Raw genomic sequence first — 528665 nt, forward strand, 5'->3', positions numbered from 1 at the left:
AGAGACAATAATTTTCTTGCAGAATGCAAATAACATCATTTTAGACATTTTCCTCTCTTAGTAAAACACAGTGTACACTAATTTAAATTTTCAAACAGCTGCATTAGGGAGAAATTGTCTGGAAATAATTGCCAGTAAAAGTGATGTTTAAACACAATTTCACTAGCATCACTCTTCATAAATAGGGACCTAAACTTTCCTGTGTGCTATTTGCTTCCAATGAAGGGATACCACTTGGTCTTAAGGCATCACTTTAAAAGGCAAAAGCCACTTGAAGGAACATGGTGAGGAGAGCAATGGATAAAAGAGAGAAATAGAACCATTTAGATATCCGAAACCCTCGCTTTTCATTTGCCTCAGCCTGGGGTTTGCAGGACGTCACCCACTCCCACTCATTCCTAACAAGAGTATATATTAAGCTCTTTGAAATGTGAGTATTATGGGAAGGATCGCAGTTGCTTTAAATTATAGAAGTTGGCAAGTGCCTGGGAGGAGCAGGAGGTTGTTTAAACCGAGAAAGACAGTTGCAAAACTTTGTACAACAGTATGAGCTCCAGGCTTCAAAAGTATTCTCACGCGCGGACCAGAACTTTATTTTTCATCAAGCTATTTTTTAAGTTGTTTTGAAGCCGCTTCAAATAATAAACACATATTTCTGCTGGAAACATTGTTTAATGGTTTCTGAATTCATGGGACAAGAGAAGCAAGAAAGCCTCATGATTTGGTGGAAGGTTTGATATCAGCAATGCCTAGAAAAGGTAAGCTTCCCTTTTCTCTGCGTTTTTTCTCTTTCTTTTTCCACCCCCCTCCTATTGGCTTTCATCAACAATATTTACCGAAAGGATTTAAGACAGCTACTTGTAGGGAAATGGGGAACTTGTAGAAAGTATGTCAACAAATGATAAGTCAGAGGTCGGAAATCCTCAGCTGTAGTATTTTCTCCTACTTTCTATTCCGCTTGTCACAGGAACCTCTGTGAACCATTTTTGAGTCTATGAAAAATGCCATTTCTCTCAGAAATTGTGTGCAGGTCTCCAATCTGATGTGCCTAGCATTTGCCAGTGTGCTGACCGGCTCATGTATTGCCAAGGTCACAGTGTCTATGTTTTCTTATCCCGTTATAGGCAATTTAACTTCCGAAACCGTGATCTTGCTATTAACTCAGAAATCTTTCCCATGGAAGACTGTAACATTAGTCCAGAAATTCTCTGAAGTGTGCTTACTCTGAATTCTTATAAGCTTGTTCTGCAGCCTACGTATTTTAAAAGTTAAATAAGTCATTTGACTTCTCTTTTGGAGTGACAAAAAGGACTGTTACAGATATTATGTCCTGGGCAGGGAGAAAGAGTTCAACTCAAAATCTGTGAAGTCGCAGTTGACAAGCAATGCTATGGACTGAATCGGGTTGCTGGGTCTTCTTGGTTGTGCCTGAGAAGGAAGAGAGGTTATGACAGTCCTGTTTTTCTGTGCCAGGATCTAGGAGAAGCATGTTTGTGGTTTTAAATGAAGGGGAACGTAAGTGATGTGTGTTTCTGTTTCCTTGAGAAAGTCTGTGATATCAGTCTTGTCATCGTTTCAAGAGAGAATTCCAGGTGCAAAAAAAAAAAAAACTAGATACAGAAAAAAAGAGATTTGCAAATGTGTCCCCCACACCCACCCCCACCTACCCCACCCCCCTCCCCCCCGCATGCAGGTTGAGATTTTATCAGAGCTCACGTTCATTCCTCAGGCACACATATGAACTTGCAGGCAGAGGTTAGAAAACCCTGTGCGTTTGCAGGAATCTGAGTGGTTTGGGACACCAAGTCGACCTCGATCTGTGAAACCCACTGCTGGCAGAAACTGATCACAGGTCTCTGAGGCCTGGGTGAGAAAGTGGGGTGCTACCTGGGAGCCCTGGCTCTCGGGGTCCACAGGGCTCTATCGGCTTTTCGGGTACCAGCGATTGATCTGTTTGTGGAAAGCTTTTCCTTCTGCGTCAAATTCTAATGACATGAAGTGGATTACAGCGGCTTCCCCTGCCTTTTGGGGTTCCTGGGGATGGGAGAGAGATTAAGCTCAGAAGGAAGGACAGAGATTGTAGAAACACCGAGGAGGCAGCTCCATCCGCTCACTGGCAAGGCGGTGGGGAGAAAGCTTAGCCCTTTCCTCCACCCCCGGGGGTGAGTGGAGGAAGTCGGACCCCCGCCTTGCCGCTTCACTGTCCAGTTCCTTCCCAGACTCTCGCTGCTTCCCTCTCCCCGTCCTGGGCGATCCACGCCAGCCACGCAAGCTCCAGAGAGGGAACAGTGGGTTGGACAGGCAGGCTAGCATCTCCTCCTTCTCGTCCTCTCCGACCATTCCCAGGCCAGTTGGGGAAGCCGCCGCCCTATTTGGAGGGGGTCTCCAGGACCCCACCCCGTGACCTCATTGCCGGCAGCCGGGGAGCTGGGATGGCCAGGGGTTGCGTGGCGCCTGAGTGCACCCCGGGGATGGGTGCGGCCACGCGCGCGCGGCATGGCGTGGGGGACTCGCCCCCGGATGGAGCGCGCACTTCCCATCTCGGGCTCCCACAGAGGCTGGCGGCATTTCTGGAAGCCAGAGCCCCCAGGCCCCGCCTCTGAACCCTGAGGAGGCCCCAAAAAACCAAAACAAAAAGGCAATTAGAGTTGCTAATGAAGCCCCAAGCCAGATGACTCATCTGGGGCGCAGCCACAGGGGGCGGGAGTCGGGGTGTGGGGCTTTGTGATGAAACCTGGAAAAGACGGGTCAGGGTTGTCCCCAAAAAGGATGCTGAGGTGCAGCCCAGGATGACCTAATCGTGCCTCCTCACCTCAGAGCGGCTGGGACAGAGGCCACATCTGTGAGGGACGAGAGCGTTAACTAATGAACTGCCAGAGTGCGAGGGCCACGCTGTCTGAACCTTGAAAAGCGTTGGAACCAGACTAGACCAGGTTGCCAGCTACAGCCGCACACCCCGAGTCCGTGGATCCGGACCTGGGAAGCCCCAGACGCGGGACTCAGCCCCTCAGGCGCCTGGGAGGAGACACTATTGCAACTCAGTAGACCTTAATTATGTGTCCACCAGCGCCAGAAGCTTTGCCGAGGCTCTTTGAACTTGGCCCTTGATGGAGACACCAAGTGGTAACAGCCTGGAAGGTTTATGGAAAACTTAAGAGGGGCTTTGTAAATCAGCCTGCTGAAATCAAAGAGAGCTCCTAGTTGCATTTGAACTAGACCTTGGCGGAGGAATGAAATATCATGGGAGAGACCATAGGGTCAAGAGCATCTAGGCAGAAGCCAAGGAGCAAAGAGAGATTAAAGGTCATGGCTGCTCCCAGGGAGGTGGTGAGGCTCTGTTTCCCCAAGTGTATTTCAGGTCAGTTTCTTGGGTCATTAATAAGATGATAACCAAAAGCACCGCCTGGTCAGGCAAATTTGGGAAAGCATAAAACTATACACCGCAGACGACCAAGAACTCAGGCTGTAGGGTCACAAACATGTGACTTCAAATCGCATCTCCACCCCTTAACTGCCTTGTAATCTTGGACCCAGATTGCTCCATCTGTCAAGTGAGGACCATTATCTGCATTCTTATGAGGACATTTGAAGGATTTAATTAGAGTATTAATGAAAAAGGCCTACTATCAAAGTGTCTGGCAAAGTCATGGGGCCAAAGTGTCTGGCCCCTTGGAATGTTAGTTACTCTGACTGGCTATTAGATGCTACTTTCTTTGCCGCAGGAATTCTCACATGTTTTAGTTCCTTGGTTTGTCCTCTATCTTTCTATGAGTGGGTCATTAGAATCTAATCTAATGAGTTAGAACTCATTAGAATATGAAACCACTTTTTTTTTTTTTGGTCCCCAAAGAGTGTCACACATGGGGGACTCGGAATGCATGCTAGAATATGGTTGGGTTGGCCCAAGGAGTTGAGGCTACCGTGGCCTGCAAGCCCATGAAGTTTTCCAAGATTTAATCGAAATTTATCACTCTTCACCTGCCACTGCATGAATGCCACCCTCAAACTGAGATTCTCCTATCAAAAAAATTGAGTTTTTCTCCTTAAAACTATTGTCAATTTTTATAAGAAGAGAAAAATAAGAGCAAAGCAAATTCTTTCATTTTCACACCCAAAAGCCCAACCTCTGCCTCTGATTTGAGGGCCTGTATTTGGTGGTCAAAGGCAGGGGCATAAGCTAGAATAAAACATGATCCCATCTTCAAGGAGCCATCAGTTAGATTGTTGTTCAGTCACTAAGTTGTGTCCGTCTCTTTGGGACCCCATGGACTGTAGCACATCAGGCTTTACCATCTCCGGAATTTACCATCTCCCAGAGTTTGCTCAAACTCATGACCATTGAGTCAATGACTCTGTCAATAAGGTAGAGAAAATAAACTGTGTGTTCTCATTTCTAAAATGTGAAATTAGGTTTTCAAGGAAGAATATAGGAGAAGCTCAAAGTGAATTCTGCAAAAGCGAGACCTCAAGTCTCTGGAATGATCAGAGCAATAGGTAACTTTCTTTGACATTTACCAAGGGTGAGAAACTGTGCTAAGTACTTTACAGTGATAACTCATGTGTACTTTATAAGGCTACAAGGTGAGTGTTGACTTGCCCATTTCACAGATGAACAAACTAAGCCCTAGAGAAAGGCAGTAATCTGCCTGAAGTCTTCCAGGAAGTATAGTCTCAAACTCAAGTCCATCTGATTCTCTGTATCCCTCACCCAGGAAAGACTTTTCAGAGGAGATAATGTGTCACTCGACCTTGAAGGATGGATACAGATTAACAGGAGGGGAATTTCAGGCAGTGAGAAGAAAATTTGGGGAGTGTCAGAAAATCCACCTGGTGGAAGAAAGGGTGTGCATATAAAGAAGAGGGAAATGAGCTCAAAAGCCTTGGTTAGATCTGAAAAGTCTTCATAGTCTGCGTGTTCAGTCGTGTTTGATTCTTTGTGACCCCATAGACTGTAGCCCTCCAAGTTCCTCTGTCCATGGGATTCTCTAGGCAAGAATACTGGAATGGGTTGCCATTTCCTACTCCAGATGATCTTCCTGACCCAGGGATCAAACCCTCATCTCTTGAGTCTCCTGCATTGGCAGGTGGATTCTTCACCATTTTGGTACCTACAAGAACAAAAATTGACACTTGGTGATAGATGTTAACTAGACCTACTGTGGTGAGTACTTCATAATACATATGAATGTTGAATCATTATGTTGTACACCTAAAGCTAATAGAATGTTCTATGTTAATTGTATCTGAATCAAAAAACAGGAAAAAAAAAGAAAATTCTAAAAATGAAAAAAAAAGAGTAGTTAGCTAGAAAATGCCCCAAAAGACATAACAAAAATGTAGGCAAATGCTATTATAGAAATGTGCAATTAATAAAAATTTATGTTATTTTTTGGGGGGGAAAAAGACTTGGTTGGAAAAAAAAAAGATGTGGTTGGAATCAGATGATAGAAAGCCTTGAATGCCAAACCACAAAGTTTAGATTTCTTTAATAGAGGAATCATTAAAACTTTGTAAACAAGAAAGTAACAGCCTGGCAGTGCTTTAGAGCAAATAACTGAAGATGATTAATTAGTCTGTGCAGCAGGGGCAAAGAGAAAACCTCTGGTTACTGGGAAGCCATGTTTGTCCAGGTAGGAGACAGCAGTTGTTTGCTCCCAAAATCCCTAAGGGATGTGGATGCTCGTCAGACCCAGGCTCCTAATCCTGCTACCCCAAAGCCATGACCACCACAGTGATCTATCCAAGCAACGACCTTGAGGCCTCACTACATCCAGATTTAACCCTTACAGTGACAGGGGGTAGAATGGAAGGAGCAAGAGGGGCAGGCGGACCTCTCAGGACTTCCTCAGCTTTCAGACTCCATGGAGCTAAAAACTCTGAGAGCTTTTATGGACATCATTACCCACACATTTCACCATTCAATCACCAGTTTCCAGACTTGTTCCTATCAAACAGGCCTGTTTCCAAAAGAACTTGAGAGTCTACAAAATTTTTATGCGTTTACAGCTATAGCAATTGCATAATAATGAGATTGGCATGCAGGGATTACGGGAGGGTATATTTTCATATATTCCTTCAGGAGAAATTTTTATCCATCTTCTTGGCTGTCTGCCTTTTGCAAAAGTCAGCTGTCCTCCCCTTGTGTCTGAGAACACTTACTGCGGTGCGATACCACCCCAGGATCTTGCTGGGGGTTGGGTTTGTTTTGTCTTTTTTTGCTGTGCTGAGTCTTTGTTGCTGTGTGGGCTTTTCTCTAGTTGCAGTGAGCAGGGGCTACACTTCAGTTGCAGGACACAGGCTTCTCATTGCAGTGGCTTCTCTTATTGTGGGCTTCCCTGATGGCTCAGATGGTAAAGAATCTGCCCACAATGCAGGAGACCAGCATTCTTTTATTAAGGAGCACAGGCTCTAGGGTGCTTGGGTTTCAGTATTTGGTACATGGGCTCTGTAGATGCAATTCGTGAGCTATAAAGCTCAGTCTCAATAGTTGTGGTTCACAGGCTTAGTTTCTCCACAGCATGTGGGATCCTCCCAGATGGCAGGCGGACTCTACCGCTGAGCCCCCATGGAAGCCCCCTTGTGGTGCTCTGAATAATAGTTATTTGTGCCAGGGTCCTATGACTCCCACCAGCTCCCACATGGGAAATGGCAGCCCACTCCAGTACCCTTTGCCTGAAGAATCCTATGGACAGAGAAGCCTGGTGGGATGGGGTCCACAGGGTTGCAAAGAGTTGAACACTACTGAAGCGACTTAGCACTCAGCACTCAGCTCCCACAGAGGGTGAGCTTCAGAGAGCAGGAATGAAATCATCTTTAGATTTTCCAATGCCTTACAACTGTAGTAGATCTGAATCAATCTACAAACATGGATCTTCAAGAAATCTCACATTTTTCCATTTTATTTCGTACAACATAAATCTGATTCCAAGAGTTTGTGGCAGCAGGAAGTTTAGTTTCAGAAGTGATCAGGCTCCTACCCCCACCGTCACCAGAACTGGGGAGGTCCTCCTTCAGATCACTGTGCCCTCTCTTATAAATCGCCTGTCCCTTTGATGTCTGTGGACTCGGCTTTCCAGCCCCGCTTAGGAAGTGAGGGTCACTGTCCAGCCGGGAAGCTGGGGTCTGAGTGACCCTCTGCTGTCCTGTCCTCTGCGGTCTGGCCACACAGCATTTCCACTTCTCACGGATGCCCTGGTCCCCAACCCTAGACTGTCCCAGTCTGGGAAAGTCGCCCATCAAAAGCCCTGCATTCTTCCCTTTCCCAGCATCTACTCTTGGACTTGGGCTTTAGGAAAGAAAGGAAGAAATATTATTTTTAAGAAATGTCTGCTTCCTGCTCTTCCTGTATAACCTTGAAACAAAGAAGCCCAAAGAGCCAGGCAACCTTCTCACGATAAGTTGGGAGTAGAGAACGCACGTGAATAAATATTTCTCTAAGTTATTTTGTCACATAACCCAAAAGGTATTCAGCAGTGGCTAGTAGAATACATCTTCTGGTAATTGATGAAATGGCATCTCCAAAGTTGCTCAGTTGATCACCAGAGCTTATCAGGCTCTTTATTAAGAACCTACTATGTGCCTGTACCTTGCCTATACTGTCTACATGTCCCCATTTTTCAGATGAGAGAAGTGGATCACTTACTTAACATCCTACGAGCACTGTAGGGAAGCATAGGTATTTAAACTCCAGTTGTAGTCATCTCCAAAACCCACACCCTTCCGACCCTGCCACATGGACTCTGGCAAGGATTCCTAATTCTCTAACTAGCAGTTCAGAGCCCTGGTACTGACTCATCCTAGAGTAGACATTTCCAATTACCATTTTTTAAAATTTATTTTGGTAAAATAAAGTTGATTTACAATGTTGTGCCAATTTCTGCTGTAGAGCAAAGTGATTCAGTTATGCATACACACACATACATATAAACATTCTTTATATTCTTTTCCATGGTGATTTATCACAAGGTATTGAATCTAGTTCCCTGTGCTTTACGGCGGTAGGACCTTGTTTTTTATCCATTCTCTGTATAATAGTTTGCCTCTGCTAACCCCAAACTCCCAATCTATCCCTCCCCAACCTCCTTTCCCTTGGCAACTTATAGATCTGTTCTCTACAACATTTGTTTTAAGTGGAGATTTTTTTCACCACGAACATAGTCTGACTCTGTTTGAAATACTGACAATCTCATGGAATGGCTTTTTACCCCATCTCATCAGCTATCTGTGAGGCAGCAGGGATGGAGACTTAATCCTATTTGAAAGATGAGAGCAAGGCAAAGTGACTTGTCCACAGCCAAAGGACTAGAAGGGAGCTCGAAGTCCCACATGCATTTGTCAGTCTGTCTCCCCAGCAAGGGGCGGGAGTTAGTCCTAATTAATCAGAAGTTATCGATAAGACAGCATTAAATATTTGCACGTTTAGTGCCTGCTCATACCGCCCATAACAGAAAACCGTAGCTGACACAGTTGCCTTAAGACGCATCCTGCTAGATGTGCACGAATGATATTTGAGGGGTGTCATTAAAACTTCACTTGGTGGCCTTGCCAATTGCCAGCATCCTCAAACCACATTACGCTCTTAAACTAGTAAGTTATTTTTTTCAGTTTCTTTCCTGCACCTTAAACTTTTTTTGGAAAAAGACTTCTTTAGTTAATTTTGACCCCAGGCCGCTGTAAAATCTAACTTGAAATCGGTAGCATCTCAGTGTAGGGATTCTTTGAGTTACCAACCCATTTTATTTTATCACGGGTGTTCATACCCATTCCTCAGATCCTTCACCTCACCTCTTTTCCTTCCCAATAAAGACCACATTCCTTGGTATGATCCTGGGGGGAGGGTGTCTTGAAAAATCTGTCTCTTGCCCCCTTCCTCGTCCCCTTTACCCCTGGCTGCTGGCCTCCATATATCCATATACCCACGTATACCAAATACCAGAGACTGGGTGCTTTAAACAACCGAAATTGATTTTCTCACAGTTCTGGAAGCTAGAAGTTCAAGACCAAGGTGCCACAGGTTTGATTCCTTCTGAGGCCTCTCCTTGGCTTGCAGACAGCTGCTTTCTCACTGTGTCCTCATGTGGCCATTTTTCTGTAGAGAGCATATGGCCAAGTTCCCCCTCTTACAAGGACACTGATCAGACCAGATTAGGGCCCATCCTCAGGCCCTCATTTTAACTTGATCACCCCTTTAAAGGCCTTATCTCCAAGTACAGTCATCTGGTGAGGTACTTCAACAGGTGACTTTCAGGGAAGCCCAGTTCGCTGCAGAACAGCCCAAAAGCTATGCACAGTGAGGTCATAACAGTTTCTCAGTCCGTCCTTCTCTCCTTGTGACATAGGTCTAAAGAGTCAAGTCTATTCCCTTTGCATGAATTATGTTGAACCATATACAACGGCTGACCTTCAACCATTCCATTGCACGCGTGCTGTGAGCTGAGTCGCTCAATCGTGTCTGATTCTTTGTGACTCTTTGGACAGTAGTCTGCCAGACGCCTCAGTCCATGGGATTCCCCGGGCAAGGATACCGGAATGAGCTGCCACGGCCTTCTCTAAGGGATCTTCCCGACTCAGGGATCAAACCTGCCTTGGCAGGCTCTTTACCACTAGTGCCACCTGGGAAACCCTAACCATTCTATTATCTACACAAAATGGCAATTTTATATAAACTCCAGTATAACCTAGAGACGTAAAAACTGTCATTTCCTGAAAGCAATTTAGGGACAAAGTCCTTATAATACTACAGAAATTGTCATATTTCCATCCTCCTGTCTTTTCTTGAGTCTGAAATGAAATGGTCCCAGACAAACTTTGAGAATTTATCCACACTACAAACTCCACCTTCAGCTTCAGCACCAATCATAGCAAAATGTTCATTTTTAGTAAGGCAGCCCTGGGCTTCCCTGGTACCCACTCCAGTATTCTGGCTTGGAAAATTCCATGGACTGTATAGTCCATGAGGTCGCAAAGAGTTGGACCCTCTTTGCTACTTTCACTTTCCATTAAAATACCACTGGTTACCAGAAAATTCTTTCTTATGCCAGAATCTGACCCTTTTAAATGTTTCTCCACTGGTCTTGTTCTATTTCTAGAAGTAGCAAGAATCCCACCACTTTCCTCTGGCTTCTTAAACATTTAAAGACCATCACCAGCTGCCTACCTAACCCTCTCCAGGGTCTCCCTGGACTTGCAGGGAGAAATTTCCCTGACACTGTGGTTCACCAAACATACCCACGCCCCTCTGGAAATGACGTCCAGACCTCGACACCGGATACCAGATGACTTTCACAGTCAGTGTTAACTCCACATCAGTTTCCTGGGATGGGTAGCAGCTATGTAGAGACCTGCATGGAGAAGTAATCCGAACCCAATCTAGGGTTCACAGGAAAGAATGTAAAATTCAATTAGCGATGGCTTAAGGAGGAGCAGATTCTCTCCAGAACTGCTTTAACTATTAATACTACACTGGACACTGTCTCTCAGTCCAGGTCACAGGGGAGCTATTACTCTCTGTGATTTAAATACTCTGTTCTCCTTAATGCTAAATTTGCATCAGCTTTGCTAGTCAGCCCATTTCGGAAAAAAAAAAGATCAAGTATGTTACTCAGATTATTTCTTTTCAGCACTGTCTCTTGCTGTGGAGCAGAGGCTCTAGGGTGTGGGTTTCATTAGTTACAGCTCCTAGGCTCTGGAGCACAGACTCAGTAAATGTGGTACACGGGCTTAGTTGCTCTGAGACATATGAGATCTTCCTGATCAGGGATCAAATCCATGTCTCCTGCGTTGGCAGGCAGATTCTTTACCACTGAGCCACCAGGGAAGCCCCAGATTATTCTTTCAATTTAGTTGTAGCAAAGCTGATTTTCATCCATGCTGCGGTTCTGCTTTTCTTTCTAGTTAGCTAAAAAGAATGAGGAGTCGGAAATTGTGACCTGCGGGTGTGACATGTTCAGTCCTAATCCTTCCTGGCTGTGTGTGTGATTGTGGGCAAGTTATCTGAACACTCTGAGCCTCCGTTCATCATTGAAAATGAAAACAATAAGTATGTACTCCAGCAGATCCACTGATATCTTAAGTAAAATATTATATGAGAAAACGTTTGTAAGTCAGAAGATGAGACACACATACTAGTCAGTGTCAGGAGCTGTTAGTTTTGGCCAGCCAGCTCATTTTTGACCTCGGCCTCTTTGTTTGAGGGGATTTCTTCTCAATGGACAAACTGACACCTTCTCTTGTTGTTCAGTCACTCAGTCGTGTCTGACTCTTTGCGACCCCATGGACTGCAGCATGCCAGGCTCCTCTGTCCTTCACTAGCTATTGGATTTTGCTCAGATTCATGTCCACTGTGTAGGTGATGCCATCCAACTATCTCATCCTCTGCCGCCTGCTTCTCCTGTAGCCTTCAATCTTTCCCAGCATCAGGGTCTTTTCCAATGAGCCGACTCTTGGGGATTAAAAACAAAAGCATAAGCAAGAGGCGTGGACACACACTAGGTACTCAGTGAATGGACTTGCACGAGAATATAAACTTGTCAAGGGAAAGAATTTTGGCCAAGACTGAAGTGTTTCCACTGAGTTGTCAAAGTGAAATCCAGAGCGCCTTTCCCTTGTTGCTTTGATTATTCAAGGTCAAAGATGTTTGGTTTGGGATGATTTGTGCTTGCCATCTGCTTACACAAATCGACATTGATGACCTAATGCTTTTGCCAGAAAAGAAAATATACTCATCTCTCTGGATGTTGTCAACAACACGTTATCATAGCTCTATACCATACAGTCCATCAGGGGCCACACCCGAAATCTACAATGTGGCCGAGACCCAGGGGGCCTGAAACCACACTCTCCAAACGACATGGGTGGTCATCACCCACTCCCATAGGGCTCTCCAGGGTTAATGTAGCTCTAAGGTACCAGATTTAAAAAAAAAAAAAATTTCAGGATAATCCATGTACCTGGGGTTTTATGTGGCATGTTCCCATTTTAAAAACAATTGCTGTGAACTATTGCATCTAGAATGGATAAACAACAAGGTTTTAATTGATAGCACAGGGGTAAGCTATAATGGGAAAGAACCTTAAAAAGAAGAATGTGTACAAGTGAAAAAAAAAAAAAAAAAAAACCCTTGATGTGTCTTAGACCTAAAGAAAAAACAATGTCATATTGTTCAATGTAATACAATCTAGAGGCATAAAACGAGTTCCCATTTTCTTCTAAGCAAACCTTCATCAAATCTTCCCAACACACCAGTCAGGCTGGTAAGGTGTTTAACCCTATTTTACAAATGAGACCCAAAGCCTCGACATCAGTTAGCAGTGACACATATGTGGCTTCCCTGGTGGCTCGGACAGTAAAGAATCTGTCTGCAAAGAAGGAGACCCAGGTTCAATACCTGGATAGGGAAAATCCCCTGGAGAAGGGGATGGCTATCCACTCCACCATTCTTGCCTGGAGAATTCTATGGACAGAGGAGCCTAGAGGGCTACAGTCTATAGGGTTGTAGAGTCAGACACGACTGATTTACAAATAAAACCCAAAGCCTCACCGTCAGTTATCCGTGACACATATGTATGTGAATACACAATCCCCTCCCCAACAGAGCCGAAGTCCTCCGTCTCTTGAATTTCAGGAAGAAATTTAAAGTGTGTGTGGCTGCTCACATGCCCAGAGATGGGCAGATTGGGGTGAATAATGATTCTCCTGGCCTCTTCTGGTGACTTGAAAGCTCTATATGCCTCGTGACAGTCCACTCAGGCAGTCACAACAGGGTAACACCATTGACTGAAGGTTTAAACAACAGAAATGTATTTCCTTGTGGTTCTGGAGGAGGGAAGTCCAAAACTCTCTTTCTGGCTTGCAGATGATCAGCTTCCCACTGTATCTTCATGTGGCACAGAGAGAGAAAAAGAGAGAGGGATCTGTGATGTCTCTTCCTCTTCTTGTAAGGACATAAGTTCTGTTGGATCGGGGCCCAATCTTTATGACCTCATTTAACTTTAATGACTTTCTTAAAGGTCTTGCCTCCAATTTTAGTCACATTGAATATTTGGCATTTCAACCTATGAATTTGGGGTGGGGACACAACTGAATCCTTAACACCCAACCTTTTTCTATGGATAATCAGCCTCTCCTGCCTTTTTCTCTTTTCTACTCTTACCCTAAATCTTCCTAAATCCACCCAGCCTACATCATTCAGCCATTTCTCTCTTTCAACCCCATTCTTTGAGTCCTGCAATTCATTATTCAACACAGCTTCTCACTTTCTTAACCCCTCTTCACTCATTCTCTCTCTCTCTCTCTTTTTTTTTTTTTTTTTTTGGCCCAACAGCATGTGGGATCTGTTCCCCAACCAGAGATTGAACCCATATTCCCTGCATTGGAAGTGCAGAGTCTTAACCACTGGACCACCAGGGAAGTCCTCATGCATTCTCCACTTGTTTCTCTCTTCTTCTTTCTCAGCCTTTCTCTTTAATCCCAACTGTCACCTTCTCCAAAGCCTTCCTCCCTCTTCATTTTCTTCTCATCTTCTCCAGAACAACCCCCCGAGTCTAAATTCTGTTTTTGCTTGTTTGCCTCTGCACTTTAGACCCTGCAGTATGTGCGCCCCCATGAGTGGATTGCCCTTGCTCCTGAGTCCAAGCTTGATCTGCTTACCACACAAAAGGCTAATGAATAAGAGATGAGGTGTGGAAGCAAAGAATAGAGACTTTATTCAGAAAGTCAGCTGACAGAGAAGATGGCAGAAAATGTCTCAAAATAACTATCTTATCAGGGTCTGGATGCCAGGTTCTTTTACAGAACCAGAGAGAAGAGCAGTAAGGAACTAAAGCCAAAAGACAATATAAAGAGGGAGAGGCAAGGAGGAAATGAAGTAAAAAGAGCCAAAAAGAGCCATCTGTCTTGCAAAACATCTCCAGGAAAGCCCAGCATCTGGGAAGCTATGTGTTAATCTCATCTTTCTTGCAGCCGTTCACAGGCGGGCAGGGTCAGATTATCTCTCTGTGAGCTGAACAAAGCCACTGCAACAGTCAGGCAGAGGGGCAGGGTCCTCTGAGGCAGGCCATTATATGTGATTATAACAACAAAGCTCTAAAACTTGGGCCATCTGATGAGAAGAACTGATTCATCGGAAAAGACCTTGATTCTGGGAAAGAGTGAGGGCAGGGAAAGAAGGGAGTAACAGAAGATGAAATGGTTGGATGGAATCATGGACTCAATGGACGTGAGTTTGAGCAAACTCCAGGAGATAGCGAAGGATAGGGAAGCCTGGCGTGCTGCAGTTCATGGGGTCACAAAGAGTCAGACATGACTCAGGGGCTGAACAACAACGACGACAATAATAACACAAGCAACACAAAGCGAGTCAAAGAAACAGTTCCAACATGGAATCAGAGCTGGTTCTCTGCAACACCCTGAGCAGTGTCTGGGATGTAGCAGAAATCTTGTAAATGTCAAAATGCCCCAGCTATACAGGATTTGAGGCAAGTTAAAGGAAATGTGCAAAATGAAGCAGTTTAAGTGGAAATTAAAAAAATCAAAGCCATGAGACAAAAGAGAAACAGACTATGTGAACCATAAGGCCCAAGCTGGTTATTGTGATTGAGCGTGAAATTTCACTTCCTGGCAGCCAAACCCAGCGTCCTTTCAGACTGAAAGTGACCCATGTGTTCTCCGAGGAAAGGAAATGAATTCCGTCCCTCTTGCCCTGACCCGCGTCCTGCCCTGGAACAACTGTTTTCTCTATATCTCAGCTTTCCTTTCAACATTCCATTCATCTCGCACTGACTATCCAGCTCCGTATGGTGTTCAAAGCTCACTCCAATCCTATTTAGAATGTTGTTTTGTGTCCTAAGGAATGCAAGCCTGATAATGAAGGCAGTTTGGAGTTGAAGTGGTTGCTAGGAGGTTCCTAAAGGAAAGCTGCAATCTTGGGTTGACCAGAAAGCTTACTGAATGAGGGTTCAAGCAACAGCTGTGTGGTTCACAGAAGAAAAATATCAGATAAAGGAAAGAAGGGAGGGAAGAAGGGAGGGAGGAAAGGGTTCTCAAAATCCTCTTTTGAAAAGATTTATATTTATTTACTTTTGGCTTTTGGTTGTGCTGGGTCTTCATTGCTGCATGCTAGCTTTTCTCTAGTTGGGCCGAGTTGGGGCTACCCTCTAGTTGGCGATGTACAGGCTTCTCACTGCAGTGGTTTCTCTTGTTGTCCAGCACGGACTCTGGAACTCGGGCTTCAGTAGTTGCGACACAAGGGCTTTGTTGCTCCAAGGCATGTGGGGTCTTCCCAGGCCATGGATCAAATCAGTGTCCTTTGCATTGCAAGGCGGATTCTTAACCATCGGACTACCAGGGAAGCCCCGGTCTCTGAATCCTTTTCTACTTTCCTCTAAAGATGTTCAGTTCCCCATTTTCACTCCTTCCCCTTTTCTATGACTGTCACTTTCACTCTAACGTCTACAGAGAAACCCTTATTTCCATCTCAGACCACCCTCCCACCCACCCCCACCCCTCACGAAAACCTAGTCCTTTATTTCTAGCACTTTCTCCTGAACATAGAATGTAAGTTCAGGTCAGTTCAGTTGCTCAGTCATGTCCAACTCTTTGTGACCGCATGGACTGCAGCACACCAGGCCTCCCTGTCCATCACCAACTCCTGGAGTTTACCCAAACTCACGTCCATTGAGTCGGTGATGCCATCCAACCATCTCATCGTCTGTTGTCCCCTTCTCCTCTTGCCCTCAATCTTTCCTAGCATCAGGGTCTTTTCCAGTGAGTCAGCTCTTCACATCAGGTGGCCAAAGTATTGGAGCTTCAGCTTCAGCATCAGTCCCCCCAATGAATATTCAGGACTGATTTCTTTTAGGATGGACTGGCTGAATCTCCTTGCAGTCCCAGGGACTCTCAAGAGTTTTCTCCAACACCACAGCTCAAAAGCATCAATTCTTGGGCGCTCAGCTTTCTTTAGGGTCCAACTCTCAGTTCTATACATGAGTACTGGAAAAACCATAGCCTTGACTACATAGACCTTTGTTGGCAAAGTAATGTCTCTTTTTAATTTGTTTTACTGTCTTTTTAATATGCTGTCTAGGTTGGTCATAACTTTCCTTCCAAGGAGTAAGCATCTTTTTATTTCATAGCTGCAGTCACCATCTGCAGTGATTTTGGAGCCCAAAATAATAAGGTCTGCCACTGCTTCCACTGTTTCTCCATCTATTTGCCATGAAGTGATGGGACCAGATGCCATCATCTTTGTTTTCTGAATGTTGAGCTTTAAGCCAACATTTTTAGTCTCCTCTTTCACTTTTATCAAGAGGCCCTTTAGTTCTTCTTCACTTTCTGCCATAAGGGTGGTGTCATCTGCATATCTGAGGTTATTGTTATTTCTCCCAGCAATCTTGATTCCAGCTTGTGCTTCCTCCAGCCTGGCATTTTGCATGATGTACTCTGCATATAAGTTAAATAAGCAGGGTGACAGTATACAGCCTTGATGTACCCCTTTTCCTATTTGGAACCAGTCTGTTGTTCCATGTCCAGTTCTAACTGTTGCTTCCTGATCTGCATACAGATTTCTCACAGGAGGCAGGTCAGGTGGCCTGGTATTCCCATCTCTTGAAGAATTTTCCGCAGTTTATTGTGATCCACACAGTCAAAGGCTTTGGCTTAGTCAATGAAGCAGAAGTAGATGTTTTTCTGGAACTGTCTTCTTTTTTTGATGGTCCAGTGGATGTTGGCAATTTGATCTCTGGTTCCTCTACCTTTTCTAAAACCAGCTTGAACATCTGGAAGTTCACGGTTCACATATTGCTGAAGCCTGGCTTGGAGAATTTTGAGCATTACTTTACTAGTGTGTGGATGAGTGCAATTGTGTGGTAGTTTGAACATTCTTTGGCATTGTCTTTCTTTGGGATTGGAATGAAAACTGACCTTTTCCAGTCCTGTGGCCACTGCTGAGTTTTCCAAATTTGCTGGCATATTGAGTGCAGCATTTTCACAGCACCATCTTTCAGGATTTGAAATAGCTCAAGTGGAATTCCATCACCTCCACTAGCTTTGTTCATAGTGATGCTTCCTAAGGCCCACTTGACTTCACATTCCAGGATGTCTGGCTCTAGGTGAGTGATCACACCACTGTGATCATCTGGGTCATGAGGATTTTTTTGTACAGTTCTTTTGTGTATTCTGCCATCTCTTCTTAATATCTTCTGCTTATGTTAGGTCCATATCGTTTCTGTCCTTTATTGAACCCATCTACCATCATCACAAAGTTTCTGTTTTGTTACTAACTTAGCTGTGACCCCAGGACATGTGTGATAACTGGTCAGTGCCTAGGACTATGACTGTTACTCTAGACTCTGGACAGCACATATCAGTAGGGTCGTTGTCAAGCTGAAATGGAGCTGGCATGACTGACCAGAGAATGAGAAGAATTAAACCAAAGCACACAGACAAGGATGAAAGGTCTCACCCTGGAGATGGGAAAACTGATGGGAGATGTGAGAATGATTTTAGGTATTTGTCAGTCTCCCTCAAGTAGGATTTTGGAAGAAATTATCCAAGAAAAATCACTGCAGATGGTGATTGCAGCCATGAAATTAAAAGACGCTTACTCCTTGGAAGGAAATTTATGACCAACCTAGATAGTATATTAAAAAGCAGAGACATTACTTTGCCAACAAAGGTCCGTCTAGTCAAGGCTATGGTTTTTCCAGTGGTCATGTATGGATGTGAGAGTTGGACTGTGAAGAAAGCCGAGCACCAAAGAATTCATGCTTTTGAACTGTGGTGTTGGAGAAGACTCTTGAGAGTCCCTTGGACTGCAAGGAGATCCAACCAGTCCATTCTGAAGGAGACCAGTCCTGGGTGTTCATTGGAAGGACTGATGCTGAGGCTGAAACTCCAATACTTTGGCCACCTCATGCAAAGAGCTGACTCATTGGAAAAGTCTCTGATGCTGGGAGGGATTGGAAGCAGGAGGAGAAGGGGATGACAGAGGATGAGATGGCTAAATGGCTTCACTGCCTCGATGGATATGAGTCTGAGTGAACTCCGGTAGTTGGTGATGGACAGGGAGGCCTGGTGTGCTGCAATTCACGAGGTCGCAAAGAGTTGGACACGACTGAGCGACTGAAATGAACTGAACTGAACTGGTACCAATTTCTTCAGTTTCTAATCCAAAGAGGGTTTGACCTGAGTTAAAATCATAGTTCTGTCATTTTTCTAGGCTTGGGTCCTTGGGGAAGGAACTCTGTCCATCTCCACTCTTTTGATGTGAACAATTATAATAATAGCATACATCTGGCCGAGGTTGCCATGACCACATAACATGGTGCTAAAGCAATCAAAGCTAAGATGAACATTCCTGGTACTTTTGTTGAAATACAATAGAAGAGAAAGCACTAGATAGAGAGGGCCATTGTTTGGATCATAACATCCAAAGATTTTCTTTCCTTTTCTCCTTCCCTCATTCTATATGCATCATATTCATATTCAGTCGTACCTTGAATTTCCATTCTGTAAGCTTTCTGATTAACCAGGAGTGGCAGATTTCCTTTAGCGATGCCAAAGCAAAAGCTTCAGCTATAAATTGCCTTAATTACAGCACTTGCATCCTTTATGATCTAAAGCCACACTCTAAGAGCAGGATTTGAATGAGACCCCAAAAGATATTCAGAAGATATGAAACAGAACTTTGAAAAAATATGTAAATAAAAGAGAGAAGGAGAGAGTCTTAGCTGTGGTTCTCGACCTTCACTGCACCTTAATCATCCACAAGGGAGCTTTGAAAAATCCCAATGCCCAGACTGCAACCCGGACCATTACATCAGAACCCCTGATGCTGGAATTCAGGCATAAATTATTTTTAAAGTCCCTCCGTTGATTCTAATATGCAGCCAAGGTTGAGAACTGCTGTTTTAGAGAAAGTTAGTAGCCAGTGGTGTAGAAAGCGGCAGAGTTGACAAGACTGGATGTGTACGCAGTGTGAGCACATTGATAACGTCCTAGACTCTAGTGACACCTTTCAGGAGAGCTCTGGGATCAGAAATCAGGCTTGAAAGGAAGGACTGAATGGCCAGGAAGAGTACACAGCAGGCGCAGCTTAATCCTTCAGCAAATGTGGTGGAACCCAGAAAGGAAGAGTAAGGAAGTTGGCTTGAGGAGTGAGCAACAGCAGAACAAGTTACGTCCGGAGTAGGGGAGACATAAACAAGCTTCAATCAAAGATGAGTCTGCCACGTCTTATACATTTGCAATTTAAGTTTGGGGATATCTTTAAGAAAATGGGAATAAAACCGCTATATGAGGAGATCCAACCAGTCCATTCTGAAGGAGATCAGCCCTGGGATTTCTTTGGAAGGAATGATGCTAAAGCTGAAACTCCAGTACTTTGGCCACCTCATGCGAAGAGTTGACTCATTGGAAAAGACTCTGATGCTGGGAGGGATTGGGGGCAAGAGGAGAAGGGGACGACAGAGGATGAGATGGCTGGATGGCATCATTGACTCAATGGACGTGAGTCTGAGTGAACTCCGGGAGTTGGTGATGGACAGGGAGGCCTGGCATGCTGCGATTCATGGGGTCGCAAAGAGTCGGACACGACTGAGCGACTGATTTGATCTGATCTGATCTGATGAGCCAGCAATCCCACTCCTCGGTGTATACCCTGAGACAATCGTAAGTCAAAGACACATGTACTCCAATGTTCATTTCAGCACTATTTACAATAACCAGGAAGCATCTCAGATGTCCGTTGGTAGAGGAATGGATAAAGAAGATGCGTGTGTATACACACACACACATAATAGAATGGAATGCTGGGATATTACTTGGCCACAGAAAGGAATGAAATCCAGTCATTTGTAGAGATGTGGGTGAATCTAGAATCTGTCATACAGGAATAGAGATGCAGACATTGAGAACAGACTTGTTGACATGGGGAGGAGAGGGCGGGATAAACTGCGAGAGTAGCACTGACATTTATACGCCACCATCTGTAAAATAGATGGCGAGCGGGGAGCTTCTGTACAGCACATGGAGCTCAGCTTGGCACTCTGTGATGACCTAAAGGGGTGGGACAGGGAGTGGTGGGATGGAGGCCCTAGAGGGAGGGCATATAAGTATACTGATAGCTGATGCACATTGTGGTTCAGCAAAAACTGTACAACCCTCTCCAGAAATCTTGCCTGGAAAATTCTGTGGGCAGAAGACCCTGGTGGGCTACAGTCCATGGTGCTGCAAAGAGTTGAACATGACTGAGTGACAAAACAACAATATCAACAACTGCAAAAACACAACATTGTAAAGCAATTATGCTCTGATTAGAAAATAAATACATTTTTTTGAAGTGAAATATGAATTTGGGAAAATAGTGAAAACATATTTACATTGACCCAGTAGATTTGATTTTGATGATTTCAGATACATCGCAGGCTCTTGACCAAGAATGCACTCTGCTTTATGCCTCGTGACTCCTTTCGTTTTAATTGCCATTTGTTCAACTTTCTGCTTTCTGGTCAAACATGTCACTTGATGGCCTCTGTTAATCCTCACAAGAGCCCATAAAGAGGCTGCCTCCCACTTTACAGATGAGGAAGCTTTCCAGATGAGGAAATGAGATTCAGAGAGGCCCCCTGGTTTCTCCAGAGTCAATCAGTGACAAACTGAGATTCACACCTGAATCTGCGTGACCCCAAAGCCCACAGCCTTTGTACCTTGCTTCTGTACTTCCAGAAAAAGCACACATTGAAGCCTTGGAGAATTGTATGCTTCCTTTGAAACCTACAAAATGACAAAAACTATGCCCTGAAAGACTCTTGTGAAGAGTCTGGAGGAGACTCTTGTGAGTCCCTTGGACAGCAAGGAGATTGAACCAGTCCATCCTAAAGGAAATCAACCTGAATGTTTATTGGGAGGACTGATGCTGAAGCTGAAGCTCCAATACTTTGGCTACCTGATATGAAGAGCTGACTCATTGGAAAAGACCCTGATGCTGGGAAAGATTGAGGCCAGGAGGAGAAGGGGATGACAGAGGATGAGATGGTTGGATGGCATCACTGACTCAATGGACATGAATTTGAGAAAACTCTGGGAGATGGTGAAGGACAGGGAAGCCTGGCGTGCTGCTGTCCATGGGGTCACAAAGAGTTGGACATGATGAGCAACTGAACAAAAACAATGCCCTGAAAGGTGGTGTCCCAGCACCAGGGCCTCTGGATGAAATCAATGGAAAGTGTATCAGAGGCTACAGAAGCATTTGAGCAGGGTACAAAGCACTTCAGAGAGAGGTGGGCTTGAGGTCTGTGTCATCAGTGACACAGGTGCCCAGGAAGATAGCTGAGGGGCAGCCAGAATTGGGGTTGCCCACAACTGACACAAACCTGAAAACATCGTGCCCTGAGCCCTGTGATCAAGTGCAGCAGAGTTTGGGCAGGAACGGCCACGCTCAACATCGTTTTCCCCCACCATCTGTCCACGCCTTCCTCCTCCCCCAGACTTGTCATCCTTGCTAATTTCTGTCTACCCAATCCTCCAACTTGCGCCCACTCATTTGGCCACCTTCTCTTGCTGAAACTGAATCTCCACATCCCCTGATTATCCCTGGAAGCTGATTAGCTTGCATTTGCAAGCAATATTTTCCTCCTAGTACATTCAGGGGCTTTCCAGATGGCTCAGAGGTAAAGAATTCACCTGCCAATGCAGGAGACTCAGGTTCCACCCTTGAATCAAGAAGATCCCCTGGAGGAGGGCATGGCAACCCACTCCAGTATTCTTGCCTGGAGAATCCCATGGACAGAGGAGCCTGGAGAGCTACAGTCCATGGGGTCGCAAAGAGTTGGACTAAGCAACTGAAAAACAACAGCACATCCAGGTATCTGGGGTCGAGAAGACTGCCTTGATTTCTGGGATCTTAGCTTAGAGGGGAATGAAATGTAATAAAAAGTATAATATGAGTTCCAAATGGCTGCATCATCTGTGTCAAAGAGATGCTTTCCATTTGGGCTGCCATCTGTAGATATTATTACCAGTTATCCTTACACTCAGATGGGGGAGTGAGCAAAATATTGTTTTTCCTTCCAATCCAAAGGCCTGGAAATTGCTGATGCAATGTCCGGCAGGAAAGAGCCAGCAACATTTTGTGCTGCCTTTTTAAAACATATTTTAATATTGTATTTTAAAGGAAACTGGCCAGCAAGGTCATTCAAGGACACATTTTAGACTCTTCGAGAATCAAGTTGGGCAAGACCATAACAGAATGTTTAGTTTGGACAGACAAATTGCCAACATGCCCATAAAAGGAAGGGTTGGCTGAATATTTTCTTTTGGCTCTTATTTTCAGATTTTCTTCAAAAGTTAGTCTGACAAAAATTGAAGAGAAGCCATGTAATACACCCATGAAAACAAACACTTCAAATAGAACTTGTATCTCAGAACAAATCATTCCGGGGAATTTATGCTAATTTGGACAAGATTCCTGTCTGTGAGGTACCAGGTTGATTACAAAATTCACTGAAAGGAAAGATCGGGCATTTGCTCGGTATCCACTGTGTGTCTAAAATGTGCTCAGCATCCTAACAGGTACTGGACAAGCATTATACCATTCAGTCCTCACAATTACACCTTCAGAATGGTTTTAGTCCCATTTGGGTGCATGCGTGCTCAGTTCAGTCACTCGCTTATGTCCCACTCTTTGCAACCCTATGGACTGTAGCCTGCCAGGCTCCTCTGTCTATGAGATTATCCAGGTAAGATCACTGGAGTGGATTGCCATTTCCTCCTCCGGGTGATCTTTCCAACCAAGAAATCGAATGCACATCTTCTGTCTCCTGCATTCGCAGGTGAATTCTATACCACTGAGCTACCTGGGAAGCCCCATTAGCTCCATTTATCAAGAGAGAAAAATAAGTAAAAATATGGCTAGTGTATGAGCGAGATATGAGTTGAAGAATTTAGATTGAAACTACTATTTATTCAAAACGTGTCTGAATCAATAAATGAGTGTACCTTATAAAGTAACAAAAAAGAAGATAAATATACAAGGAGTCAATAAGCCCTGTGTCCATTTCAACCCTTGGAAACTGGAAGCTGATGTCTCCTGGGAATCTAAACCTTCGGTCAAGGCACATCCCAATATGCATGGATCTCCCTGAAGAAGAGGTGCCAGCTCCTCTTCCTCCACAGCTGTTTTGTGGTCAACTAGTTAAATGAGCTTAATCCTCATCACAACCCACTTTGCAACTAGGGACAATGAGCGTCAGAAGCCTTCAACATCAGAAGAGAGAAGGTTGGACAAGGTCTTGAAATGATACAGATCCACACACCCAGTGGAGAACAGGAGAAAAAAAAGATTTGCAGACAGAATCCCTTAGCCATGGTCAAGCAGCCCTGTTTGATCAGAGAAGAATGTTCTGGAAGGAAAGTAGTGAGATGCAAGTCAGACAAGGGCTGGATAGGGTTCAAACCATGAAGGACTCAGAATATAGTAAGCCTTCTACATACTAAAATGTTTCATTTTGCAAGCGTGGTTTTAAGTCCCATTTGTTTATAAGTCCAACCAAGTGAGCCCAGGTACCCAACGAACACAATCAGCTACAGAGCACTGTACTGTAATAAGTCTATAATACTTTTCACACAAATAATACATAAAAACACAAGAAATAAAGAAAGCATTTTTAATCTTACAGTACAGTACCTTGAAAAGTTCAGTGGTTTAGGACAACAGCTGTCATACAGGGTCTGGCATCCAGTGATCAGGTAAAAAGAATTACCAACCAGAAGAGGGAGAGGAGACGGGAGTTGGTAGAGCTGAAGGATCATCAGCAATAGGAGACGGAGGGTAAGCTGCGATACCTGACGTTTATGAAACTCGTGTTTGAAAGTTCATGACTTGAAGGTTCATATGTAGGGAACTTACTGTATGGGAGAGGTGATTTTGACTTTATTTTCAAAGAACTGGGACCCCATCAAAGGCTTCTGAGTGAGGGAGGCATGTGGGGAACCGAGTCTGAGAAGAATTAAGCTGGCCATAGTGGGCTCCAGTATTCTTGCCTAGAGAATCCCGTGGATAGAGGAACCTGGTGGGCTACAGTCCATGGGGTCTCAAAGAGTTGGACACGACTGAGCAACTTCACTTTCACTTTCTTTCACTTTCAAGCTGGCCATGTGGGGCTTCCCTGGTGGCTCAGACAGCAAAGAATCTGCCTGCAATGCAGGAGACTCAGGTTCGATCCCTGGGCTGGAGAGATCCTCTGGAGAAGGGAATGGCCACCCCGACTTCAGTATTCCTGCCTGGAGAATCCCACGGACAGAGGAGCCTGACGGGCTACAGTCCACACGGCCGCAAAGAGTCAGACTTGACTGAGTGACTAACACTAGCACTTCAAGTTGGCCATGGTTTGACAGAGGGACTGGAAGTGGGGAGGCCAGCCGGGGGACTTTCCTGAGAAGAATTCCGTGACATTCAAGGCCAGGGTCGTTGGGAGGCTCTGCTTGCCCTGCTCGCTGTGCCGTGTGCTGCTTGGTCCCGGCATGCAACTTCAGGCTGTTAGCACTCTAATGTGCTCCCGTGGAATGGCCTGATTACCCAGGCCTTTGATGTGGAAATGTCATCCTGACAGTGAGTGGATTCCAGGAACTCTTCCAGCAGAGATCACCCACTAAAGAGAGAGGACTCCGTGACCGGCATGTTAACCTTAGGAAGCAAGGAGATGGTGATGAGAAGCAAACTGCTTAGGGGAAAAAAATGTGCTTGAATCTTTTTTTTTTTTTTAATAAAATATTTATTTTCATTTATTTATTTGGCTGCACTAGGTCTTCGTTGCAGCACATGAGATCTTTCTTAGCTGTGGCATGCACACTCTTAGTTACAGCATGTGGGGTCTAGTTCTCTAACCAGGGACCCAACCTGGGGCCCCTGTGTTGGGAGCTCAGAGCCTTAGTCACTGTACTACCGGGGAAAGAATTCTTTTTCATAGAGACACTGTTGCTTCACTGCAGCCCTGCTCTCGTCCGCACCACTGAATTCTTGCTTTTCTCAGAGGTATCTCCAGAGACCCTTGTACTAGGAACATCCTAATTAAGCCTTGCTTGAGGGGGCTGAGTGGATCTATGCATCTTACAGGTTGTAAAAATACAAGAAAACAGTATGGGAGAAAAGCCTGGAGAAGATTGCATCTCAGTTCACTTAGACATCTGATTTTGGGCAAATTCATTTGGCTGCAGAACAGTCATAAAAGCATGAAGATCAGATGAAACAGTACAGATGACAGCATTACAAAGTAAGGGGCTGACTAGAGAGGTCAGCACGTGTCTCCCTCCAAGGCCAGGCAGGGAATACAAATGAATGCAGGGGGCTGAGGGAAGACCTGAAAACCAGAGCTTCCATGCCCAGCCCAAACAGGGTACCAACTTCTCAGTCACACTCAATTTGCTCCCAAATGTAAAAATAATAACTAATTCAGATCATCTGTAAAACCTCAAACAAAGCTGTGGCTCAAACTTGGCTGCCAGTTTGCAGACATGGATCAGCTGATTGCAAACGGTTAAGCGCAAATCCCAGCTCTGCCACGTGCTAGTTGTGTGTTTAGACACCTTTCGCACCTTCTCTAAATCTTACGTTTCTCATCAAAGAAACGTGGATAAGAAGGGCAATGCAGAAAGCAGCGGTGGAGATTAACTGAGATGGTGCACAGGGCTCCGCAGTCAGCAGGTTGGAGCTGGGTACGGAAGCCCCTTGCTGTGCCAGACATTAACCCTTTAGTTACAGGTCTGCAGGGAGGTCTAGTGGGTGAGAGGTTGGCAGCAAGGCTTTCACCAAAGCCCATCATCCAGCTCTCGATCTCTTTAATGTTCAACAAGTGAACACAGTTATTTTTAATAACTGAAGTATAGCTGATTTGGAGAAGGCAATGGCACCCCACTCCAGTGGCCCATGGGGTCGCTAGGAGTCAGACACGACTGAGCGACTTCACTTTCACTTTTCACTTTCATGCATTGGAGAAGGAAACGGCAACCCACTCCAGTGTTCTTGCCTGGAGAATCCCAGGGACGGGGGAGCCTGGTGGGCTGCCGTCTATGGGGTCGCACAGAGTCGGACACGACTGAGGCGACTTAGCAGCATCATAGCTGATTTACAATGTTGTGTTAGTTTCGGGGATATAGCAAAGCGATTCAGTGTTCTTTTTCAGATTCTTTTCCATCCCAAGCTACCACAAGATATTGAATATAGTCCCCTGTTCCATAGAGCAGGTCCTTGTTGTTTATCTGTTTTATACATAGTAGCATGTATCTGTTAATCCTAAACTCCTCATTTATCCTTCCTAACTTATCCTTCACCCCCCTTTCCCTTTGGTAATCATAAGTTTGTTTCCTCCATCTGTGAGTCTGTTTCTGTTCTGTAAATAAATCCATTCATATCATTTTTTTTAAATTCCACAAATAAGTACCCGTATATGATATTTGTCTTCCTTTGTCTGACATTCACTTAACATGATAATCTCAAGGTGCATCCATGTTGCTGCAAGCAGCATTATTTCCTGCTTTGTTATGGCTGGGTAGTACTCCATTTTGTATATGTATCCTATATTCTTTATCCATTCATCTGTTGATGGACACTTAGGTTGCTTCGTGTCTTAGCTACTGTAGATAGTGCTGCTATGAACATCAGGGGGCATGCATCTTTTCAAATTAAAGTTTTGGTCTTTTCACAGGAGTTATTTTTAAGGCTCCATTAAGGTTCACTCTGCTCCCCATCCAGAAAGATTTTCACGTCACTCGAAACCGTGCTCTGTGTTAAGGGGGATAAAATATGAGGAAAACATAGGTCGTGACTACTGGAGGACAGAGAGTATCTAACTGTCCAACTCTTTGCAACCCCATGGACTTCTGCCTGTCAGGCTCCTCTGTCCATGGGATTCTCTAGGCAGGAATACTGGAGAGGGTTGCCATTCTCTTCTCCAGGGACTCTTCTCGACCCAGGGATCAAACCCACATCTCTTGCATCTCCTGCATTGGCAGGCGGATTCTTTACCACTATGCCACCTCAAAGCCCTCCATCACAGTAAAGAGCAATGTCACTAGACTTGGGCTGTCGCTGAGGCCTGACCTGGTTGGGTTTGGCCTCCTTCATCAAGGTCTGGCAGACCACCAGAGGGTGGTCTGGACCCTCTGAAAAGCCTCAGGTATTCCACTTGGACAGCCAGCTCTCCTCTGAATCATCAGGGCTTTGGGGCTGAAGTGGGTGACCAGGCATCTGAGAGCTGGGTTCTATGAACAAAAGCAGTCCGTCAGTCTTTTGTGAACACGGTATAGTCAATTCTTGCTGTTCACAGTAGCTGTGTTTATTTCAGGTCATTCCAAAGACTGAATTAGCAAGTACATTGCTCCTCGGGGAAAAAACAGAGTTAGGTTCTTGCAAGCCTCTGGTCATAGCATTTTCAGCAATTGACCTACACATACCCCGGTGTGACATGTGTTTCTGTTTAAAGATAATTTATTTGGTACATATTGTTGAATCATTAGCACTGGGTGCACAGCCACAGAGCTGTAACTCATGCCTGAAAGATGGTTACCTAACACACATGTTTTCCCCGTAAGGCATATCACAGCCTTCCTGCATTCAGGAGCCACCAGACCGCGCTCCTCTGCTTGGGGGCTATTTTAAACAGCAAAATCACCGACAAAAACCAAAGAGCGCGGCAGCACACAGACTGTAACACACACACTCGTTTACAGTGTGAGAGCTGACCTCAGCAGGGAACACGCATGTCAGGTGACTCAGATATTTTGCAGTTTTGTGCGTGTCCGAAAATGACCAGGAAAGCACTCTGGGTATTGATTTGCGGGTTGCAAACAAATATCAGCAAGTAAGTGAATTTGCAAATGAGGAATTCATAGATAATGAGTATTGACTGTATGTAAAAGTTATTCACACACTTTCCATTTGCATTTAAACTCAGCCTGGCAAGACTCTGGTCAATTTCTAACAACTCAATTTGTTTTTAAGACCTATGAGTACTAACTAGCCTGGAGGACATCATGGAGATTATAAAAGATACAATGTTTGCATTGTAGAATTGGTTTTTGTTGTTGTTTTCCTTGAAAGGACACAGACACCAAATGAAACTATCCCTGTGACATCTTAGCAAGATACTACATCAGCCCCTAGTTTATTTTCGCATGAAATTGGTTTTGAAAAAAACTTCTTCCTATTAAGGCAGACTCTCTCCCTGGAACTTCTACAAATCGATCCTAGTTCTGGTGGCTCAGAAGGTAAAGAATCTACCTGCAATGCAGGAGACCCAGGTTTGATACCTGGCTCGGGAATATCCCCTGGAGAAGTAAATGGCAACCCACTCCAGTATCCTTGCCTGGAGAATTCTATGGACAGAGGAGGCTGGCGGGCTACAGTTCACGGGGTCACAAAGAATCAGACACGACTGAGCAACTCACAGTTTCACTTTTACTAACTAGTTCTGTCCTTGAGAACTACATAGGATGGAGCCAAGCCTCCTTCTACACGGTGGTGTCTCAACCATCTGAAGATACAACCAGTTCCCTTTCAAGATGCACTTTCCCCCTGTTGGCATCCCCATTTCTCCCAGTTACTCCAGTTTCATCCTCTCTGTTGTTTTCTTTGAACAGTGTGTCTAATCTATCAGAAATCAACTGCCATGTCCTGCTTAGGCTCTAGAGTGAAATGAGTAGCCTAAACTCTGCTGTTAAAGTTGTTAATTTACACAGCTTCACTGATGAGTACCGTGGCAGTCTATGTGAAACTTTTCAAAACAAGCACACTATTCCACGTCTTGAAATTTATACTAAGGAAATTATACTAAGGAAATGTATATGTTCAATCACTAAGTTGAGGTTGACCCTTTTGCAACCTCATGGACTGTAGCCCACCAGGCTCCTCTGTCCATGGGATTTTTCAGGCAAGAATACTGGGATGGGTTGCCATTTCCTACTCCAGGGAATCTTCCTAACCCAGAGATTGTACCCAGGTCTCTCGCATCTCCTGCATTGGCAGGCAAGTTCTTTACCACTGAGCCACCTTGGGAGTCTAAGGAAATTATTATGGACATGTGCTAAAATTTAGTTATAGGGGATTCCCTGCAGTCCAGTAGTTAGGACTCTGCACTTTCATTGCTAAGGGGCAGGTTCAATCCCTGATCAACGAACTAAAATCCCACAAGCCATGCAGCAGGATCAAAAATACACACACACACAAAATTTTTAAATAAGGTAAAACTTAGTTATGAAAAGATGTTCATTACAGGAATCTTTATTATCCCAATATATGGAAACAGCCAAGAATAGAACAATATTAAAGAAATTATGGCATATCCATACAACCATTAAAATGACAATATGAATAAATCTACATTGACTTACATAGGTATTTATATAATTGTAATACAAAAGATTGTAAAAGAGTGGTTATAATCTGGTTACATGTTATTAAAACATCCATCTATAAGAAAGGAAAACATTCCCAGGAATTTAGTAAAAGCTCTCAAAATTCAAAGTATTTCCTTTCTTCATTTCTTCCTACACTATTTTATTACATTCATAATAAGGAAAAACAATTCTGTTCATTGTTCCAAAAGACTGCAATTAAAACAACACCTGGGTAGTTCCCTGTTACTTTCAGAAAAAGGTCCAAACATCTGGCTTGGGACATAAGACTTCTTATGATCTTATCTCTCAGTTTCCATAAACTACCTGGCCTTACAAGTATTGATACTTTCCACATTGACTATAATGAACCACTTAAATTATGTCCAATTTTTATCCCTGCTTTCCACCTTATACCTTCTGTTTTGAGATATCCTCTATTCCCCGTCTCCCCAACCGGTCTGGGGAGACGGGGTTTCCCTGATGGCTCAGATGGTAAAGAATCTGCCTGCAAAGAGACCTTGGTTTGATCCCTGGGTCAAGAAGATCCCTTGGAGAACAAAAAGGCTACTCATGCCAGTATTCTTGCCTGGAGAATCCTCATAGACAGAGGAGCTGGGCAGCCTACAGTCCACGGGGGCTCAAAGAGTCAGATATTACTGAGCGACTAACACTTGAGCTTTCTGTCTTTGACGAGATTACCCAAATATTTTACTACTGACAAAACCAATCCTGGCTGCCTGACTCTGAAACCCACATTGCTGATCCTCTGGATCCTCTGATCCTCTGGATCAGAATGAAAAACTGAGATAGTCAATGCGATATTTTTCTGATTATCTTGGTGCCATATTCAATCTCAGCATTGGCAAGTGAATTATTAATACTTGAGCATCTACAGTGTTATCTGGAAGAGAAAGAAAGCCCTAACATACAGTCCATTCCATTGACATATATACAGAGAGTTAAAATGATCTTTAAAACGTGGATTTTTTCCTTTTAAAGGCAAATGGTCCAGGGTATGTGGAGCCATATTTCACCCAGACACTGAAGTCTAGCTCTCAAGCCTATGTCCTGTGTGCCACATTTCACTGATCTGGCCCACTCTGACTTCTTTGTCTCTTTTCATTATAAGAAGTTAGTATTGAATTTCAAAACCCAAATAGCATAAATAAATTCCAGATGCCTTCTCAAATCCCTAAATCTCCCATTAGAATAAAGAGAAACTTTGCTGTATGTGCGTTGTGGGTTACATTTTAATTCACTGAAATGCTGAAAGGATTGCTGAGCAATCTTCAGCCTTTATTTCACCAAGAAAACACACGAACTTTTTGCTTCTGGTCCCATCCCTTCATGGGAAATAGATGGGGAAACAGTGGAAACAGTGTCAGACTTTATTTTTCTGGGCTCTAAAATCACTGCAGATGGTGATTGCAGCCATGAAATTAAAAGACGTTTACTCCTTCGGAGAAGGCAATGGCACCCCACTCTAGTACTCTTGCCTGGAAAATCCCATGGACGGAGGAGCCTGGTGGGCTGCAGTCCATGGGGTCATGAAGAGTCGGACACGACTGAGTGACTTCCCTTTCACTTTTCACTTTCATGCATTGGAGAAGGAAATGGCAACCCACTCCAGTGTTCTTGCCTGGAGAATCCCAGGTACGGGGGAGCCTGGTGGGCTGCCGTCTCTGGGGTCGCACAGAGTCGGACACGACTGAAGCGACTTAGCAGTAGCAGTAGCAGTACTCCTTGGAAGGAAAGTTATGACCAACCTAGACAGCATATTGAAAAGCAGAGACATTACTTTGCCAACAAAGGTCCGTCTAGTCAAGGCTATGGTTTTTCCAATAGTCATGTATGGATGTGAAAGTTGGATTGTGAAGAAAGCTGAGCGCTGAAGAATTGATGCTTTTTTTAAATATAAATTTATTTATTTTAATTGGAGGCTAATTACTTACAATATTGTATTGATTTTGCCATACATCAACATGAATCTGCCACGGGTGTACACGTGTTCCCCATCCTGAACCCCCCTCCCACCTCCCTCCCCATACCATCCCTCTGGGTCATCCCAGTGCACCAGTGTTGGAGAAGACTCTTGAGAGTCCCTTGGACTGCAAGGAGATCCAACCAGTCCATTCTGAAGGAGATCAGTCCTGGGTGTTCATTGGAAGGACTGATGCTAAAGCTGAAACTCCAATACTTTGGCCACCTCATGTGAAGAGTTGACTCATTGGAAAAGACCCTGATTCTAGGAGGGATTGGGGGCAGGAGGAGAAGGGGACGACAGAGGATGAGATGGTTGGATGGCATCACCAACTCGATGGACATGAGTTTGAGTGAACTCTGGGAGTTGGTGATGGACAGGGAGGCCTGGAGTAATGTGATTCATGTGGTCGCAAAAAGTCGGACACGACTGAGGGACTGAACTGAACTGACTGAAGGAGCAGAGGCCTCAAGATCCACAGCACAGCTGTCTGACATATGTTCTACTTTATTTCTCTCCTGAAGAGGTAAAATAACATCATCATGAAAGGCAGGGCCCCCAGAGTCAGGCTGCCTTGATTCCAATCCAACTGGGTGATTGGGGCAAGTCATTTAACCTCTCTGTTCCTCAGTTTTCTCATCTGAAAAATGGGGATAATCATCATACCCACCTCACAGGGTTGTTGAAGAGATAAGTGACTTAATAATTTAAAGTATTCAGCACAGTGCCAGCCACCCAGCAAATGTTTGTACCCATTATTACCTAGAGGTGTATGGAAAGTTGATGGAACAGGTCTCTATGGCTAGAAATTCTTTTCCCTTCTTTTCCTCCAGATGAGCAGGGCTTAATCCAAGGTTAAGGAGGTGCTCATCTTTCCATGAGTGACTAATAAGCTCACTTCAGATCCCAGACATTTCACCTAAGCCTGGTCCAGACCCAGACCTCCTTACTTGCGTCCACATCCCTGAACCTTGTGTCTTAGTCAAGCTATCCCACCAACTTTGCATCCAGGAGAACTCCATTTTTGTAAATGTGAAAGCTCTGTACTAAGGAGAACCTAGCCTACAGCACAGGGAACTCTAGTCAGTGCTCTGCGGTGACCTAAATGGGAAGGAAATCTAAAACAAAGGGGATCTATGCATAACTAATTCACTTCACTGTAAAGCAGAAACTAACAGCCTTGTAAAGCAACTATATGCCAATGAAAATTAATTAAAAATAAATGTCCTCGGAGGATTTGTAGATGCAGCTTCACATCTCCAGTTAATTATAGGAGATCATATTTGTAAAATACCAGAGGTCAGTGTGTGTGTGTGTGTCGCTGTGCACTCAACCACTTTAGTCATGTCAACTCTGCAACACCATGGACCACGGCCGACCAGGCTCCACTGCCCATGCGATTCTCCACACGAGAACACTGGAGTGGCTCTGACAGAAAGCACAGCAGGATCCTCTATGACCCATTTCCCAGAGTAATGGAAATAAAAGCAAAAATAAACAAATGGGACCTAATTAAACTTAAAAGCTTTTGCACAACAAAAGAAACTAGAAGGTGAAAAGACAGCCTTCAGAATGGGAGAAAATAATAGCAAATGAAGCAACTGACAAAAAATTAATCCCAAAAATATACAAGCAGCGCATGCAGCTCAATACCAGAAAAATAAATGACCCAATCAAAAAAAGGGCCAAGGAACTAAACAGACATTTCTCCAAAGAAGACATGCAGATGGCTAACAAACACATGAAAAGATGCTCAACATCCTTCATTATCAGAGAAATGCAAATCAAAACCACTATGAGGTACCGTCTCACGCCTGTCAGAATGGCTGCTATCAAAAAGTCAAACAATAAATGCTGGAGAGGGTGTGGAAAAAAAGGGAACCTTCTTACACTGTTGGTGGGAATGTAAACTAGTACAGCCACTATGGAGAACAGTGTGGAGATTCCTTAAAAAACTGGAAATAGAACTGCCATACGACCCAGCAATCCCACTGCTGGACATACACACTGAGGAAACCAGAATTGAAAGAGACACAGGTACCCCAATGTTCATCGCAGCACTGTTTATAATAGCCAGGACATGGAAGCAACCTAGATGTCCATCAGCAGATGAATGGATAAGAAAGCTGTGGTACATATACACAATGGAGTATTACTCAGCTATTAAAAAGAAAATGTTTGAATCAGTTCTAATGAGGTGGATGAAACTGGAGCCTATTATACAGAGTGAAGTAAATCAGAAAGAAAAACACCAATAAAGTATATTAACACATATATATAGAATTTAGAAAGATGGTAATGATGACCCTATATGCAAGACAGCAAAAGAGACACAGATATAAAGAACAGACTTTTGGACTCTGTGGGAGAGGGCGAGGGTGGGATGATTTGAGAGAATAGCATTGAAACATGTATATTACCATATGCCAAATAGATCGCCAGTCCAGGTTCGATGCCTGAGACAGGGCACTCAGGGCTGGTGCGCTGGGATGACCCTGAGGGATGGGATGGGAAGGGAGATGGGAGGGAGGTTCAGGATGGGGGATACACATACACCCATGGCTGATTCATGTCAATGTGTGGCAAAAAACACCACAATATTGTAAAGTAGTTAACTTACAATTAAAATAAATTAATTTTTTAAAAAAAGAATACTGGAGTGGATTACCATTTCCTCCTCCAGGAAATCTTTCCAACCCAGGGATCGAACCCAAGTCTCCTGTGTCTCCTGCATTGGCAGCCAGATTCCTTATAGCTTGAGCCATCAGGGAAGCCCCACCAAAGTGCCATAATAAGTGCTCAAAGATGATCGTTTTCTCCCTTCCTTTCCCTACTGACATTAATAATTGATGCCTATGTTTGCAAGAAAAATTTAATTATAACCATGAAAGACCTACCTGCACTGCTCACATTCAACAGAGAATCTACACTCCATATATCCTTCAGCATCTCAGCTTCACACCTCTAGACCTTGCATCCATGCCAGAAGGCAGTTAGACAATTTTGGTGCTATTCCACACTTAATACATCTTTTCACCTCTCAGTAGCAATGAAAGTTTGCGTCATATTTTAGTACATACAGATCCTTTCACATATTTCCCCTTTCTTTTATATCAATTCTTTATGGAGGTATTTTTGTTGTTGCTGTTGTCATCATTATTATCATCACAATTTTGCCATGCAGAAAACTAAACCCTAAGCGGATGAAAAGTGAATGTGACAGTCGCTCAGCCGTGTCCGACTCTTTGTGACCCCATGAACTATACAGTCGATGGAATTCTCCAGGCCAGAATACTGGAGTGGTAGCCTTTCCCTTCTCCAGGGGATCTTCCCAACCCAGGATCTTCCCAATCTGCCCACATTGCAGGCGGATTCTTTACTAGCTGAGCCACAAGCAAAAGGCTTCTATCAAATTCTACAGCTGGTAAGTGACTCAGTGGGGATTTGAACCTGGATTCTCTGCCCTGAAAGTCTTTGGTTTTATTCTAGCAAATTTCACTGCTGAAGTTATAGTAGTGCAAGTCTCAAAAGAAGCCTCATGAATTCTTGGCTTATATCAGTTCCATTGGATGTCCTATTTTATTTTAAATTCTGATTTTTTTTCCTGTTTTCTCTAATGTTGCCATGGTTGGCAAAACCAAGCTCAGCACAGTCATTTAGTCAGGTTGGAGCTGTTTTTGTAGGGTATCGTAATTGTGTATTGGATGGCTGGTTTTAAAAGACATGTTTAATCGCTGTTTTCTTTCAAGCATAATTCTGTTATACTGGCAGCCAAATAATGCCTCATCTAGAAAGAAAAATGAGCTATTCCAGAAAGTTTGTTCAAAGAGAGGCCACATCTTTTGCAACCATGAAGTACGATACACAAATGTGAAGGTTGTCCATATTCAGAACAGGACGAGGAGGGGCAGAAAAGCTGGGCCATTAGAAAATGTTTGATTTCACGTAGCAGAAATGCAGCTTCAGTGACCTGACTCAACAGTGGATTGCTTATGGTTCTCCTCTTTTAAACAGAAGTGAGTTTGGAGTTATGCAGTCAAAGGTTGGTACAATGGCTTCCCAAGGTCGTCAGAGACCCAGGTCCTACTGCCTTTCTGCTCTTCCATCTTGGCCTATGGAACTCTTTATCACAATCACAAAATGTCAAGTCTACATCCGTGTCATGACTGCCTTCTGTGTGAAGGCAAAATGCAAAGAGCAAAATCTGAACAGGTGGCACCAGCTGTCTTTCTCCTTTAGGAGGTTTCCTGGCAACCTCTTCCATCAACCCCTGCTTATGCATCATTGTTCCTGCTGGGTGGGTCACATGACCTTCCCTGGTCACAGGAGTCTGGGAAGATGGGTATTACTGGGTGCCGTTGCCTGCCCCAAACAGACAAGGCCTCCGTTAGTAAAAGTGAATAGCGAAATCGACACTGGGAATCAACTAAGAGTTTGCCAGGAGGACGACCATTGATCGGAGATCTGCAGCATGTTAGACACAAACGAAGACAACGCTGATGCTGAGGCTCCAATACTCTGGCCACCTGATGCCGAGAGCCAGCTCACTGTAAAAGACCCTGATGCTGGGAAAGGCTGAAGGCAAGAGGAGAAGGGGGCCACAGGATGGGATGGTTGCGAAGCATCACTGACTCAATGCACATGAATCTGAGCAAACTCCAGGAGATAGTGAAGGACAGGAAAGCCTGGTGTGCTGCAGTCCACGGGGTCACAGAGAGTCAGACACGATGTAGCAACTGAACAACAACACAATGCTGAGAAAGAACGTTATTCTTGCATTAGACCTAAAGAAAATGATATCCAGAGAGGTGTAAAGTGTGAAATGACATGCCTTTTCCTCAGAAGATCTCCATGTGAATTTTTCTCATGTGACAATGCCTGGCTCAGAAAAGACACCCAAAAATGATTTCAGACATTCCCCTTCTCTTTGCCCTCTTTGGCAAATGAAATTAGAAACGTAGTACCAGCTTTCTCTTGGAGTGCTTTAATATTTGCATTGCCTAATTGTTCTTGCTATGATCTAACTCGGGCTGCTGCTCTGGCCAGTGTGTCCATATCCCCAGCTTCTGGCAAACACCGCACTGCTGACTTTATTGGATCATGTCAGATCTTTTCCTGCTTGATATAGTCTCTCTTTTGAATTTTCTCTCCAGAGCTGTCATGATATTGTTTTCACTTGTAACTTCATCAGCTAAGACATAAATAGCCTTTGGTTGGATTTTTAATCAGCATCTTCTGATTGGCACTTAGTAGGAGTTCAATGTTATCTGTTAAACAAGTGAATCTCAGCTTCATCGTTTGCCAGCTGCGTGAGCTTGGGCGTTTCAAACCTGCCGTGATGAGAAAAAAGAAAGGCTTGCTTTGAGGTTGCTTACCATGCTTCAGCATTATAGTTGCAGTAGCTGATGACTGCAGCTCACAGCCAGGGAGTGCATACCATCACTCAGTCGTGTCTGACTCTTTGCGGCCCCATGGACTGTAACCTGCTCAGTTCCTCAGTCAATGGAATTTTCCAGGCAAAAATATTGGAGTGGGTGGGCAGTCCCTCCTCCAGGGGATCTTCCTGGCCCAGGAATCCAACCCGCATCACTTGCATCTCTTGTGTTGGCAGGCGGATTCTTTACCACTAGTGCCACCTGGGAAGAAGCAGGTAGTGAGGGAGGAAAATTCTTGCAAAAAAGATGATCAGCAGATAATGTCAAAGACAGGTACTATAGAATAGCATCCATGCTCTAACAAGGTTTGTTTTCTAGAATTTGTTAAAATTAACAGACAATCCTGAATTGTGATAACCTCACATATAGTAAATGCTAAAAAGTGACACAGGAGCTTCTCCAAATCCTACTTGGAGGTTTTGAGAGCATGCAGAACACCACGATGGAAAGAAACATTTTCCGGGCAAGCATCATTCTGTTGTATCAGCAGGCAAACACATAGGGTACCTACAATAAAAGAAAATAACCAGAATGCTTATCTCATTGATGAATGCATGACAGATGCGTTAGGTTTGCATTATGGGAAGCAATTAAGCAACCTCTGTAGAATGGGTAAAGAATTTTTCCTTTGTCAAAAATTGTGTCTCTTGATTGTCAGTGAAAACCAAAGTTGGAGTAAATTTGGAAATCTGATATGTGGTCTCCTGGAGCTTTATCCGTATCAGAATGTAAAGTCACACCAGTGTAGTATGGGATTTCTATCTTTCTTGATACATTTAGGTATCTGGCCTCTCTTTACAATACATTCAGTGAAACGAATTTGGGACGCAGCAAGTAGGTGTTTGGCACCACATACAGCTTCATACGCACGGGGTATGAGTCATAACACAGCGTCTTTTCAAGGCATTTGTTAGGTAGCAAAGGGCAGCTCTCAAGAGATTTCTTTTTGTCTGGCAGCATAAACAACTGGAAATGTATTCATGTACTTAGAATCAAACAGACTTGGATTTGATTCCAGGTCTGCTATAGAATAAATATGCAACAGGAGGCATACTACTTAACACCACTGAGTTTTTTCCTTATCTTCAAAATGAAAATACTTAAATTGAACCAAGTGAATTTGCCATATTTGAAGTCAAGAGAAGTCAAATATTCATGATCTCATATGGTTCATCCTATACCTATGTCACAAGACCGAGTCCAGAATAGAAGACTAAGTCCCTGTAAGTTTATGAGTCACAACTCTACTGTTATATGCTACAGGCAGCCGACTCAGACTAGCTTTTGAAAAGGAAATATATATCAAATCACCAAAGTGTACACTGTAAATGTCTTTTGATTTTATTGGTCAATTATACATCAATAAAGCTAGAATGTCTTTAAAAGAGGAGAGAATGCATTCAATTCAGTTCAGTTCAGTCTCTCAGTCATGTCTGACTCTTTGCGACTCCATGAATCGCAGCACGCCAGGCCTCCCTGTCCATCACCAACTCCGAAAGTTCACGCAGAATCATGTCCATCGAGTCAGTGATGCCATCCAGCCATCTCATCTTCTGTCGTCCCCTTCTCCTCCTGCCCCCAATCCCTCCCAGCATCAGAGTCTTTTCCAATGAGTCAGCTCTTTGCATGAGGTGGCCAAAGTACTGGAGTTTCAGCTTCAGCATCATTCCTTCCAAAGAAATCCCAGGGCTGATCTCCTTCAGAATGGACTTAGCTCATAAAATTGGACAATCTAGGAATGGTGTCAGCTTCAGGCATGGCAGGATCCAGGGCCTCAGAGGATGCTCATCAAAGCATCAAAGGATGCTCTGTATCCCCATTCTTTCTGCTGCTCCACTTCCTTCACATCTGTTGACTTTGTCATACATGATGGGCAGGATGACCAAAGATAGTCTTCACCAGAAGCAAAAAGAACTGTTCTCTCCCAAAGGTTGTCTTTCTTGTGTGACGTGTTTGACCCTCAACTAATCAACATTTCCATTGTGTCTGGTGCCAACTACTAGGCTTGGTCCAGCTTGGTTGGCTTTCTCACTTCCAGAGAGATGACAGGAGCAAAGGGACCCATACACGAAGCCTATTAGAGCCACAGAAGATAGGGAAGCAGCTCCCAAAGAACACTGGAGTGCTAGGCAGGCAGGGGAAGAAAGTATGTACAGCACTTAGTACAGACGCTGGCAAGCAGAAGACGTGCTAAAATTAACTGGAGAGTTTCCTACACTATAGTCAGAGACACAAGACAAAGTGACCAACTTTTCTCAATTTGCCCAGGACTTTCTTGGTATTAACACTCTAAATTTCACACCCTGGAAAATTCCTCAGGCCCAGGCAAAACATCTCAGTTCATCTAGACTATGCTTGGTTTAAAACAGAAAATCCCACATCTGGGGAATCTCTATAGTCCCAGGAAAACCTGCACAGCTGGTCACCCTGCTCCAAGATGGCACTTGTAAAGTATAAATCTTAGCTGCAGTTGAGGTCTTGTTGGTACTACACAGTGGAATACGGCCTGCATGCGTGCATGCTCACTCACTCAGTCGTGTTCAACTCTTTGGAACTCCATGGACTGTAGCCCACCAGGTTCCCCTGTCCATGGAATTTTCCAAGCAAGAATAGTGGAGTGAGTTGCCATGCCCTCCTCCAGGGGATCTTCCTGACCCAGGGCTCGAACCTGAGTCTCCTGTATTACAGATGGTCTCCTGAATTGCAGATGGTCTCCTGAATTGCAGATGGTCTCCTGCACTGTAGGCAAATTCTTTACCGTCTGAGCCACCAGGGAAGCCCTGTTAGGTCAGTTGATTAGTTTCTTGCATCAATAGAAGAATGATGTGCGTGGTACATCCAAAACCATCGAAACTGTAGGTAGATAGTCCCATGGAAAAATGCAACTTTAAATTTTATTTAAAGTTACAGGATCTGCCCCCTTTTCTTTGCCTTCCCCTTCTGCTTTCTTCATTTTCTTTTAGTGCTTTTCTTTCCCCCTTTCCTCTTCCCTTTCTTTCTTTCCTTTTTGCCATCTTCCTTCTTTCTGATCTTCCTCCCTTCTATCTCTTATTTTCTGCTTTTTCTTTTCCTTTCTTGTTTGGCAATATAGTCACCTTTCAAATAACATGTGATTTAGATTTTGCTTCTGATCTTCAAAGGAGCTGCTGTGTTGTTTGACTGAAACACGCCAGCCTCGGTAAATACATTTATTGTGGTTAATCCACTAAGTGGAAACTTCACTGTTGATTAGGACAAGAAGTGCATGTGCACTTACCGTGGACTGGCTTAGACAGCATGGTCAGGATGCTGGATGTGAAGAATGAAAAAACCAGGGGTGGGGGAAGCAAAGCAAAGCAGAGGGTGACGCTTGTGAAATAAGGAGCTTGAGATTGAATTCTTTCAAGCGACAATTTGGTTTATCTGTTTACACAGGGGTTACATCTACCACTAATGGAAATTGCTGAGATTTGGAAACTCTTTCTTCTTTCAAATCAATATTATCATTAATTAAGCAATGTAAAACAGGAAATCCTTCTTGGTTACAAAATATGCTTTGAAGCCAGGCCTGCATTTGAATGTCTTCAATCAAAATCTTAAAAGTAAGCTTAGGAAGAAAGCAGTCTAGTCTTTGAAGGAGAGCTATCATTGGGGAAAACAGAGCCTTCTCAATTAAACTTTGGCAAGGAATGAGAGTTTTGTTGCCCTTATTAAAGTGCTGAGGTTCTAAAGAATTAACTCCAATTTTGGAAGCAAATCCAAATGGTCCCTTGTGACAGGGCTTCCACCTACAGATCAGGATCATAGCCTTGGGACTTCCACTACATTTGGGTTTTCCAGATAACAGGCTTCACATCACTTTCACAATTGTTGTCATTATGTAGTACCACTTGTACCATTTATTTACAAAACATTTTCCTACAATTTTACTTTTTAAATTAGTTAGAATAAGATGATGTAGCCAATGCAGTTCATTAGGGCTCGTGCACAGCAGCGTCCACTTAAGGCTTTCTTATCTCTCCTTGCTATTCTTTGAACTCTGCATTCAGATGGGCCTATCCATTCTTTTCTCCTTTGCCTTTCACTTCTCTTCTTTTCTCAGCTATTTAGGAGCTAAAAATGCATTGCAGTAAATGACGTAATGTGACAATTACTGGGCAAAGACAATGGATAGAAAAACAGGCAGTAAAAACTACCATTGAGCAATACCTTTTTCTGGAGTATGGTTACTTTGCAAGGTTGTGTTACAGGGAGCCCAGCCTGGTGCTCTGCGATGACCTAGAGGGGTGAAATGGTGGGGCGGGAGGGAGGTTCAAGAGGGAGGGGATATAATTATATGTATATAACTGACTCACATTGTTATAAAATGAAACAAACACTACATTGTACAGCAATTATCCTCCAATTAAAAAATTAATCAATTAAAAATATATTAATTTCTGGTGTATAGTAAAGTGGTTCAGTTTCATATATATACATATATATAGTGAACAGAGATGCTATGAATATAAGGGTGCATGTATCTTTTAGATTTATAGTTTTGTATGGACACATGCAAGAAGTGGGGTTGCTAGACCATATTTTTAGTTTTCTGAGGACCTCTATACAGTTTTCCACAGTGGCTGCACCAACGTGCATTCCCACCAACAGCGTAGGAGCATTGCCTTTTCCCACACCCTATCCAGTGTTTGTTATTTGTAGACTTTTTAATTATGACCATTCTGACCAGTGTGAGGTGGTACTCCAAGGAACAACATTTTAGTTGACTAAATGAATAAACATAATGGAATGTAAGAAATAAAACTTAACCACAAGGCTTTAAATATGAAATAACACCAGAAAATTATCCATCAAACCAATCACAACCAATTGGGAAAAATCACTCCAGGTAGGAATTTAGGATGAGAAACTCAAGTCTTAAACAATCACTGGAAGACTGTAGAGAATATATATGTAGGGTCAAATTTCACTGGTGGCTCAAACGGTAAAGCATCTGCCTACAACTCGGGAGACCCAGGTTCAATCCCTGGGTTGGGAAGATCTCCTAGACAAGGAAATGGCCAACCACTCCAGTATTCTTGCCTGGAAAATCCCATGGACGGAGGAGCCTGGCAGGCTACAGTCCATGGGGTCACAAAGAGTCGGACACAACTGAGCGACTCCACTTTCACTTTCATGCAATATGGAAACGAATCCATGAGAAAAACTATGCTCTGAAAATGTTCTGTAGTCTGGTGAATATTGCACTGATGCCAATTTCCAGTTGTGATATCCTATTACAGTGATGTATGACGTCCTTGGGCTTCCCACGTGGCTCAGTGGGTAAAGAATCCACCTGCAATGCAGGAGATGCAGGAGCTGCAGGTTCAATCCCTGGGTTTGGAAGATCCCCTGGAGGAGGGCATGGCAACCCACTCCAGTATTCTTGCCGGAGAATCCCCATGGACAGAGGAACCTGGTGGGCTACAAGGTTGCAAAGGGTAAGACATGACTCAGCAATTGAGCACGTATGCACGCAAGATGTCCCTATTGAGGGAGGCTGGTTTTTGTTTTATTTGGGTTTTTATGCAGCTTTTTCCCTAACTTCCTCTGAATTAAAATCATCATTGTAAATGATTGCTTTACATTAGTTATTTATCATAACATTGATTATTACATAGTATGTTAGTTATAGTACATACACTGATTTGTGTATAATTATTTCTAAATAAAAAACATTTTTTTGCAAGGGGGCTGTGGAACCAGCTTGGAGAAAGAACATGCTGTTGTGCTGGAAACCCAGAAGGGCAGGATTGCTAAGAAGCCACGCTGCTGTATGAGTAGAGAGGTCCAGGGGCAGACGATGCCAAGCTGAAAGCACGCATCCCAGACCACTGATATTTATAATAACAGATACCACAGATCCATAGATTTACAATCTAGTCTTTGCAAAGGGGATTAGAAAAAGGAAATTAGACAAAATTTTCAGTTTATAAATAAAATAAATTCATAAATAATTCAAGTTCCCAGCATAGTTTCTTGGTATCTCTTCTAAGGTATCTTCACCCAAAAGAATTTATAGTAAGCAAGTTTTCATAGGATTTTTCCAGTTTATAAAACAATTCCACATGAACGCTTTTATTCACCCACCAAACCATGCTAAAATAGAAATAGATAAAATGAAAACACTGAATATTCATCTAACTCTTTCATTTGCATTATCACATTTCCATGCAACTCACCAGTAAAAGTGTGCATTTCGTAGTTCTCTAAAGAAAAAGCACCATCTTTTCATGTCTTGGTATATATGGCTTCTTTAGCTGTTACAAATTTCTCCTGGGGGGCCCTGTGCCTCTTCATACTCTGTTCCACCAAGATATTGCTTCCTCCTTTTCCTGAAAGAGACTGAGTCTGATAAGATATAAACAGGCATCCCCAGACGTGCTGCCCTTGGGAAAGGCCAGAGTTGACCAGCACACCAAGATCTGTTCCTCAGCCGCCTGTCCCTGCTCTAAGGACTTAATCCTTGGTCAGCCAAATCTAGCATCCCCATGCAAAATAAAAAGGAGAAGAATAAAGTTGGTGGTAGGCAGAGGACTTAATAAAGGTCCCAGTTAGAAGGAGCTCTCTCTCAGGCATATTTATGCCCGTCACACAATTGTAAATGAATCTGGTAGCTTATTTCTACCATTAACTTTCCTTGAGTCACCTTTTCCTCCCCTGTAGGTCTTCATGTCAGTGTTCTGATGGCCACAGATATTTCAGGGGGCAAAACCTTGCTGCTCTCAGGGACTTTACAGACCAGTAGGAAGACAAACTTCAGATTATCTTAGAACTACTACATCTATGAAGCAACATTTATGAAGTTTTACAAAAGGAAAAAAAAAACCATGAAAGGGCAATTTAGGATAATAAACAAGAGAGAGTAAGGGAGAGCTAAGGCAAACTTTATTTTTTGGGCTCCAAAATCACTGCGGACGGTGACTGCAGCCATGAAATTAAAAGACGCTTACTCCTTGGAAGAAAAGTTATGACCAACCTAGATAGCATATTGAAAAGCAGAGACATTGCTTTGCCAACAAAGATCCGTCTAGTCAAGGCTATGGTTTTTCCAGTGGTCATGTATGGATGTGAGAGTTGAACTGTGAAGAAAGCTGAGTGCTGAAGAACTGATGCTTTTGAACTGTAGTGTTGGAGAAGACTCTTGAGAGTCCCTTGGACTGCAAGGAGATCCAGCCAGTCCATTCTGAAGGAGATCAGCCCTGGGATTTCTTTGGAAGGAATGATGCTAAAGCTGAAACTCCAGTACTTTGGCCACCTCATGCGAAGAGTTGACTCATTGGAAAAAACTCTGATGCTGGGAGGGATTGGGGGCAGGAGGAGAAGGGGACGACAGAGGATGAGATGGCTGGATGGCATCACTGACTCAATGGACGTGAGTCTGAGTGAACTCCGGGAGTTGGTGATGGACAGGGAGGCCTGGTGTGCTGCGATTCATGGGGTCGCAAAGAGTCGGACACGACTGAGCGACTGAACCGAACTGAACTGAAGGCAGGTGAAGGGCAAGTCAAAGAAAGCGTCCTTGAGGGAGGAACACAAGTTGACTTTGAAATGATGAGGGAAAAATGTATCAATCTAGGGACTTCCCTGGTGGTCCAGTATTTAAGCCTCTGCACTCTCAGTGCAGAGGACAGGTTCAATCCCTGGTCAGGGAACTGGATCCTGCATCCACCAACTAAGACCTGGTGCAGCCAGTATCAACATAAAGGAGGCTGAGAAGAAAGAGCGAGAACCTTCTGGGCAGGCTTTCCAGAGCTGTCAGTCTAAACTCCATGGGGACCCCAAGGGAATCCTCAGAGCTGCCTCTCCACTGTTGTCCTTCACAGAGTGCTGTGGGTGGCAATGTCATCTTTCTAGGCAACTGAGCTGGGAACTAGCAAGAAGGAGAAATGGAGGTTCATGGCTCTGAATCAAGGAGAGAAAAGGAGATGGAGGCAGAATGTGTCATGGAAAGAGCAGGGCTTTGGTTACCAGAGTTCACACTTGGACACGGCCAGCTTCTTAGCTTTGTGACCTTGGAAAAGGTGCTCTGACATAGTTGTGAGGGTTGACTGAGAATAGAAATAAGCAGGACACTGTATCCAGTGCTGAAAAAACTTGTACAATGTGAGAGTTGCAAGTTAAGCTTTATGTGGGACAAAATGAAAACTGAAGCCCAGGAGACACTGTTTCAGACAGCTCTGAGAAACTGCTCTGAGGAGGTGAGGGGAGGAGTTAGGACATATAAGAGTTTTGCAACAAAGAGTAAATAGTTGGAAACATCCAAAGATACCTTTGATTAATCTGAAACCAGATATGTCAAGTTAAAGAATTTAGTGCTTTTCTATGTATGGGAAGATGCAGGAGTCTGGACTCACTGAAATCATTCCTTGGATATTCACCTCAGTTATCTGGGGCCAGTATCCTGTATCTTGGCATCCTGAGTTCCCTCAGGGCTCACCAGCTCCCTCTGATGATGGTGACATCCTTGTTTACTGATATGGCAGGAAATATTTTATTTCTTGAAATATTTTATTTCTCACCAGTAAGGATTCATTAAATGTTCGCTCTCTTCTCTCACTTTCTCCAGGTTCCATATGCACTAAATATACCCCCTGCCTTGCAATTTACACACTGAAGCCCTAACCTCCAATGTGGCTGTATCTGGTGTATCTAGAGATAGGTCTTTAGGGGGTAATTAAGGTTAAATGAGGTCATAAGGGCTGGATAGGGGGGCTGATCCAAAAGTACCATGGCCTTATAAAAGAGAAAGAGAGAGAAAGGTTTCTCCTTTGTGAGCAGACACAGGAAGAGGCAGCCATCTTCAACTACGGTTGGGTTCCCATGAGAACCTGACCACGCAGGCACCTTGATCTCAAGTTTCCAGCCTCTTGAGCTGGAATGTCAATTGTCTATTGACATTGTCAGTTGCTGGACTTCCCGTGTAGTCCAGAGTTAAGAGTCCACCTGCCAATGCAGGGGACACAGGTTCGATCCCTAGACTGGAAAGATCCCAAATGCCTCGGAGCAACTAAGCTTGAGCACCACAGCTGCTGAAGCCAGTACACTCAAAGCCCAGGCTCTGTAACAAGAGAAGCCACCCCAACGAGAAGCCCATGCATTGCAACTAGAGAGCAGGCCATGCTTGTCACAGCTAGAGAAAGCCAGCACACAGCAACGAAAACCCCGTGGAGCCAAAAATAAATTAATAAAGAAAATAGTTTTAAATTCTGTTGTTGAAGCCACTAGCCTATGAAATTTTGTTATGGCAGCCAAAGCCAACTAAAACAAGTCTCCATTAGAAACTTGCTCTTAACAGATCATCAAGTGCAAATCATAACTGCAATGACATCCAACGAATGGATTTATGAAAGGGCAAAAGAAGTGAGTGTAGCCATTAAACTTGAGCTGGCTTCAGGCTTGAGCATTTTCAAAGGTAAACATGAAAGTGAAGGTCACTCAGTCGTGTCCTACTCTTTTCAACCCCATGACTGTATGTTCATGGAATTCTCCAGGCCAGAATACTGGAGTGGGTAGCCTTTCCTGTCTCCAGGGGATCTTCCAAATCCAGGGATCAAACCCAGGTCTCCCGCATTGCAAGCAGATTCTTTACCAGCTGAGCCACAAGGGAAGCCTCAATTCATTTGGTATTTGGATATGATGACTTCCAAAATAAAGACCTAATCTGGGTCAAGATTACAGATGATGCTTTCCTATGTGGTTGAGCAGAAATGTTTTCTCCTTGTTTTTATTCTTACTGTTGCATGTGAAATGGAAAGACACTTAGACTCTAAGGAAACAAGTAGTGGCCAGCATGGAGAAACAAGCATCAAGAGATGGGACGATGGGGGGAAAGGAGAAATATGCTCCTTAAAAGGAGAAAAACAAAAAGTCAAGGACCTGGGATCCCAGGCACTAAGAAGTGTGAACTGATCCCACAGATGAATGGGACATGACTGCAGGACCACACCATTGTCAAGGTGTTCTCTGTAAAGTGCTGTGTTGGACGCTGGCAAACACTGCTTTCCAATTTCAAAGCCTGCACAGGCTGACATGTAGCAGCTCAGTGAGGACCTCATTTGAATCTCACCACAGCCTACAGAGGTGAGCACGGCAGAGAGGTATCCTGTCCTCAGGGATGGAACTATGGTTTGGAATATTTAAATGAGGTTCCATCGGCTAATATGGCTTCCAGGGTGGCTTGGTGGTAAAGAATCTGCCTACCAAGCAGGATGTGTGGGTTGGATCCCTGGGTTGAGAAGATCCCCCCAAGAAGGAAATGGCAACCCATTCCTAGTATTCTTTCCTGGGAAATTCCATGGACAGAGGAGCCTGGCAGGCTACAATCCATGTGGTCGTAAAGGGTCAGACATAACTTAGCAACTAAACCACCACCACCACCACCCCTGGCTGGCAAGTGTATAGGCAGTGGCCAGGCCCTGCTTTTCTGATTTCAGAACCAGTGTCGTGTCCACGGCAAATGTTAAACTTTGCTCCACCTTGTCGTCTGATCTTGACCTGATTTTCTGAATCGAAAGTTTTCTCCATGCTCCATCCCATTTTCCAACCTATATTCTCCTCCCTCCAAGTCACTCGATGACTTCTTCTAGCACAAAAAGTAATTTTGGTGGAACATGAGCATCACAAGAAGAGAAGCATGTAATGTGAGCCAGGTTGGTAAAAATCCATCATATAGTGTAATTGCTTTCTTCCTTGATGAAGCTTATTCACAGTGATCACCATACTACTGGGTTGACCAAAAGGTTCATTCAGATTTTTCTGTAAGATGTTATAGAAAAACCTGAACAAAACTTTTCGCCAGACCAACATATGACCAAGCAGGGAGAGCTGTTATTAGGATCCCCATTTTATAGCTGGGAAAACTGAGACACAGAAGAACTAAGGACAGAAGTATCCAGTGACGTGTGCTAAACATCAAGAAAGTGAAAAAAAGTGAAAACGCTGGTCATTCAGTGGTGTCTGACTCTTCAAGACCCTGTGGACTGTAGCCTGCCAGGCTCCCCTGTCCATGGAATTCTCCAGACAGATTCTCCAGTCTCCATGGTGGCTTTGAAGGTAAAGAATCTGCCTGCAATGTGGGAGACCCAGGTTTGATCCCTGTGTTGGGAAGATCCCCTGGAGAAGTGAATCGCTAATCACTCCAATATTCTTGCCTGGAGGATTCCATAGTCAGAGGAGTCTGGTGGGCTACAGTCCATGGAGTCTCATAGTAAACATCAAGAGCCAGATTTCAAACCTTTGTGTCTGTCTTCACCTCCAAACAGGGGACAGAGCTCTGGTTTGACCACCAGGAAGTCCTTTGGTTCCAATCCATCCCCTCACCACCTGTGTGGTCCTAGTTTAGACTTGTTACCCCCCGACTTGATCTCCTGCCTCTGTAAACCGAAAGGGCTGGGTGGCCTGGTCTCCAAGAGCAATCTCTAAAGAGGTTCGTGAGAAAACAGTCACCACCTGCCCTGAAGACCTGTCAAAGGTGCCCTGGTTTTTCCCCAGCAAGAAACATGAGACTCCGTTTCACTTGAATTTTGCATTGTAGAGCAAATATCGTCCGGACTCTGTGCTATTTCTCAAGTGCGATTCGGGGAGTGAGCCAACGGAGAGAGGAGGAGATTTGTTTTTGTTTGTGAGGTTCACAAACCCTTCTTTCAGGCTCAGTCAAACCATTGGGAGGTCTGTGTAGGCCGCGGCATCTCCGCATTGTGTGGGGCTGGCTGGTCTCTCTCCCCCTCTGCCTCTGCTCAAAGTCTGGGAAGATGCTTTGGAAATAAACCAGGAAATTACTTATCAATCTAAAGCCCCAAAGAGCTATGCGTCCTCCTCACTGCCAACGGGAAGAGGATTTCACAGGAAAGTTCCACATCTGTGTGCAGTAGAGTTCAAAGACACCGGCTGCCGGAAGGTCTTGCGAGGGATGTAAGTACAGCGTCCGCTCTTGAGATTGAAATGAACAACTGTAGGCTTTTTTCTCCCAGAGATGAGTCTTTTTTGGCTCGCGCGGGTATTCCTCTTTCTCTGCTCTACTCTGAGGGTGAGGGGGTGTTTACTGACCCAGACTTACTCAATGACACATCTCCTCTGAGGGCTGCTCCTGCGGAACAGAAGAAAGTAAGCAAAAGTCGTCAGAACCGGCTTTGCTGGGTTTATTTTGCAAAAAGCCCTGACTGGGTAGACACCCTCCCTCGTGGTTATAGATCCACAAACAAGAGGAGTGTGAGATGCATGTGCACACTTCTGGAACGAATGGAAGGGGCTCCATTGCCTCCCCAGGAACACAAAATTGTCACTGCCTCTGAGCCTAAATAATTCGAGTGAAAGGTGTTCCCTTTGTGTTGTAGGCTTTCGAGTACAGGAGAAAGGAAACATTAGCGTTCTTCTTCTCCTGTGGAGATTGCCTTGTGGCCGTATAAACTGTGAGCTCAATTTATGTTTGCAGTCAAATGCTCTACCACTGAGCCGATACCCCCCTCAGTTTATCTTGGGCTAAGGGTACTGATTTATTTACTTTTATTTGTGTATTTACTTTTATTACTAAAATTAATATTAAATGCATTATTATTTATTTTATTAAATAAATGTGCCTGTCCCTGCACGCGGCTGTAGGGGAGATAATACATTCATTGCAATATACGAATGTAAATATCTAGATGGTGTTGGTAAAACTATGGGTTTGTATAAATGGTATTTGCATGAATGGATCACGTAGTTTCATAAATAACACATGGCCCTAGAGCATGTGTCTTTTACGAGTATTTTCAATCAGACTGTGGTTAAGATCTGGGAAGTCATTGCCAGCATGTAGTTCTTTTAAAAGAAATAGCTCTGTTCTGATGGACTTCTGTGCCATGAGTCCCCCTGGCTTTCTCCGGGACCTCGTGTCCTTTTCCAGGGTCCCTCATCAAGAACCCCATGGCTGCGGGAACACATGTGGTGCAGGGAGTCGTGAGATGGAAGGCTGCACGCTTGGAATGTGAAAGGAAATTCTTCAAATATGGGGAACCATGTACTGAGCCTTTGCCCTGCGTTTGGCACGCTGCTTGCCATGTGTCTCGTGGTCTGTGGAGCAGGTGGCTCTGGTGAAAAGCGGTGTGTTTGGAACCAGAGCACTTGGCAACTTGTCCCCAGTTAGCCTCTGTGTGACCCAGTGTCAGTTATCTAACTCCTCTGTGCCTCGATGTCCTGTCCATAAAATAAAGGTAATGACAGTGGGAAACCCAAGTTTTACACCTGGATCAAAGGAAGATCCCCTGGAGAAGGGAATGGCAACCCACCCCCATATTCTTGCTTGGAAAATTCCATTGACAGAAAAACCTGGCAGGCAATGGTCCATGGGGTTGCAAAGAGTCGGGCATGACTGAGCGACTAACCCTAACTGATTAATTAATTAGCAGCGTTCATGTGAAGCTTGAGAATTAACGGAAGTCATGTTTTCATCTGTCATACATAAGCCACTGTTCTGTTGTTGTTCAGTCGCTCAGTTGTGTCCAGATCTTTTTGACCCCATGGATTGTAGCCCGCCAGGCTCCTCTGTCCATGGGATTCTACAGGCAAGGATACTGGGGTAGATAGATCCCTCTTCCAGGGGATCTTCCCAACCCAGGGATCGAACCCAGGTCTCCTGCATTGCAGGCAGATTCTTTACCAGCTGAGCCACCAGGGAAGCCCAGTGAAGGATGGTAATGGTTATCCTCTAGAAGGCCCTCTCTGTTAACTAATAGGCCCTTTAGTTAGTATTAACTAAAGCAGGTCCTATTAACTAAAGCAGGTCCCAGGTCCCTGTGTTAATAGTTCTTCGGAGGGTTTGGATGTGCATCAAATCTCAGTTGCTGTCCTCAACATGTTTTGTAAACTGGACAAAAATGGATCACCACATCTCATACAAACTTCACCTGAAGAAGGTGAAAAGTTCTGTTAAGGACACGAGAGCTCTTTTCCCCATTCAAATTTATGGATTACCCTGTGGTCAGAATCAATGTTATTTCAGAGCTATTTACTGTCTTGTTTCTGTCCCAGTGTTTTCCTCATCTCTTGGCACACGTCACCTTCTAAGTCGTGACCATCTGAACTGCTTGTCATCAGCCCCTCTGATTGCATCAGTCTCCGATGATTAGCAGAAGATACATTTCTTTCCCTTTGGAGGCTTTTTGTCAGTACAAGTCAGTACCACTTGGTGGAATTCACCACCATATTCGAGTAGCATGAGCTGTGTCCATAATATGAGAAAATGATTCAATCAGCTTTACACAGAGAACCAGCAACATAGAATGTTTACTGTGCTGAATAAAGTATCATCAGATCGATTCCTCTGGAGACTAAGGCAGTGCAGAAAGACACAAGCCAACAACAGAGGGGTGTCATAACCCAGTCTGCGCGCTTCAGAGGCCTCAGAAAGAGGCCGCACAGGGCATGGGAGAACAGGAACCACTGAACATTGAAAATGATTTCTGGTGATGGCAAACTTCAGGGTGTGGAGCGACATATCCCTGGCTTTGTATTCTGGCTTCACCACTTTCTAATGCCAAGACTCGCTGGTGTGTCTCCTCTCAAGAGTGTACAACAGACATAAACATCTCAGCATAGAACCCAGCATAGTAGGTGCTCAATGACCAGGGGTTCCTTTCCTCTCCATTGTGGTCCATTCAAGCCACAAATATTTATTGAGCATTTCAGTTCAGTTCAGTTCAGCTCAGTCACTCAGTCATGTCCGACTCTTTGTGACCCCATGAACCGCAGCACGCCAGGCCTCCCTGTCCATCACCAACTCCCGGAGTCCACTGTCCATTGAGTCGGTGATGCCATCCAACCATCTCATCCTCTGTCGTCCCCTTCTCCTCCTGCCCTCAATCTTTCCCAGCATCAGGGTCTTTTCAAATGAGTCAGCTCTTCTCATCAGGTGGCCAAAGTATTGGAGTTTCAGCTTCAGCATCAGTCCTTCCAATGAACACCCAGGACTGATGTCCTTTAGGATGGACTGGTTGGATCTCCTATTGAGCACTTACTATGTGCCAAGTATTATTGTAGATAGAACAGTAAACAAGAGCCTAAGCCTATGCCTCCATATCTTTAGACGAGGAGACAACAGAATGACAAATCATAATGTAATTTGGGAAACTGAAAAGTGCTATGAAAAAAATAAAATCTGATCATGAGACAGAGTGACTAGCAAGGGCAGAAATGGGGGTATTTCTTCACCTAAGGTGGTCAGGCATTGCCTCACTGCGGAAGTGGTAGTTAGCATAGTCTGGAATCATAAGGAAAACACCAAAGCCGTGGTTAGGCCACTAACTCACCATGTGACACTACACAAGTCACTGAAACTTGTTAGGTCTGGGCTTCATGACCTATGAACTGCAGAGCTGGAGGAAACCTACGGGGCTTCTGTTAGTCCTGAAAGTGTCTTTTGTCATTTCCTTTCCTTGTCTTGGGATCCTATGCCATGAGTAATGGTATGAAAAAAGAAAAAGTCCTTGAACTAAACTATACTCCAGTTATTTCATTCTTTCATTCCATCTCCAGGGGATTTTTTCAAAAAGTTTTTCCTAACATAGATAAATGAGTAGGTCCTCAATGAATGAAGATTAATTAATGATTCTTTTCATAAAGCTCAAATCATCACAATTCCTAGGGATTACATTGCTGGAAAAGACGAGAACCACCGTATGGCAGATTTTTGGGGATGAATTTTGTAGCTTCCCAATGACTTCATGTGTGGCTTCGAGTCTGAAATCGCACATATGTCAGTGCAGCCAAGATGCGAAGCTGCCAGAAGTTGGCTGATCCAACGCTCTACTAGCCAAGAGTCATGTGCATGGCTTTAAAAAACAATGCCTGGTCTGAAACATTTCCTTTCTTAAAATGGTGCAGCAGATCTCCTGTGGGGCTGAGATGGCATCCATCCAAAGTCAAGGTCACAGTGCAGATAACCTGTACCCGAGGAGTCTTTGTCTCTAAATTCGCCAAATATTTGTGGCCAGAGTATTCTTGGCTGTAATGATCCAGATGACTGTCTAATTACTCCACTTTACTGTGAGCACCACGGAGTAAAGCCCAATCATGGGTCAACAGCTTAGAACGAGAGTTTTGTGTTCATGGCTAAAATGTACAAGTCAATATTTTCAATTCTCAAATGCTGATATTTGGCACTTAATTTATAAAATTGTGACCTCTCCAAATTGCAAACACATTTTTAAAAGTTGTTTTGAAGACACGGTCCAATGTTAGAAAATCCAGTTAGAATCAAAAGGCTGAAATATTTATTAGAGCAAAGAGGATGAGACTGGGACATTGGAGTTAATTAACCGGCAGAGAGAGAGAAAGTCACTCAGTCGTGTCCGACTCGTTGGGACCCCATGGACTATACAGTCCATGGAATTCTCCAGGCCAGAATACTGGAGTGGGTAGCCTTTCCCTTCTCCAAGGGATCTTCCCAACCCAGGAATCGAACCCAGGTCTCCCGCATTGCAGGCAGATTCCTTACCAGCTGAGCCACAGGAAAGCCCTTGTGGCAGAGAGAGTTGTGGTCAACTCCGTGATGTTCCTTGAAGCTCTAAAACGATCATAAGCAGTGAACTCGTGTCCAATAGGGAGAGCAGTGGGGTAGGGAACTATACTGTGCACTTACATTTTTTCAAATTAATTTTTATTGGAGTATAGTTATTTTACAATGCTGTGTTAATTTCTGCTGTACAGCAACATGAATCAGCTATACATGTACATTTATCCCCTCTTTTTTGGATTTCCTTATTTAGGTCTCCATGGGGCACTGAGTAGAGTTCCCTGAGCTATGCAGTAGATTCTCATTAGCTATCTATTTTATGTTGTTGTTTAGTCACTAAGTCTTATCCGACTCTTTTGTGACCCCATGAACTATAGCCTGCCAGGCTCCTCTGTCCATGGGATTTCCCAGGCAAGAATACTGGAGTGGGGTGCCATTGCCTTCTCTAGGGGGTCTTCCTGACACAGGGATCGAACTGGCATCTCCTACCCTGACAGATGGGCTCTTTACCACTGAGCCACCAGGGAAGCCCTGTCTATTTTATACACATTAAAAATGTCAATAGTGTATATGGGGCTTCCCAGGTGGTGCTAGTGATACAGAATCCACCTGCCAACGCCAGAGATGCAAGAGACGAGGGTTTGATCCCTGGGTTGGGAAAATCCTCTGGGGTAGGAAATGGCATTCCACTCAGTATTCTTGCCTGGAAAATTTCATGGGCAGAGGAGCTGGCAGACTACAGTCCACGGGGTTGCAAAAAGTCAGACAACTGAGTGACTGAGCGTGCGTGCATGCGCACGCACACACACACACGCACGCACACACAATTGTGTGTACATGTCAATCCCAATCTCCCACTTCATCCCACCCTCCCTTCACCTCCTTGCGCACTATGTTTAATGCAAATGATATTTCAACCTTTTACATGCATGACCCCTTGCCACGATCCTACTGTCGTGTGGCTATGTCTCTGCTTATGTTACAGATGAGACTGAGATGCGGTGTAGTTGAGTAACAGTAGTTAAGTTCATCAGCCAGTAAATGGTGGAACTACAGCTTGGATCCAGGGCTGCCTTAGTCCGCAGCCAATCAGCATGCCACTTGACTACTCTGATTCAGAAAGATAAAGGACCTTTTAATTCCCACATGCACTACACATCCTATTTAAGTTAAAAAAAGAGAATTCACTGCAAGTTTTTAAATGTTGAAATGGCCTCCTGAGGGACGAGGCAGAGGATTTGTCTTCTTTGGAGGTCTATTAAAACCAGATCAGTTATCATATACATCTGGTATGACTCCAGTGTGGTCCTTTCCCAAGGTGGAAAGATAGCAAAATGATTTCCCAAGTGTCCTTCTCGTTTTCCCATCTGAAGACTAACTATCACTGCAAGGCAGACACGGGGGTGACAGGTTCAGCCCCCACTTCCGACTCGCCCTCTCCTGCTCCATGCCAATTGCTTTGGCTGAAGGGATGGCTAGACTTTCTGGAAGAACTGTAGCCACTCAGTCACTGCTAGTCCTTTCCCCACAATTAGGGACAGATCTCAGCTCTCTCCTACTTTGTGCCCAACTAAATGAACACCATTCCAATGAGTCTATTACCTAATTTGAGCCTGTACGTCCAATGCTTCAGAACTATAAATCAGGACCAAAGTTGCATAAAAATGGAACATTGTTGGAAAGCAAGACTGTCTTTTAAAATTCTAGCTATTATGTATATCAGCTAGGATTGCATTTGTGAGTATTAGAAAGCCCAGTTTCTTTCACATGGAAGAGGTTTGTTTTTCTCACATAAGAAGAAGCTGAGAAGTAGGGGATCAAAAGATGGTGTAACATTCACTCATCACCAAGAAACCAGGATCCTTTTATATTCCTGTTTCAACAGTGTTAGCATGTGGCTTTCATCCTTATGAGAGCAAAATGGCTGCTGCAGCTCCAGGCATTGAGTGCATATCCCAGACAAGAAAGCAAAAACCTTCTTGTTAAACTTTGGCTTTTATTTGGGAAGGAAAACCCCCTTCTGGGACTTTTCATATGCCTCTTATTGGCCAAACTGCCACCCCTAGCTACAAGGGATCTGGAAGTTTGTACTGTTTCCAGTCTTCCATGTAGAAAAAAGGCAGGGGAGAAGTGGATTAGGATGGGTTGCAAGTGAGCCAACCTACAGTATTTGTCAAAATATGCTATAACTATGTTTGTAATTTGATACTACATTACATAAAAAAAGTTTAGCTGCATCTATTTTAGTACTTGACTGGAAGCATGAAAATAATTTTTGAAAAAAAGTGATAAGAAGTAGGTGGGAACAGCATTCTATCTGAAGTACTACAAAGTAATGGAAAGACGTGGATTGGATGTCAGACCAAAGTGTGAATCCCAGCTCAATAAATAATTAGTGTGGAATGTCTCTGGACCTCAATTTCTTTTATTCAAAATAAGAGTAATAACAGCTACCCATAGGATTGCTTTAGAATTAAATTAAATAATATATAAAGAGTCTGACAGGTAATAGACATTCAAGAAATAGTCATTCTCTTTTCTTTTGCTTTGCACCTTTTATTCTGCAAGTGCAAAAACCTTTATAAAACCCAATTCAGCCAAGAACTGACAGTTGAAGGCTCAACCCTTTGATTGCAAGAAATTAGAACAAAGCCGCTGAATGGTGTGTATGTAGGCTTTCTCAATCAACACACGCCAAGATTCTTTCATTTTGGGCTTCATCACATTATCTTAGCAAACCAGACAAAAATGTCTAAGCAATTTTGTTTTTCAAGCTGCTTCGTTTGCTTCAAAGTGCCATCTGCTTGTGACATGTTACAAAACCGAGTCAATAGAGCCATTTGGTGACCTTTTAAAAAGTGACTTCAGTGTTTGTTACCAAGGGATATGGTTCCTAGAATTTGTGCAATTTGTTCTGTGTTGTCGAGATGTGAACTGAAACCTTCACAGAGACGTTCAGCTGTTTCAATACATTATCTTCATCTTACCCCAGGAAGCCAGGTTTTAAATTGACTTTCTTTCCATTTTAATTATCTGCCCATGTCACTCCGACCTTTCCAGTCAAAGATGGATGATTAGAGCTTATCACCTCATAGTCACCGCTGTGAAATTAAAAAGAGGAAACAAAACAAACTGAAAAGAGCCCACAGATTTGCAGAGCCGGAATCTAGCCATCAGCCAAGATCTGATTTCTGCACTATTTTAAGGTGGGGAAAAATGAGAGAATGCAGTCCAAAGCCACGGGTTCTTGCTCACATATGAATTCTGTGACTTTTATCAATCTATTTAAACTTATTTTTTGGATTCTTAGCTGGAAAAAAAAGTGAACATGCCTGCCCCTCCCATCTCACCTGGCTGATAGGAAGATCAACTAGCAACGCGCTGGTTGTTGTTGAGTCGCTCAGTCGTGTCCTACTCTGCGACCTCATGGACTGTGGACCACCAGGCTCCTCTGTCCAGGGAGTTTCCCAGGTGACAGCACTGGAGTGGGTTGCCATTTCCTTCTCCAGGCGATCTTCCTGACTCAGGGATCAAACCCACGTCTCCTGCATTACAGGCAGATGCCTTACCATCTGACTCACCAGGGAGAGAACCACGTCCACACGTTGAGTCACCTGGCCCCATAGTAGCTGTGCTTATACTCAAAGACTCCAGTCTCTACTGGAAATGTCCTCCTGAAAAGCCTTCCTGGAAGCACTCCTTTCAAACCCTCCTGACACTTATTACTCTGTCCATAAAGCCTCAAAACCAGAACAGAAACCATGGAGGCCCTCCACTGTCCTTATATGTTCCTTGCCCTGTTTAGACACTTCTGCAGACACCTCCCCCAAGCCTCTCACCCTTAATTAGGTCAGTCTCTAATTTCTAGCTGGTCTTGGCTAGAACACTCTAGAAACAAAGGAGATCTGGGAAATTTTGGGCCTTCATTTTGTTGTAGTTAGGAAATAGTCATACCACCTACTCCCAAGCACAGGATGGCTGGACATACATAGATGCTTTTAGGGAGTAACCTCTAAAGGGTAGATTTGCCTCCTTCACCCCTTCTGGTATTGTTCAGTTGCTAAGTCATCTCCTCTTGGGGTCTACAATATGCCATTAACCAGCAAATTTTATTTTCCTTAGAAGAACAGAGAGGCATGGTGGTTAGAGGTGGGTCAAGGGAGCCAGGTCAAGGTTATTTCAAGGACAGAAAGAGACTTGTGCCTTAGTACAGGCTGAGAGCAACCAACCAGTGGTGGAGGTTGAAGATATAAGAGAATGAGAGAAGGTCATCCAGGTGAAGTGAGAGGTGGGTTCAAACAACCACCCCTGAAAGGCTTTGCTGTTGTTGTTCAGTCACTAAGTTGTGTCTGACTCTTTGCGACCCTATGGACTACAGTATGCTAGGCTTCCCTGTCCTTCACTATGTCCAAGAGTTTGCTCAGATTTATGTCCACTGAGACAGTGATGCCATCCAACCATCTCATCCTCTGCCACCCTCTCCTCCCCCTGCCTTCAATCTTTCCCAGCATCAGGGTCTTTTCCAGTGAGTCGGCTCTTGCATCAGGTGGCCAAGGTAGTGGAGCTTCAGCTTCAGCATCAGTCCTTCCAATAGACATTCAGGGTTGATTTCCTTTAGGATTAACTGGGAAAGGCCTGGGCTTGAACAATCATGAGTCCTGACTCACCTGTGTCCACTGAGACAGGCAGGAAGCGAGAGAGGATAGATGGGAATGTGAGTAAATTCAGGATGGTCCTGTGTGTGTGTGTGTGTGTGTGTGTGTGTGTGTGCGCGCGCGCGCGTAGTCACGTCAGTCGTGTCTGACTCTTTGTGACCCCGTGGACTGTAGACCACCAAGCTTCTCTGTGCATGGGATTTTCCCAGCAAGAATACTGGAGTGGCTTGCCATGCCCTTCTCCAGGGGATCTTCCTGACTCACGGATCAAATCTTGGTCTCCTGCATTGCAGGTAGATTCTTTACCACTGAGCTACCAGGGAAGCCCAAGTTAAGGATAGGAGGGAAATTGAAGGAATCATGATGATGCTCTTTGTTCTTCTCTAGAAGGTTGGAACTGAGAACATTGCTTAAGATCAGGACAGTGAGCTGGTTAAGTGTGTATTGCAAGCATCCAGACAAGTTATTGTAAGAGAGTAAGTAAGCACTAGAAAAAAATTATATTCCCTTCTTTCCACTTGGCAGGTTTGAAATTGATAGCAAATGTTTGTCTCCAAAAGGCCTCGTATAAAAATAGCCACCACGACACCACCCATATAGTGTGCATTTTAAGTGAAACACATGAACATTCCCGAAACTTTTATTTTAAACTCTGAGCTATAAAGACCTCTCTAAACTCAGCTCAGTTTTGGAAATAACTTGGCCCAAGTGCAGCCTGTGTCAGAGAGGCCCTGTGACCACACGTATTCTCTCCGTGACCCACGAGTCTGGAGAATGTTCTGGAACTTCTCCAGCAAAGAGGTGCGTGCAGGAGGAGACGTGCTCTCTCGGAGCTTTGGGTTTTAGTGCTGTGGAAATTGCTGCCGACATGACAAACGAGAGGGAGATAATTTAAAACACGGGCTGTTCGCCTGTTAGGCCTTTGAAGATCTTAATAAGCATCAGCTTTCCCGAGCCGGATCAGGTCCTTTGCTCCCAAACGTTTCAGATTTAGACTGTCTCCCTTGGAATATTTAAAATCGTAAGGGTCAGTTAGGGGAAGTTTTGTGCTCAGACTTGAGGGGCAGCTGGTGGAAGAAATGGAGCAGGCGGTGGCTTCTGCTGGGAGCTCTGGCTTCTCGTTTCCTGGCCCGCCCTCCCCTCACCCACATTATGATGGGAAGAGCACAGCCAAGAGTGAACCAGGTCTAGATTCAGCCAGGGTTTCAGAAATCCCAGGAGAATTCTCTCTTGAGACCAAGGGAAGGAGTTTCGGGTTTCTTGAGCAGTGATTTGCTCAACCTCTCTCTGTCTTTGTCTCTCTCTGTCCATCCATCTCAGTCTCCTTCGGTCTCTCCTCCCTCTCTCTTCTTCCTTCTCTATTGCCCTCTCTTTCATCTCTTTTTAGCATTTTTGTTTAATTTGTTTTTGGCTGTGCTGGGTCTTTGTGCCGTGATGGCTTCCTCCGGTCGCGGTGAGCGGGGGCTGCGCTCTAGTTGCAGTGCGCAGGCGTCCCATTGTGGCGGCTTCTCTTGTTGCGGAAACACGGGCTCGCCGGGCCCTCGGGCATCAGTAGCTGAGGCTCACAGGCTCAGTAGTTGCGTTCCCCCAGGCTCTAGAGCACAGGCTCAGTAGTTGGGAGGCATGGGCTTAGTCGCCCTGTGGCACGTGGAATCTTCCCGGATCAGAGTTTGAACCCATGTCCCCTGTATTGGCAAGTGGACCCTCTACCCTCCCATCACTGAGCCACCAGAGAAGCCCCGCTTTCATCTCATGTAACTAATTACTGGTCTCTTTGGCTTGCCTGTTAGCTTCTGTGGTAGCTCAGATGGTAAAGAATCTACCCACAATGCAGGAGACCCGGGTTCAATCCCTGGGTCAGGAAGATCCCCTGGAAAAAGCAATGGCCACCCACTCCAGCATTCTTGCCTGGGAAATCCCATGGACAGAGGAGCCTGGTGGGCTACAGTCCATGGGGTTGCAAAGAGTCAGACCCAACTGAGCAGCTGACACTTGGCTTGCCTGTTAGGACTTTTGGTTACCACAAACCCTCTAGAGTCATAGGGAAACAGGATTCAGAGTCCATAAAAGGCTGGCACTATTCTAGGCACTTGGGACAGAGCTGTGATGAAAACAAACTCCCTCCTGGCAGAGCCCATCTGAAGGATAGACAAAGAAAACACAGGTGTGTGTGTGTGTGTGTGTGTGTGTGCCACAAGTGATGGGGACCATGAAGAAGAAAGTGAAGCAAGAGAGGGCAGGTGTGCTGTTTAGACAGATGGGTCAGAGAAGCTGGGGCCATGGAAAGCCACCATCTGAGCTGAGACTTGAAGGCAGAGGAGTGAGCCACACCAGCACCTGGGCTGGGCTGTAACGAGCAGGAGAGGAGGCAGGACTGATGATGCTTAGCTTGTTGCAGGAACAGGAGGATGCCAGGTGACTGGAAAGCAGCACATGAGGCGGACATGTGAGGTCAGAAGGGAGTGGAGGTCCAGAGCATCTCAGACCTAGGGCTTTGAGCTTCATCCTGAGGGATGACAGAGAGTGCTAATAGGTTCGGACTTTAGTTCCAAGACCACTAGGACCATTGTTCTGAAAATGGACTGTCGGGTGGCCAGGCTAGAGAGATGACGTCATCCCCGCTCTGGTGCTCGGTAGACTTGCCAGGACGCTTGTGGTTTCAGTGCCAGTCGCAGGCTCCCTTAACAAACAATTCACAATAAAGTAGACATACATTGAAAGTCTGACAATCTTCACCTTACAGATTACATCTTACATTAAGCCGTTCTGCCTAAGGACAGACAGACCCCATCATAAGGCCAGTCATAAAATGTAATGAAGTTGACTAAGTACATTCTATTTGTGGCATTTTATTTCACCAGCCAAAAAGCTTAAATACCAGACTGTTATGTTCAAACCCAGACCTAGAAGCCAAAGGAAAAAGCTTTCTGTTTGTTTTTGTTTTCCCTGGACCTGCCTTTGCTGGCAATGGGAGTAATATCCACAGAGAGCACGAACCATGCCTGAGTCCCAGCCCAACCCACCAGGGTTCTGGGGTCCTTCTTCCGTGTTTGTGACCCAAGCACCAGCTCTAACAAAATGTTCCTTTGCTTGGCCTGTCTCTTTCGCTTGAGACTCCTCCAGGGCCCATGTGGAGGGAGGCTGACTACAGAAACTTTATAATTAAAGAGTTAGATGTGTGTGAGCACTCATGGGTCCCCATTAAATAGTATTTATCAACATTGCTAGATTTTTTTTAATTAACTTTCATTGGAAAGACTGATGCTGAAGCTGAAGCTCCAATACTTTGGCCACTTGATGCAAAGAACTGATTCACTGGAATATAGTGATGCTGGGAAAGATTGAAGCCAAAAGAAGAGGGTGGCAGAGGATAAGATGGTTGAATGGCATCACTGACTCAATGGACAAGAATTTGAGCAAACTATGGAAGGTAATGAAGGACAGGGAAGCCTGGTGTGCTGCAGTCCGTGGGGTCATAAAGAGCCAGACAGAATTTAGCGACTGAACAGCAATGGTTGCTTTACGGTGTGGTGTTAACTTCTTCTGTACAGCAAAGCGAATCAGCTCTATGTAGACATATAGCCCCTCTTTCTTAGATTCCTTTCCATGTAGGTCACCACAGAGCATTAAGTAGAGTTCCCTGTGTTGTGCAGTAAGTTCTTGTTAATTATCTATTTTATGCATAGCATCAATAGTGCTAGCTTTAATTATTTCATCAACCTGTACACATCCCTAATACTCACCAGATATTGTTCTAAATGCTTTGTACTTGGCAACCAAAAGCATGAATGAGAATACCTACCTTCAAGCATCTTATATCTTATAAGGAGAAAAGGTGATACAAAAATAAATAAGTAAACACGCAGTGTCAATGAAAACAATGCACAATCTAAGCGTTGCAAGTTATCTTTTATTCAGAGAACTTGCTAAGGACTATAGCCCAAGAGACAAACTCTCAGATAATTCTGAGGAACTGTTCAAAGAAGGAAAGAGGGAGCCAGGATATATAGGAGTTTTTGCTGTAATCAAACATCAAAAGATTACTGCTAATCACAAACAAACAACTCATGTTAATGATTTTACTGCTTTTCTATGTACAGGAAGATGCAAGTGTCTGTCCTTACTGAAACCAGTTCTGAGCTACGCATCTTAACCGTCTAGGGCCAGCGGCCTGTTTTTCTCCATGCTGAATCCCCTCAGGGTGTGCCGTCTGGGGCAGCTGCAGTGGCTGAGGGCTTATTGACCACAACATCCTGTTTACAGGAATGGCAGGCAAACTTCTTTGTTTACTGAAGTGGCAGGCCACATTTTTTGTCCACAATAGCATGTTAGATGATGACATATGTGATGGAGAAAATAAAGTTTAAAAGGGTGTGGAATGGTTGGATTTGCAATTTTTAGAATAATGGTCCAGAGAGGCTTCATTGACCAACTGCAGCTTGAGAGCAAATCTTTAAAAAGTGGTAGAAAATGATGATACAAGTGCAGATATAGGTGTAGACGTCAATTAAGTGTTGGTGTAGGTATTGGTGTAGATAGAGTTACAAGTAAGTACAGATGATAAACATAGAGAATAAATGTAAAAAAATTAATAAACAGAAACCTCAATTAAATAAAATTAGGAGACTAGAAGGGGAAGCTCTCATGCCCTGTGAGCAAAGACTCCTCTTCCCCCCTGCCAAGGGTTCAGCCAGTTAAAAGCCACCAACTCTTTATCAGAGCCCTCCCAACTTCCTCTTCCTCTGACCTGCAGACTGTCATACAGAGGGAAATCAGAAAGAGAAAAGCGAATACCGTATATTAACACATATATGTGAAATCTAGAAAAATGGTACAGATGAGCCTATTCACACAGCAGGAATAGAGACACAGACGTAGAGAACAAACATCTGGACATCAGGGAGGGAGAGGGAAGTGGGATGAGTTGGGGGTTGGGATTGACATACATGCACTATTGTGTATAGAATGGACAACTAATGAGAACCTGCTCAATGTCCTGGGCGGACCTAAATGGGAACGAAATTTTAAAAAGAGGGGATCTATGTATACAAATAGCTGACTCACTTTGCCATATAGTAGAAACTAACATAACATTATAAAGCAACCATACTCCAATAAAATTTTTTACAAAAGAAGAAAAAAGGTCTTCCCCTGCTGTACAGGGGCTTGCACACAGCTCAGTGTGGTTTTGCAGAGCACAAATTGCAATTCTCTGTTGATCCCGAATAAACCTTAGCTACTAAACAACAACAATAACATAACAGAAGATACCTTTATGGTTCTCATCACTTAGGAAATTCCAAGAGTTTTAGAAGCTCTAGTGGAAGACCAAATATACATATATATACATATATATATATATATATGATATACATATATTACAATATCACAATGACATAGAAGTAGAGATGCAATAGAGATAGAGACAGAGACACACATCTGCGGGAAATCTTTCCACGCAGGAAGAAGAATGTAAGCGATCTTTCTGTGACAAAAATATGCTTCAGGAGCTGCACAGAGACAGTATGGCTGGAGCCGCAATGAGTGAAGGAGAGAGAAGTACACGATGAGGCAACTTGGTGGAGAAGGGCAGACCTGTTGTTCATTCTAAGCCTTTCACTTTTGCCCACAGAAGGGTCATATGGACCTCCCATGAAGGATCAGTCTGGGGATCATAACAGTATTTCTCTGTTGAGTGGCTTCCCCAAGAGCAGGAGCAAGAAGTGAAGTGAAGTCGCTCAGTCATGTCCAACTTTTTGCGACCCCATGGGCTGTAGCTTACCAAGCTCCTTGGTCCATGGGATTTTCCAGGCAAGAGTACTGGAGTGGGTTGCCATTCCCTTTTCCAGAGGATCTTCCCAACCCAGGGGTCGAACCTGGGTCTCCCACATTGTATGCAGATGCTTTACCATCTGAGCTACCAGGGAAGAGCAAGAGCAAGAGCAAGAAGTCTAGATCAATCACTAATTTAGACAGGAGATTCTGTTGATAAGGGCAAAGGTGGCAGCTATAGAGATGCTGAGCAATGGTGAGATGCTTGAGATAATGTTTAAGATACTTGAGATAACATTTAAGGAGAGTCAGAAGGATTCATGGGTAAGAAGAGCACGAAGGGGTCTCCAAGTTATTTGGCCTGGACGTCTGAGTTTGTTATCAACTAGGGATCCAACAATTGGGGAAGCACACATAAGGAGCTCCTTGTCACACACGTTAGGGTCATGGAATCTATTAGATACACACGTGGAGATGTCTAGGGGTAATTGGATGTGAGTCCAGAGTTCAGGAGGAAGCTCTGAATTGGAAATAGACATCTCAAGTCATGTGACTGGATGGGCTCACCAAGCAAGAGAATGTCGATAGAGAAGAGAAGGGATCTGAGGACTGAGCCTGGGTTTCCACATTTATGGGTTAGGAGGAGTCGCAGACCCAGGAAGGGAGGCAATGAAAAACGAAGGACAAGAGGAAAACCAAGAGACAGTGACTCCTCAGCATGAGTGAAGGAAAGAAAGGAAGAGCAGTAAGTCAAGTACCAAAAGGACTGAGAAGGGATCACTGATTTAGACATGTGGGATTGTTGATGACCTTGACAAAGGTGATTTCAGAGGAGTGGTGGGCTGAAACCAGACGGGGTAGGTTTAGGAGAGAATGTGAGGGCTGAATGGTAGACAGGTGTAGAGATCATTTATTCAAGGAGTTTACAATAAAGAAGACAGTGAAATGGGGCAGTGACTGGAGGGGAAATGTCTGAAGAAGGTAATATATAAGTAAATGTACCTAGTATATAGAGTAATATATATTACTGCATATATAAAATTTACTTTATATATTTCTATACATTATTGTATGATTATATATGTATATATAACCACCCATATAATTTCCACTTCTATACAATGTATGTTGTGTGTTTATTACACTCCCACAGAAACCGTGAAGCCAGGGTAGGTGATGGGTTTTCTAAGTAGATACATAAGTCACTGAGAATTATAACAGTGATGTTGGAGAGAGTGACGGGGCCAGGAGCCAACGTATCCAAAAATGAGGCATGCAGTATAGATTAGGAGATGACTGGTGGATGGCATGGACTAACGACATGAGACTCAGTGCTGGAGGGATACTAGAAGGCAGGAGAATGAATGATCTGGAAAGAGCAGGAAGGAGCAAAGAGGTGACTCACTTCACCTCCAGGCCCAGTGGAATGAGGAGTGAGGTAGGAAGCAGCTACCATTTGAGTGGGCTTCAGGGAGAGCGATGACCTCAGTGGAGATCTGGGCTTTGGTCAGAGCAAGGAAGTGAAAGGACATCCACAAAGGAGGAGGAGAATACAGAGGACTTTGCTGGTATGGGTGGTTCCAAGGGAAACCAGGGAAGGACATCTGGTCTACCCCTGGAAGGAGTGGGAGCTAGGCTGCAGAAGGGGCCATCAGAATGAGAGTCCATGGGATGAGTGATGACCTGGGACCATGAAAGACATAAAGTTGCATAAAGGATGTGATGAGGCTTCCCTGAGGGTCTCAAAGCAGAGTGGTGGTGAGTGAGGCTGATGAGGAAAGGACAAGCAAGAACCTTGACAGATCCACAGAGGCTTGGAGCTGAGAGAGTGGGAAGCCTTACCTGAAGCACCCAGGAAGTTCTGAGATGCCTTCCAGGCTCCCAACATAGACTTTCATGAACCCTCTAGAGAGGCGCAGCTGCATTGGTAACCCTGGCTGAGATGTGAAAAGGCTGGGGAGGCAGGAAATCAGGCTGATGGGGTCAGCAGAGGCAGGTTATGGAGAACTGTACATCATGCTGAAAACTTCAGCCTTTATCCCACAGACTTGGTCTTTGTGATGGGACAAGGGCCCTTAGGAACATGATGGTTTTATTTCCCCTCCGACCTAACTATTTGGGGAGTGAGGGGTTTACCAGTTGTATATGTCAGTGTTAAACCAGAGAAGCAGAACCAGTTGGAGGTAATATATACTAAGAGATGTATTGTGAAACACTGGATTATGCGGTTGGGAAGATCGTCTGGAGAGTCTGAAATCTGTCAGGGAGACCTCCAGGAAAGGCAGACTAGAATCGTCAGGGATGAGCTGATGCTAAGGTCTGTAAGTGGAACTTCTTTCTCAGGGAAGCCCCAGCTCTCTGGTTCAGACCTTTAAACTGATTGAATCATGCCCACCCAGATTATCCAGGAAACCCTCCCTTACTTCAAGTCAACCAGTTACAGTTCTAATCACATCTACAAAATACCCTCTGTGCAAAAGCTAGATGAATGTTTGGTGAAAACCTGGGAACTCAAGGGTAACCAAACTGATACATCAAACTGAGCATGACATCCGTGTGTTCCTTAAAACCTATAGATTCATTTTGGGAGTTCCTTCCGTAAACAAGAATTCATGGAGCATTCATTATACGAAGAGGAGCGAAATGGTCCACCTTGTACTTCAGAAAAATCAGGTCTTTGGGCTTAAGTGGTTAAAATTCTTAGGAAGGAACTTGAGCACACAGTACTAAAAATAAAATATGACTTTCTCCAGTGTAAATCCATGTGAATTATGGTTGATCTCAGAGGGAAATAAAGCAAGTTGGAAAGAACCCCAAAGAAAAGTTATTCCAAATTTCTCTGGATATTTCAAGAAAGGTCAAATTTGCCCAGTATGCAAAGATTCTTAAGCAATAGTTCAAAATTCCCATCTTCTACTAAACTTATGATTAATGAATTGACAGATATTTATGGGCACCTAATCAGTATCAGGCATTCTAATGAAAATAGGGGGAAAATAATTAAATCATAAAATTAAATAATGCCCTGAGAAGCAATTTCTCTGGAAAGGCTATTAGCTAGCACTCTCTCAACTTAAAGTGAGAGAAGACCCAATTCAAAGTCTTCAAAGCAAAAAAATGGGGAGGAGGAATTCACTGATGCATAAGTCTGGAGTAGATATCCAACTTCAGGTTCGGTTGGATCCAGGTACTCTAAGGAACACAGTCTGAACTCCTGTCCTTTCTGCATCTCTTAGTTCTGCTTTTCTCTGAGATGGTTTTGTGGTTGATCAGGTCTCTCGGGTCACCAACAGTACCAGGCTCACATCTTAGAGCAGTCAACCCAGTGTTGAGTTTCCCTGGACTCGTGTAAGTCACTAGCCCTTCCCCACCCCCAAGAATGAATCACTGTGACCAGAGCAATGTAATAACCTGGAAAGGCTGGAACATGGGTGGAGAGAGAAAAAGGTCCCCAGTGGAAAATCAAGAGGCCCTTCCAGAAGCAGGAACGGATAGCGGGTAGACAGTAAAAAGCAGGGCTCTCTGTAGGAACATTACAACTCACAGTCCAGAAACCAGTGCCCGTCAGAAGGGAGCTGAGAATCCTACTGGGTGTCCTGCCCTAACTTTGAGGCTCCGTTTCCTCATCTCCAAATAAGGGCTCATAACAACCCTTATTGTGTCTCATGGCTACAAGAGTTATTAAAAATCAAGTGCAATATATACAAATATGCCTTATAAATCATAAACCATTTGAAAATAAGATATGGAGAGAGCTTTATCCATGTGACGGGGCTTAAGTTTGTATTGCAAAGGGGAAGCAGGAAGAAAAAAAGCTAGCAGGAAAAAGTATCACTATCTGGGCAAAATTACCCACAGGTTGAGAGACTTGTTCTCTTCTATTAACATAGTCAATGCAGGTGATCCTTTACATTCAGAATTTTCATCTGAGAAAACAAGTTGAAATAGTGAGAACTGGGCTTCCCAGGTAGCTCAGTGGTGAAGCATCTGCCTGCCAATGCAGGAGACATGGGTTCAGTCCCTAAGTCAGAAAGATCCCCGGGAGGAGGAAATGGCCATCCACTCCTGTATTCTTGCCTGGAAAATTCCATGGTCAGAGGAGCCTGGCAGCCTACAGTCCATGGAGTTGTAAAAGGTTGGAGACGACTGAGCACACGCACTAATGAGAGCTGTAGATTTGTTCCTTATTAGCTGTATGAGTTTGGGCAAGTTTTTTTAATCTCTCATTCTCTCAGTCTTCTCATCTGCAAAATGAGATCATAGTAGTACCTGGCTCATAGGATAACTATAAAGACTGAATGTGCCAACACAGGTAAGGCACTGGGCATATACTCGTGTTCAATCATGTCCAACTCTTTGAGACCCCATGGACTGTAGCCCGACAGGCTCCTCTGTCCATGGGATTTTTCCAGGCAAAAATACTGGAGTGGGTTGCCATTTCCTTCTCCAGGGGGCATATACTAAGTGTTTTATAAATATCAACAATTGTTATTGGCCCTCAAAATCATCTGGATTAGTAGGTACTTTAATTCTCATTTTTTTTTCTGGATTAAAAAGCTGATGCATAAAGAAATTAAGTAGATAAGGTAAGATTTGAACCCTGATCTTCAACTCTCAAGTCACCAGGGCCCCACAAACACAGGCAGGGAGGGAGGGAGGGAGGCAAGAGATCACGGAGGGAAGGAGGAATGGGAGAAAATATTAATGATGTCTAGATTATTGCCTGGACTTTCTTTAAGCAGGAGTAAACCAGGTCTTCTAGAATATTTGTTTAGCCTTGGATTGAATGATAGTGTTTGAACGGCTTTGTTAGAGAAGGTTTTCAGTTCAGTTCAGTTCAGTCGCTCAGTAGTGTCTGACTCTGCGACCCCATAGACTGCAGCATGCCAGGCCTCCCTGTCCATCACCAACTCCTGGAGTCTACCCAAACTCATGTCCATTGAGTCAGTGATGCCATCCAACCATCTTATCCTCTGCCTCATCTACATAGCATTTAAATGCACTTATCAAAATCCCTAGACTCTCCACTCCAGAGATGGAGAAACCTGGCTCCATTTTCTCCCAGGAGACTGAAATTGCACATTCATCCCATCACGGTCCATGCCATGTGTATCTGTGTATCTAGAGGCACTTACCTTACCTCGTCTCATTCACTCCTTACCACAATGGCCCAGCATGGACACAACCTTCATGTCAGCCTCACAGGGCTGAAAAAGACGGAGAGACAGGCCCTGTAGGTGAACTGAACCTTCTCTCCCAAGCCCAGTGCCCCTTCAGCTCCATTACAGGCATCTGACCCAGAAAGCCGCCCAGCCCAGGGGTGTGAGCCCTGCCTTGCACACTCCACGAGTCCTGCGGGACCTCCCTGAGAGGCAGACTCCTTCCTGGAGTGTGAACTGAGATCATGAGGCTCCCAGGGAGGGGAGATTAGAGGGTATAATGGGAGAGGTGCCTGAGCCAGGAATTCCTTATGAAGTTGCTCTGTCTCCTTGTCAACATATGTCCTTTTTCCATCTCCTAGCAAGAAACTGCAATAATTCTCACTCTTAAAAAAAAAACAAAGCATTAAGGGCATTTTCAAGAGGGATTTCAAAGTGTAGAGTGAGAGAAACCAGGAAGAGAGGTGAATGCCAAAGTCTGGGAGGCTGCTAATCTCCAGCAAGTCAGTATCATATGTGAAAGTTGCTCAGTCGTGTCCAACTCTTCGTGACTCCATGGACTATCCAGTCTGTGCAATTCTTCAGGCCAGAATACTGGAGTGGGTAGCCTTTCCCTTCTCCAGGGGATCTTCCCAAACCAGGGGTTGAATCCAGGTCTCCCGCATTGCAGGCGGATTCTTTACCAGCTGAGCCACAAGGTATCATAACAATGGCAATAAAAGCTCAGAAATAGACTGTGAGTTTGCCTGGAGACACAGTCTCCTTAACTGGACACTCGTCCCTTGGGCCCACTCTGCAGGACTCTCCTACACTGTCTGAGAGAGGACGGGAGGGAGCAGACCCTCTGGGAAAGCTAACATATGTTTTAGAGCAGCGGGTTCCCAACCAGACCTTCCCCAGAATTACCTGGGAGCTTGTTAAAATGCAGACTCCCAAGCCCTACCCCTAAAGATCCTGCTTCTGAACCAGTGGGGTGGAGTCTGGGCATCTGTGGTTTTAAGAGGGCCCCATGAAAATTCTGATGAGTTCGAGAACCGTCACTCCTGGTCACTCCCTTGCTGTGTGACCGAGGGCAATGCAGGTCGCCTCTCTAAGCTTGGGGCATAGAGAGAGCCCATAAGAGATCGCTGAATTCCCTAAAAGAAATGAATTTGAGTCAGTTTTAGGGAGGGGGCTGAACCCAGAGCGTGTTATGTAGAGTGAAGTAAGTCAGAAAGAGAAAAACCAATACTGTATATTAACACACATATATGGAATCCAGAAGAAATGGTGCTGATGAACCCATTTGCAGGGCAGGATTGGAGACACAGACACAGAGAACAGACTTGCGGAGCCAGTGGAGGAAGGAGAGGCTGGGGCGAATTGGGAGAGCAGAGGGAAACATACACATTGTCATGTGTAAAGCAGATACCTTGCAGAACCTTCCTGTATAACACAGGGAGCTCAACCTGGGTCTCTGTGATGACCCAGAGGGGTGGGAAGAGGGCATGCAGGGGGAGGGAGGTTCAAGATGGGGGAGGACGTATGTATTCCAATGGCTGATTCGTGTTGTATGGCAGAAATCAACACATTGTAAAGCAACGAACTTCCAATTTTTAAAAAAAAATTATTTAAAAGAAATTGCTGAATTGACAAAACTCGGCAGCCTGATGTGTATCCTTAGGGGAATGTCCGGATGACTCAGACTCCTCTCAGACCGCACAGCCTCAGACTCGAGGGCAGGGACGGACACTCACTGAACACCATGGAGTGAAACAGCAAGTTGTAGGAAACAAACATCCAGCTTTCTGAAGAAAATTATCATAGTATGTGCACGTGTTTTTTGGAAAAAAAAAAAATGTGGAGTGTTGTGCCTATGGGTCTGTTAATGGGAATCTTGGAGAACTAGGATTCAGAGAAGGGGGTTTGTGAAAAAGGGATTCACAGTTTTCTTTCTATACCTCTATATTGTTTTAAAGGAGAAGGCAATGCACCCCACTGCAGTACTCTTGCCTGGAAAACCCCATGGACGGAGGAGCCTGGTGGGCTGCAGTCCACAGGGTCGCTAGGAGTTGGACACGACTGAGCGACTTCAATTTCACTTTTCACTTTCATGCATTGGAGAAGGAAATGGCAACCCACTCCAGTGTTCTTGCCTGGAGAATCCCAGGGACCGGGGAGCCTGGTGGGCTGCCATCTACGGGGTCACACAGAGTCGGACACAACTGAAGTGACTTAGCAGCAACAGCAGCAGCAGCAGATTGTTTTAATTTTCACAACAAAAATGCTGACTGGGGCTTCTCAGGTGGCTCAATGGGTAAAGAATCCACCTGCAATGCAGGAGTCATAGGAGTCTCAGGTTCAATTCCTGGGCTGGGAAGATCCCCTGGAGGAGAGCATGGCAACCCACCCCAGTATTCTTGCCTGGAGAATCCCATGGACAGAGGAGCCTGGTGGGCTACAGTCCATGGGATCACAAAGAGTTGGACAGAACTGAAGCGACTGAGCACACACGCACACCCATATAGGTGTTTGATCCAAACTGAATAGGAATTCACATTTCAGCAATCACAGATGAGATGGTGAAGAACCTCACTGGTCATGAGACCTGGTTCTAGCACTGTCTTTCCTAGAACCGCCTAAAGGGCCTTGGGAAAGAAATCTGCACCCAAGGGGATTCTAATCATTAATAACAATCTGAACACTCCATCAGTTCCCCCAAGTAAAAGTGCCTCAAATGGACCCACGGGATTTTAAGTTATGGACCTGTTTTACGATGACACAGAGAGGTCATGACCCCAGGGCCACCTGGGGAAGCCCCTGGCTGGTCAGGAGGCTAAAGGAGAGAGAAAAAACCCTAGACCACGACCTTTATTGCATTTTCCACAGGGCAGGATAAAGAGGATTGGCTGGTTTTAAAACTTCCAGCCAGCTTAGGGGCCAAGGGACTGCCCCCAGCTGCCCGGCACCTGTCCCTGGGTGATTTAGGGCAGGGAGAATGTTGGCTTGGTGTGTTAGCTGGATAAAGGAGCTGCTGGAGGTTCTGGGCTCTGGATTGGACTTCAAATGGAGAGGCACCTTCCCAGGCCAGCCCTTTGCTATCTCCACAAACTGGGGAGCCTTGGGAGGAGCAGGCTCTCCCAGGGCAGTGAAGCCCTCAATACCAGAGTATCAAGAATATAGGAAATAAGACAATACAGCACATACAGTTGGCTCTTTGATGAAAGAGTATCAAAGAGAGAGAGTCAGAATTGAGGAAAACAGAACAATGACCCAGTTAAGAGGCCGGTGTCCTGGGTCATAGCTCAGACCTTCTCTGAAGGAGGCACGATGGGGTGGGCATTGAGATAGAGAAAGAAGGGGGAGGCAGAGGCAAGGCCAAGGGACCACGGGCAGCGCCAACCACCCAAATGGCACTGGAGAGACAGCAGAAAGTTGTGGGGCCTACTATGTGCTGAGCCAGTACAGAGCACGCTGAGTATACTATCTCTCTCTAACCCCTTGAAACAGGCATTGCTAACACCATCGCGCAGATGAGAAAACCGAGGCTCACGAAGGATAAAGATCTTGCCCAAATTCGTGCAGCCAGTAAGCAGTGGAGGGAGGACTTAAACCTCAGGCCGTGACTCTAAAGCCCAGTTGCTCTTAAGTCTGGCTTGAACTTGGGCGGGTGCTGCTCTGAGGAGATGGATATTGGTGAGTCAGGGAAAGGATGAGGGCTTGCAACAACGGAGGCTTCTGATCAGGGCGCACCCACATGATGGTTCCGAGCAGAGCTGCCAAGCAAGAAGGTCAGTGCTCCTGAGACGCTCACAAGGACCTCAGGGCAAATGTTATTCCAGTCCTGGTGAAAGTGATAGTCACTCAGTCCTGTTAGACTCTTTGCAACCCCGTGGACTGTAGCCTGCCAGGCTCCTCTGTGCATGGGATTCTCCAAGCAAGAATACTGGAGAGGGTTCCCATTACCTTCTCCAGGAGATCTTTCTAACCCAGGGCTCCAACCCAGGTCTTTTGCATTGTAGGCAGATCTTTTACCATCTGAGCCACCAGGGCAGCCCCCAGTTCTGGGGGGGCAGCAGGCAAGGAGGGGGGCTGCAGGCATCATAGTTTGATTATCCCTAAGGCAAATCCTGATGGGGAAGACGATGGCACCCCACTCCAGTACTTTTGCCTGGAAAATCCCACGGATGGATTAGCCTGGTGCACTGCAGTCCATGGGGTCGCTAAGAGTTGGACACGACTGAGCAACTTCACTTTCAATTTTCACTTTCATGCATTGGAGAAGGAAATGGCAACCCACTCCAGTGTTCTTGCCTGGAGAATCCCAGGGACGGCAGAGCCTGGTAGGCTGCCGTCTATGGGGTCGCATAGAGTCGGACACGACTGAAGCGACTTAGCAGCAGTAACAGCAAGGCAAACCCAGGAGTTCCCAGGTGACTCACTGATAAGGAATCCACCAGCAAATTCAATTTTGAGACGAGATTCAATCCCTGGGTCAGGAAGATCCCCTGGAGGAGGGAATGGCACCCCACTCCAGTATTCTTGCCTGGAGAATCCCATGGACAGAGGGGCCTGGCGGGCTACAGTCCACGGGGTCGCGAATGAGTTGGACATGACTGAGCAACTAAACAACAACAAAAGCAAAGCCTAAGACAAAGGTTTGTCAGCAGGAAGCAGGAGGTGAGGGAGAAAAGGGACAATAGAGCCAGAAAATGGTATATCGTTGAGTACGTTAACCCTGTGAGTAGCTGGGGCTCCATCCATCCGGGGACCCTAAGGAGTCACACAGAGCATGCCTCAGAGTGGCCTCATCAAACATGGCAGGCTGGGCTATTTATTAATATCCACCATCCCGTATCCTACATGGCCTGAGGTTCTCCTCTGGGCTTCGCATCTCCAGTACCTCCTGGCAGCCCCCAGTCTGGCTGAAAAGGCCTGAAAGTATGCCCCTCGGGCAAGGAAGCAGAGCCCCGTGGGCAGCTCTGGGGCAGTTGTCCGTGTAGGTGGGGACTTCCCACTACAGTGGTGAATGGGTGTGAGGTTTGGTCGAGGGCAAGCCCAGCTTCTGATCCTCAGAGAGCCCTTGCAGACTCTGTGCTTCCACGCTGACCTGTCTGCAACTACCTGGCACACCAGCTCAGCACGCAGGCCCCCACCTGATCGGGAATTCGCTCATCACACTTCAGGACTGATCTCAGGCTTCCCTTTCTCCAGAAAGCCTTTGGCGACCATGCCTGCTCAGGTGACCATCTGCTCCCAGTTCCTCCAGGCATCACTAGAGGCTCCACAGATAGTGGGCATACATGCTGTGAGCCACACTGGGCTTGAGGACACCAAGGCATGGCCCTTACCTTCAACGGGCTCACAGTCATGAGAGGGAAACGATCTCAGCCCTCCAGTCCACAAACACGCCCAAGAGTCGTGACAGCTTCATAGGCCGAGAAACATGCTTCCTGAGAAATGAAAACAAGTAGCATTCTTTGAAATCAGCTTCCCCCTAGATCCTAGACAGTCACAGAGCGCCTAACAGCCTGCCTAAAAAAGCCCCACCCATATGGTGACTCAGACAGTTACAAATTGCCCCAGTGACTAACATACCTCTATCATTGGTCTCGTAAATGTCCAAGCTCCTTTATTTGATGTCTTGATCAGATTCCAGCCTGCTATTCCAGGTTTCTCCTTCAAAGCTGACCTTCGAAAACTCTGCTTTCAGCATTTCTGTTCCGTGACCATCTTTGCCCAAGCTCAGGTCTCCACTGAATGGGCACCTCCTACACACTTCAGGCCTCAGTTCACCCAGCCATTTCTCCAGAAGACCTCTGGTGACATCCATCCACCCACCCAGAGGCAGCGGTCAGCTTCCAGGGTCTGTGATATCTCTGTAAGTGCTCCAGATAAGCACAGACATTCTGAGTGTCGCTGCCTGCACGGACCAGCCCAACTCTATGTGACCTGCTTCTATGGGACCTGCACCTGTCCCTTAGTGTTCCTAAGGCTTAGTTTCCTTCTGTCTGGAATGAAGGGGCTTCCCGAATAGCCCAGTCAGTAAAGAATCTGCCTGAAATGCAGGAGACCCAGGCTCAATTCTTTTGTTGGGAAGATCCCCTGGTGAAGGAAATGGCAATCCACTCCAGTGTTCTTGCCTGAAGAATCCCATGGATGGAGGAGCCTGGCAGGCTATAGTCCATGGGGTCGCAAAGAGTCGGACATGACTTAGAGACTAAAAAAAAAAAAAAAAATGAATGAAGATTATGATGGTAAGATATGTAGAGTTGTCATATGGATTGAATGAAATGGTCCACATAAAGATTTAGCCTGGAGCTTGAGCACAGAGTAATCACTCAAACGTTAGCTGTTAGAATCTCAGAATACGTACCCTTGACTTTAACTGGTACCTTAATTTGACTATCACCTCCTCGCGTGAGTGTGTGCTCAGTTGCTCAGTCAGGTCCGACTCTGCAACTCCATGGACCAAAGCCTGTCAGGCTCCTCTGTCCATGAAATTTCCCAGGCAAGAATACTGGAGTAGGTTGCCATTGCCTACTCCAGGAGATCTTCCTGACCCAAGGATTGAACCCATGTCTCAAGTATCTCTTGCATTGGCAGGCATATTCTTGACCACCTGGGAAGCCCCATCACCTCATGTTATTACAAATAATTATATAGGTGTTGAGTACATAAATGAATCAACTGATACACCACTTGCAAAACTTGAAAGATGCTTTCAAGTCATCTGTCCTGAGTACCCACTTGGGACCAGGCACCGCTCCAGGGGTTTTCCCAGGTATCAGCTCATCTACTCTTCTCAATATTCCTGGGGATGAAACAGTCCACTGCTATGATCACATTGTTACAGATGAGAGAAATAAGCCCAGAAAGTTTATGCGATTTTTCCAGGGCTGTGCCATTAAAGAATGGCAAGACAGGGGTTTGAGCCCAGATTTCCTGGCTCCAGGGACCAGATATGACTGTGGTCTAACATGCATGCTGGAGTTTAGGGAAATGAGACTGGAGCCAAGATCATCATCTCTAGGCACAATAGTAAATCAAAGATGTAATGCTCTCTTCTTAGAGAATGTCTAGGATTGCACACTCATTTTTTAATTGTGGCAAGGAGAAATATTTTATTTAAAAAAAGAAAAAGAAAGTATTTACAGACGGTAAATGGCAGGAAGACTTGAAGACAACAGCTCCCATGGCTCTCACAGGGTTAGATGATCAGGGGAGCCCATCAGAAACCAGCCAAGTTTGTTCGGAGGTAGTAAATATTGCTGTCAACGGCACTAAATTCAGCGCACAAGAAGATATATGAAAGTAAGCAGACAGAAACAGAAAAGGGCTAGGTTCTATTGTTTCGTTTCCTGGTGAACACGGGAAATCTGAAACCCTCTGCAACAAGAGACGTTCCTCTGAAGAGTCTACAAGATTCCCCCTCCGACACTCAGGGAAACCCTGAAGCTGGTCAGAGTCCAGTACGGGCGATGAAAGGTGTGCTGTGACGCACGCCTTTCCAACCAGCCCTGCCAACCTCTTCAGTGTCTGCACTTCCTAACATTCCATGCAGAAGTTGCTGGCTTTGCTCTCCCTTTATTAGTCAAAGAGCTAGGTTATGAAGGAATAACAAATACCAAACCTCATTGGCTTAAGACAGCCAAGTTTATATGTCGTTTATTGCTGTTATTATTGCTACATTTTGTTGTTGCCACAATACTGTAATAGCTGCAAGCTCATGGGCGATTACAGAGTAGGCACGCTGGGCCTGCCCGTCTCCACCATCCTCCTGTATTACCATAATATCATGAGTCTTCACAGCTCACTGTGGAGGAGAGCATGTAGATTTGATTCATGTCACTTCCGCTCACATTTTGCTGGCCAAACAATCCATCTGGCCATGCCTAGCTTTGAAAATGGAGGAAGGGGGTGTCTTCAAAGAAGACAGAAATGGAGATACTGGTGGGCACCAGTGCTGTGTACCTCACAAAGGAGAAGTCGGAACATCTGTGGAAATACACATTGTGAAAACCTGTCTCCACATTGCAGTCAGCTGTGGGGGAAGGGAACGGCAAATAAATGAAAAGGAACCAGGAAGACGTACCATGTTTGTTGTTTAGGAAAAGTCTCTGGTTAGGAAATCCTGGTTGGCATGCAAAGGGGTAAGCAGGTCAGAAGAGAGACAACCCAGTCATAGCTGTGAGTCTTTCATTGTGAGCTACACTGACCCTGTGGAGACCAAAGCCTGAAGGAGACAACTCACCAGGGCCTGTTGGGTAGGAGGGCAGAGACCATAACCAAACTTTGAGCCCAGTTAACCATGCCCCCATCCCCTGTCCATACTACTGTCGATCAAAAAGCTAGGTACACCTACTCCTATTGGAGTAACACCAAGAAATAAACCAGGCAGCAAGGACCCCAGCATGGGTATTGCAAGAAGAAGGAAGAAAAGAATACAGAAGGCAGATGACAAATATATACGACACAAATGATCCGTTCTAGAGAACAGAGTCTAGTCCTCTTCTGTCCAAGGAACTGGCAGTATAGTTTTTCAGAAAGAAAGCTCAAAGAAGCAACAGAAATGATCAAATGAGAAACAAGAAGGAAACCAGTTGAAAAGTGAGCTGGTAGAGCTCAGGAAATAAATGGAAGATGAAAAATAAAGCAATTAGAGAGATGAAACAACTTAGAAGTGACGGAAAATAGGTAAATACTGTTGAAAGCACAGGCCAAGCCAGTGAAAGAAATCACACAAAACGAAATAGAAAGAACAGTGAGATATAAATGATGACAGACGAGACAATACAAAACTGACGGACACACATTGGAGTTCTGAACGGGTGAGGCGGGGGGGGAAGGAACAGGAATAAACTTAAAAGACTCTTAAAAATTTTTTTTAAAAAACTTCGTCTCTAGATTTAAGCCTACACCGTATGCTAGGGGGAAAAACGTAGAATTGGCAATGTAGGGATATGCAGTGTAAAGACACTGACATTCAAGGGGAAGTGTTCCATCTGCATTGTGCAAAGAACAGAAATCATACAATTTTTCTCAGTCCTGTACTACACTCGACACAAGAAAACAGATCACATCTACCCGTTCTAGGGCGAGAAGGGTGACCCACGAGCTTTGCATTCAGCCAAATTCTGCTGTGACTATAAAAGAAACAGGCAAATGTTCTTAAGCATTCAGGAATTCAAGGACTATGGTAACAAAGTGCTTCTTGAGAAATAGCTGATGAAATCCAGAGTACAAGGCTTGATTCAAAATTAAACACCCAGCCTTGGAGAGAAGGACAACAGTAAGCATCGGATTCATTTAATCACAGAAGTGAGGCTAAGGAACAGTGGGAATCTGCTGGCAGAACAGAATATAAACATGATAACTCTAGGCAATCCAAAAATAATAATGAAACTAACCAAAAATCAGGAGACTGGAGATAGAAGGGAGCAGGAAGTACATAAAATCCTCCCCCTTCATGGCAGAAAGTAAGTATGTATCATATAAAGTGGAAACACACAAGAGTTTTTTTTTTTTTTTTAAGCAAAATAATATTAAACTCTTTATATTTTCTCAAAATTGTCTTTGAACCTTAGAAACTTCTTTTAGGAATTAATCTCAGTCGTTACGAACAAGTGTTCATCGGAAGTTCGACATTCCTTCAGTTCGACCCTAGTTTATTTTTCTTCGGGTCATTTCAAGTAGACATTAAGTTTAGCATGGAGATCACGGACTCCAATCCACAGCACTCAGGCTTCCCAAGCCGGGCTCAGTAATTGTCTCAATTTAATACGCATTGAATTATTTGGAATTTTAATGATTTGCATATTATTCTGAGGAGTTACTAATGGAGTCAGCGCCCACTTTTTCTCGTGACAAATGCATCAGTTAGGAATGCGTTGGCTGCAACCAACAGTGTATCCGAGGAACCAGCAGCTTAAACTAGGAAGGGTTTTTATTTTTTCACATAACAAAAAGTCAGAGGGTCGCTGGCATGGGTTCAGCTGCTCATTAAAGTCACTGAGACCCAGGCTGCTTCTCTTTTCCCACCATTGCACCCTTCACACGTTATCTTTCATCCCCGAGCTTGTCATCAAGATGACTCTGCATTTGAAACATCACCTCTGTGCTCCTCACAGGACAGGCAGAGGAGAAAGTGAGGAGGCACCAATTGTGTCTGGAGCTTTCATCAGGAAAGCAAACATTTCCAGAATTCTCCATTCAGTGCTTTCTTATACCTGATTGGCTAAAGTCATGTCACATATCTCCCAAGGCCAGCTGCAAATGAGGCTATGTAATGGGCTTATATTGCCATCTGACAAGATTGGAGTTCTGGCAGCAAAAGTAGATGGGGGACAAATATTGATTTCACAACAGTACCAACCACAAAAAGAAACGTGAAAAGCTCAGGAAACTGAAAATTCAGAAATTCCTGTTCCTTTCTCCTAGCTAATATCTGCTGAGGAGTTATCATTCTCCCTGCTGAGTGTTTTGTTGTCTGGGTAATGACAAAATTGGTGTAGGATACATTTTGAACACAGCGATCTTTTGAAAATGAAAACCAGATCATGTTCCTCTCCTGTTTCCTCCAAGATCTTGCCACTGAACTTCAAATATGATTTAACTCTTCCGCGTGACCTCCAAGACCCAGTGTGATGTAGCCCGGCAAAATCCAGCTCATCTTGTTCTGTTCTCGCTTCTGGTCATCTTGTGTCCTTCCTGCTGCAGTGTCCTGGTACTGGCTAATCCTCCACAGGGCTGCTCATCCACCCGGATTCATAGGTCTCACCTTTGCTTGCTTTAGATCTCTAGTCTGTCACTGCCTCCTCACAGACACCTATTTGATCTCCTCCCCAAGACATGCCGTTCTCCTAAGCGTTTTCCAGTCTTCCCAGCACTTCCCGCTGTTTGAAGTTATCACTGGATTTGTTCCATCAACTGATGTCTGCCTGCCACTCTGCCGCACCACTCCCCAAGAGCCAGACCATTTTCTATCGTATTGGCCCTGTTTCCCCAGGGTCTGGATCCCTGCTTTGCGCATCTTAGGTTCTCAATTGATCTCTATTGAATGAGTAAAAGGATGGACCAGAGTTAAGAGTCCAGACAACAATATTGCCACTTTATTAAAAAATACACAATGTAAGAGTTGAGAGTTAAGTTTTTGTTTTTAAAACTTTAAACTTTTTATTTTGTATTGGCGTATAGCCAATTAACAGAGTTGTGGTGATATCAGGTGGACAGCAAAGGGACTCAGCGATACATACACATGTATCCATTCTCCCCAAAGTCCCCTCCCATCCAGGCTGCCACATAACATTGAGCAGAGTTTCATGTACTCTACAATAGGTCCTTGTTGGTTATCCATTTTGTGAGTTAAGTTTTATTGGGGGAAATGAGGACTATAGCCTGGGAGACAGCCTCTCAGATACCTCTGAGAAACTGCCTCAAAAAGGCAGAAGGGAAGGTCAGTATAGACATGATTTTGGTGGTGGGGGAATACATGCAATCAAGCACGTATTTTTCCAGAAAGTTTCTACTAGTCTTGTGAAGCTTTGCTAGTCATGAGGAGCAGTTGTCACTGTGAAGGTTTTGATGCTTTTCTAGATATGAAGGGATGTAAGAATAGGGCTGATATAATCTGCTCCTTAAAATATATAACTATCTGAAGATCTCTTCTGCCAGCTTTTCCCAGAGCACAAAATGCCTCATTTCTGCTTCTCCACCCTGAACTTATTTCGGGGAGGGCTGAAAATCAGCAGCTACAGCAGCACACGATTTAATCTTGTAGCAGTAGATGCCAGGTGCCCATGGCAAGTGCCAATTTGTAGTTGACATTATCCAGACAAAACCAGCAACAGGGACATGCATTCAGGGTAGCAGATAGGGTAGGAACACAGGGAGAGCCTGTAATGGTGCCACAAAGAAGAAAAGAAGATGAATAACGTGCTCACTGCCCTCCAAGGAGCAAACCTCCACTGCACACATAGCAAACCATCCAGGGGACTCTGCAGAGGGGAGCAAGAGGAAAGGAGGGTGTGGGCAGAGTGTGACAGCCGCCAGCTTCAAATTTCCAAACTGGAGAATGATGCACAAAGATCTCACCAGATTGATGGATTGCAATGTTACTGGCAAAAGCCAAAGTTAATCACAACCAAACCATCCAACAATGGGGAGCGAGTGAAGACAATTTCCATACACACTTATAATTTTAAATTACATTGCAGAATTATACTCTATTATATGCAAATATGAGTAAATATAGAGTATGTGACACAAAGATTTCCCCCTAAAAAATAATGCATAGAGTAATGGTAATTTAAAAGAGAGAAAGAATATGTATTTTTCCAGATATAGATGCCAAAATGATAACAGGATTATTTCTGGGTGGCCTGATTAACAGCTGATTTCTATTTTCTTTTCTGTTGTTGTTTATCTGTGTAGTCTAATTTTCCCATGATTAACAGATATTAATTGGGCGATCTTTTTCCTACTTTCAAATAACCAAATCAGGATGCATGCTTTAAAGCCCATCTTAACAGTATGAAGAAGCACTAGGTATCAGAAGGCCTTTCCTTGAAGCAGAACAGCCTGCTGTTAAATATTCTTCCAGGCACATGCACATGTTTAAAAGGCTCGGCTGAGATGGGGGCAGAAGTGTCAGTAGGGCAACACCAAGGGAACAGCCAGGAGGTGGCCTTGCAGTAGTAAAATCGAGGGCCAGCAGCACCACATGGGCCTGGGAAATAGCCCCCAGACTCAAAATGTCACTTAGAGTTGCATCTTGTGTCAGACTCACTTTATCTGCAGAACGTGCAACTCAGGTGTTACCCAGTTTATAGATGAGAATTCTGGAGCTCAGTGAATTGTTCAATGTCTTCCAAGAGTAAACGCTAGACTGATTCCAAAGACCTTGCTTATTTCTGTGCATCAGTTCATCTTCATACATGTCAACCTCTACCCCAAACATGTGGAAGACACCTAGTGAGTAGTTTATCCAGTGGAGAGCAAATATTTCATGTTGCTATTCTCTAACTCTTAGTTTGAATAAAATCTAATCAGAGACAAAATCAAATAAAACAATAACTGCAATGTGGTATCCTGGGTTGGGTCCCAGACAAGACAAAGAGCGTTAGTGATAAAATCTGAACAGTCTGAAGTTTAACCTAAACTAGCTTCCCTAGTGGCTCAGTTGGTAACAAATCTGCCGGCAATGCAGGAGACCCGGTTTCAGTCCCTGGGTCGGGAAGATCCCCTGGAGAAGGAAATGGCAACCCACCGGTATTCTTGCCTGGAGAATCCCATGGACAAAGGAGCTGGGCAGGCTACCATCTATGAGATTGCAAACAGTCAGACATGACTGTGTGACTAACTTTCACTTTTCAAAAAGATGATAAGTAGATAGGGAGGTAGAAAAAAGATAAATGAGTAGATGATTAGATGATTAGCTAGCTAGCTAGATGATAGATAAATGATAAGATAGCTAATAGATGGATGTGCTAAGTCACTTCAGTCGTGTCTGACTCTTTGCGACCCTATGGACCGCAGCCTTCCAGACTCCTCTGTCTATGGGATCCTCAAGGCAATAATACTGGAGTGTGTTGCCATTTTCTCCTCCAGGGGATTTTCCCAACCCAGGGATCAAACAAGCATCTCTTATGTCTCCTCCGTTGGCAGGTAGGCTCTTTAGAAGTAGCGCCACCTGGGAAGCCCAATAGATGGATAGATGATACATAAATGGTCAGAGAGATATTTAGATAGAAAGGTAGATAATAGATAAGTGGACAGATGATAGATGGATAAATGGATAGGTAGGTAGATAAAGAGGCCAGTGCTCTTGAGGAATGATGAGGATGAAGAGGGGGCTAATCTAATAAGGTAGAAATCTACCTATTCAATTACCACCACTTCCCTCCATCTCAGCCTCAAAGAGAGCTCCAGGTCTCCCTCCAGACCACTTTGGAAACCCTTGAGCTGGTCCAATCAGCCTACGTTATAAATGAGGAAACAAACCCGACAATCAGAGTAAGTTGGTTAAGAGCCCTTGCCCAGCCACTGGCAGAGTGGACGGAAGCCTAGGGTGCTGGACTAATGTTTGTCCTTCAAAATTCACAGGTTGAAGCCCTAATTCTCAACGTGACAGCATTTGGAGGTGGGGCATCTGGGACGTAATTAAGTTTAGATGCAGTCGCGTGGATGGGACCCCTTTGCTAGGATTAGTGTCCCTATAAGAAAAGGAAGAGAGACCAGAACCCTCTCTCTCTCCATCACATGAGGACACAACAGGAAGGCATCATCTATAAGCCAGGGAGAGGCTCTCACCAGGAACAAGCTGTCTGGGATCTTCACTAGGGGCTTCCCAGTCTTAAGAACCATGAGAGATAAATGTCTGTTCTTTCAGCCACCTGTGTGCGGTATTTTGTTACCCAGCAGCTTGAGCTGACCAAGACACCCAGTCTCCCCTAAGTGAGTGCTCCTTCCAGGACGCCAGCTGGGGTCTGAGGACACATGGAATCCTTAGATCATTTTAAATTCCACTTCTGCTCAGAAACATTTCCAACTAAAATGTACCACTCTCTAAAACTGCTGGATTGCACAAATCCAAGAAAAGTTGAACTCGTTTTTATCAAACATATATATTCCCAAAAGACTGTATGCGAGTGAAATATTATTATTTGCTATTAGCTGTTTTTATTTGATTAGGCATCACTGCATCAATGGAACAATAATCCTTAGCCCCAGGCCCCGCATCCAGATTATCTGGAAAGCTTGCTAAAAATCCATGTTCCCGGGCAAACCTAGATTTTACATCATTAAAACTTAAAAATGGGTCCCTGATACCTGTCTTTATTTAGTGCTCCCCATTTGCAATGATTTTCTCAGAAAAGACAAACTGGAGAATGAGGAATGAATGTGGAAAGGAGACATTGTCATTATATATGCTTTTATCATACGGATTTTTCAAACACTGTTGCATGTTGCCTATCTGAAATTAAACTTAAAAATTCCCCTTGCATAGCCACGCTAGGGAACTACAGATCTAGTGAGACACCATTGCATCTCCTGAAACTAGAGCAGATGTAGGGAATGGACTTGTGGGCACAGTGGGGGAAGCGGAGGGTGGGACGAAAGGAGAGAGTAGCGTTAACAAGCGTACATTACCGTGTGTGAAACGGCTGACTAGTGGGAAGCTGCTGTAAGCACAGAAGCTCAGCTCGGTGCTCAGTGATGACCTAGAGGGGCACGATGGGGGGTGGGAGAGAGGCTCAAGAGGGAGGGAATGTATGTATGCATACAGCTGATTCACTTCGTTGTACAGCAGAAACTAAAACAACATTGTAAAGCAATTATACTCCAATTAAAAAAAATTAAAAATAGGGCATTATGCAAAATCAGCTTAAGGGTCTTGAGCAGCCTAGTTTGGTCAAGTCCTCGGCTGAGCTAATGAGCTTAGGAGTCCGACAGCCCAGGTCTGAACCTGCCTCTGACCCAGTGAGTATTCACTATTCTGAGCATCTCATCTGTAAAATCCATTTAGGCAGACCCACCTAACACACCTGTGAGAATGAGCGAAAGCAACGAATGTAGAGTGTGCAGCACAGAGCTTGGTGCGTAGCCAGACCACAGTAAATAATTGCTATTCTTTCCCTTTCTTTCCCCACAACCCCCGCGCTGGGACGGGGATTACTGATATGATCAGAACTGAATTATTTTGGAAAGAAAAGCTCTTCTTTGTTTCATGAAACCAAATCAGTTGACTTTAAGCTAGAAACCTAGCGTATGTGCCAAAAAAGGTCTCCGCCTGCCCTGCTAGTGCCAATGGCCAAGATTTCTCACCCAGTTTTCTTGTCATCAGCACTGATCTAAGAAATCAGAGCTTTGAGACATTTTCATTTAGATGAACATGAGTATTTATAATTTTCCTGGGCCTCCTCCATACTGTCTTGAAGCTTTGGCTTATTACATTTTTAAACTAATTCTTTCCCTGAGATATGTAAATAACTTTTATTAGATATTTGGAATATAAAGAGAAGAGGGGGAAAAAACAATTCAAAATTTTACCACCTTAACACAATGGATACAATATTTTGGTATATTTCCTGCTAGGTTGCTAATGTGTGAGTTATAATCATAAAAAGTGTTGTATCCACACCAAACAAACCTCATCTTCTGATTTTTCTTTTAACAGTGTATTCCAAATATTTTCCTTATTATAACCATACTTTCAACTAACTGCCTGGTATTCCCCGGAGTGACTATCCCATAACACATTTAACAATTCTATTGTGTTATAGTTTATTCTGATTTTTTTGTTGTTGTTTTTAATGCTGCAATGAACATCTTTCTATGTAGATATTTTTATTGAATCAAGAGCTATTTCCTTAGGCTAATTTCACACAAATGGTGCCTTCTGTTTTTCAAAAATAAAACTATATTAAAGAACAGTATGAGTCTAACTGGATAAACCTAGAGAAATTACAGCCATTTCATGTGAACGTGCTCTCTCCCTGGTTTTCAGAGTGATCAGGGGAATTAATTTTTGCAGAGCAGAAACGCGGCAGCCTGTGATCTACCAGAGACAAACGGAATTGCAAACAGTTCAAAGGGCAACATTTTATTTGGTCGCTCTATCTTCAACATCAATTCTGAATTTAAGCAAGAGACAAAACAGAGTTTTGAGAAGTATCAACACCTGTTACCAGTTTGCAACCCTTTCCATACGTGAACAAGAAGGGAAAGACACCGCCATTGGCCCCTGCAGAGAGAAACTCGCTAAGGAAATCAACATATGTGCACATGTTCGGTCACGAGTTGTATCCGACTCCTTGTGCCCCCATGGACTGTAGCCCGCCAGGTTCCTCTGTCCATGAAATTTTCCAGGCAAAGAATACCGGAGCAGGTTGCCATTTTTTCCTGCAGGGGATCTTCCAGACCCAGAAATTGAACTCAAATCTCCTGTGGCTCCTGCATTGACAGGTGGATTCTTTCTTAACTGCTGAGCCACCTGGGAAACCCAATGAACATATATACTAACTAAAATCATTTTTCATACCATTCAAACAGCTGGAGAGTTTCAACTAGCACCTTGAAAACAATAGTTCATTCATCCTCCACTATTCCAGGGAGACAGTCATTCATTTCAGTAAGAACTCATTTATTCTAACCATTTTGTTGGTTGAGTACTCACCATGTACAAATGGGCTAATATAGTTTCTAAATGAATGCTAACTTTCATCCCATTTTATAGAAGGCACACTGAGGCTCAGAGAGACTGTCACATTCTCAAGACCACACTGTTAGTGGGTGATAGGGTTGAGCTTCAAATCATACATTCTAGCTTCAGAAACCATGTTAAGAAGCCCAGCCCCAGAGGCCCCTACTCTCGCTGTTGCCTGCGGCTCAGGCCTGGTCTGCTGGTGCCACTCGTGTTCATTTTCTGTCACCGCTGTAACAAATTATCACAAACTCAGTGGCTTAATACAACCAGTTACTGAAGTCTGAAATGGGTTCATGGCCTGCGTTCCTTTCGGAGGCTCTAGAGGAGAGGCTGTCTCCTAGCCTTTTCTGTCTCCCCGAGGTCACCTCCATCTCACCTCTCCTGGTCCCCTGCTCCATCTTCAAAGCCATCGAAGCATCTTCTCCCTCCAGTTCTACTTCCCTCTGCCTCTGGCTTCTCATCGCCTTCTCTCTACATCTCTGACCCCCCTGCCTCCTTCTTCTCAGGACCCTTGCAATGAATGACTCAGTGGCCGATGTGATCAATCGAGAATACTCTTCCCTCTCCCAAGACCCTGAACTTAATCACCTCTGCTAAGCCCCTTCTCTGTATTCACAGGTGTGGGGGGTGAGGACATGAACATCCTTGGGGGAGATTATTCAGCTTACGATCAGTAATGAAAGCTAAATGACAGTTGGAAAAGTCACAAGTATACCTGCAGAGTTATTTTTCAGGAGATGACACAATAGGGGAAAGCTGTAAAATGTAGGATTCCAGTGGTCCCAACAGAGCCAACAGTAGGAGATGGAGAGAGTATAAAAAGACCAGGTATCATGTGACTGTATATAAAACAGATGATCAGCAAGGACCTACTGTGTGGCACAGGGGACTCGACTCTACTCTCTAATGACGTGTGTGGGAACAGAGTCTAAAAACGAGTGCTGTATGTATAACTGTTTACTTTCCTGTATGGCAGACACTGACCCAACACTGTAAATCAACTATATCCAATAAAAATTAATTTCAAAAAACTTTTTAAATAAAAAAGAGCAGGTATCTCAGTTTTGAGCACCCACTATGATCCATGTACTTCATTTCCCTTAACCTATCTCATCTTCACAACAGCACTGATGGGGAGTACCCTTGTCCCCGAAATAGAAGTGAAAAAAAAACCTGAGGCTCAGACTAGTTAAGTAGCTCTCCTGAGGTCACACAGCTAGCAACGGTGTTGGGCACCAGGCCTGTGATTAGGACTCCGGTGACTCCGACCCCAAAGCCCAGGTGTTGTTCACTCTGCCCTGACAGTGGACACCAAAATTTATCAAAATGAACATCGCCAGCAACAAGGATCTAACAAGGGCAGCCCTCTGCACACCACCCCTCCATCACCCACTTCCTTATTTGTCTATGTCTTTATTATCTATCGCTCCACAAAGGTAAGGATCTTGTCTGTTTCTGATTGCTGTCCCCTCAGCTCTGTGACAGGCCAGAACAGAGCAGACACTAAAGAAATATTTCCGTGATAAATTAATAACAGTCCTTTGATGCAGAGATAACCAATGTGAGCAAACTCAACCACTTACAACATGGATGGGATGCTAAAAATTAACCCCCAAAAGAGTTCTCAGCTGCCAAAATAAACAGCTCTCAATCCAAATCAATGCTCTGTCTCTTTGGGAAACCCCTGGAGACCTAATGCAGAGCCTGTACTCTTGTTCTGAAAGGTGATTTCTAACCAATTTCTTGAGCTCTTTATCACTCTGCTGCCGCTGCTGCTGCTAAGTCGCTTCAGTCGTGTCCGACTCTGTGCGACCCCATGGACGACAGCCCACCAGGCTCCCCCGTCTCTGGGATTCTCTAGGCAAGAGTACTGGAGTGGGGTGCCATTGCCTTCTCCACTTCCTGCTTAAAAGGATACACTTCAGTTATAGTCAAAATAGTAAAGGAAGGTTATCCATCTAAAACACAGGAGCCAAAGGATCAAGGTAAATGTACTTCAGTGTTATAATATTCAAGAGACACATCATTAAACTTACAGCCTCTGTTGATGGAGACACAGATCTGAGAAACTAATTCATGACATTTTCCTCAACCTGACAAGTTGCCAAGCTTCAGCTCCAACATTTGTGTGACTCACTCAGCCCCCTACACAATGGACCATCTCAGACATGAGGTTCCATGCTCTCAAATACATGCAACCAGAAGGACCCAGACTCACAGAGATTATGTTCTCTCACACACAGAGGACTATGTCTTATGGTCAAGTCATGTGCGTTCCTTTATTTTAAAATTGTGATTCTGCACACAAGTATAATGGCCACTGCTTTCACAATTCACACTTTGACCTCAAATATGCGTCCTTCACGGCAGCCGTTCATTTCTTTTCCATTTGTCTCTTTCCCTGAGGGTGCTACATCCTTATTCATGACAGATCCATGACTTAGTTATCTTTGAATCTCTAATCTTAGTGATTGGCATTTGTCTGTTAGCTAAATGGATAAGTCTTTTATTATTAAAAAAAAAAAAATCCCTGATCATTAGGAATGCCAGAAAATAGAGAAAGGTAGAGATCAATAAACACAGTTTCAGATCATAAAAAAAAATTTCTTACATTTTTTTCTGATCTTTTTTTAAAATATAGAATGTTTTTTCTTTCTTTCTATTTTCTTCCTATAAAATCTTATGCATGCATTTCTGTGTTGGAACTTTCTTACTAAACATTACAACATAAGCATTGCCACGTGCCATCTCATACTTCTGAACCCTGATGAAGATAAAGAATTGTCTAACATGTTTCTTGGAGGCACAAAATAACTTAATGTCATTGAGCACATTATTAACTGCAATTCTGGTGCAATCCAAAGGGAATTTCACCTGCATTCCAACTATTATAAGTCAGGCTTCAGATCTTCAGCTCTCCAGAAAAGTCCCTGTGTCCCCCCTCCTCTGCCTTTCAGAATCCATGACCCAAATGAAGATGCTGTCATAATTTCTGGGTGTGGTGAGCAGGAACAGCCATTCAAATCTATCCCTAAAACCCTCTGGCAGGAGTTTTTTGGTAAAACACGGTGTTGGGCACTTCTGGTTCTAATGCTATTCTATTGAGGCTTTTCCTATTAAAATAAATGTTTTCATGAACTCACAAAATGTGTTAGTCATAACCATCACAAAGTTCCAGTTGATGATTAAAAAACAAACTAGGTTTGGGAAAAAATTCAGGATGCCTTCCATACTCCAAATTTGTTCCTAGTAAACAGAGAACAGGGGCCAATGCCTTGAAACTAAACATATTTTTATGAAACTAAACACTATAAAACATGAGTGAGCATGCACTTACATCACTCAGGCCCCTAAGATTAATAGACACGCTGAAAGCATTTGCTTCACACTTGCTCAAATAAACAAATACATCGTTTCACAAAACAAACCCAAAATCGTGGCCTTTCCCAGATGCCTAAAATTCAAGACCCTTTGCTCTCAAATTCATCAATGAAGAAGTGTAGAAGAGAATTTGGGACTTTAATCAAATGTTTAAATCTGGTATCATGAAGAGAAAAAGTTAAAATTATACATTAAGTAGCCAAAAAAAAAAAAAAAGAGGAAGAAGATAAAATACACTGAGGTAAACATCTGCAAATGATCTTTTATATTATCAACTTTCTATTTCTTTGAGAAAAAGGACTTTCTTATCATCGACACAGGATACTGGCCATTGTGTGGGCCAGTTTTGTTTTGTTTTGTTTGTTTTGTTTCTCTGCAGTGTTTATTGACTTTGTAAAAACCAAAAGGAACATGCTTATTGCCCCTCATAGAAAGCCTGAAAAACACACTGGAAATAAAAGTAGAAAATACAAATCATCCATAGCCCCTCCACAAGGTACATTAGTATTTCAGAACTGAGGCATCTCATGTTTTTGATACATATATTATTTTGCAAATCAAAATGAATGTTCTAACACTAGAGAGTATTTGGTAGCCTACTCTTTTTTTCTTTTAAATAAATGAGTTCCCAATAGCTCAGCCAGTAAAGAATAGCAACCTACTCCTGTATTCTTGGCTGGAGAATCCCATGGACAGAGGATCCTGGTGGGCTACAGTCCACGCGGTCGAAAGGAGTCAGACACAACTGAGCAACTAACACTACACTATTCTTTTCTTCTCTTAAGTAATAGATTGTGAACATTTGCCTTTGTCATTAAAGGTTCTTACAGAACATAGATTTTAATGGCTGCAAAGTGGTCCTTTTGCTGATGTGCCATGGACTTAACCAATCTGTAATTGTAGAACAAGTAATTTATAATGATGAAAAAGAAAGGTTTCTTATTCTATGATCATCATCATCGCATGTATAGCTTTGCCTACAGTTTTTTTAAATTAAGTCCTCAGAGTGGAAATGTTGACACAAAGGTTGTAAAACTTCACTCTTTGTGTATATTTGTCAATACAAATATGGTACCTCTGAGTGTATCACTTCATATTTGCACAAACAACCTATGAGCAGCCCTGCCTCCTGGCAGGTCTGGATTCTTTGCATCTTTACCAAGCCATTGGGCCATTAGAAAATGTATCTTGTGTTGCTGCCATTCATTTATTCATTGAACAAGTGCTGACTCAGCACCTTCTACGTGCCAGGGGTTTTCGCAGGCTGGAGGCACTGCAGTGAACACAGGCTCTCTGAATCCCATCCCTGTCTTGTTCCCCTGTGACCCTGAGAATGGTTCTCATCTGAGCCTTCATCTTCTCAGCTACAGAATGCAGGCGAATGCAACCTACCCAAGAGGTGGCTCTGAAAGTTAGCCATGTTGGCACGTGTTCAGTGGTGGGGTCCAGGAGGGATCCTGGGGGCTCTCAGTAAGTGTTGGTGCCTGAACCCCACTCCCCTACAAGCTTGAGCAGCACCAGCTCCTTCCATGACATTGGGTTTGGCTTCAGCTGGGGAGACTGAACCTTCCACTCACGTGCCTGGGTGCCTCAACAACTCTTCTTCCACTAGAAAGAAGAGAGACTAGTGGTGGGAAGCTGATCCCTGCCATTGGTTAGGTCTCACCTCAACCCTGCATTCATCCTGCGATAGGAACTGTGGCCACAACACACAGTGTGAAGTCCCCCCTTTTACACTGAAGTCAGAGGCTTCGACAGAAAGAGAATTGGGCTGAACTGTGGCCAACGCTGCTTCTCGCTCAGCTACTGCACTGTCTTTTAGCTCCATTTCTCTATAAAAGAATTTCCAGCAACCACTCAAGTAATGGCAGATTATTTTTTTGCTTCAGATCTTTTATAAAGAAATTTAAAGATTATTTATAAAGAAATTAAAAAATGATAGGTTTAGCTAAAATCCCATTTTTTTTATCTTTTTTTTACTCCTTGGTTAACTACTAACTGAAAGCTAGTACATTTCATTCCAGTGCATTTTTTATCAAGGTGAAACTTACATAACTTAAAATTAACCATCTTGATTCAGTGGCATCTACTGTGTTAACAATGTTTACAGCTGCCACTTCTATCGAGATCTAAAATATTTTCATCATCCCTAAAGAAATCTCTGAACCCATTTAGTAGTCATTCCCCATTTCTCACTCCCAACTGCAGCCCTTGCCAATTCCCAATCTGCTTTCCACCTCTATGAGTTTATCTATTCTGGGTATTTCATACGAATGGACTCATATAATAAATGGCCTTTTGTGTCTCGCTTCTTTCAATCAGAACAATGCTTTCAAGGTTCATCCATGTTGTAAGAAGTATCAGTACTCCATCCCTTTTAATGGCTGGACAATGTTCCATTGAATGTTGACACTGTCTAATTACGTTTGGTTGAGCACCATGCTTCCCCCAATGGCTCAGCTGGTAAAGAATTCATCTGCAGTGCAGGAAACACAGGAGACACAGGTTTGATCCTGGGTCAGAAAGATCCCCTGAGGAGGAAATGGCAACCCACTCCAGTATTCTTGCCTGGAAATCCAAGGACAGAGGAGCCTGGAGGGCTACAGTCCCTGGGGTCACAAAGAGTCAGACATAACTGAGCAATGACACATGCATTGAGTTCCATGCATGCCTACTTGGTGCCTGCTGCCCTGGGCCAGGCTGTCTAATGTGATGGCAATCCAAGAAAGGACCCTGCTTTCCTGATGGGTACCCCTGGGGGTAGGTGCAAGCAGGAAGCATAGCTGGGTGACCCACACAGGGTCTTTGTCACCAGCACACCTGGATTCCAGCCTTGGCTCTACACCCCATAGTTACATGAGTGTGGAAAAGGCGACTGGCACTGTATGCCTTTGCTTCCTCATCTGTAAAATGGAGATGAAAGAGTAGTCACCTCATATGAGCTTGCTGAGCCTAGCACACAAGATGATGCATATAAATCTTTGCTCAGAGATAACACACAGTAAATGACCCATTCAGCACATTTTAAAAGCATTTACCACCGACCATGCTCTAGAGTAGGGGTACAGCAGCGAACAGAACAATAAACACTAGATAGTTCACAGTCCAGAGAGGAAGCAGAGGAGATAAGATGCAGATCTTCACCCTTGTGACAAGAGGCTGATTAGAGAGTGAGGTCCCATGGGAGCAGAGAGACAGTGCTGGGGCCAGCTGGTGTTGAGGAGCGCAGAAGGGGCTTCCCCCAGGACACCCTGTCTGATCCTCCAGGACTTAAGCATGTGTTCAAAAATCTCTCCTATTCAAAAATCTCTCCTTTTCTCTATCTCCTACCACCACAGTGACCAACATAATCATCTCTTGCCCGCTTATCTGCATCAGCCTCCCAAGTGATCAGAAATCTCCCCAGCCCAGACCCCTTGGACCCGTTCCCCACACAACTAGAGCATCATTTTCAGCATGATAGAGATTATAGTTTCCCCCTGACTAATGGCTCCCATTGCTCCTATAATAAAAGTCAAGCTATTCAAGCTCTGAAATGACATCACCTTGCCTATTTCTCTGACCTTCTCTCTTGCAGGCTATCTTATCCCATAAGCTCCAACCCACTGTCCTTTTATTTCCTAGAGTTCTCAAAGCCCTCTCCTGCCACAAGACCTTTATACATGCCTGTCTCCCTTCCTGGAAGGCTATTTTCCTGTCTTTACCTAGTGAAGTCACCCCTAGGAATCCTCTTGAGTATTAGAGTTGTCTGCCTTGATCCCTCGAACTAAAGTAGTTTCCCTGTTTTTCATTTCTATCACCAGCCTCTCTTCTTTTGCTTTGTAGCTCTTTCTGTCTTCAGCATATGTAGCTACTAAAAAGGGGCAGTAAAATATAGTGGCTAAGAGTCTAAGACTGTTCAGCCTCAGATGAGAAACTCACCTCTTACAGCTTTTCCCTGTATTAGATGAAAATACTGGTAACAGTAATGACCTTCTGAGGTTGTAAGAAGAGGAAGTGACCGAGTGTTGACCAATGCCTGGGCACAAAGTTGAATATTAATGAAGATTTTTTGAATGAATGTTGGGGTGAATCAGGTAAGGAAACAGAGAGAAAGATCTCACAGGTTGAAAGAGGGAGCAATGTGCAAAGTCACAGAGCGTGAAGAGAATCAAATGTATACAAGGACTAGAGTGGGCTTGTCCACCCACCACCCTGAGCACATGGACAGTGGCTGGTCCTGGGGGTGCTGGATAGATCTCCATGGAATGAGTCAGCTGCCTGGAGTTGGCAGAGCCAGCTTCCAGCAGGATCTGGAAAAGTGACGGGTTCTAAATAGCTTGTAGGCCGAGGGAAGGCCAGGTTGAAAGGCCTGATCAGGGTGAAAGTCATGGGTAGGTCCAAGTCAGGATAGTACCTTGAGGCGAGGGCCAGGAAGGCCTGACACCTTGAGTGCAAAAGATATAGAAATGGAGTCTACCTCCCGGGTCATGTGATACCTCCCTGGTCACATGATTCCTCCCTGATCATGTGACTCTTTGAGCAAGGATCCCTAGAAAGCTTTTTAACAGTGTCCTATACTACCAAGACCCCTCAGAAGAGAAGTCTTGGGGACTGAGGGTCTCTGGTGCCCTTGAGCTCTGGCCAGACCAGGAGCAACTGTTCAGTCCCAACACAAAGCTGTCGCTGGTGTCTTGCCGGTGCTGTCTACGCAGGGGGATAATGAGAGGGCTTCAATAGCCCTTGAGCCTCATATCTGATCTACCCAGATGGATGGAGTGCCCACTGTGTGCCCATCATGGGACTCAGTTCAGTTCAGTTCAGTCGCTCAGTTGTGTTCAGCTCTTTGCGATCATGGGACTAGTTCTACAAAATTACAAAGACCAGGGCCTAACCCCAGGCTGAGGTTGTGTAAAGACTCTGGGGCCACCCAGCCCAGAGAGGGTACAATTACCAACAACTCTGTGAAGCAAACTTGGACTTTCTCTCCAGAAAACACACCTCTATGATCAAGTATAAGGGGAGGTCAGATTTGCAGACCTTTATCGTTACTTCCAAATGAAAGATTCTTGGCTCTGCCTGCGTTCCAAGGACTATCGGTGCCTGACTGTGAAGGGGCTTACATTCCTGTGCCTTTGTTTTCATAAAGGGATGGGGCAGTATAAATTCACACAGCCTTTTGGAAGGCAGTTTATCAGCATGTACCAAGAGAGACTTAAAATATCCAAATTTTTTGACCCAGTAATTCCATTTCTGGGAATCTATCCTAAAGAAATAATCCTAAATAGAGATGAAGGCTTTTGCACAAAAATTTTCAATAAAATCTCATTTATTATAGGAAAAAATGGAAACAGTTTAATTGTCTAATAAAAGGGGTCAGAGATTAAATGATGGTACAATTTATTGATGGATATTCTTTGGCTGTTAATGGTTCCAAAGAATAACAGAGGAGAAATGCTTATGATATAATATTGGGTTAAAGAAAAAACAAGTAGATGACCCAGCAATCCCACTTCTGGGTATTTATCCAAAGGAAAGGAAAACAGGATCTCAAAGAGAGATCTGCCTTCGCAAGTTCATTGCAGCATTATTCACAACAGCCAAAATATGCAAACAACCTAAATGCCCATCAAAGGTTGAATAGATAAAGAAGAGATGGTATACATAATGAAATATTATTCAGCCATTAGAAAGAAGAAAATCTTGCCATTTGAGACAACATGGATGGAACTTGAGTGCATTTTGTTGTTGTTAAGTCACTAAGTCATGTCTGACTCTTTGCAACCCCATGGACTGCAGCACACCAGGCTCCCCTGTCTTTCACCATCTCCCAGAGTTTGCTCAAACTCATGTCCACTGAGTAAGTGATGCTATCTAACCATCTCATCCTCTGCTGACGCCTTCTCATTTGCCTTCAATCTTTTCCAGCATCAGGGTCTTTTCCAATTGGTTGGCTCTTTGCATCAGGTGGCCAAAGTATTGGGGCTTCAGCTCAGTCCCCCCAGTGAATATTCAGGGTTGATTTTCTTTAGGATTGAATGGTTTGATCTCCTTGCCGTCCAAGGGACTCTCAAGAGTCGTCTCCAACACCACAGTTCAAAAGCATCCACATTTATTGAGGACTCTAATAAATAGTACCCACATTCCCTGCCAGGGCTTTATGGAAATTGAGAAATAAACAAAGCATTGTTGGCACCCACATTGTGGAAATAAATGAAGACCAACTAAGTGAGAAGAAGGACAGGCTATTTATTCAGAGCTTGCTCTAGCAAGGGAGTCAGCCACCAACACTTGAATTTTGGCAGAGATTCAAAGGCTGACAGAGAAGTGGGAAAGTTTATGGTAGGATACAGAGGGGGCTTCAGGCATGCCCCAACTGCATAGGAGAGTTGCAGGTGGGGTAATTAGAAGTGGGGCACCCTATATGACTGGCTGCAGTGTATATTTGACTTTCTCTTGCTGGACTTAAGTTGGAAGTAGAGACAATAACTAGAGAAGTTGTCAGTTGTTAATCAAGTTCTGTACATTTGAGGCTGACTGTTTGATTTCCTGGATTGTTACTGGAAATAGCAGTCTGACTTCCCACGAATCCAGCACATAACAGACTGGCTTTCTTGGCTGTCATGGTAGGTAAGAGGGTTGGTTTCCTGGGCAGGTTGCCTCAAGTTGTGGGTCAAAGTCCATTGTAAATATGGTCTGGCCATTCTCTGTGTATTCACAAAAAAATAAAAACTTGACCCGTAATGTGCAAAGAAATAAAAACTTGGCCCTTGCCTTACCCCATATAAAAAAAAATTAAAAGGGATCATAAACCTAAATGTAAAAACTAAAACTATAAAATTTCTGGGAGGGTACATTTGTGACCTTGATTTAGGCAAAGATTTCTTAAATAGGATATATAAACACTAACTATAAAAGAAAAAAGTTCATAAACTCTATTTGAAATGCTTGTCTTCAAAAGACATAGTTAATAACAGCAAATCATGGACTAGGGAAACTGTAAAACACACATCTGATTTATATCTAGATATATAAATTTTTACAACCCATGATAAACAGATAACCCAAAATGAAAAAATATTTTAAATAATTCTTCAACAAGGAAGACATACAGATGGCAAATAAGTACATGAAGAGATGTTCAACACCATTAGGGAAATGCAAATTAAAACCACAGCACAATGCCATTTGGACATGCATGCCAAGTCACTTCAGTCATGTTCAACTCTTTGCAACCCTATGGACAATAGCCCTCCAGGTTCCTCTGTCCATGGGATTCTCCAGGCCCGAACACTGGAGTGGGTTCCCATGCCCTCCTCCACAGGATCTTCTCGACCCAGAGATCAAACCTGTGTCTCCTGTGACTCCTGCATTGCAGGCGGATTATTTACCACTAAGCCACCAGGCAAGCCCAGTGCAGTGCCATCACATACAAATTAGAATGGCTAAAATTTGAATGCAAAACCAGTAATACCAAGTGCTGGCAAGGATGTGGAGATAAGAACTTACATCCATTGCTGATGAAATACAAAATAGCATAAGCTCTTTGGAAAACAGTTCAGCAGTTTCCTATGAGGTTAAATATACACTTAAGGTTCAGTTCAGTTCAGTCGCTCAGTCATGTCCAACTCTTTGCAACCCCATGGACTGCAGCATGCCAGGCTTCCCTGTCCATCACCAACTCCTTGAGCTTGCTGAAACTCATGTCCATCGAGTCAGTGATACCATCCAACCATCTCAACTTCTGTTGTCCCCTTCTCCTCCTGCCTTCAATATTTCCCAGAATCAGGGTCTTTTCCAATGAGTCAGTTCTACGAATCAGGTGACCAAAGTATTGGAGCTTCAGCTTCAGCATCAGTCCTTCCAATGTATATTCAGGACTGATTTCCTTTAGGATTGACTGGTTTGACCTCCGTGCAGTCCAAGGGACTCTCAAAGAGTCTTTTCCAGCACCACAGTTCAAGAGCATCAGTTCCTCGGCACTCAGCTTTCTTTATGGTCCAACTCTCAATACACTTAATACACTTAAGGTATTCACCAGCAATCTAGGTATTTAGCCAAGAGAAATGGAAATATGTGTCCACAAAAAGACTGGTGAAAGAGAAGTGGAAAAACCATACAAAGATCAGTGCATGAATGTTTATTGCATCTTTAATTTAGAAGAGTCAAACGCTGGAGGAAAGTCTAACGTCCCTTAGCCGATACATAGACAAACCAACCATGGTACCGCCATAGAGCAGAGTAGTCCTCTGCAGGGAAAGATGACTCTCAAAGGCTTATGCTCAGTGAAAGAGAGAATACAGACTCGCCCAGTGAAAGAGAGAATACAGACTCGCCCAGTGAAAGAGAGAATACAGACTCGAGAGCCCACATGTTGTATGACTCCATTTCTATGACATCCTGGAAAAGGCAGAATTGTAGGGCCAGAAATGAGATCAGTGGCTAGAATGGGGGAGAGTTCTTACTACAGGGAGACATGAAGAAACATGTAGGAAGGGATGGAAATGCTCTGTCTTTAATCTGTGACTTACACAACTGTATACATTGGACACTACACAGAAAAGAGTGACTTATACTCTTTATAAATTATACTTTTTTAGTAATATTGCTTTGGTGTGATGGCAAAGGAGCTTCTTAATCAAGATTCCCTGAAAATTGAGCAGATTTTCATCCCCACTCAACTGAGCAGAGCACAACCTAGTTTTTCCCAAATGTCCCAAATCCATCTATACCCCTTTTGTGGGGTAGAATAAATGAAGGAGTGGAGTGTTTTTGGGAAATCCCTCCTCCCAAAGACAAAAGGAGCAGGGCAAGGCTTTTCCTCCACCATCACCCCGTCTCCTTTCTGTGTTTAACTTTGAAGCAGCACATTTTAATAGAAGTTTCCCATTCTCATTGCTGTTGAGCATGTTGAATGTCATGAAAGACAGACCCCTAATCCAAAGTTTGAGCAATCCTTGGATTTCACCCATGTGGAAGAGGTGATCACTAGTGAAGGTGAGGGTTTGGAGTCCAGCTCGGCCCCTTACAGCCTTGCCCACCTGACCCTAAACTCAGCCCTCCTCCCTTATCATGAGGAAATCATAGTTGCTGCTTCATGTGCTCTTGGTAAAGAATAAATAAGAAAAGCACACAAAACACTTAGGACAGTGCCTTGCCCTAATAAACTCTTGATGAATGGTGACTATATTTTATTGTCTATCGCTCAAAGATATGGCATCTCAGAAACCACTTTGAGTGTTCATCAATGGATGAATGGATAAAGAAAATCTAGTGTGTATGCATGCATTTATACAATGGAATATTATTTAGCCATATAAAAATGAAGGCAATCGTACCATTTGCCATAACATGAATGAAACTTGAGAACATTTTGCTAAATTAAATAGGCAAGACAGAGAAAAACAAACACCTTATGACCTCATGTCTATGTGGAATATTTAAAAAAAATGGTGAGATCGTAGACACACAGATCAGATTGTTGGTGGCCAGAGGTGGGGCGGGAGGTAGGTGAAATGAGTGAAGACAGTCAAAAGGCACAAACTTCCAGTTATAAGATAAATAGGTCCTGGAATATAATATAGAGCATGGCAACCATGATTAATCATACTGTATTGTATATTTGACAGTTGCTAAGAGAGTAAAAAGATTGAGGGCAGGAGGAGAAGGGGACGACAGAGGATGAGATGGTTGGATGGCATCACCGACTCAATGGACACGAGCTTGGGTAAACTCCAGGAGTTGGTGATGGACAGGGAGGCCTGGCGTGTTGCAGCCCATGGGGTCGCAAGGAGTCGGACACAACTGAACTGAATTGAACTGAGGAGAGTAAATCTTAAAAGTTCTCATCACAAGGAAAAAAAAAAAAACAGTTTGTAACTACATGTGGTGTTAGATGTCAACTAGACTTGTGGTGATCATTTTGCAATATTGCATATATGAAACCATTATTCGGTACATCTGGAACTAATAAAATGTCATATGTCAGCTATATGTCAATTTAAAAAAGAACACACACACCAGAATATAAAAATTTAAAAAAAGATGCAGATTCCCTCATATGCCAAATCTTTCTCAGGGAGATGTGTGAATTGAAGTCAGCGCTACAGGAAGCACAAATGTGGTTATGCAAACACACAGAGTTCCGGTTCCTGGGGTCTGCCTTCCAGGTCAGCGTTTCCCCGGTCTCTCTTTTCTGTCTGCACCACTGCAGGGTCGGAGGAGGCCTGTCCAGCCCTGCTGAGATCCTCCCCCAGGGCTGACAGGCTCCATTCTGTGCCTGCCAACTCTGATTAAATTCCCGAGGCAACGCACACCACCCTGTTGGCCTTTACGTCCCAAGATCCCAGGACTCCCTAACATTTGAAAGACAGTGCTAGTTCTCTTGTGTTTCCTAAACAATCTTCGGACGGCATGACAGGTTACATTAGCAAAAGCCAAGACCCAGAGCAGCTGGCAGCAGCCTCACCTCTCCTGCACGTGCAGCAGGACCAAAGGCCAGCCCTGCACTGTGTTCTTTCCCAGAACCCACGGGCCCACAGACCAGCCTTTAAAGAGCTCAGACCTTCTTGGAATTTCTGTAACAAGTCATCAGAGAGCTCCTCCTGAACTCTGAAAACTTCTCTGAGAAAGCCTGACAGCTGCATAAAATTACATTTCGGAACTTTTAGTGCACAGTCTAACAATTTGTGTGTAAAGTGCTTTTAAGACATTTTTGAATTGCCTAAAGAATGCCTTTTTTTTTTTTTTTTTTTTTGGTTAAAAGGTCTCCAGGGCTGACGAGGCTGCATGGTGTCAATCGCTGTTATTATCCAAGATGATAAAAATTCCTAGGTTTTCCTGAAATAGTTGTGAAATAGATAATATGATATGTGGCATTTGCTTCCAAACATACCAAATGCAGGGGTGGGGGGCCAGTGAGTTAGGGGTGTTGATGAAATAATATTGCCCCTGGGAACTGTTGAGTAGTGGGAGTAGTGGGTGCGCTGCAAGTCATTTTCCATTCGATCTCTTTCTTTTCTGTATGTTCAATATTTTCTGTAATTTTTATGAATTTTCTTCTGACTTAAAATATAAGAAGTGACGTTTGGGGCAGAAAGGTGAGAATCAAGTATTATGATCTGGGGTAATATGTCAATTCTCAGTTATCCATAATAATAGGTATTTACGTGTATGAAAAATACTGCTGTGTCTTCTCCAGTCAGGAACTCAGGAACCAGGTCCTGGTGATCTGCGACGCTGTCTATGCAGAGGCGTTGTTGTTGTTCAGGTGCTAAGTCATGTCCGACTATTTGTGAGCCCATGGACTTCAGCATGCCAGGCTTCCCTGTCCTTCACTGTCTCGCAGAGTTTGCTCAAGTTCATGTTCATTGAATCGGGGTGCTATCTAACCATCTCATCCTCTGACACCCTCTTCTCCTTTTGCCTTCAATCTTTCCCAACATCAGGGTCTTTTCCAGTGAATCAGTTCTTCTCATCATGTGGCCAAAGTATTGGAGCTTCCACTTTACCATCAGTCCTTCCAATGACTATTTAGGGTTGATTTCCTTTAGGATTAACTGGTTTGATATCCTTGCAGTTCGAGGAACTCTCAAGAGTCTTCTCCAACACCACAGTTCAAAAGCATCAACTCTTCAGCACTCAACTTTCTTTATAGTCCAACTTTCACATCCATACATGACTACTGGAAAAACCATAGCTTTGACTAGATGGACGTTTGTCGGCCAAGTGATGTCTTTGCTTTTTAATATGCTGTCTAGGTATGTCATAGCTTTCCTTCCAAGAAGCAAGCGTCCTCTAATTTCATGACTGCAGTCACCATCAGTGATTTTAGAGCCCAGTAAGATCTGCCACTGCTTCTACTTTTCCCCTTCTATTTGCCATGAAGTGATGGGACTGGATGCCATGATCTTAGATTTTTGAATGTTGAGTTTTAAGCCAGCTTGCAGGAGAGAGGATCTTGGAAAAGATATACAGGAGACCTGAGTTCTAGTCCTGGTCTTATGAATAAATGTAACCTTTGGAAGTGTCCCTTTTCACTGAAGCTTTTTTCTGTCTATAAAATGGGAAAGTCAGGCAGATGGCCTTGGAGGCACCTCTCTTTCCTGCTGCTGCTAAGTCACTTCAGTCATGGCCGACTCTGTGCGACCCCATAGACGGCAGCCCACCAGGCTCCCCTGTCCCTGGGATTCTCCAGGCAAGAACACTGGAGTGGGTTGCCATTTCCTTCTCCAATGCATGAAAGTGAAAAGTGAAAGTGAAGTCTCTCAGTCGTGTCCGACTCTTAGCGACCCCATGGACTGTAGCCCACCAGGCTCCTCCATCCATGGGATTCTCCAGGCAAGAGTACTGGAGTAGGGTGCCATTGCCTTCTCTGCCTCTCTTTCCTAATAACTTGAAATTCCCACTAGAGTGAGCTCGGCAGCATTAGAATCCTGTCTTCCTCTTTCAGCCCCTCATCTCCTGAAACAGCCCCTGGTACATTGGTGGAGGTCAACATCATTTGTTTATTCAGTGCATACACGAATTGTCTTTTTTTTAAACATACAGACTGCTTTTCTCACAAGAATTTAAATCTTTTTAAAAGAAGGCTTTCCTGGTGGTCCAGTGGCTCAGATTCTGCACTTTCAACGCAAGAGGCCCAGGTTCTATCCCTGATCAGGGAACTAGATCCCCCATGGCACAGCTAAGACCTGGCACAGCCAGATAAATAAAGAAATATTTTTTTAAAATGAACTTACATTTTTCAGTAATGAAAGCAGATTCAATTCAGATGCCAAATAAAGTCTCTTTAGTTTATTGACGTCACCTGGAAGAGCCAGGGAAGTGACAGTCAGCATCACCTCTAATTGCAACAACTTCATTTTGTAACAGGGGTTGACAGATAGTTGACGGCCTGCTCCATAAAATCCCATTCACAGCCCTTCAGGATAAAGATCAGAACCTTCAAAGGCCAGCAGAGCCCTGCCTGTTTCAGGCACATCCTCCCTTCGGACATATGCTCTCCTTTGCTCCTTTCAATGGCCTTCTTTCCAAACCATTCTCTTCTACACCAGGGCCTTTGCACATGGCATTCCCACATCTTAGAAGTGCTTTCCCAATGCTCCTCCTGGTTAATGACTGTTCCCTTTTCGTATTTCAGATCACACATCATTTTTTCAGATAAGCTCAAGGTCTCGTGGAGATTGCCTTGCTAAATATTCCCATAACACTCTTTAGTTTCCCTTCAGAACACTCTCCAGAGTTTCATGAATTTATCAAATGCTCATCTATGTCCTAAATGAGATATAAATAAGAAATAGCTTCATTTGTCTTCTGTCACTTCTTCCAATCAAATCCTGCTGGATCTTTGCCTCTCCCCTTTCATGACAACTCAAGCAAATTCCTTAGCTTTCTAGCCACTTTCAGTGACGCGAACCCTCTTGTTAAGTCAGTTGTGACTCATTTTCAAACATTAAAAAGACAAATCAAAATCAATACCCCCAAATCATATCCAGTACAAAGCTTGTCCCTTCTAAGGCTCCAGCTGATAATCTGTTATGCTTTTCAATCTTCCCCCATCTTCTACCTCTCCTTCCACTTTGGGCATTCCTAGAGTCAGAGCAGAGAGAAAAGGGAATTAGAAAAATGTGACCAAATGATTTTTCCTTAATGGATGCGACTTGTATGATTTTATCCTGGCTGCCAATATCTGCTCAGGTCCCCAGGTATTCAAATGCTCTCTTTCTCTGGTTGAACATTTCTCAGGGCCATCAGAGGTTTTCTAAGGTAGCTTTGTGGCACACAGGTTTCTTTTTATTTTTTAATTAATTTTTTTGTCATATAACTGCTTTACAATGTATTAGCTTCTGCTGTACAAGAAAATACCTTAGCCATACAGGTACATATACACCCACCCCCTCTTTCTTGGATTTCCTTCCCACTTAGGTCACCACAGAGCTTGAGTAGAGATCCCTGTGCTATAGAGTAGGTTCTCATTAGTTATCCATTTTACACGTAGTATCAGTGGTATATAGGTTTCTGATATGGGTGATAGCATCGCAGACTCAGTGGACATGAATTTGAGCAAACTCCAGGAGATAGTTAAGGATACAGGAGCCTGGCACGCTGCAGTCCAGACCCTTTGCTGGGGTAGACAGACAGGACTTAGGGACTGAACAACAGCAACAGTGGGTGATAAACTTCCGGAAGGGTGCCCTGAGCTGTCCCCACACCGGCTTCAGCTTCTGCACTTGGTGATACACTACATGGCTTCTTCTTGGCCTCCTCATCCCAGGAGGACATCCTCCTGTCTCAAGAGGTCCCACTGAAGTGGTCCAGTTCCAGCTGCCATTCCTTACTACCTTGTATCTCTAGGGAAATGCATACATCCTTGCCTCTTCAATAGCTGCTTCTACGCTGCTCTCTCTTGTCCAAATAGCCTTCTGCCTTCAGAATTCCCTAGTTTCTGTGTTCACATAAGATATCAAACGTTGAGGGTGGGTCAAGCTCCCTCACATTTCTCTGATCCCATAAGAGCTGAACGGCTTTCAGGTTCACAGCTCAGTACACATCCACCTGGAGAACAAGACGGCTTCTTTCTTGCAGTCACCTCTAACATGCTCAGTGATTTCCTGAGGACCATGCCACTAGGTTAGGAGCTGGACAGAATTATTCCTCTCTCCCCTCCCACATACAAAGGGAAGGGAGAGGGCATTCCCTTATCAACTAATAGCTCTCTACCTTGATGACTTGCTTCAACTATTCATTAGGTTTGAATTTCTAGTTTTCTCTTTTAAAAAGTGGTAAAAGTGGAAGATGGCTAGTATCAGATCCAGCTGGGTTTTGGCAAGTCTTAAATGAATGTGTGGGCACAGATTGCCCATTATTCTCTGCCTTGAGTCCTCAACTGAGACTCCAGGGGGATGGAAAGTCCCAGTTAACATCTGTTCAACACAGTCTTGTGATTATTTGATGAATGTCTGTCTTCCCCCCTAGACTTTTTCTCTCCAAGGACTCCATGTTTGTTCACCATTGAATATCAAGATCAAACACTCAGTATCTGGCATATGATAGGAGCTCAATAAATATGTGATAAGGTGATGAATTAAAAAAAAAAAAAAACAGGATGAAAGAGTGAGAAGACCAGATCAGATTTACATCACTAACACTCCCTGGCTTGGAAAGACTAACAGAGGAGGCATCAGTTGAGCAGAAGTAGATAAGGGAAAGATTCTCGATGCCAGGCCACTGAGGCTTTCGGAATTGCCTGTACAGTCTTTGAAAAAAGTTAAGTACCTCCACCCAATCCACTGGTGTGCAGATGCAATAGATCTAGTTAAGAACCCATGAGTTAAGAAGCATAAGAGAAATCTAAATAATATGTTAAGAGGGCTCAAGGGAAGGAAAGGCTGCACCTGCTGAGAGCATCAGGGAGACTTTCTGGAGAACATGATGTGTACGGAGGACAAAAGCGAGGAGATGAAGAAAAGGACATTGGACAGACATGGCTAGCAGGGACTCGCAAGCCAGAGAAGGTGACATAAGCAAGGCACTGAGGCTAAAAACACAAGATTCCCACCCGAACCTAGAGCTGTGGGGAGGAGAAGAGGGGTCAGGAGCGCCAGGTGTGTGAGACAGCGACTGCCAGCAGAGCATGTGGATGCAGGAGCCTGGTCTTGTAAAGTCAGCGAGCCCTTAGGGCACATTGAGAAGGGCTACGTGGGCCCATGGTGGGTCAGCCTGCCTACATTCCTCACCTTCAAAAGAAGGATGATAAAATTATTCACCTTAAGAGGTTATGGTGAACTTCCCCAGCGGTCCAGTGGTTAAGAATCTGCCTGCCAATGCAGGGGACACTAGTTCGATCTCTGGTCCCTGAAGATCGGACATGCCGCAGGGTAACTAAACCCCTGCATCACAATTACAGAAGCAACAAGAGAAGCCACTACGATGAGATACCCATGAACCGCAGCTAGAGAAAAGCCCATACACAGCCCCAAAGATCCAGTACAGACAAAAATAAATGAATAAATACTTTTTTAAAAGGAGGTTAGGGTGAGGATTAAAGGAGAAAATGATGTAACGTCTTCGCACATAAGCTGAGAAAGTGAAAGTCATTCTGCCATGTCCAACTCTTTGCAACCTCATGGACTATACAGTCCATGGAATTCTCCAGGCCAGAATACTGGAGTGGGTAGCCTTTCCCTTCTGCAGAGGACCTGCAGGGAATCTTCCCTACCCAGAGATCAAACCCAGGTCTCCCACATTGCAGGCAGATTCTTTACCTTCTGAGCCACAAGGGAAGCCCTAGCACATAAGCTAGGATCTTCTTTTTAAAATAATTCTAGTACCTGGAATTGACATATATATATGTATGTATGTATGTATTCTCAGTGTTGTGCTGAATTAGCTGAGACCAGCAAGTAATGGGCAATTCTTCACAGCTTTGCTTTCAGTAAATCAGGTTGGTAGCTTGAAACTGGCTCTGACGGGAGTATTTACACCAAGGAAATTGACAAAACTACCCATCTGAGCCATTTTCTTGAGAGCTGTTTCACCAGCACACTGTGAAATGCTGCATGAACATTGATTGGACTGGTCTAGATTGAACTGAGTTCAGTTGAAAAGTGAGTTAAGCCTACAGAAAAAAAAAATCACAAGCTGAAAGGAAAAAAAATAATCTGCCTTAGAAAAGACAGAATAAGACCTCGGCCTGAGCATAAGTGGCAGGTAAAAACAGAACCCCACTTCTTACCTTCAGTCACTCTCTCCTCTGTGGCTCATCAGTAAAGAATCCACCTGTCAATGCAGGAGACTTGCAGGAAGCCTGAGTTCAATCCCTGGATCGAGAAGATCCCCTGGAGAAGGGACTGGCAACTCACTCCAGTATTCTTGCCAGGAAAATCCCATGGACAGAGGAGCCTGGCAGGCTATTGTCCATGGGGGTCGCAAACAGTCGAACACAACACAGCAACTAAACAACAACGACCATACTCCCTTCAGCGTATTTTTCTACTCGTCATTTTTTTGCCACTGTCTCTAAAATTAGTATGAAAATAGCTGAATGAAATAGGCAATAACAAGCTTTAATTCCATCAAGGTCTGAACACTAGGAGATTATTTCAAAGAAGTGTTCTATCTGTGAAGAAGCATAAGTCCAGGAAAACATAGATTATAAAACATTATCTTAGATGAAAAATAATGAAGAAAAAATCAAATATTGCAGAATGAAAAAATTACTGTGATTTTAATAAGAAACCTTGCCATCAAACACTATAGGGAATTTAAGTAAATTATGAATGATACAGAAAAGCAAATATGAACACCCATCAGTTCAGTTCAGTTGCTCAGTCGTGTTCAACTCTTTGGGACCCCATGAATTGCAGCATGCCAGGCCTCCCTGTCCATCACCAACTCCTGGAGTTCACTCAAACTCATGTCCATCAAGTTGGTGATGCCATCCATAAATTGTACCAAAACGTGGCCAAGTTAAAACAGAAAAATAAGAACACATCTATCTCTCTGGTAGTCAACAAATTCATCCATTTCTAAGCTCTTTGGCAGAGGCGGTGTCAACACAAAGAGAAGTGAATGAGAAAAGCCCTTTAAGAAATCATCACTTACACGCACCCCAACGTTCATAGCAACACTGTTTATAATAACCAAAACATGGAAGCAACTCAAGTGCCCATCAACTGATGAATAAAGAAGATGTGGTTGCTGCTGCTGCTGCTAAGTCGCTTCAGTCGTGTCCGACTCTGTGCAACCCCATAGACGGCAGCCCACCAGGCTCCCCCGTCCCTGGGATTCTCAGGCAAGAACACTGGAGTGGGTTGCCATTTCTTTCTCCAATGCATGAAAGTGAAAAGTGAAAGTGAAGTCACTCTGTCATGCCCGACTCTTAGCAACCCCGTGGACTGCAGCCTTCCAGGCTCCTCCGTCCATGGGATTCCAAGCAAGAGTACTGGAGTGGGGTGCCATTGCCTTCTCCAAAGATGTGGTGCACATATACAATGGACTATTACTCAGCCATTAAAAGTAAAGGAAATAATGCCATTTGTAGCAGCATAGATAGACCTAGAAATTATCACATTAAGTAAATCAGAGAAAGACAAATATCATAGGATAGCACTTACTTAAAATTTAAAAAAAAATTTTTTTTAAGACACAAATAAACTTATTTACAAAACAGAAATGGGCAAAAAATAGAAACAAACTCACAGATATAGAAAATAAACTTACGGTTTTCAAAGGGGAAAGGGAGGGGAGGGAATAATTAGGAGTTTGGGATTAGCAGATACATACTCTTTTATATGAGGCTTTCCAGGTGGTGCGAATGGTAAAGAACCCAACTGCCGTTGCAGGAGACATGAGAGACATGTACTCATTTCTATGCAGAGTACATCATGTGAAATGCCTTGCTGGATGAATCACAAGCTGGAATCAAGATTGCCGGGAGAAATAGCAACAATCTCAGATATGCAGATGATACCACTCTAATGGCAGAAAGTGAAGAAGAACTAAACAGCCTCTTGATGAGGGTGAAAGAGGAGAGTGAAAGCTGGCTTAAACTCAATACACATAAAAGATCATGGTATCCAGTCCCATCATTTCATGGGAAATAGAAGGGGAGAAAGTAGAAGCAGTGACAGATTTTCTTTTCTTGGGCTCCAAAATCACTGTGGATGGTGACTGCAGCCATGAAATTAAAAGATGCTTTCTCCTTGGCAGGAAGGCTGTGAAAACCTAGACAGCATATTAAAAAGAAGAAACATCACTTTGCCAACAAATGTCCTTATAGTCAAAGCTATGGTTTTTCCAGTGTTCATGTACAGATATGAGAGTTGGACCATAAAGAAGGCTGAGTGCCAAAGAATTGATTCTTTCAAATTGTAGCACTGGAAAAGACTCTTGAGAGTTCCTTGGACTGCAAGGAGATCAAACCAGTCAATCCTAAAGGAAACCAACTCTGAATATTCATTGGAAATACTGATACTAAAACTGAAACTCTAATACTTTGGCCACCTGATGTGAAGAACTGACTCCTTGGAAGAGTTTGAAAAAAACTCATGGAAAAGTTAAAAGAAAAAAAAAAAAAGGAGGAGGAGGCGGCAGAGGATGAGATGGTTGGATAACATCACCAACTCAATGGACATGAATTTGAGGAAACTCCAGGAGACAGGGGAGGACAAAGGAGCCTGGTGTGCTGTAGTACATGGGGTCACAAAGAGTCAGATGTGACTTAGCAACTGAAAAACAACAACTACTTCACATAAAATGTCTTAATAGATGGACAACAAGATCCTACTGTATAGCACAGGGAACTATATTCAGTATCTTGTAAGAAGCTATAAAGAAAAATGTATGTATAACTGAGTCAATTTGCTGGATATCAGAAGCCAATACAACATTGTAAATCAACTATAGTTCAATAGAAATAAAGTCATCACTTGTATACAAATGTATATATACATATCCACAGGCTGGCATTCTGGTAATTAAGATTATAAGGACTGCAATTCCAATCCAGGCTTTTAGAAGGCCTCAGAGGGGAGTGTGGGGAGATTCCTTTAAGTTCAGACAGTCAGGATTTTCTTACATATGACAGTGAGTTGCTTTGCTGTGCGACCCTAGGAGTGAACCAATGAAAACATTCAGCCTCTATCATCCATGTGCCAATTCAAGTTCAAATATAGTCATGCCATTTTTTTCTTCCAATTGCTTTTCAGGTTTCCATTTGCTTTTATTAGTAGGTAGACTAGTCAAGGGACTTCCCAGGTAGCTCAGCTGATACAGAATCTGCCTACAATGCATTTAGTCCCCAGTTCGATCCTTGGGTCAGGACAATCCCCTGGAGGAGGGCATGGCAACCCACTCCAGTATTCTTGCCTGGAGAACGTCCATGGACAGAGGAGCCTGGCGGGCTACAGGGGACTACAGTCCATGGGGTCGCAAAGAGTGGGACACGACTAAGTGACTAAGATAACACATGCACTAGTCAAGATCTAAATGCTCTCCCTCCATGAACAATTTAAGAATTCTGGGGGCTTTCTTGGTTTGAATGGGGTCATTTCTACTTCTAACTCAGGCAGAAAGTGAAAAACAAATCCCTGATGGTCCACTTGCCTTGTTGTTTTAGCTTCTACCAAGCGGCCTCACTCTGTGCAGAGTCCAGTAGATGCTTGTCCATTTGCAGGAGATGTTCTAGCTGACCTCATCATTACCCACTCACCAGGCTTCAATATAATGACCCTCTTAACCCACCATGGTGTGTTCAACCACTGTTTCCTAAGGAAGAGCCGCCATGACAGAATGACTGAAGACAGATGAACAGTCAGCCTCATCCACTTATTCTTCCAAAACCAGCCAACTACAAATCCTTTAGGCTTTTTGGCCCAGATTCCCACATACCCCCAGCTCAGTTGCATCTTCTGGTCCACAGTGTCCTTTCTTCACAGCAGACTTTGGATCAGGCCAATACTGTCGTCCATGACTACTCTTTAAATTTGCATCATGGAGAGAAGGAACTGGGCCCTTGATTCCTTCCTTTCCTGAACACCTTGGCGGCTTTAAGTAAACAATCTCAAGCCCTCTCCTTCCAAGGGTCCCTGAGAGGCAAGTCTTCCTCAAGTCACTATCAAGTCATCCCTTTATGCACTAACAGGGTCACCTGAGGGACTTCTCTCAAAAACAAGCATCTCCTTCCAAGCGACCTGTATCGCTTCTGATGTATGCAGAAGCTGACATTAGTTTTTAAGTTCCACCTCATTAAGCATGAGATGAAACAATTTTAAGAACTATGAGAAAACTTAGGAATAATCAAACACAACCATCTTGTTTTGAGGATTAGAAAAATAAACCCAGAGATTCTCTCTGATTAACAAAAACTCTGCCTCATGTCTGTGCTCAAGGCATCGGTTTTGTGACCCTATGTTAGCACTCAGATTTTGCACAGCCAACAAATTCAAAAGACTATTTTTTTCAGATTGGGGGGTGATGGTGGACGTGCATGTTTGCTTAGTCACTCAGTCATGTCCGACTCTTAGCGACCTCAAAGGCCTTAGCCTGTCAGGCTCCTCTGTCCATGGGATTCTCCAGGCAAGAATACTGGAGCAGGTTGCCATTTCCTTCTCCGGGGTATCTTTCCAACTTGGGGATTGAACCCATATCTCCTGTGTCTCCTGCATTGCAGGCAGATTCTTTACCCACTGAGCAATTAACCCAAATATGGGAGGACAGACAGCCAAGGCGAAGTAAGCCTTTTCAGAGTAAGGAGTCCACCAGTCTTCTTGGTAAAAATTTGTGACTTGTGCCCACTTCCCCAACCAGAAGTACTTCTTTCAATTTGCATTCTAAGTAGCTTGAAAAGTATGGTGGGGAAAGCAAGATAAAAAACAAAATTTTTCTGTGACTTATTTTCCGTAAATGCCATCATAAATTACATACTACTTTTGCTGAGAAGATACGTGAAGTTCGTACCAAAAGGACAGAAGGAAACTAATTGCACTGACGATGAATCATCAAAGGGTTTGGAGAACCATCTGCCTTTTGAGTTGTTGTGATCAGTTCTCTACAGGAACAAAGACCTATTAGCCTTCTAAAAATATCCAATCATTTATCCATTCAGCAGAGAACAAAGAAAACAGCAATACAGGATTCGTCCCCCTCTTTCACTTTGCAGCTTGTAGAATGATGGACCATTTTCCTGCCGTATTTATCCAGAATAGGGACCACTCCCCTTGCTATCCCAGGAGACACAAGCCCAAGTCCAGAATCTGAAGATTCTACATTGAAAATGCTCAAATAGGACATAACTGTTCTAAGTTAACAACTAATTTCCAGTCAGTGAGTAATTTTTTTCCTGAAACATTCACTCAGTGGAAAACAAATGAAGAGGGGAAAAAATTAAGTAAACAAATCTGAAAACGAGGCCACGACACACAAGAGATGGAGGCGCCTGTACACTTAACGGGCGAGAGAAGACGGCGCTCCCCAGTTTATGTTAAACAAAACATAACTGGCCCTGACTAAGCCTCACCCGGTGAATGACTTCCAGTGCCTCTGTCTCTCTGGGACCAAAGGAGAGAATTATTTTTAGCACAACTATTTGAAAATCTCTGAGAACTTGGATCTGTTTTTCTGTCTGGTACCAAAGCAAGATTTTCTCTGAGCTCTCATGAAAGATCCTCAGTCTATTGTGGATTTAGAATTCTGGAGCAACCTCCATCCCAGAGCAAGGTATGGTGTTTACTCTTTTTTTAGAATCTTGGCAGATGGCAGCTGCAACATCCTGTTTCATTATGGTAGCTTTTAAGTTTATGAATCAAATAGCTCTGGAAGAAGAATCCATGAAATTGAAGACCTGGGTTCAAATTCCTGGTGTAGCACTAGCTTTGTGACTGCAGACAAGTCACCTGACTTCTCTGCACATGGGTTCCCTATCTGACCTACCAGGAGGGGGTCTTTGGGAAGACAGGGCTTCATGTGTCAAATAGACAACAAACTGTTTGACAAATGTCAGCACTGATTATTGCTGTACCATCATTGCCTTTTATATAAAGCAGCCAGAGCTTTATAAATCAGGAGCTGTTGATAAGAATAAATATCAATTAACTCTTTTCCTTCACTCAACCCTTGTTGAGCCTCTGCTGTAGATTAGTCTCTGCCCTGAGTGTCAGTGATGGAGTTTACATTCTGGTGGAGAAAAGGCAATAGTCAGCCATCACACCATGTGGCTGCGCGATCATGGAGGCTGGAGTAGAGACAGGAGAGGGAGGGGCTTCATGGTCAACAGAAGAAGGCAGTCTGAGAAGGAAAACCCAAGCCCCCAAGGCAGAGCTGAGGAAGCACAGACAGAAGGCACTGGGGTGTGAGCACCTCAGTTCCCGTCCTGTCCTGCTCACATCCCAGAGGAGGACACAGCCCACTGTTGTGAAATCCCTTCCCCTATAAGCCAAGGATGTGTCTCACTTTGGCAGCCATGCTTACCTATCCTTCTAATGACTTCCAGGCAAAACACATTTTCAAATTGAATTAGTAATTGAGCCCTTTGCCATGAAGTCATGCTACAGTTTCCCTCACATGATGTCGGGAAGAAACCCAAGTGTTCAGAGACAGAAGAGCTTGGTTCAAATCCTACCTACCTGGGCTGTTTCAGGGCTGTGTGCACTTGAGCCCTCGGGCTCTCCATGTGGTCACAAATGGCAGAGTTTACTTTTTGTGGCTGAATAATATTATACTGTATATTCTATATATTTCCTTTATTCATTCATATATTTCCCTCATCCATTCATCTGTCAATGGAAACTTAGGTGGTGTCCATGTCTTGGCTAGTGTGAATGATGCTGCTATGAATGTTGGGGTGGATATACTTTTCAAATTAGATTTTTGGTAGGAATTCAGATATCTCTTCAAGGTAATGATTTTCACTTCCTTCAGATATGTACCCCAAAAGTAGGATTGCTGCGTCATATGGTAGTTCTAATTTTAATTTCTTGAGGAATCTCCATACTGCCTCTTCCAATGGCTATACAAGTTCATATTCTCATCAAGGGTGTACCATATTGTTTTTCTCCATGTTCTCATCACTTGTTTACTCTTTCCAATGACAATCATTCTAATAGATGTGATAGCTCGATGTGTTTCTGATCTGCATTTTCCTGATGATTGGTGATGTTGAGCATCTTTGATGTTGCTGTCCATTCATACGTCTTCTTTGGGGGAAAAAACTGCCTATTCAGATCCTTTGCCCATTTTTAATTGGATTATTTGGTTTTTTCTATGGAATTATACGAGCTCACTATGTATTTTGGATATTAACCCCTTATCGGATACATGATTGGCAAATATTTTCTCTCCCATATTTGCCCTTTCATTTTGTTCATCATTGCTTTTGCTGTGCAGAAACTTTTTAATTTGATGTAGTCCCATTTGTTTATTTTGGCTGTTGTTGCTCATGCTTTTGGTACTATATCCCCCAAACTGGTGCCAAGACCAATGTTACTGTGCTTTTTTCCTATGTGTTCTTCCAGAGGTTTTATGATGTTCAGCCTTACATTTAAGTCTTTAACCCATTTTGAGTTATTTTCCTGAGTGATGTGAGACAGGATTCCAGTTTCTTTCTTTCTTTTTTTTTTTTGTGTGTGTGAATATCTAGTTTTTCCAACATCATTTATTTATTGAAGAGACTATATTTTGCCTTGTGAGTATTCTTGGCTCCCTTGTCAAGTATTAGTTGACCATGTATGCATGCGTTTATTTTATTTCACGATAAAAGAAAACCATACTATTTACAGAAAGATCTCCAACTGTGGACAGATGTTCTAAAAGTTGAACCTTTGCTCTAATTTATCCAGTGTTTTTCCAAGTATTTTACATAGCTAGTTTAACAAAAACAAAGGGTTCTATGACCAAGAAGATTTGTAAAACACTGTATACTACATTCCTACATTACAGATTCAAAATACGCATTAACATGAAGGTTTTGAAATCTACAGTAACACAGAGTAATTTTAAAAATATATGTTTAAAAGAATTAAAGTTCTGTTACTTTGTAATCCTTACAGAAAAATTGCATACAGAGTCATTTACAATTAATATCCAGGACAGATCTGTTCAAATTAACAATAGTTCCAGACCTTTAATTTTATAACTCCAAAGGAGCACAACAGTGGGAAAAAATACATTTTAACACAAATTCTACATAAATTTACATAATTCAATGCAATCTTTCAGGATATTTTATATGAGGAGTGACTACTAATGTGTATAAGATTTCCTTTTGTAGTTTTGAAAATGTTCTGAAGTAGATTGTGGTGTACATTGAATTGTATGTTTTACATTGATCAGTTTTATGATGCTCACATTAAACCTCAAAAAACTTTAAAAATGTTGTAATGTGTATAGAGTCATGACTCACATAATTTATTCTCATGCAAAATAACCAAATTCATTGCAAACCAATGGGTGAAGGATAAATCATTTAATACAAAGTGTTGAAAATATAATGGTGCATCCCTACCTCACACTTTTCATCAGAAAAATTTCCAGTAACTCAAATTTTAAACATGAAAAATGAAACAAAGAGAAGGAAATGACAACCCACGCCAGTATCCTTCCCTGGGAAATTCTGAGAGCCTGGTGGGCTACAGTCCATGAGGTCGCAAAGAGTTGGACACAACTGAGCAACTAAATTTTTAAATATATAAATGAAACAAAAAGCTAAAAGAAAAGAAGAATTATTCTTGTTATCTTGAAATGGGAACGGCCTTCTAAGCACAAGAAATTAAACCTCAAAAAATACTTTCACAATAAAGTGATTTTTAAAAATACACAAACGAAGTGAAAAAACAAACCAGGAAAAGCTATTGCTGCTCATGTTATAAACCACATGCAAAGAAATATATATATAAATATCCATGGCATTATTGTTTGTAATAGCACAAGGATAAAAATATCCCAAATATTCATCGATAGGTGACCTGTTAAATATAATACACCTTTATGATGGATATTCTATAACCACTAAAAAAAGAATGAGGCAGCTTTATCTATATATTGATATGGAAAGATCTCCAAGCCAGGTGAAAAAACAAGGTGCAAGAATTTGCATACAGGACTTTCATAGGGGGTAGGACATAGAAGTCACAAGCAACAGGAATTGCCCCTAGAGAGGGAACCTGGATGTCTGGGAGACAGTAGGGAAGGAGAAGAGATTTCCTTTTGATTGCACATCTTTTTTTTTGAATTTTATAAATGTACATGTTTTAGCTATACAAAAAATAAATATTTTTAAAACTCTAGACTATACACAATTAAAACAACTTGGCAGAAAGTGAAGAGGAACTAAAAAGCCTCTTGATAAAGGTGAAAGAGGAGAGTGAAAAAGTTGGCTTAAAACTCAACATTCAGTAAACGAAGATCATGGCATCTGGTCCCATCACTTCATGGCAAATAGATGGGGAAACAGTGGAAATAGTGTCAGACTTTATTTTGGGGGGCTCCAAAATCACTGCAGATGGTGACTGCAGCCATGAAATTAAAAGACGCTTACTCCTTGGAAGGAAAGTTATGACCAACCTAGATAGCATATTCAAAAGCAGAGACATTACTTTGCCAACAAAGATCCATCTAGTTAAGGCTATGGTTTTTCCAGTGGTCATGTATGGATGTGAGAGTTGGACTGTGAAGAAAGCTGAGCACTTAAGAATTGATGCTTTTGAACTGTGGTGTTGGAGAAGACCCTTGAGAGTCCCTTGGACTGCAAGGAGATCCAACCAGTCCATCCTAAAGGAGATCAGCCCTGGGTGTTCTTTGGAAGGACTGATGCTAAAGCTGAAACTACAGTACTTTGGCCACCTGCTGGGAAGAGTTGACTCATTGGAAAAGACTCTGATGCTGGGAGGGATTGGGGGCAGGAGGAAAAGGGGACGACAGAGAATGAGATGGCTGGATGGCATCACCGACTAGATGGACGTGAGTTTGAGTGAACTCCCGGAGATGGTGATGGACAGGGAGGCCTGGCGTGCTGCGATTCATGGGGTCACAAAGAGTTGGACACGACTGAGCGACTGAACTGAACTGAACTGAAGTCCTTTATCTGTATTTCTCAAACACTGTGAAAGGAACCCACAGACTCCAGGAATAGTTCTTTAAGTTCTCTCTTTCCTCTTCCTTTTGTAATATTCTCATATTCTATAATTCTTCTCTAGTCTTTTTTCCCCAAAAAATCACACCTCTCTCCCAAAACAATCTCCTCTGCCTCAACCTGAGTATTTTTTTGTGCCAAGCACTACTCTAGACATCAGTGGCTACACAAAGATCCTTGCCCTTGTGGAGTTTGCATTCTAACAGAAAGAGATATTTATAATATTTTTATAAATAAAAATTTTAATAGAATATTTTCATATAATAATCTATTGCTAATAATAAATAAAATAAGAATATTTAAGAATAATAAATTAGAGAATGATGAGAACAATGGACAAGAGAAATATTAGAGTAGCATGAGGCAGGTCAGGGAGTAGGAGATGGTTTGTGATGTTAGATAAGGAGATAGGGTTGTCTTTAACTAAAGGGAAGCATTTGAGCAAAGACAGAAACAGATGAGGACATGAGACGTGTAGGCGTCCTGGAGGAGAGAGATCCAGACAGGGGAAGAGACAGTGTGAAGGTCCTATGGCAGAGCATACCTGGTATCTTTGAGAAACATCAAGCAATACAGTTTGTGGTTGAAGCTGGGGAAGTGGGGAGGAGAGTAGAAGAAGATGAGCTCAGGGAGGTAAGGAAGGTGGACCAGGTAGATACATGTAGACCTTGTGCCACGAGGCTTTCGACTTTTAAATGAAGGACAATTACAAGGTGATCCCACAGTGTGTGTGTGTGTGTGTGTGTGTGACTCAGTGGAGTCTGACTCTGCACCTGTAGCCTACCAGGTTCCTTTGTCTCTGGAATTCTCCAGGCAAGAACACTGGAGTCAGTAGCCAGTCCCTTCTTCAGGGGGATCTTCCTGACCTAGGGATTGAAGCCAGGTCTCCTGCATTGCAGGTAGGTTCTTCACGGTCTGAGCCACCAGGGAAGCCTCTGTAGTTTTCTATTATAACCCACATTCCCTTGTTATCCTGATGACTCAAGTCCCAAGCCTTGAGTAGTCACTCATCATTGTGTTATCATCATTCATCAGGTACCACAATACCTCATCCCTCAATTCTGATGAGGATTTTTAATGGATAACCATTCTGAGGGCTTTTCAGAATATTCTAACTGGGAATGCTTTAGGCATTTAGACTATTGTGCAAACAATATTCCAGTGCATTTGCCAGTGAGTGGCCATCATTTATTCAATAATTACATCAGTTTTAGTTTTAATTTATCCTTCCTTTGAGCACCATGGTCTGGCTTGTTGTTTTTGCTGTTGTTTAGTCACTCGGTCATGTCTGACTCTTTGTGACCCCATGAACTGTAGCCCACCAGTCTCCTCTATCCATGGGACTTTTCAGGCAAAAATACTGGAGCAGGTTGCCATTATCTTCTCCAGAGGTTCTTCCTGACCCAGGGATCAAACTCACATTTCCTGGGTCTCCTGCACTGGCAAGAGGATTCTTCACCACTGAGGAAATATTAATATCCTTTCTTCTGAGCACATCTTTAAAATGTCTACACCCTCTATCCATCATAACCTCAACTTTGACCACATGCTTCTCCATAGACTGATCCCCAATGATGGGCATGGGTGTTTCAGCATCTCCATCAGGGTCTGAGATGCCATTGCCCAAAGTATCTTCCCTTCAGATCATTTCAGGTCCCTCCTAGGACCAGCTGCTGGGCTCAGCCTCAACAATCCACTCGAGGTCTGATTAAAAGCTTCCTTATAAGTACCTGTTCTTCTCTTTCAAATCCCTTCTCAAAGCTTCCTCTAATCAGTTTTCTACAAAGAAAAAGAAAGTAGCAATTTAATAACCATGTTTTGTTTTAACTGACAAAGGTTTGGATAAAAAGATTCTTTCCATTTTCTCTCATCTGAGGCATCTTTGTGAAGACTGGTATGTTTATCTGATCTGTTGGGGTTTTCAGAAAGTGCCTTAATTCCAGTAAAGTTATAGGATAAATAATTTTGAGTTTGTGCTCTAAACAGAGCATAGCAAAAATATTCGCTTTCATTTTTTTTTTTTATGAAGGGCAGGGGCACTGGGAACGTGGAGATTTGGTCAAGGATACAGAGCCTTTATTTGGATAAGTTCCTTCAGTTTTTCACTAAATAAGATTTCTAGGAATCAGACTTATTTCGAACCACATGTACACTCTGTTTTTCTCAGTTTGTCATTCCTAGGCTCTGGCAAATTTCTGGATGTGATTCCAAGATGTTGCAATTTCCCCATGGGTGCCATAAAAGTGGTACAGTGTGCTGGTTAATTTTCTGATGTGGCTGTCAAAAAATAAAGAAACTCTATCCAATTGCTTTTCTCACAAGCTATGATTATTTCCTTTGGACAAGTATATTCCAGGCATAGACATCAAGCATTGTACAGATTTCTCATTAAAGCGCAGGTCCAACCACGCAAAAACAACTCATTTACACGATTCCAAAAACACGTGTATGCTTCCGCCACCCAAGAGGCAAACAGCCCTAAGGCCGTTAGCCTAGAAAATCAACTGTCCCTAGCCTAACTACCCACCACTCCGTCTATATGCCAAATGTGATGCTAATAGATGATCCATCATTGTCAGCATCCAGGCTCTGTGAAGAAAAAAAAACCCTATTAGATCAGAGCTGAGGAGACCTGTTGCCTATTTCACTCAGGGCACAGGGCAACTTGCATGGTTTAATTTCACTCAGCTATTTAATTGAGCCCCAATACTAACAGCTTAATGGGATACTAAAGTATTCTATCCTGCAGATTTTAAATTAAAGTTTGAGACACCCCCAACTCAGGACATGCAAAGAACTCCAATTAACACTAATTGGCATTACACATGATTAGCAAATGGAAAACATGATTTTCCTGAAAATGTCACTTCCCTTCACTTACTTTAAAAAGTCTATAAATTCTAAAATAATGACCATGGATGCATACAAAGATTAGATATAAAGATGTCTATCTACCATGGTGCTTATCCTGCCCCCCCCCCAAAAAAAAACAAAACTGGAAACAAAGATTAAAGGGAAATGGTGTACATAAAGGACAATAGATGGTAACAATAACCCGGTGTACGAGACAGCAAAAGAGACACTGATGTATAGAACAGTCTTATGGACTCTGTGGGAGAGGGAGAGGGTGGGAAGATTTGGGAGAATGGCAATGAAACATGTAAAATATTATGTAGGAAACGAGTTGCCAGTCCAGGTTCGATGCACGATGCTGGATGCTTGGGGCTGGTGCATTGGGACGGCCCAGAGGGATGGTATGGGGAGGGAGGAGGGAGGAGGGTTCGGGATGGGGAACACATGTATACCTGTGGCAGATTCATTTTGATATTTGGCAAAACTAATACAATTATGTAAAGTTTAAAAATAAAATAAAATTAGAAAAAAAAATAAAGGACAATAGAGACAAATGCAAAAAAGTTTTTAATGTTATGAAAATTTTTGACATGGGGAGATACTCCTTACATATTGTTCAGTGAAAAAAAAAGTTAAAGACTCCCAGGAATGTCATAATATCACTTTTCATCATAATACAGAAAAAAAAAAAGACCAGAAGAACATATACATCAAAGTATAAACAGTAATTATCTCTGCATGGTGAGAATAATGTTGATGTTTATCTTATTCATTTGCATTTCTTTTTCTTTTTTAAAATGCATGTTGTTGTTCAGTCACTCAGTCGTGTCTAACTCTTTTGCAACCCCATGGATTGTAACCCACCAGGCTCCTCGGTCCATGGGATTTCCCAGCCAAGAAGACTGAATGGGTTGCTATTTCCTTCTCCAGGGGATCTTTCCAACATGGGGATTGAACCCAAGTCTCCTGCTTGGCAGGGAGATTCTTTACCACAGAACCACCAGGGAAGCCAAAAAAATGCATACTTTTGCAAAAAAAAAAAATATTTTTCAAAGTCCATCATTAGTTCCTGCAGGGAAAAAATGCAACAAAGTGATTTATTTTGGAATTTTAAAAATCAGTGCTTCATCTCCACCAACTGAGAGCTATCAGTAATGTGCTAATTCAGACAATGTTTTCTGAGTCACCAGGAATTTTACAAAAGCATTCCACCAAGTAATTTTGTTCAATAAATACATTTTTCTTCCTTCTGACTTAAGATAATACTGTGCTTTTACAAGAAAGCTTATTAATAAAAAGAGTAATATGTACCATATGTAAAATAGATAGCCAATGGGAATTTGCTGTATGACACAGGGAACTCAAACTGGGGTCTGTAACAATCTAGAGGGGTGGAATGGGGAGGGAGGTGGGAGGGAGGTTCAAGAGAGAAGGAACATAGGTATCCCTATGACTGATTCATGTTGATGTTTGGCAGAAACCAGCACAATAAAGTAAAGCAATTATCCTTCAATTAAAGATAAATAAATTTAATTATAATAAGGAATAATGTGCTAATAAACGTCAAGTGGAATTATGAGGGGAAACACAGTATTTAGACACCCGTGGTGAGGTGGTCCTGGGGTGAATTGTTGAAAATGCCCACTCTCCTGTTCCTTTATCCTGAAACCCCCACCTAAGAGGGTGCGCTGATGTCCGTGTGTTTCTCTTTCAGAGCCAAAGATGTTTGTCTTGCTCTATGTTACAAGTTTTGCCATTTGCGCCAGTGGACAACCGCGGAGTAATCAGTTCAAAGGAGAGAGCTACTCCCCAAGGTATATCTGTAGCATTCCTGGCCTGCCTGGGCCTCCAGGCCCCCCTGGAGCGAATGGTTCCCCCGGGCCCCATGGTCGCATCGGCCTTCCAGGACGAGATGGTAGAGACGGCAGGAAAGGAGAGAAAGGTGAAAAGGGGGCCGCAGGTAATGAATGAAGTTCCGTAAAAACCCCTCTGTCGCCCCCACCTTAAGATGACTCCCTCGCTTTGCTGCTTTTTCAAATGAGAAGCGCCCTTTCAGTCCTTTCCCGACCTCACCTTCATTAATCGGAACCACTTACTGAGTCCTTGCTATGCTGCAGTTGCTCTAAACCCTCTAACTGCAATCTCACTGCTTCCTAATGACAGCTCTTTCAAGGGGACGTGGTCCCGTTTATAAAGGAGAACGCAGAGTGGCAGATGATTCAGTAAGTTAAGGAAGATGGAAGGGCAGGGTAACGCCTGGCAGAGATGAATTCACCTGGAACATCTGATCCCCACGACCTCTGGGCTGGTACAGTGGCTGCCTGTGAGAGGGGGCATGGATGGACAGACAGACAGATGTATGGGGAGGAGACGGACAGATGTATGGGGAGGAGACGGACAGATGAAGCAGGGGGCAGGAATTAGGAGCCAGAAGCACAGGGGCTATCCTCTCTGCCCTCAGAGCCTCAAAAAGACACAAAAGGCGTCTAGATTTTACTTCTCGAACAGGTGAAATGATAATAGTACTGTGTAGCCTTTGCTGGTCTTTCTTAGTTCAACACTCCCCCACCCGTCCGACGGCAGCTAAAAATCGAGATTTCTTACAGCTCCATACAGCAAGACAATTGTCCCCTACTCTTTCAGTAAGTGTCACTTTTTTCTTCCCACAAATAAGTTGGCTCATAAAGCTTGCCAGATTCTGCAATGCTTCAAAGTAAACCGAATTAAAATTCTAGTGAGGCTGTGTTAATGATAAAAAAAGGAAGTTTTGGATGGAATCAATCTCTGAAAAACAAGTTTCCAAGTGTAAAATGTGGGACAAAGATAGGAAGAAAAAAATCAATAGATCTAAGAAATATGTCTCTAGTCACTGCATGTGATTTACTGATGTTATGGGAAACAATATCATTATATATATGTATATTTATATTTATATATATATATTCAAGTGATTAGATAATAATTCATTGCTGAATTTCTTATGCAGAAAATATTTAGCAAATCAGCAGCTACTGAATCTATGGCCCTTAATCAACACTAGATAAAGTATCTTTAGGTGAAGTTTCAACATCAGATAAACTTTCATCTGGAGCTCTCTCGTCATCTTTCAATGTCTTCTATTTGGTAACACCTGTGAACACAGTACTGTGTCATGAATATGCTTGAAATTCTATAATAACACCGTGATCATAGTTAGATATTACTGGCCTTTTTAGCTTACTGTGTCTGGAAATGGTAATGTAGTGGTCACACAAAAATGCATTGGAGTCAGAAAGATATGATTCTTTCAATTACTAACTTGGCATCCTTGGAGCAGAAAAAAACCTTTGAATCTCAGTTTTCTCTTGGTAAATTGGAGTTAGTAAGTGTGATTGTGAAGATTAAGAAAAATAATACATACAAAATACTCAGGAATAAGTGCCATGTGATAAGCATTCTGTAAATGTTTGCTGTTATTATCTATTACACTGTGATCTGCGAATATTAGTCATAGCTACGTTTGTGAATATCTAAAGCCATATAATAAACTAGAAATGACCTGTTTCATGAGGTAATTGTAGTGCTATTTAAAGATATGGATATGCATTCAGAATTAATTGAATGTTAGTAATTGACCCTGGTTCTGAAATAGAATGTTAGCAGTTGGATCCTGGGGGCTTCCCAGCTGGCATAGTGGTAAAGAATCTGCCTGCAATGCAGGAGATGCAAGAGATGTGACAACCTACTCCAGTACTCTTGCCTGGAAAATTCCATGGACAGAGAAGCTTGGCAGGTTACAGTCCAGGGGATTGCAAAGAGTTGGACATGACTGAGTGACTGAGTAGACCCTGATGCTGGGAAAGACTGAAGGCATAAGGCGAAGAAGGCAGCACAGGATGAGGTGGTTAGATAACATCACCGCTTCAGTGAACATAATTTTGAGCATACTCTGGAAGATAGTGGAGGACAGGGGAGTCTGGTGTGCTGCAGTCCATGGGGTCCCAAAGAATCAGACATGACTTAGCAACTGAACAACAACAATTGCTACAATTTTAACCATGTATGAGATCAGGTAACCCCCATATTCACCAATCCATTCACTCATCCATCCATTCATGCGTTTTTCATTCAACAGATTTTTGTACACCTCTTGCTCTCCAACATTATTCTAAACCAAGGTTCCTCAACCTCCACACTAATAATATTTGGATCCAAATAATTGCTGCCATGGGATGGCTATCTCACGCATTGAATGACATTTAGCCACGTCTCATTTGATGCCAGGGCATTCCCCACTAGTTGTGACAACCAAAAATGTCTCCTGGCATTGCCAGTTTTTCCTGGGTGCTGAATTGTACCTGGTTGAGAACCCCATTTTAGGGAATGTGAACACAAACACAACATTGCTGCCATCTTGATAAGCAAACACTGGGTGGGTCAGGCCAATGGGCGCACAGGGTTACAATATCATCATCATCATCATCATCATCACTATTAATTAAGAATTTACTGTACCAGTGATTTTTACATTAAGTACTTAATTTCAACCATAACCTTATTAGCAAAAATCATAGTCCATAATAATGTTACAAAAGACAAAATCAATATCCAAAAGTAAAAAGACTTTCCCAGTTTTATTTAAATCCAATGTATACATACATATAGGTAAGGATATACACCAGCTAAGAAAAGCAAGAATGTCAGTGTGGTCAGTGAAGGCGCATCTCATTTACAAACAATAAGAACAGAGCCCTGGGGCTTTGAGGATTAGCTTTTAATGTGTCTGGAACTGGACACAACTCGGCTGGGAGCTTCTGCTTCCTGTTTCCTCTTTAATACTGTGTATGTCTTCCCATTTATCCCCACCACATCCACCTCAGCCCCCTGGCAAGGTCAAGTATATGCTCTGTCCAGCTTCCCTACTGTAAATTACAGAGTTTGAATTATTAACTTTCCATAAAAATATGTCTCCCTCACTGTGAACTGAAAGCGTTAGTCCCTCAGTCATGTCTGATTCTTTGTGACCCCATGGACTATAGCCCACCAGACTCTTCTGTCCATGGAATTCTCCAAGCAGGAATACTAGAGTGGGTAGCCATTTCCTTCTCCAGAGGATCTTCCTGACAAAGGGACAGGTCTTCTACATTGTAGGCAGATTATTGACTATCTGAGTCACCAAGGAAGCCCGTCTCCCTCACTGGTGTATAGCAATTATTGTGGTAGCATTTTTTTTTTTAATTAATATAATGTGAAATCACATTCCCCGGAGGAGGAAAGGGCAACATACTCCAGTATTCTTGCCTGCAAAATTCCATGGACAGAGGAAACACTAGAACCACCTTGTGAAGAGATCATTCTATTTTATTATACTGCTTTGGATGTTTATGAACTTAGTTATGACCCATATTTGCAGATCACAATGTAACATGTCATAATAGCTAACTTGGGGATAAGACAGTTGTCATTCAAGTCAAGGGCACTCAGACCCAGCACAGCACCTAGCATGTAGTGGATGATCAATCAGTATTAGATGGTTTAGATGGATATATGCATGTGCACATAAATGTATGATGAGTGCATGGGTGGAGCGTGGATGGATCGAAAAAAGAAATAGCACTAAAGAAAAAAATCCTTCTAAGCTCACTTCATGGAGAACCAAGAAGAAATGCATTCTCTCCAAGTTTCAGTATCTAAGCATAGACTAACACTCCATAATTCTCCTCTCTACCCAGCATATGTCTGACTGAATAGGGAGGGGAGAGTGATTCATCCCTTCATTCCATTCTTCATTAATTGGCCCTTATCACAGGGCAAATCCTTCAAGCACACAGGAAGAGTTACTATAAATTATTACAGCTAGTCCCTGGTTATCTAACTCCTAGCAGTTCAAAATATCCAATAACTATAGAGATCCAAGTGTTGAGATTATAAAGACCTTTTCATGGCATTGTAAAACTGCATCTTAGTATTTATGGTCTGGTCTCTAAGATTTTCAAGAGAATAAGACCTCAAGAAATCTAGTCCAAAACCTGCATTTCAAGGACTGAGAAACTAAAGTTGTAGAGATAAAGCCCCTTCTTCACACTCACCCAACTAATCCACAGCTGAACCAGAGCTTATCGGGTCTGCTGAGTCACTGTTTACTACTTTCCCTGCCGGGTTTAGAGTGGATTTAGATCCAATATTTTCATAGTACAAATGTGGCATTTGAAATTCAGACAAGAGCTGACTTGCCCAAAGTTATAGGGACAGAGGAATTTTAGTACATAATGAAATTTAGTGGTAGAAATTGCTACTGATGCCAAAATGTTTTTTTAATGATACATCAAAATCATGTATAAAGACAGCTCCTATTGAAAATAAAATAGCAATGTGTAAGTTGTAGTCCTTGATTCAAAAGTTAATTTCACAGTAAAATAGTATTCATATTCCTTTTCTACCAAACAGAAACAAACATCAAAAGATCGGACTATCGGGGCCTTATTTCAAGAAATAAATACTAGTTTGTTCTGGCTGGCGCTAGTGGAATTGTTACCAAGTCCAAGCTTGCTCTGCTTACCATACAACAGGCCAAGGAATTGGAGACGAGGTACTGAGGCAAGAAATATGACTTTATTTGGAGGCCAGCTGATTGAGGAGATGTTAGACTAATGTCTCAAAATAACCATCTATGGGGTCTGGATTTCAGGTTCCCTTATAGATCAGAGATGAGGGAAGGTGAGGAAACAAAGTAAAAAGGCCATTAATCTTGCAAATATCTCCTGGAATGGCAAGCCTCAGGCAGAGGATGTGTTAATTTCTTTCTTCCTGCCATCTACAGATGGACTGGGTGCTTAACAAGGCACTTTAACATTCAGGCAGAAGGGCAGGCTTCTCTGAGATGGGCCGTTATGTTTGATTATAATAAGAAAAGTAATAAAAAACAAGTCAGAGAAACAGTTCCAACATGGAGTCAGAATTGGCTTTTCCCTGCAACAGAATTTAAACTTAACAGCAACGGTCATCTAGAGCTGGAGCACAGCCCTGTGATCAGTAACAATGCTGACTGCGCTGTTGCTGCTGTATCCGGTTGTTGGTGTTGTCAAGTCACTAAGTTGTGTCCAGCTCTTTGCAACCCCATGTTGCCAAAAAAGGGTTGCATTCATTATTAGCATTTTTCTATGCATCATAAATTACTAAACAACTTCTTTGTCAAATCATTGAGACAAAATACTTGATGTTTTAAGGGGATAGCTTTAATTCTCCTGAAACTTGTATTATCCAGAACACTTTGTTGCTAAATTTGCCAAATAACTGAAAAAATAATTAAAACTCATAAACTGATGTATGTGTAATAGCCAAGTAAGTGATATCAAAGTACTATCAAGATAAAAGACTTAGCTAAATAAAATTCCAGAGAACAGATACATAGTTAAGAGTAAAATTACATAGTATAACAATAATATACTTCCTCTGACTATAAAAATGTATTACAAATTACCAATAATCTGGATACTTTTCAAGAAGCTATTTATGAAATGGATTTGGCCATAGCACTGAATGACAGTTTTTATACTTTTAGGTCACTGTTACTTTTCACAGCCCTTACGTCTTTCCTACATATATGGAGACCCAGAGAAATTAAAGGACTTGACTAAAATAATACATCCACTTAGCTGTAGAGTCAAAAAACAAGTTTTTTCCCTTTTAATTTCAGCCACAAAAGTAAAAGGCATTTTGATGAAGGGAGAACATCATTATGCTCGATATCCAGTCCTAGTCTTGCTACTGATGCAACTTTCTTTCCCTCTCTGGGACTCAGTTTTCTCCACCAAAAAAAACTCCCACACCATGGTGGTAGTCACAGTTGTTTGGTTATCATGAAATATTGAAGAGCCCTCTCTGTGTTGCACCTCACAATTTACACATCTCTCAAAAGATGTTCAGGTGCCAGAGTTAGGCAGGCTGGAGTTCAGATCACCTCTCCATCCTTCACTAAGTCTGTTCCTTCGAACAAACTAACTTCTCCATGGCTCAGTTTTTTCATCTACAGTTAGAAGTGATAATAATTCCTAGTTAACAAAGTTGTTGCGAGACTTAAAGCAGATGACACATGCACGTAAGGCATTGCAGCTGGGACATTGTAAATGTTTAACAAATATGAGCTAATCTAACTTGAATTAACTTTTTATTAATAATACTGATAAAAGCTGAACGGGGCACATAACTAAGTAACCTCTAGGATTCATCTTGTCCTGCTTATCCGCATGACCCCACTCTGGGGAATAATATCATCATGCTTTTGAATTCCTCCAGTAATGATGAGTGTCTGTGTGTATCTAATTTAGCAGCGGGTGATTCATCATCAAAATGATGGTTAATTTTTTTTAATTAGTCAGGTTTTAGATGATTTCTCATATATTCAAGAAAATTTTCTTGATATTTTGATGAAATTTTTCTGTCTTCATTGCAGCACATCAGTGATTTTTTTTTAAAATATGAATTATTCAGTAGTATACTGTTGAAAGTTGAGAAGACAAACTTGGGGTGTGTGGGCATGTTGTTTGTGACTCTATATTTATAGGAACCATTAACTAAACTTTAAATTCTTTTTGAAGGTTTGAGAGGTAAGGCTGGACCCCTGGGCCTTGCTGGAGAGAAAGGGGACCAAGGAGAGACTGGGAAGAAGGGACCCATGGGACCTGAGGGAGAGAAAGGAGAAGTAGGGCCTCCTGGGCCTCCTGGACCAAAAGGAGACAGAGGAGAGCAAGGGGACCCGGGGCTGCCTGGAGTGTGTAGATGTGGAAGCATCGTGCTCAAATCTGCCTTTTCTGTTGGCATCACAACCAGCTACCCAGAAGAAAGGCTGCCAATTATATTTAACAAAGTCCTCTTCAACGAGGGAGAGCACTACAACCCTGCAACAGGAAAGTTCATCTGTGCCTTCCCAGGGATCTATTATTTTTCTTATGATATCACATTGGCAAACAAGCACCTGGCCATCGGGCTGGTACACAATGGGCAGTATCGGATAAAGACCTTTGATGCCAACACAGGAAACCATGACGTGGCTTCAGGGTCCACAGTCATCTATCTGCAGCCAGAAGATGAAGTCTGGCTGGAGATATTCTTCACTGACCAGAATGGGCTCTTCTCAGACCCAGGTTGGGCTGACAGCTTGTTCTCCGGATTTCTCCTGTATGTTGACACAGATTATCTAGACTCCATATCAGAAGACGATGAGCTCTGATGAGGACTGCTGGCCTGAATGTCCCAAGATCCTTATGGCAGACACTTTGATTTAATCTGGGGCCCTGGAAGTTGGAAGGAGCGGAAATGAGATCCAAAAATACTCCCACTCAGATTCCAGAGCATTTACAGACAGTTCTAGCAGAATCCGTTAAAACAAGTTGAACCACCAAACCATTGAAACCACACTAAAATGAATTATATAAAACAAAAATCCAGATATGTTCTCTCAAAAGTGATGTTCAGAAATATTTAAACAAATTAAAGACAATGTTACAAATTTTCTATTAAATTTCTTGAGTCCTAAAACCAGCTGGCAATGATATTGTCTCATTAAATCTTCATAAAAGTGCATTTTTGCATGTTATTTAAGAGAATCAAAACATCCCAAAATCCTTGACAATTCTCAAAAACTGTAATAAGTAAAAATACAAAGGTGAGAGATGCCAAGTAATTTCAAACAAACTAAAGTGATTATTTTGCTATATTATTTTTTCCTTCATGCTTGTATATATTCACTCAACAATTCTTTCAAGAGACTGTAGGATCCAGACACTATATTGCTGGGTCAGATTTAATTAGTTAAGACAAAATCCCTAGGCTAATGTATATTGAGCATATTGTCACAGTTCAGTATGATAAGTGCCATGGCAAATAGGTTGACTCAGTGCTGGAAGCACACAGGACTTGTTATGCCTGGGGGTTGAAACCAGAGATTTTATACCTGGAAAAATACTTTGTGTGCTAAGATGTGTTCTTTTAAATAGGTGGGAGATATGCAAATAAAACAAGGAATTCAACAGCTATAGTCTCTCCCATCTCATCCTCAAAACACCAATGGTATTTGCCATCAGGAAGGGGTGAAAAAAAAATCTAGAGATACCCTGGGAGTAGTAATGGAAATAAAGAAAAACAGGTTTCAGGGATTAGTCAGTAGGTCGTTTTCCTAAATTCTTTATCATGATAGTGTCTCAGGACAAATATTTGTCGTTTTAGTTTTAACAAAGGTGAGGGCACGGCTGTCCATTGTAGTAAGATATTGTTTCTCATGTGTTTCCCAGGTAATGAATTCTAATAAAGCAAAGCATATGACCACTGATTTATGAATGAGTTAATGGAAGGAGCGAACAGGAGGAGAGGGCATGGCCAAACATCTGAGCAAATGACTGTCCCCTCTAAGTCTCACACACCCTTTAGTTCCACTGTTTCTCAGTGTCAACATCGTTCCCCATTGAACTGCAATTCCTCAGATAATCTAGCCCATAATACTCTCACGCCCACTCCCCTGGCCACAGTATTCCCTAGCTCCCTCTTTTTTTTTTGCATCCGGTCCATCCTTCCATATTCTTTGCTCATTCATATAATAAATATCATTCAATGCCTCTATGCATGAATCATTACATTGGGTTCTATGAAGATAATACAACACCAAGATGAATTTGGTGCAACCCCTTCTATCCACTTTCTAAGGAAATAAGAAAGGCAATGACATGCATGCACACACAAAATACCTAGAATTCTGGAAATAATCATGCTAAAATATGACAAGCACTAAACTGGAGATAAAGACAAAATACTTTGGAAGGAATGCTGAGGGGAAAATGTTGACTCCAAAACTGGGATGTGAGAGAAAAAACAACTAGGGAAATCTCTGCCCCCTTGGCTTGAAGTGACAGATGGGACATGGAATGGCCAAAGTGGAGGGAGGGCACTTCCGATAGAGGGAACAATGGGGACAAAGCAGGAAAGTGAGTGCAGAGACCCAAAAGAGGGATCCATTGGCCGTATCTGCAAGAGTCTCAAATGGCAACCTGAGAACTGGAGATTGTATTCATAAGAAAGTGTGAAGCCCCTGTGTGTTCCAGAGCTGGATGCTACTATTATGGAGAGTGAAATTTACAATGATCAAGCAGCTGTACCTGTGGGCAATACTTCCTTCTCTCATCTTGCAGATCTATCTTGCTTTCATCTATTTCCTCTGCCTGCCATGAATTTTCCAGTCATGGTTCTCCTTCCGTGTCAGGACAAGGGTCTGGGAGGCCAAGGTAAATAAAGATTAGAGAAGAGAGATAAGAGGTGGTTTGAGATAGTCAGTTCAGTTCAATTCAGTCGCTCAATCATGTCCAACTCTTTGCGACCCCATGAATTGCAGCACACCAGGCCTCCCTGTCCATCACCAACTCCCGGAGTTCACTCAAACTCATGTCCATCCAGTTGGTGATGCCATCCAGCATTCTCATTCTCTGCCGTCCCCTTCCCCTCCTGCCCCCAATCCCTCCCAGCATCAGAGTCTTTTCCAATGAGTCAACTCTTCTCATGAGGTGGCCAAAGTATTGGAGTTTCAGCTTTAGCATCAGTCCTTCTAAAGAACATCCAGGACTGATCTCCTTTAGAATGGACTGGTTGGATCTCCTTGCAGTCCAAGGGGCTCTCAAGAGCCTTCTCCAACACAGTTCAAAAGCATCAATTCTTTGGTGCTCAGCGTTCTTCACAGTGCAACTCTCACATCCATACATGACCACAGGAAAAACCATACCTTGACTAGACGAACCTTTGTTGGCAAAGTAATGTCTCTGCTTTTCAATATGCTATCTAGGTTGGTCATAACTTTCCTTCCAAGGAGTAAGCGTCTTTTAATTTCATGGCTACAATCACCATCTGCGGTGATTTTGGACCCCCCAAAGTAAAGTCTGACACTGTTTCCAATGTTTCCCCATCTATTTCCCATGAAGTAATGGGACCAGATGCCATGATCTTCGTTTTCTGAATGTTGAGCTTTAAGCCAACTTTTTCACTCTCCTCTTTCACCTTTATCAAGAGGCTTTTTAGTTCCTCTTCACTTTCTGCCATAAGGGTGGTGTCATCTGTATATCTGAGGTTGTTGATATTTCTCCCAGCAATCTTGATTCCAGCTTGTGCTTCTTCCAGTCCAGCGTTTCTCATGATGTACTCTACATATAAGTTAAATAAACAGGGTGACAATATACAGCCTTGATGTACTCCTTTTCCTATTTGGAACCAGTCTGTCGTTCCATGTCCAGTTCTAACTGTTGCTTCCTGACCTGTATATAGGTTTCTCAAGATGCAGGTCAGGTGGTCTGGTATTCCCGTCTCTTTCAGAATTTTCCAGTTTATTGTGATCCACACAGTCAAAGGCTTTGGCATAGTCAATAAAGCAGAAATAGATGTTTTTCTGGAACTCTCTTGCTTTTTCCATGATCCAGCAGATGTTGGCAATTTGATCTCTGGTTACTCTGCCCATTCTAAAACCAGCTTGAACATCTGGAAGTTAACAGTTCACATATTGCTGAAGCCTGGCTTGGAAGATTTTGAGCATTACTTTACTAGCGTGTGAGATGAGTGCAATTGTGTGGTAGTTTGAGCATTCTTTGGCATTGCCTTTCTTTGGGATTGGAATGAAAACTGACCTTTTCCAGTCCTGTGGCCACTGCTGAGTTTTCCAAATTTGCTAGCATCTTGAGTGCAGCACTTTCACAGCATCATCTTTCAGGATTTGAAATAGCTCAACTGGAATTCCATCACCTCCACTAGCTTTGTTCATCGTGATGCTTTCTAAGGCCCACTTGACTTCACATTCCAGGATGTCTGGCTCTAGGTCGGTGATCACACCATCATGATTATCTGGGTCGTGAAACTCTTTTTTGTACAGTTCTTCTGTGTATTCTTGTACAGTTCTTCTGTGTATTCTATATAGGAGAAGGCAATGGCACCCCACTCCAGTACTGTTGCCTGGAAAATCCCATGGATGGAGGAGCCTGGTAGGCTGCAGGCTCTTCTTAATATCTTAATATCTTCTGCTTCTGTTAGGTCCATACAATTTCTGTCCTTTATCGAGCCTATCTTTGCATGAAATGTTCCCTTGGTATCTCTAATTTTCTTGAAGATATCTTTAGTCTTTCCCATTCTGTTGTTTTCCTCTATTTCTTTGCATTGATCACTGAGGAAGGCTTTCTTATCTCTCCTTGCTATTCTTTGGAACTCTGCATTCAGATGCTTATATCTTTCCTTTTCTCCTTTGCTTTTTACTTCTCTTCTTTTCACAGCTATTTGTAAGGCCTCCCTGGGTAGCCATTTTGCTTTTTTGCATTTCTTTTCCATGAGGATGGTCTTGATCCCTGTCTCCTGTACAATGTCACGAACCTCCATCCATTGTTCATTAGGCACTCTATCTATCAGATCTAGGCCCTTAAATCTACTTCTTACTTCCACTGTATAATCATAAGGGATTTGATTTAGGTCATACCTGAATGGTCTAGTGGTTTTCCCTACTTTCTTCAATTTAAGTCTGAATTTGGCAATAAGGAGTTCATGATGTGAGCCACAGTCAGCTCCCAGTCTTTTTTTTTGCTGACTGTATAGAGCTTCTCCATCTTTGGCTGTGAAGAGTATAATCAATCTGATTTCAGTGTTGACCATCTGGTGATGTCCATGTGTAGAGTCTTCTCTTGTGTTGTTGGAAGAGGGTGTTTGCTATGACCAGTGCATTTTCTTGGCAAAACTTTACTAGCTCTTGCCCTGCTTCGTTCCATATTCCAAGGTAAATTTGCCTGTTACTCCAGGTGCTTCTTGACTTCCTACTTTTGCATTCCAGTCCCCTATAATGAAAAGGACATCCTTTTTTTTTTTTTTGAGATAGTCATCTGCCTCTAAATAGCAGCTGAACCTGGCATTCCAAGCTGTAAAGTTTTTTTTTGTTGTTTTTGTTTTTTTAAGAAAAAAACAACAACCAGCCAACAGGAAAAGTTTATCTGGGGAAGCACAAAATACAGGCCCTTTGAAGACTATGGGATTTGCTGAAGAAACTGAAGATGGAGAAGTCATGGAAGACAGTCATGACCCAGAAGAGTATTATGTAATTTAAATTTTCTTCTCATCATGATCCTTTAATGCATTCATTTTTTGGACTCCGTTTTATTTACTTATCTGTTACATGTTTCTTGCAAAGCCTATTTTGAGTAGCTTTTTAAACTGAAGTTTCTTTAGCTGGAGGCTTGGTTCTAGGCCAAGGAATGAATTTTATTTTGAAATATCTGGCAGGATTGTGAAGGGGATCAGAGAGCTAAAGTGGGAAAGGAAAGGCTATTTTGGTTTTAAAAGGATAAACTTTTAAGCAAAAGCAGGTGTCTTTTACTCCTTAAAAAATGACAGATAAAATTTATTCACTTTTACTGGTATTTGTATAAGGAAAGAAGAACAATTTTGGTTTAAAAAACTGCAAGTCCCATTCCAGTCATTCTTCATAAGAGCTGACTTGTAATGAACATGTATCAAGAAATGTTGGTTGACAATGTACTGTCTCATTCCACAAGGATTTAAAGCCACTTGGAAAGAGTGATAAAATACAGAAAGGACACACGGGTCAAAAGAGGATGAGAACAAAAGGGCAAAACAAATAAAAACGAAAGGGTGAGATTAATACTAAACTGTGTCTGCATGAACACGCATGTACCTCTGTTATCCATTTACAGAACACGTGTGTTTCCTTGTATAGGGGCATACAGAAGAGCATTCCCAGGTCAGTCATCATTGTGAATGATGTTTTTTGTAATGGAAAAAAAAAGATTCCATGAACTTTAAATATGCTTTTTCTCAGCCACCCAATGAAAAAGATCATGGATGTTTTGTATTTAAAATACATTTTAAATATTAGTTATTGTTGCTTTGGAGAAGAGATTCTCCAGTATTCAAGCCTGGAGAATTCTATGGACAAAGGAGACTGGCGGGCTACCGTCCCTGGGATCGCAAAGTGTCGGACACAACCGAGTGATTAACACTACTGTTAGCTTATACCTTCCTTTCTCGCTCCTTCTGTAGTTCCGCTATCAATAGATGCCATCAGTACTCACCCTGTCACCAAAGCCAAAACCTAAGGGGCATCCTGGATGTCTTCCTTCCCTTCCCCGGTGAATTTCATTCACTGTAAGTGTTTATGGTTCTAGCCCCTAAGAGTACATTTCTGAATCATTGTAGCTTTCCATTGCCAGTGTCAAGGTTTCATTTGTACATTTACCATCTCTCCTCTGAACTAATAACAAAAAAAAACCTTTTAGTTGAATCTTGGCCCCTGGACACAATCCTCCAATCCATTCTCCATATTAAGCTTGATCTGTCCTTCTATATAGGAGAAGGCAATGGCACCCCACTCCAGTACTGTTGCCCGGAAAATCCCATGGATGGAGGAGCCTGGTAGGCTGCAGTGCATGGGGTCGCTGAGTCAGACACGACTGAGCGACTTCACTTTCACTTTCCACTTTCATGCATTGGAGAAGGAAATGGCAACTCACTCCAGTGTTCTTGCCTGGAGAATCCCAGGGATGGGGGAGCCTGGTGGGCTGCAGTCCATGGGGTCGCACAGAGTCAGACACGACTGAAGCGACTTAGCAGCAGTCCTTCTATATTACATACATGGTCAGGTCACTCCACAGCCTGAAGGCCATCAATGGCCCTCCAATGTCTGCAAAATAAGCTGTTTCTTAAAACCTAGACATAGTATTAAAAAGCAGAGACATCACTTTGCCAACAAGGATCCGTATAGTCAAAGCTATGGGTTTCCCAGTAGTCATGTATGGATGTGAGGGTTCAACTATAAAGAAGGCTGAGCACCAAAGAATTGATGTTTTCAAACTGGGTTCTGGAGAAGACTCTTGAGAGCCCCTTGGACAGGAAGGAGATCAAACCAATCAATCCTAAAGAAAAGCAACCCTGAATCTTCATTGGAAGGACTGATACTAAAGCTGAAGCTCCATTACTCTGGCCACCTGACATGAAGAGCCAGCTCACTGGAAAAAAACCCTGATGCTGGGGAAGATTGAGGGCAGGTAGAGAAGGGGGCAGCAGAGGATGAGATGGTTAGATAGCATCACCAACTCAATGGACATGAGTTTGAGAAAGCTTCAGGAGATAGTGAAGGACAGGAAAGCCTGGCATGCTGCAGTTCATGGTGTCACAGAGTTAGACACAACTTAGTGACTGAAGACCAATTTGAATTTATTTATTTGATACCTGAAATGCATATCATTTTTCTGGTATTCATACCCAGTGTCCTCCTAAAGGACCACCTTCCTTCACATGCTACATCTTTGAGATTCTAGGTAGAATCGACTCTTGCAGCTTGTAAATCTCAGGCCTGACCAAAGCATAGCATTCTGCTCAGCAAAATAATTCATTCAGGTAACTCAAACAGAACTGTGAGACTTTGCTGGTATGTCTATAAAAGAGACTCTCTTTCCTTCCCATTGGACTTGACTCTGTGAGACTCTAACAACCATATTACAATCACAAAACATAAACCACATGAGAGTGGAACCATGCACAGATGGTGTCAGAACACAGAGATAAAGAGAGAAATTTAAGATCACTTGGATCTTGATCTAGACATGTCTATAATAGCCAGCTCTTCCTTTGGACTTTTCAGTTACGGCTGCCATTAAATGCCATTTCACTTAAGTCTTTTTGAGGAGGGTGTTCAGTCACTTGAAAAAGATGTTATCCTTCCTAATATTATTGCAAACAGCCTTTAGTTAGGCATTAGACTCTTTGGGATCTAGCCTCTGCCTACTTTTTCCTGAATATTTAGAAATTAGTTATTTATTATGTATTAGACAATTCACCTTTTTATCTCAATCAATAGATTATATCATATGATATAAAATGTGTGTTTAATTTCTTTTTTAAATGATTCTTATTGTGATAAAAGTCACATATATAAGAAGTACTATCTTAATCACTTTTACCTGTACGATTTGGTGGCACCAAGTACATTCACATTTTTTGTGCAACTCCCACCATCATCCATCTCCTGAATTTTTCACCTTCCTAGACTGAAACTTTGTCCCCAGTAAGTACTAAGTCCCTGTTCTGTCTCACCACCCCACCTTCCATGCCCCTGACATCTACCAATGTGCCTTCAAACTCTACAAATCTGACTATTCAAGATACCTCATATGTGAAAGTGAAAGTCGCTCAGTCGTGTCCAACTCTTTGTGACCCCATGGACTATACAGTCCATGGAATTCTCCAGGCCAGAATGCTGGAGTGGGTAGCTGTTCCCTTCTCCATGGGATCTTCCCAACCCAGGGGTTGAACCCAGGTCTCTTGCATTGCAGGTGGATTCTTTACCAGCTGAGCCACCAGGGAGCCTTATACCTCATATAAGTGAAGTCAAACACTATTTTCTGCACCTGCTATATATTGGAATGCATTTTAAGATTCACTTAATATATGCCCCACAAACAGATTGTACCTTCTTTTTTTCCCTCTGCTATACAGTGAGTTCTCATTAATTATCTATTTTTTACATAATGGTGTATATATGTCGATCCTAGTTTCCCAATATATCCCAAATTCTTGCAGGTGAAGAGAGAAATAGTACCCCAGAAAAGCCCTGAGCCCATCCTGTGAGTTAATCAAGACTCTTAAGATTATAATGGACAGAATCCAGTTCAAACCAGCTCAAGAATGGGGAACTCAATGAAGTAGCATTAAATTCTCTAGCCATATCTGGGTTCTCATTCATTGTCACCAGGATTTTATCTCTTCCCATCTCATAGATGGGTTCTCCCCCAGTAGATTTCACTTTCAGGCAGACACCTGCCATTGTGACAAAGACAGCCACCAACAGCTCCAGGTTTGCATTTTGCAGTCTCAACAGAAAATATATATACACATTTTCTCTTTCTCTTTCTCAGTACTCCTAGCAAAGATCTAAGGATGACAGTCCTTTAGTTCTGATTGGTCCTGCTTAAGTCATGAGTGTGCCCCTTAATCAATGATTGGCTAAGGGAAGGTGACGTTCCCATTGGCTAGGCCATGTCACATGTCCATTCCTAGAGTGAAGGACAGAATCAGCCCCACCTAAGTCATATGAAAAATAAAGGTACCAGGTCTAGGGAAAGAGAGCCTAATGGTGGTCAGTCAAAAGCAACAGATGACCTCTGTAGGCTGATTTCATATAAAATCAAAACCATATTTATTTTGTCTGCATTATACAAAATCAATCTGTTGCCACAATGGCCTTTCTCTGAGATAATCTAATTTTGCTCCTCTGTCCATGGAATTCTCCAGGCAAGAATACTGGAGTGGGTAGCCATTCCTTTCTCCAGGGGATCTTTCTGATCCAGGGATCAAAGCCGGGTCTCTGGTATTGCAGGCAGATTCTTTACTCTGAGCCACCGAGGAAGACTGGTATTTTGTCAGACTTGCTCAATATTGTACATTCTACAAACCTGGCATCTGAGATGATCACTCACTATAGGCTGTCTTAATGCTAGCTCCCAGTTGGCTTTTAATGAAAGAATGGATTGTTCTCAATTGAAATCTTCTTCTTCCCCTAAAATCTTCTGATTTTTCATATCAATATCCTAATATATACAAAAATCTATGCAATTATCTTTGATAATTATAAACAAGAAGGAGCAAAGCATACTTGGAGATTGGTCTCTTTGTAGAATCAAAGAAGAGCCAGTAAACCCAGTGCCTTCCTTGGCCAACATAATAATAGCACTGCTATGGGGCACTGAAATGCTATCCTAGTTCATCAATTTGGCTGCATCACTATTGTCCCGTTTTCCTTCTTGCTTCTTGAGAGATCATCAATTGATGCCTAAATGCACCAGCAGCTGCCATTTGCTCTGTGTCTTCTTTGTAACTGGTACCATCCTGGGTCCTTTTAGCTTTGTACCTTATTTCCTTCTCAGGAAAAGCAGTGCCTCTCCCACTTCCATCTCCGCTCGAAGGAGCAGCATAGGATGGACACATCAGGACCCTCAATGCTGGGATGTTGCTTAAGAATGACAAGGGATGAGATCAAAGTTGAAGCCACCTACCACAGTCTCTATGGGTTCCACTCGCCTTTGAATGTGCCACTCGGCGTCCAAACAGGACACACTAAAAAGGATTTCACTACAGAGAGGTCAGTGGAACAACTGGATTCAGAAGGGCAGACAAGGTGAAAAGAAGCAAGCAGAAGCGTTAAGGTCCAAGCACTCGCCAGGGCAGGAACCATCACTGCCCAGGCCTGGAGGGGAGGGGCGTGACAGTGGACGCTGAATGCAGCCGAGAGTGGGAGACTCCGAAGGAGACCTTCCTCCAGGAAGCACGCCTGGAGAAGCGCCTGGCCATGACTAGGACCAGGCAGAAGTGGGGAGGGAGCCAAGGCAGGAAACTCTGACCCTGCGCTCCTCCACCCTCCAGTATCCTTTCTCTCTCCTTCCCCAGCCAAACCCAACAGCTTCAGGAAGAAAGGGAGGCTGGGCAACGCTGTGTGCAGAGAGGGGCTTCTCAGGGAAAGAACTGGAAAGCAAGGAGAGACGATTGAAGAGGAGTCAAGAAGCGGGGTGGGAGCAAGTGGAAATTAGACAGCGTGGGACTCCTCTTTTTTTTATTTTCTGTTGTAGGGGGTTGCTTGTTTTGTTTTTTGTTTTCTTTTTTTTTTTTTTTTGCCTCACTACATGACAAGTAAGGCTTCCCTGATGGCTCCGTGGTAAAGAATCTGCCTGCCAATACAAGAGCCATCGTTCAATCTTTGGGTCAGAAAGATCCCCTGGAGAAGGAAATGAGAGCCCACTCCAGTATTCTTGCCTGGGAAACCCCATGGACAGAGGAGCCTGGCGGACTACAGTCCATGGGGTTGCAGAGTTGGACACCACTCAGGGACTAAATAACAACAACAACATGTTATGCATGATCTTAGTTCACTAATCAGAGACTGAACCCATGCCCTCGCAGCAGAAGTGCAGAGTCTTAACCACCGGACCACCAGGGCCCCTCTCCTTAATCCCTTCCTTCTCTAGTTTCTCTCCAAAACTCCACGGAGGGGGTGCAAGAGCCCTGTTGCCCCCTCTTGAGAAGAGCAGAAGAAACACCTTCTGGAGCCACTTAGGGCTGTCAATAGTTCAAGCGTAAGGAGCCCTCAGGCCTCAGAGCGGTCCAGGTCCAATTACAAGAAGATTACACTAGAGTTTGGGGCCAAGACCTGGCCATGATGAACAGATTTTGAAGAAGTGTCCCCTCCATAAATCCCTCTCCTAAACTTGCAAAAGCCACAGGTAGCTGATTCCACATTCAAGGGTTCAAGTTTCTACCAGAGTTCCAGCTCATCAGGAGTTAAGTGTTCCTCTTACCCTGTTAGAGATGAGAAAAGCAATTCTGGGAGCCACTGAGCAAGAAGACACAGTCAAGCCTTAATACACATGGGGTTGGAATTCCTGCCTACTTCACCCCTGCTCTGTTATGAGCACACACACCTTACTCCCCGCCTCTTAAGACCACTTCACGGAGACCCTGTTTCATAGAGAGCTCATTGTGCTATGAGGGAAAAGCCCCATTCCTCAACTGTCTTCCTTTCATGCTGGTTAATATACTTCCTACTTCAAATGGTAACTAAGCCTGTCACTATCAGGATGTGCTCAAGCATGACCAAAACATTCACTCTGGCTAGACCATGTAAATTTTACTTAGTGAAAACTGCACCCACCACCCTTGCTCTGCACACGGGACAAAGACTGGCCCTAAGAGACTGGTGCCAGGTCCATGGGTCTGGTTTAGTTCTGCCAAGGAGAAGCCGGGCAATCTTTCACCATCATCGTCATTATATCACAGGCTTAGAAAAACCAGGCAGCCTCAATGCCTCTTGGCTTTCTTCACCAGACAGTCTCTACCGTACACACGTGCTCACACACACTCGCACACACATACGCACGTGCACACACACACACACACAGAGCCAGGAGCACGCAGGACCGCACTTTTCATGGGCTTCATGCATCCCTCAGTGTGGGACCAAGATCAAGTGTAAGATGTACTGAATATGTTGGGTAACCAGAGTTTTCTGGAGAAGAAAATTTTAAAAAGAAAAAAAGAAATTTGCCACGAGGATTGCTTAAATTCTGTGCCATGGTTTCCAAAAGACACATTGACACAGACACGTCTCTTCTTTCTTTTCTACATCAGCAATACTGACGTTTGAAGACAGAGCATCTTCCTTGTGTGGTCTGCCTTGAGTATCCTAGGACATGGAGCAGCATCCCTGGCCTCTACCCTGGGGCAGTAGGATTACCCAGCTCCTCTTCAGTAGCGATCAATCAATAATATCTCCAGACACTGCCAAATGTCCCTGGGGTCAAAATCGTCCCAGCCGAGAACTTCTGTACAGTATGTTCACAGGGAAGGAATCTACTCAGTCCCCACAATCTGTTTGCCAACAACCATGGCTCCCTTCTGAGAACCCCTAGCTGAACCGTATCCTGTCTTGAAAGCACACAAGAAGCAGCCAGAAACTATGCCCTCTTCCCCATTCCCTCTCACCTTAACCAACATATTTCCTTTTTGTTTTGTCTAGGATACAAAACTCACAGAGTTTCCAACTTCGAAGCACGTATTCCAAGAAAATAATTGATCGTGTGTACAAAGATTTAATTACAAGAAAGAGCCTGCACCAAGGTTTATAATATGGAAAATTGGGAAACGGCCTAAGTGTCTGGTGATAGAATCGTGGTTAAACAAGCTGTGATACATTCATCCAGTAGAATATATACAGTGTCATTAAAAGTAAGGGGGATGGAAATGCCCGGGCACCATAAGATGTTCAAGAAATAGTAACAGAACAAAGTAGGTTACTAGAGAATCTTTTCAGTGGTCATCCCATTTTTAAACTCTTCTCAGTGATTATCCCATTTTTAAAGTCTCTTTGCATGTGCATAGAAAGAGTCTGCATCAAAAGTAGTTACTAACAGAGTTTTTTTTTTTTTTAATTTCTACCCTTTTGATCTTGAACTTCAATTTGTATAATAAATATATTTTACATAAAATTTTTATATAAGTTCTTGGATAGTCAGGGTCATCACACATGATTACACTTCCAAAGGACTGCAGAGAAAAAAGTCTAAGGAAAAAAAGGCTAGACACTATAGGCTGAAGTATGCATGAACACCATCTTTGAAATTCTCTGGTGACACAACTGCTTGTCCAATCCAGAGAATTCTTTAAAGCAAAAATAAAGCAAAATGACCCTAGTTTATAAACAGGGAAGGAAATGAGTCTGGAATTGACATCATTTTATTGTGTTTTTATTAGTCAGGAACTATAAATCCGAAGGGTTACCCACAGTATGAAGTCATTTAGAACCAAAGCGTTTCCTGGCTGGCAAAGGTGTTTATGAGTGGCCATATGAAGAAGACTGGATCATGGCTGGGCTCCAGGACCATCATGGAGGTGGCAGGATTTATGGAACTCACGCCTTGCTCAATCTGGTCAGAATTCCAAGAAGTAATCTGAAATCACTGAATGCAGAAAAATCATAAATCCTAAGATGTTGCAGCCATCCTCTTAAATTACAGCACTATCTTTTACAAGACTGCTTGTGAGAGACTGCCCCGCTGAAATAAACAATGGGAAAAAGCTGTCTCTATAATCTCTCCCTGCCACAGCTTCAGACATTCTTAACATGGCAGTGCATCTCTACTGTTACTGAAATTACTCTGAAACAATGATGGCATTTCAAGGATTTTCTGCAGAAAACCCCCAGGTTTAACTGTGCAGTCGGTACTTGGTATGCCCATTCCACTTCAGCTGATACTGCAGGCTGATTGGAAGGGGCTCAAGCATCCAGGGATTTGGGTATCCGCAGGGCATCTGGAAACAACCCCTCACTATACTGAGGAACAACTGTATTCAGAACTAAAATTAAAGTACAGCTGCCTGAGGTGTTCCCGTGGTCAGAGTATTGGCAGATAATAATCAGATGGCTGGTAGGTGAGATGGTCAGAACCCCGGACACATATGATGTTTAATCTCTCAGTCATGTTCTACTCTTTTGTGACCCCAAAGACTGTAGACCTGCAGGCTCCTCTGTCCATGGGATTTCCCAGGCAAGCATACTGGAATGGGTTGCCATTTCCTTCCCCAGGGGATCTTTTGGACCCAGGGATCGAACCTGCATTGGCAGGTGGATTCTTTATCGCTGAGCCACATGGGAAACCCCAAACCAGAATATATATAAGTCACTATACAAAGTTAAATACATACCCAAGAAGTCCTTATCCACTTGACTCCTCCTAGGCACAAAATTCAGATTAAATTCAGGATGTCCAATCAAATTTGAGTGTCATCTAGTGCAACAAATAACTGTTTAAGAATAAACATTTAACTGGGTGCCCTGTATTCTTATGTGCTAAATCTGGCAACTCTACCTGACTAGAATTCTCCTGCAAAGGCATGACATGAATCCAAGTGACCTTCAGAAGGACTATGAATTAATTTCTCCTATAATAAGAAGCAGCTTTTCTTATGAGAAGGGATTCTTAGATTCCTGAAACAGCATCAAAGTCAGATTTAACTGAATCAGAAAGACATAAGAAATGCTGGATGGAAAGTCAGAAGACTGAAGACCTAGTCCTGACTGTTGAGCCCTGCGTCCCAGGGTCATAGATCTGAGACCTCACACCAAGGCCTCAGAAGTGGAGCCCAGAACCCAGGTCACCTTAGAAGTTGGCTGAGCCCCAACTGTTACTAAAATCCCTTGACCATTATTAACAAGTTTCCTGTCTCCCAATTAAGCAAAGATAGCCACTCAGTAAATACACTATAGTGTCTCAACCAATCACCTAATGCCAAGCATCCAGGAATTTACTTTGTCTTGAGGCTATAAAAATTGGCTATTAACCCCCAAGAACTGTCGACTCTCTCTGGTCTGTTGGGAGGTCAGCCTGCTGTGTCGCAGTGCTCACATTATCTCTGCTTTTTCTTCTTAATAAACCCGCTCCCTTCTGAAATGCTCTATATCTGGAAATGCTTTTCCAACCCATGCTCAGACTCCCTCAGTATTGGCAATTCCAATAACCAGCTCTGCATGACTTTGAGACAAGCCCTCTACACCCTGTAAGTCTTTTCCATAGTACATCCAAAGCAGAAAACAAGTGATTGCCGCCCTTTCTCTGAACTCACAGCAAACATTATTAAGTGATCACAGCGTTCCTTCCCACTGTGTCCAGAATTCTGCTTGGCAAAATCTCCAGGAGGCCACCAACCATGGACAAGACTACACCCTTGACAAGAAATCCACTTGCCTTCCTTGAAATAAATGAGCCAGCTCCAATGAGAATTTGGAATCCTTCGTGTTCCAAATTCAACCCTAAATGGCAAGATCATACCTAGTTTCATACTATTAAAAGCACCTGGCATGTAGCTTAAACTAATCAACCACATGCTTAGATCATACTATTTCAGCTGGCATAATGTAAAATCAATTACAGGCACCAAAACACAAGAGGTCACTCATGTCAGATTCTCAAGCACAGAAATTAGAGTGTTTAAACTCAGCTTCTGAAACCAGGAGATGAACAATAGGCTCAGTAGGCACCTCTCTGTTTGTCTCTGGTCATATTAGCTTTTGTGACTGTGAAATAAAAAGGAGAATTTGATACACCAGGAAGACAGTTCTCCTGATAAATTGACTGTATATAATGGAAACAGCTGAGAGTGAGCCTCAGCTCTCCAGATTTCTCAGAGTTTATTCCATATGTTTCTTCCCACCCCCACCACCCCATCTCATCACAAACTCTGGAAGATTTCCAACACACAGCTCTAAAACTGGGGATACAGGGCACTGGATGCTTTATTCCTTCTTCATTTTCTGTAAGAAGGATATAAAGGAGAAAAGACCTTCTCTTGGCCTTTCACCAAACTGCTCCTTCTCACCCGTGTGCATCTCCCCTCCCCAGTACAGATGTGAAGTTGATGTAGAAGTAGAGGTGGAGGAAGTGGCTCTGGATAGCCCTACTCTCATCCTCCTCTCCCCTTATCACTCCTCACAATGAAGGATATACTCTTTATGTCCATGGTATTTTGTACAACATCTTACTGTACCCCTAAAATTCCTCCACCAAGTCAAAGCTCAACATTTTAAGGTGCAAATGATTGCACATGGCCTTTTATTCTTCCTTCAGTATCTACATAATGCCTTTTAAGTGTTTTTAAAATGTGTTTTAGGTCAGTGTTAATGGATAAAAAAGTGTTGAGTGGTAAGGCTCTGAGCATGCGTCTAGATTTTTTACAATACTTCTTATGGAAATAATTTCCCATTATAAATCTTTGCACTGTACGTTGCATTCTTCCCAAGATATAGCCTTGACATGTGATACAAACTCCCTGTCTTCTTAGGCAAGTCTTCTCTCCCCATCAGAGCATAACAAGAGCAGGGTCCACACCTCTTTTTAGCTTTGTGTGTCCTGCTTCTAGATCAGTGTAGTGTAACACAGTAGGCCTTCAATATGAATTTCTGGGCTTCCCTGGTGGCTCAGTGGTAAAGAACCCGCCTGCCAATGCAAGAGACTCAGATTCGAACCCTGGTCCGGGAAGACCCCACGTGCTGCAGGGCAACTAAGCCCGCGCACCGCAACCTTGTACTCTAGAGCCCAGGAGCTGCGACTAAAGAAGCCTGCGTGCCTAAGCCCATGCTCTGCAACAAGAGAAGCCACTGCCACGAGAAGCCCCAGTCCCCGCTCTCCACAAGCAGAGAAAAGCCCATGCAGCAGTGAAGACCCAGTACAGCCAAAATAAATTAATAAAATTGATAAAATTATAAACAAATAAAAAAAATAAAAGCAAAACTTGACAACTACCTTATGATGTAGATTTTTTTTTGCCTTATTTATGTATTTTTTCCTTATACTTTTTATTTCGTATTAGGGTATATCCAATTAACAATGTTGTGATAGTTTCAGATAAACAGCAAAAGGTCTCAGCCCTACGTATACATGTATCCATTCTCCCCCAAACTCCGCTCCCATCCAGGCTGCCACACAACATTGAGCAGAGTTCCGTGTGCTGTGCAGTAGGTCCTTGTTGGTTATCCATTTTAAATATAGCAGTGCGTACATGTCCATCCCAGCTCCCTAACTATCCTTTACCCCCGTCCTTCCCCCTGGTAACCATAAGTCTGTTTTCTAAGCCTGTGAATCTGCCTCTGTTTTGTAAGCTCATGTGCATTATTTCTTTGTAGATTCCACCTATAAGGAATGCCACAGGGCATTTCTTCTTCTCTGCCTGATGAAGCAGATTCTTCTTAATTTAGCACAAAAGAAATGGTCAAGGAATCCTGCTTTGATCAGACCTTGTAGGAACTGTCCTTGAGGACCTCAGTGAAGGATGTGGCAGACCCTGATCCCCTCCTCAATATTGCCCTTGATTTTTCTTCCCTTCTTCTACATTGACCTTGATCCCTCTCCCCTTTGTGTCTGTTTCCTTCGGCACTCATGGGCTCCTCATACGACCCCTGGCTTTGTCACCTCTGTGTGTCTTTTCTACCTTGCAGATTCTCCTTTCTCATCATTTCAGCCTCTCCTGGCCATTCCTGGTCCAGGGCAAGGTGGTGGCATCTTTCTTGCTTCAGGTCCAAGTGCCCGATCTCTGCCTAATTCTCTCCCCATTTCCCAGTTCAAATGCCCTGGGGTGGGGGTCCCACAGCTTAGCTGGTCCCTGTTTGCCAAGGGGCCAGTTTGGGGATGGGCTATGTGCTGAGTCAGGGCCCTCCCCTAGTCCAGCCAGCCAGGACTGGGAAGACCTGGTATAAAACACGACTGCCTGGGCAAAACCCGTCAGCAGAAGATGTTAGTGTCTTCGTGTGTTTGCTTTTCTTTCTTTCTTTTCAAAAAGGTCTGAAGGGCAGATACCATGATGTACATAACATCATAGCATTTCTTGAAGACCAGAGTTGACCGTGTATGTGAAAAGTGACTGTTCTAACTGGTTTCTTTCAAAAGCAGGCCCTGAGGCAGGGTCCTGAATGTAAGTAGTTTATTTGGGGGCTGCTGGAAACATCAATAACATAGTGAGGAAGCGATGGAGGGAAAGGAAAACAGCTCATATGTGTGTGTTACTAGGCAATGACCACAGTAGCTGACGGAAGTTTATTCCAGAGGGAAGCTGGGGAAATGGGAGAGAACACACAGCCCAGAATGAGCTCGCCCCCAGAATGAGCTCGCCCCAAAAGCGTGGAAGCTGGAGGGTTTAAAAACCAGCTCCCAGGAGTCCTTGCTGGGTGTTGTGTTCCAGCACTTAGGATGCGCACTGGTGGCCCTGCAGCACAGCGGATTCCCAAGGCTCTGGGAACCTCCTGTGGCTCAAATGGTAAAGAATCTTCCTGCAATGTGGGAGACCTGGGTTCGATCCCTGGATCAGAAAGATCCCCTGGCAAAGGGAATGGCAACCCACTGCAGTACTCTTGCCTGGGAAATTCCGTGGACAGAGGAGCCTGGCGGGCTACAGTCCACGGGGTCCTAAAGAGTTGGACACGATTGAGTGACTAGTACTTTCACTTTCAACGTTCTGGGAAGAGACCCCAGGCACAGAGAGGGCGATAAGACAAATGGACAAGCTTCCTGAACTCATAAAAGTCTAAGGAGTAGAGGAGAGGCACTGATATCACCTGCTCTAGCCCTCTGTCAACTCTCAAATCAATGTCACCTCCATGAGGGTGGGGAAACAGTGCCCGGCACATAACAGACGCTCAATATATGTTTAAGGGATAAGCGAATGAATGATAGAAAGTCCTATATAAATGAATGTAATTATTATTGGGGCCATTGTTGTGGATCCTTCTTGTTTGTTTGCCTTCTATGCTCCTTGGAAGAAAAATTATGACCAACCTAGACAGCATATTAAAAAGCAGAGACATTACATTGCCAACAAAGGTCCATCTAGTCAAGGCTATGGTTTTTCCAGTAGTCATGTATGGATGTGAGAGTTAGACCATAAAGAAAGCTGAGCACCAAAGAACTGATGCTTTTGAACTGTGGTGTTGAAGAAGACTCTTCAGAGTACCTTGGACTGCAAGGAGATCCAACCAGTCCATCCTAAAGGAGATCAGTCCTGAATATTCATTGGAAGGGCTGATGCTGAAGCTGAAACTCCAATACTTTGGCCACTTGATTTGAAGAACTGACTCATTTGGAAAGACCCTGATTCTGGGAAAGATTGAAGGCAGGAGGAGAAGGGGACGACAGAGGATGAGATGGCTGGATGGCATCACCGACTCAATAGACATGAGTTTGACTGAACTCCGGGAGGTGGTGATGGACAGGGAGGGCTGGCGTGCTGCAGTCCACGGGGTCACAAAGAGTCAGACACAACTGAGAGACTGAACTGACTAATCCAATGAGGGCTTCCCTTGTGGTTCAGCTAGTAAAGAATCCACCTGCAATGCAGGAGACCTCGGTTTGATCCCTGGGTTGGGGAGATCCTCTGGAGAAGGGAAAGGCTACCCACTCCAGTATTTTGGCCTGGAGAATTCCACGGACTGTATAGTCCATGGGGTCGCAAAGAGATGGACACGACTTAGAGACTTTCACATCACACATAGCCAGTGAAGGGATTAATAGGGTTGGAGATGGGTAAAGGGAGTGTTAAACAGGAACAATGGACCACTAGCTGGTACCAGAAAAGGCCTGGCTTTTAATACCAACTCTTCTTCCATCACTACCATGCCTTAGACTAAGCAGAAGAAACATTTTCCTCCTGTATATTTTTCAAGTTGTATTTTAATGACTTCTTTTCTGTAATCTGTCCTTTGTCTTCATTTCAGTTTGATTTCAGCTGAATACAATGGTGATCGAGGGAGGAGGGGCGTATTTGTCTTCTTTTCTCAGTCCTGCATTCCAAGAGCAACTTGGAGCCCTACTCTTGCTTAACCCCCAGCCCAACCAGGTCACAAACAAGACTACAATAATGGGTGTGAGGGGATGGCATGAACCCACCTCCACTGATAGTGGAGGTGTTTCCATGTAATCCTGCTTCTCTCCTTGGCCACCACTAACCCGACTGTAAAATACACACAAGTGGAACAAAATACGAGCTTTCCCACTGGTAACACAAAGTCAAAGGATGCAACTTGGATATGAGCCTGAAACAAACTCTCTGACAGTTGCCCCAAGGTCCAGACCTTGGGGAACATTTGCCCCAGAGGATCAGAAACTTCTCTGGTCCTCAGAAAGGACCAAGGTCAGCTTCACCCCAGGTCAAGTTCATCGAACCCCACATTGTCCATACCTACAAGTGGCCCTTTACACACAGCCCACTCCCAAGAGTATCACAAAGGCCAGTGGATTGTAGACTCTCGTCATCTCACCAGGCAGAGAAGTTAGTCCTCCTCCCTTCACCCTTTGGAGTCATTGAAAGATAGAGATTGGCAATTTCAAGCCAGTAAGAGACTCAAAGTTCCTATTTTTCAAGATGGCAGGAACTTGGAGAGAGGGAGAAAACTGATGCCTTCCCCATGTATCTAAGGGCTGAAAATTTATGTCATATCAAAAGAGCAGATCTGAAAACCTATTTCTTTTTTAAGTCTCAGTGAATGGATGGGAGCAAGCCCCCCATTGGATATTCAGAGGGAGTTTCTCTACAGAAGAGTCGTTTTCAATTTCTCTTTCGTCCTGTTACACAGCAGTGCATTTAGGTCTGTATAGAAATCATCAGTGCTTCTATAACTAGAACCGCATCTTCCGTTCGTTCCATCTCTCAAACTAGTGTTAGTAAACTCTGCAGTCAGCGTTCAGCCCAGGAATTTACGGATGTCAAGACCGAGGCTCAAATATGTCAAAAATAAAGCTATTTTCTTTCCCTGAAACAGGGGGAGAAAATACACTTCTACTTTTGCTTCAAGGCCGACTTTGGTGGCAGGATGGAAAACGGCCAGCTTACTTTTAAGGGACTGACCTCTAGTGGCCAGCAACGATAACTCATCTACTAGAAAACAAATTTTCTGACAAAATCCAAGAGTGAGCTTGGAGAGACATTAAAGATCATCTTTCTCTGTCCATTTCGTTTCTTAGTTACAGAAGAGGAAACAGCTATCCATGAAAGATCAGGAAATTGTCAGTGGTTGCTAAGGTGGGACTGGAGGCAAAGTCTTCTATATTTCATTTGGTTCATCTCCTCCCATTGCCCAGCACATATTTAAAAGCTGCCTTTCCATATATTCTGCAATTAAGAGACAAATAAAACTCTTTCAAAAAACTAAAAGTAGAGTTACTGTACGATCCAGCAATCCCACTCCTGGGCATATATCTGGAGAAGAGAAAAACGCAGTTCAAAAAGATACACACACACCCCAATGTTCATAGCACAGCACTATTAGAGTAGCCAAGACATGAAGCAACCTAAATGTCCATCAACAGATGAATGGATAAAGAAGACATGGCATATATATATATGAACATTACTCATGCATTAAAAAAAGAATGAAATAATGCCATTTGCAGCAACACGGATGGACCTGGAGATTATCATACTGGGTGAAGTAAGTCAGAGAAAGACAAATACTGCTATCACTTATATGTGGAATATAAAAAATGATACAAATGAGCTTATTCACAAAACAGAAATAGACTCACTGACACAGAAAACAAAATTATGGTTACAGAAAGGAAAGGATAGGGAGAGATGAATTAGGAATTTGGGATTAACATATACACACTAATATATAGATACAATAGATAAAAAACAAGGACCTATTATATAGCATGTGCATGCTAAGTTGCTTCAGTCATGTCTAACTCTGCAACCCTATGGACTGTAGCCCTCCAGGCTCTTCTGGCCAAGGGATTTTCCAGGCAAGAACACTGGAGTGGTTTTATTTCCTCCTCCAGGGGATCTTCCTGACCCAGGGATCGAAAGCCAGGTCTCCTGCATTGCAGGCAGATTCTTTATGGTCTGAGCCACCAGAGAAGCAGTTACTGTATAGCACAGATATATATTCAATATCTTACAATAACCTGTAGTGGAGAATAATCTAAAAAAGATACATATATATGTATACATATATGTTCGGCTTCCCTAGTAGCTCAGATGGTAAAGAATCTGCCTGCAAGGCGGAAGACCCAGGTTTGATTCCTCGGTTGGGAAGATCCACTGGAGAAGGGAATGGCAACCCACTTCAGTATTCTTGCCTAAAGAATTTCATGGACTGAGGGGCCTGGCAAGCTATAGTCCATGGGGTCACAAAGAGTCAGACTGAGTGACTAACACTTATACATATGTGTCACTGAATCACTTTGCTATAAACCTGAAACATTGTAAATCAACTATACTTATTTTAAAAAAATAAATTAAACAAATAGAACAACAACAAACTCTAATTTCAGGCAACCCTTCTATGACTTGCCATAAATCTAATTGGATAAAAGTGATTAGATAGTTCAATCCCCTTCTAGGTGGTAAACAGCTAGAAATTAACAATTTTTTTCATTATCTTTAAATCTCTAGTACTTTTCATCATACTTGTCACATGGCATATATTTAATAAATGTAGATAGATGGACAGTTAGATTTTAATTTGAAATTATACATCAACCAAAACCGAAAGTCACTTGCCTGGTTCTCCAATTAGCAAGTGGCAGATCCAGAGTTTGAGACCAGCAGTTCAGTCTTACACTAAAAGCCACCATCCCAACCACTTGCCCTAGAGCCCCCTGCTACTGAGGATGGCCTTTCTAAATTTCACAGAAGCAACCTTTCTGACTGTCTGAATCAACACAGCTGATTCAAGAGGAGATAGTATTTTTCAGATGCACAGCCAAATGTTTTTGCCCTCAAATAATGACCCAATAAAAATCATCCTTAGTATGTTGGTTCATTCCTTCAATCATTCAATATATATTTATTGAGTGTTTACTATGTGCTGGGAATTTCCCTTAGTAATGAGAATCCACTGGGAAAGACTAAATGATGTCCCAGCCACTATGCTAGCAGTAAGCCCTGGCAGAATAAAGAAAGAAGGCAGCCCTGATACTGAAGATAGAGCTTTCCCCAAGGTTAGTGGAGACGTGAGTTAGGACACAGCCCTGAAGCTTGCGAGAATTTATGAATAAATCTCAACATCCCTTGATAAAATAATCCAGGTTGGTGGCGAAGAGAGAGAATCTTCAGATGGTCAGGGGCAAAACTGGTGTTTCTTTCCCTCAACCATCATTCTTCGAATTCATTTTGTTTTTGAAGATCTAGCAAGTTCTACCAATACCATCATACTTGCTTCTGAAATTATTCTTCATCTCCTTACCCTTCCACCCCAAGCATGGGTATGAACCCTTTCTTTAATTTCCCACAGCCCAGATGAGGCCATGTAGGAATCATTCCAAGATTTTACTGAAGTCTCAGGGAAAACAGAGAGGAATGATAACAGAGTTTTTAAAAGATAGCAGCTATACATGGGGGCACCTGAGACCTACGGGCACCCTCCAGAGGTTGGCCAGACTCCTGTGGGATTGCTTTCCTATCTTGCCCTGGTTTGGCAGCATATGGCCGTGTCCAAACTTCCTACCACCCCAGGAAATTCCTCAAATGTGTCAAAGCCCCTCAGAGTCCCAGCCCAAGAGAGCAGAGTGGTGCATGATGACAAGAGTCCCTTTTCCCCAGATTCCATCTCTCACCTTGTGAGAACACCAGCAGCTTCCTATTTACAGAGGGCTTTTACTCCAGAAATCTATTCGCTAGACAGTTTTTTGGAATCAGCCATGCATTTCCAAAAACATCAACAGTTATTCAAATCAGAGGCAAGTCCTAGAAAGTGCCATTTATATCCTGGCCCATCCAAGGATATAATGGACCAACTAAGGATGTTGGAAATACAGCTCTCCAGTTTGGCAGAAATCAAGAAGCGAACACAGATGCTCCTGCGGGTGTGCTTGCTAAGTCGCTTCTGTCATGCCTGACTCTTTGCAACCCTGTGGACTGTAGCCCGCCAGTCTCCCCACGGGATTCTCCAGGCAGGGATACTGGAGTGGGTTGCCGTGACCTCCAGGGGATCTTCCCAACCCAGGGACTGAACCTGTGTCTCCTACATTTCCCGCATTGGCAGGCGGGTTCTTTACCACTCTTACCACCTGGGAAGGCCATAGATGCTCTTGGGCACTCTCTATATCCATGTATCATCTGTACCAATATGAGGACTCCATCCCCTACCAAATCCCCTGCATCAGGAGAGAAAGCGTTCTTGCTTTCACATGGAACTGTGGCTGCAAAGACAAGAAAATTCTTGACCTGGAATCAATAGAGTAGTCATTCCTAAATTGAGTCCAGTGAACACCCTCTGTTTCCTGAGTATCTTTAGTATTTGAGAAATTTGAAGGAAATGCAGTACAATTTGTGGCACCACAGGACATGAGGAAATGGTAGATGGATCAGAGCACAGAGTGAAACCGAATATAGTATTTTTTATCAAGAGATATTGTCAGCCACTCTTCTATCTAGTAATCCCAGCAACTTTCCTCGGATAAGACCTTGTTTCCATGAAGGGTCATTTGAGCACCTCTTCTTGATTATGCAATGAAAGACAAGGGGACACCCATTGCCCTGGGAAAAGGGGACATCACAGGATTTTCTGTGACATGACGGATGCTGCCCTTTCCAAGTGCCCCTTGCATCCTTGACATCAGTGAATAAATCTGCAAAATATCCTGGGGACAAAAGAGACTTAGATGCTGACCTTCCTGCTAAATTTCAACAGCACTTAAACCTCTCTGATAGAAGACCTAAACAGATATTTCTCCAAAGAAGGCGTACAGAGGGCCAATAAACACATGAAAAGATGCTCAACATCATTAATAATGAGAAAAATGCAAATCAAAACTACAACGTGGTATCAGCTCACACCACTCAGAATCAGCATCATCAAAAGATCTACAAGCAGTAAATGCTGGAGAGGACTGGAGAAAAGGGAACCTTCCTACACTGTTGGTGGGAATGATACAACCATTATGGAGAATAGTCCTTTAAGAACTAGGAAGAAATCTACCAAATGACCCAGCAACACCACTAACGGGCATTTACCCTGAGAAAACCACAGTTCTAAAAGACATTTGCACCCGAATGTTCATTGCAGCACTATTTACAAAAGCCGGAACACGGAAGCCACCAAAATGTCTATCAAGAGATGAATGGATAAAGAAGATGTGCTCACAATAGGAGAAGCCACCGCAATGAGAAGGCCCCGCGCGGCAACAAAGAGTAGCCCCTGCTCGATACAACTGGAGAAAAGCCTGTGCGCAGCAGAGAAGACCCCGCCCAGAAAAATAAATAAAACTTAAGAAAAGAAAGCGAGACTGTTGTGATATTTGTATCCTAAGCTGATGACACAGGTAAGACCAGTGATATGCACTTAAGAGAAGTAGCTAGAGAAGAGAATGTAAAAACTGTAGGAGAGGAACCTTTTCGAGGCTTCCCAGGTGGAAAGAGGTGAAGAAAAGCAAAAGTCGTATCCAACTCTTTGCGACCCCATGGACTATACAGTCCAGGGATTTCTCCAGGCCAGAATACTGCAGTGGGCAGCCTTTCCCTTCTCCAGGGGATCTTCCCAACCCAGGGATCGAACCCAAGTCTCCCACATTGCAAGCGGACTCTTTACCAGCTGAGCCACAAGGGAAGCCCTAATGGTAAAGAAACCACCTGCCAACGCAGGAGACACAAGAGACGTGGTCTCCATCCCTGGGTTGGGAAGATCCCCTGGAGGAAGGCATAGCAACCCATTCCAGAATTCTTGCTTGGAGGATCTCTTGGACAGAGGAGCCTGGAGGGCTACAGTCCATAGGGTCGCAAAGAGCCAGACACAAGTGAAGCAACTTAGCACCCAAGCATGCAACATTCTCAAAGAGAAAAATACTCAGACTAGAGCACTAGTTTCCTCTGCATAAGAGCATCTCCAGTCATTTCAAATTATGACATGAGTCTCTAAATAAAATGAATCTTACAACATTTTATTCTCAATAGCTCAGACAGCTCTCTTAGGAAGTGGGAGTGTTGTGAAATGAAACAAATGAGAAAAAAAAAAGTGTTGCAATTCAACAAAGGTTGGAAATCATGGCCCTGGAGGAACAAAATCAAATGCTTTAATATCTATAAAATAAAAATAGGCCACACAACCAACATATCTGAGTCAGTAAATGTTTCTCTCCATTTGCTATAGAAACAACAGGTTCAAATTTACTGGAGTCCGAGTTATATTTCAAGGAGAGATGTATATAATTCAGTAAATTGGAAAATATAAATCACATGTGGAAGAATGCAGTTTTATAAAATTTATGATTCAAAGGTGATTCTTCAGCTTCCAAGTTGAGCCTTATTTTAGTGATATATTTTCCCTTGTGAAGCATTTTTCTTTCCTGGAGAATAAATCAGCTACAATCAAAAATATTTTAGAACTGCAAGAGCCGAGTAAGAATGACACATTCGTCTGAAGTTGAAGCTGTGTTCCACATGTCCAGGTGTACAAGCAGACTCTAGCCATTTATTGACTTAATGCACCATTTCAGCCTTTATCTGGGTGCTTTCCTACACAGTATAACACTTTCATCTCAGGTACTATAATTTTTCCATATTGATTCTAGTGTTCTAATCTCCCAAAAGGGTTTCTGATGCATCATGCTTTAGTGATATTACCCTTGAAGGCATTGAGTGCATTTTTCTAGTTTCTTTTAGGTATACATGTAGAAATTATGTGTCTCAGAGTTCCATGTAAAAAAATAATGACTATATTTCATTCATCAATTCATTCATTCATCTATTTATTTATTTAAAGATATGACTGCTACTGTTATCATTGATGCATAACAAATGAGCCCAAAAATGCAGTGACTTAAAAGAGTGATTTTATTATGCACCTGGATTTCATGAAACACGAATTTGAACAAAGCAGAACTGGGTGACTAATCTCTACTCCACAATACCTGGGGCCTCAGCTGAGAAAACTTGAACCCTGCAACATGAGTCAATGTTTAGGGGCTGGAATCATCCAAAGACTTGCTCAGGCGCATGTCTGGAGCCTTGACTAGAGTGACTCAAGGACTAAGACTGGAACTGTAACATGGCTCAGCCGCCATGGAAAACAGTTTGGCAGTTCCACAAAAAGTTAGACAGGATTACAATGCCACCCAACAATGCACCGCCAGGTATATATACCCAAAAGCGTTGAAAATGGGGCTTCAAACAGACTCTTGTACGTGACTATTTACTGCAGCATTATTCACACTAGCCCAAAGGTAGAGACAACCAAGCTTTCACCAGCAGATGAAGGATAAGCAAGGTGTGGAATATTACTCGGCCCTCCAGAGGAACGATGTACCGATGAGTGCTGCAACGTGGACGAAACTCGGAAGCCTCGTGCTACAAGGAAGGCCAGACACAAAGGGACACACGCTGTGTGAGTTCACTCATGCCAGATATCTAGAATAGGCGAGTGCTTAGAGACAGAACATAGATTACAGGCCGCCTGGGGCGGTGGGGGGGGCAGGATAAATGGGGGTTTATTGTTTAAAGCGTAAAGAGTTTCTTTTTGTTGTGTATGTGCTACAGTCTTTTGTTAGTTTGGCTGGTCCAAAATAAGCTTTGTTTCCTTTAAATAAAAAGAATTTGTAGTCAAATAATATAATTAATATGTTAATTAAATATATTAATTATTTGATTGCAGATTCTTTGTTTTAATTGGAGGATAATTGCTTTACGATATGGCCTTAGTTTCTGCTGCACATAACGAGAGTCAGCTGAATGTCTACATACATCCTTCCTCCCTTGAGCCTTCCTTCCACCCACCCCGTGGCACCCCTCCAAGCATCACAGAGCACCGAGCTGAGCGCCCTGTGTGACACCACAGCTTCCCACTAGCCATCTATCTTACACATGGCAGGGTAGATATATGTGAATGCTGCTGCTGCTGCTGCTGCTGCTAAGTCACTTCAGTCGTGTCTGACTCTGTGTGACCCCATAGACAGCAGCCCACCAGGTTCCCCAGTCCCTGGGATTCTCCAAGCAAGAACACTGGAGTGGGTTGCCATTTCCTTCTCCAGTGCGTGAAAGTGAAAAGTGAAAAGTGAAATTGAAGTCGCTCAGTCGTGTCAGTCTCTTCGCCACCCCATGGACTGCAGCCCCCCAGGCTCCTCCATCCATAGGATTTTCCAGGCAAGAGTACTGGAGTGGGGTGCCATTGCCTTCTCCGATGTGAATGCTACTAAGGAGTAAGGAGTTTCTGTTTGGGGTAATGAAGTCATAGTGACGATGGTTGTGCAACATTGTGAATGCAACTGATGCCACTTACTTGTACACTTAAAAATGGCTAAAATAGCAAACTTAATGTCATATATATATTTGTCATATATATATATTCGTAACAAAAATGTCTCACCAGATACAAATAGTTTTATGGACAAGTTCATAAAACAGATCATGTATGTGTGTGTGTGATAGAGAGAGACAGAGAAAGACAGGGAGAGAGAGAAAGAAAACATATCTGTCTTCCTTTTTAATATTAGAATATCCTTCATTCTCAAGAACAATGTAGGAAAAAATAATAGGCCAAATTCAGTAATGAACATGAAGGCCCCCAAAAATCTAAATATTAGTAACAAAATCCCAGCAAGTCATTTTTAAAACATCTTTACCAAGTTTAGTGCATCCTAGGAATGAAAGAAAAGTTTGACATTGTCATTGCAATAACAGCACTAAGGGAAGAGAAATGTCGGATACGATTACCTCAGAAGATCCAGGAAAAACAGTTTTGAGACGTGTGATCCAACACTCATTCATGATTAAAAACTCTTCAGTCAGATAGGAACACTTACCCTGAAAAATGAGATTTTCACATTTGAATTTAAAACAAGTCTGCTAGATTCATCTATTTCACTTGCATAAGAATTTCTGCAAGAAATGTCGTTTTTGAACAATGCTTTTCAATGATTTTAGAATGTAATGGGAGATGGATAATTCTTACGAACTGTTGTAGTTTAAGTACATACTAAAAGATAAGGGAGGATTGCCCTGGTGGTCCAGTGGCTAAGCTTCCACGCCCCCAGTGCACCGGGCCCGGGTTTGATCCCCGGTCAGGGAACTAGATCCTTCATGCTGCAACTATGAGAGCTCACATGCCAGAACCAAGACCCGATGCAGCCAAATAAGCAAACAGTTAAAAGAAAAGGGAACTCGTAATCATAAGGTAGTTAGCACAAATGTAGTAAACAAATCCTACCTGTTATAACAGTTGACCACTTCAAGTAGATGATCTTTTATAAAAACATCTACTACGTCCCCCCAAATTATTCTGTTCTCAGCTAATCCTCAATGTGACTGTATTCAGAGATAGGGATTTTAGGAGGTAATTAAGATTAAACGAAGTCTTAATGGTGGGACCCTAATTATATAGGACTCGTAGCTTTATTTCAGATCAGTTCGGTTCAGTTCAGTCACTCAGTTGTGTCCAACTCTTTGCAACCCCATGGAAAGAAGCACACCAGGCCTCCCTGTCTATCACTAACTCCCGGAGTTTACTTAAACTCATGTCCATTGAGTCAGAGATGCCATCCAACCATCTGATCCTCTGTTATCCCCTTCCATTCCCACCTTCAATCTTTGCCAGCATTGGAGTCTTTTCCAATGAGTCAGTTGTTCGCATCAAGTGGCCAAAGTACTGGAGTTTCAGCTTCAGCATCAATCTTACCAGTGAATATTCAGGACTGATCTCCTTTAGGATGGACTGGTTGGATCTCCTTGCAGTCCAAGGGACTCTCAAGAGTCTTCTCCAACACCACAGTTCAAAAGCATCAATTCTTAAGCGCTCAGCTTTCTTTACAGTCCAACTCTCACATCCATTCATGACTACTGGAAAAACCATAGCCTTGACTAAAAGGACCTTTGTCAGCAAAGTAATGTCTCTGCTTTTTAATATGCTGTCTAGGTTGGTTATAGCTTTTCTTCCAAGGAGTAAGCATCTTTTAATTTCATGGCTGCAGTCACCATCTGCAGTGATTTTGGAGCCCAAAAAATAAAGTCTGACACTGTTTCCACTGTTTCCCCATCTATTTGCCATGAAGTGATGGGACCAGATGCCATGATCTTAGTTTTCTGAATGTGGAGCTTTAAGCCAACTTTTTCACTCTCCTCTTTCACGTTCATCAAGAGGCTCTTTAGTTCTTTACTTTCTGCCATAAGAGTGGTGTCATCTGCATATCTGAGGTTATTGATATTTCTCCCGGCAATCTTGATGCCAGCTTGTGCTTCATCCAGCCTGGCATTTTGCGTGATGTACTCTGCATATAAGTTAAATAAGCAGAGTGTCAATATATAGCCTTGACGTACTCCTTTCCTGCTTTGGAACCAGTCTGTTGTTCCATGTCCAGTTCTAACTGTTGCTTCAGATCTGTTATTTCAGATCAGCACATGGACTTCTCCAGGCCAGAATACTGGAGTGGTAGCCTTTCCCTTCTCCAGGGGATCTTCCCAAGGGAAGATCGAACCCAGGTCTCCCACATTGCAGGCAGATTCTTTACCAGCCGAGCTGTGAGGGAAGGTGGCTTTACATAAAGAAGAAGAGGGAGTTCTCTCTCTCTCTCTCTCTCTCTCTATCTCTCTCTCACTCTTCTTCAGGCACCAGGAAAGGCCATGTGAGAACACAGCGAGAAGATGGTTGTCTGCAAGTCAGGAAGAGAGTCCTCACCAAACACCAAACCCCTGGCAACTTGATCTTGAACTTCCAGCCTCCAGACCTGTGAGAAAATAAATCTCTGTGGTTTAAGCCACCGGGGCTATGGTAGTCTGTTAAAGCAGCCTAAGCTAAAACAGCATCCACATTTTTCTTTCAATTTAATAAACCTTACAGCATTTACTGGGCTTTTCCAGGTGGCTCATGGGTAAACAATCTGCCTGCCAACACAAGAGACGTAGGAGATGCAGGTTCAAGCCATGGGTCTGGGTCTGGAAGATCCCCTGGAGAAAGAAATGGCAACCCACTCCAGTTTTCTTGCCTGGGAAATCCCATGGATAGATGAGCCTGGTGGTCTACAGTCCATGGGGTCACAAAAGAGTCAGATGTGACTTAGCAACAAAGTAACAACAACAGCATTTTCTATGTGCTGGACTTCGCTGGTGGCTCAGACGGTTAAGCGTCTGTCTACAATGCGGGAGACCCGGGTTCGATCCCTGGGTAGGGAAGATCCCCTGGAGAAGGAAGTGCCAATCCACTCCAGCACTCTTGCCTGGAAAATCCCATGGACAGAGGAGTCTGGTAGGCTACAGTCCATTGGGTCGAAAAGAGTCGGATACGACTGAGCGACTACACTTTCACTTTCACTTTCACTTTCACTTTCAGTTTTTGGCAAATATTAACTCAATAAACCTTATCATGACCCTCTAGAGTAAGTACTATTATTAACCTCAATTTACAAATGAGGACACTGAAATCTTAAGAAGTTGAGGAATTTGACCAAGATCCCTCAGCTCTAAGGTCCAGTGTCCAGAGTCTCTCTCTTCTCTGCTCTTGAACTGCACTGGACATGGTGCTGCTGCCGCTGCTGCCAAGTCGCTTCAGTCGTGTCCAACTCTGTGTGACCCCATAGACGGCAGCCCACCAGGCTCCCCCATCCCTGGGATTCTCCAGGCAAGAACACTGGAGTGGGTTGCCATTTCCTTCTCCAATGCATGAGAGTGAAAAGTGAAAGAGACGTCGCTCAGTTGTGTCCGACTCTAGTGACCCCATGGACTGCAGCCTACCAGGCTCCTCCATCCATGGGATTTTCCAGGCAAGAGTACTGGAGTGGGGTGCCATTGCCTTCTCTGACTGGACATGGGTAGATCTCATCAATTTCTCCTCCATGTCTTTCATCCAAAATTTTCCTAGTTTCAATCTCTCTGTGCCAACTTTGAATTTTTAAATCTATCTTTTACATCACTCATTTTCTGTCCAGCTCTCTCATCCCATCCTTTGTTTTAAATTTAAAAATTAATATATATATGAATATATGACTCATACATATACAGCATTGCAAATCAACTATATCCCAATAACTTTTTTAAATTCACGACTTTATTATTCACTTCTAAAAGCTCTAGCTGGTTCTTTTTCACCTTTTCCTGATCTTTTTGACAGCATCGCCCTCTTTCATAGTTTCAAAGCCTCCTTTTAAGTTCTTTAATGGTCCTTGTTTTTTCTGATTCTCCATATGATCACTGTATGATCAGAAGTTCTTGGGTATCTTTGCGCCCTCTGACTGTCGGCAGACTCCTGGATGTGTCCTCCTATGCGTCTGATTTTGGATTGTGAGTTCACCTTTAGGGTCCTTGTGTTTTCTGATTCTCCATACGATCACTGTATCATCAGAAGTTCTTGGGTATCTTTGCACCCTCTGACTGTCGGCAGACTCCTGGAATTGTCCTCCTATGCGTCTGATTTTGGATTGTGAGCTCACCTTTAGCAGGTTTTTTCATCATTACGCAGTCGTGTCCGACTCTTCGCAACCCCATGGACTGCAGCATGGATCAGGTTTATCTGCAGCAACTCTGAATGGACTAGTTGAGGGTGTGTGTCTCCAGAAAAGTTTTGTATCTGCCCTTGGGCACCCAACAGTAGCCTGATACAGTAGCCTGAGCCCATTTTTAAAATGTGTCCCCTGGGGAGTTCCTAAATGATGTACATAGCATAAATAAGGCAATTCAGCAACCTGGTGCAGGCCGGGGTTATGAACTCCCTGGAGAATATTTCTCCTGCCACATGCAGAGCTGGTGAGCTGAGACAGAGCAGTTTTCTCCTGGGGTCCCAGCCCAGCGCTGGGTCACAGGCTCTTTCAACTGAAAGACTTCTTTCAATTCTGAGAATCTTCTTTGCGTTACTTCTTTGACACATTGTACTTTTTGCTTGCTTGACTCTCTTTCTGTATAACTGCAAGTTGCATTTCTTAACCTGAGACCCTCTCGGTTTCTCTCTATTGCCTTTCTGTAAAGGCAACATGATGCTTCTTTCATTGAAGGAGCCAGAAATGCCTGTGCCTGGGACCTGCTATTTGTGACCATTCAGTTCCTCCAGAAAATAATGTCCTGTGTTTTCCAATTTGATGCCAGTGAAGGTGGGACCATACAGTCCATGGGATTCTCCAGGCCAGAATACTGAAATGGATAGCCTTTCCCTTCTCCAGAGGATCTTCCCAACCCAGGGATAGAACCCAGGTCTCCTGCATTGCAGGCAGATTCTTAACCAGCTAAGCCATAGGGAAGTCCAAGAATACTGGAGTGGGTAGCCTATCCCTTCTCCAGCGGATCTTCCCAACCCAGGAATCCAACCCAGATCTCCCGCACTGCAGGCGGATCCTTTACCAGCTGAGCCACCAGTGAAGCCCCCTACTTGATTAGGGCCCAGCTTAATGACCTTACTTTAAACTGATTACCTCTGTAAAGACCTTGTCTCCAAACAATGTCACATTCTGAGGTCCTGGGAATTAAGACTTGAACACATCTTTCCAGGGGACACAATTCAGCCCAGCGCACTGCAGGGCAAAACCCTGGGCCTCTCTGAAGTGCTGCTGAGCAGACCAGCTCATGCCCTCATTCTGGTGCCTAGCTGACCCACCCCACCCCTCCCCCCCCACACACAGATACACACACACAGATGCACACACATACATAAACACACACACAGATACATATATGCAGGCACACATACATGAATAGTCACAAACACATAGACACAGACTCTTAGACATATACACAGAGACACACACACCCAGAGAGATGCACACACACACAGATACACACACATACACATACAGAGACTCACACACACATGCAGATACATACACCCAGACATACACATGTACACACAGACCTAGACACTCAGACAGACACACATACACATATATGGAGACACAGACAGACACACAGATGCACCCACATACATATACAAAGATGCACACACAGAAATACATACACAGACACACACAGATATATACACACACAGAGACAGACCCAGAGACACACGCAAACACACACAGACGGGGACACACACAGAAGGACCCAGATACCCACATACACACGTCCTAGGATACTCAGCCTGTGGCTTTCTTTGGTCTGTTCATTCCAGTCCTCAATCACTGGCTTTGCCTCTTTTTCCATTTCCTTTGCTTTTTGAGCCTTACCAGCGATCTCCTCTTTCAATAAGTTCAGGTTGATTCAGATAATAAGCAAAGTCATCTCGCACATTCAATTTTCCACGTTTAACCAGAGAACAGTCCACACCAACCTCAGGGAGCATGAGAGGCAGACAAGTCGGACATCCTCACCCTGTAACAAGGACCGTTCCTGATTCTAAGCCACCCATCTCTGAGCATCGCCTGCCTGCCATTGATCAGGAGTTCCCAGTGACCGATGATGTGAGGGAGGGGGCTGCTCTGAAAACTTGGCCTCCTGTCTGCCCAGCGCCCCCAGATTCATTCTCTGTGTGCTTCTCCTGTGAGCTGTGCACTTCTGCTCACCCTGGTGTGTGCTTCTCTGCTAGAAGTAACCTGTCACTTTAAAAGAAAAAAAAAGCTGCGGAGTGACCTTCCTTAGGAACGGGTTGCTAAGCGGGTGTTTTTGCTGAGACGTGGCTGCAGCTTCCCAGGGAGCAGCCCAGGAGCCGCCCCAACACTCAGCCTTTGCCCTCCGGAATTTTTTAGAAGCATCACCAGGGAGAGCCGTCTCGCTCCACTTTCAACACAGAAAGCAGAATCTGCAAAGTGCCCTGAAAAGCTCCTTAAGGTAAATCAGTTCCTCCCGGGAGCAGGGCTGGAGCAGTGAGGTCCTGATAGTGCAAGCTCAGAGCTCAGCCTCTCCCTGGGATACCCTGAGCCGATTTAATGAATTGTAAACGTAGGAGTCCTTGTCGTTATAATATTTATGCTTTACTTCTGAGATGAAAACATGGAGCACGACTCGGGCTGCTTTGCTCAGAGCCACTGCCTGGTGCCTAGCTTGCAGGAAATGTAAGTCCAGCTCATGACAGCCCCTGGGGAGAATGCCTTCTAAAATCTCCCTCCACTTCCTTCCTGGAACGTGCCCGCCATCCTGTTGCATTCCCGTTCCCCAGAAACACTGGTTGCAGGCTGCATTTCTGGGTCTTTTCATGCGTGTCGGTTCAAGGGGCAAAGTACTAGTTACTGCAAGCTTCACTTTCCTCAGCATTAGACAGAGGAAGGGCTGCTACAGACAAAGGCTGACTGCTCTCGCCAAGAGACAAAGAATTCTATCAGCTGCAAATTAAGCTGATCCTTTCCCTTCATTGCAAAAAGGGGCTCTGAAAGGCTAATAAAGCCTAAGGGGAAATCCATGGATGTTACTGGATGTTCATATAACCTTTTCTGCAAGTAAATTCAGCACCAGAAAGAAATCTCTGGCAAACGGATCTCCTCGAGCTTATTTAAGGAGTCATTCAACCAAACATGCACTGAACAGTCCAGGGCACCAGGCTTCAGCAAGCTGCTGAAGTTTAGAGTGTGCAAAAGGGAGCCAGACCAGGTCAGGAGCTTGGAGTTTGCTGGAGAGACAGACCTATGAACAGATAAAGCACAAGGAAATAGGAGATAACTGCCATAGGAGATTTATGAAAGGCTTTGAGTGCTCAAAGCACCGCGGGATGACCCCCAGGGAGGGCCCGGAAACACTTCGTGCTCACGCAGTGAATGCACTGGGCGTATATCATCCCACAGCTCAGATGCGGTGTCTATATGTACTCTTTGAAGACCATACTCACTATATTGAGCTGATAAAATGATTCTATGAAGCTGCTTGTCACTCACCTTTTACTCTAGGAAGCAATGGCTGGAAGAACTTGGAGAATTAGGTAAAGAAATCAAACAGGGTGTGTTTCGACCTGCCCAGAGGTCCAGGCTTTAACAAGATAAGACAGAAAAAGCTAAGTGCTGTCCATGGGTTTCTACCCATGGGAGGCTCATGGGATTGAAGACAGAGGAAGGTTTCAGAAATACCCTAAAAGGAAACAGAAAGGAAACTGCCCTGGGCCCAGCTGAGGCGTGGGTGAGAAGTGTTATTCAGTCCAGTGACTCAAAGTTGAGAACCGAAGGTGTTCCTGGAAGATTTGATGTCACCTAAGGTCTTTCTTTGGAGAAGGCAATGGCAACCCACTCCAGTACTCTTGCCTGGAAAATCCCATGGACGAAGGAGCCTGGTGGGCTGCAGTCCATGGGGTCGCTAAGAGTCGGACACGACTGAGCAACTTCACTCTCACTTTTCACTTTCCTGCATTGGAGAAGGAAATGGCAACCCACTCCAGTTGCCTGGAGAATCCCAGGGACAGGGGAGCCTCATGGGCTGACGTCTCTGGGGTCACACAGAGTCGGACACGACTGAAGTGACTTAGCAGTAGCAGCAGCAGAAGGTCTTTCTTATGATTCCATTCCCCCCCTTTTTTTAACCCTCCTTATAACTTTCTTCTACTTTCCTCCCACTGCTGCTGCTGCTGCTGCTGCTAAGTCGCTTCAGTCATGTCCAACTCTATGTGACCCCATAAACGGCAGCCCACCAGGCTCCCCGTCCCTGGGATTCTCCAGGCAAGAACATGCCATTTCCTTCTCCAATGCATGAAAGTGAAAAGTGAAAGTGAAGTCACTCAGTCGTGTCCGACTCTTAGCGACCCCATGGACTGCAGCCTACCAGGCTTCTCCATCCATGGGATTTTCCAGGCAAGAGTACTGGAGTGGGCTGCCATTGCCTTCCCCCATCTAGGATCACCTTTTCTTAAAAATACCACTTTTCAGTATTGATAGCCTGGTCCATGATGGGCAATTTACTACATACATTCTATCATCATTTGAAAGAAAGTGAAAGTGAAGATCGCTCAGTTGTGTCCAACACTTTGCTACCCCACAGACTATACAGTCCATGGAATTCTCCAGGCCAGAATACTGGAATGGGTAGCCTTTCCCTTCTCCAAGGAATCTTCCCAACCCAGGGATCAAACCCAGGTCTCCCACATTGCAGACAGATTCTTTACCAGCTGAGTCACAAGGGAAGCCCAAGAATACTGGAGTGGGTAGCCTATCCCTTCTCCAGGGGATACTCCTGACCCAGGAATTGAACCAGGGTCTCCTTCATTGCAGGCGGCTTCTTTACCAACCGAGCTATCAGCGAAGCCCTGAGTCATGGAGATTATATCATTTAACCCTAATAAAACAATCACTTATCGAGGTAGGAATTATAATCACAAGTTTACAGATACAGAAATGTATCTCAGAGGGCTGAAGGCATTGCTCCCAGATCACATAACTGATAAATAGAGCTGGAATTTGAACCCAGGTCCATACAATTGTTTACAAAGTCCTCACTCTTTCTATAAAACTATGTCTTCAGTGTTCTGGAGTAGGGTACATATATTATATTATCTTTCTTTCTTTCTTTCTTTCTTTTTCATGGAGATATTAGAAGATCGAACCTATTATGTTATCTTTTAAGCAGCCAAGGTTGAAATGCCTCACATACAATGCCACCCTCTTCATATACTTTCCATCCTTTTTTCCTGCGTCCTATAGAGTCTACCACAAGACACTCTGGGTAGGACTCTGATTACTTAATGGCCCTCGGAGAAGGTCCAATTGTTTGGGTGAAGGTGTCAGTACGTTCCTTGAAAAATATCTTTGGTTTCCTGCATTGAGTTAAACTAAATCAATCGGTGACCTAAAGTAACCAAAGTCCTTTCACAAGGGGGAAGTCTGTGCTTTTCAGTTGTAAATATTTCCAGAGTGGTGGACTAAGAGACACGAGTTACTGGCCTCGCAAAACAAGGCTGAGCCCCGAAACAGAGAGGCAGGGGGCCATGGAGGAGGGCTACAGCGGTCAAGTTTTGAACATGACGTTTAATAAACATAATGGCAAATCGCGGAGCCTGTCCAAGCTTAACCTCAGAGGATCCCTCCATCGCCTCCTGTGCAGAGGCTTTTACTGCTGGCTGGAAGTGTTCCTGTGAGCCCTAGCGATACGGTGCATCTAGAGAGAGCACAAATAAGGCTACACTGAACCACAGCTCTCATTCTGATGTTACAGGAGGAATATATTATTAATGATACACACTCAATACGCATGATGATGACAAGCTGCATATTAACGTTAGGGAGTATTGATTTGTTTTCTCAGCAACAGTGTTCATAACAAGATAAATCTTGATGTCATTTGATTTCCTTGGAAACTCATTCAAAGGTAATGATCAGGAATACACACAGAGGGAAAAAAAAATCAACCCCATCACATTTTTCATGTTCTGCTTCTATTTCTTTCATATGTAACATTTTCAATTTATGGAGGATCTTCTTTTAGCCACTAAAATATTGCACAGTTCCTTTTTCCCCACTTCATAATTACCAGAGTTGTGCTTCAGAGAGTTCCCGTGTCCTGTAGCATTTTATGTTGACTATCTGCCCTCTGGTTCTCTCTAGATTACCTCCTCGCCCTTTTATTTTTCTTGGCTGCTTGCGGCATTTCCCTTCCTCCATTCTTTGTAGCCTGTGAGAAGGTCTGAACAGGAGACAATAGAATTTCAGATGTTTTATTTCCCTTCAACATTCTAACTCCTTGTTAGGGTCAAAGAAAGCTTGAGTGCTTCAGATGAGCTGCTTACGTGACCAAGTCCAGTTAAGATTCCAATTCCACAGCTGTTAAGAAGGGCTTATAATATATCAGCCCTGCCATTTCTCCTGTGTTCTCTCCTTTAATCTTCTCAGCACCTCAAGGATGACAATGATGCGCTGAAGGGCTCCAGAATGTGGCCAAGGAAGACACGGCCAGAAAAGAATGATTTAGTCATTCATTCAACGAACATTTATCATGTCTACTGGGTACAGCAGTCCTAGGCTCTGGGGCTAAACGATGACCAAAGATTCCTGCCCTCCTATAACTTGTGTTCTAATGAGAATGTTCAGATGGCAACAAATAAATATATATGTCAACTGGTGATAAATACCATGGAAAAAGAAATCTCTATAAGGTGGTTGGGGAGCTCCAAGGGGGGGGGGGGCAGTTATTGTAAGCATTCAGGGAGGATGTCTCTGATAAAATGAAATATGAGCAGAGCCTTGAGGGAAATGAAAGAGAGGGAGAGTCCGAAAAAGCTTAGGAAAGAGAGTTCTAAGCAGATCCACTGCAAAGGCTCGGAGCCAAGAAGATTCAAGTGTAGATCCTACAAGGCCTGTAGGCCATTGAAGGATTTTGTGCTTAACTCTGTTAAGAGAGGGAGGTCACTGGAGAATTTTGAGCAAAGGAATGATATGACCTCACTTACACACTAAACAATTCACTCTGGCTTCAATACAGAGAATGGATTGTAGGTAAGTGAGGCTGGAAGCAGAGAAGTCAGAGAAGTTCGCTCAGTAGTGTCTGACTCTTTGTGACCCCAGGGACCATAGTCCATGGAATTCTCCAGGCAAGAATACTGGAGTGGGTAGCATTTCCCTTCTCCAGGGGATCTGCCCAGCTCAGGGATCAAACCCAGGTCTCCCACATTGCAGGCAGATTCTTTACCAGCTGAGCCACAAGGGAAGCTTAAGTCAGGAGACTCTTACAAAAAGTCCCTAAGAGACAACCGTGCCAGACCAGGGTGGCAACAGTGAGGTGTTTAGAGCTGGTTGGAGTCTCAATATAATATGAAGGTGAAGCAGGTAAGGTTTCTGATGGACTGGACGTGATGTGTCGTGTGAGACTCACAGAGGACTCAAGGATGACTCCAATGTTTCTGGCCTGGCGGGGGAAAAGATGGAGTTCTGTCATTACAGCATGCAGATGACACCACCGTTATGGCAGAAAGTGAAGAAGAATTGAAGAGCCTCTTGATGAACGTGAAAGAAGAGAGTGAAAAAGTTGGCTTAAAGCTCAACATTCAGAAAACGAAGATCATGGCATCTGGTCCTGTCACTTCATGGCAAATGGATGGAGAAATAGTGGAAACAGTGGCAGACTTTATTTTGGGGGGCTCCAAAATCACTGCAGATGGTGGTTGCAGCCATGAAATAAAAAGACACTTACTCCTTGGAAGAAAAGTTATGACCAACCTAGACAGCATATTAAAAAGCAGAGACATTATGTTGTCAATAAAGGTCCATCTAGTCAAGGCTATGGTTTTTCCAGTAGTCATGAATGGATGTGAGAGTTGAACTATAAAGAAAGCTGAGCGCCAAAGAATTGATGCTTTTGAACCGTGGTGTTGGAGAAGACTCTTGAGAGTCCCTTGGACTGCTAGGAGATCCAACCAGTCTATTCTAAAGGAAATCAGTCCTGAATGTTCATTGGAAAGACTGATGTTGAAACTGAAACTCCAATACTTTGGCCACCTCATGCGAAGAGCTGACTCATTTGAAAAGACCCTGATGCTGGGAAAGATTGAAGGCGGGAGAAGAAGCGGACAACAGAGGATGAGATGGTTGGATGGCATCACCGACTTAATGGACATGAGTTTGGGTAAACTCAAGGAGTTGGTGATGGACAGGGAGGCCTAGTGTGTTGCAGTCCATGGGGTTGCAAAGAGTCAGACCCAACTGAGCGATTGAACTAAACTGTGCAATATAGCAGGGAAGGCTGCAGGACATGCAGATTCAGGGTGATGACAAGGAGCTTGTTTGGGACATGTTAAGCCACGAGACTGTCTTCCCAGGTAGTAGAGTGGTAAAGAATCCGCCTGCCAACGCAAGAGACGCGGGTTCAATCCCTGGCTCAGGAAGATCCCCTAGAGCGGGAAATGGCAACCCAATCCAGTATTCTTGCCTGGAACATTTCAGGAACAGAGGAGCCTGGTGGGGTCACAAAGAGCTGGACACAACTAAGTGACTGAGCACACACACAGGAAGGTGTCTGTCGAGCATGTGCATACTTGAGTCTGGAGTTCTGGGGAGATGTGTGGACCTTGGTCTAAATGTGGGGAATGTCAGTAGGCAGACGGTACTTAAAGTTGAGAGACGAGACACGCTCACCAAGGGAGTGAGTTGAGGGAGGCTCTTCCCCAGACACTGTCACGTGTGGTGCTCACCAGACCAGCAGTCCGAGCAGGAGAAGCAGTGGGCAGGTGAAGAACTGGGCAAGAGTGTGCCTGAGAAGCCAAGAAAAGAAGGTCTTGCAAGAAAAAGAAGGCAACGAGTCACTTTCCTTACTCACCGCCTCTGATGGGGCAACTAAGCTGAGGGTTGAGGACTGAACATGAGACGTGGCGATGCGGAGGTCCTCATGAAGAGGAAAAGCTAAAATTTTACATAGCCTCCTTCTCCTTCTGCCTCTGTAACTCAACTTGCTCCTTGCAAAGTCTGGATCATATAGGTCACGTAGTCTCAGAAAGTGGGGACTCACAACACTAGGAATTGGAGCTTATCTCACTCACGCTTGTCCTGCTCTTTGCAACTGCCCGGCCCCTGCAAACCTGTTTAATCAAGTGTAAAGGTCAGGCACCCTTCTCCCCGTCTTGACTGCTGTTCCTGCGTGCACGTGAAATCTCTTAGTTTAAACCAGCCTATTAACAGCTGGTGTTGCCCATTGTAGTCTGTCCACAAAAGCTCTGTAACCCCTTTGTTCAGGGCTCAGAGCTTGGAGTGTTAACTCCTCTGGGCCCACCGGCATAATAAACCTGAGTTCTCCAACTCTCCAAGTGTGGTGCTTGGTTTCTCGAGGACTGGCTTCTGCAACACTCAGAGATGCTGGCAAGAGCACTGTCGGGAAGTGCTGGGCTCAAAACACTGATTGGAAAGAGTGGGTCTGAGGAGTTCCTTGTAGAAGGCTGAACAATTGAGTGATGGGTAGAAAGAGACATGAAACCCAGAAAGAGATTTTTTTAAGGAAACAGCCTTTGTACACAGATGGGAATGAACCCAAAAAGCAGGAAGAATGGATTATGCAGGTAAAAGGGAGGGTAAGAAGGGACAGGATGGTGGACATTCGAAGGCAGAGGAAAGTGAAAGTCATTCAGGCGTGTCCAACTCTTTGCGACCCCATGGATTGTAGCCTGCCAAGCTTCTGTGTCCATGGGATTTTCCAGGCAAGAATACTGGAGTGAGTAGCCGTTCCCTTCTCGAAGAGATTTTCTCAACCCAGGGGTGGAACCCAGGTTTCCTGCCTTGCAGGCAGATTCTTTACCGTCTGATCCACCAGGGAAGGGAGAGGAGAGGCTATGAAATAATCCTTCCGGAGCTAGATTTCCTGCAGGGTCATCGGACACCAAGGGTAGAACCCTCTCCTGAGTCCCGCCTCCTGCACAGGAAAGCCAGGTTCCTTGCCAAGCTCTGGGGATGGGGGGTCCAGCCTCCTTCCTTCTCCTCTGGGGTTCGTGTCCATCAGGCCTGGGGCCTAAGAATGTATTCCTTGGGGCTGGACTCAGCTCAAACACTTCCCTAGCCATCAAGGTTAGCTTTAGAGTTGTCAATAGTAAGAAGAAAGATGTTTGGCTGAGTTCAAAGGGCCTGACTTCTTCTTTGTTCTTTGCCTGTCAGGGAGGAGCCACCGCCGAGAAAAATGAAGTCCAAGGAAGAAAAAGTGAAAATAATTTCAGAGGTGAGTGGTGGCTGAGGTGTACCTGACAGATGTGTGGTGTGTGTATGCACGTGTGTCACACACGTTGGTAAATGAAGTTAGGCCAGCAACAAGTATTTATTGCACACACACTGCAAGTGTAGGGCTTCCGCAATGGCTCAGAGGTAAAGAATCCACCCGCAATGCAGGAGACACAGGACATGCAGGTTCGATCCCTGGGTCAGGAAGATCCCCTAGAGGAGGGCATGACAACCCACTCCCGTATTCTTGCCAGGAGAATCCCATGGACAGAGGAGCCTGGCGGGCTACTGTCCATGAGGTCACAAAGAGTCGGACTTGACTGAGCATGCTTTGTCATCATTTCGTGAATTCCAACAGACGGCAGTTCTGAGTTACCACCTACGACAGGGCCCAGTTCTGCTGAAGCACCTGGTCTCCAAAGAAATTCAACATGAGGGTAACAATTATAGATTGTGACAGCTAATAAAATCCCCACAGAGTCCTGCAGTTTCTAACTCTTTTTGTGCAAAACATCATTAAACACCATCTGGAGCAGAGGAGGAAGCCCAGCTCCAGTTTGGAGATTATAGACCACCAAACAGAAAAGAAAGTATTCCTCTCAGTCTTTGCTTCTCTCTTGGCTCCAGAGCTCAGTAACTTGAGACCACAGAGGCAGAAATGGGACAATATGCTGTTTTCAATAGGTACTTCACAAGCCTGAAGGAATCCAGATCAGACCAGAAAGACTCACTTTAAGCAAGATAAGTACTAACAACTTACTTCCATCTACCTGTGTTTATTCATTCATGCAACAAAGATGGATTGTGCCTCTGGTCCCTGGCACTTCAACACTGAACAAAACCCTGAGTCCTCTTGGAATTCACATTCGGTCTAATTTGAGATCCTTCTGCACAGCTTTCCATTGATGGAGGATCAAAACTTGATTGGAAAGCCAAAAAAAAAAAAAATTATGAAGATTTCTCACAAGTCCGTTCTAAGTCAATAAGAACTTTGATTTGAATTAAGAGCCACAGTTGCACACTCAACATTAATGTCTTATAATCCAAGTTGGTGAATTCCTGGTAGGCCCTGAAGAAGAAGGCTTAAAAGAGGGTGGGGCTCGCACCCAGTGGACATCAGTTGGATCAGGTCCTGTAGACAAAGGCCGTGCCCCTTCCCTGGCTGGGACCTCAGTTCCCTCCGCAGTTAAGGCTCAGGTCTCCTCTAACTGAGGCCAAGCACACTGAGGTGTGGTTAGAGCCCAGCCCAGCAAACTGTGTGCCATTTCTTTGAAACCTTACATGATTCAAATCCATGCTTTGTGTTCCAAATTCCAGCAGAAGTACCAAAATTTCCCAATTTCAGGAAAAAAATGTCAAATAAATCTGGTATCGCAGGAGAGGTTCTAGATTCATCCCGCAACCTCTTTTACACCCAGAGGTGCTTGTGCTCTGGTTTGAAAAAGTCAGACTAGAAAACTTTAAAGCTGGAAACTAGAGAAGCTTCAGTTTTAAAAACTTTTGACCACAAATTTAGAAAGCATCATGTAGAAAAAGAAACCAAATTGGCACTCTTACAGGATTTCTCCCTTTTCAAAAAGACCTGCAAAAATTTCCATTAAGTCCGAACATCCATGGTGATTTCACACGTACCTTCATTAACCTTTACTGGCTTGTAAGGCTGGGAGCAGAGAAGCCCAAGCCTGGAAACCCTTAGGCTGATTCTGTCTTTTTGGGCTAGGGGCCTCCATCTGGGTCAGAACATCAGTCCTGGCAGATCCACTTGCTGGTGGCCTTCATGACATTATGACTTTTGAAGGAAGTCACCAGGCACCTCTTGTGCCCACAAGACCTGGAACATAGTGAAAGTGAAAAAGTCACTCAGTCACGTCTGACTCTTTGCAACTCCGTGGACTATACAGTCCATGGAATTCTCCAGGCTAGAATACAGGAGTGGGTGGCCTTTCCCTTTTCCAGGGCATCTTCCCAACCCAGGGATCGAACCCAAGTCTCCCGCATTTCAGGTGAATTCTTTTACCATCTGAGCCACAAGAAAAGCCCCCTGGAACATGCCCCAGGCCTGAATGGGCACCTGGGGCCATGGAATCTCCAACACCATCTCATTGACCATCTTTCCATTTGGATACAACTTTTCAAGAATGTGTCTCTTTGGAGCAAAGCAGATGGTGGCTGTGTAGCTCTGTCAACTGCCCCTTCAGCCACATTCAGCATCAGGGGGTGTAGGGTCCAGGCCAAAGCGGTCATTGGAACACCTAAGAATCCCACCCCTCTTCCTTTCTTGCCATTTTTTCCCGATTTACACATACGCATTAAGTGACCACACTTCCATTTGCATTTTCACAAAGGAGTTCATTGACGACGGTGAGGATGCAGAAGAGGAAAGACAGAAGAAGCCCTTGAAGATTCCAAGACAAAAAAGAAAGAAGCAGGTAGGGACGGCAGAAGCCCGCGTCTGCCTACTGGGCTGTCGGTTAAGAGCCCACCGCATCCAGAGGGGCCGCGCGGCCTCCCGCGGGCACCAGCACTTGGGATTCTCTGGAGGAGACAGGGATGCGGGTGGGTGGTCCAGGTGAAGGACCCCGTGGGGCCTCATGGATGACCCTCACCATGAAGCCATGGGCAGCGTTTGGAGCATCTTTCCCCCAAGGTTTCTCCCATCGCTGGAGAGAAGTTTAGAAATGCTGGAAAGAGGCCCTTCGGTACCGTCATTGTCAACCACAAATCAGCACTTGCCATGGCTGCTTGCCATCTGCCTCTACCAGGATGAAAGCACGTGCTGCTGTACCTACTGACCTCCAACATCCCCTTTAGTTCAGGGTGGAGAGCAGACAGGAGGCGCTCTGTGCTCTGGGAAACTGGCAGGATAGGTCTTTACATAGTCAGATGTTCTCAGGAGCTGATTTTACGAGCCTACTTCTTATATCTCCTTGTATCTAGAAAAACACTAAACTCCCTCATGGTGACGATTGTTTCTCGTGACTAGCAGAAGCTTCACGAGACCAGCAGAAACTTTCTACAAAAAAATACGTGCTTGATTGCATGTACCCAGCCTTTACCAAAATCACTAATATACTGTCTTTTCCCCCTCCCTCTTTGGAGCAGCTTCTCAGAGCTATCAGAGGTGCTGTCTCCCAAGCTGCAGTCCTCATTTTGGCCCAAATAAAACTTAACTCGCAGCTCCCATATAGTGCATCTTTTTTTTTTTTAAGTCGACATCATCATAAGGCCATAAACTAAGATGTGCAGTAGATGGCAGTGCAGGATAACAAATCCTGGGAACTCCCACTTTCTCCAACTCCAAGCCTAAATTCCAGCTCGGTCTAAACCAGAGGCCAACCCCCTTCTCCCGGGCGGAGTGCTGGCTGGTGGTCCCGCCCCTGGCCCTGCTCTCCCTCAGAAGCTGCCCTCCCTGGCTTAGAGCATCCTGGAGTAAGGTCCACCTTCTCAAGGTAAATAGATGCCCTTGCCAAGGAGTTGTCCCCTGCGGAGGGAGGCAGGAAAGATCTCGTGGAGGGGCGGTTTGCTCAGGAAAATCCAGATGCCAGCCAGGGAGGAGGGAGGAGGAGGGAACGCCATTTTGAGCCAGCAGTCATGTGATGGGACTGCCTGGAGGTGGGGCCAGGGAGGTGGGGAGGGCAGCGGGAGAGCTGAAGTCTGGAGAGAGACCCCCTTTTCAGCTCCCTGCCTCACCCAGCACCATCCCATTGGGACAATCTGGGCCGTGGCGCCTCCTTCTCTGCTGGTGGATGGAGCGGGCCGGTGAGGGTGGTGGGGGGAGGGAAGTGGTACCCGGCCAGAGGGCTGGTCCCCTGGCCACTCAGGGAGCTTTAACCCTTCCTGCAGGGCCAGCCAGGGGCCAGGGAGCCCCAAGGAGTCAGCAGATGAGCCAGTGTGGAAGCAAAGAGCTCAAGTTCCCAGTTCCAAGGCCACAGGCACAGTGAGCAGGGGTGACCAGGGTGGATGTGCAGCTGCTGAGCCGGAGGAAGGCATGGGGATGGAGAGAAGGTGTGCACTTTCCAGAGACATGTCTTTCCTCCACTGCACAGGAGCCCTGATCAAGACCACGTGCAGTCGTCCGGGCTTTGTGAGAAGTCTGGGGGACGATTTCTAACCCCAGTGGCACTTCGGAATCACGAGGGGATTTTTAATATATGTCAGATGCCTCAGGTCTACCCCAGGACATTATTTAAGTCAGAATGTCTGTGGTTTACCACGTGCCCGACAGGTAGCAGCGTCTCCGTGAATGGGCTTTTTATTTCCCTTAGTTTACAGTGAGGAAAGAAGGTAGGCAGTTCACTAAGTCACCCACAGTCCCGCAGTACATTGGGGTTCAGAGGCCAGCCTTTGGCTAGTCCAAAGGCCATCACTCACCTGTGGCCTCCATTGCTCCTTCTGCTCACCTGCCACCCTCCTCTAAGAGTCTGGGGGAGGAGTCAGAGGCTGGTCTTTGCTTTAGATTAACCCACAATATTTTGACTGCTTCTTTCAAATGGGCTTCCCTGGTGGTTCAGTAGTAAAGTACCCGCCTACCAATGCAGCAGAAGCAGTTTCGATTCCTGGTCAGGAAGATCCCCTGGAGTAGGAAATGGCAACCCACTCCAATGTTCTTGCCTGGAGAACCCCAAGGACAGAGGAAGAGGAGTCTGGAGGGCTGCAGTCCATGGGGTCGAAAAGAGTCAGACACAACCGAGCATACTCTCTCACCAAATGAGTTAGAGCTGGGATCAAGCAGTCTGATCCTGATTTTTCTAGTTCCCTTTCCTCCAAATTTTTACAGAGCGCTACACATTGTACCTAGAAAAAGTGAAAACACTCATTTTATTTTAGGATGCCTGGGTCACTCTCTCCAACAAGAAACCTCTTAAAGAAAGGATCATCACTGCTTCCTGTGGGGTGAGGGGGTGATGACCACAGAGACCCAGGTGACAGAGACCGGGATTATCTGGATCTGAACAGGATCGAGGCCTGTCCCTTTGCTAAGTGACCCACCTCATCCCGAGACAGGATCTGAGTCAACCAACCTCTGACTCTCTGCCCACAGCTGCCGACTGCCAGCCGCGAGGAAATGGTGTTGGAAAACTCCCCTGTGGATGACCAACAGGAGCCGGTGCAAAAAGGCCCTGACACCCGCCTCCTGGGCATGACGAGCCGACGGGGACCCCGGAGTAAGTGTCTCTGTGTTCAGTTCATTCAGTATGTATCTGCTGCCTCCTGTGATCGGCACAGAGCAACACGGGCACTTGTCATGGGAACTGTTTTTTTTTTTTTTGGTACGTGTCCACCGCCCTCCACAACACTTCACCCCAGTTCTGAGAGTAAATTGCTAGGTTAGCAGGTGTCTGGGAGACAGGACGCAGACACAGGACATAGTTACATAGCTACAGAATTTTGGAAGCACTCAACGAAATTGAAATGGTGCAAATAATCAGATAGGTAGAAATACAAAGGCAGGTGAAATAAGCAAGGCGTATTTGTCAATGATGGGACTGGAATCAGATGTTGGAAAATCTGAAGATGTCTCTGAGGCTCTCGGAGACCTTGTCCTTTGAGGACCCCTTCTCTTATCCCTCCCCCAACCCCTCCCACAACACATACACACTCAATTTCCCCTCCAGGAGCCATGGCCTGTATTTTACCACAGGATTACTCTTCTTCATCACAGTGACCATCATTCATTATCTGCTCATTGTAGGGAAAATTATTACTCCTCACTTGTTTCTTAAAAAAAAAAAAATCTATTTACTTAATTATTTGGCTGCTTCGGGTCTTAATTGCGACACATGGGATCTTAGATCTTTATTGCAGCATGAAGGATCTCTAGTTGTGGCATGTGGGATCCACCCCTGACCAGCGATTGAACCGGGCTCCCTGCATTGGGGAATCTTAGCCACTGGACCGCCAGGGAAGTCCTTGTTCCTTTTTTTGAACAATGGATTAGACCAGAGAAGGAAGTGTGTTACACTTCTTAACTGTTACATAATTATTACTCAGTTGTTACCCTATTTCCCTGTAACTAAGCTGGGGAGTAAAGTACCTATTGGAAATTAGAGAGCTTTTGGAAGCAAGCTCATCTAAAGTCCGACCCTAAGAAAAACGCGGTTCCCGTCTGAGAGCAATAACGCAATAGGACTGGTACAAATGACTGGAGCAGAACCAGGCTTCAGACCACGCAGCTGCTTCCGGTCCTAAACGCACGGAACTGTTCATTACCGAAGATTACAGTGTATCTTAGTGTGCTCAGGCTGCCCGAATATACTGTACCATAGCCTGGATGGCGCCAAAAAAAAACCAAACTTTTGTTTTCTCACAAATTCTGGAGGCTGGAAGTCCACGATCAAGGTGCCCATGGGGTCAGTGTCCAGTGAGGCCTTTCTTCCTGTCTTGTAGGTGGCTGCCATCTCCCTGTGTATTCCCTCTGGTGTCTCCTCTTAGAAGGACACTAACCCTTTTGCATTGGGGCCCCATCACATAACCTCTTCATGACCTCTTTAGAGGCCCTATCCCCAAATACAGTCACACTGAGGGTCAGGGCTTCAACTTATAAATGTGGGGACAGTTCAGTCCATAGCACAACTATGGAATATTTAATTACCTATTTTAAGCTCAGGGGGGAAAAAAATGTCAGAATGTGTCTAGGAATAAAGGCTCTGTGAAATGTGAATTCTTTCCTTCTTTCTAAAATGGGAGAGATAACGCTTCGGTGTCACCATGGGGTTGATTGTGGGGATCAAATCAAGAGGATGTGCAAACATTTTAAATAGTGTGTGCTGTTTTATCGGTGTCACCATGGGGTTGATTGTGAGGATCAAATCAAGAGGATGTGCAAACATTTTAAATAGTGTGTGCTGTTTTAAATGTTTAAATAATATGCATTAGTATTCTAAGTTGGAGATTGAAATGGCAACCCACTCCAGTATTCTTGCCTGGAAAAATCCCATGGACATAGGAGCCTGGGGGGCTACAGTCCATGGGGTCACGAAGAGTCAGATACAGCTGAGCACTCATCAGCAGCAGCATTCTAAATAGATAAATACACAGTAAATAAGGGGTTTAGAGGGGGATAAGGGCTTACCAGGTGGCACTAGTGGTAAACAACCCGTCTGCCAATGCAGGAGACACAGAGATATGGGTTCAGTGCCCAGTTGGGAAGATCCCCTGGAGAAGGAAATGGCAACCCACTCCAGTATCCTTGCCTGGAAAATTCCATGGACAGAGGAGCCCAATGGGCTACAGTCCATGGGGTCGCAGAGTGTCAGACACGACTGTGCACACATCTAGTAGTATAGTGAAAAGTGAAACTGAAAGTCCCTCAGTGATGTCCGACTCTTTGCGACCCCATGGTATATACAGTCCATGGAATTCTCCAGACCAGAATACTGGAGCGGGTAGCCTTTCCTTTCTCCAGGGAATCTTCCCGACCAACAGATTGAACCCTGGTCTCCCACACTGCAGGCGGATTCTTTACCAGCTGAGCCACAAGAGAAGCCCAAAACAAACACAACCATCATCTGGTGCACTGGCCGGGAATCGAACCCGGGTCTCCCACATGGGAGGCGAGAATTCTACCTCTGAACCACCAATGCGGTAGTATAGTAGACAGAGATAAAAGACAATCTATGCATTAGTCCAAAAGAAAAAGATTAAAACCACTATGTATGATTTGAAGAGGGAAGGGACGATCCAATGCTAAGGTGTGCCTGCCTGAGAAAGGTTGTGACCAGCTGGGCGCTCAGGGCAGAGCTGGAGGCTGATGCTGATTCGGCAGCACTGGTAAGCGAGATGTAGAAAAAACCCGGAATGAGCTGGGGGCACTGGCTGGATGAGCAGCCTGAGTGGACAGGCATCCTTCAGAAACGAGAGGTCAAGACCAGCAGGAAGTGGTCAGTGGTCAAGAGGGCAGATCAGGTCTCATTCACTGTGTCAATGCAGGTCAGAGTGAGAGGCAGATGCGTTCGAGGAATGAGGATCCCAAGGAGACTCTGCCTAAGACAGGCGTACATCAGAAGCCATATAGGACGTGCAGGAATCTCCATGGGGGGGTCCTGGGGACCGAGGGCTCCAGACCGAGAGCTCTGAAACACAAAAACCAGTGCAGAAAACGGTGCATCTGAAAGCTACTGTGTCTCTTTTTTGAAGTTATTTGTTATTGGATTATAGTTGCTTAACCATGTTGTGTTAGCTTCTGCGGTACATCAAAATGAATCAGACATATGTATACTTACGTCCCCTCCTTTTAAAGGTCCCTTCCCATTCACGTGACCACAGAGCATTAAGTAGAGTTCCCTGTGCCATACCCTGGAGGAGGGCATGGCAACCCACTCCAGTATCCTTGCTGGGAGAATCCCACGGACAGAGGAGCCTGGCGGGCTACAGTCCATGGGGTCGCAAAGAGTTGGACACGACTGAGACCAGGCATGCACACATGCCTATGCCATAGAATAAGTTCTCATTAGTTGTCGATTTTAAGTTGCTTCAGTCACGTCCTAAGTCCTTGAGACCCTTTGGTCAGTAGTCCACCAGACTCCTCTGTCCATGGGATTTCCCAGGCAAGAATACTGGAGTGGATTGCCATGCCCTCCTCCAAGGGATCTTCCTCACCCAGGGATCAAACCCATGGCTCCTGCGTCTCCTGCCTTACAGGCAGATTCTTTACACTGAGCTGCCAGGGAAGCCCCATCTATTTTATACATAGTATCACTGGTATATGTGTGTCAACCCCAATCTCCCGGTTCCTCCCACCACCCCCTTGGTGTCTATACATTCATTCTTCTCTACGTTTGTGTCTCTGTTTCTGCTTTGCAAATAGGTTTATCTGCACCATTATTCTGATTCCGCATATGTGCATTAATAGACAATACTTGTTTTTCTCTCTCTGACTTGCTTCACTCTGTATGATAGTCTCTAGGTCCACCCATGTCTCTGCAAACGGCACAGTTGCCTAGCAAAAGGGATTTCCATCATGCAGGCATGTTTTCTACTCGACCCCTTTTCTTATTTTTCCTCAATGAAACTGGAAACATGACCTTATTTCCTGTACTAACAACATTTCAGCTCATCTATTAAGGTTTTATATGTATGGTTATCAAAGGAATTTGGATATTTTCAAAGTAAATCTGATGTCACCAAGGCAACTGCCAAGAATCCTAAACAGAGTACCCTTGGGGACCCTATTTTTCATTATGAAAATTCAAATCTACACAGAAGTAAAAAGTATAGTGACGCGTATATTATCCAAGGATTAACAAGGTTTTGCCACATTTTTTTTCCTTCTTGTCTTTGCCAGAGAATTTTTAATTATTAAAAAAAAACGTAAAACTTTCCATCTCAATCGTTTTTCAAGGTACAGTTCAGTAGAATTACCTATATTCACGCTGTTGTGCAATAGATCTCCAGAACTAGTTCATTTTGTAAAATTGAAATGCTATCCCTGTTAAAGAGCAGCTCCCCCCTTTTCCTCCCCTGGGCCCTGGAAACCACTCTCTGTTTCAGTGAATTTGACTACTTTGGATACCTCTTGGGCTTCCCTGCTGTCACAGTGGGAAGGAATCTACTTGCAGTGCAGGAGATGCAAGAGAAATGGGTTTGATCCCAGGGTGGGGAAGATCCCCTGGAGAAGGAAATGGCACCCCACTCCAGTATTCTTGCCTGGAGAATCCCACGGACAGAGGAGCCTGGTGTACTCCATTCCATAGGGTCGCAAAGAGTCAGACCCAACTGAAGCACCCGAGCACGCGCACACACAGATGCCTAGTGGGAGTGGAATCGTACAGTATCTGTCTTTGTGACTGGCTAACTTCACTTGGCATCATGTCTTCAAGGTTCACATTGTAGCTTGTGACAGGGATCCCTTTTAAGGCTGAATAATATTCCATGTATCCCAAGACTACCCTTGGCTTATCCATTTATCCTTCATGAACTTTTGGGTTGCTTCTCCCTCTTGACTATTGCTAATAATGCTGCTTTCAATATGAACATGCTAATACCTCTTCAAGATCCTACTTTTAATTTTGTTGGATATATACCAAGAAGTGAAATTCCTGGTTCCTATGGTATTTCTAGGCTTCCCAGGTGTCTCAGTGGCAAAGAATCTGCCTGCCAATGCAAGAGACATGGGTTTGACCCCTGGATCCGGAAGATCCCCCGGAGAAGGTAATGGCAACCCACTCCATTATTCTTACTTGGAGAATCCCATGGATAGAGGCTACAGTCTATAGGGGTCGCAAAGACTTGGACATGACTAAACATGAGCAAGAACAAATATGACATTTCTAATTTGAATTTTTTGAGGAAACCATCATTACTCTTTTCCATACCAGGTACACCAAAATTTTTCATGTCCACAACAATGCACAAAGCTTCCCGTTTTTCCATATCTTCACCAACACTGGTTGTTTTCCTTTTGTTTGTTTGTTTTTTAATAGTAGCCACCCTCATTTGTGTGAGATGATATCTCACTGTGGTTTTACTTTGTGTTTTTCTAATGAGTAGTTGTAGCTCAATCGGTAAAGAATCTGCCTGCCGTGCAGGAGACCCGGGTTCGATCCCTGGGTTGGGAAGATCCCCTGAAGAGGGAAATGGCAACCTACTCCAGTATCCTTGCCTGGAAAATCTCATGGACACAGGAGCCTGGTGGGCTTCAGTCCGTGGGGTCGCAAAGAATCAGGCACAACTGAGCGACTAACACTTACTTACTTAATGAGTAGTGATGTTGACCATCTTTTCACAAGCTTGTTGACCAGTTATCATCATTGCAGAAAGGCCTGTCCCTTGCCCATTTTCTGATTAGATTACTTGCTTTCTTGTTATTATTATTGAGTTGTAGGAGTTCTTTACATATCCTGGGCAATAATCCCTTATCAGATATATGATTTGTAAATATTCTCTTCCGCTCCATACTTTGTCTTCTTGCTCTGTCAACTGTGTCCTCCAAGGCACAGAAGTGTGAAGTATTTTAGCCTTTGTCTACTTTAATCCTCGTTGCCTGTGATTTTGGTGTCACATCCAAGAAATCATTACCAATCTCAATGTCAGAAGATTTCCTCTGTGTTTTTCTAGCAATTTTATAATTTTAGGTCTTACAATGATGACTTCAATCCATCTTGAGTTTATTGTATAAGGTAAGGGCCAACTTCATTCTTTCCCACGTGGATAGCGAGTTTCCCATCACCATTTGTGGAAGATACTGTCTTTTCCCCAGTGAGTGATCTTTACATCCTTGTTGAAGATTATTTGGCCATATCTGCAAGGTTTTATTTCTGAGCTCTCTATTCTATTTTATTAGTCTATATGTCTGTCTTTGTGCCAGTACTACACTGTTTTCATTGCTGTAGCTTTGTAATGTTTTCAAATCATGAAGTCTGAGCCTGCAACTTTGTTCTTTTTCAAAATTGGTTTGGCTATTGCGAGGTCCCTTATAATCCATATGAATTTTAGGATGAATTTTTTAATGAGAGGAATGCCATCGAGACTGTGATAGGGATTGCACTAAATCTATTGCTTGCCTTCAGTAGTATTGACATTCTAATAGTATTAAGTTTTCCAGCCTATGAATATGAGACGACTTTCCATTTATTTGTGTCTTTAATTTCTCTCAGCAGTGTTTTACAGTGTACAAGTGTTTTCCCTCTTGGGTTAAATCCATTCCTAAGTGTTTTATTTTCATGCTATTATAAATGCAACCATTTTCTTAGTTTCCTTTTTTAGATGTTTCATGGTTAGTGTATAGAAACACAACTAATTTTTGCATATGAATTTTCTATGCTGCAACTTGGAGAAGGCAATGGCACCCCACTCCAGTACTCTTGCCTTGGAAATCCCATGGATGGAGGAGCGTGGTAGGCTGCAGTCCATGGGGTCGCTGAGGGTCAGACACGACTGAGCGACTTCACTTTCTCTTTTCACCTTCTTGAATTGGAGAAGGAAATGGCAACCCACACCAGTGTTCTTGCCTGGAGAATCCCAGGGACGGGGGCGCCTGGTGGGCTGCCGTCTATGGGGTCACACAGAGTCGGACACAGCTGAAGTGACTTAGCAGCAGCAGCAGCAGCAGCATGCTGCAACTTTGCTGAATTTGCTTATTTGTTTCCACAGTTTGTGCATGCATACTTGTGTGTATGTTTGTGCATTTGTGTGGAATCTTTAGGATTTTCTCTACAAAAGACCATATCATCTTATACCCTGAGGAAATCAGAATTGAAAAAGATATATATTCCCCCAACGTTCATTGCAGTATTATTTGCAATAACTGGAACATGGAAGCAACCTAAATGTCCATCAGCAGATGAATGGATGGGGAATTTGTGGTACATACACACAAGGAATATTACTCGGCTATAGAAAGGAACACACTGTGTCACTTCTAATGAGGTGGGTGAACCTAGGGCCTGTTATACAGATGGAAGTAAGTCTGAAAGAGAAAGACAAGTACCGTGTATTAATGCTTATATATGGGATCTGGAAAGATAGTACAAATGATCCTACATGCAGAGCAGCAAAGGAGACACAAATGTAAAGAAGAGACTTTTGGACACAGTGGGGGAAGGGGAGGATGGGATGATTTGAGAGAATAGCATTGAAATATACACATTACTGTATGTAAAATAGATGGCCAGTGGGAGTTTGATCCATGATGCAGGGAACCCAAAGCCAGTGCTCCATGACATCCTAGAGGGATAGGGTGGGGAGGGAGGTGGGAGAAGCGTTCAGGAGGACACAGTATACCTATGGCAGATTCATGTTGATGTATGGCAAAAACCATCACAATATTGTAAATCAAAAATTTACAATATTTACAAAAAATTGTAAATATTGTAAATATCCTCCAATTAAAATAAATACTATTTTTTTTAAAAAAGACCATGTCATCTGCACACAGAGATAATTTTACTTCTTCCCCTCCAATCTGGATGCCTTCTGTAACTTATTCTCTCTATGTTAGTCTATTGGCTCTGTCAGTACTCTAGACTGGGGAGCTAATTAGCAGAAATTTATTTCTCACAGTTCTGAAGCCTGAGAAAGCCAAGATAAAGGCAGCAGCAGATATGGCGTCTGGTAAGGAGGGCCTCCTTTTTGGCTCCTATGTGGCCGTCTTCTTGTGTTCTCACACGGTAGAAGGGGCAAGGGAGCTCTCTGGGGTCTTTTTCATAAGGGCACTAATCCCATTCGTGAAAGCTCTACCCTCTCATGACCTAATCACCTCCCAAAGGCCCTGCCTCCAAATACCATGACGCTGGGGATTCGTTTTCAACATCACAGTTTGGGAGGACACGGCCTACGGCTCTTGCCAAATGCCCAGGTCTGGATTTGTAGCACTGTGTTGAGTAGAAGTGGAGAGGGGGGCTTCCTTGCCTTGTTCCTCACCTTGGAGGAGGTGCTTTCAGTGTTTCACAACTGAGTGTGTTAGCTGTGGGCTTTTCATATATGACCTTTACCACGTTGAAGTAATTTCCTTCTGCTCCGAGTTTGTTGAGTGTTTTTATCGTAAAAGGATGTTGAATTTTGTCCGATGCTTTTTCTGTATCCATTCAGGTGATCATGCGGTTTCTGGCCTTTGTTCTGTTAATGAGGTGTGTTACATTGATGGATTTTCATATATTGAGTCCTTCTGGCACCCCTCCCCAACCTGGCCTGGGACTAATAAAAGGTTCAAGAGGCTGTTTCTCATGACTGATTTATAAACACTACTTACCTACCTTTTTTCTAGGCAAAACCTCAGATTCAGTGGTTTCCCTATTCCAAAAAGGTTTACGCTAAGGAAGTTGTGGGATTGTTTTAAGCTCTTATGATTTCATTGTAGTTTTCTTCCTTAAACACTTACATGTTTACCTGAAGCATCTCCCCCAGAAAGAGAAAAAGAGACAGAGGGAAAGGGGAGGAAGGGAAGGATGGAGGGAAGAGACAGACAAACAAATGATAAATCTGGCAACCTTGAACTTTGAGAGTAAAAGAGGAAAGAAAGGAAGAAGAATGAAAGAAAGACAAATAGATCATAAATCTCTTGAACTCAAAGAGAGAGAGAAAGCAGACAAACCTGATGACCTTGAACTCTGAGAACTTAATACTGTGTGCTAAGCCAGGCAGCAAGCTTTCTGATGAGATTTCCATCAAGATTCCTCATTCTCTTTTCTTACGCTAACTCCATTATGTTGCCCAAAATTAAGAGAAATAAGCATTTCAAGTCCACAAACATTGCCCGACATCAGAGCTCACTACTACTTGTCACTGCTTTTGGTCACGGGACCTGGAGCAACAAGCTAGACCCCCTCAGCTGCAGGAGCCTCGTTTATAAAATGGAGATCATAAAAGCCTTGGCTTCATGCAGCTGTCATGACAATGAAATCAGATGATACATAGCAAGCGCCCCGCAGAGGGGCTGGCACCAGCGTCGTCACCTTCTCCAGCTGGAAGAAGAACTTGATGCTAAGTAACCAACACAAATAATTCCCTCTTCTGAGGGTGAGGGTGATCACACAGCAGGCCCCGTCTTTATATGTACTACGTTACTCCGAGCAGCTCCGTCATCAGGCATTGCTTTACGGTTCAGGAAATTCAGGTTCAAAGAGAACCAGCCGCTGTAGATGGTAGAACCAGAACTGAAACTCCAGTCTACAGACATCAGGGAAATCTGTTCTTTTTGGTTTTGCTATTGCTATTGTTGAAGTGTAGCTGATTTACAATGTCATGTTAATTTCTGCTGTACAACCAAGTGATTCAATCATACATGTATATACATTCCTTTTCATATTTTCTATTATGGTTTATCACAGAATATTGAATATAGTTCCCACAACTTATCTCATTGATACTAAATGAATTTGTGTTGATAATTGCTGCACTACAGCCTCATTCTACACCCACAAATCTTAACTCTGATTGTTCTTTAAAGATAATGGTTTACAGTTGCCCAGGGAAAGTCCAGTGCTTGTGTGTATTTTACTCATGGCCATGCTCTGGCTTCCCTGTGGTCACTTACTACCCGATGACCACAACACCAGCCTACCACATCCTGCCGACCAAGTCTGCCTGCTCTGTTGTTGTTCATTCTCTAAGTCATGTCTGACTCTCTGCCACCCCATGGACTGCAGCACGCCAGGCTTCCCTGTCCTTCACCATCTCCCAGAGTTTGTTCAAACTCCTGTCCATTGAGTTGGTGATGCCATCCAACCATCTCATCCTCTGTTGTCCCCTTCTCCCCTGCCCTCAATCTTTTCCAGCATCAGGATGAGTCAGCTCTTTGCCTCAGGTGGCCAAAGTACTGAAGCTTCAGTTTCAGCATCAGTCCTTCCAATGACTATTTAGGACTGATCTCCTTTAGGATGGACTGGTTGGATCTCCTTGCTGCCCAAGGGACTCTCAAGAGTCTTCTCCAACACCACAGCTCAAAAGCGTCAGTTCTTCAGCACTCAGCCTTATTTATGGTCCAACTTTCACATCCATACATGACTACTGGAAAAACCATAGCTTGGACTTGCTCACCGAGGTCCAAATTTTTGACTCCCTCTTGATGGCTCACTCCCCAAATCTCTTATGGGTCTGGCCTATTGCTCAATTCTACTCCCCCAGCTCCTGACCTTGAACCTATGACCTTCTCTATACGGTAGCATCCCTACAGGCTACAGGGCTCCAAGTGTTGCCAAGTCCAGATTGTCTTCAGATACTTAGATACAAGCATCCTTGATGATCTGGCGTCCCCCACTGCCCCGGGCACATGCCCAGAGGGGCCACCTCCCTGATGAACAGCAGTATAAACCCACACACTGAAAGCTTCGGCTTCTAATTGCTATTCAAACATATACATAGTCAACGACATAGTCAGTGACATTCCAAATAAAGAAGATAGCATTGCGCTGAACGGGCGCTTGCTCCAAATCAAATAAACATTTGGGAAAAAAGTACACATTACTGCCGCAATTGCAACTTGCACCATCTCTTAAGGGAGGAACTATCAAATGCTAAGTAGTTTCTTATGAACATAAATTTCTTCATTACTGACATCTGTTTTCCATTCATTCGTGTTGGTTTCTCTGATTAAAGCATCATTTCCGAGCCAATTTTTCAGTATCGATTGCAAATAAAGTTCAGAATCCAGTGAAATTTGATGCAAATGAAAGAAAAACACATCATTTATTTTAGGCATACTTTTTAAAAGTCACCAAGAGCTGGAGAGACTGACCCAGGAAACAAATGTTATAAAGTTCAATACAAGACAAAGAGAACCTCCCAAAGGAGCTGCTCTTGGGAGTTGCCTTGGAGCCCAGCAGCTGGAGAAGGAAAGAAGATTCTAGTCAGAGGATGCACACTGATGTAGGAAATGTCAAAAGTTCATCCATGCTGGAGTTCACAACCTCACAGGGATCTGGGAGCGGCGGGTTGAATTACAGTACTAAGTAAAATATTTATATAAGTAAAAATAAATAGTATGCTATATTCAATAACATTTTTTTCTGAATATTATGTTTGACATTTTAAGAAAAAAAAAAAAAAGAAAACTTTCTGGTTGGGGAGACACTAGCCAATTGTTTAGAAATATAGAGACAGCAAAGACCCCAGACTGGAGCATGCCTGAAATGCTACCTAACCAAGCCAGAGCCCTATGCCTTCTGTCTGGCCAGTCCAATCCCAGGAAGCAAGAGTCCTCTGCCTGGATCATCGCAGGGCCAGGTACCCAGCAACAAGGGACCACCTCGTACCTCAGAGCCCATCAGAACAGCTCAAACTGGCCCGTCCTAACCTGCTTACCCTGCCCTGCCCTCTCTTTCCATCAGAAACCCCACAAAAGCCACGGTAGAAGCCTTCACCCTCTTCTGTCTTCTCCTCCTGACCACCTGACTGCCTTTCCACGTGCCCTCCATGTCACGCCCTGCCCCCTGCTACAGAACCTGAGCCTCTCCTCTGTCTCTGCATGTGGCCACACCTGACTGCCCATCTTAGCACAAAGAATATTAAACAGACCCATCTTTATTATTGGGCTTCCCAGGTGTGGCAAAGAACTCTCCTGCGAATGCAGGAGACATAAGAGATGTGGGTTCGGTCCCTGGGTTGGGAAGATCCCCTGGAGGAAGGCATGGCAACCCCTTCCAGTAGTCTTGCCTGGAGAATCCCATGGACAGGGGAGACTGGCAGGCTACAGTTCATAGGGCTGCAAAAAGTCAGACATGACCGAAGGGACTTAGCCTGCACACATCTTTATCATGAATTATCAAGAAAGGCATTTTCCCAAAAACTCCTTCATAGCAAAATTTCTCCAGGGCCATCTATTCCCATTCTATCTGCAGTCTTGAACTTTCTCCTGTAACTGAGATCCCCACTGCCTGTCGACCCTGTCCTTGTTGAGGTCCCTGTGAACCGCACATTTGCTCAATTCTAGGGTCAGCTCTTCATCTACCTTCCTCGACTGTCAGCCGCACTCCCTGCACCTCGCACTTCCCCTCCTCGGCATTCAGCTCCTGGACACCACTCTCCTGGGTCTTCTTTCTCCCTCCTCTGGTCCTCCCCACCTCTTCATGGGTTCCTACACCCCAGCCTCTAACAGTTGGAGCCCCTAAGCTGGGTGATCAGCCCTCTTTCCTTAATGAACATTCATTCTCTCTGTTATCTTGAGACTTTCAATTCCAGCTTCTAGATACTGTAGGTATAACTGATCAGTCCCCAATTTTTTTTTAATTTATTTATTTTAATTGGAGGCTAATTACTTTACAATATTGTATTGGTTTTGCCATACATCAACATGAATCTGCCACAGGTGTTCACGTGTTCCCCATCCTGAACCCCCCTCCCACCTCCCTCCCCGTACTGAATGGGTAAGAAAACTGTGGTACATATACACAGTCCCCGATTTTTATCTCCCATCTGGGACTCTCTCAGACTAAATGTGAACTACCTACTCAAAGCCACGTTTGCCTATCGCATAAGACAGCTCGCATTTTAATAGACTTGTGGAAGTATAACTTGCATATCATAAAATTCACCCATTGTAAGTATACAATTCAATGACGTTTAGTAAATGCCTAGATCTGTGTAACCATCACTAAAATCCAGTTTTAGGACATTTCCATCACTCCAAAAATTTCCTTGAGGCCTATTTGCAGCCACTGCCACCCCTGGCCCTAGACAAACACTGATTTGTGTTAAATATTTGAATTAAATATATTCCTGTAAATATGCATTTTCTAGACATTTCATGTGAACAGAATCATACAGTATGTAGCACTTTGTGTTTGACTTCTTTCCCTTAGCATAATGTTTTTCAAGATAATAAACGAAGTAGCATATGTCCTCACTGTGTTCCTTCTTATTGCTAAATCCTATTCCATCATCTGGATATGTGTGCACACATTTTATTTACATTCACCTGGTGATGGATATTTGGATTATTTCTAGTTTGGGGCCATGATAAGTCATGCTTCTATGAACCAGGTCATATGATGAATGTATATTTTTAGCTTTATAGGAAACTGCTAATCTGTTTCACAAAGTGGCTGTATCATTTCACCTTCCCACCAACAGTTTGTGAGAGTTTCTGTTTGTTCACTAAAAACAACTGATTTTATCTGTGATTTCCATTGTACCCTTTATAATACACGTACAGTGATATTTCATTGTGCTTTTAACCTAGTATTTCCCTAGTGCTTAATGATGTGGAGTATTTTTCAGATGCTTATTAGCCGCTTGTATATTATCTTAGTAAACTACTTAATTTTTTACACATTATTAATTGGATTCTTCATCTTACTGAGGAATTGTAAGAGTTCTCTATATACCCTGGATACAAGTACTTTATCTGGTCTATAGTTAGAAAGTATTTTCTCCAAGCAAATGTCTAACCTTTTCATCTTCTTTGTTTTATAATCGTATTTATTTGTTTATTTTGGCTGTGCTGGGGTTTTGTAGCTGCGTGGGCTTTTCTGTAGTTGCACTGAGCAGGGGCTACTCTCTCATTGTGGTGTGCAGGCTTCTTATTGCAGTGGCTTCTCTTATTGTGCAGCACAGGCTCTAGGGTGAACAAGCTTCAGTAGTTGCGGCTCAAGGGCTCAATAGTTGCAGTCCCCAGGCTCTAGAGACATTACTTTGCCAACATAGGTCTGTCTAGTCAAGGCTATGGTTTTTCCAGTGCTCATGTATGGATATGAGAGTTGGACTCTAAAGAAAGCTGAGGGCCAAAGAATTGATGCTTTTGAACTGTGGTGTTGGAGAGGACTCTTGAGAGTCCCTTGGAATGTAAGGAGATCCAACCAGCCCATCCTAAAGGAGATCAGTCCTGGGTATTCATTGGAAGGACTGATGTTGGAGCTGAAACTCCAGTACTTCAGCCACCTCATGTGAAGAGCTGATTCACTGGGAAAGACCCTGATGCTGGGAAAGATTGAAGGTGGGAAGAGAAGGGGATGACAGAGGATGAGATGGTTGAATGGCATCACCAACTCAATGCACATGAGTCTGGGAGTTGGTGATGGACAGGGAAGCCTGGCAATCTATCATCCATGGGGTCGCAAAGAGTCGGACACGACTGAGCAACTGAACTGAACTGAACTGAGGCTCTGGAGCGCAGGTATGTGGGATCTTCCTGGACCAGGGATCAAACCCATGTCTTCTGCGTTAGTAGGCAGATTCTTTACCACTGAGCCACCAAGGAAGCCCCCTTTTCCAAAACAAAAGTTTTTAATCATGGTGAAGTCAAATTATCACTTCTTTTCTAATATGGGTTGTATCTAAAAATTCTTTGTCAAACCTAAGGTCATGGACATTTTCTTGCATATTTTCTTTTGGAAGTTTCCTGTTTTTAGCTCTTACATTTAGTTAGGTCCATGAACTATTTTGAGACAACCCAAATGTTACTCGACTGAAACTGAGCTTCTGATATCCTTCTTCCAACCCTGACCTGTTTGTCCTACAAAACTCTTCCAGTTTCAGAAGGTTTACCTACCATTTCTCCTCTTGGAAGTCTCTGAAGCTTGTTAAAGCTGGTTATGAGGGTGGGAAAATCCTGGTTATCTCCATCTCACTAGAGAAGACACTTCATCTTTTCTGCTATTGTTGCTAGTCTCTCAGTTGCGTGTCCAACTCTTGGCAGCCCTATGGACTGTAACCCTCCAGGCTCTTCTGTCCATGGGATTCTCCAGGCAAGAATACGGGAGTGGTTGCCATGCCTGCCTCCAGGGGATCTTCCCTACCCAGGGATCAAACCTGTATCTCCTGCACTGCAGGCAGATTCTTTACCATCTGAGCCACCAGGACAAGCTTGGAGTGGACAGATGTGGATTGCCATGCCCGCCTCCAGGGGATCTTCCCAACCCAGGGATCGAACCCATGTCCCTCATGTCTCCTGCACTGGCAGGCAGGTTCTTTACCACTCATGCCACCTGGGAGGCCCCAGGTGAGAGATTTCTCCCAGACCCCTGGGAGAAAGGTTTTGTAGTTGATGCTTGAACTGAATTCTCTAAGCCATCGGTCCCAAGAGTGGGTTGGGTAGAATGTGTACTCAAACTCTATCAGAGATTAACTGCCGCAAAAATATTTCAAGCTCAGAAGCTTTACCTACTATTTCCCTTCTTAGAAATTTGAGAAGCTTGTTTGAGACGGTCACCCTGGTGTCTCCCACACAGCACTTGGCCCTCCTGATGCTTCTGTTGTCTTTTCCACTCCGCTCAAGGCAATGTGGAAGGCTCAACCCGAGGCAAAACGGTCAGGTCAAAGCGTATCTATGATGTTCTTTACCACTCTTCAGAGTGTCAGGCCCGCGGGAAGCCCCATTGCCCTGTGAAATCACCACGATGGTGCCAGAGTGCAAGGACAAACGGCAAAGCTGGCGGGGCTGGTCTCGCCCAGACAGACGGTGCCTGTACCTGCTGGCTGACGCTGCTATAACAAAATATCATAGATGGTGGCTTGCACCGCAGACACTGAGTTCTCACTGTTCTAGAGGCTGGGAGTCCAAATCAGGGTGCTCGGAGCACCTCCAAGATTGTGGAGGGAAGACCTTAGAAGCCTGCCCTCCTGTCCATAGAAACAAGGTCACATCGACTCAGGGGCAGTAGGTGAGAAGATTGGAAAATTATTTCAAAGGGCAACGCCTTTCTTATTAGAAGGTGGTGTGTGTTTTGCGAGGAGTCAAGTATCACAGAAGTGTTTTAGAGAAAAATGGACGGTGTTCATCGTTTGACGAAGTCTGTAAAGAGAGACACGTGGGGTGCAGTGAGTGTTGGTGACAGAAGGTGTCAGCACAGAGAAGATCTGGGAGCCGCTTGCAAACATGAGGCTGATGAGGCTCTCAGGCTCACAGGTCTGCCGGACAGCTGGGGAAGTGTTGTCAAATCCATTGATATAACCCCTGCTGCCCCGATGAAAAGCATCCCTTGGCCAGAGAATCCATATTTCATACCAATGGACATTATGCATATATTTTTAACAGAATGTCTTAAAATTCTCTCATTGTCCATAAGCTCTTGCACACCCTCAAATCAAATCTTTCAAAATTCAAAGAATTGTTTGCATTGCACTCTTTCAGTCTAATATCTCTCACACCTTCATAGTCCTCCATGTTTTCCTTTTCCTTGATTTAGTGCTACAAGGCGCCAGGTACAAAAGTCACCGACAGAGTCCGTGCCGTCAAGCAGGTCACATTCTAGCTGGGAAAATAACACCTCGCCACCTAGTTGTCCAGATCAGATTTAGAAATTTTTATACCCTCCAAATGTCTTTCACTAACACCGAGTGTATTTTTAAAAATCGAGAAAGAGCTAGTTTTTACCCCCTCAACATTTTCCAAGACTTTTTAAAGTAATACTTGCTAAAGAAGCCCCTTTCGTTTTGTTATTCAGAGCAGATGGTTTTTAAATAAAATATCTTGTCTCTTTTAAACAATATAAAATTATTCTAATGAACTCCATGTTTGTTGTTTGGTTGCTGCTTAGTGCTAAGTCACGGCCAACTCTTTTTGCGACCCCCATGGATTGTAGCCCACCAGGCTCCTCTGTCCATGGGATTTTCCAGGCAAGAATACTAGAGTGGGTTGCCATTTCCTCCTCCAGAGGATCTTTCTGATCCAAGGATCGAACCTGCATCTCCTGCATTGGCAGGTGGATTCTTTACCACTGAGCCATCAGGGAAGCCCCATGGAGTTCATTAGATCAATTTTATGAATTATATCTTGCCTCTTTTAAAGAATAATTCATAAAACTATTCTAATGAATGCTATGTAGGCAGCAACTATTTTAAGTCAACTTGAAAAACTAGATCTCTTTTAAAAATAAAAAAGGAGGAATAGTAATACACAAGAGTTTTTTTTTTTTTTTTTTCATGTTCAAAGACATTGCTTCTTTCTGGGGGCAGAAGGAGGGGGGTGATCAGCCAGAGGGCAGGGGTCCAGTCTAGAAATCCTTCTTTATCCACCTAGGTGGTCCACACACACTTAATGACATTTAACCTGTGCTCACCCTCTGTGGCTGGAAACCACAGAACCTGGGGGAGGAAGAAGGTATTAATGCAATAACCACACAAATACAAAAATTCAAAATGTGACAAATGTGAAACAGGAAAAGTCACAGGACTCTGACATGGGGATATGATCCACCATGGGTAGATGGTCTTTAAAATGGGAAACAATGACTTGATTTTTAAAGTTGGCTTAAAAACAAACAAACAAAAAAAAAAAAAACGCCAAAGGCCTGTTCAGGCTACTGAAGGAGATTCTTGTAAAGAACTTGAACCTCAGCCCGCACATGTAAGGCTGTGATCTTTAAGATGATTATTTCAGGCCTTCCACCAGGCACAGAGGAAGCCTCAGGCAGGTGGTTGGCGCCTGATAAAGTAGGATTTTACATCCTTCTGTCACACGAAAGGAAGGACACTTGGCCTCGGCACTGAGTGACCAGGCTGCAGAAAGCTCCCTCTTCTGCACAAGCAGAGGCGAGGGGTCAGCACGGCGGGCTCTGCCCAGCGCAGCTTCCTCTCTCCCCACTGTTCCTTCCACCTGCTGATAAAGCATCTTGCCTTCTCTCTTTTTCTTTCACTTGTGAGCCTTCTTCCTTTAACAGGGCAGATGGCTACAGGGCCAGAAAACTCCTCTCTCCATACTCTTTTTCTCAAACGTCAGCATCACCAGGGTAGAAACACTTCCTCGGTCTCCATCTCAGGCACTGGGCCCCTGCCTGGAGCTCAGCACGCAGGACCAGTACACGTTCCCGTATCCTGCCGGCATCTCAGACTCGTCCCAGCTCCGATTTACAGGAGTAAACCAATCCCCCTCCTCACCAGTAGCCCCCAGGCTGGCATGCCTCCACTTTTTCTCTCTCAGGAGCCCCAAATCCATACTTACCTCAGCCGAAACCTCAGACACGTTCGCCTTCTCTAAACTGGGGGTCGTCCGACTTGAGTATGTCTTAAAAATTACCCAGATGGTGGCTCCACCTCCAGGTTCTGATTCAGTGGATCTGTCTGGGGTCAGGCCTGAGCGTTTGCCGGTCCACCAAGTGCCCAGAAGGTGCTGCCGCTGGGGGAATTAGTGCTCGCCTCGGGCCTCCCTCGTGGCTCAGCTGGTAAAGAATCTGCTGGCAATGTGGGAGACCTGGGTTCGATCCCTGGGTTGGGAAGATCTCCTGGAGAAGGGAAAGGCTACCCACTCCAGTATTCTGGCCTGGAGAATTCCATGGACTGTATAGTTCATGGGGTCGCAAAGCGTCAGACACGACTGAGCAACTTTCACTCCCCGTCGTCACTAGGAACCACCGTGTCATCTTTTTGTGGCCTCTTTGCAACCATGCCCACTGGCTCCCTCTTTATTATCCCAGCTGGGGTCTCTCCGTCTCCACCCCAACCATCCTGTGCCTGCAGCCCTAGGAGCAGCTCCAGAAAATGCTGCTTCTCCTCCTCTGCTCTCCATGTCCTTCAAGGCATCCCCACCACATAGAAAATATATTCCAGTTTCTTTCACGTAACATCAGAGGCTCCCCGTGACTTGACCCCAAACTCCTTCTGCAATCTTTTCTTCTACTTCCTCCCAGTAGAGCCCCCTCTCCTTTAAGTATCATAACATGCTGTTCCCCAAGCCTGTTGTTGTATTCCTACCCCTTTCATAATGGTGTAAAGCATTTAGGATCAAATCCCAAGCACTGAACCTCCTGAGTATGCAATCATCATTCCAGTCACTTTTTTGAAGATTTTTTTTAATATTTATTTTTATTTATTCATTTGGCTGTGTTGGCTCTTAATTGCAATACACGAGACCTTTCATTGTAGCATGTGGGATCCATTTCCCTGAAAAGGGATCAAACCCAGGTCCCCTGCACTGAGAGCAAGGAGTCTTAGCCACTGAACCACCAGGGAAGTCCCACAATACCAGTTACTCCAGGGTCTTCATCTTCAAGATGCCTAGTGAGTGATCCCCCCTAGCAGGAATGGCATAAAGTTGATGAGAAGATGCAGTCAGTCAACACATTATCACAGAGCCTGGGACATAATAGCTAAACATTTCATGATATTATGTATAGGTTTGTGCTAAGTCGCGTCAGTCGTGTCCAACTCTTGGCAACCCCATGGTCTGTAGCCTGCCAGGCTCCTCTGTCTATGGAGATTCTCCAGGCAAGAATACTTGAGTGGGTTACCATGCCCTGCTCCAGGGGATCTTCCCAACCCAGGGATCGAACCTAGGTCTTCTGTGGCTCCTGCATTGCAGGCGGATTCTTTACCGCTGAGCCACAAAGAGTTTATGTACAGGTTTAATACTATGTACAAAATAAATGTTGTCTGTTCAGTATAGCCCAAGGCTATGGCTTGAGCCTGTAGAAAAACCTTCTCTGATCAAAGCTATCAGTGTTGTTGAAAGTCAAACCCCAAAATCAATCAATAGTCATTCATTCATCCAAGGAGTCTATTGTCAAATCAATAAATTTGAGAGCTTCTTCCCAATGGTAATTGAACTGGTGTGCTTGCGCCTTGAAAAATCAAGTGTCATTCGTTTGATTCTTAGTTAAGTCCACATGTCAGCCCTGGTAGGACCGAGGTTGTCACTGTCCGTCTTAAAGAAGCCAAGACACGTCCTTATTACGTCAGATGCAGGGGTTGGGGGGGGGCGGGGGTTGTTCAGCTTTATCTCATGATGGCTTATGTGAAATTCTAAATTTGCAAAATAAAATGATATTCTCTTGTTATTTTTAATCTAATCTTCCCTTTGGAAGAAAAAGATGTTGTTTTAAAGCAATTTTCTTGTATTGTTTTAGGCTTGCCTCCAATCCCCTCAGCTTCCAGAACAGGCTTTGCAGAATTTTCCATGAGAGAACGCATGAGGGAGAAATTACAGGCTGCAAGGGTGAGAGAAACCTCAGGGATATTTTGCTCGGCGCCGATTACCTTGCTTCCAGTCTTGTCTAGCTTGATTCATTTGCTCAAAACTGCGTGAATTTGAATACTGTTAAATTTGTTTTTCATGCTCTAAAGGTTAATGCAGCATTTAACTATGAGCACAGATGAAAGTTACACTTAAGAAGAATGTAATGTCCTTTTTCTAAACCATTGTTTTTACCTCTTAAAGAAGCATAACATGCGTATTTTACTGACTGATTTCCTCCCGAGATGGTGACTGAGGTTTTCATAGCATCACTGACATTATGTAGCAGTAATTTTCTCTTTGACTTTTTAGTCCAAAGCAGAAAGTGCGCTGCTGCAGGAAATTCCCACCCCTCGGCCCAGGCGCTTACGAAGTCCCACCGAGAAAGAATCGGAGACGGAATTTGGCACGGAGGTGAGAAATAGGCCACCCCTACTTTGTGACCAAAGACAATTATGCCAAATTGAAATGTTCCAGCAAAAGTCCTAGAGCAGAGCTATGCATGGAGGGGCTGTTAAACACTCAATAATAATAGCTTCTACTTATAGATGCTACTTGGTGCTGGGCATTTTGCCAAGTCTTTGCCCATGTTATTAGATGCCCTTATCCCAACACCTCTGTGAGGTAGGTACCATAATTTTCATTCACATTTGACATACGAGGTTCAGAGGGCCTGCCCAGCCATCCCCAGGTCACAGAGCACGTATGTGGACAAGTCAGTACTGGATTCCAGCTCTGTCTTATTCCCAGTGTGTCTCATGGTCAGCGGTGCTGGGTCCATGGATTTTGCTGGGAAACAGAGAAAGAGATAAGAATAGAATCCAATCGTGGGGACTTTGAGTGTTACACTAAGGTGCCCCAATGGTTTTTTCTAAGCCAAGGAAAGCAACTGACAATTGGATCGGGTGGTGATTTGAATGCACCGGGGTGACTTGTTTGAGTCTGAGATGCTGGGGAGACACCTCAGTGTGCTCCTCAGATGCACAGAGAGGCAGGGACCCGGCCTGGAGACACAGATTTAGGAAGCATTTGAACTGTGGTGAGTTTTGAAGTTTTAAGGGTGTGAATGACGATGGTCCTACACTCAGAGAAAAACTGACAATAAAGGCCCACGAGGCCAAGAGGAAGCCTGTTAAAGACAGAAAGATGTATCAGCCATGTGGCTGAAGGAACAACACATCTGGGGTGGAAGAAGGAGCAGAAACAGGGCACGTGGCTCAGTGAAGTGTTTGCAAGTCTAACCCAGTGGTGTGTTGATGATGATGGTTTTGGTTGTTTTAAGGTCTAAGCATTAGGGATATTTCTGGAGCAAAGTCACAAATTTCTTAGATGATGCCTTTTCTTTTTCTATAATGAGATGTTACAGATGTCCATTTACCTATATTCATCCCCAACAAGCCAGAGATTGCATGATTACAGGGAAAGTTGCAGTCATGCTCATGGGTTTTCAGAACACTCAGTCGGTCTCCTAAAATGGCTTCATGACAACTGGCTACTCCGTTCTACAGAGGACACATTTCTTTTTCTTTATTTCCAATTTATTTTCTTCCATGAGAGCCATAAGTGTAAGAGCCATAGTTCTAAAGTATTGGAAAATAAAGAAAAAGTACCAAGACTTTCCTGGTGAGCAAGTGGTTAAAACTTCATCTTCCAATGCAGAGGGTGAGAGTTTGATCCCTGGTCAGGGAACTAATATCCCACATGCTTCTTGGTCCACAAAACCCAAAACATAAGAACAGAAGCAATATTGTAATAAATCTAATAAATTCAATAAAGACGAAAATAGTCCACATCGAAAAAAAATATTATTTTAAAGGAGAAAGTCCCTAAAGTCCCATTATTATGACACAAATAATTGGTTGTTTTGGTAGGTGTGTGAGTAAGCAATAGGAGGGTGTTGTCTCCCATGTCTGGCGTTGTCCGCACCTTCTTGATGGATAATCCTTTCACACAATCATGGTAGTTTTCGCCTGTCCAATAGGCCATGAATACGATATCCAAATCAAGTTGGTAGTTTTAGGAGTAAAACTATACTCCTTTGGCTCACAGAGTTGTTTATTTCTCTTTGTGAGCAGGAACTTGACCTTTTGTCTAACAGAGTGCATATCCCCTAAGAGCCATTCTCTGAAAGTGAGGCAAACAGCACATGCCTTGTCCGCAGGCCTGATCTCAGGTTTCCAATGGAACGTATCACTCACAAGCACACTTACTCATGTACATACCTTAGCCCAGAAGAAGAATATAAAAGCAGTCGATTTTGGTCCTATGGGGCAAAGAGCACATGAAAAGGCCAGGTGCTGGCCCTCAGCTGCCCAGCACTAAATTCTGGCACTCTCACTCACTAGCTGCATGACCTTGGATGTGTAATTTACTCATTCTCTGAGTGATAAAATACAACCCCCTTCCCCACTTCCCACCTCTTTTTTTTTTTTTTTTTTTGCATTGGGTCTTATTTGAAGCATGGAGGTTCTTTTGTTGCAGCACATGGACTCTCCAGTAGTGATGTGCAGGCTGAGTTGCTCCACAGCATGTGGGATCTTAGTTCCCTGACCCAGGATTGAACCTGCGTCCTCTGTGTTGCAAAGCAGATTCATAACCATTGGATCACCAGGGAAGTCCCCTCGCCTCTTTAAAATAGATATACTCCCCAGAACCTGATCCTTGATATTGTTCTGAGGATTAAAGGAGTGCATACATGTCACAGGATTTCACACAGTGCCTGGCTCATGGGCAGCCCTCTCTCCATAGTTGGTAGCAAGTGTCAGTGGCTGTAGGGTCAGAGCAAAAAGAAGCCGCTTGGGAATACTTGGGTCAGGAATCAAAATCCATCAGCACAAACCTATGCTAGACTCTTCTTTCCATTCCTCTTTATCCTCAGCAGATTTGTAATAAGAGAACAAAGCCAAACACACATCTCCAAGAACGTGTCAACAAAGAAGTGGGAATAACACAGAACATTTGACTCCTGGGTCTCCACTAGGCATGACCAAAATGTCTCTGTTTTGTGGACCTGGCTCATTGTCCCAGGTGCCCGAGGTTCTGATCCCTTGACACACTCGACCTGTCGCCAGCATCTCTCGGAGGCTCCTTCCTGCCAGGTGTCCAGTGGACTCTGAACACACAGCAGTGACAGTCAGGGCCCCTCTCAAGGAGCCCAGTGGGGATGACAGGCAGGTGATCAGACAGTGGAAGTGCAGGCTGGTTAACAGCCATGGTGGGTGCCTTGAGGAAGCCTTAGAAAGGGCACTTCCCTGGGAGCCAGGTTACGTAAAATATGACGTGTCTTGCCTTAGGCAATGGTTTCTTGCCTTAGGTAATGGATTCTTATCTGTGACTCAAAAACACAAGTGGCAAAATAATAAATCAGCACACTGGACTTCATCAGAATTAAACGCGTTTCATTTCAAAGGAAACCAAGAAAAACGTGAAAAGACAACACACATAATGGGAGAAATTACTTGCAAATCGTTTAGCTTGATTAGTATCATTCCTGATACTGAGAATATATAAAAATCGGAGATATCAGCAAGACCATCTAGATTAGGCTGTCTTTAGGGAATTAAAAATATTGATTAGTAGTTAGAAGAGAGGTCAGGGCAGGAACTATTATATTTTGTAATTATGCTTTGGTAAAAATAATGAGACTTGAGATTGTCTAGCTCAAGCTAGAAGAGGGTCATAGAGCCTTCTTGGAGGTTACAACAAATTCAAGGATGAGAAAGAATTCCTAGCTGGACACAGCACACATCATCATAGGCATTCACTTGAAATTGAATATTATTACTTTAAGCTTTCATGAAGATATTATAGATAATAGTTCTTTAAAATTTAATTCTGCACACAGTCATTTTAAATACATTTAATGGCTTTTCTTATGCTAATATAATTTATAAACTTTTAAATACTTTGAGATTTTGATAAAAATTAAATTACCACCATTTTGATCAAGTCCATACATATCATAGTAAAACTGTCAATCTTATAATTTTAAAAGATACCAAAGAAATTATATTGTCCAAACTTACTGTCCTTTCTGTCAAGCTGATACAGAAAGAGATGGAAAGAAACAGAAAGAATAAAATACTGATCTCCACATACACATATTTGCCAAATGGAATTTTACCTACTTATTTTATTTTTTAAATTGCTAACGTTAGACTTTCTGCCTGGTCTTCTTCTGTTTTATTATCAGTCTTTAGATGTCTCTAAAACCTAAGGCTTGCCTATACAGAGCTAAGCTTCTCGTCTCTCTGATCGGTTGACTCCTTGGCTTATTTATGTGTTTCAAATGTATCAGTCTCTGTCTTGGGCTCTAGAAGGTGAGGGATTCTGAGGCAGACAGGAGCAGAATGGCATCTTCAACAGTGGGCAAGAAAGGCTTAGCCTTGTTTTATGAGAAAGACTGAACTTAGCAGACCCTTAGAAAGCCTTCCTGACCCTTCCCTGGTGGCTCAGTGGTAAAGAATCTGCCTACCAAGCAGGAAATATGGGTTCAATCCCTGAGTCTAGAAGATTCCCCTGGAGAAGGAAATGGCAACCCACTCCAGTATTCTTGCCTGGGAAATCCCATGGACAGAGGAGTCTGGTGGGCTATGGTCCATGCAGTCACAAAAGAGTTGAACACAACTTAGTGACTAAACCACCGCCACCAATTTTTAAACGTGTTTATCCTTACATTACATAATACTCATCTGCTTCTTTCCTTGTCTTCAAAAGAGCCACTTAAAATTCTGGAATTTACCAAGACAAATATTAACTCTGCATTGCACTGTGAAATTTATTCATTACCACTGCTTCAACCTTTGTATAATTGCTTGCTATTAGTTAACTATCTGGGCTTCCCTGATAGTTCAGCTGGTAAAGAATCTGCCTGCAATGCAGGAGACCCCACTTTGATGCCTGGGTCAGGACAATCCCCTGGAGAAGGAATAGGCTACCCACTCCAGGATACATGGGCTTCCCTGTTGGCTCAGACAGTAAAGAATCCACCTGCAATTCAGGAGACCTGGGTTCTATCTCTGGATTGGGAAGATCCCCTGGAGGAGGGCATGGCATTTTTGCCTGGAGAACCCCATGGACAGAAGAGCCTGGCAGGCTTCAGTCCGTAGAGTTGCAAAGAGTCAAACACGACTGAAGCAACTTAACACGCACACACAGTTATCTATTTAACCTACTACTGCAAAATGAGAAAATGGAGGGAAAGCACAGAATCTTACATAAATCGGAATTGTATGTATTCTCTTAATATCATGATAGATTGCACCCAACTGATGCCCTCATTTTTATTCTGCCCATTGCTGGACATTCAGCTGCACTTACATGGAATTTCATAGCACCTTAGCTTGCTGTTCCAAGTATTTCTAGCTTTCATCACAGAATGTCTCTGGATAAATGCCTGAGGAGACCCATTCAGCCATTCTGAGATTCACACAAAACTGGAAGAGCCAGGGCCTGGGGCAACCCTTACTCACTTGGACTTATTTACAATCAGATGTGGTTGACGCTCTTCATCATAGACTGTTTCAAGATGATCCTCTGTGAGCTGGATAATCTATTGATCTTTAGGGTGAAATAGCATTTCCATTTGGAGGTTTATTGACTGTAAAATTTTGTATTCATTTAATCATGAGAGAGACAGAGCTGAGGAAGAGAACAATCAGCCACTTTACCATTCAAATATATTTGTAAACATTTCATTCCCTAGAAATTGTGAGATGCATCAATGGTCAGAAGGTAAAGCCTTTTGAGGGCTAATGCTTGTTTTTTAAAAAATCCTCAGTTTCTTGCTTTAAATGATGTATCTGTTATTTTTTTCCATTTGTATAGCTGGATAGAGAGGTACAAAGGACTCAACAAGACCATGACTCCCAAGGCCATTCAAGAGTAAAGTTCCACGATTCTGTACGAAAAATCAAGTCTAAACCCCCGGTGAGAAATCCTGTCTTTTAAAATCATGCTACCTTTAAATTATGTAGGCCTTAAATCATGTATCCTATTGATTTGTTTCTGTTTTTTGAAAATTGTCAATGAGAGACAACTATACACATAAGCTGACTCTGACTGCATGAAATATGCAAGAAAAAAATATGAGGAATGATTCCTACTTTTAAATCCTAGAATCTTATGGAGAAATTAGAAAGGAAAGCTGCCTATTGTGGGGAAAGAAAAATGCCTGGAAGGACAGGAAATGTTCTTGGTAAGCTGATTTGTTCAGCTGTGAAGTTGTTACCAGCTTTTATTATGGGAAAAAGGGAGATACTAATGCAAGAATTAAAACAAACCAGAAATGGTATTTTTTCAAAGTTTAACAAACCCTGTATTGCTCATAATTAAAAGTATCTCAGCACTGGCCTATAAATCACTTTTTGGCATTTTAATCATCTTTTCTAAAGCTTTTAACTGCTGTGAATAATATGTTTTTGTGTTTGTAGAAGGGTAAATAATTGCTGATTTATATTTTTTTAAAAGTAACTCATTAAAGTTACTTAACTAAGGAGGCCTGTCGTATTTGTTAAAGTTCATTACCATCAACAGGTAATGTGTTTAGGAAGCCTGGAACGCTCTTAGCATCCAGCCCGCTGTCAGTGAACTATGCAGAGCTTATCTCAGCACAGATAATCTGAAATTCTATTCTTGCTTCCTCTCTGTAGGTTCCACCTGGCTTCCCTTCTGCTGAGGAAGCGTATAACTTCTTTACTTTCAACTTTGATCCCGAACCAGAGGAATCAGAGGAAAAACCAAAAGCCAAAAATAGACATGGAGCTAACCGAGAGGAAAAGGAAGGAGAGGAAGAAGAGCCACCTGTACAGGAAGGAGTAAGCAAAACAGTATTTAGTATAAGAATAGTAATGAGGAGAGGGAAGACCTTAACGGTGATGGTGATGATCATGTTGGTGATGATGGTGGTGGTGGTGGTGGTGATGGTGATGGTGGTGATGGTGGTGATGATGGTGGTGATGGTGATGATGGTGATGATGGTGGTGGTGATGGTGGTGATAGTGGTGATGGTGGTGGTGAGATGATGGTGGTGGTGAGATGATGATGGTGGTGGTGGTGGTGATGATGGTGGTGATGATAGTGGTGATGGTGGTGGTGGTGATGGTGGTGGTGATGGTGATGATGGTGGTGGTGGTGGTGATGGTGATGATGATGTCCTAACTAGGAAGAAAGTGGCTAGGAGCAAACACACCACCACCATATAGATCAGCTCATCCACATCCTGAGCTCTTCAGATGATTCAGAAGGATAAACATGGCTCTTTTAAAGGGTTTGTTAAAATAGATGGCTGGCCATTTTTCCAAGTTCCCAATCTAGTAGGTCTTCCCTGGGACGAGAGGCCTTACTTTTTGGCACCAGGTCTAGATACAGGTGGTCTGGCTGACTTGCCTCTTGAGAAACCTATATGCAGGTCAAGAAGCAATAGTTAGAACTGGACATGGAACAACAGACTGGTTTCAAATAGGAAAAGGAGTCTGTCAAGGCTGTATATTGTCACCCTGCTTATTTAACATATGCAGAGTACATCATGAGAAACGCTGGACTGGAAGAAGCACAAGCTGGAATCAAGATTGCCGGGAGAAATATCAATACCTCAGATATGCAGATGACACCGCCCTTATGGCAGAAAGTGAAGAAGAACTAAAGAGCCTCTTGATGAAAGTGAAAGAGGAGAGTGAAAAAGTTGGCTTAAAGCTCAACATTCAGAAAACGAATCATGACGTCTGGTCCAGATCATGGCATCTGGTCCCATCATGGGAAATAGATGGGGAAACAGTGGAAACAGTGTCAGACTTTATTTTTTGGGCTCCAAAATCACTGCAGATGGTGATTGCAGCCATGAAATTAAAAGACACTTAGTGCTTGGAAGGAAAGTTATGACCAACCTAGATAGCATATTCAAAAGCAGAGACATGACTTTGCCAACATAGGTCCATCTAGTCAAGGCTATGGTTTTTCCAGTAGTCATGTATGGATGCAAGAGTTGGACTGTGAAGAAAGCTGAGCGCCAAAGAATTGATGCTTTTGAACTGTGGTGTTGAAGAAGACTCTTGAGAGTCCCTTGGACTGCAAGGAGATCCAATCAGTCCATCCTAAAGGAGATCAGTGCTGGGTGTTCGTTGGAAGGACTGATGCTGAAGCTGAAATTCCAATACTTTGTCCACCTCATGCGAAGAACTGACTCATTTGAAAAGAGCCTGATGCTGGGAGGGATTGGGGGCAGGAGGAGAAGGGGACGACAGAGGATGAGATGGCTGGATGGATCACTGACTCAATGGACGTGAGTTTGAGTGAACTCCGGGAGTTGGCAATGGACAGGGAGGCCTGGCGTGCTGTGATTCATGGGGTCGCAAAGAGTCAGACACGACTGAGCGACTGAACTGAACAGAACTAGATACAGGAGATCATGGAGAAAAGAAGAATGATCATAGCTTTAAAAGAGCCTGGAATGAACTTAACTGGAAAAGAAGAGAGAGTGGGTTTAAAAACAAACAGCTAGAAGAGATCAAGCCCTGATCCTCTGGAGTGGGAGCACAGACTCCAAGACCCTAGACTACCAGAGAACTAACCCCAGGGAGTATCAAATAGTGAGAACTCACACAAAGAAAATCACGTGAATACAAGACCCGGCATCACCCAACCACCAGTAGCACCCTGTGCAGGACACCTCATCTAAACAACAGACTAAAAACTACAAACCCAGCCACCAGCAGAAGGATCACCACCTCACTCAGCCTTGCCCATCAGAGGGAAAACAAACAAATACACAAACAAACGAAAATTCAGCACAAACCTCACCCTATAAGCTTATACCAATCACTGGACCAACCTTAGGAGGGCAGAAACCAAAAGGAAGAAAGAATTCAACCTTGAAGCCTGGGAAAAGGAGACCTCAAACACAATAAGTTAAAACAATAATAATGAAAAGGCAGAGAAATCCTACACAGATGAAGGAACAAACTAGAAACCCAAGTCCAAACAAATGAAGAGGAAATAGGCAAACTACCTGGAAAAGAATTCAGAATAATGATAGTAAAGATGATCAAAAACCTTGAAAACAAAATGGAGAAAATGCATGAATTGATTAAGCAAGACCTAGAAGAATTAAAGAATAAACATTCAGAGACAAACAGCACAATTACTGAAATTAAAACTACTCTAGAAGGAATCAATAGCAGAAGAGCTGGAAGATAAAATGGTGGAAGTAACTTCTGAAGAGCAGAATAAAGTAAAAAGAATGAAAAGAACTGAGGATAGTCTCGGAGACCTCCGGGACAATATCAAACGCAGGTCCTAAAAGTGCTGTGAATGCTAGGTTCACATTACTTTCTGTAGCCTCAATTTCACCCTATAATTTGGGGAGTAGGGGCCTTGATTAAGTATATTCAGCTTTCTCTCTCTCGTGGGGAAAAAAAGTGGTGCAATACAGTTTGCAGATTTTTCCTGCTAGACTCCACACAAGGATTAGTATTCATTTCACATACAAAAATGTCTGCCTCTCCAAGGCAAATGCAGCCTAGTGCTCTCTCCTCTCAGCCTTACAGGTGAACAGTTTTCTGTGCCCCATACCACACCCAAGCTACAACTCAGATTCTGTAATTGTGGGTGGGATATGTGAGACCAGAGAACACACACCATGAAAAATGGGCAGACTTGAATAGCCATCTCTCCAAGGAAGATACACAAATGGCCAAAAAGTACATAAAAAGATGCTTAGCACTAATCATTAGGGAAATGCAAATCAAAACCACAATGAGATACCACCTTACACAAATTAGAATGACTATTAAAAATAGATAGGAGATAGATAGGAAGGAAAGAATGAAGGGAGGGCAGACAAGTGTTGGCAAGGATGCAGAGAAACTTGTGCATTGCTCACGCTGTTGCAAGGTGGTGTAGCTGCTGTGAAAAATCCCAGTGGCTCTTCAAAAATTTAAACATAGAACGACCATACGATCCAGCAACCCCAATCCTGGGTATATACCCCAAAGAATTAAAAGCAGGCATTCAGATCACTGTATACTCAAGTTAATAGAAGCATTATTTACAGTAGCCAAAAGTGAAAGCAATCTAACTGCCCATCAAGAGAAGAATGGATGAGTAAAAGGTGGTATATACAAGAGAATATTATTTAGCATGAAGGAAGGAAATTAGAATAAATGCTAAACATGGCTGAACCTTAAAGACATTATGCTAAGTGAAATAAGCCAGTTATCTGAAATGAATAAGACAAACTTTGTGCGAGTATTTTCACACTCACCGTGGATGCAGTCTTTCTGGTGAACCAGCTGCAGGTGCTGGCTTTGCTCTGCTGTCTTCTCTGAAGTTTTCTCAGCCTGTCCTTGCTCAAAGTAGAGCTGGGGCAGGAACAAAAAGGGTCACACACTGATACTGCGGGATATTTTCTCTTTTCACCTTTTGAAGTTTCTGACATTCTCTGCCTTCAGCTCTTGCTGAGAGCTTGGTTACTATGCAGATTTACTTTACTCTTTTTATCATTTTGTGTATTTAGCAAGGAAATATTAGGTAATTAGGCTACAGCCATTGTCTTCAGCTACCTGGCAGTCTCCATAGCATTTTAAAGGGTGCTACTCTTAGATGGATGTCAGGTTTAAACTTTAGAAAGAAGAACAAGACAGAGAAAGAAAAGAAGGAAAAAAGGAGAAGGAAGAGAAAGAAAAGGCAGAAAAGTTTGGAAAATATTCAAACTATGTTAAAATACTTCAGCTGGCATTTGTGATTACAGGTTCTGTGCTTAGAATTTTTACATGCATCATTTAATTTTTATTCTCACAAAACCCAAGGAAATAAGATCTATTAATATCCCAATCTTGAAAATAAGAAAACCAGGGATCTGAAGGGTAGGTAAATTCCTCACAGTCACCCAGGCAGTACAAGGCAAAGCTGGGAGTCAAGCCCAGGCAATCTGAACAGGGTGTGGACCCCACACTTGGCACCTTTCCCTTGGGGTTAGTGCCAAGGCCGAAGGTTAAATTATGCATAACTCATGAACCCAAGTTCTTTAAGTCATTGTCAGAGAATAGACACCCGCAAAGGGGGACACACTCATTGAGGTTCCACTTGCCTTGCTTAGCACATCTCTTCTGACCCTTGTGATTTTGGCATTTTCCAAGTATGTGGAATAGTGGAAAAACAAAGCATATTAAATAGGAAAGTCAGCATCGTTTTATGCTTTCTTTCAGAAAAAGATAAAAGAAAAAGGTAACTTTGTCTTAGGATATGTTGTTTGGTGCATTTAATATCATGGATTGTTTTTCCAAGTACATTAATTGTCTTTGGGACTTCCCTGGTGGCTCAGTCAGTTCAGTCACTCAGTCATGTCCGACTCTTTGCGACCCCATGGACTGCAGCACGGCAGGCTTCCCTGTCCATCACCAACTCCTGGAGCTTGCTTCCCTGGTGGCTCAGATGGTAAAAAATCTGCCTGCATGTGAGAGACCTGGGTTTGATCCCTGGGTTGGGAAGATGCCCTGGAGGAGAGCATGGCAACCCACTCCAGTATTCTTGCCTGGAGAATCCCATGGACAGAGGAGCCTGGCAGGCTCCAGTCCACAGGGTCACAAAGTCAGAGCCAATCAGCAACTAACACATTCACCGTCACTAACTATATTTGCGGGATTGTTCCTTGATGTTCTTTAATGTGACGCAGGATGAGGAAGAGTGGTTGGATGGCAAAGATGTGGAGGATCTTCTCCTGGGCTTAGATCACACAGCTGAAGACTTTGTGGCAGTTAGACCTGCTGATTATCAAAGTGTCCACGTTCGGCTGCAGAAGGAGAAAGAGCTCCTGTTTGTACCCAGCAGACGGACAGGTACTTTCTCTCTTTATCTTCCTGCCCAGTTTTAGCATCTTTGTTTTCCTTCAGACAAAATAGAGATGGTGTGTAAAGTTAAAGTGAAAGTGTTAGTCGCTCAGTCATGTCCGACTCTTTGTGACCCCATGGACGATAACTCACCTGGCTCCTCTGTCCATGGGGTTTCCTAGGCAAGAATACTGGAGTGGGTAGACATTTCCTTCTCCAGATGTATAAAAATGCCCAATTTCCACAACTGAACCCAATTTCTAATCTGACTTAATAATCAAGAAACAGGTTCAAATCATCCTACTCATTCCTTCTCCCACTGTGTCTGCAAGTCTGTTCTCTATGTCTGCATCACTTTGAGAGAGTAGCGTGGAAACATACGTATCACCATGTGTAAAGTAGATCAGTTCAGTTCAGTTCAGTCGCTTAGTTGTGTCTGACTCTGTGACCCCATAGACTGCAGCACTCCAGGCCTCCCTGTGCATCACCATCTCCCGGAGTTGACTCAAACTCATGTCCATCAAGTCGGTGATGCCATCCAACCATCTCATCCTCTGTCATCCCCTTCTCCTCCTGCCTTCAATCTTTCCCAGTATCAGGGTCTTTTCCAAGTCAGTTCTTCACATCAGGTGGCCAAAGTATTGGAGTTTCAGCTTCAGCATCATTCCTTAAATGAATATTCAGGACTGATTTCCTTTAGGAAATTGGTTGGGTTGGTTGGATCTCCTTGCAGAACTAGGGACTCTCAAGAGTCTTCTCCAACACCACAGTTCAAAAGCATCAATTCTTCAGTTCTCAACTTTCTTTATAGTCTGACTCTCACATCCATACATGACTACTGGAAAAACATAGCTTTGACTAAGACGGACCTTTGTTGACAAAGTAATGTCTCTGCTTTTTAATATGCTGTCTAGGTTGGTAAAATAGATAGCCAGTGGGAATTTGCTGTATGACACAGGGAGCTCAAATCAGGTGCTCTGTCACAACCTAGAGGAGTGAGATAGGGTGAGAGGTGGGGGGAAGGTTCAGGAGAGAGGGGACATATGTATACCTATAACTGATTCATGTTGATGTGTGGCAAAAGCCAACACAGTATTATAAAGCCATTATCCCCCAACAGTCCTTGGCAGGCTGTTGCTGCCTGTCGCTCCCACAGACCCCGCAGACTATCCACAAAGATCTGTTCTATGAACAGATCAAAGAGTGAGGAAGTAAATGAAGTCATGTGGACTCCAGCAAACTTTGTAATTTACAAAGCACTTCCCCATCCTTCACCCCATTTAATTCTCCCAGGAGCCCAGAAAGACAGATATTTTCATCCCTTATGTACGAGAGGACAGAGTTCAGAGAAGAGGCTGGCCCAGGCTCACGCCACTGATGAGGCCAGCAGCCTCCCTCTGATCTGGGTACCATACTCCTCGCAGTGTGCGAAGCCACGTGGGCCAGTTAGGTATCGAATTATTTCATGATTCTCCAACATGGTGCTGCAGGAAAACATGTTCACCTTCCCCTTGGTCCTGCTTCTGGACATCAGTCTGGGGCATTTGCACTTCCCAAGAACAAAAGTAAAAAAAAAAAGTCACCTCTGCTGGTGACTGTATTCACCAAACTGCAGTTTGAGATGTTCAGGTCGGCACTGACGTGGATCATGTGTGCTTATGAACTGTCTAGTGCCCACGTATAAAAAGCTTCCTGAGAACGTGCAACCCAGGTACCTGGAAGATGAAGGCCTTTACATCGGGGCAAGGCCGGAGGTGCCGCGAACCAACCAGAACATCATGGAGAACAGGCTCCTGACCCAGGAACCGGTGAGCTCTCAGCCCTGTTCTCTGGTGTAGACAAGGAGGGATTCACAGAGGGTCTTAATCCTGACGTTGTCACTGCGGGGTGGGGCTCATTTCCTCCTGAGGGTGTCTGCAGACTGGTTCATTCTGTCGCTGTTTTGTTGTTATTGTTTTTTAATTTGTCGTCAATACCTTTAGTGACCCTCAAACATCACCGCTCTCCGCTCAATCCTACCTTTCCCAAGCTGGATTCAGGCTCTTCCTATTAAACCAGATATTGGCAAACCTTTTCCCAATTTACAGAAATTTTTAATTGTCCCAAGATAGAATGTCCTCAATTGTTTTTCGCCATGGTAGTCTGTCTTGAAATTTTCACGAATACAATTTCCCTGGTGGTCCAGTGGTTAAGAATCCACCTGCCAATGCAGGGACACGAATTCAATCCCTGGTCCAGGAAGATCCCACATGCCACGGGGCAACTAAGCCAGCGCACTGCAGCTACTGAGCCACGCTCTAGACCTGGGAGCCACAGCCACTGAAGTCCATGTGCCTAGACCCTGTGCTCTGCAACAGGAGAAGCTGCCACAATTAGAAGGCCCAGCATTGCAGCTAGAGGTTAGACCCTGCTCACCCCAATAGAGAGAGCCCCTGCATAGCAACAGAGATGCCAGTGCAGCCAAAAAACTTAAAAATACATTTTTAAAAGTTGTTTCATAGAAAATATGCTTTTCTTAACCACTCCTTTTAACGTGAAAATGAAAGTCACTCAGTTGTGTCCAACTCTTTGTGACCCCTTGGACTGTAGTGTATGAATACCCAGGCCAGAATACTGGAGTGGGTAGCCTTTTCCTTCTCCAGGGGATCTTCCCAACCCACCGATCAAACACAGGTCTCCTGCACTGCAGGCAGATTCTTTACCAGCTGAGCCACAAAGGAAGCCCAAGCACTCTATTAGCTTTTTCTTAAACTTTTTTTTATCAGGAGGGGGCTGAAAACTATATCTTAACTCTGGGTGGCGGAGAGGCATTACTGAGGACTCAATTTTTTAAAATTTTCATTGGAATACAGTTGATTTACAATGTTGTGTTAGTTGCAGGATATACATATAGCCACTTTTTTTTTTTATGTGGATTCTTTTCGCACATAGCCATTGCAGAGTACTGAGTAGAGTTCCCTGTGCTATATGGTGGTGGTGGTTTAGTCGCTAAGTTGTGTCCAACTTTTGTGACCCATGGACTGTAGCCCACCAGGCTCCTCTGTCCATGAGATTCTCCAGGAAAGAATACTGGAGTGGGTTCTCCAGGGAATCTTCCCGACCCAGGGATCAAACCCCATTCTCCTGCACTGCAGACAGATTCTTCACTAGCTGAGCTATGAGGGAAGCTCATGCTATTTCAGTTCATTTCAGTTCAGTTGCTCAGTTGTGTCTGACTCTTTGCAACCCAATGAATCACAGCACACCAGGCCTCCCTGTCCATCACCAACTCACGGAGTTCACTCAAACTCATGTCCACCGAGTCAGTGATGCCATCCAGCCATCTCATCCTCTGTCGTCCCCTTCTCCTCCTGTTCCCAATCCCTCCCAGCATCAGGGTCTTTTCCAGTGAGTCAACTCTTTGCATGAGATGGTCAAAGTATTGGAGTTTCAGCTTCAGCATCAGTCCTTTCAATGAACACCCAGGACTGATCTCCTTTAGGATGGACTGATTGGATCTCCTTGCAGTCCAAGGGACTCTCAAGAGTCTTCTCCAACACCACAGTTCAAAAGCATCAGTTCTTCGGCTTTCTTCATGGTCCAACTCTCACATTCATATATGACCACTGGAAAAACCATAGCCCTGACTAGATGGACCTTTTTTGGCAAAGTAATCTCTCTGTTTTTTAATATGCTATCTAGATTGGTCATAACTTTCCTTCCAAGAAATAAGCGTCTTTTAATGTCCTGAGGTTGTTGATATTTCTCTCGGCTGTGGCTAATTCATGTTGATATATGGCAGAAACCAAAGCACTATTGTAAAGCAATTATCGTTAATTTAAAATAAATATTTTTTTAAAAAATAAAAGATCTACAGGACCAGGGGGAGGTGCATGAAATATACACGGTGACAGAGAATTTCCCCACAAACACTGTTTATTTTTGTAAACTATTTTCTGTCCTTCTGCTTGATCCTAGGGGAGGAGATGGTTCGGAGATGATGGGAGGATCCTGGCACTGCCAAACCCCATCAAGCCGGTTCCTTCGCGGCCACCCATGTTGACACAGGAGCAGGACATTAAGGCAGAACTGGAAACCCTGTATAAAAAGGTAAACCTCCCCTCCCATTTTTAATACATGAATTTACTTGAAAGTGCTTTGCTTTTTGAAGGGCTTGGAGTGATGAATTTGCAACATCCTATTTTGACTTTTCTTAACTAATTCACTATCTTGCACATAAAGAGGAAACAGCAAGCCTGTTATGTAAGACTGAGTCTCCTGCCCACACAGAATCCTTTCTTAAATCCTTTTTTACATCAGCAACAAGCTTCCCAGGTAGGAAGGCTTGGGTCAGTGTCTTATTCCCATATCCAGGTTAGCTGCCCCAATATTTTTTCTTTTCTCTCTGTCATCTCACATATACTGCAGGGTTATTTCCCCCACTGTCTCTGTATTATATCACTGGAGATTTTCTATCCTCACAAATCCTTTCTATGGTATTTTTCCCAGCTCTTTTACCACACTGCCTGGCTTGAGTCCTGGCCCTGCCTCTTGTTTGGTTCACTTGACCCTCCCTCCTCTCTCTGCTGGTGTTTCTTCCTTTGCAAAATGGCATAGGCCTACTAGGATTGTTGTGCAGATGGTTGAGATAATACACCAAAGTGCTTAGAACAGGATTCAGTGAGGTCTGATGGGCTGGTGTCGAATAGGCAGTTGCCTGCCTTCACTTTTTTTTTCCCCCAACAATAAATGATTACATTTATGAATTATCCTTTTTTAAAAAAATTATCAAATAAATATATTCTGGGGGAAAGAAGCTATATTAAAATTAAAAGAATTGCTAGGCTTTGGTTACACATTTCTTTAATATCAGATACATTCTTACTGAAAGTTCAGATAAATCTATGAACACAGTGACATTAGAGATTAGAAGAATTATTTTTTAAATGTTTCCAATTTGGGTCAACATAGAATGACTTTTTACTATGAAATCACTTCTAAGCTTTCAATCCGTGTCCCTTAAACATCATATCATGGTTTTTGTTTGCTGTATTATCATTACAACATTATTATCAAAGCTTACAACTTACACATCTTGTCTAGGACCACAATTTCCAATATTCTTTAGCTTTAGTTTTGTACTTATATGAATTTAATGATGCAATTTATGCTTTTTTACAATCTTTCAGTTCCTCAAGGATTTTGTTTTTCTTAGTTTTTTAGCTGACAAATATTTTGTTTCTGTGTCTTGGAGCTTCTGTTGTTGTTTCCTTGTTTTCCTAAGATATATCCTGGGCTTCCCTGGTGGCTCAGACGTTAGAGAATCTGCCTGCAATGCAGGAGACCTGGGTTCAATCCCTGGGTCAGAAAGATTCCTTGGAGAAGGAATGGCAACCCACTCCAGTATTCTGGCCTGAAAAATTCCGTGGACAGAGGAGCCAGGCCAGCTACAGTCCATGGTGTTGCAAAGAGTCAGACACAACTTAGCAACTCACACCCCCACACACAATCCAGGTGCACTTATTCCTTAAATTCTTGTGTATTAAGAAAGACCTGTTTTATTTTTTCTTGTTTGTTTTTATTTCCTTCCTTCACGTTGAATTATATTGCTCTTGCTCTCCTGAAATGTAGCAAGGATCACGTCATTCAGAAACTTGTGTAATTTGCAATGTGTAACATTTTGACACTGCTAAAGCCAAACAAAATAAGAGGATATAAGATCATTCTATAAAGCTATAGAACTATAGAGCCATAGAGTTGGGTGATGAACAGAGAAGACATGGACCCAAATCAGAGAATCTAAGCTGGGTGTCTACTAAGTCGTGGCTTTGGGCAGCTCCCTTGACTGCTGTGAAGGTGTTTCCTTAATTAAAAAATCACCATCATCTCTACCTCATACGACCATTATGAGTTTTGAGATGATGTATGTGTTTGCCCTTTTATTAAATTGTGAATTTCTATAAAATATTGTTATCAGAGACAAATATTAATGAGTGGCTACTCTGTACAGAAATGTGGACCCTAGGAGTGGATTTACAAAGCAAGCATAAACCCAAGCCCCAGGCCATGAGGGATTTACCATCTACTTGCTTTATGACAAAGATACATCATATAATTAGTGATCTAGACAGTATCAACTTGTACCTAATAATCCATCAGTTTCTCTCTCCATCCATCCATCTACTTCAGCATGAAACACTGATATAATGAAGCACAAATTTATGGGCTAAAATTAGAAAATAGAAGAGTCATTACTATGGAGAGTAGGATCTTGAGGGAGGCCATTAATCTTATCTGTCTCCTTCAGAAGTTCTGCACTACTTGGGAAATGCACAGGAATCAGAGAAGGGTGCACCCCTAGTTTCAGCTAGGGGTGAGGCTGGATAGGAGAATGTGGCTTGGACCCAAGATGGATTGGGCTCCCTGCTCTCTCTCCCATGAATTATGGCCCCTGTGTAGAGAGTTTACCATGTGGAGTGCCTGCTGAAGCCACGGGCCAGTGAGCAGGCCCTCAGGAGATGACTGAGTAAGGACAGCTAGATGCCACCGGTGACCTTGTCCAGCCAAGAACCTGGACTAGTGGATCTTTGGCTTCAATTAAATCTCCACTCAGACACAGTCTTCCTTCTCTTTGGGCAAGGAGCCAGTGGGGAGAGCACAGAGGGTTTCCTTCCAGTCCTTTTAAGAGGGGAGAGCTTCCTAGCTTTGGGAAGAAACAGGAAAGTAGAGGAAGATAAGAGTTCCACTAAGAGGGGCTGGTCATCCTGCATCACAGAGCAAAGAAGTTAGAAGAGAGAGATCTGCAGGGGCTGGAGTCTTCTGAGATCATTTCCTAGAGTTAGGCTGCAAACATAGCAAAGCATGGAGAACATGCCAGGCTTCTGCTATGAAAGAAGCAAAGGTCATATTAAAAGAGTTGTTCTGTTTAGTTGCTAAGTCATGTCCAACTCTTTTGCAAACCCATGGACTATGGCCCTAGGCTCCTCTGTCCATGGGATTTCCCAGGCAAGAATACTGGAGTGGGTTGCCATTTCCTCCTCCAGGGGATCTTCCTGACTCAGGGATGGAGCTGCATCCCTTATGTCTCCTGCATTGGCAGGCAGATTCTTTACCACTAGCATCACCTGGGGAGCTCTCTGGTCCCCTGCTAAATTAGAAGAACTGTAGTAGTCAGCACTCTTTGAGTTGCAAGTGACAGAAACCCACCGAAAACTAGCCTAAGAGGAGAGAACTTAGTGACTCACAAAGCTGGAAGGACCTGGAGATGAATCACAAAACGAAGGTGGGGCTTTAGGAACCGGGACCCTGGGGCCAGGGACTCAATGCTGGCAGTCTCTCTCTCTGCGTCTCCTTCCTCTGGTTCTCCTTGAATGGAGAACCTTCTGTCCTATGGAATGGAGAAACTTCTCTCCTGTTGTAGGCAGTCCAGAGTTTTCCATGGCTTCGGACATTGATAATGTAAGCTCAGAGATGCCAGAGGAAAAGGATCATATCTTGTAGCAAGATCCCCATGATCAACACCAAGGACCAACTAGTCAGTTTTAAGAGGAACATACACTCCCCAACCTGACATCCTGGAGACATACCCAGAAGATGGAGAATGAGAAAACTTCCCAGGAAGACCAGAACAACAGCTGTAGAATCTACTGCTGGCTCTGGGCTGGATTCAGGTTCTCTTGCTATTATTTTCTGAGGGAGGGCAAATACATACATTTTACTTTAATTCCACCAGTGATTGCTCTCTCTCTGTACAACCTTGAAATTTTTCTTTCATCGGCATGCAACCCTGCTTGCACTGAGAATGTCAGCAGACAATCCACATGCACCACCTCTGATAGTTTAGATTTTCAGTTTTCCACCAAAGACTGAAGAATCAAACAACTTCGAAATGAAAATAATATACCTTAGAAATATTATTGGTTCAGCAGTAAAGAATCGCCTGCCATGCAGGAGCTGCAGGAGATGAGGGTTCTATCCCTGGGTCAGGAAGATCCCCTGGAGGAGGAAATAGTAACCCACTCCAGTATTCTTGCTGGGAAAGCCCATGGACAGAGGAGCCTGGCGGGCTACAGTCCACAAGGTCGCAAAGAGCTGGACTGAGCACACAGCACACACACAGGACCATGCCACCGGCAGTACTTACTCACACCAAGCAGAGTATAAGACAGAACCTGAGGGCCACACTCTGAGTGAGCCCAGAACTCTGGAACCTGTGGTAAGAGGAACAGCAAAGCAAGAACCAGCAGGAGCCAGGCAATTGGAGAGGAATGTTTCCGTTAAGTCTCTGGATTGATGCTCAGGGGCACAAGTCTTTGAGAGGTGGAAATGTTTCAATTTCCAGGTGGCCAGAAAGATCGTAAGACACATAGTCACCACCTGCAGGTTCAAACCCTTAACACGACGGCAGGTTATAATTGAATACTCTTACCCAAAAGAAAGAGGAAAGAGATGGGCCTTTGTTATGGCAGCATGATGGGTGAAGATATTAATGTCAGAACTAGGGCTTTCAGAAGGTACGAAATATTGGTGGAATATGACCCCTGTGGGGATGGGGTTCCCTCCCTGTAAATCCAAAGGGAGATTTGACTCAGCATATTTTGGAGCTATAATACTTTGGCCATCTGATGCAAAGAGCCGACTCACTGGAAAAGACTCTGAGGATGAGAAAGGTTGAAGGCAAAAGGAGAAGGGGGTGGCAGAGGATGAGACGATTTTATAGCATCACCTACTCAAGGGACATGAATCTGAGCAAACTTCAGGAGATAGGGAAGGATAGAGTAGCCTTGTGGGCTGCAGTCTGTGGGGTCACAAAGAGTCAGACATGACTTAGCAACTGAACAGCAATGACTGAAGTATAGTTAATCCATTTTTTTCAAACCTACCTAATTTGTAAACACATCCCAGTTTTACAAGAACATTTTTTTTAAATAAAAAAAATCTGTGTGTAGGTCTTCTCATCAAAGACAGACTGACTTATTTTCTAAGAAAGAAAAATTATTGTTTTATGAAAATGGAGGGTATGCCATATTGGATGCCTGTAGGAAATCACAAATCCTAAATATACATTAAGAGTCTACTAATCTTTTAGGGGGGAAATAAGTACGAAATTGAAAGACTGAAAAGAAATACACTCATATATCCTTACTCATGAATATTGATACAAAGAAGGTAACACAAAACCCAACAACGAATTTACTGGTAAATGAAGACTCATATGTGTATGTATTACTGTCAAATATTGCTACTACTTCAATGACTAATAGTAACTGAAAAGCAGATCACAGTGTATAACAAGTGTGAATGCCTCTTTGTCCATGCACACATGCACATCTTTGTCCATGCATACATGCACACCTTTGTCCATGCATACATGCACATCTTTGTCCATACATACATGCACATCTTTGTCCATGCATACATGCACATCCACACACATACACACAGTGTGACCTCCAAGCTTAGTCTGATGGGGAGAACAATGGGATCTTGTGAGCTAGGATTCTAATTCTGGAGTCCGCCCATCGGCTTTCCATCCCTCCCTCTGCATATCTCAGGCTTTATCCTTCCTGCTCCAGGTTGTAAAGCTCATGTCCCAGTTTCCCCCTATCAATCTACGGCTGCTCACAAACAGGTCCCGCTACGTGTAGTCAACCACTCATCTCTTGGAGTTATTGCAGGAAGGTGGACCCCTTCCAGGGCCCACGAGTAGGATCTTGTGTAACAGTCCATGGTTCCCTGACAGAATGAGTGAGGTGATATATGTGACGCACTTTATACAATGCCTTGTTCTTGTTCAGTTGCTCAGTCATGTCCAACTCTTTGTGACCTCATGGACTATAGCTTGCCAGGCTCCTCTGTCCCTGGAATTCTCCAGGCAAGAATACTGGAGTGGGTTGCTATTCTCTTCTCCATGGGATCTTCCCAACCCAGGCATTGAACCTGGGTCTCCTGCATTGCAGGTGGATTCTTTACTGTCTGAGCCACCAGGAAGCCTTATATGATGCCTGGTGACATAAAAAATGCCAGCTGGATCTTTATCCTCAGAGGTGGAGCCAGAGCTGGAATCCAGGGCTTCTGTCCCTAGTTCAGCACCTTTACATGATATCATGAAGAAGGTTAAACAAAGAGACTCCTGAACATGTTACCCACAGCCGAAGAAGGATGAAAGCATCACTTCTGAGTAGAGTAGTTGCAGCTGCCATTTAACCTCATAACTTGTAAATAAAACATTTGGGCCACATAATCTTTTCAACCTAGACAGTATATTAAAAAGCAGAGACATTACTTTGCCAACAAAGGTCCGTCTAGTCAAGGCTATGGTTTTTCCAGTGGTCACATATGGACGTGAGAGTTGGACTATAAAGAAAGCTGAGCGCTGAAGAATTGATGCTTTTGAACTGTGGTGTTGGAGAAGACTCTTGAGAGTCCCTTGGACTGCAAGGAGATCCAACCAGTCCATCCTAAAGGAGATCAGTCCTGGGTGTTCATTGGAAGGACTGATGCTGAAGCTGAAACTCCAATACTTTGGCCACCTGATGCGAAGAACTGAGTCATTTGAAAAGACCCTGATGCTGGGAAAGATTGAAGGTGAGAGGAAAAAGGGACGACAGAGGATGAGACGGTTGGATGGCATCACCGACTCAACGGACATGAGTTTGAGTAAACTCTGGGAGTTGGTGATGGACATGGAGGCCTGGCATGCTACAATCCATGGGGTTGCAAAGAGTAGGACATGACTGAGCGACTGAACTGAACTGGCTGAATATTTTCCAGACAACATAAATAACTTCCAGAAGTTCCTCTCCACAAAGGGGAGGCTCGAAGAAGTGTGAAAGTCCACATTCTGACTGTAGTCAGTGTTCATGACAAGGAGAGAACATGAAGACACAAAATCAAAAAGGTCAGCTCCCCGTTTTGGAGCTCCCAGCCTCCAAAACTAGATTCCCACAAGAGCAGCAGTGATCGACATAGAGTATCTGAATGAGTTTAATGAAGAAAAACAGACGTTGATATAGCACACTGTATACCAAGTGATCCAGGAAAGTCCCAGTGGAAATTTCCACTCCTGTTTTCAACACACTCAGCTGCCCACCTCCCTCTTGCTCTGTTATTTTGCAGACTAATTTTCTTCTTCCTAGGAAAACAAGAGCCAGCACGAAGCTCGGTTCAATAAGTTAGTCTCTGGCTGTTCTCTGCAAGCTAAAAACTTGTCCACATGGAGAGAGTGTCTACGATCCAAGTAATGATCAGTTTGGACTAGAATCTATGCTCTTCTCATTAAAAGAATTTCAAGGTCACCAGCTGCAAAACCCAAGAGTTCCAGGAAATGAGATAGTCGCATGACAAAGATTAGGGCTATGACTCAGTAGAGATAAATGCTGAAAGACCTAGAAAAGCAAGATTGAAGTGGTGTTCAGAAAAGGGCAGGCCCCAAAAGGTCCAGGGAACGGGCACTGGAGCGTAGTTCTCCTGGCTTGATCAGGGTAGAAGGGACTTTGCACCTGGCTTTCCCATTGCACGTTAGAACTAGGAAGTGCTTGACTGTGTTTCCCCCACACTCTGCTCTCTTTGGCAGGCAGTAAAATACATCCACAGAAGTCAGCATCTCATTGGATCTGGGGACGCTCCTGGCAATTTCCAATTGGATATTGATATTTCGGGGTTAATCTTCACGCATCACCCCTGTTTTAGCCGAGAGCATGTGTTGGCAGCCAAGCTGGCCCAGTTGTATGACCAGTACCTTGCAAGACGCCAGAGGAACAAGGCAAAGTTTCTCACTGATAAGGTATCTGTGATCTCTTGCGTGCCAATCATTGATGGGGTTGGTTCTCCCGAGGAGCCCAATCGATACAAATACCTACCAGCAGCAAAGGCTCATGTGCCTCCTTCATGTTCCCTCTGTCTAGGATGTGGTGTGTTGTCCTACCTAGAGGCACAAGAAAGTCTAGGACAATGTACGCTTAATGTGTGCAAATTCAGTGGCACACGCTTGGCTTAGAGAACCATTTGTGCAAACCGAGCAAATGATCTCACCCACCTCGAATGGGTATTAGATGGAAGATACGAGGCTGCGTCTTGCCTGTGTGATCTCAGAGGGTGAGATTGTTCACGGTTTGAGAATTTCTTGGTCCTCAGAGACATTCTCATCATTACATGTTAATTTCCCCAATAGGATACCTATTGGGGTATCAACAAAAACAACAAAAGTCAGTTGTTTCAACTGATGCTCAAAGAAATGGCTGTCCATTTTGGATTTACTTCTAATGTGACACTGTCCCATGGAATATTCATGGGTAGTCTTGATTACAGATAATTTTAGTCTTAGGCCCTGATCTTAAATCTTACTGCCCAAATAAGAAATAATACCACAATGCCTACTCTTATGAGTCTGTAATTTTACGTTCTGTATCACAAGAATATCATTCTGTGTCCAGACTTCAGAAAAGACTCCTTCTCCCTTGAAAGAAAACTTGTTTCTGGGACACTAGAGTAAAGGAAGCACCTGTCATGAGCAGATGGGTCTGGACCACAGAATAAGAATGGACACACACGGTCCAAGAGGGAGGGGACGTATGTATACCTGTGGCTGATTCATACTGATGGATGGCAGAAACCAGCACAATATTGTAAAACAATTGTTCTCCAACTAAAAATAAATAAACTACACAAATAAAGACTAGAGGCAATATTTCTGTCAAAGTTCACTTCGGTGGAAGCGTGGAGATGTCTGAGTGCTTGCACATCCGTTGTGTCATCCTAAACGATGCCTGTCTGAGGTTGCAGGCATCATCTTACCCTGGAGAAGTGGGCGGGTCCAAGCACATCTCTTGTGGTGAGGAGTAGAGCTTCTAACTCAAAACTTGAATCCACATCTCTTTAAGCTCCACGCTCTAAGAAGTGCTGTTCAGATGGGCCTTAATCCAGCAAAAACTCCTAAGACTCTTGAAACAACCCCCAAAACCATCAATGAATACAAATCTGAGATTCGGTGAGTAAAATCTATGACTATAACTGCTGCTTTTTTCCCTGTGCTTATTGAGAGTTTATTTTTTCAGAGTTTTTCCTGAATGCATTGAATACATTATAACCAAATGGGCTTCCCAGGAGATGCTAGTGGTAAAGAATCTGCCGGCAATGCAGGAGACCCGGGTTTGATCCCTGGGTGGAAAAGATCTCCTGGAGAAGGAAATAGTTACCCACTCCAGTATTCTTGCCTGGAGAACCCCATGGACAGAGGAGCCTAGTGGGCTACAGTCCATGGTGTCGCAGAGAGTTGGACACGACTGAGCAACGAGCACTTTCACTGTCAAACGAAATAATGAGATGTGTCCATTGTATCAACACCAAAGTTGAAGCCCAGTAAAAGAATGAGGATGGAGGTGGGGGCATGGAGGACTGGGGAAAGTGGCTAGGGGGAGCAGAATATGATAACTTGCACCCTCTGTTGGTGTAAACAAATATTGCTACAGCCACCACTTCTGAGAGAGTGTCTTGTCCGGAAATGAACAAAGAGTTGAAAATGCCCATGAGTTAGAATCCTGCAATTCTGCTTAAGACGCTCCAAAGAGCTGTGGGCACCTGTACCCTGGAGATGTGTGCAAGGGTTCCACAGTGTCACTTACAACATCAAGAAGCTAGAGATAACCCCACACCAGAATGAGCCCATCAGCTTTGGTCTTGTAATGAACGTCCATACTACGGTTAAGAGTGACTGAATTAGACCTGTGTGTATCATGGATACAATAGTGTGGAGTGAAAAAATCCAGTTGGAAGAGGATACTTGCTGTGTGATATGGGTCATGAAACCTAAAGACCACGTGAAATAATACTCATGTCTTCCAGGTACACACACATCTGTGTCATGTAGGGATAGAAAAGACACACATGCCAGTTTCTTCCTCCAGGGCGGGAAAGAAGGGGATGAATGGAGAGGTCTCCAAACATAACTCTAAACATTGCAAACAAACAAAGTTCAGTTCAGTTCAGTTCAGTCACTCAGTCGTGTCCGACTCTTTGCGACCCCATGAATCACAGCACACCAGGCCTCCCTGTCCATCACCAACTCCCGGAGTTCACCCAGACTCACGTCCATCGAGTCAGTGATGCCAATCCAGCCATCTCATCCTCTGTCGTCCCTTTCTCCTCCTGCCCACAATCTCTCCTAGCATCAGAGTCTTTTCCAATGAGTCAACTCTTCGCATGAGGTAGCCAAAGTACTGGAGTTTCAGCTTTAGCATCATTCCTTCCAAAGAAATCCCAGGGCTGATCTCCTTCAGAATGGACAGGTTGGATCTCCTTGCAGTCCAAGGGACTCTCAAGAGTCTTCTCCAACACCACAATTCGAAAGCATCAACTGTTCGGCGTTCAGCCTTCACAGTCCAACTCTCACATCCATACATGACCACAGGAAAAACCATAGCCTTGATTAGACGGACCTTTGTTGGCAAAGCAATGTCTCTGCTTTTGAATATGCTATCTAGGTTGGTCATAACTTTCCTTCCAAGGAGTAAGCGTCTCTTAATTTCATGGCTGCAGTCACTATCTGCAGTGATTTTGGAGCCCAAAAACATAAAGTGTGACACTGTTTCCACTGTTTCCCCATCTATTTCCCATCTTGAGTTAATGATCACTGAAGACTCAGATGATCACATTTTCCAGAAATGAAGTAGTTTTTTTCCCAGGTTTTTAGGTTACTTCTTGAAGTACCTTTATTATTTTTTTTTAACTTTTGAACTTTTTGTTTTATATTGGAATAAAGGCTTCTCAAGTAAAGAATCTGCCAACACAGGAGCCATGGGAGACACCGATGCAATCACTGGGTTGGGAAGATCCCCTAGAGGAGGAAATGGCAACCCTCTCCAGTATTCTTGCCATGGACAGAGGAGCCTGGAGGGCTATAGTCCCTGGGGTCACAAAGAGTCAGACACGACTGAGTGACGGAGCAAGGACACACACATAGCTGATAGAACAATGTTGAGATAGTTTCAGGAGCACAGCAGAGGGACTCAGCCATGCATATACATGTGTCCATTCTTCAAACTCCCCTCCCGTCAAGGCTGCCATGTAACATTGAGCAGAATTCCCTGTGCTATACAGTAGGATCTTGTTGGTTATCCATTTTAAATATAACAGTGTGTGCATGTCCATCCCAAACACCCTAACTGTCCAAAACGAGTCTTATTCTAGTTCATGGCCTTCTAGCTTTTCTAAGGTCTTCCAAGAGTCCTCAGTCTTGACCACCCAATAACTAACCGGCTGTTATCTTCCGCCATCTTCCTTTTCCATGATACCGAACTGAATGACCTTCAGTCCTTTATCTGTGTGTCTGTCTCCTGAGCTGAACTATAAACTCCTTGAGGACAGAAAGTAAAAATGTTAGTTACTTAGTCATGTCCAACTCTTTATGACCCTATGGACTGTAGCCCGCCAGGCACCTCTGTCCATGGGATTCTCCAGACAAGAATACTGGAATGGGTTGCCATTTCCTTCTTCAGGGGACCTTCCCAACCCAGGGATCGAACTTGGGTCTCCTGCATTGCAGGCAGATTCTATACCGTCTGAACCACCAGGGAAGCCCCTTGAGGACAGAGACATCTCCTCTATCTCCTACGCACTTCTGAATCCCCTGGAATGACATCAGGTGCTTGCTCAAGAGGAAAAAAAATTGAATTAATTAATCTACTAACTAATAGCATAATGAAGCACATTTGGGTTTTGGATTTGGCTATTATTTGTACAGGGGACAAAATTAGGCATTAAATAATTCCCAAATACACAAAGTACTATTTTCACTCAATAAGAATGAAAACATTTTCAAATGATGCCTCTACAAGTCAAGCCAAACTTTGCTAATCTAGTCAGCACAGAAAACTCGCCAGGGCATGTAGTAACATTACTTCATCTCCTAAATGTAGAACTTGTGATTTGTACTAACACAGATAGACTTTAATATACCAGTTGTTAACTGGTTCAGCAACATACTTTCCTATTTACAATAATTTAGTTCTTGAGAACTATATTTACTGGGCCCTTTATTTTTACAACTTCAAAGCTGGCTGTTTGTTTAAGACTGCACAGTATAAATGAGAATTTTAAATGGTTCAGTTCAGTTCAGTCACTCAGTCGTGTCCAACTCTTTGTGACCCCATGAACCACAGCACGCCAGGCCTCCCTGTCCATCACCAACTCCCGAAGTCCATCCAAACCCATGTCCATTGAGTTGATGATGCCATCCAACCATCTCATCCTCTGTTGTCCCCTTCTCCTTCCGCCCTCAATCTTTCCCTGCATCAGGGTCTTTTCCAATGAGTCAACTCTTCACATGAGGTGGCCAAAGTATTGGAGTTTCAGCTTCAACATCAGTCCTTCCAATCAATATTCAGGACTGATCTTCTTTAGGATGGACTGGTTGGATCTCCTTGCAGTCCAAGGGACTCTCAAGAGTCTTCTCCAACACCACAGTTCAAAAGCATCAATTCTTCAGTGCTCAGCTTTCTTTATAGTCCAACTCTCACATCCATATGTGACCACTGGAAAAACCATAGCCTTGACTAGACGGACCTTTGTTGGCAAAGTAATGTCTCTGCTTTTTAATATGCTGTCTAGGTAATTTAGTCTTATTGAAGTCAGATTCTTCTAGAGAAAACAAAATTAAATAACCTCTCGAAACAGACCAGCATCCTACTGACTTCAAATTTGCATTTCATATTTCTGGTTTTCTAGTACATAAGAAATGTCATAGTTATGAAATTAATTATACAATCACTATAGTGTTATTAGTTTCTATTTTTAATTTGCAAACACACCCATATAACTTTTAAATACATATCCATATACTGTATCTCCTAGGCAAACAAGAAAACTGCGTGATGCTGAACAAGAAAAAGATCGAACATTGCTTAAGACCATCATAAAAGTCTGGAAAGAGATGAAGTCCCTCCGAGAGTTCCAGAGGTTTACAAATACTCCCTTGAAACTTGTTTTGCGAAAGTAAGCTTTTTTCAAACATTGTTTTATTGGGTTATAGCATGCATAGAAAATGTATTTGCTGTTATTATTACTCTGTCACTTAATTTCAAGAAATACCTAGGGTGTTGTAAATTATTTTAAGGGAAAAAGTTGACCAGAAAGCCGACGAAGAAGCATATGAAGCAGAAATTCAGGCCGAGATAAATGAATTGCTGGAAGAGCACACAGAAGAGTACGAACAGAGGATGGAAGTGTACAGAGTCACACTGCAGCAGTGGAAAGCCTGGAAGAAAGCCCAGGTCTGTGAACAGCCTTAAACAGAGCTGCCATGGAGGACAGGGGGGCCTGGGAGGAGGCCGCTTGGGGCAGGAGGAGGGAAACTGGGCAGGCAGACTGGGGTCCCCTGCTTGCTATTCTCTGTCTCCTCCTGGCCCTCTTGCTCAGGAACAAAAGGATGAGAGGGTGAACTGGTTGATGCACTTGTCGAAAATGTGACCCGGCCAGCAGATACCAGAGCCAGCTTTTTCCAAAGACTGGTCTCTGTATCAGGCTGTGACTATCTGAGTGAGCAAATAAGTAAAACATAGTAATTGCTCATGAGTGTGTCAAGTGCTGTGCTAAGCCTTTTACACACCTTACACCAATGAATGTAGGGTATTGTGCTTCTGGGTTTCTGTCAGAAAATTGTGTGACTTTGTACACGTCCCTGCAAAACTGAATCAGGAACAATAAGTAAAAATCAGGATGTGTAACAGGCATAAGTTCATCTACCTCAGTTCAACTGACTCACATTTCTTCTTTTTCATGGCTCAGTAATAGTCCATTGTATACATGTACCACAACATCTTTATCTATTCATCTGTTGATGGACATTTAGGTTGCTTTCATGTCCTGGCTATTGTAAACAGTGCTGCAGTGAACATTAGGGTACATGAGGGGTAGGAAGGAGGCCCAAGAGGAAGGGGATATATGGAGATACATATATATATACTTACAATTGATTCACACTGTTATATATATATATATATATATATATACTTACAATTGTTATATATATATATATATATACTTACAATGTAAGTATATATATACTTACAATTGATTCACACTGTTAACCAAAACAAAATGGTAAAATGATTGCCCTCCAATTAAAAATAAAAATTAAAAAAAAGATCAGTGTGACCTGCAGGACCAGTTCTGCTCACAAGACTTACTTTAATTTCAAGATGTGTCCTTGGTCTTTCGAATTGATCACATTAATAACCAACTTTTTTAAGCTCTCTGTAGGGACCAGGCACTGTGATAAGTGCTTTCCAGGCGTGATCTCATTTCAACAGCTCTGGAAAAAAATCTCCTATGATCGTTCCCATTTTGTAGATGGGGGTGAAGCTGGGTTTACATCCCAGGGCTATCTGAAGACTGTGCTTTTCAAAGAAATTCCAAAATTTCTACTTAAGATAAGTTTGCCTCTTACCCGACAGAGGGCCAAAAAGAAGAAAAAGAAACAGGAAGCGGAAGAGCATCCCGCCGATGAGGAGAGGGAGGAGCCAGGTCCCGGGGAGGAGCCTGAGAAGCCTGCCCCTCCAGAGCCCGTGGACAGGGCGGTGATAGAGCAGCAGGTGAGGGAGAGAGCAGCCCAGAGCCGGAGGAGGCCGGGGGAGCCCACGCTGGTCCCGGAGTTGAGCCTGGCAGGGAGCGTGACGCCCAACGACCAGTGTCCCAGGTGAGCAGACGCTCTGACCGTGAATGAGGTTGACATGCGACGCACACACACATATGTGCACCATATGGAGTATACACCACCTGGCCGGCACGGAATGATTGGGAGGGTCCTGAACTCTCTGTAGCCATATGTTAGCTTGGACCGTATGCTGCTGCAGGCATTTGTCCAGACTTTGGTGATTTCCTATGGCTCACCCGCCCAGTATACCCCCACTGGCCCCAGGGGAGTTCACTCCCGGAAGCTGCCTGGAGGGAGTGCTCTGCACAGTGCCTGCCTGCGTGGCATCTGCTTTGCAGCCTTTATCTGTAACCTCAGTGTGTCCTTTGTCATCACTGCTAGCACATGCCCTCTCCCTGGCAAAGTGGATTCCTATCCACTGTACCACCAGGGACGTCCCCATGGTATGTCTTTTAAAGGGAAAATTTAGGTTTGATTTTGCAGTCTTTGATAATGAGTCCCATTTTGACCAAAAATGTATACCTCCGTCTGAGGTTTCTGAGTTTTCACTGGGTTTGGGGACTATAAACCAGGTTTCCCTGAGTCAGTGATTATAACCCACCCCCTTCACCAGGCCGTCAGGGGAGGGGGCTGAGCAGAAGAAGGAGGCGTATCAGGTCTGTCACTGGCGTGAGGTTACTGGAAATAAGCCTTTTTAAAAATTCAGAGTCAAGTCTTTGGGGGTCTTGGATACTTCTTGAGATGGTGTCAACTGTTTTTTATAGGAAAAATAATTGAGCAATTTCACACCTAGGATGGGCCTAAATTCAGTTCAGTTCAGTCACTCAGTCATGTCCGACTCTTTTCAGCCCCATGGACTGCAGCACAGCAGGCTTCCCTGTCCATCACCAACTCCCAGAAGCTTGCTCAAAACTCATGTCCATCGAGGCCTAAGTTATAGAGATGTAAAAAGTTAAACCTACTCTCCCAGTTTAATGAGTACAGGATTTCTATTTGGGATGATGAGAACATTCTAGAGAAGAATAGTGGTGTCTGTCACATCACATTGCGGATGTACTTAAGGCCACAAAATGGTTTACTTAAATAATGTTAACATGGTAAGTATTATGTTGTGTGTATACATATAACCATAATATTAAAAAAATAACACTCAAAAAACCCTGAGTATGTTTTGGATTTTTCTGCTCTCACCTTTTCGAATTCTTAACAGACTGAGTTACTATTGACTTAAGCAATAAGTGGCATTTGGAGTGGGCATCTCTACAAATAAAGACCGTTCTTGAAGGTGTCGACTTTTTTTTTTTTTTTAACTTCCTGGCTATAAGAATGATATGCTTACTAGGATACCTCCTGTCTTCTACTGGGATTCAAACGACCTTTAAAAATAAGGAACCTTTCTTAGTTCCGTACAGCCAAAGAGCAGTGACTCACCGTCGGAAACTATTAGGAAAAAGTTTGGATTTTGGAAAAGCTGAGTTGACCCCACTGCTACAATATGCTATGATTTTTTTTAGGATAAAACATCACATCCAAACATAAACCACTATTAGCCTTTATGGTCTGAATTCACTCCATTTGACAAATAATATGATTCTGTTTACTTAAACTGTTGGGATGCAAACGTAAGGCTTGCTTGGAAAAAAAATTTAAAGACTGTAGCACAACGATGCTTGGACCACAGTTCTAAATCACCTGTAGGCTTTCCAGTACCTCTTATTTCACATCACATGTATTGTTATATCAGATTTCCTTCCCATTTAGGTCACCGCAGAACACTGAGCAGTTTCCTGTGCTATACAGTAGGTTGCAGGAAGGTGTCCCTGCAAGACCTGTGGCTGCCTTGGTTCAGTGAAGACTGAAGCAACTGGAGCATCACCTCCAGTGAATCTCACTCTGCTCAGCACCCTTGTGTCAGCCACTCCACTTACACTTAGTACACGAATATTGACCCACCCATGAATGGTCTCACTCTGCAGGGTGGAGGTCATGCGAAGGGAGGACATCAAGAGACGCTCGCTGTTCCTAAAGGTGACCTTCAACAACAAGGAGGTGTCCAGGACAGAGAGCCGGCCGCTCGGGGCGGACTTCCGAGTTCACTTTGGACAGATTTTCAATTTGCAAATATTCAACTGGCCGGAGAGTTTAACGTTGCAGGTACCTTTTTAAAATTTTCTCTCCATTTTTTAAAATTCATTTTTATTGGACTATAGTTGCTTTATAATGTCGTGTTAGTTTCTACTGTACAGCAAAGTGAATCAGCTCTACATATATATGTATCCTCTCTTTTTCAGATTTCCTTCCCATTTAGGTCACCGCAGACCACTGAGTAGAGTTCCCTGTGCTTTACAGTAGGTTCTCATTAGCTGTCTGTTTTATTCATAGTAGCAATAGTATATGGGCTTCCCGGGTGGCTCAGTGGGTAAAGAATCCACCTGCCAAAGCAGGATACATAAGAGATGTGGGTTCGATCCCTGAGTTACGAAGATCTGCTGGAGGAGGGCATGGCAACCCATGCCAGTATTCTTGCCTGGAAAATCCCATGGACAGAGGAGCCTGGTGGGCTACGATCCATGGGATTGCAAAGAGTCAGACAACTGAAGTGACTGTAGTGTATATAAGTCAGTCCCAATCTCCCAATTTTTCCCACTCCATATTTTAATATAGTCACTGTCCTAAGAATTTTTGCTCATCACAGGTGCGAGATGGCTTTAAGTCGTCCATTGGTTACACTGGTGTCCTGATAGATTCTCAAAGGCAACAGAAGTTCGAGGCACATCTTAAGGTCTTGGCGGAGAAGATCTGTTACCCTGCTTGGCTCCCAAAAATGCTGGCAGAGTAACTGACCACGGTGCTCAAGTGTGTGTCTCAGGACAAGATGGGGGGATAAGGGAGAGGGGGAGAGTAGAGAGATCTCTGGCTCATTCATTAGAGAACTTCAACCTCACGCCGAACCAAGATTCTGGCATAATATACCAGAGAAATCAATTTCTGTAATCACAGATCATTTTGATAGGGGTGGTGGTACAGGTGCTAGGATCCCCCCAAAATAAATCAAACTCCCCACTAGCCTAAAGGCCAGCGTTAGCAATCTATTTATTTGTGTCTGTTATCATTTTCTAAAGCTGGCATAACTAAGTACCACAAATCTGGTGATTTAAGACAAAAGATGTTTATTCTCTCAAAGTTCTGAAGATCCTGAAGTCTAAGGTCAAGGTGTCAGTAGGGCCGTGCTCTCTCTAGAAGCTCTAGAGAAGAACCTTTCCTGCCTCTGCAGCTCCTGGTGGCTCCAGGTGTTCCTTGGCTTGCGGCAGCATCACTCTAAACTATGCTTCCATCTCCACGTGGCCTTCTCACGTCTGTGTGTCCTTTTTTGTCTCTTACGAGGACACTCTTGTTGGATTTAGGACTCACCTTAATCCAGTATGAGCTCATCTGGATCTTTAACTATACCTGGAAAGACTATTTTTTTCAACTAAGGTCACATTCTGTGATCCCAAGTAGACATAAATTTTTACAGGACACTATTCAGCCCCCTGGGCTTCCCTAGTCGTCGTTCAGTGGAATCTACCTGCAGTGCATGAAACGCAGGTTCAATCCCTGGGTCAGGAAGATCCCCTGGAGGAGGAGATGGCAACCCACTCCAGTATTCTTGCCTAGGAAATCCCATGGACAGAGAAGCCTCATGAGCTACAGTCCATGCGGTTGCAAAAAGTGGGACACAATTTAGTGACTAAGCAACAGCGATGAAAAACAAGACAAATTCAACCCACTTCAATGTCTTAGGCTTGCTGTTCTGGCAAAGCCTCTTATGTTGCTGACAGGTTCTGTTTCACAATACTAACAGGCACGTTAATTAGGCTTGCAAATACGTGGCACATGTACTGCTGTCTGCCATCTCCCACCCAGGCAGAAACCACTAGTCCTTATCCACCACTTGTGTAGAAATCTCTATCTTTTTTTTTTTAATTGGAGGATAATTTACAATGTTATGTTAGTTTCTGCTGTACATCAACGTGAGTTAGTTCTTTGTATACATATATCCCCTGCTTCTTGAGCCTTCCTCCCAGGCCCTCATCCCACCCATTTTCCTTATCACATAGCACCGGGCTGAGCCCCCTGTATTACACAGCATAGCTATTCCCCCAAGCTCTCTGTTTTACATATGGTAATATGTGTCTGTCAATGCTGCTCTCTCAATTTGTCCCTTCGTCCCACCCTGTCCTTCCCCCACTGTGTCCACAAGTCCCTTCTCTGCATCTGCGTCTCTATTCCTGCCCTGAAAATAGGTTCATCAGTAGCATTTTTCTAGATTTTATATACATGTGTTAATATATAATATTAGTTTTTCTCTTTCTGACTTACTACTCTGTGCAACAGACTCTAGGTTCATCCACCTCACTACAACTGACTCAGAAATTTCTCATTCTTATCCACCACCCTTGCCAGAAATGACAGCTAAGCATGCCTATTTTCCCCCTCTGAGCCTGGATATAACTTCAGACTCCTCCTCAACATAGTACTCCAGGCAGCTAATATTTCTTACTATAATTGACATTAAGTCCACAGATACAACTACAGCTGTGTAGTTATCAAAATATTTTAGTATTTCTCTACTGAATGATTAAGTACTGGTTATAGATACAATTAATTGAGAGAATATTGTATTTTGACTGTCTAGAAATAATATTGTATCATTTGGAAATTTTCCATATGATTGCAAGTTTTGAATAAGGGAAGGTTCAACAATTACTGGCAACTTCAGGAGGGTAAGAAAAGTCACCTTAAAAGCATCTGTTTATGCCAGTGCTATCAAATGCTTAACTTTAGAGGGTAATGTGCTTCAGAAAATGTTCCGAGACTCTCAGAATGATCATGTATCCCTTGATTCAACACCAAGCTCCAAATGTTTGTTGCTTGACTGTGGAGAGCCAACTGAGGGTCTGATGCTGAGCCAGGAGTTTAGTGGAACGTTGGAAGCTGTGTATAAAGAGCGATGTGCATGGCCCTGCCTGTGGGAGCTTTAAATCCAGCTGGGGGATGAGAGAGACAACTATTGGAGTGGCCCAGAAGTTCATTCAGGTTTCTCTATACGCTGTCACAAAAAACCCAAATGACCCTTTTGATCCACCCAATGCAAAGAAATAACACTAAGCAGAGTATGGATACACGGGATATGGAAGGGAACAGTGTCGACTGTGATGTTTGATTTTTTTTTGCATGTTTCAAACCATAGGACTCAGTGTTTCCTAGCCAGGCTTGAGATAGGCTGCCAGGGCAACCCTACAAAGCAGAGGATAAGGCCACCAACTCACCCGGAAAGCCCAGGAGGGAGGGGATGAGGCTGGGGACTCACAGAGGAAATGAGAGGAAGGAATTAATTAAAGCAACACTGCAGCCTTGAGGGCTTCCCAGACGGTGCTAGTGGTAAAGAATACTCCTGACAATGCAGGAGACATAAGAGACGTGGGTTCAGTCCCTGGATTGGAACGATCCCCTGGAAGAGGGCGTGGCAATCTACTCCGGTTATTCTTGCCTGGAGAATCCGCATGGACAGAGGAGCCTGGGGGGCTACAGTCCATGGGGTCACAAAGAGTCAGACATGACTGAAGTGACTTAGCACACACACACACACAGCCTTGAAAGGAGGGATTGGCAGGACTTGATGATGGCTTCGTTTGTTGTTGTTCGTTAGGGTTAGCGTTGAGTCCGACACTCTGCGACCCCGTGGACTGTAACCCACCAGGCTCCTTTGTCCATGGGGTTTTTCAGGCAAGAATACTTGAGTGGGTTGCCATTTCCTTCTCTAGGAGATCTTCCTAGACCAGGGATTGAACCCGCATTTCCTGCATTGACAGGCGGATTCTTTACCACTGAGCCACCTGGGAAGCCTGTGATGGTTTGACTAGAGAGAGTAAAAAGAGCCTCAGAGTTGGCCCCAAGTGAAGGGTGAGATGGGACTTCACAGGATGGAAGCTGAAACGGGACCAGAGTCCTTCCAGAAAGGTCTCAAAACTTCAGGATTCTGAAGTCTTTCCAAAATAAATGCTTGTTGTTGTTCAGCCACTCAGTCGTGTCCCACTCTCTGCAACTCCATGGACTTGGTCTTTCACAAAAATCAAGTTTGACTTAGAAATAGAGAAAGCTTAGTGATAATGACCTTCACTCCTTTTCCTTTATCATGCACACCTGTCATGCCACCCCATACTCATCAACCTGACTCCCCCAAACTAACAACAGCTGTGTAATATTGTTGGGTGGCTTTTACGCATCTTAGTGTTATTGTTTTTTTCCTTATGAATCAGTCCTGTTGAGCTTTTATATTCCTGGCACGTGGACTGAGATAGGGAACTTTCCTTTTAACCCAGCTGGAAGTCACTTGACTCTCCCTTCCAGAGTCCCTCCTGGTTTCTCTGGCTTTTCTGATAGAACCGCACTCTCTGGGTGGAGACACCAGTCCTGTTTGGAGATGTGTCCTGGATGACCCTCCTTCATCTTCCCGGGACAAGGGGGAGAGAGAATGAAATGCCCAGAGGAGGCTTCCTCCCAGAAGCTCAGCAGGGAAGGGATCGGGGGTTGACAGGGGACCATGGTTTACTTTAGGGTGTGGTTGATTGGAGCACGTTTGTCAGCTGTGGGAAAAGTGGCCAGCACAGAAAAGATTGATGACTTGGAAAATAAAAGGGAAAACTGGAAGGAGAGGGTGGGAAAGGGAAAGAGGGTGGGAGTGTTGAGAGATGATGGGATGGGATACTCCATCCATCAACCACAAGTGCTCCAGTCAACAACACCCTAAAGTACACCACGTCCTGTCAACCCCCGACTCCTTCTCTGCTGAGCTTCTGGGAGGAAGCGTCCTCTGGGTATCTTCATTCTTTCTCCCCCTCGTCCTGGGGAGACGGAGGAGGGCCATCCAGGACACATCTCCAAATAGGACCGGTGTCCCCACCCCGAGAGTATGGTTCTAACAGAAAAGCCAGAGAAACCAGGAAACTCATGAACCTGTAGTATCCCATAGGTTCATGAGAGGTGAATCAAGACAGAATAGCAGGACTTTCCTGGTGGCCCAGTGGTTACGATTTTGCCTTCCAGTGCAGGGGCTGGGGGTTCAAACCCTGGTCGGGGGCTAAGATCCCACATGCCTTGCATCCAAAAAAAAAAAAAAAAACCAGAAAACAGAAGCAAGATTGTAACAAATTCAAAAAATGATCCACATCAAAAACACTCTTTCAACAAAAAATACAGAATAGGAAGGTCCTTTGAGTTGGGAGTGATGACACAGAGGAGGGCGGGCCTCGGTCACCCAGAGTCTTCTCAGGGAGGGAGGGGAGTCTCTGGGCGCAGGAGTAAACAGTGTCTGATCCAACACTGAGGGGAAGTGGGGACATCAGCCACGGCGCCACTGGGGCTGAGATCGCAGGGCGGCCCCCTGAACTAAATCCGCTGCTACCACACCTGCAGGATAAGCCGTGCCGTGCTTTGCTTTGCTTAGGTTTTAAGATCAGAGAATCACGACTTAAGACCGTGCAATATAAACCACTTCACGATGGACTCTTCTTTTGTCTGGCTTAATGCCCCTACATTTTTCTAAGATTTGGCTTATCGACACTATCCTAAGCACTGCTGTTAGTAGGTAAATTTGCACCAGAATGTTGGCTTAAAGCAAACCTCATTCCAAATGCAGCAGAAGTTAATAATAACCTCACAGAGTCCCAGTTTGGTAGCAGTTGATCTAATTGCTATTCTGAATTCATTGCTGCCTTTTTTTTTTTTAATACAACAGGAATTTTTGAACCATTGAACATAAATCAAATTATATTCCCTGTCTTATTTCTTCATTAACATTTCACCTTCAAACAGACACACACACTCATTTTGCTTAGAGCAGTGCTTCTCAGTGAAGATAACTTTGTACTCCCGGGGGCCATCCGGCAATGTCTGGTGACATTTTAATCATTACAGGTGGTGAGGAGCTGCTGGCACCTCTAGTAGGTAGGAGCCAGCGATGCTGGTGAACACTGCAACACGCAGGATGACACATCATAGCAAAGGGCTGTTCAGCCCTGAAGTTAGGCATGCTGAAGCTGAGAGCCCCAGACTTAGAAAGAACACACGATTTCAACTTAATTATACAGAAAGCGGTCTATAAATATTTATAAAGCCCAATGACTCAATGGACATGAGTTTGAGCAAGCTCTAGGAGTTGGTGATGGACAGGGAGGCCAGGTGTGCTGGCGTACATGGGGTCGCAAAGAATCGGACACGACTGAACGACTGAACTGAACTGAACTGATGAAGGCCAAGGTTCCACTCTTTGACTTTTAAAAAGAGCATTCTATTCTAGCATTAAATAGAGCTGCGATTTAAAAAATTAGGGAGTCTTGAAAAGACAGATCTTACATATTCAAGTTTAATGTAAATAAAAGAAATTCTTATTTTACAAAGCTTTTGTTGTTGTTGTTTAGTCACTAAGTTTTATCTGACTCTTTTGAGACCCCAGGGACTGTAGCCTGCCTAGTTCCTCTGTCCATGGAATTCTCCAGGCAAGAATACTGGAGTGAGTAGCCATTCCATTTTCCAGGGGATCTTCCTGACCCAGAGATCCAACCCGGATCTCCAGCATTGCAGGTAGATTTGTTACTGTCAGAGCAACCAGGGAAGCCCAAGAGTAGTTAGAGATACAAAGTCAGGAAAGGTTTAACTAAATGCTTAATACTGCATTTATGTCACCTTCTGAAGCATTTTACCAGCATAAATGGTATTTTCTGACTGTTGGTATGGTTTCTATTCCCTTAACTTGAAGTAATATCAAAGTTTTATTAGTCCCTCATGTTTTTAAGCATTTGAGACAATGTAGTTTGCTTTTTCAGAGAAGGCAATGGCACCCCACTCCAGTACTCTTGCCTGGAAAATCCCATGGATGGAGGAGCCTGGTGGGCTGCCGTCCATGGGGTCGCTGAGTCGGACACGACTGAGCAACTTCACTTTTACTTTTCACTTTCATGTATTGGAGAAGGAAATGGCAACCCACTCCAGTGTTCTTGCCTGGAGAATCCCAGGGACGGGGGAGCCTGATGGGCTGCCATCTATGGGGTCGCATGGAGTCGGACACGACTGAAGCGACTTAGCAGCAGCAGCAGCAGCAGTTTGCTTTTTACCTCCTTATTTTTGGGTACCCAGAAATATAAATGATTTAACTCTAAATATGGAATATGCCCTAACATTCCTATAGGTTCTCAGAAGCTAAATGTCTTCCTTGAAAAAAACTAGGGTGTCTTGAAAAGACATTCTTACAAGTTAAAATTTAATTTAAATAAAAGAAATGACTATTTTATAAAAGTGAATAAAAGCAACTGGCCAACAGGATTTAATGAGATATTTGGGAAATGTAATCATGTTTATGAAAGACCTTTGTAAACTGCAAAGTATTAGAAAAATGTACATGCTTGTTGCCAACTGTATGCCCAGATGAAGAAGAAATGGCATTTATACAGAAGGAAAGAGGTTTTTCATCCATCTCAGCTAAGCTGCACCACTGCCTTCCTGCTGAACTTTGGGTAACATCCTCATTTTACAATGAGAGCAAAAGTGGGGGAATGTCACGCCCAAGATCAAGTTGCAGTGTCAGGGTTCAGATCCTGCCCCATCCTGTCCACCACACCGCCCTCTGCAGGCAGTGGGAGGAGCTGACCGTCCACTGGGCAACTCCCAAGTCTACCGGCAGTTCAGAGAAGGGAACAATTCCATCCCATGTATTTGTCCTCTAACACCTCACTTCCAGTGAGAGTTAACGTGGTCCTTTCTAAAGATATCAATTCACAGAGGAGAGGTACTGAGCAATCAAAGGGAAATCAGACAAGGTCCCTACCCTCAGGAATCTCACTCTTCAGTGAGACAAATGATAAACAAGGAATTTTATCATTTCTTGGGGATAAGCAGTCCTACAGGGAAAGCCCAGGGATTGGTGGGGGCATTCAAGTAAGTGTGGGTGGGCATGTGACAACCTCGTGCAGTGCTCACGCAGGGTCCGAGGGAGTTCGAACATCCTCACAAAGTGGACAGTGCACCCTCCCCTGGCCAGGAGAGCCAGTCCTTGAGAATGTGAGAAACCAGAGAGTTGGAGACAGGAAGAGCTCAGTGATCTTTTAATCACAACTGCCCGTGCTAAAGGCTGTGCTTTAACCTTTTGTTACTGTTGTGTTGTTGTTTAGTCACTAAGTTGTGTCCCACTGGTTTTCGACACCACGGACTGTAGCACGCCAGGCTCCTCTGTCCATGGGGTTTCCCAGGCAAGAACCCTGGACTGGGTTGCCATTTCCTTCTCCAGGGCATCTTTCCAACCCACGAATTGAACCCATGTCTCCTGCCTTAGCAGGTCATATCTTTAACACTGAGCCACCCGGGGAAACCCAACCTTTGGTTTTAGCCATTGTTTATACAGCATTTCCATGTTTTGTGGCTCTTTCATTTAGGTTTTTAATTCTCTTTCAATCATTATTTCTCACCAATCTGTCTAAGGTAATTATATTTACTTTATAAATCATGGATTATAGTTATGGCTTTAAAAGATTTCTTAACTTTTATTCACCTTTCTGATTTTCCTTGACCCGAGAGGAAAGCATAACAAAAAGTGAATGCATCCTGAAGTGAGAGAGTGGTAGATTCACATCCCAGCTTTGTGACTCACGAGATGAAGGACCAGGAGAAATTTCTCCCCTCCGCTGAGCCCCACATCCATCATCTAGGATTGCGGGGTCTGATATCTTGCTCAATCTTTACCAGAAACCATCCTTTATAGGACTGTGGTTAAAATTAAGCACGGTATCAGACCTAAAGCTCTTAGTGGCTTCACACAAAGAAAGGCCTGTCTGGGTGAATAAAAATTCAAGAAGTACAAAAAGAATTTTAAAGAAAGAAAAATGCGCCATTCTCTCTGGCTGGAACTTTATGCCAGAGAGTCCATAACTTAGCAGATCAAACCAAGGTCTCTTGTGCAGTAAGCAACAACCTGTTCCATGTTCTTTATAGTCTGTGATATTATAAAACTGCAGGGTCTTATGAGAAGCTGGGATAAGCCAAAACTTATGGAACTTTCTTTTTCTATTAGAGTTCTAAACCAATAAAAGTATAGAGAAAATCTGTAAAAAAAGATACAAAAAGAGAGGGATCATTTATAAATTAATAGAGGCTTGAGCGACATACCAATCAACTGCTGTGTATGAAATCATTGTCATCCTGATTCAAAATATTATAGTAATTTTTTGAGATTCTGAAGGGCATTTGAAACTTACTGATATTTGGCATTACTCAGGAATTGCTGTGATAACTCTATGGTAATTATGCCTTTTTATATCCTCTTTTAGAGATATATATTGAAATATTTACAGATGAAATGATGTCTAAGCTCAGAATACTAATGAAGAGGCAAATAGTTGAGAAGATAGATAAAACCAGATTGACAATAACTTAATGGTAATTGAAGCTAGGTAGGTGATGGGTTCATGGTATATTATTCTTCTGATATTACATATATTTGAAACTTTCTTTAAAAGATCTTTTTAATATAGATCACAATATCAGCAAGATATTTAAAAATATCACCTGTCTACTAATAAAGATGAAGTTGGAGAGTGTGGCTTAAATGTGCAACTCATGCGCTCCCTGCTGAGCCCTTGAATCAAGCAGGGGTAAGCCCTGAACAGTCACAGGTCTCTTGGTGGGCCCAGCCTGTTAGAATAGCTCACAGTGGTACTCAGTCTGGGGTCTTGAGTTCAGTTCCTATGGAGCCTCTGCCTTTGTCTTTGTCCCAGTAGCCCCTCCAAACTCAATCAGCCAGGTTGCAAACGTGAGCTGGTGAATACCAGGCAGATGAGGCCTGGATAGCAGGCCACACGAATCCATCCTTCTCATCCTTAGAAAAGAATCCACAGCACAACACGTGCTGTGTTAAGGAAGGATGGGCAGAGAGACTCCGTAGTGTCATCTTTGCACATTCAGGTGGTGAGTGGAAAGATAATCAGAGGGGGATCGATTACATCAGAAGAGAAATAGAAACAGTTCATCGAGAGATGAATGGATAAAGGAGTTGTGGTACATACATGCAATGGAATATTGTTCAGCCATAAAAAGGAACGAACTGAGCCAGTTCCAGTGAGGTGGATAAACCTAGAGCCTGTTATACAGAGTGCAGTAAGTCAGAAAGAGAAAAACAAATATTATATATTAGCGTATACATCCATATACACGTATGGAATCTAAAAAATGGTACTGAGGAACCTATTTGCATGGCAGGAATAGAGATAAGATGTAGAGAATGGGCTTTTGGACACAGTACAGGGGAGGGGAGAGTGGAACGAACTGAGAGTGCAGCATTGATGTATATACACCATCACGTGTAAAGCAGAGAGCTAGTGGGGAGCTGCTGTACAGCACAGGGGACTCAGCTCAGGGCTCCGTGATGACTGAGAGTGGCAGGAAGTGGGTAGGTGTAAGGGAGGTTCAAGAGGCTGGGGACATATGTATACCTTTGGCTGATTCATATGGATATATGGCAGAAACCAACATGACACTGTAAACCAATTATCCTCCAATTAAAAATAAATTTAAAAATAAAAAAGAGGGAGGAGATATACGTATACTTAGAGCTGATTCACATCGTTGTACAGCAGAAACTAACACAGCATTATAAAGCAATTATCCTCCAATTAAAAATAAAAAGATAGAAATGCTTCATTAGTAGAAATAAAAGAGCAAGATCTGCATTTTAGAAAAATATGTACCAGCCAGAGAGGCTTCATGGAGAGAGACAATGGAACATGAAAGGAAGGCAGCAGAACTGAGAAATATTTTATCTTTTTCCCACAAAAGTGAAATGATCCGGGAATACAGGGGAAGCTTGATCACATGGAGCAGAGGGTCCGACTGAGACCATATTGTATATTTGTAATCTGTGGATGCCCTGGCAATGGGGTCTTCATCTCACGGTGATGGCATGGTGATGAGACATACCACAGTAATTAGCATCAGAACTATAGATGGTCCCATTGACCCCATTTTGGGAGAAAAGGTCTGTGAAGGAGATGGATAGGGCTCAGCAACTAACAAAAAAAATGAAGATCCTAAAGAAAAGACTGAGAGATTTACCAATAATAGATTTTATATTAATAATACAAATAATACTTTTCTATTACCAATAGTAGGTTTGCCTCAATACCCTAGAGTACTTCAGGGTATAATGCTTTTCCTACTGACTCTGAAGTTGGTGCAGATAATAAACCATCTGGTGGCTTGTCCAAATTATCTCACCTTTCTACCTGATGCTGTTGCTCTCTGAAATAACTGGAACCAGGAAAAAGAGGAAGCCTATTCTCCAAAACTAATGCATATTAGTTTGAAATAGAAATATTTGCAGTAGCCTGGTACTTTGTAATCAACCTCTCTACCACAGATGATTGGGCCAGGCAAGAAGACAGGATGCTGATAACTTGTCAAATAGGGTATGATCTGGTCTCTATGGGGGCCAGGGCAGCACGACTCAACCCTCCACTCTGACATGGATGCTCTGGACTAGAACAGTGAACAGCACAGACAAAGGGACTGATTATCTGGGAGTGAGCACCCTCTGTTGCTGTTTTTATTTGGCTCTTTCTCTTCCTCAATTTCAGGTCTATGAGACAGTTGGACACAGTGGTACCACCTTGCTGGCGGAAGTGTTTCTGCCTATTCCTGAAACCACTGTTGTCAGTGGAAGGGCTCCCATTGAAGAAGTGGAGTTTAGCAGTAACCAGCATGTGACCCTGGACCACGAGGGAGTCGGAAGTGGTACGGAAGGCCTCAGCGGCTCACAGAATCACTGTCAGATTTGAATATCTTTTTCTTGTCCCTTATCAGACAACCAGACAATTACAACATTGCTATCAGAAATTCAGATGAAAGCAATAATCACATACGATTTTTTGCAAAGTAATTTTTACACACTATGGGCGGCCAGTAAATTCATGTAACTGTACAAGTATGGCCACGTGCATTAAGGGCATTTAGATTGCCTTTGACACCTTAATTCAACTTCTAGGAATCTTTCCTGAAAAAATAATTCAAAATGAAGATAGAAATTTTGTGCATTAAAAAAAAGAAGTACATCATAGTGTTATCTGTATGGTGGAAAAGTTTGAAAGAAAATAACTGTAATGGGGATATTATTAAATACTATTCTCTCATCTCTCATTTTCTCATGGACTTTCTCACTCTGTCAACCATGTTTTTTTAACCTCTCTTTAATGTACTTGACATCTCTTTCTTTCACTTCTATATTCTGTGTAATCTCTTTAAATCAGTCTTCTAAGCCATGAATTCACTTTTTGGCTGTGTCTAGTCATTGAAATTCATCACTGAGTTCCTCATTTCAACGATTGTATTTTTCCCCTTCCTATTTAGCTTTTTTCACAATCAGTTCTGACAGCCTTTTGTCATTTTCTGGCACTCTCAGTCATTTATTTCATTCATTCATTCATTCCTCCATTCTTTGTGTGCATGTTAGCCTCTCAGTAGTGTCCAACTCTTTGTGACCCCGTGGACTGTAACCTGCCAGGCTCCTCTGTCCATAGAATTCTCCAGGCGAGAATATTTTTCAGTATTCTGTATCTGGCATTCCAACACCTTTCTGCTTATCGGTCTGATTCTGTTTCCTCGCATGCCTGCTGCCTTTTTGTTGTGAGTGCATATCTGGATGCAAGAATCCCTTGAGTCTGAAATCCGATCACCAGTCAAAAAGTCTGGAGATCTAAGCTTTTAGTTCCAACTCTGTTACTGACAAACTGTGTGACCCTCGTAATCACGTAACCTCTTTGACTATCATCTTCCTCTTTCATAAGAGGGGTCTAATAATACCTCCCTTAAATGTCTTATGGGGTTATTCTGAAGATCAAGATGCAGTGTTCAGTATGAAGGAAAGATTTTTTTTTAAGTCATAAAGTAAAATAAGTACACTTTATTTAATTGTTTTTATCTTGGCTGCTCTGGGTCTTCATCACAACATTCCAGCTCTTCATTGCGACACACAGGCTTAGTTGCCCTGTGGCGTGTGGGATCTTAGTTCCAGGACCAGGGGTCAAATCCGTGTCCCCTGCATTGGAAGGCAGATTCTTAACCACTGGACCACCAGGGAAGCCCCTGAAGGAAAGCTCTTTAGAAAACACAAAGGGGCTATTATAGGGTTACCAGTGGTGCTGTTTTGTGTTAATATCAATAATATTAACTTGGACTCCAGAACAAGAAGTTCCTATGAAAGTGAAAAAGTTAAAGTCACTCAGTTGTGTTCAGCTCTTTGCAACCCCATGGACTATACAGTCCACGGAATTCTCCAGGCCAGCATACCGGAGTGGGTAGCCTTTCCCTTCTCCAGGGGATCTTCCCAACCCAGGGATCGAACCCTGGTCTCCTGCATTGCTGGGGGATTCTTTACCAGCTGAGCCACCAGGAAAGCCTATGTTTCATGCTTAAAAATCTTCTTTTACATGATTAATGTCCTGTCCAGAGACGTTTTGTCATTAATGTCAAATCAGTGGGAGCCCCGTCAGTGAGGCCTTCAAGTTTCTACCGTAGCTGAGCGACAGCGTCTGTGGACTGGTCAGTGCCTGCCAGGTCTGAGGCTTTGCAGGTTTTTCCTCACTTGACATGCTGCTTCTCATTCCAGGCACGCTCTCACCTGAGGGCCTTTGCATTGTTCCTTCTGCCAAGAAGGCTCTTTCCCAAGATACCTATATGCCTCCCTTCCACTTTCTTCAGGCCTTTCATTATTCAGAAAGGACCTCTCATGGAGCCTTCCCTTGCCACTTAACATTGGAAAGTTCAACCCCTGCCTCCTCCTCAAACATATATTTTCTAACACTTTTCATTTTTTTTTTTTCTCTCTTTTGCACTTACTACTCTCTAACATGGGGTTTCCCTGGTGGCTCAGTGGTAAAAAATCTGCCTGCAGTGCCGGAGATGTGGGTTGGATCCCTGGGTGAGGAAGATCCCCTGGAGAAGGAAATGGCAACCCACTCTTGCCTGGAGAATCCCATGGACAGAGGAGCCTGATGGGCCTGATGAGCTACAGTCCATGGGGTCGCAAAGGTGATCACAACTTAGTAACTAAATCACCACCACCACTCTCTAACATGCTAGCCTCATCTCTTTATTTATCACATCTATAATCTGTCTTTCCTACTTGAATGTAAATTCCGTGAGGTCACAGATTCCTATCAGTTTTCTTTACTACTGTCTTGGTGACTAGAGTAGTGCCTGGCATGAAGTAGGGGCTCAAATAGGTATCTACTAAATGAATGAAGGATGTCTTCACAGTAATCCTTAAAAGGGGGTGCTATTATTATTATTATAGTATGGGCTTCCCTGATAGCTCAGATGGTAAAGAATCCACCTGCAACACAGGAGACCCCAGTTCACTTCCTGGGTCGGGGAGATATGCTGGTAAAGGGAAGGGCTATCCACTCCAGTATTCTGGGCCTGGAGAATTCCATGGACTGCATACTCCATGGGGGTCACAAAGAGCAGGACACAACTGAGCAACTTTCACTTTCATTATTATTATCTCCATTTTATACATAGCGAAACTGAGGTTCAGAGAAGTTAAGCAGTTTGTCCATGGTCACACAGCTGTTAAGTGGCAGAATATATATGCAGTTGGTCCCAGTGCAGAGTGCATCACTCCTCATAATGCTACACTCTGCTATCAGAGATGCAGCCGAGGGGCCCACTGTGTCACCCCCTGAAGCTACACATTGTTGATCTGAATGATGTGTTCCATCCCCCTACCCCCACCCATTCTGTTCCATTTGTCTGCCCTCTGCTTTGCCTTCTCACAAGCACGGGGCTCACTCCCTCTTTCTAAACAGCATCCTTTTTCATCCACTGCTTCCTCAGGAGTGCCCTTCTCATTTGAAGCTGACGGTGGTAATCAACTGATTCTAATGACCTCAGGGAAAGTGTCCAACAGCGTGGCATGGGCCATTGGAGAAAATGGGATTCCTTTAATTCCTCCGTTGTCGCAGCAGAATATTGGATTCAGAAGGTAACGTGTGGCTAGAACAGCTGATGAGCGAGGACAGCATTGGCGTCAGCGCGATTCAGGGGGGAAAGGCTTGCAGTCTCACAGTCTTTCCTTTTATTGTCACGTGCCAGTATTTTCAGGGTTTTTTTTGTGTGTGTTCTTATGATAAAAACTAAAATGTTAATATCCTAACAAATATTGGATGTTTGTCAGCATCAGGCACCAGTAAGCCTGTGAAATATTCTTTTCGCAGTTTTGCAGATGGGAAAAGTACATGGTACGTGTTGTTGTTGTTCAGTCTGTCAGTCGAGGCCCACTCTTTGTGACCCCATGGACTACAGCTCACCAGGCTCCCCTGTCCTCCACGATCTCCAGGAGCTTGCTCAAATTTGTGTCCATTGGGTTGGTGATGCCATCCAACCATCTCATCCTCTGCCACCCTTTTCTCCTCCTGCCTTCAATCTTGCTGAGCATCAGGATCTTTTCCAATGAGTCAGCCCTTTGCATCAGGTGGCCAAAGTATTGGAGCTTCAGCATCAGTCCTTCCAATGAACATTGGCATGGCATACAGTTGTATCTATTTGGCCCTCAGTCAGAGATCACTGTAAAGTATGACTGATGTAGAAACTTCTGGGTATATGAAAGGCCCTATTCTCAGTCCCCTTCCTTGATTGTTAGCTGTCGGTTTCACTCAGAACAGCAGGAAGGGACTCACTCCAGACGGACAGGCCACCCCTCTTAGTGGTTGATGCCCATCCAGGCAGCCTGGACTGTGGAGCCAGGTGCCTGGGTTCCAGTCTTGCTTCTGTCACTCTCCAGTAGATGTGTCTTGAGTGGATCATCTTACTGCCGTGGCCTCAGTAGCCTCCATAAAATGAAAGGACTTACCTTTTCTTTTTTTTTTAATTTTTATTTATTTGGCTGCACCAAGTCCTCGTTGCAGTGTGCAGCATCTTAGTCGTGATGGGATCTAGTTCCCTGCCCAGGGATCGAACCCAGGCCTCTTGCCTTGGGAGCAGGGAGTCTTAACCACTGGACCACCAGGGAAGTCCCAAGAGGACTTATCTTGATCATCAGGAAGATACGTTCCAAGTCACAGGCTGTCATTTTCAACATGTGGAAAAACAGCAGAACGGGGCTGGTTTTATTCCCTTTACGCCCTCTCCTTCCAATGTAAACACCTGTATCCATGTGATAATAACAATAAGGTCTTTCTCAGCCAGGAGCCTGGCAGCATTTCCAGGGGAGGCTTGTTTATGCCTTTACGTACAAGCCTCCTGTACTTTGTCTCATTGAGTTTCCTGCTGAGGTTAAAGCTCCAGCTCCTCAGGAGAGAAGGGAAAACAGTGTGAGTGACGGGAGACGCAGCCCTGTTAATAAAGGCCCAGCTGACCTGTGGTGACCACCTGGCCCCCTTGGAATTCAGTCATGTCCAAAGTTGGGGCTTAAGTTAGTTGCATAAATGTTCGTTTCTTCTCTTTTATTTTAGCCTCAGCCCCAAGTGGTCCCCAGTTACCTGGGAGGTGGGACCTTCCCGGCATCCTACACCAGGTGCCCTGGTCTGGATCCAGCGACTCAGGACACTGGTGTGCTGGGCACAGTTGCAGAAATGCAGGGTCACATTTGCATTCCTTCTATTTATGCTTCTTTTCCCCCCAGATGTACTGAGATCTCATTGACATGTAAAATTGTGTAAGTTTAAGGTGTACAACATAATGATTTGATATTCTAGATATTGCAAAATGATTTTCACAATAAGTTTGGGTAACATCCATTGACACACATAATTACAGATTTTTCCCCCCTTGGGCTGAGAAATTTTAAGATCTACTCTCTTAACAATTTCCAAGTGTACAATAGAGTATTATTAGCTACACTCATATAATCATACATAGGTTGAAGGCAGGAGGAGTAGGGGGTGGCAGAGGATGAGATGGTTAGATAGCATCACCAAACTCACTGGACATGAATGTGAGCTAACTCTGGAAGATGGTGACGGACAGGGAAGCCTGGGGTGCCGCAGTCCATTGGGTCACAAAGAGATGGACACGACTGAGCGACCGAACAACAGCAACAGCTACGGTCACCATGCTGTACATTAGAGTCCCAGAACCTATTCATCTTACAACCCGAAGTTTGTACTCTGGAATGGCTTCATCCATTTATCCACCCCCCTGAGCTCTGGCTCCACCAGTCTTTTCTCCGTTTCTACATGTTTGGTTATTTTAGATTCCACGTCAAAGTGAGATCGTCTCACTTAGCATGATGACTCAGTGTCCATCCATGTTGTTGCAAATGGCAGGATTTCCTTCTTTGATGACTGAATTATATATATATATATATACATACAGATCACATTTTACTTATCCATGTGTCCACTGACGGACACTTGGGTGGTCTCCATGTCTTGTTATAACTGTTACTGTTATAACTAATACTGCTAAACATGGGGTGCAGAGACCTCCCCAGGACACTGATTTTGTTTACTTTGGATGTATCCCCAGAAGCCAGATTGCAGGAGCATGTGCTTGCTCTACTTTTAACTTCCTGAGCCTCCATACTGTTTTTCACGGTGGCTGCACCAACTTCCGTTCCCACAACAGTGCACAAGGAATTCCCCTCTCACATGCTTGCCAGCACTTGTTATTGCTTGCCTTTTATGACAGCCGTTCTGACAAGTGTGAGGTGACATTTCATTGTGGTTTTGATTTGCATTTCCCTGATCATTGAGCATCTTTTCATGTGTCTATTGGCCATTTGTATGTCTTTGGAAAAATGTCCATTCAGATCCTTTGCCCATTTGTTAATCAGATTGTTTTGTCACCATTGAGTTGAATGAGTTCCTTATATTGTTTGGATGTTTCTACGCCTTATTAGACACATGCTTTGAAAATATTTTCTGCCACCATTCGCGCTTTTTTTACCCTTATAATGTATTTAATAGAAACTATCAGGTAAGGAAAAATGGCAGAAGTCCTTCCTACAATCAGACTTTCCTTCGCAGAGCAGGGCGGACCCTGCAGTTCTGTGGTCCTGATGCAGACTGCTCTGTGAGGAAGTCTGTCTCAAGGAATCAACTTCTGTTTTCAGCGCTTTGAAGAGAGCAGATGCCATCTCTTCTATCGGCACGTCAGGCCTGACAGACATGAAGAAGTTGGCCAAATGGGCAGCAGAGTCCAAGCTTGACCCCAACGACCCCAGCAATGGCCCCCTGATGCAGCTGATCTCGGTAACGTGGCAGGAGACATGGGCACACACCACTTCTCCCCTCGGTGTGGAAACCAAAGGGCAGGGCTTTTTACACAGGTCGTCTTTCACACTACGTTCTCCTGCGCCGGAGTGTGTAAGAATGTGAGGGCTGGGTTGAATGACAGGTTTAAATTCTAGCTCTGCACCTACTGACTGTGTGAGCAAGACAAACGTGGTCCGAAGCCCGTGATGCCCTCACAGTGTTGTTGGCAAGAAATGGGCTGCTGGTGTCAGCCTCTAGCTGTCCACACTCAGCATGCAGGAAGCACCGGATACTGCTGAGGTTACAGGGCTTCCCAGGTGGCGCCAGTGGTAAAGAACCCTAAATGGTAATCTAATCGTCCAACCAGAAAATGAGCAAAACCACCATTTCTGAAGACACCCCAGTACAGGAGAAATAAGCAATGCAGGTTCGATCCCTGGGTTGGGAAGATGCCCTGGAGAATCAAATGGCTATCCACTCCAGTATTCTTGCCTGGAGAATCCCATGGGCAGAGGAACGTAGCCCACGGAGGGCTACAGACCATGGGATCACAAAGAGTCGGACACAACTGAGTGACTAAACACTTGGTCCCCTTGATGTTTCTTCTTTTTAACCATTTGCCTCCCAGAGAAGCACAAAACACAGGGCTTGCTTTCCTGTTTCTGTTGCTCAGTCATGTCCGACTCTTTGCGACCCCATGGACTGCAGCACACCAGGCTTCCCTGTCCTTCACCATCTCCTGGAGTTTACTCAAGCTCATGTCCATTGAGTCGGTGATGCCATCCAACCACCTCATCCTTTCCTTCCTGAGTAGCCCCTTTTATGAACCAGGATTGTCACCGCAGGATCACCTTTCCCATTGCAAAGCCCCAGCGGATCTCTGCTCCCAGAATCTCTCTCTGCAGGTCACGGCTGCAGCTGACAAAGCTCCCAGCAGAGGAGCAAACGGACACCGGGGCAGAGTGCAGCCCAGACCTGCTCATCCTCTCAGGGTTGCTGAAGCTGTGCTGTCTATGCTGGTGCCTGGGTCCATCTCTGGTTCACTTGTCCTCACAACCAAAACCACAGAGTGGCGTCCAGGAACAAGACAACAAGGCCCTGGAGCCAAGTGAAGCTGGCTGACTGGGGCCCTTATTTATGTCCATAGATATAGTCTAAAAACTATATTTTAAAAATGTTTTAGTCGCTAAGTAGTGTCTGAATCTTTGCGACCCCATTTACTGTAGCCTGCCAGGCTCCTCTGTCCTTGGGATTCTCCAGGCAAGAATACTGGGTGGATTGCCATTTCCTTCTTCGGGGGATCTTTCTGACTCAAGGATTGAACCCAGGTCCCCTGCATTGTAGGCAGATTCTTTACCAACTGAGCTACAAGGTTTTAAAAATACATTTAAATATATATTTTATATATATTATGTATATGAATAATGTTATTTGCAGTGCTGTGTGCTGAGTCGCTCAGTCATGTCTGACTCTTTGTGACCCCCATGGACTGTAGCCCACCAGGTTTCTCTGTCCATGGGATTTCCCAGGCAAGAATACTGAGTAGGTTGCCATTTTCTTCTCCAGGGGACCTTTCTGACCCAGGGATCGAACCTGAGTCTCCTGTGTATTTTTTGGAGTAGGCGTTTGGTAACACACTGATATAATTGACTCATTTATCAGTCTGTTATATTTTCATAACACCTATTAAGGGAACATGCATACCAGACATGAACCGTTTACTTTTTATTTCTCTGGAAAAAATGATTTATGGTACTTTTAATAACTATTCAATGAAGATAATAGCATCTCCCTCATTGCCATTATATTTGACTGTGTTTTCTCTTCAAATGAAATAGTGGATGTTTCAAGTATATCCAAAACTGTTCAACATTCAACATCATTCCCAAGAAGCTCAGTGCCAAGTTTCCTTGGGTGAAATCTGCCTGTCACCTAGAGCTTTGTATTTCCTGGTTTTTATAGGTTGCTACCAGTGGTGAATCCTACATCCCTGATTTCTTCCGACTCGAACAGCTACAACAGGAATTTAACTTTGTTTCGGATGAGGAATTAAATAGATCCAAACGATTCAGGCTGCTGCTTCTTAGAAGCCAGGAGGTGCCAGAGTTCCGACATTATAAGCAAATTCCACTGTATGACCGAGAAATTATGGAAAAAGTATTTCAGGTAAGAGATTGCCTTAGAGGGGTTAATAAAATAATGAAATATTTACTGTTCCATTTTGTATACTATTATATATATGTAGGTGTCCTTGTGGTGTTCTCAGTAGCAATATTGGTTTCTTCTTTATTGCACTTTACATAGCCTTTTCATTATTTTTCTTGAATCCAATGTTTAAATCATCTCTTTGTCTCAGTCTAATGACATCTAAACTAGGAAAAATTAGTGTCATAGGGCTGAAGAATCTCTTCAGTGTTAGTGTGGCAAACAGTCCTGCCTGGCTTAGTCAGGAATTCGATGCCCTTTTTTTTCAAATTAATTTATTTACTTAAATGGCTGCATCGGTCTCGTTGCGGCCCGCAGGATCTTCGTTGCATCACGAGGTATCTTTGCTTGCACTGCACAGACTCTCTAGTTGTGGCTTGCGGGCTTAGTGGCTCACATGTGGGATCTTAGTTTCCCGACCAGGGTTCAAACCCACGTCACCTTCGTTGCAAGGCCAATTCTTAACCACTGGACCACCAGGGAGGTCCCTCAATGCCATTTTAACCCAGTAAGTATTTACTAAGCACAAAGCACAGTGGTAAGCGCTGCTTGGAAGATAGATGGGTAGGATCTGAACAGCCTGGGTGAAGGGGTAGGAAGTGGGGAACAGGTCTGGTCAGGATGCTGCAGGCAGCTGGAGACAGAAAGCCTTGGGGGAGGTTGGAGTGGGGCAGGGAGCCTTTGAGGAGTTACAGGGAACAGGCCTGTGTGGGGGGGGCGGGCCAGGGAAAGCTGGACAAGTTTATGTTTGATGAGGTAAAGAAATAGCCACTAGAAATTAATATCAGTATGACTTCTTTTGTTTGTTTGTTTTCACTGCCATTACTCTAGGAGGTGGATCCCAAAAGATATTGCTGCAATTTATATCAAAGAATATTCTGCTTTACATTTTTCTCTAAGAGTTTTATAGAGTGTGGCCTTACATTTAGGTCTTTCATCAAAAGCAGTATGATTTTTCATGCAGAAATTATTCTTGGAGAGATGTTTTTGGTTACTTGGTTCTTCTTTGTTATCAGTTTGGACTTGTGATTATAAGTGATGAAAACCCAATTTGAACCAGCTCCTGTACCGGGGGAATTTATGAGATGATGGAATCACAAAATCAAGTTAAGCGTCTAAGACATCTGAATGACAGGAGCTCGTCTGCCCCTCAGAGCCACCCAAGGAGTGCCAGGCTCCTTCTCCTTCCTGTGGGGGCTTCACGTGGTATGGTGGCCTCATTTTCCCCCATTTCAGACAGATTTCTCTGCTTGATCATTTGGCCACCAGTATCACCCAAGTTCATACCTAGGAGCCTCAGCCAGGAGGGAGAGGTGTGTCCTCTTGTCCCAAGTCTAACAATCTTGGGGACAGGGTCTTCCCTGGTGTCCAGTGGATAAGAATCTCCTTTGCAAGGCAGGGGATGAGGGTTTGATCCCTCGTCGGGGAACTGAGATCTCACATGCCACAACAAAGACTCCATGTTTTGCAACTAAGACCTGATAATAAATAAATATTTTTATGCAGCCAAATAGTAAATAAATATTTTTTTAAAAAAGAAAACCATCTTGAAGACAGCTCTTAAGAAGAGCTAGAGAAGGACTGAAGGAGATCATGGCAGCTTCCTGGGGCCCACATGGAATTTTCTTGATAGAAAAAGAGGAAAGTACAGCTGCCTAGGAAAAGAAAGCCAAAAGCACCCACTACTCTCCTCCAAGTAGGTGACCCAGGTCAACTGCAACCAGTTACTAACAACTAAGATGTTAGGTGCTCTTTTTGTAATTGCTTTACTTGAAATAGACAAAAATAAAGAGTCAGACATGACTGAGCAACTGAACTGAACTGAACTGAACTTGGCTAAGCCATTTAGGTGAGCTTAGTATCTTGATCTACAGTGACTTGATTCTCTCTATGGCCTCAATTTCTTTCTGCGTGAACCCTGTAACTTGTAAAAAACAAATATCATGTATTACACAAGGAATTTAGAAAAATGGTACTGACAACCTACTTGCAGGGCAGGAATAGAGATGCAGACCTAGAGAATGGACTCCGGACACAGAGGGGTGAATTGAGAGCGTAGATAGCTAATGGGAAGCTGCTACAAAGAACAGGAAACTCAGTTTGATGCTCTGTGATGACCTGGAAGGATGAGATCCTGAGTGGGGGGAACGCTCAAAAGGGAGGGAATATATGCATACATATAGCTGATTCACATTGTTGTACAGCAGAAACCAACACAAACTGCAAAGCAATTATACTCTAATTTTTAAACAAAACTTTTAAAAAGCATTGTAACTTGTAACTACTTGTAAAGCAGTTCAATCAACTGTTTCCAAATCCTGGATGCTGCATCAAAGATCAACTCTGAACCTGAAGTTCAGAGGGAAGTAGAAGGAAGATTTAGAACCACAATTTGTGACTTAAACTACACATGACGAATAATTCTCTAATCTGGACTGTAGCTGCCATGGAATTTTCCAGGCAAGAATACTGGAGTGGGTTGCCATGCCTTTCTCCAGGGGATCTTCCCGACCTAGGAATTGAACCCTGGTCTCCTGCACTGTAGACAGATTCTTTACTGTCTGAGCTACCAGGAAAGCCCAATTTCAAAAAAGGCATGAGAGTACCAGTATTTTAAAATCATAGAAGTATTGTTTCCTTTTAATTTTAGGACTATGAGAAACGGTTACGAGACAGAAATGTGATCGAAACCAAGGACCACATAGACACCCACAGGGCCACAGTAGCAAAGTACCTCCAGCAGGTAAGGAAAATCATTTCAAACAGTCCTCGTAGGGGACAAACAGGCAGCATCCTGATGTTGGAGAAGGGGGGTCTTTATCCTCAACCCTTGTTGGCTTATTTTCTCATGATCGTTGTTGCTGTTGTTCGACTCTATTACAACACTATAGACTGTAGCCCACCAGGCTCCTCTGTCCGTGGGATTTCCCAGGCAAGAATAACTGGAGTGGGTTGCCATTTCCTTGTTAGGGAGTCCCTCAAAGAATATTCTAAACTGAAAAATTCTAGGGTCACAATGGCAACATGAATAACCTCTCTCTTCCTTTTAAGACTAGACATAAAGTCACTTATCCTATAGTAGTCTGCAATCCTTTATGGCTTGCCAGGATCCTCTGTCCATGGGATTGTTCAGGCAAGAATACTGGAGTGGGTTGCCATTTCCTTCTCCAAGGGATCTTCCCAACCAGGGATCAAACCCACATCTGCATTGGCAGGTGGGTTCTTTACCACTGAGCCACCAGGGAAGCCCTCCTCATTCTTACAGATATAAAATTGATTAGCAACTATCTTCATCTTTGTAACATAGTTACTTGGTTCTCCTTTGTATTAGCTTGGATTCATGATTGTAAGTGATAAAAAGTCCAGTTTGAACTAGCTCAGGCACCAAAGGGAATGTATTCAGTGAGGAAACACTGAAACCTCTAAGATTGGTCTCAGTTTATCATCAGTGGTTATCTTGAGGGGTATGATTACAAGGCACTTACTTTCTAAATCATGATTTTTTTAAAAAATATTTGAATGTTTGCTGTGCAAAAACTTCCAAATTTGATTCGATCCCATTTGCTTACTTTTGTTTTTATTTCTATTGCCTTGGAAGACTAACTAAATATAGAATTACCATATGAATGTGTGCATCTTACTACCTTGGTAATAAAAAAGTTTTATAAACCACATACTCACTGCCCTTCTGCACTAGAAAATGAAAGTATTCTTTTGTCCTTCCTTTAATTAATTTAACTTGTAAGAAGTGCTACAATAACTACAGTACATTTTCCCCAGCCAGTTAATCTACCCTTTAGGTTTTGTATAAAAAAATAATGTATGACATTTAAGAGCGCCTCCATTTAAAAAATAATTAGGAACTAAATCACTCTGAATAGGGGAAGAACTTAATCAGTTCTGAAGTGTGTGTGCTTCGAAGTGTGTTAGTCACTCAGTTGTGTCCAACTCATTGTGACCCCATGAACTCGAGCCCGCCAAGTTCCTCTGTCCGTGGAATTCTCCAGGCAAGAATATTGGAATGGGTAGCCATTCCACTCTCCAGGGGATCTTCCTGACCCGGGGGTGAAACCCAGGCCTCCTGCATTGCAGGCAGATTCTTTACAGTTTGGCGCACCAGGGAAGCCAAAGGTGAAAGCTTTAGTCCCTCAGTTGTGTCCGACTCTTTGTGACCCCGTGGACTGTAGCCCGCCAGGCTCCTCTGTCTATGGTACTTTCCAGGCAAGAATACCGGAGTGAATATCCATTCCCTTCTTCAGGGGGTCTTCCCGACCCAGGGGTCAAACCCAGGTCTCCTGCACTGCAGGCAGATTCTTAACCATCTGAGCCGCCAGGGAAGTCCTCGTGTGTTTCAAGACAGGTCCTGTTTTCTGTAGTTGTTCATTCATTTTTGTTGTTGTTCAGTTGCCACGTTGTGTCTGACTTTTTCCGATACCATGGACTGCAGCACGCCAGGCCTTCCTGTCCCTCACCGTCTCCCGGAGTTTGCCCAAGTTCCTGTCCGTTGAATCGGTGATGCCATCCAACTATCTCATCCTCTGTCACCCTCTTCTCCTTCTGCCTTCAGTCTTTCCCAGCATCAGGGTCTTTTCCAAAGAGTCATTCATTCATTCAGCTAAATTTTCTGCCAGGAATTTGTCCAGATCCTGAGAATATAGCAGTGAACAAAATAGAACGCTCCTGCCTTAGGGAGCTTACATTAGCAAGGAAAGTTGGTTGATTTACTGTAGGAAGGGGTCAGAGCTGTGATGGATTGTGAAAGTGCCACCACACCGCAGTGACTTTCGAGCAGAGAATGATGCAGGTCAGCAAACAAGAACATTTAAATAAGTCTTTCTCTCCCTCAGGTTAGAGAATCAGTGATAAATCGTTTCCTCATTGCGAAACACCATTTTCTTCTTTCGGATTTGGTAGTAGAAGAAGAAGTTCCCAATATCAGGTAAAAAAAAAAATCTTGTTATTTCTTGTAAAAATTATTTGTATTGTATTATATTAAATATTCCCTGTGAATGTAAGATTTCTATCAGGGTATGGTATGCATTTGGCCCCCTAACAGTACTGGAAACTGGTAAAGCCTGATGAACGCCTGATGTCACATTTTGGGGGGGATTCTGTTAGCACGAGTATCACGAGACCCTCTCCATCACATTCCAGTGGACCCCATCTCACCTCCCACCACCCCCAAGGGCACTTCCCCAGCCTTGGCTATCTTCTCATTCCAGTCACGTGAAATGTGACAGCATCCTTTCCAGCACATCGTCCTCCTGCCTTCATCACCTCCCTGGGCCAAGGTCTCCCTCACTCCCCCGTCACAGGGCAGTGGGGTGGTCGAGAATTATCCCGCTGAGATTCTGAGTGTCAGGGAGAGGCCTGGTTCCAGCACTGCCGCTGGGAGGCACAGAGCTGCCCTGTGTTTGGTAACAGGTGGGCAGCAGGGGAAAATGGATATTTTCATAGAAGTTGGGAATTGACTCTATTTGTTTGCTAAATCGTCTCCCTGTCATTTAAAATAATTCTCAAATGGTCTCAAGTCGAGGCGGATGCATGAAAGATGAAAGAGAACTTTCTATATTGGTGGGCTTGCACAGTCCATTGACTTCATGACCCTTCCTGTGGTTAAATCTCCTGGTCTCCTGAAAGGGCTTCCCTGGTGGCTCAGCTGGTAAAGAATCTGCCTGAAATGTGGGAGACCTGGGTTTGATCCCTGGGTTGGGAAGATCCCCTGGAGAAGGGAAAGGCTACCCACTCCAGTATTCTGGCCTGGAGAATTCTATGGAGTGTATAATCCACAGGGTTGCAAAGAGTTTTTGTGCAAACTCACAAAAAGTCTTTGGACATATGTCGCAAAGTTATTGGACACAACAGATGGTCTCCTGAAAAGGTTATTTCCTACGCATGGACTTCCTCTCTGCCACCCAGCTGGCAAGGAGACAAAAAACTGGTGCAATCCATGGGAGCCCCTTTTCCTGGCTTTGCCTCCATCCTCATACAGAAGGGAGGCTGTGCCCACAGAAAATTCATGCAAAGTGAAAGTGAAGTTGCTCAGTCATATCCGACTCTTTGCAACCCCATGGACTATAGCCTACCAGGCTCCACCGTCCATGGGATTTTCCAGGCAAGAATACTGGAGTGGGTTGCCATTTCCTTCTCCAGGAGATCTTCCCGACCCAGGGATTGAACCCAGGTCTCCCGCATTGTAGGCAGACACTTTACCATCTGAGCCACCAGGGAAGTCCTCTCCATTCCAGGCCCACAGTCCAATCATTGACTGTTTTCTTTTTCAATCATGAAAATTACACTTTAGATGATGATTTTTCATGCTGTTTTCCATTTCTTTTCTTTCTTTTTCTTTTTTCTGCTTTACTTTTCTGCATTAAGTTCTGAAGGCTCAGGGTATGTTCTTTCTTCTTTTCATTTTGGTTTGTTCTTGGCTTTAGATTAAGATATTTCTGTATATAATGGTTCCAGCCACCATGATGTTCTCATGCTGACTATGGGGACAGCTAAGTCTTGTGACAGGAGATATTCCTCGGGGAGGGAGCAAGTATTGAGGAAAGAAGCGATGTGCTTTGTTACAACCTCCTGGCAAAGGTTTTTCTCTGAGGTTCCCAAGTCTGGGTTAGGCAGGCATCCTGGCAGAGTGATTAAAAAGATGGGCTATAATTTGTGTCAGTGTGGATGGACTTTTGAGGGCATTCTGTTAAATAGGATGAGTCAGAGAAAGAGAAGATCTCTGGGATTCTCACATATGTGGAATCTAAAAGAGCCAAACTAATAAGAACAGAGACTAGACTGTTGGTCACACAGGGCTAGGGGCAGGGGGATTGGGGGGATATTTAAGGGTAGAAGGGTATAAGCCTGCAACCAGTAGATAAATAAGTCCTGGAGATCTAATGTACAGCATAGTGATTATCGTCAACAATATAAACTTCAAGGGTGCTAAGAGACTGTATATTAATTGTTCACACCACACACACACACAAAAAAAAACAATAATTACTTAAAGTGATAGATAGAGGTGTTGGCTAATGCTGCCTACGGTGGTAACCATAATGCCATGTGTTAATGTATCAAACACATCTACTGTATACCTTGAACTTATACAGTGTTATATATCAACTGTATCTCACTAAAATTCTAAAATTAAAATGTACGGTAAAACCAAAAAAGACATTTGCAAAAATGTAAAATAGTGTCACTCTCCTCACACTCTTGGTTTTGGGAAAGATAGTTATTTTTTCACAAATTTTACATCACATTGTTATATAATGCGCTTATTCTTGTCCCAAATGAGTTAATGAAAAGATATGTGCAGATATTCAAAGAAAAAGTTGGGCTGTCAAGTCAGGGTGATCTGAGCTTGAACCTCAGCTCCCTCTCCTTCTATTTAGGAGCCTCCAGCAAATTCTATCACCTCTCAGAGCCTCCAGTTTCTTCATATGAAAAATGGGGTAACACCCTTGTAAGGATTAGAAAGAGTATACGTAAGGCCCCTCACACTCTGCTTGAACCGTAGCGGTGCTGGTAAACGGGAGCTCCTCTGTGCTCCCTTAGAAGGCCCTGGGGGGCTCACGGAACCACGGGCCCTGGGAGTCCCTTGGGAGTCATCTCCCTGGGCTGGCACGTGCCTCTTGGAAGGAGGGCTCCAGTCCAGCCAGCTCTTCCGTACTCACAGAGAAGAACCGCGTGAGCGTTGCCAGCCTGAGGCCAGCTCTGCCCAGCTGGCATTGCTCTGTGGCTGTCGGGCTTAGCCATTCACATCAGCTTCCCGATACGAAGTGTCCACTGTGCTCTCTTTAGTCTCTGGGGCAGAATTAAACTCGCTGTTCCCTGGCCCTTCTCATTCATAGATTGTGTTGCTTTCACCTTCCAGGAAGTGTTCATGGGTGTCATCTCAGTGACAGGCAGAGACATAGAGAGGTAGAGAGATCCCCCTGGCCCCCCTCCCCTGCCTTCCTCCTATCTCCATCCCCTCCTTTCTCCAGCAGAATCACCGTGGCATCGTGACCACTGTCATCATCCCAACAGTCACTGTGTTAGGGCATCTGCTAATGCTAGACCCGTACCCAGGGGCTCTGTGTACGTGCCTCGCTTAGTCCTCTCAATAACCCCAAGAGGTAGGTATTAATATTCCATTTTACAGATGATGAAACAGAGACAGCAAGAGGTGAAATGATTTGCCCAAGGTGAGCAGGATGCACTGGCCTGGAAATACTGGCCCTGAAAAGCGGTAGAACTGAGGTGAAGAGGGTCAACGAGGAAGGTGGAAGGAAGCATTGGGTGTTGCAGGATTGGCAGGAGCAAAAGTGGACAGTTGGCAAGCTCAGGCCACGTTTGAGGGGCTGCGGGATGAACAAGGCAGAGGGCAAGCAGGAGGTGCAGGGCGGGGCCCAGAACCTGAGTTATCTGCCTCGGATCAGAAGCTGCTAAAATATACGTTCATCATCTACGCAGTAGATCTCCCCCATCTTGGGAGAATCTTTTGACAATTCCCACCCCTCCTCAAAGAGACAAAGAGTTTTTCGGGGGCCCATGAGGGACCTTGGGGCAGAGTGTGGGAAGGTGTCTCGTGAACTTCCCCAGTCTTTCTTTCCCCTAGAGTCCTAACTCTGTTCTGTAATCATTAGCATTTTGGGCCTGAGCCTTTTCAAGCTGGCAGAGCAAAAGCGACCACTGAGGCCGAGGAGAAAAGGCCGGAAGAAGGTGACAGCCCAAAACCTGTCCGACGGAGACATAAAGCTGCTGGTGAACATCATCCGGGCTTACGACATTCCGGTGAGGAAGCCGACGGCAAGGTGAGAGCCCTCCAAGCCGGCCTGGGGTGGGAGCTGCAGGACCCCACCTCTTCACAGTGTGTTCACTCTCATCATCAACAGAGTTGTTGCTCTGTGGGGGCTGAGGGGAGGGATGGGGGTGAGGGTGGGTGTTCTTGATGATGTCGGGGCCCCATTAGTTCCAAGTAACAGAACCAAGGTGGCCCTAGAGGTAAGGAACCTGCCTGCCAATGCAAGAGACGCGGGTTCGATTCCTGGCTCTGGAATGTCCCCTGGAGAGGTCATGGCAACCCACTCCTGTCTTCTTGCCTAGAGAATCCCATGGACAGAGGAGCCTGGTGGGCTACAGTCCATGGGACTACAGAGAGTCAGACATGACTGAGCAACTGTGCACAGCACAGCACAACAGAACCAAATCAGTCGATTTAAGGTAAAGAGGGGCTTTGTTGGCTATATCTCACGGAACAAGAGGACAGCAGATGTGGTGGAACCACGTGGGAGACCTAAGATTAAGCTGGCATCTTCAAAGGCCCTTTGTCTCTCTTGCTTCCGTGTGAATTTGCTTCACTCTTTGTGTGATGGAAGTGATTCATCCTCGATGGTTCCACCCCCAGTCATCAGCTCCCCAAAAGGTCCTAGCCCAGGTCGGGTGCTGAGCCACATCTAGTTACCTACAGTCAGGGGCGGGTTCACAGGGACCAGCCCTGAAGACGGGGGACAGTCCTCAGAGAAGTGGGTGAGAGCTGGGAAGATACCCCAAAGGTGCATATTCTAGACTCCGAAACATGTGCTGTGAGCACAAAACTGTGGCTTCTTTTTTATCTGCCCAGAGAAAGGAATTACACCCACTGTATTTCATACACTGGGGCAATGGGGACTCCTCAGCCATAAGGAAGTGTTAATCGATTCATTGTGTCTGAGTCTGTGACCCCATGGGCTGTAGCCCACCAGGCTCCTCTGTCCATGGGATTCTCCAGGCTAGAATACTGGGGTGGGTTGCCATTCCCTTCTCCAGGGGATCTTCCTGACCCAGGGATCAAACCCGGGTCACCTGCATTGCAGGCAGATTCTTTTACTGTCTGAGCCACCAGGGAAACCCAACTATAAGTAAGGTGAGCTTAAATTTCTTAGCCCCTTGGAGAACAGAGACAGAAGGAACAAGAATTACTCCTCTTTGCTGGTGGCCTTACCAGTGTGATGAGGGAGGCTATACCTTACGGTACATTCACAGTGTTCTAGGCACTACCCCAGGCACTTCCGTATCTATGATTTCACTTACTTCTCACTACTATTACTGTCTCCATTTTACAAAAGGGCGAATGGAAGTGAAGAGCTTGTCGTGGCTTGCCCAAGGGCCTCCAGCCGTCTGATTACAGAAGTCCCCTGTTCTAGCCTGGGCCTCTTTCCTCCCTAGGTTCTTCCTTTTAAATGATCTATCCACTCCCACCCCCCCTATTATTTTGCCCTCCTTTTTTTCTTCTAACTCATCTACCCATCACAGAACATCCGATCATCACCAACTATTCCCAGAGTTTGGTCACATTTTGTTTTGTGAATGTCTCTCTAAGCTTTGAATCTGTGCCATAGCATTGCTTCCCCAAGCCACATCCCAGCCTTTTCATCTTGATCGCATTAAAGCTCAACTGTGGGGTGAAAAGCTGTTTTTGTTATTTTTTAATGAATAGGCAATAGGTATTATTTTTTATTTCTGTTAAGTTTTTTAAGATTTAAACGATTTCATTCAAATCATTACAAAGAAGCATAATTGATCCTATTGTTTTACATTTAGTGTAGACTCATCAAGTCAGCTCAGATACCAATTCTTGCACTAAATCCACCCAAATCTTAGCCCTCTCCCCTTAAAACTAAACTAAATAGGATTTTCAGTACTCTCTCTGCTCTCTTATATCCCATGCCCTCCAGTCTAACACATACCCCACTATATTATGACTCTTTGTTTATCTAGTCTAAGCTAAAGTGTATCTTATTGGCCTTTGCAGCCCCAGAGTCTAACAGATTGCTAAAGTACAGGAGGTACTAAACAGATGTTTGTGTAATAATGCAATTGACAGTGTTCCAAACAGGAAAAAGGTTTTCTCTGGTAGCTGTTGAGTTAAATGTTCCACTTTCCTTGTCTCGTAGTTTGTCTGAAACCCTTTCTGTGAAAAGGTAAGACAGTCTGGTGGAAAGAGATAAGGTGTACTTTGCCACTGAATGTGAAATACTAGATACACCAGAAAATTCAAAACAAATATGCAAGTGGGTTGTTGGGATGAGGGGGAAGGAGTCTGGGAGAGGATCTCTGGACATGACCTTCATTTCTTCCTTTATGAATGGCAATTCAAAAGGGAAAGAGGACAAGACTCGTAGATCCTAACTCGAGCTAGGAATCACTGACCAACTTTTGCCAGTGATGCCTGGCAGGCCCAGAGAGAGAGATCTTACCTGGGATGTGTAGCTCAAGCTTCCTGGAGTATGAAGTTTCAAAAAACATACAGAGAAAGAGGACCTGAATTGGATGGAGGCAGGGCAGGCTGGTTAGGAGGCTCAGGATTCTGCTACCTGAAAGGGATTGATGCTCTCAATTATGGGGGAAAGGCACCCACGAGACCGTAGAGAGAAAAGGTCTCTTCTTCTATTCCAGCCAGACATGCAGACCTAAGGAAGGACGTTGGAAAGGTTCTGGTAGTCACTAGGTGAGTAGGGAGGACCAGAGCATATGAAAAGACTTCTAAAGCGTCAACAAGCTTTGCAAGAATGTCTGCCAGGATAACTATCAGCACCAAACATCTTTGGAGAAACCATCTGCTCAGTAACATAATTAGACTTTCCCTGTCATTTATTTCTTCTGTTCATTTTTCCCTCCTAGTAAATTCCACCAGACATCAAGATCTTCAAGGACCTTCACTGAAAAGCACGCTGCTTCCCCGACAACACACAGCCCAGCCCACAGCGCCGACTACCCCCTCGGCCAGGTGAGATACCCAAGTGCTGGCTCTCTGGTTAGAATCTTGCCCCTTATGTTTTTAAGAATTGCCTAGAAAGTTCATAATCCATTTTCTGTCTCATTTTCTTTGAAAATATACTATTTAGAATCATGTTTTTCCTCTGCTCAGAACAAAATAATTCTACTAAGTGTTACAGACTGTTTTCTCTTGATTAAAAAAAAATAGTATAGAAATTTATTAAAAGTATATGCATAAACTTCCAAACTTCCAGTTTCTGCTCGGGATTTAGTGAGCTGAAAAGGGTTTCAATCCTAAACTGAAACAAACCAATAACAAAAAATCTAGCTAAACAGAAACTGTACATGTTCTTTTTTTTTTTTTTTTTTAAAGGTTTTAGTACGTCCTTTTGTAGAAGTTTCATTTCAGCGAACAATCTGCCATACCACTACAGCAGAAGGACCAAATCCCAGCTGGAATGAAGAACTTGAACTTCCATTTAGGTAGGCATATTTTTCTCATATCACAAGTGGTTCCAATCAAGGGGGGAAGAAAATGGGAAATGTCCAGCTTTTGAAATGTGGGTTCATTGTTAGGATACCCCACTCAACTCCAGGCTCTGGTTCCTCAGAGCCCAAGCTTTCCACTCCCTTGACCCCATAGGCCCTACACTGATTTTTTTTTTTTCCCTATCTCTCCAGCTCTGGGAGCCTTAAGTAATTTCAAACCCAAATCTCCTTCATTGCAGGTGGTCTCCTGCATTTTAGGTTGTTTCTTTACCAACTGAGTCACCTTGGAAACAGAACTAGTTAAGTCAGAAGACAAACAGGAGAAAAAAAAAAGAAAGAGAGAGAAATAGATACCACTTTTCTACATAGTATAAGCAAAAAAGAATGAGCAAAGTTCAAGGCCAACGCTCAACCAAGCAGATGCAGTGGCCCGGTTTGGAGCCATGCCACGGAGAGGGCTGCTCTGGCCAGGCCTGGCAAAACTCAGAGCAGCTGATGTAGCAGATGAACCTCACCTCGGCCTTGGTTAATTGGCAGGAAAAGTGACTGGGCTTCCCTGTTGGCTCAGTGGTAAAGAACTCGCCAGCCAATGCAGGAGACACGGCTTCAATCCCCGGGTGGGGAAGATGCCCTGGAGGAGGAATTGGCAACCCACTCCAGCATTCTTGCCTGGGAAACCACATGGACAGAGGAGCCAGGCAGGCTGCAGTCCATGAGGTCACAAAGAGTCGGACAGGACTTAGAGATGAAACAACAAACCACACTGTAGGATCCCCGTGCTGGAGAAACCCTTTAACTGAAAGAACTGCCGTTAGTCCTCATTTCTTTGCTCATATTCCTGTTTGGACATTGGAGTGCTCACTATTTCTCTTTTGCTTCTTTCGTGTTCTCTGATCGTGGTGCGCATCTGCAGGGCCCCCAACGGGGATTATAGCACCGGCAGCCTGCAGTCAGTGAAAGACGACGTGTTCATCAACATCTTCGATGAAGTGCTGTATGACGTCTTGGAGGTGAGCTCACGTTTTTGAGGAAGATGTCTGTACTTGTTTTCATATCCTCTACCCGCCGTGCAAGGCCTGTCAGGGAGGAGAAATTTTCCCCTTATTCTTGTGGGGTCTGTTAGCTGGTCTGATAATTAAGCTGACACAAGATAGATTAACAGGGGGGAAGGAAACCAACTTTTAATTTTGTGCATACAGAAGTCTCATAGATATAGTATCTAGGAAGTGACCAAGGCAGATAGCTTTTATACTTTTTAGACAAAGAAATGATAAAGATGTGAGGAGTTGACGAGATAAGGACGTTTGGATTCAATGTGGTAAATTAGTAAAGGCTAACAAGGTGCATTTATGCAGCCTCCCTGGCCTTGGAGTCCCTCTCTGGTGAAAAGGTGTCTCTCTACGCAAGATGCAGGGAAGGTACCTTTCCTCGGGTTGGGGTGGGGGAGGGGGGGTGGGGTATTTCCTGCTTTCTGGAGACTGGAGACAAAGGAGGGTCTGGGTGTTCTTACACCAGCTGTTTTTCAAATAACTTGAATTCAAAATAACCAATCTGCCACTCTGGCAGGTCTGGGGGCAGCCTGCCCTCAGTACCATAGGTCCCCAAATTCGGGATGTTTGAAACCTGACATGTATGAATGAGGAACGGGAGGAGGGAGGAAGAGAAACAGCTTTTTTAAAACAATAATTGTATTTATTTGTCTGTGGCTGGGCTGGGTCTTTGCTTCTCTGAGGGCTTTCTCTAGCTGCAGTGCGAGGTCTTACTGCTGTGGCTTCTCTTGTTTCTGTTCACCGGCTCCAGGGCGCGTGGGCTTAGTTGCGCCAAGGCATGCGGGATCTTCCAGGACCAGAGATCAAACCCGTGTCTCCTGCACTGGCAGGCAGGTTCTTAACCACTGCGCCACCAGGGAAGCCTGAGAACCAGCCCTTTTGTTTTCAATCTGAGTGTCTGCTATGATCCAGGAATTGTGCTAATTCTTTATTAGCACATTGCCTTAGCTCTTTCTAAGCACACTGTCTTAATTCTAAAATAACCCATGAAATAGATTATCATTTTTCTTGTTGTTTTGTTTTTTCTTTTTTAAAATATTAATTTATTCAGTTGGCCACACTGGGTCTTAGCTGTGGCATGTGGGAGCTAGTCCCCTGACCAGGGATTGAACCTGGGCCCCCTGTATTGGAAGTGCAGAATCATACCCACTGAACCACCAGGGAAGTCCCCAAAGTAGACCGTTAAACTCCCAATTTATTGATGAGGAAACTGAGGTCCAGAGAGGTTAAATGACTTTCCTGGTTTTTACATAACTATTAAGTGTCTCAACAAGAATGTGACTTATATCTGTTTAACCTAAACCTACTGTGCTTTCAGCTAAAATCCTGCTGCTTTCCTGCTGTCGAGTTACTTATTAAATGACTGTCTGGAGTTGTTAAACAATTATGACTTCCCACCCCTCCTTTAGGACGACCGTGAAAGAGGAAGTGGAATCCACACTCGTATTGAGAGACACTGGCTGGGGTGTGTGAAAATTCCGTTCAGCACGATATATTTCCAAGCAAGGGTAAGCGTCTGAAGTCAGAATTCCATGGCAGTGGGGAACTGCTCTATCCAGCTTTTCTGGTACAGCTTTCTTTGTGGAGGTATACCCTTAACACTGGGGCTTCCTTGGTGGCTTAGTAGTAAAGAATCCACCTGCCAATGCAGGAGATGGGGGCTCGATCCCTGGGTCGGGAAGATCCCCTGGAGGAGGAAATGGCAACCCACTCCAGTATTCTTGCCTAGGAAATCCCATGGACAGAGGAGTCTGGTGGGCTACAGTCTGTGGGGCCCCAGAGTCAGTCGGATACGATTCAGCGACTGAGCAGGAGCACCCTTAACCCTGAGAGGACCGACACGCAAGGCCACTATTGGAAAGATAAATATCACTGTGTAAAGCCACTGATCTGTCATATTTGCATGACTTACTAAAACACCTATCTTCCTGACGATTAGTAGTTCACGTGCTGCTTTTCCAATCTGATAGTTTTTTTTAACACTTAAATAGACGTGAAGAAGGTAGGACAAAGTAGAAACTTGTCAAGAATGACTGGAGTCGGGTGGACAGATGCCTGAGAATAACCTGAAGAAAACAATCAGGCCAGCTGATGGCCCCTTTAATTAAGTGCATTCATGTTTCCAGAGTCCTCACTATTTCAGAAATGAACATCGGTTGACTCGCTCAACTAAGTACCGTTCTTCAGAGTTTAACAATTTTGTGTAAGAGGATCCATCAGGTTAACAATTCTTGAATGGCAGAGCAACTCTAATCTGGGACAGTTAAAGGTTTTGAAATGGCATTAACACCCCAGTATTAAATCCATAGCAACAGGGAGCTTTGAGGCAAAGTCATGCTAATCTCACACAGCTCCAGAGGAAACAGTGTAATTCCACAGGTGATGGCCGCGTGGAACAAATGCTGCCTCTGTCAGAGCCTCGGGCAAGACCCAGAACAAAACTCCAGTCTGAGAGGCTTGAATTGGTTGGAATATCAGGAATCGTTTAGCATTGCAGTCTTCCCTAGACCAAAGGGACTGTCTGTAGGTGGTGCCGCAGTTTTATGCTTGCCAGATACTCTACAGTACTTTCCTCTTGGACTAGATTTGAAATGAAAAATAGAATTTAAAGAGCACATCATTTTGCAAATCCTACTTCCCATGTTATGTGGCATCACACGAGGAAGGGTACTCAGAAGTAGTTCCTCCAAAGCTCTTCCCGATAAAAGAGTAAACTGCTTTTCTGTATTCTGGTAACAACCACACTCTGGTTGAGTCCCCTAAAGTAAGCACCTCACTGGCTTCTAGGGAAGCCTGCTCTCCTTCCAGTCGCTCTGTCATCAGTTTCTTCTTTGAACTGTGCCGTGAGCCAAGTTCCTCCCTGTTGTTGCTGCCTAGCCGCTAAGTCTGACTCTCTGCGACCCTATGTACTGTAGCCCACCAGGGCTCTCTGTCTCTGGGATTCTCCAAGCAAGAATACTAGAGTGGGTTGCCATTTCTTTCTCCAGGGGATGTTCCCGACGCAGGGATCGAACCCACATCTTCTGCATCGGCAGGCAGATTCTTTGCCACAGACTTGTTTTGCCGATTGAGTCGTGAGGTTTAATTAAGGTGACAAACTAGCTATATGATATGGTCCTGATAAATACAATTATTACTATTATTATTGGGCGTCCCTGGTGGCCCATTTATTTCTATTATTATTACTGCATCAGAATTCTGTTCATTTTGTGTGGCAGCAAACCAAGATCTATGAGTAATGGGTCCAGGGAGGAACTTGGGCATCCCAGGTGGCTCAGTGGTAAAGAATCTGGCTGCCAACGCAGGAAATGCAGGTTCCATCCCTGGGTCGGGAAGATCCCCTGGAGGCGGAACTGGCAACCCACACCAGTATTCTTGCCTGGAAAATTCCATGGACAGAGGAGCCTGGTGGGCTACAGTCCATGAGGTCGCAGAGTCAGACACGACTGAGCCACCAAGCACGCACGCATGCACTAGGAGGGGCGTAACTGGCACCTAGTGCACTGAGGCCGGGAAAGCTGCAAATGCCCCGCAGGGCCCAGGCCTGCCTCCCACAGAGCTATCAGTCCCAACCGACAGTGCCCAGGGTGAGAAGCTCTGTCTTAAGTTCCTACACTTCAGCTACTTGGAGATGGTGCCACTGCCTCCTGGCTCATCTGCTGTTTCAGCTGAAGTTTATACAGCTCTGTGTTTACACTCTTCCTCCCCCTGCATCCTCCCATCTGCCTGGTTCAGGCTTTAGGGAAGCTCCCAGGTAAGTGTTAGTCACTCAGTTGTATCTGACTCTCTGTGACCCCATGGACTGTAGCCCACCAGGCTCCTCTGTCCGTGGGATTCTCCAGGCGAGAATACTGGAGTGGGTTGCCGTTTCCTTCTCCAAGGGATCTTCCCGACCCAGGGATCGAACCTGGGTCTCCCGCATTGCAGGCAAACTCTTTACTGACTGAGCCACCAGGGAAGACCCACCAAAGCAAGGAGGAAAATAAATAAGAGCTTATTTCATTCCTCTCTAGAGGGCATAGTCACTGAAAGCTTCAGTTCTTTCTGTCTTTGTTCTGAGAAATAAATGTCGCAAAAGACTGAAATAAAAATTGGATTCTTTGAAAATCTGTGAGTCTAAAATTCTAGCCCTGAGTAGTTTTGTGGCACCAGACAGTCTTTTGTAAACTTGATTGTTTTGACTACAAAGGTGTAAAAAGTTCTGCCTTTTTGAACGTCTGTGTAAGTTAGGTCGTTTTATGTAAGTGGCTTGTAATTCATTGAGCCTGCATCCAGCCTCCTGTGTATGCACACCAAACACTGCTACCTGTCGGAGAAGGGTGACACAAAGGGAAACACAACGCAGATTCTGTGTGCAGAGAACAGTAATCTAAAAGTATACGGTAAATATGCACACAGCAAAGCCTGGCAGAATGTGTCAGTGCGATAAATGAAAGAAGCAAGCTACCTGTGAGGCTGGCGGAGATGACAAAACAAACCATGAAGGAGATAGCATCTGACCTGAGCCTTGAAAAATGATTCAAATTCTAAAATGTGGAGACACGGAGCTGGGCATCCCAGCAAAGGGGGCTGGCTGCCAGCTAACACTTGCCATGGGCCGGGCATTTTTCTTAGTGTTTTGCATCTATTAATCCACTCAACACACATAATGACCCTACAAAGTAGGTACTATTATTGTTTCCTTTTTACAAATGCACAAGTTGAGTCACTTGGGGTTTAACCCAGGATTTGAACCCAGGCAACCTAGTGTGGGAAAGACTAAAGGCAGGAGGAGAGGGGACAGCAGAGGATGAGGTGGTTGGACGGCATCACTGACTCAGTGTACATGAGTTTGAGTGAGCTCAGGGAGATGGCGAAGGACAGGGAAGCCTGGCGAGCTGCAGTCCATGGGGTCAAAAAGAGTGGGACATGACTGAGCCACTGAAGAACGACCACCTAGTGTGGGTATCAGCCTGCACAACTAGTACACGCTCTGCTGAGCCAAGCACAGCAGGCAGGGAGAGAGACAGCCTTGCTGACGGGGCGTAAGAAGACAAGTCTAGAGAGACGGGTGCGCCCTGAATACCAGTCTGAGCAGTTTCTACTGAATTCATCACGTCATGGGGAGCTGACTTGCCTTTGAACTTCTGTTGGAAAATCACCAGGATGCTTCAGTTCAGTTCAGTTGCTCAGTCATGTCTGACTCTTTGTGACCCCATGGACTGCAGCACACCAGGCCTCCCTGTCTATCACCAACCTCTGGATCTTGATCAAACTCAAGCCCGTCAAGTCGATGCCATCCAACCATCTCATCCTCTATCGTCCCCTTCTCCTCCCGCCTTCAATCTTTCCCAGCATCAGGGTCTTCTCCAGTGAGTCAGCTCTTCGCATCAGGTAGCCTAAGTATTGCAGTTTCTGCTTCAGCACCAGTCCTTCCAATGAATATTGAGGACTGATTTCCTTTAGGATGGACTGGTTGGATCGCCTTGCAGTCCAAGGGACTCTCAAGAGTCTTCTCCAACACCACAGTTTAGAAGCATCACTTCTTCTGTGCTCAGCTTTCTTTAGTCCAGCTCTCACATCCACACATGACCACTCTCACTCTCTCTCACCAGGATGCTTCCTAGTTGTATTTTCTTCACAGATCGATGGAACGTTTAAGATCGATATTCCCCCAGTGCTCCTGGGCTACAGTAAGGAGCGAAGCATGATGATGGACCGGGGTTTTGACTCTGTCCGAAGCCTGAGTGAAGGCTCTTACATCACCCTGTTTATTACCTTGGAGCCTCAGCTAGTTCCTGGGGAGTCGGTTCGAGAAAAGGTAACTGTGTAGTCTCCGGAATCCCATATGAGATGCAGATGAAACGTGAGAGAGGCTTGCTAGGCTATGCTTTCGTAAAATTAGACTGAACAGATAAGCAGAGGTTTCCTTTCTTGAGCATCTATTATTACATTCAGAGGGGAGCTTCCAAACGGGGAGAGAGCAGACTATGACTGGGGCCGACAGGCCGAAAACCAGAGGGCCCTTTGCACTGGGCATTCTTCCCAGGCAACTGACCTCCTACTGCAGGAGTTTTAAGAGCCCCGTGGCCTTCCTTCCTTAAAATGAGCCTATCTAAGCTGTCAGCTGCTGCCTTCAGTGGCTTTTCACTGCCCCACTGTGGCTGCAGGTGGCATTTCTCTTAGACCTCCAAAATGCGGGCTTACGAAAACCCCTCTGAAATGCAAACTCGGCCGCTCCTTGTGCCTTGACAGGACCCGGGCGTCCTAAACACACAGCAGCAGAAACGAGCCCTCAGGGAGCCCCTGCAGGTCTTTCAGGAGAGAGAGGGTCTTGCCCTAAACAGTAGGGACCATAACCTGGAATTGTTTTTCCGCTCAACAGCAACTGCCAGGATTAGCAGATTAGTCTTCCCTCCACCATCATCCCACGCTGAGCCATACCATGCGATTTTTCTTAAGTGATTTACTCATGGAATGGTCTAAGAAAATCAGTAGTAACTCCTGAAACTCTTATTTTAACATCCCTACTTTGTGTCGGTAAAAACGAAAGTGTCCTAAAGTAGATGATTTCTGTTAATGAAGTCTTCCTCTTATTTTGCTTTTCCTTTCTTGCCTCTGATAGATGGGTGACATGCTTAAAAAGGTACCATGTATTTTGTTTTGCTGTTCATCAGTCAGTGGTTATTGAGCTTCCGTCACCTGCTTCTGTCCTCTGCCTCGTTATAGAAGCTGCTGGGTCCTAATGTATGTGTAATCCCTTGGCCTGGAACTACAGACGTCTGCAGTTCCTGTCTAGTCTTGCCTCTGGGCCCATGTCATCTTGTCAGAAAGATTCTTATTTAGCTCTGAATCTGGAAGTCACATGTCAGAATGTCACCTGCATACTGGGAGCCACTTCCACTGTTTGCAAGCCCATAAAACCCATGACCTGCTTCTTACAGAAGCAGCGTGGCTATGACACTTATTTCTGGCCAGTGGAGCTGCCACAGTATAGGTAGTCAAAGAGAGGGGGAGAAAAAAAAAAAAAGAAAACATTCAGTTTTCTGTAAATATTCACATTAACCAAAAGTTAAGGAATTGAGCCAGTTAAGAATCTTCCAAATTTCATGCTGAATCAACTGTGAATTTGTTGATTCTACCTTTGTTTTATAATAAATAACCCCAATCCTTTTAGCATTTGGCTTTCGCCTGGCACTTCTCAGATGACCAACTCAGCATTTGTTGTTGTTTAGTTGCTCAGGCATGTCCGACTCTTTTGCAGCTCCATGGACTGTAGCCTGCCAGACTCCTCTGTCCATGGAATTCTCCAGCAAGAATACTGGGGCAGGTTGCCATTTTCTTCTCCAGGGCATCTTCCCAACCCAGGGATCGAACCTGTGTCTCCTGCACTAGCAAGCGGATTCTTTACCACTGAGAAACCAGGGAAACCCTCACCAGTTTAGCATACTGCTCCTTAAATTACTGCTTCAGCCCATTAAATGGTAATTCTGGTAATTTAAACAGGTATTAACGACCATTATGAGATACCTGTTAAACGTTTACCTTATGCATGCTTGGTGCAGAGAAGAACACAAAATGACTCAGACATGGGCCCTGCTCCCAGGAAGCACTGGCCATGGAGTCAAAATGCACAGCAGATATTCAGGTCTACGTGGTAGGAAAAGTTTTATATTGAGTTGGCGGAAATGTTCATTCATGTTTTACCATAACAGCTTACAGAAAACCCAAACGAAAAAAAAAAAAAGAAAACCCAAACTAACTTTTTGGCCAACCCAGTACATACTTGTTTCAATCTAGAATGCCAACAGTCAGTGCTGATGCCAGATTTTCACTGTTCTCTCTGGACAGTGCCTATAGGTGCCTCTCTCTAATGCCTCCCTGGCACACAGTGTCTATCCCTATAGGATCTCTGGTCAAGTATTAGTATTTTAAGCCCCTGATTCCTTATTAATGGTCTCCTCTAGACTAGCTTACTCCTTGGAAGAAAAGTTATGACCAACCTAAACAGCATATTCAAAAGCAGAGACATTACTTTGCCAACAAAGGTTCGTCTAGTCAAGGCTATGGTTTTTCCAGTGGTCATGTATGTATGTGAGAGTTGGACTATAAAGAAAGCTGAGCGCCCAAGAATTGATGGTTTTGAAGTGTGGTATTGGAGAAGACTCTTGAGAGTCCCTTGGACTGCAAGGAGATCCAACCAGTCCATCCTAAACGAAATCAGTCCTGGGTGTTCATTGGAAGGACTGATGTTGAAACTGAAACTCCAATACTTTGGCCACCTGATTCGAAGAGATGACTCATTGGAAAAGACCCTGATGCTGGGAAAGATTGAGGGCAGGAGGAGAAGGGACAACAGAGGATGAGATGGTTGGATGGCATCACCGACTCAATGGATATGGGTTTGGGTGGACTCCGGGAGTTGGTAATGGACAGGGAGGCCTGGCGTGCTACGGTTCATGGGGTCGCAAAGAGTTGGATACGACTGAGCGACTGAACTGAACAGAACTGAACTAGACTAGAAGTTTCTTGAGGGGTCTGCCTTATATACACTTATCCAGACTGCCTCAAACCCTTTAGACTTTCAGCAAATATTTTTAATAATTGGATAGATGGATAAATATATAAACTAATCAGTTTAAAGGAAGCAGGGATGAATTCAAAAGGGTGCTTTTTTTCACATCACCCTTGTTTCATAATTCTCTGTCTCTTTAAGGTTATGATTATTTCTACCCTAAGCATCTGTGACACACCCATACTGAAGTTTTATAAGCTCACTTTTTTTCATTTACTTATAAATTCATCATGACACCTATTTGGTAGCTACCAAGTCTTGGCACTGTGCTGAATACGTGGTCATAATGATGATGGTGTAATGACAATGTTAAGATTCAGATGTAAGTGGACGTCTTGTGAGAATACCCAGGAGGTTTTTGGAGATGCCTCCATCCTATCTCCCCCCAACTTCTTAGAGTACAGCCATCAAATTAGAAACAGGAACCACAGTTCAGCTCCAATATAAGAGAAGTCAAGAACAATCCAAGCTCATGAGGGAGGGGATATGTGTATACTTATGGCTGATTCATGTTGTTGTAGAGCAGAAACCAACACAATATTGTTAAACAATTATCCTCCAATTAAAAAATTTTTTAAAGCCATAACTTATGGAATAAAAAAAGAACAATTTTATATTCTAGGTCCTATTAAAAGTCATAAAATAGTAATGGGATGTTATCTGTGCTCTCATTCATTCATTTGGTAACACTTATTAAACACTTTACCATGTGCTGGCTAGTACCCTCAATACTGAAGATTAAAAAAAAAAAACTAGATCAAAACAAAATCCCTGACTTCAGGAGTCCTGTTCTGTGAGGGAGACAGTGTAATCAAATATGTCAGCAGCTTTAAATGCTAAAATAAATAAAAAGTATGAAGGGGATGTCTGGAGGTATTTCCCTACTAAAAAAACAAAAAACAAAACAAAACAAAAAACCAACTTTCAAGCACTGCCAGGAATGTAAACCTTACTTAAAAGTTGACTTTCTAGTAAAATTTGTGTTTGTCAAAGTAAGTAATCAACCATACATAAATTTTTATACTAAACAACAAAAATCTTATAAGAACACTTAAATATCTGCTTTATTCATGCTACTTTTTAGCAATGCCTTTAAGGAAATATGACACCATATGTCCAGAGACAAGTGAAATCTGTTTCATCTGCTTGAGTTACTAAAAAGGCTGAGATTTGGCTCAGCTTGGATCAGAGAACCACTTTTTAAAGTATTTTATAAATGTTTAAGTATTATATCCTTCACATTTCTAGTTCTGCTTCCTTCTACTTCAGGCTCATTACTGTTATTTATTACATTGGCTATGGATTAAAACCTTTTAACACATCCATATATACTTGTTGCTTCCCAGTGGCTAAGCAGTAAAGAAGCTGCCTGCCAATGCAGGAGATGCGAGTTCGATCCCAGGTCGGGAAGATCCCCTGGAGAAAGAAATGGCAACCGACTCCAGTGTTCTTGCCTGGGAAATGCCATGGACAGAGGAGCCTGGCGGGCTGCAGTCCATGGGGTCAAAGAGCTGGCGCAACTGAGCACAGATGCATGGATATATACTTATACATGTTGTCCTTTTAACATGAGCTGCTTTAGCTTTGCACTTGAGACATTAGGTTTCTGAGTCCCTCTAACACCAACATCAAAATACACATAAAACTATTGCTTGGACTCATCAATCAGAATCAGTACATCATAGCTTAACTTTTATGTGTTGCTTTATTAATCTAATACTTTCCATATGGCTGTATGCCTAATGACTACTTTCTTGCTGTTGTTCAGTCACTGAGTTGTGTCTGACTCTTTGCGACACCTGGACTTCAGAACGCCAGGCTTCGCTGTCCTTCACTATCTCCCAGGATTTGCTCAAACCATGTCCATTGAGTCAGTGATGCTCTCTAACCATCTCATCCTGTGCTGCCCCCTCCTCCTCCTGCCTTCAATCTTTCCCAGCATCAGGGTCTTTTCCAATGAGTCAGCTCTTTGCATCAGGTGACCAAAGTATTGGAGCTTCAGCTTCAGCATCAGTCTTTCCAATGAATATCCAGGATTGACTTCTTTTAGGATTGCCTGGTTTGATCTCCTTTCAATGTCATTGAATTTTTAATGAGTCATTTTTAATGAGTCCATCTGATTTTTAGATTATAAATACAATTAAATAAGGCTTCAGGAACACCAGGGCATGACAGTGTTGTTAAGGGGGGGTCACCGAATCACACCTCCTGAAGCACATGTTGAGTCCACGTTGACTGTGGGATCCGAACAGGTTCCACCATATCTCCTGTAATCATACACATCTTTCCTTTTGAAGTTTGATTCCCAGGAAGATGAGAAATTGCTTCAAGCAACAGAGAAGTTTCGAGCTGAGTGTGCCTTGAAGTTTCCCAACCGGCAGTGCCTCACCACAGTGGTTGACGTTAGCGGGAAGACCGTCTTCGTCACTCGTTATCTCAAGCCTTTAAACCCTCCTCAGGAGCTCCTTGATGCTTACCCCAACAACCCCCAAGCAACAGCGGTAAGCATTTCATAGCGAATCAGTATCGGCGCTTAAAAGGTTTTAAAATTCAGTATGTGAAAGTCGCTCAGTTGTGTCTGACGCTTTGTGGCCCCATGGACTCTATGTAGCCTGCCAGGCTCCTCTGTCCATGGAATTCTCTGGGCCAGAATACCAGAATGGGTAGCCATTCTCTTCTCCAGGAGATCTTCCCAACCTAAGGATCAAACCCAGGTCTCCCGCATTGCAGGCAGATTCTTTACCATCTGAGCCACTAGGGAAGCCCAAAGTTCAGTATGTTACCCTCTTAATTATCATATTTCATGGTACTTAGGATAGTAACTATGTCAAGAACATTAGTGATTAATGATTAAGATTTTTTTTAGTACCACGAGGCTTACTTTCCTTACAGAAGTCTGAAGGTACCAGCAAGGATAATAACCCTTGCTCCATTCGTTCAGTGAATTCATTAATTATTGAGTGCTTACTGTGGCCCTGACATTACACTGGGTGCTGGAAAATTAACACCTGGAAGACGCTCCCCATGAGTACAGCATTTAGGACATCTCCACAAAGCACATCCCTACCAGGCTGTTAAATGCGCATCGTTCTCTGCCTGTAAAGAACCACACCTATCAGAGTCTCAAATGAACAGAACTGTGTGTTGAATAGACTACTCTTTTTATCCTTTCCAGCTTATTTATTTTATACATAAACATGTTGCACCGTCTTTTTTTTTTTAACTTCTTTTTAAATTTTTTCAAATTATTAAAATATGATAATACATTTATAGGAGACTTGGAAAATACAGACCATGTAGTTCCACTATATATTACAATTATTTTTTTAAGTAGATACATTAAGATTTTTAGTTGGAGTTTCAGTATCAAACTCTCAAAAATTAATAGAATGAATATATAGAGACGTAGAAGGATATAGTAGACCTGAAAAGCACAATGAACCAATTCAAGGTAATTAAGATTTATACAATTTTCACACAACAGTAGGATACAAATGCTATTCAAGTTCCCGTAGACTGTAAACCAGGAGACACTGGAACATATCCAGGGATATACGACCAGGTACAAAACTTTCATGATATAAAGGTATTAAAATCATACAAAGTCTTGAACAGGCTATTCTTAATTGAACACTGTAACTCTTAACTGTCTTTGGAGAGTGGATTGTAAGACAGTAACCCCTGCTAGTGAGTTATTAATATAGCAATTTAGGGACAGAGAAGGAAGGCTCTCAGAAAATCCTAGATGCAACACATAATGACAGGTAAAGAAAACAGGAAATCTGTGTAGAATTCAACAAGTGGTGGCACCCCACTCCAGTACTCTTGCCTGGAAAATCCCATGGATGGAGGGGCCTGGTGGGCTGCAGTCCATGGGGTTGCGAAGAGTCGGACATGACTGAGCGACTTCACTTTGATTTTTCACTTTCATGCATTGGAGAAGGAAATGGCAACCCACTCCAGTGTTCTCGCCTGGAGAATCCCAGGGATGGGGGAGCCTGGTGGGCTGCCGTCTATGGGGTTGCACAGAGTCGGACATGACTGAAGCGACTTAGCAGTAGCAGCAGGTGGCTCAGACAGTAAAGAATCCACCTGCAATGCAGGAGACCTGGGTTCGATCCTAGGTCGGGAAGATGCCCTGGAGAAGGAAACGGCTACCCACTCCAGTATTCTTGCCTGGAGGATCCCGTGGACAGAGCAGCCTGGTAGGCTATAGCCCATGTTGGAAAGAGTCAGACATCACTGAGCGACTGACACTTTCTTTCACTTTCAACAAGCATTGTCTTCATAGAAATAATATAAAACCTGTGTGGTTGAAAAATCAAGATAAAACAAAAATCCTGAAAAACATGTATATATGTCAGGACGGATTGATGAGACCATTTTAATGCCCTATATTTTCCAAGGGCAAAGATAAATGTTTTTAACTTTAGAAAGAAAGTGAAAGTGAAGTCGCTCAGTCATGTCCGACTCTTTGCTACACCATGAACTGTTGCCTATGAGGCTCCTCCATTCATGGGATTTTCCAGGCAAGAGTACTGGAGTGGGTTGCCGTTCCCTTCTCCAGGGAATCTTCCCAACCCAGGGATTGAACCCAGGTCTCCTGCATTGCAGGCATACACTTTACAATCTGAGCTACCAGGAAAGCCCAACTTTAGAGTTCAAGTTAAATATTCAAATTGAAATTTCTAGATTAACAACTTAAAAGAATCTTAAAAATTGGGTATAACTTCCAAACTAGCAGAAGATAAAATAACAAAATGGAGTAAAGAGAGTGAGAAGGGGAAAAAACACTGAAAAAGTGTGAAAAATAAAAAGCACAGAATAAGGTAGTAGAAATAGTCTAAATATTTACCAGTAATCACAATCAAAGTGAAGGGATTAAACTTTCCAGTTAAAACACAGACTGTACAGCTAGATTTTTAAAACACTTTGTAGTGGAACTTGACACACTGATTCTAATATTTATACAGCAGTGCAAAGAGCCAAAAATAGCAAAATAATCCTGCAGAGTAAGAAGAGCTCAGTGGGAAGATCTACCATGTCATATAGTCACTAAGGTAAAATCGTACTGACACACAGATAAAAAAAGAGAATTTAAAAATCCAGAATAGAGCTACACAAATATGACCCACTCAAACCTGATGTATGACAAAGCTGGCACTGGAAATTAGTAAAGGAAAAACTATTACATAAACTGTAGTGGGATCACTGATTTTACATATGGAAAAAAGATAAACATCAATTCCTGCTTCACACCATTCAACAGATAGACTGAGAACTTACATATGAAAGGCATTTTTATCCATAAGACCTGATATAGGAAGATCATTAAACAAGCCAGAAAAAAGCACTGACTATAAAGAGAAAGCATAAACTTGACCACATTACGACTGAGAACCTGAGTCTAACAAAAGAACAGCACAAAGGAAATGAAAAGACAAGCCACAGTCGCGAGAGGGTGTTTATAGCTGAGCCACCAGGGAAGTCATATAATAGACCAAAGAATAGTAACTAAAATATATTTTTTAAAAACTACACATAAACTTGAAAATATACAAAATACTTAAATACAAAGTCACAGAAGTAGAAACATGAAGGGCCAATAAGCATATAAAAAGATGTTCGTCCTCCTTAGAAATTACAGAAATATGAATGGCAACCACAGCGATGCACCAGCCTTGGTTTCTAAATACCACTGTTCTCCATCTAAATGCATAGAGTTGGACACGACTTAGCGACTGAACAACAGCTATCTAAACAGAACCAGGACTTACTAGAGAAACGGGTGCTCAGGAAAATAAAAGACGATCCTGGAGAGTTCTAACAGTAAGGGGAAAGGAAAAAGAAGACGAGGACATTTCAAAGACACACAAGAGCCTTCTGTAAAAGGCTTTCTTCATCTGTAAAAGATGGATAATAGCAATAGTCTTCCTCGGGATGTTTGGAGAGGATTAAACGAGATACTATTAACACAACACTTAGTTAGCACTTGTGAGGATTCATTTTGTTCACATAAATGTCTGTGATACATGAAATTTTCTTGCAAGAAATGAGGTACAGGATCCAGCTTTCTATGGTCTTGGGAAAACAGTTACAGCTAATTTTGTTTAAACAGGAACTGGTGGCCCGATACGTGTCTCTGATTCCTTTCTTGCCCGACACGGTCTCCTTTGCTGGTGTCTGTGACCTGTGGAGCACTTCGGATGTAAGTATTCTTCCTCACAGATGTGCTGGCTTCATGGAATATCAGTAAATGGCTTGCTTAATTTTAAATGCAACATTTAAAATTATAAAAGTTAGTCATTATAAAAGTCTACATGGCCATCTGTTTAACAGAATGAACTACATTCATTCTGAAATACTTTTTTCTTCCTGGTTCAATCTACCCACACTTCAGGAGTTATGCAAAAACTAATTATTTGTGCATATACACACACTACTTCAGATGTCTTAATGCTGATTTGTCCCCCCAAAGTTTTATTCATAAAATAATCAAAATCACATTTTATATTACATTGGAAATTGCATATTCCTTAATTTATGGGGGCCTCTTAAGGCATGTCATTATTCATGTAGTAAGTATTTCTTCGTTCCCTGACACATGTCAGACACTATACAGAGTTCAGGCTATGAGCAGAAGAAACATGGCCTCTGACCTCTTGGAACTTACAATCAATGTATGCTAGCTACATAAACTTCGGAATGAGTCTTCAATGGTATAAACATGTATTATCACTGGTATTCATTTGGCTTCTGGATCTCAGGTACTGTGTTGGCATAAAGTTGAACTGTGATATACAACTCCCTTCGAAGAATAGCTCTAAAAGGAAGAAACTGAAGTACACTTTGAATTATTTGTTCCCCAATATATTTTAGAAACACAGTGTTGACAATTTTAGAGATAAAATTTCACAACCTTAAGATATTTAAAAGAAGACATACAATGAATAGAAGAGCTATGTGCTCTAGAGCCAGACAAGCTTTCCACTTCCTAGGTATTGCTTCATCTCTCTGTGCCTCCACTTCCTCATCTGTAAAATGGGAAGATGAGAGTATGGCCTTCAAAGGTTTATTCCAGGATCCAGTGAACTGACTCATGCGGTGTGCTTAAAAAACAGTGTGGCGCTGGGATGGGAGGTCAGGATGTGAACAGGCAGAGCACAGAGGATTTCCAGGGCAATGAAAACACACCACATGATACCACAATGACCGATTCGTCAAACTCACAGAACGCACAACACCAAGAGGGAGCCCTGTATGTAAACTATGCTCTTTAGGTGATTATGGTGTCAGTGTGGGTTTATCAGCTCTAACACGTGTCCCGCTCTGGTTGGGGATGTTGATGATGTGCATGTGTGGGAACAAGAAAACATGGGAAATATCTGTAGCTTCTTTCCAGCGTTGCTGTGAAGCTAAAACTGCTCTAGAAAATAAAGTCTTTAAAAAGAAAGTGTTAGCACATACTGCTACTGCTAAGTCACTTCAGTCGTGTCCGACTCTGCGACCCCATAGACGGCAGCCCACCAGGCTCCCCCGTCCCTGGGATTCTCCAGGCAAGAACACTGGAGTGGGTTGCCATTTCCTTCTCCAATGCATGAAAGTGAAAAGTGAAAGTGAAGTCACTCAGTCATGTCCGACTGTTAGTGACCCCATGGACCACAGCCTACCAGGCTCCTCCGCCCATGGGATTTTCCAGGCAAGAGTACTGGAGTGGGGTGCCATTGCCTTCTCCACATAGAGGGCTATCATATATAAGTTCAACATGAAAACTGAAACTTTGAAATTTATCTCCCTGACCCCACCCCACAATCGATTCTAGAAATTCATGTCATTGAAATGTCAGAGAAAACACCATGTCCAACTAAAATTGGGTGTTTTTTTAAACAATATATCTTATCTTTTAAACCACTAGTTTTAAGAGTGTCTTTTAAAAATCCTATACAGCCCGTCTAGAGTGAAGCAGCCAATGAACATAATTTTTCTTTCCTTTTGTTCAGCAATTTCTCGATCTCCTGGCAGGAGATGAAGAAGAACACGCAGTTTTACTATGCAATTACTTCCTCTCCATGGGAAAGAAGGCCTGGCTGGTGACGGGCAATGCTATTCCCGAGGTAGGACCATTAGGCTGGCTCTCTCTGAGAAGGTCATTGTCTAACATGGTGCTGTTATGTTCCAGGTCATGGGCAGGACTTATTTTCATAGCAGTTCTTGGAGCTGCAAAGAAAGTAGCCCAGAGAAGCCACAGTAGGGAGAGAGAACCAGTGATGAGACATGACAGGGTTTTCGGGGTACTTGAGCCCTATACGTTTGAGGATGTTCTGGGCAAATCTGAGCCCTTCTCCACCCATCACCCCCACCTGGCTCTGCCCTCCTGCCCATCTTATGAAGAGTTCTGATTCCCTCAGCTATCGAGTGTTATTCATGCTGAGGAATGAAAGGATCTGAAGAAGTGTGGCCGGGGTAGAGATCCTTTCATGCCTGCTTCTTCCACAAGCAGTTGCTGTTAGGCTGGCATGCGAAGCAGAACAAGGCAGATAACCACAGGGGCAAAGAGAAGAATGTTCATGCCATGTACTGGTGTCTCTGTTATTTTTATTAGACGGGAAATAGAGACTACTAAAATCTGTTTCCCCAGCCCACTGCAAATACCCCTAAACTGGGGGCAGGTTGGGGGTAGTTTGAGGGTACAAATTTTAAAAAGTCTCATGGATTAAAGCAGCTTAACTTAAAAGTGTTTCAGAAAACAGGCTCCCAGGCTCTGGGAATCCTTGGTGACTAGACATCACAGGCTGCTGCTAGACAGGCAAGGTCACAACTGAACCCTAAGTCATTTTCAGTCTCTGTCTTCCAGAGAGCCTGGAACCGGGAAAAGAGTACAGGACTAGGAAGTCCCCAGGCCCGGGTCCAAGGCTCTGCCCACTCCTCACAAGCTGCATGACTCTAAACGATTTGCTTCACAACTCTGAGCTTCATATAAAGAAAGTTGGGATGATAATTTCTACCCCACCTTCCCCAGAAGCCTAGAGTGAGCATCAGTGAAATCACACAAGAAATAAACGAATGAATAAATGCACACTGTAAAAGGAGGGTCTAATAATGCACGAGTATTCTGAATAAAAAGTTAACATCCCTCTGCAAGTTTTCACTCCCAAGCCCACCCCTCCTCGGGTATACTCAACCGTCAAGAGTTCAGAAGTATCCTTTCATAGTACTTTCTATTCGTTTACATAATTATAAAAGTGTATCACATATCAATCCCTGTATTAGAAATAGGAATTTTCAAATTCTGTTTCGAATTTTCCTTCTAAACAGGAATTAAAAGTATTATTCAGATATAATCAGCCTTCTGAATACTTAAAAGGCAAGCTTGCTCACTCTAAAAAGAAAACCCAGTTACTATTTATTTCCATCAATAATCATGCTTCAGCCAATCTTAAGATATCTTGCCATTTTCAACACCATGGATGGACCTAGAGGGTACTATGCTAAGTGGAATAAGTCAGAGAAAGACAAATAATGTAATGTGGAATCTAAAAGCCAAAGTAAATTAACAAAATAATGAAACAGAAACAGAATCATAGATACAGCAAAAAACGCAGGTGATTGCCAGGGGTTGGGGGGTGGACAGTGGCGAGGAGAGAAATATGTGAGGAGGGTTCAGTACAAACTTTCAGTTACAAAATAAATGAGTTACAGCTACTCATCGTGAAATGTATAGTGTGGGAAATATAGTTAACAATTATGTAATGTCTAACAGATGATAACCAGACATCACAATGATCATTTTGAAATGTACAGAAATATCAAATCACTATATTGTTTACCAGGAATTAACATAGTGTTGTAGGTCAATTATACTCCAAAACAAACAAACTCAAAGAAAAGAGATCAGATTTGTGGCTACCAGAGGCAGGGGACTGGGGAGTTAGAATTAGATAAGATAATCAAAGGGTACAAACCTCCAGTTATAAAACAAGTTCTCAGGATGCAATGTACAATATACTAAAGATAATTCACATTGCTGTACATTGTAAATGAAAACTGTTAAGAGAGTAAATCTTAAGGGTTCTCATCACAAGAAAAAAAATTTTTTCTTGTCTATTTAAAGACATCTATATGAGATGATGGATGTTCACTAAACGTATTGTGGCCACCATTTGATGATGTAAGTAAGTTATGTTGGACTCCTTAGACTTACACAGCACTGTATGCCAATTATATCAAAAAAATTTGAAAATATATGTATCCCATTTAACTTTTAAAAACAAGATACATTAGTTCAGTAACATGACCATCCCTATTTGGTCACCATACTGAAGTAGTTGAAGGGGCAAGAATTATGCAAGAGTAAACTTTTGATTTTATTAATTCAACATAATCTAGAACTTCAAACTAATTTTCACCATTAGCCATGGGGTTTAGAAATTAGATGTCCAACTAAAATAATGAACTGTCTGTACAAACTCCTCTTGGCCCTAATTGCATAATTAATTGGAAATTGGCTTAATGGCTGTTTTCTTTCAGGGTCCAACCGCCTATGTGCTAACTCGGGAACAAAGTCACTATTTAATATGGAACCCCTGCAGTGGGCATTTTTATGGACAATTTGATACTTTCTGCCCCTTAAAAAGTGTGAGCTGCTTAATAGGTCCTGATAATGTAAGTATTACCATTTCCTCTGAAATATGGTTGGTTGACTATTTTTTTTAACTGACCTATTAATTTTAATAATATTTGTGTGCCAGAAAATTTACATATATATGTGTGTGTGTGTATATATATATATATATAAAATTGTTGCTGTTCAGTCGCTAAGTCATGTCCAGCTCTTTGCAACCCCATGTACTGCAGCACGTCAGGCTCCTTCTTCCTCCACTATCTCCTGGACTTTGCTCAAGTTCATGTCCATTGAGTTGTACTGGACCTGGTAGCTCAGACAGTAAAGAATCAGCCTGTAATGTAGGAGATCCAGTTTTGATCTCTGGGTCGGGGAGATCCCCTGGAGAAAGGCACGGCAAACCATTCCAGTATTCTTGGCTGGAGACTTCCATGGAATGAGGAGTCTGGCGAGCTACAGTCCATGGGGTTGCAAAGAGTCAGACGTGACTGAGAAACTATCACTTTTACTTTTCACACTCAATTAATTATTGAGTTGGTATTGGTAATTAAAGATAGTGTCAAGCAAAGGTACTCCATAAGGCACTGGTTAAAAACATGAGTTATTAGATCTCACTGCCTGAGTTTAAACTCCAATGTCAATGTTTACCAGTTGTGTATGCTTAGGAAAGTTTCTTAATCTTAAACAGCATCAGTTTCTTCCCTGGTTAAATGAAGGTATTTGCTAGTAACTACAGAGTAGTTGTGAGTAGTAAATGAGATAATCAATACAAAGCAACTATCACACAGTAGCAACCCCGTGTTGGCTCCTGTGACTGTTTTTATGATCATCATCTACCTTAGGAATCTCTGAACTGACTACTAAAATGATTCAGAAGAATCATTTCAACAGGTAGCCCCAATATATGTATTCTTATTTGTAAATTATATACTTACTTATGTATCAATACATTATTTACATTACACAGAGAAGACATATCTTTCTTAAAGAGAGATAATTAGAGGGTCTAAAATTTCTTCCCATGTCACTGTGATGTGCTCCCTGCTGTGAAGGCCTCTGGTCTACGGGTTACTACCAGGAGTAGAGATAAGACACGCTGAGCACCCAGCAAAGTACCTGTCTGCCACAGGGATTCAGCAAACAGTAACTATTATTAACCACAAGTGTGAAAAGAGAAGTGCAGCATCCCGTGTGCATGGTACTGTTTTTAATTAAAAGCATAGGGATAATCACAGATGATCTGCTAAGCTCCATCTACATGTAGAGAAGCACTTTAAGGTCATATTAGTAGTCAGGCAGAGTCAGTGGGTACTGGAAAAGCCTTCGAAGAATTCCATTCTCTGTCAGAATTACTAGCTCTCAAAACAATTACCGTATGGCTGACCAATTCACATCAAGCCAAGTGCTGTGAGCAAGAAAGAAGCCTTTCCTCCTCTTCTGTCAAGACGGACAGCAGTGGCTCAGGGTGCCGGCAGCGGCTGGGAGGGAACCTGCTCGAAGCCTCAGTCACCCTCCAGAGGACCCGCCCGAGGCTCACTTTCTGGGTCCGGCCCTCTGAACCTCCGCTGCCTCTGCTCCACCACCTCCTTAAGAGACTGCCAGGCTTTCTCCTCCTTCACTCCTCTGCCAAGAAGTCAGTCCTTTCCATCCATGTTTGTGTTTCCACTCCCGCTCCAACACTTGCCTCTGTTAAGTTTTCTCTGTCATTCTCTGTAGATATGCTTCTCCCAACCCAGCTATACCCTAAACTACCACTGCCCCTCCTTCTCTTCCTTCCAAAATTCTTTAAATTCTATTTATATGCCCTGCTTCCACTTTCTCAGACTTTATTGCTGTTGTTAAGTCGCCCAGTCGTGTCCGACTCTTTGCGACCCCATGGACTGCAGCACACCAGGCCTCGCTGTCCATCACCAACTCCCGGAGTTTGCCCAAGTTCATATCCATTGCATCAGTGATGCCATCCAGCCATCTCATCCCCGATGCCCTTTTCTCCTTCTCAGACTTCAATCCTCTATAATCTAGTCCTCTTCCCTAATCAGCCTACAGAATTAAACTCTGAGAAGTACCATTGTCTTACTAATGGATAAATAAGTCCAGTGGTTTATTCTCCTCACTCACTTCTTTTCTATGGCACATGACACAACTAATCACCTCTTCATGAAAAAAAAAAAAAAAACACTTGACCATCCTTGGTTTACTAGTAAAGGACTGTTGGTTTTCATTTCTCTGCAACAGCTTCTCAGGTTTCTGCCACTAACTTTTCTTTCCACACTTTGAAAGTAGATTTTCCTGAAAATTCTATATTTAGATTTCTTGCAGAACCACACTTACTATTCATTATAGCTCTATCTAGTTTATCCTGGCAAAAAAAAAAGTCATAATTCTATCACTAGCCCAGGAATCTTTGGAACCTGAATCTTCAACTGTTTGCTAGACACCGAGGTGCTGATCAAAATCTCAAACTCAGGACATCCAGAACTCAAGTCATTTTTCCTTTATCTCTGAAAACAGCCCCTCCTCCTGGCCCTCCCACTTCTACAGAGGTCAGGCACTCAGATTCAAACCCCGTAACTGTCCTTGAGTTTCCCCCTCCCCTACTTCCTACTTCAATCCTATTAACAGATATTAGTACCAAATGATACAGATACCGCCCCTTCTGTTTTCCAGGTCGTGTCATTATTATTTCGTCCTGCATTACTATAAATAGCCAAGTAAATAATCTGTCTCCAGCTCAGTCCATCGTTTGGTCCTCTGATGCCTGGTTATTTCCGAGTGTTCAGCTTTCCTCGTGCGATGGCTCAGAAAGTACTGAAGGCACCTCACTGTATATAAATTGAAGAATAAACGTCTCACCTTGGATTCTAATCTGACTTCAGCTCTCTTCCCAGTGCTATTTCCGACTGCTTTTCTGCACATTCCCTACCCTACAGCCAGACTGTAGTTCTTAAAAACCTTGCCTTCTTAAAACTACTTGCCCCTATCCCTGTCTAATCTCCAGAGCAAATAATATTCCTGTTAAAACAGAAGGCAGATTTTCATCCCTCTGCTTAAAATACTCCAGTGACTTCTTGGCTCAGGCCAAAGTCAGAGCCTGAACCTTTACAGTGGCCCCAAGGCTTCCACGACCTGACACCTGCCTGGCCGCATCTTCCCTGATCCCTTTCTTGCTTCTACGTGCTCACTCCTCTGAAGTCACCTTGTTCTCTTTGCTGTCCCTCAAACGCGCTTTGCATTTGCTATCTCCTCTGCATGGATGACCCTTCCCCTTACCAGACAGCTTAATTCTCCCCTCACTTCATGCTCTCTCCAGTGAAAACATCCGTGTGTGTGTGTGTGTGCGTGTGCGTGTGTAGTCACTTATGTCCGACTCTGCGACCCTGTCCAGGGATTCTCCAGGCAAGAATACTGGAGTGGGTTGCCATTCTTGCCTAGCCCCCAATCTCACCTCTTACTGCATAGCTTTCTCTATAACCCATGTTAAGTTTAACTATTGCCACAACAAAGCACTAAAAGCTCATCCTCAAACTAAATGGCTTCAGACCGTTATTCTCATGGACCCGTCAGCCAGCCAGGATGGTTCTGCTGACAAGGCTGGGAGCGCCCTGCTTCATGCGTTTTTATTCTGGGACTTGGGGCAATGACAGTCAGCGGGGGCACAAGAGGGCAAGTAGGAACATGCAGAGCTTCTCTGGGGGCTGGGACACAGAATAGTGACACCATCGGTCACACTATGCCTCTCTACTTAGCACAAGTCAAGAGCCAAGGAAATACATTTCTAATTTCTACCCTTTTAGTGGCGGGCTTCCTGGGTGGCTCAGTGGTAAAGAATCCACCTGCTAATGCAGGAGATGCAGGTTCAGGCCCTGGGTCGGAAAGACCCCCTAGAGAAGGAAATGGCAACCCACTCAAGTATTCTTGCCTGGAGAATCCCATGGACAGAGGTACCTTGACGGCTACAGTCCATGGGGTCACAAAAGAGTTGGGCACAACTTAGTGACTAAACAACAACTGCCAAGTAACAGGGCAGAGGCTGTAGGTATAGGCAGGGGTGCAGAACTGGGCCAGTGATACTCTCTCCCACGCCACGTATCGTCTGATATCCCATCTATCTGTTTGTCTGCACTGTCTTCTCATTAGCTACTACGTGCCGGTAGAAACTCTGTTTCATTTACAACTTTATCCACGACTGTATTAGAACTGAGCCTAGATATAAGATGCTTGACGATTATGTTGAATGGGACAAATTCACCACTCAGGCGCACAGTTACAGGTAGGTAGTCATGCCTATCACATGCCAACCAGGAGCTGTGCCAGACACTAATGACGCAGTGGTGAATACAGCACGGGACAGAAGTCCTCAGGGAAACATCTCAGTCTAGTGAGACAAACAACAATAAATACAAACAGTAGTAATAAAATAGCTAACAGCTCCTGAGGACTTAGTATGTACTAGGCATTGTTCTAAAGACGTAAATAAATTAACTCGCTTAATCTTATGAGGTAAGTACTATTATTCCACTTTTATAGAGGAGGTAAGTTTCTAATCACCAGGAACTACCTTATTTCAGCAATCTACATTCAATAGTAAGGTCCACCTCGACTGCAGGTATACAAAAATGTAAAGAAATGGCCCATGGCAACTACGTGATGCCACTGATTGTAAAATGCTTGTCGGTGTTAAGAATCAAAACATGACAAAAAATGGGCAAGCAGTGTGTCGTCTTGCTGTCTCTCTGCTGCCTCTCTCAAACACTCACACGTGTATACACATACATCTGCCACCATATACACTAATGTAGTCTTGTCTTTTTTAGATTTGGTTTAATATTCAACAATATGATTCCCCACTACGGATAAATTTTGATGTCACCAAGCCCAAGCTATGGAAATCTTTCTTTTCAAGAAGTCTTCCATATCCTGGCCTTTCCAGTGTTCAGGTATGTATATGTTTTTATTAACAATTAAATGTAGACAGACAGGTCTTCCCTGGTGGTTCAGATAGTAAACAACCTGCCGGCAATGGAGGAGATGTGGGTTCAATCCCTGGTTTGGGAAGATCCCCTGGAGAAGGAAATAGCAATCTACTCCAGTGTTCTTGCCTGGGGATTCCCACAGACAGAGGAGCCTGGTGGGCTACAGTCCATGGGGTTGCAAAAGAGTCAGACACGACTGAACAACTAATACTTTTACTTTCAAATGCAGACAAAGAAAGGGAGGAATTTGACATCGTTATACTGGGTAGCCAGATATTTTTTGATCCTTAATTCCACTCCTAGGTATTTAGTCTAGGATAATTCTTCATTTTCAAACTTAGTTAAGGCTAATTCCCAATAAGAAACAGACCATCATATGATGAACCACTATACATACATAAAAGAATAAATTAGATACAGAGTCCTGTGATCTAAAAAAATGCCACAAAATATATTTCATTTAATTTTTCAGATGCTGGTCTCAATTCAATAAATTAACTTCATCACATGTTTCATGTTGAAACATGAAATCAAAGTTCGGGGCATGATCCAGGATGGACTCATTAATTTAGAGGGTCCTGGACATTATTAGATTATAAATAGCAAGCCTGAGATGTATTATGAAAACTTTAAATTTGATAGTTATCAGTTCAGTTCAGTTCAGTCGCTCAGTCGTGTCCGACTCTTTGCGACCCCATGAATCCCAGCACACCAGGCCTGCCTGTCCATCACCAACTCCCAGAGTTCACTCAGACTCACGTCCATCGAGTCAGTGATGCCATCCAGCCATCTCATCCTCTGTTGTCCCCTTCTCCTCTCGCCCCCCAATCCCTCCCAGCATCAGAGTCTTTTCCAATGAGTCAACTCGTCGCATGAGGTGGCCAAAGTACTAGAGTTTCAGCTTTAGCATCATTGCTTCCAAAGAACACCCAGGGCTGATCTCCTTCAGAATGGACTGGTTGGATCTCTTTGCAGTCCAAGGGACTCTCAAGAGTCTTCTCCAACACTACAGTTCAAAAGCATCAATTCTTCGGCGCTCAGCCTTCTTCACAGTCCAACTCTCACATCCATACATGACCACAGGAAAAACCATAGCCTTGGCTAGACGAACCTTTGCTGGCAAAGTAATGTCTCTGCTTTTGAATATGCTATCTAGGTTGGTCATAACTTTCCTTCCAAGGAGTAAGTGTCTTTTAATTTCATGGCTGCAGTCACCATCTGCCGTGATTTTGGAGCCCCCAAAAATAAAGTCTGACACTGTTTCCACTGTTTCCCCATCTATTTGCCATGAAGTGATGGGACCAGATGCCATGATCTTAGTTTTCTGAATGTTGAGCGTTAAGCCAACTTTTTCACTCTCCACTTTCACTTTCATCAAGAGGCTTTTGAGTTCCTCTTCACTTTCTGCCATAAGGGTGGTGTCATCTGCATATCTGAGGTGATTGATATTTCTCCCGGCAATCTTGATTCCAGCTTGTGTTTCTTCCAGTCTAGCATTTCTCATGATGTACTCTGCATAGAAGTTAAATAAACAGGGTGACAATATACAACCTTGATGTACTCCTTTTCCTATTTGGAACCAGTCCGTTGTTCCATGTCCAGTTCTAACTGTTGCTTCCTGACCTGCATACAGATTTCTCAAGGGGCAGATCAGGTGGTCTGGTATTCCCATCTCTTTCAGAATTTTCCACAGTTTATTGTGATCCACACAGTCAAAGGCTTTGGCATAGTCAGTAAAGCAGAAATAGATGTTTTTCTGAAACTCTCTTGCTTTTTCCATGATCCAGCGGATGTTGGCAATTTGATCTCTGGTTCCTCTGCCTTTTCTAAAACCAGCTTGAACGTCAGGAAGTTCACGGTTCATGTATTGCTGAGGCCTGGCTTGGAGAATTTTGAGCATTACTTTACTAGCGTGTGAGATGAGTACAATTGTGTGGTAGTTTGAGCATTCTTTGGCATTGCCTTTCTTTGGGATTGGAATGAAAACTGACCTTTTCCAGTCCTGTGGCCACTGCTGAGTTTTCCAAATTTGCTGGCATATTGAGTGCAGCACTTCCACAGCATCATCTTTCAGGATTTGGAATAGCTCAAATGGAATTCTATCACCTCCACTAGCTTTGTTCGTAATGATGCTTTCTAAGGCCCACTTGACTTCACATTCCAGGATGTCTGGCTCTAGGTCAGTGATCATACCATCATAATTATCTGGGTTGTGAAGAGCTTTTTTGTACACTTCTTCTGTGTATTCTTGCCATCTCTTCTTAATATCTTCCGCTTCTGTTAGGTCCATACCATTTCTGTCCTTTATCGAGCCCATCTTTGCATGAAATATTCCTTTGGTATCTCTGATTTTCTTGAAGAGATCTCTAGTCTTTCCCATTCTGTTGTTTTCCTCTATTTCTTTGCATTGATCGCTGAAGAAGGCTTTCTTATCTCTTCTTGTTATTCTTTGGAACTCTGCATTCAGATGTTTATATCTTTCCTTTTCTCCTTTGCTTTTCACTTCTCTTCTTTTCACAGCTATTTGTAAGGCCTCCCCAGACAGCCATTTTGCTTTTTTGCATTTCTTTTCCATGGGGATGATCTTGATCCCCATCTCCTGTACAATGTCACGAACCTCATTCCATAGCTCATCAGGCACTCTATCTATCAGATCTAGGCCTTTAAATCTATTTCTCACTTCCACTATATAATCATAAGGGATTTGATTTAGGTCATACCTGAATGGTCTAGTGGTTTTCCCTACTTTCTTCAATTTAAGTCTGAATTTGGCAAGAAGGAGTTCATGATCTGAGCCACAGTCAGCTCCTGGTCTTGTTTTTGTTGACTGTATAAAGCTTCTCCATCTTTGGCTGCAAAGAATGTAATCAATCTGATTTCAGTGTTGACCATCTGGTGATGTCCATGTGTAGAGTCTTCTCTTGTGTTGATGGAAGAGGGTGTTGCTATGACCAGTGCATTTTCTTGGCAGAACTCTATTAGTCTTTGCCCTGCTTCATTCCGTATTCCAAGGTAAATTTGCCTGTTACTCCAGGTGTTTCTTGACTTCCTACTTTTGCATTCCAGTCCCCTATAATGAAAAGGACATCTTTTTGGGGTGTTAGTTCTAAAAGGTCTTGTAGGTCTTCATAGAACCGTTCAACTTCAGCTTCTTCAGCGTTACTGGTTGGGGCATAGACTTGGATTACTGTGACACTGAATGGTTTGCCTTGGAAACGAACAGAGATCATTCTGTCGTTTTTGAGATTGCATCCAAGTACTGCATTTAGGACTCTTTTGTTGACCATGATGGCTACTCCATTTCTTCTGAGGGATTCCTGCCCGCAGTAGTAGATATAATGGTCATCTGAGTTAAATTCACCCAACCAGTCCATTTCAGTTCGCTGATTCCTAGAATGTTGACATTCACTCTTGCTATCTCTTGTTGCCACTTTCAATTTGCCTTGATTCATGGACCTGACATTCCAGGTTCATATGCAATATTGCTCTTTACAGCATCGGACCTTGCTTCTATCACCAGTCACATCCACAGCTGGGTATTGTTTTTGCTTTGGCTCCATCCCTTCATTCTTCCTGGAGTTATTTCTCCACTGATCTCCAGTAGCATATTGGGCACCTACTGACCTGGGAAGTTCCTCCTTCAGTATCCTATCATTTTGCCTTTTCATACTGTTCATGGGGTTCTCAAGGCAAGAATACTGAAGTGGTTTGCCATTCCCTTCTCCAGTGGACCACATTCTGTCAGACCTCTCCACCATGACCCGCCCGTCTTGGGTGGCCCCACGGGCATGGCTTAGTTTCAGTGAGTTAGACAAGGTTGTGGTCCCAGTGTGATATATACAAACTGTGTAATATAAAATGTATTCTTTGCTGTGGATCAAATCTTTCCAAAAAACGTTTTAAGCAAAATCACTGTAGAGAAATTCTTCATAGATACAAGGTAACGTAAAAGTTTGCATAGGAGAATTGTTTGCAGAAGCCTAAGGACTGGAAGGACAGAAGGGGTAAATTATGGTGTATATATAGTGGAGTATTTTATAGTAATTACACAAATGGATCCATATTTATGAATCTTAGTTAAGCACACTGAAAATACGTATTTGCTATCCTCTCTAAATATGTTAAAAGGGAAAATTATATGTTCACAGGATAAAATTACTAAAGTTTAGAAAAGTGAAAAGCAATATAGTATACTGTTTAGGGATATGTATATCTGTAGTTAAATCACAAACACAGTTCTCTAATTTGCCTGTCTGCACTGACTATAACGTAAACACCGCAAGAGCAGGGATTCTGTTCATACGGGCTACATCCTCTTCACCTGTTTAAGTGTCTGACACACAATAGGTCTTCAATACATGTTGAATGAAAGAGTGCTGAAAAAAACAAATTCAGATTGTGGTTACTTCTGTGAGAGAAAGGGTAAGAAAACTGAGAAAGAACTACACAGCACTGTAATTTATTTGTGATGCTTTACTTAAAAGTAGATCTTGGGTACACTGGCATCTGCGATATTATCCTAACTCAATGAAGAGTGCATAATTAAAAAAAAATTAGAGAAGGATGTACAGCTATTAAAATAAACTGATTCCTAAAAAATTTCTCAACTGTTTTTTTTTCTTTTATAGCCAGAAGAGCTTATTTACCAGCGCACAGACAAGGTGGCTGCAGCTGAACTGCAAGACAGGTCACATGATAACCCATAAATCCACATGCCGTCTGTCACTAGGAGTGTTACTGTCAAACGAAACAGTTCTCAGCCTGGATCAGTGTGAACGGCAATTAAACTTTAATTTGTGTTTACAAAGTTCCAATGTGGCCTCTAAATCCCAAGGCTCTGGCATCAGCATGGTGCGAGCCACAGGGCAGTGAAGTCCACCACTGAAGTCACCACCAGTGAAGTTTCTCCAGAAACTTCCCCCCAGATTAGAGTTCAACAGCATGCATGCATGGGTCCCGTGCAGTAATCTCACAATCCTGGGCTTAAATAGGCCCATTTTGTCCCATCAGTGGTTCAGTGAACTTCAGCTACTTTCTAAACTTCAGCTACTTAATAAGATGGCTGGTAAGAGCCCGTTTGAGGCCCATAATCCTAATCATGAACCCTGTAAAACAGAACTTTTATTTTTCCAGTTTCACAAGGCTCAGAGAGGTCCCCGTACTTGTCAGGTGTTTAAGGGGCTTCTGAGCCCAGCCAGACCTTCCCAGTTCCAAAGCCTATATGTCCTTTCTGCTGTCTCAGGCCACAGGAAGAGGTGCATGTCAAATTGTACAAGATCACAGTGAGCCTTTTATGGTATTATTACTAAAAAACACCAATTTACTCTCAACTCCAAATTTAAAATAAAGTTATGAGATTCTGAGAACAACTAATTGCTGGAAAAAAAAAAAAATCTTGTTTCTTCTCAAAGTTTCAAAATGCTATTTTTGGTACTTCTGTTTATGAGGGAAAAGTCAAGTCAACCCCAAAAAAAGGAGTTGTTTTTTTTTTTTTTTTTTCCATAAACAGGATTGAAAAAATACTAAAAGAAAAAATCATGGACTGGCGGCCGCGCCATCTGACTCGGTGGAACAGATACTGCACCTCCATGCTGCGTCACTTCTTGCCTCTCTTAGAAAGGAACCAAGAAGACGTGGAGGACGACCACAGAGCAGAACTGCTCAAACAGCTAGGAGACTACAGGGTAAGCAGTCCATTTCAAATTGGAAACTGCTTGGTACGATGGGCTTTGGAATCAAAGTGTCTAGATTACTTCCCAAACTATATAGATGAAGCAGCAGAGACTAAAAAATGTGATTAAAAGTTCATAGCTCAAGAATGAACCCACCATTAAATAGCAAAACGTCTCTATATAACAGAAATATCACCATTTTTTTGTAGGAGGGTCCTATGAAAAATATCTTTTATAAAATCACAAGAGTATTACATAAAATGAAAATGTCTGGCTAAATCATGTTAGACTCAACTGAGCATAAAGGTAAAGCCAACCATTCTTGAGCAGACTTTAAGGATATGACTTTATTCTGATTGCTTTTTGTTGCTAAGAAAAATTCTCCTTACTAGGCAATATATATTCTCTGCTGTCAGTAGTGCTGTGTGTTCGTACCCTATAGCTGGATACTGAAACCTAGAAAGCAGTGGCAAACTGAAACAGTAAGCTTCATTGGTCAACAGTATGAAACCAAGCTGGACATTTTTTAAATCTATTTCATTTTACTTCTGGCTGCACGGGGTCTTTGTTGCTGCACATGAGCTTTCTCTAGTTGCAGCAAGCAAGGGCCACTCTAGCTGCGACGCATGGACTTCTCATCGCAGTGGTTTCTCTGGGTGCAGAGCACAGGCACTAGGCGCGTGAGCTGAGTAGTTGTGGTGCACGGGCTTAGTTCCCCACAGCATGTGGGATCCTCCCGGACCAGGGACAAATCCATGTCCTCTGCGTTGGCAGGCGGATTCTTAACCACAGGACCACCAGGAAGGTCCCAAGTTGGATGTTTAATTCTATTCAGTGACTAAAACTTACCCTTTGACTTCTAAGGCTAGGTTTCAGCTGCGATGCTTTCAAGTAACAGAAAACTTATTTCAAACAAGCATGAGCATTAACAAATTTTAGGGGTGAGTAGCTATTGGGGCTATACCACGTCTGTACGTCTTCCCACTCTGCCCTCCTCCATGTGATGGCATCATCCACAGACTGGTTTTCCTCATGGGAGCACAGGAATAGTTCCTGGTAGCACTCATATATGGACACACATGGGCTGGAATAGTTCCTGGTACGGCTCACAAAGGGACACACCTTGCTCTAAGCAGCAGAGAACATCTGTATGCCATTACTCCTTACAAGTTCCCCAGATCACATACCCTCTTTCCTGTAGATCAACACTGAGGCCAGGTAGAATGTGTTCATCTACCCTAGGTTCCTGGTACTGCATGGGTTTCTTTCTATGAAAACTCGGGGCTATGAGGAAGAAGGAAGGGAACAGTGGAGGGTGGCTGGGTGATTAACAGGTATCTTAAACATCAAGTCAGTATGTTAGCAATTAAAACACTTAGCCTCTCTCCATTTTCTATAATGCTAATATATAGCTGAATGGAAAAACAAAGCTAAATAAATGACTTTAAGACCCAAAAGGAAGACTTCCTACTTAGAACTGCACATACTTAATTAGGGGGAAAATACAGTGAAAACTTCACATTCAATAATGATTAAAATGTTGGTTGTTTTGTTTTCCTGCAGTTCTCTGGATTCCCCCTTCACATGCCATACTCTGAGGTGAAGCCTTTGATTGAAGCTGTGTACAGCACTGGAGTACATAATATTGACGCTCCTAATGTTGAATTTGCTTTAGCTGTGTATGTCCACCCATACCCCAGAAATGTTTTGTCTGTCTGGATCTACGTTGCCTCCCTTATACGAAATAGATAATACTTCCCTGTATGTTTTATATCATGTAAAATTTATAATTAAGATGTGAGAATATTTTTTAAGTGCTCTTGATCTGTCAGAGGAAAGAAAATACTTGCAAATAATGAAATAAAATTATCATGATTTTCAAAATGTGCAAATTTAGTAGTCTGCCTTGTCTCTGCCACTCTGACCCTAAATTCAACTTTGACAACTCAGAGTTCCTATGACCTTTATAGTTCTACGCTTTCACACTTGGCTCACCTTCTACTGGGAATGATCTTCTTCTTTGCCAGTAAGATATCCTGTGCACTTAGATAGAAGAATTAATATTGTTAAAATAGCCATACTGCTCAAAGCAATCTATAGATTTAAGGTGCTCACTATCAAATTACCCTTGACATTTTTCATAGAACTGAAACAAATAATCCTAAAATTTCTATGCAACCTCAAAAGACCCAGGATTGCCAAAGTAATCCTGAGGACAAAATCAAAGCAGGAGTAGCAGTCCTCCCAGACTTCAGACAACACTGTAAAAGCACAGTAATCAAAACAGCATGGTACTGGCACAAAAACACACATATAGATCAACAGAACAGAACAGAGCCCAGAAATAAACCCACACACCTTTGGACAACTGATCCTCAGCAAAGAAGGCAAGGATATACAATGGAGAAAGACAGTCACTTCAGCAAGTGGTGCTGGGAAAGCTGGTTAGCATCACGGAAGTCAATGAATTTTGCACACATACTCACACTGTGAACAAAAATAAACTCAAAATGGTTTAAAGACTCAATCTAAGACATGACACCATAAAACTCCTAGAAGAAAACAAGGTTTTCTGATTTAAATCATAGCAATTTTTTCTTAGATCAGTCACCCAACACAAAAGAAATAAAAAATAAACAAATGGGACCTAATCAAACTTACAAGATTTTGCACAACAAAGGAAACCATTAAAAAAACCAAAAAGACAACCTATGGACTGCAAGAAAACATCTGCAAACGGCATAAACAACAAGGGCTTAATTTCTAAAATCTACAAAACAGCTCATACAGCTCAGTATCAAAAAACCAATCTAATCAAAAAGTGGGCAGAAGACCTAAATAAGACATTTCTTCAAAGAAGACATACAGATGACAAACAGGCACATGATGAGATGCTCAATATCTCTAGTTGTAAGAGAAATGTAAATCGAAAATACAGTGAGGGACCACCTCACACAGGTCAGAATGGCCATCATCCAAAAGCCTGTAAGTTAATGCTGGAGAGGGTGTGGAGAATATGGAACCCTCCTACAGTGTGAGATACAAATTGGTGAAGCTACTATAGAGGTTCTCTAAAAAAAAAAAGGTAAAGTTATCATATGATCCAGCAATCCCCAAAAGAGATGAAAACTCTAATTTGAAAAGATACATGCCCACTTATGTTCACAGAAGCACTATTCACAATAGCCCTGACATGGCAACAACCTAAATGTCCACCAACATATGAATGGATAAAAAAGATGTGGTACACACAGACAGTGGAATATTACTCAGTCATTAAAAAAGGATGAAATGTTGCCCTTTGTGGCAACATGGATGAACCTTGAGATTATCAAACAAAGACAAATATACCACTTATATGTAGAATCTAAAAAATAAAACAAATGAACTTATTTACAAAGCAGAAACAGACTCACAGACACAGAAACCAAACTTATGGTTACAAAATGGGAAGGGAGAGAGGGATAAATTAGGAATACAAGATTAGCAGATACACCCTACTACATATAAAACAGATGAAGAACAAAGACCCACTGTACAGCACAAAGAACTATATTATCTTGTAAAAACCTAAAATACACTATTCATCTGAAATTAACAATACTGTAAATCAACTTTACTTCAATTTCAGAAAAAGAGGTATCCAGGGAGGGTAATTAGGTTATAGAGCACTCAGGATAGACCCCTCAAGTTTGAATTTAGTGCTCTAACAACAGACAGGAGAATTTACTTCACTTCTACACCATGCATGGATACAATGAGATGTCTATCAACAAACCAGAAAGAGACCCCATGAGACACCAGATCTGCCAAAATCTTGACTCTGGACTTCACAGCCTCTAGAAATGTCAGGAATACATGTTATTTAAGCCACCCAGATTATGGCATTCTCTTTTAACAGCCCAAATCAACTAATCAAAAGTCAGGTAATATTAAAAAAAAACTAAATATATGTACTGACATGGAAAGTGGTACACAAAATAGAAACATGTAAAACAGGATTTCTCAACAGCAGCACTAGTGACTTTGCTTTCTTCTATGAAATCTTTCTTCTATGCTTTCTCCTCTGCAATCACCCTGTTTTTTCCATCTTTTAAAGGTTAAAACCTTGAAGCTTTCAACAGCTAAGCCAAATATCTCTCTTGGCAAATGTCACATTGCACTTGAAAATATGTGGGTTATTTTCAAATATCTTTTGATACTGATTTCTAAAGTGAGAAGACTCCTTATGATTTCAATATCTTTAGACCACGAAATTTTTGCTCCTTGTTTTCATCCCTAGATATGTTCCAGGGTCTCCTGCTTTATAGTCTATGGGAAATTGAATAGAATTTGTATCCTGCTGTTGTGTGAAAACTGTTTAAATCTTAATTATATTGTATTGGTTCATAGTGCTTTTCAGGTCTACCATATCCTTCTACTTTTGTATCTAATCATTCTGTTCATTTTAGGGAGTTTGATACTGAAAATCCAACTAAAAATCTTAATTTATCTACTTTAAAAATAATTGTTACAGCGGACCTATATGCAATTTTGTCCAATATTTTCCAGCTCAGTTCGGTTCGGTCACTCAGTCACGTCTGACTCTTTGCGACCTCATGAACTGCAGCACGCCAGCCCTCCCTGTCCATCACCAATTCCCCGAGTCCACCCAAACTCATGTCCATTGAGTCGGTGATGCCATCCAACCATCTCATCCTCTGTCGTGCCCTTCTCCTCCTGTCCTCAATCTTTCCCAGCATCAGGGTCTTTTCCAGTAAGTCAGCTCTTCACATCAGGTGGCCAAAGTAATGGAGTTTCAGCTTCAACATCAGTCCTTCCAATGAATCCCCAGGACTGATCTCCTTTAGGATGGACTGGGTGGACCTCCTTGCAATCCAAGGGACTCTCAAGGGTCTTCTCCAACACCCCAGTTCAAAAGCATCAATTCTTGCGCGCTCAGCTTTCTTTAGAGTCCAACTCTCACATCCATACATGACTACTGGAAAAACCATAGCCTTAACTAGATGGACCTTTGTTGGCAAAATAATGTTATCATACTTCCATAATTTAAAAATGAAAAAAAAAAAAAGACAAGGATGCCCACTCTTGCCACTTTTATTCAACATACTATTGGAACTCCTGGTCACAGCATTAAGACAAAAAAAAAAAAAGCATCCAAATTGGAAAGGAAAGGAAAAAGCATCCAAATTGGAAAGGAAAGGTTGAAAGTGTCACTGCCTGTAGATGACATGATACTATATATAGAAAGCCCTTATGGCATCACTAAAATACTATTCAAACTAATTAATACCACACAGTTGCAGGATTCAAAATTAGTATTTGTTGCTCCTTAGTATCCACAGGAGATTGGTTCCAAGACCCTCTTTTGGACACCAAAATTTTCAGATGTTCAAGTTCTTTACAGTTGGTCACATGCATTTGCAGGTTCTACACCCACGGATCCAATCAACCACAGATTGTGAAATATTCTCCAACCGTGTTTGGTTGTATCCGCAGGTGCAGAAACCACAGAGGGAGGGCCAACTGGACAGAAATCTGTTGCATTTCTATATGGTAATAACAAACTATCAGAGAAATTAATAAAACAATCCCATTTACAACTGCATCAAGAAGAATACAAAACCTACACATAAACCTAGCCAAAGAGGTAAAGTACAAGCTATGAGACACTGATGAAAGAAACTAAAGACAATACAAATGAAAAGATACGCTGCACTTGTGAACTGGAGGAATCAATATTGTTAAACTGGCCATACTACTCAAGGCAATCTACAGATTCAACACTAGCTCTATCAAAATACCAAAAGAACTGTCACAAAACTAGAACAAATAATTCTAAAATTGAATGTAAACACAAAAGACCTTGAACAACCAAAACAGTCTTGAGAAAGAACAAAAAAGTTGGACGAATCATGCTTCCTAATAAAAAACAGACACACAGATCAATGGAACAGAGTAGAGTCTAGAAGTAAACTCACACTAAAATGGTTAATTAATCTATGACAAAGGTGGCAAGAATACAAATGGAGAAAGGACAGCCTCTTTAATAAACAGTATTTCAAAAACTGGACAGCTATATTATAAAAATAATAAAATTGGACTAGTTTCTCACAACAAATACAAAATAAACTCAAAATGGATTAAAGACTTAAACCTGAGACCCAAAACCATAAAACTCTCACCAGAAAAGATAGGCAGTATGCTCTTTGATATTGGTCTTACCAAAAGCTGCGATATGTCTCCTCAGGCAATGACAATAAAAGCAAAAACAAGCAAATGGGGATGCATCAAACTAATGAGCTTTTATATGGAGGAGAAAAAAAAACTCTCAACAAAACAAAAAGGCTGCCTACTGAATGGTAGAAGACATTTGCAAAATGATATACTTGACAAAGTGTTAATATCCAAAACATACAAAGAACTCATACAACTCCACATCAAAAAAACAAACCAGATTAAAAAATGGTCAGTAGACGACTTCCCTGGCAGTCCAGTGGTTAAGATTTTGCCTTCCAATGCACAGAGTGCCGGTTTGATTCCTAGTCAGGGAGGTAAGATCTCACACACCTTGTGGCCAAAAAAAACCAAAACATAAAACCTAAGCAATATTATATTGCTTAAAACTGTATTGTATAAAATTCAATAAAAACTTTAAAAATGGTCCACGTCAAAAAAAAAAAAAAATTTTTAAATAAAAATGGTCAATGGACCTGAATAAATATTTTTTCAAAGACATACAGCCAGCCAACAGATCCATGAAAATATGCTCAACATCGTGACTAGGAAAATGCTCAGATCGAAACCACAATCAGGTACCACTTCAAACCAGCCAGAACAGCTACTAACAAAAAGACAATATGTAACAAGTGCTGTGAAAACGAGGAGGGAAGAGAACCCTCATGCACTGTTGGTGGCACTGTACATTAATGCAGCCCCTATGGAAAACAGTATGGAAGCTCAAAAAAAAAAAAAAAGTAGCCATTTCACTTCTGAGTATTTACCCAAAGAAAACAAAAACACTAATTTGAAAAGTTAAAATGCACTCAGTGTTCACTGCTACATTATTTATAATAGCCATGGTATCAAAACAACCTGAATCAATGGAAAGATCTATGGATAAAGAAGATTTAATGTGTACATGCACACGTGCGTGTGGGTGTGTGTATGGAATACTCCTTAGCCATAAAAAAATCTTGCTACTTGAAAAAACATGGATGGATCTAGAGGATATTAAGTAAAATATGTCATAACAGAGGGAAAAAAATACGACATGATTTCACTTATATGTGCAATCTAAAAAACAAAACAAAAGCAGTCTCCCATAAATTTAGAAAACAAACCAGTGGCTATGGGAAGGGAGTGGGGGGTATTAGGGAAAGGGGAATAAGAGGTAAAAACCCTGTTATATAATAAATAGGTGTCAAGTTATCATGCAGTACACTGAAACAACACTGTACATCAACTATATTTTAATAAAAAATAAACTTAGAAAAAATTTTAAACCATTCAGTTCAGTTCACTTAGTCGTGTCCAACTCTTTGCAAGCCCATAAACTGCAGCACACCAGGCCTCCCTGTGTATCACTAACTCCCAGAGTTCACCCAAACTCATGTCCATCGAGTCGGTAATGCCATCCAGCCATCTCATCCTCTGTCGTCTCCTTCTCCTCCTGCCCCCAATCCCTCCCAGCATCAGGGTCTTTTCCAATGAGTCAACTCTTCACATGAGGTGGCCAAAGTACTGCAGTTTCAGCTATAGCATCAATCCTTCCAAAGAACACCCAGGACTGATCTCCTTTAGGATGGACTGGTTGGATCTCCTTGCAGTCCAAGGAACTCTCAAGAGTCTTCTCCAGTAGCACAGTTCAAAAGCAGCAATTTGTTGGCGCTCAGCTTTCTTCACAGTCCAACTCTCACATCCATACATGACCACAGGAAAAACCATAGCCTTGACTAGATGGACCTTTGTTGACAAAGTAATGTCTCTGCTTTTGAATATGCTGTCTAGGTTGGTCATAACTTTCCTTCCAAGGAGTAAGCGTCTTTTAATTTCATGGCTGCAGTCACCATATGCAGTGATTTTGGAGCCCCCAAAATAAAGTCTGACACTGTTTCCCCATCTATTTCCCATTAAGTGATGGGACCAGATGCCATGATCTTCGTTTTCTGAATGGTGACCTTTTAGCCAACTTTTTCACTCTCCTCTTTCATTAAGAGTCTTTTTAGTTCCTCTTCACTTTCTGCCATAAGGGTGGTGTCATCTGCGTATCTGAGGTTATTGATATTTCTCCCGGCAATCTTGATTCCAGCTTGTGCTCCTTCCAGCCCAGCGTTTCTCATGATGTACTCTGCATATAAGCTGAATAAGCAGGGTGACCATATACAGCCTTGATATACTCCTTTTCCTATTTGGAACCAGCCTGTTGTTCCATGTCCAGTTCTAACTGTTGCTTCCTGATCTGCATACAGGTTTCTCAAGAGGCAGATCAGGTGGTCTGGTATTCCCATCTCTCAGAATTTTCCACAGTTTATTGTGATCCACACAGTCAAAGGCTTTGGCAGAGTCAATAAAGCAGAAATAGATGTTTTTCTGGAACTCTCTTGCTTTTTCCATGACCCAACAGATGTTGGCAATGTGATCTCTGGTTCCTCTGCCTTTTCTAAAACTAGCTTGAACATCTGGAAGTTCACGGTTCACGTATTGCTGAAGCCTGGCTTGGAGAATTTTAAGCATTACTTTACTAGCGTGTGAGATGAGTGCAATTGTGTGGTAGTTTGAGCATTCTTTGGCATTGCCTTTCTTTGGGATTGGAATGAAAACTGACCTTTTCCAGTCCTGTGGCCACTGCTGAGTTTTCCAAATTTGCTGGCATATTGAGTGCAGCACTTCCACAGCATCATCTTTCAGGACTTGAAATAGCTCAACTGGAATTCCATCACTTCCACTAGCTTTGTTCGTAGTGATGCTTTCTAAGGCCCACTTGACTTCACATTCCAGGATGTCTGGCTCTAGGTCAGTGATCACAACATCATGATCATCTGGGTCGTGAAGAGCTTTTTTGTACAGTTCTTCTGTGTATTCTTGCCACCTCTTCTTAATATCTTCTGCTTCTGTTAGGTCCATATCATTTCTGTCCTTTATTGAGGCCATCTTTGCATGAAATGTTCCCTTGGTATCTCTAATTTTCTTGAAAAGATCTCTATAGTCTTTCCCATTCTGTTGTTTTCCTCTATTTCTTTGCATTGATCACTGAAGAAGGCTCTCTTATCTCTCCTTGCTATTCTTTGGAACTCTGAATTCAGATACTTGTATCTTTCCTTTTCTCCTTTGCTTTTCGCTTCTCTTCTTTTCACAGCTATTTGTAAGGCCTCCCCAGACAGCCATTTTGCCTTTTTGCATTTCTTTTCCATGGGGATGGTCTTGATCCCTGTCTCCTGTACAATGTCATGAACCTCCATCCATAGTTCATCAGGCACTCTATCTATCAGATCTAGTCCCTTAAATCAAACAGCAGTGCTATTTAAAATTTAAATGCAGGTTATGCTACGTTCCCATGGAACAGGTCAGGAGGTGATAGAAAAACAGTGAGTTTCCATATGACAATATGTTCATATACTGAAGTCAGTTTGGCTCAAGACTGCCAAGTCCTGTTTAATAGTTTTCTAAACATCAAGTAGCACAGAACAAAGAGAAAGAGGAGCCCCTCAATTACCTGAAACTCCTAGAAAATCAGTTGCTCAAATTAATTACTTTATAAAGAATAACATTTAAGCCAAGTCTCCAAATACCATTTAATCATGATTTTTTCCTGAAGTATTATCAAAACTTTTACTCCCTGCATATGACAGTCTTATGATTACATGGGTATAACCTTAAGTCCTCCTGTGGTGACTCACAACCATAGTTACAAATGACTAACTTCATGCAGTTTGATGGAAGTCCCCCAGAAGACTTATTTCAGTTTGTTTTCTTGAAATTGTCCCTAATGTCAACTTATTCAATTTATTCAAACAAATTTTATTAAATGCTTAAGGAAATAAAAACACAGTAACCACAGAACACTCAACCTACAAAATAAAACTTGTGACCCTGTAACCGTTCCCTAAAACTCAAATGTCCTCTCAAGTTCTCTAAGGGAACCCGACTTTTAAAGGAGGCAGCGAGGTGCAGTGTTGCCACAAGAGGCATGAGGACTTTATAAGCTAAGAGACACACACTCAAAGGATAAGATGGTCTGATCATTCAGCTGCCCCACCCTACATACAAGAAACTACAGGGGTTCCATCCTAACAATTCACTAATGTTAACAGCAATGGAATCAAAATCACAGAATCCTTAGAGCAAAGTGAAACTTCAGAGTTATTAGACGTCCTTTCTTACAGGTGATCTTCTCTCGGAGTGTTTAGTTCAAACTTTAGGTAAACTGAAAAGCAGAGTGACTCCTCCTGATTTACAGTCTTATCAACTGATTCTTCCTTCATTTTAGCCAACTCTGTGTAAAGTAGTTTCCAATTAGCCTGAACTGGAATCTGCCCACCTCTAGTTGGTATCTTTCCTACTCCTTCTCTTCCTCAATGAAACAAACAAAAAAATACTTGGGACCACAAGAAACATGACTGCAAGATTACCTCCTCTTCTACAGCCTTATAGATATTTATAAAAATAATATGGTATGCTGCTGATATACTACTACACACAGCATGACATGAACTTTAGTCAATATGTGCCTTTCTGAGTAACGGGTCTCCATCCCAACTGTCATTTCACGCAGCAAAGATGAGCCTACAAATCTGAATTTCGAATACTGCACAATTAATTTCAAAGAGACAATTCAGCTCAACAAAATCAGGTATCCATCTAAAACTACAGACAGTTCTAGGGTCACTGATTTCATGGGAGTTCAAAACACCCATGTTGTCCTATTTCACAGTAAAGTAACTCTGGACTGAGATTTATAACACAATCAAAACACAAAAGAGATTACTTGGTAAAGTCCTCAAAGAAGATTTTATTTATGTATTTCTTCAAATGACTGTGGGACTTTTAAAAACCCCTCCCAAACATGACACGTTTTCAGACAGTGGTGGGGACTGGGGTCTCTGAAGAAAGTACAAAGACACTGGTGCTGTGCCGGCTCAAGGAGCCGACACCAGGAAGCCGATTTATTTCACAATCTTAAGAAGATCTTACATGTGGGTATGTTTGAATTGGCCCTCTGGGAACTGTTCAAATTAAAGGAAACATTATGGAAAAGAGACCGGTTTCCAAAACGTGCAGTCTCTGAAAATAAAACTTAAGAAATGTATGTCTGAAAAGATCTGCAAAGCTTGGTACAGTGTTTATCTATATAAAGATAACCAATTACCCATTGACTTCAAAACTCAAAATAATGTAAAAAATACTTTAAATGGCATGGCATTAGTGACAATTTTTTTTTCAAATTATTCAATTTTAAAGAAATTTGATAAAACTGTTCTCACCCTATGAAAAGATCTAATCCCTTTCTAAAACAAAAGTATGATTTGCAAAGAGAAACAACACTGTACAATTCACTGGTAAATTAAGATTTCTGAGGCTGTAAGAAATGGGGCCAAAACAAGTCACTCAAAAAAGGGATGGTTAACACAAGAAATGTGCTATAAGTAAAGTGCATGAAAGGAAGCCTGCTCAGCTAAATGAAGTAGACAGGGGTCAGAAGTCAAGGGTCATTCGCCAGAGCGGCAGCAGGCTCGAAAACCACACTGCAGGTTCTGGCATCCGCTGGCGGTGTCAGCATGTGGACCTGCGTGAAAACAGAGAAGTGTGAAAGGAGGAAATTCTCATCACATAAAAGTAAGCTTGCTAGTGAAAGAACTGTAAAACACTTATTATTTTTACTGGTAATACATTATACCATAGAAATGAAAGCCCCATGAGTGTATAAAAAATTATTCAGCACAAAAGTCACCAAAAGCAGTTTAACTTTAACTAACACAGGTAAATGAAAAAGAGGAAGGAAAAGAAATAATTTTGTTGGCAATAATCCTACAAAATAAAAAATCCAGGGTGAGATAACTCACAGAATCAAGACTGCCAGGCTAAGTGAACAATGGATCTCTTACACCATGAACATCCTTCCCAGAAATAGTATTAAGGCAAAAACAACCTCATCTGTAATAGATAAGCTAAAGAATCCACTATTCAAAAATTATAATAAATACTATATTTACAATATCTGTTAAAAATAAACTATGTAGATCTAGCCTTAACATGTTTGCCATATTGTTATTTAACATCTGTTCCCCCAAATAAATCTTGTGCTATGGTTAAATTATTTTCCAGAATTAAGTATGCAATGAATAAATAATTAAAAACACATCTAAAACATAATAAAAACTGTGATTCAATTACAAAGAAAGCATTAAACATCTGTGGGATAACTGACATTTTATTCCAATCACATTATGCAATTCAAGACACTAGACTAAAAGATGCATTAGGGAACGCAGCTGAGAATTAGAAAGTGTCAAAGAGACAGCATGGCACATATTCAAATGTTAAGTACTCTGAATGAATCATAGTTTTCAAAAAGGCAAGCAAATGTGGAAAAAGACATTTTAACTATATTGAAGCCTTTTTTACTGGTAATACATTTATACCATATGTATGTCTGCACCATGAACAAAGTTAGTTCTTTACTCATCAATTAGAACCAAAAGATTTGCATTTGTAATACTAAGGACGATAAAAATACATGAAATATAATATTGTAGAAAATAACATTTTATAAAAAGGATTAAAACTGAAAAATCATAGTACTCTGGGATGACACCAAGACGTTAACTCAGAAAAATATGCTAAGTTAGTTTCATTTTGTTTTTTGAAGTATCAAACCATTGTTACCAACGTAAGAAAATAACAACTTGCAAATCAACACCCAGAACACACCTACTTCCCAGAATTTAACTATTCTTTGTATTCTTGAAATGGCAATATACAAAATACTAAAGATTAATTTCTTAGGATATACAAAGAAGTACAGCATTCATATAGCTAACTATGAAAATAATAATGTATCTTTAGGAAAAGAAAGAAACAGGCTTTACAACCATAGTGGAACTGCAATAGCTTATGATTTCATTTGTCTCCAAATACTTATGTTTAACTTTTAAAGTAATATTATGTCTGGGATATAGGGGGCAAATAAGGGAACACATAATGGTATATCAAAGAGGACTGGCCTCGGGTGTGTAACTGCTGAAGCCAATGATACATAGGCTTCACTGTATTATTATGTTTATATGTTTAAAATTTTCCATAATTTTAAGTCTAAAATCATTTCAAATATAAAACTGAATTACCACAAAGCCTATTTTTTGCTTAATCAAAATGAAAATGTGTTCTTTTAAAATAAAAACTTGAATGTGTCAAAACTTAAAATTCACAAAGCAGCACTTTTGTTAAGATTATTTTCTCTTAAAATAAGACACAACACTAGCAATCTTAATCACAGAGTCAAAATGAAATCTCTTAGTATTGTGTTATCATATATTAGAAACACCCTAGGAAGGAATCCTGTGGCTTGAAAATCTTCTCGCACTGACGACCTTTGTCCAGGTATTCCCTTTGAACACATTTTCAGCTTTAACTGATACTCCCCAACTTCCTGAGTCCGCTTTCCTCCCTGCTTACTCTGTTCACTGCTCGGCCCGCCAGTCACTGAGAGGCACCTTTCTCCGAGACCCAAGGCCCTGCCTCACTGCCACTGCCCTGCCCTGCCCTGACACAGCCCCTGGGGATGGAATGTTTACACTGGCGGCTTTTACGAAAACATAACTATAATTTTCTCAGTGTATAATTCTAACTTTTCTGAAAGGGAGAAATAAGAGGAAAGAGACATGGAGACTTCAGTACAGTATTCCAAAATGAAACTAAATCAGATTGATTATACCTTTGCAGCCAAAGATGGAGAAGCTTTATACAGTCAGCAAAAACAAGACCAGGAGCTGACTGTGGCTCAGACCATGAACTCCTTATTGCCAAATTCAGACTGAAATTGAAGAAAGTAGGGAAAACCACTAGACCATTCAGGTATGACCTAAATCAAATCCCTTATGATTATACAGTGGAAGTGAGAAATAGATTTAAGGGCCTAGATCTGATAGAGTGCCTGATGAACTATGGAATGAGGTTTGTGACATTGTACAGGAGACAGGGATCAAGACCATCCCCATGGAAAAGAAATGCAAAAAAGCAAAATGGCTGTCTGGGGAGGCCTTACAAATAGCTGTGAAAAGAAGAGAAGTGAAAAGCAAAGGAGAAAAGGAAAGATATAAACATCTGAATGCAGAGTTCCAAAGAATAGCAAGAAGAGATAAGAAAGCCTTCTTCAGCGATCAATGCAAAGAAATAGAGGAAAACAACAAAATGGGAAAGACTAGAGAGCTCTTCAAGAAAATCAGAGATACCAAAGGAACATTTCATGCAAAGATGGCCTCAATAAAGGACAGAAATGGTATGGACCTAACAGAAGCAGAAGATATTAAGAAGAGATGGCAAGAATACACAGAAGAACTGTACAAAAAAGCTCTTCACGACCAGATAATCAGGTTGGTGTGATCACTGACCTAGAGCCAGACATCCTGGAATGTGAAGTCAAGTGGGCCTTAGAAAGCATCACTACGAACAAAGCTAGTGGAAGTGATGGAATTCCAGTTGAGCTATTCCAAATCCTGAAAGATGATGCTGTGGAAGTGCTGCACTCAATATGCCAGCAAATTTGGAAAACTCAGCAGTGGCCACAGGACTGGAAAAGGTCAGTTTTCATTCCAATCCCAAAGAAAGGCAATGCCAAAGAATGCTCAAACTACCACACAATTGCACTCATCTCACACGCTAGTAAAATAATGCTTAAAATTCTCCAAGCCAGGCTTCAGCAATATGTGAACCGTGAACTTCCTGATGTTCAAGCTGGTTTTAGAAAACGCAGAGGAACCAGAGATCAAATTGCCAACATCTGCTGGATCATGGAAAAAGCAAGAGAGTTCCAGAAAAACATCTATTTCTGCTTTACTGACTATGCCAAAGCCTTTGACTGTGTGGATCACAATAAACTGTGGAAAATTCTGAAAGAGATGGGAATACCAGACCACCTGATCTGCCTCTTGAGAAACCTGTATGCAGATCAGGAAGCAACAGTTAGAACTGGACATGGAACAACAGACTGGTTCCAAATAGGAAAAGGAGTACGTCAAGGCTGTATATTGTCACCCTGCTTATTTAACTTCTATGCAGAGTACATCACGAGAAACGCTGGACTGAAAAAAACACAAGCTGGAATCAAGATTGCCGGGAGAAATATCAATAACCTCAGATATGCAGATGACACCACCCTTATGGCAGAAAGTGAAGAGGAACTAAGAAAACGAAGATCATGGCATCCGGTCCCATCACTTCATGGCAAATAGATGGGGAAACAGTGGAAACAGTGTCAGACTTTATTTTTCTGGGCTCCAAAATCACTGCAGATGGTGACTGCAGCCATGAAACTAAAAGACGCTTACTCCTTGGAAGGAAGGTTATGACCAACCTAGATGGCATATTCAAAAGCAGAGACATTACTTTGTCAACAAAGGTCCATCTAGTCAAGGCTATGGTTTTTCCTGTGGTCATGTATGGATGTGAGAGTTGGACTGTGAAGAAGGCTGAGCGCCAAAGAATTGATGGTTTTGAACTGTGATGTTGGAGAAGACTCTTGAGAGTCCCTTGGACTGCAAGGAGATCCAACCAGTCCATTCTAAAGGAGATCAGCCCTGGGATTTCTTTGGAAGGAATGATGCTGAAGCTGAAACTCCAGTACTCTGGCCACCTCATGCGAAGAGTTGACTCACTGGAAAAGACTGATGCTGGGAGGGATTGGGGGCAAGAGGAGAAAAGGACGACAGAGGATGAGATGGCTGGATGGCATCACTGACTCGATGGACATGAGTCTGAGTGAACTCCAGGAGTTGGTGATGGACAGGGAGGCCTGGCATGCTGCAATTCGTGGGGTCGCAAAGAGTCGGACACGACCGAGTGACTGATCTGATCTGATAATACTTCAAAATGTCTATATTCGTATTTTCTTTAAAAGGACAGAAAGGTAAGGAAGAAATTTTATACTGAAATCAAAAGTGGCCTAGGAAAAAGTCCTAAGCGATGGCTGAAAGCAATGAAGTAAAGTATCTACTGGTTCGCAAAAAGGGAGAAAGTGAAAGGGCTTCCCTGGTGGCTCAGATGGTAAAGCATCTTCCCGCAATATGGGAGACCCAGGGTTCGATCCCTGGGTTGGGAAGATCCCCTGGAGAAGGAAATGTCAACCCACTCCAGTATTCTTGCCTGGAAAATCCCATGGACAGAGGAACTTGGTGGGCTACAGTCCATGAGGTCGCGAAGAGTCAGACACGACTGAGCAACTCCACTTTCACTTTCATGGGAGCCAAGTGGATCAATCACGCCACTTAAAAGAGTCGTACTTTTCCAAACAAAGGTATATTCCATTTAACCGTGATCTGCTTTACTGCACTTTGCCGATACTGCATTTTTACAAACTAAAAGTCTGTGGCCACCCTGCACTGAGCTAGTCTACTGGCACTATTTCCAACAGCATTTGCTCCCTTCTTGTCTCTGTGTCACATTTTGGTAATTCTCACAATATTTCAAGCTTTTTCATTATTATTATATTTGTTACAGTCTGTGATCTATGGTCAGTGATCTTTGATGTACTACCATGACTATTCTGAAGGCTCAGATGATGGCTAGCATTTTTTAGCACTGAAGTATTTTAAATTACGTACATTGCTTTTTTAGACATAAAGCTATCGCACTTAATAGACTGCAGGATAGTGCTGACGTAACTTTTACATACACTGGGAAACCAAAATATTCATGTGGCTCACTTTATTGCAACGTTCCTTTATTACGGTGCTCTGGAACCAAACTTGTAATATCTTCGAGGAATGCCTATACCACACAGTTTTTTCATCATTCTCCCCCAAATACAGAGGCCCAGGATCCTCAGTGTTCACTCTGGACAGCTGAGTCACTCTTTGTTCTCAAAGTCTCAGGGATGGCAGTAGCGCTAATAGAGGAAGGAAAATGCAGGAATGAAAGTATGTGCCCTACGTTAGGTAGAAACAACCCTATCCTGACACCTGTCAGTCTCTCCTTATTCGTCACAAAGTTATTGCTCCTACTGATATAAAATGGGCTCCCTTTCTCAAACACACACTAGGATATCTGTCTGAGTTTCAACCGAAGTCTAAGGGCATAACTGTACTTAGCCAGTAACTATAACACCACCTCAAAACTACAATCCCATTGAAAGGTCAATGACATTCCAGGTGACTGATCCTAATAATCCATAAAAGTGGATTCATCCATGAATGGATTTTATTTTGTTGAAAGCCTACAGCAGAGCAAAGGTAAAGACAACCACTGTTTTTAAGTTAGTTTCATACTGTTGGAAACAGGGGTGAACAGCAATTTCCAAAGCACAGAAGTCATAAGCAATGCTAACAGTTAAGATGCTCCAGTGTCACAGGAGGACTGTTCAGAAAAGGGAATAAATGGACAATAGAATAAACAGGCCACAGAAAAAGCGAGGCAGAATTAGAAAGAGATATGACTAAGATATGCTGGGTTGCCAAGGATCTCTAGATGCACTTACGTAGACATGGAGTTCAAAAGGTAAACACTGGACTTATCACCAGTAAATAGCAATCTTGATATGAGATTAAAAAAACAACCCGATGGTTATAATATATGAGGGTTAAGTTACAGTAGAGGATAATAAATAGAAAACTGACATCTGCATAATCATCAAATAAAATCTTTAAATGCATGGTAAAAATAAATTTCGTAAGAAAACGTTCTTTAAAAATATTAGAAAAGAAGAGCTATAATGTTAGCTATCATTATCTTCCCAAAGTTTTATTACTGAATTATTTTTCTCAGATTTTAAGCACATTAGTTATGCTGTGTATCTGCACTTACCTTCACTTACCTTTAAAATTCCTTTTAACTTAAATTAGAAATATAAGAGAGCAAGTCATCTGAGACTGTGTCACCTACCATGAGCTAATCTCTCTTAATTCACAAACATACACTGAAATGCAAATCAGTACGAAAAGTCTATGTGCTACCACTGCTCAACCGTTCTTCAGAGCGCTAAAATCATGCAATTCCATCTACTGCTTCTTAAATGACAAAGAATTTTTTAAATGTCACAGCTAAGAAGTCTTCTTTATACTTAAATCTTAACTTTTTTGGTCAAAAAACAAGTTTAAATGTCACGAAGAATCATTCAGAAGAACAAAAATGTCATTTTATGTCAGTGCTTAGTACAGTGTCTTGCTCACAGGAGACAATGCTTGATAATTAATGTATCTTCTCCAAAATCTCTGCTAGTGCTTAGGAAACAGAAAATTTTGCTTCATCACTTGTTTAATGAACATTATTTATCAGTATTTACTTCTTTTAGTAGTAACCTAGAAGTTAACTATGTAAATAAACTCTTTTGACAAAATGAATTTTCACTGTGTTATTCTCAAATATTAAAATAAAATGTATCACCTGAATATGCCCCCTATTAGCCTAAGAACATGTATAAAAATACTGGCTACTTTCCAAACTAATAAAACTAATAATAAAAAGACAGCCATTACACAATCACTAAATATTTACTATACAAGCCGAACTGTAATAAAAGATACTGGATCAATCCCATATCATCTTGCAAAACTGGAAACAAGGCAACTTTATTTAACACTTTCTAGGTTGTCAAAATGTCCTTTAAGGAAAAGACTGTTACTGGAGTACTGCTTTAAGAGCAACCGGCTGGAACTCTGGAACATATTATAAGTTCATATGACAAGTCACCCTGTAAATTTTAAAGGATTTCCATTTCCCGCAAATCATTCTTTAAGAAGCTGTAAAAGGAGACTTGGTATTCGATTATACAAGCACTGTCTATTTTGTTTCAAACCCTTTAAAGACAGATATGGTCATTAAAATTGGCTTATTGAAAATTAGCACTCATTTCATAAAAAAAAAATCTTAAAAGGAATTCAACAAACATTCAACAAATATAGCAGCTCCTCTGGAACACTTTAAGATTTATATATTCAAAATAGGTCAAAATTAAAGAATTTCTAACATACTAACAAGTTTTAAAAAAGATACATGCAAAAGCAGCAGACAGGTCATAAAAATGAAGTGAAACCAAATCCCCCCACCAACCCAATAATATCTATATACCCTAAAATAAGTATAACAAATTAGGTTTGAAGATTTATTCCCATAAGTATAACCTATACTGAAATCAATGTAGACAAATCAAATGTAACCTACCAATAAGCTATTTTTCCTACAAAAAATAATTGCTTATTGATTACTTCTCATAATATATAAGCCTTAGTAACTACAATGGTGAAACTACAATGACATAACTATACAAAAAAATAAACAAAAAAGTAAAACTCTTCCCAAACTCCGGAAGAAGCACATGCGCCACCACAGCACTCACACTTTCTTTCGTACACGTAGCAGGTTGCAACCAATATGACACTCACTTTCACAAACATTTATCATACACCACAGGCAATGGAGAGCAAAGAAATGCTCCAACTTAGAGCTGCGATTTCCAGAACACAGGAGGTCATCTCCTGCATCAGCAGTGTGATTCCAGAAACAAAAGAGGTGCTATCTTCTGTCTCTTCATATGTATTTTAATAAAAACCTGATCTCCGAGAAACAGCAAATGTGCTAACTTCTCTGCCTACTGGGCTGCCGTTCAAGAAGATACCATTCCTCTAGTCTTCCTGGCCTCAGTCCAGTTTCCTGCCTGAGAGAAACTCAGTTGATCTTCCCATGATCTTAAGATGAAATTGGACTCTCAAAAATAACAATGTATGATGTAAAAAGACACAGCAGAATCTGAACCATGTAAACTTTTCCCAGTTAGAAATACAGGAGGTTGATTTGCTTATGCTTCAGGACTTCTGAACTGCAGTGTCCACCAGCGATTACCAGATGACCAACAGGGCAGTGAACGCACTTTGAAAAAGCACATTAAACAGTCCCTCTGCAGGGTAGGAATAGGCTTTAAAAAACAAAACAAAACAAAACATCAAGAAATATTTACCTGATGATGTTAGAAGAAAGTGCAGGACTCAATCTCCAAAATACTATAGGGATTTTAGTCACATTTAAAGCACCTCAGTCTCTTCCCATTACCACACTCACCATCCTCCTCCATCTTCCAAGAGGTTTATCTGGAACCAGACTCAGGGTCCCTGAGGAGCTCACATCACCCAAGTCCCCCTTTTTCTACTGTATTATGACGCTTTCTTGCCCTACAAGAAAACTGACTATCCTCCCTAAGAACTGGGTGTTATCTAGAACGTCAGTACCTCTCTACCGTTAATGAGTGCTCTTTCACTAGAAGAAATTCCCCAAATTTTATAAGAACTTTAGTAATTCTACAAAAACTTGCCCCTCTGGACTGATTAAACTATTACATATTTCTAAAATCTGGTAGAATGCATAGCTGAAATCTCTCTCCATAAGAAGAGCTCAAGTTTAGAAAAGGACTAAATCTGAAATTGCAAAAATGTGTGGTAATTAGAAATCTAGAAAACAATAGAAATCCTAAGAATTATCAGAACTGTTAAAAAGTGTTAAATCAACCCCTCCAAAATTATCTCATTGTTAAAAAAGGCATTACCGTTAATGTTGTCACAGTAGTAAAAGTATTCATCATTTAAAGAAGGACATGCTGAAACCAAGTCCTGCAGGCCTGCACCAGTTACAGTAAGACAACCAGAGAGATTAAGGTGCTCCAAGTAAGGCAGCCCTCCTCCCAGAGTCAAAACCCTGCAAGAGAAGCAATCCAACAATGAGAACAGATTAACAATTAAAAGACGACTCTATGAAAACTTACACATCTGCATGGTCCAATGGAATATGAACAGACCCTTCAGTCTGAAAATGAGGAAAACTAAAGAATTTCTATAAAACATGACAACTAACTTCATCCTTAGGTAGGACAGTGTACATTTAATGGGAACATTTACAAAGACATTCATTCAGTAAACAAGTCTTCTGAAATTTTCTTTGTAAGAACGTGATAGTAAGTCAATTCTTACAGGAAGGAAATACTGAATATTAGAATTGTAATCTTCATTCTCCTACCAAATTGTCTAAGTAAAAATTATCGAGAAAATTACTAAACAGTTTTGTAGTTCCTCGAAGAGTTAGCGTCAGCCTATAACCCAAAATTACTCTCCTAGGTGCACACCCAAGGGAAGTGAAAACACATGCTCACAGAAAAACTTGCAAACAAATGTTCACAGCAGCATTACTCATAATACCCACGAAGTGGGAAGAATCCAAATGTTCACCAATGAATGAGTGGATAAACAAAATTTAGTATAAACAGGATGCAGCTACGCAGCTACAAAGTACTGATACATGCTACAGCACAGATGAACCTTGAAAACTCAGTGCTAAATGAAAAAAGTCAGACACAAAGGACCATATATCAGCTAATTTCATTTATACGAAATGTCCAAAATAGGCAGGACAGACAGACAAAGTGGATTACTGGTTGCCAGGGGCTGGGGGCAAAGAGGAATGAGGAACGACTCCTAATGAGTACATGGCTTCTTTTTGGTTTAAGGAAAATGTTTCTAATTGGATAGTGGCAGTGGCTGCCAACCTTGTAAATATATTAAAACCGCTGACTTGTACCCTTAAAAAAAAAAACAGATTTAATGTGAATTCCATTTCACTAAAAATGAAAACATTAGGTTTCATGGCATACTTTAAAAGAAGTTTTTAAAATACTATTTATACAAAAATGGTAAAATGAGAAATTGACTAAAATGACAACGGCAGAGCTGAAAAATAGCAAGAGCAAAATTGAGAACATCAAATTTCAGTATGCAACAGCAAAAACTGGGAAAACGAGCAACAGTCCATCTGGACAGGGATATCAAAAAGCCTATAATACAATAAATTCAGTAAAAAAAAAAAAAAAAGGATAATTAGCATCATTACACAGGCACATGGAAATTAGGAAGTAAAGGTAAGGAAATGCATGTAAACTACTGAAATCAGAATAAACTAGGGAAATATTTATATACTCAGAAACACGGACGGACAAACGTCGGGAAATACATTTTAATGTTTTGTCACTGCATGTTTAAAAGAAAAAACTGGTCAACCAAAAAGGATTTATCAAGACCCCAATATACATGACAGATTTAAACGCACACTTCCCCTGATATTTTAACTGAAAAAGACTGATTCTTTTTCTTAAATCACAGATTCCCTGATCCATCCCAGAGTTTAGTAACAGCAGCAGTTCAGAACCTCTGTGTCTTCACTGGGCCAAGTAATTACAGACAGACATCTTTAAAGGAAGACAATATAAGGTTTACAGTTTATTGAATCTTTTTTTTCCTGTAAAGTTGAATAACTCATAATAAAAAATAAAACAACTTCTAAAAAGGGACCTAAAAGATCTCAGAAGGTACCTCAATGCACAGACTACCTCATGTTCTAAAACTTAAAAACTTTCAGGACATTGAGGACAGACTGCATGGAATATAAAACTCCGTATCAGAAACACACTTGAGTGAGCTACATATGCATTCACTCGCCTCACCGCATCTAGTGGGATATCAAACAAGACAAAAGTAAACAAGCAATTATATGATGAATGCTCTTCCGGGAATACAGTTAAGGATGGTGGTGGCCTGGGGGAGAGGGGATCGCAAAAGGTTTCCCATAAGAAACAACATTTTAACTGGAATGGGGATAGAAACAAGCAGAAGTCAGCCAATACATGCCTGTTACAGAGACAGCAAATGGATGAAGACAAGAGAAATACAGTACAGGCAGACCTCAGAGATGCCTGCAGGTCAGGTTCCAGACCACTGCAACAAGGCAGCTATCATAATAAAGCAAGTCACACAAATTTTTTGTTTTTCTAGTGCATGTAAAAAAGTTGTGTTCACATCATACTGTAGAGTCTATTAAGTTTACAACAGCAATGTCTAAATAACTATATGCATCACTTCAGTTCAGTTCAGTCACTCAGTCGTGTCCACCTTAATAAGAAACATTTTACTGCTATTAGGGTGGTGCAAAAGTAATTGCAGATTCCAGTGGCCACAGGACTGGAAAAGGTCAATCTTCATCCCAATTCCCAAGAAGGGTAGTACTAAAGAATGTGCTAACCATCAGACAATTGCATTCATCTCCCAGGTTAGTAAGGTCATGCTTAAAATCTTGCATGCTAAGCTTCAGCATGATGCAAACCAAGAACTTCCAGATGTCCAAGCTGGGTTTCAAGAAGGAAGAGGAACCAGAGATCAAACTGCTAACATCCGCTGGGTCACAGAGAAAGCAAGGGAATTTCAGAAAAACATCTACCTCTGTTTCATCGAGTACACCACAGCCTTTGACTGTGTGGACCATAATCAACTGTGGAAAGCTCTTCAAGAGATGGGAATACCAGACCATCTTACCTGTCTCCTGAGAAACCTGTATGAGGGTCAAGAAGCAATTGGTAGAACCCTGTATGGAACAACTGACTGGTTCAAGATTGAGAAAGGAGTATGACAGGGCTGTCTGCTATCACCTTGTTCTTTAACCTATATGCTGAGCACATCATGAAAAATGCGGGGCTGGATGAGTTACTAACTGGAGTCCAGATAGGCAGGAGAAACATCAACAACCTCAGATATGCAGATGATACCATTCTAACGGCAGAAAGCAAAGAGGAACTAAAGAGCCTCTTGATGAGGGTGAAGGAGGAGAGTTAAAGAGCCAGCTTAAATATTAAAAAAACTAAGATCATGACATCTGGCCCCATTATTTCATGGAAAATAGAAGGGGAAAAGATGGAAGCAGTGACAGATTTCCTCTTCTTGGGCTCTAAAATCACTGCAGATGGTGACTGCAGCCATGAAATCAGAAGACGATTGCTTCTTAGAAGGAAAGTTATGACAAATTTAGACAGTGTGTTGAAAACCATAGACTACTCTGTCAACAAAGGTCTGTAGAGTCAAGGCTATGGTCTTCCCAGTGGTCACATACAGTTGTGAGAGCTGGACCATAAAGAAGGCAGAATGCCAAAGAACTGATGCCTTCCAATGTGGTGGTGGAGAAGACTCCTGAAAGTCCCTCAGACGTTGCTGAAGAGGGTCAACTGTTTCAAGGTCACTCAGCATTTGAAGATCAAATCATTCATATCTTAAGAGAAATCAACCCTGAATACTTGTTGGAAGGACTGATGCTAAAGATGAAGCTCCAGTGTTCTGGTCATCTGATGTGAACAGCCAACTCACTGGAAAAGTCCCTGATGCTGGGAAAGACTGAGGGCAGAAGAAGAGGGCATCAGAGGATGAGATGGCTGGATGGCATCACTGATGCAATGGTCATCAACTTGGGCAAACATCGGGAGATGGTGAGAGACAGGGAGACCTGGCATGCTGGCAATCCACGGGGTCGCAAAAAGTCGGACATGACTGGGTAACTGAACAACAAAAGGCTGGTGCAAAAGTAACTGCAGATTTTGCATTGTTGAAATTTGCCATTTGATATTAGAATACTTTCTTAAATAAAGATGGTTAAGCTATACATCATTCCAATGCACATTTCTTGTTTTGTTTTTTTGCTAACGACTTATTGTGTGCATGTTAAGTCGCTTCAGTCCAATCCGATTCTTTGCAATCCTATGCACCATAGCCCGCCAGGCTCCTCTGTCCGTGGGATTCTGCAGGCAAGAATACAGGACCGAATTACCATTTCTTTCTCCAGTGGATCTTCTCAACCCAGGGATTGAACCCACATCTCTTGAATCTCCAGCATTGGCAGGTGGGTTCTTTACCGTATTGTATTTTAGACTATGGAAATGATGTTAGACAAGAAGTAAATTCGAGTGATTTTCTTATTCAAGTTCAAAATAGGTCATAAAGCAGTGGAGACAACTCGCAACATCAGCAACACATCTGGCCCAGGAAATGCTAACGTGCAATAGTGGTGGTTCCAGAAGTTCCGCAAAGGAGACAAGAGCCCTGAAGGGGAGGAGCGCAGTGGCCAGCACCGGAAGCTGACAGCCAACTGATGGAAATCACCAAAGCTGATCCTCTTAAAACTACACAAGGTCACTCGGCATTTGAAGCAAATTGGAAAGGTGAAAAAGCTTGATAAATGCGTCCCTCATGAGCTGACCACAAATTTAAAGAACTGTCCTTCTGAGGTGTCTTCTTCTCTTATTCTATACAATAACAAACCATTTCTTCGTTGGACTGTGATGTGCAACGAAAAGTGGATTTTATATGACACCCAGTGATAACCAACTCAGTGGACTGAGAAACCCCAAAGCACTTCCCAAAGCCAAACTTGCACAGAAAAAAGATCATGGTCACTGTCTGGTGGTCTGCTGCCTGTCTGATCCACTACAGCTTCCTGAATCCCAGCAAAACCATTACATCTTTGAAGTGTGCTCAGCAAATCGATGAGACGCAACGAAAACTGCAATGCCTGCAGCTGGCATTGGTCAACAGAAAGGGCCCAGTTCTCTTCCATGACAATGACCGACTGCACATTGCACATCCAATGCTTCAAAAGTTGAATAGGGCTAGGAAGGTTTGCCTTGATCCACAGGCTGCAGAATGGATGCTGTGTTAGCAGGCATGAAAACAACATTAATCTCACTGTAAACTTCCATCAGAGCTTTTGGGTGACCAGGTACATTATCTCTGAGCAATATTTTGAAACAAACCTTTTTTTTACTGAACAGGAGATCTCAACAGTGGACTTAAATAATTCATGTTGTAAACAGATGTGCCGTCATCCAGGCTTTGTCATTCCATTTACAGAGCACAAGCAGAGTAGATTTAACATCATTCTTAAGAGCCCTAGGATTTTCAGAATGGTAAACAAGCATTGGCTTCAACTTGAAATCATCAGCTGCATTAATTCCTAACAAGAGAGTCAGCCTGTCCTTTGAAGCCAGGCACTGATTTCTCCCCTACAGCTAGGCAAGTTCTAGACGGCATCTTCTTTCAATATAAGGCGTTTCACTGATACTGCAAATCTGTTGTTTAGTTCAACTACTTTCATTAGTTACCTTAGCTAGATCTTCTGAATAATTGACTGCAATTTCTATCATCTTGCACTTTAATACATTATGGCTTCTTTCCTTAAACCTCATGATCCAACCTCTGCTGGCTTCCAACTTTCCATCTGCAGTTTCCTCACCTCTCTCAGCCGTCACAGAATTGAAGAGAGTTAGGGTTTTACTCTGAGTTAGGCTCTGGCTTCGAAAAATACGGTGGCTAGTTTGATCTTCTCTCCAGACCTCTGTAATTTTCTCCTTACCAGCAACTCGGTTGTTTCACTTTATTATCAATCATTTGTTCAATGAAGTAGCACTTTTAATTCCTTCGAGAAATTTTTCTTTGCTTTTACAACTTGGCTAACTGGTGCAAAGGACCTAGTTTTCAGCCTGCCTTGGCTTCGGGCATGCCTTCTTAACTAGGCTTAATCATTTCTAGCTTTTGATTTAAAGTGAGATGCGTGACTCTTCATTCTGCATGAAGAGGTCACGTATAGGGCTATTTACTGGCCTAATTTCAATACTTCTGCGTCTCAGGATGGAGAGAGACAGAGAAACAGCCAGTTGGTGAAACAGTGAGAACACACAGACAGCATTTATCAATTAAGTTTGCAGTCTTGTATGGTTTGTGGCACTCCAAAACAATAGTACCATGAGAGATCACTGGTCACAGACCATCGTAACAAATATAATAATAATGAAAGTTTGAAGAATTAAAGTGTAACACAGAGATGTGAAGTGAGCAAATACTGTTAGAAAAATGGCATTGACAGACCTGCTCAATGCAGGGTTGTCACACACCTCCAATCTGTACGTAATGCAATTATCTACAAAGTATGATGAAGCAAAATACAATAAAACAAGATATGCCTATATGTTGGAGGAAAAGGAAATAGCTGAGTATAGTTAAAGAAAGGATGGTTCTCTTGTGTGTGTGTGTCACATTGATATTCACCTATTTGATGTCTTTTATTTGTAAAAGGTGAAGATGGGAGGAAGTAAAAAGATATTTACAGAAGGTAACAAGAGGTAAACTACAGGGGCAAGCAAGGGCCAAGGATGTGAACTCTCATCAAAGGGCAGTTAGACTCACCGCAAGACTGAGATAAAGGAGTAATAACAAGTAATAAGAAATGCATTCTACAAAGACGACTCCAGTCTACTTTTTATCACCAACGTCCAAGTATGCCAGGCACAGGCCTACACAGTAAAATGCAAAACACAATCTCTGCCCTCAACCAAAGACGGAAACATTTAAACAAAGTATTAATAATACATGTGATAAGAAAAAAAAGTTTTAGAAATACATCAAGTTATGGAAATAATACAGATCAGGGAGTAATTCAAAGCAGTAATCTTTAAAAGGACAGAACAAAATGCAGAATTCAATGATTCTGTACAATTCACATTATCTGGTGTCCAATCAAAAACTATTAAACACAGAAAGAATAAAAAAACAAACAGTAAACAGACCAATAAATGATAAAGATGATGAAATTAACACATAATGACTTTAAAATGGATTTTATGTTAAATATGCTCAAGGATTTAAAAGAAAATACATAATGAAACAAAAAGATCTATGTACTTTTACTATTTGGGTATGTTTTAATACATTTACATACATTGTGTATTTGTGTGTATGTGTGTAGGTATATGGGGGCGAACATGAGTACACCAAATGAAACTTCAAGTCATGAAAAATACAGGACCTGAAACAAAAAGTACACTGAAGGAGCTCAGCAGTGACTAGACACTGCAAAACCAATTTGTGGACTTGGAAGAATGACCAGATTAACCAAAACGAAGCGCCAACAGAAAAACAGAAACAGTGAGGGAAAAAAGCCCTGGTATTATGGGTTGAATTGTGTCTTAGCCCTCAGTATCATAAATGTGACTCCAGTTGGAAATATCATCTTTGCAGAATTAATCAAGTTAAGATCAGGTCATTAGGGTGGGCCTTAATCCAGCATGACTGATGCCCCCCACACACACATACACACACAGATAATGCCATGTGAAGATGTATAAATACACAGACACAAAAATGGGACGGCCACGAGAAGACGACCGAGGCACAGACCGGGCCTACTGTGCCACAGCCCAAGCGACACCTCGTTCCATAAGAGGTGGGAACCTTAGGAAAAGACGCTCCCTTAAAAGTTCCCAGAGGGAGCATGGATTGGCCAACACCTTGATTACAGAACTCTAGTCTCCAGAACTGTGAGAGAATAAATTCCTATCATTTTAACCACCCTGTTTGTGGTACTGTGTTATGACAGTCAGGGAACTATTACAATCAAGTGACCTATAGGACAGCATCAAGAAGTCTGACACACATGAATTCCCAACAGGAAGCAAGGGCTATACAGAACAGCGAAGAGAGGACAGTACTAGAGGAAATCATGGCTGAATCTTGTTTTTCAATTTTATGAAAGCTAGAAACAACAGATCTAAGAATCTCAATAAGATATCCCAAGCAAGGTGATGAAGCCATCCATATCTATAGACACCAAGGCATACATACCATGTGCTAACCGCTTTCAAAGTAGAAATGAAGTTTTTAAGGCAGCTAAAGAAAAAAACATGCATTACATACAGAAGAATGAAGATAAAAGTTGAATACAATTTTCATAAATTATTCAAACTGAAAGACAATGGAACATCTTAAAAGTACTAAAACAAAACTACCAACCTAGAATTCTATACACAGTGAAAATCTTTATAAAATGAAAGTAAAAAAGTTTTCCAGACAAGAGTTGAGAGAATTTTTACTGTCAAAAGACTTACAGTGCGAAAAACTACAGAGGACTTGGCAGGCAAAAGAAAAATATTACCAAATGGAAACATGAAACTTTATAATAGAAGAATGCCAAAAAAAGTGAAACAAAATGTGTCTGTTAATTTTTTTTTCTAAAAGACAACTGTTCAAAGAAAAAATATTAACAACGTTATTCTGGAGTTTAAAACTTATATAGAAATAAAATATATAACAAAAACAGCACAAAGAATGGGGAGGGGAACAAGAGCTTACTCTTTTAAGATTCTTACATTCTTTGTGAAGTCGTATAATACCATTTGAAAGCAGAAAGTGATTAGTTAAAAATGCCCACACAAAAGCATAAAACGTAATTATAAATCTATGTTAAAGGGTACACAAAGTATAAAGAGCTTCCCTGATAGCTCAGTTGGTAAAGAATCCGCCTGCAATGCAGGAAACCCTGGTACGATTCCTGGGTCGGGAAGATCCACTGGAGAAGGGATAGGCTACCCACTCCAGTATTCTTGGGCTTCCCTTGTAGCTCAGCTAGTAAAAGAATCTGCCTGCAATGCAAGAGACCTAGGTTTGACCCCTGGGTTGGGAAGATCCCCTGGAGAAGGAAAAGTCTACCCACTCCAGTATTCCAGCCTGGACAATTCCATGGACTGTATATAGTCCATGGGGTCACAGAGTCGGACATGACTGAGCAACTTTCACTTTGTATTTTGTACTATGTATAAACGGAGCAACAATGGAGAAACAGACATAGAGAACAGACTTATGGACATGGGGAGAGGGGAGGAGAGGGTGAGATGCATGGAAAGAGGAACACGGAAACGTGCATTACCATGTGTAAAACAGACAGGCAACAGGAATTTGCTGTTTGGCTCAGGAAACCCAAACAGGGGCTCTGTATCAACCTAGAGGGGTGGGATGGGGAGGGAGATGGGAGGGAGGTTCAAAAGGGAGGGGATATATGTATACCTATGGCTGATTCATGTTGAGGTTTTAAAAAAAACAAAGATGTAAACTGTACCTGTAACAATATAAAGGGAGATGAGACAGATGTCAAGAGCAGGGTGTCTGTAGATGACTGAAACTAAGCTGATTATCAAACTACATTGTTTTAAGTTTCAAGGTGTTAATTTTATCCCTTAACCCCAAACAAAAAAAAATTTTTTTAAATAAAGAAAATAGGGAGAAAGGGAATCACATGGTATACAACAAAACATAAAAAGAGGACATCACTGAGAAAATGATAAGGGAAAATGAAAGTCATAAGGGAAAGAAATAGCTAAATAGCATAAAGTCCCCCTCATCAGTAATTACTTGAAATATGAATCCATCAGATTCTCCTACAAAAAGGTAGCAATTAGCAGACAACAGATTTTTTTAAAATTTTAATCAAAAAATTTTAAAAACATGGATCCATCTATACACTCTCTCTGACAGACCTCACTTTTGATGCAAAAACACAAAGAGGTTAAAAATGAAAGCATGAGAAAACATTTCCATGCAGAAAGCAACCAAAGGAGAGGACTTCCTGGCAGTCCTGAGGTTAAGACGCCACAGCTCCACTGCGGGGAACACTGGCTGAGTCTCTGGTTGGGGAACTAGGGCCAACCTGCCACAAAACGTGGCCAAAACAAAGTAACCAAAGGACAGCCAGGGTGGCTGTAACACTGTGAAATGAAAGAGATTTTAAATTTTAAAAAGGTAACCTTTAGAAAGCAAAGGATATGATATCCTGTCAAAAGGCTCAGCACTCCACTCAGAAGATTAAAAAAATTATGAACAAACACACATTTAACACAGCTCCAAAATATACAAAACTGAAAGAACTAAGGGGAAAAATAAACAGTCCTCCAAAATCAGTTGGCGATTTCAATACTCCATTTTCAATACTGGATAGAACAATGGAAGAAGACCAAAAGGGAAAGAGAGAACTTGAACTACACTCTAAACTGATTAGCCCTAACAAACACATAGAGAACATTCCAGTCAACAGCAGAACACACATTCTTCTCAAGTGCACAAGGAATACTTAAGACCATGTTTGGCCACAAAAAAATTTTTAAAGGTTTACTAAATTTTAAAAGATTGACTGTTCTGTCTGATAGTCTACCTTTCTTGTCTTACTTCTACCATTAGATTGAAAACTCTATGAAAGCAAGGACTTTGTCTCATTTACTCTGGATCCCTATCAGCTGGAAGAGGGCAAGTCACCCAGTAGATAATCATTACCAAGATAATCTAATTAAAAGACCTGCACTTTGTAAAATCTGAGCTGCACTCAAACTGCAGTTCCTAAGGTAGTTCCTGCATTCCCCATTCCCCCAATGAATTCTTCCCTGAATTTAAACTCTGTCATAGCCTTATTGCCCACTATTTCCCAATACACATCCTTTACTACAACCAAACCAGAAAACTAAGTCTCCTTTGAATATTGCCCAGAGTCCAACTTACTCTGCTAAAGACCATACTTAAAAGACAAGTGGGATTCTTAGGCTTTATGCTGGATGAATTTTCGCTGTTTAACATGCCTGACACCCATTATTAAAGAGCCTGAGTAAAATTCAAGTCTATGACAGGGTAAAAGAGAAAACATGAAAGCAATTTCTGAAGGCTCATGTCACAGATAATGAACACAACTACTGCACACTATTAATGCGAGAACACCGTCACAGCAAAATAACCTGGCAACAGCTACACAGCGCTTTTGCTGCTGTTTAGTCGATAAGACATGTCTGGCTCTTTGGACCCCAGGGACTGTAGCCCACCAGGCTCCTATGTCCATGGGATTTTCCAGGCAAGAATCCTGGAGTGGGTTGCCATGCCTTTCTCCAGGAGATCTTCCCGACCTAAGGATCGAACCCATCTCCTGCTTGGCAGGCACTTTACTCTGGGCTCAAATGCCTGCTATCGCTTGGAATGGTCTCTTCTCCCTCTGTCATCCATCGATATCCCTCGTCTTTCTTCAAAGTTCAATTCAGGGTCATCTTTTCATTCCATTTTCTGATCATTTGCTGCAACTGGATGAGAGGCCTCTCTCTCTCTCTGAGCCTCAGAGAATCTTTAACCCAACATCCCTTAGAGAATGTACACACACAATACACAGAAGATGTGTATTCCTTCTCTGTTACAAGTCTTAGAAGGTAAAAACTATCCTATTCAACTTTACATAAACTAAAGCACCTTAGCAAATGTGTTGGAGGTATTTGCTAAGTATTTGTTAAACTTTTTAAGTTCTTCCTCGCCACAAACAAACTGAACTCACTGAAATGTCATGTTGAAGTTATATCACTCCAACAGTGCGATATAGCAGAAGTGGTTAACTCTTTCAGGTAAACAAACCAGCTGAAAAGAATGACTTAGATTCAGAATTTTACACTCCACTGAGGAGAACATGTCCGTTTCCTAATATTCTGCTACTGATTACTCACCTGAGACCATGGTCTGTGATCTGATAACATCCAGACAGACTGAGAAACAGAAGCACACGCCCAGTCTCTTGATCAGATTTTTCACTCCCAGAGTAAATTAAGTCTTTTTCCCTAAGCAGTCTAGTCCTTGGTGCTTTTCTGCACAGCGCGGAAGACTCTGGGAGTGCTGACATAGTTCTTAAAGCTGTTCCTGTACAACAATATGAATGACCACAATACGCAAAGGCCGGAGAAGCACAATGCTGTTGCCAGCAGACACTAGTCCTTAGTCCAACAATGTCCTTACTGTAACAAGCAGAGGAGGGACAACTGAAGTTGGATGCTGTTTCCATTACACAAAGACTTTCAACATTTCTATGTCTCCATTCTACAGCATCTTCAATATCAGCCAAATCTTCAGCATCTAACATCCACACATAAGGTGAAGTGAAATCGTCAGAAGAAATAGGCTTAGTCCAGGGGTGTTCATTATCTACTTCTTCTCCAATATCCTTGTTAGTTACATCATGCAAACAAGCAGATTGCTTGAAAGACTGCATGGTAATGTCTTTATTTTTCCACGTAGTCGAAGTAACTTTGCTTGTAGAAGTTTTTAAAAGGCCACTCTCATGAGTTGTCAAAATTCCAAGAGCTCTAGAAATCTTCTCTAGAGCTACATCTGTGATTTTTTCACATCCAGATAGATCAAGATGCCGAAGACTCTGGCAGCAACCAAGCCAAGACCAACTGTTAATTAAGAGATAACAAGACTATTAGTGAATATCGTTAAATTCTTCAAAAGCATTTATTTATATGTAAATAAATGGAAACTACAGGAAAGAGTTTAAATCTAATATAATCAATAAAACATTTACTGAATATCTACTGTCAAGCATTTTTTTAGATGCTGGGACTATGCAAAGGTAACAGGAGTAACTGGGAACTAAGAGTACTGTTAACCCAACAGAAGGGGAGGGAAGGAGAAGGGTATGGAAAGGAAAGACTGTCTTTCATCCTGAAAAATAACCAGTCGAGGAGAAAAGCTGCACACACATGAGAGAAGGAAAATAATAATTAAGAGGAGCATTCTCTTAATTGTTTCAGAAGAACAAGCTCCAGGAACTGGTAGAGAATCAGCCTTAGCCAGGGAAGCATACACGGCCCTCTGTGAAACAGGAAGACAGGTACTGATAAAAGCCTAGGTGGGCAAGTGCAGGGTGAGGCAGAGGAGGAGGAAAGTAGTGGCATCCAAGGAAATAAAGTCTGAATGCAGCTTGAAAAAAAGTCAGAACTTCAGAATAAGTACAAAGAGTAAGAGCGAGCTTGGCCAAATGGTACTGCGAGACCAACCGAAAACAAAAACGTCCTTAAAATACAGCCCCAATCTATACCATTGCACAGCACAGCGCAAGAGCCTAGACACAGGTGGAGATTATAAAGATGACAGGATGACACAAATGTAAGTCTGGGGACCTAAAGACAAGAATAAAGAATTGGAGGGCGCTATCAAGTTATTGCTATAACATGACCAAAATCCGACAGCAAAAAATAATGGCATGATTAAACTGTGATGATGCAAATGACAAACTATAGAACAATTCTATCAATTCATAGTTGGAAATCATCAAATTTAAATACTCAAAAATAACTAACCTGTCAAACGCAGAATCTGAAATGTCAGTTTGGGTGAGATCCAAATGCTCCAAATTAGGACAAAGCTCTAAAATCTGCCTAACCTAAAAGGGAGAAAATAATCACTGTGAAGATCTGCAGATGCTTAGTTAGGGTTGGAGACATAACTTTCAGTAAACAATATATCCAGGAGTTCTCAAACTTTTCTACATGTAAAAATCACTTCAATTTTGCATTACAAATATATATTGTGATGAAACCCTTATTAATTTACATTTTTAAGGAATACCCAAGGAGATTCTGATGTAGGATGTCACAAGATCATCTTTTATAAAACCGTGATTTAATCTCATCTGCCCATCTTACCATGCCTTACATAATATAGAGTCATGTATGACTTCCCCTGATAGTCCAGTGGTCAAGAATCCATGCCTTGTAACTAGCCTCCAATTAAAATTTAAAAAATAAAATGAAAAAAAAAAAAGAATCCATGCCTCCAAGGCAAGAGGCGTGGGTTCAATCTCTGGTCAGGGAACTAAGATGCCACATGCCTCATGGTGCAGCAGAAAAACATTTAAAAACAAAAAAACCTGAGCTTCGTCACTTAACATCTGTGAAACTAAGTAAACTGTTTAACCTCTCTTAGTCTCTGTTTCCTTTTCTATAATGTGTAGCGATGATATCTACGTACAAAGATTACTATGAGAACTGAAATGAAAAAAGGACAAAATCAGCAGTGTGTGCCTACCTATGGGAAGGCACACTCGTGGGTAAAGTTATTTTTCTTCTTAATTAAGCTTAGCAATAAGCAAACCAAATGGAGATCATTGCTACTTTTTCTTAATACCCAAGCTAGCGCAAATTTATACCTACCATTTTGCTGGAAACTGCAGAGCTGTAGGCTAACACTAAAGTTTTCACAGAAGTGCCAACATACGGTAGAACATTATGAATTAAGCCGTGGAGTAAACGTTTTTCCATTTGTGCAATGCTGATAGCAATCGACTCCTCTCCAGACTCTTCTGAAAAATGAATTCAAAAGTCTAAGAACATGATAAACCAGTTATAATCAGGCTACTCAAGGAATCACTATGTCACTAAATATGAAATACTTTCTGCTCTCCTTAAACTCCCTTACATATGCAAAGCAAATTTAATGGACAAGTTCTCATCAGCCAGCACTTAACATTTAACAGTCTTGATATCAACTGAAAAGAGACAAACAGGGAAAAGAAGTTTAAATGGGAAGGAACGGATAAAGTTTTCACATGATTCAAGGTTGAAGGTAATTTTCTAATTTTCTTCTCAAGCTAATTAACAGAGGGAAGATTAAAAATAACTCCAATTTCAGGTACCGAAAAAATTTTGGAAAAAATACTTTGACTACTTAAAGAACAGTGCAAGTTCTTCAAAAGAATATAGGAATTGAAGAGGAAAATGAACCACAGTAAAAATAATAAAAAGTATTTTCATTATCTCACATAAATAAAAGGGACATGGACCTAGAAGAGATTTGAAACAAGTTAGGTTGGCCATAATGAGTCAAGGAAGGAAAAATACCTTAGAATTTTTAAAAAATTAAAAATGAGCAAAGCTTTTGCTTTTTGCTTAATAACGTCTATAAAGCTTAGATGTTTAAAAAAGGATGCAATACTGTAACAAGTACCAAAACCAAAAAATAAAAAACCCAATTTGATACAAGGAAAAAACACACTACACTAAGAACAATGAATTAATAATCTTATCCTATTACTTTCTTGCTTACCTGAAGATCTAACTCGAATGTCTCTAAACATAAAACAGTTCAACAGAAGCTAAGGAAGTCTCATTTAACACAAAACTGAGTGTAGCAGACAAAAGGAATTTAAGTACAAAGAGTAATTCTGAATTTTGACTAATGTTTCCATGTTACAGATATTATTCTAAATTCTTCCTTTACCCAAACATAAATGTAAAATATAGGGATAAAAATAACTTTTAGTGAACCCTATTTATTCTACTATAATTTTATTTCCAAATAAAAATGACTTTTAGTGAACCCTATTTATTCTACTATAATTTTATTTCCAAATGATTCTTTTGTTTCTGTGGCTGTCTCTAAATATGTACTGTTTACTGTGAAATCCTAAGAAAAAGAAAACAAAACATCCTATGAAGAGTAATAACTTCTCTGCAAGACTAGTAAAAACAGCTAAGCTGAAAAAGCACTAACATAGATGGCAGTTTAGTCTTGGATATACTACACAGCTAAAAAGATATATTACCTTAGAAAGGCTCCATCATTATAACCTTAACCCTTCCCTTTCAAAGTCAAAGAAAACAACAGTCTCTTTGTCTATCTTTAAGAGCTGAGTAAACACATTAAGTTTGATAAGATCTTTAAAACTCAACACAGATATTATGAATTGATTTTTTTAGAATGGGTAAATCAAGTTTTCCTAATAGTTCAGTTGGTAAAGAATCTGCCGGTAATGCAAGAGACCCCGGTTCAACTCCTGAGTCGGGAAGATTCCTTGGAGAAGGGAATGAATACCCACTCCAGTATTCTTGGGCTTCCCTTGTGGCTCACCTGATAAAGAACCCGCCTGCAATGCGGGAGACCTGGGCAAGATCCCTGGATTAGGAAGATCCCCTGGAGAAGGGAACGGATACCCACTCCAGTATTCTGGCCTGGAGAATTCCAAAGACTGTATAGTCCATGCGGTCACAAAGAGTCAGACACAACTGAATGAGTTTCACTTCCCTAAGGTGACATAAGACTAAAGACCGTAACTCCTTGAGGCTTTGCTCAAATTTCTCAAGAGACCTTACTACCCACTCTATGGGAAATGGTAACTTCTTCCTCTCTTCCTGACACACTTTTCCATTATGTTTCTCCACAGCACTTGATACTACCTAATAAAGTACGTATTTTGCCTGTGTTTACTCAGTCACCTCCTCTAAATTTTAAGCTAAACAAAGCCAAGGATTCTTTTCCATTTTGTTCACTATTAACCTCATGCCAAAAAAGTGCCTGCCACAGGGTAAGCATATCACCAAATACCACTGGAACAGACCTCTTCCTTATATGACACCTTCAAAACATTTAAAACTATGCCACATTGTTTATTTCATAAAAATAAACCTGATACTGAAAGAGTCATCTCTGTATTTATAGTCCTTACTTTCCACAAGTTTATTTTGCCAGCCCAGCTAACTATAAGTGGGCAGCTTACAAATAAATTCCTACAAGTTCAATTTTATGATGTATAAGAATATCTTATTCATCAATTCTTTTTACTACTTCATCATCTTTTAATAATCATTATCTAGGATAATATCAAGACAGAATTGTGTCCTTCTCCTCCATATTCCCAAAAAGCATCTTTCTGCACCTCTCCTACAGCATTTTCCAATATGCACCATGATGAAGAATCTTGTATTCTCAATTCTCCCGTCTGTGAGTTCTTTGAGGGCAACACGAAGTCTTAGTCACCTCTGAATTCTCCCACAGTGCTAAATGAATGCCTACACTAGTCTATAAAATCCTCTACCATTTACAAGGAGTTCCCATATATATTACTTCTTAATTCTACAGCCACCACATGAGGCAAGTGGCATGACTGTTTACAAATGAATAAACAGCTTCATGCTGCTTCCTCTGGGCCACAGACAACTCAAAAATACTACTGAACTGATCAAATGAAGTGGCCCTAAAAACACATGGTAAACTGCAGAGCACTAAAATAAATGTATATTACTTCAATAAGGAAAAAAGCCATCATCTTCCGATTTTTTAGGTGTTTGCATAAATACAAAAGCATATGGGAATCAAGCCTATACACAATTAAAAATTTAACAGAATTCTAAGTACACTTACTATTCTGTCAAAGTTTTAAAAGCAGTAGGCTTAAAAACACCAGTTACTTTAGAAAACACAAACTACATAAATCCTAGCACCTACGTACTTGTTAAAGTCAGTCAAGTCAAGTCAAGTCGCTCAGTCGTGTCCAACTCTTTGCGACCCCATGGACTACAGCCCACCAGGCTTCTCCGTCCACGGGATTTTCCAGGCAAGAATACTGAAGTGGGTAGACATTTCCTTCGCCACGTCCTTGTTAAATGTAACATTAATTATTAAAACACTATGTAACAGTTTTAATTCTAAGCATAGCTCACCAGACTCATCTATATCGGCATCTTCATCCCACTCCTGAAAAGCACGGCTCTCATCTCGTCTGCTCTTCACCCACTCCTCATCAGGTTCAGTATCAAGTTCAGCTGCAGGACCACTATACCAGTCACCTACGCAACAAGTAAACAAAAGGAGCATTAGATTGTGTGCTTCGTCTTTCAACTGTGCCCGACTCTTTGCAACCCCATGGACTGTAGCCCACCAGGTTCCTTAGTCCATGGGGATTCTCCAGGCAAGAATACTGGAGTGGGTTACCATGCCCTCCTCCAGGGGATCTTCCCAACCCAGGGATCAAACCCAGGTCTCCGGCATTGCAGGTGGATTCTTTACTGTCTGAGACAGCAGGGAAGCCCAAGATTAGATTGGCTATCATTAAAAAAAAAAAAAAAAAAAAATTTTTTTTCTTCTTCTTCTCCTAAAGTAACTTATTTACAACAAAAATCTCGGCACAAAAAAAATACATGAGTTCTAGGCAATGAGCTAACTATTGTTAGAAATACTCAACTGCGATTTTAAAAAGTACACTTAAATAAGCACAAAATTCAATTTCAGACACACCAAAAGAACTACGACAAATAATTATCAATAGTCTTAACATGCAATTTCGGAAATGACTGAAAACAACCAAACCTCTTTCCCCTGCTGTGGCTTCAACACTGGCTCCAGCAATACCTCCATTACAACAGCTAATAAACAAAACGAAGCAAGACTTTCTATTCAGCAATGAATTAGTCAGCAATTCAGAAGTAGGTGGGAACAGAAGTCAAAGGAAAAAATAAGGTAAACTATACATTTAAAGATCCAGCAGAATGCACTGAAATTAAATTACTTGATTGTGAAGAGACTATGCACAATTAAATTTCTGAACTCCTAACATTAGTAAATCTATCAATAACTTAGTGCTCCTCAATCTTCAGTTCACTCAGTCGTGTCCAACTCTTTGTGACCCCATAGACTGCAGCACACCAGGCTTTCCCTGTCCATCACCAACTCCTGGAGTATACCCAAACTCATGTCCATTGAGTCGGTGATGCCATCGAACCATCTCATCCTCTGTGGTCCCCTTCTCCCGCCCTCAATCTTTCCCAGCATCAGGGTCTTCTCCAGTAAGTCCATTCTTTGCATCAGGTGGCCAAAGTATTGGAGTTTCCAGTTTTAGCATCAGTCCTTCCAATGAATATTCAGGACTGATTTCCTTTAGGATTGACTGGATTCTAAGGTTAAGGATCTTCAACCTCAGCACCAATGATATCCTGAAGCGGACGACAGAGGATGAGCCATGGGGTCACAAAGAGTCAAACACGACTGAGCGACTGAAGTGAACTGAACTGATATTCTGGGCTGGCTAATTCTTCCTTGCAGAGGGCCCTCCTATGCACTGGACGGGTGTTGAGCAGTAACTCTGGCCTCCACTCAATGGATGTCAGTGTAATACTCCAAGTTGGGACAAATAAGAATGCCTCCATTTCAAAGCAGGGGACATTTCAAAACATCCCTTGGAAGGGGTAAAATCAATTGTGATCGAGAACAACAGGAAACAAATACTGTAAATAAAGTAAAATCATTTTTATTGGAACTTTTAAAGTATATTAAAAACAGAAAGAAAAAACCAAAATACAGCATATACAAGATCTAGTTAATGTCACAGAAATCTAGCCTATCATTGTTATATTTGATATTTATATCAAACAGTACCTAATTATGTATTAATAGTAATTTTTCATAATCAAAGATACAGTTAAAAAAGAATATTTGATATATCCATACTTGCTTTATTTGACTTTTCACTTAATATATTATTATCCTCAATAGGAAAAATTATTTCACGTTAATAATTCTAATCACTTGGTTTATATAAGTCTACCTAATACTCCAAACAACTTAATGAAAAAACATTAAATACCCAGCAAAAGCCTATTTTAAAAGTGCTACATATTAATATAAAAAAATAAAACTTTTAAAATTAGGTTTATAGCTTATGTAAAATAATATATATTTCCATGTCAAAGTGACAAATTACAGAAAATTTAAAAAAAAAACAATGTAAATGTGAAGTAAATACTCACCTAGAAAACTTGTTTTAATTCAGTGACAGAAGAATAAATGCCGTATTAGTTGCATTTATACCATGACTGCATCACATGCTCATGAAAACAAAATTTTCTTTCTTTACTTAGCCCAATGAAATTAACTAATTCAAAATGGTTAAGTTATAGAATGAGGCATTACTAATCACAAAAAAATATGCTATAGACAAAAACAAATTAAGTTATCTTGAGCCACTATCAAAATGGAAACAATACTGCCTCATTTTTAAATTTTATCAGATTATTCTGTATTTTTAAAATACTCATCTAATTATTTAAAGCTGCTCTGACAACCTATTAATTTTAGTTTTAACTTTCTGTTATGGAAAACTCCAATCACAGTCAAAAGTAGGAGTAAGTAGCATTAAACGAGCTGGATAACCAACACCTATGTACCTATCACCTATCTTCAACAATTACCAACATTTTGCCAATTATTTTTCATTCCATCCCCAATTATTTTTTCATAATTATTTTAAGGGAAATTCACATATCACACAATTGACCCATGAATACTTAAGCATTACTAGCTTTTACAAACTGTATACAAAGAAAGACCTATAATCTAACTATAAAACCTAGCTTTTAGTCAACCTTTCAAGAGTTTCCCTCTCTGGCCTTGCTTATTAATGTCTATATGTGTTCACCTAAAAAAAAAAAAAAGACTAAAATATTTTTAAAACAAATTAAGTACCTCTTTACCTACCTCTGGCCCAATGAACAGGATAAAGATGCTTCCAGAGTGATCCAGTCTTTGCCAGCTGAGACCATTTAGTGCTCACTTGACTGCAGCGACATAATTCTTGAGGATTAAGATAACTGAAAATTGACACCATTACCTCAGGAGGAAGATGAGTTATACCTGTGGATTGTTCTGAGACCTCTGCTTCTGAAATAAAGAAGGAAAAGTTTAACATTAAAGGCTACAAGAGCAAATGCAGTAAGAAATTACAATCACATTTCTATAAGTAAAATCCAGTGCCTGAAGTCCACTCCTTCCTGCTTGCAAGATGTGAAAAGGAAATAACATGGATTAGAGGTAACATGGAGATGTTAAACTGTTAAGGATCTGCAGGGTTAAACGATCATGGCCCAAATCATACTGCATCAGTGGGAGCTACAGTAATGAACACAGAACTGACTTCCTTTTACAAAGGCGTCACCAAAAAAAAAAAACAATGCTCACTTTATAGTATAAGAAGCATCATTTGAAAGAGCAATCCAACAGGTTACACAGCTTTAAGTCAGCAAATATAGAGTCAGCCAGATTATGAGATCTCCAAGGCATTTATAATGACATACCAATCTCACCGTGTTTTCCGTTCATGCATGACAAGTATTTCCCTTGTGTTTCCTCTTTGATTTTCACGTTTCATGTAAGAGCTCGTGAAATCTGACCTCTTTAACCTTTCGGTGCCCTAATCTACTTATCCTACTTAAGAGCCAGTTGAGACAATACAACGTAATTATTTCTAATGCTGGTATACATTTACCAAGGATCTTTTGTCAGCAACTGTTACAGAAAACAGTCGCTGGACATCCAATTGCCTATAATGTATTATTTCAGTAGCAATATTCCAAAGGAAAACTGAAAATGAGATATACAATAAACAATGTAAAATAAAAAAGTTTCATCATTAAAGTAGTGAGAAGAATTTGAATATCTTATACATTTGCCTTTCACAAAGCAACTTAAATAAAGAAATGCTATCATGAAATTACTTTAACCTAACCCTTTTCAAATGGCAAATATTTTAAACACAACACAGCTATAATTTACTTTGAAGGAATGGGAAAACTCAATGTAACAAGTGTGGTGTTTTTAAATCTTATGTTATAATTACAACCAAACCAGACACAACAGGTCTTGGCTTGGTGTGTAAGGCAGAAGCTGTACTTCAGAGTGAAGCACATAAGCTTTATGGGTTTAATTACAGCCTAACCTACAAAAACAATTTTGTTTCAACACGTTCAACATGCATCTCACCTACTTTGTTAAACAAAAATAAGAGAAAAGGACCAATTTCAAAGACTTTGAAGCAATTTAAGGAATATCATTGCTATGCTCATCTAGCAAAAGCAAAGGAATCTTTACTAGCCTAAGGATATCAATAATTTTATTTAATGATGTTTTAAAACACAAAGTTATTGAAGAAAAGAAAGAATAAAAATGAGGAAACAGTCTGTTAAGGAAAAGAGCAGGCATATTTTATTTCCATTTGTCATTTATTTTCTCAAACTGAATATACACAGGAAAACTACACCTCTCATATTCACTCCCCTGTGTATTTCTGCATATAAGCTATGAGAAAGGGTAAAGATGAAACTATAAGCATTAAATGATTTTGAAAACTGATTTAACAAAACCAGGGACAGATATAAACAGCCACTGTGGTCAGTGGAGCTCAGAAAATTGGATGATACTGCAAAAGTGCTCTACATATGGTGGTTTCCAATAATTCTGATTGGAAATAATAATAATACCTAGTATTATTGAAATATTATTAAAATATTATTATATATAAGAAGTAGTATTGACAGTTATTACTGCTAATCAATATTATTATATATAAACTACTTTAAGAAATACTATATTGCATGTGGCCCAAATAAATGAGCTGTATAAATTATCACTGGTGTTTAGTTGCTAAGTTTAGTTTGACTCTTCTGCAACTCCATGGACTGCAGCTCACCAGGCTCCTCTGTCCATGGGATTTCCGAGGCAAAAATACAGGAATGGGTTGCCGTTTCCTTCTCCAAGGGATCTTCCCCACCCAGTGATCGAACTCATGTCTCCTGTATTGGCAGGCAGATTCTTTACCAGTGAGCCACCAAGTTCAGTTCAGTTCAGTCACTCAGTCGTGTCCGACTCTTTGCGACCCCATGAATCACAGCATGCCAGGCCTCCCTGTCCAACACAAACTTCCAGAGTTCAATCAAACTCATGTCCATCAAGTCAGTGATGCCATCCAGCCATCTCATCCTCTGTCGTCCCCTTCTCCTCCTGCCCTCAACCCCTCCCAGCATCAGAGTCTTTTCCAATGAGTCAACTCTTCACATGAGGTGGCCAAAGTACTGGAGTTTCAGCTTTAGCATCATTCCTTCCAAAGAACACCCAGGACGGATCTCCTTCAGAATGGACTGATTAGATCTCCTTGCAGTCCAAGGGACTCTCAAGAGTCTTCTCCAACACCACAGTTCAAAAGCATCAATTCTTCGGCGCTCAGCTTTCTTCACAGTCCAACTCTCACATCCATAGGAAGCCCATAAATTATCACAGACAACAATAAATTCTAAGAAACTATTGTCCTCAATTAAATTTACTATACTTGAAAACAAATGGCTTCAATTATTTTTCAAGCAAAATATTAACTTCATAACAACAAGAAGTAAATGGCCCTGGGATGAATAAATCACTAGCTATCTAAACATATAACTCTCACCTTTATCTGACTTTTCATCCACAGAATATTTAAAAAACTTCTGCCGCTCCTCAGCTTGATTCCAGAGGCTAAGACCTCTAAGGAGTTCTGCAGTATCCTTCTGAGAGCAGTGCTGTGCAATCACTTTCTTTTTAATATCCTTAAGCTCTTCATAGGTAAAATATTCCATTAACATGGGCTGAAAAACCTAAAGGAAACACAATACTCATAAGGAAATATGCTTAATTAGTTTTGTTTTAATCTCTAACTTTTAAAGCATTAATAGTTCAAGTGTACTATTATGACCACATATTTGGAAGGCATAAAAGCTGCTGTTAACACTAAGCTAATTTACCCAAAACTTGCAAAGAATACCACCATCAAGATCCTTCTATGGTTTTTTCAGTCGATTTGAAAGTGTTCGACCGAGAAGGTCTTCCTGCATACACTGCATCATACACTCTTAATTATCCTCTTCTGGTGAGACATTTAAGTCAGTTAACTGTCTTCTGCCACTACAGTAACTGACCTCTACCCAAGCAGGGCCTCTGAATCACATGAGAATGGTACCCAATGCACTGGAACCAGAAAAATCAGAGCTCGATGACTCCTTCAACTACTCAATATCATCTAGGAGATTTCATCTTCAAAATAGATGCTTGGTCCCAACCTCCAACTGATAGAATCAGAATCTTCAGAGGTGGAGCTAAGGGCACTTTTTTCCTTTGCTCCACAGATAATGTCAGTGGTGCGTCACACGTTAAGAAACACTGCTTTAATAACTCAGTGGTTTTAGAACTGGTTGCATATTTGCATTTTACAGTGATTTGGGGAGCCTTTAAAATATACCCATGTTAATACCTACTTTCCATATGATTTAACTGATCTAGGAAGGGCTTAAAAGTAGATTTGTTTTTAATAGCCATCTGATTATCAAGTGAAGCCTTATTACAGTGAGAACCACTATAATACCTGATTTACAGCTGAACAAAAATCCAGTACCTCACAAAATATTCCCTCTATTCCTTTCCTGATACTCCCCCCAATTTAGAGAAAACAGAAAATGAGGAAGTGTTTTGCTCATCCATTTAGTGACATCCTAACAGGCATGCACTGGGCATAAGGCTGCTAAGTTCAATACCACCATTTAATTACTAAAATCCACTACTAAAAAAAAAGAACACTAAAAATGTTTAAACTTAGGATGAACACAGAAAACATTAAAATATATATATAAAAAAAATCTGCTAACAGTTCAGAAAAGACATTAGAGGCATAAACAGTTAACATTCAACATGGTACATCCACACAGTAAAACAACAAATGTGTTTTGAGTACATGAATCCATCCTTCATTCAATGGAAAGCAATAAGCTCTCTAAGGAGACAAAATAAATGCTTTTTTCCCTTGGGTTTTTTCTTTTGTTTTCTAAAATGTTCTAGAGGTTCATCTTCCTATGTATTATTTTGAAGAATCAAAATAACACTTTTTAATTTTACAGATCAAAATCACAAGGAGGAAAAATTATACTTACCTCCTCTTCCTCTTTCATGTGAGGAAGAAAGTCTTTTGTAAAAGCCTCCAGTCTCTCCTTCAGTTGTTTTGCATAATTTAACTGCTCATACTCATTCTAGAAATAAAAAATTGTATTCTATAAAAATTTTGCATCTTAATTTATATTATATCTGATCCTATAAAGTCCGTTTGAAATGTTACTTGAAACTTCAGGAAAAAAATTAGACTAACAAATACCAAAGTGGGCTCTGTACTTTTCTAAGTACAAAAGATGGCCTTGAAACATCTCTTTCAAGAATCCTGACATCCTTTACTAATGTGATCTCCTACTTCTTTTTAAGAAGTCTAGAATAGCAAGCACATGCTCAAAACTTTTACTGATTTCTAATGCATGTATTTAATACCATTTTAATATGTTCATTTTCCTAATATACCTCTAAGCAGTCCACAAGAGTCTACTGGACTATATTCACTACAAAATCCCTTTAAGGTCGCCTAGTGTATCCTCCACTAAACAATTCAGAAGAGCTGTTACATGACCCTGCAGAACACCGTATACACTTCTAAAGGCAAGGCTCTTGCTACTGCTTGAAGTGAAGCACTGTAATCCTGGACAACAACTACACTGTTCCTCCCCATTCACACTAAGATCACATCTCTCCGTAACTTATCCATCACTACATGTGGAGAATTTACAAAACAGTGAAACTGATAAAATGTGGGAACATTTTATTCCCTGCTGAGTCCTCTCTCTCTAGTCTCCTCCTTTCTGAACTAATTTATAGTCAACTGCTTCCTAACAGTCTATTCAACGTCCTATTCTCTCAGGATTTTACACATTTCCCTTAAGCATACTCAAATTTGCTTTTCCAAACCAAATTACTCTTCCAAGCTTGAAGCCCAACTACTGCTTCCTCCTGCTAATCAACGTGCACCTGGACTGCACAAACAGGTCACACTCAACTTGTCCATACGGGATCCCTTCATTCCCCAAGTCTCATCTGTACTCCCTAGAAAGTCAAGCTCGAGTCTCAGTTTCATTTTCTTTCTTTCTCCTTCCCCCGTTACATGCAAGCGCTGGTGGTGTTTAGTCGCCAAGTCAGGAACGTCTCTTGGGACCCCATAGACATCGTCCACCAGGCTCCTCTGTCCACGGGATTTCCCAGGCAAGAATACTGGAGTGGGCTGCCATTTCCTCCTCCAGGCGATCTTCCTGACCCAGGGATCGAACCTGCTTCTCCTGTACAGGCAGGCAGATTCCTTACCACTGAGCCACTAGGGAAGCTGTTCGCAAGCACTACCTTTATCAGTCTCATGTCCTACGTTGTTCTGAAGTCTGTTCCCTCCCCTCTGTCTTTGCTAGCCACTACTTTTGTTCTGATCTTAATCATTTCATTGCATAGGTAACGCATGAACAAAATATGAAAGAGTATAATGAAGCATGTAATAAATACCACCTTCCTTCCCAGTACCTCTCCCGAGGCAACCTCCCACCTCCCTACAAGTGCCCACCATATACTCTTGACTATTACAATCATCTTTTTATAACAACCATCCTGCTTGAGCCTTTTCTTTCCCTTCAATCCATCCTCTTCCCTGCTGCACAACACTCTTTCTAGAATATAAACTTATCAATGAAATGTCCATGGTGGTCTGACAGAGCTGCAACTGAAGTCCATGTTTCACCAAGCCAAAAGGGGGACAGAGGAAGATCAAATTTCAAATACCCTATAATAAATAAATAAAATTAATAGAGAAATTTCTCTACACAATTATCCTAAATGATACCCAATAATATCTTTAATCTTCTGTTAAACAATTAAAAATTATTCTTTGTAATCAGCCCTATGGCCCTGTTCATTCTAAGTAACAATCTTACTTTTGGTGGTGGTTTAGTCACTAAGTCCTGTCCGACTCTTGCGACCCCATGGACTGTAGCTTGTCAGATTCCTCTGTCCATGGGATTTCCCAGGCAAGAATACTGGAGTGGGTTGCCATTTCCTTCTCCAGGGGATCTTTGGGACCCAGGAATCGAACCCAGATCTCCTACATTACAGGTGAATTCTTTAGCAACTGAGCTACAAGAGAAGCCCATCTTACCTTTAGTCACCAATAACTGCATCTATTGGGGCTTCCCTGGTGGCTCAGTGGTAAGAATCTGCCCATAAAGCAGGAGACCCAGGTATGATCTCTGGGTTGGAAAGAGCCCCTGGAGGAGGGTATGGTAACCCACTCCAGTACTCTTGCCCAGAGAATTCCATGGACTGAGGAGCCTGGTGGGCTACCGGCCATAGGGTAGCAAAACAGCGACTAACCAACCACAAAGAGGTACGACAAAGATGCTCACAAACCTGAGTCTTCTCGGGCTCCGCTGAGTCTTCTCGATTAGGCTCTGACCCTGAGGTCTGTCCTTGGCCCAGTTATTCCAGTTTCAGCAAAAATCATCCAGAATCAGTTTATTCACCCTACCCTGACCACCCTCAGCATTTGATAACCCTGTTATCTATGCATCCTCAATCTCTTGCCACCTTGGTCTGTCTTCAGCAAAAGGCAACAAGGGTCAGTCTAGCCGGAATCTCCCAGCCTTGATGCTTCCTCTTACTAATTTTCCTGAACCTTAGCCTGCTCTCTGGCTTTCCCCACTAGCCCTTGTCATACTCGGGAGTTTAGCCCAATCTCTCTCCCTGACTGCAAAACTCCACTGCAGTAATCCCCTGAAAAAAGTCTTCCTTACTGTCTTTAACAAGTGTCATTTTTTAAAAACACGGTATCATCTGCTATGAAACACTAACAAGTTTTGGCAATGACATATCAGAAGATGGCACGAGCTGTGATAAATATCCATTTGTACAACTCACCTTAACATTCTTCAGACCCTTTTCAAAGAGGCTAAGCATCTCAGAGAGTTTATTGTCAGAATGAACATTATAAATGGTCTGGCTGCGTTGTTGAAGCAATCCAATAATGTACTCGTTTTCAATCTGCTCATGCATTTTGAACTCCTTAAAAGTAGCATACAGAGACTGCAGAAGAGCACGGAAATCATTGTTGTTGGAAAAGTTGGTTTTAGAAAGCTGGAAAAAATTAAAAAGAAGACATAATAAGTACATGCAAATATGCATCAAGAGGAAATATTCAAATGCATTCCTACTTAGTTTTGTACAGAGCAAAATACCTCCCTTACACTTTGTTAAAGCAGAAAAGGAAACTCCTAAATTATAAGTTTTTATGGTATAATAAAAAGTGCCCCAGGTCAGGAAGATGTTGATTTCTGAAGGAAAGGATGTATACACCAACAAATCACAGTTTCTTTAAATATCAGATTAAACCAGACTCCCTCAAAACCTAAAATTCCATTACTCTATATCCATATACTAAATTCCATATACTAAACACAGATACTTCATAGAGTTATATGTAAACATTAAAGGAGCTGTGTTAGGATAAAGTGACACACTTTTTTCTTTGTTCAAATGCCCTGTATGCTATTATACTACTTTTATAATATAAAAAATTCAGAAACTTTCTATTATAAATTGTTTTAATTTTAATATCAAGATGAGTATGATTTGTTCAGAAAATAAAGTACTAAGCTATCAGAACATTATTAATTTTAGGAGAACTCTTTTTTTTTTTTTTTTTAAAAGAAAACCACGGTAAACAATTAGCATTTTATATAAGGACCCATGTACTTTTCTAGAGCGGAGGCACTTCAGCAGTACAATGTGAAAACCTTGTACATCAGGGCATAAGAAAGTACATGCTCTTGAAGGAAAGGCTAAAAATCAATGAAAATATAAATAAATATATACACAGTCACTTTCTCTAATTCTGTTCAACAAGAGAAAATGACAATCCTGATATAATTTTATTTTTCTGCATTTAATGTCAAGTTAAATTCTCATGTTGAAAGCATACATATTATCAAGAAACTTGATTCAAGCTGAAGTTCAAAGTAATATTCAAACCTTCTGTTATCTCCACTGTCATATTCAATCCATCTTCTATGATGTCAATTCCAGTTTCAAAACCCATTTTAAAAGTGAAAATCTGATTAGGTTAAAAACAACACAGAGTAAATGAAGAAGAAGCTACAAACACCATACTTCCCAGATTTATTCTGCCAAGTCTGATCTAGTATCCCCAAAATGGAGAACAGTCTATGGTGTCTTAATTGCCTGTTTTGGGCAAGAAGACCAGGCTCATGATGCAGCATCAGAAAGATGACAGACTCCTAAAGTAAGACTATTCCACTATATAATTTAACCAAGGATCTTCTGTGACAGGCAGAGGAACGAGGAATAAGGGTCATTTACAAAAAAGCAGACGTTAGAGTCAGATTCTCTAGGGGTGGTTCCCTCCTACTTGTCCACCAGGCTCAGTAACTCTGGGTGAGCTATTTTTCACCAACGTCTTAGTTTCTTCTCGGTGTTAAATGGGAATGATAAAACTACCTGTACTTCACATAGCTGCTGTGAGATTAAACTGGTGCTTAGTAAACATTAGCTATCATTACTTTGAAAATTAAGCATTCATTTTTATAAAAATTCATGTAAAAATGAATTTTTTTATTTTTCATATTAAAAAACCTTATTCAAATATTTAATGAGCAGCTATTATAAGCCAGTCACTGTTTCTGGTAGTTGGGATAGCTCAGTGAACAAAACAGACGTCTCTGCCTCTATCAAGTTTACATTCTAGTGATGGGAAATAAAATAACAAACCAATCACAATAAATAAATTACTTATAACAGGTGCTGGCAGCTTTTTCTGTAAAGGGCCAGATATTTTAAGTTTTGTGGGGCATACCGTCTGTAGCAACTATTTAATTAGTTGTTGTAGCACATAAGTAGTCACATGAATCCATGGCCATATTCCAATAAAATTTTATTAATATTTATGGGAACTAAAATTTTAATTTCATATAATTTTTGCATGTCATAAAATATTATTCTTATTTTTCCCAAAGACTTAAAAATGTAAAAACCATTCTTAGCTCCTTAGCCACACAAAAATAACTGACTGGATAGAGATGGTTAACCCAAGGTTGTAAATTTTATCCTAAGAAATGTTACACAAAATTACAACAAAATTCACTAGTGGCTAATCTCAGCAAATACTATCACGTGTCACTATTAAAAATTAGTCAGTAGAGATATTGATAAGAGGTATAACAAATGAAAACATTAGTGATAACTATAAAATTTTTTAAAAAACAAAAAGGATAGCAGAAAACTAAATAATGCCCTCACGTGAGTTATGGAAAATAACATCTTAATAGACTCGCAGGAAGTTTTACATATGTTCTCACTGGACTATTAGAAAATCTTTCATATTTAGTAACAAGCTCAGGTAAAGATCAGGTCATGCTACAGACTGAGAACCCAAATCAGAGGAAAGGACTCTCGGCAGTACAGAGTCAGTCCCGCAGAGCGGTTACAGATGCTGACTGCAGCTAGCCTGCTTAGGTGTGAACCCATTCTGCCAGCTTGGTCCCTCACTCCCCTTCTTCCCCAGTAAAACAGGTCTAATGACATTAACTACCTAATAAGGCTCTTGTGACAATTTAATAAGCTAATATATTTAAAGAACAAGGAATATAACATACATAATCCTACTTAGGTTTTTCTCTTATTCCTATGAAAAAGTGAAAGTGAAAGTGTTAGTCACTCAGTTGTGTCCGACTCTTGTGACTCCATGGACTGCAGCCTGCCAGGATCCTCTGCCCATGAGTTCTCCAGGCAAAGAATACTGTAGTGGGTTGTCATTTCTTTCCCCAGGGGATCTTCCCAACCCAGAAACTGAACCCTGGTCTCCTGCATTGCAGAGAGATTCTTTACCAACTGAGCTATTTAGCCCAAAAAAAGTTATCATTAGAAGTCCTTATTCTACCCGACAGTTTTTCTCCACTTGAAAAGAGCAACTGTCTTTAACCAGGTATCTAAAGTGAGTGCAGTAAAAAGAATAACCTGAGCATATACAAATTAACTTTTAAAAAAATTACGCATATGAATCATTGTTTAAAATTGCTTGCCTCTGCAAAGTTATTCAATCATAGAGACTTGATTGAAAAAAAAATAAACCTAGACACTAATAACATCTGGGACATATTGAGGCCTACATGTGGTAGGTACTATACTAAATAATTTCACGTATTACTTAATTCTTAACAACAATCCTAGTAAATTGATGTTACATTTACCATTTTATAGGTGAAAAACCTGAAGCTCAGAGAAAATAACTTATCCCAAACCATACGACTCGCAGACACAAAAACAGAGATCAAGTCTCTGGGCCTGTGAAACCTACTTACTTCCCACAAGACATCATGTTAGTCTCCATCATGAAGCTATCTTTTCAGATCCAACAGAGTACACTGTCAGTGCTTGCTCTAAAGGACTCCTTCTCACTGAGGAACTCATGGACAAGGTCTAGAGAATGTTTAGCTGTCTCTACTGCATCTCAGTGGGTATGGCAGGAAAGGACTAAACATCCTAGTGCACAGGACAGCCTCCACACCAAAGCATCACCCGGCCCAAAATGTGAGCAGCGCTGCACTTGAGAACCACGGCTCCAAAGAGAGTTTTTTCAGCCATGCTTAACCACGACCTTTAGTGTGAAATACACTCCAGTCCAGACACATACACATCACAGACACTTCCACCAAATTCCAGGAAACAACACTTCCCTCCCTAACCTGTGATGTTCTCTTTATCATTTACTTTACTATTTCATGTTTTTAATGCTATTTCTGATCCACAAAACTGACTCTATGACCCGCTAATGGGTCACAGAACTCACTCTGAAAAACACGGTAGGATTATAAAACTTCCAAAGTGACCTGTAAGCTTATATCCCTTGATGTATGGTAAACTTAACACAGGACCAGGATGCACATAATCAACAAATAACAACACTCAGTGCATTGTACCTCCTATACTTTCAAAGAATTTTTAACTGACTTTCTGTCTCAGACACTCTACAATGTAAAATCATACTTACAGCCTGGCTTTAAACTGAGTTGAAGTTGTGTGTCACTTAAAAAAGACTATGTATTAAGTTCAAAAACAGATATGAAAAACAGCATAACAAAAACTCAAATAATATTACCCCAAGTAAGTTTTTACTTTTTCGTTCCTCAGCCAGATAATCCTTTCATTTAATCAAGACAGATTTACACTGAATGAAGAAACCTTAGTAATTATCTGCTCAAACTGACAGAAAAACCTATGATCCACCAATGAAATGTTCTGCATAAAATCATGTAATTAGTAATAAGGAGCAGAACCAGTACGGTGACACAAAAACATGGGCTTCAGAAAGGAAAAAAAAGAGTCCTAAAGACGAAAATTCAGCCTCCCCTAATTACTAGTTGGGCTTCTCTGGTGGCTCAGACAGCAAAGCGTCTGCCTGCAATGCGGGAGACCCAGGTTCGAAGCTGAGTGAGTTAGTTCGGTAAGTTATTAATACTTAACCACTAAGTCTGCTTCCTCATCTTTAAATAAGGACAATACTTGTCTCACAGGGCTCTTGTGAGGATTAAAAATACAGAAGCACGTAATAAGAATGCATTGAATTCCCTTTTCTTTCCCCTCCTTAGCTCTCAATTCAATATTCTCTCCAATAAATCAATCTTCCCAATGTCAGTCAGTAACAGTTTCAACAGGTATGCAGAGACAGAAAAACAAGGAAAACTAAATATATTCTTCATAAAGCTATACTCATTCAATTTTTAAAAAAAATAATCTGTTCAAATTATTCTGAGCTTGTTTTCTCCCTAAGGCTTTGGTCATAAAATGTCCTATCTTTATAAAATGATAAAATAGATTGCATAAGATTCTTCTCTGAAAAACTTGGGCACTCCATGAAGCCTCCACCAACTGAACTTTTAATAGCTGGTCAACGTATAAGTCTGGAAATCTCTGTACCATGCACATCCTTACAACCATCACATACTTTGCTCTCAGAAATCAACTCAGAGAGACTGTAAGCCCACTTCTGACCCTTTAATGTAAAGCTGACCAAGTATCACCCCCTTTGCTCCCAACATAGGTCATCTGGATTTCCACACAGCACAAACCTTAGACGATCATCTGAAGAACAGAAACGGTCTCAAACGGCCAATACAAGCTACTACAGGGCCAGCTGACAGTAAAAACTCCACGCTCATTGGGAGAATTAATGCTGTTAAGTTTTGAGGATTAGGGAAAAACTGAGGCATTAGAATAAACTGGAAAAAGGATGTGATCCAATATAAATGTTGCGTAAAATCATCCCAATTTGGAAGGTGAGTGAATTAGCAGCATTTCATAATAGATTGTCACCAAAAATTTTTTCAGAAACTATTCTGGCTTCATACAAAGAAAATTAAACTAGGAATCAGGATCCTGACTTGGTTTCCATTTGGATCCATCACTGACTACTTATGCAAACTTGGTCTAACTAATCTAAGCCTACACATCGCCTACACACACCTAACTAAAAAGACTGCTATCTGGATAACAAGAGTAAAAAACTTTTCCATAAAACCTATAAATGTAAAAGAAAACCCATGAGCAAAGTATTAAATTAGGTATTATAGAGCAATATTTAATATAGCTCACAACTTTAGAATAAATTATTCTAAATAAACTGGCCTAAGCACATAAATAATGGTTGTTACTAATAAACAAATGACTGCTTCTAAAATACACCATACCTGAAAAGTCAATATTCAAAATAAAACTGACTTCTTTATAATTACTGAGCATTCAGAGACAACATAAAGAATACCATGAATTAACATATCTTGTATCCTTTAAGTACAAAAACTAATTCTCATTTTGTGAGGTTTTACTATATGCTGTTTGGGTTGGATACCCCTGGTCTATCCAAACAAAACATGGTAAAGGCAAAAGTTGAGGTGATAAATGAATAAAAACATATAGTCCTTTGAGACAATTCAGCCATCATAAAATACTTTTTTCTCTTCTAGCCCCCAAGGGCATACTAGGAGAAATTTCAATTAACTATTAGCATCAAAAAGAAATCCAGATGTAGAATTCCTATGCATTTTCCCCCCTAAATCACCTTGGTCTCTGATCCATAGTTCATAAAAATTGGAATTAGTCTTCCTGATGAATATATACAACAATCTAATTCAAAATTAGTGATAATTTTAATTTCTGCTATATCAAATTGACAATGCTTTCAAGAAGGCGCACTGCAACTACCAAGAATCTTATTTGACTAAAATATTGCTTTTAAAAAGGGCACTGTATTTTCAAAATTTGTTCTAACCTTCTCAATCACCAGGTAATGATACACAACATTAGTGACTGACTGCTTCAAATTTTTTAAATAGGGCTGGGTTAGTCTAGTGTGTAACTAAATAAAGTTGTGATCCTTAACTATTTGGGGAGGGTCACTATTATTTGGCTATCTGATGAAAGCCATTAAGTCCTTAGAAAAATGCACCAAAATGTTCAAAATTCCAGGTGGTCTTGGACTGCCTCTCCCCAACCTATAATAGAAGACTTCACATTCTATTACTTCCTCATTAACTTTACCTTTGCAATTTTGAGAAAGTTAAAAAACCTCCCCAATTTTTTTCTTTCCTGCAACTGAAGGATACTGTCAGAATAACTAAGTTCAAAGGTCAGAGCAGGTAAAAACACTACAGTAGGCTAACTCAAAAATCCAAAGTATACAGACTTAACTGACCACTTACCCACCTATTATGTTTCTCCTGGATAAGTGGCTCTTACCCTTGGCTGCACGCTGGACTCACGGAGAACTTTAAATTAAATACCTGATGCCGGGTCCCACCCTCCAAAATGCTGATTGTAGCGGTTAGGGCATCGGGACTTTTAACAGCTTTCGAGGTGATTCTAATGAGCAAAGAAGGTTGAGAACCACTATCCTAGACTACCCTAGTATTTAAACCGATATCTGAATAGTGTATTTTTAATTTTCAAAATGGAGGGAGGAAAAAGATGGTTGTGGATGCTTTTTTAAGTGTGGCCTGGCACTGAACACTAAGGGCATCCTCCAACCAACTCACTGGGCTGTAAGAACACCTCTTTTCTCTCAACAGTGCTGTCATTTCTGAAAGTTCATCAAAGTTGACTTCTATGCTGAAACATTACAGGTCTTTAAGTGCTTTTTTGTTTGATTCACTGCTACACAAAGCAGGATTGCCAGAAGGTGGACTCTCCCCAACACAAATGTTTGACAAAAATGACTCCTAACACTGTTTTAAAATCATAGGCAAAAAGCCCTGGGATAGCTCCACAAATGTGCTTTTTCCGCTTTAGGCTGCACCTATTGAGAGCACAAAACGGCTCTCGCAGTTCCACCAACTTGTTCCCAGGCCCTTTTATTCGAGCCCACGTAAAGAATTCCAGCAGAGAATAGCTGTCTCATAACAAAACCGACCTCCAGTAAACGCTCCGGACAATCAAAGTTGCAAGGGGGAAAAGAAAAAAGAAAAAAAATGACCGCAAATAAAAGAGTGAATGTTCTCTGCTTCGTAAGCCAAGAAACCTTTCTCCCACATCAAGCCCCTGCAAAGCTGAGGGCGCTTAAAAATAATAATAATAGTAATGGGCAGACGGAGTTGGGAAGAAGATGCCTGCGGGGCCAGGATGCAAGTCAGGGGTTCAGAAGAAGGATGGATGGGTGAAGAGGCACGGGGAGACTCCCCCAAAGCCGGCCGGGGCAGGGCGGAGGGGAACAAGGCTGAAAGGGGAGGGGGTGCAGCTGCGAGGACGGCCTGCGCCGGGCGGAGGAAGCCCGCAGGTGGCCGGCCCGGGTCCCCAGGGGTCGGCGGGAGGCTAGGGGGCGAAGGGGCCCCGCTCCCCCGGGGGACCCGGCGGGAGGCCCGCGCGGCCGCGGGGAGCGCGCCCCCGAGGGCAGCGGGTGGCCAGGCCCTCGGCCGGGAGGGGGCCGCGCCGCGAGCTCCCGGGGACACGTCCGAGGCGGCCGGCCGGGCAGGACGCGGGCTCCCGGGGACAGCGCCGCGCTGACAGCTGCGCAGGCGGCGGTTCGCGCGGCGCACGGCCCCTGGACGCTGAGGGCGCCGCGCAGGCCCGGCCCGCCCGGAGACCGGCCCGCGCCTCCCCTCCGCCCGCGCGCCGCCCGGAGCCCGGGGCCCCGCACAGCAGTACCTTGTCGCAGTAGAGCCCCACCAGCTGCTTCATCCGCCAGTGCGGGGCGGTGAAGACGTCCACTTCTTCGGGGAAGGGCGCCATCGCCACCGCCTCAGCCGCCGCCGCCTCAGCAGCCGCGGCCGCCGCCTCTCCATAGACACCCTCGCCGCGGGGCAGAGGCGGCGCGCCCCCCTGCGCATGCGCCCGCCCCGTCGGCGCGCGCGCCCGGGCTGCCCTGCCGGAGGAGGCGCGGGGGCGCGCGCGGGCCGCCGCCGCCATGCGGTCCCTGCCGAACCACGTGACCCGACGCGCGGTGGAGGCTCGCGCTTCCACCTCCCAGTTCTACTCTCGTTCCTCGTCTGCCCGAGAAAGAAACCGAGTCTTTTCCCCTGTTTGTTTCTCTGTTAACGTTTCGCAACAGAAAAGACACGCTCTGAGGGGAAAGGGTGTCGTCTCAGAGGCGTTGTCGGCGCTCCTCTTGGCCGCTGCGCCCACCAGGCCTTGAGGCCGAGGCGCCGAGTACAAAGGGCCGCGGTCGGTCGGCCCGGCCGCCCAGTTCGCCTGAGCGCCTGCGCTGGGCGCGCCCCGGCCCCCACGAACCCCCCTTCGCCTCCAGGCCTTTCCAGGTGCCTGCTCGGCCCCCCGGCCGGAGCGCTGACCTCCCTGCCCGCCGGTCAGGGGTCCCCAGCGATGAGGGGAACCGGGCCTGGGGAGCTCCAGAACTCAGGAAACAGCGAGAGCAGGCCGAGGACGAACAATGGCGGCCCTTGGGCTTGAGGGCGGGCGGGGAAGCCCGGGGCTGGGGGCTGGGCGCTGGGCGGGAAGGCCGAGTGGAATCGTGAAGGAAGACTCCTGGGAGGGAAAGTGTCTCCTGGGAATCAAAGGCGGGAAGACGCTTGAAGCTCAGAAATACCCGGTCAGGGTTGTCAGTAAGGGCCCTGGGTGCTGGAGAGTCTCGAGGGTAAATAATCCCAGAAAGTCGGTTGCGGGGAAAGAACCGCAGGACACATCCCTCCATTTTAAGCTGAGACTCAGAGAGAAAGATTACTTCAACCAGGTCACTGGCAAGAAAAAGGTCAGTCTCTTCCGGACGGTCGACTGATCCTGGCCTCAGTCCTCCAGGAGACCTAGGAAGACCCTGTTATGGGCTTTGCTCGTCCAGATCAGACCTGGACTGTGTGAAATGAAAATATTGCCTGCCATGTCAATAAATAAGAAATGTTTTACGGCCATCAGCGATTTCTGGCATCCCAATGTGAATGAGGTGCCCAAAATGGAACACAGTGTCTGTGATCCAACAGATGCTGCCACCCACCCCCTGGGGGCGGAGTGGGGGCGGGGGGGGGGGGCGTGTTGCTCGTGGGGCGGAGGGTGGCGGATGCAAGAAGCAGCTATCTGCCATTCCTTAAGGTGATCGAGGAAACAGAATTGGCTGAGTTCAGTGAGCCCAGAGGCTGGCCTTTTCCCATACATAGCACGCTGTGTATTTGATTTTTCTTACATCACAATAATCTTTGAAGTTCAGACTGCCTGGCTCCTTTTGTTGCACGCTTGTATATAGCCTGGACTTCCCCCGCCCCTGCCTCCTTGGAGCGGTTTTCTCTGAGCTACTGAGATGCTGTCTCCCCAGCTTGGGTCCTAACTGGTCCCATCAAATAAAATAACTTTCTACTTTCAGGTTTTGACTATTTTTTAGTCGATAGCTGGTTGGTTGGAGGGTTCATGAACACACAGAGAAATGGAAGAGAAAACAGGAAAGGTTGAAAACCTGGGGTTACGGAGTGTGTGTGTGTGTGTGTGTGTGTGTGTGTGTGTGTGTGTGTGTTCAGTCACCTCCAACGCTTTGTGACTCCCATGCACTGTAGCCCATCACGCTTCTTTGTCCATGGGATTTCCGAGGCGAGATTATTTGAGTGGGTTGGCATTTCCTCCTCCAAGGGATTTTTCTGACCCAGGGATTGAACCCATGTCTCCTGCATCTCCTGAATTGGCAGGTGGATTCTTTACCATTGAGCCCTCTGGGAAGCCCTGTTAGGTAATTTGCTTAATGACTGTAAACTCCAGGAGAGCAAGAAGCAGGTGTGTTCTGTTCAACCCTTACATCCGTACTATGAGAGTTCCAAGACAACATAGGGGTTTGATGAATATTCAATAAATGATGGAGTAGAAGAGTAGAAGAACTTTGCATAAGAATGCTTTCGTTTATTTCTAATCTATGTGCCACTTATTGAAAGGCAGTATGAGCAGTTTTTAAGAGCACAGTTTGGCGCTGAAGTTGGATTCCTGGTTTGAAGGATACTACATGTGTGACCTTGAGCAAGCTTCCCTAATTTCTCTGTGCCTCAGGTTCCTTATATATGTAATGGGGTTAATACAGCCATGAACTCAATGCTTGTGCCCCCCTCAAATTCAAATGTTGAAACCCTGCTCCTCATGTGATGTTATGAGGTGGGCGTTTTGGAGATAATAGGATTAGATGAAGTCATGAAAGTAAAACCCTAATAATGAATCCCTAAGGAGCTCACTACCCTTCTCTGCTCATTTGCATGTGAAGACGTGAGAAATCAACAATCAGGCCCTCGGCATGCTGACAGCTGATCTTGGACTTCCAACCTCCAGAACTAGGGAAATAAATTTCAACTGCTTATAAGCTACCCTGCCTATGCATGGGCTTCCCTAGTAGCTCAGCTGGTAAAAGAATCTGCCTGCAATGCAGGAGACCTGGGTTCAATTCCTGGGTTGGGAAGATCCCTTGGAGAAGGGGTAGGCTACCCACTCTAGTATTCTTGCCTGGAGAATTCCATGGACAGAGGAGTCAGGCAGGGTACAGTCTGCGGGGTCTCAAAAAGTCAGACACGACTGAGCGACTTTCGCTGTCTGTGGTATTTTAACAGTCTGAGCAACTGAGACAAATACCTACCTCATAGGATTGTTATGAGAATTAAGAGAGTTCATATAGTTGAATTGTTTATAAGAGTACCTAGCACATAGTAGGGTTTCCCCAGTGGCTCAATGGTAAAGAATCCACCTGCAATGTGGAAGCCACAGGAGACGTGAATTTCATGCTTGAATCGGGAAGATCCCCTGGAGGAGAGCATGGCAACCCACTCCAATATTCTTGCTGGGAAAATCCCACGGACAGAGGAGCCTGGCAGGCTACAGTCCATAGGGTCACAAAGAGTCAGACACAACTGAAGTGACTGAACTGTGTGAGGTATACTGCAGGAAACTTAAGTCTTGGTATTAATTGCCTAGCATCCCATAAATTAGTGAGGAATCTGGCCATATGATCTAGGCCCAATGATACCGTGCCAGGCATTCTGTTAGTTGTGTAGGATACAGAGATGATGACTTGTACATAGTCTGTCTTAGAAATGGGAACAGTTCTTGTATAATAGAATATAGAGAAGGTCCTTGATCAGATCAGATCAGATCAGTCGCTCAGTCCTGTCGGACTCTTTGCGACCCCATGAATTGCAGCACGCCAGGCCTCCCTATCCATCACCAACTCCGAGAGTTCACTCAGACTCACGTCCATCAAGTCAGTGATGCCATCCAGCCATCTCATCCTCTGTCGTCCCCTTCTCCTCTTGCCCCCAATCCCTCCCAGCATCAGAGTCTTTTCCAATGAGTCAACTCTTCCCATGAGGTGGCCAAAGTACTGGAGTTTCAGCTTTAGCATCATTCCTTCCAAAGAAATCCCAGGGCTGATCTCCTTCAGAATGGACAGGTTGGATCTCCTTGCAGTCCAAGGGACTCTCAAGAGTCTTCTCCAACACCACAGTTCAAAAGCATCAATTCTTTGGTGCTCAGCCTTCTTCACAGTCCAACTCTCACATCCATACATGACCACAGGAAAAACCATAGCCTTGACTAGACGAACCTTTGTTGGCAAAGTAATATCTCTGCTTTTGAATATGCTATCTAGATTGGTCATAACTTTCCTTCCAAGGAGTAAGTGTCTTTTAATTTCATGGCTGCAATCACCATCTGCAGTGATTTTGGAGCCCAGAAAAATAAAGTCTGACACTGTTTCTACTGTTTCCCCATCTATTACCCATGAAGTGATGGGACCGGATGCCATGATCTTAGTTTTTTTAGTTCCTCTTCACTTTCTGCCATAAGGGTGGTGTCATCTGCATATCTGAGGTTATTGATATTTCTCCCTGCAATCTTGATTCCAGCTTGTGTTTTTTTTCAGTCCAGCGTTTCTCATGATGTACTCTGCATAGAAGTTAAATAAGCAGGGTGACAATAGACAGCCTTGACTTATTCCTTTTCCTATTTGGAACCAGTCTGTTGTTCCATGTCCAGTTCTAACTGTTGCTTCCTGACCTGCATACAAATTTCTCAAGAGGCAGATCAGGTGGTCTGGTATTCCCATCTCTTTCAGAATTTTCCACAGTTTATTGTGATCCACACAGTCAAAGGCTTTGGCATAGTCAAGAAAGCAGAAATAGATGTTTTACTGGAACTCTCTTGCTTTTTCCATGATCCAGCGGATGTTGGCAATTTGATCTCTGGTTCCTCTGCCTTTTCTAAAACCAGCTTGTACATCAGGAAGTTCACGGTTCACATATTGCTGAAGCCTGGCTTGGAGAATTTTGAGCATTACTTAATCGTGTGAGATGAGTCCAATTGTGTGGTAGTTTGAGCATTCTTTGGCATTGCCTTTCTTTGGGATTGGAATGAAAACTGACCTTTTCCAGTCCTGTGGCTACTGCTGAGTTTTCCAAATTTGCTGGCATATTGAGTGCAGCACTTTTGCAGCATCATCTTTCAGGATTTGGAATAGCTCAACTGGAATTCTATCACCTCCACTAGTTTTGTTCATAGTGATGCTTTCTAAGGCCCACTTGACTTCACATTCCAGGATGTCTGGCTCTAGGTCAGTGATGACACCAATCTGATTATCTGGGTCGTGAAGAGCTTTTTTGTACAGTTCTTCTGTGTATTCTTGCCATCTCTTCTTAATATCTTCCGCTTCTGTTAGGTCCATACCATTTCTGTCCTTTATCGAGCCCATCTTTGCATGAAATATTCCTTTGGTATCTCTGATTTTCTTGAAGATCTCTCTAGTCTTTCCCATTCTGTTGTTTTCCTCCATTTCTTTGCATTGATCGCTGAAGAAGGCTTTCTTATCTCTTCTTGCTATTCTTTGGAACTCTGCATTCAGATGCTTATATCTTTCCTTTTCTCCTTTGCTTTTCGCTTTTCTTCTTTTCACAGCTATTTGTAAGGCCTCCCCAGACAGCCATTTTGCTTTTTTGCATTTCTTTTCCATGGGGATGATCTTGATCCCTGTCTCCTGTACAATGTCACGAACCTCATTCCATAGTTCATCAGGCACTCTATCAGATCTAGATCTTCTCCCCCTGTCTTCATTCTTTTTAAACTCTACTATTTCACTACGGCTTTGGGTCTATATTTTCTGATATCCCCCAGAAGACATTTTCTTATTTTCCTTCTGTTACTTTACCCTATTCTGATCTGTCACTCGCGTTGTCTCGAAATGTGGACCCAGACCTCAGGTCAACCAGTTACACAGAGCAATGAGCTCCATGAGACTAGGCACATGGTTTGATCCTCAGCACTTAGGACAATGCCTGTCATAATACACTGAGTACTCAATCTTTGTTGAATAAAGAAAGAAGGAATGAGGGAAGTTCATAGCATTCTGTAATTTCACCATTTCTTGTGTTAGTCGCTCAGCTGTGTCCAGCTCTTTGCAACCCCATGGACTGTAGCCCGCCAGGCTCCTCTGTCCAGGGGATGCTCCAGGAAAGAATATTGGAGTGGATTGCCATTTGCTTCTCCAGGGGCTCTTCCCAACCCAGGGATCGAACCCTGGTCTCGTGCATTGCAGGCAGACTCTCACCACATTTTGTTTCACAATACCAGTTTGTGTCTGTCGTTCACCAGTATACCCCTAGAACCAGGCACATTGAATCAGTGCTTAACAAACAAACGAACAAAAAGGCATTCCACACAGTTTCACTGTAACCTAGAGCTTGAAGCAGTGTAGTTAGCCGAACAGTAGTAACACCCAGGTTGGACTGGTCATTTCAGGGAATTTAAGATAATAAAATGAAAGAAAGTAATTAAAAAAAAAAGTAATAAGTCCCGTGGGTCATTCTTCCCTTCAGAAAAAGCTATTAACTTTTGCACCATGTGCTGAGTAAGGTAATAATTAATCACCAGATATATCCAGAATACATGATTGATTTACATTAAACTTTAGCCCTAAAAAGAAGACATTGATCAGCCTAGTATCATTTTTATGGGTTCCTGCAACTACAGCAGATCAGGAACTGCTATTAAGGTCAAGGTTATTGGCTTAATCATGCCTTTATGAATTCTTCTGACAAATGAAAGTGAAGGAATTCTAACAACCATCTCCTCATAACATCAGGTGAGCAGTAGGGTTTCAACATCTGAATTTGATGAGGGCACAAGCACTGATTTAATGGCTGTATTAACTCCATTTTACATATGAGGAAACAGAGGCACAGAGAAGTCACATGTAACAAGGGACTAGATAAGGCAAGAAAACAGAGCAGCAACAATGCACAGTGCGTAGTGCCTGGTGGACTGGTAACGCCTTTCCTTTACTCATTCTCTCTGAAAACAGCATGCTATGGGGGAAAAAATGCCAAATCATTCCCTGGTGACCTAAGTGTCTGATGACATGAGGCCTCTTTACTGGTATTGTTGCAGTGAAAAGGGCAAAAGAGGAATGAGTTGGTTTCTTTTTTTTTTTTCTTTCCTAAGAACAAAGGTAGTGAGCAGGCCTGATCACTCCTAGTTTTTATTCTGTTACTTTGACCATCTGATTTGAAGAGCCAACTCATTGGAAAAGACCGTGATGCTAGAAAAAGATTGAAGGCCAAAGGAGAAGAGGGTGGTAGATGATGAGTTGGTTAGATGGCAGTTGGTGATGGACAGGGAAGCCTGGCGTGCTGTAAAGAATCGGACATGACTTAGTGACTGAACAACGATCTGTAATCTGTAACTAAATTTGCTTTTTCTGCCCCCTAAATCCGCAGGAGCTACATTTCACACCTGTTACCATTTGATTCTATGCTAATTACATCCTGTTTCTGGGGCTCACCTTTACAAACCACCCCTCTTAACTTTTCTCTTTTTGCATCAGAGAAAGAAGGCCACAGTGCTCCCAGACTGCCAGACTCAATTACTGGGTTACCTGACACCAGCCTGTGACTGTTAATTGAAACAAAGCACGAGGAAGAAGAATACAAGATCCTGACCCCCTTGTTCCTCCCCCCTCATCTTATATAAGCCTCTTGACTCCTTGTGGAAGGGCCAGGGGCAGTTCTTCAGGCAGAAGCCAACATCCCCCCCACCCCGCCCTCACCACTCCACCAGCTGAAGATTAGAAATAGAAAGCCACCTTCCTATTTCCTCCAAACTCTGTCTCCATTTTTTTTTTTAATTCATATTTGGTGGGCAGAGAAAGCCAAGTTTGGCAGCAACACTATTTTCCAGCCCTGGTTTTGAGGACCCTGGAGAGGATTATGAGTCAGGGAAAGTCCATTCTAAGGCATTTATATTTAACTGTGTTTAACTGAGTTTATGACACAGCAGTTTTCCAGGCAAGCAGTGCATTAGTTGTGAAAGTAAGCGATGAAAGGTCGTTGCTACCCCCAATGGAGAAGGAAACGGCAACCCACTCCAGAGTTCTTGCCTGGAGAATCCCAGGGACAGAAGAGCCTGGTGGGCTGCTGTCTATGGGGTCGCACAGAGCCGGACACGACTGAAGCGACTTAGCAGCAGCAGCAGCAACCCCCAACAGTTGGAATCCCAAACCTAACTCAGTACCAGAGCTGATCCTTACTGTCACACACACACACACACACACACACACACACACACACACATACACACACACACACACACACACAGGGCAGGCTAGGTTGATTGATTTAGGAGTAAAGCTCTTAGCAGGGATGATGGCATTTTTAAAAGAAAAGATAGCCAATGCGTTGAAATGTGAGGCCCAATGCTATGTTTTGTTTTTCATTTTTTTTCTTTCATTTTCCTTTCAAATGCTGTATTTGCACACAAAGCTCAGAATATGAAATATACATAGGCCTGCATTTTGCCGCAAGCTTTTACTTTCTCTCTTTTAACTTAAATAGCAAGTGCTATTATTATTTTCCCATTGGTTTTTACTAAATAGAGATGAGTGGTTGGGTGTATTCTTTTGCTGGGGTGGTCAAAAGTAAATATGACAGACTTAACAACAGAAACTTTGCTTCTCACAGTTCTGGAAGTCCAGCATCTAGGTGCCCGCAGGTTTAGTGCCTTCTGGGGCCTCTCTCCTGGGCTTGGAAATGGCCACTTTCCCCCGGTGTCCTCACACGGCTTTTGCTCTGTGCCTGTGCCCGTCTGGCGTCTACGTCCTAATCTCCTTCTCAAATAAGGACACCAGCATGATTGCACTAGGGTCCACCCCAACCACCTCATTTTCACTTAATCACCTCTTTAAAGGCCCTATCTCAGAATACAGTCGCCGAGATCCTGAGGGTTAGGACTTCAATAAATGAATTTGAAGGGAGCACAATTTAGCCTTTAACTCTACAGAAAGAAAAGCTTGTCATAAAGTATAATAAAGGCTTTTGCACAATGAGAAAAATAATGGGAAACAACTGGATGTCTCTCAATAGAATACTGGATAGGTGATAAATTATAGTACATTCATTCAGTAGACAAATAAATATGCACCTGCTAGAAAGTATAAGATAGATCTATATTTGCTGCTATGAAATGAAACCAAGGTGTTCCAAGTTAAGAGGGAAAAAACAACGGAGAGAACATTTTGTTAAATATGTTCTCCTTTTTTTTTTTAATATAGTATGTGTTTCTAGAATAAGACAGCAAAAATTTGTACGCAGGGCTCCTAGGATGAGAAACAGTTAAATGTTTTTAAATACATCCATACCCTTTGGTACAGTTTTAATATTTTTCTGTGTTCACCTGTTTTCCTGATAGGTATAAAAATCTATTAATAGTAATGCATTTTAAGAACATTTTAAGTCATTAAATATACTAACATGTTTGGTTGTATATAATCAGTAGCTACAGTTCTAGTTTCAGGTAGAGCCATTTTATGTTGTTGTTGCTCAGTTGCTAAGTTGTGTCCAGCTCTTTGCACCCCCAAGGGCTGTGTCAGGCCAGACTCCTCTGTCCTCTGTCTCTCAGAGTTTGCTCAGATTCTTGTCCATCGAGTCGGTGATGCTATCTATCCGTCTCATCCTTTACCTCCCTCTTCTCCTGCCCTCAGTCTTTCCCAGCATCAAGGTCTTTTCCAATGAATCAGTTCTTCATGTCAGGTTGCCAAAGTATTAGAGTTTCAACCTCAGCATCAGTCCTTCTAGTGAATATTCAGGGTTGATTTCCTTTAGGGTTGACTGGTTTGATCTCTTTACTGTCCAAGGGACTCTCAAGAGCCTTCTTCAGCACCACTGTTGGAAGGCATTAATTCTTTGGCTCTCAGCCTTCTTTACAGTCCAACTCTCACATTCGTACATGACTATTGGAAAAATCATACATCTGACTATATGGACCTTTGTCGGCAAAGTAATGTTTCTGTTTTTAATACGTGGTCTGGGTTTGTCATAGCTTTCCTTCTAAGGAGCAAGTGACTTTCAATTTCATGGCTGCAGTCTCCATCAGCAGTGATTTTGGAGCCCAAGAAAATAAAACCCATCAGTGCTTCCACTTTTTCACCTTCTATTTATGATTACCCCAAAACTATATTCTAATCTGCCCTGCCTCTGACTACTCTGATTACACTGCCCTTGGGTCCACATCTGTTTTTCTAGTAGGAATGGAAGCCTCCTTGAGGGAAGGGACAGGGTTTTTAATGACCTTGTAGAAGTAGGTATGATAAAAGGCTAACTGAAAACAACATGATCAAAATTTCACATGATCCACACCAAGCTTATAAAAATGCATAAAAAGGATTGCAAATAAATGGCACAGAGTCTTATTAAGTCTCCTCTGAGAGACACAGTTACAGATGATTCCCTCCCTCCTTTAGGTGTTTCTGTTCTTTCCAGTGTTTTGAATGAGTATGTTTACTTTTGATGTCAGAATACAGAAATGACTATATTACAAACAATCTTACAGCAACTATATTTTAAAATACCTTAGAAAGGGGATTGGAGAAGGAAATGGCAACCCACTCCAGTATTCTTGCCTGAAAAATCCCACAGACGGAGAAACCTGGTAGGCTACAGTCCATGGGGTCGCAAAGGGTCGGACACAACTGAGCAACTTCACTACACTTGGAAAGCGGGTAAAAGGAAACGCTGTGTATCAGAATGTTGGCACTGGCTTTTGGTGGTGGGGCTATGACTGGTTGGAGGCGAGGAGAGCTACTTTTGTTCCTCAAAATTTAGCAACGAATTTGTTTTCAAATTTTGTATTTGAAAAACAAAATTAAGGTTTTGGGGTTTTTTTTTTTTAAGATTTCAGTTTAATTAATATCGATCATCTTTAGATGACCATTGCAGAGCTATATCCAGTTTCTCAGAAGCCCTGCGCTACCACCCAGACATATAGATGCCTCCTGTACCTGTGCCGGAGACCTGTGCGTGCATCTCCTGCCGCACAGTCCCATCTTCTGGCGTGGGCCTCTCCCAGTCTGTCACTAGGAAGCCGTTCCAGTGAGTTCTAGCTGAGTTCTCTTCCTTAGACCACGAAGCCATTGTGGCACTTCCTACAGGACATAGACACAGGACCCTCTTCACCAAGGTTAGGCTGCCCTGGCCTTCCCTGGTGGTCCACTGGTTAAGAATCTACCTGCCAATACAGGGGACAAGGCTGTGATCCCTGGTAGGGGAAGATCCCACATACCATGGCCCCACTAAGCCCTGGAGCCCCAGCTACTGAACCCTGAGTGCCCTAGAGCCCATGCTCTGCAAGAAGAGAAGCCGCCACAATGAGAAGCCCCTGCACCGCAACTGGAGGGTAGCCCCCACTCGCTGCGACTAGAGAAAGCCCCTGCTCCTCAACCAAGACCCAGCACAGCCACAGATAAATAAAAAAGTAAATAATAAAGTGCAGCTAGCCGCTAGGAAGTCGGGGTTATCTACCACATTGGGCGTTTTCCTGTCTGGAGGCCCTCTGTGCTCACAGTGAGTCTGCATCCGTTTCTAGAACTTCACGTTTGCATTTCTGGAGCACATGCTTGACTCAAAGAAGAAGGCAACAGATCCGAATGCTGGTGCTACTTTCTCTAGCCTTTTTTTCAAGGTGTGGAGCTCTCTCCCCAAGAGGAGGTTTATTCATGCCTCACAAGTGAGAAAAAGAAATGCTGGGACATACACAAAGGCACAGGAGAACAGAAGAGCTGCGGAGAAGAAGAGGCATAAAATATAAGACAGAAATTAAAAGATGAGGAAACGCGGAGTTGGGGAAGGATTAAAGAAAGATAAAAGATATAGGTGGAAGTAAACAGAAGAAAACAATAAACAGGAATTTGCTGTATGGCTCAGGAAACTCGAACGGGGGCTCTGTATCAATCTAGAGGGTGGGATGGGAAGGGAGACAGGAGGGAGGTTCAAAAGGGAGGGGATATGTGTATACCTATGGCTGATTTGTGTTGAGGTTTGACAGAAAACAACAAAATTCTGTGAAGCAATTATTCGTCAATTAAAAAAAAAAAAAAGACGCACCGTGGCCAGGACTTCCCTGCTGGTTCACTGGCTGAGACTCTGTGCTCCCAATGCGGGGGACACAGGTTCGATCCCTAGTCGGGGAACTAGATCCCACACGCCATAACACTGAGAGCTGCACTGCAACTAAATCCCGAGTGGCGAAACTAAGACCTGGTAGAGACAAATAAATAAATAAAATTTTTAAAATGCATTGAGGTCTTAACATGACCAGGTACTTAAGTGCTTCACATGAGAATTGTCATGTGTAATCCCCACAACGACTACACGTGGAAGGTTCTACCATTTTTCCCACTTGATGGGAAAAGGAAAATACTGTTTAGAGTTACTATTTGTCCAGGGTCGTGGAGGTAGTGAGTGGGAAATCCGGAATTTAATCTATGTCTTTCGCACCCTAGAACCTGTGCTAAACCTTACACTGAAAAACAGTTCTCTGTCATCACTTTACGTCAACACACTAAACGCCTAACCTGTGCTGTTACCCTTTAACAGGAGCCAAAGGTGACAAGGAAGAATATAGGCCACACCACAAACTACGTAAGTGTCTAAATATAGCGTAGTTCAGTTCCTTAGACTATCTTTGGAAAAGACATTGTTTAGATAATGCTAAGACTACAGTTTGCTCCAGTAGTGATACTGGGCAGGGCCCCACGGGGCTTCTAGGCACGAGGCCTTTCATGTCTTCTGTTTCTTTGTTGATCGGAAATAGCCTTCATTTATCCTCCATGACCTTCCCTGAGTTCCAAAGAGCAGATTCAAACAGTTGATAACTGGGGAAGGGAGAGGATGTGAGACTCAGGAGAAACTAACAATCAGGAGCAGCCTCGGGGCAAGGTCCTATTTCCCCACCAAGGGATAAAATGTTGTTTTTGTTTAGGTGCTAAGTCACATCCGACTCTTTTGTGACCCCATGGCCTGTAGTCTGACAAGCTCCTCTGTCCATGGGATTTCCCAGGCAAGATTATTGGAGTGGGTTGTCATTTCCTTCTCCAGGGAATCTTCCCAACCCAGGGATCAGACGTATGTCTCCAGCACTAGCAGTATTCTTTACCACTGAGCCACTAGGGAAGCCTCATGCACAACAATAGCTTTGAGCTATTTTGCAAATACTGTAACCCCTTCCAGGTGGAAGAAGTTAACAATTGTCGATGGAATGCTGCCAAAAGCATGTAGACCCCAGTTGGACCTGAAGGTTGATGATATTGACTCCTGCTAACCTCACTACCAGCTCATTAGAAAGATGTGCACAAGCTGATCATGCCCACTTTGAACAATTACTATAAAACTTCTCACTATGTTCCCCAAGTTGGGACACACAGTTTTGAGGGCATTAGCCTACTGTGTCCCCTTTTACCTGGCAAAGCAATAAAGCTACTTTTCTACTTCACCCAAAACTCTGTCTCCAAGATTCAATTCAGCACCAGTGCACAGAAAAGTCAAGCTTTCAGCATCAGTAGAAATATGGAGATAAGATGAGCATAGTGGTCCATAATGTTTCTTTGCAAAATTTCCAGAGAAATAAGAGCCTTCCATTTCCTAGACATACCTGTGTGTCACTTACCTATTCTTAACATGCCAAGTCAACACCAACGCCAATCAAAGACTCTATTAGGAGCTGACTTGCAGGATGGTGCAGTGTATATGGCCCAAGGGAAAGGCGGTGACTAGTATCATGGACAACTTGCTTTAGCTGTTTTCAACATGTAGTGAGGGAAAGTATAACCAGTTTCTGGAATGGAAAGGAATGATAAACTTCCTGTAAATTGTCAGGCTTGCATTCATTGTAATGATGACATCTGGCAGATGATTGCTTAATTTCTTGCCTACGCAGGCGGAGGTGAGTGTTTAGAGAAGTACCAGTTCGGTTTCCTTCCTCATAAACCCAAAATACAGTACAAAAAATATTCCCAGCTGTATAAGACAACTCTCGGAAATTTTTTAAACGCTAAGAAGTATATGAAAGTCCTGTAAGTGTTAGCCACTCAGTCGTGTCCGACTCTTTGTGACCCCATGAATGGTAGCCTACCAGGCTCCTCTGTCCATGGAATTCTCCAGGCAAGAAAACTGGAATGGGTAACCATTCCCTTCTCCTGCGAACTTCCCAACCCAGGGATTGAACCTGGGTCTCCTGCATTGCAGATTCTTTACCATCTGATCCACCAGGGAAGCCCATATGGATGGCAAGAGTTATATCAGCAGAAGAAAACAGGGCTGTCATATACACCTCCTTTCCAGTAGTCATGGACAGATGTGAGAGTTGGACCATAAAGAAGGCTGAACACCGAAGAATTGATGTTTTCAAACTGTGGGGCTGGAGAAGACTCTTGAGAGTCCCTTGGGCAGCAAGGAGATCAAACCAGTCAATCCTAAAGGAAATCAACCCTGAATAGCCACTGGAAGGATTGATGCTGAAGCTCTAGTATGCTGGCCACTCAATGTGAAGAGCCGACTCATTGGAAGACTCTGATGCTGGGAAAGATTGAAGGCAGGAGGAGGGGTGACAGAGATAGAGGATGAGATGGTTGGATGGCATCATCAACTCAATGGACATGAATTTGAGCAAACTCTGGAGTTAAAGGACAGGGAAGCCTGGCATGCTGCAGCCCATGGGGTCGCAAAGAGTTGAGTGTAACTGAGTCACGTAACAAAAGATACACACCTGATTCTCATTAATTGATTGGGTTTGGGGGAACAACTTGGTTAATTCATTAAACATTGTCCTGAGATCTAATTCCATCTCTTGTGCCACACTGCTGCTGCTAAGTCACTTCAGTCGTGTCCGACTCTGTGCGACCCCATAGACGGCAGCCCACCAGGCTCCCCCATCCCTGGGATTCTCCAGGCAACACTACTGAACTCTGGAGCCTGTGTGCCACAACATAATAGAGAGTCCTATACGTTGAAACAAAAGATCTCACAGGATGCAACAAAGATTCCATGTGCTGCCACTAAGCGCAGATGCAGCCAAATAGATAAATACTTTAAAAAATAGTTAACTGACCGTTCAGTTCAGTTCAGTTGCTCAGTCGTGTCCGACTCTTTGCCACCCCATGAATTGCAGCACGCCAGGCCTCCCTGTCCATCACAAACTCCCGGAGTTCACTCAGACTCACGTCCATGGAGTCAGTGATACCATCCAGCCATCTCATCCTCTGTCGTCCCCTTCTCTTCCTGCCCCCAATCCCTCCCAGCATCAGAGTCTTTTCCAATGAGTCAATTCTTCGCATGAGGTGGCAAAAGTACTGGAGTTTCAGCTTTAGCATCATTCCCTCCAAAAAAATCCCAGGGCTGATCTCCTTCAGAACGGACTGGTTGGATCTCCTTGCAGTCCAAGGGACTCTCAAGAGTCTTCTCCAACACCACAGTTCAAAAGCATCGATTCTTCGGCGCTCAGCCTTCTTCACAGTCCAACTCTCACATCCATACATGACCACAGGAAAAACCATAGTCTTGGCTAGATGGACCTTTGCTGGCAAAGTAATGTCTCTGTTTTTGAATATGCTATCTAGGTTGGTCATAACTTTCCTTCCAAGAAGTAAGCGTCTTTTAATTTCATGACTGCAGTCACCATCTGCAGTGATTTTGGAGCCCCCCAAAATAAAGTCTGACACTGTTTCCACTGTTTCCCCATCTATTTCCCATGAAGTGATGGGACCGGATGCCATGATCTTCGTTTTCTGAATGTTGAGGCTCAAGCCAACTTTTTCACTCTCCACTTTCACTTTCATTAAGAGGCTTTTGAGTTCCTCTTCACTTTCTGCCATAAGGGTGGTGTCATCTGCATATCTGAGGTTATTGATATTTCTCCTGGCAATCTTGATTCCAGCTTGTGTTTCTTCCAGTCCAGCGTTTCTCGTGATGTACTCTGCATATACATTAAATAAGCAGGGTGACAATATACAGCCTTGACTTACTCCTTTTCCTATTCGGAACCAGTGTGTTGTTCCATGTCCAGTTCTAACTGTTGCTTCCTGACCTGTATACAGATTTCTCAAGAGGCAGGTCAGGTGGTCTGGTATTCCCATCTCTTTCAGAATTTTCCACAGTTTATTGTGATCCACACAGTCAAAGGCTTTGGCATAGTCAATACAGCAGAAATGGATGTTTTTCTGAAACTCTCTTGCTTTTTCCATGATCCAGCGGATGTTGGCAATTTGATCTCTGGTTCCTCTGCCTTTTCTAAAACCAGCTTGAACATCAGGAAGTTCACGGTTCACATATTGCTGAAGCCTGGCTTGGAGAATTTTGAGCATTACTTTAGTAGCGTGTGAGATGAGTGCATTTGTGCGGTAGTTTGAGCCTTTCAACTAGTTTACCTGTGATTTGTTCCATCCACTTTTCCTAAAACATCTATGCCAGGATGATTCTTCAGATGACTACAGACTTTTCACCTTATGTGCAAGACTGTAATGAAACATTGACATATGCTTGTAACTGAACTGAAAGTATTCTGTAACAGTATAGAGGATGTAAAGGCAAAGTGGGTAGTAATGTGGACCCAGTTTCTTCACCTGTAAAATGCGGTGAGAGTCTATACCTCCCAGGATATCCTGAGAGTTACATGCTGTGTGGAACAGAGAGCCCAGCATAGGAAACATTAAATATTCGCTGTTACTTTTACCTATAAAATGAAGGGACAAGATGCTCTCTTTGGTCTCCTGCAGTTCTCAGCCTCTGGGACCCAAAAATAGTACCTTGAAAGATATTTCTTCAGGTTAATTCTACAGATTAATTTAGCAGGAGAAGAGAGGGACTCAGAGTTAGATTTGGCTGTTAAGTGACGTAAAGCACAAAATGTCAGTCAGTGGTTGAAACAAGATAGAGGTATTCCCTTTGTCTTGTGGTATTAGCTATCTATTGCTGTATACCACATTACCCAAAACTTAGTGGTTTACAACCTTTGTGTCACAGTTTCAGGGGATTAGTCTGTGGGGTCGCATGGAGTCGGATATGACTGAAGTGACTTGGCAGCAGCAGCAGTGGCTTAGTTGGGTCAATCTAGCTCAGGTTCTCTCATGAGAATACAGTTGAACCGACAATCTAGCCACAAAAAATACAACAGTAAGGCATACTGACCGAGTCTACCAGGAAATAATGAATAAGGAAGAGATAGTTGTGAAATACTTACCAAATATAAATGCCCAAGGTGAGTCAGCTTTAGGATGGGTCGAAATAAAAGGAATGCTATCATTCAGATTTAAACATGTTTAATCTTGCCTGTCTCTAACTGAACATTCCCGGAAAATGAGATCCCCCCCCGCAACTTTTTACACAGTTTTAATATTTCTATGATCTTCCTCTACAATTGTAGGGGTAAACCATGCATTGATGACAGCCATCAGTCAGGGAAAGACTGACTATATACCGGCCACCACCTTATCTGACAATATTGTGAAGTAGGCTCTGCCAACCCAATTTTACACAGGAGGGAACCAAAGCTCAGAGGTGCAAGTAGGATTTGAAGTCGTATCTCTCATTTTCAGTGCACCATGAGACTCTTTCCCTCCTGTACTTCACTTCCTGTTAAACACAAATCCTACCATGTAGTCTGCTGAGAGCTTAATTAGAAGTGCAGACAGTGGGGAATAATATACGGCAGAACAGGAGACAGAGTGCATACTGCCTCAAGATTCTTAAGCTAAGTGTCAGCTTACTGTTAGCTAAATTAATGAGAGAAGATCTGAAATAATAATTAAGAGTTAATGGTATGGTGCAGACAATGCAAGTAGAGTAGCACTTCAACCAGAGAGCTGTGGTGCCAAGAGTCCCTAACTAGCCCTGTTCCTGATGATGTTCCTCAAAACATGGTCCTTTTGGAACTCAATTAATATCACACCCCATTCTTTTAAAGATTTGATTTCTGAGACTCACCTTTGGAAATTTGAGTTAGTATATTTGGGTCAATGTCTCAGACCATATGATTTAGTTACATATGATTCCTATGTAACTAAAGTTTCAAAAATACTATTCCAGTTATTAGGAGACCCCAGTTCGATTCCTGGGTTGGGAAGATCCACTAGAGAAGGGATAGGTTACTCACTCCAGTGTTCTTGGGCTTCCCTTGTGACTTGGCTGGTAAAGAATCCACCTGCAATGCAGGAGACCTGGGTTCAATCCCTGGATTGGGAAGATCCCCTGGGGAAGGGAATGGCAACCCACTCCAGTATTCTTGCCTGGAGAATCCCATGGACAGAGGAGAGCTTGGTAGGCTACAGTCCCTGGGGTCACAAACAGTCAGACACAACTGAGCAACTTTCACTCACACTCACTATCATATGTCAAGCATTATATGTTCACTATCTTCAATCTCCACAATAACCCATTGAGGCATTATAATCAATATTTTACAGAAGTGGCAACCTAGACTCAGAAGTGTTCAGGAACTTTCCATGGTTACATAATTATGAAGAGATTTGAGCTCAGCTCTTATTCTGTTTACTCATGAATAAACAGTCTATCATTTTTCTAGTAATCTGTCATGCAAATTTAGCTATATTACATTTAGGGTATCATGTCCTTGTGTTTCGCAAATGATACCATGAGTTTCATGAATTCTACTATCACCTTATCAAGTCTGAGAAACAGTGACATACAGTAGCCATTCACTTAATAACAGGTATTGTTATTACTAAACATTTAAAACTATATAAAATATACTGTATATTAATAGAATCTAGTATTAAGAGATATTAAAGGCCACAGGTTTCAAAATGGTTTGAGCCATTATAATGGTTCAGCAGACCCAGATGGGAATCAGACTGTCTGGATTCCAATTCCAGCTGGTCTACTTTCTCACTTACTACCAGCAGAGAAAAACAGAACTTTATTTGCCTTCTGGGAATGAAGTCTGTTAATCTTGTTAAGCTATGAGCCTGTTTACTCTTCTGCTAAATTAACTGTGAAATGGAAATAATACAACTTATCTGACAGCAATGTCTGAGAATTCTGTTCAGTTCAGTTCAGTTGCTCAGTCATGTCCAGCACTTTGTGACCCCCATGGACTGTAGCACGCCAGGCCTCCCTGTCCATCACCAACTCCCTGACTCCACCCAAACTCATGTCCATTGAGTCAGTGATGCCATCCAACCATCTCATCTTCTGTTGTCCCCTTCTCCTCCTGCCTTCAATCTTTTCCAGCATCAGGGTCTTTTGAAATGAGTCATCTCTTCGCTTCAGGTGGCCAAAGTATTGGAGTTTCAGCTTCAACATCAGCCCTTCCAATGAACTCTCAGGATTGATCTCCTTTAGGATGGACTGGTTGGATCTCCTGGCACTCCAAGGGATCCTCCAGAGTCTTCTCCAACACCACAGTTCAAAAGCATCAATTCTTCAGCATTCAGCTTTCTTTATAGTCCAACTCTCACATCCATACATGACCACTGGAAAAACCATAGCTTTGACTAGATGGACCTTTGTTGGCAAAGTAATGTCTCTGCTTTTGAATATGCTATCTAGGTTGGTCATAAGTTTCCTTCCAAGGAGCAAGCATCTTTTAATTTCATGGCTGCAATCACCATCTGCAGTGATTTTGGAGCCCCCAAAATTAAGTCTGTTGCTGTTTCCACTGTTTCCCCATCTATTTCCCATGAAGTGATGGGACCAGATGCCATGATCTTAGTTTTCTGAATGTTGAGTTTTAAGCCAACATTTTCACTCTCCTCTTTCACTTTCATCCAGAGGCTCTTTAGTTCTTCTCCACTTTCTGCCATAAGGGTGGTGTCATCTGCATATCTGAGGTTATTGATATTTCTCCCAGCAGTCTTGATTCCAGCTTGTGCTTCCTCCAGCCCAGCATCTCTTATGATGTACTCTGCATAGAAATTAAATAAGCAGAGTGACAATATACAGCCTTGATGTACTCCTTTCCTGATTTGAAACCAGAAAATTAAATTACATGTGAGGATTAAATGGGATTATACAAGTAAGGACTTGTTAAGAGTGCCTGACATATAACCAAAGAGTTTAAAAAAGAAGACTTTGTTCATTTCTGTTGTTATCCAACAAACACAGTGCATCAGAAACTCCAGATTCAACACAGCTGAAAGTAAACTTGAAAGACAGGGGAAGGGGGTAGGGCATAAAATTTAAAAGAATGACATAGCCCGAGGACACAACACAAACTGGTTAGAATCAAATAGGCCCAAGATGGCAGACAATTCCACTTCCACTAGACCTTGAGCCTCAATAGATGCTCATTGTAAGACCTCAACAAGCTAAGTGATACATTCACCAGTTCCATGACACTTCCAAGGCCGACCATCAAAGATCAAAAGTGGGTGGTGGCCCAATTCCAGAAATATCCACCCCTTCCTCATAAAGGGCTTTCCTGGTGGCTCAGATGGTAAAGAATTTGCCTGCAATGCTGGAGACCCAGGTTTAATCCCCAGAATGGAAAAATCCCCTGAAGAAGAAAAAGGGTACCCTCTCCAGTATTCTTGCTTGGAGAATTCCATGGACAGAGGAACTTGGCCAGCTACAGTCCATTGGGGTCACAAAGAGTTGGACATGACTGAGAATCTAACACTCCCCAGAATAGCTGAAGTACGTCTCATTCATTATCCTATGAAATTACCCACTCCTATAAAAACAGATAACTCCATACCTGGGAGTTACCCACACTCACCTTATGGGATGGCTCACATTCTGTCTGCAGAATGTGTTTCTTTCTGAATCAGTTCAATTCAGTTCAGTCGCTCAGTTGTATCTGACTCTTTGTGATTCCATGAATCGCAGCACGCCAGGCCTCCCTGTCCATCACCAACTCCCGGAGTTCACCCAAACTCATGTGCCTCGAGTCAGTGATGCCATCCAGCCATCTCATCCTCTGTCGTCCCCTTCTCCTCCTGCCCCCAATCCCTCCCAGCATCAGGGTCTTTTCCAGTGAGTCAACTCTTCGCATGAGGTGGCCAAAGTATTGGAGTTTCAGCCTCAGCATCAGTCCTTCCAATGAACATCCAGAACTGGTCTCCTTTAGGATGGACTGGTTGGATCTCCTTGCAGTCCAAGGGACTCTCAAGAGTCTTCTCCAACACCACAGTTCAAAAGCATCAATTCTTCGGCGCTCAGCTTTCTTCACAGTCCAACTCTCTGAATAAATCTACTTATTACCTATCACTTTGTCTCGCCTTGAATTTTTTCTGAGATGAGACATCAAAAACATGAACTTCATTGAGTCCTGAGACCAGGTGTGTGACCTCATTTAAAAGACCTCCTACTTTGGCCAAATTCAAAGCCCAGTCAGGGTTTGGGCTGGATTCAAGTCCCAAACTGAGGTGCATTGTTTCAGACTCACCATTTTCTGGGTCCTGTGAGTATGCCAAGTCTCTGTATTCTTATCACCCTGGCTTCTGTCACTGTTCATCTAGTGACCCCATCTAGAACAACGACAGCAAACAAACGAGTACAAGACCCTATTCTAAGGACTTTCAGTATAAAATGTTATCTTTTCTCAGAACGACTGGAGTGTAGGTACTATTATCATCCCTATGTTACTGATGCAAAGAAATGACTCATTGGAAAAGACACTGATGCTGGGAAAGATTGCGAGCAGGAAGAGAAGGAGGCAACAGAGGATGAGATGGTTGGATAGCATCACTGACTCAATGGATAGGAGTTTGAGCAAACTCAGGGAGATAGTGAAGGACAGGGAAGCCTGGCACGCTGCAATCCATGAGGTCACAAGACTTAGTGACTAAACAAAAACAACAACTTTACAGATAAAAAAAACTGAGATGGAAGAGACGCAAAATTTGCCCAAGGTTATTCCACTAACACAGAATCAAGATTTTAACATAGGCAATCTAGCCCCCACACCTGTTATTTTATTTTTTATTTATTTTTATTTTTTGGCCACACCTCAAGGCTTGCAGGATCTAAGTTCCCCTACTGGGCCCTCTACAGTGAAAACACAGAGTCCTAATCATGCATATTTCAAGGAAATCTCCTAAACCTGTTATTTTAACCTACATGATATGGCCTCTAGAGATTTTTGAGTTATTTTTAAAGATTTAACTCTGCATCACTTGAATATCTAATAAAATACACAGCCTTCTTAAACACCCCCAATCCATCCCCTTCTCAACTCACACTGACATAGACCTAGTTTAGGCTCTACTACCTTCTGCTTGAATGACCAGTCTCCTTGGTTTTAGCTTCCTCTCATTCAATCCTGCCAAACCAACCAGTCAAAAGGTTTCTAAGGTAAATCTGATAAATAACTCTCCCGTGATTAAAAACTTTGAATGCCACCCCAGTTTTTACTGAATAGGATGCAAATACATGTCATTCAGTGAGGTACCTGGTATAGTTCCTCAGTAACAATATTGAGTGTGTTATATTTTACTTTAGTCCATACATCCATGTCTTTTTCCCCACTAAAGTGGGCCCTTTTTGAAGGTAAGGACACTGTTTTGTTGATCTTTATTTAACCCATAAATCCCCAGGTCCCAGCAGAACCATAGATACAGATGAAGCCATAATACTGTTAATATGTGAATCCGAATGATTCATTGCCCCACCAGCATGTGAGAGTTGGACCATCAAGAAGGCTGAGTGTAAAAGAATTGATGCTTTCCAATTGTGGTGCTGGAGAAGGCTCTTGAGAGTCCCTTTGACAGAAAGAAGATCAAAGTAGTCAATCCTAAAGGAAATCAACCCTGAATAATGATTGGAAGGACTAATGCTGAAGCTGAAGCCCCAATAGTTTGGCCACCTGATGCTAAGGAACCAACTCACTGGAAAGACCCTGTTGCTGGAAAAGATTGAAGGCAAGAGGAGAAGTGGGCAGCAAGAGGATGAGATGGTTATTGGCTTCACTGACTCATGGACATGAGTTTGAGAAAACTAAGTGAGGTAGATAGTCAAAGACAGGGAAGCCAGGAGTGCTACAGTCCACGGTGTCACAAAGAGTCAGAGACCGAACGACTTAGTGACTGAACAACAGCCAGCAAGTGCAGAGTCTGTGGCTTCGGGAGAACCTGTCGACATTACTAAGAAGTGCTTTTGAGCCCCTAGGTGTGTTTCTCACAGTTAAGTTCAGTCGCTCAGTTGTGTCCTACTCTTTGCAACCCCATGGATTGCAGCATGCCAGGCTTCTCTGTTCATCACCAACTCCCAGAGCTTTCTCAAACTCATGGCCATCGAGTTGGTGATGCCATCCAACCATGTCATCTCTATTGTCCCCTTCTCCTCCTGCCTTCACCATTTCCCAGGAACAGGGTCTTTTTCAATGAGTTAGTTCTTTGCATCAGGTGGCCAAAGTATTGGAGTTTCAGCTTCAACATCAGTCCTTCCAATGAATATTCAGGACTGATTTCCTTTAGGATGGACTGGTTTGATCTCCTTGCAGTCCAAGGAACTCTTAAGAATCTCCTACACCACAGTTCAAAAGCATCAATTCTTCGGCGCTCAGCTTTCTTTATGGTCCAACTCTCACATCCATTCGTGACTCCTCACAGGCTCTGTAACAAATTCAGTCTCTTTATAGTATGCCACTACCTTAGATAACAAGAGAGCCATTGTGTCTCTTCCTTCTTCCCCGAGCCCTGTATTCTCATATCATCATGAGCTTAGGTGCCAAGTTGTAAAGAATGGCTTTCTTCTTTGTGACATATTGTTAAAGTGGTCCCAAAGGAGGGTTATTTCAGCACTGTGTCTTTAGTGAAATAGCTTTCAACTGTATCCAGTTACAGCCCTGCAGCTCCCTGGACACCAGATTTGCTCTTAGGGGTCTGAGTCAGGGAAAATGTGAGGTTCAGCCACACTGTCATATTCAGAATCCCCACTTCACTCCAACAGTGGCTTTAGTGTTGATGCTGAGAGCTCAGCTGCTCTGTATACAAGTGCCAAATCTAATCTCAGAGACAGAGTCCTGGGTGAAGCAGAAAAGAGTGGCTGTATCGTTTTGCCTGGCAAAGGAGGGCAAAGCAAGCTAATGCCCTCAAAACCATGGGTCCCAAGTTGGGGAACATAGTGAGAAGTTTTATAGCAATTGTACAAAGAGGACATTCAGTTCAGTTCAGTCGCTCAGTCGCATCTGACTCTTTGCGACCCATGGACTGCAGCATGCCAGGCCTCCCTGTCCATCACCAACTCTCAGAGTTTACTCAAACTCATGTGCATTGAGTTGGTGATGCCACCCAACCATCTCATCCTCTGTCGTCCCCTTCTCCTCCTGTCCCCAATCCCTCCCAGCATCAGAGTCTTTTCCAATGAGTCAACTCTTCGCATGAGGTGGCCAAAGTACTGGAGTTTCAGCTTCAACATCAGTCCTTCCAATGAACACCCAGGACTGATTTCCTTTAGAATGGACAGGTTGGATCTCCTTGCAGTCCAAGGGACTCTCAAGAGTCTTCTCCAACACCACAGTTCAAAAGCATCAATTCTTAGGCACTCAGCTTTCTTTATAGTCCAACTTTCACATCCATACATGACCACTGGAAAAACCATAGCCTTGACTAGATGGACCATTGTTGGCAAAGTAATGTCTCTGCTTTTTAATATACTATCTAGGTTCGACATTGAGAGAGTCAATTTCTAGGTAGGTTTGTTGCAGGAAGGGGGACGCATTCCAGGGCCCAAAACTGGGCTCTTGTCTAACACTCGGAAGTGATTGTCCGAGGAGACACATCTGCTGACAAAGCAAGAGATTTTATTGGGATAGGGCACCTAGGTGGAGAGCAGTAGGGTAAGAGAACCCAGGAGAACAGCTCTGCCGTGTGGCTCACCGTCTCGGGTTTTATGGTGATGACATTAGTTTCTGGGCAGTCTTTGGCCAATCACTGTAATTGAGAGTCTTTCCTGGTGGCACACGCATTGCTCAGCCAAGATGGATGCTAGCGAGAGGGATTCTGGGAAGTGGACGGACATGTGGTGTCTCCTTTCGACCTTACCTGAACTCTTCAGGTTGGTGGTGGCTTATTAGTTCCATGCACTAGACCATTCAAGTATGACCTAAATCAAATCCCTTATGATTATACAGTGGAAGTGAGAAATAGATTTAAGGGCCTAGATCTGATAGATAGAGTGCCTGATGAACTATGGAATGAGGTTTGTGACATTGTACAGGAGACAGGGATCAAGACCATCCCCATGGAAAAGAAATGCAAAAAAGCAAAATGGCTGTCTGGGGAGGCCTTACAAATAGCTGTGAAAAGAAGAGAAGCAAAAAGCAAAGGAGAAAAGGAAAGATATAAGCATCTGAATGCAGAGTTCCAAAGAATAGCAAGAAGAGATAAGAAAGCCTTCTTCAGCGATCAATGCAAAGAAATAGAGGAAAACAACAGAATGGGGAAGACTAGAGATCTCTTCAAGAAGATCAGAGATACCAAAGGAATATTTCATGCAAAGATGGGCTCGATAAAGGACAGAAATGGTATGGACCTAACAGAAGTGAAGATATTAAGAAGAGATGGCAAGAATACACAGAAGAAGTGTACAAAAAAGATCTTCACGACCCAGATAATCACAATGGTGTGATCACTGACCTAGAGCTAGACATCCTGGAATGTGAAGTCCAGTCGGCCTTAGAAAACATCACTATGAACAAAGCTAGTGGAGGTGATAGAATTCCAGTTGAGCTATTCCAAATCCTGAAAGATGATGCTGTGGAAGTGCTGCACTCAATATGCCAGCAAATTTGGAAAACTCAGCAGTGGCCACAGGACTGGAAAAGGTCAGTTTTCATTCCAATCCCAAAGAAAGGCAATGCCAAAGAATGCTCAAACTACCGCACAATTGCACGCATCTCACACGCTAGTAAAGTAATGCTCAAAATTCTCCAAGCCAGGCTTCAGCAATACGTGAACCGTGAACGTCCTGCTGTTCAAGCTGGACTTAGAAAAGGCAGAGGAACCAGAGATCAAATTGCCAACATCTGCTGGATCATGGAAAAAGCAAGAGAGTTCCAGAAAAACATCCATTTCTGCTGTATTGACTATGCCAAAGCCTTTGACTGTGTGGATCACAATAAACTGTGGAAAATTCCGAAAGAGATTGGAATACCAGACCACCTGATTTGCCTCTTGAGAAATTTGTGTGCAGGTCAGGAAGCAATTGTTAGAACTGGACAGGGAACAACAGACTGCTTCCAAATAGGAAAAGGAGTATATCAAGGCTGTATATTGTCACCCTGTTTATTTAACTTATATGCAGAGTACATCAGGAGAAACACTGGACTGGAAGAAACACAAGCTGGAATCAAGATTGCCAGGAGAAATATCAATAACCTCAGATATGCAGATGATACCACCCTTATGGCAGAAAGTGAAGAGGAACTCAAAAGCCGATTGATGAAGGTGAAAGTGGAGAGTGAAAACGTGGGCTTAAAGCTCAACATTCAGAAAACGAAGATCATGGCATCCGGTCCCATCACTTCATGGCAAATAGATGGGGAAACAGTGGAAACAGTGTCAGACTTTATTTTGGGGGGCTCCAAAATCACTGCAGATGGTGACTGCAGCCATGAAATTAAAAGACGCTTACTCCTTGGAAGGAAGGTTGTGACCAATCTAGATAGCATATTCGAAAGCAGAGACATTACTTTGCCAGCAAAGGTCCGTCTAGTCAAGGCTATGGTTTTTCCTGTGGTCAGGTATGGATGTGAGAGTTGGACTGTGAAGAGGGCTGAGTGCCGAAGAATCGATGCTTTTGAACTGTGGTGTTGAGAGGACTCTTGAGAGTCCCTTGGACTGCAAGGAGATCCAACCTGTCCATTCTGAAGGAGATCAGCCCTAGGATTTCTTTGGAGGGAATGATGCTAAAGCTGAAACTCCAGTACTTCCGCCACCTCATGCTAAAAGTTGACTCATTGGAAAAGACTCTGATGCTGGGAGGGATTGGGGGCAAGAGGAGAAGGGGACAACAGAGGATGAGATGGCTGGATGGCATCACTGACTCGATGGACGTGAGTCTGAGTGAACTCCGGGAGTTGGTGATGGACAGGGAGGCCTGGCGTGCTGGGATTCATGGGGTCGCAAGCAGTCGGACACGACTGAGCGACTGATCTAATCTGATTCCTTATCAGGATCTCCTGTCATAAAATAACTCATGCAAATTCTTGCTATGGTGCCTGGCCAGGGTGGAAGGTTTCAATCAGTGTGCTTCCCCTCACAGGTTGATAAGGAGTCCAGGGTGGCTGAGAAGGAGGAGAAAGGGGTCTGGAGCCCTCAAGAAGGAGAAAGGGGTCTGGGCTCTCTAGGAGAAAAGGACAAAGGTTCTTTTCTACATGGCTTTGTCTTAGTCAATATAACAATATATCTTGAAGACTGTAGTCATCAGTATACATGCAGCTATGTTCTCCAGAGGAATCTTCTGAAGAAATCTGGGTCACAAGTGAATTAATTGTTCACAACCACACACCACACCCTATGGTCTGAAGAAAGAGGAAGTGATCCGTTTTCCTTATGGCCAATTGCAGTCAGAATTGCATCAAGTTCCTGTTGACACAATCTTTTCTTAAAAAAAAAAAAAAAAAGACCATTTAATTATGTTGTTTCTGTATTGCAAATCACTTTGGTTGATTTGACCTTTCAGATTTTAAATATATGGGATTTGTTGTTGCTCTGATGACACTGCAGCCTGTTAGGCAACGTGGTATTAATGGAGAAAATTCACCCAATTGCTAACTAGATTAGGGTTTTAAACATTGGTAGTGTTTTCAGCTTATCAAAGCTGAACATTTTAATGTGAACATTTCAACAATATTAGTACTGTTACAAATTGCAAGTATTAATCATGAAAATCTCATCTCAGCCTTACTGGTTAGAATCATGGTGTCATGCAAAGGGCACTTGACTACATTTCGTAGTTCTTTGTCTCTTTCACTAAACAACTACATGGTCATGGACAAGCTCGATAACTTTTATGACAATCTATGAGAAAACAATGCAAAAGTGCCTAGCATAACACTTGGCATATTGTATAGGCATTCAATATTTGTTAAAGTGAAAGGTTTAACAGATATTAAACAACTTACGGTCTTCATGAATCACACACTAAGTATGTATTTGACCCTCCTATTTGACACGTAGAGCTTTCCATGGTAGCTCAGCTGGTAAAGAATCCACCTGGAATGCAGGAAACCCTGGTTCAACTCCTGAGTTGGGAAGATCCCCTGGAGAAGGGATAGTCTACCCACTCCAGTATTCTTGGGCTTCCCTGGTGGCTCAGATGATAAAGAATCCACCTGCAGTGTGGGAGATCTGGGTTTGATCCCTGGGTTGGGAAGATCTCCTGGAGAAGGAAATGGCAACCCACTCCAGTATTCTTGCCTGGAGAATCCACCTGGACAGAGGAGCCTGGTGGGCTACAGTCCATGGGGTTACAAAGAGTCAGACACGACTAAGCGACTAAGCACATTTGACATGTAGATGTGGAAAGACTCATCATTACATTCATGTGAGACTAAGCAAAGTCTCATATTGCCTCTAAATACAAGTCAAAAGTCATAATATAGTGCTTTTAAAAACAACAGGTCACAAGCTAATTGTGGACTGAAACCAGCAAGTCTTTTTCATAGAAAATGCCAGAGAAACATACTCAAAGTCTGAGCAAGGAATATACCTATTGCCACAAGTAAATCCCATGGACGGAGGAGCCTGGTAGGCTGCAGTCCATGGGGTCGCACAGAGTCGGACACGACTGAGCGACTTTACTTTCACTTTTTCAGTTTCATGCATTGAAAGAAATGGCAACCCTCTCAAATGTTCTTGCCTGGAGAATCCCAGGGACGGGGGAGCCTGGTGGCCTGCCGTCTATGGGGTCGCACAGAGTCGGACACGACTGAAACGACTTAGCAGCAGCAGCAACTTGTAATATTTTAATCAAATGAATACAAACTGAACTTACATCATATTTTTTAAGCAATAAGAATAAAGAATGATTAAGTGAAAACTGTTCACCTACTGGATCTGGGGTGTAAAAACAATAAGGAAAAATAGTTATTTTAAACAGCATATTTTGACCTCATTCATGACACCTTCTAAAGCAGAAAAAAAGTGTAATACAAAAGATTATAATAAAGTTTTTTTCTCTTTTTGCCTACTCCGTGTGGCTTGTGGGGTCTTACTTCCTTAACCAGGAATTGAACCTGGGCCCTTGGCAATGAAACTATGAAGTCCTAACCACTGAACCAGCAGGGAACTCCCATAATGAAGTTAATTTAATACGTAGGTTTATCAAATTGTCAAAGATATTTTTAAAATAGAAGTGTAACATCTTCAAAATTAAAAATCTCCTTGGACAAAACCTGCTGAATTTATTGATAAGGAAAGGGGACAGATACATCAAGATCCCAGTCTAAGCATTGGTAGTGATTAAACCTTACTATTGTCATTAAAGCACACTGAGAGACAGAAAATAATTCACATGTTTTCTTACAGCATGTTTGGAGATGGTGTGTATAAATTAAAAATCTAATAAAAAAATGCAGAGTGCTAACACAGTAGCTCATTTATGTTTTACTATTGTGAAACACTTAGAAGCAATACTTATCACAAGTCCACAGAGATTTCAAAACCCAATTTGATGAAAATAAACTGCATAACATTTTTAGTTTGTTGGATATATACAGCAAGATCAGTTCAAACAAGATATGTTATGTTGTTTAACTATAACATCACACAAAATTAAATTAGATATATTTATTTCAGATAATGTATTGCTGGTAATATAAGTTAAAAAATATTTTTGATGGAAAATTTCAAATGAAAATAAGAATAGAGACAGTGGTATAATGAACACTGTCAGGCACCAATAATTATCAGCTTCAATAATTATCAACTAACATACAATATAACAAAATTCTGTTATCTGAATATGATTCTGGTAATTTCATTGAGGTGTTAAAAAACACAGGGATATATTTATTTAAATTAAATATTTAGTACTATTTGGTCGACTATTTTTTCTAGTTGAAAAATAATTGTTATTTTGCAAACATTTCTGAAGACAATATCTAAGTCATAAAATGACATAGATAAATGATATTTTCAGCATTCTCGATGAACTTTCTTTACAACTACAGGGTTTTATTTCAACATACAAATGTATTTAAAGGTTCCAAAAGGCATTACTGTCATGACAGTAATCACACAAGGTATTCAGTTCAGTTCAGTCGCTCAGTCGTGTCCGACTCTTTGCGACCCCATGAATCGCAGCACGCCAGGCCTCCCTGTCCATCACAAACTCCCGGAGTTCACTCAGACTCAAGTCCATCGAGTCAGTGATGCCATCCAGCCATCTCATCCTCTGTTGTCCCCTTCTCCTCCTGCCCCCAATCCCTCCCAGCATCAGAGTCTTTTCCAATGAGTCAGCTCTTCCCATTAGGTGGCCAAAGTACTGGAGTTTCAGCTTTAGCATCATTCCCTCCAAAGAAATCCCAGGGCTGATCTCCTTCAGAATGGACAGGTTGGATCTCCTTGCAGTCCAAGGGACTCTCAAGAGTCTTCTCCAAGAGCATCAAGGGATGCTCAAGAGTTCAAAAGCATCAATTCTTCAGCACTCAGCCTTCTTCACAGTCCAACTCTCACATCCATACATGACCACAGGAAAAACCATAGCCTTGACTAGACGAACCTTTGTTGGCAAAGTAATGTCTCTGCTTTTGAATATGCTATCTAGGTTGGTCATAACTTTCCTTCCAAGGAGTAAGCGTCTTTTAATTTCATGGCTGCAGTTACCATCTGCAGTGATTTTGGAGCCCCCCCAAAATAAAGTCTGACACTGTTTCCACTGTTTCCCCATCTATTTCCCATGAAGTGATGGGACCGGATGCCATGATCTTCGTTTTCTGAATGTTGAGCTTTAAGCCCACTTTTTCACTCTCCACTTTCACTTTCATCAAGAGGCTTTTGAGTTCCTCTTCACTTTCTGCCATAAGGGTGGTGTCATCTGCATATCTGAGGTTATTGATATTTCTCCCAGAAATCTTGATTCCAGCTTGTGTTTCTTCCAGTCCAGAATTTCTCATGACATACTTTGCATATAGTTAAATAAGCAAGGTGACAATATACAGCCTTGACGGACTCCTTTTCCTATTTGGAACCAGTCTGTTGTTCCATATCCAGTTCTAACTTTTGTTTCCTGACCTGCATACAGATTTCTCAAGAGGCAAATCAGGTAGTCTGGTATTCCCATCTCTTTCAGAATTTTCCACAGTTTATTGTGATCCACACAGTCAAAGGCTTTGGCATAGTCAATACAGCAGAAATGGATGTTTTTCTGGAACTCTCTTGCTTTTTCCATGATCCAGCGGATGTTGGCAATTTGATCTCTGCTTCCTCTGCCTTTTCTAAAACCAGCTTGAATATCAGGAAGTTCATGGTTCACGTATTGCTGAAGCCTGGCTTGGAGAATTTTGAGCATTACATTACTAGCGTGTGAGATGAGTGCAATTGTGCGGTTGTTTGAGCATTCTTTGGCATTGCCTTTCTTTGGGATCGGGATGAAAAATGACCTTTTCCAGTCCTGTGGCCACTGCTGAGTTTTCGAAATTTGCTGGCATATTGAGTGCAGCACTTTCATAGCATCATCTTTCAGGATTTGAAATAGCTCAACTGGAATTCCATCACCTCCACACAAGATATTAGTACTCCCCAATTTTCACAACATATGGAAAACAATAAGATATTTTGAAAGAAAGATACATCTGCTGTGGGGATCAAACTGTTTTATTGTGCGACTTTAGGGGAAGGGTCGAAAGGCTGGGAAGATGAGACCCAATATCCTTCTCCAGCCCATCTGCCCAGCTTGTCAGCTTCTGAAACTGAAAAAAAGATATTAAAAAAAATATTCATGTATTTGACTGTGCTGGGTCTTAGTTGCAGCATGTGGAGTCTTTAGTTGGCATGTGGGAATCTACTTCCCAGTCTAGAGACTGAAACCTCACCTCGGAATTGGGAGTGTGGAGTCTTAGCCACTGGACCACCAGGCAAGTCCATGAAGGAAAGATATTGTACATCTAACGTTTCTGGCACAAACTTTTGTAACAGATTTATGGAGGCATCACTGACATACAGTGAACCACACATATTTAAAATGTACAGTTTGAGGTCTTGGCAGAAGTATAAACACAAGAAACTGTCACCTGAAAAAAGATAATGAAAATCTTCCCCATCCCCAAGTCTCATGGTATCTTGGGAAAGCCTCCTTCCTGCTCTTTCCCCTGCCCCTCCACCCTTGTCCCCACATCCCAGGCAATTAAAGTTCTTTTTGTCTCTATGTCTTTAGTTTGCATTTCCTAGAATGTTATATAAATGGAATCATTTGTCTGACTTCTTTCACTCGGCATAATTATTTTTTAAACCCACCTATGTCATGGTTTGCTTCAATAGGTGATTCCTTTTTATTGCAGTGTAGTATAGCTGTGAAAAGAAGAGAAGCGAAAAGCAAAGGAGAAAAGGAAAGATTTAAGCATCTGAATGCAGAGTTCCAAAGAATAGCAAGAAGAGATAAGAAAGCCTTCTTCAGTGATCAATGCAAAGAAATAGAGGAAAACAACAGAATGGGAAAGACTAGGGATCTCTTCAAGAAAATCAGAGATACCAAAGGAATATTTCATGCAAAGATGAGCTCGATAAAGGACAGAAATGGTATGGACCTAACAGAAGCAGAAGATATTAAGAAGAGATGGCAAGAATACACAGAAGAACTGTACATAAAAAGATCTTCACGACCCAAATAATCATGATGGTGTGATCACTGACCTAGAGCCAGACATCCTGGAATGTGAAGTCAAGTGGGCCTTAGAAAGCATCACTATGAACAAAACTAGTGGAGGTGATGGAATTCCAGTCGAGCTCTTTCAAATCCTGAAAGATGATGCTGTAAAAGTGCTGCACTCAATATGCCAGCAAATTTGGAAAACTCAGCAGTGGCCACAGGACTGGAAAAGGTCAGTTTTCATCCCAGTCCCAAAGAAAGGCAACACCAAAGAATGCTCAAACAACCGCACAATTGCACTCATCTCACACGATAGTAAAGTAATGCTCAAAATTCTCCAAGCCAGGCTTCAGCAATACATGAACCGTGAACTTCCTGATGTTCAAGCTGGTTTTAGAAAAGGCAGAGGAACCAGAGATCAAATTGCCAATATCTGCTGGATCATGGAAAAAGCAAGAGAGTTCCAGAAAAACATCTATTTCTGCTTTCTTGACTATGCCAAAGCCTTTGACTGTGTGGATCACAATAAACTGTGGAAAATTCTGAAGGAGATGGGAATACCAGACCACCTGACCTGCCTCTTGAGAAACCTGTATGCAGTTCAGGAAGCAACAGTTAGAACTGGACATGGAACAACAGACTGGTTCCAAATAGGAAAAGGAGTACATCAAGGCTGTGTACTGTCACCCTGCTTATTTAACTTATATTTAGAGTACATCATGAGAAACACTGGGCTGGAAGAAGCACAAGCTGGAATGAAGATTGCTGGGAGAAATATCAATAACCTCAGATACTCAGATGACACCACCGTTATGGTAGAAAGTGAAGAGGAACTAAACAGCCTCTTGATGAAAGTGAAAGAGGAGAGTGAAAAAGTGGGCTTAAAGTTCAACATTCAGAAAACTAAGATCATTGCATCTGATCCCATCACTTCATGGCAAATAAATGGGGAAACAGTGGAAACAGTTGCTGACTTTATTTTTGGGGGCTCCAAAATCACTGCAGATGGTGACTGCAGCCATGAAATTAAAAGACGCTTACTTCTTGGAAGGAAAGTTATGACCAACCTAGACAGCATATTAAAAAGCAGAGACATCACTTTGTCAACAAAGGTCTGACTAGCCAAGGCTATGGTTTTTTCAGTAGTCATGTATGGATGTGAGAGTTGGACCATAAGGCTGAGCACCGAAGAATTGATGCTTTTTAACTGTGATGTTGGAGATGACTCTTGAGAGTCCCTTGGACTGCAAGGAAATCCAACCAGTCCATTCTGAAGGAGATCAGTCCTGGGTGTTCATTGGAAGGACTGATGTTGAAGCTGAAACTCCAATACTTTGGCCACCTGATGTGAAGAGTTGACTCATTTGAAGAGACCCTGATGCTAGGAAAGGTTCAGGGCAGGATCAGAAGGGGTCGACAGAGGATGAAATGGCTGGATGGCATCACCGACTCAATGGACATGGGTTTAGGTGGACTCTGGGAGTTGGTGATGGACAGCGAGGCCTGGAGTGCTGCAGTTCATGGGGTTGCGAAGAGTTGGACATGACTGAGGGACTGAACTGAACTGAACTAGGTTTGTCATAGCTTTTCTTCCAAGGAGCAGCATCTTGTAATTTCATAGCTGCAGTTACCATCTGCAGTGATTTTGTAGCCCCCCAAAAAGAAAATCTGTCACAGCTTTTACATTCTTTACTCCTGGAAATATTTTTTCTTTGTTCTGAAATCTACTTTGTCTAGTAACAATGGATATTTTAAATTTCTTTTAATTAGTTTTACCCTCATATCTTCTGCAGAAGGGCATTGCAACCGAGTCCAGCATTCTTGCCTGGAAAATCCAATGGACAGAGCAACCTGGCAGGTTACAGTCCCAAAAAGGGTTGCAAAGTGTCAGACATGACTGAAGTGACTTAGCATGCATGCATGCACTATCACATCTCTTTTTGCCTCCTTTTGTTTTTAACCTACATGAGTCGTATAAGCAGCATATAATTAGGTCTTGCTCTTTTATCCAATCCAACAATCTCTGCATTATAACAGGGGTAAAGAGCCAGTGGTTCTCAACCGGAGGCAGTTTTGCCCCCAGAAGAATTTGATGATCTCTGGAGATATTTTTTTAAATAACATTTTTAAAATGTAAAAGCTATTATTAGATTGTAGGCAGTAAACTAACACGGCTACAGATCAGTTTGCTAGTCTAGTGTGTTTTCTTTTGCCTGAAAGACTGGACTTGCTTTGACATTTCTTACATTACGGATCTGTGAGGGATGAATTCTTTCAGCTTTTGCCGGAGAAAGCTATTTTGCTTGTTTTTGGAGTGTTTTCTCTGGGCATAGAATTTTAGATTGACAGGGTTCTCTCTAGTTCATTAAATAAGTTTGTCTACTGACTTCTCAACCGAATTATTTTCTAAAAGAAATATGATGTCACTCTCATGTTGGAAACAGTGCCTTTTTTCCTTGTTTTTTTTTTTTTTATTAAGATTTTATCTTAATCACTGGTTTTAAGCAATTTGATAATGATGTGCTTGGGGTAGTTGTTTTCCTGCTTCACGTACTTGGGATTCATCAATCGCCTTAGGTCTGTGGATTTATAATTTCTGTCATTAAAAAAAAACTTTTTAGCTATTTCTTTAAATAAATCCTTCAGGTTTCTTCCATATCTCTTAGTCTCCTATTATAGGCATATTAGGCAGTGGTTCACAGCTCACTTGTTGGTCTTCTGTTTCTGTGTTTCATTTTGGATAGTTCTTATTGTAACATCTTCAGACTCATAAATCTTTTCTTCTACAGTGTCAAATCTGCCGTTAATCCACCCAGTGTTTTATATCCCACACTCTGTAGTTTTCATTTCTAGAAGTTTGGTCTATCTCACGTGTCTCTACTTAACTTTTTAAACATAGGGAATAGTTACAGTATGCTGTGCTTAGTCATTTGTCGTGTCTGACTCTTTGTGACCCCATGGATTGAAGCCCACCAGGCTCTCTGTCCATGGGGATTCTCCAGGCAAGAATGCTGGAGTGGGTTGCCATTTCCTTCTCCAGGGGATCTTGCCAACCCAGGGATCGAAGCAAGGTCTCCTGCATTGCAGGCAGATTGTTTACCATCTGAGCCATCAGGGAAGTCCCCCCAAAATAGAGGCAAAGTGTGTGCTCAGTTGCTCAGTCATGTCTGACTCTTTGTGACCCCATGGACTGTAGCCTGCTAGGCTCCTCTGTCCTGTCCATGGGATTTTCCAGGCACGAATCCTGGAGTGTGTTGCCATTTCCTTCTCCAGGGCATCTTTCCGACCCAGGGGTGGAACATGTCTCTGAGTCTCCTATGTTGGCAGGCGGATTCTTTTCCTCTGCACCACTTGAGAGGTTACAGTATAATGTGTGCAAATTTTAACATCTGTATCAGTTTCAATCGATTTGTCTCCTTACTGTGGGTCCTATTTTTCCACTTATTTGCATCTTTGGTAATTTTTGAGTGGATGCCAAGCAATGAAAGATTTACCTTTCTAGATACTAGATAGTTTTGTGTTCCTGTAAGACTTTTGCTCTGGTGTGTTATCTTGGAAACCATTTGGTATTTTTAGGTCTTGTTTTAAATACAAGGCAGAACAGTGCTCAGCCTAGGGCTAATTATTCCCCGTAACTGGGCAAGACCCTTCTATGTACTGCATGCATTGCTCTGTGAGTGAGGTTTTTCCATATGTCTTGTGGGCACAGCCATTATCCCCAGCTCTCTTTGAGCTGGGGTCTATTGCTTGTAATACCTTCAGGAGGTCCTTTTCTTGGCCTCAGGCAAGTTCCTCACCATTGTGCACTGATCAGTACTCACCTGAAAACTCAAGCAAGCAAGCATCTTTCCAGATTTCTAGAGTTCTCTTTCTGTGCTGCTCTCTCCTGTTAGGCTGTGCTGCAAACTGTAGCCACTGTGGTTTCACCAGACGCTCAGCTCTTTCTCATGCAACCTAGGGTCCCACCAAGCTCTTCCTGTGTTCCCCACAGCCATGCTGAGCCTGGAGATTCTCTCAAGGCGGTAAGAGGGAGCAACCATAGAACTCACCTTGTTCATTTCCTCTCACTCAGGGTTCACATCCTTTATTGCCTGTTCTTCACTGCCTGATGTCCAGTGTGTTTAACAACATTTTTTGATATATGTTGCCTTTTTTTTTTTTTTTTTTACTGTTTCTGGCATGGTTCAAACTTTTAACCATTGTATCCCAGAAAAAAAAAAAAATTGATGCATTCAAGAAAACTATCTGGTTGGATTCATTTGCCTTCAAAAACTCTGAATCAGAAATTGAGTTGCATATACTTGGTAATTAAAGAATATGAAATATTACAGCTTGCTTTTCACAGATGCAAAAGATTAGGAGACATTAAATTTATGATTCTTTTTGATGAAATAAGACTGTTCACAGACTTCCCTGGTGGTACAGTGGCGAAGAATCCACCTGCCAATGCAGGGGATGCAGGTTCAATCCCTAGTCTGGGAAGATTCAGATGCCTTGGAGCAAGTAAACCCTGTGCCCAGTAACTACTGAGCCTGTGCTCCGGAGCCCTGGAGCCCTAACTACTGAGGCCTTGTGCTGCAGCCACTGCGGTCCGTGTGCCCTAGAGCCGGTGCCCCACGAGAGAAACCCCTGCTCACTGTAACTGGAGAAAGTCCGTGAGCAGCAACAAAGACCCACCGCAACCAAAACATAAATCAATTTAAAAAATGACTGTTCATTGAAAAGCAGAATTACTGTAATACGATTCACTTTCAATATTTAATTCAATCAAAACAAAGGAGACAGAATTAACCAGATATATGGAATTGTTCTTGTGCATCTCAGATTGGAATGAATTTACGAACAGACGGTGTACTAATCACATTAAATAAAATATTCCTGATTTTTATCTGTATTGTGTTTATTTGGGATTATTTTTCTATGCTGCATTTAAATATTAGTGAAGTTTATTTAATCATATCATTTCTCCCCTACAAAGTAAAGGCATCATTTCATGAAACTTTTAGTCATAAATCTTCCTTCCTCCCTATCAGCTCATTTCTACTATATTAGAAAATGATCAAAGTAATGGCTTTACATGAAAAATTTGTCGTGTACCTACCATCTTTGTTTTTGCAAATTCCTGTCAGTTCACCGAGAGTTACTGAAAAAGAAAGCAGTGATCTTGCCACTATCGTCCACTTTGACTCATCATAAAGATAAAGCAACTCAAGATATTTCAGTGAAGTGTAACCAGGCTTGTAGAAGATTTTTTGCATCACTAACTTCACAGCATCTGTTCAGTTATGAAAGCTTTAGAGGAATGTAACTTCCCTCTAGTTTTCACTTCCTTTATTTTGTTACATAACTCATTTTCTTCAAATTGGTATGAACTTGAAGGTATTTATTAGACAAGTAAAAACAAAAATGGAAAACAAAGCATATCCGTACAAAAAGAAATAAAGTGAACACACACACTCACACACAAATTATTTAGGACTAAATAACCAATGACTGTTTTAGGCTATGGGGTTCCCAGGTGGTGCAATGGTAAAGACTCTACCTGCCAAGGCAGGAAAGGTAAGAGACAGGAGTTTGATCTCTGGCTTGGGAAGATCCCCTGGTAGGAAATGGCAACCTGTTCCAGTATTTTTGCCTGGAGAATCCCATGGACAGAGGAGCCTGGCAGGCTACAGTCCATGGGGTTGCAAAGAGTTGGATGTGACTGAGTGACTGTGTAGGCACACACAAACACACATGCACACATTGTAGGCTATAAAGATTTTCTTGCATTCTTCCTATCCTGGGTTTACCAGGTTTTCAGGCTTAGGTTCCTGTCTAGGGCCCCTCTGACTATTGCTTTCACTCTCAAGTCTTAGCTATCACACTGGCAGTGAAAAAAACAGAACCACTCAAGAGAGTTGAAAGTTTACCACTGTGTACACTTTACACAGTTAGACATGTACTGTGACTTACCTTCTTAGTCACAAAAACTCTACTTGGAACAGGCAGAAATGCCATCCTGACCACTTCTGATTTTTTTCTGATGCATGAAAATCTTCAGATGAAGGTCTGCACACCTGAGGCGAATATTTGAAAGGGAGTATCAGGTGGAATAAAGGTCTACTTCTATTAAGTTAGTTGTTTGGCCTTTGGCAAATATTTAACTCTCTAGGCTTTAGTTTCAGTTCAGTTCAGTCACTCAGTCGTGTCCGACTCTTTGTGACCCCATGGACTGCAGCACGCCAGGCTTCCCTGTCCATCACCAACTCCTGGAGCTTACTCAAACTCATGTCCATTGAGTTGATGATGCCATCCAACCACCTCATCCTCCGTCGTCCCCTTCTCCTCCCTTTTTCAATCTTTCCCAGCATCAGGGTCTTTTGAAATGAGTCATCTCTTTGCATCAGGTGGCCAAAGTATTGGAGCTTCAGCTTCAGCATCAGTCCTTCCAATGACTATTCAGGACTGATCTCCTTTAGGATGGACTGATTGGGTCTCCTTTCAGTCCAAGGGACTCTCAAGAGTCTTCTCCAACACCACAGTTCAGAAGCATCAATTCTCCGGCACTAAGCTTTCTTTATAGTCCAATTTTCACATCCATACATGACTACTGGAAAAACCATAGCTTTGACTAGATGAACCTTTGTTGGCAAAGTAATGTCTCTGCTTTTTAATACCCATCTAGGTTGGCCTTAGTTTCCCCACTTGTAAAAACAGGAATATTAGAAGTGAAAAGACTACAGAGTAACACATTTATAATCCTTAATCATACACATTAGGACACTGTTTTCACCTCCTGATATGAACGCAATAGAATGTTTATGTGCTGTGCTCAGTCGTGTCTGACCCTTTGCAGCCCCATGACCTGTAGCCTGCCAGGCTCCTCTGACGATAGAATTTCCCAGGCAAGAATATTGGAGTGGGGGTGCCATTCCCTTCTCCAGGGGATCTTCCCAATTCAGGGATCAAACTCGCATCTCTTATGACTCTTGCATTGGCAGACAGATTCTTTACACTAGCACCACCTGATAAACCCCAATAAAATGTTTATAAAACACCACATAAGTATTTTACCCCAATTCCTGAAAAAAAAAAAAGGACAAACTATTCTAGTCAATCATCTACCCTTAAATAGCAGTTTATGGGAAATATACATGAACTAAACAGGCTGCATGATACTATGAGGATGAAATCAGCCAAATCCAGAATATGGGAAATTCACCTAGACAAATGACCCAATCTCTACCACAAATAATTGTCAAAGAAATACAGGAGAAGAGAGCCTGTTATATATTAAAAGAGACATAAGAAGTAGCATATAAAATATACAGATAGTTTAGATCCTAATTCAAAGAAATGGTGTGAAAAACAATTTTTTTAAGAAAATTAGAAAAATCTGAACACTGGAGAGTAGATGAAATGATAGCTAAGATTTGCTTTCAACTAATTCTAACTGAGCAGGGTGGGATGTGTGAAATGTATTCATGTGGTCTGGGCTGTGGGAAGAGAGAAGGAAGAAAAACAAAACTGGTCTAATACTAATAGTGGTTAAAGCCAGGTGCTGGTTTACTAGGTTCATTTTACTATTCTCTCTGAAAGTTTTCATAACAGTAAAAATAAACATGACTTTCAAATCCATTAACTTTATGTTTGTTTACCTCATATATCACTAGGCCTTGTTGAAGATATGGAATGCTCTGAACTAAGTACAAAATCCTAAGAAAACAAACAGATGAAAAAAAAGAGTCATTAAAAACCCAATTGAGGGACTTCCCTGGTGGTTCAGTGACAGAGATGCCTCACTTCCAGTGCAGGGGGCCTGGGTTCGATCACTGGTCAGGGAATTAGATTCCACATGCTGCCACCAAGAGTTCACATGTCGCGAATAAAAATCCTGCATGCCACAGCTAAGACCTGGCACAACCAAATAAATAAATACCTTCTTAAAAACCCAATTGAACTAGCTAACAAGTGATAATTCTATATATATTAAGAAAATAAGGCACTGATACCTACACAATTAATACACCTAATTAGCCTCAAGACAGATCAACCCATGGATCATCTTTTTTCACCTAAACTCCATCTATAATACCCCCAAATCCCTGGTCTCATATTAGAAATGGCTTTTTAAAAGGTTCATTAGGTTGCCTTGAAAAGAATTTTTTTAAGTCTTTGGGGCAAAAACCATTTCCTATGCTTAAACACACCTAGCTTGATTCTCCACATTTGACAACTTCAGGATCATACACATATCAGTTGTTAAATAATTTAATTATGGGTGAGTGAGAGAGCGAAAGTCACTCAGTCGTGTCTGACTCCTTGTGGCCCCACGGACTATACCTTGCCAGTCTCCCCGTCCATGGAATTCTCCAGGCAAGAACACTGGAATGTGTAACCGCTCACTTATTCCAGGGGATCTTCCCAACACAGGGATCAAATCCAGGTCTCCTGCATTACAGGCAGATTCTCTACCATCTGAGCCATCAGGAAAGCCAATTTTATTACATATTTATTTATTTACTATGTTATATATATAAATAATTTGAAACAAAAAATCCACTTACTGTGTGTGTGTTACTCAGTTGTGTTCTACTCTGCAACCCCATAGCTTCCCTGGTGGCTCAGACAGTAAAGCGTCTGCCTGCAATGTGGGAGACCGGGGTTCAATCCCTGGGTCTGGAAGATCCCCTGGAGAAGGAAATGGCAACCCACTCCAGTATTCTTGCCCGGGAAATCCCATGGATGGAGCCTGGTAGGCTATAGTCCATGGGGTCACAAAGAGTTGGACACGACTGATCCACTTCACTCCACTGCAACCCCATGGGCTGTGGCCTACCATGGCCTACCTCTGTCCATGGGATTCTCAGGCAAGAATACTGCAGTGGATTGCCATTTCCTTCTCCAGGGGATCTTTCCAACCTAGGGGTTGAACCTGGGTCTCCCACACTGCAGGCAGATTCTTTACCAATGGAACTACCAGAGAATCCCAAATATATACACACACACACATAAATATAAACAATAAATCCAATTACTATAAGATATTAAGATTTATTATAAAACCATAATAATTAAGGGGCTTCCCAGGTAGTTCAGTGGTAAAGAATCTGCAAGAAGATCCAACCAGTCCATTCTAAAGGAGATCAGCCCTGGGATTTCTTTGGAAGGAATGATGCTAAAGCTGAAACTCCAGTACTTGGGCCACCTCATGCGAAGAGTTAACTCATTGGAAAAGACTCTGATGCTGGGAGGGATTGGGGGCAAGAGGAGAAGGGGACGACAGAGGATGAGATGGCTGGATGGCATCACTGACTCGATTGACGTGAGTCTGAGTGAACTCTGGGAGTTTGTGATGGACAGGGAGGCCTGGCGTGCTGCACTTCATGGGGTCACAAAGAGTCAGACAGGACTGAGCGACTGATATGATCTGATCTGATCAATGCAGGAGCAGCAGGAGATGCAGGTTAGACCCTTGAGTCAGGAAGATCCCCTGGAAGAGGAAATGGCAACCCACTCCAGTATTCTTGCCTGGAAAATTCCATGGACAGAGGAGCCTGGTGAGCTACAGTCCATGGGGTTGCAAGAGTCAGACATGACTGAGCACCAATGCACGTAGTATTAATAATTAAGACAACATAATAATGGTCTCAGTTCAGTTCAGTCGCTCAATCGTGTCCGACTCTTTGCTACCCCATGAATTGCAGCACACCAGGCCTCCCTGTCCATCACAAACTCCCAGAGTTCACTCAGACTCACATCCATCGAGTCAGTGATGTCATCCAGCCATCTCATCCTCTGTTGCCCCCTTCTCCTCCTGCCCCCAATCCCTCCCAGCATCAGAGTCTTTTCCAATGAGTCAGCTCTTCCCATTAGGTGGCCAAAGTACTGGAGTTTCAGCTTTAGCATCATTCCTTCCAAAGAAATCCCAGGGCTGATCTCCTTTAGAATGGACTGGTTGGATCTCCTTGCAGTCCAAGGGACTCTCAAGAGTCATCTCCAACACCACAGTTCAAAAGCATCAATTCTTCGGCACTCAGCTTTCTTCACAGTCCAACTCTCACATCCATACATGACCACAGGAAAAACCATAGCCTTGACTAGACGGACCTTTGTTGGCAAAGTAATGTCTCTGTTTTTCAATATGCTATCTAGGTTGGTCATAACTTTCCTACCAAGGAGTAAGCGTCTTTTAATTTCATGGCTGCAGTCACCATCTGCAGTGATTTTGGAGCCCCCAAAACTAAAGTCTGACACTATTTCCACTGTTTCCCCATCTATTTCCCATGAAGTGATGGGACCAGATGCCATGATCTTCGTTTTCTGAATAATGGTCTAAAGATAGACAAAAATCATAATTAGAATAGAGGCCAGAAAGAAAACTGCATTGTAGGCAGACTTGATGTATGTCAGAGCTGCCAAAGACTATTCAATAAATAGGGCTAGGACAACTGTTATTAGTGCAGGGAAAAATGAAACTATACATCTACCTCAAATCAAACATTAAAAAGAAAAATCAATTCCAGGTACATTAAGGATTGAAATGAAAAACATTCAGAAAAAAAGAATATATTCTTTTACTCTGGAGGTTAGGAAGAATTTCTTAAATAAGACATAAGACAGGGCATTAAAGAATAAATCTTACTTTCATTAAAATTAACTCCTACCCATCAGTAAGGAAAAAACAAATAGCATAACAGAAAGGTGGACAAATATATAACAAAAATTTTATTGATATAGAAATTTAAAAAATACATGAAGATATTCAACTCTCCTTAGTTTTCAGGATAGTGCAATCAACACAACAGTAACATTCCACTCTTATCCCAACAGACTGGAGAAACTCAAGTCTGACAAAACCAGGTTTGGGCAAGGATGTAGAATAAGAATTCTCACACACGCCAGTAGGATTGTAAGTTGGTCCAAGCACTTTAAAATAATATTGGCATTACTAATTAAACTGAACTTATGCATAATCCCATCTAGCAATTCTAGTTGTATTCATCTGCCAGGGTAGCAGTAACAAAAATGCTAGAGACTGGGTGGTTTAAAAACCGATTTATTAAAAAAAAAAAAAGATGTATTTCCTCATTTTGGAGGCCAGAAGTCCAAAATCACAGTTTGGTTTCTTCCCCCCTCCTCTTCTTGCATTGCAGATGTCTTCTTCCGTGTATTCATTGGCCTTTCTTCTTTGAATGCACATGTCCAGTGTCTCTCTATATGGCCAATCTCATCTTCTTTTTTTAAATTAATTTATTTTAATTGGAGGCTAATTACAATATTGTAGTGGTTTTTGCCATACATTGACATGAATCAGCCATGGGTGTACATGTGTCCCTCATCCTGAACCCCGCTCTCCAATCTCGTCTTCTTAAAAGAACATCAGACTAGACTAGAGCACTCCCCACCAAAGGTCTCATTTTAATTAACTATCTCTTTAAAGACTCTATCTCCAAATGCAGGCAATTCCTGAGATACTTGGAGATGTTGATAATCAGGGCCACAATTAAGAATTTTGGAGAATCCCAATTCAGCTCATAACACCACCTCTAGGAATATCAGCCAGGGAAACTTTTGTATGTGTTTGAGAATGCTGATAGCATTTAGTTCATAACAGTAAACAACATAGCAGATAATTCGAGTGTATTGTCTTTCTAAAGCAAAATACTATATAGTAGTGAAAAGGAAAAGACTATAATTACACACAAGGGCTTCCCAGGTAGCACAATGGTAAAGGATCTGCCTGCCAAATGCAGGAGCTGTGGGTTCGATCCCTGGGTTGGCAAGATCCCCTGGAGGAGGGCATGGCAACCCACTCCAGTATTCTTGCCAGGATAATCCCATGGACAGAGGAGCCTGGTGGGCTACAGTCCATGGGGGCATGAAGAGTCAGACACAACTGAGTGATTGAGTATGCATAGCAACATGCATAAATCTGGATCATTCTTAGAAAGGGTTAAATGGAAAAAAATTCATTACAAAATAATACATGCAAAATAGCTACATTTATAATAAGGTTAAAAAAAGCAAAGATACATTGCATATCTGGGGGATACAGTGGGTAGCCTTATAATAAACTCTAAAGAAAAGCAAAGTAATGAATAACAGACAATTCAGGATAGTGGTTTCCTCTGGGAAGGAAGGAGGGGGAATACATTAAGAAAGAGACATGTGTGTGTTAGTTGTTCAGTCATGCCTGACTCTTTGCAACTCCATGGACTGTAGTCCACCAGGCTCTGCTGTCCATGGAATTCTCCAGGCAATACTGAAGCAGGTAGCCATTCCCTTGTCCAGGGGATCTTCCCGACTCAGGGATCGAACCCACGTTGCCTGCAATGCAGGTGGATTTTTTACCGCTGAGCCACCAGGGAAGCCCATCTATTTGTTAATTAGATGTTCACTGATCATTGGAGGCCAACTTTGGAGACCACTTTGTTACCAACAGAAGCAATACTAACTTTGGCAGCTTTCAAGATCTTTTCTCTCTGCATGGAAATAGTGGACCCAAGCAAATTCAACTCACACACTGGGCGTTTCATTCACCCTGATCAAAACACTTAAAATTACAGCCGGTTTCACACTAAGCTTTTGGGATACTTTAGAACACACTTGCTGATGCATGAAATAAACGGAGATGCAGCCTAGATGCTCGAAGAGATAGTCCCAAGCTATGGGGCCCCGAACCTGAGGTGCCCAGTGTAGTTGCAGGGAGGGGAGCTTGGCAGGTCATCTGCCCCTGTAAAGGCTCCACGTGAAAGACTCTGAAGGCTAAGCATACCAACTCTTGTTGCTCTTTGCTTATTTTTTTTGGTAAAGGTGAAAACCCTTCCAGATTTCCTTCAACTATCAACCCTGGTGCTCTGTGACAACCTAGAGGGGCAAGAGGGTGTGGGATACCGGAAGGAGGTTCAAGAGGGAGGGAGCACCGACCACTGATTCATGTTGATGTATGGCAAAAACCAACACTATATTATAAAGCAATTATCCTCCAATTAAAAAAAAAAAACAAAAAAACAGGCACTAATACAATACAGGTCTTTCCTAAAAGTGAACTGGCCTAAAGCAAACTTTTAAAAGTGGGGGAGACCTGTATTATCAACCTGAAAAATAGTTGTCTGGTAACAAAATGAATTTTTCTTTGCACTGACTTATTTTGTGCCTAAAAACGTGTTCTGTTAAACCATTCACAGGGCAGAAATAAAATATATACATATTTACTTGCATACATTTTATATCTATTTGATGAAATGCAGATCTATGTTAAAAATCGGTGGACTGCTAACCTAGAGACACAAACCTAAAATGATTATTAAAATAAGTCTTCCTAAATAAGTAAACAAGGTAAATGATAGCTGTTGCTGTTATTCAGCCGCTCAGTCCTGTCCGACTCTGTGCGAGCCCATGGACTGCAGCACGCCAGACCTTCCTATCCATCACCATCTCCCAGAGTTTGCTCAAACTCATGTCCACTGAGTCGGTGATGCCATCTAACCATCTCATCCTCTGTCGTCCCCTTCTCCTCCTGCCTTCAATCTTTCCCAGCATCAGGGTCTTTTCCGATGACTCGGCAATTTAAAAGAATCTCTGTAATTCTCTTACAGAGACTGACAAAATTAGCGTGTTCGCGTGTGGCCGAGCGGGGCGGCCCGGCCAGAGGCGGCGGTTCAGCATCACCAGTCACCAACATCATCAATCATCATCAATCTCGGTTCCGGAGCGGCTGCTGGGCCAGCTGGAAGGTCTGCTTGATTGGTACCAGCCTCTTCTCCGCTCCCATGGCGCCGGACCGGATCGAGGCGAAGCCGTCCGCGCTTGACGACAGCCAGAGAGTGACCACCATCCGCGTCTCAGCAGACGCTCCCAACTCCGGTCAGTCAGCCGCAAACAGCCGACAGCTCGGTTACCGCCAGAGCCTTCAAATACCTCGCGCGAGAAAAGGAAACACCGCGAGACAACCGCGAGAGCAGGGCCGCCTCCTGGCTTCGCGCGTGCGCAGAGGACCGAGCCGGCCTTCTTCCGGTTGCAGGTGGGATGGGTTTCTATGGGTGCGGAGGCGAGGCCGGAAGTGGTGTTGAGTAGGGAATGGGGGGCGAGGTACACTGGCGCTCGGCAGGTTAGGCGGGAGGCTTGCGGCTCTGGGCTGGAGGTAAGAAGGAAGAAAAGCGAGCTCTGGTGGGAGTGGTCCGGATTCGTCTGAAGGGAGACATTGCAGGGTTCGTTGGTGGGAGGCATGTTTCGGTTTTGCCCAGAGGACGGATGGACGTCCACCGGAGGTAGGGAGCTGCGATCCTGGATCCGGGGGCGGATGCTCTCTGGTCGGCTGAAGGGGTCAGGCTGGGGTTCGTAGACCTAGTTAGCTCCCTTGAGATCTGGGGGAAACGGGAGTCTCCTGGGAAGAGGATTACATTCTAATCTAGTTAAAGCTCATACCTGCAAAGTCCTCCTCTTAAGGCATAATTAACTAATGAGTGCACGATAACAATACAAGAAACAAAGGAGAATATCAGAGGTAGAAGGTAATTTTAAATTATTGGTTATGAGACAAGCAGGCAGTGCCTTCAGGAAAGAATCACGCCTTAGCCATCCCTTTTAAAAATAGAATATTTTTTGGCTGACACAAAGTAGAAATAAAACTAGAACCAATACATATATTTGAAGCCCTTGTCTGCTCCATCCAATTCCATTCTGTTCTTTCTTGACCAAGGCCCCTCCCCTTTAAAGTATCTTTATGTTTTATTTTTTAATTACATGCGTAGTGCTGTTTTGCATAGTTTTCACAGTCAGAAATGTGTATATCCTTTGGCAGCTTTCTTAATGTAAGATTTGACAGTGTTGTGTAACTCTAGCTCATTCATTGTTAACATCTGAACAGGTGTGTTCCTTTGTATGAATATACCCACTATCCATTTTCTTGCTTTGTATTCCCAGCGCCTGGCACATTGTAAATCCTTACATGTTAGTTGAATGGATAAATGCTGTGGCATTTGAGCTTAATCATAAAGAATAAATAGGATTTTAAATGACTTAAAGCAAGAGAAGTAGTCCAGGCACAGGGAATACCAGCCAGAATGAAAACACAAGTGTGAAAATGCGGGAGGTATTTCAAGAACTCATGGCAGTCTTAGAGCTTGAAGTGTAGGATTGTGTGGAGATACCAGTTTAAATTACATTATCCTGAAGAGATTGCACTGGTTCATAGCCAGTAGAGGTTTTTGAATTATGAGGAAACTGATCAGAGCTATATTTTTAGAAGATAGTACTAGAGCTCTATGGAAGTATGTCTAAGAGGTAAAAATTCATGGTAGGTAATTAAAGACCACACCTGTCAGGCATCATAATAATGATCATTGTGTTAAGCACGTAAGGCAATCATGCAGACCTGCTTAAAACCTTAGAACATTCTCCCAGTCCACTCACAGCACTTTTGTAGACAGTTATTTCATACCTTCTGTCAAGCTTGCAACATTTTCTACTTCAGACTCCCATTTAGTTATTCCCTTGTATCCTCTTTCAGTTAAAAAAGGACTTCCACATGCTTTCTTCCTCACATTTTTCAGGTCTGTACACTAATACACCATGTCTACTATTACTGTAGGTGAATTGTCTGAAGAAAGCGGGTAAGCCCTTTAAGAATACTTTTTGAATACAACAACATACATTGTTGCTCTGAAGCACAGCCGAATGGACTCCTAAAGAGGCTTCCCAGGTGGCACTAGTAGTAAAGAACCCTCCTGCAGATGCAAGAGGAAGTGGGTTTGATCACTGGGTAGGGAAGATCCTCTGGAGGAGGGCTTGGCACTTCACTCCAGTATTCATGCCTGGAGAATCCCATGGACAGAGGAGCCTAGCAGGCAGGCTGCAGTCCATGGAGTCGACTGAAGCGTATGTCATTCTATAATCTCTTTGAGGCTTCCCTGGTGGCTCAGACAGTAAAGAATCCGCTTGCAAAGCAGGAGACCCAGGTTTGATGCCTGGGTCGGGAAGATCCCCTGGAGGAGGGAATGACAGCTCACTCCAGAATTCTTGCCTGGAGAATTCCATGGACAGAGGAGCCTGGTGGGCTATAGTCCTTGAGAGTCGCAAAGAGTTGGACAGGACTGAGCTACTAACACTTTCACTTTCAAAGAGGATTGGGTCCAAATGAAAATAGTAAAAATAAAAAAGAACAGAATGATTTAAAGACAATTGTTTTTGTCCTAAAAGAATTACTCAAAAAAAAAAAAAAAAAAGAATTACTCATACCCATAATAATATAAATGAGAGATGAGTTTTTTAAGTCTTTATTTTCAGGTAGATTTATGTGTTTGGCTTTATAAGAAAAATCTAAATATAGTTTACATTTATGTTTTTATAAGCAATTTATTTTGAAATATAATACTGTGGATCCAATTTTAAATGTCTCACTAATCTATGTCTTACATATCACCAAATTGTTCAAATATAGTTTGGTAACTTATTTTTCACTGACTAATAAAAATAGAATGTCCGTGGTACAGTTTACTATAGGTGTCATTCATTCTCTCATTTAATCTTTCAAATGCATTTATTGAGAACCTACCATGTGACAAACACTGTTCTAGGAACAGGTAGATAAAAAGATTCATTAGTGGAAAGTCACTAACTTGAAACTGTATCCCATGCCTCTATTAATACACCTTGGTATATAAGATGCTTTCAGCTACAAGTATTTGGTTACCTTAACTCTTGAAAGTCTCTTCTAAAGAATGGCTAAACTAGATGCACAGCCGATTAAAGAGCATTATTGCTCTTCTTCTTTATCAAAGAGATCCAGATGGAGTTGCTTTTCCAACAGTTTAGTTCCAGTTTAATATGGTGATGCTTTCCACCATACTTTGCCTCCATCTGGGAGGCATCTGCCAGAAACTCATTACTCCTGCTAACTACCTTGGCAGACAGGACGGAAGACGTACAAAGAAAAGCTTTGCCTCTTTCTCAGAGGAGGGTAAGATATTTTGAACATGTCATCTTTGGGGAAACATCTAAGGAAGATTAAATCAGAAGCATCTACCAGACCCTGAATTCTCTCTCCCATTGGTTGCTAAGTCATGTCTGACTCTTTGTGACCCCATGGACTGTAGCACACCAGGCTTCCCTGTCCTTCAGTATCTCTCTGAGTTTGCTCAACTCATGTCCATTGAGTCAGTGATGCCATCCAACCATCTCATCCTCTCCTGCCCTCTTCTCCTCCTGCCCTCAATCTTTCCCAGCATCAGGGTCTTTTCCAGTGGCTGGCTTGTTAAAAATGAGCATCCTTGTTAAAAATGCATGTTTACAAACAGTGCAGCAGTCAGGTTCCTTAGTGTTTACCCAAAGGAGTGGAAAACTTTTGTACACACAAAAACTGGCAGCCCATGTTTATAGCAGCTTTATTTACAATTGCCAAAAATTGGGAGCAACTAAGTTGTCTTTCAGTAGGTGAATGTATAAATAAACTTAGAACCAAGCAAATATTTTTCAGTGCTAAGAAGACATGAGCTATCAAGTCATGAAACTACATGGAGGACCTTTAAATGCATATGACCAAGTGAAAGAAGCCAACCTGAGAAGTCTATATACATGTAATTCCAACAGTATGGCATCCTGGAAAAAGCAAAATTGTGAAGCTGAGCTGGTTAAAAAAATCAGTGACTACCAGAGATCAGTGGGGGTAGGAAGGAAGGGAAGGATAAATAGAGGCACAGGGTTTTAGGGCAGTGAAATACTCTCTCTGATGCCATATGGTGGATACATGCCGTTATTCATTTGTATAGGATGTACGACCCCAAGAGTGAGCCTTAGTGTAAGTGATGGACTTTGGGTGATGGCGATGTGTTGGTGTGGCTTTGTCACCTGTAACACGTACCACTCTGGTGGGGGATGTTGGTAATGGGGAAGACTGCATATGTGGGGGCAGGGCTATGTGGGAAAAAATCTCTACCTTTTGCTCAGTTTTGCTGTGAACCTAAAGTTGCCAAGTTTATTACATTTAAAAAAAAAACGTATTATCCATGACATACTATAAGTCCCCTTCAAGTTTACTGTTAAATACAATTTAATGAAGTCTTATAGAATACCCTCACCAAGGCCTTCTCCCTCTGGCAGCATCTTTCTTGTTTCAAGGTCAAAACATGATGCCTCTTTAAATCTGGCGTTGTTATTAAAAGATTAGACCGGAATAAATATAGTGGTGACGGACTGATGAAAATTGATGGCATTCAGATCATCTGTCAGCTTCCCTGATGGCTCAGTAGTAAAGAATCCACCTGCCAATTCAGAAGACCTAGGTTCAAACCCTGGGTTCGGAAGATCCCCTGGAAGAGGAAATGGCAACCCACTCCAGTGTTCTTGCCTGGAAAATGCCATGGACAGAGGAACCTGGCAGGCTACAGTCCTGGGATTGCAAAGAGTCAGAGGTGACTGAGCACAGATGGAAGACTTTACCGTTCTTCCATTCCATTCTCACCCCGACCCCCACTCCCCCACACACAAAGTGGCATTACTTAATGGAGAGGTTTGTAAGGAAGTGCTGTATTATGTTGATAAGACCCAAATATCCCAAGTTCAAGAAAGCAGTGCAGTAAGTACTTTCAAAATGGGCACACTCAAAGTGAGCTAAGGAAAAACACTTGGTGGATGAGCTGTGCTCCTCCATGGTCTGCTGTGTTCAGCTTTGGCAGTGTACTCTGCATCTCCTGGTACTGACCAACCAGGTCTTAACATCATTTTTTCTCTCTCCCAGTCTTGGTTGAAGTAGTATGCCTTTTAGAAATGGGCCTAAACCTGTATAACATGGTGGTGAGGAGATCTACAGCTTTTTGCTTCAACATCCATGACCTTGGATTTTTTAAAGATCACTATAGCTGGGAATAGTACTGCTCTGTCTTGTAATGCTTAATGTCATATTTCTGGTCTTATTCCCAGGTCAAGGATGCATTCCAAGAAAGCTCTAAAGATATATCACCAGCTCCAACTGTATAGTTGACCTAGCCATGGAAAACCTCATTGGAACCTTACTAGATCAAAGCATAATTTGCCATCTTAAAAAATATGCTTCCCATCAGAAAGTATCAGGAATAAAAATCTGAGATATATACCCACCACTTCAAGGAAGTTCCAGTGTCAGCCAGCAGTTTAGCAGATCAGCTAGTTTTTTTGATCATCAAGCAGACGTAGTCAAGCTACCAACACAACAGAAGAAAATGTCTCTGTATCAGTATTTTTCATGTTATGTGTGGGACCCATTTGGTAGGTCATGAAATCAATTTGTGAGTCATGATGAACATTTTTAAAAACAAAATAAAATTTGAAATATCAGAGTGCTTTGCATAAATCCTTTGCCAGAATCGTGCACCTTGCAGGGAATGCTAAGGTCAGTTTCAATATGTGAAAAGATATTTGATGGAGGGGATATGATGAATATAGTGTCCATTGATTGCTTAAGAAACGATTTTTCAGTTATTTGTTCATTGATAAACAAAACGGCTGATATGCAGTCTAGTTGTATATTATAACTTGCAACTGGATATAAAGTCTGAGATGTTCAACTGAGATTCAGTTGCAAATTGAATGTTTTGGAAAGATGTTATCTAGGCTATAAATATGTATACGCACATATACATATATATTTGAGTTAGTGGCAATTGTAACATTCAAAATTGCTTTTAAAATGGATCGTTTCTTTTTTAAAAGAAAGAGGAATAATAAAGCAAAATACGCAAAAGCATGCTCAAGTTCTGCCTCTGGATCTGGAAGTGTGACCAGTGACAATTATGAGAAAAATATTGACTCTAATCTGCAAACATCAACTGCATTTGAACCAGATTTCAAAAAGAAAAAAGTTAGTGTAAGACGTTATAATGAAGATTATTTAAAATATGGTTTTATCAAATGTGAAAAACCCTTTGAAAGTGACAGACCTCAGTGTGTTATTTGTAATAATATTCTTGCAAATGAAAGCTTAAAACCTTCCAAATTAAAAAGGCACTTAGAAACACAGCATGCTGAACTTACTGATAAGCCTCTTGAATATTTTCAAAGGAAGAAAAAAGACGTAAAGTCACCAACACCATTTCTTAGCTATTCTGCTGTCAGTGAGAAAGCCTTATTGTCATCGTACTTAGTTGCATATCGGGTGGCAAAAGAGAAAATGGCTTACACAGCTGCAGAAAAAATTATTCTTCCAGCATGCTTGGATATAGTGCGTACAATTTTTGATGATAAATCTGCAGATAAATTAAAAACTATTCCTAACGATAACACGATAGCTCTTCGAATTTGTACAATTGCCGAGCATTTAGAGGCCACGCTTACTGCTCGATTACAGTCAGGAATAGACTTTGCAGTTCAGTTTGATGAAAGCACTGATACTGGAAGCTGCACAGCACTTTTAGTCTATGTGAGATACACGTGGCAAGGTGACTTCATGGAGGATTTTTTGTGTTGTTTAAACTTAACCTCATGCCTGAGTGAATTAGATATTTTCACAGAATTGGAAAAGTGCATTGTTGGTCACTATAACTTAGACTGGAAAAACTGCAAAGGAATCACAAGTGACGGAACAGCAAATGTAACTGGGAAACAGAGCAGAGTAATTAAAAAGTTGCTCGAGGTGACTAGTGCCACGTGGAATCACTGTTTTATACATCGTGACGTGTTAGTGTCCAGAGAGATCCTACAGAATCTCATGGAAGTATTGAAAAATGCAGTGAAAGTTGTTAATTTTATTAAAGGAAGCTCACTCAACAGCCGACTGCTTGAAACCTTCTGTTCAGAGATTGGAGCTAACTGTACCCACTTACTGTATCATACCAAAGTCCGCTGGTTATCTCAAGGGAAAATATTAAGCAGGGTTTATGAACTCAGGAATGAGATCCATGTTTTTCTCACTGAAAAGAGATCTCATTTGGCAACTATTTTTGAGGATAATATTTGGGTAATGAAACTGGCATATTTAACAGATATTTTTGGCATCCTTAATGAACTCAGTTTAAAACTACAGGGGAGAAACAATGATGTATTCCAACAGATGGAATGGATCCAAGGATTCCGAAAGACATTATTATTGTGGCAAGCGAGACTGAAAAGCAAGCGTCCTAGCTACTACATGTTTCCAAGATTTTTGCAGCACATCGAAGAGAATGTTATTAATGAGAACATTTTGGAGGAAATAAAACTAGAGATACTGTTGCATCTCACGTCTCTCTTTCAAACCTTTAACCATTTCTTCCCAGAAGAGAAATTCGAAACACTAAGACAAAATTGTTGGGTAAAAGATCCATTTGCTTTTCAAAACCCAGAATCAATAACTGAGTTAGACCCTGGTGCCTGAAGAAGAGAATGAATTATTGCAGCTCAGTTCTTCAATCACATTGAAGAATGATTATGAAGCATTAAGTTTATCAGCATTTTGGATTAAGATAAAGGAAGATTTTCCTTTGCTAAGTCGAAAGAGCATCCTGCTACTATTACCATTCACAACAACTAGTTTGTGTGAACTGGGATTTTCGGTCTTAACCCAGTTAAAAACAAAGGAAGGGAATGGATTCAGTGGTGCAGCAGAAGTGCGGGTAGCACTCTCCTCCTGTGTTCCAGACTGGAACGAGCTCATGCGCAGGCAGGACACTCCCCACCTTAAATCAGTCTGACCTGGTTTTTGTTGGCGTTTCATATTTTGTAATCCTTCCTGTGTTGTATTTAAATGTTAATATAGCAGTGTATGTGGTAACATGTTTTATTTTTGTTAAATTTAAATACTAATAAAATAATTTTATGTCCATTGAACAGAAATTAATGAATTTTGATTAGCGGTCATGCCCTGTTGTAGAGGCATTTGGGATATGAAATGAAGAAAACAAAAGGTCATTCTCTAGTGGAGCTTTAGTTCTGGCAAGGAGGGAAAGATGATAAATGTAATAAATACAACCTTTATAATATTTAGCAGGTAATAAGTGCTGTAGGAACGCGCTTCCCCAGTGGCTCAATGGTAAAAAATCCCCCTGCAATGTAGGAGACGAGAGACATGGGTTCAATCCCTGGGTCAGGAAGATGCCCTGGAGGAGGGCATGGCAACTGATTGCAGTATTCTTGCCTAGAGAATTACATGGACAGAGGAAGCTGATGGGCTACAGTCCCTGGGGTCACAAAGTTGGAACCCGAACTGAACACACATGCAACGCAACAAGTGCTATAGGAAGTAATAAGAGAGGAGGTCAGGGAAGTATTTGAGGACCAAATCATGAAGAACTGTGGACCGTTCCAGGGCCTCTGGGCTTTGCCAGTGACGTGGAGAGCAATTGAAGGGCTCTGTGCAGGAGAGACGTGGTACGAATTTGGTTTTCAGAAACTCCTTCTGACTTCTGTTTTGAGAATAGATTGAATTTAAAGGTTGCCTCTTTAAAGAAGTCCTTCCTAATCACCTTAGTTTGGGTACATCCTTTATTATTCTTCCATTTCTTTGCTTTCTTGGTGGTATGTAATTTCTAATATTTGTATTTATTTGGTTACTGGTTCTGTCAGTCTGCCACCTGGAATGCATGCTCCATAGGAGCAGAAATTGTGTCCCATCTTGCATGATACATAGCAAGTGGATATTTCATTTACATTTGCTGAGGCACAAACGAATCTGTGATACCTATCACTTGTAACCTGAAGTCATATTCCCTGGAATAGTTAATCAATGTATGGCAAATTTCTTTGCCCTTTTTTATATTTAAATATCTGATTTGGGGGGACTTACCTGGTGATCCAGCGGTTAAGACTTTGCCTTCCAGTGCAGGGAGTTCAGGTTCAACCCCTGGTCAGGGGACTAAACTTGTGGTTCAGTCGGTAAAGAATCCGCCTGCAATGTGGGAGACCTGGATTCGATCCCTGGGTTGGGAAGATCCCCTGGAGAAGGGAAAGGCTACCCACTCCAGTACTCTGGCCTGGAGAATTCCATGCGCTGTATAGTCCATGGGGTCGTAGAGAGTCAGACACAACTGAGTGACTTTCACTTCACTTCAGGGGATTAAGGTCCCAAATGCCACGAGGTGTGACCAAAATTTTTTTTAAAGTCTGATCTTTGTCAGATTATAAGTGTCCCCAAACAGCACTGATTGATATTGCTTCCTCACATCGTTGCTGAAAATTAAGCAACTTAATTGCTTAACGTGTCTTCCTCAAACTGCTTTCAGCTTCTGCCTCTCGTATTTCCCGACCGCCCTCCCCAGCTGTTTCTTTGGGCGTGGTCTTTCTCTAAAATCACAGGTTAGCAGTTTCTTTCCATCAGCCTTTCCTAGCATTATTGTAATCTTTGGGGATTTTTTTAGATTTTTCTACTCTGTTAACAAAGTAATAGACTTATCCCCCTTTTGGGTGCTTTCAGCTGGAAGACAACTCTCCATGGATAGCTCACATTTCTGCATAATCTGAATCCTCTGAATGAAAGTATTTGGATTTAAATTAAGAATATGCATGTAAGGGAACATTTCAGGATGGTGAGACTAGAAACATCCTTCTTTCCAAGGAACATCCCTGGGAAGTAAAGGTCAAGTCTTCTTACTTCCCTGGAGACATTTGCTTGCCTTCCAAGAGTAATGAGTAATCTCTCTGTGGGGAAGGGTAGGAAGATGTACCAGTAGCCCCTTAAAACCCATCTCCTGTGGTGCAAGCGCTGCGTCAAGAGCTGACACCTGTGGGAACTGAAGCATAGGCAGTGAACCCACAATGCTCATCTGGTTCCCTTTTTTTTTTTTCTTGCTATAAGTAATAAGTTGTATCTCTGATCCAAAGGTCTTGTATCTTTATGGCCAACATATGTCACTTCTGTAGTTGACGGGGTCACAAAGAGCCAGACACAGCTTAGCGACTGAATAACAACGGCACTTCTACAAAATCCCTTTTACCGTGTGTGACACCATACAGGTTTCAGGGACTAAGACTTGGCCGTCTTTGGTGGGAACCATTGTTCAGCCTATCACAATCCACCCCCAGTGCTCACAGACTCTTCCACGTCCCACGTGAAAAATACATTCGTCTATTCCAGGGGCTTCCCAAAATCTCAGCCCATTACAGCATCAACTCAAATCTCATATCTCACCATCTAAATTATGTATGGGTGCGCTTCTGGGTATAACCTATCCTGGAGCAAAATCTGTGGACCTGTGAAATTAGAAAGTAAGTCTGTGTTCCAAAAATAACAGGGTAACAGGTCCTTCCTCATTCAGTAAGGGAGAGAATGAAGGAAAAGAGCCAGCTGATCACTTGTAAAGTCCACCTAGGCAAACTCCGTGAAGTTTCAAAGTGTAGAAATAATTTCCATGGCTCATGCCTCTGCCCCCTGGACTCATTGCACTCCCAGAGCTCTCCACCCTCGGAATCATCTTTTCTTATCAAGAGTAATACATCTCTGTTGTTCACAGCCCGTTTTCTGCCTGTAGAATTTTGGGGATCTGACAGCTTTTACAATTTTGTCCTCTGTCCCTTTTCATCCAATGTGACTATGTTTCTGTTGGTACAGCAGTCTCATAAACATTGTGGGTGATAAATTCACTCCGTTAGAAGAGGCTACTCCACAGATATTTCCTGAACCATTTCATTTCTGTTTCTGGCTTCTGAGTCACAGACCCCTTCAAAGAGCCCTCTATGTATTTGAATCTGCTAACCTTTTGTACTTCCCAAGCAGTAGCAAAAGTCTCTCCACATTTAAAATGGTTAAGACGATAACTTTAATGTGTATTTTACCACAATTAAGTTTTTAATTAAAAAAAAAAGACAATACCTCACCAACCACATCATTGGCTAACTCTCCAGAGCATCCTTTCCTGACATTGAATTTCAACTCCAGCATTATTTGCGATCTGTGTAGTCTAAGAATTTCCCAAATAAAATTCTGCTAACTTTTTGTAACAGTTCTCTCCACTTTTTTCTTTCACACTTTACCAAAAGCAACAAGGAGAAACCGGGTGACACCTTCAGAACGTCACTGGGAAGTGTCAGCCAAATACCCAGATTTGTTGCTTACAAGTTCCGTTTTCTGTATAATTTATAGGACACAGTATTACCATTATATAACAGAACCCCCTTGCTTCCAATTTCCAAAAACATATTCCTCTTTTCGTCCTGAGACTTTATCAGCAGATACCGATATTTCTTTTTTTGGCTGTGTCACATGGCATACGGGATCTTAGTTCCCTGAGTAGGGTTCAAACCCATGCTTCTGAAGTGGCAGCTTGGGGTCTTAACCACTGGACCAGCAGGGAAGTGCCCCAAACCCACATTTCTACTAACTGTTAATGGCAATCTAGGATTTTCTATCGTGCTCCTCAAACTTCTTCCAGCTTCTACCCATTACCCACTTTGAAACCACTTTCATATTTTTAGTATTTGTTACAGTAGAGTTGGCACAGTTTGGAGCCCGAAAAAAATCTTTCTTCTGATGATTGAACTCACCATACTCCTTCTCCAATTCCACTTCTTCTTTGGGGCATGCTCATGGCAGACTCTGGCCAAGATTAGCCAGCAGTAAATGCTCATGATGTCCCTCCCAAGCTTAGTCTTGGATCTGAAGACAAAGGGAAGCAGAAAGACAGACACTTTTAGAGACCAAAACCTATACTCACTTCCTATTGCTGCTATAACAAATGACTGCAATATGAATGGCTTAAAGCAACACAGATTTATTATCTTTTGGAGGCAGAAGTCCAATGATCATCTCATTGGCCTAAAGTCAAGGTGTCAGCAGAGTTTGTTCCTTCTGGAAACCCCAGGGAAGAATCTGTTTCCTTGAGTTTTCAAGCTTCTAGGGTCTTTCTGCATTCGCTGTCTCACAGCATCTTTCTGCATCTTCAAAGCCAGCAGCAAAGCACTTTCAAATATCTCTCTGCTTCCATCACCACATTGCCTTCTCTCTATGATTGCCTTCACTTATGAATCTATTGGATCCATCCAGACGATCCATTATAATCCTTCCATCTCAGGATCCCCAATTTAACCATATTTTCAAAGTCCCTTTTACCATGTAAGCTGATATATTCATAGGTTCCACAGGACTAAGACATGCACATCTCTGTGGGACCATTACTCAGTTGACCACAACTGAAAATAAACACAAGGAACAAACAAGACAATGATAAGCGTTTAAAGGGACTTCCCAGGTGGTGCTAGTGGTAGAGAATCTGCCTGCCAGTGGAGGAGACAGAAGAGACATGGCTTCCATCCCAACTCTTGGGTCAGGAAGATCTCCTGGAGTCGGAAATGGCAACCAGCTCCAGTATTCTTGCCTGGGAAATTCCACGGACAGAGGGGCCTGGCAGGCTACAGTTCATGGGGTCACAAAAGAGCTGATGTGACTGAATGACTGAGCACAAGTATTTAAAAACATTCATTGAGAAGTCATTATGAAACGTTGTTCCAACCTTCAAATTCATTTTCTCTCTTGCTTCATCCTGCAGCAACCAAAAATTCCAACCAGCAAACAAGACAAAATTTTCAATAAGGAAGTTCAGGAATTATTGAAAGCACTTGTTGTTCAGGACGACAAAGTTCAAATTAGTACTGTGTCCAAGGTCTTTAAGATATAAAATCTGACCCTGGAAATTCCCTGATGGTCCAGTGGTTAGGACTCCATGCCGAGGGCATGGGTCCAATTGCTGGTCGGGGAAATAGATTCTGCAAGCCTCGAGGTAGGGCCAAAAAAAAAAAAAAAAGTATGACCCTAACTTTTTTAGTCAGATCTCAACCTGCACCCTATTTATCAGTGGAAATAAAATTATACCTTTTTCAAGAGAAGCCCCATGCTTTCTCATTGTTCTGCCTTTGCTCAGGCAATGGTTCCATCTGAAATCTCTTTTCTCCCAATTCTGTATATCACCATTCTCTTCTTTCTTCTAGAACCTCACATAAGGAGAATGATAAAGTGTGTATTCTATTACGTTTAGCTTCTTTCATTAAGCATATGTATATTTTTAGATTCTTCATTGTTTGCTCCTTTGCGTCTCTTAGTTGTATTTTATTGTAGACTACATCACAATTCATTTATTCCTTCCTTGTTGGGTATCTGCATTGTTTAGGGACTACTATGAATTAAGCTGCTATGCATATTTCATGTATAAATCTTTCAGTTCAGTTCAGTCACTCAGTCGTGTCTGACTCTGCGACCCCACGGACTGCAGCACGCCAGGCTTCTCTGTCCATCACCAACTCCCAGAGCCTACTCAAACTCATGTCCATTGAGTAGATGATACCATCCAATCATCTCATCCTCTGTTGTCCCCTTCTCCTCCTGCCTTCAATCTTCCCAGCATCAGGGTCTTTTCCAATGAGTCAGTTCTTTTTTTAAATTATTTTTTAAATTTAAATTTATTTATTTTAATTGGAGGCTAATTACTTTACAATATTGTATTGGTTTTGCCATACATCGACATGAATCCACCACAGGTATACACATGTTCCCCATCCTGAACCCCCCTCCCACCTCCCTCTCCCCTGGGTCGTACCATCCCTCTGAGTCGTCCTAGTGCACCAGCCCCAAGCATCCTGTATCCTGCATCGAACCTGGCCTGACGATTCGTTTCTTATATAATATTATACATTTCTATGCCATTCTCCCAAATCATCCCACCTTCTCCCTCTCCCACAGAGTCCAAAAGACTGTTCTATACATCTGTGTCTCTTTTCCTGTCTCGCATACAGGGTTATCGTTACCATCTTTCTAAAATGAGTCAGTTCTTTGCATCAGGTAACCAAAGTATTGGAGTTTCAGCTTCAGCATCAGTCCTTCCAATGAACACCCAGGACTGATCTCCTTTAGGATGAACTGGTTGGATCTCCTTGCAGTCCAAGGGACTCTCAAGAGTCTTCTCCAGCACCACAGTTCAAAAGCATCCATTCTTCTGCACTCAGGTTGCTTTATAGTCCCACTCTCACATCCATACATGACCACTGGGAAAACCATGGCTTTGACTCGATGGACCCTTGTTGGCAAAGTAATGTCTCTGCTTTTTAATATGCTGCCTAAGTTGGTCATAGCTTTTCTTCCAAGAAGCAAGCATCTTATAATTTCATGGCTGCAATCACCATTTGCAGTGATTTTGGAGCCCCCAAAAATAAAGTCTGTCACTGTTTCCACTGTTTCCCCATCTATTTCCCATGAAGTGATGGGACCAGATGTCATGATATTAATTTTCCGTATGTTGAGTTTTAGGCCAACTTTTTCACTCTCCTCTTTCACTTTCATCAAGAGACTCTTTAGTTCTTCTTTGCTTTCTGCCATAAGTGTGGTGTTATCTGATGTCTGAGGTTATTTATATTTCTCACGGCAATCTTGATACCAGCCTGTGCTTCATCCAGCCTGGTATTTCCCATGATGTACTCTCAGTTCAGTTCAGTTCAGTTCAGTCGCTCAGTTGTGTCCAACTCTTTGTGACCCCATGAATCACAGCACGCCAGTCTCCCTGTCCATCACCAACTCCCGGAGTTCACCCAAACCCACATCCATCAAGTCAGTGATACCATCCAGCCATCTCATCCTCTGTTGCCCCCTATCCCTCCCAACATCAGAGTCTTTTCCAATGAGTCAACTTTTAGCATGAGGTGGCCAAAATACTGGAGTTTCAGCTTTAGCATCATTCCTTCCAAAGAACACCCAGGACTGATCTCCTTTAGAATGGACTCGTTGGATCTCCTTGCAGTCCATGGGACTCTCAAGAGTCTTCTCCAACACCACAGTTCAAAAGCATCAATTCTTCGGCACTCAGCTTTCTTCACAGTCCAACTCTCACATCCATACAAGACCACTGGAAAAACCATAGCCTTGACTAGACGAACCTTTGTTGGCAAAGTAATGTCTCTGCTTTTGAATATGCTATCTAGGTTGGTCATAACTTTCCTTCCAAGGAGTAAGCGTCTTTTAATTTCATGGCTGCAGTCACCATCTGCCGTGATTTTAGAGCCCAGAAAAATAAAGTCTGACACTGTTTCCACTGTTTCCCCATCTATTTGCCATGAGGTGATGGGACCAGATGCCATGATCTTTGTTTTCTGAATGTTGAGCTTTAAGCTAACTTTTTCACTCTTCTCTTTCACTTTCATCAAGAGGCTTTTTAGTTCCTCTTCACTTTCTGCCATAAGGGTGGTGTCATCTGTATATCTGAGGTTATTGATATTTCTCCCTGCAATCTTTTTTTTTTTTTTTTTAAATATGGAACGCTTCACGAATTTGCGTGTCATCCTTGCGCAGGGGCCATGCTTATCTTCTCTGTATCGTTCCAATTTTAGTATATGTGCTGCCGAAGCGAGCACTCTCCCTGCAGTCTTGATTCCAGCTTGTGCTTCTTCCAGCTCAGCATTTCTCATGATGTACTCTGCATATAAGTTAAATAAGCAGGGTGACAATATACAGCCTTGACGTACTCCTTTCCCTATTTGGAACCAGTCTGTTGTTCCATGTCCAGTTCTAATTGTTGCTTCCTGACCTGCTTTATTGATATACTCTACATATAAGTTAAATAAGCAGGGTGACAATATACAGCCTTGATGTCCTCCTTTCCCGATTTGGAACCAGTCTGTTGTTCCCTGTCCAGTTGTAACTGTTGCTTCTTGGCCTACATACAGATTTCTCAGGAGTCAGGTCAGGTGGTCTGGTATTCCCATCTCTTGAAGGATTTTCCACAGTTTATTGTGATCCACACAGTCAAAGGCTTTGGCATAGTCAATAAAGCAGAACTAGATGTTTTTGTGGAACCCTCTTGCTTTTTTGATGATTCAGTGGATGTTGGCAATTTGATCTCTGGTTCCTCTGCCTTTTCTTTTCTTTTTTCCTTTATTTTTTTTTAACTTTACAATATTGTATTGGTTTTGCCATATATCAACATGAATCCGCCACAGCCTTTTCTAAAACCAGCTTGAACATCTGGAAGTTCAGGGTTTATGTACTATTGAAGCCTGGCTTGGAGAGTTTTGAGCATTACTTTGCTAGCATGTGAGATGAGTGCAATTGTGCAGTAGTTTGAATATTCTTTGGCATTGCCTTTGGGATTGGAATGAAAACTGACCTTTTCCAGTCCTGTGACCACTGCTGAGTTTTCCAAATTTGCTGGCATATTGAGTGTAGCACTTTCACAGCATCATCTTTTAGGATTTGAAATAGCTCAGCTGGAGTTCCATCACCTCCACTAGCTTTGTTCGTAGTGATGCTTTCTAAGGCCCACTTGACTTCACATTCCAGGATGTCTGGCTCTAGGTGAATGATCACACCATTGTGGTTATCTGGATCATAAAGATCTTTTTTTGTATAATTCTTCTATGTATTCTTGGCACCTCTTCTTAATATTGTCTGCTTCTGTTAGGTCCATACCATTTCTGTCCTTTATTGTGCCCATCTTTGCATGAAATATTCCCTTGGTATCTCTAATTTTCTTGAAGAGATCTCTAGTCTTTCCCATTCTATTGTTTTCCTCTATCTCTTTGCATTGATCACTGAGGAAGGCTTTCTTCTCTCTCCTTGGTATTCTTTGGAACTCTGCATTCAAATGCGTATATCTTTCTTTATCTTCCTTGCCTTTAGCTTCTCTTCTTTTCTCAGCTATTTGTAAGGCCTCCCCAGACAACCATTTTGCCTTTTTGCATTTCTTTTTCTTGGGGATGGTCTTGATCACTGCCTCCTGTACAATGTCAGGAACCTCCGTCCAATGTTCTTCAGGCACTCTGTCTATCAGCTCTAATCCCTTGAATCTATTTCTCACTTCCATTGTATAGTCATAAGGGATTTGATTTAGGTCATACCCGAATGATCTAGTGGTTTTCCCTACTTTCTTCAAGTCTGAATTTTGGAATAAGGAGTTCATGATCTGAGCCACAGTCGGCTCCCAGTCTTGTTTTTGATGACTTTATAGAGCTTCTCAATCTTTGGCTGCAAAGAATACAATCAATCTGATTTTGGTGTTGACCATCTGGTGATGTCCATGTGCAGAGTCTTCTCCTGTGTTGTTGGAAGAGGCTGTTTGCTATGACCAGTGCGTTCTCTTGGCAAAACTCTGTTAGTCTTTGCCCTGATTCAATTTGTACTCCAAAGCCAAATTTGCCTGCTACTCCAGACATATTTTCATGTTTTTCTTTGGCAAATAGCTAGTAGTAGAATATCTTCCTTGGTGAGGTGTCTGCTCATATTTTAAAAGCAGATGCCATTTAAAAATTTGGGTGGTTTTTCTTATTTTTGAGTTGTTAAATTCTTTCTATTTTCTAGATGTAAGCATTAAAGCAGTAGTCAGCATTTACATTTTTGCGTCTCATGAATATTATTCATAGGTGAGCTTAGAGTATTCTGTGATTATGTTTTTTTCTTGTAAACTTGCTTAACTTAGAGCTAATAATTGTCTCCCTTCTCCCAAGTTTATTTGCTTGGTATTCTGTTAACACATACATTTGTAATCATGGTTAAATTATCTGCAAGATGTATAAATCTCTCAATGCATTCAAAAGCATTAGTTAATACTTCAGTTGATTTCTTTCACTCTGTCTCTCTCTCTCTCTCTCTTTTTTTTTTCTTGAAAACATCCTTCCTAGAGCTGTCAGCACAATGAACGGAAATGGCTTGCTCTCAAGTTCATCTCTGAAATTTCATACTCTTGAGATTTATCCTAAAGACTTCCAGAGAGAAAGTCAAATAAACAGGATTAGGAAAATGGCCTTGGCTCTTTCAACAATAATATAGACATCAGAAAACAATGGTGCACTGCCTTCAAAATTTTGAGGGAAAATGATTTTCAACTTAAAATTCTCTCCAACCAAACTCTCAGTAAAGTGTGAGGGGAGAATAATGCCATTTTACATTATTATGCAAAAGTCAAGAAATTTAGCCCCTATGGCATCTTCTGAAGATGTTATTGGAAGATGCGATCTAAAAAAACAAGAAAGAAGACAGGAGATCTAGGAAACAGGACATCAATTCAAGAGAGGAAAACCAGTATCTTCCTGGACCACTGCAAGACAACTACACTGCAACTTGAGAGCAGTGAGCTCAGATTGGGACAGTAAACTGGACAAGAAAGGATGTTTCCAAGAAACGAAAAGAGAGAGAGCGTGAGACACCTGAAATATTGACCGATGCTTTAAAATGCATTGAGAGATTTACAAGCCTTGTAGAGAATTTGACCATAATCATAAGTGTACATATTATACCAAGCAAACAAATAAGCCAGTGGTGGGGAATTGTGGGAGAAAGACAGGGACTCCTTCCTGGGTAAGCATGAAATTCACAAGAAAGGAAATAGAACCATAGAATACTATAATTCAGCCATGAATAATACTCGCAGTTCAGTTCAGTTCAATCGCTCAGTCCTGTCCGACTCTTTGTGACCCCATGGACTGCAGCACGCCAGGCCTCCCTGTCCATCACCGACTCCCAGAGTTCACTCAAACTCATGTCCATCAAGTTTGTGATGCCATCCAGCCATCTCATCCTCTGTCGTTCCCTTCTCCCCCCGCCTTCAATCAACCCCAGCATCAGGGTCTTTTCCAATGAGTGAGGTCTTCGCATCAGGTGGCCAAAGTATTACATACTCACAAGTCGTAATAATGTAAATGCTGCTTACGGAGTGAAAGCTTTTGATACAAACTACCTGGGGGCTTCCCTAGTGGCTCAGTGGTAAAGAATCCGCCTGCCAACGAGCCCTGGTCTGGGACAATCACACATGCCTCGGAGCAGCTAAGCCCACACACCCACACCGCAAGACTGAAGCGCCTGAGCTCTACAACCTGTCCTCCGCAAGGAGAGAAGCCACGTCAAGGAGAAACCTGTGCACCGCAACTAGAGAGTAGCCCCTGTTCACTGCAACTAGAGAAAGACTGCAGGCAGCAACCAAGACCCAGTGCAGCCATAATAGTAAGTACGTAAGTGTTAGTCGCTCAGTCATGCCTGACTCTTTGTGACCCCATGGACTGCAGCCCACCAGGCTTCTATGTCCATGAGATTTTCTAGGCAAGGATACTGGAGTGGGTTGCCGTTTCCTTCTCCAGGCAGGGATCAAACCTGGGTCTCCTGCACTGCAGGCAGATTCTTTACCAACTGAGCTACAAAGGAAGCCATAATAAAAATAAATAAATCTTAAAAAAAAAAAAGACTTGCTTAAAGAAAGATACAGAAGGCTGCATTTTCCCCCCAGTGTATTTGGCTGCAACGAGGTCTTTATTGCAGCATGGGAGATCTTTAGTTGCAGCGTGGGAGATCTTTAGCTGTGGCATGCAAACTTCTAGTTGCAGCTTGTGGGATCTAGTTCCCTGACCAGGGATCGAACCCAGGCTCCCTGCATTGGAAGCATGAAGTCTTAGCTGCTGAACCTCCAGGGAAGTCCTAAGGCTGCCTTTTGAGGATATGTGGAGTTAAAGTTCAAATTTCCTTTTCCACGGTGGGAAGTCAAAGATACTATCCAAGATGGAAACATCACGAAACAGCATATAGGTTTATTATTTGGAAACGTGGAAGTCAATATCAGGGGGAAAAAACCTGCTGAAAAAATATTAAATGCTTATTTCTAGAAAGTGGACTTCAGTTATGAAGGGACTGGACAGGACAATGCGGATTTTGACTAAAATTTCAAAAACAAAAAAGGAGATTAAAATAAAACTTTAATAATGTAAATACTGTCAATTATTAAATTTAATAATGTAAATTATTTATTAAAAGTTAAATTTATTAAATGTAAATTAAATCATGTAAATTCTAGAATCCTCCCACCTTACCGGTATCTCACAGACCTCCCACATTTATCACGTGTCTGCCAGGCACTCAGTTCAAAGCTATCATCACGGAGGGACTGAGGACTTGGCCCTCCACCTGGAGTTCTGATAATCTTTGCTCCCTGCACTGATATCTCAGGAATTCTGCATCTATCTGGAAAGGAATCTTAACATTCGATTTCATTTCCCTGAAGTTACTCACCTGTAAACGGGAGTGATAAGCCTAGCTCAGAGAGGAATTGTGAAAAGGCAATGAAAAATATGCATGCTTGGCACTTAGTAATAAATATGCATGCTTGTATATTTAGTAATAAAAATATGCATGTTTGGCACTAAGGCTTGGCACTTCGTAATAAATAAGAGAAAGCAAACATCATTCACTTATTATTGCGCCGTTGAGAAAGAGGGCGTCTTTGAAAGCTGTCTGTGTGAAACTTGGAAAAATCTTCCCTTGGGGGACTGAACTCGTCCTTCTCCAACCTGGCTTCTTCTTGGGAGCTCCCTCCCGGTGGACTCCGGACACGGTTAGCTGAGGGCAACAGTCCTGCCCAGAGTGATGTCCCAACTCGATCCCGGAGCTGAAGCAGAAAGTGGGGGACAGGAAGTGAGCGCGGGTGCCGATTGGGCGAAGAGCGCGGCGCGGGGGCAGCTCGGGGAGAACCCGGCTGGGAGGGGAGGGGCGGGTCCCAGAGCAGAGTCGCCCAAAGTGCCGGCGATGGCTGGTCCGGGGCGCGCGCGCGGGGGGCGCCCGCGGCCGGCGCTGCTGCTGCTGCTGCTGCATCTGCGGTGGCCCCAGGTCGCCGGCGCTGCGGGTGCGCCCTGGAGCGGGCCGGGTACCACCCCGCACCTGCAGAGCATCTTCCTGGGCCGCTGCGCCGAGCAGATCGCACTGCAGAACCCGGAGCTGCGGTGAGCGTGGCTGGGGGCTAGGGAGGCGAAGGGGGAGGGGAGTGGGGGGAAAAAGGGTGGGGTGGGACAAAGTGGGAGGGAGCGGGGCGGGGCGGGGGGATAAAGGGGAGGGGAGGGATAAAGGGAGAGGGGAGTGAGGCAAAGGCAGAGTGATGGGATAAAGGGGGAGGGGTGGGAAAAAGGGGGATGGGGGTGGGACAAATGGGGAGGGGTGTGGGATAAAGAGGGAGGGGGGTGGGGAATCTACTGGGTGCTTGAGTGCGCTGTAGGGGTCTGGAGGTGAGTCGTGTGTGTGTGTGTGTGTGTGTGTGTGTGTGTGAGTCTGTAAAGATGAAGAGAAGGGTGTATGTGGGGGCTCGTGGATGGGGATGAGGCAGCGGTGTGTTTGGATCGCAACCAGCTTAAAATATAAGCAGAATGCTCAGACCCAGGAACGTGGTCCCCAGCTGGAATTCCGGGAGCCCAGCTACTTTGAGAGTTCAAATTTCACATCTTGTCATTTAGAGGGCGTTTAAACGTCTGAGTCTCTCTTGCCAGCACTGTGGTTCTTAGTAATTTTTGTTCCTTCTTGGGACACACCTTTTCAGTTTTCACAAGGCCCCTTTTTTGTGCCATTTGTTTTTATTGAGACGCATTTTAGGCAAATAAAAAAGAACAGAGAGTAACGCAGGGAACACCCATGCTATTCACTGCCCAGCGTGAGAATAACAGGTAGGAAAGGCGTGGGAAATGTTTTTGGAAAGCCAGGCGGGACTTAGGCGTTCCTGAGGGCTCTGGAGGTCATGCTTCCTTCCTAGCGGGAGGTGGAAACCCTTTTCCACACTTGGTCCTCACTCCTGATTTTACTAACAGGAGGTCCTGCCTGTCCACCTGATCTCACCTGGCCTCCAAGCCCAAGATGCACCTGTGTCTAAGTGAAGGGGCACCTGAAGCCAGGAGCCCATGTGATTTATCGGGATCTTCTCCTTCTAGCTCCCTGCATTCTCTGCCACCTCTGTGAGCCTGTTCTAAGTTGCACAAGATGTATGTGGCGCCTCTGAAAGACAATTCTACTGTCAGCTTTCTAAATCCATTACCAAAGTTATTTTCCTTCCTCTAGTGAACTGGGGTTAATGCATGAGTCATGGCAATTTTCTGTCTTTTTTGTATGCCCACTTCTGCAGTGCTGATATTTGACAAAATTGCTCATAAAAACACTTGGAGAGAGAAGAGGAAATGTATCACACTGGAATGTAGTCTTAAAAAACGAACAAACAAACAAACAAAAAACCCAAACAAACATGTGCTTTTCTGCAGGGACAAGAACTGCACAGCCATCTGGGAAGCCTTTAAAGTGGTGCTGGATAAGGATCCCTGTTCTGTGCTCCCCTCGGATTATGACCTTTTTATTAACCTCTCCAGACACTCCATTCCCAGAGACAAGGTAACCCTACCTTTGGACACTGTTCTGCTTCATCAAGCAGCCAACTCACAAGGAGTGCCAGTTGGCTGGTGGGAAGGTGGTTCTGTTTTCACTTGTGCCCCTGGGTCTCCTGCCTGTCGTGGGCAGAAGGTGCTTTCTTAAGTCAAGAACTCAGTGTGCAGGAACCACTAGAACATCAGGGTGTCACCACACGTTTCCCACGGGACCACTGCACCTGGCCAGTTCTGAACAATCTCCATCCTAACCTACCCCAGAGGCTTGAACATTGAGGACTTCAGAAAACCCCGTCCCAATATCCTTCCAGGAGGCCAGTCCCTCCTCTCATCAGGCCTTAAGATGATGTCCATTCAGGCCCAGTTTCTTTAAGAAACTGGTTAACATGTACACAAGTGGCTTACGTGTGTGTATCCTGTCTGCACTCTAATCCCTAATACAGTGAAAGTAAATGAAAACATCCTTGTAAACTGCTTGTTTAGAACAACACCTTGAGTTTAGAGAAAGCTAGATACCATTTTTATTTCTCTGACATAAATTCTTTTTTTCTTAATGAAGGACATATTTATTTTTGACATAAAATCTTTAAATTGTAAAGTCATGTAGCACTGATGTTTACAAATGAAAACATCTGACTGGTTTTGTTTGTTTGGTTTTTTTTTAGGTAAAGGCAGGTGAATGGAACTGGGAGGTTCAAACGTATAATAGGCTAAAAATGTGCTTTTTGAATATATGTTGCCATTTGAATCTTGCAGTTGCTCTGTCAGTGAGAACAGGAGCTGTTACTGTGTTTTCTTTTCTTTTGGCTGTGCTGTGCAGCACGAAGGATCTCAGTTCCCTGACTAGGAATCAAACCCTCAACCCCTGCAGTGGAAGTGCAGAGTCGTAGCCATTGGCCTGCCAGAAAAGTGCCTGCATGCATGCGTGCTAAGTTGCTTCGGTCATGGCTCACTCTTTGTGACCCCATGGACTGTAGCCCACCAGCTTCCTCTGTCCATGGGATTCTCCAGGCAAGAATATTGGAGTGGGTTGTCATCCCCTTCTCTGGGGATCTTCCTGACCAAGGGATGGAACCTGCATCTCTTAGGTGCATTGGCAGCTGGGTTCTTTCCCACTAGCGCCACCTGGGAACGCTCAGGGAAGTGCCTGGGAGCTGCTGTGTTTGTTCTCCTTTCTCATAGACTTTGACTGATAGACTCATAAACAGCGAGCCTTTCTTATGTACCAGGCATTGTTCTCAGGGTTTCAGTTACAATGGGGAACACAGTCTGCCCTTGGGTAGCATCCAGTCTAGACCGAGCCCCTGGTTGGGATACTGAGGATATGATGGTGTGATGAGGGGAATATTGTTATTTGTGTTATTAGTGTCTGGAAACACTGGAACTTTATAGGAGAAAACTATAAAGTCTAATCTAAAAGCAATGTGTTTTTGACGCATCTTACCCTTTAGGAATCCATCTGTGATTGTACGTCATCTTAGGCACAGCTGTGAGAGAAGAGAAAGGGTTCATACTCACTATTTTCTACGTGTGGAAACTGAGGCAAAGGGAAATGACTTGCTGTGTTCATGATCACACATTTAGGGTGTGACAGACCCAAGATTCGAACCCAGGTCCCTTGATTTAAAAAAAAAAAAAATTCAATCATTTTTTAAGTACTAGAAAATGTAAGTATATGTGTGTGTGTGTGTGTGTGTGTGTGTGTGCTTAGTCACTAAGTCATGTCCAAATCTTTGTGACCCCATGGACTGTAGGCCACCAGGCTCCTCTGTCCATGGGATTTCCCAGGCAAGAATATTGGAGTGGGTTACCATTTCTTCCTCTAGGGGAATCTTCCCGACCCAGGGATTGAACTGTGTCTTTTGCATCAGCAGGCGGATTCTTTACCACTGGCCCACCAGGGAAGCCTCTATATATGTATCTACCTACCTACTTTGTTTTTACTGCTGGGAAAATATTTTGTTAACATTTACATGTTACCCTTGCAATAAAGGGAAGAGAGCTGGTGTGTGTTAATCACTCAGCCACGTCCAACTCTTTGCAACCCAATGGACTATAGCCCACCAGGCTCCTCTATCCATGGGTTCTCCAGGCAAGAATACTAGAGTAGGTAGCCAATCCCTTCTCCAGGGAATCTTCCCGACCCAGGGATTGAACCCAGATCTCCTGTGTTGCCACTGTCTGAGCCATCATCTAAGCCATCAGGGAATACCTATCTACTTTTTTTCACTGCTGGGAAAATATTTCATTAGCATTTGTATGCTGCTGCTGCTAAGTCGCTTCAGTCGTGTCTGACTCTGTGTGACCCCATAGACGGCAGTCCACCAGGCTTCCCTGTCCCTGGGATTCTCCAGGCAAGAACACTGGAGTGGGTTGCCATTTCCTTCTCCAATGCATGAAAGTGAAAAGTAAAAGTGAAGTCGCTCAGTCGTGTCCGACTCTATGCGACCCCATGGACTGCAGCCCACCAGGCTCCTCAGTCCATGGGATTTTCCAGGCAGGAGTACTGGAGTGGGGTGCCATCGCCTTCTCTGATTTGTATGCTACCCTTGTAATAAAAAGGTTTGCTGGTGGCTCAGATGGTAAAGAATCTACCTGCAATCTGGAAGACCCAGATTTGATCCCTGGGTTGGGCTTCCCATGTAGCTCAGTTGGTAAACTATTTGCCTGCAATGCGGGAGACCTGGGTTCAATTCCTGGGTCGGGAAGTTCCCCTGGAGAAGGAAATGGCAACCCACTCCAGTATTCTTGCCTGGAGAATCCCATGGACAGAGGAACCCAGCAGGCTACAGCCCATGGGGTGGCAAAGAGTCAGACACTACTGAGCAACTAACACACATCTGCAATAAAGAGAAGAGAGTTGGTAGCCTTCTCCAAGGGGTCAATAAAGACAAAGATAATGTTTGCCTGTCATAAGGCAAGTCTCAGTTGAATGAAAAATGGTTGTCTTGACTTGTCTTGATGATGCTGTGCCTGAAGGAATCTGTTGTGGTTTTATGTTTTCATTTTGTGCTGATTTTTCCTCAGTCCCTGTTCTGGGAAAACAACCACCTCCTTGTCACCAGCTTTGGAGAGAATGGCCGCCGCTTTGTACCGCTCTGCAACATTCTGTATGGCAGGGTTGGAGATTTCTTGAACTGGTGTCGACAGACAAATGCCTCAGGTAAGACTTCTGCATGTATCACAAGAAAAGTCAGTGTTCCTATCTACTATGGGACTTCCCTGGTAGCTCAGCTGGTAAAGAAACTGCCTGTAATGCAGGAGACCCCGGTTCTATTCCTGGGTTGGGAAGATCTGCTGGAGAAGGGACAGGCTACCCACTCCAGTATTCTTGGGCTTCCTTGGTGGCTCAGCTTAAAGAATGCTCTTGCTGTGCAGGAGACTTGGGTTCGATCTCTGGGTTGGGCAAATCCCCTGGAGAAGGGAAAAGCTACCCACTTTAGTATTCTGGCCTGGAGAATTCCATGGACTGTATAATCCATGGGATTGCAAAGAGTCGGACACGACTGAGTGACTTTCAATGCATTTGCCATTTTTGTTAAATGCTTTCATATGCATTTATCTCATCTGATTGCCCTCAAACCCTCCCAGGTAAAGTGGTCATAATAATAATAATTAATAACAGTAATAGGGAGCATCCATCTTTGCTAGGTGCTGTTCTAAGCACTTTACATATGCAGTATGTTCCCTACATATGAACGAGTTACATTTCAAGAGTGTGTTCGTTAAGTCCAATAAGGTAAGCTAGGTACATGACTAACACAGCTATATACTACTGCATTGTGATAGGTTCATAATACTTTTCACACAAACAATACATAAAAAACAAACACAAGAATAAAGAACACAGTTTTAACCTTATAGTACAGTATCTTGAAAAGTAGAGGACGACAGCTGGCATACCCGGGCTGGCATCCAGTGAACAGGCAAGAAGAGTTGCTGACCGGAAGAGAGAGAGGAAGTGAGAGATGGTAGAGCCGAAAGATCATCAGCAATAGGAGACGGAGGGCAAGCTGTGATTTCACTCACGCCCGTTGAAGATGGTACAGGTTAGGGTTCCTTGCTGGAACCAGACGCACACTCACATCTTTGAAAGTTCTCAACTTGAAGCTTTGTAGTAGGGGAGTTACTGTATTAACTCATTGAATCCCTGCAACGGCCCCATGGGACAGTCCTCTCCTGATTCCTATTCTGACAAACGAGGAAACTGAGGCACAGCCAAGGCTGACACATTAGCTCAGGAGTGCGCAGCATGTTAGCAGCACAGTTACACCATCTGACTTCAGTCCTGCATGACTCTGTCTCACTATCCTTAGAGGGGTAAACTGAGGCTGAAGGCAGTTAAATGACTTGAGGAACTGGGACCAAGATTCACCCCTCTTCCCACTGGTTCTGAAACCACACCAGACCACTAGCCAATATTTTGAAATTCAGATTGTTAACTGAAAAAGAAAATGCACAGTGTTAGAGCTGTGAGTCAGTTTTATTTAGGGCAACATGAAAACTATAATCTGGGAGACAGCATTTCAGATAGCTCTGAGAAACTGCTCTAAAGAGGCCATGGGGAAGGTCAGTGTTATGTATGATTTCAGTGCAGGGGGTGCATACAGTCAGGCACTCACTTTGGCAAAGACTGGCTGCCAGTCACGAGGAGCAGACATCACCACGAAGGATTTTAGTGCTTTTCTAGGTACGAGGAGATGCAAGAATTGGGTTCGTTAAAATCTCTTGAAAATATCTGACTATCCGAAGACCTGTTCTGCCAGTTTTTCCCGGAGCACAGAGCGTCTCATTCTTGATCTCCACCCTAAACTCTTTTCAAGGGGTGTTGAAGGGCAGCAACTGCAGCGGCTCATGATTTAATCCTTGTAGAGGTGGATGGAAAGTGCCAACTTGTAGTTGGCGAAATCACAATGAAAGTTAAAGTCACAGAAGCTGACCTGATGGTAATGCAGACACGTCTCATTCAACGACTCCCGCTGGCGATACAGCGGTCTCTGCCCTCAGGGAGCTTGTAGCCTTCGTGGTAGGTGGGGGCGGGCCATTTAGTCCAGAGATGTGTACTCTGAGGCAGGAAGAACTGGGCAGTCAGGAGTAAGCAGAGAGAGACACCAGCCTGGATCCGAGACTCCAGAAGCTTCCCGAGGCTCTTAGTTCTCGGTGAGTCTTACACACTGAGCAGGAGCAAGGCCAGCAAAGAAGTGGGTGCAGGGAGGTGGCCCTTTCATGAAGACTGGAGAGTCTTCCTCCCTGGGTATTGGAGTCACTTTAAATGTTAACTTCAGTTCAGTCACTCAGTCATGTCTAACTCTTTGCAATTCCATGGACTGCAGCACCCCAGTCCTCCCTGTCCATCACCAACTCCCAGAGCTTATTCAAACTCATGTCCATCGAGTCGGTGATGCCATCCAACCATCTCATCTTCTGTCATCCCCTTTTCCTCTTACCTCCAATCTTTCCCAGCATCAGGGTTTTTTCCAAGGAGTCAGTTCTTCACATCAGGTGGCCAAAATATTGGAGTTTCAGCTTCAGCATCAGTCCTTACTGATGGATTAACTTACCGTGTATAACTTATAGGTTAACTTACTATACATAAAAGTTAGCTTACTGTGTATAAAATAGACAACTAATGAGAACCTACTGTGGAGCACAGGGACCTCTACTCAGTGCTCTGTGGTGACCTAAATGGTAAGGAAATCCAAGAGAGTAGATATATGTATATGTATAGCTGACTCAGTAAAGAATTGACCTGCAATGTAGGAGGCCCAGGTTCAATTCCTAGGTTGGGAAGAGCCCCTGGAGAAGGAAATGGCAACCCACTCCAGTACTCTTGCCTGGGAAATCCCATGGACAGAGGAGCCTGACTGGCTACAGTCCCTGGTGTTGCAAAAAGTCAGACACAACTGAGCCACTCACACACACATAGCTGATTCACTTTGCTGCACAGCAGAAACTAACACAACATGATTAAGGAAACTATACACCAATAAAAATTTTTAAGAAAGTTAAAAAAAAAAAACGTTAACCTAAGCTCAGTTCTGTTTCTCCTCCATTCATTCATCCATCTTAAAGTTCGTAGAGTACTTGCTCCACGCCAGTGTTTGCTCTTCTAGGCACTAGGAGCACAAGAGAGAACAAACCATCAAATCAACACCTGATCCTTACGGGGGTGAAGATAAGACCATAAATAGGCAAGTGATAATTTATAGTCTGCCATACTATGAAGTATGCTATAGTCTGCCATACTACAGAAGGCTATGGAGAAAAACCAAATAGGGAATAGAGGGTAGGGAGTGCTGGCTGATGGGGAAGGGAGAGGAAAGCCTTGCAGTTTTACATGGGTCCAGAAAAGGCCTCACTGAGAGGCTGGTATTTGAGTAGAGGGCTGAAGGAGATGAGGAAGTGCCGAGGTCCAGCCCCGGCTGATCCAGGGTATTCGAAGCGGGGACGGCGTCGGCGACTTATTTAAATATTAATTAGAGATATAAAGAGTAATAGAATGAGGATAGCTCAGCAGGAAAATTCAGTGGAGAAAAGAGGCTGAGTAGCTTGGTTTACGCGGGAAACCAATAAAACTTCAAGACAAGAAGCTTGCACCACTTACGTAGGCCGCAGGCGTCTTTCCGTTCTCCTGAAGGAGAGGAGACACTGAGGCCTCCCTGGTCGGATCTTAGAAGCCCAGGCATACTTAGTAAGCATGGCGGGCTCCGCACTCCAGATGGAGACTCAGTCAGAGTTTGAAAGAGAGAGCGACACGGGGAGACCAGTATTTCGAGAAACTGATCCCAATTCTTTATTTTCCATGGTCTACTTTTATACACTGAGATGTTATGCAAAAGTCACGCGGGGTCAGCAGTCCTGACTTTTATCAAAGTCAGGTGCTTCATACAAATGTATACAGAGGTCTTAGGGGTGTTACATCATCTTCTGGCCAGGGGGCCTGCTGACAATATACGACCCTCTCCTTGTGACAGCGGTCAGTCAACCAGGACACTTATTTCTCCAGGGGTGATTATTCTTAAAACAGACGCCACCCAAATAAAGTTACATTCCTATAGGGTGAGGGTGTAGTGGGTTTTAATTAAGGAAAGAATTTACTTAGCCTAAGGTCTAATGTGATTAATATCAAAAGTTAATACTTATTTCTTCTATATATTCATTAATGTGTGTAAGGGCAGGGGATGTGGAGACTTAGCAACAAACATTGGCTCAACAAATGAAAAACCCTTCACCAATACAATTTCTAATCAGCCCATTATACTTATACTAATAGCTTTCTAACTTCTCTAAAGAACCTGTTTTTAGGTTTAAAGCATCTCATGCCTCTCACGGTTGGGAGGCTGTGAGCAATCACATGTGGCCGGACAAGCCTGTCAGGCAGGCTACAGAACCTTCAGAGGAGTTTGTAGGTTGAAACACTCCTATCACACCCAGGAATTATTATTAACTGGAGCTCTAAGTTAACTCCTTCTCTGAAAGAGGTGGTGGGGGACAGCCCCCCGCAAAGTCAGAGGTGTAGGTGAGAGCACAAAGTAGTAAAGTAGGCAGGCTCTGGTTATGGGGGTAGATGCTCGAGGATTTCCAGGGGGAGTCCTGAGGCTCGATCCCGCCTTTGCATATGTCGAGCCTCCTTCCTCATGACCTTTGCCACGGGCGGAGTGCCTCACGCCAGCTCCTTGCAAGGAAGAACACTTCCTGCAAGTGTAAAGGCCCTGAGGTGGGAGGGTGTCTGGCAGATTCAAGGAACAGAAAGGCAGGCAGTAAGTGAAGAGGCAAGTCGTTGGCTATGAGGCTAGGGAAATAAAGGGCCAGATGGCACAGGACACTGAGGATGCTTGCTTTCACTTTGAGTGAGATGGGAAGCATGGCAGGGTACAGATCAAACGGCCATGGACATTCTTCCAGTGGACTGTGATCAGGAGACCACAGTTTGATTATTCTGCAGAAGGTGGGGAGGCTGAAGGGGGAACGTGATGGAAAGACTGCAAAGAGAGGGAGTTGTTACTGGGTCACTCAGTCATGTCCTATTCTTTTTGACCCCATGGACTGCAGCATGTCAGGCTTCCTTGTCCTTTACTATCTCCCAGAGTTTGCTCAAATTCATGTCCATTGAGTCAGTGATACTATCTAACCATCTTATCCTCTGCTGCCCTCTTCTCCTTTTGCCTTCAATCTTTCCCAGCATCAAGTTCTTTTCTAATGAGTTGACTCTTTGCATCAGGTAGCTAAGGTATTGGAGCTTCAGCTTCAGCTTCAGCATCAGTCCTTCCAATGAATCAGATCAGATCAGATCAGATCAGTCTCTCAGTTGTGTCCTACTCTTTGCGACCCCATGAATCACAGCACGCCAGGCCTCCATGTCCATCACCAACTCCCAGAGTTCACTCAGACTCACGTCCATCGAGTCAGTGATGCCATCCAGCCATCTCATCCTCTGTCGTCCCCTTCTCCTCCTGCCCCCAATCCCTCCCAGCATCAGAGTCTTTTCCAATGAGTCAACTCTTCGCCTGAGGTGGCCAAAGTACTGGAGTTTCAGCTTCAGCATCATTCCTTCCAAAGAAATCCCAGGGCTGATCTCCTTTAGAATGGACTGGTTGGATCTCCTTGCAGTCCATGGGACTCTCAAGAGTCTTCTCCAACACCACAGTTCAAAAGCATCAATTCTTCATCGCTCAGCCTTCTTCACAGTACAACTCTCACATCCATATATGACCACTGGAAAAACCGTAGCCTTGACTAGATGAACCTTTGCTGGCAAAGTAATGTCTCTGCTTTTGAATATGCTATCTAGGTTGGTCATAACTTTGCTTCCAAGGAGTAAGCGTCTTTTAATTTCATGGCTGCAGTCACCATCTGCTGTGATTTTGGAGCCCCCAAAAATAAAGTCTGACACTGTTTCCACTGTTTCCCCATCTATTTCCCATGAAGTGATGGGACCGGATGCCATGATCTTAGTTTTCTGAATGTTGAGCTTTAAGCCAACTTTTTCACTCTCCACTTTCACTTTCATCAAGAGGCTTTTGAGTTCCTCTTCACTTTCTGCCATAAGGGTGGTGTCATCTGCATATCTGAGGTTATTGATATTTCTCCCGGCAATCTTGATTCCAGCTTGTGTTTCTTCTAGTCCAGCATTTCTCATGATGTACTCTGCATATAAGTTAAATAAACAGGGTGACAATATACAGCCTTGACGAATATTCAGGGTTAATTTCCTTTAGGATTGACTGGTGTGACCTCCTTGCAGTCTAAGGGACTCTCAAGAGTCTTCTCCAACACCACAGTTTGAAAGCATCAGTTCTTCGGCACTCTGCCTTCTTTGTGGTCTCTCTCATCCTTACATGACTACTGGAAAAACTATAGCTTTGACTAGACGGAAGAGAGGGAGACTGTGGTATAATGGAAATGAAGGTCTTGGTCCCCTGGTTTCTGGTAAGGCTCTTGAAAACCTTGGCATCGAGGAGGGATAAGAGCGCCTTTTGTATAGAAACGCGATGACTGGTGGTTGGGAGCCCCCTAGGTGACTTTTGATGGGGGCTGCTTGCCAAAAACACAGAGGCATCATTAGAAAGCTGGAACTTTCAACCCCGTCCTCTGTCCTCTGGGAAGGGGAGTGGGACTGGAGATTGAGTCAATCACCAACAACTGACTCAGTGACACCTACATCATGAAATCTCCATAAAAACCCTTCTCTGATGGGGTTCAGGAAACCTCCAAATTGGTGATGCTGGTACACCCAGAGGGGCCAACGAATCATCATGCATTTCCCTTCAAGCAGTTCTCATGGTGCTCTGCTTGGTCCTCCCTGGAATGAATTGTCAATGAGCACTTTCTCCTTCTTTTTTTTTTTTAAATAGTGTAAATGGGGGACAAATCCCATTATATAGCTGCTGAATTTTGCCCTTAAAATTTTTAAACGTCATTTCCTTCTCCAATGCATGAAAGTGAAAAGTCAAAGGGATAGGAGAAAATATGGAAAATTGGGGAAGAGGATGAAGACTCTGCAGGATTGAAGAGGGTTGTGAAAAAGCTCGTGTGCTGGGATGGCCAAAGGATTTGATGAATAAAGACTAAAAAATACGACATAATAATTTACTATTTTTCAATTTATTTTAATTTATTTAATGATCACTCTTTAGCAGTTAGCCAAGCATTATTCTAAGTGCTGTTCAAAATATTTTTGGAGATATAATTCATATGCCATAAAATTTAGTCCTTTAAAGTATATAATTCATTGGTTTTCATCTGTGTAGAAAGTTGTACAGTCATTACCATGATCTGATTTCAGAATATTTTCTCGTACATTTTAACTTTTTGTATATTTTAAATGTTATAAAATTTCTGTTTTCTGGCTAAGGACTGTTATTGTCTGGGTCTGTTTTTCTTGTATTTACTTCCAACACTTGTGCTAATTACAGAAACATTTCTCCCAATAAAGCAAATATATATATATATATATATATATATATAAATACATATACATTTAAAATATTTATAATTTTTAATATGTGTATAATTTATGATATTATATATAATTTTTGGATATATATATATGAATATATGTTGGAGTAGGAAATGGTAATTCATTCTAGTATTCTTGCCTGGAAAATTTCATGGACAAAGGAGCCTGGCAGGCTACGGTCCATGGGGTTGCAAAGAGTCAGACAGGACTGAGTGAGCACACACACACACATCAATATATGTATCACTGGCTAGAACTCCAGCAGAGAAATAATCCATCTGTTCAATTCTCCACCTTCTTCACATTTGTGTGGAGCAGAATGACGAATGTCTTCTTATCAGGGGTTGGATGCTCCTCACCAGGCTTCTTGTGGCCTAGGTAGACAGAGCTATGAATTTTAAGCCCATACATGTTCTGTAGAATGCGGCTCAATGTATTTTGTTGGAGGGACTTCCCTGGTAGTCCAGTGGTTAAGATTTTACCTTCCAATGCAGGGGATGTGGGCTTGAGCCCTGGTTGGAGAGCGCTCAAGATCCTACGTGCCTCTTGGCCATAAAGCCAAAACATAAATCAGGAGCAATATTGTAACAAATTCAATAAAGATTTTTTTTTAAATCCACTAAAAATTCTTTATACCTGTAGTGGACCCAGCAAATATTTTCAATAAATCCCTTCCTGTTATAATCTTTGAAATGAAATGTGTCTGTCTGTCTGCCCTGTAGGACTCGACTACCAATCCTGTCCAACATCAGGAGACTGCGAAAACAACCCTGTGGATTCTTTCTGGAAAAGTGCATCCATCCAGGTAATCCTGGGGTGCACGGCTGGGCGGCAGAGCAGATGTGGGACCTGTGAAGAGGGCGCCGGAGGGTTCAGAGGCATCACTGGGCCATCGCGTCAGTCCTTCATTTCCCTGTGTCTCACTTTCTGCCACGTTCTGATTCAGCCTCTTTGCTCCATAAAGGCGTGAGGATTTAAGAAGCTGAAATGCTTAATGCATTGCCTGGCGCAGAGAAAATATTCTAAATAGTAGCTTCAGCTGAGGATCTTAAACAGTTGTTATTATTACAGTTGGGTCGCGGTTGTTGTTACTGTTTCAAATCAATGTGATATTGGTTGCGATGTGAAGTGGCGTAATCCCTGCTTTACGGGAGAACCTGGGCCTCCTGAGACCTATATCTGGGGGTCAGAGGCGTCCAGAAGGCTGATATTCTTGGGGCAGGAGATGATACACACCAGAGATAAACTGGAAGTGCAGAAAGTGAAAGTGAAGTCACTCAGTCGTGTCCGACTCTTTGCAACCCCGTGGACTGTAGCCTACTAGGCTCCTCTGTCCATGGGATTTTTCCAGGCAAGAGTACTGGAGTGGATTGCCATTGCCTTCTCCAGCAGATCTTCCCAACCCATGGACTGAACCCCGGTCTCCTGCATTGTAGGCAGACGCTTTACCGTCTGAGCCACCAGGGAAATCCCACAGTCCCCTAAAGGCCACGGAGAATATCATCAGCAGAATTGATAGCGATCAGTAGCTAGAAAACACCAGTGACTGCAGCTTACATTTCCTGCCACCAGCATTAGACCAAAGATTCCAAATAAGAAGGTGACATTTTTAGCTCAGTGCCTGACAAAGACCAGTTGACTGTTATCTGCACTGGCTAGGGCTCTGGCGATGTCCGGTCCTGCCACTGAGCCCCTTTCAGGGTTATCTGTGTCCCTTTCGGTCTCATTTCCTGCCCTGGATCACCAGGTGTCCACCGGAGCCACTGTTCATCAGGGCAAGAGACTCTTCGGTTATATCTTCCGCTACAGGGGCAGTTTGGAACTAAGCGGAGGGTGGCTCCCGACAAAGGTGTTCTTATTCCTCTCTCTCCTGCCAGCTCCGGGGAGCCCTCGGTCTGTGCCTGCTCCCCACAGGTTCTGCCTGGAGTACAGAACCACTCCAGGGGGTGAGCTGCCCAAGCCCCTCATTGAGGAGTGGGGGGCTGTGTGTGGCATCATCATCTGAACATGGGGTCCTAAGGACCACGCAGGAGTGACATCAGCATCGTATGCAGAGAAACCCAAATGTTACCCCGTGGACCTACCCCATTTCAAAGTGCGCTCCAAGCCACCTCCAACCCTGAAATGGGAGTTTCGTAACCATGCTCACCTTTACGACTGGAGAAGGAATTGGCAACCCACTCCAGTATACTTGCCTGGAAAATCCCATGGACAGAGGTGCCTGGAAGGCTGCAGTCCATTGGAGTTGCAAAGAGTGGGACTCGACTGAGTGACTAACACAAACACACACACATTTTATGAACCCTCAGAATATGCTGGGTAGTCTGAACGTGAAGTGAGATAATATAGTATTGATATACTGATGAGGAGAGGGTCCGAACCATGGCAGAGAAATATGCCATAAATAGTAGTATCATTTAAAATAATTTGATTATCACAGCGATCCTATAGGTAGAGACTCTTACTACCCTTGTTTTACAGATAGGCCTTGGTAACAAGGCCAAGGAACTTAATCCGTCTAATTACTGAGCTAACAAGTGCAGCAACTGGACACTGTGACTTCATACAGCCTCACTGCATCTGCATTCCTTTTTCTTTTTCTTGGCTGTGCCGTGTGGCATTCAGGACCTTAGCTCCCCGACCAGGCATTGACCCTGTGCCCCCTGCAATGGAAGAATGGCGTCCTAACCACTGGACCACCAAGAAACTCCCGACATGCTTTGTTTTAATGAAAAAAAAAAATTTTTGTATCACCAGTTTAATAGCTGCTCATGATAGAGAATGATAATTATAGAATGTATAAAGAAAAAAACTAGTTATTCACATTCCTGCTACCTAAGAGCAAATCATTTAACACAGTGGTCATCAGACTTTGGCATTTGCAGATTTAACCTCGAATGTTCGCATGTTTGGAAGCAAGCTGAGACAGGTGTGGTGGCATGGAGCGGAGTGTTGCAGCCGGTATTGGGCGGCCAGGCTCTCCTGGTGGCTCAGATGGTAAAGAATCCACCTGTGATGCAGGAGACCAGGGTTCGATCCCCGAGTCAGGAAGGTCCCCTGGAGAAGGAATTGGTAACCCACTCCAGTGTTCTTGCCTGGAGAATTCCATGGACAGAGGAGCCAGGCAGGCTACAGTCCATGGAATCACAGAGTCCATGACTGAGCAACTTACATTTAACACTGCCAGAGAACAAGCCCGGCCTTGCGAATCTCAGATCTGCGTGACAGCCCTGCCCTGCTCCACCTCAGTCCAGAAGAAGCATTTTATCAGGGAAATTATATGCTCCAGTAGTGTGCTGAGCAGGAGATTGGGGAATTTCTCTGGCCCTGTGTCTGCCTTAGGAATTTCGGGGGTTGACTGATTCCCACACTTCTGCCCATTCATTTTTGTGTTTTTCTTTATTTATTTGACTCCACCGAGTCTCAGTTGTGACAGGCAGGATATTTTCAAGTTGCAGCACACGGGAGCCAGGTCCCTGACCTGGGATCGAACCCTGGCCCCCTGCACTGAGAGCACAAGAGGCTTAGCCACTGGACCGCCAGCCAAGTCCCTGCCCATTCATTTTGAACAGAGTTGAGCGCGAGCCATCTCATCTCACACACTGCTCTGGATGTAAGCACTTCTTGGGCTACGGCCAGTCTTTCGTAGTCTTTTACCAGCAGCTGGGTTGTATTTCAGACGTGTGAGTACCACGATGGACTTACCCTTCCCTGTAGTTGACCGTTTTAGATTGGTTACAAACCGTGCTGCAGTATAACTCTGTGCACCGGGGGATCCTTTGTGATGTTTCCTGAGTATTTCTGGCTCATCGTCTGGGCGTGTGTTTCGCATTCATTCTGTCTCTTGAAGTTACTTCTGTGTGACTTGCGTTGGCTAATAGGATATGAGTAGGAGTGACTGCCTGACTTCTGGGTGTGTGCGTGCATGCACGCCAGGTCACTTTAGCCGTGTCTGACTCTTTGGGACCCCATGGACTGTAGCCCGCCAGGCTCCTCTGTCCATGGGATTCTCCAGGCAAGGATACTGGAGTGGCTTGCCATTTCCTTCTCCAGGCGATCTTCCCACCTCCAGGATCAAACATGAATTTTCTGTGGCTCCCACATTGCAGGCAGGTTCTTTACCACTGAGCCACTGGGGAAGACTTGAAGAACTGGTCTGTGGCGTGCCACTTTTCTCTCCCTTCACTGATAAACTATGACTCTGCAGATGTGGAGACTTCATCAACTTGGGTCCCAGAGCAGGAGCATATGTAGGAAAACCCAAACCCCAAATCCGAAAACCAGTGATACACATGTAGCATATGCATGAAATAAACCTTTCTTGTTTAAAGCCACTGGGATTTTTGAGACTGTTTGTAATGGCAGCAGCATAAGATAGTGTACACTGATTGATACAGGGTTGGAATCTGATAGTTTTGGATTCTTTTATTTTTTTAAAAATAGTTCTTTATTTATGTTGGCTGTGCTGGGTCTTTGTTGCTGCTTGAAGGGGCTTTTCTCCAGTGGCGGTGTCGGAGTTCTCTTTGCAGTGGCTTCTATTCCTGCAGAGCCCAGGCTCAGTAGTTGGGGCACACGGACTTAGTTGTTTGGTGGCCTGTGGGATCTTCCCAGACCAGGGATTGAACCCATGTCCCCTGTATCGGCAGGCAGATTCTTAACCACTGGACCAGCAAGGAAGTCCTGTATTGTTTTATGATGGTAGATGACAGGCATGAGGTTTGCACATTTCAAAGCAATTTGCTTTCCAAGATATGCCAATTTACATCCCTTCTAGCTCTGTGGAATACCAGATTTATCACATCCTTGTCAGTATTGAGGATTGTTAATTGAAAAAAAAAACGGTTGACTATTTCATAGGTGAAAAATGGTGTCTTGGCTAACTCAAAATGCTTGTTTCTTTTTTGCAGTATGCAAGAGATAGTTCTGGGGTGATCAATGTCATGCTGAATGGCTCAGAGCCAGCAGGAGCCTATCCTGTAAAAGGGTAAGAATGCGAGCCCTAGCATATATGACAAAGATGCCAAGATGTCTTTTTAATTGTTTTGAATGGAGGCTTAAGAGGATCGTCCGCATATCCCAATCTAGTGCTTTTGTAAGTTCAGCTGGGGCAAAACCATTGAATGACCTGGACATCAGAGCCATGTGCATGCCTTTATACCACTAACAGCTGAATGCACGAATGCAACAGTAACCTACAAGTTAAACCTAAAAGGTAATCCCCACAGGGCTTCCCTGGCGGCTCTGTGGTAAAAATCCACCTGCCAATGAAGGAGACTCGGATTTGATCCTTGAGTCAGGAAGATCCCCTGGAGAAGGAAATGGCAGTCCATTCCAGTATTCTTGCCTGGAGAATCCCATGGAGACAGGAGCCTGGTGGGCTACAGTGTGCATGAGGTTGCAAGACTTAGCAACAGAATCGCCACCAACAACCCCCAAAAGTGTTAAAAGTAACGTGTAAGTCAGCTAACAACGGTATGGGAGCAGTGTCATATTGCTCTAGGACTTAACAGAACGTGTTTTCTCAGTTTTTTTGCAGATTTTGAAATTCCCTACCTCCAGAAGGATAAAATCACACGAATTGAGATCTGGGTGATGCATGAAATCGGAGGACCCAAGGTGTAAGTTACCGTGCTACTGGTGATGGTCATGGTACAAACATGCTTTTCTTGGATGTGACATGACCCAGTCTGATTTACATGTACAGTTCTGGGGAAGCCACTGTCTTCTCTGTTCATAGTGTGGTGGGCAGAGAAAGGCAAAGGCTTGACTTTCTGAAATGCCACGAGTCAGTCCTGAGCCCAGAGAGAAAGCTTCCTTTATCCAGAGACTCCTCTCAGCCTTTCTGAGTGACCAGGGCAGCATCAGATAGGAGAGGGCCTCATGCATTCGTGTGGGGCAAAGCCAATTTTTTCTCTCTGTCATTAGAAGTCCAACAGCCTCACCAGGAGTTCTCAGAATTGACTCATGGACTATGTAATGAAGACATTCTTTTCACAGAACAACCAGTTTCATAACTGGGTCTCAGATAACTGGCTGAGAAAGCTTTTAAGATCCATACTTTTCTGGGAAACCACTAACTCAATGGTTGCATCAGCTCAGATATCAATGCAAGCTTGAAGTCCTCCGCTTCTTTGATGTGTATATGTTTGTGTTTGTGTTTCAGGGAATCCTGTGGAGAAGGCAGCGTGAAGCTCTTGGAAGACAGGCTGGACAAGATGGGTTTCCAGTACAGCTGTATCGATGACTACACGTAGGTGGCGGATTGTAATCCGTTGTTCAGTCGCTAAGTCATGTCCGGCATTTTGCAACCCTCCCTGTCCTTCACTGTCTCCTGGAGTTTGTTCAAATGCATGCTTATCGAGTCTGTGACACTGTCTAACCCTCTCATCCTCTGCCGCACCCTTCTCTTTTTGCCTTCCATCTTTCCCAGCATCAGGGTCTTTTCCAAAGAGTTGGCCCCTCGCATCAGGTAGCCAAAGTATTGGAGCTTCAGCTTCAGCAACGGTTATCAGTGCTTATATTCAAAGAAGGAGCAGGGGGCTGTTGGAAAGGTTTTTCAGAGGTCAGCCCCAGAGGCCATGGAACTGTGCCTTCCTGTTGTCACTGGATCTGGGGACCGGCAGTGCTTTCCAGCTAGAGTTCCCCCTGACCCCCATCCCCTACTGTCCTCAGCCCTTTTTAAGGATGCTTAAAGGATGGACATTTGCCATTTATCATTTGTGAGTATCTGGTGTCCTCCTCACTCGCTTACCTGCTTGGGGAGTCACCTGCACACTGCTTCTCTGGATGCCACACTACCCGTGATTTATATTAAGGGGAGTTTGAGATACTTACAGAGAGATGCTTGGTGGCTGTGGACCAACCGAAGTCATCATAGCTACCATTTATCACGGACTTTATGGGCCAGGTACTTTATATACATGTAGTCAGAGATCATTTCGGGGTGCTCCTGATTCTTGGAAATGTAAGTTTGGCTCAAATTCTGGGATGATTGAAAGCCCCCCCCTGGCCTGGGAATTACTCACCTATCGCTTCCTGCTTCTCTATGTGTCTTTATGTGTTGGCTCCTGAGTTTGCGGGCCTGTTTGTTTCCCTGGGGGCCGGAGCCCAACACTTCAGTGATTTAGGGGCTTTCCCGAAGGTTTGTGAGTGCGGCAGGGTGCGTGTTACATCTGCAGCCTTTACCAGCACCAGGGACTGTCCAGCTGGCCCTGCCGCCCTCTGGCCTTCTCAAAAGGGACCTGGTGACCCTCCCACCTGAGCAAAGCCCCCAGAAGTGTGGGTCTCCCCCTCCTCAGGCCTCTCCCCAAGGAGAACAGGCCTGTTCTTTTCCCACAGCTTGAAGCTGGACTCTTTCCCTTCTCTGTTATTGCTAACAGTCTCAGAAGACTCTGAAGTTAGTTAGGTGTTATCATCACCCTGTTTTGAACACAAAGTAAAGCACATACTCTTGTTTTGGAAACATAATCTGTGTTCAGAAAAATGCAGAAACCGTAAGTATCCAGTTGGATGAATTTCCCCAGGTCACTGAACACGTGTACCCGGATTAAGAGGCAGAGCGTCACCAGCACCCTCAGTCTCTTCTTGGTCTCCCTTTCAGGCTCCCCATCCACCTGTAGTAGGAACCACTCTCTGGACTTGTAAGAGCATAGATTCGTTTTGTCTGTTTTATATAAATATCCCCTGTTTATGCATGGGTAAATGAAAGGTCAGAGGTTAAGCAAGTTTCCCAAAGTCACCACTCGGTGACACAGCTGAGTTTAGAACCCATCACTGTGTGACCCTGAAGCTTCCCCTTTTTCTTTCTACTCTGAGATTCCTCCTTTCTTACAGCATCAGGTTTTTGTAAATTAAATAAAAGGCAATTCTGATTCTAAAAGAGCTCAGGGATAGGAAAAAAAAAAATGGCTAAAAACTCCACAGTTAGGAGCCCTTGGCTTTGGCCCAGGGACTTCCCTGAGGAGGCTGTCTTTTTACAAGTCATCAGGTCAAATGGGGGCCCAGGGCTGCCTTCCCGACTCACAGCTGTGAGCCTCAAGGCCTCAGCCTGCTTTTCCTGAGTCACGTTGCCCCACCTAAGCTGGACCCAGGCTCCGCCCTTGCATGCCTGGCTCAGCCCCCCAGTTCCTATTTCTGTACCACCTGTGGGCTCTCGCGTTCAGATGGGGTTTTATTTCTCCTGGGCCCCCAGAGAGATAACAACAGGCTTAACACAGGGTGAGCAGCCAGGGTTAATAGATCAGACTCAAGCCCAGATGTAAGTGAGAATCCCCTGCCCGTCAAATTTCAGCTGACACTGACCTCTGTGCCACGGCGGTGGAACTTTCTCCCCACATCCTGCAGATCGTGGCAAGGTCCTTGTTCAAAGCCTTCTTGCCTCCTGTTTTCTGCTTTGCGTTGTATTGACCCACACTCCGTGAAACTCGGTGCGTTTTGGTGGGGGAAGTGGGGAGTCATGACAGCAATACCAAGCTACTTTTTAAAAATTAATATTATTTTTTGGCTGTGCTGGATCTTTGTTGATGTGAGGCGGCTTTCTCTCATTGCAGCCAGCAGGGGATTCCTCTCTAGCTGCGGTGCTGGGGCTGCCCTTGTTGTCAAACACGGGCTGCAGAGCTCAGGCTCAGCAGTTGGGGTGCTTGGGCTGAGTTGCTCTGCACTGAGTGGAATCCTCTGAGACCAGGGATCGAACCTGTGTCCCCTGCATTGGCAGGTGGATTTTCAACCAGTGGCCCACCAGGGAAATCCAATAACAGACTACTCTTGTTAAAAAAAAAATGTATCTGAACGGTGTCCACTGAGAAGTAGAGAGTCCTAGGGAGGGGTCACGTAGCGTGCCATAGACAGAATGCTTTCCTGTTCTTCCCAAGTCCCCTCCAGTCACCCTGTGGCTGACTGACATCCTCTCTTGGCCTGCCTCTCACTGTCACCAGGCTCCTGTCCTCACTGCTACTTTCCCTTCCCTCCGGACTGTCCTGGAACCCGCATCTTCTTCCCTAAAGTCTGGGCACCAGCCATCACCCACGTGCTTCAAGTCCAACCTTCTGCCCGAAGTTCTTATCAACAGATTTTCCCAGAAAAGTTGTACATCTTTACAGAAGTGGTTCCATGCCCAGGCTTTGGAGGGGAGGTTCAAGTTCAGCTCCGGAACTTGCTACTGTGAGAACTTGGCCAAGTTCCTCTGGACAGCTTTCTCAGCTGTCGATCGCAGATAATAATTTGTTGTTGTTGTTCAGTTGCTCAGTCGTGTTCGACTCTTTGTGACCCCATGGACTGCAGCATGCCAGGCTTCCCTGTCCTTCACCATCTCCCAGAGTTTGCTCAGATTCATATCCCTTGAGTCCTCGATGCTAACTATCTCATCCTCTGCCACCCGCTTCTCCTGCCCTCAATCTTTCCCAGCATCAGGGTCTTTTCCAATGACTTGGCTCTTCGCATCAGGGGGCCAAAGTATCGGAGCTTCAGCTTCAGCTTCAGCATCGGTCCTTCCAGTGAATATTCAGGGTTGTTTTCCTTTAGGATTGACTGGTTTGATCTCCTTAGTATGTGCTTTGTTCGGTTGTTGTAAGGAGGGAATGACATCATCTATGTAAAATATTTAATATATCATCAGATTTTCTGGTACATAGTAAGTGCTCAACAAATGCCAGCTAATATTTTTGAAAATAAACTGTGTCCTTCAAGGTCAGAGACTTTATATCTCCAGTACCTTGCAGGTTCCCCATAAATGTATGATGAATGAAAGTCACTTGAATCAGCCCTTAAATATTACTTCTTTTCATTTTGCAGACCAGTGAAGCTCTTACAGTGTGTGGAACACAGCACTCATCCTGACTGTGCCTTAAGTTCGTAAGTAAATTTTTAACCTAACTTCCTTGCTTCCTGAAGATGGCCAGCCCTTACCATTTACAGGATGCTGGTGGGTCACAGTGTCATTTTACGCCCACCCCCTGAGATGCCCGGTTGCAGAGTAAGGTTGGTACGTGTGCACTGCCCCTCTCCATCTCTGCACTGCTGGGTAAGTGCAGGTTTGCTGAGCATCCGTGCAGCTGAGCTGACCCCCGCGTGCACCATGGGAGCAAGGTCACTGCAGCTGCACCGGCGGCAGCACAAAGCCTGGACCTGGGGTGGCAGGACCACCTCTTAAAATTTACTTCTGTGGACCTCAGAAATGAAAGCTATTTTACCAGCAAAAGTGGGCTTATTTTGGGGGACCTCCCTGGTGGTCCGGTGGTTCAGACTTTGCCTTCCAATGCAGAAGCTGTGGGTTCGATCCTTGGCTGGGGAGTTAAGACCCCCACCCCACCCCCTGTCTCGTGGTTTAAAAACCAAAATGTGCAACTGAAGCAATATTATAACAAATTCAATAAAGACTTGAAAAATGGTCCACACCAAAAAAACCTTTTTTTTTTCTTTAAAGAAAGTGAGTTTATTTGGGACCAGTAGAGGAATTGCAGTTTGGAACAAGCAAGCTATAGCAAAAGCCACAGGCAATACTGGAAGTGGTAGCCTTTCCCTTCTCCAGGGGATCTTCCCAACCCAGGGATCAAACCCAGGTCTCCCACATTGCAGGCAGATTCTTTACCAGCTGAGCCACAAGGGGAGCCTGTGAGAATGGATGTGAGAGTTGGACCATAAAGAAGGCTGAGCACTGAAGAATTAATGCTTTTGAATTGTGGGGTTGAAGAAGATGCTTGAGAGTCCCCTGGACAGCAAGGAGATCAAACCAGTCAATTCTAAAGGAAATCAGTCCTAAATATTCTTTCCCTCTACCCCCATTTCCTCTAAGTAATTTCTTTCAGCATTTTGGTCCATTTCTGCCCATACATCCCGGTACACACATATGTTACCAGACACAGATGTGAGTTTGTTCATCTGTTTGTTTTTCGTTTCATCTTATTTTCATTTATTTACTTGCCTTTTCAGAAAAGTTATTTATTTTTAATTGGGGGGTAATTGCTTTACAAGACTGTTGGTTTCTGCCATACATCAGCGTGAATCAGCCACAGATATTCGTATGCCCCCTCCCTCTTGAACCTCCCTCCTACCTCCCACCCCATCCCACACCACAGAGCACCAGATTTGAGCTCCGCGTGTTACACAGCAAACTCCTCCTGGCTGTCTGTTTTACCTATGGTAATGTATTTGTTTGCACGCTTCTCTCCTGGTTCGTCCCCCCACTCCTTCCCTGCCTGTGCCAACGAGTCTATTCGCTATGTCTGCATCTCCATCGCTGTCCTGCGAATAGCTTCACCAGTACCATCTTTCTAAATTTCGTATATAGGTGTCAATATATGAGAGCTGTTTTTCTGACTTACTTCGCTCTGTGTAATAGGCTCTAGGTTCATCCACCTCATTAGAACTGACTCAAATGCCTTCTTTTTTATGGCTAATATTCTACTGTATATATATGTAACACAACTTCTTTATCCATTCCTCTGTCAATGGACATCTAGGTTGCTTCCATGGCCTAGCTGTTGTAAATAGTACTGCAGTGACCACTGGGGTACATGTGTCTTTTAGAATTGTGGTATATGCCCAGTGGAAAGAATATCCTTTGGCTCTTCCCCAAAATGATTACCTCTATTGTAACATAGATGTATATTTTTATTAAAAAGAAATCAGTGCTGAAATTCAGTTCAGTTCAGGTCAGTCGCTGTCGTGTCTGACTCTGTGACCCCATGGACTGTCCAGTGGTGGGACTCCTGGATCATATGGTGGTTTTATTCCTAGTTTTTAAAGGAATCTTCATACTGTCTTGCATAGTGGCTGTACTAGTTTGCATTCCCACCAACAGGGCAAGAGGGCTCCCTTTTCTCCACACCCTCTCCAGCATTTACTGTTTGCAGATTTTTTGATGATGGCCCTTCTGACTGGTGTGAAGTGATACCTCATTGTAGTTTTGATCTGCATTTCCCTAACAATCAGTGATGTGGAGCATGTTTTCATGTACTTCTTGGCCGTAAGTGAAAAAGAGAAAAACAAATGTCATCTATTAATGCATATATGGTAGAATCTAGAAAAACGGTACAGATGAACCCGTTTGCAGACAGGAATAGAGACACAGATGCAGAGAATGGATGTGCGTGGACATGGTGGGGGAAGGGGGGGGTGGAATGACTCAGGAAATTGGAATTGACATGTACACACACTACCATGCAAGGAATGGCAATGAAGGAGACGTTTACATCATCAGTACCTGCACGTGTCCCTGGAGTGGCTGGCGAGGTTAAATCCCTCCCTCCAGTGCTCTGCTGGTCACTCCCTGTGAATTAGGCACGCCTGTTTTTGAGGCCTCTCACAGGAAGGGAAAGAATAGACGAGGGCCTGGGTCTTCACTTTCCTCTCCTGAGAATGAAACCCACCCTCCCTTCCCTGCTTAATATTTATCTCAAAGGCAACACATCCCAAACTGGACTCCTGAATTTACCCACTGTGTTGGGCTGAGTCATACATCTAAATATGTGCAGGTCCTAACCCCTGGAATGAGTGGGTTTTACTTTATGTTACAAAAGGAGCTTTGCAGATATAAGAACGTAAGGGGAGAGATGGGGAGATGGGGAGACAGTTCTGGACTGTCCACGTGGGCCCTGTATGTAATGTAAGTGTCCTGACAAAAGGGAGGCGGAGGAGGCTTGGTTCGAGAGGAGGAGAAGGTGCTGCGGTCTCGGAAGCAGAGATCGGAATCCTCGCAGGTAGATGCCCCGGCACGCATGCTCAGTTGTGTCCGACTCTCTTCAACCCCATGGACTGTAGCCCACCAGGCTTCTCTGTCCTGGGGATTCTCCCAGGCAAGAGTACTGGGGTGGGTTGCCATTTCCTTCTCCAGGGGATCTTCCCAGTGGTGCACTTAAAAAATATGTTTTTAATTAATTCACTAAGTTTTTGCTGCGCATGGGCTCTCTTGTTGCAGTGGGCAAGCCTCACAGCGGTGGCTTTTCTCGTTGCGGAGCACACGCTCTAGGCACGTGGGCTCAGTAGATGTGGTGCGCGGGCTTAGTTGCCCTGCAGCAAAGTTTGTAAAACACACGGACCTTTGTTTAAAGAAAAAAAGTTAAAGAGTAGATGGTTTATGTCACATATCTCCATAAAGCTGGGGTGGTGGAAAACCATGTAACAATACGGAAACATTCTCACAACCAAAGTAAGAAATGTGTAGTAAACAGTCTTATCGACTTATAAGTTAATGGACAAAAATTCAATGTGTGGATCATCTGCAGGATTGGTGAGGATATGAGGAAGCAGACATAATCGTGTTACTGACATAAGGCCTTGCTGTGTCAGTCAGGGTTCCAAGGAGAAAATCAGATTTCTCATCTTGGCCCCAGTTTACGGTTCAAAATGTATTCCCCTACTCCGCCCTGGCCCTAGGTCACAAAAGTAGGAGAGCAAATTTCACTTGCTTAGGGATAGTGGAGAAAAGGACTTTTCATCGGAAGAAATTCAGAATCTAATGAGCAGCTGTTGATATAAAGCCAACTTATATTACTTTTGTGTTAAGTTTAGTAACAGTCTGTATTTTTTTTTATATTTAACTTATTTATAACATTTTAGAGGATTTAGCATATACAAATAGCTCTTGGAATAGCCGTGTGATTCCAATATAAATTTAACTTTTAAATAACTGATTTTAGACTTAGAATTTTTAGTTGAAAGTTATTAGCGATTTTTACTTTTTTAAATCAGTCATTGCTGCTGTTCAGTTGCTAAGTTGTGTCTGACTCTTTGTGACCCCATGGACTGCAGCATGCCAGGCTCCCCTGTTCTTTAAATCAGTGTTGAAATGTTTAAGAGAATTAAGATTAAATTTTATACATTTATTAAATTTACTAGCATCAAGTATTTAAGAAGATTTTGCTCACTTGAAGTCACTTAACAATATTTTATAAAGAAAATGTAATATTTTAAAATGAACGTTTAAAAGAATCTAACCTAAAATGTTCTGGGAATTAGAATAATTTTGAAGTCCCCTTAGAAGTTATTATCAGAGCTCATTCGGCTTTTAAATTAGAACAAGACTATTCATAAATGAAATAGAAAAAGTGTATGGGAAAGTTAAGATTTTGAATTTGTTAATGTAATAGCTAGAATTAATTTTTAAAACCAAAGTAACTGCAAGTAATGTGTTTTTCTCTCTGCATAAATGCTGTCCTCAAGCACAACTCCACATTGGCCTGAAAAGCTTAAGCTAACATGTGACAGGTCAGTGCAAAGAATGTGGACCCAAACATGTAAAGTAAAAGAAAACAAAAGTATATTTCTGTTTGTGCATGATATTGAATGTAAATGGTAGAAATAGATCTGAAGTGATAAACTCCCAATCCCTAACAGTGATTACTTCTAGGGAAGGGAGACCCACTATTACTGTGCTTAGTTCTGTATTATTTTATTTTATTAAAAAGTAAAAATAAGTTTATCTCTGTCTTAATGGGTTAATTATTTAAAAGCAAAAACTAATCAATTTTGAATGAACGAAGTCTAGAAGAGGAACTCAATCAGATGTGCAGTTATAGAAAATGTCCAGCAGGCAGAGCCATAGTACAACTTTGTGGACTGCTGGAGCTTGCTTTAGCGAAAAAGAGGTGATCAGCACTCACTCTAACAATAAGCCACTAGTAGAAAGCCAGGCAATGGCACCCCACTCCAGTACTCTTGCCTGGAAAATCCCATGGATGGAGGAGCCTGGTAGGCTGCAATCCATGGGGTCGCTAAGAGTCAGACACGACTGAGCGACTTCACTTTCACTTTTCACTTTCATGCACTAGAGAAGGAAATGGCAACCCACTCCAGTGTTCTTGCCTGGAGAATCCCAGGGATGGGGGAGTCTGGTGGGCTGCCGTCTATGCGGTCGAACAGAATCGGACACGACTGAAGTGACTTAGCAGAAAGCCAGGGAATAAAGACATCAGGGTGTTTCCTAAATTTAAAAACGTTGTCTTTGATTGCTTTCAAAGAATTCATTACTTCTGTTTTTAAAAATCTGGAGGTTGGATCCTAATCGCTATGGCCACAGTCCCTATTTTGGCCAGAGCCTCTCTCAATGTCTTTATGTCATAACTGGTTCTTCATCACCAGTTAAACTCTAATAGTGTAATATCCATCAGTAGATATTGCTGCATTTGGGTAACTTTATGGTGCATCCATACAATCAGAATTCCCCCAGGAGAAAGGATGAGTACCTCCATATGTACTAGTATGGAAGCAGGTCCAAGATGTCGTGTTGGGTGAAGGAACAAATTGTAGATTCCATTGTGCTTAGACGAAAGGATGTGGTAATTTCTTTGCACGCACGTGGGACTGTCCTGAGAGGACAGCTCAGACTATCAAGAATTATCTCTATGCAAAGTGGGAATAGGGAGGCCTGGGTAGGGAAGATCCCCTGGAGGAGCAAATGGCAACCCACTCCAGGATTCTTGCCTGGAGAATCCCATGGACAGAGGAGCCTGGTAGGCCCCAGTCCATGGGGTCGCAAAGAGTCGGACCCAACTTAGGGACTGAACAACAAAGAAGCTTTTACTTTTCACTTTGTAACTTTCTGTGCTATTTCTTTATTTTGAATTGACTTATTAATTTTGGCTGTGCTGGGTCTTCATCGCTGTGTGTGGGCTTTGCCTAGTTGTGGTGAGTGGGGTTCCTCTCTAGTTGCGGTGCTCAGGCTTCAGTAGTTCATGCTTACAGTCTTAGCTGCCCCATGGCATGTGGGATCTTCCCGGATCAGGGATCCAACCTGTGTCCCCTGCATTGGCAGGCAGATTCTTAACCACGGGACCGCCGGGGAAGTCCCTTCCTGTACTATTTAGATTTTCCTGCAGTGTGCATGTATTTTTCGAGAGTAGGTGCCATGCATCAATACTGACTTTTTTTTTTCCTGTTTCCTTTTTAATTTGCAGGGCAGCAGCATCTACTCAAAGGGAAGCCTTTTATGCAGTACGAGGTGCCTGCTTTATCTTTTCTCTCTTAGCAGCTTTCACTTCAGTTGCTCAGATGTAACTAGAAACTCAGTTATGCTGCCTTAAGTGGCCCACAGACCTGAAGCCTGCCCTTGCCCAGTCATCCTTGTTCTGTATACACCAAGTGGTTCCATTGTCTAAAGAAGCTTCGTGCTGGCTGAACAATGTTCTGAAATGGATTGTGAGTGATATACATGCTCAGGATTTCAGAAATTAATCTAGCTCTATTTAGCTGGTTAAAAACAACTTCATTAGAGCAAAGTTAATTATTATTTTCTTATTTTCATAATACAATGCATTGAGACACAGACTGTCTTTTATATAAGCAAACATTTTAAGAAAATTTTAGTACAACTGTGTATATATTTTCATATATTCTTATGCCACCAACAGGGCATACTGCCTGTTTGTTGACAGCTTCAAATACATGTATACTATATAAGTATATTCAAAGATGTTTGGTAGGCAAAGAGTTGTATATGAAGATGCCCATGTAATGGTTATTTATAATGAGGGGGAACTAAAAATTCTAATAATAGGGAACTCTTTGCATATGATTTAGTATATCTGTAGGATGGGATACTGACTCTGATGCTGGGAGGGATTGGGGGCAGGAGGAGAAGGGGACGATAGAGGATGAGATGGCTGGATGGCATCACCGACTCAATGGACGTGAGTTTAAGTGAACTCCGGGAGTTGGTGATAGACAGGGAGGCCTGGCGTGCTGCGATTCATGGGGTCGCAAAGAGTCGGACACAACTGAGCGACTGAACTGGACTGAACTGAGGATGGGATATCATTCAGATAGGAAAAGTCATGCTTATCAGCCCAACTGTCCTTCAACCGGTGAATGGAGGAGCTAACCTTGGTACATCTGTACAGTGGAATCCTACTCAGTAGTAAGAAGTAGCCAGCTATGGATAAATGAAGCAGTGTGAGCGAGTCTCAATTGCACTGTGCCAAGTGAAAAAAGCCAGACCAAAAGGCTACGTACTATATAATTCTATTTACAGGACATTCTGAAAAAAAGCAAAATTATAGGAATGGAGTACTTTTCAGCCTCAGCGTTAAGACTGGAGAGGGCACTAACTAAAAAGGAGCCCTGTAGGGGCTCTAGTTGGGGAGACAGATTGTTCTGGGTCTTGACTGTGGTGATGGTAACAGGAGTCTATGTGTTTGTCAGCTCTCCTTCCAGTTTTTTCAGAATTGCATGCAAAGGAGTCATTTCATTGTATGTAAATCATTTTCAAAGAACATTTCATGCCATAGAAAAATGTCAATGATAAGTGTAAGACGTAGAGCATAAAACTGTTTCTCATGTGATCCACTTGTCAAATAAAATACAAATGTAACACATCAATGTGTGTGTGTTACCTATACATAATTAAATGAATAAATCAGACCAATCGATCCTGAATATTCACTAGAAGGACTGATGCAGAAGCGGAAGCTCCCATACTTTGGCCACCCGATGTGAAGAGCTGACTCATTGGAAAAGACCCTGATGCTGGGAAAGATTGAAGGCAGGAGGAGAAGGGGGTGACAGAGGATGAGATGGTTGGGTGGCATCACTGACTCGACATGAATTTGAGCAAACTCTAGGTGATGGTGAAAGACAGGGAAGCCTGGCGGGCTGCAGTCCATGGTCACAAATAGTGAGGCACGACTTAGGAACTGAACAACAAAATCGATGAAAGGAAGCGTTAGTCGCTCAGTCATGTCTGACTCTTTGCAACCGCATGGATTATAGCCTAGCAGGCTCCTCTGTCTGGAATTCTCCAGGCAAGAACACTGGAGTGGGTTGCCATTTCCTCCTCCAAAGGATCTTCCCATCCCAGGGATCGAAAAGCGGCCCAAATGCAGAGTAGTAATCTCTGCAGAATGGTCTTTTCAGTGATTCCTATTCTTGACTTTTGACCTTTTGTGTTTTCCAAATTTTCTCTAATAAGCGCACATCCCTTTTCTAATCAGGAAGAGAAAACTAAACCTGCCTTCTGTGTATGGTCATTTAACGCAACACACATTTCCAGAAGACGAAAACAAAACCAGAAGTTGTCACGGCCACTTCTCTGTTCTTGCTCCTTATTTTTTCACAGAGATCGGTGTAGGAGGTTCAGATGTGAGAACTGGCGTAATCTGGTGCCCCAGTGCCCACAAGTAGTAATGGGAGTTTTCACTTTCTGTCATTTCCTGTAAACCTCCGGAGAGAAAAAGAATTGCCCATCGCAGGCAGAGCTGTTCCTCAAATGTGCTCACCTGAGAGCAGGGCTCTCTCTTCCTCCTGACTTCACTCCATTTTTTGTAAACACTTGCCCAGAGTCTGATGGTCATTGTGTATAAGATGTATTTACAGCCCAACCTCGTGCGTCTCTAGAGAGCAGCTGAGATGCTGCCCTGGGCATGTCTCACTGGCAGTGATCACAGGTCTCCTAGTTAGCTCCCCGTGCTGCCCGTCTCTTCCTCCCCTGGTTGCTCCTCATCGCCCACCACTATCCCTCTTGTGGGGTTCACACGTCATCCACCCCTCCCCATGGTGCTCACTGCAGGGTTCAGGAGAGGCCAGGTTCCTTGACATCAGTATCGGTCACCTTTATCACCACCATCATCACCATCTTCGTAAGCTTCAATATCATCACCATCACCACACCTACTATTTCTTGAATTCCTACCAAAAACCAGTCATTGTTATCTACTTTAATAATTCACGAAATTCTTATTACTCTCCTCATTACTATCTCATACTATCTCATCCTCATTACTGTCTAATCTTTGCAGAAAGTCAAGGCTTGATAAGGTTAAATCACTTTTTTCAAGGTCGCCCAGTTAGTCATGGAGGGGAAGTGTTACATCTAGGTGGACTGACTCTAGAGTTGGGGTGCCTTCCCATCTGCTGCTCGAAATAAGTCCCCAGGAATGTTAAAAAAAAAAAACAACCAAAAACTCAGATTCTGTTCTGGAAACCTCTGAACTCGCTCCCGCGTCCTCTTTCCACTTTCTCAGTCTTCTTAGATCTCCAGCCCTACACTCCACCTACCATTTATGGTTTTGCTTCTCCCTTACACTTTGACACGAGAAATAGCCTCTCTTGTCTCAAACTGGGCTCCCCTTTTCTCTACACTTGCATCGCTCCTCCTCACCTCAGCACACTTAAGGACACGTGTCAGGGTAACATGCTTTCTATCACTCCTTCCCAGAGCGGACATTGTCGGACCCCTATTCAGACCACCTGAGCCCTGCAGGTGGGAATTAGACTTACAGCTCGAATCCCTCCAGGTGTGCAGATGAGCGTGCAGTATTACCAGCATCAAGGCGCTTTTTTGCTTTCTATAGCCGAGGCCCCATGGGTTTTGGAGAAGCCTGGTTTGGATGGTTGAATCTTGGGGTGTTTTTTCTTTTTATAGAAATGTTGAACACATGTATCCTTTGTCATGAAATACCGGGTTATGGATGTCTTACTTTAGCTCCAGAGAATACATTTGACCAAAGTTTCATAGAAGAAAGAGACAAAAGGAAAGAAAGAAAGAAAACCCTCTCTGTAGTGTTTCACACTTCTGTCCCAGTTCACTCACCATAACAACCCACATCCTGTGACAAGAAGTACAGCGTTGTGAAGACAGCCAGCTTGCCAAAGCGACTTTTGTTCCTGCTTCAGCTTTGGAATTCATCCTTTGTCCTTCTTTGTGTAGGTCCCAGAATTTTATGACACCTCCCTTCCCTACACAATGAGCTCTGATAGGTTTCCAGATGGATCCAGACCTTACCAGTTATCTTATTATTGAGGATTATCACTTGAGTTACCACCTCTTTCCACCATGTCCAGCAACAGTAGGTTATACAAGTGTCCAAACAACATAAAGCTGGTCAACCTGGAGGAAAAGGAGGCAGGCGTTGTGATCCATGCAGTGCGAGGACCCATGCTCAGAGAGGCCCACGCTTGGTCTAATTCCTCTGTCTTTATATTCTTAATTTTTGGACAAGGAGCTCAGCACTGTAATTTTTCACTGGGACCTGCGAATCATGTAGCTGGTCCTGAGTGGAAGTAAAGCATTCCAAGACAAAGTGGGTCTTGGTCTGTCTAAGGTGGCCTGTTAATGCGGAAGAAACAGACGACAGAGTGTCTTGGGTGACGCAGGTTGCCAAGACTGAGCTCAGCGGTGCTGCTGGGTGGATGGACGTTGCTGATTTGGGAGTGGTTCCAGATTGCTTCCCTGGTGGCTCAGTCGGAAAAGAATCTGCCTGCAAATGCAGGAGGCCTGGGTCTGATTCTTGGGTTGGGAAGATCTCCTGGAGAGGGAAGTGGCAACCCACTCCAGCATTCTTGCCTGGAGAATCCCATGGACAGAGGAGCCTGGCAGGCTACAGTCCTTGGAGTCACAAAGAGTCGGACACGACTTAGTGGCCAAACCACCACCACCACCACCAGGGGGGCATAGTCTGCAAGCTCCATTCCTTGGCTTTCCTGGAGATTCTATTAATAGGAGTGCTTTCTGCTTAAGCTGGAGTGGTTCTGTTGTTTGCAGCTGAGAATCCCGACTGACAACTCCCAACTCTAACTGAAGCCCTCCCCAGCCAAAGGAAAAGGGGAGAGATGTCTTGGCTCACCGTGTCTGCACATTTGGGAAGCTTATGAGGTTGTTATTATTATTTTTTCACTTTTTACTTTGAATTGGGGTACAGCTGATTAACAGTGTTAGGATAGTTTCAGGTAAACAGTGAAGCGACTTAGCCGTACATACGCCTGTGTCCCTTCTCCCCTACAATCCCCTCCCGTTGCTTATGAGGTATCTCCGTGATGAAGGACGGCATTCTTACATGAGACGGCAGCTCTCGGCAACGTGGCCAGAGTTGGATGAACTGGCCTGTCCAGCCTAGGCAACTTCCTGCTGCCTCTTGCTGTGCGCTCTTTCTAACCTGCCGTGGGGGACAGAGGTGCCAAGCCCATTGCTGTGCACTTCAGCTGCTCGCGCTTTGAACCACCATCTCTTCTTAAAGAATCTCACTAACTCTTCTGTCCCTTCCCCACCAAAAAGAAAGATTACTGTCTTAGTCCATTTGGGCTGCTGCTATAACTAAATACTACAGACTGGGTGCTGGCTAAGTCGCTTCAGTCATATCCAACTCTTCGATCCTGTGGACTATAGCCTGCCAGGATCCTCTGTCCTTGGGATTCTCCAGGCAAGAATACTGGAGTGGGTTGCCATTTCCTCCTCCAGTGGCTCTTCCTGACCCACAGATTAAAGCTGTATCTCTTAGGTCTCCTGCATTGGCAGATGGGTTCTTTACCACAGGTACCACACTGGGTAACTTAAAAACAGCAGAAATTTATTTCTCATAGTGCTGGAGGCTGAGAAGCCCAATGTCAAGGTGCCAGAAAAGTCACGTTCTGGTGAGGGTTCTCATCCTGGGAGATAAGCCAGAGCATCCCTGCTGTGTCCTCACATGGAAGGAGGAGCTCAGGCTCTCTCTGGAGCCTCTTTTTTAGACACTAATCTCATGTATTGGGACTCCACCCTCAAGGCTTACCTGTCCCCAAATCATCACTTCAGGCATTCGGATTTTAATGTTTTGGGAATGAGTCTGGGGGTGGGGGGACACAAACATTTAGACCACAGCAGGCACTGATGCCCAAGTCAACTCAGAACACTTCACAGCTCATCAATCCTGCATCTTACCCCTTCTCCTTAGAAGATTCAACCAAACTCCGCCCACAAAGTGGTCTGGGTCTCCCTTTGTGCTCACAACGCTCTTCTGTTCCACCCCTACGTCTTCGCCAGTTATCTCCTGCCCACCATTTGGATCTCAGCTCAAGGCTCGCTTCCTCCCCGAAGCTTTCCCTGACCACCGTTCCCAGTCTAGGTCAGGTTCCAAGTTCTTTTCCTTATTTCAGTTTGTAATTATATATTTATCACTATCAATATTGATTAACATCTGTATCTGCCCTCTCACAAGGCCAGGGAACAGTGCTGTGCTTAGTTGCTGAGTCGTGTCCGACTCTGCGACCCCATGGACTGTAGCTCACCAGCCTCCTCTGTCCACGGGGATTCTCTAGGCAAGAATATTAGAGTGGGATTCCATGTCCTCCTCCAGGGAATCTTCCCAGCCCAGAAATAGAACCCAGGTCTCCCACATTGCAGGCGGATTCTTCACCAGCTGAGCTAACAGGGAAGCCAGCCAGGGACAAGAGGTGACATGAAAAATAATTAACCATCACTGTGTCACAGGCCTAACCAATCAGAGCGGATGCCAGATGTTCTCATCAGGAAAACCACTAGCTTTAGCACCAGCAGCGTGGAGGGATGGGGTTAACTCTGTTCATTGTATCTTCAGCCTCTGGCCCAGTGCTTGACACATAAAAGGTGCTCAGTAGGATTTCCCTGGTGGTACAGTGGATGGCAGCCATGAAATTAAAAGACGCTTACTCCTTGGAAGGAAAGTTATGACCAACCTAGACAGCATATTAAAAAGCAGAGACATTACTTTGCCAACAAAGGTCTGTCTAGTCAAGGCTATGGTTTTTCCAGTAGTCATGTATGGATGTGAAAGTTGGACTATAAAGAAAGCTGAGTGCTGAAGAATTGATGCTTTTGAACTGTGGTGTTGGAGAAGACTCTTGAGAGTCCCTGGGACTGCAAGGAGATGCAACCAGTCCATCCTAAAGGAAATAAGCCCTGAATATTCACTGGAAGGACTGATATTGAAGGTGAAACTCCAATACTTTGACCACCTAATGTGAAGAGCTGACTCATTTGAAAAGACCCTGATGTTGGGATAGATTGAAGATGGGAAGAGAAGGGGCTGACAGAGGATGAGATGGTTGAATGGCATCGCTGACTCAATGGAAATAGGTTTGGGTTGGTGATGGACAGGGAGGCCTGGCGTGCTGTGGTTCACAGGGTCGCAAAGAATCGGACACAACTGAGCGACTGAACTGATCTGAACTGAACAGTGGATAAGAACAGCCTGCCAATGCAGGGACATGATGGGTTCAATCTGTGTTCAACTACTGAGCCCAAATACTGCAACTGCTGAAGCCCAGCAGCTTAGAGCCTGTGCTCCACAGCCAAAGAAGCCACCACAGTGAGAAGCCCGTGCACTGCAGTGAAGAGTCGCCCCCATCCTGTGCAACTAGAGAAAACCCTCGCAGCAATGAAGACCTAGAGCAACCAGAAAGAAAGAGACAATACATTTTAAAAAGATGTTCAGTAGAAATCCCCATGAGTAAATGATTGTTCTCTGTTGTTGATCCTAGATTTGCTCCACAGCTTTTTCAGACCTAATGTGTTGGACCCATTGTGACTTCCTAGCCTGCCCTGACTCAGGACATGGACACCAGTTAGCCTTGCCTCCTGAAGCTCCTGGTCAAGCCTTCCAACTTCCAAGCCCAACAGACACTCGGGCAGCTGGAGGAAGAGTGAATGCCTTTCTTCAATCCAGGACACGCTGGGGAGCATGGTGTGATGGGACACCAGCTCGACAGGGAGTGGAGGGGGCTGGGAACAAGGTCAAGCTCAGAGTGGGTGAAGTGAGCAGAGTATGGCAAGAAAGATAGCAGAGAAACAAAATCCAAGAAGAACTGGAATGATGTGGAATGTTTATGGTGTGGCCACTGCTATGAATCGTAAAAGTGACGTCAGTGTCTTAGAGAGGCTGTGCCCAGCTAGGCTTCCCTCATGGCTCAGCTGGTAAAGAATCTGCCTGCAGTGCAGAAGACCTGGGTTCGATCCCCTGGAGGGAAGATCCCCTGGAGAAGGGAAAGGCTACCCACTCCAGTATTCTGGCCAGAGAATTCCATGGACTGTATAGTCCGTGGGTTGCAAAGAGTTGGATAAGACGGAGTGACTTCTTTCACTTTTACCCAGTGGGCACCATCAGACCAAGGACTTGCCATGAGCCACACGTGTCCTGATCTCTCACTCCTTATGTCTTGAATGGGTTGGTCTCTCTGTGCTGATATCCCTTCCTGCTCTGCCATCTCTTTGTCAGATTTTAAGCCCCTTATGCCTCAGGGCTTCCCAGATGATTCGGTGGTAAAGAATCTGCCTGCCAATGAAGGAAACAGGGGTTCAATCCCTGGGTCAGGTAGATCCTCTGGAGAAGGGAATGGCAACCCAGTCCAGTATTCTTGCCTGGAAAATCCCATGGAAGGAGGAGCCTGGTGGGCTATGGTCCATGGGGTTGCAAAGAGTCGGACACAACTGAGTGACTGAACATGAGCGCATACACCCTAAGCATCACTTTGTAGGGGAGCAAAACTTTCCTCCCTGAAATGTCTCTTTGGCATGTGGATTATTTTGAGCTGAAAAGAATCAAGACTCAAAAAAGTCGGGAAGAAACCTTGAAATTCCTCCTAACTGCCTAAAAGAATTTAGATGGCGGGGGTTCCCTAGAATAGAGCTATCACCAGAGATATCTGCAAAGATCTGGGCTCGGTGGGGGTGGAGGAACTCGACAGGGCTTAGCGATCAGAGCCCACTCTGTGACCCACTGTCTCTGTGTGACCCACTGTCTCTGCGTAACCCAGCAAATATGTGTTTACCAGACATTTGCTTGGCTATTCATGTGAATTGCATTTTTACCCTTTGTGGTTCCCAACCACTACCCACCATATCCTCTTTCATCTTTGGCTGAAGATGTTATTTAAAGTGAAGACTTCAGTTATTTTGGTGAGTGCCTTAGTTTATCTGGATCTCTCCCATGTATACTAAAGAAAATGAAATCGCTCAGTCATGTCCGACTCTTCGCGACCCCATGGACTGTAACCCATCAGGCTCCTCTGACCATGGGATTCTCCAGGCAAGGATACTGGAGTGGGTTGCCATTTCCATCTCCAAGGGATCTTCCTGACCCAGGGAGCGAACCTGGGTCTCCTGCATTGCAGGCAGACACTTTACTGTCTGAGCCACCAGGATATATACTAAACTTCTGTTTGATTGTCTCCCGTTACTCCATCTCACTTCAATTCAGTTCTTAGTCTGACCAGAAGCGTCTAGAAGGGTAGAGGAAAATCTCTTCCTACTGAAAACCTTCTGAGTCCTCTGGTTCCTCTGCCACCAGGGCCTTGGTTGTTCTTTGCTGCCCCAGGCCCTGTGAATTTTCCTGACATGATTCATCTGCCCTGTCTTGTCATCGCTAGGACTGTGGTTTTTTCTGAAGACATACATAATTTCCTCCCTGGCTCAGCCTCGGCTGGGTAAAGTGGATACTTCATGTGCAGCTTCATTGAGAAAGTAGACTTGTGAATGAACAGGCTTCAGAGAAGAAAACACAGGATGGGTGATTCTTTGATTTGCTTTTAATGTAAATTTTGTTGGAGGAGATCAGGGATGGTACAAGGGAAGATTAAAAGCGTTGCATATCACTTTTCTTTCTTTTTTTAAAAAAACCTTTTTATTTGGCATCAGAGTATAAGCCGATTCCCTGGTGGCTCAGGGGTAAAGAATCTGCCTGCAACTCAGGAGATGCAAGTTCGATCCCTGAGTCAGGAAGATCCCCTGGAGGAGGAAATGGCAACCCACTCCAGTATTCTTGGAAACTCATGGACAGCCTGGGAAAACTCATGGACAGAAGAGCCTGGCAGACTATGACCCATGGGGTCGCAAAGAGTCAGAGACGACTGAATCGACCGTGTCTGTGCGCAAAGCCGATGGACAGTGTTGTGATAGTTTCAGGCAGACAGCGAAGGGGCTCAGCCCTACATACACGTGTCCACTGTCCCTCCCATCCAGGCAGCCGTGTGACACTGAGCATCGTTCCCTGTGCTGCACGGCCGGCTCTGGCTGGCTATCCATTTTAAATAGAGAGATATCACAGGACATCCCTCATATGCGGATCTAAAAAGAAGACAATAGGAACGAAATTATTACAAAACAAAAACAGATTCACACACTTAGAGATTAAATTTATGCTTGGGGGGTGGGGGGGATGGGGAGAAAGGATAGTTAGGGAGTTGGGGTTTGACATGTACACACTGCTGGATTTGAAATGCATATTTATGCTCTATTTCAGTGAAACATGAAATGTGTGATCTACTCTAGTGTGGGTGAGGGGAGCAGCAGGGAGCATGACAAGAGGCCTAAGAACTTGGGGTTCCTAGAAAGGAAAAGAAAGATCCCTCCTGACTTGCAATTCAGCTTGTCTCAGGGCCAGCCGGCTCCTCAGGCTAATCCCATGGAAACCCGGCCAGGGGCATCTATTAGGCCGGGCTCGGAGAACACAGCGTCCCCTGCCTTTGGGTTGCCTGGGTAACCAGTGGATTTGCACAGTCTCTCACAGCACGCTGGTCTGTGACTTCATTAGATGTCATTTTGAGCTCCGTGGAAAGGAAAGGGATTTTTTTTTTTTTTAATAACATTACTTTTTTTCTGAATACAAAAATAAGGACAATGGCTCCCTTGAAAAACTTTGAACAATACAGAAAGATTAATGTAAAAGGCAATATGGGTCTTCTGTCATACTATGTGCATCATAACAGATTTTTCTCTACGTATGTTCAAACACATTTGTTGTCCTAGTTGCTAAGTAGCATCTGACTCTTTGTGACCTCATGGACTGCAGCCCGCCAGGCTCCCTTGTCCTTCATTGTCTCCCAGAGTTTGCTCAAATCCATGTCCATGGAGTTGGTGATGCCATCCAACCATCCCATCCTCTGTCATTCCCTTCTTGTCCTGCCCTCAATCTTTCCCAGCATCAGAGTCTTTTCCAATGAGTTGGCTCTTTGCAACAGATGGCCAAAATATTGGAGCTTCAGCTTCAGCATCAGTCTTTCCAATGAGTGTTCAGGGTTAATTTCCTTTAGGATTGACTGGTTTGGTCTCTTTGTTGTCCAAGGGACACCTGCTCCTGTTTTTGAACACAGAAAGCTGTATTTGACAACTGAGAGCAGAATCATTTGACTGCAGATTCTAGGCTTTTGACATGTTAAAATGTTGATTTCAAACAATTGCTGATCCACTTCCCCCCAGCCTAACTTCTACAGAGGTGCTAGAGAAAGCATCCTAAGAGAGGATCTCGATTTCATGATCCCCTAATTAAGATATCACAGGAAACTGGGACCCAGAGGATGGTCATGTTCCAGAGCTCAGGTGAGTCCTTGGGGCGGGGTGCCAAATGTGGGTCCTTGGCTTCATGCACAAAATAATTCCAGAGTGAGTTGAAGTAAAGTTAGAGCAGATTTAAAGCAGATTTATTCAGGGAGAAACACATTCCATAGACAGTGTGGGCCATCTTAGAAGGCGAGAGGCTCTGAAATATGGCATGGTCTGTACCCCACCAGGCTCCTCTGTCAGTGGAATTTTCCATGAAGAATACTGGAGTGAGTAGCCATTCCCTTCTCCAGGGGATCTTTTTGACCCAGGAATTGAACCCAGGTGTTCTGCATTGCAGGCAGATTCTGAATTGTCTTAACCACCAGGAAAGTATCAGTTTTTATGGGCAGGATAATTTCCTTGGAAGGAGAGCTATAACTAACCTAGACAACATATTAAAAAGCAGAGGCATCATTTTGCCAACAAAGGTCTGTACAGTCAAAGCTGTGGTTTTTCCAGTCATCGTGTATGGATGCGAGAGTTGGGCCATAAAGAAGGTTGAGCCCCGAAGAATTGATGCTTTCAAATTGTGGTGCTGGAGAAGACTCCTCAGAGTCCCTTGGACTGCAAGGAGATCAAACTTGCAAGGAAATTAACCCTGAATATTCATTGGAAGGAAGTTCCAATACTTTGGCCAATTGACATAAAGAACTGACAAATTGGAAAAGACCCTGATGCTGGGAAAGACTGAGGGCAGGAGGAGAAGGGGCGACAGAGGATGAGATGGTTGAATGGCATCACCAACTCGATGAATATGAGTTTGAGCAAACCCCGGGAGATAGTGTGATAGTGAAGGACAGGGAAGCCTGGCGTGCTGCAGTCCGTGGAGTCGCTAAGAGTCAGACATGATTGAGCGACTGAACAACCACAATCCACACAGAACATTTCTGGCACTCCTGGTTGTCAAATATGTGGATTTTTTCCCACCCCAAGCAATTCTCTGACACCAGCTGCATGTCCTACAATTCAACTCAATTCAGAAGCTACCTATCTGGAAACAGCGTCAGATTCCACAGGTTACGGGCTCAGCCTCACAAGACTGCCCTCCACTAAGTCCTCTTCAGCTGCCTGTCCATGGCCCAGGTTTGTTTCTGAACCAAAGTTGGGTCTGCTCACCCACAGGCAGTAAAGCCAATCTACTGACACCAAGTTGTGGTGAAGGCAAGTGCAGCATTTGTTGTAATATGCCAGACAAAGAGTCCAGGACAGGTAGGGCTCAAAAAGCCAGAACTCCCCACGGGTTTCAGCAAAGCAATCTTACAGGCCAGGTGAGGGGGAGGGGGAGGGTCACAGAGTATGCGGCCAGTTCGCGCACAATTCTCTGATCAGTTGATGGTGACATAACACTGTCATAATGATAATTCACATTATCAGTCTTCAGGCTCCAGGAGGCCTGGGGGCTAGGGGCTCAGGGTCATCAAGTAATTAACATCTCCCTTTGGTCAGGGTTTTAGGATCTGAAAAAACAGCTCAAAAAAATGTGCATCATATTCTGTCACCATGTACTTCATTTCAGTCACTCAGTCGTGTCCCACTCTTTGGGACCGCATGGACTACAGCATGCCAGGCCTCCCTATCCATCACCAACTCCCGGAGTTTACCCAAACCCATGTCCATTGAGTCGGTGATGCCATCCAGCCATCTCATCTTCTGTCATCCCCTTCTCCTGCCCTCAATCTTTCTCAGCATTAGGATCTTTTCAAATGAGTCAGTTCTTCACATCAGGTGGAGTTTCGGCTTCACCATCAGTCTTTCCAATGAACACCCAGGACTGATCGCCTTTAGGATGGACTGGTTGGATCTCCTTGCAGTCCAAGGGACTCTCAAGAGTCTTCTCCAACACCACAGTTCAAAAGCATCAATTCTTCAGCGCTCAGCTTTCTTTATAGTCCAACTCTCACATCCATACATGACTACTGGAAAAACCATAGCCTTGACTAGATGGACCTTTGTTGACAAAGTAATGTCTCTGCTTTTTAATATGCTGTCTAGGTTGGTCATAACTTTCCTTCCAAGGAGTAAGCATCTTTTAATTTCATGGCTGCAGTCACCATCTCCAGTGATTTTGGAGCCCAGAAAAATAAAGTCAGCCACTGTTCTATTTACCATGAAGTGATGGGACCGGATGCCAGGATCTTAGTTTTCTGAACGTTGAGCTTTAAGCCAACTTTTTCACTCTCCTCTTTCACCTTCATCAAGAGGCTTTTGAGTTCCTCTTCACTTTCTGCCATAAGGGTGGTGTCATCTGCATATCTGAGGTTATTGATATTTCTCCTGGCAATCTTGATTCCAGCTTGTGTGGTGGGGGTTTTAGCATCTGAAAAAACAGCTCAGAAAATGTGCACCAGATACTGTCAGCACGTACTTCAGAGAAGAACGAAAGCAGAGTGTGTGGGAAGGGGAGTCTGTCCCGGGAAGGCCCCTAGGGTCCTGCTGAGGTTGTCCCTTGTGCTTCTGTTCTTGTCCAGTCGCTCAGCCATCCCGACTCTTTGTGACCCCATGGACGCAAGAAGCAGGGACTGTGCTTCTGCCTGACCCACTCAGCCATTCCAACTCTTTGTTACCCCATGGACGCAAGAAGCATGGACTGTGCTTCTGCCTGACCCGCTCAGCCATTCCGACTCTTTGTGACCCCATGGACACAAGAAGCGTGGACTGTGCTTCTGCCTGACCAGCTGTAGACCAGAGCTTCCCACGACCTTCTCTTTGGAAAGCCAATTCTGGCTTCTGTACCCTGACACTGAATTAAACCTTGGGGATGGTTTTAGGTGAAGTAGAAAAGAATGGCCTTATTGCTTTGACAGGCAAAGGGGGCCACAGTGTGCTAATGCCCTCAAACCCGTATGTCCTAAGTTGGAGACTTGGAGAAGTTTTATAGTAGTTATCCAAAGAGGGCATGATCATCTCATGGACATTCTTCTGATGGGTTGGTGGTGAGGTAAGTAGGAGTCCAGATCATCGACCTTCATGTTCCAACTGGTCTGGGGTCTACATGCTTGTGGGCAGCATCTATGGTTAATCATTCACTTCTCCTACCTGGAGGGAGTTTCAGTGTCTGCAAAACAGCTCAAAGGTATTGATTATTGTGTGTACTGATGGGGAAGCAGGACCTTACCCTGTTGTTTATCTTGACTGTTTGCTTTTCCTGGTCGCACATCCCCTCCCTTCCCTAATGAATAACTGCTTGAATCTGCCCAGTGGAACTCAGGGAAGGTCATAGAGGCTGAATGAAACCTATTTCCCGTAATCAAAGAAATGGGGGTCCCAGGAAGGCTGTGTGCCCAGGAGCCCCACAAGGCCTAAGCCCCACAAGGCTTGGTATCATTTGTGATTGGTTTGCCAAAGTGGGTCACATAACTCAGGAAACCTGTCCACAGGTTATCATTTAATAAAAAGGCTGTGACTTTTTATTAAAAAAGTCACACCACCAGCGAGGGGTCCCCTGGTGGCTCAGTGGTAAAGAATCCACCTGCGAATGCAGGCAATGAAGGTGAGGCAGGTTCAATCCCTGGGTCGGGAAGATCCCTTGGAGAAGGAAATAACAGCCCACTCCAGTACTCTTGCCTGGGAAATCCCATGGACAGAGGAGCCTAGTGGGCTACAGTCCATGGCATCACAGAGTTGGACACAACTTAGCAACTAAATAACAACAATAAAACTCAGGAACAGCCAGATGGAAGAACTGCAGAGACAAGAGACAGGGAAAGGGAGGGCATAGAGCTTCCAAGCTGTTTGCAAGCCCCGCTTCTCCCACACCTCCATGGGTTCAACAACCTGGAAGCTCTCCTTTGAGGTTTCCATGGAGCCTTCCTTACCTAGGAAGGCACGATTACCTAGGAAGGCATGACTGATTAAATCGTTGACCATTAGTGATTGAACTTAAACTCCAGCAGCCCCCCTGCCCCCCAGGTCAAGGGGGTGAAATTGAAAGTTCCATCCCTCTAGTCCTGTGGTTAGTTCCCCGGGCAAGCAGCTCCCACTCTTACCTACGGTCTTTCCAAAAATTCAACTATTAACATAACAAAAACCACCTTCACTGTCCTCCTCACTTAAGAAATTCTGAGGGTTTCAGGAGTGCTGTTGCAGAATCAGGGATGCAGACCAAATATGTATTTCTCATCAGAAGTCACAGTATGACGGAAGCCAAGTGGGGTCACTGCCCAACACCATGGCTAAGATTCTGTGAGGTGTGAATGAAGAATTGCCATCAATAAACAAAGTATGTTGAAGCCATCAAACCATCACATTACAGTCATCCTGTCTGAGGAAACTCATAGAAACAGGATGTTTGGCATCAGCCCCTGCAGCCACTCCCCCCAGCCTTCATCCCGGTGTTGTACTCCAAGGAGACTCAAGGTGAGAGTCACAGGGTGCTGGCCCCAGATGGCTGAGGTGCCTATCGAAGGAAGGGTTTCAGTGAGCCCAGACTCTTGCATCTTCCTATACATAGAAAATTGCTAATTTCCTTAACTTGAGGTCACTGGACTTTTTAATTAATAGTCAACCTTTGATGTTCTGACTACTTGTTTTTGTTGCAGAAACTCCTATATATCCCGGCTCCTCCCTCACCTCTTTGGAGCAGTCCCTCAGAGCTATCTGAGATCATGTGTCCCAGGCTGAAGACCTCAGTTTTGTTTGCCAAATAAAACATAATTCTCAACTTTTAGATTGTGCTTTTTTTTCTTTTTCAGTCAACATCAGTTCAGTGTAGTTGCTCAGTCGTGTCTGACTCTTTGCGACCCCATGGACTGGAGCACGCCAGCCTTTGATGTCCATCACCAACTTCCAGAGTTTACTCAAACTCATGTCCATCGAGTCGGTGATGCCATCCAGCCATCTCATCCTCTGTCATCCCCTTCTCCTCCTGCCCTCAATCTTTCCCAGCATCAGGGTCTTTTCAAATGAGTCAGCTCTTCACATCAGGTGGTCAAAGTATTGGAGTTTCGGCTTCACCATCAGTCCTTCCAATGAACATCCAGGACTGATTTCCTTTAGGATGGACTGGTTGGATCTCCTTGCAGTCCAAGGAACTCTCAAGAGTCTTCGCCAACACCACTGTTCAAAAGCATCAATTCTTCAGTGCTCAGCTTTCTTTACAGTCCAACTCTCACATCCATACATGACTACTGGAAAAACCATAGCCTTGACTAGACAGACCTTTGTTAGCAAAGTAATGTCTCTGCTTTTTAATATGCTATCTAGGTTGGTCATAGTTTCCTTCCAAGGAGCAAGCATCTTTTAATTTCATGGCTGCAGTCACCATCAGTCAGCATAAGTCTAGCTAATCCTGCCTTTATCACTTGCTCGCTGTGTGGCCCTGGGCAGATGATGTATATCTCTGAGTTGCATCACCTTGTTGTAGATAGAGGTTATAAGTACTCAGAATGAAATGAATCCATGTGCATAAAGAACCCAAGACAGTGCCACGCATGCAGTAGGTGAGCACTGTGGAAGTGTCAGTTGCTAGTGCTGTTATTGAGACTGGAGGCAAGAGGGCAGGGCATAACTTTTAGAATGACACAGTCATTGTGGATACGACATAAACTGGCTGGAACCAATGATGTCCAAGATGGCAGAAGATTCAGCTTCCATAGACCTTGAGCCTCCTTATACCTTCATTGTGATGCCTCAACTTGCTAAATGACACACCTACATGCACCATAACAGTTTCAGGGCCAATGATAACAGGCCAAAATGTGAGCTGTGATCCAGTTCCTGGAAATCCCTGCCCCTTCCCCAAATAGTTGGGATAATCTTCCCATGTAATAGCTTATGAAATGGCCCAGCCCATAAAAACTAACCACCCCATGTTTTGGAACTTTTTGCCTTCTGAGATAGTCCACACTCTGTCTATGGAGTGTGTATTTCCCTAAATAAACTTGCTTTCCCACATAACTCTGGGGGCAGAGCCACCCCCTTGCCTGCCCACTTATATCCCTGACAAGCATCCTATATTAATACATCTACTTCTTGCCTATCACTTTGCCTCTTGCTAAATTCCTTCTGTACTGAGACGTTAAGAACCTGAGCTTCAGTAAGTCCTGACACCAAGTAAGTGATTTTAATTAAAAGACAAGAGGGTTCAAGTCCCAGCCCATGTGTTCAAGTGCCAATCTGAGTTTTGGCTGGTTTCAAGTCCCAGTCTGAGGTGTGCGCTTTTGTTATTACTACTAGAGATGTTAGATAATTCTTTAAACACTATCTACCAAGACAGTGCTTTCTAGTGCAGTGCAGGAATTACTGTGCAGCAGGCACTGTGCCAAGCATTTTCATAGATGCCCCGTTTAGTCTTCACCTGCCCCATGAGATCAGTTCTTTACATCCTGTTTTGCAGAGGCGAAACTGTAGAAGCAGAGAGCTTCTATTACAGGGTTAAGACCTCTGAGAATTCCTCCTGCTCTGGGCAGAGAGGGCGGCTGTCAGTCTTAGCAGAAGTGTGATGCACCAGCTCTCCTTCTTTATGAACTGACATATCCAGTGCCAGCATCACACTTGGCACTTAGTACATGCTTAGTCATCTGCTGAGTGAGTGAATGAGGATTGTCATTAAAGCACAAATGAAACGCTCGTGAACGGCCCCAGAGCACAAGACTGGGCAGGCACGCGGAGGAACTGAGTCTTTGTCTTTCCTGTTCTGCTCTGGGTCTCCATGGTAACCATCCCCAAAATTGGTCGTTTTCTCTCTAGTACGACATACTTGATACCAAGCGACTTTTGGAACCTGAAGAGGACTAGTAGAAACTATTATGGTGAAGATTGTTAACCACAGACAATAAAACAGGCAGTTACTCTACCAGCAAAATGGGTTTTTGGTGGGGAGGCATGGGGGGCGCGGTGGGGAGCAACAAAGAATTACAACTTGGGACCTGCAACTACAGTAACCCTATGGAAGTCCAGTGAAACAAAGGCGAGGAAACTCTCTGCTGGAGAAGAAGGGGAAGCTGCGGGGGGGACTGTTATAAACAAAAAGTCCATTGGAGGAAACTAAGACTTCGAAGTATGGTGGCTTTTCATTGGCTGGGTTGTTGCCAGGCAAAAAGGAAGAACTTTTCTTTCTTCTGCTGGTGGTAGTCAAGTAGTGTCATTTGCTGTGGAAGATGCAAACTACGTTTCTTCCTGTCGGGATCGGTATGGACTGAGTGGTACTGGCATGAGAATGGCCTGCTTCAACCCTCCTGACTCCATTTTAGTGAGGTTCCCCTTTATTAATTTTCACAAGATACTGACAGCTTACACGTGCATGCTAAGTCACTTCAGTCATGTCCGACTCTCTGCGGCCTTATGGACTGCAGCCTGCCAGGCTCCTATGTCCATGGGATTCTCCAGACAAGAATACTGGAGTGGGTTGACATGTCCTCCTCCAGGGGATCTTCCAGACCCAGGGGTCGAACCCAAGTCTCCCGGGTCTCCTGCATTGGCAGGCGGGTTCTTTACCACTAGCGCCGCCTGGGAAGCCCTCAGCAAGTGCAGCGGCACAAATGCCTTTGACCTCCACAGAAAGGAGGCCAAAATCTCCAGGGGCCCTGGCTGAGTTCAGTCTGTGTCAATGTCCCTCAAAAACTTCAGAAGCAACAGGACAACATAGAAGCCCAATCTGAAAAGTAACTTCCGAACTTTGAGAAAAGATGGGAAGTCTGTGAGCCCTTCCTCACTAAGATGCTCAGTCTCTACGGTGCATGTATCACTATTAATGTAAGGGAGGGATGTGCCCAGAGGTGAAGAAATGCGATGTAAAACAAGGAGGACCTGAATTCTGAGGCGTGTGATGATGCTGGTAAATAAAAAAGGAGGCAAAAGAACAGGAAAAAAAATCCTAAAAACATCTCTGAATATTGGTTGATTTTTCCCTGGTGGTCCAGTGGGTAAGACTCTGCCTGCCAATGCAGGGGCCACGGGTTCAATCCCTGGTCCAGGAAGATCTCACATGCCATGGAGCAACTAAGCCCTTGGGCCACAACTACTGAGCCTGCTCTCTAGAGCCCATGAGCTGCAGCTACTGAAGCGCCCTAGAGCCTGTGAGCCTCAGACCGAGAGGCCACTCGCAGTGCAACGAGAAGCCTGTGCATTGCAACAAAAAGTAGTCTCTATTCGATGCAACTAGAGTCTGCATGCAGCAATGAAGACCCAGTGAAACATAAACAAATAATTTTTTAAAACCCAAATATATTGGAAGGCAAAAAGACTTTGATTAAAAACCATGGCGACCCTCTCTGAATGATCTTCAAAGATGTGAAGTGGGAGTGACTACGTCTTGGCCAGCTGATTGGTTGCCTGTCTGAAATTCTCCTTGAACACAAACTTCACAGACTAAACCAAGTTCCTCCCCAATTCGTGGTTCTTTATTCCAGCCCCAGAAAACCAATTCAACAGTGAGTATTTCAAAAGTAAGTTATAGAAGCCGATGTGCTGAATGGAAAACCAGCTTTCTGGACTCCTTGCTCCATGAGATAATGACAATTGAGGTTTACAACGGTGCTAAGGGGATATGATGAATAAGAGTGTCACCTAGATGAGAATTCAGGGCCCTACCCACATGGGACAGTCCAAAGCAGAGCTGAGCCAGCCCTGAAGGCTATTCTTCCTTTTTTTGAAGTCTTTCCAAAATTCCTCCGTGACCCAAAGTGGAACTTGTGAAAATGAAACTTCACTGAAGAACTTGTCGTTGCTTGAACTTACTTAATAGGCTTTTGAAACACAGAGTTCAGCTTTACACTTAAACAAGGAGACTTGTGCCACCAAAGGAAAGGTCAAATTCAGACATGGAACGGGCAAGCAGGACTTAACTATTGTGGAGACTGGGAACCTGTCTTTTTAAGACGTGGCCAGGATGCTGAACATCCACTTAGTAACCAATGAAGCGGGCAGCAGGATCAGCACGATGCTAATTTCAACACAACTATTCCTTACTTACAGCCGTATGTTTCCGTGCCTTTTTGATAGAGTCTATCTCAAAATATGTTCCAATAATGAGAAAGGTGTATGTTTTCAATCACCTTATTTGGAATTTCAGGCAGGTCATTTTTTTTCCCCAAAAGATATGGATTGAAGCATGTTCTGAAAAGCATATTGATTTGTTGTTGTGTTATTTGGGTACTTTAGAATTCCACATTGTCATGTGGCTATTAAAAGGTAGCTGTCAAAATTACCCAGATGCTTCACTGAAATGACTTATTTATTTGAGAAAAGTACATGTTGAAAAGTCAGTCTGAGTGTGTGTGTTTCTGCTCTGTGCAGAAATAGAAAGGGTTTGATTTGACTTCTACCAACTGCACCTGCATGACTTTATGATAGAAATGTGACATGATAACTCTAAGATGGTACTTTGTAAAGCTTTACTATTTGGGAATAGCTGGTTCACAGTTAAAAGCTCTTGGAAGAACACATTATGCTTGTTTGGACTGGATTCTGGGTGACACTGTGATCTGCACAGAATTGTAATCAGAATGAAGTTTTACCACTGCTGCTGTTAATAGAACTTAGGAAGGATGGCAGGAGGCAGGGAGGAAGAAAGACTCTTCTGACCCTGATAATTAAACTGGGAATTGCTCTCTTTCTTTCTATATATGTGGTGGAGACACAGGGTGTTTTGGCATTGCAGAGTCAGGACCTAGCCCAGTGTATCATCAGGAAAGGAAGGCTTCCTGGAGGAGGAGACCTGTAAGTTGAGATGGAAAGTTCAGTTCAGTCGCTCAGTCGTGTCCTACTCTTTGCGACCCCATGAATCGCAGCACGCCAGGCCTCCCTGTCCATCACCAACCCCCGGAGTTCACTCAGACTCACATCCATCGAGTCAGTGATGCCATCCAGCCATCTCATCCTCTGTGGTCCCCTTCTCCTCCTGCCCTCAATCCCTCCCAGCATCAGAGTCTTTTCCAATGAGTCAACTCTTCGCATGAGGTGGTCAACGTATGGGAGTTTCAGCTTTAGCATCATTACTTCCAAAGAAATCCCAGGGCTGATCTCCTTTAGAATGGACTGGTTGGATCTCCTTGCAGTCCATGGGACTCTCAAGAGTCTTCTCCAACACCACAGTTCAAAAGCATCAATTCTTCGGTGCTCAGCTTTCTTCACAGTCCAACTCTCACATCCACACATGACCACTGGAAAAACCATAGCCTTGACTAGATGGACCTTTGTTAGCAAAGTAATGTCTCTGCTTTTGAATATGCTATCTAGGTTGGTCATAACTTTTCTTCAAGGAGTAAGCATCTTTTAATTTCATGGCTGCAATCACCATCTGCAGTGATTTTGGAGCTCAAAAAAATAAAGTCTGACACTGTTTCCACTGTTTCCCCATCTATTTCCCATGCCCCACGTCCAAGGTAAGAGAAACCCAAGTAAGATGGTAGGTGTTGCAAGAGGGCATCAGAGGGCAGACACACTGAAACCATACTCACAGAAAACTAGTCAATCTAATCACACTAGGACCACAGCCTTGTCTAACTCAATGAAACTAAGCCATGCCCGTGGGGCCACCCAAGATCCACAGGTCATGGTGGAGAGGTCTGACAGAATGTGGTCCACTGGAGAAGGGAATGGCAAACCACTTCAGTATTCTTGCCTTGAGAACCCCATGAACAGTATGCAAAGGCAAAATGATAGGATACTGAAAGAGGAATTCCCCAGGTTGGTAGGTGCCCAATATACTACTGGAGATCAGTGGAGAAATAACTCCAGAAAGAATGAAGGGATGGAGCCAAAGCAAAAACAATACCCAGTTATGGATGTGACTGGTGATAGAAGCAAGGTCCAATGCTGTAAAAAGAAATATTGCATAGGAACCTGGAATGTCTGATCCATGAATCAAGGCAAATTGGAAGTGGTCAAACAAGAGATGGCAAGAGTGAACGTTGACATTCTAGGAATCAGCGAACTAAAATGGACTGGAATGGGTGAATTTAACTCAGATGACCATTATATCTACTACTGCAGGCAGGAATCCCTTAGAAGAAATGGAGTAGCCCTCATGGTCAACAAAATAGTCCAAAATGCAGTACTTGGATGCAATCTAAAAAATGACAGAATGATCTCTGTTCATTTCCAAGGCAAACCATTCAATATCACAGTAATCCAAGCCTATGCCCCAACCAGTAACGCTGAAGAAGCTGAAGTTGAACGGTTCTATGAAGACCTACAAGACATTCTAGAACTAACACCCAAAAAAGATGTCCTTTTCATTATAGGGGAATGGAATGCAAAAGTAGGAAGTCAAGAAACACCTGGGGTAACAGGCAAATTTGGCCTTGGAATACAGAATGAAGCAGGGCAAAGACTAATAGAGTTTTGCCAAGAAAATGCACTGGTCATAGCAAACACCCTCTTCCAACAACACAAGAGAAGACTCTACACATGGACGTCACCAGATGGTCAACACTGAAATCAGATTGATTGTATTCTTTGCAGCCAAAGATGGAGAAGCTCTATACAGTCAACAAAAACAAGACCAGGAGCTGACTGTGGCTCAGATCATGAACTCCTTATTGCCAAATTCAGACTGAAATTGAAGAAAATAGGGAAAACCACTAGACCACTCAGGTATGACCTAAATCAAATCCCTTATGATTATACAGTGGAAGTGAGAAATAGATTTAAGGGACTAGATCTGATAGATAGAGTGAGATGGGAAATATAAGGGCTATTTAGCCAGATGAGAGCTGGGAGCACAAAGAGGTGGGTTGGAAGTATTTCCAGGCATGAAGACTAATATATACAAGTGTTTATGTCCTCACCTTATTGAGTCTGTCATAAATGTTTGCACTTAATTTAACAAATTTATACTACTCTGCCAATTTGTTGTTTAGCACACACTAAGTCATGTCTGGGCTGGAAGAAGCACAAGCTGGAATCAAAATTGCCGGGAGAAATATCAATAACCTCAGATATGCAGATGACACCACCCTTATGGCAGAAAGTGAAGAGGAACTCAAAAGCCTCTTGATGAAAGTGAAAGAGGAGAGTGAAAAAATTGGCTTAAAGCTCAACATTCAGAAAACAAAGATCATAGCATCTGGTCCCATCACTTCATGGCAAATAGATGGGGAAACAGTGTCAGACTCTATTTTGGGGGGCTCCAAAATCACTGCAGATGGTGATTGCAGCCATGAAATTAAAAGATGCTTGCTCCTTGGAAGGAAACTTATGACCAACCTAGATAGCATATTCAAAAGCAGAGACATTACTTTGCCAACAAAGGTCCATCTAGTCAAGGCTACGGTTTTTCCAGTGGTCATGTATGGATGTGAGAGTTGGACTGTGAAGAAAGCTGAGCGCCGAAGAATTGATGCTTTTGAACTGTGGTGTTGGAGATGACTCTTGAGAGTCCCTTGGACTGCAAGGAGATCCAACCAGTCCATCCTAAAGGAGATCAATCCTGGGTGTTCATTGGAAGGACTGATGCTAAAGCTGAAACTCCAGTACTTTGGCCACCTCATGCAAAGAGTTGACTCATTGGAAAAGACTCTGATGCTGGGAGGGATTGAGGGCAGGAGGAGAAGGGGACAACAGAGGATGAGATGGCTGGATGGCATCACTGACTTGATGGACATGAGTTTGGGTAAACTCTGGGAGTTGGTGATGGACAGGGAGGCCTGGCATGCTGCAATTCATGGGGTTGCAAAGAGTCCGACACGTCTGAGCAACTGAACTGAACTGAACTGAAGTCATGTCTGTTTTGCATCCCCATGGACTGTAGCCTGCCAGGTTCCTCTGTCCATAGGATTCTCCAGGCAAGAATAGTGGAGTGGCTTGTTGTGCCCTCCTCCAGAGGATCTTCCCAACCCAGGAATCGAACCTGAGTCTCTTTTGTCTCCTGCATTGGCAGGGGGTTTCCTTACCACTAGTGCCACCTGGGCAGCTGGGAAAGAGAGCTGGGAGGCTAGGCAAATTAGGCAGGGAGAAGTGTTGAAACGTTCTGTCTGCACCCTTGATAACCTTCATGAAAAATCACAGTGGTACACATGGAAGCAACCTAAGTGTTCATCCAATGGTTGCTTCCTCTGATGGATAAAATGACATACACATATATTATAATGGAATATTACTTGGCCATCAAGAAGAATGAAATAATACCTTTTGCATTAACATCGATGGATCTAGAGAGTGTCATACTAAGTGAATTAAGTCAAAGACAAATATCATATGATACCACTTATATGTGAAATCTAAAAAAAAAATACAAATGGACTTGTTTACACAGCAGAAACAGACTCACATTCTTCACAAACATACTTATGGCTACCAAAGGGGAAAGGCAAGGGGGGATAAATTAGGAATTTGAGATTAACATATAAACACTACTGCTGATATATATAAAATAGAATAGATAATCAATAAGGACCTACTGGATAATGCAGAGAACTCTACTCAATATTCTGTAGTAATCTATATGGGAAAAGAGTCTGGAGAAGAATGCCTGACTGAATTACTTTGCAGTACACCTGAAACTAACTCAACACTAACTCAACACTGTAAAACTAACTCAACACTGTAAAACAACTATACTTTTTAATATAGAATAAAAACTTTAGAAAATCCTGGTGATAGATGCCCAGAATCTCTCAAACTTAGAAAGGGCTCCCACCATAGTGGGCGTTGCGGGGCGGGGGAGATAAAAACTGACAGGATTCCTGGGAGTCTGGGTGTCAATGGCCCACAGGGGTCGCATTTGACTCAACACTTGCTTTTTAATGCAACCCAAAAGCCACACGGAGGTTTTATATTTTTAAATAATTGAAAAAAGCCAAAGAAGAACAATATTTCATGACATGTGGAAATAACATGAAGTTCAAATGTCAATGTCTGGAAGTAAAGCTTTATTGAAACCCAGCCCAATGTTTATGCATTATGGGTGGCTGTTCCTGGGCTACTGCGGCAGAACTGAGTGTTGCAACAGAGACTGTATGATCAGCAGAGTTGAAAATACTTATTACTGGGCCCTTTGCAGAAAAATGGGCTTCCCCTGTGGCTCAGCTGGTAAAGAATCTGCCTGCAATGCAGGAGACCGGAGTTCGATCCCTAGGTTGGGAAGATCCCCTGGAGAAGGGAAAGGCTATCCCCTCCATTATTCTGGCCTGGAGAATTCCATGGACTGTATAGTCCACGGGGTGGCAAAGAGTCAGACATGACTGAGCGACTTTCACTTCACTTTGCAGAAAATGCTTTCTGGGACTTTCCTGGTGCTCTGGTGGTTAAGAATCTGCCTTCCAATGTGGGGGAGAGGGGAGCACAGGTTCAATCCCTGGTTGGGGAACTAAGATCCTACATGCCGAGGGGTTACTAAACCCCAGTGCTAACTAGAGAAGCACACACACAGCAACGAAGACCCAGCACAGCAGAAAAGGAAAAAATATACTCGCTGACGTATGACCTGCAAGTCTGAGGTAAGTAGCTCTCACCCCCGTGCTACACTGGGAGAAGTACGGGTGGTCTGGTTGATACACGATGGCTCCACCCTCTCCTTCCTTCAGACACGTGAAACAAACAGATGCTATCACATTTCCTTCCAACACACTCAGCTCTGCCGTCTTCCACAGCTGGGACAATTCTGGGACAAGCAGTTTCTCAAGGAGCAGGAGAAGAAGGTCTTTTTTTGTCAGGCTTTTGTTGAGCTGTCTTCCCTCGAGAACTTGAGAATCAGGGAATCCCTTTTATTACTTGTGCCCGTTTAAGTTGTTTAAGTTAATACTTAGTTAAGTTGATGCTTTTGAACTGTGGTGTTGGATAAGACTCTTGAGAGTCCCTTGGACTGCAAGGAGATCCAACCAGTCCATCCTAAAGGAAATCAGCCCTGAATATTCATTGGAAGGACTGATGCTGAAGCTGAAACTCCATTACTTTGGCCACCTGATGCAAAGAGCTGACTCATATGAAAAGACCCTGATGCTGGGAAAGATTGAGGGCAGGAGGAGAAGGGGATGACAGAGGAGAGATGGTTGGATGGCATCACCGACTCAATGGACATGAGTTTGAGTGAACTCCGGGAGTTGGTGATGGACAGGGAGGCCTGCTGTGCTGCAGTTCATGGGGTCGCAAAGAGTCGGACATGACTGAGCTGAACTGAACTTGAGGTTAAGTTGTTGACTGACTTCATAACATAGTCAAAAGTTGCTCTGACTTTCCTTAAAAGCAGACCCAGTGACAGAAACTAAGTCCAGGGTGAGTCCCAAGTCAATCTGGGAGGTGCTGGCAGGAAACACTGGTGAGGAAGCGGGAAGTGAATCCACGAGTGCAGGAAGCCAAACCAGTTATCAGGGGAGCGGCTGCAGGCAGTGTAGACGATACTTCAGAGTTTCTGCACTCGAGGCAGGAGGAGGTTGAGACATTTTTCTACCGGTCAGTCATGAGTGAAGGACTGCTCCCAAGAGCACGTCTGCTCCATGCTGCAGTGGCAACTGGTGGCAGGAACAGGGATGGGGCCGTGATGCTGGCAGTGCCACGCCCTTTGCCCTTTTGTTCCCAAGCCTGTGCTTGGGCAGCTGCACAAATACTAACTCTCTGGCCTGAGACCTGTGACAGAAACTGCCAGTTGTAAATTATATTGGTTCATTATTACAAAACCAAAGTGTATATGTGGGCAGCAAAGCAAAACACATCAGGGAATTATTGGGAATTTTTCGAAGAATTTAGACCCACTGGTTTTGAAAACTGCTGCAACAATCCAAAGCAAATGCCCACAGGCTTAGAGCTAAATTTAAAGATTGCTGCAATGGACAGAAAAAAACCAATGTGCTCATGGGGAGAATGGATACATGTATATGTATGGTTGAGTCCCCTCCCTGTCCACCTGAAACTACCATAACATTGTTAATTGGCTATACCCTAATGCAAAAGAAAAAGCTTCAAGTTTGAGAAAAATAAATTAGAAAAAAGGGGAACAATTTGTTTACATGAAGTTTCAGATGAAACAATGTAAGAAAGAGTTTTAAAGTTGATTTTTCCTTATAACTTAAGATACAGTGAAAGATTGAATAGAGGAACATTTAGACTTAGGTTCAAACCTTGAAGCCACTTCCTGTTTGTTGCACAATTGCTACACGTTATGGAAACTATCACAGGAAACATCAAATTGCTGTTGCATAACTTTACATTTAAAATCAAATCCAGGGACTTTCCTGCTGGCCCAGTGGCTGAGACTCCAGGCTCCCAAGGCAGGGGGCCCAGATTGGACCCCATGTGATGCAACTGAGAGTTCGCACGCCTCAACTAAAGATCTCACATGCTGCAGTGAAGACGGAAGACCCCATGTGCCACAACCAAGAGCTGGCACAGCCAAAGGAACCCCCAGGAGTCCAGACTCACACAGAACTGACTTGTGTAAAGAGCTAATTGTTTTTAGAAAAATTTGTTTTGCAAATCATCAGTTCTATGCATACTAAAATTTGTATTATGAAATAATTTCTTAAAGGAAATCAACCCTGAATATTCACTAGAAGGACTGATGCTGAAGCTTCAATACTTTGACCACCTGATGGGAAGAACCGACTCACTGGAAAAGATCCCAATGTTGGAAAAAATTGAGGGCAGGAGGAGAGGGGGCGACAGAGGATGAGATAGTTGGATGGCATCACCAACTCAATGGACATGAGTCTGAGCAAACTCCAGGAGATAGTGAAGGACAGGGAAGGCTGGTGTGCTGCAGTCTGTGGGGTCACAAAGAATCAGATGTGACTTAGCTACTAAACAATAACAACAATGAAATAATTTATTGTATTTATTCCATTGCTTTCAAAGCCTATGAAATACATTTTGGCGCCAGTAACAGTTGTATCAGTACAAATGCCTTCTCAAATCTTAAAATTATCAAAAATTATTTACAATTTTGCCAAGAGTACATGACAAGTTTCAATTATATTGACTGAAAATGAAGTTGCTAAAAGTATGAACTTTGATGACCATGAATTTACAGAAAGGTGAACAAGAAAAATTTTATGATCAGCAGAGATATCACATTAATAAAGTATTTTAATTTATTATATTATATATTTTATGCTGTTTTGTATAAAATAGTATATAAAACTATGACATCAAAATATTACGTTCTTCTGAGTTTATGTTATTATTCATTGTCACATTTTAGAAGTAACAAAATATTTTTAAAGGAAAATCTTAGCAACTTTACCTGTACTCGTTTCTCTGCTTTTTGGATGGTTTGCACTGGGCCCAACAAATTATGTAGCTGGCCCTTCGTCTGAGATCCAGGGCCTCTCTGCAGAGCCCCGAAGGAGATGCAGAGTATGCTACCCTAAAATATGGCTCTTTAGAGTATTGATTATTTTGAGTTAAAGTTAGTTGAGAAACAGCCAGTACAAGAGGAACACTGTACCCATCCTCTGTCCCCCTGTAAGCAGGAGTTAAATCTCCCCTATAAAAGGTACCCTCTCTGGCCCAGGAGGGAAGTAGTCATCCTTAACAACAGAAATAGGAAATTTGGGCAAAGGAGGCTGTATAAACAAACCCTGTTACTTCTTCATTCATTTACTACCCTAAGCCCCAAACCCTTTTTCTTATTAGTTCTTCACAAATTGCTGTCTCTGTCTAAAAGGAACTAAAGCTCTTTGCCTTGGTCACTTCTTTGAGTTTCATAGTTTAATGGGACTCCTGTATATATGAAATTAGTTGTTCTCCTTTTAATCTATTTTATGTCAATTTAATTATTAGACCAGCCAAAGAACCTAAAAGGGAACACGCGCAAATTTTCCATCTCTACAGTGTCCCCTTGTTATCAGAGACATTAAAAATCAAGTCTTCCAACTTACACAATTTGGAATCCGAGCCATATTCCCAAGTGATTTATCCTGCCTTCAACATCCAATGACATCTTCCAAGGACCATGAGTGCGCATGGAGTTGCTTCAGTTGGGTCCAACTCTTTGTGCCCCCACAGACTTTAGCCTTACTTCTTATGTATTTATTTGGCTGCTCTACGTCTTAGTTGTGGCGTGTGAAATCTTTTTTAGTTGTGGCATGTGGGATCTAGCTCCCTGACCAGGTCTGGAACCCAGGCTCCTGCATTAGAAGCTCAGAGTTTTAGCCGATGGACCACAGGGAAACCCCCTCCCGCATTTTCCTTATAATGCCATTTCCCTTACATCTCTCAGTGGCTCAGATCGTATGTAAGTCAACAGGTCTGTCTTCCTTAGCCCTTGAGCGCCCCTCCTGTGAGGGTCTTAGTGATTGCAATGTCACCAAGTGCATTGCTCTTAGTAATGTGTCCCAGGGCAGTAATGAGTGCCAGGGGAGGGGGCTATTGAGGCCAGGAAGGGAAGAAGCTAATAATGGATGCATTCCCAGGCAAATCATCACCAAGGGCAATTAGAACTTAACCCCAAAGGGAGTTCTGGGCTGACAGGGTAGGACATTTCTGAGCTGTTTCATCTGAGGCACACATGAACTGAGGTCTTTATTCTTCCTTCCACTCAGTCAGTGTTGGAGGGCTGTTCCCAGGAAGGGTGTGAATTTCTGGCCAATCTCAGGCTGCCCTGTGTGTGGATAGAGCAGATATTCAAAGTCAGAGGAAGCTTCCAGCCAAAGGGTTGAGGTGCCTCTCATGGGAGGTTGGATAAGTGCCCCAAAATTCCCCAGGGGATTAGCATCGGATGTTAGTATTATCTGCTATGGTTGTTGTTTTTCTCTTCCCTGGTCACTCAGAGGGTAAAGAATCTGCCTGTAATGCAGGAGAACGGAATTTGATCCCTGGATTGGGAAGATCCCCTGGAGAAGAGAATGGCTACCCGCGGTAGTATCTTTGCCTGGAGAATCCCATGGACAGAGGAGCCTGGCAGGGCTACAGTCCCTAGGGTTGCAAAGTGTCAGACACGACTTGGCGACGAACACGATCACTTTTCAATTGAGATAAGGTATTTTATTTGGTCCTTGTACTTCATTTAGAGATTCTTTCTGGAATCCTTTCAATTTTGCCTCTGCCTCGACATCCTTTCTTGCTAGTGATTGATTGATTGCCTTCGCTCAGTCGTGTCCGACTCTTTGCAACCCCATGGACTGTAGCCTACCAGGCTCCTGTGTCCATGGGATTTTCCAGGCAATAGTACTGGAGTGGATTGCCATTTCCTTCTCCATTTCTTGCTACAGTGCTACCTAAATCCATGGCGGACTTCTTACTTTATCACTTTCCTGGTTACTTTCTTTTTTTTTTTCCAAAGCAAAGAATGCCTTTGAAAATAAAGCTATTTAATTAAAATAAAGGTGCTTCCTTGTTTAAAACTATAACAAACCCCAAATGTAGCAGATGTGGCTTTTTCCAGCTAATGACAGTGAAGAATATTTAGCAATCCATTCCCACCCCTTCAGGTGCATGCGTGCTCAGTCTTTCAGTTTGTATCTGACTCTTTTGTGACCGCATGGACTGTAGCCCACCAGGCTCCTCTGTCCCTGGGATTCTCCAGGCAAATACTGGAGTGGGTTGCCATTTCCTTCTCCAAGGGATCTTCCCGAACCAGGAATCAAACCTGGGTCTGCTGCATTGCAGGCGGATTAAGTGAAAGTACCTTTGTCAAATTCATTCACAAGAGATAACTGGTCTGAGTGTGGAGGATATTTTTCCAAGCTATTTTTCTATTTGTTATTTAAATTTCTATTATATTTGAGTGCTGACTGGGTGCCTTGGAGAGTTCTAAGTGCTTCACATGTGTTAACTCATTTAATCTCTATACACACGTTGATATCAGGGAGTGAAGATGGGAGACTTTTCATAACGGACCAGCCAGTGTGAATCCTGGCTAAAAGCCTCCAGACACCTGTCCTGAGGCTGGAGTACTGCCCTGAGGTCCTGGCCTGCTCCCTCTTGGTGTGGGCTCTGGGGGGTGGGTGCAGCCAGGGAGGACAGTCCCCAAGTGCTGTGGTCCTCCCCAGGCTCCTCCCCCAAGCAGCCCCAGTCTTAGGTGCTCAGTCTTAAGTCCCCAATTACAGGACCTTCTTTTCAAGCAGTTGAGATTGACATCAACTGGTGAGTTCAGTCTTCCCTGGTGGCACAAATGGTAGAGAATCTGCCTGCAACACGGGAGACTCGGGGTTCAATCCCTGAGTCTGGAAGATATCCCTGGAGAAGAGAACGGCAACCCACTCCAGTATTCTTGCCTAAAGAATTCCATAGACACAGTCCATGGGGTCGCAAAGAGTCAGATACGACGAGTGGCTAACACGTTCCCTTGTAACTGGCGCTTTACTTGCCTGTGAAACCACGTGGCTTTTTTCCTCCTGCTGACCCTGGCGGGAGACTCCGGGAGAAGCACTAGAGCAATGGCACCCTCTCTTTCACCTCACTCTAGTCAGGCTCCTCTAAACCCTCAAGACCCTGATTTGGGGCTCTGTTTGGTCTCGGTTTAGCAAAGATTCTTGCTGAACCAGAATCCTGCTGGGTTTGATCAGCCAAAGTCCGCCACCCCTGATGGACGGTGACGTTTCTCATGCCCCACCCGCATATGTTAGCACCCTTCCCTGTGAAGGGGAGGAGAATAAGTCACCCCCATAAGACGCCTCTTTGGCCAAAGGATTGCTTTGCACCAACTGTTTTTGAGAAAGAGCAGACACTTAAACTCTGAAAACTTAGGATCAGTTTCCCTTTGGTAAGGGAAATTTATGTTTATAAAGTGAGTCTCCATTTGTAAGGGTGTCCACCTCTCTGCACCAGGAAGGCACTAGGTATACCTTGGTTTAAGAGGAAAAGGATTAAAAATTTAAAAAAAAAAAAAAAAAAGAAGAAGTTTAATACCATCAGGAATATTTGCTATTTGTTCCAGCTGTAACCTGATAATAAGATATTTGAAAGAATTTTTTTTAACGGTTCTATGGTCAGACCTTGGCCACCGTGGAAGCTGGTATGCTGAGGCTGATCAGAGCTATTTTTTAAAGATCTTGCAGTCCTGTTGTATTTGATGATGTTCCTCCCGTGGGAAGCTCTCAGTTGCCAGAAATCCCCTTCTTAAATTTCTAATTATGCTCCGTCAGCTCTGGCCATCCCCTGTCAGCGCGATTTTGCTGAGGATGATTTGAAACTTCCTTGGCTTCTTTGAGAAACAGAAGTGCTCCCCAAAGTGGCTCTGGTAAACTTGTTCCTCTTCGTGACACTTTCTGTCTTCCATCCACCCCCTGGAGTCCTTTGATGCGTGTCTGCTCAAGTGAGGCAGCAGAGAGAGGGGCACCCTGAGCAGCAGGGATCTGTCCTCTAAGATGAAGGTACTGGTGGCAGCCAAGAGGAGCAAGTCCTGCTTGGTTGGAAGATAAAGTGAGTGAAGTGAAGTCACTCAGTCGGGTCCAACTCTTTGTGACCCCATGGACGGTAGCCTACCAGGCTTCTCTGTCCATGGGATTTTCCAGGCAAGAGTACTGAAGTGGGTTGCCATTTCCCACCTATTTCTCACTCTTGAGGTCAAGGAGACTCTCACACTACATGTGCACAGAAAGGCTCCTCAGAGCTCAGAGAAGGGAGGGGCACCAGACCATAATATGTTCTGTCAACTTCCCAGACACCCTTGCTGTGGAATCCATCTTGGCTAAGAGATCCACATGCACACGGTGGGGAGGGCCCTGAGTTAGACCAAATACGGACTCGGAGACCAACAAAGCAAGATGACTGGCCAGAGGAAGCCAGGAAGAACTGCCCCCATATAAATGATTTAAATTTCCCTAAAGCCTTGACTCTCTCTAAGCCTGGCCCTGTGTGTCTATCCGCATGTACTTTTCTGCTCCTAATAAACACTTAGACTTCCCTGTAGCTCAAATGGTAAAGAATCTGCCTGCCATGCAGGAGACCAGGGTTCGATTCCTGGGTTGGAAAGTTCCCAATGGCAATCCACTCCGGTATTCTTGCCTGGAGAATTCCATGGACAGGGAAACCTGGTAGGCCACAGTCTGTGGGGTCACAAAGAGTCGGACACGACTGAGTGACAAACACACACAAAAAATAAACACTTGTTTCACTACTTTCTATTCCTTTGTTGAAATTCCTTTCTCCCAGCAGATGAGCCAGGGCATTATCACCAGTCACTGGTCCTCAGGTCCAGTGGATTTGGTACTCTCGCTGCTGAGACCCTGGTGGGGTCTTCCTTGGGGGCTCAGACAGTAAAGTGTCCGCCTACAATGCAGGAGACCTCGGTTCAATCCCTGGGTTGGGAAGATCTCCTGGAGAAGAAAACGGCAACCCACTCCAGTATTCTTGTCTGGAGAAACCCATGGACGGAGAAGCCTGGTGGGCTACAGTCTATAGGATCGCAAAGAGACACGACTGAGCGACTTCATTTTCTTTCTTTCTTTTCTTCCTGCTGAGACCTGGTGTCAATCTCTGGGTGGGGATCTGAGATCCTGCTTCAAGCTGCCACAGGCTGAGATCGCCTGAGATCACAAGCTCCCCCACTCTTCTGTCCATCCTTCCCAGACTTCTCATTTTCCAGCCCTCCAGCTCCCACAGTCACTTGAACTTTGGGCCCCCATTCTCCACTGGGGGCTTTCCAGGGACTCAGGGAACCCCCAAAGCAACTACCTGAGGCTGAAAAGGAAAAAGGAGTTATTTGGAAGCAAAGGTGAATGAAACATCTTAGAAGTCGAAAGCTCACACTCAGCTTAGTAACTTGCCTTGCTTGAGAAAATGGGACCTGGAATCTCCTAAAGAAACCCCTGACCTCCTAGACAATCATGCCTCATTTCCATGTCACCTCTTCTAATATTGTTTAAAGCTTCCTTCTGCCAAAAATTTCTAGGGAAGAGCACTCCATGGCTTGTGAGATGCTGTAGTCCCCCAATCCGTGGATTGTCTTCCCTTGAGTAAAGGACATCAAAACCCTTACTAAAGTGTTTTTAAAAGAATTTTATTAGAGTCTATTTTTTTTACATTGTTGTAGTTTCAGGTGTACAGTAAAGTGGATCATGTATATATCTCCACGCTTTTTTACACTGTTTTCCCATTTAGGCCATTACAGAGTAGAGGTCCCTGTGCTATACAGTAGGTCCTGACTCGTTATCTCTTTTGTATATAGTAGTGTGTATATGTCATCCTAGAGCTTCCCCGGTGGCTTGGGGGTAAAGGATCTGCCTGCCAGTGCAGAGATGCAGGTTCAATCCCTGGGTCAGGAAGATCCCCTGGAGAAGGAAATGATAACCCACTCCAAGTATTCTTGCCTGGGAGATCTCATGGACAGAGAAGCCTAGTGGTCTATATTCCATGGGATCTGACAAATTCAGCAAGAGTCTGACACGATTTAGCAACTAACCAACAAGAACAACAGCATATATGATCCTAATCTCCCAGTTTACTCCTCCCCCACCTGGTAACCATAAGCTTGTTTTCCTTTTTTTTCCCCAAATGTCTCAAAGTTTATTAAGATCCTTTATAAACATATTTGTTTGCTACTGAAAATTAAAACAGCACATCAAAAATCTTTATTATAATTCAGCACACTGCTCTAACAGTGCTCCACACAAGCCACCCCATTTTCTTTATATTCTCTCCACAAATTTGTTTGTTTAATTTGTTTCAAATTCTTGATGTTGGGTTTCATCTTACAGGGAGCTTCAGGCTTATGAAACAGGCATTACCTGAGACTTAATAGCACTTCTTTGTGTCAAATCAAAGTGGAACTAAAGTACATTCAAACCATTTCAAGTGCAAGCTACATAGATTCCTCATAAGTTAACTGTGTGTGAAAAAGTGTTAGTCGGTCACGCTTGTCCAACTCTTTGTGATCCCATAGACTGTAGTCCACCAGGCTCCTCTGTCCATAGTATTCTCCAGGTAAAAATACTGGAGTGGGTTGCCATGCCCTCCTTCACGGGTGCCGGGGACCAGCCCCGGCTGATCCAGGGTATTCGAAGCAGGGATGGCATCGGCGACCTATTTATTTAAATATTTTATCAAAGATATAAAGAGTAATAGGATGAGGATAGCTCAGTAGGAAAATTTAGTGGAGAAAAGAGGCTGAGTAGCTTGGTTTACACGGGAGACCAATAAAACTTCAAGACAAGAAGTTTGCACCACTTACGTAGGCCGCAGGCGTTCTTCCGTTCTCCCAAAGGACAGGAGACACTGAGGCCTCCCCGGTCGGATCTTAGAAGCCCAGGCATAATTAGCAAGCATGGCGGGTTCCGCGCTCCAGATGGAGACTCAGCCAGAATTTGAGAAAGAGAGTGACATGGGGAGACCAAGTTTCAGTGAACAAGGCCCGCACTTTATTTTCCAAAGTATTTTTTATACCTTAAATTGTGCATAGAGGATAATGGGGGAAGGGGTGGAGTCATGCAAGGACAGCAGCTCCTGGTCCTAATCGAAGCCAGGCTTTCAAACTTGTCATATGCAAAAGTTCAGGTGAATTACATCATCTTCTGGCCAGGAGGCCTGTTAACATTTTAAGAAACTTATCTTTCTCTAAAGGTGATTATTTCAAAGTCAGGCACCAGCCTCCAAAAAAGCATTGGACAAAGCTGCATTCCTATAGGGCAAAGGTGAGGTGGGCTCAATCAAGAAAAAAATTAACTCAAGGGTCCAAGGTTACAAACATTGAGGCTACTACTTACATTTCTATACACCCATTATATCAATCAATACACTGCCAAGGACACAGTAGGTAAGGAGTATGGAGACTTAGCAGCAAACATTGGCCCAAAAAGTGAAAAACCCTTCACCAATACAATTTCTAATCAATCTTTTAACTACTCAAAGGAATCTGTGTTTAGACAGTTTAGAACATCTCCTGTCTCTCACAGTTGGGAGGCTCTGAACAATCGCATGTGGCCGGAAAAACCTATTCAGGCAGGCTAGAGGATTTCCAAAGGAGTTTGTAGGTTGAAACACTGTCACGCCCAGGAATTATTAACTGGAGCTCTAAGCTAACTCTTTTTTCAGAGAGAGGTAGTGGGGGACAGCCCCCCGTAAAGTCAGAGGTGTAGGTGAAAGCACAAAGCAGAAAGTAGGCAGACTCTGGTTTTGGGGGTAGATGCTCGAGAATTTCCAGGGAGACTCCTGAGGTTTGATCCCGCCTTTGCATATGCCGAGCCTCCTTCCTCATGACCTTTGCCACGGGTGGAGCTCGCTCCCTGCACACGGGATCTTCCCAAGCCAGGAATCAAACCCACATCTCTTATGTCTTCTGCATTGGCAGCCAGGTTCTCTACAACCGGGAAGCCCTTTCTGTTTTCTAACTGTTGACTAAAAAAAATGTACAATTTGAGAGTTTGAATTAAGTTTTGTTTGGGGCAAAATGAGGACTGCAGCCTGGGAGGCAGCATCTCAGATAGCTGTGAGAGACTTCTCCAAAGCAGCAGTAGCGGAAAGTCAATATGTAAGGTTTTGGTGAAGGGGGAGTTCAATACCATGAAGCACTCATTTTACAAAAGGTTTTGTTAGGATCTGATGTCACCATGAAGGGATTGAGTGCTTCTCTAGATATGAGGAGAGGAGAAAGTGCTGCACTCAGTATGCCAGCAAATTTGGAAAACTCAGCAGTGCCCACAGGACTGGAAAAGGTCAGTTTTCATTCCAATCCCAAAGAAAGGCAATGCCAAAGAATACTAACACACAATTGCACTCATCTCACATGCTAGTAAAGTAATGCTCAAAATTCTCCAGGCCAGGCTTCAGCAACACGTGAACCGTGAACTTCCTGATGTTCAAGCTGGTTTTAGAAAAGGCAGAGGAACCAGAGATCAAATTGCCAATATCTGCTGGAAAGCAAGAGAGTTCCAGAAAAGCATCTATTTCTGCTTTATTGACTATGCCAAAGCCTTTGACTGTGTGGATCACAATAAACTGTGGAAAATTCTGAAAGAGATGGGAATACCAGACCACCTGATTTGCCTCTTGAGAAACCTGTATGCAGGTCAGGAAGCAACAGTTAGAACTGGACATGGCACAACAGACTGGTTCCAAATAGGGAAAGGACTACATCAAGGCTGTATATTATCACCCTGCTTATTTAACTTATATGCAGAGTACATCATGAGAAGCACTGGACTGGAAGAAGCACAAGCTGGAATCAAGATTGCCGGGAGAAATATCAATAACCTCACATATGCAGATGACACTACCCTTATGGCAGAAAGTGAAGATGAACTCAAAAGCCTCTTGATGAAAGTGAAAGTGGAGAGTGACAAAGTTGGCTTAAAGCTCAACATTCAGAGAACAAAGATCATGGCATCCGGTCCCATCACTTCATGGGAAATAGATGGGGAAACAGTGGAAACAGTGTCAGACTTTATTTTTCTGGGCTCCAAAATCACTGCAGATGATGACTGCAGCCATGAAATTAAAAGACGCTTGCTCCTTGGAAGGAAAGTTATGATCAACCTAGATAGCATATTCAAAAGCAGAGACATTACTTTGCCAACTAAGGTACATCTAGTCAAGGCTATGGTTTTTCCTGTGGTCATGTATGGATGTGAGAGTTGGACTGTGAAGAAAGCTGAACGCCAAAGAATTGATGCTTTTGAACTGTGGTGTTGGAGAAGACTCTTGAGAGTCCCTTGGACTGCAAGGAGATCCAACCAGTCCATTCTGAAGGAGATCAGCCCTGGGATTTCTTTGGAAGGAATGATGCTGAAGCTGAAACTCCAGTACTTTGGCCACCTCATGCGAAGAGTTGACTCATTGGAAAAGACTCTGATGCTGGGAGGGACTGGGGGCAAGAGGAGAAGGGGACGACAGAGGATGAGGTGGCTGGATGGCATCACTGACTTGATGGATGTGAGTCTGAGTGAACTCCGGGAGTTGGTGATGGACAGGGAGGCCTGGTGTGCTGCGATTCATGGGGTCACGGAGAGTTGGACACGATTGAGCGACTGAACTGAACTGAAGGATTGAGATCATAAAATCTGTTCCTAAAAACATCCAACTATCTAAAGACCTGTCCCACCAGATTCCCTGGAGCACAGAGGGCCTCACTCCACCCTGAACTCCCTCAGGGGGTGTTGAAGGTCCACAGATATAGCAGCACAGGGTTCAGTCTCCCTAGAGGCAGATGGTAAATGCCTTTATTGTTCAGTTGTTGGCAATGCTCTTGGTAAGTGACCATTTGTAGTTGACATAACTAAGTTCATGTGTGCCCCTTCTTTTTGATTCCACATGCAAGAGCTATTATATGATATTTGTTAAAGTGTATTATCTTTACTGTTTGACAAACTCTTTGCCACAAGTTTTAGTTAAACATTTGGCTGTCTGAGTGGATAACCTTAACGTAGTCCATTTCCCAGAGACACAATTTGGATCCAACTGTTCTTTTATTCACTTTTACTCTGCTGTTCCTTTGCCATTATCTTTATTACCTCTACCATAGTTTGGCTTCCGGTCAAACAACAGGGAGGGAACACAGCCCCGCCCTTCAACAGAAAATTGGATAAAGATTTACTGAGCATGGCCCCGCCCTTCAGAACAAGACCCAGTTTCCGCCTCAGTCAGTCTCTCCTCTCATCAGGAAGCTTCCATAAGCCTCTTATCCTTATCCATCAGAGGGCAGAAAGAATGAAAACCACAATCACAGAAAACTAACCAATCTGTTCACATGGACCAGCCTTGTCTAACTCAATGAACTATGAGCCACGCCATGTGGGGCCACCCAAGACAGATAGGTCATGGTGGAGAGTTCTGACAAAACGTGGTCCACTGGAGAAGGAAATGGCAAACTGCTTCAGTGTTCTTGTCTTAGAACACCATGAACAGTATGAAAAGGCAAAAAGACAGGACACTGAAAGAGGAATTCCCCAGGTCAGTAGGTGCCCAATATGATACCGGAGATCAGTGGAGAAATAACGCCAAAAAGAATGAAGAGATGGAGCCAAAGCAAAAACAACACCCAGTTGTGGATGTGACTGGTAATGGAAGTAAAGTCAGATGCTATAAAGAGCAATATTGCACACAAACCTGGAAGTTAGGTCCACGAGTCAAGGCAAATTGGAAGTGGTCAAATGGGAGATGGCAAGAGTGAACGTTGACATTTTAGGAATCAGTAAACTAAAATGGATTGGAATGGGTAAAATTAACTCAGATGAACATTATATCTACTACTGTGGGCAAGAAACCCTTAGAAGAAATGGAGTAGCCATCATGGTCAACAAGAGTCTGAAATGCAGTACTTGGATGCAATCTCAAAAACGATAGAATGATCTCTGTTCATTTTCAAGGCAACCCATTCAATGTCATTGTAATCTAAGTCTATGCCCCAACCTGTAATGCTGAAGAAGCTGAAGTTAAACAGTTCTATGAAGACCTACAAGACATTCTAGAACTAACACCCAAAAGATGTCCTTTTCATTATAGGGTACTGGAATGAAAAAGTAGGAAGTCAACAGATATCTGGAGTAACAGGCAAATTTGGCCTTGGAGTACAAAATGAAGCAGGCAAAGGGTAACAGAGTTTTGCCAAGAGAATGCACTGGTCATAGCAAACATCCTCTTCCAACAACACAAGAGAAGACTACACATGGACATCACCAGATGGTCAATACCGAAATCAGATTGATTATCTTCTTTGCAGCCAAAGATGGAGAAGCTCTATATGGTCAGCAAAAACAGGACTGGGAACTGACTGGCTCAGATCATGAGCTCCGTATTGCCAAATTGAGACTTATATTGAAGAAAGTAGGGAAAACCATTAGACCATTCAGGTATGATCTAAATCAAATCCCTTATGAATATACAGGGGAAGTGAGAAATAGATTCAATGGACTACATCCAATAGACAGTGTCTGATGAACAATGGACCGAGATTTGTGACATTGTACAAGAGACAGGGATCAAGACTATCCCCAAGAAAAAGAAATACACAAAAGCAAAATAGCTGTCTGAGGAGGCCTTACAAATAGCTGTGAAAAAAAGAGAAGCCAAAAGCAAAGGAGAAAAGGAAAGATATAAGCATATGAATGCAGTATTCCAAAGAAGAGCAAGGAGAGATAAAAAGTCTTCCTCAGTGATCATTGCAAAGAAATAGAGGAAAACAACAGAATGGGAAAGACTAGAGAGCTCTTCAAGAAAATTAGAGATACCAAGGGAACATTTCATGCAAAGATGGGCTCAATAAAGGACAGAAATGGTATGGATCTAACAGAAGCAGAAGATATTAAGAGGTGGCAAGAATACACAGAAGAACTGTACAGAAAAGATCTTCACGACCCAGATAATCACGATGGTGTGATCACTCAGCTAGAGCCAGACATCCTGGAATGTGAAGTCAAGTGGGCCTTAGAAAGCATCACTACGAACAAAGCTAGAGGAGGTGATGGAATTCCAGTTGAGCTATTTCAAATCCTGAAAGATGATGCTGTGAAAGTGCTGCACTCAATATGCCAGCAAATTTGGAAAACTCAGCAGTGGCCACAGGACTGGAAAAGGTCTGTTTTCATTCCAATCCCTAAGAAAGGCAATGCCAAAGAATGCTCAAACTACCGCACAATTGCACTCATCTCACACACTAGCAAAGTAATGCTCAAAATTCTCCAAGCCAGGCTTCAGCAATATGTGAACCATGAACTTCCTGATGTTCAAGCTGGATTTAAAAAAGGCAGAGGAACTAGAGATCAAATTGCCAACATCCTCTGGATCATGGAAAAAGCAAGAAAGTTCCAGAAAAGCATCTACTTTTGCTTTATTGACTATGCTTAAAGCCTTTGACTGTGTGGATCATAACAAACTGTGCAAAATTCTTCAAGATATGGGAATACCAGACCACCTGACCTGCCTTCTGAGAAATCTGTATACAGGTCAAGAAGCAACAGTTAGAACTGGACATGGAACAACCGACTGGTTCCAAACGGAGAAAGGAGTATATCAAGGCTGTATATTGTCACCCTGCTTATTCAACTTATATGCAAAATACATCATGAGAAATGCTGGGCTGGATGAAGCACAAGCTGGAATCAAGATTGCTGGGAGAAATATCAATAACCTCAGATACGCAGATGACACCATCCTTATGGCAGAAAGTGAAAAAAAACTAAAGAGTCTCTTGATGAAAGTGAAAGATGAGAGTGAAAAAGTTGGCCTAAAACTCAACATTCAGGAAACTAAGATCATGGCATCTGGTCCCATCACTTCATGGCAAATAGGTGGGGAAACAGTGGAAACAGTGACAGACTTTATTTTTTTAGGCTCCAAAATCACCGCAGATGGGCATTGCAACCATGAAATTAAAAGATGTTTGCTCCTTGGAAGAAAAACTATGATCAACCTGCTGCTGCTGCTGCTAAGTCGCTTCAGTCGTGTCCGACTCTGTGCGAACCCATGGAATGGCAGCCTACCATGCCCTGCCATCCCTGGGATTCTCCAGGCAAGAACACTGGAGTGGGTTGCCATTTCCTCCTCCAATGCATGAAAGTGAAAAGTGAAAGTGAAGTCGCTCAGTTGTGTCCGACTCTTCGCAACCCCATGGACTGCAGCCTACCAGGCTCCTCTGTCCATGGGATTTTCCAGGCAAGAGTACTGGAGTGGATTGCCATTGCCTTCTCCAATGACCAACCTAGACAGCATATTAAAAAGCAGAGACATTCCTTTGACAACAATGGTCCATCTAGTCAAAGCTATGGCTTTTCCACTAGTCATGTATGGATATGAGAGTTGGACTATGAAGAAAGCTGAGTGCTGAAGGATTGATGCTTTTGAATGGTGGTGTTGGAGAAGACTCTTGAGAGTCCCTTGGACTGAAAGGAGATCAAACCAGTCCATCCTAAAGGAAATCAGTCCCGAATATTCATTAGAAGGACTGATGCTGAAGCTGAAACTCCAATACTTTGGCCACCTGATGTGAAGAGCTGACTCATTGGAAAAGACCCTGATGCTGGAAAAGATTGAAGGCGGGAGGAGAAGGGGATGACAGAGGATGAGATGGTTGGATGGCATCATTGACTTGATGGACATGAATTTGAGCAAGCTCCAGGAGTTGGTGATGGACATCGAAGGCTGGCGTGCTCCAGTCCATGGGGTCACAAAGAGTTGGACATGACTGAGCGACTGAACTGAACTGTTCTTTTATAAATCAGTGACTTTTGTATCATCATATCTGTCTCATGTACCTGTCCAAAATTTTAGAATGAAAACTGTAAGATCTCCATGTCTGTCTTTGCTTAAGGATGTCTTTGGATGTATGTTAGAACTGCATGAGCTTCCCTGGTGGCTCAGACGGTAAAGTGTCTGCCCACAATGCGGGAGACCCGGGTTCGATTCCTGTGTCAGGAAGATCCCCTGGAGAAGGAAATGGCAATCTACTCCAGCATTCTTCCCTGGAAAATCCCATGGACGGAGGAGCCTATTAGGCTACAGTCCATGGGGTCCCAAAGAGTCGGACACGACTGAGTGACTTCACTTTCATGGGTTTTTGTTACCTCCAGATGATGTTGCTGGTTCTTTAACGTTTTGTTTTCCAGATTTAAGGAAACATTTTTTCTTTTCTCTTAAGCTGGTGGTGATTTTCCGCCCACTGACCTCCGCTTTTTGCCTTGACTCTAAGCCCCCACTTGCCCATGCTGTGTTCAGTTCAGAGTCAGCTCTATACCAAGGTCTCTTTTCCCTCTATTATAACAGTTCCTGATTAAAATTTGCCATCACCATTTTAACTTCTGTCACATTAACTTGGTAAATTGTACCTTTGTAAAAAGAAACAGGAAGTAGAAAAGGGGTTGCCAGGAGTTAAGGGGAGGGAAAAAACAGGAAGAGGTTGGTGAAAGGGTACACATTTTCAGTTTTAAGAGGACTACAGTCTGAGGTGACTATAGTTGAGAACACTGTATTGAGTAATTAAAATTTACTAAGAGAGTAGAACTTTAACGTTCTCACTAGGGGAAAAAAAAGATAAATTTGTGAGGTAATGGTATGTTAATTAACAAACACAATGAGTGGAATCCCTTTACAACGCATAGAAGTGAAGTTGCTCAGTCGTGTCCGACTCTTTGTGACCCCGTGGACTGTAGCCTACCAGGCTCCTCCGTCCATGGGATTTTCCAGTTAAGAATAGTGGAGAAGTAAATCCCAAACCAGGGATTGAACCCAGGTCTCCAGCATTGTAGGCAGACGCTTTACCGTCTGAGCCACCAGGGAAGTCACTCAATGCATGGGTATATCAAATTATCACTTTAAATAAGCAACAATTTATCAATTATGCCTTAGCTGCTGCTGCTAAGTCGCTTCAGTTGTGTCCAACTCTGTGCGACCCCATAGATGGCAGCCCACCAGGCTCCCCCGTCCCTGGGATTCTCCAGGCAAGAACACTGGAGTGGGTTGCTATTTCCTTCTCCAATGCATGAAATGTGAAAACTGAAAGTGAAGTCGCTCAGTCGTGTCTGACTCTTAGCGACCCCATGGACTGCAGTCTACCAGGCCCCTCTGTCCATGGGATTTTCCAGGCAAGAGTACTGGAGTGGGTGCCATTGCCTTCTCCCATGCCTTAATATAGCTGAAAACAAAATCCCAGGAGAATCTTGCCAATGGAGAAGGCACTGACTCAAATCTGCGCACCAAGCCTTGCCCTTGTTTGCTGTGTTTTCCCTGACAATCTCCCAGAACTATCTCCTCCACACCTTTCCCTGTTCAGGTGGAATTTAATCCTGAATGCCTAATCCCCTCAGGGAGTTACTCAACATTCCCCTGTGCCTCTCTCAAGTGTACATGAGGTATGTGTTGTGTGAGTGCTAAGTTGCTCAGTCATGTCCCACCCTTTGTGACCCTATGGACTGTAGCCCACCAGGCTCCTCTGTCCATGGGACTGTCCAGGCAAGGATATTTGGAGTGGGTAGCTCTTCCCTTCTCCAGGGGATCTTCCTGACCCAGAGACTGAACCCATATCTGCTGTGTCTCCTGCACTGGCAGACAGATTATTAAGCTCTGAGCCACCTGGGAAGCAGTACCTGAGGTACAGATGTTAATAAATCTGCCTTTTTTTTTTTTTTTCCTGTGTCTTTTGTTACAGGGCCTCCAGTCAAGAACTTAAAGGTGTTCTTATTTTTCCTTCTCTGCATCTGTCTTTAGCAGTGCAGAGGAGGAAAAAACTCCTTAAAGTCAGTTTAGCCAGAATGCCTCCTATTCTTGATGTCCTCTGTTGGTCATTCCCCACCCACTGACCTCCGCTTTATGCCTTGATTAGAAGTCTCCACTTGCCAATGCTCTGTTCAGTTTGGAGTCAGCTCTATACCAAGGTCTCTTTTCCCCCTATTATAATAGCTCCTGCTTAAAATTTGCCATCCCTGTTTTAACTTCTGTCTGCTTCTGGTTTTCTCTGAACTCAGTAACATCTGGAGTAACTCACTCTCCTTCTCCCCAAGATTCACTGGCCATCTCTTTTTTTTCTCCTGAGTTTATTCATTTAACTCTGTTTATTTCCAACTGTGCCACTTCCCTTCACTTACTGAGGAAATATTTTCTTTTCAAAAGTTTTTTTTTTTTTTAATTGGGGTATAGTTGATTTATAATATTGTGTTTGTTTCAAGTGTAAATGGAAAGTGAATAACTTATACAAATACATATATCCAGGGCTTCCCTGATGGCTCAGTGGTCAAGAATTCACCTGCCAAAGCAGGAGTCCCAGGTTTGATTCCTGGGTAGGGAAGATCCCTTGGAGGAGGAAATGGCTACCCACTCCAATATTCCTGCCTGGAAATGCCATCGACAGAGGAGCTTGGCGGGCCACAGTCCATGGGGTTACAAAAGAGTCGGACACAACTTAGCGACTAAACAACAGGAGCAATATATATATATCCATCTTGTTTGGATTCTTTGCCCATCTAGGTCATTATAGAGTATCAAGCAGAGTTCCCCATGCTATATAGCAGGTCCGTATGTACAGCAGTGTGCGTATATCATTTCCGATCTCCTAATCTATCTCTCCTGCCTTCCTTTCCTGCCTGGTAACCGTATCTTTGTTTTCTACATCTCTGATTCTATTTGTACCCTTTTCCCCCCCTTTTTTAGGATTTTCACAAATAATATTTTCTATTCAGAAGGAAAAAAAGCAATGCTTCAGAGGGAAGGTTATGTTGGTCCAGGAAAGGGAGGAGTGTTGGGTAGACTAAATAATACACAGACACGATGCTCCCCATTTCCTTTGTCATATTGTGCTTATGTTCTTGCTTCTCTCTTCTCATCACAACACAGAAAATCTAGAACTGTTCATTTTTCACAGACCATCCCAGTTCATCTTTTACAAGAGCTCATGGCAATGGGGAAGGGTGGCTTGTGCAAGACTGGAAGGTAATTGCTGCTACTTTATAAATGTGCCAAAAAGCTTCAGTTCTGTCCTTAGAGAAAGTGAAAGTGTTAGTCACTCAGTTGTGTCTGACTGTTTGTGATCCCACAGATGGTAGCCCACCAGACTCCTTTGTCTATGGGACTATAGCCCATCAGGCTCCCCTGTCCATGGGATTCTCCAGGCAAGAATACTGGAGTGGGTTGACATTTCCTTCTCCAGGGAATCATCCCGACCCAGGGATTGAACCTGGGTCTCCTGCATTGCAAGCAGATTCTTTACCATCTGAGCCACTAGGAAAGCCTTAGAGAAGTGGGGAATGATTGAAGGTTAAAAAACTTGTAGAAGGGAGATGGATGATTAGATCTGTGCTCCAGTCATTAATTCACCCAACAAATATTGTGTGTCTATAACTTTCAGACACTATGTGCTATGATTACTTCAGGGAGCAGACAAAAATCCATGCATTCGTGGAGTGCCCTTCTAGTAGGTGGGGGAGATAAGCAATAAGTAGCTTTTATAAAGAAGTAAACAGTATTTTAGAAGGTGATATATGCTATTATGAAAAATATATAGCAGGATTTCCTTTGTGGTACAATGGGTAAGAATCCACTTGCCAATGCAGGAGTCAAGGGTTCAATCCCCAGTCTAGGAAGATTGCCCGTGCCGCTGAGCAACTCAACTGCCAAACCTGTGCTCTAGAGCCCAGGAGCCGCAGCCACTGAGCCCACGAGCTGCAGCTACTGAAGCCCGAGCACTCTGGAGCCTGCTCCTCAACAACAGAAACCGTGCTGAGAAGCCTGCAGCCCGACCAGAGTGCAGCCCCCGCTCTCTGCCACTGGAGAGAGACTGCAGGCAGCATCAAAGGCCCAACGTAACCAAAAGTGATAAGTGTTTTTAAAGAGAAAAGAAAATAGCACAGAAAAGTGTTAGAAAGAATTGGGCTGAAGGCTGTGGCTTTGTATAAGGGAGTCTGGAAAAGCCTCCCTGAGAAGATGCTATTTGAATAAAGGTTTAAAGGAGTGGGGGGATTAAACCAAGCTGATCTCTGTGGAAAGGAACATTTCAGGTAGGAGCAGCAGAAACAAAGGCCTTGGCAGGGCTCGGGGCAGGGGCGGGGGGTGGGGAGTGGGGGGGTGGGAAGTGGGGAGCAGTGTCTGAGTTATTCCAGGAAACACAGAAATAGGAACGCAGGAAACAGGGATGCCAGGATAGTGGGGTCAGTGCGATGGAAGGACAGAGGCCAAATCAGGCTGGATCTTGCAGGACATTTTGCAGACTTTTCTCTGAATGCAGTGAACAGCAATTGGATGCCCACTGGAAAGAGTCTTCTGGCCACAGCATACTGATGCACCAGAGTACTGGTTGAGGATGTAGATCAAACGTCCATCACTAAGAAGGTGAAGTGCTATCCTGGTTTCATCTGGCAATGGATTACTCTCCACCTCCAAGTCTCTGAAACAATGTTGTATCTGAAATACATGACACTCGATTCGCATTGTTGCACAGCAGAAACCAGCACAACATTGTACAGCAGTTATCTTTCAGTTAAAAAATAAAATAAAACACACCACACTGTACTCTTCTTCTAAAACGTCAGATTACATGTGTTGGCGCTTTCACCAAATCCGTGTCTGTCTCTGGGGTTCAAATAGGTCTATGTTGATGCCATGGGTCTTTCGGAAGTTCACTGTGGGATTATCAGATAACAAAGGAATTCTGGAGAAGAATTAGCAAATCATCATTCTATCCATAGTGAAGATTGTGTGTGTGTGTATGTGTTTGTGTGTCTGGACATCAAGTGTCCTAGTTGATCCATGACAGTGCCGATTGGTGTCCTTTGTCCTGGACAGCAACCCTCTCTGCTAGGGAGAGCCTTAAAGAGAGAAGACATGTGAGACAGAGAGCCACAAGACATGTGAGACAGAGAGCCATGAGTAGCATCGTGGGGGGACCCAGCCACCAGAGTGACCCAGCTAAGGTACTGAGAGGGTAACAGGCAGGAAGGCCAGGGGTCTCCAAACCGAGGAAATAGGCTGCAAGTGTCAGACATTTTTTATCTCTCCTTAAGCGGCAGGAGGAAACAAACTACAAGTGTCAGGTTTTTTTCCTTCTCTCTACAAACCAGAGATCAAACTGCCAACATCCGCTGGATCATGCAAAAACGCAAGAGAGTTCCAGAAAAACATCTATTTCTGCTTTATTGATTATGCCAGAGCCTTTGACTGTGTGGATCACAATAAACTGTGGAAAATTCTGAAAGAGATGGGAATACCAGACCACCTGATCTGCCTCTTGAGAAACCATATGCAGGTCAGGAAGCAACAGTTATAACTGGACATGGAACAACAGACTGGTTCCAAATAGGAAAAGGAGTACATCAAGGCTGTATATTGTCACCCAGCTTATTTAACTTCTATGCAGAGTACATCATGAGAAACGTTGGGCTGGAAGAAGCACAAGCTGGAATCAAGATTGCCGGGAGAAATATCAATAACCTCACATATGCAGATGACACCACCCTTATGGCAGAAAGTGAAGGGGAACTAAAAAGCCTCTTGATGAAAGTGAAAGAGGAAAGTGAAAAGGTTGGCTTAAATCTCAACATTCAGAAAACGAAGATCATGGCATCTGGACCTATCACTTCATGGGAAATAGATGGGGAAATAGTGGAAACAGTGTCAGACTTTATTTTGGGGGCTCCAAAATCACTGCAGATGGTGACTGCAGCCATGAAATTAAAAGACGCTTGCTCCTTGGAAGGAAACTTATGACCAACCTAGACAGCATATTCAAAAGCAGAGACATTACTTTGCCAACAAAGGTCCAGCTAGTCAAGGCTATGGTTTTTCCAGTGGTTGTGTATGGATGTGAGAGTTGGACTGTGAAGAAAGCTGAGCACCAAAGAATTGATGCTTTTGAACTGTGGTGTTGGAGAAGACTCTTGAGCATCCCTTGGACTGCAAGGAGATCCAACCAGTCCATTCTAAAGGAGATCAGTCCTGGGTGTTCATTGGAAGGAATGATGCTGAGGCTGAAACTCCAATACTTTGGCCACCTCATGCGAAGAGCTGACTCATTGGAAAATACCCTGATGCTGGGAGGGATTGAGGACAGGAGGAGAAGGTGACGGCAGAGGATGAGATGGCTGGATGGCATCACCGACTCGATGAACATGAGTCTGAGTGAACTCCAGGAGTTGGTGATGGACAGGGAGGCCTGGTGTGCTGCGATTCATGGAATCACAAAGAGAGTTGGACACGACTGAGGGACTGAACTGAACTGAAACAAAATTAAAAGGAGGTTTTCTTAAAATTCTGTGTTGCCATGAAGACACCTGATTTCACTTGAACTTAACTTTTCTCAAACCTTGAGCTAACCAATGCATTGTTCGTATGGAAATGTTTCTCTTATGCTGTGTTAATGAAACTAAGTATTTGCTTTGGACTCTGCCTTTCTTCGAAATGGTTCCACTCAAGACTAACTTTTTTCTTTTCTCAAATCTTGGGCTGATAATAGCTCAACAAACCAGTATTCATATAAATTGTTTTATGTCTGGGGGATGACACACCTCATGCCATCCTATCTCAAAAATGCATATTGTGGGAGAGGGGCCTGGTGAAACTCCCTCAGCCTTGAGGTGTCTCTCTTATCTGATTACTAGCCTTCTAACAGACATGAGTTAGTTTGCTAAAACTAGCAGGGGAGGTGGGCACTCTCTCTACTCCTTTCTGATGTCTATGTCAGAAGCTTTGCCTATATCTTTTATATTTTAATAAAACTTTATTACACAAAAGTGCTGAGTGAACAAGCCTCATCACTGGCCCCGGATTGAATTCCTCTCCCCCAGAGGCCAAAAATCCCAGCATCTTTCATGGCTTAGCAACAACCTTTCAGTATCAAGGCAGGTTTCCAGTGAGAGTGGCTGTCAAAAGCAGTAAAAGCCTGCACATATGTTTTTGATTTATGGTTTTCTCCAGGTGTGTGTCCAGTAGTGGGATTGCTGGGTCATACAGTAGTTCCATTTTTAGTTTGTAAGCCACCTCCATACTGTTCTCCATGGTGGCTATATCCACATACATTCTTACCATCAGTACAAGGGGGCTCCCTTTTCTCTACAACCTCTCCAGCATTTAATGTTTGTAGTTTTTCGGATGATGGCCATTCTGACTGATGTGAAGTGATACCTCATTGTAGCTTTGATCCACCTTTTCTCCAACAATTTGTGATGCTGAGCATCTTTTCATGTGCCTCTTGGCCTGAAGTCAAAAAGAGAAAAGCAAATATCATATATTAATGCATATATGTCTAATCTAGAAAAATGCTACAGATGAACCCAATTGCAGGTCAGGGATAGAGACACAGATGCCAAGAAAGGACGTGTGGATGTGGCAGCAGGGAAGAGGGGGTGGGATGAATTGGGAAATCGGGGTTAATATATGCTACCATGGGTAGACAGACAGGTAGTGGAAACCTCCTGCGTAGCACTGGGATCTGTACTCTGTGATAACCTAGCAGGGTGCGATGGGGGTGGGTGTGAGGGAGGTCCAAGAGGGAGGAAAGCTGAGCCACTTTGTCATTCAGCAGAAACTGTTGCTGGCTAAATCTTGGCTTTCTCTGCCCACCGAAACTGAGTGGAAAAATGCAGAGACAGAGTTTGGAGGAAAAAGAAAGGTGACTTTAATTCTCAGCCAGTGGAGAGGGGCACACAGTAGGTTCATGCCTCAAGAACTGTGCCCACCCTGCATGAGTAGTCTAGGGGCTTATATAAGATGAGGGCTCGCAGTCAGGAGTCAGTGACGAGGAACAAATATGTTAAGATCTTTATTTCTTCCTCTTGCCTTGTTTCAAAGGCTGGTGTCAGTCACCCCCAGTATTTGAGTCTGGTATTTCGGTGGCTTTGCTGCCTTGCTTCTGATATGTAACTCCAAAAGGAAGGGTGTTGCAAGGGTAAACACCAGATAGAGGATGTATTTAGCACAGAGTCAAAGACAAACAGGGGCGAAGTGTAGCTCCTGCAGACTTCATTCAATTCAGTTCAGTTGCTCAGGCGTCCGACTCTGAAAAGGAAACTTAGTTATAGACACACAGATTTAAGAGCAGTTCAAGTAAAAAAAAAAAAAGCGATGAACTTTCAGGCCTGCTCATTATTCTCTTTATCTTCTTTGTTCTTAGGAAAGGGAAAGAAAACCTCATTCCTCTTTTTTTTTTTTCCTCCCTTTTCACTGCAACAAAACTAACACAACATTGTAAAGCAGCTATACCTCAATAAATTAAAAACAAAACAATAATGGGACAAACTCAAACTGCCTTGTAAGCAGAACCAGTCTGCATCCCTCAGGGTCTTAGCAGGACCCAGATAAACACATTCAAATTTTGATAATTTGAAGAGGGTTTAACAAAGGAGCATTTACAAAAGTATTAGAAAGCATCACTACAAGCAAAGCTAGTGGAGGTGATGGAATTCCAGCTAAGCTATTTCAAATCCTAAAAGATGACGCTCTGAAAGTGCTGCACTCAATATACCAGGCAAATATGGAAAACTCAGCAGTAGCCACAGAACTGGAAAAACTCAGTTTTCATTCCAATCCCAAAGAAAGGCAATGCCAATGAATGTTCAAACTACTGCATAATTATACTAATGTCACATGCTAGGAAAGTAATGCTCAAAATTCTCCAAGTTAGGCTTCAAAGTATGTGAACTGAGAACTTGCACATGTTCAAGCCAGATTTAGAAAAGGCAAAGGAATCAGAGGTCAAATTGCCAACATCCATTGGATCATAGAAAAAGCAAGAGAATTCCAGAAAAAACATCTGCTTCATTGACTATGCTAAAGCCTTTGACAATGTGCATCACAATAAACTGTGGAAAATTCTTAAAGAGATGGGAATACCACACCACCTTACCTGCCTCCTGTGAAACCTGTATGCAGTTCAAGAAGTAACAGGATGGACATGGACCAATGGACTGGTTCCAAATTGGGAAAGGAGTGCATCAAGGCTGTATATTGTCACCCTGATTATTTAGCTTATATGCAGAGTACATCATGTGAAATGCCAGACTGGATGAAGCACAAGCTGGAATCAAGATTGCCAGGAGAAATATCAATAACCTCAGATATGCAGATGACACCACCTTTATAGCAGAAAGTGAGGAAGAATTAAAGAGTCTCTTGATGAAAGTGAAAGAAGAGAGGGAAAAAATGGCTAAAAACTCAACATTCAAGAAACAAAGATCATGGCATCCAGTCCCATCACTTCATGGTAAATAGATGGGGAAACAGTGGAAACTGTGAGAGACTTTATTTTCTTGAGTTCCAAAATCACTGCAGATGGTGACCGCAGCCATGAAATTAGAAGACGCTTGCTCCTTGGAAGAAAAGCTATGACCAACATAGACACATATTTAAAAGCAGAGATATTACTTTGCCAAGAAAGCTCCGTCTAGTCAAAGCTATGGTTTTTCCAGTAGTCATGTATGGATGTGAGAGTTGGGCTGCAAAGAAAACTGAGCACCAAAGAATTGATGCTTTTGAACTGTGGTGTTGGAGAAGACTCTTGAGCATCCCTTGGACTGCAAGGAGATCAAACCAGTCAGTCGTAAAGGAAATCAATCCTAAATATTCATTGGAATATATTCATTGGAAGTTCCAATATTTGGCCAACTGATGCGAAGAGCTGACTCATTTGAGAAGACCCTGATTATGGGAGAGATTGAAGGCAGGAGGAGAAGAAGATGACAGAGGATGAGAAGGTTGGATGATGTCACTGACTTAATGGACATGAGTTTGAGCAAGCTCTGGGAGTTGGTGATGGACAGGGAAACCTGGTGTGCTGCAGTCCAAAGAGTTGGACACGACTGAGTGAATGAACAACAAAGAAACATTGACTGAAGGGACCAGTGGATGAAATGACTGAAAGAATCTTGAAGGAAAGAGTCCCATAGAGAGGTCAGCAGCGACCTTCTGTCAATGAATCCAGCAGGTGAGAGGCCACCTGTAAGGAGGGAGCCAGCTAGGGCAGGCTGCAGTCTGAATGCTTGTGTGCCCCCCAGTTCTTATGTTGAAATCCTAACCCCCAAAGATGGCGGTATTAGAAGGTGGGGCTGGTGGGAGGTGCTTACACCATGAGGGTGGAGCCTGATGAATAGGCTCAGTGCCTTATGAAAGAGATCCCAGAGGTCTCTCACCGCTTTTTCCACGGGAGGACACAGGGAGAAGGTGCCCTCTGCGGACCAGGAAGAGGGATATCACCGGAACAAGGACACACTGGTGCCTTCATCTTGGACTTCCCAGCCTCCAGAATTGTGAGAAAGAAATTTTCGTTGTTTAGAAGCTACCTGATCTTTGTATTTTGTTATTGGAGCCAAATGGGCTGAGACAGGAAATGCATAGCTTTCTCCTTCCTCCCTTTGGGAGAGCCACCTGGGGCAAGATGGGGGCAGAGAGCCAAATGGAGGCGAATGGAGAATCTGGGGGCCAGACTGGGGATGTCCAGTCCTCAGTCCCTTCAGTACGTGTCACCGATGGGAATTGAACAAGAAAGGCAAGTCCTGACAGAAGCCACAGACTGTGGCAGCCTTTATGACCAGAGATGACTCACACACAGGGTGAGGTGGAGACACTTGGAAAACAGCTGATATCGTGCAAAATACATGGAGGCTTCCAAAGGCACTGAGATAGAGATTGTTGGGGTTATGGTGACCCCACTGTGAACTCTGGCATCAAGGGACCCAGGGAGACGAGCATGTGTAGCTTGGAAAGATTTCTGAATTCCCAAATAGTCTTAGTCATGCACACATCTACCAGGGCTGGTATCTAAGAGCACTTTAGTCTGCTGGCTCTGTTCTCAGGGCTCCCAGGGTCAGCGCAGAGGAGCCAGTGCTGGGAGGAAGGATGTTATTATTTACTCCGTGTGGTTTTGAATCACATGAAGAAACAAACAAAGGATGCAGCTGCATACACACTTAATTTTGTTCATTTCTCATCTGGAGGCTGATTTGATAAGCATGCCTGATAGGATGAGAAACACATGCTATCTTAAGTGTCCATTTTTCTAGTACATTGCAAGTTGTTTTAGAATATATTTGGTGATTGTTCTGTTATTTCTGAAAAGGCAATACATACACATGGCTCAAAAATAAAATCAACATAAAAAGCCTCACTCCCACCCTTGTCATCTGTTTTGTTCTCTCCCTTTCAGTCTGATAACCATTTGCTCCTTTGTGAAAATACAGGCACATAGGGAGAAATATTATTGCTCCCTACCTTTTCTTATACAAAAGGAAGTGTTCAATACACAATACTCTGTATCTTGCTTTTTTCTGTTTCCTAACATATCCTATACAAATAGCTGTGAAAAGAAGAGAAGCGAACAGCAAAGGAGAAAAGGAAAGATATAAACATCTGAATGCAGAGTTCCAAAGAATAGCAAGAAGAGATAAGAAAGCCTTCTTCAGCGATCAATGCAAAGAAATAGAGGAAAACAACAGAATGGGAAAGACTAGAGAGCTCTTCAAGAAAATCAGAGATACCAAAGGAACATTTCATGCAAAGATGGGCTCGATAAAGGACAGAAATGGTATGGACCTAATAGAAGCAGAAGATATTAAGAAGAGGTGGCAAGAATACACAGAAGAACTGTACAGAAAAGATCTTCACGACCCAGATAATCACGATGGTGTGATGACTCAGCTAGAGCCAGACATCCTGGAATGTGAAGTCAAGTGGGCCTTAGAAAGCATCACTACGAACAAAGCTAGTGGAGGTGATGGAATTCCAGTTGAGCTATTCCAAATCCTGAAAGATGATGCTGTGAAAGTGCTGCACTCAACATGCCAGCAAATTTGGAAAACTCAGCAGTGCCCACAGGACTGGAAAAGGTCAGTTTTCATTCCAATCCCAAAGAAAGGCAATGCCAAAGAATGCTCAAACTAACGCACAATTGCACTCATCTCACACGCTAGTAAAGTAATGCTCAAAATTCTCCAAGCCAGGCTTCAGCAATATGTGAACTGTGAACTTCCAGATGTTCAAGCTGGTTTTAGAAAAGGCAGAGGAACCAGAGATCAAATTGCCAACATCCACTGGCTCATGGAAAAAGCAAGAGAGTTCCAGAAAAGCATCTATTTCTGCTTTATTGATTATGCCAAAGCCTTTGACTGTGGATCACAATAAACTGTGGAAAATTCTGAAAGAGATGGGAATACCAGACCACCTGATCTGCCTCTTGAGAAACCTATATGCAGGTCAGGAAGCAACAGTTATAACTGGACATAGAACAACAGACTGGTTCCAAATAGGAAAAGGAGTACGTCAAGGCTGTATATTGTCACCCTGCTTATTTAACTTCTATGCAGAGTACATCATGAGAAACGTTGGGCTGGAAGAAGCACAAGCTGGAATCAAGATTGCCGGGAGAAATATCAATAACCTCACATATGCAGATGACACCACCCTTATGGCAGAAAGTGAAGAGGAACTAAAAAGCCTCTTGATGAAAGTGAAAGTGGAGAGTTCAAAAGTTGGCTTAAATCTCAACATTCAGAAAACGAAGATCATGGCATCTGGTCCCATCACTTCATGGCAAATAGATGGGGAAACAGTGGAAACAGTGTCAGACTTTATTTTTCTGGGCTCCAAAATCACTACAGATGGTGATTGCAGCCATGAAATTAAAAGACGCTTGCTCCTTGGAAGGAAAGTTATGACCAACCTAGATAGCATATTCAAAAGCAGAGACATTACTTTGCCAACAAAGGTTCGTCTAGTCAAGGCTGTGGTTTTTCCTGTGGTCATGTATGGATGTGAGAGTTGGACTGTGAAGAAGGCTGATCGCCAAAGAATTGATGGTTTTGAACTGTGGTGTTGGAGAAGACTCTTGAGAGTCCCTTAGACTGCAAGGAGATCCAACCAGTCCATTCTGAAGGAGATCAGCTCTGGGATTTCTTTGGAAGGAATGTTGCTGAAGCTGAAACTCCAGTACTTTGGCCACCTCCTGTGAAGAGTTGACTCATTGGAAAAGACTCTGATGCTGGGAGGGATTGGGGGAAAGAGGAGAAGGGGACGACAGAGGATGAGATGGCTGGATGGCATCACTGACTCGATGGATGTGAGTCTGAGTGAACTCCAGGAGTTAGTGATGGACAGGGAGGCCTGGCTGCGATTCATGGGGTGGTAAAGAGTCGGACACGACTTAGCAACTGATGTGATGTGATCTGATCTGATCTGAACGTATCCTAAGGATAACTTTGCATCAACACATGGAGTGATTCCTCACTATATTGTAAAAACAGATATTAATACATAATATTCCACTGGAGAGGTATTTTAATTTATTTAACCCATTCCTTTTTGGGAATATCACTTGGCTTGTTGGCATTTATTTTCTCTTATTAACAAGGTTTCAGTGAGTAATGTAGTACACTTGTTTCTTATGTGGGCAGGGATATTTGCAAAATAAATTCCTAGAAATGGAGTCAATGGAGTCAAACACCCTACCCTTCTATTTCCAAAGAAACAATCCTCTTGATCATTTAAAAGACTCCAGCTTTTAATTCCAATGGTCTAAAAGTTTCAGGGACAGAGGTAATGCAATCCAAGATCTGAGGATTCATCCACCAGGCAAGTATTGTGTTGTTGATTGATAGATGCTCTAGCATTCCAAAGACAGTCTGAAAAATCTTTCATTCCTAGCATCAGCAGCATATGCTTCAAAATTACATGGTGAAATCTGTATTTATATTGCAAGTAACCATGGACTTGGAAAAAAAAAAAAGTAAAACAAAACACAACAAAAAAACAACCACATCATTAACAATAACAACCAAATGTGAAAAAAAGTTGCTTTCCAATGTTTATGTTAACACACAGCAAGGTGGATTTGTAACCAAGCAGAGCCCTATGTATGGGGTCTTCCCAGGACAGAGAGCCCCCATATCCTCAATGTCCTCTGCCTGCCTCTTGTTTGTAGAAAAACCTTAGCTTCTTAGGCTTTCCCAAGTCCCAAAGAATAAGTTTAATCAGAGATTTGAGAAAATGTGGAAACAGGAAAACACTCAAGCAAGACCAAAAAAAAAAAAAAAAAAAATTTAGCCATTAAACAAAGGATCTTCAGTTCTTCCTCAAAGACTATAAATAATATTCTCAGCCACATCCTTTGAGTTGTTTTGCAGATACTAAAACCCTCACCAGGTAGAAAAAGTTAACTCTATGCTACCCAGATGCATATAGACCCCAGACTGGAACCAGAAGGTTGATGATATTGACTCCCAATGACCTCACCATTAAGAAGTCAGAAGAATGTCCTTGAGCTGATCATATACCCTGTAACTCTCTCCCTCATCCTGTCCTTAAAAACCTTTCCCTGAAAGCCATGGAGGAGTTTGGGTCTTTTGAACATTATCCACCCAGATTCCTTGTTTGTTGCTGACAGTAAATGCTGTACTTTCCTTCACCACTGCTGTCAGTAGACTTGCTTTTACTGTGCAAAGATGAATGGACCCAAGTTTGGCTTGTAACAAATGGAGGGAAGTTTTTCTCATAAAGGAAAAATACAAGAAAACCTGGCCATTTAAATGTTATGAAGATAGACTGTGCAGTAAAACTTAACCATTAAAAACCTTCAGGAGAAAAGTGGGTTTAGCTCCATGAAACTCCCATCTACCCGAAAACTTCTCTTACAAATCTTCAACATTTGTCTCAGCCATTTTTGTTTGTGGTTAAAGGTTTGTACCATAAGGCAGGGCTTGGGTTGGGATGTATAAAAAATATATATTGAATCTGTATTTTGCAGTAAAAGCCACACCCAGGAAGTACACTCAACCATGCTCTGCAGCCAAGTGGAAATGTCTCGAGAATGTGCTGGCTAGGTTAAGAAAGACTGAAAACCATTTTAACTTAGAATGCGTTATGCACCTCCTGGCCTTGTGAAGATGGTGTCCTGAATGGAAGGTGACTCTTTTCTGGTTGAGTCAGGCCATCACCATAAACTTGGGTCATTGTAGCATTCTGCAGGTGTTTTGTGCTGTTACTCCTGCTGGTGACCTTGGAGGGTGAGGTTTAGAGTGACTTTGACAATGGTTTTGTGTGATGTAGAATTCTGCTGTGGCTAACCAGGTCTCTTTCCATGATGGTCAGTCTTCAGAGTGTTTTCTGGGCCCAAGATCAGACACCAGTTCTGCTATGTCTCTATCTTGTCACCTTAGCTGCAAGAGGGAGCTTCTCCTGTCTGTCAGAGGCCAAAGCACATAGCTCCAGGAGGCTGTTAACAGTGGTCCTCCTGACAAAGAAAACACCGCACCTTCTCTTCACTACCCCCTCCTGTTAACATTACAGAGAATTACTTTTATTTATGGGAAATTCATTACAGAGTAAATGTTTAATTTAAAAAAATCTAACAGCACCATCATTTTTTTTTTTTTTTTGGCTATACAGTAGGTCCTTGTTGGTTATCCATTTAAAGTATAGCAGTGTGTACTTGTCTATTCCAAACTCCCTAACTATCCCTTCCCCCAATCCTTTCCCCTGGCAATGATAAGTTCATTCTCTGAATTGGTGAGTCTCTTTCTATTTTGTAAATTAGTTCATTTGTATCATTTCTTTCTACAGTCTACATATAAGGGATGTAATACAATATTTCTCCTTCTCTGTCTGACTTACTTCACTCAGTATGGCACTCTCCAGGTTCATTCATGTGGCTGCAAATGATGTTATTTCATTCTTTTAAATGGTTGAGTAACATTCCATTGTATATGTGTACATCTTCTTTATCCATTTCCTTGTCAGTGGACATTTAGGTTGCTTCCATGTCTTGGCTGTTATAAACAGTGCTGCAATGAACATTGGGGTTGCCTGTATCCTTTTGGGTCGTGTTTTTCTCCAGATACATGCCCAGGAGTGAGACTGCAGGGTCATATGTTAGGTCTGTTTTTAGTTTTTTTAAGGAACCTCCACACTGTCCTCCATAGTGGCTGTACCAATTTACATTCCCACCAACAGCAACACCAGTGTTTTGGTTAATAATGTTTAATATCAATTAAAGGTTTTAATATGTATAAGATATTTGGTGCCGTTTCTCATAATGAAACAGAACAAAGTGTTTCCCACCTGAGACATGTGCTGTCTGCCACAACTGGTGTGCTGGTCTTCACTGTGGGTGGTGTCATGGAGTATGAAGACTCACACAGCCTTCACAGTGCCATGCTCTTTCTCAGGGTTGTGCACAGGAGTCCATGCCTGGAGGCAGTTCAGTGCCATTGCTATGAAAGGAGTCAGTGCTTTGAAATGGGCGGGTCTGAAGTTACTTGACCTCTGCCACCGTCAGGGCTCTTAGTTATGTAAAACAGAACTGTCTCCCAATAGTGCATTATAGGATACTAAGTTCCAGCATCTCTTGGAGGGGAGGAATTAGGAAAGAATCAGGAATAATATCCAAATGACATCACTTGTTCAATAGAGAGCCTACTGCCCAGATCTCTGAGCAAAGGAACTGAAGCTTGGACCATGGATGTGCAGTCTAATTGCTGAACAACAGGACTTCCCTGGGGGCACAGTGGATAAGAATCCACCTGCCTTTGTCGGGGACATGAAGTCCATCCCTGGTCCAGGAAGATTCCACGTGCCACTAAATCTTTATACCACAACTACTGATCCTGCCCACCTGGAACCCGTGCTCCACTAGAAGAGAAGCCACTGAGATGAGAAGCCCGTAGACCACAAGGAAGAGTGGTCTTACCTTGCTGCAACTAGCGAAGTCCTGCACAAAACAGCGAAGACCTAGTGCAGCCAACAAATAAATCAATACAAAAGAAGAAAAGACCTGACTAACAGAATACCATCAACTCTGCCTCAGAAAGTCTGATGTGATCACACTCAGTTTCCAAATCTATAAAGTGAGCAATAGCGAGAATGCCTACCTCACGGAGTTATTTTTAGAATTTAATAACTTAATATGTGTAAAAAGTCTGTTACTGAGCCAAACATGGGTCTGTTTGCCCACATGCAGCAAAGCCAACCTACTGACACTGGGTTGTAGTAAAGGAAAGTACAGTGTTCATTGCAGGCACCAAGCAAGGAGAACTGGCAGCTCGTCCTCGAAAGACTCAGACTCCCTGATGACTGTCAGGGAAAAGGTTTTAAAGGCAACCTTCGGTGGGAGGGTTGCAACTTGTGGATCTTTTTCTGATTGGTTGGTGGTGAAGGTAACACAATGACATTTTGAGAGTCTCAGTCATCAACCTTCTGGTTCCAACCAGCCTGCAGTATCTGTGCTCATGGTCACCATCCTTCATCAGGGTAGGGGTCTTATTTCTAGGAGGACAACTCAGGTGTCTATCAGATTGTTATGTATCTCCCTTGAGGAGTAACTGGAATTCTGTTTTATTGCTGATCTATCGTTATTATTTTCCTTGTTTAACCACTTTTCCTTTGTTTGTGCATTTCCTCACTTCCCTAATTAGTAACTGCTTAAGTCTGTTCTTTGAAACTCAGGGCAGACTTAGGAGACCAAAGTCTTTTTCTACAAACAAGAAACAGGGGACAGAGAGGGGCTTTTGTGCTTAGGAGGGCCCTACAGATTCCTGCTTTGTTTCAAGCCCAGTACAGTGTGTCCCCATAGCAAATGCTTCCTCTTCATTTCTTCCTCTTCCCCCTTTTCCTTTCTTATTTTTTATTTTTCTCTGCCTCTGCCCCCTTTCTTCCTTCTTCCCAACTCATGAGCGAGTGATAAGAAGCGGAGTATAAGTAATTCTGGAACTTCCCTGGTGGTCCAGTGGCTCAGACTCCACGCTCCCAATGCAGGGGACCCAGGTTTGACCCCTGCTCAGGAAACTAGATCCCTTTTGCCTCAACTAAGAGTTTGCACATTGTAGCAAAGATCCAAGGTCTCATGTGCTGCAGCTAAGACTCGGCACAGCCAAATAAATAAATAGAAATTTTAAAAAGGACAAAAGACAAACCATTCTGCTTATGGAAGTGATTTTCTCTGTTTCAGGACCAGAAGGAGCTACAGGGTGAAAAGGCCCCAAAGCCACCTTTTCACTGGGTGGTATCACACACTAATAAACGCTAAACACACCTCTCTCTCCACTTCTACCCCACACCCTGCCCTGTTTCTCCAGCGACATCAAATATGAAATGGGCTGGCTTCATATCAGATTCCAGAAGGGTGAGAGGACACCGTACCAGAGAATGTAAAAGACATGGGAGCAGGTCTTTGTTTTTTAGTGTCTCTATTGAGATATATGCAGATGACACCACCCTTATGGCATAAAGTGAAGAGGAACTCAAAAGCCTCTTGATGAAAGTGAAAGTGGAGAGTGAAAAAGTTGGCTTAAAGCTCAACATTCAGAAAACGAAGATCATGGCATCCGGTCCCATCACTTCATGGGAAATAGATGGGGAAACAGTGGAAACAGTGTCAGACTTTTATTTTTTCGGGCTCCAAAATCACTGCGGATGGTGACTGCAGCCATGAAATTAAAAGATGCTTACTCCTTGGAAGGAAAGTTATGACCAACCTGGATAGCATATTGAAAAGCAGAGACATTACTTTGCCAACAAAGGTTCGTCTAGTCAAGGCTGTGGTTTTTCCTGTCGTCATGTATGGATGTGAGAGTTGGACTGTGAAGAAGGCTGATCTCCAAAGAATTGATGCTTTTGAACTGTGGTGTTGGAGAAGACTCTTGAGAGTCCCTTGGACTGCAAGGAAATCCAACCAGTCCATTCTGAAGGAGATCAGCCCTGGGATTTCTTTGGAAGGAATGATGCTGAAGCTGAAACTCCAGTACTTTGGCCACCTCCTGTGAAGAGTTGACTCATTGGAAAAGACTCTGATGCTGGGAGGGATTGGGGGCAGGAGGAGAAGGGGATGACAGAGGATGAGATGGCTGGATGGCATCACTGACTCGATGGACGTGAGTCTCAGTGAACTCCGGGAGTTGGTGATGGACAGGGATGCCTGGCCTGCTGCGATTCATGGGGTCGCAAAGAGTCGGACACGACTGAGCGACTGGACTGAACTGAACTGAACTGAACTGATTGAGATATATTCCACATACCATAAAATTAATCCTTTTTAAGGTATTGATATAAAGGCAAAAAGTAGTATGAACAACAGCACAAACAAGTCCTTGTTTAACTAGCAGAGACTTTATGGCACCTTTGTTATCTAATTTTACTTGGACTCAGGAATTTAGGCATCTCTGTTATGTGGCAATGCTTTTGCAGTCTCTTTGGCTTTTTGACCAAGGGTGCTGGTAGGTTTTTAATTATATTTCTGTTCACACGTTCTTCCGCAATGGGAACTAAGATTCCCAAAAGACTTTGTTACCAGGTACCTTGATATTCTGCTAGCGTGGATCTCTTGAGTCTGTAATGAAGCCAAAAAGGAAGTCCTCTCTTTCTTTATATATAGGCAATGGGTAATGTAAACCCGATAAAAATAAACCTTCTATTTTCAAGTTGTCAACATAAAAGAAAAATTCACAACAAAAGAGTTCTGAGTTAAGTTTTATTTGGGGCAAAATAAGGACTGCAGCCCGAGAGACAGTATCTCAGAGAGCTCAGAGGAACTGCTCCAAAGAGGCAGTGGGGGAAAGGTCAGTATATATGAGATTTTGGTGAACAGGAAATACTTGCAATCAAGCACATATTTTTCCAGAAGGTTTCTACTAGTCTCCTGAAGCTCTGCTAGTCATAAGGAACATTCAGCACCATGAAGGATTTTGGTGCTTTTCTAGGTATGAGGAGATACAAGAATTGAACACGTAAAATCTGCTCCTGAAAATACCTAACTACCTGAAGACCTGTCCTGCCAGTTTTCCCCCCAAGCACAGAGTGCCTCGTTTTTGCTTTCCACCCTGAACTCCTTTCAGAGGGTGTTGAAGGTTAGCAACTGCAGCGGCTCATGATGTAATCCTTCTAGAGGTGGATGCCAAGTGCCCATGGCAAGGGCCAATGTATAGTTGACACAGCTATGAAGACATTTATGTGACCATCCTTGGGAAGGCGGGTCAACTTCAATACCATGTGTGAAGATAAAACCTGGGGGAGGAAGATAAAACCTGGGGGAAGAAGATAAAACCTGGGGGAGGAGTATAAATCCCTCCCAGGGGGCTCTCACTGACCATCTCATTAATTGGAAATCTTGTCAACTCAACACTAAACATGAGTTGTTTCTCTTAGAAGCTTTCCAAAAGTCATTTGTGTCGTATTTGCCATGTGGGAGTTGCTGGCCTACTTACTTGTATTTTTCTCTTTAGAACATTTTTCAGTGAAGCAAGGGAAAGAACAAAGGAATCCTGGGATGTACTGTGCTTGGTCTCCAAGAATTGGGGATGGTATCAGACAAGGGCTGAAAGCATTAATATGTTAAAAAATTTGAACCGGAAGTGTTGCAGGAATGGGAACCCTTTCCCGGGCCCCAGAGCAGGCTCTTGTCTAATACTCAGAAATGAATTGTCTGAGGAGACATACATATGCTGACAAAGCAAGAGACCTTATTGGGAAGGGGTGGCCTGGTGGAGAGTAGCAGGGAGCCCAAGAGGACCACTCTGCCATGGGGCTCAAGATCTTAAGTTTCACGGTAAGAGGGTTAGTTTCTAGATGGTTTCTGGACAATCAGTCTGACTCAGGATCCTTCCTGGTGGTGCACGCATTGCTCAGCCAAGATGGATTCCAGTGTTGAGGATCCTGGGAGGCTGGTAAGATGTATGGACCGGAGTCTCCTCTCTCTTTTTGGCCTTTCCTGAATTCTTCCAGTTGATGGTAGTTTATTAGTTCTGTGTTTCTTACCAGGGCTTCTTGTTTTAAGATAACTCATGTAAGTGGTTACTATGGAGCCTGGCCAGGGAAGTCAGTGTTAGTTAATGGTTCCCCTAACAAAAGGTTGGGGAAGTCAGTCTATGTAGGTGCTAACATTAGGAAGATCTGAAAAGTTGGTGACAAGGATTATGAGAGGCTTATATCAAAGCTGTGGGCTTCCTTGGTAGCTGAGTTGGTAAAAAATCTGCCTGCAGTGCAGGAGACTGGTTCAATTCCTGGATCGAGAAGATCCCCTGAAGAAGGGATAGGCTACCCACTCCAGTATTCTTGGGCTTCCCTAGTGGCTCAGCTGGTAAAGAATCCACCTGCAATGCAGGAGACCTGGGTTCAACCCCTGGGTTGGGAAGATCCCCTGGAGAAGGACATGGCAACCCACGCTAGTATTCTTGCCTAGAGAATCCCCATGGACAGAGGAGCCTAGTGGGCTACAGTCCATAGGGTCACAAAGAGTCGGACATGACTGAGTGCCTAAGAACAGAACAGGACAGCACATATCAGTATTGTATTGACTTGGGAATGTGATAACAGATCCAACAATTGCTTAGATTGTGTTCGGTAGCTATACTTTGTGAAAACTTTACGCTAAAGAATTTTCTTTCCATCCTATATATTGGGGCAAGAGACATCTAGAAGTAAAATAGTAGTTTTTGGTTTTGATTGGGAGACAAACATTTGGAAAACAGTTCAGCTGAGCTTGGAGGATGGATCATACAGGCCTGGTCCAGACCCTTGAGTTACAGCTATCTAGTACTGTCTTATTCTAATCTTCTGCTCATCCTGTGATCCTTTTAAAAAAAGGATTACTTCATGGTACATTTGCTTCCCAGTTAGCTCAGTGGTAAAGAATCCACCTGCCAAGCAGGAGACATGGGTTCCATACCTGGGATCAGGAAGATCTCCTGGAGAAAGGAATGGCTACCTACTCTACTATCCTTGCCTGGGAAATCCCATGGATAGAGGAGACTGAAGGGCTACAGTCCATGGGGTCAAAAACAATCAGAGATGACTCAGCGACTAAACAACAACAGCAACATGTTAATTTAGAAATATTTAATCTGTGAGCATTTAGTTTAAAAAGATTATGCATTTTAATGTATTTGGCTGCACAGGGCCTCAGTTGCAGCACATAAGATCTAGTTCCTTGACCAGGGATCAAACCTGGGCCCCTTCCATATCAAGGGTGGAGTCTTCAGTCACTGAACCACCAGGGAAGTCCTATAAGCACTTACGTTTCAACAGAATTGAATAGAACTCTTCTATGGATTAATTTTGGCAATACAATCCAGAAACAGAAACATACCATATTTGTAACATACAGACAGACATCTAGATAGACAGAGAGATCGCCTAGTTTCCATTTTAAAACATGGTCGTGAATCATGTATTAGAGTATAAAATTCATCATGTGTGTGCGCTCACTCAGGTCTGACTCTGCGACTCCACGGACTGCAGCCCGCCAGGCTCCTCTGTCCATGGGATTCTCCAGGCACGAATACTGGAGTGGGTTGCCATGCCTTCCTCCAGGGGATCTTCCTCACCTGGGATTGAATCCACATCCCTTGTGTCTCCCACACTGGCAGGGTGATCACTAGTGCCCCCTGGAAAGCCCTATAAAACTCAGTAATAGTAGTAGTTTAGTTGCTAAGTCATGTCCAACTCTTGCTACCCCCACGGACTGCAGCCCACCAGGCTCCTCCGTCCATGGGATTTTCCAGGCAAGAGTACTGGAGTGGGTGCCATTGCTACTATATATATAATGTATATGAATAATCTTATTTGCAGTGCATGTGTTAGTTCATAAATAATCATAAGAAAAAATTAACTTTACTTGCTTTTCAAAGGTCTCCCCCTTATCTTTTTTTCCTTTTAGTTTCTACTAATTGAGTCAGATAGAGCTTCCCATGTGGCTCTAGTGGTAAAGAACCCACCTGCCAAGGCAGGAGACCTAAGAGACATGGGTTCACGCTTTGGGTTGGGTAGATCCCCTGGAGGAGGACACAGCAACCCACTCCAGTATTCTTGCCTGGAGTATCCCATGGACAGAGGAGCCTGGTGGGCTACAGTCCATGGGATCACAAAGAATCAGACACGACTGAAGCGCCTTAGCATGCACAGCACAGTACACTTACGTCAGCGTCATAGTCTCCGGCCATGTGGGCTGTGTTCACATTTTAGGGACTTGATTAAAACGGTTATCGCTTTAATCTCTCTCCTTAGGAGTACTTTTGTTCTCTTGGTGTCAAAATTTTCAAAAAACTGTCGCGCTAACTTTCTCTAACTGCATACATGAAAGGCAGTTTGGAAATGTCAAGAGAGCCCCATCTTGGACACTTCAGGCTGAGATAAGTATTTGCAAGGACTGGTTCCATCTCAGATGTACATGAATTCAGCTGGAGTTTCAGGGGTGGCTGCCAGTCTGGAAGCTTTCAGTTCAGTTCAGTTCAGTTCAGTCGTTCAGTCGTGTCCGACTCTTTGTGACCCCATGAATCGCAGAACGCCAGGCCTCCCTGTTCATCACCAATTAACTCCCGGAGTTCACCCAGACTCACGTCCATCGAGTCAGTGATGCCATCCAGCCATCTCATCCTCTGTCGTCCCCTTCTCCTCCTGCTCCCAATCCCTCCCAGCATCAGAGTCTTTTCCAATGAGTCAACTCTTCACAGGAGGTGGCCAAAGTACTGGAGTTTCAGCTTCAGCATCATTCCTTCCAAAGAAATCCCAGGGCTGATCTCCTTCAGAATGGACTGGTTGGATTTCCTTGCAGTCCAAGGGACTCTCAAGAGTCTTCTCCAACACCACAGTTCAAAAGCATCAATTCTTTGGCGCTCAGCCTTCTTCACAGTCCAACTCTCACATCCATACATGACCACAGGAAAAACCATAGCCTTGACTAGATGGACCTTTGTTGGCAAAGTAATGTCTCTGCTTTTGAATATGCTGTCTAGGTTGGTCATAATTTTCCTTCCAAGGAGTAAGCGTCTTTTAATTTCATGGCTGCAGTCACCATCAGCAGTGATTTTGGAGCCCCCCAAAATAAAGTCTGACACTGTTTCCACTGTTTCCCCATCTATTTCCCATGAAGTGGTGGGACTTTAGAAGCACAATTTCCCTTTTTCTTTTAGTTTCACTTTACTGTAAAGTACAGATCTTCCTAATTTTTAGTCATGTTTAAAAATATTAGCCAACTCACTTCACTCCAAAGTTCCCTCTATCCCTTTCCTGCCTAGAAATGCCATCTGTGTGACTTGCTCAGAAATTCCCCCTGTTTTGCTAAGATCTTCCTCCTCTGTCCCCTGCTAAGAACTTCCCCCCATGTCCTCTGCTTAGGAAATTCTCCCTAGATCTCTTTCACCTAGGGAATCTACTGCTACTCCTTTAAGATTCCAAGTCTTGGGACCACCCTGGTGGTCCAAGGGCTAAGACTTCACATTCTCCATGCAGGGGGTTCGGGTTTAATCTCTGGTCAAGAAAATAGATCCCACATGCTGTAGTCAAGAGTTCAAACATCACAACTAAAGATCCTTCATGCCAAAAGTAAGACCCGGTGCAGCATTCAAATAAATAAATAATTTTAAAGACTCCAAGTCTTAGGAAAATAGCCAAACAAAAATTGTGGCACATCACTTAATACAAGAAGATCCAGTTATCAGGAAAAATTCACTGAAGCACCTGAAGAGGGATGTGAAATACATCTAACAATGCCTATGACAGTAATCAACAAACAATCTATAGCAGGAATAGAAAAGAGGTTTATTTGAGCCAAACTGGGGGCTATAGCCCAGGAGACACAGGCTCAAGAAGCAGTTGAACTGTTTTCCACTGGACTATAAAATGGGAGAGGCTTATCAAGGCAAAACCCATAACATTTCTTAAGTTTTTTGTCAAGAATCAACTGGAGCTGTAAGAAATAAGAGAGCTTGATAAGTAAGGGTAGTTTGGGAGCTGAAATGGCTACATGTTACAGGGGAGACCTTGAGACCATAGGGCTGCAGCTCTGTTAGCAGATATGGTTTTGAGCATGGTGGTGTCCTTGAGTTTGATTCAGTTCAGAAAACTCAGGTTCTCAGTGATGCAGGAATGTATCTGAAACCACATCCACAATGGCCATCAGGTTCCATTTTGGGTTGCCTGAACCACAGCTACTCCATTTTGATTTTTAAATGGTTAAAGCAAATGTACAATGTATGTTATAATGGGCCACAAAATGGGCTGTCCTACTCAGCGTAAAGTTTAAGCTAAATCACTTTTAAGCCAGAATGACTTCCCCATGTCTCAGTATGGAAAAAGGCCTTCCATCAGGTTTTATAGGGTTAAAATATGTATTAATTTCCAGTTCCTTCTGATTAATGTCATTCTTTTTCTAACATAAAGAATAATATTGTAAATCTACACAATATTGTAAAGCAATTATCCTTTAATTAAAAATAAATTTTAAATAAGAATACTATTTTATTCAAATTCCAGGACTTATTTTAAGAAAATCATAGGAGATGTGCCCAGAGGTTTTTTTTTTTTTTTTTTCTGGATGCTATCATAGCATAGCAAAACATTGGAAATAATTGAAATTGAGATAATGATCAAATAAACCATGGTAGGACAATACTGTGGAAGGCTATACCTTGTTAGAAATACTACTTATGAAGAATATTTAAAAAGGGCAAAATATCTGTTAAAATCCTAGAGTATAAATGTTAGGAAACTCATATATATAATAACAAGTTATTATTATTAATGATATTTATTTCTGAGTGAAGTTATGAGTAAGTTTATTTTCTTCTTTGTAGTCTCCTTAATTTTCAAAATTACATATGGCCAGAGACTGAGGCTGGGTACGACTCTGAGAGCACCAGTTCCTAACCACTAGACAAGGCCCTGGCTTTGCAGAAAAGAATTTCCACAAAGACAGAAAGTAGTGAAGCAAGTAAAATATTTACCAGGAGAAAAAAAGAGTACAGAACGTGTAGAGTGACAGAATCGCTGAGTCATACCTTCATGGCAATTTGAATTACTTTTATGGGACATTTCTTCTGGATTTCCTTTGGCCAGCCATTTTGATTTGCCTGGTTCACAATCCATATTTGGTGTATTTCTGGATTCTCCCAGGTTTGCACATGCATCTCTTATCCATACGAAGAGGTGTATGGGTAGAGCATCTCTTGACATCATTCCCTTTTGACCTCCAAGGAGGCTTTCTGCACTTGTGTGGCCAAGGAGGTCTTCTAACTTTCAGAACGAGAAAGTCTAGGCTCCTGCCTTTATTGTCCTGATACTCTTGTCTTGGAGTTTTAGACCACAGGGAATGAATCTCCCAATCACTTAACCCTGGGGCGGTGGGTAGGGAGGTGGTTGTTGTTCAGCCGCTCAGTCCTGTCCAACTCTTTGTGACCCCATGGACTTCAGGACGCCAGGCTTCCCTATCTTTCACCATCTCCTGGAGCTTGCTCAAAATAATGTCCATTGAGTCAATGATGCTATCTAATCATCTCATTCTCTGTTCCCACCTTCTCCTCCTGTTCTCAATCTTTCCTAGCATCAGGCTCTTTTCCAGTGAGTCAGCTCTTCATCAGGTGGTCAAAGTATCAAGCATCAATCCTTCCAATGAGTATTCAAGGTTGATTTCCTTCAGGAGATGGGGAGTGTCCAACTACCTCCTGCCTCCTTATCTTGATGAGTTCCTCTGGTCCCTTTGATCTTGCCTCAGGTGATTTCTTGGCTCTTCCCTTGATTAGCAACTGTTGGAATCCACCCCTTGGAACACAGTGAAAATCATGGAAGTTGGAGTCTTACTTACAAGAAATGGGGAACCAAAAAAAGCCTTCTGTGTTCAGAAGCCCACAGGACCTACCCGGTTTCAGTTACATGTCATTATATATTTGTCAAAACTTGTTCAATATACAGTACCAAGGATCAATCTTAATATAAAAGTGCTGTTGCTCAGTCGTGTACTCTTTGCGACCCTATGGACCGTAGCCCGTCAGACTCCAGTGTCCATGGAATTCTCTAGGCAAGAATACTGGAGCAGATTGCCATTCTCTTCTTCAGGGGATCTTCCTTACCCAGGGATCAAACCTGGGTCTTCTGCATTGCAAGCAGATTCTGTACCATCTGAGCCACCAGGGAAGTCTAATTTTAACATAGCATGTGAACTTTGGGTGATTATGATGTGTCAATGTAGGTTTATTTGTTGTTCAATCACTAAATGTCCGACTCTCTGTGACCCCATGGACCGCAGCATGCCAGGCTTCCCTGTCCTTCACCATCTCCCAGAGTTTGCTCAAACTCATGTCCATTGAGTCAGTGATACCATCCAACCATCTGTCTTCTGTCGTCCCCTGTTGTCCCCTTCTCCTGCCTTCAATCTTTCCCAGCATCAGGCTCTTTTCTAATAAGTTGGCTCTTTGCATCAGGTGGCCAAAGTATTGTACCTTTAGCTTTAGCAACAGTCCCTCCAATGAATATTCAGGACTGATTTCCTTTAGGACTGACTGGTTTGATCTTCTTTCTGTTCAAGGGACTCTCAAGAGTCTTCTCCAACACCACAGTTTGAAAGCATCAATTCTTTGGCACTCAGTCTTCTTTATGATCTAATTCTCACATCTGAACATGACTACTGGAAATACCATAACTTTGACTACATGGTCTTGACTTAGTCAACAAAGTGATGTCTCTGTTTTTTAATGTGCTGTCTAGGTTGATTTCATGGTTGTAGATGGTGACTGCAGCCATGAAATGAAAAGATGCTTGCTCCTTGGAAGAAAACCTATGACAAACCTAGACAGCATATTAAAATGCAGAGACAATACTTTACTAACAAAGGTCTAGTCAAAGCTGTGATTTTTCCAGTAGTCCTATTTGAATGTGAGATTTGGACCATAAAGAGGGCTGAGCACTGAAGAACTGATGCTTTTGAACTGTGGTGTTGGAGAAGACTCTTGAGAGTCCCTTGGACTGCAAAGAGATCAAGCCAGTCAATACTAAAGGAAATCAATCTGGAATATTCTTTGGAGGGACTGATGCTGAGGCTGACATTCCAATACTTTGGTCACCTGATGCAAAGAGCCAACTTGTTAGAAAAGAGCCTGATACTGGGAAAGATTAAGGGAGGAGGAGAAGGGGATGACAGAGGATGAGATGGTTAGGTGGCATCACCAAGTCAATGGACTTGAGTTTGAGCAATCTCCGGGAGTGAAGGACAGAGAAGCCTGGTGTGCTGCAGTCCATGGGATCACAAAGAGTTAGACATGACTGAGTGACTGAACAACAATAACAACAAGTTGGTTTATGAATTATAACAAATGTGCCTCCTTGGTGGAGGAGGTTGTGGGAGGAAAGGCAGTGGGTGTGTGGGGGAAGGAGCATATGGGAACTCGTTCCTGTCTGCTCATTTCTGCTATGAATCTAAAACTGCTCTAAAATAAACTGTTTGTTTATTTTAAAATTTTTTCTTGAAAGTCAGTGAATGATATACAATATCCTTCCTTTCAGTGAATTTGATTTGGGGCTTTCTTTTGAGTGTTTGCTTATTTTGTTTTTAGATTGCTCTAAAAAAAAAAAAAAAAAAAAACCACACACACAAGACTGAGGAAACATAATTTCACAGTTTTCTCCTAAATATTCAAGAATGTGTTCCTCCTCCCAGCTGAGATATTTGACCTTTAGCCCCTTTGTGTTGGAATATAAGAATGGAAAGCACAAATGTCTGAGGGACCCAAATAAACATCTTATAAAAGAAATCATTGAGAAGATTTTGGCATGACTTTGGGGAATTCTGTGTGGTTTGCGATGCATATGTGTAATTACCAAAGTATAATCTTTGCTCAAGTTAACATCATTCAGGCTAAGTTTGACAATGAGTGTGCTTTCCTGTTGTCTTTGAAATTCAGCATCTACTCTCCCTTCTTCTGGGGATGATATCCTGATTTTTCCTGTGGAGAACTTCCCCTTCCCTATGGGGGCTCCAGCTCCCAGATCAAGCAACAGGAGACTCAGACCTGATGTCGCCAGAATGTGTCAGCCTCCTGCTACAATGATTGGCTCAGAGCCGATGGGAAGTTTTTAAGTGACTGGAATGAGAGGGTGTGTGTGCATGCGTGCGTGTGTATATGTGTTTTCTCAGCTAAGAGGAAGTACTGCCTAGAAGAGCATGCGTTCTGTACCCATGACTTGTTTGAACCCCAGTTGCCCAGTTCCGCTACCCTCTGGCCAAGTGGCCTTGGGTGAGTCACTCATCCTTTCTGGGTCTCAGTGTCCCCCTGCAAAATGGGGCCAAGAATCCTCCCCGTCTCACAGGTTGTTATGGGGGTTGAATGGGTGAATGTTTGTAAAGCCTGTCCTGATGTTTGTCTCCTCAAAATTGTCATGTGAGCATCTCAAATTTAACACATTCCACACAAATTCTTCTTTCATTGTTTTCTTCAGCTCAGTGAATGACATCTCCAGCTTTCCTGTTGCTCAAGCCAAAATCCTTGAAGTTGTCTTTGACCTTTCTCTTTCTGTCTTTACTCTGTAAATAAATATGTCAGATCTATCTTCAAAATAAATCCAGAATTCAACCAACTTCCGCAGATGTCAACCTGGCTTCAAGGTACCATCATCTCCTATCTGGATGATGGCACCATAGCCTCCTAAAGGTTCTCCCTGCTTCTGCTTTTGCCCCACTTTAGTTTATTCCCAACAAGCAGCCAGAGTGAACCTGATAAAACCAGTCAGAAAATATCACTCTACTGCACTGTTGACCTAAAAGATAGTCATGATCTAAAAGTTGAGAGTTATGTTTTATTCAGTGGGAATTTTTAGGGCTTAAGCCTGGGAGACAGCATCTGAAGTAGCCCTAAGAGAACTACTCTGAGGAGGTGGGGTGGTGGTGGTGGAGAGGTCAGATTATATAGAAGTTTTGCAACAAGGGGCAGGTAGTCTGAACATAAAAATGTTTTGTGAATTAAAGAAAATCAGATATCCCAAGTTAAGGAATTTAGGACTTTTCTACGTATGGGAAGTTACAAGAGTCTGAGCTCACGGAAATCATTCCTTTCCCACCCATCTCAGCTACCTGGGGCCAGTAGCCTGGGTTTTTCCCATCCTGAGTTCCTCAGTGCTCACCATAGGCAATGGCTGCAGCCTGTTGACTGCTGGATTGTGCTAGGATTCTTCTCCTTCCGGGGTGCCCTTAGGGCTCAGAGATTCACATGTGGAGAGCCAGAATTGCTGATGACTATGACGGCCTTGTTTACTGGTATGGCAGGAATACTCCATTTCTCAGTACCATGAGTGCCCATCCACCCCATCACATGCCATCACACCTCCACGTCTCCAGCCTCTTCTCCCGCTTCTTCCCGTCTTGCTGTCTCTGCATTTAGCATCTCTTTTCTGACATTTGCTCTTCTGTCAACACACCAGGAGCTCAGCACTCGCTCTTTTCTTGCCTCTGCTGGGACTCTGTTTGCCCCGGCGTCATGTGGCTACCCCATCTTTTTCAGATCCTTACACAAAGCCTGCCTTCTTAGTTGGAAGGTCTTCATTCCAGTGTTGCCACCCTTCCCCTCCTCTCCCAGTTCTTATCTCATTCCCTGCTTATTTTGTTTCCTAGCTGTCATCACTACCTCACATGCCTTGTGGTTTGCTCAGGTATTTTATCCATTATATGTCTGCTCCCTCCCATTAGAATCTAAGTTCCATAAGAATTCAGTTTTTAAATTGCTCTGTGTGTGAGTGTTTATGCTCAGTTGTGATTCTTTGTGATGCCATGGACTGTAGCCCTCCAGGCTCCTCTGTCCATGGGATTCTCCAGGCAAGAATACTGGAGTAGGTTGACATGCCCTCCTCCAGGGGATCTTCTCAACCCAGGGATTGAACCCAGGTCTCCCACATTGCAGGCAGATTCCTTACTATCTGGGCCACCAGGGCCACTTAATAAGTGATGTATATCAGTTATTTCTCAATAAAAATGGGGCGGGGGGAGGTTAAAAAAATGAAACAGTTCATGGAACATAATAGGTACTCAGTGACTATTTAATGCATAAATGAATAAATGAGTAAACAGAAATATTTGAATTAAAATGTGATATTCATCAAGACACAGTTTTATAAACACAGTTTTGTGCTTTCTAGGTGTCAGAGACTTGCTAGTTGTTGGGATCACACCTGAGAAAAAGATTCTTTCAAATTAAAGTCTAGAGTAGGGCAAAGAGGAATGAGGAAAATGACCCTCAAAATCCCCAACCAACCAAACAAGCAAAACCATACAGGAAGTCTCGGGTGCATATAGACGCTTATGACAGGAATGAGAAAGTTTATAAAAGATTCTAGACATGGGGTGTGTAAGCTGTCACCTAAAAGTTCACGAAAGGGCAAGTACATTGATCAAAGAGGTGGAGGGTGAGGAGAGCTAAGTTGCCAAATCTATTAGGCTGAGGTCAGAGCACTGACCAAGGAAGAGGCTGAGAGGTTGATTTATCTCAACAAGCAAGCCAGGGCAGTGTACCAAGAACACACGGCTCGGAGCGAATTAAAAGCAATTCGTGGCTTTCTGCCAATTCGTGTTAATTCTGTTTCATTGAAAATACAGAATAAAGGGTGAATGACGTGGCTGTGCTCAGTTTCAGGATGTGGGAGATGTCACTGTATAGCTTTCATTTTCACAAGAAGGTGAGAAGGAAAAAAATCCCCAGATGGGAGGCTGTGATGTGTTTGACATCAATGGATGTGTGTTTCTGATGTTGTTGATATTTGGCATCTATTCACCCTTCTGATTTGAAAACACATTGCAAAGACAAATGCCTTTCTAGGAAAATAGGTCCATCCTAAGCCCCTGATGATGCTCAGAGTTCACAGCTGCCATGGATGCATACCCAAAAACATGTTTCAAGAAGTTCCCACTGTAGCAACAGGTTGAGTCTGTCAATGCTGGGCCAGCACACAGTCGGAATCCATTGACTGTCTGCTGCTTTAGGGTTATCTGCTGGTTTAGAAGTAGGGTTAGCTGGACAAGCTTGAAATGAGATTGTCTGAGTTCACACCCCTCCTTGACTAACTAACTTTGGCCAGATTGCTTATCTTTCTAAGCCTCTGATTCCTCATCTTTTTTAGTCCTCATGTGGACTAACAAAGAATTTACACAATGGCAATGCTGTAGGGTATTGTATACAAAGTATTGACAGTAATTGATATTGGCAATTATTACTGAAGGAGGAAAAATAATTTTGTAATTAACTGTAGCCTTTCCCCTCCCCTCCCGTCACCATTGCACATTACTTCTCAGATGACCAACAGATGCTTACTGGATGGATTGGTTTTAGCTGGTGAGTCTTTTTTAGTGGTTTCGCTGGGTCTTTGTTGCTGGCTCTTCTGCTCTGCAGAAGAGGAAATTGTCCTTCAGAGATGTTTTGTTACTTGCCCCACTGGCAGAAAAAATAGGATCTTTGGCTCAGATGGTAAAGAATCTGCCTGCAATACAGGAGACCTGGGTTCGATCCCTGGGTCAGGAAGACCTTCTGGAGAAGGGAATGGCTACCCACTCCAGTATTCTTGCCCGGAAAATCCCATGAACAGAGGAGCCTGGCAGACTACAGTCCACGGAGTCGAAAAGAGTTGGACATGACTGAGCAACTAACACTTTCTCTCACTTTTAAGTGGCAGAGATCATTCAGGTCTACTTAACCAGCAAACCTGTGCTTTTATTGTAGATTTAACTTTTCAATCATTATTTGTATTGTTATAACATTATGGTAAAAAATATGGGCAATTAAGTTTCGACTTTGGGTAAAAAATTGAAGTACAGTCAATTTATAATATTGTGTTAGTTTCAGGTGTATAGCAAATTGATTGAGTTGTATATCTGTATTTTTCAGATTATTTTCCATTATACGTTATTACAAGACACTGAATACTGTTCCCTGTATTATATGGATAATCCTTGTTGTTTATCTGTTTTCTTTTATACACAGTAGTGTGTATCTGTTAATTCCATATCCCTAATTTATCCCTCCCCCTTTCCTTTCCCCTTTGGTAACCATAAGTTTTGCTTTCTATGTCCCTGATTCCATTTCTGATTTCTAAATACATTCATTTGTATTATATTATTCTATAGACTTCATGAATAAGTGATATGATATGGTATTTGTCTTTCTCTGCCTGACTTGCTTCACTTTGTATGATCATCTCTAGATCCACCCATGACACTACAAATAACATTTCATGCTCCTCACGGCTGAGTCATCAGATCAGATCAGATCAGTTGCTCAGTTGTGTCCGACTCTTTGCGACCCCATGAATCACAGCACGCCAGGCCTCCCTATCCATCACCATCTCCCAGAGTTCACTGAGACTCATGTCCATCGAGTCAGTGATGCCATCCAGCCATCTCATCCTCTATCGTCCCCTTCTCCTCTTGCTCCCAATCCCTCCCAGCATCAGAGTCTTTTCCAATGAGTCAGCTCTTCTCATGAGGTGGCCAAAGTACTGCAGTTTCCGCTTTAGCATCAGTCCTTCCAAAGAAATCCCAGGGTTGATCTCCTTCTGAATGGACTGGTTGGATCTCCTTGCAGTCCAAGGGACTCCCAAGAGTCTTCTCCAACACCACAGTTCAAAAGCATCAATTCTTCGGTACTCAGCCTTCTTCACAGTCCAACTCTCACATCCATACATGACCACAGGAAACACCATACCCTTGACTAGACGAACCTTTGTTGGCAATGTCTCTGCTTTTGAATGTGCTGTCTAGGTTGGTCATAACTTTCCTTCCAAGGAGTAAGTGTCTTTTAATTTCATGGCTGCAGTCACTATCTGCAGTAATTTTGGAGCCCAGAAAAATAAAGTCAGACACTGTTTCCACTGTTTCCCCATCTATTTCCCATGAAGTGATGGGACTGGATGCCATGATCTTCATTTTCTGAATGTTGAGCTTTAAGCCAACTTTGTCACTCTCCACTTTCACTTTCATCAAGAGGCTTTTTAGTTCCTCTTCACTTTCTGCCATAAGGGTGGTGTCATCTGCATATCTGAGGTGATTGATATTTCTCCCGGCAATCTTGATTCCAGCTTGTGTTTCTTCCAGTCCAGCGTTTCTCATGATGTATTCTGCATATAAGTTAAATAAACAGGGTGACAATATACAGCCTTAATGTACTCCTTTTTCTATTTGGAACCAGTCTGTTGTTCCATGTCCAGTTCTAACTGTTGCTTCCTGACCTGCATATAGGTTTCTCAAGAGGCAAATCAGGTGGTCTGGTATTTCCATCTCTTTCAGAATTTTCCACAGTTTATTGTGATCCACACAGTCAAAGGCTTTGGCATAGTCAATAAAGCAGAAATAGATGTTTTTCTGGAACTCTCTTGCTTTTTCCATGATCCAGTGGATGTTGGCAACTTGATCTCTGGTTCCTCTGCCTTTTATAAAACCAGCTTGAACATCAGGAAGTTTACAGTTCACATATTGCTGAAGCCTGGCTTGGAGAATTTTGAGCATTACTTTACTAGCGTGTGAGATGAGTGCAATTGTGTGGTAGTTTGAGCATTCTTTGGCATTGCCTTTCTTTGGGATTGGAATGAAAACTGACCTTTTCCAGTCCTATGGCCACTGCTGAGTTTTCCAAGTTTGCTGGCATATTGAATGCAGCACTTTCACAGCATCATCTTTCAGGATTTGGAATAGCTCAACTGGAATTCTATCACCTCCACTAGCTTTGTTCATAGTGATGCTTTCTAAGGCCCACTTGACTTCACATTCCAGCATGTCTGGCTCTAGGTCAGTGATCACACCATTGTGATTATCTGGGTCGTGAAGATCTTTTTTGTACAGTTCTTCTGTGTATTCTTGCCATCTCTTCTTAATATCTTCTGCTTCTGTTAGGTCCATACCATTTCTGTCCTTTAATGTGGCCATCTTTGCATGAAATGTTTCTTTGGTATCTCTGATTTTCTTGAAGAGATTTCTAGTCTTTCCCATTCTGTTGTTTTCCTCCATTTCTTTGCATTGATCACTGAAGAAGTCTTTATCTCTTCTTGCTATTCTTTGGAACTCTGCATTCATATGCTTATATCTTTCCTTTTCTCCTTTGCTTTTCGCTTCTCTTCTTTTCACAGCTATTTGTAAGGCCTCCCCAGACAGCCATTTTGCTTTTTTGAACTTCTTTTCCATGGGGATGGTCTTGATCCCTGTCTCCTGTATAATGTCATGAACCTCAGTCCATGGTTCATCAGGCACTCTATCTATCAGATCTAGGCCCTTAAATCTATTTCTCACTTCCACTGTATAATCATAAGGGATTTGATTTAGGTCATACCTGAATGGTCTAGTGGTTTTCCCTACTTTCTTCAATTTCAGTCTGAATTTGGCAATAAGGAGTTCATGGTCTGAGCCACAGTCAGCTCCTGGTCTTGTTTTTGCTGACTGTATAGAGCTTCTCCATCTTTGGCTGCAAAGAATATAATCAATCTGATTTCCTTGTTGACCATCTGGTGATGTCCATGTGTAGAGTCTTCTCTTGTGTTGTTGGAAGAGGGTGTTTGCTATGACCAGTGCATTTTCTTGGCAAAACTCTATTAGTCTTTGCCCTGCTTCATTCTGTATTCCAAGGCCATATTTGCCTGTTACTCCAGGTGTTCCTGACTTCCTACTTTTGCATTCCAGTCCCCTATAATGAAAAGGACATCTTTTTTGGGTGTTAATAGTCCATTGTAAATATAGGCCCCATCTTCTTTATCAGTTCATTGATCGATGGGCACCTAGGTTGCTTCCATGTCTTGGCTCTTGTGAATAATGCAAGCAAGCCTGTGTTCTTAATTGCCCTACACAGGCACTCCTCAAAGCTGGTTTACTTCTCTGCCCTCAGCAATCCGCCATGGTGCTTGGCATGTGATGGGTCCTGAATGCACTGGATCGATGCCAGTTTTTGAGCCTGAGTGCACCGCACCATGTGTTGAGCACCTAACCTGCCCGAGGTGTGTATATTATCCCAATCAATCCCCGCTTTGACCTGAGTAAGCATTATATTGTGCCCATTTTACAGATGAGAAAATTGAGATTCAAAAATGTAACTTGCCCCAAATCGTACCATATCTAGATAGTGTGGAGGGAGGGTGGTTCCTTTTTGGTGCCTTAGTAATCTTCTCCCAGGGTATACCAGGTGTCTGACATTTGTAGCTGAACACCTGACTTGCAGAAAGAAAGAATACAAGGTGAGAGGATTCACAAATCAAGAGACTTAACAGGAGCAAAGGTTGAGAGGGTCCTTTTAGATATTCTTTTCTCAAATGTTTGTTGCATTTAACAGCAGCAGAGGCTGAAAGCTGAAGTGCTCCAAAGGCACTCCTGATTCATAACCAGAAATTGAGACAAAACAATCTGAAACTAACTGTGGGTGTGAGACTCAATTGGTACCATCTCTTTGGTTGGCAATACCTTATGAAGTTTAACTGGGTGTGCTGTTTGACCCAGGAAATCTACTTTTAGTAGTGTAACTACTTGGATATGTGAAAAAATATGCCAACACAAAAATTACAGTATTTAATGTAAGAAAGAATGAAAAACCTAAATGCCCATTGATATGGGTCTACTTGATAAAGCATGGTGCATCCAGGCCCATCACTTCATGGCAGCTCAGATCAGTTGCTCAGTCGTGTCCGACTCTTCAACCCCATGAATCGCAGCACACCAGGCCTCCCTGTCCATCACCATCTGCTGGAGTTCACTCAAACTCATGTCCATCCAGTTGGTGATGCCACCCAGCCATCTCATCCTCTGTCGTCACCTTCTCCTCTTGCTCCAAATCCTTCCCAGCATCAGTCTTTTCCAATGAGTCAACTCTTCACATGAGGTGGCCAAAGTACTGGAGTTTCAGCTTTAGCATCAGTCCTTCCAAAGAAATCCCAGGGCTGATCTCCTTCAGAATGGACTGGTTGGGTCTCCTTGCAGTCTAAGGGACTCTCAAGAGTCTTCTCCAACACCACAGTTCAAAAGCATCAATTCTTCGGAGATCAGCCTTCTTCACAGTCCAACTCTCACATCCATACATGACCACTGGAAAAACCATAGCCTTGACTAGGCGGACCTTTGTTGGCAAAGTAATGTCTCTGCTTTTGAATGCTATCTAGGTTCGTCATAACTTTCCTTCCAAGGAGTAAGTGTCTTTTAATTTCATGGCTGCAGTCACCATCTGCAGTGATTTTGGAGCCCAAAAAAGTAAAGTCTGACACTGTTTCTACTGTTTCCCCATCTATTTGCCATGAGTTGATGGGACCAGATGCCATGATCTTCGTTTTCTGAATGTTGCGCTTTAAGCCAACTGTTTCACTCTCCACTTTCACTTTCATCAAGAAGCTTTTTAGTTCCTCTTCACTTACTGCCATAAGGGTGGTGTCATCTGCATATCTGAGGTTATTGGTATTTCTCCCGGCAAATTTTTACTCTCTTTCACTCTCCTCTTTCACTTTCATCATGGCAAATAGATGGTTAACAATGCAAACAGTGAGAGGCTTTATTTTCTTGGGCTCCAAAATCACTGCAGATGGTGACTGCAGCTATGAAATTAAAAGACGCTTGCTGCTTTAAAGAAAAGCTATGACAAACTTAGGCAATGTATTAAAAAGCAGAGCTGACAAAGGTCTGTATAATCAAAGCTATGGTATTTCCAGTAGTCATGTATGCAAGTGAAAGTTGGACCATAAAGAAGGCTAAGTACTAAAGAATTGATGCTTTCATACTGTGGTGTAGGAGAAGACTCTAGAGTGTCCTTCGGACTGCAAGGAGATCAAACCAGTCCATCCTAAAGGAAATTAATCCTCAATAGTCATTGGAAGAACTGATGCTGAAGCTGAAACTCCAATACTTTGGCCACATGATGAGAAGAGCTGACTCACTAGAAAAGACCTTGATGCTGGGAAAGATTGAAGGCAGGAGGAGAAAGGGATGACAGAGGATGAGATGGCTGGATGGCATCACCAACTCAATGGACAAGAGTTTGAGCAAGCTTCAGGAGATGGTGAAGGACAAGGAAGCTTGGTATGCTACAGTCCATGGGGTCACAGAGTTGGACATGACTGAGTGACTGAACAACAGGTATACAGTGGATTACTAGGGTCATTTAAACGAATTAGGTAGAATATGTACTGTTAGCAAATGTCTTCCAAATACATCACTATATAAGGAAAACCAGGTCCATGCCAGGGCTAGCAATATGCTGTAGTTTTTAATGAAACGATGAAAGCTTACCTCTCTGTCCCTATGTGTCTGCATGAACTCTATTATATGGTAAGAGGAACACCCAGGGTAGGAGAAAGAATGACTTTCTACATATTTCCCTGGTTCTATTTGGCTTTTATTCCATGTGTATTTATCTTTTCTTTTAATGTTTTTTTTCTTATTTTGGTAAAAGTCAGATAATATAAAATACACTATTTAACCGTATTTAACTGTAGAGATTAGTGGCCCTGAAAATGTTCACATTGTTGTGCAACTGTTCCCACTGTCCATCTCTCAAATTTTTTACATTCTTGAACTGAAACTGTGCCCATTAAACATGAAATAACTCCCCCATTTCCAAAAACAAATACCTTGTTAAAAGGGATTGTTTGTGTGGCAGATCTTAGATGTTGTAATAACAGAAGATTTAGTTCAGTAAGGAATAGGAGTAACTGATTTTGGATCTTGCTCAATATTCAGTATAAAAACAAAGTTCACACCCAGGAGAAGGGAGTGGAAGAAGGCAGAGCATAAGGTCAGAGATCAGGGAAATGAACCCTCAGTCAAAACCAACTTTTCTCCCCCCATATTCATACTATTTCACGTAGATCTGAGATTGTGAAAGTAATCCTCTGAATCTAGTTTGGAAAGGATGGGGTAGCAGGGGCCAGAAATAAGACTCTGGTCTGTGATTCATTCATTTATTCATTCAACCAGCAGTTGTGGACACCAACTTGAGTCCCAGGATACTGAGAGAATAAGTACTATTCCTACAGACCTGGCTGTAAGCAAACCCTGGTCCGGTTGAAGAGGACATCTTGAAGAAATTAGCAGAGGACTTGTTCCTGGTCTAGGTGGTCCACACCAGAGATATGGGGCTCTGTATTGTCACTGGCATCTGTGTTCTTCTGCTAGGAAAGTATACAGCTTGGAGACCTGACCCAGTTTGGGAGCTCCAGGGGGTCAGGAAAGGCTTCCGGAGGAAGTCACCTTGAAGGAAATCAGGAGGAGTTGGCTGGGGGTGGGAGCAGGGGTGGGGAGGGAGGTGAAGAGGTGATGGCATCTGTGAGGACCCAGTATCGGGGAAAGGCTTGAGTTTGATCCCTGGACTGGGAAGATCCCCCATGCCGCGGGGCAATAAAGCCTGTAAGCTGCGACTGCTAAGTCGGTATACTGCGGTGACTGAAGCCCCTGTACGTAGAGCCTGTGCTCTGCAACAAGAGAAGCCACAGCAAGGAGAAGCCTGTGCACTGCAGCTAGGGAGTAGCCCCCACTGCCTGCAAGCCCACATGGGAAGCCTGAACAAAGCCCAGCTCCATCAAAAAAAAAAAATTCTAAACCATTACAAATGGCTAAGACGTAATAATAAAAAACAAAAAAACCTAACTACATGTGAAAGATTTCCATATCCGTGTCTCCAGGACTAACCCCTGGCCTGAATGCCAAATGTTTATATCCCGTCAGTTACTTGGTGTCTCCTCTTGCAGTCTAATAGGCATCTCAAACTTAACACCCCTAAAACCAAATTCTTGTTTCATGCCTTTCCCCCCAAACCAAATCTATTTCACCCCCATTTTTCCTTTTGCTGTACATGGCAGTTGTGTCTTTTCTCTGGTCAGTTACTCAGACCAAAATTCCTGAAGTCATCTTAGACTTCCGTCTTTCCGGTAAACCCTACCTCCAACTCATAAGTAAATTCCCTTGCTTCTGATTTTAAACTACATCCGGAATGCAACTTCCTTTTTTCTTTGCTGCTTCTGTTGCTACTCTCCTGGTTACAGTCACCGTAACTGGTGTTCATCTTTCTGTTTTTACTTTTCTACAATTTATTCTCAATACAGAAGCCAGATGGAGCCTTTTAAGTGTCATATCTGATCAAGTCACTGAGTGACATTCAATAGGTTAAAAATAGAACCCACAGCCCCAAAAGTCCTTTTGTGCTGCAAGGCCATAGGTGGCCTGCCTTCCTCCTACCCTCTGAACTTCTCTCCTGGTCTGCCTCCCTCAGCCCTGCATTCCAGTTCCAATGGCCTCCTCGCTGCTCCCAGAACAGACCAAGAGCTTTGTTGTTGTTTAGTCACTAACTTTTGTCTCACTCTTTGCAACCCTATGGACTGCAGCACACCAGGCTCCTCTGTCCTCCACTATCTTCTGGAGCTTTTTTGCCTCAGGGTATTGGCACCTGCTCTCCACTCTGTCTGGGAATTTTTTGCCCCAGGAAGTCACTTTCCTTAGGTCTCTGCTAAAATATCAGAGGTGCTCCTAGTGTAGGACCTTGAGAGAGGCAGTGCAGTGGGTTCTGGGAAAAGCCATTGGATTAGTTGTTGAATCACTACTTTGAGTACTTACTGCATGCCAGACACACGCCGACATGTTCCAAGCAACGCCTCATGGGTTCTAGAACTGTATCCTGTCGACAGCCTCAGGGAGTAGGTAGGAATTGCTAACATATATCATGTTAGTGCTTATCATGTGCCTCGCTTAACACTTGATAAGTGAAGAAGTAAAGCGAAAGTTGCTCAGTCATGTCTTTGCGACCTCATGGACCATATAGCCCACCAGGCTCCTCTGTGGCAGGGTCCCCTGTCCATGAAATTCTCCAAGCAAGAATACTGGAGTAGGTAGCCATTCCCTACTCCCGGGATCCCAACCCAGGGATCGAACCCAGGTCGCCCACATTGCAGGCAGATTCTTTACCATCTGAGCCACCAGGGAAGCCCTTGGTAATTATGAGCTCACTCAATCCTCATAACAGCCCCGTAAAGTAAGTATAACTACGGTGCCCACTTTACATCTGAAGCACAGAGAGGTCAAGTAACTTACCCCACATTACCCAGCCAGAACTTACACTGATGGCACTGGAGAGAAGGCTTAAGCAGAACCTTTACAGGAGGCTGAGCAGGTGTTTCTCAAAGTGCTAAGCAGAGGTGGGCATTGCCCGTACACAGGTAGGGAGGCAGACAGTCACTTTGATAATCTCCAGGAAGCAGGTGTGGGTTACGTGTAAAGTGCAACTTGGGAAAGGGAGCCAACCACGGTGTATAAAGTTATACTGTCTGTTTTTTGAGTGTCTGCCAAGTAAGGTCAAGGGCTTCCCAGGTGGCTCAGTGGTAAACAATCCACCTGCCAATGCAGAAGATGCCGGTTTGATCCCTGGGTGGAGAAGATTCTCCAGAAAAAGGAAATGGCAACCCACTCCAGTATTCTTGCCTGGAAAAATCCATGGACAGCAGAGCCTGGTGGGCTGCAGTCCATGGGATCTCAAAGAGTCGAGACTGAGTGACTGAACAACAAGTAAAAACAAAGTGGTGGCTTCTCCCTAGAGATGAGGAGCCTGGCTCCCTCTGCTCAAGAAGTGGACAGTTCAGTTCAGTCGCGTCCGATTCTTTGAGACCTCATGGACTGCAACAGCCAGGCTTCCCTGTCCATCACCAGCTCCCAGAGCTTACTCAAACTCATGTCCACTGAGACAGTGATGCCATCCAACCATCTCATCATCTGTCGTTCCCTTCTGCTGCCTTCAATCTTTCCCAGCATCAGGGTCTTTTCAAATGAGTCAGTTCTTTACATCAAGTGGCCAAAGTATTGGCCATTCCTTCCTTCCAATGAATATTTAGCACCACAGTTCAAAAGCATCAATTCTTTGGCACTCAGCTTCCTTTACAGTTCAACTCTCACATCCATACATGACCACTGGAAAAACCATAGCCTTGACTAGAAGGACCTTTGTTGGCAAAGTAATGTCTCTGTTTTTTAATATGCTGTCTAGATTGGTCATGGAGAAGGCGATGGCACCCCCACCATCGCCACCATTTCCATTTTGTCTGGAAAATCCCATGGATGGAGGAGCCTGGTAGGCTGTAGTCCGTGGGGTCACAAAGAGTCGGACACGACTGAGCGACTTCACTTTCACGCATTGGAGAAGGAAATGGCAACCCATTCCAGTGTTCTTGCCTGGAGAATCCCAGGGACGGGGGAGCCGGGTGAGCTGCTGTCTATGGGGTCGCAAAGAGTCAGACACAACTGAAGCAACTTAGTAGCAGCAGCAGCAGCAGCAGTTTGGTCATAACTTTTTTTTCCAAAGAGCAAGCATCTTGTAATTTCATGGCTGCAATCACCATCTGCAGTGATTTTGGAACCCCTCAGAATAAAATCTGTCACTGTTTCCACTGTTTCCCCATCTATCTGCCACGAAGTGATGGGACCAGATGCCATGATCTTAGTTTTCTGAATGTTGAGCTTTAGGCCAACTTTTTCACTCTCCTCTTTCACTTTCATCAAGAGGCTCTTTAGTTCTTCTTCACTTTCTGCCATAGGGTGGTGTCATCTGCACATCTGAGGTTATTGATATTTCTCCTGGCAATCTTGATTCCAGCTTGTGCTTCTTCCAGCCCAGCATTTCTCATGATATACTCTGCATATAAGCTAAATAAGCAGGGTGATAATATACAGCCTTGACACACTCCTTTCCTGATTTGGAACCTGTCTGTTGTACCACGTCCAGTTCTGACTGTTGCTTCTTGACCTGCATACAGAATTCTCAGGAGTCAGGTCAGGTGGTCTGGTGTTCCCATCTTTCAGAATTTTCCACAGTTTATTGTGATCCACACAGTCAAAGGCTTTGGCATAGTCAATAAAGCAGAAATAGATGTTTTTCTGGAACTCTCTTGTTTTTTCCATGACCCAGCACATGTTGGCAGTTTGATCTCTGGTTCCTCTGCCTTTTCTAAAACTAGCTTGAACATCTGGAAGTTCATGGTTCAGGTACTTTTGAAGCCCGGCTTGGAGAATTTTGAGCGTTACTTTGCTAGTGTGTGAGATGAGTGCAATTGTGCAGTAGTTTGAACATTCTTTGGCATTGCCTTTCTTTGGGATTGGAATGAAAACTGACCTTTTCCAGTCCTGTGGCCACTGCTGAGTTTTCCAAATTTGCTGGCATATTGAGTGCAGCACTTTTACAGCATCACCTTTTAGGATTTGAAATAGCTCAACTGGAATTCCATCACCTCCACTAGCTTTGTTTGTACTGATGCTTCCTAAGGCCCACTTGAATTCACATTCCAGGATGTCTGGCTCTAGGTGAGTGATCACACCATCATGGTTATCTCGGTCATGAAGATCTTTTTTGCATAGTTCTTCTGTGTATTCTTGCCACCTCTTCTTAATATCTTCTGCTTCTGTTAGATCCATATCATTTCTGTCCTTTAATGTGGCCATCTTTGCATGAAATGTTCCCTTGGGACCTGAAATTTTCTTGAAGAGATCTCTAGTCTTCCCCATTCTATTGTTTTCCTCTATTTCTTTGCATTGATCACTGAGGAAGGCTTTCTTATCTCTCCTTGCTATTGTTTGGAACTCTGCATTCAAATGGGTATATCTTTCCTTTTTTCCTTTGCCTTTTACTTCTTTTCACAGGTATGTGTAAGGCCTCTTCAGATAACCATTTTGCCTCTTTATATTTCTTTTTTTGGGGATGGTCTTGATCACTGCCTCCTGTACAATGTTCATAGTTCTTCAGGCACTCTGCCTATCAGATCTCATTCCTT

General features: G+C 43.2%; 5 protein-coding genes, 3 long non-coding RNA genes and 3 other non-coding genes across 23 annotated transcripts; 5 read left to right on the top strand and 6 right to left on the bottom strand.

The window, feature by feature from the left end:
• Positions 1–543: 543 nt before the first annotated feature.
• C1QTNF7 (C1q and TNF related 7) lies at positions 544–128932 on the top strand. Of its 3 annotated transcripts, none has more exons than NM_001076201.3 (3): positions 544–758; positions 120636–120881; positions 127498–128480. In NM_001076201.3, the coding sequence occupies exons 1-3, from the start codon at positions 746–748 to the stop codon at positions 128127–128129; spliced, it is 891 nt and encodes a 296-aa protein (NP_001069669.3). In that variant the 5' UTR covers positions 544–745; the 3' UTR covers positions 128130–128480. The 3 variants fall into 3 exon arrangements, with proteins under 3 accessions (NP_001069669.3, XP_005208373.1, XP_005208372.1); XM_005208316.5 differs by lacking the exon at positions 544–758 and adding an exon at positions 48434–48732 and having other exon boundaries at positions 127498–128932; XM_005208315.5 differs by lacking the exon at positions 544–758 and adding an exon at positions 111367–111660 and having other exon boundaries at positions 127498–128932.
• Positions 128933–137664: 8732 nt separating this feature from the next.
• On the top strand, positions 137665–144753 carry LOC104968938 (uncharacterized). Its single transcript, XR_003035229.2, has 3 exons — positions 137665–138059; positions 140487–140695; positions 141221–144753. It is a non-coding gene; the product is annotated as an uncharacterized lncRNA (long non-coding RNA).
• Positions 144754–154762: 10009 nt separating this feature from the next.
• Positions 154763–159477, bottom strand: LOC100849017 (uncharacterized). The gene is made up of 2 exons (XR_807531.4): positions 156656–159477; positions 154763–155293 (listed from the first exon to the last, which is right to left on the bottom strand). It is a non-coding gene; the product is annotated as an uncharacterized lncRNA (long non-coding RNA).
• A 3021-nt stretch (positions 159478–162498) lies between these two features.
• Positions 162499–293689, top strand: CC2D2A (coiled-coil and C2 domain containing 2A). Of its 6 annotated transcripts, XM_024993645.2 has the most exons (37): positions 162499–162679; positions 170392–170452; positions 172797–172880; positions 175493–175616; positions 195663–195751; positions 196082–196183; positions 201596–201697; positions 202420–202584; positions 207438–207600; positions 209263–209399; positions 211549–211680; positions 219146–219355; positions 220452–220558; positions 224419–224559; positions 224681–224837; positions 226020–226261; positions 228196–228373; positions 239881–240037; positions 243137–243284; positions 246354–246492; positions 248458–248661; positions 251351–251443; positions 253548–253639; positions 257328–257495; positions 260344–260449; positions 260813–260922; positions 261842–261938; positions 263387–263485; positions 267601–267777; positions 272829–273032; positions 276650–276739; positions 278532–278645; positions 281059–281193; positions 285967–286089; positions 290754–290812; positions 291635–291809; positions 293361–293689. In XM_024993645.2, the coding sequence occupies exons 2-37, from the start codon at positions 170414–170416 to the stop codon at positions 293547–293549; spliced, it is 4851 nt and encodes a 1616-aa protein (XP_024849413.1). In that variant the 5' UTR covers positions 162499–162679; positions 170392–170413; the 3' UTR covers positions 293550–293689. The 6 variants fall into 6 exon arrangements, with proteins under 6 accessions (XP_024849413.1, XP_024849417.1, XP_024849415.1 ...); XM_024993649.2 differs by lacking the exon at positions 267601–267777; XM_024993647.2 differs by lacking the exons at positions 162499–162679; positions 170392–170452; positions 172797–172880 and adding exons at positions 173262–173900; positions 174295–174456.
• Positions 177964–178034, bottom strand: TRNAG-CCC (transfer RNA glycine (anticodon CCC)). Its single transcript has one exon. It is a non-coding gene; the product is annotated as a tRNA-Gly (tRNA).
• Positions 293690–297228: 3539 nt separating the features above from the next.
• MIR2448 (microRNA mir-2448) lies at positions 297229–297301 on the bottom strand. The gene has a single exon (NR_031259.1). It is a non-coding gene; the product is annotated as a microRNA mir-2448 (primary transcript).
• Positions 297302–302788: 5487 nt separating this feature from the next.
• FBXL5 (F-box and leucine rich repeat protein 5) lies at positions 302789–361516 on the bottom strand. 4 transcript variants are annotated; one of them, XM_024993214.2, is made up of 11 exons: positions 361355–361516; positions 339821–340036; positions 336982–337077; positions 335469–335655; positions 332732–332914; positions 329923–330048; positions 326638–326786; positions 325786–325868; positions 324154–324879; positions 312544–312692; positions 302789–303582 (listed from the first exon to the last, which is right to left on the bottom strand). In XM_024993214.2, exons 2-11 carry the CDS (start codon positions 339953–339955, stop codon positions 303506–303508), a joined length of 1911 nt encoding a protein of 636 aa, XP_024848982.1. In that variant the 5' UTR covers positions 339956–340036; positions 361355–361516; the 3' UTR covers positions 302789–303505.
• A 4948-nt stretch (positions 361517–366464) lies between these two features.
• Positions 366465–387013, bottom strand: LOC104968939 (uncharacterized). Of its 2 annotated transcripts, XR_009494968.1 has the most exons (4): positions 386407–387013; positions 385553–385594; positions 375767–375857; positions 366465–375245 (listed from the first exon to the last, which is right to left on the bottom strand). It is a non-coding gene; the product is annotated as an uncharacterized lncRNA (long non-coding RNA). The 2 variants fall into 2 exon arrangements; XR_003035230.2 differs by lacking the exon at positions 386407–387013 and having other exon boundaries at positions 385553–386388.
• Positions 387014–394494: 7481 nt separating this feature from the next.
• Positions 394495–402208, top strand: FAM200B (family with sequence similarity 200 member B). Its single transcript, XM_059887824.1, is given in 4 exon segments — positions 394495–394579; positions 395991–396050; positions 399355–401749; positions 401751–402208. Coding segments are annotated over 2 exon segments (1977 nt in total). The 5' UTR covers positions 394495–394579; positions 395991–396050; positions 399355–400099; the 3' UTR covers positions 402078–402208.
• A 7395-nt stretch (positions 402209–409603) lies between these two features.
• On the bottom strand, positions 409604–409710 carry LOC112447209 (U6 spliceosomal RNA). The gene has a single exon (XR_003035311.1). It is a non-coding gene; the product is annotated as a U6 spliceosomal RNA (small nuclear RNA).
• A 4854-nt stretch (positions 409711–414564) lies between these two features.
• BST1 (bone marrow stromal cell antigen 1) lies at positions 414565–458602 on the top strand. Of its 2 annotated transcripts, none has more exons than XM_024993651.2 (9): positions 414565–415053; positions 416350–416476; positions 419497–419632; positions 427651–427733; positions 431836–431912; positions 432454–432546; positions 433092–433178; positions 436718–436777; positions 458501–458602. In XM_024993651.2, exons 1-9 carry the CDS (start codon positions 414701–414703, stop codon positions 458580–458582), a joined length of 1098 nt encoding a protein of 365 aa, XP_024849419.2. In that variant the 5' UTR covers positions 414565–414700; the 3' UTR covers positions 458583–458602. The 2 variants fall into 2 exon arrangements, with proteins under 2 accessions (XP_024849419.2, XP_002688512.2); XM_002688466.6 differs by lacking the exon at positions 458501–458602 and adding an exon at positions 442819–444238 and having other exon boundaries at positions 414568–415053.
• The last annotated feature ends 70063 nt before the right edge of the window (positions 458603–528665 follow it).

Source organism: Bos taurus, chromosome 6 (assembly GCF_002263795.3).
Source record: "Bos taurus isolate L1 Dominette 01449 registration number 42190680 breed Hereford chromosome 6, ARS-UCD2.0, whole genome shotgun sequence".
Lineage (NCBI taxonomy): Eukaryota > Metazoa > Chordata > Mammalia > Artiodactyla > Bovidae > Bos > Bos taurus.

Coding starts and splice junctions, on each gene's coding strand:
- C1QTNF7 (NM_001076201.3), top strand. Junction 120,882..127,497: donor AGGTGAAAAGGGGGCCGCAG/GTAATGAATGAA, acceptor TTCTTTTTGAAG/GTTTGAGAGGTAAGGCTGGA.
- CC2D2A (XM_024993645.2), top strand. CDS start 170,414: ATGAAGTCCAAGGAAGAAAAAGTGAAAATAATTTCAGAG. Junction 261,939..263,386: donor TGCTGTATGACGTCTTGGAG/GTGAGCTCACGT, acceptor CCCCTCCTTTAG/GACGACCGTGAAAGAGGAAG. Junction 290,813..291,634: donor GCAGCTGAACTGCAAGACAG/GTCACATGATAA, acceptor TTCCATAAACAG/GATTGAAAAAATACTAAAAG.
- FBXL5 (XM_059887510.1), bottom strand. CDS start 358,736: ATGGGACTGTGCGGCAGGAGATGCACGCACAGGTCTCCGGCACAG. Junction 340,037..358,691: donor CGCACAGGTCTCCGGCACAG/GTACAGGAGGCA, acceptor AATTTTTTCCAG/CTTTCTAAAACCAACTTTTC. Junction 325,869..326,637: donor CTGCAGTTTCCAGCAAAATG/GTAGGTATAAAT, acceptor TCTCCCTTTTAG/GTTAGGCAGATTTTAGAGCT.
- BST1 (XM_002688466.6), top strand. CDS start 414,701: ATGTCCCAACTCGATCCCGGAGCTGAAGCAGAAAGTGGGGGACAGGAA. Junction 415,054..416,349: donor CTGCAGAACCCGGAGCTGCG/GTGAGCGTGGCT, acceptor GCTTTTCTGCAG/GGACAAGAACTGCACAGCCA. Junction 433,179..436,717: donor AGCTGTATCGATGACTACAC/GTAGGTGGCGGA, acceptor TTCATTTTGCAG/ACCAGTGAAGCTCTTACAGT.